Source organism: Trachinotus anak, unplaced genomic scaffold, assembly GCF_046630095.1.
Source record: "Trachinotus anak isolate AG129_WGS33_773 ecotype Australia unplaced genomic scaffold, CSIRO_AGI_Tana_v1 ptg000001l, whole genome shotgun sequence".
Classification (NCBI taxonomy): domain Eukaryota; kingdom Metazoa; phylum Chordata; class Actinopteri; order Carangiformes; family Carangidae; genus Trachinotus; species Trachinotus anak.
Window position 1 is genome coordinate 4,446,691 of NW_027273852.1, and position 453,728 is coordinate 4,900,418.

Sequence of the window (453,728 nt, forward strand, 5' to 3'; positions counted from 1 at the left end):
TTTTAAACTGAAGTACTTACATATAGCACCTTTAAGATTAAATATACCGACACTAAAAATACTGCAGTGAGCATGTAAAATCTTAGTGCGGAATCTTTCAAATGAAACAATTTGAGAAGGAAATTATTCTGCCTTAAGCTGTTGACATGTGGACAAAAAATCAGTATCAGATTCAACATGAATGCTTGGTGAGAATCAGCATGTGTTGACATTTCTGTAACAGTCTTATGAACCAAGCAAAGATAAACATGAAACATTTCGAAGAAAATCAACAACCAACCATTCCTTGTAAAGCAACTTTATTTCTCCTTTATCATCATACTAGTTTGGTACCATAAGCACCATTTCTATTGTAATTGTGAACATCGTAAATGATAATGTATCGCCTTTGTAAAATCCAAACCAGATGTAATGAGATCATCCAACCACCCTGCGTCCACAGGACAACACAGTGAGATGACTCAAGTTTATGTGGGCAAGTATGAAGCCCAGTTATCTGCACAATGAAAAATCACTGGAGGAGCCCTAATGTCAAAAGTACACAGAGGCAGCATTTGGAGAAAAGGCAGGGGCACGTTTGCAAACCGGTGCATTCAAATAACAATGTTACCTTTCAGTTAAAGTTAAGACTTCTTCAAAAAGGGAAAGAAATACCCAAGTGGAGCTTATGAAGAGGACCGGCACATTCAAAATAAACACATGCAAGACAGAAGAACAAAAATAAACATTAAAAAAGTCAATGTACAATTATACACACAAAATAAACAAATAATGAGAATTTATTGACAGACAAAGATAAAGATGCAAGTGCAACAGAGCAACAACATATTACATTGCTCCAAGTGCCTCCTCCCCCACATTGTACTACACCATGTTTCCCATTTGTGAAATAATTTATAAAGCAAAATAATTTCTTATCCAAGGGTACTGGAGTCAAGTTTCTAAGATGAAAGGTTTTGGCCAGTAGTCCTATGATGGGTATTATCAGATGCCTAATAACTATGGATTCAGTTGTAGCAGGAGGGTATGCACTGCACAGGAAACACATCATTACCCAAAGGCCTCTCTGATCTTAATCTTAACATTTAAAAAACTACAGCTGCCCACAGTCTGTGATGACCAGCTTCTTTGTGGGCGTGCCTCCCTTCGTGCCCAGCTCTCCCATCTGTTGCACCACATCCGTGCCATCCCGGACCCAGCCAAAAGCCACGTGTTTGAAGTCCAGGTGTTCGGCTTTCTTTAGGGTGATGAAGAACTGTGAGTTGTTGGTGTCGCGCCCGCGATTGGCCATTGACAGAATACCTGGGCCTGTGTGCCGAACATCAAAGTTCTCATCCTCAAAGTTGTTGCCATAGATGGATTTGCCTCCTGTGCCGTCGCTGTTTGTGATGTCACCACCCTAAAAGACCAGTAGAAAACTTGTTAGTAATGTTGAATGGAGATCTACTGAAAAATACATTCTTCCCTCTGTGATACACAGTAATAAGTTGTCCACTTGATGGAATTATAAAAATAATTCTACTACTTTCTAGTACTTTATTAGTCAAATAATTATATCTGAACAACTTTGAAGCTCGTGCATCTGCAGTATTTCCATTATATATCATTAGGTAGCATTACGCTGCTGTTTGAACATTGATGAATCAAAAACATTAGTTGAGAAGCACTTTGAAGCTCATATTGTTTTTTTCTTCCTCAGTGCATTAATTTTTCACTGAAGAGAAATCAGTTTAAATGATCATGTTAGATGCCAGTACATGATGTGTACAACTCCAGGCACTGGCCCAATCAGATGAATCACATCCATTCAAATACAGCTCTAAGGTAACTAAAATATCTGCTGGAATTTGTTTTGCTAGTTGTAGATCAATATACGAGTGCTATCATTACAAACATGTATAGTAAACACCAGTGAGCAAACATCACTCAGTCTAGCTCTGCACAAGTTTAATATTTTAATTCAGCAGTGAAACTGAGGTCATCTGATCTCCTCACCTGACACATGAAGTCTGGTATGACTCTGTGGAAGATGGAGTCCCGCAGTCCAAAGCCTTTCTCACCGGTACAGAGTGCCCTGAAGTTCTCTGCTGTCTTGGGGACAATATGGGAGAAAAGCTCTATGGTGATAGTGCCTAGCGTTTGACCGTCAGCTGACACTTTGAGGAACACCTGTGGATTACTGTCTCTAGAGTGCTCTTGAACTCTAGACATCTGTGGCGAGGAGAAACACGAGGCATCACTGCCGGTTTGGCCCAATCGGCTCTGACACTCGCAGAAGGTTTTCTTGAAGGATTCAGCGATCTCAGGGGTTTTGAACTTGGCTGCCAGCTGCTCCACTACGCCATCGCCGTCTGGAAAAACAAAGGGAAAAACTGAAACCAAGACAGACTGATAGAGCGCAGAAACTGACTTCATATCTACACTGTGTGTGTACCTGAGTAGTCGGTGGCAGTCCACAGGAGTGCATTAGCTGATGCGTTCATGGGTTTGAGCTCCATCGCCTGTGAGATGGTGTGGTTGGCACAAACCCTCAGCACTTGCTCTCTTCTCATCAGGATTCGGTAGAAATGTTTGGTTGGATGGAAGAGGATCTTGATGTCACCAATGCCACGCTCCTTCCACTGGCTGAGGTCTCGGTCCCATCGGTACAGCTTGGCACGCTCCTTGAACAGGATTTCCTCGTCCTCCTCCCCAGACTTTGTCTCCACCTGAAAGAAAGACACACAACACAATGAACTGTGGTCTGCATTCACTAAACTTTAATTTGATGCCTAAACAAACATAACAAAAAACATGGGCACTCAGCAGTGTACGCTACCTCTGGCAGTGACACTATTGGCTCAAAGTGAATGTCCACATTATTAGGAGCATCCTCTTCATCACTGCCCTCCTCATCACCATTGTTTTTTGGTGCTGAGGACACTGCAGGCCCAAACACTGTCGCTCCAGCATTGGCCCATGAGAAGTTGGAGTCTAGATGAAAGAGAAAGCAATAAATATGTACTGAAATATAATTTTGTCGTAATGATACCTTTGTAAAGACAAATAGAGATATGCCAAGACAGTATGTTGTCAGAAAGGACAATTTTGAGTCCAACCTTGGGTTCCAAATGCAAATCCCTCTGTGTTTTTGGCCAAGTCAGCAAAAGAGAAGCCACCGAGCGAGTTGAAGCCAAAGGAAGAGGAGTCTGTGGTGGGAGGAACATAGTTATACTTCAGAATGGAACTGAATATGGTTTTTTGGTTACGTCATCTGTTTGTTTGCAGAGCTCCAGCAGACAAAGGGTTGGACACAGCAACATGAACAGTGTAAAAATCACGTGAAGCAATTACCCTGATGATTTCATTTTTGGGCTTTTCACTTTTTTTTTTTTTTTTTTTAAATATTGGAAAATTACACCTCTTTGAACTCTGAACAATTGTTTTAGAAACTTAAATGGGGAAACAGATCAACACACCACTATATCAGTGATTACATGTAAAATATCAGTGATTAATCCTGTGGAGATGATTGCTGAGGTTTGTTTCTAAAGCTGGCAGGAACATTTTTGATATGATAGATAACAGTGCAGACCCACACTCAACAGATAGAAAGTCAGAGGGCATTGGTCTTACATTAATGGAGAAGAACAGGAAGTGGTCTATACCTTGACTGGTTGTAGTTGTAGAAGCAGTAGAAGCTGCAGTCCCAGAGTTGGACTCTGGCTCTGGGCTCTTCTTTGTCGACAGGTCAATGGGAGAGCTGCTGCTAGGAGCTTCAGTCTGAGTCTCTGTTGGCTGGTCTGAGGTCTGCTCCACAGGTGCAGACATGCTGCCTGCAGTGTCTGTGCTGCTAGTTGATGGGCCTGGTGTCGGCTCCTCAGTGGAGGCCATTCCAGCTTTGTTTAACTGGGCATCCTAATACAAATTTAGGAATGAAACTCGCATTATAACTTCACCACAAGAAATACATTTTGACCATAATACTGCCAGCTGACCACATGCATGAATACTGTGCCATCTATTGTATTTAGTAGAGATTCTAAGGATTGCTATCGGGGATGATGTGGGCATATTTTAATGGATCACTGTACTCTCAGCCAACTAGTGTTTCAACTCGTCTCGTTCAGGACAGCCAGATTCTACCGGCTGCTGCATAGCCCAGAGAATTTGGGTGCAGCATTGAATTACTCTCAGTTCCAACACTGAGGTTGTTGAAATACACAAACATAAATACAAATGTCGCCGGTAGTAGACTGTATCAGCTGTTACTAATTAATGTTGATTCTGTAAGTAACTTGATGACAGTTCTAAATTAAACTTGGCTGTTGTCGGTTTGTGAGCTCTCTGCACAACACTGTCAGTTCTTGTCAAAATAGCTTGTGAGGCAAGAACCTCCACTCTGTAACGCTACTACCCTTAAACACTTGATCGAGACATCCATAGCCTTAAGACACTGTCTGCTTTTATGCTTACTTGACTCGAATTTATCTATACAAAATTCAGTGCCTTTCTAAATGCTGTATCTGTTACCAGGTCTTGCTGTGCCTTGCGAACTTCTGTCTCAAAGTCTTCAGGCTTGTCGTGGTCTGTGTCGCTGTCTGTGGTGCTCAGGCCGCAGAAGAAAGTGGGCGGAAGCTGGAGGCTTTTGGCCTTCTCCTCCTCCTCCGGTGTCGGCTTCTTCTCCCACACCACCTGGCAGTCTGGCTCTGAATGCAGTACACACAAGTAAAGGGTTGGAGAGTGGTACAGCCATAGCAATAGCCATTGAATCAAAGCAATGGTACTTAATGACTAGTGGGGGTGAAGTATTGGACATAATGAAGTATCACTGTGTGGCAGAATATAACATGCATACCATCACCACATGCTGCAGCCTTTTTCTGGGGAGGATCAGGGTAGAGCTTTCCATTCAAGGCTTTTACTGCTGACTCGTAGTCCTCGTCTGAAAATAAAATAAAAAAAAAAATGAGTCAAGTATTTAGTGTAAATTTCATTTGTTTGCTGAGAGAAGATATTTAGATTCTATACCTTGGACTTGGACAGTGGAATGAGTGTTAAACAGTCTTGTGAATGTCTATTTGATTTACATTTATTTTTCCTATATTCAAATTTTGGGATGGTTATGTGGAATGTAGATGCAGTAGTCGAGCAGGCAGGAGCAATGTGTGCTTTCTTTAATCAAACAGTACAGTGGCAAAAACACTACAGCTTTTCTATCCCTCCAAGGGGACTAAGGGTTCATATTTAAATTCATGACTGAGCTGACAGTAAATTAAAAGCTGACAATACTATCTGTGGAAAATGTAAAAAGAAATTTTGCAAAAATATAAATTTAACAACTTATACGAGTCACACTACAATACTCTTGTTATATTTTCATACTCTTGTTTGATATGTTAGTTACCATCAGTTTGATCATCGCTGGAGTAGCCTGGTTCATTCTGGTAGCAAAAGAAGGTGAGCGGCAGCAGGAGTTTCCTGGCTAAAGCTGCCTGCTCAGCAGTGGGTTCCCTGACATACACAATTTCCACTTCCGAGTCCTCCTCCGACCCTGCACCACCTCCTTCTGCCTGAGGGGGCCCTATGACACACAGATAAGATAAATGTAAAACAATACATAAGCAGGCAGGTAAGGAACTGCTTGGAAATACAGCAGAGATTAATCTGCTTTACTCACAATATAACTAAAGGTGTTAGTTCCACTCACACAAAAAAGTCATGCACAGCAAAAAGGAACAGCATGCATTTGATTTACAAATGTGAGACAACTTGTATTAGGGGAGAACATTTCTGTATGCATGTCTCCGTGTTTTTTCATTCTATTTGACAGGCTACACCACATGTTGGACACATGATATTGTAAAATTAAACCACATAAATACCTCAGCTTTAACTCTAATTGGCCTTTGCACATAACTGGCAGAAGCCAGACTGGACAGGGAATTGCATTTCACACTGTTGCTACACATCCTGCACTAAAAATGGAGTGTGTGACGTTTGCACAGTGCATTCCTCTCTGAGGGAACACTCTGTGTGGAATCTTCTCAGCTCACTTTTCAATAGACATTAACTTTAACTAACTTGCCTGGTAGGATTCAAAACTCTAGTTTGATTCAGTCTATTGTTTAATGAATTGGTCATTCATCATTACCAAATGTAATCATATTTATCATTACATTATCATGTTCCCATAAACCAATTTTAGCATCACTGAAAAACCTTTACACCCCTATGAATTCAAGCACAGTATGGTATGTTAGGACTGTCAATCTAGATTCAAGACTCAGATGAGAAAAAGTCTAACCCAACATAATTGGACATTTGCGCTTTGAGGAGAAATATTGTAAAGATGGCTCCCCTTTTACTAAGGGCACTCTAAAGATAATCTAAAGATAATATAGATTTAAGTCTCATTACAGTTTTAAACTCAATTTAATTAACTAGCCCTTTATGACATTATATAACTGCATTACTTGCTACTTCAACCATGACTGATGAATTAGTAGATATAAAAAAAAAATCAAGCACATATTTCTGTCATTTTGTACAACTTTAACTATAACCAAATCTTGTGTTACTGCTACTTGGCTATTATCATTATCTCTTTGTATATTAAAAACTGCACCTCCACACACTGGACATGCAATACATTAGCTCCAATGTTTTTTCCACTCCGTGCATCCAGGTTATTTCTTTCTAGTAGTAAGGGCCAGCCAGGTGACAGCCTGTGTTAACACACTGCAGTGATTAGAGTACCTGGGGGTTCAAATTGGGTGGTTGATGTGCTGGTCCAAAAAGCCATTGGGTTATCTTTGAAAAGCCTAAAATCCAGCCCTAAGGGATGATGGGTTGTTGGGCGAAGAGAAACTAATTGTGAGGTTGGTATCATAATCAGAAAACAAGGCCAAAAGTGTTCAAATAAAGATGTTAAACACTATGAGTGTGTGTTGACTGAATTATATAAATATGTACTCTAATTATTGCTACTAGACAATATATGGGTAGGCAACATACAGTATGTGCAGCACCAAAAACTGCTGTAGATCATTTACTGTACTCATTTTTACTAAAGATACAGGTATATCTTGAGTAAATTAAACAATATACAGCACAGAAAGTGGCTACATGTGGATGAAATGGGAAATCTGTGATTTTAATCCGATTTCTGTCCTAGTAAAAACTGTTGAGGGTTTTGGCTGGGTCAACTAAGATGATGGAGCAATGAGATGCAGATGGAACAAGACAATGAAGTAAAAATAAAATGAACAAAACAGTCATGATATTCATTCAAGTAAAACAGAAAATCAGACAAATATTTCACATATATTAAGATGTTTTTTTTTTTTTTACCTTTCTCTGGAATTTTGAATGCAGGTGCTGCAAGTGAAGCCTTGGCAGGACGTCCAGAATCTTTGGCTTTCAAACCAGAAGCAGATTCATCAGTCTCAGACTGTGATTTAGGAGTACCAAAAATCTTCTGAAGGCTATCAGTGCCAAAGACAAACTTAGGGGGAGACACCACTGTCTTTGAGGTGTTGACTGGACTTGGAGACCCAGGTGCACATGGCTTACTTTCAGGGGAAAGCTCTGTACGTTCCTTTGTGGTCTCTTCCAAAACAGCAATGGCTGCCTTCCCACATACAGCTGTAGCAGTCTTTGCAGATCCTGAATGTCCACTGTCTTGGGATATGGTAACTCCAGATGTCACTGGAGTCATGAGTTCCTCTTTTCCTTGTGCAACCTTAGCCTCTTCAAAGACCTGTTTAAATGTATTTGCAGTATCCTGCAGCTTGAATCTCACAGCTAACTGCTCAATATTACCCTCTCCTACTTCAGCAAAGTCCATGGCACTCCAGACCCAGGCCTTCTCAGCACCTTTCATAGGTTCCAGCTTCATGGCTGCCGTTATCCAATGGTTGGCGCAGATCTTAAGTACCTGGTCTCTCCTCATTATCAACCTCACTCGTTTGGTGTCATAATTCTGTAGGATCTTGAGGTCTCCAATACCCCTCTCCTTCCACTGACCCAGTTCCTTGTCGTAGCGATATAATTTAGCCCTGTGACTGAAGACTACTTGTTCATTTTCCTCGCCTGTAGAAATCTCCACCAGGTCAGGCAAGGGGACCACAGGTTCAAAGTACTGGCCATCCCTCTCTTCATCCTGGGTTACATCTTGCTCGTCATCAGTACCCACTGAGGCTCTGCTCTGGTTGAGTTTAGCAGGAGACTTAGATGGGCTGATGCCAGGTTGGAAGCTGAAGCTGAACCCACCAGTGGATTCTCCAAAGCGGAAAAGATTCTTTCTCAGGGGGCTACTGGCAATAGGAGAGGCATAGACTGACGAGTCAGCAGTATCATCTAAAGCTTCTTCTCGTAGGTCATAGTTATCCCACTCCAAGGTGGGGCCAGTGGTTTCACTGTGAGCCTTGATTACAAGGCTTGAAACATTACTGGATGTTGTAACATCTCCCTGGTTTTCATCATCTTTTATCTTTGTTTTCTCATCTGTCAAAAAGAATTTCAGGTCTTTCAAACCAGACTTCATTTCCTCTGCTTTCTGAATCAGATGTGCTGTTCTGCCTGTGTCAACAAGCTTGTGGGGTGTTTGTAGGGGGATATCCAAAAGAAGCCTCTGACATTCTTCAAACTTCTCTTTAAACTCTTCAGCAAGCTCTGAGGTTTTAAACTTAGCAGCCAGCTGTTCCAGTTTAGCATCTCCATCAGAGAAATCATTGGCCATCCAGATCCATGCTTTATCAGAGCCTGCCAAGGGCTTAAGATTCATAGTTGTGGTGATCCAGTGGTTGGCGCACACCTTCAGAACCTGCTCTCTTCTCATCAGCACCCTAAGCCTGCCATTAGTGTTGTTCTTCAGGAATTTGAGGGTTCCCACACCACGCTCTTTCCACTGACTAGTGCCGGAGTCAAATCTAAACAGTTTGACACGCTGAGAATAAAGAACTTGTTCATCCTCCTCTCCTGTCACCAGGTCCACCTTATCAGGCATCTGAACCACTGGTTCAAACTGGATATCATCATTTTCCTCTGTTTTATACATGCCGTCATCTTCCAGTTCATTTGAGGCATCTGCCTTGGTGGGGGTTGCCTGGAATGATGAAAACACCTGCTCACCGGCCCCAGAGAAACCTTGGAAATTGGGATCTTTCTGGCCAAACTGGAATTCTGTTCCAGATGACTGTGCCAGGTCAGCAAAACTGAATGTATTCGTTTTCCCAGAAATTAATGGATTTAGATCTTGCTCTGTTTGGTCAACTGAGGACGTAGACACATTTTCATTCTCATTGTGTTTGTCAGCTATGCTTTTAAGAAAACTGGAGGCTGATCCTGATGGAGGTGTTAGATCATCAGTTGAGGGGGATTCTTTTGCAGTATCCTGAATGCCAAATTTGAAGCCACTGGCTGAAATGGGCATTGAGAAAGAGAAACCTGAAGCACTTGTGGTACTAGATCCAGACTGAGGAGCTTCAAACTTGAAAGAAGCAGCTGAGCTTTTATCTTTGTTTTGACCAAACTGAAAAGTGCTGCCAGTTTCAAAAGGCATTGTGAATCCAGTCCCAGCAGGCTGACTTGAGGAACTCTTGGTTCCAAAGGTAAAGCTGAAGGTGGATGCTGAGGGAGCAGTACTGGTTGTGCTTTTAGCATTGGGATTTGGTGTCTGACAAGCCAAACAACTACTGGCAGAGGCATTGTTTCTCACCAGACAAATGTCACAATCCCATTCGCCATCTTTCTTGGCAAACATGGCTTCTAAAGGAGGAGTCTCATGTGGGGCTTTGGAGGAAACACAATCAACAGTTGATGCATCATCCTTCTTTGCAAAATCAGCCCCAAATCCTGACATTGCTGGCAGATTTGATACTACTGGAGCCCCCTCTGTTGATTTAGCAGCAGGGTTGGGGCTGTTGCAGGCAACACATTTGTCAGCAGAGGATTCATTTCTTACTGCGCATACATCACAGTCCCACTGCCCAGGCTTCTTGCCAAACTGGGCACCAAACCCAGAGTCAGCTGCAGATATAGGGGGCTGTGCTGCAGGTGCAGCTACAGCTGGTGTGGTCTGTGCTGTGGCAGTTGTTTTAGCTGAAGCTTTGACAGCTTTACAAGAAACACAGCTGTCTGCAGAGGCCTCATTTCTTGCTGAACATTTGTCACAGTCCCACTGCCCTGGCTTCTTTCCAAACTGAACCCCAAAGCCAGAACCAAATGCAGTGGTTACTGTATCAGCAGGTTTTGAGGTGTTGGTCCCAAATGTAAATGAAGATGGTATAGAAGCTCCAAAAGCACCAAATCCAGTAAATGTAGAGCCAGAACTGCTGGGTTTTGATGAATCAGTCCCAAATTTGAAGGTAAAGGGACTGGCTTTGGTTTCAGCAGCAGCCTGAATGTCTGGTTTTGATGAAGAATTAGGATTGGCACTTTGACATGCGACACACCGCATATCTGTAGGTTTATTTCTTACACAGCACACACTGCAGTCCCATTCCCCTTCTCTGAGTGCAAACTGGGCTGCCAGTGAGTCAGACTCTTTTAAGGTTTCCTCTTTCTTCTCCTGTTGATCATGCTTTTCTGGCGATTTGAGTACAATTTTCTGGGCTTCCTCAAACTTGGCTTTGAAAAGTGATGCCTCATCTACTGTTTTAAAGCGGATGGCCAGCTGCTCGGGCTTAGGCTCTTCATCTGCATAATCAATGGCATTCCAGACCCAGGATTTGTCAGAGCCAGCATTCGGTTTCAGTAGCATATCAGCCGTGATGTAGTGGTTGGCACAGATCTTAAGGACCTGTTCCCTTCTCATTAAGAGGCGGACCTTCCCTTTAGTGCTGTGTTTTAGGATTTTAACATTGCCAATACCCCGCTCCTTCCACTCTTTTGTTTCTGTGTCAAATCGATACAACTTTGCCCTGTTGCAAAACATCTCTTCCTCCTCTTCCTCACCCGTTTTTACATCTACCTTATCAGGTAGAGGTACAATGGGTTCAAAATGAGGGCCATCCTCATCCTCCTCAACATGAGTGCTGTCATTGTCACTCTCTGCTGCCCTTTCTTCTTCTGCTGCAAAACTGGATAACCCAAACACTGGCTTGGTAACATCCCCAAATTTAAATGGCTGGTCCACCTTTCCAAATAGACTTCCAGTGCCAGTGCTCTGTGCAGACTCAAAGGAGAAGCCAGTTGCACTTTTAGTGCCGAAGGTGAAAATGCTTGTTTGGCTGGAAGGCTCCTGAGCTGGAGGCTTATCTGGAACAGTATCTGTTTTAGTGGGAATGTCTGACGTAAGAAGACCAAGGAGACTTTCACTGTGCTTGGCCTGAGAGGCTGAGAAAGTGAAATCCCCATCGTTGGATTTAAAGTTGGAGTTAAATTTAAAAGCAGCTGAAGGTGTTGACTGGGCAACTGCCCCTGCTCCAAAAGTGGGCACTTTGGGGACCTCAGCGGGTGCCTGCTGGCTGAAGGACAGCTTCCCAAAATCCACTGGCTTCCCTTCTATGCTCTTTGGTGGCTGAACGGGGACAACAGATGGCTTGGTGAAGTAGCCAGGCTCAGGTAGAGGAGGGTTAGTGGTTTGTTGGGTTACACTCTGGCCATAATATTCTTCACTATATGGGGAAAGGAGGCTCGTGGCTGGTGATTCAAATCGCAGAGGGGCACCAAAGACCTGTTCTTGAGGAGGGTAAATGCAGGTTGGGGCTGTTTGCAATGGAGGTGTGTGGGTGGGCTGCTGGTAAGCATACATATGCTGCTGAGGTGGCATGCGGTTCATACTATACATTGGACCCTGTGTAAAGAGAGAAGAAAAAAAATCAAATGTTACTCAGTGTACTCTAAGCAAGTTTATTAATGTAAACCATTGTTAGATGATGATTACCTTGGTGGGGGTTACATTTGCTGCTGTGCGGAGGAGATACTGAGAGTTGTAAGCTGGAGACTGGTTGTAGTACACAGAGGGCCCTGTGGTGGCAACTTAAAGAAAGATAAATTATAAATATGAAGATTGTCAATTTTATGAACAAAGTCAAAAACTAAGTGAAAAATTTCAAATTCATATTTAGACGTACTTTGGTTCTATCTTGTGCGCTTACCTGTTAAGGGGGCACCATGATAGGACTGGACTGGGGTAAAAGGCTCTTGTAGGCCCTCGGCCCCATAGCTCTCCCCGTACATCTTATGATGAGGGGAGCCTGCATTCCCTGAAGAGTTGTGCCTCAGATCATGAACTTCATTCTGCAAAGAAGGAGTTTAACAAGAGGCAACTTAACTTGACACATCTATACATAACATTTAACCCACACTAAAATTAACATACAATGGTGATTTAGCGTCAACATTTTACACTGACATTGCCATGTTAATGAATGTAAACAAACAGTTCCTAGGATTTTTATTTTCAGAGAACCAGGCCTTCACTTGAATCATGCTATTATAAGAATCAGATCTTTATATCTAATTTCTCCTGTTTTCTAAATATACTTAATCACATTCCCGTAAGCAGCTTCCCTGATTTCTGATCTGCCCCCATTTGATTTACTGTTGCTTCGTCCATGTTTACCTTATGCCATGATAAATTCAGCATAATGTACATAACTATTGCCAACATACTGTACTATACTGACCACTCTATTGTCTTTGAGTTTAGCCTTTAAAGTTTTGTAATGTTAGCCTTTTGGGAGGAATCTCATGTGAGGTTATGTGGACATAAATTTATCAAAATATGTTTAATCTCTAATCCTGACCTTGAGGGCTTCAACTTGCTGACACAGCATCTGAAGGAGACTTTTCTGGTCCTCCACCCAATGAGGTGGTGTCTTGGGAGAAATCTGAATGACAGAGGAAATTATAAAAAGTCAATAATTTGTGTGGTGAATCAAAATCTCTATGATAACTATAAGGAAACACATAATACGTCTCAGATGGTCTTGATAAACAACCCACCAGTCGTTTGGAAGGAGAGACCAAGCTTTTGTTAGGAGAGGGAGTGGAAAACTTGATGTGGGATATGGTGGCACTGGTTTCTGTGGGATGAGCAGGGCTAGAGTGAGCTGGTCTTCTTCGACAATCCTCCTCTTTCTCCTCCTCTTCATCCATGGCCTCTCCACTCTCCCCTAGCTGCTGGTTCACATCATTCAGGAGGTCCACAACTTCCTCCATGGACACAGGCAGCTGGGACAAAAAATGTAGGCAATGGTTATACTGCTACAGTGATTATGTTTACGAGTAAAAGCATAAGGATGGCCTGTGTCCACCATGCTAAACTCAATCACCAAACAGTGTGTCATTAAACATGAATTGTGAAATTTTAAGTCACTAGTTTTTCCTTTGAAATTATAAAGGGTCAAAAAATTACCTTGTCAATGTCGTCCACATTGGCATTGTAGATCTTAGACAGGTAGTTCCTGAACTTTCTCAGGAACGTGATGCATCTGTCTTGGGTCTCCTCAACCCCATTGCTGGCCTCCTCTGACAGCCGTTGGTAGATCTGCCAAGGAAACACAAGACATTTTAGAGAAAAAAAACTAAATCATGCACACGCACAGGTGTGTACACATGTTGGCGAACTGGTCCATTCTCTGACAAGCAACTCTGTCTGCACTAAGGCAGCAAACAATGAGGGCTGCAGTGACCAAAAATCAAAAAACAAACATGCATGACACAGGAGTGCTTAAGTTCTTGTTGTGGCACTGATAAAACATGGTTTTTCAACTGCACCTACTTTGTCATTTTATTCCAATGGCACAATCATCAAAATGTATTAAACTGGACTTGAATAACAAACAAAAACTGATTCATAGTTTTCATTAATACGAAAAATCAGAATAATCATATCTACATCTGTACTATAAGGACTGGTGCTAATACAGCTCCCAAGATGGCAAATGCATGTTTATGAGGCCTAATCTCCTTAAATGTTTCTGCTCTTACTAAGACATGCATTGATGATTGTGGTGGCATTATTGCTGTTTTTAAAGGGACTTTGGAGCCACTAGCTGGATCAAGTAAACCTGATAACTTATCTCACTTATGTCGTGTAGAAGCCAATGACTTACCTGAGCCAAATGCCAGATGGATGACATGTTATTGATGGTTTCCAAGGTAGCTATGGCCTCCTCTGTCCTGCCTTCAATGTCAAGGAGAGTCGCATATGCTATCTTGAATTCCTCTTCATAACCTTTCACAGAAGAAATCTGAATGGGGACACAGACATAAACTCTAAGTTGGAGTCAAACCCAAAATCCTAAGATTCATCACGCTCTGCCATACATACAAGACTGCTGACTGATTTAAAAAATGTCAATAAATTGTGTAACCTGTTTAACAACTATTTATTACATTCTTAAATAAAGACAAAGACCATACTAATGAAGTAATTATAAACTAAGAAAAGCAACACAACAAGCTGTAAACGATAAAGCACTCATATTCATAATTCATGAAAATATAAAAGACTGAATTAAAAATAGCCTACAAGAGGAAAGTTCAAAGATGATGTCATTCGGAGGCAAAGCCTTAAAATCTTTAGACTCATGACTAAACTGCCTCAGGAAATGAGAAGGGACAAGGTGCAGCCACCCAACCCAACTTCTATCCTAACTCTCATATAATAAAAAGAAACTATGAGTACTGTATTAACCTGTATGTCTTTGGAGGGAAAGTGTATGAAGAGGGGGTCGAGGGGTTCGGGTATACTGCGTCTGTTTTTGATCTTTTCCAAAAGTGGGAGGACAACTTTCCAGTAGTGGACACTGCGGCCGATGTACTCCTTCTGGTCATAGTACGAGTTCACTCCATCACCCTGTGTTATTAAACATACACACACAGCCAGATGACAAAGAGAAAAGGTGAGCCAGCCACATTGGCTTAATGCAGTGGGGATAATATTATAAAGGTAAGAAAATCAGTGCATTAGCAGTAGTTTCTTCAGTTGCAAATACTACTCAAAACAAATGTCCACAGTCAGAGAGGCAGCACATGTGTCTGTTTGGACATCTCAAAGTTGATCACATTTAGCAGTTGTACAGTGAGTGACAGAAAGGAACAGGTGTAAAGGCATGTGTGTCACTGCGCAGTATCTGGCAAGGTGCTGAGTTATCTCAGTGGTATTTTTCTGTCTGTGCTGAATGTCTGTGTGTGCATGACTGCCACCCACACAACTGATGCTTTTCTCCTACTGCAGTACAGTAGCAATCATACAGTGTGAAGGCAGGGCAAGAACTTTTGATACACTAATCTGTTGATTTAGATGTCAATCACATTTTAAGTTTGCAAGTACAGTGTTTTGAGTGAATTTGAATTTGGCATACTTTTAAATCCATTTAAGCACACAAAGGACTCTAAAGTCAAACCAGTTTATTTATTCTAAATGCAATCGAACAATTATATCAGTGTTAGAAATCTGTCAAGAAAACTCTCCATGAGGGCCTGACCACAAGAATGACACAGCTTGTAGCAAGTGTGTAAGTGTGTGTGTGTGTGTGCGCGTACCGTCTGGCTGAGACACTGAGCCCAGTGGATGGCCAGTGCTGGTTGAAGCCCATGTTTCTCTCCAGCCCTCAGAGTGCTCAGTCCATGCTGCACAATCATCCGTAGCTTGGCTGACATGCTAGGGCTGCAAGAAAACACACAACAAAGCCACTGAATATTTGGACTCCATAATAATTACACTAAAATGAGAACCCTGTTTTGACCTGTTCATATCACTTCTGCCACAAGCTGCCAGACACCCAACTGTTCCACTTAGTGTTTGTGCCCACACCTACTGTTTAAATATTTTTTGACACTGACACAAAGAGGTTCAATGTAAGTGTTTTGGGGAAATTGCTGAAGCTTAAGTGGGTATATTCATCAGTAACTGATAAAGGTCTACGTGAGACATAGCCTGACAGCTGACAGCCAAACTAACAATTCAGTGAAGTAATACATTAACTTTCATTACTGGCATCACCATTTAAATTTTGCAGGATTGACAATGTTCAGACTGCGAGTCAAAAACTATGACAGGCAGATTGCGAAATGATTCTTTATTTGCATAATGCACTCAAACTTTGCCATGAGCGCTGTCTCAATAGCAGATTTTGATTTGATTCAACTTAATTCTCACAATATTTTCTGAAGCCTTGTGTTTCAAAGCTTACACCGTTTCACACACATAAATACAACACAACATTAAAGTTAGGAACAGCAGAAATCAACACCTGAATTTAATCCACTGTAAAGCCTACCTTGAAATAATTTAAGTATTGTATTGTGGGACATTCTGCAAATAGCCAAAAAATGTCAATTTTTTTTTAAGTAAGCAAAGGTGGGCGATCATATCCATTACATTGCATGTGGTTGATATAATCGCTTAAACTACTCATATTTTGGGAAATATACTCTATGTTTTGCTTTAACCCTGGTTAGTGACTTTGTCTTTGAGTGCCTTATCCCATCTGGATCACAGGTGTGCTCAGACTCACGCTGCTCGTTTGTGAATGAGGCTGTAGATAGCATCCCACCACTCCCTCTGTCTGTCAGTGGTCAAGAGGCGAAGGAGAGGAAGAGGGAGGCAGCGAGGCTCATAGAGCTGCTGATGTTGCTGCTGGTTCATTCCACTGCTGATCTTCGCCGTCTCCTGGAGCTGGCAATGACTACAGAACACTACACCATGTAAAAACACCTGAGGAGGAAAAGCAAGACAGTAGACAGACATGTTTACATTTTGAAGGAAGAAACCCCAAAATTTACACAAACATTTGTCTCTTGGTTCATTTCCTCTCTCTAAGCTGCTGACTGTACTTTGCCCAAGACTTTGTGAATGAAAAGACAACTCTATAACATAACTCAACATAACAACAAAGAGTGATTTTGTTGCTCAGAGTGGGGACTCTTCTCTAAAGAAATGATCAGCTTATAGTGACACATTAAAATATAGTTACTAATAAAGTTTTTAAGCATCAAATCAATATATTGAGCTTATTAATTTCATAGTTCGGAATCATAATATGAATGAATGAATATATGGATGGAATATCATGTGGAGAAAAAAACAGGTGTAAAAGTAAAAATAATTTCAATATGTCACCATAATCAATATCAATCAATGATTATTATATCTTCTGCTGCTGCTCATCTGGTTTTCAGGTTGTAGCTAGAGGTTGTCAGCATTAATAAGCTTATTTTATGTTACTGTAGATTACTAGATGTTCTTTCTACCCCAACCAGAACACTACCATTTATCAGGTGAAAGTACTACTCAGTATTTTAGATAATTATGCATAAATAAATAACAATACACTTTACATGATATAGCAAACAACATAATGTGTTAATGTTTACATCTTAGGGAGACTGAGGAAGAAAAAAAAAAACAAGACCTCTTTCTAAAAAACTTACTATAAACCCTTACACACAAGTGTGCATGAACCAATAAAAGGACATTTTCCTGAGCTGCAAACATGTTTATCACTACACACTTTTTGTTAAAAATGCCATGCTCAACTAAGGCTTAAAACCTGTGATCCAAAAAATCCTATGCTTTACAAATTGTGAGTTCTTGAAAGCTCTAATGCACTTGCTAAAAATAGGATTAATGAGGTCGCATTATTAAATCTTCTCTCCTACATTTTGTTAAATTCCTGGGATGTCCTGAACATTGGAGATTAGTGAAAAACTATCTGCAGACTTCTGAAAAGCTTCATCCTGTGTTACGTGGACCCATTAAACCAGCCAACATGACTCCTCCTACCTCCAGGTCCAGCAGGCAGATGGACTCTGGTGCATTTGTGTCCAGTTTGGAGGTTTCCAGAGTAAGCCTTGGAAAGAGCTGCGCTAGCCAGTCACGCAGGGCCGGTCTTTGGCCCAGAAGAGTCCACTGCAGTCCCAACCAGCTCAGATGTTGCAAGTCACCAGCATGCAGCAGGATGGAGCCTACAGAGGAGGCACCACAGTTATTTCAAAATGACACAAAACGAGAATGAAGAGGACTTGATAGGGGTATCTGAAAAGTGAAATCTTACTAAAGTCTGTCAAAAATAAAAGTGAAATGGGGAAAACAACAAACAACTGGAGAGATCTTCTAGCTACTTAAGTACTAGCAATAGTCAGATTATTAGTTTTGTACCAGTGTCACATTTGGCCAGTTGAGAGATCTCTGGAGCTGTGGTGTTAATGGAACGAATGTCATCGTTGGCAATAAATGAAGCTCCAGTGGAGGCCTGTGGTCCAAACAGGAGTTCAAACAGAGAGTCCTGACCGCTACGGTTTCCAAATGCCTCCACCACCTACACACAGACAACATAAAATTATTATGTCCGTCTAAAAGTATGAAATATCACATTTTGTTTTGATGTCAACTATTTTACACATGCAAAATTAAATTAATTATATGTCCTTCAGTCACATAAAGTACTTCATTCCAGGTTAAAAACCTGGAGCTAACCTTTGACTAAACTGACTCACAACACACAGACAGACCTCTCTGATTAAGGTGGATGAATCAGTGCTCAGATTCAGCAACATGTGTCCAGCCTGACTCTGTCGATCATTGGCCAGGAGCTCCAGGAGCTGTGGGGCTGACTGATCTCTTTTGGTCACTTTCAGCTTTGGTCTGGGGACCTGGTAGAAGGACAAACTGTCAAAAGCTGTCTATATTCAACAAAGACTATAGAACAAACCGACAGGCAGTTAACTAGAAGACAGGTACTGGCTATATTTTTGTCATTTGGTGTGTCAGTACCTGGTACGCCAGCAGGTAGCACAGTGCAGCCAGATCAATGACAACCCTCCAGGTCTGTTCACGATCCTGTGCCAGCTTCAACAGCAGTGTGGCAGCATGCAGGTAGAGGTGACCTCTCATCTCCACGAACACCTCACAAAGCTCATCTGCGTGGCGGCCCGCAACGCTGCTCAGTGTCTGCATAGCTTGGTCAAAACTACACAAACACAAAAACAGTTTTAATATACAGTACAGAGTTATCAGCAGTTATGTTTTACTGGAATGAATGAAAACAAATGGTCACTTGGAAGGTGGAAAAAAACAGCTAATTTTTATAAATCGGATAAAGCAAATACATAAATGTTGTATGTCTTCTGTAAGCATAAAAATTTTATTGAAAAAAGAATTGTGACTAAAGGGCTGTTTTAAAAAAAGTCTTTGGGTGGGAAATTCACAAATCAAAAAATGAAAACAGAGAACTTTAGGTTTAGATTTGATTTCACAGATACAGCTTGTCTACAGTGTGTGCATACAACACCCTAAGACCTCAAAACGACCTACCCTCTGAGTGCATCACGACTGGGCTGCATGATGCTCTCAGACAGTGTGATTCTCAGCAGGCTGCAGTGGGCCAATAGGAGCTCCCTCTGGAGACGCCGACACATCTTTTCATTGCTAGATACGCTGGGCTGAGCCAGATATTCCTGAAAGAAAAGTCATCAATTTTTAGTATTATTTTGTTAAACATGTTAGCGTTGAAGAACCTTTAAAAAAAAAAAAAAAAGTATACTTGTCCTACCATATCAAATACACTATACTATAACTACTGCCTTCTAAATTTTTGTGCATGCTCACCTGCAGTGTGCGCACCACCACCGTGTACCAGTCCAGACTATGGCTCAGCATGCCCCTTTTCTCAGCAGCCAGGCAATGTTTGACGGCCTCGTCCAGTCGACCATCCTGACAGAACAGCTGGACCAGCTTCACGTTCACATGTGCATCACCAGGTCTTGCTGCCAGCTCGGCCTGGAGAAGGTCGAACAATCGGTTCCATCCCTGCTGACCCTGACGACTCAACAGATGCTCCTGGATGAAGCAGCACAGATAAAACAAAAAGAATAATTGTGGCATCCTTTCCACTTTTTTGACTAATATGCACCTCGTTCCTGGATTTAATCTACACATTACTTGCAGACAAAGTCCTGCTCATGAAAAGTAAGCAGATTAAATTTAAAACAATGCAACAGAGTGAGGAGACAATAGGCTTGACACTTGTGATATTAGATGTGTTCAACGGTTTAAAGCTGCGGTGTATAACAGAGGTCATACTGGAGATTCAGAAGAAAAGAAGCCTCACCTTCAGGTTGAAGATTGCAGGGTTTCCTGGCAGCAGCTTTGCAGCTTTCTCCACCCAGAACTCTGCTCTGCTGTCACATTCCTCCTTACTGACCAGTAACTCAGCCACCTTCAGCACCAGGTCCCTCTGGGCTGGGTTCAGGTCCACTGACCGCTACAGACACACACAGAGATGAAGGCATACTAGGGTCAGTTTGGACAAAAGCCTGCAGACATGTGATCAATCCAAGAACAAGACACTTCCAAAACTTGAAAGAGGCGGGAAAGACGAGAAAGGACGAGTAGGATGGCTACTTTATTTATACCTCAGTCACATGTTGGGGAAACCAAGGAGAGGGAAGTCTAATGAAGTTAATGAATAAACATGATGACTCAAGAATCAAAGGAAAGACGGTTTCATACAATGTGAAACTTGTAAAACCCTCTGAGGCTAATTTGTGATTTGGGGCTAAATAAAACTGACTTGACTTCAATGTAATTTTATTTCTTGATTTTATTTACTTTAGGAATCCTACCATCTGCATCATATGCTTCTATCTTTTGTCTCCACATTTTGTGATAACAGAGACTAAAAACTTGACACCTCCTCCTCCTTCTCACACTCTGATAATGAAATGTCTCTTTTTTAAATTTAATACAGTCTGGGGGTGGTTTTATTTAAGATGCAGACTGCCAGCAGCATGTTGGACTATAGTCATACCGCTCTGTGGTTCACCCAGTGTTTTAACAACAGCATTTTTCACAGCTGGTATATCCAGCTGCAGTGCAATGACTTGCAATAAAAAGACTGGAAATTAACAGGGTTTATTTAGCCAATAGTAATTAATACCTGGATGGGCCCCAATACTGACTTTGCACATGGGCTAATGATGTTCATGATTACCGTGAGGTTCCAATTAAAGCTAGGTGTCCCACCCAAATAAAGGTGTATGAGGAAAAGACTCCTAACATGAGTTTCCAACCATACCTATAGTTTCTACACTCTTAAGCATTACTTCTGACCATTTTTAAGTGCATGCTCTACATCTCCAGACTGATTTCAGTTCTGTAGAATATTAAAAAAAATAAATAAACTTAGACCCCCTAGAAGTTGTTTGAGATAGGTGATGCACCACAGTGGCCTCTATTAAGTCAGTTATATTTTTGTAACATGGTCAACAGGTGTGAATGAGACTTTGTCAGAAAGTGTTACTGCTGGTGCATTCAATTTTGCTGAGAACCTCTGTGATTTATGATTTGACTGCTTTAACATGCAAGAAACAACCTATGTCACATGATCCTCGGCACACCTACAGCCCTCCAGAAGCCTAAGTAAAAGCCTGAAAATGTTCAAATGTGTCTTCTGGATTTAATAACCTGTCTGAGAGAGTTGAATGCACTACCATATTGGAAAACAAAACAAATAAAGAGCATTAAATGTTCGCTGTGATAGATTACCTACACATTTCTAGTGTTTGCAACTTTCACATTTAACAGAACTGATGTGAAAGAAGGTAGGAAACACATCTAAAACCCTATGGTATGTGAAAGAAATGGTTGATAGGAAAGTAAATTAAAAGACAGCTGTGTAATTTCCTCTCCCTACGCAGGTGTTAATAAAGCCCAAATATCTCTTTGGTTGGTCTGCCATTAATTAAAGTAGGTTCCTTGTACCAACCTTGCATTTTAAAATAGATCTCTTCATATTAGCATAACTCTGTCATTGAATTTCTTCAGCTCTGCACATTCTATGAGGTGTAATGGCAGAACTTTAAAAGTGTTTTGGATAACCTGATAGACAGGAACTCATTTACACCAACACACAGTCCGACTTAAGAGTCTGTACATTTAAACGAAAAAGAAACTGAAAGGAACTGCATAGAGTTAAGGTGTTTAGAGAATCAGATGCTGGCAGCCAGATAAGCTCGAACGACAGCTAGAGGTAAGAGTTTATCCATGCCGTAAAGTTGGCTGTCTTGACATAAGCCATTTAAATGTATGGCTATTAGGCTCCATTACGAACCACCTGCTGTAAACTGGCATTGGGTAAAGTCCTTACCAGAGTGAGGGTAGTTAACAAGGAGCATTTTAAACCATGTACTCCTTCATACTAATCCAATGACACTTTCACATGTGGATATAAAGGAAGAGCCAGACTTTGAACGACAAACCCTGGAATTTATTACATTAAAAGCAGGGTATAAAGCAGACTTTGATTAAAACACTTGGAAGACCCGTCTACAAGCACATCATGCTATACATATTTCACGATGGCTTTGTTTTGCACTTCTATTCCCCAGTGACATGTTTTTCCTACCTTATAACATCCTACTGCCTTGTTGATGTCTCCCTCTCTCTCGTAGAGCTGTCCAAGGAATTTGTGTGCTTTCGGATCCCTCTGCTGGACTTTGAGGTACTCTGATACATGTCTAGGAAGGGCACGAAACAAGCAAAATTACCGTCAATATAACGGAGACATCTAGAGAAGCAATAACACATTCAGTCAACAACAGGAAAGCTTGTGGTTTACCTTTTTGCAAGTTCATATTCCTTTGCTTCAAAGTACAATTTAGCAAATAAAAACCCTTTGACTGGTTTCTGTGGAAAGAAAACAGGACAAATATCAGTCATATTTTGAGTCATTTTTATCATATTTTTAATCATGTCTTTTTGGAAGGTGTTATCTTAGATACAAATGACCCCTCTGTCCTGACATGGTAAAAGCAAACAACTTCTTAGCAAACATGGCTGTAGGATTATCCCCACTTATGATTTACTGCTCACCCTCCTTGTCCACCAGGCTTGAGCTAGTGTTGCCGACGTCTACTTTCTGAGGTTTAAAACCTACATGGGTACTTGTTCCTTTATAGCATTTTTTACACCGCATGGTACGCAACTGAACTCTTGCTTTCGGTACCAGGTATTTCTTTAGATTCTGTGGTTGCCAGGAAATGGAATAATTTAACTTTGCACATTAAGATAATGAAGTAAACAGATGGTCTGATCATTTAATCTGAGAAACTTGAGCATTTTTTGTGTCTTTTTTTTATGTTTGACTTGAAGTGATTTCATAGGCGACAAGAGAAATATTTGTTGTTTTGGGTTGTAGGTAGTATAATGTCACCCACTCACCTGGAGTTTGCTATCTCTACACCAAGACCCACAGTGGAATCAGTTTTTTTTTAATTTTCTTTATTTTTTATTTAGCAGTTTCTTTAATGCTGTCACTATCTCCTGGTTATTCCTCTGACTCAGCTAGTAATTAAAGGTGACACCCAGATTGTGGCTCACACCATTGAGGCCAGACACACTACATCTTTATCATCTTAAAACATTCTTTATGAATTTTTAACATGTTGCTGTGATCAGCCCAGCTTTGTTATTTAATTATCCCTGTGTTGGTTTTTATTTACATTTATATGCTGTATATTTTTCTTCTTTCTTCACAAAGCCCTTTGCTTTGTGAAGAAAAGTGCTTTGTATAAAGTTGTTTCTCGTCTTTCTGACTCCATAGTGATGCAAAACAAACTAAATGCGGCTCCTGTTCTCCTTCTTAGTGTCGGTGCCATACGACCTAATGATTCAGACACTGTTTACTGAAATACTGAAGTTAGGTTAGCTATGTACGAGTGCAGTAACTTCTGTTTAAGCACAGTCTGGTCAGCAGTTGGGCTAAATGACAGCAGCTTTGTGAATAAGGTTTGTTTCCTGTAGCTGCCGTACACGAGTTAACGGTTAACGGTTAACGGTTGACGGTTGACAGGGACATTACGGCCATGTTGTTTCCAACGTATAAAACCAGTATTAACCGAACAAGTGGTCTAATTATCTGACTGTGTCGTGGCTAACTAGCAGGGCTAGTCGGCTAGCGCTGCTGTAACAACCCTCTGCCGCGCATTTTCCGGGCATAAAGGGGAGGACAAGACGAGGCGTTACCATGCCGGTTTGTTTGCGCTGCTAACCGGGGGAAGGTTAACCGAGCGTCCACGGAAAAACCTGATTCAAGCTAAGCGATTTAACGTCCGCGTAATTTAAAGGTTAGCCAGCGTTTCTTTGAACCCGGTGTTCAGGCTGACACATGCTGGCTGACATGATGGCAGCGGCATGCTAACGCTAGCCGCCGGTTGAACTTACCTCTTTGAGTGAGGGAGAGGAACTCTGCACGGAGGAAACGTAGCGGTCCACTTCAGCCTTACTTCGCCGCATGGCTTCCAAAAACAACTACGTCTAAAACGGCGGACTAAGGTGCATAGAATACCAGGAATTCACAAAATATATATATAAAAAAAACTGATGTTAATATCAGCTCGACTGTCACTCCTTAGCGTTAACTGCTCATGATGATATTGCGCAGTCTCATTACCATCAAATGGCAGAGGGTCACATGGGTTGTGCGCTTTCTTGAATCTGGCTCCTTAACCAATGAGAATCGAGTATTAAGTATGACGCACAGTGACGCACTTTATTTTCAGGGGGGGGGGGGGGGCAGGTCAGGGTGAACCCTTTTTTGTATCTGGTGAAATTATATAATTTTACTAATATCTATTCTGCATAATCCCAATCAAACACCAGAGAAACAGTTGGTCTACACTTTATAATTGTTTTTTTTTATTTCAATTTTAGTTAAATCTGTATGTCCATGCATATATTAAAAAAAAATAATATATATATATATATATATATATATATATATATATATATATATATATAAAATGATATAATAAAATATGCAGAAGTTTTAGGCACTTGAGGATGAACAAGAATTCTTAAAAATAGTGTTAAGTTCACAAAGTGCAGTAAAGAGAAAAATAAACACATTAAATCACTATTTTGTGTGACCACCATTAGTCTTTAAAACAGCACCAGTTCTCCTGGGTACACTTGACCAGTAGGTTGTTACGGGCATCTTGGAGAACTTGTATTTAGGCTGTCTCATGTTTTCTGTCTTTTCACGTAATTCCAGACTGACTCCATGATGTTTGAGATCAGCACTCTGTGGAGGCCATACCATCTGCTGCAGCGCTCCTTGTTCCTCCTGCCACTGAAGACAGTTCTTTTGACTCCCACTGTGTGTTTGGACTCATTGTGATGCCACAGAATGAATTTGGTAACAATCAGATGTGATTGCAGGATAGATAAGAATCTAAACATCTAAAGTGCCTAGAAAGTCCACTACCAACATATCGGACAAGGACTACAAGTATGTGATAAGTTTTACACAAGCAAATTTCTTCTGTATCAGTGTTGTCTGTGCTTTATGCATCTTAAGTGGGGATAAAGACGTACCACACAAACATACATACACAGACAGATAGATACTTTTTGGATCCCTTGGGGAAATCAAATAGTAGTCCAGCAACTCAATAATGTATGCAGTTTAGATTTAAGCTAAGTCCAAATATATTATTTTCAGTGTAGAACAATAAAGCCAAAGCTGCTAAAAATATTTAGAAACCATATATAAAACAAAACAAGAGTAAAACAGTAATCGCTAGAGACATGTATGCTGTCAATTAAGATGGAAATGAAGAAAATTTAATTTTAAATCTAGGGAATCTGCCACACAGACCTGGGACTCCCACAGCTGCTAGTGATGTCATGTTTCACTCTGGGAGGTGTCAGAAATTGTGAATCAAAAACACTACCACCTGTACACTGGTAGCATTGACGTACATGTTTATTCAGATGAATTGACAGCATTATCTTAGATATACTGAAAAATAACTTTCCATTCAAGTCTAAAGCATGCACTTTGGTGTGGTTACATGGAGAAATATTGTCTCTTGACAAGCATTGTGAAGATAAAATACAATAAAAGAGCAGTAGAGTCATCTCAGTCACTTAGGTAGTAAGATCTCAAATACAACTATCCGCTGAACAGTTTTTTTAGTAGAGAGCTGAAATTCAGTCCATTGGATAGTTTTACTTCTACATGGCATATGAGAAATGTTGTGGCTTAGGCAGTGAAATCCACAACGGTAACATAGGCTTTGAATTTCCAGAAAATAGTGGAATGTGTTTTTCTATTAAACTACTATGCAAGAGATAAGATTTCTACGCTAAAATGAGTGAAACATTGTAAAAACAGAATTTTTTTTTCCCATTCACAACAGTTGGTTTTCTTTCCTAAGAGGGTCTGAGCCCTGAGGAAGTCAGCACACCTCCCTAAGAGGATCACTTTCTCTGGATTACAAGCAGAGACCCATGTTCTAATATCTAACATTACTCCCACATCCGGTCTCTGCACATGCCACCAGCCATCATGCTGTAACACACACACACAGTTACCACTTATCATGTAAGAAAACCTGTCACTGTGAAGCTTGGGGTTTTCAGTATTTGCTGGCAGCATGTCAGAGATGTTGACTCTGCAATGCCTTGGAAAGTGTTTCTAATATTCTGCCACCCTCATGTTTTTACTGTGAAAGAGGGTAGATAAAATAAAAACTGATCATTCTTAACTTGTGATTTATTTCAGGGTGGTTATGCTGGATTATTTTGGATTGTACAAATGAACCCAATAAACTGGTAACTCAGTGTAAATACCAATTTGCATAGAGATTGTTTCACACATAAAATGCATAGTATGTAACAAGGCGATCCGACATACTGGCTGGGTCCATCACTATAGTGTTAAGGAGGCTACAGTATGATGTCATGGAGCTAAACACAAACTAATTTTGCATAACATTACAGAAAATACATTAATAATACATAAAATAATACATGTTGGTGGAAAACATTAAATATTAGAGATATCACATACACAATCAGTACAAATGCATTTTTTCTAGCTTTGTTTGGGTTTACTCTACTGTACAAAAGTATCAGTAACATAAGTCAAATAGGAGATTTTTTTTTTGGCATTAAGAGACAAGTTGGCAAACAGTTAACCTGTCAACACTAGCAATTATATGATCCCCATGTTTCAATGGGGATAATCTCTTAAAGCTCATTTATTATTAAATACAGGACCATCAGTGTGTGTGTTTCTACTTATACTGTATATATATATTTGCTATCGCAGTGAAATAAGGCAAGCGAATGAAAAGTGTACAGTGCAATATTTGAGCTAAAAGGAGCAGAACAAGTTAAAGTTGAACCTACTGACTGACTGACCAACAATCTGTCAGTTTCAAACGTGTGAAATGATCCTCAGTGCTTTGCAGCTGCAACTGATTGGACAAATAGTGGAGTGTTCCACTGAAACAACAAACCTAAATGTAAAATAACAACAATATAAAACAGATAAATGCTATCTTATATGATTGTCAATTTCGGAAATGTGACTTCTTCCATGCATGACCACCTCATGGTCTCATCTTTCCCTCCATCCTGCGGCTCGACTGTGCATTTACTTCCGTGCAACAGTTTCTGACAGCTTCTTCAGTCTCTTCTTCAGCTCCAGAGGGAATTTCTCATAGCACTTCTTACATACTGGCTTCATGTCAAACTCCACAAATTTGTTCCTGTGGAAGAAAGATGAACAGTTACAGGTTGAAAGTTAGATGTTGTTACTCCCAGTATCTATTTATATGTGTCAATGCTATGTCTGATGACATGAAAAATGGTTTGGCAACTTGCTGGTTTGTAGCTGCACCCTAGGACACTGCCAATCACCCATTTCACACCATAACAAGTCCCCTGTGCAACAGTACATACTTTGAAATGTTAACATGGAAAACAGAACAAAAAGAAAAAAAACCCCAGAAGATTGTGGTCAATGATCAAAAAAAAAAATATTATGGATACTTCCGTCACTAGCTGAATGGACTTGTGCTTTTTTGTAACACATCTTATTGAACTCTGTCCCTGTTGTCTTTATGCAAAAGGTGGGAAAAATCATACTGAAAAGCATGTTTTTGTTTATTTTATAGTTTTCTATTTTATAGTTTTTTATAGTCTAATTTTACTTATGTAGTTTTTCCCATGCTTGTTATCTTTGTTTTTACATCAGCCAAGAGGGTTATGTTTTTGGTCCCATTTTGCACTCTACTGCACTTTCTTGAATGACAAAAGTACCCTAAGATAATCGTTGATTTGTGTACTGATATAGATCCACATACAGATTAAAATGTTCCGAACATTTTGAGATCTGTTCTCTGAGTGCCTTCTGGTTATTTTCTGAACTAAATGCCATTAATTCCACTAACACTGGCCAGCTCTCTTATGGCTTCCCCTGGACGACATTCCCTTCCAAAGCAGATAATCACCGGCAGGACCAGGGCACGTGTCAAATCCAGTGGGACCTTGGCACTTACACAGCTGCAGCCAGAAAGCCGCCGGAAGTGATTAAGGTTTTACCCCTTACGCCCAGACAGACCGGGAGACCCGAGAAACAAAGCCTTGTCTTCACCATGTGACTGATCTGATTTCCCTGTTTGCATAGCACAGGTTACCAGAGCACCAGCCTTAATCCTGACTTGTGTTTCTGGATGAGAAGGGGTCTTGTACGTTTATGTTTCCAGTGTTAGGTCACTCAGATATGTCCGGTCGGTGTATATTTACCTACTTAGCTCTGCTAAAAGCACTAATTCTGACATTGACATGAGGAATGAAAGTGGCATGGAGCATGTTTGAAATATGATGACATGAAACAGATGAAGAATAAAAACATAAAGATGGAAACTGACCAAAGGAAGAAGAGTGGAAATGAGAAAGGAGAAAGAGAGGATCACAGACACATGGGTATCAATTTCTTCTTCTTCTCTTTCGAGTCGCGCTCACGCTTGGCCAGCCGGCGTTTCATGTCGTCCGGCAGGCGTTCGTAACAGTGCTTACACACTGGCTTCAGATCCACCTCCACAAACTTATCCCTGATAGAGCAGGGACGAGGGAAAGATGGTGAGAGGTGTAAAAGAGGCAGGAAGAGAATAGGAAGGGCAGTTGGAGAGGAGGAGGAGGAGAGAGACATTGAGAAGGTAAAAATAGAGGAAAGAAATAGAAGAATGACAAGGGAAAGATAAAAGAGATTAAACTTGAAGAAAAAAGGACAAGGGAAGGAAAAGTGGTGCAAGAGAAGCAATCGGTGGGTTGAAGTGGGATGATTAAAGGGAGGAGAGGTAGAGAGACATGCCCAGAGAAACACAAGGTTAAAAGAGAGAGGTGAGAAAATCAGGAATGGACAGGTTTGAAAAACAGACAGTCTACAGCAGCAAACAGTCTCAAATGCAGACAAGTTGTAAACGACAACAGTGAGAAGCAGCAGAGGGAGCTTGGCCAGTTCACACGAGAATTCCCGACAGTCTGAAGAGAATATAATTAATACCTAATCAGTCCAAAATCCAGGCTAAAATATGTGGATTGTTCCAACGCATATTAATGTTACAGTGTGTTTCTTAGACTCGCTGCATTACTTACTTGAGGGTGAGCTTGGTGTTGCAGGTAGAGCAGGCAAAACAGTTGACACACCAAGCCTTGTTAAGAGCAGACACCACTGAAAAAAATACAGGCGCATGAGACACTGAACCAGATTAATATCATATGACTGCAGAGACTGAAGTACTGACTCTAACTTTCAAAGGAGACCTTGTAAAAAAGAATATCAACATTCATGTATAAGTCAAAGAAATCAACATAAGTGTATAAATCAAAATACAGTCCACTTCATGTAAAAGAGAAACATGTGGTAGAAAGTGCTCTTAATGACCACTAATGTTAACAGGGCTGCACAACTAGTGACAGAGGACTATTCCATCCATAAACCACTTTAACATTCACGTATATTTTCCATCTAGAAAAATTTTCTCACCATCTCCTTCAATAACACGGTTGCAGTGGTAGCAAACATCTCCAAACAGCTGAGTGTGGCGAGGGGAGAGAAACACAGAGAGTAAGCAGTGAAACATCCGATGAGTTATGAAAGTATGAAACACAATGCAGCAGTAGTAGTTTTCATCATAACACTCTGCTTTTAGATGCCATGCAAACAAACAGGCTACAGAGGCATTTTATAACTTCCTCAGTACGAGTTCATTGCCTGATCCCATAAAACGACTGAACACTAGGTGGAGACATTGCATTGACCAGTGATGTTCTTCCTGATCCAACACAGTTCATATTTCACTCACAGAAACTACACATTTTACTGCCAAACCTTATGTTTTTCTACTTTTGTGTTATTAAAAATGATTTCTTTAAACAACTGTGACTAGTTCAAAATGTCTCTGGAATGAAATGTCATTGTGTTGATACCAGTGTAAGCTGTCTTGACCCATATATTTTAATGTATGTATAGAACATTTCTGAAACAAGGAAAACTACAGTGAACACATGTATAATATCTCACCCAGGATTCCTCATATACACCAGTAAAATCTGTGTATGTGGCTTAAGTGATCGTTTGTGTGTTCTTTATTCAAATATCTACCAGGTGTTTCAAGTTAGTGAGGATTAATTGAAAACCAAAATAGAGCATTTCCAGTGAAATATTATAGACTGTAAAAATGACTTCTTTGATGACAAATGCATTACTGCCTGCAGCTGACTTTAAAGTTTCAGATATGTCGGACTTTCCCACATGACCACACTCCACAATCAATCTTTCCATCATTGCTTCATTTTTTTAGCAGCTCTAGTCAAAGGCACAGTCCTCGTTTGTTACTAATCTAGACTTTGGTGCTGAGAGCTGAGCTTCTTTTGAGAACTTGCAGACTTTAAATGGAGCCAGCAGAGAAGAGATTTCATGACAGGCAAAACATAGCAACATGTTTCAGCTTCTGTTGGTGTGTTCAACATAAATATTCCCAATACAGTTGAGTGTTACCTGGTTGTAGTGCGTTTCGCAGTAGGCCAGGCCCTTGCGTTCGTAGTGACGGTGTCCCAGGAACGGTTTCTCACACTTAGCACACACAAAATGCTGCAAACAAACCCATGGCCAAACACACATGGTTAGTACAGTCATCAGTCAGTACATTGTCACATTCAGACCACGTCACAGGCAGCAGCACAGTCTGGCTTAGACATTATCAGCTCAGACCACAACCAGATCAGTTCAGCCCAGATGTCTTGTTACTGCGTCCAAATTGAATGTAGAGTGGAGAAGCTAGACAGAATAACGACCTCTAGAGGGTGCACTAGTCCTCCAAATAGACAGGAGGAATTCTGGTAGCGTATGTCACTGTGTTTCTGATAATGTGCAATTTAGCCCTCACAACTAACTCAGTGAGTACTCCTTGAAGCAAGTACTCCAAATCGAAGGTGATGTTGTGATGGAGGGTATTCCTAGCCGTTTTTAAATTTCAAAATGATTCCCCCAGAATCTTTTTCTTGTAGAGTATGAAAAGCCTATGACAGATCGTTTGATATCATTGGACAATAAAACTCTTCAGAGACCCTAATCAACCCATTTAAACCCAAGTTGTTCCCTTCTATGTCAGTAGGTGACTTTTACCTCCATGATCAACTCATCTCAAATTTTATGGGGAAATTGCAAAGCTGAAATTTTTAAAACCTAATTAACGAAACTCAATTACATATCATAATTTGAGATCAAATAAGTTAATAAGGAAGAGTAAAGAAGAAAATTATTTATTCTCATCTCAGGTGGCTTTCTTTTTTGACATTCAAAACAGTGCCAAATAATTGTTCAATTGGGAAAAGAAACTAAATGGAGGAAACTGGGTTGAAAATATGATCAAGTAAGACAAAAGGCCTGTAGCTGTCGAGACATCATGCTGTGATGAACAGACAGACGGAGAGCTTTCTGATAAAAGACCATTTGGTGAAGTTACAGATTAGTGTAACCCTTATATGACGACTGGGAGATTCTAGCCAGGCAGGGAGAAATGAGACGTGGGGCAGCAGTCAGCAACAGGCCAATCCTTAATCCCCTCACCAAGTCAAAGTGTCTCTCACAATAGGCGCGCCCACCTCGCTCATAAAATGGGTGGCCCTGAAATGGGCGCTCACACACAGTGCACACATGATGCTACATGTGGACAAGGGAAGACAGGAAAACAGCCATAAAATGTGAAATGATAGGGAGAGAAGATAGAGATACAGAAGGTGGAATGATGCCAAAGAAAAAAAAGAATAGAGACAGACTGCAGATAATAGAGGAATGATGCACACAGCTCAGAGCTTAAAGCTCTGGACCTCACTGTGGAGATAAAGCTGGCAAAAGTATGAATCACACATATGGCATTTTAAAGAGCACTCAGTGGAATGAAATGGATAGAAAAGCAAATAAATAGAAAAAAAACTATGGCTAGACACATGACATACATGAATGAATTATTAAAAAATTATTGGAAATATTGTGGCTAGATTGGTATATACAGAAAACAAAACTACTTTAGAAAGAATATAGGCAATATGTCATTTAAAATGTAACTGCATCTGAGAGCAATCTGACAATAAATACTAAATACATTTCTCTAAATTCACTTTACTGAATGTGACTGTGCAACCAATGAAGTAAAGTCTACTATGCTCAAAAGTTGTTTCCAAAAGGTTTACAGTTTAACATCGCACCTCCACATGCCACTGCTTGCCCATGGCATTGACCACACGGCCCTCGATGGGTCTCCTGCAAGCCCCACAGATGGGGACGCCCATCTTGTCATGGCAGGGCAGACAGTAGAGCTCCCCCTTCAGCTCCCTGGCATCAGCAGTCAGCTCCTTACTGCAGAGACAGACAGAAATAACACGTGATCAGCTCTGCTTTGACTCTGGTGACACAGAATTATACAAATGCAGGACATGTTTACACATGTCACAGTTACTGATCAAAACTATAAACAAGCATTTGTTTATGCATTTGAAAGCATTCATAAATATACACTCATTCAGATCACCTCATGTGGACATGACATGCAACTTGTTTAACAGTTACATAGTCTGTCCAGTAGAGAGCGACTGACTGAAAGTGTTTCATGTGTGAATATTTATTATGGGCTTGGGCAATAACCAAAGTTTAATATCTTATCATTATTTATTTATTTTAATTTGTTTTGTATGTTTCAGGTGGGTTTTTAAATACTTTTTTTCCCCTGATATTCTGAAAAATATTGCATATGGCAGGAAATATCTCAATATTCAATATTAATGAATATCAGCCCAAGCTTAATTTATTGTAAGTCTGCATAAACAGTGCACTTGCAACCTATTTTTCTTGGGTCTCTGTTAAGTTTTTTAAGTTTTTATTTTCTCAGTGAATTAGAGTTGCAATAAATATTTATGTTGTAATAATAAACCTGATAAACATGGGTGATAGAAATATATTCAGTCCACTGGATTCTAGCATTAAAGTACCCAAAAACTTTAGAAGTGCAGAATTGAGACTCTGCAGATGTGAACAAGTAGTGTTTTCAGGACTGTGAATGATTTGTGAGACTGACACAACGGGCAAGATTTGTGTGTGTGCATGTTTACCCGCAGTTGTTGCAGTTGAAGTGATCAGGGTGGTAGGGGTCATTCTTGAACAGCAGAGGCTGCTCGTCAATGATAGCGTGACACTTTTGACAGATGTACTTGCCAAGGCCCCGAGCTTTCTCTCTGTTGTGACATGGACGACACAGATGCCTGATGGGAGAGAGAGAGAGATACAAGTAATGCAGAGATAGTCACTCAGCAACAGCGCTAAATTTAATCCTCTATCTTTCAGTTTAGGATTCAACAGCCTATATTAACAGAACCAAGTTCAGAAACATAAGTGAAACTAAAGTGAGTTTCTCTTGAGACAGAACACTGGACCAGTTTGTTCCGGATCTGACCCTGACATGGTTTACAGTACAAACAGCAAGCTGCACTTTACTTCTCTCATAATACTGGCTTTCAATTCAGCTGACACTGCATCATATTTTTGTTATTTTTCCTGATTGTTATCCCTTTATTATAGCTGCAGTGAGAGAGAGACACAGGAAGAGAGAGGGGGTGACATGCAGCAAAGGGCCACAGGTCGGACACGAACCCAGGCCACTGCAGTTAGGACTAAGCCTTAATGGCACATTCTCTGCCAGGTGAGCCACTGAGGTGCGCCTCTTCATTATAATTTTTGAACTGAGCACACACAAGAAGAGGAAAGTCCTGAGTCAGCTTGACATAAGTGCATAGTAGTCTTAGAAACATCAGTACAAGACAAAACAACCTTGTAGACGACAATAACTGATATGTTTACACAAATATCATGAGTGAAATGTCTGGTTGCAGAGGGACTGACCTTCCAGCATTCTTCACAAAACCAACATCAGCTAGCACGGCCTGGCAGATATCACAGCAGAAACAGTCCGGATGCCAGCTGTTGTTCATGGCCTTGATCACACGGCCGATGATGAACTCACCTGAAAGAAGAGTATGGAGAACTTGGTCGTGACAGAACAGCTACTTAGGTATTTATTTATATTTATTTAAGGGCATAATACTCTTGGCTACATCTCCATATGACTTGTATATGAATATGAATGCATGGATGGGACTCATTCTCTTTTATTGTGGCTCCTACACTTACCACACTGGTGGCAGCAGGGAGCGAACAGCATCTGGAAGTCATGTTCACAGTATTTCCTGCCTTCAAACTATCAACAGAATTCAATAAAAGTACAGACAGTTAATTAAAGTGCGCAAAGGTACATTAACACATTATAATAGCAATCATAATAATAAACAGTGTATTCATAAAAATATATATACGCAAACTTGTTCTAATATTATTACTCAAGAAGACTGTATTGTACTGATATAAAAATGGCAACAAAAAAAAAAAACCCAGATAAAAAAAATGACTTTTCCCATGAAAAAGTAAATCTAAATAGTCATCTGTCACACAGTGCAAAGACTATCCTAAAACTCAAATAAGCATTTTGGCTCTGTAAGAGCGATTTGAGTGATTTACTCCATGTGAAGGGTCTTTTGGAGGAGAAAGCTCAGATCAAAAGAATAAAAACCTGAAAGATGGATGACTGCATGGGAATGGTTGATCATTATTTCAGATGCAGATGTGGGTTTAAATATGTTCCAACTCACAAGTCCCTGTGTGATACTAATCTGTGCAAACATGGCTGTATGTTGTACTGTATAAACACTGTGGTATTCCAAGCAGCCATCAGTGCATCATAGCTTCACATTTATTGTACAAGATACAGTTTTTAGAGCCAAGATTTTCTATCTACTTTAAATATACATACTCAACAACAGTATAATCCTACTTCAATCTAGTCAAATGTTTGTTTTTTATTTATGGCAGTGGAGTATCAGGTTCTCTGGAGCCTGATGGAGAAACATCTGGCTTTGTGTCAAGGCTGGTGAGCAAACAGCTTACTGGAAAGGGGCTTCAAATAATTCAATAATGCATTAAGGCTGTGCTCTCCCTTCTTTATTTACCTCAACCAGGACCATGTGTTTAAATTCTTTGTCTAAGGGATGTGCACCAACAACAGCCTTGCACTAAACAGTGCTCCCACTGCAGGTAAATGAGTTCATCAGTTCATTAACCCATCATAATCACTGTAAATCTATTTTAAGATGAAAAGACAAATTAAATCATGGTTAAAATTATCATTTCAGAGGAACGTCTGTGTTCACAGGCAGAATACAAACATATCTCTCAAATATTTATCTCTACAAAAAACGGTTTAATGTTCATCCTGCAGTGTTTCCCAGGCATGTTTAGACTGATCAAGACAATCCAAACCACATGCAATCTGATTTTTATCGTAACCCATTGCCCTCTGGATGTGCTTAAACCTGTCAATAACTGCATCACACATCTTTTCTTGGATTATGAAAGTTTCACTGAAATCACAGGACAAAGTGTTACCTCATAGAAGAGCCCCTCAGGGAACTGTTGGAAACACTGAGCGCACACAAAGCACTGCTCATGGTAAAGTTCCCCGTTACTGTTCACTATCTTCTCTGCCGGAGCAAAGCCACTCTTGCAGCGCTCACACATGGCATTGGCCAGGGCATTGGCCATGTTGCTGAAAAGTAAAACAAAATACATCATAATCAGGATTAAAGTATAGTTGCATAATCAAAATGGATATAAAACAGACTTTACTAGATCTCTCCAGCTTCATAAAAAAATAATGCATCTGATTTTTCCATGCATTAGTTGTATATGTTTAAGGAATTTGTCTCCGTAGGACATAATTCTTAAATGTCGATGAGCTATTGGGTAAGGCATTCACCAGGGTAATTTCAGCACACACCTATAAGCAATATCTTAACATCTCTATCCCATGTTTCTCCTGTCTTGAAAACAGCTGGACAATGTACTCAGTAAAAGGAGAAAGTAGAGGAGTGGGGAAAATGTGTGTGTTGTAAGAGGTGATCAGCCCACACACACACACACACACACACACACACACACACACACACACACACACACACACACACACACAAAGAATATCTTAGTTTCAGGTTTATTTTGGCTCTATGTATCAGGGTGTGGGGATCAGTGAGGTGGGAAACCTACATGTTATCTTTTGAGAGAAAAGCTGAAGTTACTGTTCCTCTGCACTGAACTCTTTAACAGCAGTTTCTGTAAGTGAAGCGAGTACATGCACAGATATGGGCCATTATCATATAACATGACTAATATATCAACAGGGAAAGGCCCCAGGCTAATTTTTTTATATTGGAAGTACTGTTGTCATAGCCTGCAGAACAGATGTGGTCACACCCGAAAACCTGTCACAGTGCTTCATGAAAAGGTATTCATTTACACTCTTTTTCTGCTCACTATCACATTTGCTCTTCAAAAACACATAAGCACACACAACAGGAGCTATTTATACAACTAATGAACACACCACTGATTGGGTTTTAATGTTTGGTTTTTGCTTCTGATTTTTTTTTGCTTCTGACTGAAAACAAAACTACAAAAAGAACAATAAAATGTTTCCAAACCAAGCATAAACAGCCAATGTACAAACTGCACCAAACTAATTAATCAGTAGTAAATGTCCTAATGGTCTGATTTCAATAATAACGTTGCTTAATACTTGAGGCAAATTCGGAGCAAATTGGATTAAACTGCAGACAGAGATGTTGAGTGGGACCATCCTGGCTTCTCTGCTTTGTTTGAAAGGTCAAAATACCAAAGTGTATCCAGGCAACACACACACACACACACGCACACACACACACACACACACACAATACACAAGAACATGTAAGATTTTTATGGATTGATGCCATCTGTTCATATAAACTTGAGAAAATAAACAAGAATTCCAAAAGCTCCCAGACACACTGCTCATCGTCTCTCATTCTTTGGACTTTACTCTAAATTCCATCTTAACAATGCACATTTCAGTTCTACCACATCTTCAAGAACAAGGGTAGCTGGCATGCCCTGAAACAAGATGTAGGTATAAGCACAGCTTCCATCTGGGTCAACTCCTCACCAACTTATCAAATACATTTTGTTCTACATACCCCGCCTGGGCTGATATCACACACACTGACAGCCCTGCCCTGTCCAAAGGATTTGTGGGAGGAAGTGAGACATCCCTTAGGCATTTCCACCCTCCTATCTGCCTCTAGCACCCTGTGTGAGTTAGACAAGCCTATAAGCAGTTGTAGGACTGAAACAAAATAATCTAGTGCAATGGGCAAGTCTCCCAGTCCTTGTTACTGTAACTCTTACTCTTAAAAAGGATGTAGACAGAATGAAACAGTGCAGACCAATTAGTCTGAAGGAGTCATTACTGTTGCAAGGAGGACATGATCTCTCACCAGCTGCTAACTGTGTTCAAAGCTTGCAGTGGTGCCAAAATGCTTTTTTCACTGTGTGGCATCCAGACTCCTAAAACAGTATGCAACTTTACTGAAGCCTTTGGAATTAACTGCAATTAAATTTGTATAAATTTGTCTTAAATTATGGTCAGACCTTCATCAAAGTTACAATAATGAACAAACACAATCTATTTTAACTAATAACACACAAATCATTGTATTATTCTTGTCCATATTGAAAAAAACATTCAAAATGTGTAATGACAACAATCAACAACATTGGAGTCAAGAGTTAGTAAACCTGGAGTCCAACCAATGAAACAAGATCGGAGATATGGGTAAGAGCTACTTATAAAAGCACTTTAGCATTTTGAGTTTGCTCTTCACAAGAAGCATCTGCTGAAATGAACCATGCCTTGCAAAAAAAGGAGTCCTCAGAAGACAAGAATTGTTGATGTGCATAAAGCTGAAAGGGTTACAAAGTCATCAGTCCACAGTCAAACTGTGTATAAATGGGGATGAGTTAGTACTGTACTACTCTCCCTAAAAGTGGGCGCCCAAGATTACTCCAAAGGAACATCGCAGAACGATCAGTAAAGTAACAAAGAACCTCAGAGAAATAGCTAAAGGCTTAAAGCAATCATTGGAGCTTGTTAACAAAGCTGTTATCAGTTTATTGTTGCCAAAGGTTGTTCTACTAGTTGTGAAGTTCAGGGATTCACTTATTTTTTTCCATTTTTTTCTGTGGATGTTTAATGGTTATGTTCAATAAAGTCATGAAAGAGTGTAAGTGTTTTGAGTGTTGTTAGCTTAAGCACATTGTGTGACTTAGATGAAGATCAAATCACATTTTAGGACCTGTTAAAGCAGAAAAACAGGTCATTGCAAAGGGCTCACAAATGTTTTCTGGCCACTCTGTTCACTTACATCTGTGAAAAATGTACTCCTGTACCCCTACTTCTAAGTGTGAAGGGTTTGTGTTATGTCACTTCAAACTACCACACATTTTAAAAAAAAATATTCTGTTTGTGGCAAAAACAGGTATTTTACCAGGAGAACAAAAGTAAACCAGTGTGGCAGATTGCTGCACTTATGACTCTCCTTTCACACAATTAAGCCAACCACGCTGGCCTATGACTATAAATGGAGTCCAGTTGTCAGCAATGGGAAGGGATGCAGACTATCACTTCTGTTATGAATACATTATGTTCCTCCCATCCTCCCTCCTCTAAGTCTCCTCGTTTTCAGTTCTTAACTTGTGCATCTCCTCTATGCCATTACATAACAATGACATTCTAATCTCGCCACATTTTCATATACTTGCTATCTGTAACAATTCACACAATTTTAAATGTTTTTCGACTTTCGAGACCCAGATATCGCTGGCAGTTGTCTGAATATTCATACCCCCATCAATGCCTTTGCTGAGCACAAGTCTTAAGTTTTTACTTCCCTCAATATGGCCTTCTCATATTCCAAACTATTTTTGCCGGCCCTGTGTCTTCAAATTTTAGGGACCAAAAAGTAATTACTGACACCAACCACTTTGTATACAGCTTGGACAGTCCAGATGATAAGAATTGAAATCGTAATGATGGACATAGACCAGCTTACATCTGCCAAAAACCATTTTTTGGTAAAATTTGTTGATGGTGGACAGGGTGTTTTATGTACTACCACTACAAGTCGCTAAAGTGAAACATTTTCAAATTTTCCCAAACATAGGGGTTTTAATGTTTCCATGACTGACAGGACTCTCAGTCTCATCTTTCAGTCACTCTAAAAGTGGCTACTGGTTGCTTATCCCACCTCAGCTCTGACCTCTTAACCTGAATTTGGATTTTCTTTTTTTTTTGTCTTTTTTGTAGCTCGTAATGATCCTGAGGCAGAAATGTTCACAATGTCCCTTCAGAAACCTGTGGGTGACTCTATGTCCATGTTTTCCCAAAGACTGAGGCCAGATTAGTCAGAAATACAGTATGTATATTTAGCCTTCCTGTCCTTCATGCACACATACTTGGAATGCCAGTTGGCATTTTCTACTTTGCATAACAACTCCCCCTTTGGCACAAAAATAGCCCATCCTGTGTGCCTCCTCTTGTGGCACACAGAACAATCCCTATACAAACATGACACCTAAGACACCTTAAGCAAGTCAAACTGGCTGGTAAAATCCAGCTGTTAGAATATCAGAATTCTTCACATTCGCTACCACCACAGTAAGATTAAAGGATACTGACTAATACTGTGGCAGTGTAGGAGCAGACCAAATTCCTTAACAAACACACACCTCCACTGTAACACACCATTTCCTGCACTGTCATCTGTTTAATTGTCATGTTAGGAACCAAAATGTATTATTCTTAATCTGTGTTTGTAAATTAATAATGTGGAAAATAATCTGCCAATCAAAACCGTCACAGCACCGAGCCAGAGAAACAACCCACAGCTTGTGTCTTGGGCCATGACAGTCCATCAGAAATGAAGAAAGACTAAAATGAGTGGTAGGTTTTAGAAGGATGATGATGGTGATTTAAGGTAGAGGACTGTCCCAGAGAATGATAGACTTGACACTTCCATGTATATCTTACATACACCTAAAGGTATATTAATGCAGTACTCTTCAGTTGAACTAGAGCTCTTTTAAAGAGGATGATGCAGGTTTTACTGCTGGTTTTACAGGCTGCTGTATAAAATCTTTTAACACCACACTGGTAGTATTTCTCTGGTGAGACATCTCATATATAACATAATCTTAAAGACATATTCACTAAGTGTTGTTTACAAAGCAAATTCCAGTCATCAGATTTTACTTCATAAAGATGAGTGTCATCACTATCTGTGCAAATCTTTATTTTGAGCAACAACTAAACTGCAGTGCTATAACTCCTGTCTACTACAGTTTGTACTTACAAGCGAGCGTAAAAATCACAAAACTCCTTATACACTTTGACATCACTCTTCCTCCTCTGGGACTTGGACACCGGGAGCTCAGCCTCTCCCCCGTCCCCACCCTGAAGCCTGTGGTGGTAACCGTTCATCTCCCCATGAGGAAAATGGTCCAGGGCTTCACTATCCTCAGGTATTGAAGGTTGCAGGGCACGACCATTCATTTCCAGACTCATCTATTACACTTTGAATGAAGTGCAAATATCCACCTAACACTTGTATTAAACTAACTGCTGTCAAAACTCCTAATACTCCAATAAAAATCCTGTATGCTGGTTCAGTGGTAGTTTCTAGTATTGAGAAGGAGAATCCAGTAAGTAGCGGGAGCTTGATCCACAGAGCAAGAAGGAGACAGAATCACTGATCAAACTGCGCTGGGAGTACTCTCCTCTCTCTCTCCTCACACACACACACCCCCTCTCTCACGGACACACTCCCTCTTTCCCTCATTCCCACATCAACTCTCTCTTTTTTTCTCACACACAGACACACACACATGTAGTCTCCCCTCCTGTCACACTCGCTGTCTATTCTTGGGAAGGTTACTGAAATTAAAGAGCCCACCCTGTGGTCTGTCCACACAGAGGTCACTGTTCACTGTGCCATGACACACACACACACACACACATACACACACACACACACACACACACACACACACACACACACACAGACACACAAATAAAACTTTTCTGTATTTTAAAATTGTTTTGTGTCCCCAACATTTACAGTCTTTGGCTAATATCTACCCATGCTACCACTCTGCATATGACTGTGTTCGCATGTTTGCATGTGAAACAGCTGGAACTGTCAGTTTTCTGGAAGATACAACAACGTGGCTCCAACTCAGTGTTGCGCAAAGTGGGAATGCTGCACTGCAAAGCCAATATAAAAGACAAACCACAAATAATGACTTAGTGTTTATTTCATGGTATGTTTGACATTGTTGAATAAACACAATAAAGCAAGAAATCAAGTAGTACTACGTTCAGATAAACATACAAGGGATGAAATTGAAGTGAAATGAAGGCAATGCTGTTTGTTGTATTTTATTTATAGTTTAACTGACACTGGTTGGAAAAACCTGATCCCTGCATCTGACTTAATTTAATGCAGAACTTTTACACTACTGATTTCAATTGCATGAATGTGTCTCTTGTTTCACTATCATCCACCAACATAATATCTCCTTCCTTTACAACTCTAGTGTTGTGTACCTACAGTACTTATATAGCAGGACACCCAAAAATCTAATAAGAGTTTGGCATGTGACAAACTAACAAGTGCCACATTTGGCTTTGAATGCCACAGTGAACACACACTGGCTAGCTGAGTTGGAATCTTTGCACACTTTCACATGCACGTTCACTGTTTCCAAATACACTTTAACCCCCCTACTGATAAACAATGTCATGTGATTATTTATGGACTGCCTATTTTAAGCAGTAAAGAACTCTGACAGGATTCAAATTCAGGATGTAATGAAAACATGGAATGAGTCTTCTCCAAGTGAGTCAACATAAAGGCTTGAATATCATTGCCCTTAGCAATCCAATATTGGACTAAGCCTTGGCATTCCTCTAAATCATGAATCTGTGTCTCCTCTGGGTAAATGATAGCTCTGCATGTGGTTACGCTCAACTGGCATCTCAAATTAACGGCCGCTTCCCGAACCATCAAAACATGAAGCAAGATCTGGAAGTACACTCCAGTGAAACAAACATGTTTGATGCTACATTGGGGATGAGCAGCTGTTTTCATCCTGCTAAACTATAAGGGAACAAACAATGAATAGACAAGTGTATAAAGAGTCAGAAGTACAATGTTTAAGTCATTTGTGTGTGTGTGCACGTGTGTGTATGTGTGTGTCCCAGCTGAAACATGTCTTAAGTGTAACAGTCTTCTACATTACTCCATCAATCTACAAATAGACACTCAGTGGAGCCTCAACTCCAAACTAGGTGCTGGCAGCTGCTGTTTTGTGTCTGTGTGTATGAAAGAGAGTTTGTATACATAGTAGAGGCCAACTCTGCCTCCTCTGAAAGGGACTGCCAAACTGCACATAGCATCCATAGTTATTTATTCACATATTTCATTTAAATTCTCAGCTTTGATCAAATCTTGCCAATTTTTTTTTTTAATTGTCATTATGAGCATTTTTTCCCCAAGATTAATTCTCTTTACTTAAGTAGTGGTGTTTTGTAGTGTAGTATATTCAGTACAGCTTAACACCAAAAAAGGATTCTGTCACTTAAACTCACGTTCCCCACTTTGAAAGCCTAAACAAGAGACAGTCTGGGTTTTGACATGAATGACATAATGAGCCAAACTTTTCACCAGGCAACATTTAAAGCCTCCAAAGCCTTTCCAGATCATTGTCTCTATATCAAAGTCACCTGCTGTGTGGGGGAGTCTCATCCACTGGGAACCAGTGTTGAGTGACTGGGGTACAATGGGCAGAGGGTGGGTGCTTAAAAGGAAACACGTCTTTCCTCCTGATTGCAGCCATTGCCATGCTGCAGAGAGTTCCACCCTAAAATGAGAGCACATGAACTGTGCACGCCTCTGGTGCCCAGACTAACTTGACAATGTGCATTGTTCATATTTGATTTAGTTTGCAATAAAAACTGCAATTTAACATTATTAAGCATTTCAATCATATGTTTACAGTGCAAATTTAGAGTCAAAATCTGTTAGAACAATCAGTTAGAAATGTTTTGTGATTTGTGCGACTGTGGGATTTTCTGACCAAGGTAAAGACAGGGTGGAATAACACTTTACATGATAAAATGCTAAAAAAAAAAAAAAATTTAGTTGGTCCTGGCTAAAGCCAGGTTCAAACTTGTTTTGCAGAGAGGCCAAAATTTTTGTCAGTTTTGGTTTTACCTGGTGTACTGAAAGCATTTGAACTGGTTGACACTTGACCTTTACATGAATTTTAGTTAAATTAAGAAAAATTATGCTGCTATATGGTCACAGCTATGCAAGTTTTTCTGCCATGGGCTCCTGAGTAGCATTGTGCCAAGATACATGGGATAAAACAGCATATTGCTTGATGCTCTCTTTCATTGTCCATCATTGGTGTTAATGTGTGATCTGATCCCACTGTTAGATTTTGTTGAGCTTTACTGTACTTCCTGTATACCTGGGACCTGCAGACATACTGCAAATAGACTTTTCATAAAATTTCGTCCTATAGAAGTGTAGTATTAAAATTCTAACATTCACATAAAGCAATATCCAGATATTTTAGCAAAAGAGTATTAGTTTTCACTGCCTGATAGAGAGACAGACAGAGAGAGGGAGAGAGAATGTGAATGCCGATATGAATGTCAACCTGAGCTTAAAAATGGCTACAGCAACTGTCAGCAGTCGACAAGGTGTCTCTGGTGTTACTTCCTTATGGGGCCATTAAAGTCAACGGTCAGGTCACCAGTGCTACAGAAAAAGATGTTGGAAATATACTGTTCAAATGAACTGACCTCTGTGGCTATCATGGAGTTAAAGTAATTCATTTTCCAACACAGAGAAGATTTGTGGATATAACCTACTGCAGTTACTCTTAACAGCCCATGTGGGCCACCACAGTCAGAAATAGGTAACTCAGTAACACACAGTTGCCTATTATATAATTTGTCTATTATATTTTCCATCAGAGAAGAAAAGCCCTAGTCATTTTTTACAAAATCTAAAAAAATCCATCACTAGAAATACACATTAGTGTACTTTTACAGCCGTAACATTTAAATCTTCAAGCTAATGTGAATAACAGCTAATTCCATAACAAGATTATTCCTAACGACATGTATATAATGTCCCAAAAACTGATGCTATATCTTCTAAACAAGCAAGTGTTTTGTCTCCAGTGGAAGCCACACAGACTTTAACACTGCCTGTTCTTCTCAGCACAGTAACTTTGGGCCTGCACTGATGTTCTCCATTCTCTCGATGACCCTGGAGGAATTTGTTTTAAGTTTGTGTTTGGTTGATGTTTAATTTTGATTTGTCTGATTAGCTTGTCTTTAAATTCTTAATTTCCAACTTCCCCACCTCAGCTGATGATTTAATTTGGCTGTGTCTATCTGATAAGGATAGATTAGGTTATATAGAGTATAAAACAAACAGTATTTCCCATTTTCAAATGATTCAGCCAAGGAAACCAAAAAGGTTGGGAGTGAGTTCAATTCACCACTGAACAGGGTTATATTATTTTTTCAATAACATGAGTTAAATTCAATTTTCAGATTTTTCAGATTTTAAACTTTTTTGAAATATCTTTTTTCAGTTTTTATTATAACACAAATTTACTTCCACCACTAAATGTTTGAGTATAAAAAACACTGCTTTGCATCCAGTTCATTTTGTAATATTGTACAATTAATCTGCAACTATTCTAATTATTCATTAAAGTAAACAAAGAAAAATTACTGACTCCAGCCTCTCAAAAGTGAGGAACTTCCTTGTTTAATGTGATGTGTAAACTAAACATCTTTAACTTTTAGACATTATGAGTGAATAATTATCAAAATTGCATTGAATTTGCAACAGATATTTTCATAATGAAGTCATAATCTGTAATTAGAACATTCAATCTTGCAGTCAATGGAAATTTCTGATACAATACTTTCCTATTTAAAACTACGTGTTAGCCTAGGCTAAATGGATCTGTGTCTGCAGACAACGTTTGAACATTTTTAAAACTAAGCAATAGCCCTGACACTCTTAGCCAGTGCAAGACAAGCACCGGAGAGACAAATCAAACACACCCCTGCTCACACACCCACACTCACCCACACACAGTGTCAACAGCAACCATAGCAACACAGACATGAGGACAGCTTGGGCAAAACCATTTTTACTTTGGCAAGGCACCAAGTGTATGAACACTAACACAAGCACACAAAAATGCGCACATACACGAGTACACTCACTGACACACACTGATTCAGTGACTGTGCAAACATAATTCATAACTAACATTTCCTTTGTTTTGCACTTTTTGTTCCAGACGCCCATTTTGACCTCCAGTCCCACTTAACTCCACAGGAGAGCCTGGAACACAACGTACAACCCAGAGGAAAACAGTAACACATTATACACACACTTTTATTGGTGCAAAGCAGCAGCTATCAGTTTATTTTCTACAATGTTGCTGCTTAAATCATTTATTTTGAAACATGCCTAAAACGTCGTTGAAACCATCATGTGTTTCACTTTGGGTCAGCACTGTCACTTACACATGCTTTCTGTTTTAATTTCAGATCCCAATGATTTTCATGATAATCAGTAATTAAACCTGGTTAGCATGTTAGGGCTGCACAATTCTGAATGCAAGTTTTAGGGAAAGCATTTTAAATAATATCATAGCTTCTCCAGTCTCCTTGTGGCTATGAGAGCCTGTCAGGTATGGATATGAATTCTGTTAGTTTTTATGGCTTTGATACGCGTTTTCTCAGGACTTTTCGGGTGGTTAGAATTTGTGACTTTACCTGGATGTGCTGCACTGATGGCAAAACACTACCATCATCACTACTCATCAACATGTATATATCAGCAAAAGTTCCACACAACAGAGAGTCGTTGTCTTTATCAGCACCATGGGTGGGGTTTCCTTCACCCTGCCTCTCTTTGTATTCATTTTTTTGTCGGTCTTTTTTTAATGTGTTACTGTTCTGTCCCTCTCACATGCTTTCCTCTGCCTGTGCACAGCGCATTATGTGGTTTAATATGGTATTGTCTTACAAATGCAATTTACGGAGAAATTAGAAATGCTTGGTTTGACACAGAGAATCTACCTACTCAATCTACCTATTCATGCAACTACTGCAAAATAGGAATAGGTGTAGGAATGATATTTCATTTAGGTATCAATCACAATTGTGATTTTAATACCATCAGTCCTCCAGCACTACTGTATGTATGGTAGACAACATGGTGAAAAACATGAGATAAACTGTATGACACCATTTTGGCTTTGCATTGCCTGGGAAGGGGGAAGGGGCTACAAGGAAAGAAATAAAGTGTTTTTGGTTTGACTGGGGACACTGCTAACAGGTGAGCTCCCCCTTTCAGTCCACATTCCTCACATTACTACATTCCTCTAATCACTTCAGGATCACACACACACACACACACACACACACACACACACAAAAGAGGGAGACTGATAGAGAGAGACAGAGAAAATGGGAGGTGCAGTGAGGTGTTCGTGAAAGACAGAAAAAGAACATCTAAAACTGGTGCCTACGTATTTTAACACCAATATTGCACAAGTCTGCACACATTGTACATGTCTACAGCTGCTGGTCACACAACTCAGAGGAATGGAGCCTCATCTGCAATATATGCTGATCAAATACCCCACCACATCACACCTTATCTATCCTTGTCAATACACAACACACAGAAAAGGACTTTTCTTCAAAGGTTCTTTGATAACGATTGTTGCAACACAAACAAACCCCCTCTCTGAATAATGACGTTATACAAGACACTGTCAGTCAGCACCAGATAATGATAACAGAGCTGAAAACCAGCTAAAGATAACAAAACCAACCCAAAAGATCACAGGCTAATTTTAAAAATGTCATCAGAAGTATTTGCACATGGCATTTCAACAAGAACCCAAATAAAATTACCACAGTTTTTTAGACCGTCTAAAGGGAAGCTGGACATTCTGACAGGCATAAAACATTGGCAAGCCCAGTATGGTTTTTTCTTCATTCTTAAGCATATCCTTGTTGCACCATAAGTCATTTAACCATTGACATAAGCTGCTATAGAAAACAAAACAGGGTTCATTTGTGAAAAATTTCAGGACCATTTTCTTGTAATGCATAGAACAATATTAGTTAAAAAACTCCGCACTGTCTGATAAAAATTGAAAATGACTCACATACAATATCATGCGAGTAAAACGCCAACACAAATAACAGCTATCTTACCACTGAATCAACACTTCTCAAATGCAGTCACATAGACAATTTGACACAAGATTAAAAGCTTGACAGAGGAAGACTCACCTGAAGCTGTCCCTAGCCAGACTTCCATAGCTGTCTGGTCTTTCCTGTCTCCGTCTGTATAAGTCTGAGTTTGACAACTCTTTCAGTCTCAGAGAGTTCATCGCCCCTTTGCCTCTCTCTCTCCCTCCCTTCCTTCCTTCCTACCCCTTGTCTGCCGAGAACACTCAGTCCACAGATATAGGGGTCCTCCAAAGAAATTGTGTGTGTTAATGTTTGAGTGAAATAAAAAGTTTAAATCTTGTGCTGCACTCGGTCTCTCTCTCAAACACACCTCCAGGGCTCACACCCTTGAGGAAGGACATATACAGAGGTGTGGTCTCACAGCCTACACACCTATCAGCTACTTCTTGCTCCACCTCCCCCTCCTGCAGCAGGTAGAGGGGAAATGCCTCAGAGGAAAGGAGAAGGAGATAGATAAGAAGAGAGCTGCATTGCCCTTTTCTGGCCTTTGCCCTTGTTGCCTCTCTTTGCCTCCTACTACTTTTTGTCTCATTCCTCTGTTTAAGAAAGTGACAAGAGAGAGAATTGAAAAAGAAAGGTTATTTTCCCTTCTTACACACAGACATTACACAATTGTACACACGATGCGTAAGCTGTTAGTACAGATAAGAAGTTATGTAGAGTAGAGATGCACCAGTCATCCTACGGGGGCGTATTTGAAGTCAGCATCAGAGCCTGACCAATTGTGGATGTTTGAGGCCAAATGAGAAATCAACACTTTAGAGTAAAAAAAATATACTAAAGCACTATATCAGCCAGCACGTACATGGACATTGTTGGCATTTTTGGATGGATTTGTCCTCTGTTGTGAACTGTGAGATTATTTCCCAGACGAAACAACAAACTATTGAGAAAGGCTAAAATGTCAAACGATGAATAATTCATCACAACAATGTGTGGGAACAAGGACTCCTCTCCTCTCTGATAGACACAAAACAGCCGATGCACAGTTTCAGGCGCAGCTGATAGTCGCCTCTCAGACATGTTTAATTACAAACACGAGGCAGTGACATCACCAAAGCAGGAACAGGTTGGTCAGAGTATGTGGAACCAAACAAGCAAAGTCAACAAGAAACCACAGAAGGAACCTTTGTAAACAGAGCTCAGGTTGTAGTGTTGTAACAGAACATGCAAACTGTAGCCTGAGCAGAGTCTGAGGCATTCCTGAAAAACACAGCTCTCTGTTAACCTGAACACCAACCAAATATGAGTCAAATTTAATACAAATTGCAAACAGCTAACATTACCACTTATCTTTGAAAATGATTGCCACCTAACACCATCTTTGAGTGCTCTAATTCTGAATTTGACTGATTGAAATCTAACATGACTTTCTTTAGGGAAACTGTTATTCTGTCTATACCTTTCAGTCAATGTCTGTACCTGTCATTATAGATATTATCTATCTGATGGTGTTAAACGGTTGCTTGACAGAAACCATGTCTTTCCATGACACGTATAAACAGTTTTACCATGCAGATGCATCCGCAGCTGCTTGTCTTGACCTGCTCAGCATTCCACATGGGTTTGACGAACACACACTCATGGAAACATAGAATGTGAATGTTGAACTTCAAGCTTCACATCCTGAAAGGGCCGCAGCAGGGTCACAGAAGCACAGGCTGACATGTCTGAGTATGCCATAACATTCATGATGAATCATGGTTTTAGGCTTTAAAAGTGTGGTTTCTATTCTCTGCAATCATTATACACGTCTGAGCTCACATAACCTGTAATTCACTCCAAATGGAATGTGCATTTTCTTCAATTTGTCAAGCAAATTTAAATATAAATGATGATGGTGAATATAAGAACCATCACAGCATGTAACCTGCCTTACATTTCAAACTGACTTAAAATGATGATGGTGATGGCACAATGACGACTGTGGGATTCAAAACCTAATGAAGTGTTTTGGATTGAAGCTGCATGTAGCCACAGTTTTGCGTATAAACATGCTGAGAGCTGTTTCTCACACTCTCTCACACACACACACACACACACACACATCTGGCAGAAACAGCAGATATTTCCAAGAGGCTCCACATGCTTCATAAACAACCTCTCTACCAAATGAGTGCACTGCCACTGTGTGGACAACACTGGTAATACAGCTCTTCTATCAACTTCAAGCTCTAGTCTCATTACAACAACCCTAAAACACTGTAATGACTAAAACAAATGTGATGTGTTTAATTGATTGTGGAATTACTGTTTATTGGACAAATGAAATCAGCAACTTCACTTGCATTTTCAAACATGTCACAGCCAACTGAACCTTGGCTCCAAACATGTTCTTGAGGTGTTGTGAGTTGAATTACTCATATGTTCTTCACATTTACTAAAGTATCTCATTACTGTGTCTCTGTTGCAATTATCCCACTTTCCATAGGAAATTTAAATTAATGGGAATCCTGGCATCTCTCGCACACATAAGAGGAAGTGTGCAAGCGAGCACATACATAACAGTCCAAATGCTGAGCCACTGCTCAAAAATGCACGCAATAAAACCTCACTGAAACTGAGCCGACTTTCTAAATGATACACTTCGCTGAAATGCACAATACAACACTCAAAGGCACACTGAGGAGCTGCACAGTTCTACGAACAACACGATAGTATCGTTCGTACATCAAACACGAAGCAAGTAGTGGTGCATAGCTGCTAATGCTACTACAATTACAATGACAATAATTACAACAAATAAACTTATCTTACCAATGTTTTGAGTCAGACTGTGGTGTAGATATTCAGTTGTTGCTAAATTCCCTTTGCTGTCACTGCAAACACTCCTACTGCTGTTATCTCAGCCTGCATGGCCACATCACTTCCTATTTGCTGTGGGGTGTGGGTGTGTGTGTGTGTGTGTGTGTGTGTGTGTGTATGTGTGTGTGTTTGTGTGTTTAAGATGGTTGGAATTAAAGTCAGCACACAAATCTCTAGTGGCATGTGTATGAGGAGGAGGAGAGCGTTTCAGGGAGATAAAGGTTGGTGTAGAGAAAGAGAAGGAAGGAGTAAAGAGTCATGATGAGATGCAGGGAACCCTCAGTGACCTGACTGAATAGATAATTAAGTTCTCATAGACCTGCCATTTTGTGTGTCTCGCCAGCTTCTATAGAGGAGGTGAAAGGTCAAACCCAGTGACCACAATGACTTTCACTGACTACATGTTGTGTGTGTGTGTGTGTGTGTGTGTGTGTCTGGATCCATCAAAATCATGGGTGTCTCACTGTGATTACATTAGACAAAAACGTATCTGACTGTTTTGCAAGTGTCTGTGATATTACCTTAACTTTACAACTCCAAGCTGAAATAGAAATTGTTCATATCATCTGTAAATTGACCCCTAAGGGTAGAGGGAAAGAGCTCAGAAAAGACATGTTTAAGTTTAGGGGATGAGGAGGAGAGGAGGAGACAGGGGGCCAAACAGAAAGAGGAGATGAAGAGAAGGGCAAATGAGCAAAAGGCCCTGGAGAAGAGTGGCTTCACTGGATAACGATGATGACAGTGGAGGAGGAGCCCATCACAAGTCTCAAATTCACTCTAAGTGATCTGAAAAAGTAGCAGCAGAGGAGGCGTGAGAAGGCTGAGCTTTGCCATGTGCAAGGAGTGGATGACTAAGCCAGTTTCAAGGGCCTGACATCTGAGGTGAAGAGCCAGGAGGTCAGGCTCTTCACCTCAGAGGTCAAGCAAATAAAACATTTCCTTATATATGGAAATAAACATATTTCCATTCCCCCCTCTACCTTTCCTCAATCTCATTCGCCCTCACCCTCTTCACTTCTCTCCCCCCTCTCTCCCTCTCTCTTTCTTTCTCAACCCAGCCGGTTGAGTCAGACATCTGCCCACCATGAGCCATGTTCTGCTTAAGGTTTCTACCCCTTAAAAGGGAGTTTTTCCTTCCTGCCACCGCCAAGTCCTTGCTCATGGAGGAATTTTGAATAAAGAGTATGGTCTAGACCTGCTCTATATGAAAGCAGGTCAACCTTCAGTATAGATAAAATCAAGTACTTATTTCTATTAATAAACTGACATGACAGCCTGAAAACAGATTGAAGGTGTTGTTTTTTGTTGTTTTTTTTTTTTTACAGATAATTTCTTAAAAATTAAAAATTGTATATATTCTGTGTTTTTCACAAATCTGTATGTATTCATTTAAAGCTTGTTGAGTAAAATCCTACGACAACACATAGGACATATTGTCTCTTTAATCACACACACCTACCATGGAGGAACTACTGTAAGAGGACCAGTGTACATCCTGTTGTTCCACACTTCCTTCTGCATCAGTCAGGCCGTTTTCTATCATTGGTTTGCTGAACACATACTACATACTATATACCATTGAGAAAAGCTTGTGATGACAGTGTTTTTTAGAGTCATCACACAGACAAGTCTTCAGAGCCTCTATCCGTGCACAGAAGCCATAATGAGTTCTAGTTTCACTGTGGCATGGGTCAGCAGAAACTAGAGAACACACACTGCTGTGACGTTTTATCAGCAATTAACGACAGTTTACTTCCATTAAGGCCAATTGCTGGGTCCAACTGCATGAGATACAAAAGTAACTCACGGTCAATGTTATGAATTAGTGTCCCATAAGAATGACTAGTATGGAGATAACTTACAAGTACAAAAAATATACCCTGCAAAGACAAAAAATAATACCACATGACCAATGCGTCATCTGGTTGGATGTAACTAAGTTTACATGCTCACCATCAATCTATATGAAGTATCACTGAACTCGGTTTAATTTGAAGACATGTTCTAATTATTGGTCTGAGACTGGCAATGAGATGTTAACAAAAGGTAAACAAGAAAAAAAATGTTTGCCTAAGTTTGTGTAAACTAGGTGGTCGTGCACTTAATGCTACGTATTTTTATCCCACCAACCAAAAACTGTAACTTGTTGACTTCAGTTACCATTTGATCTTTCACCAGCAACAACCACAAACCCACCTGCTGACTGCTCATTTCTGATTTGGCTTAGTCTTAAAAGGCTGTCATCCTCTTGTCCACAGTGGCACTGCGGCTGTTCAATCTGCTCTGCTCTTCTCAACCTCCTGGTCACATACATTGACTCATAGCACCACATGCTGCCATGGAAGGTGAATTACTCTGGACATTTGTGAGAAAATCCATCAAAAAAGATTGTGCCAAATGTCATGAGATATTTTTCTTTTCTTTGCAGGGTACATTTTTAGTACTTGTAAGACATGTGTTTGAAGCATAATATATTAGAAATATGTTTTGTATTTGTTTGATAGGTATGTTTTGTATTTGCAAAACAAAACGCATTAGTTTGTGAAAGGTGTTTTGTATTTATGAACCTCACTGTGTTTGTTAGTGAACTGTGGGGAATTTGTAAAACATGTTTTCTTTATTTTCTAAACTTTTGGCAGGAAATTAGTTCCATAGACTAGGAAGTCAAATTTCTAATTCTAATTTAACATCTCATAGTTGTAATTTTCTAAGTCACACATATGTGACAGAAGGTCATGAAGATGACAGTAGTTACTTGTGCATATTATGGCCTTACTTATCATTAACAAAAGCAGTGATTGTATCACTCTAAAAGTTTTATCACTGCACAAGCCTCATTGTTTTCTGTTCTGCCCTATTCATTTGTTGCAGGAAGCAAAATAACATTAGACTTCCTGAGTCTGCCTCACATTAAATACATTCTAGTGTGAAGAAGATGGTGGTAGGCCTTTGTTGTGCTTCCCGGGCTGTAAGATCATGGGACATCCAAATCCCCCAATGAAACCTCTATAATTTAAACTACCATAGAAACTCATTGTACTCAATGTTAAAGGTTAATAATCCAATGTAGTATCAACAAGCAACAGTATGTGTGAGTTACAATAAACATTTCACATTCCCTCACGCCACATGCATCACGTTAGTACACACACAGTCCAGATCCTACATCACACAAGTTCATGGCTCTTCCAAACAAGGACAAATTCACACTGCAGACTGAGACATTCTTCTAAGCTCTGGTTGTATCAACACACTGTGGAATCAGATAAAAGCCTACTGCGTTGGGAATGCAGTAATCCTCAGGCTTTTTAAAAGACTCGCCCTCTTATTGCTTTAAGTGTCCATAAGGCTTTATAAAAGCCAGATTCATCCAGGCCATAATTAACTCAGCGGTGCACACAGTAGCATTCACACGAGTGGAAAAAATATTGCTCTGACTAGCATTCCCCAGGGAATGGATGGTCAGGAAGTGGTTTGGAAAGCAATAACTACTGTCCAGTGAGTTTGGTTGGACATTCCTGTGCAGGGAGGAGGTTGATCTGCAGAAAATGGAGAAACATCCTCTTTCCTTCTTTAAAATATCCTTCTCACTGCTGTTCTGTGAATCTATCACTTCTGTCTAAAGTGTGAGTCTAGGATGACACAAATATATCAAGTTACCTTTGAAGCTATTTTGGCTTTTTATAATCAAAACTGTACAATTAGTGTGTTAAAGCCTCTGGTACAACACAGGGGAGAATTCTTCCAGATTAAACTTTATAATTATGTTTATGATTTTTTTTTTTTTTTATGTAGATGCAGACATGTGAATAGTATGGAGTATGGGGATTTTACTGGCAGTCTTGAGTAAAGTGAAACCTTTTTAAACCATTATCAATATTGGCATAAAGCTGTCATCACGCTGTTTAAGATGAAACTACATTATGAGGTAGACGTTTCCAGTTAAAGAGAGTTACTGTTGCAGTACAGTTTGATTTATTAATATGTGTTTAATAGTTAAATTAGAAAAAACAAAACAAAAACATTACTAATACCAACGGGATGAACTGCACGTCCACACCCATTTATTTACAAAAGCTTTTCATGTCATTGTTTCAAGCTTCAGTAACTTGTTAGCTAAAAGCTTCCACCAATAACACAGTGGGGGGCGCTAGCGAACAGCTAAAGTGGCCAACTTCAGATTGCAGCTTCACAGAGACATTAATTGTGTGTGTGGCGCTAATGTGATTTAACTTTCCGCGATAAAAAGCTACTGTCTCAAATGCGCGTACGCCAGGTTTTGGTGAATGAAGGACAACGTTACCCTGGCCGCTTTTAAATGGAGTTAATCGTGATTAAATTTCAGTTTTCCTAGCATAAAAGTGGAGCCGACCGGGACTGCGATTTTTTTTTTTTTTTTCCCTACGAGCGTCAAACTGTCAACTTCCCAACTTTTCAGGCAAATGTCCCTCCCAGAGAAACACTTTTAAAAAACTTCTCACTTACCCATTTGTCATTTCCGTAATGCCGAGCATCACTCCGCTCTCTCCCAGTCCAGACTTGTGTTTTCTATCCTCTACAGCAGCCGCCCAGATGTTGTAGGGACCGGGATGCACAGCGACGTTAGCGGAGGTAAGCTAGCAGAATGGCGATGACGGGCCTCGCCTCCGTCCAACCGTCAACACGCACTTAACGGAACATCACACTTCCGCTGGGCACTTTCAAAATAAAACCATTTAAACGACACCGAAAAATATATTACCAAGTGTTAACTATCAATTTCATCAGAGAGTAAATGAAAGCATATGGACGTTAAAATACATAAATAAATAAAGGTGAATACATCTACATTTTAATAAAGATTTCTTTAGTCTTCGTGATACATAATAACAATAATAACAATACTAATTCGGTTGTTTTAAAATTAAAATATACTTTATGTGTTATTGGCACAAATATGTTTACGTGTCAGTTTTTTGGTTTGCTTTAGATAATGCCTGCATATGACGAATAATAATGAAATAATAAATAAATAAATAAACTGCTTTACTTTCTGTTTGTTGTTTTTTTGCTTGTTTTGTTTTTTTACTCATATAGACCACAGCCATTGTTAATGTTAATACTAACACCTGTGCTTTTCCTGTCAAATACTGGCTGTGAAAAAGGGCTCTTACATGTATTGCTCTGATCTCTTCCGAACAGGAGAAGCATTTCGTGACGTGATGGTGACAGTGAGGTGGAGGAGGCTGCTGATCATTTAACTCAGGCTGGACAAGAGTAGTTCTCTCCTCTTCTCCCCTCCACCTCTCCAAATCTCCCCCATCCCCGTGCCCTCCCTGTCTCCCTCACCCTCTCATTCTCTCCACCCACCTTCACTTAGCCCTCTACATTTACTCTTCCTCCCTCACCTCTATCACGTCAAAAACTAAAACTAAAGCCTTATGTTGACAGGACCACTGCACTTAAATTAAGAGGGATCAGTGCTTTTATTTTGAAAACTGGGCACTGTTTTGCTGTGTATCTCGACGGGAGCTTGTGCCACTGGAGAATCACAATTTAGGTCTAACAGCCAGAAAACTGCAAGACCCGCCCTGCGAACTCAGTGCAACTTGTGTTTTTGGATCAACACATTAAACATGTGTGTGATCGGGCTGACACCTCTGCTGCTGCTCCTGCATCCTCTGTAGTTTCACATCATGTACATCTGATCGCATCAGCTCAGGATATATGGAAAGTTTTCATTCTGGAAACTATACAGAAGTTCAACATGGCGGGTGGGTGTCGTGAAGAAACCTGTCCCAGACCGAGAACAGAGAGAATTTTTTTTTTTTTAATAACCATCCGCAGGTTTGTACAGACGCACTTCATGGAAAGACTGTGTCACCATTAATACCGAGCAGGAAAATAAGAGGATAAGAATAAATGCCAAATTTCAATTGCAAAGAAAATATTCGGGAGAAATGCATCACATAACTGCAAGGTGTTAATAACAGTGCTGCTCCCCAGGGAGGTAAGCGCATAATAACATGTTTACCCTTCCTTCCAGAAGCAGATATGGCAGCTTTTATATGGCTTTTCCTCCCCTGATTGCGTCATGATACCAGAAACTACATTTATTTCCTTAAAAGGAAAGCCCCTGCACCCCCTTCCCTCCTTCAAGAGGGGAGGAAAATCATAGTAACTAAAGAATTTCATAGTTAAAACGGAACGACTGGTGCATCTGATCATATTACAGACTGAGACTGAAGATGGGAAAGTTAATTTCTCCTTAGCAGATTTGTCCAGCAATAAAACCAAGAACTGTAAAGTCTGAAGACATTAAGAGGGGATATGAACGCTTGTGTTTTTATGTTTATCCCTTTAGCCCCTTCTGTTAAATATCTTATGAACTTGTGTATCTCTAATACTCCAGCAACATGGAAATTCTCATCCCAAAATAAAAAAATTCTGAGTTGTTTAAAATCAGGTGAGTGATACTTTTTATGACCTGCACATCCAATATTTACTATCAAAGTGCATTACAAAGTAACTGGAAACTTTCTCATCCATGTTGACTTTATTTTTCATTTACAATAAAATAAACCAGAAAAAACCCAGAACTGTCTCTTTGTCTCATGTAAATTCAGTTTTCAGCAGAAACGTGAGTACTATGTGTTAACTAGCAAACTAGTTAATATATAGTAAATGCCTATTCACTCTTACACAGATAACATTTTATCGGTAAAGTCATCTCTCATAGCTTATGCTGACATTAACTGTGATAAATATAAAAGCTTTGGATAAGAATACATTCACTGACGCTGAAGCAATCACAAAAAAGCTGCCACTGGTACGGGAAAACACACAGGCCAATTATCTTCATCACCGTTAGGACTTAAGCAAAAATGTATTAATGTATGTGTGGATGTGTGTTTTAGCGAATAGGGATTCCTGTGCAGAATTATGCCCCTCTCCCCACTCCCATTTCAACATGGAGGTCAGAGGTCACGATGAGACACTGTAAAAAAGCAGTACCCATGGGTCTGCTAGGGAGTCATGCTCAAGGTCACTTTAGCTGAGTGGATGTGCTTGCTGTCATGGGGAGCATCCTTCAACACGACAGCTGTCTTCAGATGGAGTTGCAACAAATCTCTCGTGTTCAGAGATTTAACAGCACCACAACAAGCAACAAAACCATAAAGGATTCCCAAAACAGGAATGGGAAACATGAAAATAATAGTTTGATATTAAATAATAACAACCACAACAAACAGTAACAACAAATTATAGAGAAACCAGAACAAAAAACACCCATCACTACAGGATATGATAATCCACAACTCAATGAATGAAAGTTTTAACTGGCTCTGATTTCAGATTTGAGGCATTTGTGAACAACTGCAAAATCAGAAAAAGTGCAAATACACTGTATACGATATTGCTCAGTCAACTAGGTCAGGTGAACCTGAGTATGTTAGATATGTACTTCTTTATACTTAAAATTATTTTATGATAGACACAGTGGAAAGATTTAAATGGATTGTTTTCCAAAGCTAACTGCAGTGGAGGTTTCTTCATGATTTTTTTTAGCTTCCAGAGAACAACTGGTAAAAAGTAAAAGCAGAGATGATTTTAACGCTGATGTACTGAGCAAGTTTCCCGTTAATTTTCATACTGCAAGGAATGGAAAAGATGGCTGCCTCTAAGGTAGTGACAACAACGTTCAAATCTTTCACACTTAAGTATGCCCGTAAAAACAGTTGAAAGAAATGTAAAGCGTGTGTTATTTGTACCAAAAGAGCTAAAACACCAGTAAAGTCCTTCAATTGTACTGCATTACCCAGTAAAAGCCCAGTAGAAGTGTAAGTCAAAATTTCTTGCAAAGTAATCAAACTTCTGAATATCACATTCACGTTAAATTAGGCCCTTAACTACAGTTAAACCCTTGATTAATTCCTGCCTTACAATTTGTGCATATCATATGTGTTATACAATATAATTCTTACAGCAAAAATACCCAATGTGTTATATCCATTCACAATAAGTTCATTGTGATGATAACGTGTTATAATGCCTTATGAGCTCCACTTTAAGGAAGTGTAACCATGTCCAGTAAATGTTATTATAAATACAAGTACATGTCAATAGTAAGAACATGGAAGACAGAACCAGATCACAGTTAACATTCATTGGTAAGAGAGTAATGTATCTATTGCAGTGCTTCAATTCGATCAATCCAATCCATCCCAAATGTTTGGTTTTATCTCTACCCCTTACCTTCTCATTCTTTTCTTGTACATTACTTGGTCCTTTCTATTATGTCCCAAAAATGTTGTAAATGCCCTAGTTAATCTCCCAGTCAGGTACAGCATCACTGCTTAGGACAGGTTTTCACAGAAAAAGGCCCAGTAATATCTTAGTACTGCGCTCCCAATTTTTTTTTTTTTGATTTGGTTGGTCATCAATTCTATTTGATCCCAGACCAGCTGTGGAGATAGGAGCTCCAGCCTGAGCTCCGAGTCCTGGACCCCTCCTCTTCACCTACACAAAAGAGAGCAGATAAGAAATTATAGATGCTATATACTACAGCACTTTAACACCTAGAGACTAAAGATTAACAAGATGATTTTGTTCAAATTGTAAAGGGGTGGTATGTGTCTATAACAGTTATTGCATAATGAATAAATAATTTATAGGGTGCTTGAATCTGTGGGCTCAGATGCTGTGTGTGAACACTGACATTGTTACAGTGACAAACCCAGAGTTTATAAGTTTAGTGGGTGCTAAGGGTGCTAGCATATTTTTAACCAGTACTGATATATTTCGTATATATGTTTTAGTTTATATGTTACATGATTAACCTTTTTAACAACATGACCATGCTTTTTTGGACACATTGAGTAAACTGCTCTGTAGTGGGATGCAAAGCAGTATGTCCCAATTTTATAAACGGTGTTCATGTACTGTACCTTGTGCAATGGCAGCCAGTTTGCTTTTCTCCTCTGGACTGAGCTGCAGCATTGTGTGAATAACGGGCAGGAGCGCCTGCCTCTCACTGCCGGATTGCAGGAAAATGAATTGCAGCAGGACATTCTTCAGATACTCCAGGTTGGCCACACTCTTCTCCCTCTCATGGTTTCGCTCTAGACGACGTACTTCACTCTTCAACAGCTAGCAGGTGAAAATTAACAGCAATTTGAAATTAAAAAACAACCTAAGATTTTGACATCTGTATATCTTTTACTAGTGTGGACAAGAAATATTTTTTGGGGACAATAGACCTTTTCACAGCAAACATTTTACTTGTCATAGCAGCACAGACATGGATGTAACCAATTACATCCAAGCTGGTTCCGTTCTATTTAAGGGAACCAGTGAAACATGCCACTGAACCAGCCTGCACTGGCCAAAGGAAATATTGCGCACTCATCATTTATGTTAATTACACGTTTTCCCTTCTGTAAAACGTCAAAATATGTTTAAAAAAAAAAAAAAGCAGCAAAGATGTAGTGACGCAAGGAGTAAAATTATTTTTAGAAAGACAAAAAAGTTCAGACATATTCCTTTGTTTTTCAAATGACATTACAAATGAGGAACAATATAGATACTATTATAGCCTATTTAAAGATTAAAGATATTAGTAATAAAGAAAAAAATGGAAAATAAAAACGATATTGTTGGTCTACAATGCGAACTGATTTTAAAATGTGTTATTGTACATATAAATATATTCTTTCATTGTCATTCAACACAGAATTTGCAAATCCTAATGTTTTTGTGGGTTGTACATATATCGCGTTACTCGTTTAAACGGGCGAGAGTATTTTTGATCACCGCTACTTCCCGTAGTGTGTTCCGTAACGGCATACGTCACACAACAAGTATGGCGGCTTCCTAGGACATCTCTCTCGGGTGGAAGAGAGACATTAAGAAGTCTGGTTATGACAAACATTTCATTGTTGTCCGTCAGTTAGGTGTGGAAAAAAAAAACTAACGAAAAATGGGATTAGAGCGTCTGCTGTGTCGGGCGTTGGAGTTTTACTCCAAACAGCTTCGACTCGTTAACATGCAGCAAAAAGTCAGCGTCTCTCGAAACGCGTCCATGTTGCCGCAGGCTTCACCGAGCAGCGGCCTGTCCGAGCGGTTAACGTGTGTTTCCGGACTGTGCAGCAGGATATTCGGTGCCGCTCACAGACAGCTGGCAGCCCGCCGCAACCTCTCCGCCTCCACCCAGCTTTCCAAAGATGTCACCCTCTTCGAGCACGACAGGTCCCGCTTCTTCCGGCTCCTCTCGGTCTTCTGCGGCGGACAGTTTCTTTTCTGGACGTACATGGCTCACTTCGCTTACACCGAGCTCAGAAATACAGGAGGCGCTACAGATGAAGGGAAAGCCGAGGCGTCCGCCACAACGACCACCACCGGGCTCGCTGGGATGTGGAGTTTCGAGATGAACCTGGGGTCAAACACCTGGAGGTACTGCTTCACGCTGGGATGCCTGTCAATCGGAGCAGGGATAGTCGGGCTCGGGATTGTGTTCTGCCGTCGCTCTGTAAGCCAGGTGGTTTTACATAAAGGGGGCAAGATGGTGACTGTTTGCACCCAGTCACCTTTGGGACCAGGCCGAGGCCGGAGGGTAACAGTCCCACTGTCTGAGGTGGCGTGTCACACTCACAGACATGAGTCTCCCTCATTCATCCCCCTCAGGGTCAAAGGACACAAGTTCTACTTTCTCTTGGACAAAGAGGGGACCCTGAACAACGCTAAGCTGTTTGACATCACTGTGGGGGCATACCGACAGTTTTAAATAGGGGTCTCCAAGACTGTGTTAGGCACTAAAAACCAATGGATGGCTGGTCAACAGATCTGATTTTACACAACTACGGCATGTCAATTTGTGTTTGATTCTCTTCATTGAAATAAAATCTACATGATCAATAGTATAGACTGGTTTGGGTTAATTTATGTCTATTATGACATGACGTATCTATTCTGTTGACACTGTTTAAAGCTGAAACAATTAGTCAATTGACAAAAATTTATCAGCAGCTATTTGGACAGTCAATAAAGTCATTATTCATCAAGCAGAGATGTGACACATTCCAAAATGTCCTGTGTTTCTTGTCTTACGTGATATTTAATTGAATATCTCTCAGTTTTGAACTGTTTGTTGCTCAAAACAAGACATTTGGAGCTGTCGCAATAGGCAGCAGTACATTTGAACAGCATTTTTCACTACTTTCTGATATGTAGACTAAATGGTTGATTGAGAAAATGATCAGCAGAGAAACTGAAAATTGAAATAAGTGTTCGCTTGTGTCTAATCTGCCACAATGAAATAGTTATGAAATCCTTTCAAACGCATTTCACATTTAAAATTTAATGTGTGTATGATTTAAAGTTTTAAGTTAAATTAACTTTTTGAGCAAAATATTGTGAAAGTAAACTGATTAACATCATTGATCTTTCTGCATGTGTGTGTACATATACTTACAGTGATCTGCTCCATGAGAACAGCATTGGTGGCCTCAGTTTCATGCAGCAGGCTGTTCATATGCTCCATGCTGCGGGTGGCTGTGGTCAGCTTTTGACTTAGCTCTTCTTTGGTAGGCTCCACCGCCCACACAAATGGCTCTAGAGATGAAACCAAAGATATACATAAGTAAAGATTGTGATTTGAGTGGTTTCTGGGTGTAGAAGCCAAGTGTGTGGCTCATGTCCTGATGTCTTGTTTTTTTACATAGTTTGGTGGATGATCACATGAAGCACTGTCATTACAAAATAAAATATTATAATTATACAATATAGTATTTTTAATAATTGTCATAGACTCTACTATCATACTCCTACAAAAATAGATAATTTAGTTAATGAATAACAATCCCATCAGTGTATAGTGAAATACTTTTTTACTTCTTCCTGAATTTTCACTCTTTGACCCAAACAGAATGACAACTGTTTTGCCATATTTGGGTCAGAGTTAATATGGAACTTGTGAGACGGATGAAGTACTGTTCATGGTGCACCCCTGCTGTTAAACGCACCTTGTTTGGGATCCGGAGACGTGAGAAGCTGCTCCAGAGAGGGTAGGGGTGTAAGTGCAGGAGAAGGGCTCTCAGTCTCAGTGGTCTCCATACCCTCACCCTCTTCCCTGGCCATTGACTGAAGGTCGCTGAAGCCCACTGGTCCCAGCCCTGCCTGGTTCTGATCTGTGCTCCTGCGCTGAGGGTCTGATACCAGAGGCTTACGGCTTGACTGGACCAACACTGCACCTGAAAGAGGGTGTAAGGTTTGTAAAAGAACAACATGTTGTCATTACAGATTATTTTACTATTCAATATGTAATTTGTTATTTTATCATCCTCTGATTACAGTAACTATCATGGTTTCAACATGAAGTGCTTTTATATTTCAGAAAAGGGGTCAAACAAGTCAAAGACGTGAAGCATCTCAAAGAGCAGCTCTGGACTCTTTAAGCCCGTGCAGTATGCGCAATCCTTTACTATGAGTTCCCACTTAATTTCACGCCAAGCTGTGAGTCAGTGTCCTACTTCATTGGGACATGAGGGGGCACCAGACATTCTCGTGTTAACCAATTCCGCTGGAATAAACAATGTCAAGTGTGAAGAGAAGTTTGAGAGAAAGGACGGAGCACTTAAGGGAGTGGGTGGACAAAAGAGAAGATTGTGATTAATGAACCTGAAACTGAACCAAGAGGCCAGACCTAACCAGTGCCCTTACCTTCCCACCTCCAGTCTGGTACTCCACTCCCACTCCCACCCCCACTGTAGCTGAGTGAGATGATTGAGATGATAAGCTCCTGCTACATGCATATGTCATTTTTTGTGAGTGTGAATACATTAGAGTTTGACCAGCTTCTGTAGTCTGACCTGGGCTTAACACTAAAGGGTCCACAGGGAACGCTGAGAGCTCAAAAGAACACAAATAAAACCAAACATTTTTAGCTAATAATGTGTAATACTGCTGCAAAAAGGGGAACTGATTTATGATATACTACAAGTCTTTGATATTATATAGGACTCAGCAGCAACAACAGTCAGCAACACAGAGAGCTGAAGACAAAGCCGCAGCCTCCACTGTTTTCTAACTTGTAAAAGACTTTATTTGTAGTTCATTAGCTACTTACTTAGCTACCGTTTAGATTAAAGAAGAAACTGAGCAAAACATGACAAGAAACCTTCATCAATTTATAAATGTAACTGTTAAAGATTCATAAAAAAAAGTCTATGAGAACAGTAAAAACTTTCAAGAGTCCAGCAGTTTTATGGCTACCTGTCCAATACAGCCAGTAAGACACACTAATGTTGAACCCTTCTGCATTTTAACTGACACTAAATTCAAATAAAGTGGTAAAAAGGCTCAAATATAACTCTCAATAAAGACTGATATCGGCTCAATATATCGGAGTAATCCTGGCGTGCATTTATGAGCCACTAATGATGAGTCTGTCCAGATGTCACAGTGAGCGGTTTGCCACACTGAGAGGCGGGAACAGAGCTGAGGAGCCTCACCAACACCTGGCCCTATTGAAGTGACAGAGAAGACACACGCACTTGCCTCTCCTAGTCATCACTATGTATTTGCTGTTTGACTCCAGAGGGCAGCTGTGTGGGAGGTGATGAATGAGCTTCCAGTGCTGCTCCACTGATGAACACACCAACCCCCCCCCCCCGTTCTCTCTCCCATCGTTCCTCTCATAGAAGATCAGAGTAAACATACTAGAAAACTTTCAATACTCAACTCAACACTTGCTGCTTTGTTAGATCTCTTTATATGATACCATCAGTCACTCCTTGTTTCATTGAACTACAGTTACTTCTTCGATTGTTTTTGTGACTTTGTGATATATAAATGTCTAACCTCACCCTGTTCAACTGCTACTTCACATACAGAATCAAGTTCTCACTGCCTGATAAATTTGGATCAAGTTTCTGATTTGTCTGAATGCTTACTGTTCTGACTCTGCAGGTTGAAGAGTTGCTCCTCAACACGGGTCAGCTGGCTTTGCAGGGTCTCCACAGTGGCTCGATGGTCATCCTGCAGCTTCCTCAGCTGCTCCCTGTACGTCTGGCGCTGGGCCTCGACCTGAGATGACAGGTCAGCCTGAGCCTGGGACAGGTCTGACCGCAGAGCCACGTTTTCTGACTGCACTGACAGCAGCCTGGAGGTACAGACAGGGGGAGGGGGCATTAAAGGAAAAGTGTAGAGAATAAAGAATAAGCAGCAATGGTCTAATCAGCTGTATCCAGCATGTGTGCCTATGTCTCATGATTACAAAAAGATTTGAAAAGAAAATCAGAAAATACATATATGGAGTGTGACAACATGGTAGTACAGTAGATTCCATACAAGACAGGGTCAACTAACAACAAATAAAAACCCCTAAGCCTAGCCAGCTCACCTCTCGCGGAGTTCTGCCTCCTTGGTCACAGTTTCCTGGAGGATTTTGTTGTGTCTCTCCAGCAGAGTGTCGTGTTCAGTCTGGAGCTGCTGCAGCTCTGCTGTGCTGCTCTGGAGGTTCTGATGGCTTTCTGTCAGCCTGGTCCTTAGCTGTTCTACCTGAGAGGACAACTGCTCCCTGCCAGACAAACATCGCATTCATTACATTCACATCACTCTTACAGTGTTGACTGATGCATACAACTAAATTAGCATTCACTTTAATATGATTCATTGAGATTGTGCCTGCAATTAAAAAAAAAACATAGGCTGTGTTATCAGACCTTTATCAGCTTTTACTTATGTCACACAATGTAAAATAGTTGTATAACAATCGTGTCTTTGTTTTGGTTTAAAAATAGCAAGAAACACAGTTTTTTGAATAGTTTAAAAATATTTATTACCATTTCTTACAATACTAGCTATTAACTCAACCACTATTAGGTACTTTCCTGGCTGTGTATTTGCCAGTAGGTTTTAATGCTGCAGCTTTAAGGTTGTTTGAGGGTGCCGCACCTCCTAATTTTAAATAGTGCAGCAGCACAATGACAGGGTTATAATTCCTCTGTGCTGAAGTAGAGAGTTAGTGCAGCAAAAACATGTCACAGTCCTTTGTAGATTACATTCACCGGGCACTAGCAGGACACAATTCACAGCTACGCTTTCTGATTACCTCCCTGCATCTCCCTTTGTACACAACTGTCATACAGGTGTTGTCCTTACCTCTCTAGTTTGCCAAAGTCTCCTTCACCCTGAGCGGTGGTTTTGCTCTTCTGCTGTTTGAGCACATTGTGAACTCGCACCTTGTAACCCTCAAACTCGCCTGTTGTTGCCTCAAGCTCAGCCTGGAATCAATACAAGGATAAAGCAGAGATATACAATAAATAACACAGCGCACATGTATTGTAGATTTAACTTTTATGCTCTCTCAAACGAGGAATTATAACTGCAAACAGTATGATAGACTGGGAGATGATCAGATTTGTGGTTGTAATATCTGTTTACCTCCATGATCTTAAATATTATTCATCTTCAAACCCAAAGAAAACAACTAGTAAACTGCTAACTTTATTTTCATACTGATGATGTTTCAAATAGTGCGTCATCAACCCACTTAGTCACAATCTCGTCATCAAATTTTCTCAAATGACTTCATTTCATTCTGCTGCACTCAAACTCACTGTACTCACACAATGTACCTCTCTTCGGAAAAACACCATTTGGTAAATGCCACAGGTGAATAAAAAAGGCAATTTCAACCAGAAAACACTGTTTGTCTCACTAATGCTTGTGCTTCAGCTTGTGTGTTTCTTGAATGCGCACTTCAAATCTTTTTAGCCATCTTTCCCAAATAGTGACATTCTTCATTCATACACCTCTTTTAACGACAGCTGTTTTGAACCATTTAGCAGACAATAGCACACTGATCAAAAATCCATATGAATATCTCAGACTGTAGTGTTGAGCTGCTTTTAATAAGGCGATGAGAGAGGACAGGAATGAGATGAGAGAAAGATGAAAAACATTTTTTATTCTGCAAAGGCAGAGTAAGGCACAATAATAAAAGTTCTAATTGAAGAATACGGAGGAAGAAAGGTAGACGCTGTTAGAGGAAAAGAAGAATGGAGAACAAAGAGTGATTTATACCACATAGACTCTCACTGATATAAATGGGCTGGACAAATTATATGAAAAGCTAGAGTTTAACAAAATATAAGTTAAAAGCACAACAAAGTACAGTCTCTAAAATGACCATAATGTGGAATTAACTCCTCTAGGATGGTGGGAAAATGCGATTTTCACACCGAGTAGCAGAAAAAGAGCAGAGAGCAGTGAAGATAATAGCTAAATCAAGTTGTGAAAGCTAATTACAGCTATTTACCAGAAATGTATAGTTGGTGGGCGGTGACTTTTTATCCAAGTCTTTTTTAAATTATTGCAGAAATTTGTAATAAAAAAAGAATATGTCCTATAAACAATATGAGCAGTTTGCTTATTACTGTTTGCCTTAATTGATCCAACTTCTTGTCATCAATTTCACATTTGCATTTTGACGACAGTATGTGTTGCAGCTCCTCAAATATTTTTATCATTTTCTCAACCCCAGTCACACCAAACTAGAAACAAGTAGCTGATTAATCAGCTAATTGTTTGACAGAAAATTACTTGACTAACTGTTGAAATTATTCTTCAAGCAAAAACATCCATTGTTGTTTTTAGCTTTCAAACATTCTATTTGATATTAGTATAAATTAAATTGGACTTTGGACTGTCGATCACACAAAAAGCGAGTGAGTTGTCAATTTGGATGTCAATGTAATTTGAAGAAGGCATTTTTCAAATTTATGTAAAACTCAGTGTGTGTACCTTAGCAGCATCTCTCTCCTGCTGCAGGCTGTTGATCCGTTGCTGCAGGGAGCTGCTGGTTCTTTGTTGCTGTTCCAACGCAGACTTCAGCTGCTCCTGCAGACGATGGCGCTCCGCCATCAAATCACACACCTCGATCTAATTGCATAAACACACATACTTTCATGTGTTACATTTTCATGGCCAAAATGTTGATAAGCAAAATTCTATATTTCATAAAAAGGGACAGCAGAGAGAGGTTTTGCTGGGTAGTGCTGTCTGTGTTACCTTGGAGCTTTCTAGCTGCTGTTGGTGAGCCTCTAGCTCTCCTTTCAGGGAGGCCTGCAGCATCATGAGGGAGCTCTCCTGCACTCGCGCACACACACAGTGACAATTTAAATGCATACACCCATATATGCAAACATGACAACGCACACAAATGATTAAAGATTCCCAACATCTTCAAGGCCTTCTCCACAATCACACCCGCACATGGTTGCATAACACTATTTACATTCATCAGGCAGTAATGTTACACACAGTAATAGGCAATCCAGCGGGACACTCTTTCAACCCCCCCCCCCCCCCATAGACACACACACACACACACACACACACACACACACACACACACACACACACACACACAGACCTGTTTCTTGGCATCGGTCAAGTCCTTCCTGGTCTTCACCAGCAGCTGTTTCATCTTGGAGGTCTTCTCCTCCCCCTGATCGAGCTGGGACTTCAAAGCCTCTGGAGACAGATACAGATGCACGGGCACATGTGCACACACATACACAAACAGACACATGAAATGGTTTAAGTGCATTTCATGTATTCTGTAGGATTTTTATTTAAGGACATTTTTCCAGTATTTTGCCTTAATTATACAGTTTGACTGTAGAGCAACAGGAAACATGGAGCGAGAGGGAGGGAAAATACATACAACACTATTTCCCATCTGAGGACCCTGCAGATTCATGATAGACAGCAAATACAGGAATATGGATGTTTACTATCAGTGAATGCAGACTTGATTCCTTGTATTCCTAAAACCTGCAGGACACATTTCTATCTTAACGTAGAACTGAAGAGCACTGTACAAGTTAGGTTGAAGATAAGATAAGATAAGATAGCCTTTATTAGTCCCACAGTGGGGAAATTCACATGGTTTTGGATCTGATCAACCTACAGAAAAAACATTTTTTGTGGAATCATGCTATGATACAACTGTGTGATTAAAGCTGGCATGCTTTTATTACTATTCCATTCCTAAATAAATCTACAGCGCCACATAAAAGAAACTGCAGAGTTATTATTCTGTGTTTCAGCAGGTGAGTGGAAATGTGAACATATCATCCATACCGATTTCCTGTTTCAGAGTGTCCTCTTTCTGGGTGAGGGTGTTTATCTGGGTCTTTAACTCCTCAGCACACTCATCTCTCTCTGAGAGTTTGGTGTTGAGTTCTTTCACCAGACGCTCGTAGTCGGCCATCTCCATGTCCAGCAGGGAGTTCTGCTGCGCCTCCTAGAGGCAGTGTCAACATACCACATCATTACAAGGAACAAAGCTAAAACCTCATCTTGCTGTCAGTCAGGTCATTTATCTCAAACTATAATTACAATTGGAACCATATCCTTGTTACAGAAGGCAAGTGGAATTTTTATTTTTGCCAGGATCAGTTTTTGGCCACAATAATTTTTCTATCTCACCTAGTGCACTTCAGCCTCTTGTGGTCTTTATTACTACTCTTAAATAACAAACTTTCTTAAAAATGAATCGTGCCTAACATATGATTATCTGTCTTTTACTCTCAAAAGAAATAAGTATCATCCTCATAAAATAAGTTTATTGGGCTGTACTAACAATGTAGACACATGACAAATTCAAACCTCCTGGCAGCTTTCGTGTACACTGCTGTACTATGTAGGTCTCCACTAATGGAAAAGCAACAGCAGCGTCTGTGCTGTGGGCTAGAATTGCTCTCTTTCTCTCTGAGAGGTGCTGCTGTAGCTGCAGGCCGGCCATCACCAGTCCAGTCGCTTGACTGGACTGGTCCTTGGAGACACGCTAGTATCCGAGAAGCATTTGTGTGTCAGTGTGTGTGTACCTTGCGTAGCTGGTCCAGCTCCTGGGCAGTCTGCTGAGACTGCTGCTGCTGCTTGCGGAGCTCAGCTGTCAGCTCTTCTACCTCCTTCATGGCAGATGTCAAGTCCTGCGCATGCAAGCAAACACAAAGGAGGTCTTTGGTTGGTCAAAAGCTTTCTGTCGATTTCATATTATCAAATGAATGAATTATGATGTGAAGATACTCATTTGTAAAAGACACTGAAGCAGGTTAGTCTGAAGTTTCAGTTTCTGTTATAAGACTAGCTTAAATACAAAACAAGGAGCAAAGGCTGGCGTGACCTCTGACCAGGACACAACAGTAAAAGATGCATGTCTCCTTATTTCTACCTTGATCTTCTGTTCTTTCATAGCCCTTTCAGCCAGCAGGTCTCTGTCCAGACTAGCTGACTGTCTTTGCAGCTCCTGGTTCTGGGCCTCCAGCTGCCTCACCGTGCTCCTTATGGTCTCCATACCAGCCTGCATGTCCTCTTTCTCACTGCTCAGCGTCTCCTTCTGCAAAAGCATAAATACTCCAGATTACTCTCTCTGTCAGGTGACAAACAATCTTTAAAAAGAGAATGTGCTCTAATTATATTTTGTGAAATGAACAAGGGTTGACATTCTTACAGAAGGCCAGTTTTGACTCTCATGACTCTCACTAAGTGAAAAATGTAGTCTTTTACAATCCCACTGGACACAGTAGGATTGTAAAAAGGGTGGAAAAAAGGGTGGATGTCACACTGAAAAAGGTTGTCTTTCTTAAATCTGAAAATGTTACCACTTTACAGATGCACTGTTTTCATCTGAAAACCCACATATAGGCAAATGCACCAAACCTGTATGAACACACGTTTGAAAGTCATTCATGCAAATCTGACAGCGGCAGGCTCTACGGGCTTTCTCTGCAAGGTACACTGAACCAGCAGCAGCAGCAGCCACTTCCCATCATCTGTCAACCAAACACCGAATCTATGATTGGTACACAGAGATGTCCAGACGTACTCTGAGATCCCTGAGTAGCTTCAAGTCTGCCCGCCTCCCCCTGAGACCTATGAGCGCACACAAGAATAAACCTGTGTCTCAGAAAATGGAGCCGAACTAGAACGCAGCAGATGGAAGCTAAACTCCGCTCCATTTACTTCCCTGTTGTTCTCTCACTGGAAAGAGACAGTTATGAGCTTGGGGAGAGGAGTATATATAAACACAATTTCTACCTAGCTCACCCAGTCACATCTGATGGGCTATTTGAGGGTGCAGGGCTGTCAACCATAGCCGGGTAAAGTGTCGCTGGCTAAAATGACTCACTGTAAATCAGATGAAAACTGAGTTATGCGAGAAGTATTGGAGAGATGTATTGCTGGACAAAGTGGCACTGCTGAGATTTACTGGTGGGTGAGAGCACTTCATGTGTTTGTTAGTGGTAATGTGTGTGCGCGTGTGTGATTGAGTGTGTGTTACCTGTGTGACAGTGCTGCTGAGTCGTTTGGTCAGCTCTGCAATCTGTCTCTCCGCCGCCTCCACCTTCTCTCTCTCCTTATCCAGTTGCTCTGTTTGTCTGTCGTAATCTATCTGCAGGTTCTACAAACACACACACACAAATTCACTACTCGATTGACTAGCTCAGTGAAGGTAAACACTATGCATCTCAGATATCAGCTGCGTTTAGATTTGAGTAAGGGACAAAACTCTCATTAGACACAACAGAGTGGTTTCTCCTCTCATGGAAAGCAGAGTGCAGTCTGGGGGCTGCTTATGGAGACCACTGGGAGTGACATCACGCACAAAGTTTGTTTTGAAGAGAGCATCCTTCCACTTGCCAATTAGTTACATTAGGAATGCAGAGAATTAATCAAATGTTTAATGATCAAAACTGTCAGTTTTATTATGGGTCAAGTTATATTGTGCTTTTATTTTTGAAGAAAATCTAATTATTTAAATTGCCATCAGATGGAGTGACATGTGAATCACCCGGATGCCAGCAGTTCTGCCACTTTTAATGCACAGCACGGCACAGCATGAACACTGCATTGTCTACGTTCTGAAATGTCAAACACTAAGCAATATTGATTCCATTACAACTTCATTAGTGCTCTATTGTGGAATTAATTTATCAATCAAAATAATCAAAATAATTACTTCCTCTAAAATATGCATCCCTACTATATATTATGTTAAATTACAACTATCTTTTACTTAGATGTTTCTGTAAACGATACAGTAACAGAAGTGAAGCAGGACTGCACAGCCTCCCACCTTGTAGCCTTCAGCACCGTGGATGATGTCTTTCATAGAGCTGTTCACTTTCTCCCTCTCTGCTTTCAGTAATTCTACCTCCTCTTTGAGGGTTGCAACCTGGAAAAAAAAAATTTAATAAATTACAGATTGAGCTGTGTACAATCACTAATCTGAACACTGAGGAGAAAATGTGTATAATGTACATTTATATGTATAATTATCTTATGTCCTAAATATGAAGCACTGTTTTCTGACACTATTCACTTTACAAAGAGAACACTGGGAATGTTTTATAAGTTAGGATTTCCATTATAATTTCTGCAATTTACACAATATTTTTATAGTGTATTTCTCTGTTTTCTACGATTTGTATAATGACAATAACTACTGTGACAAAAAAAGTCCCATGTCTTTACTATGTTCATGTTGTTAAATAAAGGTTAACAAACTAACATTTACAGTTTAGAAATATCACTCTCTTACCTCTTTCTTACTGATGTCCAGCTCCTTCTTTGCTTTGACAGCAACAGCTTTGATTTTGTTCATCTTCTCATCCTTTACTTTGTTTTCTTTCTCCAGCGATGCTGAGGGGAGCAGATTTTAGAAAGCTCTGAATTATATTCTGAGATTAAAATCTATCATTTCTTACCTGCTCCTACAAGCAGGTAAACTGAAGGACCATATATTTAGTAAAATAACATACAGTTTGAGATATTAGTTTATTCTACTCATTAACATGGACATGTGTCATCTCCATACCTATTTTATTTGTGATCTCACTGTTAGCGTTTTCCTCAGAGGAAGCTGACTGGGCACCAGGCTCCTAAGAATGTGACAGAAGAAAAAGAGAGAAAGCAGAAAAGAAAGAAGACAAAATAAAACAACACAATTACACATAACATACCAGTTTTTTTTGTATTGTTGGCAGCTATTTTGAAGCTGCAATCTAAGTTAACATTTTTTTTCCATTGACAGTTGCAGTACTGAAACAGCAATGCTACAGACAGCACTGTATTCTGATCAACTGTTGCTGCGTGATCATGTCTCATTAGGCATTTAAAGCAAAATGTGGTCAATCACGATTTAGAATATCTAGTTGTGCTTATGATTGGTCATTAGAATCAGGACAACTTTAAGTATCAAATTCACATTATTGTCCTTTTTTTGAGCTCCACTCACCTGGAGAGCAGCCATCTCACTCCTCAACTGAGATATAAGCGAGTCTTTCTCCGTCAGCTGTTCTCTGTATTCACTTCTTTCTTTCTCCATATTCTCCATTTCCCCTTTCTCCTTCTCTTCTTTCTCTTCAGTCATCAGAGAAATCTGAGTCTGCAGTTTCTGGTTCTCCTCACTAATCTTCTCACTGACTGACTTCATATCCAGCAGGTCTTTTTGCAGCCCTTCGGTGTCCTTCACCACCTCCTCCAGGTTGTGTCTCAACATGTTCCTTTCCTCTTCTAGGTCTTTGATGTGGGCCTGGAGCTCATTTTGCACCTCCTCCACTCTTCTCTCCGCTTGAGCCTCTTCAAGACTATTCTTCAAAAGATCCCTCTCCTTTTCTAGCTCATCTACGCGTGCTCGTAGCTCCACAACCTCTTCTGTGGAATTTTTGAGTTCTTCATTCTGATTTTCTTCCAGAGCTTTGATGGAGGTGCGGGCCTGCTCTGCCTCCTCTGCCGCTGAGTTCAACTTGACCTCTAGGTGCTGCTTTTCAGACATCTCCTGCTCCAGCTGAGCCTCCATGGCTGCCAGTTTGGAGCCCAAAAGCTCCCTTTCTTCCTGGGCTTTGGCAAGTCCTGAGGATGCCTCTTCTAATTTCTGATGGAGGTCAGCCTTTTCTGTGGAGAGCTCTTTGATAGTCAGCTCCAGAGCAGAAACTGCCCCCTGCTTTCTCTCCACCTCCTCTTTCAGGCTCTCCTCTATCTTTTTCCTCTCCTCTTTCAGATGTTGCACTTCATCTTCATTCTCTTTTTTCAGGCCTTTCAACTTCTCTGCCTCCTCTCTCCGCAAAAGTGCATCCTTCTCTTTATCTTCCAGCAGCCTCTCAAATTCCTTTGTTCTCTCGTCGTTCAGTTTTTGCATTTCCTCTTCTCGCATCTGAAGCAGGGACTGTATTTTGTCTCGCTCTTCAGTCAGTGTGTTGACCATCTCTTTAAGGTCTTGAGTCATGCTTTCCTTCATCTGCATTTGGGAGAGGATCTCCTCATTCTGCTTGGTTAGCTCCTCCACTGATTGCTTCAGCTCACAGGTCAAAGTTGTTTGCTCCTCTACAGATGCCTGGAGTTTCTCGTCATCGCCTGGGGAACCTTCAGCCTTCAGCTTCAGGTCTGTCACGTTCTCCATCAGAGTATTTTTCTCCTCTGTCACCTCTTTGATCCTCACCAACAGTCCATCTCTCTCCTGGTTCAGTTGTTCGATCTTGTCTTGGAGTTCTTGTACAGTACTAGCAGCCTGCTCCTTCATGGCTTTGTACTGAAGAACAAAATCTTTTGTCTTCTCACCCAGTTCTGTCTCCACACCTTGAAGTATGTCTCTCATGTGTTGACACTCAGCCAAGGCAGAGTCTCTGTCCCTGGTCAAGGTCTCACACTGGTCCCTAAGCTCCTGGTTTAGCCTCTGCTGCTCCTCTAGATTCACTGCCCACTCTTTGGATTCTCCTTGGACGTCTTGTTGGTCAGGATCAAGAGTCATTATAGAGTCACTGGGGGCACTTTCCCTGGTCATCTGCAGCTCATTGATTTTGAACTCCAGCTCCTCTCTCTCCATCTGGAACTCCTCCTTGGTCCTCTCCAGCTCTGCCTCCATCTCACTCTTCACATTACTGAGCAGGGTGAGCTCGTCCTGTAACATAGTGTTCTGGGCTTGAACGTCTTCCAAAGCTGCTCTCAATCTGCTGGTCTCTGTCTCCGCTCCATCACCGTGGCTGGTGTTGTCTTGACTTATGCCAGACAGCTCCAGCATTTTGGCGATCCCTGAACCACGAGCAGGTTCCTCATCCTCCTCTTGCACATCCTGCAGATAGCTGTCTGGAAAAAAAACAGTCATGTTAATTCAGAAGTTATTCAGACTTTCATGTAACAATTAAGTAATTCAAATGTTTAGTTATACCATGAACAGAAGAATGAAAGAAGTATGTTGGTGTTGAAATACCAGCCTAATTTAAAGCAAGCAGTAATTCAGCTGTCATTTGACATGACTTTATTCACTCCAGAAAACATGTTATCAAAAGAAAAGTATGTTCTTAAATATACCAACCATGGGTTTTACTGCAGATAAGAAATAAAATTATGGTTTAGTGGACACTTTTTCATAAAAATTCTGGTCACTCAATATTGCAATTTGTAGCTTATATAATTCATTTTAAAAAATACTTAAATTATTAAGAAAATAACTGTTAAATCACACATTGTGTCATTGCTTCAACAAGTTAAACTACCTTCTTGAAAGTGAGTGGCATTCACTATAACAAAAACAGTGGTTAATGTTCTGATTTCTGTCTTTAAATGAAGGGCTGTTGTACCTTTGAGAGCGAGCTGCTCAGTCAGCTCCTCGTGAAGCAACAGGAGGCGCTCCCTCTCAATCTCGAAGTCCTCCTCCAGAGCCCTCATTTCCCCATTGTGCTGAAGACTCTTCTGAGCCAGATCCTCCTTCAGGTTCTCCACCTCCTGCTGGGCCTCTGTCAACTCCCTTTGGTGGCTCTCCTGTAACTCAGCAATCTCCTGGGATTTTTGCTCTTGGATCGCTTCCAGTTCAGCTCGAAGGGTTTGCAGCTGAACTTCTAAGCAACGGCGGACTTCTTCTGCGCTCTCTTTTGCACTGGCATTTTCAGCTTGGCGCTCCCTCTCTCTTTCACTCTCCCTCTCCCTGTCACTCTCTTCTCGCTCTTTCAGTAATTTCTGGAAATAAGCCACTTCTTCCTGGTGTTTATTGTTGCATTCATCAATACTGTTCTCTAGGGCCTTGATCTTCCTTTGGTGGTCTTCTACCACACGGTCAAGCTCTCCTTGCAGCACCGCTAGATCATCCTGCACAAAATAACATTAAGGCACATGTTGTAAGGCTCCTGTTTCATTATAAACATACAAGGATCAATGAATAGACCTGAGAAACTATTGGAATATACCATATTTCATAAAATGTCAAACTTGATCTTATGTGTTGTTTTTTTTTTCACCTTGGCTTGCTGCTTAGTCCTCTCCAGATCTTTACGCGACAACGTGAGACTTTGCTGAGTCTCTGCCTTCTCCAGCAGTAAGGCATCCATTCTCTCAGTCAGCTCCTACAGGATTATAAAAAAGTACAGCGAGTTAACATATGGATATCTATAGCAGACACATGATGAGATGCTGCCCTTCCAACAAACCTGTATCAGTGTGGAGTCATCTGAACTGCTGTTACTGTTTTCTGATTGCTGTTTGAAGGATTGAACCTCCTTTTCCAAATCTGATAAAAGAAATAACATCTTGTCACATACTTGTGTACTATTGACCCACAGAATCAAGCCTTAACACAAACTTTAACAGCATTTACACCTACCTGCACACCTGCTCTTCATCTTCTGCATGGCAGCCATCTGCTTCTTGGCAAACTTGATAAGGTCATCTTTGGACAGTGTGTCCAGCTGAGAATACAATGTAAAGAAAGATCAGGAGCATTAATCTAGACAACAGCACAATTGTTTGTTTGCCTTTTTAAGGGAATAATGTTTAAAACATCAATGAGCATTGTGGTTGTTGAAGTGCAGTACCTTTGACTTGGCTGCACCTGCTGGTGATGGTGCAGCAGACTGAGCTTCGGTGCCACCAGGGTCCTGTTTCAGCGGAGGAAAAAGAAGAAATGACAAACCTAAACTGCTAGAGCTATAGGAATATTATATCTGTCAGGCATGCTGTATTACTTCAGACATGCTCGTTAAAAGACTGGTGTCACAGTCAGCACATAGTTTCCTTTGGAAAATCTTAAGGTTAATGTCCTCTGCTAGTGGGCAAAGCCATATTGTTGATAGACCATGTTCTGAAATATTTTCTTATCATTTAGGAGCCACGTTTCAGTTCGGCATATCAAGACTAATAAGTTCTTTAATTTAAATTCGTCTTTCTCAGTATAAACATTTACCCCAATACACTGGATGGCTGAGGAGAGCAATGCCAGTCACTCGGGAAAGCTTATTATATTATTATACATGCCTGTTGTACCAGAAGAATACGACATTATGGTTAATGCTTCAGAGTATTTCCATGTTTTGTCGATATTCAGCTCGGTTAGTAAACAGCTCATAACTTCACCTGCTGGTAGTAGTGTTAGCATTATCTTATATTGTTAGCTAACCTGGAAATGCTAGCTTCATACGCTGTAAGAGACTGTGACCGGCTAAAGCTAACCCACCGGCTATCAACATTTACCTCCATCTCCGTCGGTTCGGCCGCTTAGCTACTTCTCAGTCGTCTGACAAGCAGAGAGAGACAACAGGTAACTTCACCGGACAGAGTCAAAGCGATGTCTAAGATTATTTCAGATTCCTTTGGGGATTTAACACGAAAACATTGCTTCTGTTTTGGTTTGGAGTTAACCACGGGCAGGCTAAAGCTACGACTTGCTTCCGCAATCGTAAACCAAGTGACGTCAGTATTATTTACGTCACAAGTTAAACAGGATATTTTATCCGGGTTGTTTATAATCAACGAGCATTTTTTGGCTTTATTTCTTTCTTTTGCAGATTGTACCCAGCATATTGAATTTAATGTACCTTGTTTACTTGTCAGATACAAATAGGCTTTTTTTTTTTTTTTACATTAACACCTCAAACCTGAGAAATATGTCGAAAAGAGATTCTAATATAGACAAAATACAGTTGCCTACAGCCTCAATGCTTTAGTATCTGGGATTATACTTTAAATATACTGTTAATAAAATTCAGTATTACACAGATGAGTCACATTTCAATGCATTTTGCTATCTGGATTATGAAAGTACACTATATGTGTGACTTGACGGTACACATCACGAAGATAGTTAGCTGTGATAGGCAGAATTAATACAAATACAGCAACTATAGAAGTTAGATTTCTTTTCCACAGATTGCTTTCTTTTTAATTCATCATCTCAAGGACACAGTCACCCAATTATGTCCTAGGCATAGTGTTTTATCTGTATGTTCTATTAGGAAGAATAATCTTGGAATAATGTTACTGAATATATTTTTTTAACTGTATAATAACAATGCATTTAATCCAAGGGGCTGTTATTGTTGTTTGAAGATAAATTACATTTGCACAGTACTGAGTGAAAGGAGATGTCATATTGACTGTTTATGTTGAGAGAGATGTAGTAATCTCTTTGCTGTTTACTGTACTTTAACACATGCAGTAGGCATGAAATGGAGACATCAAGCTCACAGACATCAAACACATGTGTTGAAGACAAAGATTGAAAAAAACCAAAAGCAGGATAGAATGAACAAAACAAATAAACCTTGATCAGCAAAATATAGGCAATACAGAGCTACACACAGTTTGCAAAGACGGCCCGGGAAGGTGCAGCACATCCTGTAGCTGAGAACCGAACACTAACTGTTCTGATTGTTATTTCACTGTGTATGTAAGGGCATATGGGGCATAAAATCATCCCAAAGCTGTCTGATGCTACCATGACGTTGTTTTTGCGACTGCTACAGGGAGGTGGGGGTTATCTGCCCTCCTGCTGACACCAGGCCTGTCACAAACTCTGTGGATGGCCTAGCCATGCTTCTGTATTCCTGTCACGTGAGGTCCAGTTTTATCTGTTGAATATGGAGAGCGTCTGTTTTGACACGAGTGATAGAAGCACTGACGGAGGCATTTTAGCGAGACGCCTCTCATCCTGACAAGGCTGGGATGCTCTGGGCAGAGAGGCCGGGGCTCTGCCGACTCCCTGTCTCATCTGGAAGAGACCCATCTCTGCCTTCCACCCAGCCTGGGTCAAACACACCCATCCATCACAGCCCCTCCCTTGTTTTCTTCCAGGGCATCCAGCAGTATTTTGCTGCCATTTTTCTCCCCCCACTCGTGGCCGTCAGTCAGGGACGGCTTTGCAGTAATATAACTGACACTGGCTGGCGTTCAGGGAGTAATGAATAGCCTGGCTGGGTCCATCAGGAGGAGCAACAGACACCCTTTCATGCTTCTCTCTTTCTCTTTTGCTTTCCCTCTCTTTCTTTCTCTCTCTTTCTCAATTTCTACTGCTAGTTTTGGCTTAACGGTCACCACATTTCAAACTAACATGGATACATTGCAAAAGTAAATCACAGTCGGTGATCATCATAAACTGCTAATATAAAAGAGATTATCTGTTAAAACTTTGATTTAAGCCATACCTTGAGATCGATCAGTGGAGCTGTAGAAACACTGAAGTAAGGAGGGGGGGGCAATAAAATAGTTGCCTCTCCAAAGCCTCCATTCCTCCTCCTCCTTTTGCTCCTCCACTCCACTGCCCTCGACCTCCTACCCAATCAGTGAAAGGTGACTTTGGGGGTGGCGCAGTGGAGTGTTTATGTCACTGACCCCCTACAGCGTGATTGAAGCCTCTCAGTGGGGCCTCTTTAGAGACCAAGGAAGACAGAGGCGTTGATTTTTGTCTCAATAAAAAACAATTTGATTGTGAGGACACTGTAATTTTCATCTTAGCTTAGCTGATCTTAATAGAGAGGGGCAACTAAATGATAATATACAAAGCCTGGTATAGATAATATAATATATATCATATAGTTGTAGTTTATACTAACCAAGGTTACCAGCAGAAATACATGACTTCAAATTCTTTTTTTCTCATTCGTCACTTAATCTCTGTGACTTGAATTTTTCTTTACTCTTGAACAACACTTACTCATTCTTATGAGCTTCTAAAGTCTGTGTAATGCTAGCACCGGCAGTATTTGTTCATTTTCAACTGCCTTCATCACCACTATGCTAATAGCATTTGTTTGAACAGGTCATTCAGATACAATTGTTACTTTTACTCAGCCTTTATACCGGTCCACTCCTTATTTTGTTCACTGAGTCCTGCATTTGTTTTCCTTCTGACATTTTACCTCTGAAGACTGGCAGTACCATTAATAGGTTTGACATTTTAACATATAGCTCTGACATTTTAATGTATTAATGTGGGAACCGAACCTCTCAGATTGTTCTTTTCACCACAGACCCTTAGAGAACGGGGTTTTTAATAAACGACGAAAGCTTTTGTTCCTGAAAGATGACAGAATATGTCATTATGTTTGGAGCTGCTGTTAATAGTGTTGGCTCTTTACATAATAGGTTAATGGTTAATAAAGTCTGTGTGTCATAATCACAACAGCTGGTAATTTGTCAAATGTTTTATATGATTAATCAAACACAGAGGGATGAATAGTTGTTTTATAATTGTGGTTGTTTCATTATCAAAGATGGTTTTGAAATTGAATATTTACCTTAGTTTGAAGGATAAATCTAAGTGGAGCAGTGACTTTTGGCCAAAGGAGAATTGTGCACAAACTCAAAATCCAACCTAACTCAAATGTAAATGATATTATCAATAAGAATCACACAATCATTTAACCCATTACAGAAGCTGCTGTAATTGAGCCTTGTGTTGTGTAATGGCTACAACGCATATACACAACAAATGTTTGTGACAGAGGCAGTGGAGACCCCACCCTGATGGTCGTCTATTATTGATGATGTCAGAGCTGCATCCCGTTGCCATGGCCTCTGATCTGATGAATCCAAACTGCACAGATGACCTTTAATCTCAGTGATGATCTGACTCTCAGTTTTTTGTTTTTTTTTTTTTGTTTGTTTTTTTTTTTTTTACTTTTTCAGGCAGAAGCCACTCACATTACCACAAAAAGTCAGAGACAATAGATCAGGGTCAAATGCTTTTAGCCCACAGTCAGTCATCAGTTGTTGCTTTTCCTTTGTATTTATCAGCCAAACCTTTGGTACAGCAAACCATCCTGGACTGGACCTGGATACAAGTGAGGGATGGAGTGATTAGGAAGAAAGAGCAGTGAGCGTAGCAGTTTTCTCTTCCATGCCCATAGGCTGTCAGTGTGTTGTATATAAATAGTTTGGTGGCTCAGCAGGAGAACAGCACTTCATCAAGGACCACGGGCACAACCTGCATCCATCTGCACTTACACCAGCGCTCAGCTTTGATTACAACAAACAGTCTTCTTCTCTTCCTCCTCCTCCTCATCCCCTTCCCTACTCAGTTCCTCCTACTGCCCTTCTCTTCTACGTGCTTATGGCACAGTTTTTACATCCTGTACAAAAGATTCACTGATTTGTTTCCTTTGTTTCCTTTCAAGAAATCTCACAAGATAACATGTACACTAAGCTCAAACACTTTGCTGACCACTCTGTATCTGGAATTTTCTTCTACTTTTTTTCCAGTTGTGACAAAAAATATGCTAAGGTAAGTAAAGTAAAATGTCTTAAGTGTTGGACTTCCAAGTTTGAAGTTGCACAGAATTGCATTTTTGAGTAATAATGGAGGTTTGTACTCAAACAGGACAATTGCTGGGGATTTTTTTTTCCCAAAGAGCATCAGTTATTTTTCATTATCAGTTACCATGGAAGCTAATGTACACATTCAGTCAGCTTAGTGAGGCAGCCCTGGAATGACAGCCCTGTTTAATGTATGGTGCCTTTACAACCCAACACACACATACACACACGTGCAGGCAGCAGGCCAGTGTTGGTTTCATTAGCTTCAGTGGAGATGCAACACAGTGGCTGATGGCTTGGAGAGTGATGAGGTATCTGGATTCATCAATGACAGCTGTTTGTTAAGTGTGGCTGAAATACTGCCTCCTCCCTCGCTCTGTCTCTCTCTCATGCCTTTTTTCTCTCCATCGCTCTCTCTCTTTCTCGCTTCTTGTCATTCATTGTCAGTCTGGTGGAGCCACTGGCGTGTTTGTGTTTGTGTGTGTGTGTGTGTGTATGCGTGCACGTGTGTGTGCATGTAAGTAGACTCTTAACCTTCAATGAATGTATTTCATCTGCACTGCCTCAGTTTCAATCAGAGCTAATGGAAGTGCTGGCCAATGCTCAGCTCAGCCCTGCTCCTGAGTACAAGTACTGCACTGCATGCACACAGTGTGCGTGAAGTAATACAGTCTGTTCAGACAAGCGCAGCATTCGCAGTAAACTGTAACTCATCAAAAAATGCCTCTCTGCAGTGAGTGCTTTCAGTATTGTAGCGTCAATTTGGAAATAAGAATAAACGAATTAAACACTAACTTAAGGTATTGCAACAAGCAACAATGATTGTTTCAATCTACACAGTGTGAACAAAGTATATGTTAATGGCTCAGTATAAATGAAAAGAGATGTCAAGAAGAGAGAGACAGCATGCTGAGAGTGTTTTCTAAACTGCGGATATATATCAGACAACTTAGAAACCTGTATTTAGACAAGTAAGATAATTGACTGTTTACCTCCCAAGCACTCAGACAGAGACAAGAATGATTGTTGCTGTGAAAATGTTTACACAGTCGGTCTTTAAGAGCTGCTGGGTGTGTGCAAGACATGCTGGGGTTGACTTGTTTGCTGTAGAATCAAAGCTTGACAAAAATGTTGTCTATGTACATTCAGGAACACACCTTGGCCTGTACTCAGGAATATCTGATAGTCAGTAAACATCCTGGCTTCAAACAAAACAGAAAAAACCTCTTTGGTGATAACTCAGAAACATTACTTAATTTTAAGGGGTCAAAAAAAGTAAATTTGCATTTCTGTTTTCTATGTATTCTCTCTCAGCTGTATCTTATCATGTTATATCACATACATTTCATGTTATATCGCATTTTGTCTCTCACTTATTACAGGATTACAGAAAGGGCATTTAGGTTTAGTTTGAATGAATATATTCACATGATGTAATTTTATATTTTTTTGCTGAAGTTGTAAATTCTGTTCCATTGATCCAGCTTCAAAGTATATAGCTCTGTAAAATAATGACTTCTCATTTTCTTCATGAGGCAAGCAAAGCCCTGGTTCAGCATTAGTGTGAAGACTTATTATTTAAGATGACTCCCTTATGACACTTAACGGGATGTGCTTAAGCATAACATGTCTTGGCTATCATGATGAGAGCCTCTGCACCTCTCTGTTACAACAATTATGCTGTATTTAGCTATAGGCAGAGAACCACTCTTTTTTTTTTTTTAGCAATTAAGCAGCATCAGTCACTGTCAGAAAACTGGCCCTGAATGGTGAGATCTCCATTAATGGAATTACAGCAGCTTCAGAGTACTGCAGAGAACGAGGAGGGGAAACGAGGGAAGTTAAGTTAATGAATTCCACATGGTGATCCATCAGTTATGATGTGCTTTTTGCAGGAAACATTCACTCTGTGCGCTAAAGCAGAAATGGCCCAACTTTAAAGGATTATTTAAACCTATAGTCTACAGTAAGGTGCAAATAATGAATTGTTAGCATATTCAGGTGGATACAGGCAAAAACAATACAGCAATTATTGAGGAGCTAATGATGCACACTGGAAGAATATGTCATACATCATAAATAACACTAATTGAAGGAAGGAAAGTTCCTGCTTAGACAATAGCATGGTGCCTGTTTGAATTAGGAATAGATAGCCTATAAAGTATGGCTTTATAAGTGCATTTGACAGTTAGTGAGGACAAAATCAGTGTCCTACACATTTGGACTATGTCCACACTAATGCAGTTAAATTTGAATATGCATCTCTTCCCTCTTCAATCGACATTAACCCTGAGTTCCAACAACTACCAATGTCCATGTTCCGTCAGTCCCTTTTAATGACATTTTTCTAATATTAAGCACGGCCATGATCGTCCTCTAAGCTTAATCAAGTCCTTTTCCCCCCAAACCTAACCAAACTTTAACCATAGATGTAGCTGGAAGCACTCATAAGATTTGTTTTTGTAACCAACATGTTGGCTGTGGTTTATGTTTTCACTGCCAGGTGACACATAAGCTCTGAATGTAATACAGCTGTGGATTTTCTGCTTGTTTTTCAAGTATTGCTCCATATTTACTGGATTTAAACCAACATCCTTTAACACTATGACTACAATTAAAAAACTTGATGATCTTTTTGAGTCCTTTTGTGACAATATGTAACAGTAAGTCTCCAGAGACAGAATAGAGTGTTAATTAGTATGATCAGTATAGCAATCACAAATAACAACTCTTATCTGCCATCTTTATGGTAAAAATTTGGTTAAGTTTAGGAAACTAAGAAGACTAACAAGATTAGTTAGTTGTCAGGAAAATGTAATGAAAAGTTGATCAAATTAATTACTTTTAAGTGACCAATGCTATATTTTTTCTGATGAGAAAAAAAGACAGTTTGCCCAGAGGTGAAACTGCCACAATACCTGCAGAACATTTAACAATCTCAGTCATCTCACACTGAGTTGTAGTTGACTTCTTTACCATTTCACCCAATGCTGGTCAAAACATCCCTGGTGTTATAGGTGTGGTGATTACACAACGACTGCTGATGTTGGGAGAGCAAACAAGGAAATCCCTTAACAGCATCTCTAGGAGGTCAGATACCCTGGGTATCTGCTTAGTAACCAGGTTAGTAAGGTCAAAGGTGGAGTGACTGGTAAGTGATAAGTAGCTCAGCTCACCCGAAGGCCCTGGTAATGCATTCCTGTTGAGCTCCACAGACATACATCTCGAATCAAACTCTGGACAAATGGACCTTAATGCTCTGATGGCCTTTTCCAATCACACTCTGTAACCTCCTTCATTACTCATCCTGAAAATTCCTTTAACACATAAAACCTTTCTGTTTTTTGGTGCTGTATGAGCGTCATACACACATTTCCAGGGGAATTCTTGTATTCTTCTGTCAGTGCATCTCTCCTGTGTGTGCTGATCAAGATGAACTGCTGTGTGCAGCCCAAATTCAATCCAGTCAGACCCAGACATCAATAATATATTAGTGGAGCAGTTAGCAGCCTAAAGATATCAGTATTGATCTTCTACTTAGATTCAGCTTGTTTGGACTTGGAGACAAATAGCCTCTCCGCCTCTCTCGAGGAACCCATTTAATTTTACAGAAATAGTTACTCTACACCGTTACTGCATCGCTGCTGCTGCTGTCATTCACATCTGCTGTCTGTAAAAGTGATATTAAAAAAGACTGGAATGGGACTACATACATTTTTTAAATTTCACTTCCATTCATGCCATTATGCTGTATCATTATCATTTCAATCACATGGACTGAATTGACAGGCCAGAGTGAAGACTTTGAGGTGTTCATGTTCAGACTTGTTTATAGTCAAAATGCCACGATTGGAATTTTCCATCAGATTGATGGAAAGCACTTTCTCCAGATCTGTGAGTATGGCTTCCTTCCTATTTTAAGAACTAGTCAATCAATGCCCCCTTTCTCTCTCTCTCTCTTTCACTGTTGTTTTCCTTTATACATGCTCTTTGTCAAATGAATCAATGCAGGGCAAGCGTTTTAATGGACTGAAAGGGTGCAGAACCTGGAAACCCTGCCTGATCAAGGTTGCATGGTAATTGTGGCATTTATCACACATTCTGTTTGTGCATCAACCCTCTTTCTGTAATCAAGCGGTTTTTATTTTGTTGACCATTTTCTTATTGTGCAACATGACCAAGTAAATGTCTGTGGTTGTTATTTGTCTACAGTCTGTTCATGAATGACGGATAGTTAATAAAGAGCAACCAAAGTGTTGATGTGTTTCAGTTAGTCCGTGCCATTCCTATGTCCAGACCAAGTGTATCTTAACAGGTAAGAGTCTAGAGCCGTGGTAGTGCCTCTGTGAGGCTGTAAGGGAAAGAAAGTCAAACTGTTAGATACACAAAATCAGTCAGGTGCCGCAAAATCAAAAACTACAAAACCATGTTGTGTGCTAATCAAATAGTTGTGAAGATAACACAAAAACATTCAAAACCACAGTGTGAACCTCATGGTGACACTAGAGGAAAAGTCAGGGTGTCATCAAAGTCAGTAGCCTTCATCTTCAAGGAACCATCAATGTCTGTAGAAAATTTCACTGCAATCCATCTAGAAGTTTTGAGATGTTTCAGTCTGGACCAAAGTCAAGGACTGACTGACAGACCAACACTGCCACTTGTAAAGCTACGTATGCTGCTAAATTAGCTGTGAAGAGAAACTGTACTCTCTGTGGTTACTATTTGAATTTCTGTGCAGTGCCATTACTAGGTCAAGACTTGTACAAAATCCGTGTGATAAAATTTCCTGTAGAGATTCATGGCCCCCTCGTGCTGAAATGTCAGCTGTAAATATGATATATTTAATGATCTAGATTCCTCAGAGATTTCTGGGCATCAGCTGCAGCTCAGGTGTTACGGTGGTTTGTGTCACAACACATTACATGAGTAACTCTGATCACATTTTTCAGTAACAAGTAAGGGATTATTTCCAAAATCAAGCAATTACACTGCAATTAGTAATACTTTGACATTTGGGGGCTGTCTTACCTGCCACACTGTTTGATGGAGGGTTGATATTAATTTCTTCACTGTACATTCAGTGGACTGTGGACTGTTGCATTAGCACAAGCGGCTTCTTACCTGCCAACTAGACACTGGCTGTTTTGCCTCCATTTGCTAAGTCAGTCCTCTAGTTGAGGGTGGTACTTCTGCATGAGGTCAGTTACTGTGGCTAAGCTAATGTTAGCTGTTAATGGTTGGTGAATTCTCCTAATTAATTTCTGTATTTAAACATTAAATACAGAAGATGCAATGTGTGTATGGTGGGTTCAAAGGTTGTTTAAAGGCGCCTTTGATTGAATTGGCCCATGTAACAAAGTAGGAAGTAATTCAACTAATTACATTTGCTGTTGAGTAATTTCTAATGTAACTTTTTTTAATGAGTAATTGGTTACTTTTTCTAATAACTTTTCCAACACTGCTTGTGTGTACGAAAAAAACTGTAAATCACAAAACTTCTGCCAAATCAGTGAAGTGTATTGCTGTCAAGGGGAAAAATAATCAAGACAAACTATATGAAGGTATGATTAAAAGATTTAGCCAAATTTTCTAAATGTTTTGGTTTTGACCAAACTAACAACATTGTAGCCTCTAGGCGTTGCTAGCCAGAGTTTTAGTCTTCTTTGAACATTTACAAAGATGCCTCAGCTTTGTTTGTACCTTTACCTTTTTTGTAAACATAAAATAAAATAAAATAAAATAAAATAAAATAAAATAAAATAAAATAAAATAAAATAAAATAGAGCACCATAAGCACTACATTTCCCTTTCAGTCCGTCATGCACATTGTGTAGCATTATCCAGACCTCAATCCTCTATCAGCATCCATTCTGGGTCAGCTTTTCTATCTGGAGCAGTCAGTCCTTTTGAAATTACAGGTCTGCTGTGCTTCTGTCACACAGAAACTTTGTGTCTTAGTGTGTGTGTGTGTGTGTGTGTGTGTGTGTGTGTGTTGTTTTTCTAGTTTCACCACTATCTTCGGGGCTTTATCCATTTAGTTCACCACTCTCACTGACCCAAATCAAAACCAATGTCTATAGTGACACAAATTACACACTGTACGCGCAGCTGTAGCTGAAATCACAGACTTGAGACAGTTGTGATGTATGTAAGGCACAGCCCAGAATATAAATAGTCATGTCAGTCTAAAACATGCTATAATCATCAGTCATTTAATGGAACAACTGATAAACTGTATTTAGGAAGAGTTTACCCATCTTAACATACAAGCATAATTGTAACTCTACAGTTATAGTTTAGGATTAATAAGAATCTTAAACAATGCAATTTCCATTTTATTGATCTCAATTTAAGGGCCATTCCTGTGCATTTGGAAAGGGTGTCCCAGTCCGTAACAGGGGCAATAAATTGGTAACTGGATTAGGTCATGTTAGATTTAATTATCTTTCCCCATTCAGAACAGGTAATGTGATTATCCTCTGCTGCTTCCTGTGCAGAGTAGAGAGAGACATGAATCGGAACTGCAGCGGGAGTACTGAAAGTACAAAACGGTTGTTTGTGACATGTATGACTGTGTCCACACATTCTCTTTGTCTCAAGCTTGTTCAGTTTACCTGGTGTTTCTCTCAATGGCACTAACTACAGAACAATATCAAGTGAATAAACCCACATTCACCATCTACAGCATAATTCTACATTAATTACTGCTGTTCATTTATTTTTCTTTATGGCAACAATCAACAATTAGTGTAGATGAGGTTGCACACTGGCTTTCTTCTCCATAAAAATAAGGATCTGTTGTTCCAGGAAGATGTTTATAGCAATTACATTATGGGGGACGTCACTTAAAGAACACATAAATATTCCCCAGCTGATTGCACTAAGAGTCAGACAGCACTAAATCAATAGGCTTTCTGTAACTAATGGAAAAATGTCTTAATAAAATGGAAGCCTCGCAGGACCATTTAATGTGCACATTCAGATGCAAAGAGACTTAAGTGCTCCCCAACACAGAAACAGAGTCACCTGGGTGAAATCATCATTATTTTATTGCACTTAATACGATGATACCTATTAGCTTCATAGACTGTTACTTCTGAGAAGACACCAAACAAAGCTGTAAAGGTGTTTTAGCACACTTGAAGCTCATATTCAATGCAACTGGAAACGATGTATCATCAGAGGTCCTGCGTTGCTTCAAAACAAAGTGTAAAAGTAAACTGAGCTTCTGAGTCAAGAAGATGTTACAGAGGCTAATGGAGTATTTCTATATTTTTCTTATTGTCAGCAAATCCCATGAGAAATCCTATAAATCCTGTCGAGTGTTTGTCCACACTGGTGGAACGTACTTCTCTGAGCTGAACGTGAGTGAACAACTTGAATGTTTGCATGGGTGTTTCTTCTATGCTTATAAGTGCAGTTCATTTAGGTCTACAGCACCAGTCAAAGTTAGGTGTTTTTAGCTGGCCCGGCCTATAATCTGGAATGTACCTGACTGACTGACTGACTGACTGACTGACTGACTGACTGACTTAGTGAGTGAGTGATCATTTTCCATTACTGGTCAGTAAAAAGCCACGTCACAGAGTTTGTGGCACTAACAGGTTCTATAAGGGCGGTGTTTACAGTCTGCAGCATTGCTTAATTGGCATATTGTCACTAGATTTAGAAACTAGGTGTAAACCAGTACATGGCTGGACCATATATGGGTGTCAACCTGGGGCTCAGGGCTACACCTCTTGTTATGAGCAGTCTACTGAGCCACTCCCAGCTTCTCAAAAGCTGCAGGGAAGCAAATGAGTGCTTCCAGTACTCTGAGCCTTGGCTCCATTAAGGCAAATAAACCACTTTCATTACATCCATCATTATTACTAAAGGAGACAGAGGGATAACTAATCATAAGACACAAAGAACAAGGAGGAGCAGGAGAAGGGGAAGGAGAGAGAGAAGGAAACTAGCAATAAAAACCCTGTTAAGAAATAAAGAGATTTAACAAATCTCTCCATCCTGTGACACACTCCATATGTAGGAACATGACTCACAATAGGTAAAGTGACTGACTGGAGCAATACAGCGTTACTGTGAACTTAACACTTACTATTTTGAGTGCATAAGTGCGTTCACACTGACACGTATGGCAACATGCAGTGCACTATAAGTATCTGGACTATGTTGTCACGATGGTCAGAAAGTTGAGTATGAAATGCAGGACACTTCTCACCCTCAATGGTCGCCATCTTGGCTACGTTGACGAAGGGGAGGGACCACCAACCTACAGCGTTAGCGAGTATAGTGTACAAAGTCAGTGTACTAATGGAAGTATGTGAACTGAGCAATAGTCTCTTCACCCAGAGACGTGATTGCATAGGCTACTGTATGTAACCATGCAACCTTCTTAGGAGGGTGTTGCCCCCTGGCTGCATCACAGTATAAGATGACATTAATGTAGCAGTACAAAAACACCACAGTGCTCAGTGCTCTGCATCTCTACAGCCTCAAGCTACACTCAAAACTGAACATGAAAAAAAACTATTTTTGTCTCAAAAAACATGCTTTTAAGCTTTTCAAGTACAAGTAATCATCATCTATCCATCCTATCTATCTATCTATCTATCTATCTATCTATCTATGGAAACAATGCGTCTGCTGTGTACTATAATTAGGTTTTGTTGTGCCACTGGACTTACTTTCTCTTGTTAATTAATCAAATATTAATTGATTAGTTAATAAGTAATGTGTCTGTTCAATTAGTGATTACTTCTGGGACCATGGGAATCACCCGCGTCCAACATACTATATTGTGTTGTGCTTGGGTTGTAGTCATCCTGTTGCCAGTTTGACGCACACATGTACAACACACACACTCACACTACCATGTACAACACACACACACACACACACACACACACACACACACACACACACACACACACAGTTATAAAAGAGAGGACAGCAAACATCTAGACTCACACGCAACCGTTTCTCTTGATTCATGAGAGATGTAAAACCGGAAAAATAATCAAATAAATAACCAAGACTACATTGGCCAATAAATGCACACACACTCACTTAAACACACACACACACACACACACACACACACATACAGAGCAGCTGCTCATCCATCTCTGTCCGCCTTGGGTTGCCTCCTCAGCAGCTGTGTGTGTGTGTTTGTGTCTGTGTGTGTGTGTGTGTGTGTGTGAGTGTGAGACGATGAGGGATATTGGCAAGCTAAACCCCGCTGCTATCATATGTCATCTTTAAATGACAGTGTCGTAAAGCATTACGGAAAGCAGCGCGGAGGAGAGGGGCCCTGCCAGGGCTTTGTTAACCAGATAAATGTTTCTGCCCTGTTAGCCTGTTAGCCAGCAGCTGGTATCACTTCTAATCAGAAACACATCCTGCCTGCTGCAACAGGTGCCCTGCAACTGGGGCAAGATCAAAAAAATAAAACTCCCAAAAAACAGATACGGTTTGACCGATATCAAAACTGATAATTCAGTTTTATTCTATTCTATTGTTCACAAACATTACTGGATGCGGGTGCATCAGGGGAGCAGAAGTGTGTTGGTAGCCAGTCACAAGATTCTAGTGTAGCTGGTGTAATCAACATAGATTTTGCATTGTTTGTACATTTTTGTTGACTCAATAACAAAAGGCCATTTCAGAGAACAGAAACCTGCCCATTCTGCTCTGTTCTATTTACAAAATTTGATAATTTTCTTACCTTGAAAAATGGTAAGAAAATGAGTTACAATATGTCCCTCAGCATCTGCTGCAAGGAATAATTTGACATTTTTGGAAATACATATCAGCTTTTGCCCCGGATGAGCAGACTGGAGGAGACTATTTTAGATTAGCATAAACACTGGAAGCAGCATTCATTTGGAGTCATGTGTCTGGTTAGGTAGAACATACTGGCTTTTATCTTTTGTGGCCGAAACAACGCTGTGAGAGCGGTGAGAGTAAATCGAAGCATTGATGTTGCAGTTGGAAAACCAAAACAATGAGCTGACAGACGCTATAAAGCTCTTTAAGGCTGTGGGCAACTGCAGAGCTGGTTATTATATGAAATCTCATATTATAACTCCTTTAGCAGCACATTGTCACATAATTTTAATATAACAACATAGACTGTAGCTACTTTAAGCACATTTTAGATGAAATATCAGACATGATAATAATAGTCATTGAATTTTATATCATGTTATTTTAATTCTTTTGAATTCAGGGTGAAGTAGATTGAGAAACTTTCCTTTCTAAAATGGCACAACCAGGTTTTTTTAATTAATCACTCAAATTATAATTTCAAATGGGATAAATCATTTATTCGACTATTCATCTAGAGCTTGAATAAAGAATTATTTCATCTGTGCCAAATGAATGTGCTATTAAATGAGAATTGACAACTTCAGTTTGAATAATAAAAAAAAACAAAAAAAACCCACCTTTGATTTCTTCCGTATTATTATTATCATTATGTATGAGCATCACTTCACCTGCTGCCAGCTTCCATCTTTTCATCTCAGTCTTGGATGTTTTCAGTTTTTGCTTTGTTTCAAGCAGAACAGGCATCTTAACTCATTCGGTACCTGCTGCTGGAGGAAACCAGATGTGAAGCAGCAGTGAAGCAGAACCTGACACACACACAGACACACACACAGACACACACACAGACACACAGACACACACACACACACACACACACACACACACACACACACACACACACACACACACACACACGTGCAGCCTTGTTTGTAGCACTCTACTGCTTGTCTCTAATGTGGCTTCAAGGCTGCAGCTCCTTCCCCTGCTCAACATTCATCCCGGGTCTAGGCATTAACTTAATCACTCTGAAGGACCCCCCCACCACCACCACCACTCCCCACCTCCAAACTGTGGTGTAATATAATTTGTGCATCGAAGGTTGTGCGGGTTCAGCTGATTATGTTAGCATTGCTGTGAGGAGAGTCAGCTCCTGTCGGCTCTTCAACAAGGAGGAAAAACGAGCTGCAGACAGCTGGAGGTATAAATTGGCGAGAAAACAAGGGAAACGAGATATGATCATCATTAACTCTGCCTTTTAACGAACATTACTTAAAAATAATAAAATAAACAGTCTATAATGGCCCATGGGAATTTGTTTTCACTTTAGACTTGAAGAGTTAATGATTGGCTGTCAGAATAGAGCTGCTCAGTTTATTTCTATCCTGCAGCACCGTGTCCAATAAACTGATTTATTGTGAAATGGTAACATCGAAGGTGTTGCAGGAAAAATGCTTTTGTTGAGCTTTATTAGGGGAAAATCTGACAGACAATGTTTTTTACTGGCAACATTTTGTGTGATATTTCATACAGTTTCGTACAGTTCTCCTCTCCTCTCCTCTCCTCTCCTCTCCTCTCCTCTCCTCTCCTCTCCTCTCCTCTCCCTAGGGCCTATTAAGGCCTAATTGGAGCCAAGCTACTTACCACTGATGGGATCAATGGGCAAACCAACAGTGGACACACACCATTTTCATTACTTACTGCAGTTCAATACATGGGCAGCCACTGCAGCATTTAGTTCGTGCAGCAGTAATAAGAACAGCTGCAGAGTCTGTTGGAGGACAGAAATGGCAAAATACTGCCGCTGAATTATATTCCATAATGTGAATGGGTGACAGTCATTTTCTATAAGTGAACGGAAAATGTTTGAATAAGTAAAAATGACATTTTACCTAAAGTGCTTTGTATAAACCTAAATTACTGATAATATATGGTGAGTCCAAATGGATGAAAGTGATGGAACGTCTGAAAAGATCAAAGAAGAGAATTTGTGGTAAAACAGGCAGGTGTGAACTCACACACAAACTGCAGCTATCATGAGATGTGTTGTGTGATGGCCTTTCCTTGCAGTGTTACAGCGATAGGAAATCAATACGTTCAGTGTATCAGTCAAATGTGCTTGACAAAATTGTCAATCACATCAAATCAAGAAATATGCCGCTGTGGTCCTGTGCCAAACCTCAGCCTCACTGCAGCTGAAACAAAGAAGCAATATGAAAGCCTTTTTGTTTTTTTGTTTTTTAGGGAAACATGGAGAAAAAGTCAAATTTGCAAACAGATTAGAGAGAACAATTGATTTGGCTTCACAAGTGAAAACACCTGCAGTTTGTCTAAACAAAAAAACCTCCTTGATTGCTTTACTGGAATAATGATAGATGGAGGCTAAATTAAATTTAAAATTGTTTTTGTTTCAAATAAAAAATAGAGTGAGCCCTCAAAAAACATCCATCATACCTTCATTCTCACTTCAAAATACTTTCATATAAACACACCTGATTGAGCAAATGCACAAAAAATGATAAATGTGTCTGAGTGTTTCTTTAATTGACTTTTCTATGTATAGAGACTGTACAGAGCCCATACAGAGACAGAAAACTGAACCTGCAGTCCATACTGTAGCCAACCCTGAAGACGCATGGATAATGACTGTAACAAATGACACTGTATGTTACTATAACTGGGGTTAATTCAGTTATAGACACGTGATATTTTCCATGGCTCATTATCCAACTTGATACTGTACCTGTCCAGAGGTATTGTCCAGATTACATCCAGACCACGGACCTCAGGCTTAATTTCATTACCCTCTCGGAAGAAAACCTTATATAGCCTACCACTTCCTTTAAATTAAACATTATCGGCCATGATAAAGATGCAGAGTCTAATAAAGACCATTTCACACACACACACACACACACACACACACACACACACACACACACACACACCAGAAAATGTGAAGAAATGCCAAAAAAGAGGATTTATTACAAAATACCACAATACAAAATAAATTTGTTGCCTTTTTAATACTGGCTGGTTGACCCTAAGGGATAGTGTTCAGCTGTCAGAGGAAGAGCTCTCTCTCTCGCTTTCTCTCTCTCTATTTCAGTGTGTGTGTGTGTGTGTGTGTGTTTGTGTTGTGGATAACTGTCTAATATGAATCCCACTGGAGAGTGAAAGAAGACTGCTAATGACACAGATCTCAGCGCCTTTGAAACACAAAGGAATTAAGAACAAATGAAACTTCTTCTTTCCCAGCACAGCAGTAGTCACAAAAATGGCAGGATGTGATATCAGGAGAATACTTGTAGAGAATGCTACTATCATTATTGAAAGCCTGTCTGTAGCTTAGTCTTTCACAGCCTGGGTGTCATTGTGAATTTCCCCACTGTGGGACTGATAAATAAATAGATATCTTATCTTATCTTATTAAAATAAAAGTTGGTAATTGTGTGAACAAGGCAGATTCTATAGAAAGGAAGGGATTGAAATGAAAAGAAATATGGAAGATAATACGACTCCTGGGAAGAGATCAGTACCTGTAGCCGTCTCAAAAAGCAGAATTACTTAAATACCTGGATAAAATACAGCCTCCTTAAATATGCTTATTTATTGTCACTTATCCGGAAAATTTAACCTACTCTCACATCTGTCCATTAAACAGCATCTGGTTAGCCAAGCCAGCATGAAGACTGGAAATGGGCAAACACTTAGCCTGGATCTTCCAGCTTATGTGTCTTTTTGTTCCATTGATATGATTTAGACCATAATTACAAGCATGGAAGAAAAAACATCTGCCCCCAAGTTTTAATTCTGACTCAGACACATCAGGAATTCCTGACTTTATTTAAACATGTTATTTATTGATAGCTATTTAAGTTTTTACCACGTCCATTCCTAGAGCTTGTGCCTGTTGCCTTTATTTGCACGAAGCAGGCACATCTCAGTAATAAATGATTTATTTAAACAACATGGAGTATGAATAGAACGAACAATTTAACGCATCAGTGAAATGTGTTTACTAAGTGATAGGCTACATGTCTGTTTTCCCAGTCTCTGTTTGCAACGGTGCAGTAATATTCTCCCCATAGCTCCAGCTGTAATAAATTCTCCAGTAATTTATGTTCCAGTCCACAGTACTGCCAGCGTTAATAAAATGTGCCTTGGGGACTGGGAAGCTGTGCGCGTGTGTTTGTGTGAGAGTGTGTTTGTAAAAATGGTTTGACTACAAAAAGCAGTTACACAAACAACAAGGCAAGAACTGATAGTCTAATTTAAGTAACGTGCATTTGTAATATGTGCAAATTACAAATCAACCTGCCTGAGAGATAGACTAATGCGTTCTTTGTTTTGGTCTCTCATGGTGTGGGACTTGTTCAAAATATGAAAATTATTGAATAACATGATAATTTACAGGGCGGAAAGGTCTTAACACGATAGAGGATGGGAGGTTACATATGTACTCATGGTTGGCTGAATGTAAATACTAGCCCTCCATCTTGACGCTACTGCAACTTGTGTGACCAGACCAAGCAACAACCTCCAGGGCTACTAAATGTAGCCAATACAAAGTGCCAAAAACTGCAGTTCTTTGAATGGCCACTCGAGCCTGGCTGCAAAAGTTAATCAATCCCCATAGACTCCCATGTTAAACTTGCCAAATTTACAGCAGAAATAAACATGTTTACAGCCTGGAACAAAAAACTATTTCGGTCTCTTTAGCTAATTTCCCCCTTCCTGGCAACATTATGGGGGGGTTACACATTATTGAGGGTATGGCTGCTTTGAGTGACAGGTGGGCGGGTGTAAGCTTGCCGCAAACCAGCTTCCATCAAAGTCTTGGCTCTACACATACCCTGCCTCTTTGCCCATTTTGGGATGGGCAAAACAGAGTTAGCCAGAGTTAGACGCTGCCCACTCTAAGCTTCAAAACCGCTCTTCTGAAACCTGCGACGTCACAGAGGCTACGTCCATCTTTGTCTATTGACAAGACAAGTTCAAGGACAGGTCATCGGCAACAAAAGGTTTGTGTCAGTAACACAAATAAAATATGATAATAATAACACACAACAGACTAACAGGCTCATTCAGAATTGCCAGGAAAACCTTTATAAACTCATAAAAGGTTTATAAAAGATTTTGGTTGATAAGAAATTAGCTCTTAAATGCAAAGGACGGAGGCAAGGACATAGCTGGTCGGTGGAGACTCTATGTCCAGCCCATCTCTCATGGGAACCACGGGTGCCACCGTAAATGTCTGGCCGCCCCATTCATTTCTCCCCCCTTCTCTTTCTACCCCCCTCCACTATGAGAAGTGGAGCACTTAGTCTAATGTGAATAATGACGATGACTGTTTTCCAGGCGGGTCCTTATCCACTGCCCTTATTGAGAAAGCAACAAATGGGCCAAGATTTATTGCTGTAAATTGCATCATCTCGCTCTCTCTTTTTTAGCCAGCCTTTGTTCTTCTTTTAATCAATGTCTTATTATCATGGTACATTTTCTTTGCTTACCTTTCTTTTCTTTTATGCTGTTTTTCTCTGTCTCAAATAAATTAACCTCAGTCTGCCTCAGAGGCATCAGGGCTCCATCTAGAATCAACTGGTTCAAGTGCAAGCAGCATCTCGATTTGGGCACCATCCATCTCTGTGCATCAGACTCTCTCCATATTCAGACCAGTCAGTTAGTGTTCTTATACTTGGATGTCAGTGTAATATAACCAAGCCAAGAAAAACCATTCATTTAACATGTCTGAAGGCACAAAGTAGCTATTATTAGGCATTAATCAAAGCTGTTATTAAAAGATCAAAGCAATTAAAATGTAGGATAAAATATAATCGATAAATAAAAGATATAGAGGGTGTCCAAGAGTGTAATTTGTTGTTTTTTTCATTAGTGCTTCCGACTGTCTTCCTGACTTTTTGTCACTTTTAGAGAGAATAAGTCATGAGCCGCTGCAGGGCTGAATGTTTGTGTTTCTCTTTGTGCATGTGTGAAGTATACGCTCTGTCATGTTAAACACAGAGGAAGCGTCAGCGAGGACAAAGTTTGAGTCGTGACGCCTGCGGCTTGGCTGTGGGGATGAGAAAAACACATGGGAAGTGGAAATATTTCAAGCACATGAAGCTCACTTGACCAGCTGGGAGTTCAATCAGAGGATTGTGCCCATGAAAACATGGCGAACGAAGCTCATCAAAGGTTGTGTTTTTCGAAGGATTACAAAGGGGCCAGTCATACATCAAACATGGAAAAAACCCACTCTGGAAGAATAAGACCTGTGATTTGTTTATTTGAACTTGATCATGTGTAATCAGATATTCATATTGTAATGCAAAACTATGTTTATATGCACACTGAGCAGGTAAGATCCTGTGTCAAAGCCTAAAAGCAGCAGTGACTGAGTCTTACCATATAGGCTACATTTAGTTTTTCCATTAGCATATTATTTGAGTGACAAAATTCATCAAAATATGGTTTGTTGAAAAAGATTTTTATCAAAACTCCTGTTTGGTTAAAAGTTAAAGAAGTACGTGTATTTGCTATTTTACAGCAGGTCTTGCTTCAGTTCTTGTTTTACCTCCTGGCATCATTATCTGACTCTGCAGTTATAGCTGTTAAAGGGGACATCAACAATGCTGCATTTTAATACCATACAACAGAAAAAGCTTCATGCATTCTTTTTGTGCTGTGATGTTATATTTTGTTCCCTCACAATAATCTTGAATTTTGTAATTTTCTTTTAAATCCTTGCAATTTTTGTCAATTTTCCTAACTGTTCAAGTTTTCTGTGGTGGAACATTGACATTTTGTTAAAATGTCAGTGTCCTCCCCGTTTCATATACATGTGCTGAATAATTTCTTGATTCCTCTCCAACGGAGTGTTGAATGTGTGGGATTATAACACACTTTTAACATGTTACTTAATAACTTTGAGGCGACCATACCTATTTCATGTCTGTCACCTGCAGCTGAATCATGTAACACTGTGGCATGTTTCACTGGCACTAATAACTACTACACCTGCTCACATGCCCCAATCCATTTTTACAGACAGAATAATAGCTTTCTGCTACAGTAGGTATTGGTCTGGAGGTGCAGAAGGTGTGATACGTGATTCCCTCAAGATGAAGCTCCGACAGTGAGAGGTGTAACAGCTACACACATGTACGGCTCTGTTTGAGACCCTGCATATCAACTTTGAAGACTGAAACATGACTGCGTCAATTTAATTTAGCAAGACTGGAATACACTCAAGGGATTGTTATAGATGTGGATCTAAATTGAAGCAAAATGACTCAGTGAACCGTGTCATTAACTAACATAGATCCAAAACGCATCTACATAGAAGCAGCTAGAGCTTTAAGTACAGAAATCCTCATTAAAAAGATAGAAAGAGCATGAGAGACAAATGTGAGTGAAGAAGGGGAAGGAAACAGAAAGTTCCCCCTCAAATTACATTAAGGTACTTTTAGGACCTGACTTCACTTATCACCTCAGTGCCTCAACCAAAGATTACCTTGAAAACAATAAGGTCACTCACCTCTATTCTCTCTGTCAAGCTTTATGAGTTTTTCTTCATGAGGTCTGGATTTCATAACAGAGTTTTGTCTGAAATGACAGATAATGGCTCTTTGGTCAATAAAACAGGGTACGACATGTATAGGACCAATTCTTTCTTCTGAACTCACTCGGTCACAGTTTATTTCGTCTTGTTCATCCTGGTTCCTTGATGTTTGATGATGGCAGTATGGTCCTGTCCTTTTCCCATCTCACTCTCACTCTGAGACATGTTTTAACCATGGGTGATTATTCTGTAACAAAATAGAGCCTCATAAAAATCCTCTGCAGCTTGTTTCAGATACAGTAAATAAAGGCTAGATATATATTTTTTTAACTACACACACACACACACACACACACACACACACACACACATGCAGAAAACACCTTTTGTTAACTCCACCATGAAACATAATATAGTTTTAAGTTGTTTTCCTTCAGTGTATGTGTGTGTGTGTGTGTGTGTGTGTGTCTGTGTGTGTGTGTGCGTGTGTGTGTGTGTCTGTGTATGTGCATGTGTGTGAAAGTGAGATTGACAGCCCTGACAGTTCTGGCAGTTATAAGATTCTGAGGTGGGCTTTTTGATTGATGTGGCAAAACAGGCGGCGGCCCCTGGATTAAATCCACTGCTAGTCAGTCCACACACACACACACACACACACACACACACACACACACACACACACTAAACCATATCCCTATCTTTTTCATATCATATTAAGTAGCTGAAAAGAAAACAATAATTGTAAGTTGACTTGTGTGTAAAACACATTTACAAAATATGTAATCTGTAAAATTTAAACACTGCAATGCATGTATGTATGTGTGGAGAAAGAAAACCAAATCATGACTGTGCTAAATAATATAATTTATTCAACTGATCTCACATGTTTACAACTTTACTCTTATAGACACTGCATGAATAAATAAATAGCTGTAATTTTACTGTCAACAAACATCATTTTCAATGCTGCATTTAAAAGTAGATGAATTTGTTCCTATACTTTTTTGGTAGGCCTATATACATTTATCACACAAAAATACAGCATCATTGCAATTTACGACATAGAGCCACAGATGTGTCAGTCTAACAGCTGACGTTGATTCTTTTCAGTGTGTGTTCAGGTTTGTGGATGAACCTAAGCTACAACACACTCATTATGAAGCTTACATTCACATTTAAGTCCAATGAGATTGCCTGACACTTTGCATAGCATCAGACCAGCAGTCACCCCGTTCAGTTTCGAGCTGAGGTCATCCTGGTGGCATATCATCAATCCCACAACTGTTATTTATAAAGCAGAGAGGGGACAGGAGTCAGGTCAGGATTTAGTTTGCTTTACTGCACCTCAGCAGGTGTAGCTGCATATGGGGGTCAAGTCCCCTTCACCCCGTACCTGTGGTAAAGTCTAACTACAAGGGCATCTAGCTGCTTTAAAGTATAAGGCTAGTGTTATACTAGATTTTACTATTGTCATCAAATCCTTTAAAAAGACCAAAATCAACAATGACATGGTCTTACTAACAAATACTGCCTCTGTAGCTAAGGTCTCATATATCTTATTCCTCTGTGTATTCCACTGAGCTCCACTGTTGTCCAAAAACTATTAAAGGATGGCATATTCCTTGTTTAAGATTCACACTGAAGTTTACATTGAGTTGACCCCACATATACCATGCTTCTGCAGTAACTACTGACTAGCATAGCACCAAATGGGCATTAATCCGCATGGGAAAATAGTCCCCAACAAATGCACCATTTACTCCTGTCAGAGTAACATTTTCTGGCATCTTCAGTGCCCAGCTGTGTTTACTCCGTCATTCTTTCTATTTTTTTTTTTTTTTAAATGACACCATATATTTGTGATGGATATTGGAAGTTTTTAGTCCTAAGTAATAAATGGGCTCATGGCTGAGTGCCACAGATGGTGTAGGGAAATCAGAGAATACTGAAAACACACTCACAACACATTGTTGGTGTTGGTCAAAACTGGTATTAACTGTTGACAATAAATAAAATACAGTACATCACAAGCCTTATCTTTAAACTGATAAAATGTTGTTATAAAAGTTGCCATGTTTGCAGCCCTAACCCCTAGTCCCTAATCCGCTCATTTTCCACCGCTGACCTTTGATTTAAGGCGAGACCACAGATTCAAAGACACCAACAAACCACAACAGCACTGAGAGGAGACAAACACAGAGAAGTCAACTGGACAACAGTAACACTTAACAAAAATCATTATATAAAGTGACAACTCCTTACTTACTCCTTACTCCTTATTTGCTTCTTCTTATAAAGAGCAGCAGTGTGTCCAGTAGTTTAACACAACCAGACCTTTGACAATGTAAGGACTTATATTGGGGAATTTATGGATGACAATGCTTATTCACTAACATTTCAACTCCTCGCTGTGTATAACACACTGTAAAACAAACCCCTGTAAACCACATCTCCAACCTCTTTGCAGCATTAATCAAACATCCTGAGGGCTCATTGACTGGGGATTGGATCAATAATGACCGGCGCTACTGACACCATCCTGGGAGGAACAATCACTTCCTGTCTCTGCTAACCTGCTGTGGCTGGCCAGTCAATACAGATGTAGAATGAGCTAACACACTATTATAGGCACATGCACACAGACATATTTCAAAATAGATTCTGTGAGGTCATTTTACATTTTCAAAGGACCATATTAGTGCTTTAAAATAATATCAGTGTATACTATGTATGTATGCTGTACATTAATGCCAATCATTTTCAAAACTTGCTGTAGTGTAGTGTTTTAGATTTCTGAATTTTCATACTGTCCAGGCAGCAATTGGGGTCATTTTATTTATATATGAAAGTGAACTTACAAAATTAACACCATATGTGCTTTTATAGTTGTAAATGGTAGTTATATGTTAATGGATTTATAAAAACAAATTAATTTAAAGCTGTCTGCACATCAGAAATTTGACAAAAACAGTGATTGCAAATAATAACGTCTGGAAATTATGGTAGCCAATGGCTGCCTGGAAGGTACACAGGAAAAATATTCAAAAATCTTTAAAACTATGGTAGGCTCGTTTTGGAAATACGACTCTGATTACATCATAGTGGTGTGTAATAAAAGCTGAGGCTCCATTGGAATTACATTCATACCATGATGATTCTGCAGAATGTTTTACACAGCGTATAGTGTCAGAAGTGTCGAGGTCAAGGTGATGGAGGATGTTAAATATGTTTGACTTTTTTTTAACATTTTGGTTCACTCTCATTGCTTTTATCAACCTCATTTCCAGCTGCAGGATGCATCTGTTTTCAGCATTAAGCTCTGGTAAACCCACTGGACACTATCTGCCAAAGTTAGTAACTACCTGATGAACACAGTGGGGAATTTATGAGCTTAAGAGTCAGGAATTTACCTCAGGAGTTGGTGGAGAACAAAACAGAGGTTAAAGTGTAAATATTTGACTTCAGATGGACACAAACCATATCTCCATATCAGCTGGATGTGTAAATGAGCTACCCTTTGCTAGCATGTTTGCCATACCAACCTTATAAGGTCACTGTTGTGTTTACAGCTTGTTGCATTGCCCTCAAGTGGCCCAAGAATTAATTATAGCAGGTTTAATCTTGATTATACCTGAACCATATTGTAGTTGCAACTTGTGGATGGTGTAAGAATAATTAAATTTAAAAAATGTTGGCAGTGAATGTTTAAAAGTGTTGTGATTGAACATAATCTGGGATTTTGCAGAATCATCCAATATCAACCTTGTTTGGGAATATCATGATGGTATGAGGTTCTTAATTTGACACTTACTGTGTTTGGAATATGCGAGTGTGACAGGAGGATTAAGAGCAAGGTGAACAAACAACATAAAACCCACAAAGAAAATCTACCTCAAGTTAAAAGCAATGACTGAAATCTGCAAATTCAGTATAATGTATCTATCTGTACAACATAGATCCTAAAAAATATTATTGCTCTATTAATAAATGTACTTTATGCAAACTTAAAACTCAGTCTGAACAAAGTTTATGGAGCATTCACTTGATGCTGCTTTGTCAGCAGGTGCACACATATTTGTGTACATCAACAAACACTGCTATGTGCACATAGACACGATTCCTTGGTTACATATTGCACTATTCTCATGACCCATTGCAAACCCTTGCACACTTCCTCATATAGGCTTACTGTACGGCCATTGAAAGTTCCTCCAATCACTGTAGCAGCACTAAAATTAAAATAGTTGTAGTGGTTTTGGATTCACAGTCATGATAAAAACAACAAGAATGAGTATGGTATGCTTAACACAGCTGATTGACAGTTGACTTCCTGTTTCTAGGCAAGGAATCTCAAAAAAGAAGGAGGCACCATGTCATCAGCATAAAACAAACTCGTGGAGTCACTTGGAAGCCACAGCAGATTCATGTTGTTTTAGCTTCCAGTGCGGCAGTAGCAAGTTCCCTGAAGAATGTCAATGCCTCTTTGACTATTCCTTCTATTTCAAATTCCTTGGTTCTAGTTTCCTTTGTGCCTTTGTTGTCTAGTTTTCATTGTGAAAAGCCTCTGGACTGGATGCCCCATCATCACTGAGGACCTCAGAGTTGGTGAAGGTTCCAGCAAGTGATGTACCCAGTGCCTGCCTAACGGGCGCCATCTCTGACAGAATGATGTTATCGTGGTTGCTCACCAGTGTGGCCTTGTCCATGATCTCCTTGCTATGCTTGGACACCACGGCATCCAGGAAGTCGTACTTGTGTGAAAGCATACCACTTTCAAACAGGTACTTTGTCAAGTAAGAAAAGGCCACATTTGCCAAGAAGGATGCCAGCATGGATACAGACTTGAAAGGGAACCTCTGCTGGATAAAGTACTCCTTGTCACCAGTGAGGTGGTGGACCTTCTCCTGGATCACCCAGCCGGGGTAGTAGATGAAGGGAGGGAGTTTGAGGTAGGGCTCCCCTCCACCAATACGCAGCAAAAGACCAAAGATATAGCCAGCCACAGAACCATAGGTATTGGTGCCCTTGACGAATAACACACTGAGTAGTTGGGGAAAGATGATGACATAGACCAGGTCGGAGCTCAGGTACCACAAGCCATATACTGATCCTGTTAACAACGCCATAGCAGTAGCGAGAGCTCCAAATACAAAGATGGTGAGGCGCATCACCCAAACAATCTCACGATCTGAGGCCTGGAGGAAAAAAGGAATAACAGAGTCAAAACAGAAGAATGGGAAGAGACGGTTGAGAAATTAACACGAGAGTTTACAGCTAGGACCTTTGTTAGGGTGCTCTGAGGTACAGTACTGTTTTGAGCTAAATGCTAACATTAGCATGCTGACATTCTTACAACAAAAATGTTAACCTGCTGATGTTTAGCATGAGTAGTGTTATAGTATTAGCATGCTAACATTTGCTAATTAGTATTAAACACAAAATATAGCTGAGGCTGAGGTTTTTGTTGCCAAACCAAAGTACTGAAAACAACACAAATAGACCTGATGACAGTTCTAGATAAAAAGTGAAGGGATCACCAAGGTGATTACAATTTATTCAGAGGTGGAAATAAATGGTTACCAGATTTCATGTCCACCCAACCAATAATTGTCAAAACATTTCAATCAAAACCACAAATGCCAACCTGGTGGAGCTCAGGTAAGTCAGGGATCATTAAAATCATGAGGATTCATCCTCTTGAAACCATGAATGCTTTATCTAATAGATTATCCATAGAGTCGTAATTTACAACAACTTTAATTATGTCTTTTGAATCTGAGCTTGTGTGTTTGAACATTGTCTGAAAGTTTGGAGTATGTTGAACAAGTACAGTAAGTGTAGATTTAATTTGTGCTGTTGTTTTATTTTGTTTGTTTTCAAAATCTGGCACATTTGTAAACCAATGGGATGCAACTAATTGATTTATTGATTGGTTGACTGATGCTCAAACCATGCATAAATGTGCTGGTATTTTGGTGACACTCTTACCGACTGCCGAAAGGCGAGCTGATAGATGTTCCTGGCAAACATGGAGCTGGCTGAGAGAATAGATGAGTCTGCTGATGACATGACTGCAGCTGACACCGCCCCCAGACCAAAGAAGGAGACATAAGGTGGACAGAGGTGTTGAAGCACTATGGGAAGGATCATATCTGATTCATCCTTATCCTTTGGAGGGAGGGACCCATAAGTCGTTTGGTTCCAGTCTGAAAAAGAGAAAATGTTGTAAAAGATGGAAATAAAAAACCTATTTCCTCCAATTCAGTGGACGCCATTGTTCCCTATCTCCCTTTTGCCTTTAAAACCTCGGACATCCTTCAATCTCGCTGCCCGTTTTCATCCTTCTCTTCATCCTATACAATTTCTATCTGTGTCGTTCCCTCCATCCCCTGGATATTCACAAATGAGTGGTGGATTACTGCCGGTTATACATGAAACAGCTTCAGATGGACCAGATTAATTAGCTCCTCTTCAGATGTAATATTCACTAAATCAGCATGGCCTGATGGCTCTCTCCTCTGCCCGTCGTGACAGGATCCGTCTGCCGTTGTTTACCCTCCAGACACTGTATGCATCTGCATTTACACATCTGAAAAAAAGAAAGCTTCTGGGGTGTAAACAACCCAGGAAGGCAGCACGCTCCCTTTGATCACACTTTCCTATTTGAATAAGGGATCAGATTCCTGGATGTTTCGATTGTCTTGTGATGTTTCATTAACTGCTTAATCAATGTACGTGTCTGTGTGTATACACATAATTCATGGATCAGTGTCAGATATGTTTGTGTTCATCTGCGTAATCTGTAAATGCTGCAATCCAGACATAACAGTATGTGCATGCATATGAAGCTTAGAGAAATATATTGGGTGATACTCAGGTTGGTTCGTTTTTGTATCTTTGTGGGTGTCAAATCCAGATATTAAAAACATCTAACTGCATCGATATTAAAATATAATACAATAAATACTACAACACTTGTTCTGTAGTGACAGGCTTGAACAACGTATATTTTTAAAATGATTGGGATGTGTGTGTTGAGGCACCCAATATGGCTGGTATCTGTGGCTGTATGTGTGTGTGTATTTACCAGTGGAGGCCCCTATAGCTCCTATGAGGACCGAGGGGACGGCCATGACCAAGCAGCCAAAGGCAGCGAGGAAGGAAAGGACCTGGGCGTAGGTAGCTGAAGAGGCAGAAAGAACCCGTTGAAAATAGACCTGCCAGGGAATCCCCCCCAACATCTAGAAACAGAAACACCATAGTAAATACAGACACCAAACCAATGCATAACAGTCAGTTAGACCATCACCAACACGGCTCCAAACCTTTGTCTTTGTACTGTACAACAAATGTGGCACTTCTGCTTTGAGTTTTTCTAATCATTACCAATGATATTATGTTATTCACCTTTAGAATAAGCCTGTATCTAAACAAACAAAAAAAAACAACTATGCCCTGTGCCTAAACTGCATATTCAATTCTTCATTGAGACCTTCTTGCAACACTTCACAGTTTAAGTGTTTTAAGTGTGTATGCAATTTACTTTACGGTGACATACTGGCTTTTGATGAATCTTCTGACAAAAGTTATGGCTTACCAGCAAACAGAAGTTGTCGGCCCAGAGCCATTTGTCCTCTGGCTCAATCTTCCCCAGCCAGGGTGACTGGTAGATTGCCTCCTTGGCCGTAACACTGATGTCCGACACGGCAGGATTGGACAGGGCAAAAGGAACACTGATCCACTGATGGAGAGGAGGGTACAGAATGCAAAGATAATTATGGTTTCAACAAATATTCAGTGGTTTAAATATGTTTCCTCTGTTAAAGTGGTTGGCTCTGACATTAGATCCAAATTACAGACTGTAGACTAGTATCTTTAAATATAAATCAGTATGTTCCTGCCAACGTGACCCATTTCTGATCCAGATAACAATGATGCTTTTATGTATATTTAATACATTTATAATACATTTGATCAGATTTCATACATATGTATGGATGTTTTGCATCTTTTATAAGCTTTTGGCATTAAAATGGTCAAGAAGACCTCAAAGATTAGCATAAAGGACTGGCTGATGACAGCTTCACAATTTGAGCTGAAAAATACCATACATAATCATGTATGGTATTTAATCATACTGTATTCTCTCTAAAGTCGTCATTCATTGTCACCTCTATAGTCCCTGGATAGAATAATGTTAACCTCATAGTGAAACTCACCAAGCCCACGAAGATACAGAAGAGCTGGACCACATCTGTGTATGCGACAGAGTAGAGTCCTCCAACGAGTGTGTAGAAGATAGCTATCAGAGCCGAGATCACCACAGACATGTTGATGTTTATGTCCACGATCACGCTCAGGGTGGCACCTGCAGGGCAATACATTCAGCTCGGCAGATACACTTGGAGTAACAGTAAACTTTAAGAGGTGCACATAGTGAGTTTAAACATATCAGGCATTCAAAGCCTAGTTTAGTCACAGATCACCTACCCAGGGCAGATAAAATGGCTGCAGACCAGAAGATTTCTCCCATGAGTGCAGGGATGAAGAGCAGGCCCCCCATCCTTTTTCCATACAGCTGCTGGAAGGGATCCAGCATAGTGACGTACCCCCGTGATCGCATGGGTTTGGCAAAGAAAAGGCCACCTGAATGATGTCAGACATTAAAGTAAGGCATAATAAATTCATTTGGTGTATTTTATGAAATCTAAATCAATAAAATTTGAATAGCATTACTAACTTGACACAAAGTATGTTTACAAAGCATTCTTACTTCATGTGGGTTTTTATACACACTTTCTTTAGTTTAATTAAAGAAACTGGTTCTTACCTACTACCAGGCTGAGAGCATAACCAAAGGGTGCCTGTGCCCAAGCCAGGCCATAGTCTGGCAGGTAGACATACTCTGCTGTCCCGTTGATGTAGCCACCACCCACCCAAGTGGCTGAAACCAAGAAAAAAAAAAGCATCTCCTTTATTAAACAGTAGTTTGGTGAATATCATGTTGCATAAATACTTTAATTGCCCTGAAATGTAATGAATGTAATGTTGAGTCATGTGTTCGCCGTGCGTAAAAGACGGAGTTGTCTCTTTCTGACCTCATATGACACCCAAATGTGACAGCACGAGTTCACAAACACAAACTCAGAGACCGTCAGTAGTTCACCGACTCACCGGTCATTGTGAATCCACCAACGAACAATCCGATGTCCCGTCCGCCGACCATGATACTCTCGCTCCGGTCTACGCCATCGCCCACTCCAGAGTTCTTGTTCTTCCACGCAGCCCAGATGCCCACGAACAGGATCAGGACATAAAAGATCACGATAGCCACCAGACCTTCGGCGTGGATGGTCATCTTCCCGTCGTCCGCTTCCTCCCGCCGAGATCAGGTGCTAGTGCGCACGGAGGGCTGAAATCTCATGGAGAGAGCTCTGAGGAAAAACAAGAGGAGACACATTTCTGCGGACTGTTTTTGTCTTTGATCTGAAATTAAAAAAAATAAATAACAGACGCTTCACCTTGAGGAACTCTTAACCCAATGGTAAACATTAAATACTGCAATCTAAACATTTTATCTGACGCCGCCAAATTCTTCAAAGCTACACGATGGACTTTATACTCAGTTTGAGGTGTGGAGAGTTATATTGCATGTAACCAACTAATGACCAGTGCTTTCCATTTTGAGAGTACAAAGAAATTCACATTTGAATGACATATTTTCTACGAAAATAACTTTTCACGCTTAAAAAAAAAAAAAAGAAAAAAAAAGATTATATTATTTAGGAGAAAATGATCAATTCCAATTTTCTTCTAAATTGCAGTTTAAGAAAACAACCACAGAAGCATTTCACATGATGGGCTGAAAGAAACCCTGGTTTCTGTGAATAAAACTCCACTCACTTATGTGAAATTAGTGAATGAAACTGCGGTTAAGTCCCAGCATCCAAAATAAGATGCAACCAAAAACAGTCTGTGTTGACCAGCATCTCCCCGCTCACCATATAACGACCGGCCGGTACAGGAAGCCTCTTTGATTTATAAAATTAAAAACTGTTTTTTTTTAATGTCATTCTATCTTTGTTCTACACTCTACTACAACAATAAAAGATCATATTTGGATTTGTTCAGTAAAAGCTATGATACCTTACCGTATCCAAATGACGCACATTACAGAGGAAGAGGAAACCCAGTGCTCCATCGTGTGTTATCAGATCAAAATATATGAATCACCAAAAATGCAAAGTTAGAGCTAGTATTAATCAGAGGAGTTCACGGATGTTTATTGGTGTCTTCGCTGTCCAGCTTTAAAGACAGTTGAACATCTTTTACGCGCGGCTCACTTCAATTACAGACATGCTTTCTCTTAATTATTGTGCCAGTTTAAACACAAAATGTCTGCCAATTTTAACTTCACTCTAAAAAAAAGTGTAGATGCTACAATGTAGACTAATATGATATGCAAAATCTGGACCGACACGCTTTTGTTTTCTAAACCGCCTTCGTGCGTAAAAATCCATTAACGCTTTTCCAAGGTGACGCACCGTCAAAAAAACCTGCGAGCCATAAACCAAAAGAGACCGAAAACAGATGGAGAAGGGTTTAATGTCCGATGTGAGCATCACTACAACCAAAGCTGAGGTTTCCAGCTCCTCGTTGCGCTGACACCACGGTTCCAAGAGGCCAGTATCGCATTATTGATCCCTCTTTAAAACCACATCTGTCACTTTGGTCAAATGCAGTTTCATTCAGCCAACACATATTACTTAAAGAAGGTGATATCAGAAACTGACATTATCTTACCTCTCCTTCAGAGAAACAGGTGTAAATAGATCAAAGGAGCAGGGCCTCCACAAGAAGCTTTAAAAAAAAGTGTCAAGAGACGGGTTTTGTTGATGAAATGTTAAGGTGCCAGAAAGTAATCCTCTTGTACGAGCAAACACAATTCTCCTATGTTGTTTTTTAAGTCCCCAATGCTCGTCAAAGAAAGAGAGAGAGAGAGAGTATGAGAGAGACAGAGAGAGAGGGGAAGAGCGAGGGAGGGGGAGAGAGGGTGGAGGTGGGTGGAGGGGTGGAGATGAATGGGAGTGGTGGGTTTATTGGGTGCTGTCAGGGTGGGTAGATGGTGGATGAATGTCTTCCAGGGCAGGACGAAAATAGCACCTAATAGTGAGTGGCATGACGCACAGCCTCTCCGGGAAAGCTTTCCAATATCGTAATATCATACTGGCAGTGGATGAAACCTTTGCTTTGCCAGGTTACATTTCAGGCCTGATTTACGATCTTGCCCAGGTCCCCGCTTGCCCTACGATTAAAGCATCGCGTTTATTCTGCAAAGGCTGGTCTGGTGGTGGTAATGGTGAGGATGTAAGGCCTGCATAGGATTACTTTTTCATTTAATGACCCACCTTACGCATTCAGTCCAACTCTGACGCCTTTTCCCCCCAAAGAGCACCACTCCACTCTCTCTGAAAATCAAAACTACAAAGTCTCCTCGTATACACACACATACGTTAAGAGGGAGGGGCAATGCTGGATGACATGGTATTATTCTGGTCACTTTTAGTACAATCACCATGTGAGAGACAATATTTGAGCATTTTCTGCCTCCAGACCTGAGGTGAAAAGGAACAACAACCACCTCTCCTTCAAAATGTGTTTCCCTCAATACTGAACTACAGAGGTTCCCTCGGCTCAGTCACTCCGCTGTCCATGGTGCTGAAATGTGAAAACTAAGCGCCCACAACAGTAACACTTTCTAAATGAGAAAAATTCACTTCAGCACATCGTCTTCTCTTGCTTCCAACATTTAGGCTCTAATGAGTGAATCAGTGGTGCTACTCAATGGAGAGTTTAGTGTGAGGCCTTATTAAATCTAACCATTTGCTCTGGTATGTTGCCTTTTGAAAATATAATTACATTTCACTCACTTTTCTAGAGCAGCTTCACACATTTAACAGTACAGTTCCCATGGGAAACCATGCACCAAAAGCGTTCTTCTTTCCTGAATTCCAAAATAAATTCATTTTCCGTTCTTCACCAGCAATATATTGTCGTTTAGCTCCTTGATGTAAATGAGGAAGTTGACTGCTGGGAATAAGAGAAGTGACTTGAATTGTGACATGTCCTCTAATTTAGTGTGTGTGTGGCTGGCAGGCTGCTCAACAGAGGGCAGCTCTAATTGGAGGGTTTTCTAACAAATAAGCCACAGTTTCACAGGTAGTTATAGGCAGACAGTCTCAAACAACTTCATATTCAGCATCCACCAGGTGATAATCCTTCCTGTTTCACATATATGATTTAAAGGCTCAGTCTATATATAAGAGCTACTCTTAAAAGTGCTAAATGTCAACCAAAAGATAGCCTATACTACATTTCAATGAGGACAAGACAGTTGATTCTAACTGAGGGCGACTTTCTCAGAAGACATTTGTCGCCACCTAGTGACCTTTTCAAGCTTAACGCAAGTGTGTGTGAGGGATGTGAGACAAGACACACTGTGCAGCACACAAGTGTTATACTGAAGATTTTAACTGACCAGAGCTTCACAAGCAACAGAAGGGTTGCAGGGTTAAACCATTAAGTCCAATTTCAATGCCTGTCATCAATGGATTTCAGGGTCAAGAAGTAGCACTTAGCCACCTCATCCTCACAGATTGACAAAAGGCCTCTTTCCATATTATGAGTTGACAAAGCAGGTAGAGAACATGTTGAACTAATGGCCATTAGTTACAGTTGTGCTGCTACGTTAACAAGTTGACATGTCTGCTCTGAAAAAGGCAAAAGAAGAGAATACTTTTCTAAATATTTATAGTGTTTTTATTTTTTTCATTTGTGTTTAAATTATTAGAAACTTACATTAATTGTATATTTTTGTCAACTTCAAAATGATTCAAAGACAGTGAATACAGGCATTAAATGCAATGTGTATGCTTAAAAAGTACTAATGTATTTGTATTGTCTTTCACAAAGAGTTAAACCCAACTAAAAAGTAGGCTCCAATAACAATTTGACAGAACATCTAATTAATACAAGTGATAGAGCGAGAGTGTGGAAACTGATCTATGTCATCTCTTCTGTGACATTTGGAGGGAAATGTTGCCATCTCCTGGTCCTGTAGGTGCATAGCAGCAGGTCAACAGGTTTCAGTTCTCACTTACATTGGTCCTTTCTTTTCCCTTTTCCATCTTGTATTATGGGTTTGGAGTAGGCAAAAATACTTGGACAGATATTAAAAATAAGTTGAAGAGGTTCAGCTGACTGTTTTGAACCATGCAGTATCTTTTTCATTCATACAGAGACCTTGTGGCCTCACAGTTACTGTGTCGGTGTCTCCCCCAGTTTTAGACGTAGTTATTGAGCCTATAGCCGCTGCTGGAAAGGGAACAAAGCGAGGGGGCATGATTGTCCTTCAGGGCCTCAGGGGGTTTGTAGAGTGGAGCAGGGGGATATAAGTTGTTGAAGGCAGGGGGAGGTGATGATGGTTGGTGATGATGGCTCCTGTGCATATGAGGGGGACTCTGTGACCTGTCATCCCTGCTGCTCCAGCACAACACCAGTCCTCCGCTCAGACTGAGGCAGGCCGAGGCGTAACCGAGGTATACAGCCAGGCCGATCTCATATTTCATCCCAGCGGGAAGGAAGGGGTCGTAGAAATCCATTATGACATCGTTGGTGGTCCAGGACACTGTGACCAGGCAGAGTAAGCCAGCGCAGAGAAAACAAATCCCCCCACTCATCGCCAGCGGAGACTTGATCAACGAGCCACGGGCAAAGCGGGTACACTTCATCCCCATCACAGACACTACAGATGCCAGGACTGAGGTGATGCAAGAGAGCACCATGAGTGCCCGGGCTGCCTGATGTGGAGGAGCATAGACAAGCACTTTTAATGTTGGGACAGATCCTTCTGTTTATGTTATATCAGCAAAAAAAAACACAGTTAACATTGTTTTATCACCTTCATATTTGATGAAATTACTGAATTCTATGAGAATTGCCTAAAACATGATTTTGAACTGCTGACATGTTTTGGAAGTCCACTGCAAAAAACACTGCAACTGTTTGGGATCTCAGCAACAAAAGCTGTAAAACATGATTATATACAGTGGATTTACATTTTCTTTATACCTGTTACTAGTGTTGACAGAACCTTTTATAAAGCACATCTCATTCCAAAACCCAAATATGACTATTTGGATTTCTGTTATTGGAGCTCTGTAAGTTTGCTCAGACAAGGTCTGACAAGGAGTGAGGCTTCTCTGGGATCTAACTGATCCAAAGCAGTAATGTCCCAGTGTAAGAAAACATAATGTACATTCCTTTGTCTGTGAATGAATCTTTAGAGAGCAAATAGACTAAGTATTTGTTAGGCATAGCCCATATAATTAATAAAACAAGAAATATTTCCTTATTTGCTGCAATCACTATGCTTCATATGCTGTCACTTTCATCATAAGTGTTACGACAGGGTTACACAAATACTTTTATTATTATTATGATTATAAAAACTTCTCATCTGTTTTTATCTTCACACATACAGTAGTGTGGTCTGTGGGGGTGCAAACAATGAGGATGTAGAGCAATGTTAAAATTGTATTCTGATAGTCTGTCGCCACAAAGTGCATTCTGTCCCAAAGCAGCTACAGTACTTTTCAATCAGTCAAAACCCTGGTTAATTAATATCAATAAACCATTTGTCCAGCATTGCATTAAAGTGTAAGTCATTGCTTTAAGAATTTAGTCTTGATCCTGAGCTCTTATTGACATATAGCACACAATTTACACTTGCAAGTAATTCTTTTGGACTCATTCCAATACTTGACCTTCCATCTATCAATATGGGTAATGCAATTGCATGAACTCATTATTATTAGGGACAACTTACAATTATTTTAATTATAGATTAATCTGCTGATTACCTTCTTAATTAATATTAATAACTGTTTTTCATTGTGACAACCAATAGTCCAAAACCCGATAACATTCAGTTTACGATGATCTAAAACAGAGAAAAGCAGCAAATCCTCTTATTTAAGAGGTCATTTCAGCTTTTCTCATGGTAACATGGTGCAAGTTAGATGCAGCACTTTCAGTTGCTTTGGAAAAGGCTGTCACTAAATGGTGTGTGTGTAATACCTGCAGGTCACGTGGCAGTGCCAGCAGAGATCTGTACAGTTCACATTGGTAAATGCCAGTGCTGTGCCAAACACACTCCATCCACAGGCCTTTCATGTAGGCGGTGGCTGTGATGATGTTCGAGCCCACGTAGGCCGTACTGCGCCAGTGGGGGAGCAGAGTTGAAACGACCGTTCCCACAAGTCCCAAGAGTCCTAAGAAGAAGCCAAGGAGCTGAACCGCCATGCTGGCCATGATTGTTTCACTCGGACAGATGCTCAAACTGCAAAGTACAAAGTTATAGTCACAGTTGATGAGCGTGTTTACACACTAGGAAACAATTAATAGCACCTGGATGTCTCAAAAGTGCATCACTCTTCAGGCTCACGAATATATGCTGAATTCACAGGTTACATATGCAAAGAAACTACTTTAAACATATGTAACAATCACCACCTGAAAAAGAGGCACTTTTGGAAGAAAACTACAGTCCCACAGGCTGAAGATGTGGCTGGATTCCTCCTGTTATCTGCATTGTCCCCAGCAGTACAGGAAATTCCACTGAGCTAACATCCAGTCACAGCGTCTGAGCCATTCCTCATGTGTCTCTGGAGTGCAGGCAGAAATAGCTGTGGAAACTTTCAGTATTCTGGCATCAGTCTCTGGTGAGTGGCAGATGACTGCATCTGTAACTAATGAGAGCAGTGTTCAGCTTCACCTGTTTAACGCTCTCCTCTGGAGGGCAAACCACAGCAGACTATTTGTTAAGCTTTCCACCACCCCTCAGGAAAGGAGCGAGGGAGAGAGGAAATTAAACATTTACAGAAACTGCCCAAGCTGAGAGTAGTGTTATAAACCACTAACTTTGACATTTTTTTACAGCTCTGCAGGGTATTTGAGAGAGAGGGACTGAATGACTTGATCACAGAATTGGTCCCCAAACTGTGGAAATAAGGGATATTAGTGACTGTTGTTGTAATAATTTTCCAATTTACCCTCTGATTTGAGATCATTCAGCACTCAGTTTTACACTCAATGCAGTAAAAATCCCCTCCGCCCCCTAGTAAAGCCCCAAGTAAAGAACCCTCCCTCACAGTAAAATGAGAAACTCATGGGTAGTTAAGCATTTACTTTTGTTCCTTCCCAATGTTTTGAACAAAATATTCTCTGGGTGAAAAGATCCTGAATACTGAGCGGAAATATTTTTAGAACAATGACCCAAGACTCTGAAAAAGACACTGTGTTAGATAAATGGACAAATAATACTTCCTAAATTCAGAATTGCTCATTGTGCCCACAAGGCTTTAAATTTCAAACCAGCGTAGACAATCTGTGCTTATACAGACCCATTGTTTTGACTTCCTCAGAGAACAGAAGCTGTTTATAAAGCCTGATTATTGTTCAGTGTTAGACCTGACACTGTTGGGGCCTCTTAAATATCAGAGATACAGGCATCATTGTGCTTAATTAATGATTGACTACACTGAAGGCATAACAAGAAGACAACAGGAACAAAAGCAAAGCTGTGACAAGCATCTTGTTTCACATTTGTTTGCCCCCAAATTAGCCCAGTTTAGTCACTGATCACTGCAAACCGACTAATTTTGAGCAAATGGCAACTGCAATTTCTAAACTATGAAATATTGTGCGTGCACCACTTCTTAAACTTTCACATTTTAAATACTTAGTAGTAAAAGCTCTCCATATTTCAATACTCACCAACAAGGTTACATGAAGACCGCAGAGCCATGGTCACAGGTGTCCAAACGGCACACTTGTCCTAAGTATTAGAGACGTATTTGGAGAAGTTCCAGGGAAACAGGGTCACTGGCGTTGATTCCACACTGACCAGCTCCTTTTGTCTTTGCTTCTGTTTTAACAGACAAGTAAAATGTGCGTGTGCTGCAGGATTGTCAAATATTTGACCGGCTAGATATCATCATCGGCATTTTTCTCGTCATCGTCAGGAGCACCATGTCAGGGATGACATGAGAGACAGACCCGCTGCTGGCTTGTTGCTCCGGACAGATAAACAGGGCGGATGTCAACTATTGGAGGCAGAGCAGAGACAGACAGAAGAGATATTGTCCTCACTGCTTTAGTCTCAATAATGCAGCTCTCTGCATCTCCAGACTTGTGGATAACAAATAATGAAATACAAAATAAAAGCGAATGAATGAAAAGATCATTTCATAAATCCGCATATCAACTTACAGAGAATTATACATATTAATTACTTGCAGTTACCAGACATTTAACCAGTTAAAGCAACACTGCACTGAACAGCACTGCAAAGCTGAAGGCCAAACTGTTCTTGATGATAATATGGCACATACCGTAGGTCACTCAAAACTGTGGTTTTATCCTGGATTCATCTTCTAAGTCCATCTTCTTGCATATGGCTCCGTCCCTCTGAGCCTCAGCCCGCCGTGACATCCTGTTGGTATACAAGAGCATTTTCCTGGCTCTTCCCCTGGGTCCCTCATGTAGCCCTGTAGTGAGGGGATGATCCTCTCCAAGGTCTGCCTGTGGGAGACGCCATTTGAATGTAGAACACTTAATAGTCTTAGTGAAGCTGAATAATCCTGTGATTAGCAGCTGAGCATAGCTGAGCATAGCTTGTTGCACACTGCTGGAGGGTAACACAACCACAGTAGCACAGGCCTTCCTCCTTTAAAAAAAAGTTTTTTCATGTGTTCAGAGGTCAGAAAAGCTGCAGTCTTCTGTATATTAAACAAAGCTTTTTAACAATATCTATGCAGATACACACAACAATCACAAGATAGAGCGCAAACTAGCCTAGCTTAGCATGTTTGCACCATTTTCTTCCACAGAACTCATTAAATTAAAAGTTTCACTGCTCATATTACTTTAGTGTCATGCTGAATACTTTACCTTACTTGTAACTATATATAATTTTGTATAGTTTTCAATCTATTTTAATATTTTTTTGTTTTCGTTGCACAAAGATGAAAGGGCCGCGTCTTCACACTTTTGTTTACTTTACAGTTGTTTGTTTCGCGCCGTTGTGACCGAGTCGTCAAAGACGGCTAAAGCTAGCTAACACATCTGACTGCACATTTACAGCTGACATTACCTGCCCTAAAGTTAATAGTATTGGTAAGCTACTTTTAACACTATCTTATAATCCTGTTAAGTAGATGCTTCTTTTTGCGGCTACATAAACGGAAACGTTTATAAAGTCACAACTTACCCGGCACCAGTTTGTCAGGAGTTCAGTTTAGCTAAAGCTAGCTAGGTTAGCTTGTGACTTAGCCTGGTTGGTTCTTCACCGGGGAGAGAAAAGTAAAACTCTTTCAGATTTAGCTATTTGCTAAATGTGCTTTATCTTTTTGAATGCAGTCGACGGTCATGGTGAGGAAAACCTCCAGAAATGCTGAGAGGTACACCCTGACACACAAGCCCCAGCAGTACAAGGGGACCCTCCGTCTGGCCAGAACCATCATGACCCGCAGCCAGTGCATCACCAGCACCAGCTTCTTTTACAGGCTCCCATCCGAGGTGTTTGGCATGATCCTGGACAAACTGTCCTGTAAGTATAACTGGCTAGTTGTAACACAACATTGTAACAGTGGAAATGTGCCACCCTGTCTGCTGCACAGGCTTTAATTTTATTTAAATTGGTCAAAGTCAGAGTCAAGAGTGGTGTGAAAGTTTTTGCAACTTCTATGTCATTTTGGGTTAAGAACAAAAAAATGAAAGACACATTGGATATTTTTTAAATTTCATGTGAAGTTTTGTATATTCATGAATTGTAGCATTAAAGGTATTTATGTTACTATGAACTATGAATAAATATCTCAGAACATTTGTGTAGTATATGCAGTGTGCACAGCAAATACAGGTTTACCATGTTTGTACCAAAAATTATATCCATCTCTTCAGTTAAACCTCTTTTAGGATACTTTGAGACAATTCAGTAAAGAAAATGCTTTTCTCTAGGGCTGAACAATTAATTGAAATATTATAGAAATCGATAAAGAACGTGTCTCAATAAACTATTATAAATGAAGCATTGTGGTGCTATAGAGATGCCCCAGCCTAAAACTCATACTCTCACATAATCGAACATGCTTGTTTAGTAGAGACTCCAGGAAAAATCAAATCATCGTCATTTTTATTTATATTTTTTTCAGTGAAATTGAAATACAAAAATGACCATTCCCTCTGAAATTCCCACTCAAATTGAAATTTCAGTTTCGATATTACAGTGTAGTAGGTTCATTGAGACACATGCAGTTTTGTGAATGAAAATGTTTGTGTTTTTTCAGTGGTGGAGATCAGTGTGTTTAGCATGGTGTCTAAAGAAATCACTAGACGTGTTGTGGACTACATCTCCACCCTGGCGTGGAGGAATAAAATGATCATCCAAAGCTTTCACCACTCCACCTTCGCTGAGCAGAGATCCACTATTGGACTCTACAGAAGCCTGGGTAAGCAGCAATTTATATTTTGCTAAATGTTTTGTTTTGTATGATCCTCACAAAGTACTAAGGATAAGTAACAACATAATCTGTCTTTTTTTTTTTTTTTTTACTTAACTGCTTTTATGTTGACTTTCTCAGGTTTATTGTTCAAGAGATGTACTCTGTTGCTACCAACAAAGGAGAGGTTAAAGTTCATCTTCAGCAGGTTATCAGAGGTAAGAAATGGGGAGGTGAGATGACAAGCAAGAACAGAATATTATGATGTGTTAAATGCTTTAGCCTTTCTTTTGATAGGATTATCATTTTTATTGACACTATGTGGAATGTGACCATTTCACAGGCCTACAGTGTCATTAGCCGGGTTTCCATTGCAGTTTTGTGCAAAACAGAAGCAAATTTCTCCTCTTGTCATATCATTCAAATTAAACCTGGGGCATGATAAGGCAGGTGCCGTGACTTGAATGTGAAGAGAGTGTTTCCATTTCAATTTTGCAAAATATTGCTTTGTGGAGTAGTAATTTGTTTTCAACATTTGAAAGTTTTTTTCAAAATTTGCATGTTTCTATTACTCATTTTGAAGCTTGCAATTTCAAATTGCGCATTAAGCAGGATAACAGAAACTAATATATAGCTAATATATAGTTCTGCCCTAATAGTTATTTGAGGTAACAGGTAGTTTTGAATGGGCACAATAGTCTCACAAAGTTGTCTTATTGCTGTGTTTCAGACTCCCTGCTTCATGTTGGAGCAGTGTCTAACTCCAGACTGCATTGGCTTTTCCAGCTATGGTGTCTTCCTTCGGGTGAGGGACTCATGTAAAGTCCAGAAACTGTGTAATTAATTACTCCTTGAATGTAATTAAACAAAATCACAAATCAGGTACAGTTAAAAGTGGATAAACACAATATAAGTACAGGCAGATTCCCTGACTTAATGAAGCTTTCAGACATCCTCCTCTTTGTGAAAAAGTAGTTAGTAAAGAAAAAAAGTTGTCAGTAACAGACATTCACACCCTGTAAGTGCAGCCTAGTGAAGTGAGACGCTAAAGCGCATCACCAGACACAGATAAAAACATAATATTAGCTCTTCTCAGAACTGAGATGTTCTCACTTGCATTTGTGGTTGCATGCTGTTTTTACAGTACATCTAGTCTTTATTGGACCTCAGGTGGCATAACACAGCACACTCTCCAGATCACAGATACCTGAAAATCCTGGCTTTCTCAACATGAGTCATCTTTGTCTTGCCTTTTTCTTAGTGGGAAAATATTTGATACTGCTTATGAAATAAAATATGAGCTGACATTATGTTAATTCCTTTGCAGACACTTATTGCAGGGTGGGATGAGCTGGAGTGCCACAGAGTGTTCAACTTCGTGTGTGACGTCACAAACCTGCTGCAAAAAATTGAGGCTGTTATCACTGCAAAACCAGGTGTGTGTTTCATGTATGGGAGTGAAAATACAGCTGAATGTTGAGGTCAGAGCCGAAGTGTAACATGGAAAACAATCCATGGAGGACATCATTCTCACCAACTACGTCCGGTCTGAAATCCTCATAGATTATTGATTACACTCTCTCTGGCTCAGATACAGGGCAGTCAAGGTTGTGACTGATCTGAGTTAGTTTAAATCTGAGTGGCTACAAAGTCAGAGAAAAGGGTGATAATAGTGGTGCAGAAGGATAAAGTGAAGCGACTCTCTTAGTTACTCTGGGCCTTTTACGGTTGAGAAGAAGCATGATACAAAAATGTTGTTAATTTGCTTGTCTGTATGTCTTTTCGTCAGGGATGATGTGGTACCAGGAGCTGCAGCTCCGTCTTTTCTGCCGTCAGGTTCTGTTGGACCCATGGTCGGACCAGCCAGAGTGTCATTTCTGGCTAACACAACTCCTGAAGCCTTGGCCCATGGTCAGCCAGGCACGCTTACTGTTCATCCTCTACGGACCCCTGCTTCCTGAGGGTTAGATAACATTCATACTGAACAGTTAATAAAAAAGATTCAGTTAGTGGGGTGTTTGTTTATTTGATTTTATGAGACTGATTTTTGTTTTGCTGAGAGGGATGTTTCCTTGATTTTTCAACACTCACACCCTGAGAATATGATCAGAATGTAAATGTCCTTTTCTAGTCTTCTCTTTAAAATATAATTAAATTCCATGAATTATAGGTTAGTGGTGAGTATTACCCTGAAATTGATTCCTCTCTGCACCAGATTTCTCACCAATGAAAAAAATGACTGCTCCCACTTTGGCTATGGTTGGTAATTTATGTTCAGATATGTGGAAATTTGATTAAAATGTACAACATAAGGTTTCAGTTTGAGTAAACCACACGTAGTTAGAATCAAAACATATTGACTCATAAGTGAGTGAGTTTCTCTCTACATGCAGGTACTCTTGGTTGGCAGAATTTGGTGAACAGGGGGCAGTCTCTCAACGCTCTGTGGGACCTGGCCAAGGCCATGCTCCTGCTTTTTGGCAAACTGGCAGTCAAAGGCTGGACCACCAACTCAATGCTGGCAATCCTGGAGGAGCTCATTGGTAACGTACTTAAGTGGTTCTCAAATGTCTTCACGTCACAGACCTCCAAATAGACACATAGTCTATGGACCCCAAAGACTTTAGACCATGGTCCCATCAGCAAAGAAGTCTTATAGTCTATAGTATTAATTAGATGGCATAATCAAGCATTGATTGATCTGGCAGCAGCAAGCAGTTGACTTGAAGATCTTCAGATTCAGGATTCAAACATTTCAGTATATTAAGCTGATGTGATATTGTAGATTAAATGAACAGTTTGATGGACTTGGTTGTCCTCTTCACCCCGTCCAGTTATTCCTCAGCCATGGCATGTGGAGAACGTAGCTCGTCTCCTGGTGCTGTGTGGCAGCAGTCTCTGCTACACTGTTCTGGCCAGCAAGGCCCTGAATGGACGACTCCCTGAGATCTCCAGACTCATCGTCTACATCATACTGGTGAGAGAACTGGTTGGCCAGTGTTGCCCTTTTCTGTTTTGATATGATGCAGTTAGACTACATAATTATTGTACAGTTGATTAGTATAAGACTGAACATAAATTCAGGTTGGATGTGCATCCAGGATTAGTTTGAGGCACTTATTTTGCCACGCCTGCTCATTTCTGTCCAGGCTGAGGGGGCTGGAGACTGACCCAGCATGCACTAGGCAGGAAGCAGGGACATAGTTTGGAAAGGTCTCCCTCCACGGTAGCAGTCTGAATATACCTAATTGTTGTCTTTCTCAATTTAGTTGTCATCTGTGGGCACTTGTGCTGTCCATGGTGCTGATTTTAATGAGTTCCTCTGTCGCCTCCTCATAGGGATGCCATAGCTTTAATTCAAACAGTACTGAACTTAAAAAATAGCAAAGCAAGCTGGTTGATGTCATAGACTGTATACAAAGATGGACGTAGACTCTGTGATCTCACCTATAGGTTTCTGAATAGTGGTTTTGAAGCTCAGAGTGGGCTGCTCTATCCTGGCCTGACTGCGCCTAACTCTCGGCTTATCCCAAAATCGGCACAGAGGTGAGGCGTGTGTGGAACCGGGCCGTCCGTGAATGCCGGTTTCTGGCGAGAATATGCTCAACCACCTGTCACTCAAAGCGGCACGCCCTCAATTATGCATAACTTTAAGCCTTAATAGAATTTAAATAGGGGAGTTATATAAAAATTCAGCACCTGTACAGTTGGAAATTAGCTATACAGACTAAAACAGTTTTTTGTCCCAGGCTGTAAACATGTTTATTTCTGTTGTAAAGTTGAGTATTTTATCATGGAAGTCTGTGGGGATTGACTCACTTTTGGAGCCAGAAACAAGAATAACAGTTTTCAGCACTTCACTGCTGGAGGTTGCTGCTTGGTTGTTATCATCATGAGGGTATTTTCTCTCTATTAACAATGTGTGCAGTTGTTTCCTCCAACCTGATTTCATTACATGCATTATTTTGCTGATTTTCATTGAAGGTTTTATGACAAATTAGCCCTGTGTGTTTTCCGACTTGTAGTCACACCAAATTATTATTAACTCATAATTGTTAAGCTTATGAATTAAATCTGTTTTCTAGATTAAAGCAATGACAAAGTTTGTGTTGCGAGAAAGGGCCTGTTTTTTGAGTTTTCTGTTTTGTATGGCTTTGTCTTTAGGTGTGCGAGAAGGATGGCTATCACATGAAGTGGGCGGTGAAGTTGGTAGAACAGATCTGCAAGGCCTTCAGCACAGCTCCTGAAAGGTTCTGCTTCATCCAACAAGTGGAGAACATGTTTTCAGAAATCACCAGGGAGTTCTTTGAGTTTTCTGTTGCAGGTAAGTTTTTTATAGTATAAATTTTATTCCATAAAGTTCTTTAGTACTGTCTTTACACCCAAAATACATCTTGGACAAATGGATAGATAACATGAACCTGTGGGGACACTGGTTCTTTGCACCAAGTAATAAAACACCACAATATTTGGATATTGCAATTATAATAGGATCTTAATGGTTAACATAAGACAATATGAATGGGAGTTGCACGAATAAGATTTACAGATGAGATGTAAAATGGTAAAAATATATTGTGTACTGTATTGATACAGTTCACATACCCTATGTAGAGAGAAAACATTAAGTTGCATGGCTGAGGTGTAGTAGATAAATGATTATCCCTGCAGTGAGGAGGAATTTGTTTGGCTGTGTCTGTTTGTGTGTGACAGCCCAGAAAGATGGCATTTACTGGGAATCCTCTTATTTTCAGCTCAGTGGATGTGTTTTTGTTTTTCTCAATTTTATCACCTAATGCTAATGGCCAGTAATACAAGTGGAGGGCCCCATTCATTACATTGTTTAGCTCTGTGCTATTGTGAATTCATAAAAAAAAATCAACCTGTTTTGCTGTTCACTCTGGAGCAAACTGGAGTGGGTTTTTGTCATAGAGTGTGTGACAAAAGATTGGGAGATAGCATTTAAAAAAGGTGTTTATTGTAGGTTGAACATTGAAATTCCTGCCACTACACTCACATTTACCCACATACTGAACATGTATTAAAATTTGTCTTCTGTAGACCACTCTCCCCCTTTTTGGCCCGTGACCTTTCACAGCTAAGCAATGCTCATTTGCAACCCTCAACACAGGCTGCACGTGTCTGTGAGTTGTGAACAGTTCAACCAAGGAGGCATATTCACTTCTCAGATTGTTTCTAGAGTCCTGAAGAGGCACATACTAAAATCTATATAAAATATCAATTACGTCACTATAATGCTTTCCAGGGAACCACCTTGAAGACAGCGAGACTTTCCAGAACCTGTGTGTCCTCCTGGACTCCAGTGCTCGCTTCCACACTAAATTCCTCCACATGTTCCTGAAATAGGACTGATGCAGATTAAACCTGACAAGAAGTGGAGGAGAGGAGGAAGAACTGGGGAGGAAACAAGTGCCGGTGAAGAAGGGGAGATATTAAAGAGTGAAATAGAGTGATGGACCTTCACAACAATAGTAGGACTTGAACATGAGAAGTGTTGTCATACTAAGTTCAGAGAAATCTGAGGATGAATTTGTCTGACAGTAAAATAGACTATAAAAAACAATTTGCCTTTGCTGGTTGAAAATGTTTAACTACTTTGACTAAACAGCATGGTTATTTATACAAGTTTTATATTTCTCTCAAAGTTTAAAAATCTTGTTCTTAAACCATCTTGGATGTTAATTTATTTAATATTTATTCATTAACAGTAACAATATTTATTTGACACTATGTATTTATTCACATTGCACCTTCCTGTGTAAATATAGTTGTGATACAATAATTACATTGTTATTGAATAACTTATTAAATTGGTATTGTCATTTCTAATTTGTCCTCATTTTTATATCTTTGTGGCACAGCATGCACTGAGAAAACAGCAAGTTTTATCATCCTCTAGGTAGAACAATATTAACAGTTCTGACAGCATTTTCATAAACTAAAAAGAAACAAAACAAAACAGTCGATGAAATTAATAAAGCATTCATCATAGAATAAAAAATAAGCAGTTTCAGATAGAAAATTTTAGATATTAATGTACAGAGAAATGACATTAAAGATGTTTCAAATTTAAACAAATTATATTCAGACTGCATTTACATTTGTTTCAGTGATCTGTTTTACCACTGGGAGCTTTAAACTTAGAGTAGTTATACAAGTTCTACTATTAACAACACATGGTGTTAAATTTGTAGCATGCACAGGAAGTACTGGGCTATTTGTCATTGAAGTTTAAGGCCTACAACATCAGGTGTGATGAGTACTCCAAATCCAGTTTACCACATCCACAATGCGTCCATGGTCACAGGCATTTCAGTCATTCATGTGTTCATTGTTTTGATATGATCTGGCAGGAGAAAAAAAAAAGACGAATGACTGTTTTTTCTGTGTCTGAGTCTGTGGTGATTTTTTCATACATGACTGTTTTTTGGATACAGGTTCAAACTGAAAACAATAACTTATACAAAACATTAACTCTTTATGAATTGAAAAACATCTGATCTTAGTGGTCACAAAACATTTTTGCAAAAAGTGAGTAACCGTGATCTTGCAGGACATGTACACAGCACAAGCTTTACATTCAAATTGGACAAGTGAAGGTCAAAAATAACTGAAAGATGTATAGTAGCTGTTCCCAACCTTTCCAACACACGGCCCACTTGAAAATCTCAAAAATGTTGGCGGCCCACATCTGACCCTGACATTTTAAACATTATTTCATTTTAAAACTTTGTTTTTTTGTTTTTTCACCAAAATTGTACTGTTTTGAAAGTGATTTGTCAGTAAACTTGCAATACCTTTCAGTTGGGAACCGCTGATCTACAGTATATACCACACAAAAGCTTCATTTGGATGGAATAAATCTATTTTTTAGGGCAGATTAAGTTATTTTAAAATTACTTTTTTTCTCTTAATATTAAATAGTCTTGTGTTTTTGGGAAAGCTCACATGATTTAAATCCCATCCAGGAAGATGCTGAGCTCTATCTACCACCACAATTACCTCACATTAACATGATACTATAATATATAATACTTACTGTGCAATTTGTTCTATGAGTGGGGGGAAAAACATGACTTAATTAGGGTTGTAGACACAGTGCAGACAGTATTTTAACATCTCTTTTCTATTTTGGCCTAATGATGACAGTTTTATTAAATGTACTAAACAGAGGTGTTACCTTGTAGCCAGTCCAACCCTTCCTGTAGGCCCTCTCCCTTGATAGCATTGCTGGCACTGAAAAAAATAAGATGTCAGGAGTTAATCTCCTTGTGGCACACATTCACTTTCTCATGACTTTTCTTGGATCTTGGATGTTTAAAGCTGTCTAGCTCTTAATCCATCTGCTTTCCATCTGTCTAATGAGTAAACAGGGTGTAAAACACAAGGATATGAAAGAGCCAGACTTCCGTTGCTGTGCCTCCCAACAATGTTTAACCTATGAGCCATGGGAAAGGACACATACAGCGAACAGACTTTGGAAACAGACCCAGGAAGAAACTAGAGAGTAACTGCTCCTGGTCACTTTATTGTCTCTGTTTAAGACTTTAAGCTGTAACTCTGGAAGCACATCATGTTGCGGATGGGGAAGTGGCAGGGCTTGGCTGAATTCAGTCAGTTTAATCCACTTCCTTTAAAGCTGCCAAATACTTTAATGATTGCTGAGGCAAATTACTTAATAATGCCTCTGGAGGTTGTTGACTTTCTCTGCCTTTGCTTAGAGACACCTCATCAGGGTGAATATTTTACCATAATGTGGTCACGTGCATGCCACAGCAGGACTTTGTACGACTGTACTGAAAAAGTGCGTAAACAGAAGAAATAAAGAGCTAAGTGGGAGTTTTGGACTGAAAATGTGCAGCCTGTTTGGAGAAATATGACAGATATATTACCAGATGTGCCAGGGTTTGTCTTTGATGTTCTCCAAACACAACATCTGTGAGACCTTGACAGAGGACATGGCATCCCGCAGATCCATCTTGTTAGCGAAGAACAATACTGGTATCCTTTTGCTGTGGATATCTGGATAATGAGACAGATATGTAGACCAGTGAGTTACCAGCCAACAACAAGATAAACATAATCAAATATTTTCATGCCTCTGTGCCGGCGATAGCCAGGGCAGGAGGCATTATGTTTTGAGGTTGTCCATCCATCAGTCCGTAGCGCCCAGTAACACTGTGAGGGAATTTCTTCAGATTTGGTGGTCAAAAGTAAAAGCTGATTTGTGTTGTGTCTTTAAATGGTAATGATAATTTTTTTATATGAAGACGTTCAAATTTGTACTTGTTTTCTAAAAATGTAATAGCTGGCAGCGTTGAAGAAGGTGGTGTCATAATGGAAGACTAAAACTAGCACTTGATACTCAGTGACTTCACTTCATTCATTGTCTTTGCTTGAAGGTGTACTGATCAGCTGAAACTCAGGACACTGCTAATGTTAATGCTAATTAAAAAAAAAAAAAACAAATTCATATTGAATTCATGTGTTAAATTAAATGCAATTGTTACTTAAGTTTCAGAGCATCCTACGGTCAACCTGTGACCATATATAGAGGATATTAAATACAATTCAGTTTTTTTCTTCATTATTTCACAGATGTAAAGTACGAACCTTGAACCATGATAGATGTTTTATAATAGTCCAAATTTGATGCAGTGCATCTTGGTAGACTGTATCCTGCAGATGTTGTGAACATAGCAGACTGGATAGACTGGAAACTGTATCAACAATGAGTGAGACAGGAAACGGGTATTTTGTACCTTCATGGTTGAGAAGAGTATCCAGCTCCTCTTTGGCAACAACCATCCTCAGTTTGTCACCGCTGTCAATGACAAATATGATGGCATGGCTTTCTCTGAGGAGGACAGGAGAAGACATTATAACTGACACAGTGTCACACTAATACTGTGTCTCTTCATATTTGATGAGTGATGGGCATATTGTGTGTTTCATACTTGTAGTAGTGCTCCCATAGGTTTCTGTATCTGCTCTGCCCAGACATATCAAACACTGTGAAAGACAGGCTGCATGCAGAGGGAGAGAGAGCGGGAGATCAGCTCAGGATGACACTTACTGCTGTGTTTGACATTTTTACTTTCATTCCTGTAAACTAGTCAAAAATGAATAAAAAAGACAAACAAACATTATGAATGTCTATTGGAGTCTACCTTGAACTCTTGAACTTTTCAATGTTGAAACCAATTGTTGGGACTATTTCTTGTGCCTGGGTCTGCATGCACCCACACACACAAACACACAAAACAGACAAGTAATGGCAAAAGCATGTCAACAAGGAAACGCTATAAGGAAAGTATGATATGGGCTTTACCTGACTAACATGTTTCCACTCTTCTGACAATGGACCTAAATGATTCGAATGCTGAAAACAAGCAATCAGTGAATGATTGCAGTGAAATAAAGGAGATTTTGACAGGCCTTCTCATAAGATGTATCCCAAATTATCATATGGTATTAGTAAAGATTTATGTGTATAACAAATCAGTGTACCCAGATGGCAGTCCTCACAGCTCCACAATTATCTTTTGAACAAAACATTAAAATGCATTCACAGTGAAGCCCAGTGTCATGTACTTACATTAGCTGGCTTCAGTTGGTTGATGATGGTGGTTTTACCGCTGTTGTCCAGTCCCAAACACAAAACGTTAACCTCTTTCTTCCTCAGGCCGAGCCAGCCCGACAGTTTATCCAGCAGCCCCATTAGACTCAATTACCTCTGCACCATTCAATTTTTAACACATCAACCCATAGATGGTCTGATTACTGCTAATTAAATGTACTATATTTGCAAAATCTGATGAAAGCAAACACTGATGACAAACATTGCCTTGAATAGTGTGTGACCACTTGCTGAGAATAGTGTCACGAGCTAAGACGCTGCCTGGGCATCCCAGCTTGTGACAGGTAATCCTATTAAGGCGAATTAAGCTTTGTGAACCACCCGGTGACCTGATCACTGAGTATGTAACTTCCCAGGCCTCCCATCCTGATGCATTTGATTTATTACCCTAAAGCACCTTACCTCCTCGGGAGGGAGGGAAGGGAGGGGAGGGGAGGGGAGTAAATTTACAAGAAAAAAGAAACAACATTCACAAATGCACATACAAATGTCATGGCAAAATAACAAAGAGGCTATTGTCACAATCATCTCATATTATAACATATTATAAGCCCTGGAAGGTGAACGAGAGTGGGAAATGTGTTTTCATAAAGAGGTTTCTTTGAATTTCATATCTAAGGTAACATTTGCATAATAACAACAGGAATTCAATTTGGACTTTTCACATGGCAGCTCTGGAGATGGCCAATTGTCCAACAGCTCCATCTTTTGGTTATGAGTTACGTGTACAATTTTATATAAGTTGCCAGGTTTCAAAGGGTGATAAAAGTTAAATAAACCTGACAATAATAACATTACATTTTATTTTTATATCTTTGTGAAGGACTTCTAAACATGTGATTTGAAAAGTGCTCTATGAATATAGTTTATTACATCATTATTATTATATTACTTCAGACATATATCTACTGAGACGTCTGCCAGGTGTCAGTCTTCATTGAGGTGAGGTGAGATGTGGGCCTGGTTGCAGGCATCATTGCCTCTGTCTACAAGCAGGGAATACTCTGATCCGGGGATGTAGTGGTAAATAAAATGTTGGCTGCAGTGCTGGTGAAGTTTCTCCCTCATCTGCGCACTGAAAACAACAGCATTTCACAACCAGAAAAATATAGGACAGTATTTCTTCTTTTGAATCAATGCTGTTTTGATTCTCTTTGCTTGCCTGTGATAAAAATCGAAACAAAATTAAATGAGCAGTCAACCACCAGAACTGTTCATCTTTATTTGCAAATAAATATTCGCTGTAACTGCCTCTTACAGTGTGCAAGATCTACAACATCTCTTTGGAAATCATAGAAAAATAAAATACAAGAATTATAAGTATACTTGTACTTTGTACAAAAGAATGTTCTAACATTGCTCAGCAGTAGAACATGCTAAACAAACAGCATCTGATATTCTCCATATCCTGTAGAGGGGTGGTGACGGTGAGCGTGTGTGTGCATATGTGTTCATGTTTGGATGTGTGTGCGCACCTTTTCCTACTCCCGAAGGCCTGGATGCATAACTACGCTGTGACCGAAAGGCACAGATCTCTAGATCCAGTTTGCCTCTGACGTGTATCATTGGGCCCCAGTCTGTGGGCTGCAGAGGGGCAGCTGTTCTCTTCAACATGGAATACAACTCAAACTAATGGCTAGGTCCTGTGACTGCACTGAAACTCCTGAACTAAAGTGTTTCTGTCTTGCATGGTCAACAAACTGTAAGGCATTCAGTGTGTGTGTGTGTGTGTGTGTGTGTGTGTGTGAGCGTGCGTGTGTGTGTGTGTTTGTTACCGTTGATGTTAGAATGACGAGTTATGACGCTGCTGTTAGTGCTCATTCTTTTACCTCCTGTCATCTAAATCTCATTTAATTTCATCTCAGCTCCGTCCTGATCATGAAAAACTGAGACTGCTGTCTTTTCTCACCAGTTTCCATCGATCAGGTTTTAGCTACTTGTTCTGTCTCTGACTCTGCTAACTAGTTATATTCTGCAGAACTTCCTACTCACCACTGACCTAGAGAATGAAAAAAAAAATTCAACAGAAAACATCTAAAGACTTGACATCATCTACTGCAGATCCAACAGTTTTCACTTCAGACTATGCTTATGTACACTGGTTTCCCAAAATGCCACACTTATACATGACCACAAAGTAAGCACAGACTGGAGCAGAAGTAGTGCTCTCCGAAATCCATCTAGTAGCTTTACACCTGAGATGGATTATTCTGCTCTGACATCTTAGATCAACTTTATCCCAGGAGTGCAACCCACTGCCTGTTTTAGTGTATGCAGGCAAAAAGAAAGAATGAATGTGTGTGAAAGGATTCCAACAATTTCTGAAAAACCATATAAGTCCATATTAAGTTTCCAGACGATTTCAAACACCTCCTACCTATACAGTATCTAAGATCTGTGAACATTCATATGTTAGGACAGTGGAGATGTGTGTGTGTGTGTGTGTGTGTGTGTGTGTGTGTGTGTGTGTGTGTACTTTCAGGCAATGTTTAACATTCACAATCCAAAAAAATCAGGCTGACCACATGACTGTGAGTACACTGGCTGCCAAAAATGGTCAGAATAGACTTGTAGGGTTGTTCACCTGAAGGCAACGGATCTGGTTTTGCAAGCTTAGCATGTGACAATAAAAACAGGTGGACAGTGTTGCGTGAGCCTCATGTTTATATGTCAACAGGAGTTCTCTCATTGCACAATTCTTCATCTCTCTGAGATACTGAGGTGACTGCATAATACTGTATTGCTGACTTGGATAAAAATCTTAAATAAATAAAATATTTTAAATAAGATCCAGATTTACTAGGGCTTTCACATACAGGACTGCACATATATAGATATTAGGTTATGATAATAATTATCGATTAATTGTCTATACACTTTTAAACATTCAAGAAATCTCCATAACTTACTTCTTGCTTCTTTCTTCAAGTATTAGCGTACGAAATTCTCTGGAGAGAGGGTAAACTAAAGCAATGCAAATAATTCCTTCATGATAAATTATTAAACTCCAAAACAAAAAATACTGAGGATATATATATATATATATATATTTTTTTTTTTTCAAAAGACAAAACATTTCGATTGCACACCCGATAGCAGCTACATGAGCACATAACTCCGAGCGAGAAAAGAACAAAAGAAGAGTCAAAAGGTTCAGTAGATTATGTTTGCAAATCTACATCTCTAGATATTGTTGCTCCACACACAAAGTACTGCTGCTGCAACAAGGCATTACATTCCCCTAAGTGAGGGCCTGGGCCAGTCTGTGAAGTCTATCCAGCTCTAGTAGTCTGGCAGAACCAGGTTTACTGGGTAAGGGGCGTATAGTAGAAAAAAAGTCTGTCACTACTGGATGTGAGGGAGACCACAGGGCAGTCTGCTGTGGTCGTCTGTCCAATGACCTCCTGTATGAGGGGTTAAGACTCAGGCACAGGCTGCAGACTGTCTGTCCTACAGTCTAGACTTCACTTTCGTCTGCTCCATCTATCTGTCCATCCCAGGCTGTATCAGTGGGCGTCCTCATACATGGAAACCCTTCTCCTGTTCGTGCAGTAGCTGAAGGCGAAGGGTCTGTAAGCTGCTGATGATTCGCCTCTGGTGGCCGATCAGCTCCACCCCAATACGCCTCACATCTCTAGGTCGAGAGGGGAAACACAAAAACACACACACACACACACACACCCACACATACACCACTTTAACGTTGTACTCGTGAGGAATTTTCTGTGAACAATTTCATTCCATGACACTTTTTTGAGACCTTCTGAATCTGCATGTTTACACTGCCGATGAGAGGCGGTGACGTTTTGTTCATCATCACCCTCATTAATACAAGAGCTTAGTGAGGATGAACAAAATTATTTCCCTTCTCCAGTATTTCTCTCATTTATCTGTCCTTGTTAAAAAACATTTGATGTACGTAAGAGCGTTGTGAAATAGAAAATCTGTATACTACAACCACTGGGCTGTGGTATCAACGAATCAAAAAGGGCAGCAAAATCTCAAACACCTGAGACAATCATCTGAGTTTTTATTAAAATGATTTGAATGACTCTGCATTGCCCATCTAATCATGTTCATTAGTATTCTACACATTCTGACATATTGTTAGTCGACCTTATTGATTAAGTAATTATCTCTTGAAGTGATGAGATTTGGCTCCTCCTTCTGGATTTGTTGTTACAACCTAGGGCTTAGTATAAACCTGTGTTCACATTATGAATTTGTAGGGCCAACATTTTGCATCTCTAATAAACTCAGTGCAGTGTGGGGTGGAATTTGTCTTCTTCTTTCAAACTATTTCATTTTCATTTGCATCAGAAAACATCCAGTTTGTACAGTATGTAAGAATCCACACACAGCTGATCAAGTCTAAGTTCTTCAAGAATAATTTCACAATTAAAAGTGTGTCAGCCTCTGTGATTTAATAATACACTACTTTGAAACACAAGCTTTCTGTCACAAATTCAAAGTCTCAAGCTGAAACTGATGACATCATGATGATTTTGCCTACGTGATTTTCTCAGACAGGACCTCCACAGGCTGAATAGTGCTCCTCATAATGAGTAATATGAACTCCATGAGTAAAATCAGTGAAGCAGTGTTGCTACAGAGATAGCTTCTATTTGGTTTCCGGCCATTTAATAATGGTTATGTTTAGGCTCATCTACTCACTCAATACTCATCCTGGCCACAGAATCCAATGTGTTGTAGCCTGCTGCCATGAAATTGCTCTTGTACTGACTCATTTTGATGGAGTCCAGCCAGTCGCCGACGGAGATGAACATTGGGTAGTCCATTTCCTCCCCCGGAGACTCTGGTAGACTGATGCGAAAAAAAAAACAAACATCTAATGTCAGATCCCGTCTCTATTTTTAAAGCTTTTCAGAGTTGGAAAACTAGCCCAAACTTATCAGAGTTACACATATTTAGTGGCATACTTTTAGACGTAGGAGTGAAAGCATTTCTCAACTTGGAAAGTTGTATTATCTTTGCCTGGATTTAAGAGAAATGTCCTGTAATAGCTCAGTGTTTATTATTGTAACTCTAATAACTCTCAAGTTCTGTTCTGAGGTAAAGGTACTCAAAGAGATTCTTGACAATATAATCACCTCCACTCATATTAACCAACACAGAGATGCTATGAGTCCTCAGTGCTGTACCTCTGAATGTCTTCTACCAGCGGCAGCAGGCTGCTCGGGTTGCGGATCAGTTTATCCAAGAAGGACACAACATCTGTGAATTTGGGCCGGTGACTCCTCTCCTTCTGCCAGCAGTGCAGCATCAGTTGGTGCAGAGCCACGGGGCAGCCCATCGGTGCAGGCAGCCGGTAGCCCTCTTCAATGGACAGAATCACCTGGAGAAACAGTTGGATGTCGATGGCTGCCGTGTAAGAACTGAATTAGCTTCGAGATTGAGCTATTTGGTTGAAAAGTGTCATAACCAGTTTGCTCATTTTCACAAAGCATCAAAATATTGTAAGTGGTGAAATTAAACATAGATTTCAACGATACAATTCAAATGAATAATGTATTTCACATATATCAGCTGAGGTGATCCCATTATTTTGACCGTTTCATTCCCTTTAAGTGTTTCTCACACTAACACTGCCAACATACTGATGATAGGCGACTATGATGTTGACCATATTCACCTTCTTAGTTAGCACATTAGCGTGCTAACTAATAATGCTGCTAAAACAGAAATTAAGTTGCACTTGTGCTGAAACCTGGTCTGGACTGTCGATCGGTTTCTAAACTTGCAGCGTGCAAGCATGAATTGCTTTTCCATCTGAGCTGACAGTGTGTATTAGCCTCCATACAGCACATCTCCAATCATACCTGTGGTTCCTTGGGATCCATGTATCTTTGTAGGAAGCAGTGGTAAGTGGCTGACCAGGATGAGATAGTGTTAGGCTGGTTTTGCAGCTTGGCCGGCCTTTTGCCTTGGAAAGAACTTCTAAGCAATTCCCAAATCCTCCCCAAACCCTGAGACCTTAGTGAGTGTGTGTGTCTGTGTATAGATGTGTATGAGTCTGTGTGTAAGGGGTTGAAGGGATTACGGTGGAGCTTTCACACTCAGCGGAGAGAGGGATGGATCTGCTTCCTCTATGGTCCCTCCAATCCCTGACCACAGCCCCAGGGATCAGTGGGTTGCTCAGCCACACTGAATCCACAGCTTTAACCCCCCCCTTTAACCCCCCCCCCCCCAGCACCCTCCTCCTCTACTGGACCTCCTCTACTGAACCTCTGACCTTTACTGTTCTTTTCCGTTCCCTCTCCCTCATCTTTTTCATCCCTTTGGTGAATCTGACCACCATTTCGGTTTCTAACCTCCTCTCTCTCAGTGGTAGGATTTTGATGTGAGAAAACAGACAGGGAGCAGGTTAAAGGGCAACAGTTTTAACAGATATAATGGAAAATATTTGAAGAATAAAGAATTTACTGGATGGAGTAGGATGTGAAATGAGAAGTCGTTGAGGTTAGAGGCACTAAGATGCTGACCTACCTTGTCAAAACACAAGCAGTGAGTTAGTTGATGCAGTTGTGTCAAACAATTTAGTGACAAACTGTTTTATTATATTTCCAAAAAGACAAAAAAATTAACATCAAAAGTAGAGGATTGCATTACAGGCCCAAATAAAGTCTGGCCAGTGTTTTATCAATATCTCCTAATTCTTCTCACCAACAATTCTTTGATCTACTATGTCGTAAAGTCACCTTACAGTGGCGAATAACTGCTGCCTTCATATACCTTCAAAAGACGTAGCGGTGGTTTGGCAAGAGGCTTGGTGTTGGTTTTAGAGGTAGCAGAACTGTATATAAAGTAAACGGAAAGATGTGATCTATTCAGGTAAACCGGCTCACTATGACCTCAACATTTCTAAAATCCTGGTTATGGTCCTTAGTGTAGCATCCTCTTGTAAACTGGACAAACCATGAATTGAAATATGTTTTATTTGTTCTGATTTAACTAATTTCTTTTCATTTTTTTCTTACTGAAATCTGTTTGTTACTCAGTGTAATCAATAAAGTTAAAACTAAAAGGACTTTCGGAAAAACTTGGTAATGGAGGTGTTTAGGATTAAGTCAGCAAGACTCCAAAGCTTTGTGACTGAGGAGGAAAACAGTGGGATTATCTTGCAGTTGTCAAAATGAGTTGTTCTTCTTTTTGTAATTCTAGAGAACATTTTCACATCCCAGTCAGCCGGGCGAGGTGGCAGTTTCTCATATGACATGACCGCAGCATAAACCACCCTCATGACGACCACGATACTCACATCCTGATTGGACATCTCCCAATATGGCCGTTCCCCATATGACATCACTTCCCACATGACGATGCCATAACTCCATGCGTCACTAGCTGAGGAGAATTTCCTGTACGAGATGGCCTCAGGCGCCGTCCATCGGATTGGGATCTTGCCACCCTGTTCACACACAAAATAAAGAGTTACACACTCATGGACGGACCCACACAGACATCCTACGATCTAAATAGTACAACCCCCTTAGTGACAATGTTAAAAATGTTTATTAGGTACAGCAACTGCTAAATCATTAAAAATGTCGCCATCTCAGTGGCCTCAGTGCAAAGAGCTGTGACTCACAAAAGGTGTCATGAAAGTGTGCTCAAGTGCACGTTGAGCCATGTTAAACACAAGTGCTCTCCTATCCTGAATCCCTAAACCAGACCTCACCTCACCTCACCTCACCATTCGCTTCCTTTCTGTGGATTTCAACCAATCGTGTGCAGCAGAAAGTTTAACTTGGAACCAAAAACACCATTTCCTTCACACAATAACCTCAATAAAAACCAGGAAATGGAGGTCACTGTGGGCTCAGACAGATTTACAGAACAGCTTCCTTTCAGCACAAAACATTTTTCAAAGTTGAGCTTTTGCTGTATAAAGCAAATCTTTCACTTTCAGTGGCCTTGGGAGAGAAATTTCATCAGTCTAATCAAGAAAGAGTAAAGTGATGCATCAGTTAGCTGAGGTGTCAAGCTCAAATACAGTATAGAGGATCAGTCTGCGCACACAATTTTTGATGTTCTTGAGTGGAAATGTTAAAATGCTAAAATGTTAGTGTTCAATATTTTAAATGTCTTTCCAAAGACCGCCCATACTGTAGTCCATCTGAGTCCCGTCTCCAGCTTGTATTACGTACTGTGGATGCTAGTTTATGCATCAGATGTGACTTTTTTTTAATGATACTATGATACAGAGAGGATCATCAAATGGAGTAGTTGCTGTTTTCTGGGTCTGTACTGCGACTGTACTGCTGTGCCTTTCATAGTTTGAACTTTCACTTTTACTTCTAATGAGATTTTCTCCCAAACACAGGAACAGACAAGAAGAGGTCAGAGCCTCTTTTCTGATTGGCTGACTGTTTTCTGAGTGATTGAATAAATATATAGACTTCAGGTAAACACTCAGAGAAACCAAATGCTGCAAGGTTAGATGGTGGGTCCAGGTGGGCGAGGCTCGGGGCATGACTGAGGGTGGTGAGTGCTTTGTTGTGGCATCACAAGGTTACAGGAGTCCTGACGACTCATTTGGAAGCACAGTTTCTGAATACAGGCTGTGCGCATTTCTTTGTGAACTGAGCGCTTTCACGGTATTGATATAGCTCCTAGACCTGCTGCAGAATCAAAAAAGACATGGAAATCTCACTTTATACAATATAGGTCCTTTAAAAAAATGAATATCGGTTGATATATCATCATCGGATTTTTTTAAACTCTCAAACATCAAAATCAGTAAGTGTAACAGTAGATACATCACATTTTTAAATGCAATTTAAGAGCTGAGGAAAGCCGGTTTCATCTTTAGGGAATCCTCTCTAGCTTTAGAAGACCCTTTCAGGTGCCTTTTGAAGTGACTGAACTTATTAACTATCCTGTCATTAAAAACAAATGAAGCCCCAAATGAACCTCTCAAAGCAATTTCCAACACTAAGATATATATATATTTGTAAAAGAAAAAACATGCAAAAACTGTTTCCATGAAGGAGCTCAGCTATGATTTCCAGTGCACTATAGCCATATTTTCAGAGGTTTTTCAATACAAAAACTGAACAAATTTTAGGTTCAGGAACATGACTACATTATACCTCTGATCCCCTCATGCAAAAGGTTTGCAGATGAGTTCTGAGCGATTCTAGGAAATTAAGACTTGAGTCAATATGTCACTGTTGTGTGAATGGTTTTGGTTTTTAACAACAACATATTAATAGTTAGCCATTTTAGCGTCAGAAGAATTGTGTACCGTTGTGGTGTAAGCAGCCTCCGGGTCGTCCTCCAGCACTCGGGACAGGCCGAAGTCTGACACTTTACACACCAAGTTGCTGTTGACCAGGATGTTTCGAGCTGCCAGGTCTCGGTGAACGTAGCCCATGTCTGACAGGTACTTCATGCCCGAGGCGATGCCACGGAGCATGCCCACCAACTGGATGACAGTGAAGTGACCATCGTGTTGCTGACAGGGAGAGCACGACACAGTGGAAAATTAACTGACAGAGAAGACGCCATTGCACATACCAGTGAAACAATCAGAGAGAAAAAGATGGTAAAGGGAGAGAAGTGAATAAGACAAAGGAACAACACTGGCAAAAAACATAATAGTAGGTAATAGTGTGTAGGAACAGATAAACCAATACTTTGGTTGAAGTTATGTTTCGGCAGTTTATTGACAGGACAATGTGCTGCTGTAAATATGCTTAAATATTTAGTTTCTTAGAAAACAAAGTAGTTGTGCTGCTGGTTTTCTCCTTGGCCTGCAGCTAAGTGCAGTGTTGTTTGGGTGATCCTGCTGCCTGCCTGTAAGGCCTTATAATGACATGGCTAGTGTTGTTTCTACAGACCAAGGCAAAGGCATTGTTGTGTTATGCTTTTGTCTTTTTGTATCAGCTATTTTGTCCTGTGTTTATTTCCCACAAAAATGCCCCCTGAGGACAGAAATACACATAATCATACCTGAGATCTTTGATCACTTCAACACTCACCCTCAGAAATGAGTCCAACGATCCATTTTCCACATATTCCACCACAATCATCACAGGTCTGCCTGCAAACACACAAACGAGGCAACGCACACTCCTTATTTCTCCAAAGATAATTTTCTTTCTATGCACTGTACTACATGTATTATGGATTTATTTGGGTGTTAGAGACAGTCTACAGTCAAGAGTGAAAGACAGGAGAGAAGAAACCTGACAGAAATGAAACAACACTTAAACCAAATGCTTATGAAATCAGTTCACATTTTTTTCCAGTGCCAAATACGTTGCCAGACCATTTCAGTATTTGCGACCAAGCAAAGAAAACGCAGACTCAAAACCAAGCCAGTCGGCTTCTCAGAGGGATCCACTGCTTTTCTGTTTACAGGGGCTTACAAGATGGTTACTGCTGTCTGTGCGTGTTGTGTTTGTCTGTGCCTGTGTGGAAACTATGATAACACATTAACTACCTAAGCTCATAAGCTAGTATCTGGATCCTGGCATCCTTGGCATTTTTCAATCAAAGACACCCTTAGGCAGTGTTCTGTGGTAGTATTCAGTATATTTTAACTTGCCCCAAAATAGTGCAACATAACTTGTCAATGAAACCTCTAAATAAAACCATCACTGAATCATAACTAGCAGCGTAATGTTACATCATCAAAACAGTTGGTGGTAGTGTACCATTTATAATTACAAGTGTGGACAATCCAATGCAGTCCTTCAGAAGAAGCACAGTTAAAGGGGACGTGTAAAACCAGTGATGTAAACCAACCAGCAACCAGGGCTAAAAAATGAAGACAACACAGAAGTACCAAAACCTGCAGTTCTTCGAATGACCACTTGATGCTGGCTCCAAAAGCGAGTTAATCCCCATAGACTCCCATGTTAAAATGCCCAACTTTACAGCAGAAATAAAAATGTTTACAGCCTGGTACAACTGTAGGGAGAGTGACTTTTTAAATAACTCACTCATTTAAATTTCATTAAGGTTTAGAGTTCTGTATAATTGAGGGCGTGCAGCTTTGAGTGACAGGTGGGTGAGCGTATGCTCGCCCCACTGCTTTTCCCATTTTCGGCTTAGCCAGAAGTTAGATGGAGATGATGGTGAAGGCAGAGCAGACCACTCTGAGCTTCAGAACTGCTCTTCAGAAACCTATGGGTGACGTCACAGAGGCTATTGTGACTTTATTTACAGTCTATAATGTAGACCTGCAATTATAATCACTATATTAGAGGTCAATGATGCTGAGTGAACTAGATCTTTTTTTGACAAAAATATTTTTGGGAGCTGATATGCAAAATGCCTACATTTATGTTTTTGCATCTGTTACCATTTCTTCTTGGAACATCCAAACTTGCTGACGCAGTCTGACCAACTATCATAAAACAACACTGAACACAGACCGGTGAGCGTGATAAATAAGAAAATGTAGGTCACAAAACTATTAGCTTAGGATCACTTGTCCTAAATTATCATCTGACAGACCACAAGATAATGTTTGGAGTTAGTTTAGTGCTTCCATTAGTCTCTGGTAAACATTGGCGAGCAAAATCACAGAGTACAAACTGTGAGCTCAACAACTTCAAGAGCAGCGGAGAGTGTGTTTGTGCGTATGTGGGTGCGTGTTCAGCACTGCTGAGAGAGACAGAGAGAAACACACAGACCATCAGCGGTTGATTGGGGCATCAAGTGAGGATACTGAATTCATAATTTCTTTTCCACCTCTGCATGTTCAACCTGCAAATGGGACCTGTTTTGCAATCAGTCCATCTATAACATAAAACATTCATTAGAAACAGGTGCAAGCACACTTTCTCTTTCCAAATATTATTGTTTCCCCGCAGAGGATCCCTATGGTGTTACAGATTGACTGGTTTACAGCTGGGAGTCAGTCGTCCAGCCCCGTGTGCTGGGGAGCTGTAAACTGCTCTGAACTGCTTGAAAGAGAAATAAAAGTGTTACTGTGGTGAAGTAGCACCATGGTATCACATTTCCAATTCAAGTCATCTTTTGTCACTTTAGTGGTAATGTGAAAAATCACATGATGAGAGGTGGAGTATACAGAGATTTGTAAAAGCGCTCCTTTAATACATCTGAATGAATGCAGGTTTTTTTTCTGTTTCATAATACAAGAGGACACTGTGTAACAGCAGTGTCTCTTAGGAGAGTTAAGACATTTGATTCTAATTTCCTGGGTTTTCAACTAGATAAAATTATAGATGGCACAGCAACAGGTTTTAACGACCACAATGTTAGTGATATAGTGTGTTTGTGACTACAACATAGACAGAAAGACAGGTGAGGCTGAGTGAGAGTCATATTATGTGATTTCAGCCGTGTATGTAACGTAGCCATGTTTGCTCGTCCCTGAAAGCTTGAGGGAAGCGGCTTTCTCTTCAGCCAAGGTGGGGAAGTCGTCCAAATGTAAATTTTCCAAAACAGCCACTTAGTCCTAATTGGTTGTGAAAAACAAAAACACACCGACTGAAAATGCTTCAGACAAAGCATAAATTACCTTTTCTAAGAAAGTTTTTGAACGTGGTATCTTCTTTGCCCCATATTCTTCACCAGCCACACAGGGTAGTAACAATACCACCATGCCTAGACCCAAAAAACACATAAAGGTGACATCTGTGCTTCAAGCAGTGTGTTTCATTTTACAAGGGGGGTTTGTAAGGATGAGAACTGAGTGGTTGTTTTGGCAAATGCATGTTGGGTTTATTTCCCCATCACCTATGATAAAGAACAGCTCAAGGCCACTTTTCAAAGCTTTTCATTGGGAAGCATCTGGAACTGTCAAAAAATGCAACATAATTTAAAAAAACAAAACAAAAAAAAAAAAAAACAGATGGTGGAAACCACTTTGACACCAAAATTTCATTGTTCCAGTGGATTGTCAATGACACATCCCTGACTGCACCTCCAGTGTGGTTAAAAACAAATACTAAACAGGCGCAGGTTAAAAGACTGCCCCTCAAGAAAATGAACACCTGTTATGTTGTAATTATAAAGGTGTTATTCATCTTCATCACTGGAAGCGACTTTTTTAAATGTTGGGAATGGGCATTTATGTTATACATACCAGCTGAGCAATTGGAGCAAAACTGATGAACACGTATACTGGGGCGTTCATCTCAGTTTAAAATCAACACACCTTCAGAAAAACGAAATATTGAGTGTCACAACAGCAGAGAAGGCACAGTGGGTATATGAATAAATGGATGAGCAGACCGTTCAGTCTCTACTGAACTGTATCACTTTTTTCAGACCAAACAGACGCATTATGTTGTTGTTGTTGGTTCTTTCACAGCAAAATTTTCATATCAAATCATCATATCCTTAAATTTGCAGATACTGTCTCTGCACACAAATCCATCAGGGATAGACAGGAAATTATTTGATCAAGCTTGGCTTTCCTGAGCTAATTAGCAAGGTCTGGAAACAATATATAGTTATGCAGTGCAGCGCCTGAACAAAAACAAACGCACCTGTTTACCAGAGTCTAATGTGTCACCTGTTATTTCAGTGCAGGTATAGCAGTCAGTCACAGCATAATACTCTCCATAATTAGTCTCTGAAGAACAACAACAGATGGAGGGAGAGGAAGATGGAGAGAGGGAGAGAAAGACAAACAGACAGGCAGGCGGACAGAGAGAGGGTACTCGGATTTAATGTCTTTCGATAAAGGATGCCCCACTGCCAAGCACAAATGGCTTTCGATTGTGCGATTTGTTGTGTATAAGTGTATTGTGTGTGCGTGTGTGTAGATAGGCAACCATGGGAAACCGTTTGCTCTAATAACTCCCTCTCTCATACACACAGGTAACTAAAACCTGGTTATTTCTTATTCAATATCTAACATTCAATCCATTTTAATGAATGTTTTTTATGCTTTTATTTTTTTGTTTCATGTGACATTAAAAAGTGAAAGCAAATATACTAACATATTTACCTGCTCAAGTCACACTTAAATATTAAGCCTATCACAGGAGTTTTGAAAAGAAAACCTTACCTCAAAGTCAAAAGATATCTTTTTCTTGAGGTTTAAAGGTGATATTTGTAAGTTGTGCTATTGCTACATAGGCAACGTGAGCATTAACTGCTGGGTACATGCTGTAGTCAAAGGACAAAGCTAAAGAACATACAAAGAGGGGCCAGATACAGTACTGTCAAGTGATGTCAATGGCTCTGGAAATAGCTGTTATTCAGAAATAACAGACCTTTGAATGTCTGTTCAGTGCAGCCAGTCAGTCCATACACAATGTTTTTATTCTTTCACCATCAGATCAGTTTTTTTTTTACCCAATTGTTATAGAGATCGTAGACTATAAAGCTGTAGTTAAACCTATCAGGGGAAAATACCAGCAATCAGCAGATGTAATGATACAATAATGGCAGTATCGGCCTTTAAAAACCCTTATCAGTTGAATCCTTGTCAGTGTGGTCAGAGCTGAGGAGTGTCCTCTAGCTACATTCAGGGAATGGTGGAAAGTCTTCAGGGGACACATTTATATTCACAGCGATGTCTCAGTTTATACACCTCCTGTAAAAACAACCATATGTTGCGCTGGGTGAGCCCCGTAAAACACAGCTCGTTAACAAGTTCAGACTCACACACATACACAAACAAACAAACACACACTCACCTTGTGCAAATAATGCATATCCCTGCACAAAAACAGGGCATTTGAACATGCATGCTGACTACTTACACACAATATAAACACACACATATGGTTATATTGGGGATAGTGCATTCGCCACACAAAACATAAACACATGCACTTGAAAAAATGTGTATAAAGAAAACAGAGTCATTTCACTAATCTCATAAATGCTAAAAAAAACACAGTAACTGTTTATTTCACACCAACAAATGAAACCTTAAAGGTGTTTTACTGTATTCTACCATTAGAACAACCAAAGGCATACATTTTCTATCAGACTGTGATAAACAGTCTAATGGGTAAAGAGATAGCAACTTCAAATTCCCTTATTACATGTTTTTTAGTTTTTAGGTGAAACATGAGTGCAGCAATTCGGTCGTCACCGGGCAACCATACTGGGGGCGTATTTTTGACATAAAGATGGTGACTGAGCAGCAAATGTTTATATGACAGAATTATGTTTTTTTTGTTTCTGTGAGTTACTGGAGTCCTACATGGGAAAATAGAAGACACATTTGACAGGAATGTACAGAAAACTCAGTAGACTAGCTTTGACTGGCAGTGTAGTTGTTGTACACAAGTTCATTCACACTCAGATTTGGCAGAGACTACACAAAAATGTGTGACAGTGGTTGTCCTTCATGGTGATAACAGAATTGTGGTGAACATGTTTTGTATTTAGCACTTTCTTGAGTAGTGATAAATAGGTTTTCTGGTTGTATAAGCAGAGCTTCAGAGCCATATCTCTAAATACTTTTTCCCCCCATCAGCAGCATCAGTAACCTATGAATTACTGCCACATACATTTCAGACATGACATTATAACAAGGACGTACTAAAAGTGCATGCTTACTTTTGGTGACCACGCCCTCCAGCCTGATGATGTTGGGGTGGTCAAACTGGCCCATGATTGATGCCTCACGCAAGAAGTCCCGCCTCTGATGCTCCACATAGCCTCCTTTCAGTGTCTTTATCGCCACGGCGATCTCCTTCTTCCCCGGTGTTCTCAGGCGACCGCTGCACACCTCACCAAACTCACCTGGGGTGCACACACACACACACACACACACACACACACACACACACACACACACAAAATAAAAACACAATAAGGTGTCTATTACCAAACTCCACACTATCATCATGTGACAGCACAGTCACTGCCACCTGGGGGCAGTGTTGCAGTTCTCATCTAAAACCCAGCACTATTGCCTCTTGTCTGATTGGTTTAACTCAATAAAACTCTCTATTTCACCTTCTAAAAAAATCACTGAATCTATTCTTACACTTTCTTTTGTTCTCTAAAGCTGTTAAAACTTTAATATTCCTGCAGTCTGTGAAAGAAGAGAAAATGACGGTGAGACACTGGGAAATTGAAAAGAGCATCCTCTTTAGTGTGTACAATGGAGAGGAGGGGGGTTCATAGCAATTATGTGTGTGGAATGAAAATAGATCATCTCTAATGGCACATTTGAAATTATTGTTATTCTAACCAACATGAAATGATGGCAAAAGAGCATGAATCAGTGAGACACAAGTGGATGAGAAAGTAGCTGTGTGTGCGCAGGCCTGAGTGCGCGTTTACCGGCTCCGATCACCCTCTCGATGCGGATTCTGGATGGGTCAATCTCCTTGGTGAACTCATGCACGGCCTGAGTAGGGTCTTCGTATGTATCAGGGTCTACATAGGTCTTTATTCCTGGGAAAGGGACTGTGGACACAGAGATGAATAAAGACAGTTTGTGAGTATGTGTGTTTGTTTGTATACCATGACCAGGAAAAAAGGGGAAATTAGCTGAACTCAGATGATGATTTTTCAGACTCTCATAATTGAATTCACATCAAAACAATATATAAAACATTTTACTGCAGATGCCAAGAAACTGCTAAAGTACTGCTACTACTTTTACTGCTTCTACTGTTATAACATATTTCTACTACTGCTGCTGCTGCTGCTATAAATACTGCCCATCCAGGGGTACCTGAACCCCAGGAGGTAATTCTACACTCACCTTAGTGTATGTGGAAAGACTGTGGAATTTATGATGTGATTAAAAAATACACAACATATTTCAGTTCAGTTTGTATATTTAATGTCACAATAAACAATAAACTGCCAGCTGTGATAAGCCAACTCCACAGGACACACCTCCCAGAGATCTGATTATGTTAACATGTTGTGCTGTGATCGAGAAGGCATGAAAACTAGTAAGTGAGCGAGCAGAGAAGTCTGTTTCCACAAGAACAATTCAACTTTTATATAATTAATAGTGTTAAATAACATCCAATTTAAAATAAATGAAAAAAATATATATATATATTTGGACTATAACGTGTGGCATCAGTAGCCCCTGCTAAAGCAAGCATCCACCTTCTGATGTGTCTGTGAGCAAGTCAGTGGATCTTTAACAGGTTGCTGCTGATCCTGCCCTGACCCTGACCTCCCAGTGGGGGGTGGGTGGGGTAGGGGACGAGGGGGTTAGACAAAAGCTGTGTTTCTCTTTCAGGGATCGATGCTGTATAGACAACAACTATCAGTTCTCTCTGATGCATGAACCAGCACCAGTGAAACCCAGAGGACCCTGTTCTCCTCTTGAAGCTTCTGCTCAGCACCACACAGGAGACAGGGGGTCTTTGAACACCACTACTTTATGTTGAATCCTAGAGAAGTATGTGGGAGCTTGTTAGCTATTTTCAAAAACTCATTTTATGTATGTATCTTCTCTTACCTCTTCCCGTTGGTTTCTGACTTTCTAGCCTCGATCCAACTGTCCTCTTAAAGTATTCTTCATTCCTCATTGTCCTCCCCTCTCTTCCTCTGTCTCGCTACCTGGTTGCCCTTATCCTCATTTCTCTTTCCTTTCTGTTTCTCCTCTTGCAATTTTCCATCGCCTCGCCTCAACGTTTGTCGTTCCACACACTTTCGAACATCATTCTCTTTATTTTTTCGCCTTACAGCTCCCATTTCAATTTGTGTTTTTCCATGTCAGGAATGAAAAGTTGGGTATTACAAGACAAAAGAAACAGGCAAAGGAAATAAAAAATTACAAGAGTGCAAAAGCAAACAGCTCAGGGAACAAAAAAAAAGAAAAAAGAAAAAAAAAACAAAGCAAAAAAACAAAAACAAACCCCAAAACAACTCATGTAAAACAGGAGGAGTGGTAGACAGAAAGATGAAGGAGTTGCTGTGTTGATTTCTCTGTGACTTCTTTTCTCGCTAGCAAGTCCAATATATTCACATTCTGTAAAAGCTTGTGGCGGGGGTTTGTTATTCCTGTGCAAAATTAAAATATGCATAGGCACAGAAACACATGGGAAATGATCCATACGGCACACTGCGTTGAAAGCTAACAGAAGAGCAGGTGGCTATCCTGTTAGCGGCTAACTGTGGCTCACAGAATCTCTCTCTTCTCGGCTCTGCCTTGTTTACTGGCAAAAACGCATCACATAAAAGACAACCTGGCACATCCTCGCCAAGTGGTTGGGCCTTCTGACAAAAGTAATGTTCAACTCCAATGTTATGAAGTGTTCCAAACAGATTTTAAATTCAACTAAAATTAGGCTCCCCCCACCCACCATCAACACCATAAATGTGGGAATTGATTGATTGCAATGTGAAAATTTCAAAACCAGTGAGAGAGAGAGAAAAAACATCCAGAGCAACAGAGAGGAGAGAAGTAGACAAGTAGTACCTTGTCCATTCTGATAACTGGTCCTCCTTTTCTCCTCCGAGGTCATTTTGGCCTTGAAGTACCACTGACACCTGGAAAACACATAGATAGGAGTTTAAGGGGTCTTCCTCAAACATGCAATCATATTATTTTTGGGTCCATCATAGAAGAAGCCTGGAATTAAGGTTTCTACAGGAAAGGCAGGTTAGATCCATCCCTAATGCGAGTGTGTGTGTCTGTCATAAGTTTTTGCAGTTAAAGATAAAAAATAAAAGATTCGACAACTTACAGCAAACTTATCTCTGTGTTTCCTTTCACACTTGAGCACACACCCATTTGCAGATCGTATTTGGCATTTTAACAACTTCACAGTTAAAACGTGATAGTTTGAAGTTGGAATAGTGGCATCCGCAGCTTAAATCAACAGTTTCCTGAACTGTTTTACTGTATGTGACGGAGACTCAGAGGTTCATGTATGGGGTACGATGGGGAGTTTCTAAAAGGTGATTTGTGGAAAAATAGAGCACAATTGTTGGAAGAAAAAGAGAGAAGAATGAGCAAGCCAGACATGAACCCAAAGGTAAGAGCAGAAAGAGAAAGAGGCTCAGCCATTTCTCAGAGGCTAATTAGTCTATGAAAGTTACCATCCATTTTCATAGAAACACAATTCATGAAAGCTTTACATTTTCCTGGTAAGAGTCCTGCACTAAGCAGGATCAAACAGCACGGACAAAACTATAGCCTTAATATGACCATATACAACGAGAGTATTATGAGGTTTACTGATCACTGGAACTCGTGACAATCTGGCTTTGAGTGTTTTCTAGAGCAAAACAAAATATAATGCTGAGATTCAGTACATGTAGGCAGACACACACACACAGACTCAGAACTCTTGAGAAAATGAAAGAAAGAAGTCAACAGGTGCGTGTAAATGAGAAATACACAAGCCCATGTAATTTGAAGGAACAGACACTCACAGAGACAATGAAACGTCAACACACAACCACAGAAGGGAGGTACAGTTGCACGCACTAATGCAAAAACTCCCTCCTGTGTGTGCAAGTGTGTGTTTGTGAAAGTTTATCTGGGCACCGAGAGACCGAGAGACAGCCAATAACTGATAAAAAGCCTGTCTGCCAAGAAAGTCTGAAAAGCTGCGAGATTAGACGACAGCATCTGCAAAAGACCACAGAGGAATTTATCCAAATAGATGCTTGGATGCTACTCTGAAATCAAAAACGAAGAAAACACAAAGTACAATCTATCCAGAGACAACATGCACAACCAGAATCACATTCATGGCAGAGTACAGTGTATGGTCTTGATTCACAGCTTAAACACATTACTGTCTAATCAAATTACTGTAGCTAAAAAGTACCCCAACTGGTGAGTGTTGCATCTATAATAAAATACAGAGAATCATGAATAAAATCCCTGAAATGACTGTTTAGTTAGTATTTAATGCACATCCTACTTATTTACTTATGATTCAACAGTATCTGAAAAAAAGACAGAGAAACCAAATTGGACACAGATAACAGCGGGACCTATAAACCACATAACTAAAAGACAAAAGAGGTCATTAAATGACATATGACGCTTTCAAAACAGACCCATGTGAGCTTTTCTGATCTGATAAAAGGTGAAAAAATAATATTATGTCCCTCTTGTTTACAGAATGCAAGTGAGAGAGTTACATCTTCAGTACAACAGTGCTGTCGTAATGCAGTAGTGTGTTAATCTCAGATTAAAATGTTCCTACTAAGAGGCAGAAATGATTTCCTTCTCTCTACAGTCACTGTTCTTTCTCAAACAATTTAAAGAATCAAACCAGAACAAAAATTAGTCATTTACGGAAAAATGTAATAACAATTTTCACCTATAATCTCTCATTTTCAGTTTTCATTCCTGAAATGGCTTCACTGTGACACTAGAACTTCCATTATAAATAATAATAATGCTAATACTATATTAATACTAATACTAATACTAATACTAATAATAACTTTATTTGTATAACACCTTTTAAAAACAAATAGCAAGGCTCAACTTAAAAACCAAAACAAAACACAAGATTGGAGCAGTGCAGATTGACCCACATGTTTTTCACACAAGGACTAATACAAGGTTACAGCTCAGTCAGCTTTCATTGTGTTTACCTTTGTAAACCCTGCTGCCGTAGTGGTGTATTCTCAAAGGCTCTAAACCTCACTGACATTTGTAATTAAATAAATGCAAACCCTCTGCATGGTCAGATCTCAGTTATGCTTTAAGCAAGAATATATTTTTATATATTTATGATTTTGGTGAACTCACCCATTACAAGTAAAACATCTGGCCTGATGTTCAAATAATGGCCTGTTGTCATTCCAACATGCTTCATCATCACCTAAATGTTTAGTAATGGCTTCATCCAAACAAATGAACCTGCATTGCTCACTAAGTATTTGGTGCCTGGTGTCTGAGAGACAGAGGTGGCACTGCTGGAGAAGAGCAGTGAGATGGAAAATAATGATGAAGGTAGACAGGTGCTCTCAGTTTTGGCTCAGGCGGTATCACTGATGAATTTTAAAACTTATTTTGCAGTAGAGGGCTTAATTAATGACTGTGTGCACGAGGGACGCTCACTCCCACTTTTCCCTAGTGGATCCCCTAATATATTTTCTCATATTTCATAATTTATTAGATAGAATATAAAATTATGCTGCCTGCTTCATACAGTCCCACAGCAACCAGGCAGTTAAAAATGACAAAACTCAAGGCTCTGACTTTTGTTGTGAATCCCTGTTTACTCACAGGCTTTTTACAGATTTTTTTTTTTTTTGGATAATAACGCTGGCTTGGAACAAACTCCTTGACTCCTCTACAAGTTAAAAGTAGCTTATTCACAGTTTCTTTGGTGTGTCAAACTATACACATAAGTGATGATAACTAAGTAATAAATTCACTACAGTTCTCTTAAGAAGGGGAAAATGACACACTTTTAATACCTGTGTGTATTTACACCTTTTGCTTCTGTAGCCTTTCTGTCAATGTGACAATGTTTAATTCACAGTTCAACTGTGCTGGATGTGTGACAGAAATGTTAAGTGCTTCCTAGACAGACTGCTGTCTTGACTTTTATGGACAAGTAAAACTGGCATTTATTCAAACATGAGCCTGACGTGTTAAACTGCCAACACATTTACAGCATGTAATAAAGAGCATGTCAGAAAGGGACTTTAAAAGAGTGGCAGCAAGTAGAGGAGCAGAGCCCAGAGGCTTGACCCAAACCCCCAACAGAGCCAGAGCAGAGACAGAAACAGAGATCTCACATGGTCACACTGTCACTTCAGAGGAAGATCCTCCCCTCACTGTCACTCCTCCAGACAAGCCCCCCCACCCCCACCCCTGGGCCCCACACCACTGTGGTCTGGATGAGTGATGCTATCTCCCTCCTGGAGAGCTGGTGTAGCTGAGGGACAGTCTGCAGCTTGGTCCCACAGCACATGATGATACTGATAGATTCACTGGTTCCGGTTTGGGTGTAAGATTTAAATATTACTTTTAAACAGCAACTGTTATCAAGTCAAAATTCATAATCTGTCTCACATGGCTGCATGCACCATCTACATCACCCCCAGACCCCCAACTTCCAATATCCTGATACAACAGCAGGTTACATATTCATTCTGTTTACCTCAATTAATATTCAGGAGATAGAGTAAATACACACAGACGTCTTAAAAGATAGAAGTACATTCTGGAGGAGGCAAATGTCACGACCATAAGATCAAATATAGACACACTTAAGGATGTGTTACAAATTTCACAAATGACACTACACATTACATTGCAATTATAACTCCACAGTACCTTTTCCTTTGACCTTTCTATGGCGCATTCCTCACATAAAATGCCTATAGTGCTACGATGATATGCGGCCTGAATCATAAAACAGATAAATCATTTCTAAACAAAAATATTACCAACAAAATGGCATATTTCCAATGTGACCTTTTCCTTAAAAACAATGACAACAATCAGAAAATGTGAAGGAGCAGCTTCACAGTTAAGTTGAAACCTGTTTCCGTCGCTTAAGGAAGATCCACATATTGCTCACTGCTTTGTAATACACTGTATTATATAATAATAAAAAACAATTCTTCTCTGTGCACTCACTGTTCCACCACTAAAATCTAAAATCTGACTATTTGTCTGTCACAGTCTAATCAACACACCACAAATAACACTTCACTGAAACACAAGAGTCTTTGATAGAAATAAATCATAAAGTTGGATCCGAAAATACAGGTGAAAATAAACAAAACAATCTGCAGACTAATAAACACTGGTTGAACCTGCAGTACTGAATCATGATGATTTTGGGTGATATGAAAAGCCAAAGTCATAAAGAATCCTGCGACTCTGTAATTTGATGATATTTATAGCCTTGTTTAGCTAATTTGTTTGGTTTGATGTTACACATATTTATTGAGCACTTTATTAGGAAACACCATACTAATGCCTCCCTTTGCTCTCAAAACAGCCTCAATTCCCTGTTGTGTTGATCACACATGATGTTGGAAACTTAGCTTTGAGATTCTGCTTTATGCTGATGATTGCATCACATCATTTCTGCAGATTTGTCAGCTGCACATTCATGCTGCCAATCTCATGTTCTACCACACCTCTGGTGATAGAAAAGGTGTTCTGCCGGATTCAGATGTGATGACTGTGGAGGCCACTAAAGTTCAGTGAAATCATTGTCATGTTCATGAAACCAGTATGAGACGACTTTGTGACATGGTACATTATCATGCTGGAGGTAGCCATTAGAAGCTGGTACATTGTGACCACAAACCCCCACCACCAGCCTGGACTGTTGACACAAGGGAGGTTGGGTCCATGGACTCATGCCACTGACACCAACTTCTGACCCAACCATTGTGCCTCAACAGAAATACAGTTTCATCAGACCAGTCTACGTTCTTCCAGTCTTAAACTGTCCAGTTTTGGTGAACATGTGACCACTGCAGCCTCAGATTCCTGACAGGTGTGTAGCCTGATGTGGTCTTCTGCTGTTGTATCTGATCCGCCTCGAGGGTCAAGGTGTTGTTTCATTCTGAGAGGCTTTTCTGCTCACCACAGTTGTAAAGAGTTACTGCAGCCTTTCTGTCGGCTCCAACCAGTCTGTCCGTTCTCCTCTGACCTCTCTCATCAACAAAGTGTTTCTGTCTGCAGAACTGCTGCTCAATGTTTTTTTGTTTTTGACACCATTCAGAGTAAACTCTGGAGACTGCTGTGAGTGAAGGAGGAAGCAGTGAGTCTGGATAGTTCTGCAGCACAAAAAGTCTCAGGACCAGTACAGAGTGACTGAGAGTCGGGGCTCTGTGGAGGCCATAACATCTGTTGCAGACTCTTTGTTCTTCTTGTCAGTGAAAACAGTTCTTTATGACTCTTCCTGTGTTTGAGGTCATTCTCCTGCTGTACAATGAATTTGGGACGGATCAGACACCTCCATGATGCTCTTGCATGATGGATAAGACTCTATCATGTAAAGAGCCTACAACTGCAGAGTCAGGGGATCTATGAGTTCACCAGGAGTGATACCTTTTAAATTACACACGACCATTTAATATGTTGTTCCTAAGTTTCTTAAGTTTAAGACGTTGTTTTCTGTTCATATCTGCATTCCCTGAGTTTGATCAGCATCGACATGAATTGTGCAGGACAGAGTTTCTTGAGAAATATATTTCCTCAGTCTCAAATGTGTTGTGAAGCAAGGATGCTTCCTCAGAAACAACCTCCTCTGGTAGAGATGGTACTGTACGGCCAAATAAACTGCCTCAGTGATGGGATAATACAGGCTGCCATTGGATAAGATGGGAGTGAAACTACCAACATTGTACTAGTGGAGACAGTGTGTCTGTAAATGCTTACTTGTATGAGTGTGTGCAGGTTGATGTGATCACATGTGAGCCACCCTCTTTTTGAAGACTTAACATAATCCAGGTTGCCAGATTAGAGCAGGTGTCAGAGGGCTGTGAGCCGCAGGTTGCCAGACCACGGCTTCAGCTAAGTGAAGTCTGTGGGATCCCGGTCACTGATAGACAGAGCAGATAACATGGCGAGCAGCACTGGCAGAGAGGACAAGAAGGGGATTTGGAAAGCTACTGTTGACCTGTGCTGATGGGGTCAAGCTGTTCATTAAAGAAATGGTGGCATGTGCCTTTATCAGTCTTTTCCAGTCCTATCCTCTGATCCCCTTTATCCGCCTATCCCTCTGTCTCACTGGCTTTCATGTTGAAAAGAGGCTGCACACACAGACACACACAAAGACAGTTATCACACAACAAGACCTCAGCTTCTTCCACTGCTCCCTGGGCTTTTGAGCATTGTTTCAGTGCATGTTCACACACATATTCAAATACTTTTCACACTCACACACCTCAGTTAAATAACCTTGCCCAGAGCCCTAATCAAAGCATCGGTGTAATGCAAACCACCCCTCTCTTGCCCTAACATCCCTCACAGTCACCTCACCATGACACATCTCTGCCGCAGACGCTACAGAGGGCACAGAAGAAAGATGGGATTAAAGGAAATATGAAGAAAATGATACGAAAGAGTTGCAGTGATTGAGAGACAATTCAAAGATAGAGAGTACACATACAGTAAAACGCTTTCAGCTAGGCTACATCTGTGCGACTGTGGCGGCTTTGCTCCTATAGAAGTTCTCACTCTTCAAATTTAGCACGAGCAAATGCAAAGAGATGTAGATTTGGGAAGCTTTTAGGACAGCCAGGTGTTAAAACTCCCTGTACAGCAGCTCCTCTTATATCCTCACTTGTGTTGTACAACCTATGTCACTGAAAGCTCTAATCTTTCTCAGGCAGCTCAAGCACATTTGCAGCTTTTTCAAACTGAAAGAGAGTGAAAGTCCCTCCCACACAGGGCAGAGGGATTGCAGATATGACAGGCTGTGATAGAGTCAAAAAACACTCCAACCACTGCTATGGCTGCTTTTAGCTTGATTCAGGTAAAAAAAAAAAAACAGGTCCTTCTCGTGCTAGCATGCAAAAGCCTAAAGAGCTGCTTTAGCTCTTGCACCTGGTGTGTATATGAGTTTTTAATTTAAAAAAACTAGGAAGAGAGACACATACTGAGATCACATCATAGAAATAAGTAAAATACAGTGAATCCCTGCAATAAAACTACAGTTTACAGCTTTTTTTTTTGTGAAGGTGATGGACTTCAAATTCATTGCCAGAATAATCTTGCCAACAGTAAAGGTCTTCACTTTGAAATGGTGTAATTTGTCTGACACATCACCGATCTGTGAAGTTCAGTGCTCAGTTGTGAAATTGAAATTCTATGGCAACCAGCACAGTTGATTTCTGAAATGAACATGCAAGAGTTTTAAGCTGCAGTTACTGTAGTGGGTGCTAGATGCTGCCTCCACAGTAACTGAGGGTCACTTTTATGAAATTGTGTGTTTAACCACCACCTGGGATTGAATCGCTCAGTGCGTGCAAACCAGTCACTGCATAAGTTAATGAAGACAATGATTATGTAGAAATGCTGTATGCTGCATATATAGCAATGTTACAGATTATTTTTAGGCCACAATTCAAATCCACTTGTGACAAACTGTGTTGTTTATACATACATATTTATTAATTCAAATATATCTATTCATTATGTTCTCACTCTTGCTGAAACCAGGATATCCACTTATATTTACTAAATCAGACACAGAGATAACAGAAGCTTGCTGACATAGGGAACACTTGTAGGGTCAGTAGGTGAACTACTGTAGCTGGAAAGCTAAGGGCTAACATGCTAACCAGCTGGAGACAAGCTGAAGTCAGTCAAAATGTGTAATATATGAAAAAGGTCTATTTATTTTGCTGTGTAATCTTCTTGTTTTATATTGCTGCAGCCTGGCCTCACCAAAAGGTGCATGAATAACACATCAATTTCTTTATCATTTGTCATTTTGCATGTAGCACAATGCATTTTTTAAATGTCTCTATTGACTAACCCCTAACACTGCCGTAGCCCTTTCCCTCTCCTCGTCCCCTAACCCTAACCAAAATGGAGTTTAATGACACACAGGACTGTACGGTGTTAAATGACTCGCAAAAAGCTGAGAATGTGTAAACACAGCACGTCCCTGAGTGGCGTGCTATTTGCTGGTTATGCCCAGGCCTTTAGGAAACAACAGTCAATAAAAACCAGGTGTACCAACGTGCACCAATTACTGAAGGTTAGTGATGTCATAGTCCTTTAGATAAAACTTAAAACTGCGTATCAACACACAAAGCACTCAGCGGTATGTAGACAGCTTTAGTTCCACAGAAGCTTTTCAACCGCTGTTCAGAGGGCAGGCCTTTTTCTTTCTTCTAGGTGTCAAGTGCTATTCAACTTAGAGTTTCATCATGTTAGCTAGTTTCTCTCATGATGTTAAATATTCATACAAAGTGTCTGGTTTTCATCTAATCTGAAAATTAAAAAAAAAACCTCTGCAGACCCACACACAGGTTGTTGTTGGGTGTAAGGCTGTGTTCAGACAAAAGCTTGATTGACATGTCTCTGGATCTCCTGTTTGTTTTGCTGAACCTGATTCTTCTTAATTTATAGGATTTGTTCTCTAGTATTTCTAGTAAATGGCAGATGGATCCATATTTTTAGGGTAACAGTCTGGTGTTTGGTCTTTTCTATAATCTAGTACCACACTTTCTGACATGCAGTATTTCTATCCAATAAAGATCATTGCTTTTAAATACACCTGCAGAATTTGCACATGTTTTCAGGGAGAGAGAATTTTTATGCAAATCTGACCTTTGCAAATAACGTGTACCCTTGTAAACTCAGCAGAATGTGCAATCAACCACACTTATCATACCTGCGATACTCCCTCAAATGTGTAAAGATCTCAGTTGACTGCTGATATGTGGCATGTAGCTAACACAACAGGCAAACTGTGCTTCAAACAGGCTTGACTGTACATGTGATAAAAACATGTCCAGCTCCTAATGGAGCTGATGGAGAAACAAAATGCAAAAGGCTCAGTAAATGTATCTCTCAGACTGTGTTGATGCGCCTGAGAAGACTTTAAATGTCAGATATTTTTTCCACAGACACTGTGCTGTCTGTTATAATCACAATAATGTGAATCTTACCTGTAGTAGAGTGTACAGAATATTAAGATTAAAAATGTTACCAACTGAAAAAGAGATACTGAAAGTCTGCTGGCTTGACTGACTGGAGTTTCAGACTATCACATGCAGCTGTGGAGGTCGGCGTTTGCTTGTCTCCCTCCTCATCTCTTTTCAAAGTGTTGTATTTGAACAACAGTGGCACCAAAAGAGAAGAACCTGAAGCATCTGCATCTGCTAAAGCAAAGTCTAATCTTTTTCTTGCCCCTGTGTTGTTGATTTCTTTCTCGCAGAGTCGCACACCTACGCACACATCTACAAACACAAAAGCAGACAGGCTGTGTGTGTGTGTGTACCTTCAGTGTCAGGGTAGACTCTTGCTTTGTATCCTTTATCTATCTTCCTTTGAGTCTTTGAATATTTCTGTTAATGTTGGTGCTTGTGTGTCCACCTTCTACATTATACATCAACATCATGTCTGTGTTCTTGTGGCTTGTTCAGGATATAATGCGAATTATTTTGACTTTAATTGTGGCGCCACACTTTCATACACACTCATTTATGCTCTCAATATCTCTACGAGGTCACAGACAGAGCCAAATAAGACACCTGTGCAAACCTCATAACAGCCAACACTTCCTCAACACACTTCCCATCTCCTGCTATTAGTGGTATCCTGAGTCCAGAGGCAATCGTTGAAGCAAAATGTAATGGAACCTTTTGTAGTGGAAGGTTATGCCAATGCCCTGGAGGAAATAATGAACACCTAGCCAAGGAGTATGAGGCTTATATGGTCGATGAAGGAAGGAATGAGACCTTCCTGCTGTAAAAAAAAAAACAAGCCTGTGGTCGACTGTGCAAACAGCTTATAATGACCCACAGTGACGTGTTATTGTTAGGCGACCTCTAGCAGCCGCAGCAATTATGGCGGGAGCAAAAGGAGGAAGTCAGGTGATAGCAATAAATAAAGACTGACCACCTTAGGAGGAGGTGAATGGGTTGACAAAACACAGGAGTTTCACGCAGGAGAGTGCTGTTTGTTCCCTGTGTGAAACTGATAATCCACATTATTTCTGTCATCCATGACCTTATCACAACCATAACAACATTTTTGTCATTGCAACGATGACAATAAAGTGCCTCTAACCTTAAGGAAGTACTAATTTTAACGCCAAGTGCAATCTTTTCTTAAGCCTAATCAAATAGTTTTTGTGCCTAATCAAGGTCTGGTACGCCTGTCTCCCCTCTGAGTCATATCCGAGGACAGGGATAAGCAACCTATACAGTCATTTAGGTTGGAGGAGTTGTTGGAAGGAACATGAAGTTGCTGCACCAAACAAAAAGGCTTTTTTCACTGAAATATCTGTGACGATTGACTCAGCAGGAAAAACACAGCTGTAGAGGTGACAGATCTTTTGAGGCAAGTGGAACGAGCAGAGGAGAAAACGTTATTCACGTCTAAAGTTGGTCAAAGTTGAGTTTAACCAAAAAAGTGAAATTCTCCTCATTTTTATAACTATGTAGCCTTAATCTATTCGTAGTTTGAGTTGGTCTTCTTCACACAAAAAGTGTATTTAGATGAACTCCAGTGACATCTCGGGGACATTTGGACCAATTAAGGCCCAGCACATCCACAAAGGTTACAGAGGTATTCTAGCTGATTAGACCTCCTCTCTGGTTAAAGGTGGCTGAGCTAAGACAGAAATTACCTTAGGTTAACAAAACTCCTCAGACTGCTAAGACTTAGAACTTGCCCTGACAGACGCAACAGAACTAAGAGAGTGAGTGACAGAAAACTGCCCTGTATACCCACACAGCCCTGAGGAGGTCTAATCAGCCACCTATTTGAAAATGGATGGTTGGATGTACTATGGTACTGCAGTGAAGTAGTGCAAATAAAATGAAAAAAGGTTGTTATATGTTATATGTTATGAGGTTGTTATCCATTCCCTCAAAAATGACTCATAGGGTCTTGCACTCAGATATTGGCCATTACCATAGGTAAAAATAACATCAGTAGAAGTTTGAAATGACTGGGGTTAGACCAGTTTTTTGGAATCAAGATGTCAGTATTTAGTGTTTCTCTCTGTTCCTGTCAGGATCTAGAAGCCTCAGTTTATGTCATCATGGGACATCACCGTTAGCATCCCTGACTGGCTGATTTAAAAGTTAAACTCCAGCTTCACATATTGGCAAGATGGCACATCAGTTAAAACTGCACAGTGAAATATTCACGGTGCACAAAGGGAAGTGAATTCATCTTACCTTCCAGTGATGAGGAGGAAGAGGGTGAGGATGACGAGGAGGGTAAAGCCACCGACCGCCGCTGTCACGATGACCAACACCTGGCCTTGATCAGAAGCCATGTCTGACGCTGAAGGTGGCGGAGGATGGGAGGTGGTTGGAAAGAAATTGGGATGACAGGAGGAAGGTGTATGGGAGGGGAAAAAAAGGGCAAAAAAGAAGAAAAGTGGGAAGAAAAAAATGATGAGAGTATGAGAAGTTAAATGTGAAGAGCAGGTAAGGATGATAAAAGTGGTGAGGAAAGAAAATAGGGAAATGAAAGTGGAAGAAGGAGAACATTTTTATTCAGCATCATTTTAAATATTCCCCTCCATCAGTGCACCAGACGTAGACCATGCGCGCTCTCTTGATAGGCACATATTACAGAGAGATGTTTGATCAGCTCTTTGTCATGCAAAAAACCCTCCGTCAGCTTTCGTACTGGAATGATTCATATGCCTGCTTTTGTTTAATTAATATTATTCATTCATGAAATTGTGATTTAGTCCATGATCATTTGCTTAAATTGGTCCCATTTGATATTCATGATTCTCCCTTTTCTGTGTCTTGTCACAAGGCTAACGAATCCCAGATAATTGAAAGATGATTGCTATTACCAAGCTTATTTCTATAATATTTTGTGCTTAATGAATATGAATTGAAGATCAGGGTGCGTGGTTGCTGGCCCAGTGAGTGAGGCTCATGTGGGTTTATACTGTACAGTATGTGTGTGTGTGAGTGTAAAGTCAAGAGCATATGTGTGTGGGGGAGGCGTGTGTGTACGTGTGTGTGTGTACGTGTGTACGTGAGTGTGTGTGTGTGTGTGTGTGTGTGTGTGTGTGTTTGATTGGGTAGAAGTAATTACAGATCACTCAGCAGGAGGGAGAGTGAAAGTGGCGGTGGCCAGATCACACAAGACATTTCTCCTAGCCATCAGCTTCACGCACTCACACACATCACTAACTAAGCAGATGTGTTGAACTCATGTGTGTGTGTGTGTGTGTGTGTGTGTGTGTGTGTGTTGAGAGAGAAGGGTGGCAGAGGACAGGATGAAGAATGCAAATTGAGGGATGAGGAAATGAATGACAGAGGAGAGATAAAGACCAACAGGAGAGAGAGAAAGGAGGAAGTGATGGACAGATACATAGACGGATATAAAAAAGCGAACGCATGAGACTGACTGACAGGCAGACAGGCAGACAGACAGACTGTCGGAGAGAGAGAGAGATAGAGTGACAGGGGCCAAATCTGCTTTCTCTTTCAGATAAAAGGCCAGGCAGTACAAAGGCTTGGCCAAGCAGCGTCTGATCCGCAGATAAAGCAAAGCTCTGCAGCTTTGGAAGGGAGAGGGCCACTGTGAAGCCAAATCACCTCTCAACAATACCTGACCTGACATAAAAGGGCAGCTGGACCTTTGTATTTTATGAGTAGGCTTGCAATAAAGCTCACACACACTAAAAAAAAACATTGATTCAAAATATGCTGAGCATCAGGACCGTGTTGTCACACTCCTTTGTTGATTGAACTCAGTTTTTATGATTGCTGTTGCTACTGATATCCTGACCTGTCAGGGTTTTGTTGATGCAACCCATATGAAACTGATACTGTAGAGAAAATCCCAGCCTGTGACATCACATTTTTTTGAATATAATGAAGTTGTTGTGCATTTTAGCACATCAGGTAACAATGAAATCAGTTGTGATGACATACAAAAACATACAAGAGCTTCTAATCATCTAATCTTTACTACTCAAATTTAACTCTGAAAATATCACATTTTGGATTAAAATAATTCTGGATTGATTTGGTTTGTACTGAAAATATTGTAGTATTGTTGTAGTTAAGTAAGCTAGTGATCAACACCAGAACTAGTACAGCCATAGAACAACTAGCCCTGAAAGTGCTAAAGCTAAGCTAATGATACTTCAAAGTTCAACTATATATCACTATATGTAATTTAGAGGGACAGAAAATATGTCTGTAACAAGCATACAAAAAATATTTTAAGCAAAATCTATAAATAGCTAATAGTGTAAAAACATTAAGAAGGCATTTCAGTAAAGGTGCAATAAAAGGGACTGTACTGATATCTTTCCACATTCTAACCCACAGCAGTCACAAATATATCACATTATTTTTTTTAGAAAATCCAATCAGAAAGCAAACAGTATGTGCAAACACAGGAACTGTATAAAGGATAATGTGAATTTGGTGGCTTTTCCAAAATGTGTTCAGTAGTAAAACAGATTTTAGCACATCAGCATAAAATTAAATGTAACACCATATTGCTCATATTTGTGGACATCAAATCAATCTATACTTTTAATTGTATAACTGGGTATACTGCCAGGACCCAAATTAACTTTCATATATTGAGGTTGTCTGCAGTGTAAGGAAAACACATTATGAAATCAAAAAGGACTAAAGTATGGATTGGAAAAGGATCAGCAGTAATGTCTGTAGATGTTGTGGTAAGCTGAGTACAAATTGTACAGCACCAACATGTCCTATACATGCGAGTGAGTTTTATTTACTCTGATTGAATTTAAAGTGGAGGTGTGATGTGTTAGTGTTTGTGATTTTGTGGCTGCACATGTTCATTTCCCTTCTTGGACATGTTTTCAATGGATCTTTTAAAAATGTTGCTGGTTGGAATCATATTTTTGGTGTTACTGTTTGTGAGTTTATTATTTGCTGCTGTGCCTTTCATACAGGCTACCTTGGAGATGAGCAAAACGAAAAAACATGCATGTTAATAATGTTTAGGACATTTAATTGATTTTACTGACTTGACCCTTAATTCCCTCGCACCTAACTCAAAGGTTAAAGGTGAAACTTCGGTGTGACATTTCATCACACTTACTCAACTTGAATGATAAATTATAGTTGTCATGCAAAGAAAGGGTCTTAACTGGCCTTGATACAGCCCATCAGTTTGTTGATGGATTTTGAGACTGCTAGAGCTCTGTTCAAAGTGCACTGAAAAGGATGGCTGACCCTTTTTCATCAGTCTCATCCCAACCTGAGTCAGATGTATTCTCTGCTGCCATCACACAATTTCTGCATACTTCGCCTTCAAAAGTCTTTGATCTCATCTCCAAACCGAAGTTCTGACCTTATTCTAGACGTTTGCAGGGGTGAGGAGCAGCAACATGCTTTGGAGGATATTGTTTTGCTCACAAAACAGTGTCATCAGCAGAAGTACAAATACACACATTCACTCATAGACAGATGTAGCTCTCCCCACAAACAAGCGCTGTAGATGGTCTCAGGTACTTACAGTCTCCCGTAGTTTTGTATTCATATTTAGGTGAGTAGGAACTGTATCCAGCTGGCGTGCGGGTACGAACGCTGAAGACGTACCAAGTCGCTGGTTTTAAACCTGAGATGATCACACTGGGAGCCTTGGTGCGCGTAGACGAGTAGCTCAGCTGCTCGTGTTCCTGTGGGAGACAGTGGAAGACGTTCAAAATAATCTCAGCGATTCAGAACAGGTGTTGACAAAAAATGATCTCATCACTTACTAACACGTTTACCTGTGTGGAAGGTGCACTACATCTTTCCTCCAATTTAGACTCACAATATATGTATAATTACTGTCTCTTTCACTATGGCAGCTGCTGAATGCACAACCAATAATTAGGACTGTCTACAAGTAAGGGAGAGCTCAAAATCAAACTTGATCACAACACAGGAAACGGACAAGTTTTTTTTCTGGAAAAACATTACTGTAGTTCTAATGCATAGAGATAGAGGATAGTAGCTATAAACTGTATTTGTGCCTCAACTCCAGTAAAAATTTGTTTTATCTCTTCGGAAGACTTGGAAACTTCTTTGGTTGATAAGATGAGAGGAGCTTTTATTATTGAAGCTCAGCTGTAATTTCACCTGCTCACACAGTTCATATACTCCTAAACAACAACAACAACTTTAAAGTGATGATCAGTATGTCTACAAATATGACTGTGCAACAATAACTACGAACTAAGAACTGTAAGACCTCTACGACACAGTCCTTATTTTGCTGCACAAACAATCTCCATTGACACTGAGATCAAAAGCATTAACTTGCTTTTTGACTGTTTCCCTTTATTCAGACAACATGATGGATGAGAGGACAGAAGGATATAATCCCAGGTAAACAGTGTTTTATATGCCTGTTTAACCTCAAACATTTGTTAATTTATTAATTCATCTGTGTGACGAAAGAATGAATGAAGAACTTCTAAGAATCCACAAGTTTTCCTCTTGACAAATATTATAGTTTGGATCTATAATATGGATTTACACCCAAAGCCCTGCAGTTTAAGACTGGACCTGAGCATAAGCAGGAGTCACTGTACCTTCTCATAATATTTGATCTCGTAGTCTAGGATTGGCAGTGCTGTCTGTTCGGGCTGCTGCCAGGAGAGAGCGATGCTGTTGGGAGAGGCCCAGTCCTTCTTCAGTGCCCCAACCACAGACGGACCTGGTGTGAAAACACAACATACAGACGTCAGCTTCAGTGTCTTGACTCTGACCACGTGAATCAATTACACCAGACATCTTTATTGATTATGATGATATTCATGAGGTTACACATTGACACTACATGGAGAAGAACCAGCTGCAAAACTGAATTTAATTCACAAGCTATTTCACAAGAATGCACCACTAAGTGTGAACTTTGTGTTTTTATGTTTTAATCTTGTGTTTACTATTTTTAGTTTAAGTAACTTAAGTAACTTATCTGTGTGTTTGTTGCTTGTTTTGTTATTTTATCCTTGTGAAGCATTTTGTAATCTCTGATTACATCTATTTATAATGCACCTCTTTGATAAGCGCCATATAAATAAACTTTATTATTTTACTTGTTTTCTTAAAATACATTTAGTTGAATGAGAACTTTATTTTAAATTCCAGTCCAGATCATACAATTTTCAAACATGAAAAAAAAAGATCCTGCTTACATTTCATACAGCAAATGTGCATGAAGTTAAAAATGAGACAACTATGTAGACTTTTCACTACATGTCTTAAAATGATACCAATGTTAGCATGTTACTACGAACAGAATCACTGCAGAGGAATACAATATTTACTGTACATGCTATATTTTCATAGTGTGGAAAAACAATTTGTCTTACTCTACAGGTGCATATAAAACAGTGCAGGTCAACACAGATGACTGAAGGTTAAAAAGTTAATGACTTGAGGTCTATAAACTGTAGTACTGAGTCCTGGTCCTCAACTGTCGGAAAGACCCATGAATAATGGATCACACAGAATTAAATTGCGATGCATCACGTTGATGTGAGTTAACACAGTGTATTGCTCTTTTAATGCCCAATACCTTTATCACCAAACACCTGTAAATGACAATCCCATCAGCCTCAGGGGTAGCTTGTGCCAAGGGTAGTTGGTGTTAGCAGTTGACCATATTCAACATCAGCATGGTAACCTTCTTAGTTAAATGCATGCTGATGTTAGCATTTAGCTGCCATTAAGCCTTGATACAGCCTCACTGAGGCTGGCAGTAGACTCTTAGTCTTGCTGATCTAGTGAGAACCAGCTGACCCCAGCAAGCGGGGGGTTTGGTAAAAGTGTGCAGTGAATACAGAGTGAAGAGAACCAGCAGCTAACAACAAGTGTGCGTGCACATGCATGTGCACACACACGAATACACACACACACACACACACACACAAACATCAACACCTGCCCTCCTCGTCAGCAATAATTATCACACATCCATGATCACACTCAATTATTCTATTTCAAAATCCCTGTGAAAAGCATTCGCACTGCTCTCTCTTAAGATCAGCCGGTGTAAATTGAAAACAAGTTGGGGGAGATATCTTTTCTCGGACTGAATTGCATTAGCTTTGCTCTGTGAATTTCTGCTGGGTAAATAATTGCAGCGAGTTCCCAAGAGAGGTCAGCAGATGTAACTGCCATGACAGACATTATTATATATTATATTGTCTAATGTTACAGAGCTGACTCATTATGTGGCTATTAAATGTAGGACTGCTTTTCTCATGTGTATTCAAAGTGAAATGGTGGCACTGAGTACTGACAGGTTTGTTTTTCATTTATTCTTCAGCAGTGTGTCTGGGGAAGCTGTTTGCAGTTCTCACTTTGACTGAGGTCGGGGGTTTGGGTTGGGGGGCTCTGTGTGCAGGGAAAAGACGAGAGATCAGGTATGGGGCCTTAGGGTTTGGGGGTTAGGGTGTTAGAGAGGTTAGGGTTAAGGGTCAGGTGTTGATGAGATGAGAGATGTGGGCTGTCTGGGCTTTGAGCTTGTTAGCCATGTGCTGAGAGACCCACTGCTTCTAATCCATTAGCAGGAGCTGAAAGTGAACATCTCTGTTGCCGCCATCCCACTCTTACACTATACTTGTTCTGTCTTTTCCTCACCACCTGTCTTTTTGACCATTCGCTCTCCTTCTGTTGTTGAGTTTATCTGTTAACATGTTTTTAAATTTTAGCTTGTCCTCTGCTCCTTTTTCAGCAGGTCTCCAAATTTCCATTCTCACTCAGTGTTGGTTGAAAGGGCTTTTGAGGCAGTGTGCGTTTGTGTTATCGAACATGAAAGATGCACTTTTGTATTGAGCAGGTTGAGTCTTCCCTGTTTAGGAAAATCTTTGTGACAGAAGTTCTTTGTCAGGATACCGTCCATCATGACTTTAAACAGGGTTTATCAGAAAAACTCTGTGGATGAAGGTTAAGCTACAAAGAGATGAGTATGCAAAAAAAAAACAAAACAAAATAAAAACAAACACTTCAGTTGCTTCCCATGGTGCTGTCATTCTAAAAGGATAGAAATCAAATTCAAATTATCTCAAGTGGCTTTTTGATTACTTTGTATTGTATTATACTCCAAAATGAGGACGTGTGTTTATGAAAATGACAATAACTTGGTGAACTAAAGGTGACTGTGATTACAAATGACTCAAAAGGGGCAATCAATCAAGCAGCACCGCAACTCAGGTCAGTAATTTTAACTGGATCAAAACTTGGTGACCGATGAAATAGGCCTGGAAAGGAGAGATGCACTGTGCAGCATCTAGTTTACAGCAACAGCCTCTTTTACATCAAATGCATTTTAATGCTTGGCTTCTCCTTAATAACCGCCACCTTAATAGCCATTTAAAATTTGGTAGGTTGTCTGAAATGTTAGCGAAAATAGAACAACGTAATATCATGCGTGGGTGAAAACAGCTAATAATATTAGCATAATCAGCAAGCTCAAAGGGCATGGTGTGTGTGTGTGCATGTATTTTATCTTAAAAAGAGAATATGGAGCAGCTGGAGTGGAAAATACAGCCTTTCTTTTCCAGTAACACAATAGGCCAATGCTACTGACATCTTATTAGGTGTTATTATTAAATATAAACTTTCATATGGCCATTTTACTCAGCGTGTGCTCGTATCCTCTGCTCCTTCTGTTCTCAGTGTGAGAGAAAATTCGTCTCAGGGGGATTTTATCTGATCTAACTCTGGCTAATGAACCACTCTGCTGAAGCTATGACATTGCAAGGCTTCTTGCACTGCTTGTGCCAGCTTGGTACAACAGTGGCGGGAGAGTGGCATGGTTTGTGGCTAGAGTCACGCAGTGGAGGCATCAAGCTAAGACGCAGCAAGATGGTTGGCATCTGCTGTTAGCATATTGGGCCCTGATAGGGAGCAATAAACAAAGCCTGAATACAATCTCCCTTTGACTCACAGATTCAAATCAACCTCCCACCGCAAGGCACTGCAGAATGCACACTCACACGAGTCGTACAAACAAACAAGGGAACACAAAACATGTCAAGACAGAGCTCATCATGACAAGAATACTCTCCCAGAGCAACTGCACAAAGGCCACAGTCATTCTAACTGAGCCATCTTTACCAAACCTAGAAAGTTATATAGAAGATATTCTTCCAACTAGAGACCTGACTGTGAAGTGCTGAAACACAGCCACTGTTGGACACAAAATTTTGATTGGATTTTTGCACCTGATCATGCTATCAGATAATTAATTCTCATCACATTAATTTCACCTCTGGCTGGTTTTATAGCACAAACTGTGAATGTAATCTTTTGTTATCCAGACGCAGGTTATTTGATGCAATTCACAAAAAGGGTTTGGACGAAGATCACATTCATTATTATTAAAATCCTTATTATCAATATCAGTCAGTGTTGTGCAGATGTAATATCATGATGTGATTCTGTTTAAATTATTACAGGTTGAGGATTAGGAGCCAAAAACTGGAACTAAGTGAAAACCCATCCACATGAGTAGAAAAGTGTAGTTATTTTATTGTTAGTATCACTCTTCTCCTAAAATATTAGCCTTAAAAAAAAAAAAAAAATATATATATCTAAAGCCCAGTCATGGACATATTCATCCATATAATCACTGAAGACTCATGATAAATTATGTCCGCCTCAGAGTGCAGAGTGGGTGTGCATTGTTTACTTCCAAAGAGTGGAGTATGTGACACATCACCAGGGAGTGACAAGATACTTTGAGGACACAGGACACGCGGCAGCCATCTTTAATGATTCTGTATGTGGGTTATTAGCTGCAGCATGAAATCTGCCAGAGGAACCGACTCTGTTTCTCTGAGATACGGGAGCATCGGAAAGCCATTAGAAACACCAGTCAATTACGATGCCCGATGGATGGATTTTCCAGTCAAGCGTGGTTAAGCTCAACGTAAACTAATGGGGAGTCTTTAAATGAGCTTGACCTGCATATGATTTTAATTAGCTTTCCTGCCCTAAAGGCTTCCATTAACTGTTTAAAAAAATCAATAGAGCCAGTATTGATGCTGTGCGAGAGCTTAAACGATGTCCTAACACTCCACTGATTCACCGCTGATAGAGAGATAGAGTGCGAGAGAAACACACAAACACACACAATATAGGTGCTCTTGTTTACAACAGTCATATTGATATGTCTGTCTCTTTTCTAGGTGTCTGGCTGTGTTTGTCTTGAAGCCGATAGAAATTGGTCCTTCAGCATGCAGCTTCAGTGGTGAATAGGATGAGAGATTTACAGAAGCAAACACATACATGTATGTGCACATTGGCTATAAAAACATACAAATATTCAATTTGCCTGAATGCAGTGCCTGCCATTGTCAAATGTGTGGCGTGTGTCAGAGGCACTTCATAGTTGCTTCAGGGACTAAGGGAATGGATGAATGAATTGAAGTTGTCTCCAGCATTACCACTGGGAACTCAAGTAATCAGTTGGAGCAGTGTCACATTTGTAGAATCTGTAATGTCAGTGTGCGAACATGTGTGTGAATGTGGTTTTGTGTGTGTTGTTTTTTACGAACCATGAGACAGAACTGAAGTGACATGGGGTCTGCTTGGAGGACGATCATCATTACCCTTTATTAATGCTGGAGGTCATTCCCATTGCACTGTGGGTCAGCTGCTCTGTGCCATGAACTCCAAGCACAAACACAGACACCACAGAGACCTGACAACGGTCAAATAAACTGTTGGGTCTGAGTCTAATTATAGAGAGTTAATGTGGAATCTGACACAAATAAGTCACTGATCTGCTCAACTCAATCAAGCTCAGTATAATTGAAATTGTTGCCTAATTAGCAGTGGCCTCTGTGTTGTCCACTGGAGAATTGCACTGTGCTGCTGTCCCTGTCTTTTTGTTAGACAGTCAAGGTGCGTGTTAGGACGAATAGTTCCACAATTTGGGAAATACTGTTGGGCACTTTCTTGAATGAATAAACAAAATAAAAAAATAACTCAATACAAACCCCCCAAATTGCTGTATTTACCAACAATGCAACAGCAAATTTTTGACCTTTTGATGCAGCTAGACTAGATTTATAAGATGACGTCCACATTCTCAAGTAACTCTTGCCAACAAAGAGCACTGCATATTTGAGCTAATTTCTTCAAAGGAAATTAGCCACATCCGTCAATGTCATCAACCAGTTGGAGTCTTCTTCTGAGTGAATGCTGGATCTATTGTGAACATATTTTAGCACTGCTCCAGTAAGGATAGCTTTTCTTTAACAATACTAAGGCAGGCACTTATCTTAGCAATCATTTCTAAAAGAGTTGTTACAGTGTACACTGTAAAACTCTAGTACCACTTTCTGATAATAGACTCTGTATGACAAGGGTGGACTCAGCTGTCACCTGCTCCTCACTGTCAGCAGAGCCTCCTGTCTGCACTATTACTGATAAACCTGAGAATAACACCGAGCATTACATCAAACACTCTACCGGATAAAAGTAAAGTTTCAGTTTCACTCCTCTGTCTGTGCATCTGTTTGCTCCCTCTCTCTTGATCACACACGTGTTCTTTCTATTTCTCTTTTCTCTTTCTCTCTATCTTTTTCTTTTTAGTGAGTCAGTTAAATGACATTTTAATGTTGGTAGCATTTAATAAATTTTCATTCCTGGTAATAACACCAGTTCCCCAAAGCCAGACAGCGACTGACCCATGTCCAACCCTGGTCAAGAGGGTCATTATCATGACCCACAGACCTGCGTCACTCTGTTGACGTGAATGAGGTACAACAGTGGTTCCTTCAGAATTGACATATATAACTTTTTCTACCATGCTGGATTGGTGACAGCTAATTACTTCACATTTATGTCCATTTCCTGTTCAGGGTTTTTCTATCCATCTATGTGAGGCTGCCTTTTTTGGAGCAACTTTGCTTTAGTAACCTGTGCATCCCGACATAATTCCTACTTCTGAATCCACTGTCTACCAATCGCAGCTTCTTCACTACAATCTCCATATAAAGTGCTGCAATTTGCTGGTCATTGTCTACTGCAAGCTCTCTCCCCACTGTGGCGACGAGGGCTTCTTTTTCTAGAAACATATTGTCGCTGCCTACAGCCTCAGAAAGGAAAAATGGTTGTGACCCTTATGACACTAAATAGCTGTCAACTGGATCTAAACTGGGACAGTTTCTTGTTCTCCCTTGACACACCTGCAATCCTCCCCTGCTGTGGTTGCTGTCTTTAGTATGACAGTAGAGAAAAGCTCCTTAGACTCCTTTGCCCCATCCAGATGGTGGCTTCAACAGTTACCCGGACCATTTATCATGTGTATCTGCTGAGTACAGGGAGTTAACAGGTAATTAAAATCATCAGTCACGCAACAAAAGCAGGGAATAGGGAGGCAGTGAGAGGAAGAGAAAAGATATGAGACCTTTCTGAATCTACTGAGCTATTTCTGTAGCATTTAGTTGGAGTAGGAGAGAAGAGGCCGAGAAAATAGAAGTAGGGGAAATCGCTAAAAAAGAAAAAAAAGAAAAGAGAGACAAATTAAAGAAACCTAGTGAGACAAAGTTTGACTTTGGATGGTCTTTGAATTGCAAACAGCCTCTAACATTTAAACCTCTGTCCTCTTATTGACAATCTGCACTAAAGCAGTGGAAGAGGGATTAAAAGAAAGACAGACATACAGATACAAAGTGAAAAGAAGAAGTGTTGTCCACTGTCACGTGGAGAAGGTTTGTGTGCTAGCTAGCCTGTCTGACACTCTAAGGTCCTGTCTTTAATAGGGTCCCAGCTTGCCACTGATCCCTCTTGTTCCCACTTAATGGGGATGTGGAGAGGCAATGACGTGTGGGAAAGGCCAGTGAAACCGGCCCTATACTGGCCAACCACAATCAATACTCATTTGGCCTTCACCTCTCTTTCCCCAAAAGTAATTAATGAGGAGAAGGGAAGTATCTGGCTGCTGACAGCTGATTTCCCTGCCGGTCCCTGTCCTTAACACCCTGTCCACTCCTCATGCTTCTACTTAAAAGCTTCATTATGGTTGAAACCAAGCATTCAGTATTGGAAAGTGACACAGATATGGGCTGACACAGATGTCGATGGGCATAATATTCTCACATGTGAGGATATAAAACCTAAAAGAAGAGGACTCATACTCACCAGTTCAATGCAGTTAAATAAAACATACATGCATTTGTTCTTCATCACTTCTTGAGTTTAAAAGAATCAGTTCTGTTTTAATTCAAAATACTCAAATGAAACAGGCTGTGCCTTTTTGTACTCCAGCGAGAGTTGTTCCTACAATGCACTGATGTGGTGGCCCACCAGGTCCTGGTCGTCTCTATGACCAGTCCAACCATAGATGGAACTCCGGGACTTGAGAGGTTTCAAGTCCAACAATCAGTCGGCATTATTTCTACCAGATCGCTAATTCACAAAATCTGCTTATTTTTTCATACAACTGGGTGGTTTACTCTGCTTTTATCATAGCACAGAGATCTAGTTCAAATTTCTAGTTTAAATATAGATTCTCATGGTTGCTTCTTGCTTTGGACAGTAGCCAGGATGACAGCAGTAGCCATGTTGCTAACACCATCGCTAGCAGACAAAAACAAATGATCCATTGTTCTTTTCATCTAAACAAATAACATGTTTCCTGGCGGTGAGCTTTACAAAATGAGCAGCAGTGAAACGTACTAATGTCTTCTTTGAGACAGGAGTGCCAACATTAATACTACTTGGAAACGCTTAAGAGGAAAGTGTCTATTGCCACTTTAACACTGAATATCAGAATAGAATAAAAACTTTTCCAAAATCTCCTCTTGTCTCCACTCCATTCCTCTCCTCTCTGAATGGGGGTGCATGGGGAGAGGAGTGGCGCGTCTCTGCAGTAGAGGTATAGTATAAATAGCAGTCAACCCTCCTATAGCCCCCAGAGCAGACTTACTGCAGCAGAACACACAGCAGGCAGAGTGGCAATAGGCTCTTTCCTATAGAGCCCGTTTCAAGCAGAACCATCTATACACAACCCTGCTGTCAAAGTCAACCATACTGGAGTTAAAAATAGCCTGCACATGTGATGCAATGCTGTGTGAATGGGTCATGAAGGATTGTTTGAATATAGAGGACAGCATGCACTTTAAAATCACTCATAAAGCACAGAGTGACAATAAATGTGCTGAAGAATAATAAAGCCCCTGCTTGCAACTTCAACAAATGAAGAACAGGTCACAGTTTCATGTTTTTTATGGAACAAAGAAAAGGCCATTTTTTCTGGGACGCTTCCTTTCAATCTTTTTCTTTACATTGATTGACTACAAGTTTTTTTTTTTTTTAAACTGACTGGCACTTCCATGTATCATCCAACAAAAGTGGAACAAATTGACACTTAAAAAAAGAAAATGGTCAAACTAATCAATATTAAGAAACTAATGCTGAGAGCGACACATCTTCTAAGCGAGGACAGTGCACTAAGAGGCTAAAATCACTCCTATGACACTCGCAGATTCCCAGTTTAATAAAAACTGTCTGACATGGAAGAATATACGAACAGATGAGTGAGTACTGACCGACCTGTAGTCATGTAGGCTACATTACGTTTTTCACAAAATGAAAGCTTGTCAATGTGTTTGACATCTCACTCTGGAAATATTTGAATACACAGTGGAAATGGAGCACAAACTGTAACATCTTAAGCTGAGTGTGTCTTCAATGGTTGCTAAAATGTACAAAGGTCTACAGAGATTTAAGTTGGAACTGCTGTCATTATGAATGGTTTGATGGAGTGAGGCTAATGCAATTTCATTTAAATGAACTGAAGAGACAAAAGGCAGTGGCAACTGATTTATCTAACTTTCAGAGGACAATGGGGCTGCATTATTGGGAGGAAATTCACCCCCAAGATTGAAGAGGGGATTGAGGTGGGAGTTGAGAGAGAGAAAACTTCAGAGAACATCAATCAGGATTGCAGAACAATGAATCCAATCACTCTGTATTAATGAGCCAATGCTTAAAATAGTTCCCGTTGTGAGGTGAAGTCAGGGGAAATGATCTTTGCGGGGGGGGGGGGGGAGAAGCTTCCTGATAAAAGTCTGGGCATAAATCATTTTGTGGAGTAGAAATAGCTAATCTCTTTTCCTTCAAACTCTCCACCTGCTCTGAACACTGCTGAGTAGCGACCCTGGGGAATAGCTATTCTTAACGTTGACTGGTGAATAGGTGACTTACTGTATGTCTACAGGGTTCAAAGGAGCTGGCTGAGGATATATATGACCACACACAACACTGTAGATGTGGGCAGCTCAGTGATGGCTTTCAAAACCTAGAGCAATATCCAATATCCAGAGTATCTTACAAAGCAGATTGTAGTGATAGTGATCATAATATATGATTTCATTATCTGCACTTGGTCATTCCCACAGCAACTTTATGACATTTTTGAATAGAGTGGCATCAATATAACTTCTGAATTTATAGCTGTATTCAGTAGCACTGAGTTTATTTAATGTGCACATATAACGATTGATCACACACACATTTGTTTGTTTGATAGCACTACTTCTTCCTACACATCTAAGAAAAGGCTTTCTTTCCTAAGAATTCCTAATCATGTCATATAGGATAGTGTTTTTTGCCAAGCTAGCAGCTGACTGACAAAGCTCAAAAACTATCGGCTGGGTTGCCATGAAATTTGATACAGATGTTTATGTTATAGAGCTCGAGCAGGTCGTCCACTAATCATATGGTTGGTAAATGGATCTCCAGCTCCTCCTCTCCAGATGACACCAAAGCCCTCACGGTGGCTTGTTGTCATAGGCGTGTGTGGTAAAGAGATTTGGATAAAATCTTACATAAATGCAGCCATTTACCATTTATATGGAAGACGCCCAGAGGATGACGCCTCAAGACTTTAGTGATGCCCTGACTTTTCCTTGATATTACTGTTTTTAGATGAAATTTGGTAAAGACTTTGCCGATCCCCTGACTTTTTGACCACACATTTTCAACTGCTATTTTCATCCACTTCAACTGTGCTTTTTGTTTTGTCCTTATTAGCTAATGTTAGCATACTGAGATGCTAAACATGGTTAACATTATGCAATGCGGGTGGTTATTCCTAATAAATGATAATGCTCCTGCACAGCAAAACGTGTGCTCTGTGTATGAACAAATGAGGCCTTTTTCTATTACTGTTGCTGTCGTCAGGAGCTGCAACACTATGGCAAGAGACAACATATCTAAGTAACACATTAATCCTTAATGTGTGTCCCTAAAGTTTGTGTTAACTGTATGACTTTGTCCCGAGCCCGCCCGATATGAAGTTACCCATATTAAGTAGGTGTGTATTTGTGCGCTGTAACATGAATACAAATAAACAGGTACGGGGATAACATAGGTAGAGCTCTCCCCACTGGGCCCAGCTGTGCTATGGTGCCCCTTCTCACCTCCTCTTCACTTCCTCTTGCCCTTGTCACCTGTCTCTTTTTCATGTTGCTCCACAAAAGTATACCCAAATCCAGCTCTAACTCATCTACAAAAGCCTGGATATTGTCTTACCATCTCTCCTCCCCCTTTTCTACCTAAATGCAGAATATGCCAAACTTCAGACATTTCGAATTTATGGTGCACCTAAAATATGCACCTACTGTCCTCTGATTTTTGACTCCACATCTGTTTTTTTTTTTTCACAGCTCCAAACAACTAGTCTGAGCTTTTGTATGTGAGTGTGTGTGTGTGTATGTGTGTGTGGTAGCAGCAGGTCATGGGCATAGATAAAAGAGGGCGCTGAAGGGCAGAAAATGGGCAGGGAGCAACAGATGCCCCTGGTCACATGCAGCCCCATGGGAATCCAGCTAAACAAACCTGCCAACAAACACACTGAGCAAACACCTGCTAACATCATATCACAGATGCGCACATTTATTAAGTCTACACAAACCCACATACACTCAACGCATTATTTACATAGCCTTATAAACACACCCAAGCCCTCTGGCACATTGGCTTCAGGGTCAATGCTTTTTTTAGGCATGTAGGAATAATTTAATGAGCTAATTGTGCAGCCATCTCTCATAAGGTGGTTTGTTTGATTTGGTGCTGGCCAAAAATATATGACCAAATCTTTTTCTCTGGTATTTTTGCAAGTCTGATATGAATGGAGTTCTGAGATTCAGAGCAGTGTGTACTGAATGTTTCTTAATGCCTTGTGTAAACTGTGGCCCAATTGTCCAGAGCAATATCTCTCCCCATCAGGGCAAAATACTCACCGCTGTAAAAATTCTGTCATGTAGAGTAATGTGTTGCCACATTGCACCAGGATCACTGTGATCAAAAGCCTCGATATGGGCATGGAGCAAGTGGTTTTTCATACAACATACAACATACAACAGTGGCATATTACAGTTTTGGACTTATCTTGATGGACTGTTGGAGGCTTGACATTTACTGAAAGAGCCAAAAGTGCAGAAAGATGGAAAACTGAACCTGAAAAAAAGTGCCAAATGAAAGTAGCAGTTGGCCATTAATCTGAGAGCAACAACAAAAGCCTTGTTTTGGTTTGCCATGAGATTTTAGTGTTATAAACCAGCGAGGTCATATCTGTTAAATGAAAGTAAGAGCAGGAATGTTTAAGTGATTTCCTCTTTTTCTTTGCCTTCATACAGTTAGAGGGTCTGTGTGATGACACAGCCTTTGTATCACCACACAGGCAGAACTGATTAATTATATGTTAAGGCAATATTGTGGGTCAGCATTATCACTCCCTGTTGTGGTGGAGCATGTAATCCCATGATATCGTGGCTGAGGATAATACTGCTCCGGTAGAGGAAAAAGATCTTTCATTTCAAACTGAAAAACTCTATGAGATAATCTAATATTCGGATTTAAAGTCCAGTCTTGTTTTGATGATATATTCTAAACTTTAATGATTATTATTATATTCATAATAATAATAAACTTTATTTATAGAACACTTTTTTATAGAGGAGATAAAAAGAGTACATTGAAGGAGGGTCATATACATGGACAATTAAACTAGACAAAACATTTCACTTAAAACCAAACAGGCCAACCTCATCGTGGCACAAGAGGAAAACCCAGGGAATCACACTCTGAGGACCTTGAATGTCCGTGCAAAATCTTACGCAATCCAATAGTTGATGAGATGTTTCAGGCTGGACCAAAGCTGTGGACACACTGGTCAATATTGCCCTAGCTAGAGACACAGCACCAGAGGTCAGTTGGCATGGTAGCTCAATGGTTAGCACACGTCTCCCAACTTGAAGAAGGGAGAGATGTAAGTTTAAAACCTGTTTGGCCAAGAGTTGTGTTGCCTGAGTGAAGATTTATTATCTAGAAACAAGAATAGCACAAATCTGTTTTAAGAATGCTGGTAGCTGGACAACCAGACTTATTAATCTTATCAAGTGAAATCCAATTCGCTTGTGTCAAGCAAAAGAAAGCTCATATCTAAATTGGTTTCACTTAAATTTGATGGAACATTTTTGCAGTGCATTCAAGTAGTTTTTATTGTAGGTTTTGCTCTTTCCACTTTCCTAGAAGACTATATAGAGATCATCACTATACTGCTACTACTTTTACTACTGTCATGGAGCATATCCCAGCATGCATTAAGTGAAAGGCAGGGAAATAACCTGGACAGGTCTCTTGTCTATCGCTGGCTTAACACACAAGCCCAAACCACTGAACTAACATACCATCCCTTCATTAGAATTAATGTTAAACAAGAAAAAATAAAGCTTCATCACTTAATCTGCAAGGTGACTGAACAACTGTCAGACCTGGCCCTTCTATGTGCCACTTTATATTCTTTTAAGTGAGTTTTTTCATTTAACATGCTGGTGTTAACAAGGATATACACTTTGGAAACCCTGCACAATTACTGTGGGATGTGGAGCAGAACAAACAGTGGACCATTTGGGTTTGATAGATCATTTTTCTAGCCGAAGAGGATAGCAAGCAGACTGAAAGTGGTCCACATGATGGGTAACCAAAACAGGCAACCCTTTGAGTAAATCTGTTGTGTGCCTGTGCTAGTAAATATGACTTAGAGAGCAAAGGCTGAAGATCTTGATCTTATGTTCTCTCTCTGTCTCGATTCTCCGTTTCTCTTCCACCCACCACCAGCCTCCCCATGACGGCTCTCTTTATTTATCTCTTTTCTCATCTCTTTCTTTTCCCTGCGTCTCGTTCTTCTCTTCTCTCATTCTTTCTCTTTGCCGAGCTGATGGCAGCGGCTGGGTTGTGATCCAATCACAGACTGGCTGCAGCAATCACCGTCTGCTGATTGGTTTTATAATCCTCGCTCAGGATCTCAGATGGTAGAGAATCAGCCGGCCAAGAAGTGCTTCTCTGAAAGCTGTCATACCGATGCACGCGCACACACACACACACACACACACACACACACACACACACACAGTGTTCCTTTCTCATGGCATCTAAATCACACGTCTCAACTCCATATCATTGCTTTCATTCTCTGTTTGAACGTATGTATGTGTACTGGGATCGCAATGATTGAACACCGAAGAGGAACAGAAAGCATTCACTCACCTCACGGTTCTGTATCTGAAATAAACTATTATTCATTGTGTGTGTGTGTGTGTCTGTAGGCTTTTAGCTTTGTCGTATATATGTGTGTACACGTACAATAATAACATGCGCATCTATATATTTTAGAACACGATGTAAGACTGCATCCTTGCCATGAAACACCTCACAAGGGCTCAAAGGGACAGGATGAAGTAAAATATAAGTGAATGTAGTGAAGCTACTCACACACACACATGCCAGTCCAAACTCCCTGTTCAATAAGCTAAACTTTATCTCTCATATTCAAACATCCAGAGAAGAAAAGATAATCTTCAGGGCACAATATCGCAGCTGAATCCCCAAATACACAGAGGCAACAGCGCCGGTTCGATTTGCCTTCTGGCATGGATAACCATATGAAAAAATGTAATTAGTCAATGCACACAGGTGTTGTTTATGAAAAAATACAATAACTCATATATAAATCCACACGAGTGACCGCATCCCACGTCTGTGTGCGTGGGTAGGTCTCCTATAATCTTTTAGTTTCTAATGTTATGTTAATGTAAGATGTAATGACTTGAGAAGGCTCAAACAACTAATATCCTGTGTTCTACAACCTGCATTTTAAAATCAACATTTTTGCATCCGGCACTCTTTGGGTCTTATTTTCTGCATAGTTCAGCGTGTTGCATCAGCCTGCAACCTACTGCATGTCCTATTTACTGTGCCCTTGTCCTACATCCGTGAAGTTGTACAGTATGAGCACAGATGATACTCCTACCAGTAATGTGTCTATCAAAATTAATTGTACAGGTGTTGTTTGAAAGTGTTGATAGGAAAATTAGAACTTATGCTGTCTTGTAATCTCACAATAAGAGGCTGCTGCAAAATGGTTGGTATCAAGCCTGGCAAGGAGCCAGCAAATAATTTTTATGAAAAAATTACACAGTGTATTGAGTCTAAGTTTACTTTGAATGTTTCCTGTTTAATCCAGGATCTGTTAAGCACTCACTGAGACTGTTGTTTGGCTACTGTTCACAGGGTTGGTTTATATGAGCTATATGGTAGCTTTAGTGTTCCAGAGATGTAATCTGGTGTGTTCATAAATAGACACAACACAAAGACCGTCCTGTAAAAACCAAACCCGTAGGTTGCCTGTGCAAGCGGCTTATTTCAACCAACAGTTACGTTTTGCTGTTAGCAGCTGTAGTAATTATGACACATGCGAGGGAAGAAGACAGGTGACGTTGTACAAAGAGCAACAAAGTGCATGTTTCACACAGGAGACCGCTGTTCATTTCCTGTGTGAATTCAATAATCAACATTGTTTCTTCTATCCATGACAGTTCTATAATCTTTGCTGCATTTTGACAATGATGTTTCTGTAAACCTCGAGAGTTGACATCACAGGTTTCACAATGGACTGACTGTTCATGTTGCTCCTCCAGTGATATCAGTGTAGGCTACTAATATTGACCAGACCAGCTCCTGTTTGTCTGTGTGCTTTGCTGTAATGCAAATATCACTATTGTCAGAGCTGTATGGTGCAAAGAACAGCATGATTTTGTTGTTGTAAATAGTTGGCTAAATATTGAAGTTTTGATTGGTTGTTGGTTGCAGTAATGGTTGAATACTGAAAACCTGAAAACACAATTGTTGAAGAGCTTTTTTTCTTACTGCTATATATTTAGATTTAGTGTTGTACTGGAGCACAGCAACAGAATTAGAGTTTCATGATACATAGAAGTCTGTTCATATATTCAAAGACTGATTGACATGTGTTAATTTTACAGTGACTGTTGTAAGAGTAAATCAAACCAAAGAGGGATTAAGAAATGCCAGGAAATCGTACATGTAATTTAAGTTTCTCAGCAGGTAACAGAGAGATGTCACAAAAATGTCTGGCCTATTTTGGGAGCCACAAGTGGCCAAATTCGGAAAGCTGGGATAAGAATAAGCACAGGTCAGGGGTGTTCAGGGAGCACCATCCCTTAGGTAATTAGAAAAAGGCTTGAAAGGATGAGAAAGTGGAGTGAGGGAAAGGGGAGAGCGCAAAAGCTACACTGACAATCACACACTGGTTAAAACCTATGCTCACACTGGGCTTTAAGTGGTTTGCCTATTGCTCTCTGACTGAAGTGACAAGTGCAAGTGTTATAGTCCATTTGGCAGTCATTTTAAGTACCATGACTGTCTAATCAAAATACAGTATGACCATTACGTTGAAATCCCCTCTGACGAAGTGAAAACGCAGCTTTGGGTTCTGAGGTTTCTCTCCAGGTGATCTCTGAGTTTCACCACTGACTATGTAGGTCTTTATTAACCCCCCAGTTACACACTCCTCCCCTCTCCTGCACCAGCGCCAGAAAGTTTATTCTCACCTAAGGTTGCTCACCTCTCGTCACTCTCAGCTCACAGGAATTTATTATTATTACTGCAAATAATCTCCAGGAGGTAGCACTGTGGTGTGAGAAACCCAATTACAATCCTGTACCTGTACTGAAGTGTTTTCTTTCTTGTTTTTATGTTTATAAACAGTGGAGAGAGTGAGAAAGGCATATTGTACTGTACATAGCTGTAAATAGAAGACAGAATCTCAAGTTAAATACATACACACACACACACACACACACACACACACATGCGCACATCTGGTCCCACAGCTTTGCCTTTAGCTCAGTGTGTGTGTGTTCACTGGGGTGAAACCGCGCCACTGGGAGCATCATTCATTCCAGCTCTGGAGGGAGAGAGAGGAGACTGTGAAGCCTTGATCTCTTTCTCTCTCTCTCTCTCTCTCTCTCTCTCTCTCTCTGTGTAACACATATACATACACACACGCATACACACACACACTGTCCCCCATGAGGTCAGCAGGATAAGCTGGTTTGAGGAAGGTATGTACCCTTCACTTCCTGTCAATGACAACATGGGCTGGTAGCCGCTACGCACCACTGAATCCAAATCACTGTCTTCCTCTCTCTTTCCCACTCATTGTTTTTGTCTGTATCTCTTTCCCTGACATCTTCCCATTGTATCAAATCCGAACCCGTCCCTGCATCCCCACCTCCCCCAAAATCATCTTCTGATAAGATGAAACTTTAATGATTTCCTTGGGGAAATTGGCTTGTAGCGGTGGAAATATATATGTAGTCATAACAATAATGGACCTGTGTGTGTTTGTGTGTGTGTGTTTTCAGGAGACTTTGTTCTGCCTACTCTCTGCTAGGGTTAGTCTAATTTCCTCGACTAATACAGTAGTTTTGTTAAATAACAGATACTATTATTTTTTCCTGTTAAGCCTGTGACCCTCTGGTCTTCAAAGTGACCATTGTCTCGCTGCTGTATGTGCACGCACTCAAAGGTGTCAGTTAATTCTGTGCTTACATGGCACAGCTTGAGAGGGTGATGCGTCTCTGGGCTCTACGCACACAAGGGACCGCCATCCTCACTCTGCCCTTTACTACTTCTGTCTCTCTTTTCTCAAACATCAATTTTTTTTGTCCATCAACTCTCTCAACACATCCGTGTCCCTTGGCTATTGGTGTAAAAAAAAAAACCCTGGCCATCTGGCTGCTTCCTTTCAGCTCATTTAGGGTGAAACAGGATGGGTTTGAGAAGATTTTGGGAAAAGGCTTTAAAGAGGCTGGAATATGCAGCACAGGGGTGAACAATGATGGCAGTCTTACACCAACTACCTACAGTGACACATTGCAACTGTTTCCCAAAACCGTTTTGCCACCATTCGGCACATCATAGCGGTTTGTAAAATGTCTGTAAAATGACGAACGCGTGATTGTGTTGAGATAATCCTCAAATTTGGTACACTATCAATGATGAAGGCTGAGCATAAGAAAAGAATCAACAGTTGTGAGTATCTGTGTGTGATGTGATAACTAATTACAGTTGTAATGCTCTGTAATCAGACTGCTGTGCTTGACAACGACTTGAACATGTGGCCTGGGTAAAGACACAGATGAGGAAAATTTCTGTCTGTCACAGATGAAACACGAGTTAAAATGACTTGAAAACAGTCTGACACATCTATTCTCTATCTGTTTCTATGGATAATATTTTATTCATCTTGTAGAAGTTCTTCTCTGACTTACGATGAGTGACCAGGCAGGGCATGACTGTCTCACTCAAGGACACTTTGACAGAAAAAACCTTCTGGTAACAGCACTGTGTAGTCTGTGGGGATTTACTGCTAGCTAAGTATGCACGTGTGAGTTATGTGTGTCATCCATCTGTGGTGCTATTCCATGCATGCACACACACACACACACACGCAGGCACACACAGTGGTGAATAGCCTAATAGATTGGCAAGAGAACTATAATAGATGTGACTTCTCCGTGACTCTGCCTGCCCTCAGCAGGCTCTAATGTGTTAATAGTGTGAGAATTAATAGCACATAAGGTGTCTAAATGGAAACAAACACACAGAGGAAAAAATGTGTGTACCCCCTCACAGATATGAGGGTCAATTTATAGACAAGCAAGCAAAGCTTTGGATGAGTTTCTGTCCCTTTCTTCAGTGTTTTTCCTTTTCATCCCTGACTCTTTTCCCTCTGCCAGGGGAAGTTTATCTCCCGCCTCCTTTTGCTTCTCCCACATGCTCTTCTTTTGATTTCCATTCCCAGAATTCATTTAGTGTTTACAATAAGAAAGTATTATGACAGAGATGTGTTTTACACCACTTGGGTCTGTACTTCAGCACATTGGATTTGAACTGAATTAAGGATTATGAGGTCTCAGTGCTGACTTTAAGCTGTAAGAGTGTTTGAGGTGTCAGAAAAGAGCAAAAGCAACCACCAGTCGGATGTTTTGACTGACCAACTCAATCAACTGACGTCAGTCCAACAAAGCCATTGCTTAACTCGCCGAACCCCAGACTGAGAATAAACAAGTGAAGTACAGAAAATCATGACTTGAGTGTTGTTAAGCTATCCAACTAACGTCTGTTCACTAAACCCCTAGGATCATGTTAAAATGGGTACAATGCCCACATGACGTCAAATAAAAGCCGCAAACTGAACACTTCCACCTCATAGTCAGGGTTTGGTTTCAAATCTAAAATGCTAGAGTACAGCGCTGACAGAACAAAAGCTGTCTCACTGCTCTAATGCTTTCTGACTTCTTTGTTCTCAGCTTTCTCCAATCTCTCATTGTACTTGAAGTTTCAAAAGTCCTTCAGCACTGGCCTCCATTACATCTCACTGCTGACTGGACAATTTTACAATGCTACCTTCAATGTTACTGCTAAACCTGTAATGGAATTGCTTATTAAAATTGTCCACTTTTACTCTGAAGGTCAGGCACCCTTACATTGGACGCACTGTTGTCGGAGGAAGTCATTTAAAACTGAGTGTGAAGTAAGCAAGGAACCTAATATGAGCCACTTCAGTAGCAATTCTTGCAACAGTCACAGTTAAAATTAAATCGTTTGACTTTTAGAGATGATGATGTTATTTTGTGTACCCAGTGGCCAGGCGTGTCTCTTAATGATAAATATACAGTATTTTGTCTTAGACTGTAGAGCTTTAGTTAGCTCTGCGAAAATGTTCCCCTATAGTCTGTTTATAGGTGCTATATATCACCAGGCTTCCAATGGTAATCACCAATGATGCTGCAATCCCAACTCATTTAGTCCACTACTCCACAGCCCACGCCAGTTTGATGGAGCTAAAGTCATTATGTCTTTGTGTGTGTGTGTGTGTGTGTGTGTGTGTGTGTGCGTGCACGCATGTGGAAAAGTGTGTGTGTCTGTCTTACTCAGCATTATCACTCCATTTTCAGGTGCAGGGTTTTTCACACAGCACTCTGTCTGTTGTGCGTTTGTTATGCATGCATGTCTCTGTGTGTGTGTTTTTTTGTGTGTACAGTGCTATTTGCACAATTGCAAACGCAGCACTCCACTCTCCTAACACATAGAGCGGTCTCGCCTGACAAGTGTACTCAATCATGCTAAATTTTTACGAATACAGCATTATTCAACTGTCGCGGACAAAACTGTGAGTTTACCTCCATAAGCTTGAGTGAAAGGCTAACAAGTTACCAGGAGGCTTAGAGTTGGGTTTCAGGTTACTTCACAGAAAGAAGATGTTAAATTGCAAACAGTTTTAACCTGTTTTTGGTTTGGCAACAGACTATGTAAACAATGATGCCAACAACTCCCGCAATATTACAGCTGCAGTCCCAGACTTCACCAGCAACCGGACAACTTTCTTGCCACTAAAACTTTTTGTTGGTGATAACAAGTACAAATTCTGTGAAGAGCCATGATGCATCGCATGACAGTCACAGTCTCTAACAGACCTGATTAATTATCACTTTGTGACTTTGTGTTAATTAATATGTCAGCTACATGTACAGTATGTGACCAAAATATAATGTATTTCCACACATGCCAGCAATGCAAGAGCAATGACAAAGAAATCATAGAGACATTCTTTCACACAGTGTATGACATAATGAAAAGATTTAAATGATAACATATCATCATGGGTGTTAGATCATGCACAACTTTTACAGTTTCCGCTTCAGACTTTCTTGTTTGTCTTTGGCTCTGTTTCTCACTGGCTTTTTAAAACTATGAGTCTTTATTAAAACTAAGAAAACGCGATTAAACCAAAGCAGCTTGGTGCAGTTTCAATTTGACGGGTTCACGGACAAACCAGTTTCTATGTGAAGATTAAAAATGCAGAGAGATGAAGAAAGTGTGAATGTGCGTGTGTGTTTGTCTCCTTGCTCTCCTTAAGGATTTCACTCTATTAAAAGTCAGGAGTGCCAGAAGGGTACAAACAGCATTAAGCACACACTGAAAGAAGTTACACACACACACATGCCCACAAGCATCCACCTTTTCCCCAAAGAACTCTAGGTTAGCTTGAAAGTTGGGCTGCTTTATAAAATGTGTAAAACAAAACACACATTTACCGCCGAGACCTTCTTATCTGTTCAGTAAAGATGAGAGCAGGTTCTCAGCACAGACTGACTATAAAGAAATTGAAATTATACCGGCATTTCCGTCATCCTGTGGAGACCGAGCACTGGAATGCAACAACAAAAAACAGCTTTGACAATACATTTGTGCATTATGTGCAGTGGTGTATACCCACTGCAAAAAAAGCCCCCAAATAAACAATGCTTTAGTTCCCTCTATATTGTAGCAGAAAATAGTTATAAAAATATGTTGCCAGAGATGTTGAAAAACATGTACAGTAATTGAATGTAACCCTAGGGATTGCAGATCATCCAATATCAGTGACTGGATTGGGATAAGGACACAGTATGAGGTTTCACAACCATCAAGTGAGAACATTGTATCTGCAGAAGTGTCATCTATTAGTAATCGTGTGTTAGATGAAAGAGTGGAAAAAAAGTGGTAAAATTTTCCACCAAGAACCATATCATCATTTAAAATACATCACACTTGGACTTTTATCTGACAGCACAAAGATTCTATCAAGTGCAATCTTGTCTGCCTCCACTCTTGCCACCTTTTCTGAAAACTGTCTTCCTTTATTTGTAGTCTCCCAGTGCTTACCTTCTCTTTCATCTGTTTGTGTCTCACTTCAGAGGTTGCTGCCATTATCACAGGCCTGAGATCACAAGGCGATATAGTAGTTATACAGTAGGTAGACAGAGACCATTTTTACCCCAAAGAATCAGAGCTCCTTTGGTTTGGTTTCAGCTGGTGACAGACAGACAGTGAGGTATGTCTGTAAGTGTTGGTTGCAGTTCAACTGGCTTTTAATTCAAGCGACACCAACAGGGTAAAGCTAAAAATATGCTGCACATTATCTAGCACAGTAGTTCTTGTACAAACTGGTCCATTTTACACCACCCAATGCAGAATGTAAACATAGAAACGAAGCTGATTATAATAAAGGTGTGAACTTTATGCAGAGAGCCTGAAAAAAAACAACTGTATAAAAATAAATTGAAATAAATTGAAAATGTTAAGTCAAAGAATCTCCTAACGCCTGCGTTAGGTTAAGTAAACTTGATTGTTGTTTATTTAGAATAGTAATCACCACACTAGGAAGTCAAAGCTGAACCAGATCATGTGTCAGAAGCTTCAGCACATCTATCCTCAGTCATGAGAAGTTTAAGGTAGCATCATCATGTCATCACCATGCCAAATCTTTGACATGTCATTGAAACAGGATTGGTAGGAGAGAGGGTATGAGCCGCCTTGATTTTTCTGAGATTCATGTTTTCTCTCCCAGCTTGAAATATTCCATCAAACATGTGCAATACAGTAACTCTACACAGCCTCTTCCTTGTCAAAAGCAGGGTGGAAGAGTGCAGTGTGAGTGGGTTGGCTGTCACACATACATCGATGGGTTCTCATAATGATGTGTAAATCAAGCAACAATGAATGTTATGAAAATTGAACTCAGCTGCAATATATATATATATATATGTGTGTACTGAGGCATCCTATATAAAGGTATATACATGTCATGAGAATGATATATGTATAGATGAATACATGAATAACTATCCATACTGGAGATGGAGATAGAATGCAAAAAGTGTCCAAAGCTGGAGTAGAACCAGGGATGTTGTGGTTAGATGAGATTTACAGTCGGGCTACACCAAGCTTTCTCTAGAGCGTTGATGTCTGAGGAGATCAAGCTTGAGAATCCACAACATAACTGACTGTTTATCTTATTCAATTTTAGACAACTTCTGCATGGCAGATTAAGAACTTTGCAGTCGATGAAGGAAACTCTGTCCAATGTGATAGGCTTGAGCCTCTGGAAAAGGTTAGTACATGCACCTCCAGTTGGGATCGTTTTGCCAAACAATTTCCAAGATCAGGAATGAACTTTAATACTTCGCGTTTATTTTGCTCCTGTTTAAAAGTTGCAGCTCCAAAAATGTGATGTGACTAACATCTAATGTGAGATGTAAGCAACTACATAGGTGATAATGCAAACAAAAAACACATTGTTATTCATATATGCACAGTCCACAAATAGCCAACCACACTCACACATATGCATACACAGCAGACAAGACAGACACACACATACAAACAAATACGAGATTCAACTATCTTTTAATCATTAATTCAAAAAGACAAATCTGCAGCTCATACGGAACAAGCACAAAGTCGACTACAGAAGGAAAAAATCCTGTGTTCTTTATGTTAGGATGAATATAAGAACAAAGCAACAACAACAAACACTTCATTATATCCAATAATACAGCTACAGCTAGAGCCTTCTCTGATTTGCTTGGTATTCACCACCAGTGTTGGAGAGAAAAGAATGAGGGTGTGGAAGTAAACATGAGGACTGTGGGGATGTGAGTGAGGGGAACTGTTGGTAGGTGTGTGATGGGATCAGTCACCCCTGGGTGTTGAGGTCACTCAGATAGGGTTGGATAGGGCTGGAAAAGACCACAGAGAAACCATAACACTGGAGTTAGAGTACAGTTATAGTGAATCTTTCAGCATTCTGTTACCACCACTGATGGAAAGACTGATGTTGAGTCCATGAAGGAAAACAAAGGTAACCTCTACTGTTTATAGGGCAGACTCATCCGAACGTGTTTTATCATTAAAACTTGAATAGCACTTGAAAAGGTACAAAGTATTGGGTAACGGATTTATATTAATCTCTAAATATTACATGATATCTATATATCTATCCAGGCAAAATTCTTAGAAATTGTTGTTAATATTATTTTGTCAGCTGTGGGCCATTTAGCATCTAATGAGCCAGATATTTCTCTCAGGGGCTGGTAGAAACCAAACAGAACTGAAAGGATAGAGAATATTGCACTTACATTACTTAGGTAGCCAGAAACCAAACGGGAACCTCAGAGGCTGAAAAAAGAACCAACACTGAAGTGCAAAAAACTGCTATTCCTCCACAGACTCCAAGGAAATAATAAATGTGAGTGAAATTCTAGTATTATTTTATTTATATGTTAGCATTAATTAGCAGGAATTGGTGTCAGTGCTCACTATACCTGGCTTGTTAGCCCAGGTTGTTAACTAGCTAATCGGCTAGCAAACTAATTTGCCTTGGGTCAGCCTCTGCCCAAGGTACCCAGCTGTGCTAACAATGCTAACGGTAACGAATGCTTGTCAAAGCTATAAAACAAACAAGTACAAAGGTCTGGGCTCCATACCGCCCCTTGTTATCTATAAATAATAGATAACAATATAATATATACAATTAGATATTTACAAAATATACAACAACCTTAACAGCAGATGAAGGGAATCATAACAATTTAGAAAAATTGAACTAAAAACTACAAATTGAACTTGGTATTATAGAACTTTTGCAAATAACATAGTTTTAACACATAATGAGCTCTGATTAGATGAGTAAACACCGTTCACTGTTCAGTGATCAGTGCATAGCTCCCCGCCACTCAACAGCAGTAGGCAGGTTCAGAATTCAGAGAATGAAGCAAAGAGATTTAATTTCCATCTCCACCATTTCCCAAAAGTCAGAAATAACAAGGCAAACAAATTAACACACTGTGCTGCTGATGTGAAGCAGTTGTTTCTCTTCTTTGACTGATAGGCTAAATCTTCCCAGTACTTTACCAATGAATTTATCTGCACTGGAATGGATTCAAATTAGTTGAACCATTTCTTTTAATTTAAATAAATTATGAAATAGGAGGTTAGAGCTGGGGAGGGCAGAATGAGGGTAAACCAGTGCTGTAGTTAGAGGGAGGTGTGTAGCTGCTACTTGACAGGGCAGGTTTAAATATGATAATTATTTTTGTTGTTGTAAAGAGCAGCAGGAGTACAAAGGTGTAATCTTTCACGTGATACACAGAAAAATAAGGAAAAAAAAAAAAAGCTAATTGAGATCACATTATTGCCGTTGGTGTGGCTTTCAACTCCCAGCTACAGGTTGTGACTTTAATTCATCCTCATCACATTTTCAAAATAGCTCCAATTAGCTATAGCAAAATTTACTTTTTAACCACACTCACAAAGGTGTGTTACAACTGTAAAACTTCACAGAAGAACTTGGGCTTCATGAAAATAACACTTTAGACACTTTTTGGATCAGTGATCAACTGTTGAGGTTCACGCTGCAAAGTGTTGATGTTCTCTCAGGTGACACTTTCATGGAACAATGTGAGCCTTTCATCTTGCCCTTCACTTCACTGATCATGGTAAGCACAGTACTGCAGACTCACTATGAAGTCCTGTGGATAAACATACAGGAGGGTGCAATGCAACACAACACAAAGTGCAACAAATTATGATAAAAATGAAAAAAAAAAAAACAAAACATAAAAAAAACTAGTGTTCAGATATTACAGTCAAGTAATATACAAGTCTAATCACTAACTGTGCAGATCTGGGCAATACATTTTCAACTTTGTGGAGAGTCAGGATCATTCATATTCTACCCCCGAGTAATAATTTAATTACAAGAATTGTATTGTATATTATGTGAAACATATATCGTGGGTAATAATTCGGAACAGCTGTATAGTAATTATATAATAATTGCAAAGTGCAACATGAATATTTCAGTACTTTTCCCCCCTAAACTATCAGACGATAGACAATTTTATTTTCTGTGCGTAAAGCTTTATCAGGAATCATAATTCATTTTCTTCAGACTTTATGGCTCTTATAATCTATAATGTAATCTGTATTGATATTACAATCATGACTGGATGATGATAAAAAGCATGCAGAAAATATGTAAAATATTGCGTAACTCCTCTTATAAGACAAAAAGATCAGACAGGGAGAGATTAAAAAAACACATTTGATCAAAATGACATTTTACTGATGGGATTATAAAGGACACATATCTTTGAAACGCATGTGGGAAGAAAGCCAAACTTTATGGATAAAATGAGATAAGGGCCTTTAAACTTCACCCTTAATGCAGTAAATCAATGTCACACAGCTGTCTTGGCTCAGTAAAATATAATGGCGTGTGTTGTTAGTGCTTATAATGATGAACACTCACAATTCAAACACACACATGGCCTTAATGTAAAAGTATGGGGGAGAGAGAAAGATGAGGGAGAGGGGAGAGTCAGAGAAAGAAGAGAAAAGAGAAAGATAAAGGCACATCACCAACATAAATACTCTGATAAATCACTGTGGAGGCAGAGAGCTGTCGAATAAATTTATCCCATCCTTTTGTTACCCCCTGTATCTCCCTCCACAGGAGGCATAAAGAGTGTGTGTTAATGTGTGCGAGTATGTGTGTGTGTGTGTGTGTGTGTGTGTGAGGGAGAGAGAGTGATGATGAAGATGACCCTGGTACTGAACAGTTACACTGATGTACACAGCAACATAAGGCACATGCACACACACGACATCCATGATACGATGGCACAAAATATTCCTTTGACACAGCTTCACATTTGCACGTGGTACTGAGTAATAGGGGCCCCCTGGGGCCGTTCTCTGTGCCTGGGTGCCAAGGGCGAGCATTCCTTACAGAGAGGCAGATAAATCAACTGTTAATAAGCCAGAAAACATGGAGGCACTATTTACGACCGCTCTCCCCACAAGGCCAGCGCCACCAGCCCAGCTGTGGTCACACACACACACACACACACACTTAATCTTTATCAGACAGAGGACGCCCAAGATACACATGCTCATATTACAGCATGTCGAGGAAGAAAAGATCTTCTTGTGTAATGTGATATATTCAGTATTTTTTAATCAGTGCTTGCTTTTTCCCATTAACCCATAATGGAGCAAGGAGAGTAAGGATCACAGCTAAATCTACCCTACTGACACACACACACACACACGCACACACATACACACACACACAGTGGATTCAGGCAGACCTATAACAGTAGCTGTTGCTCAGCATAGCGGCACAGAGAACAGTATTGATTCATCCACGGAAAGTCACCTTCCCCCTTACCCCACCCTGGATGGCGCCTCGGGGCCCCCGGTCATTCTACTCAGCCAATTTGTATGGCTGTTGTTATTATTAGTGTTTCTCTGGCATGGCGCTTTGGTCTCGGGGCACGGACACACCGCTTTATGATGCCGCGCCTAATAAACATCATTGTGATTTTCCCAGGCTAGTAATTAAGTGTGGGGCTAATTTGTCATAGTTAGTTAGACCATGGCGCTATGCCGGGAGACGGCTGCCTGGGTGGGGTACAGTGGCTGAGAAGCCCAGGACCTTAATACACACTATTCATTCATAACCATTGCAGCATAATTACATTGGTGCGGGCTGGGGGCATGGCAGAGGGCCATCACCGATCAAGGTGGGCCAGAGGTTTTCTTATATAAAATCTGACTTGGACAATTTTGTGCTCATGATACTCATAAGATCTGACAGGTGTGGGTATTTGACAGCCAATAGCAATATTAATTTATTTAAAACTGAGATTGTCTGCCAGGAGTTAAACCTTTGAATCTGACCAATAAGCAAAGCATCATTCAGACAATCCTAAGACTGTAAGGACACCCAGGACAGCCCCCCTTATGTGAATGTGTATGCGTCAAAGCAATAATAAAGTGGGGGGAAAAAAGAAAGAAAAAAGCGAAGGGAATTAGAATAAAGAAACACAGATAAGATTTCTTTTTTCAGCTCAATCACTTTTAACAGATATTATAGTAAAACAGTGATAAGCCCAAAGAGGAAAACAAGCCTGACTTAAAACACTGAAAATTAATCCTTTTGGCTCAGAGTTATTGTGCGTGTGAAAAATCGCTTATTTGAACACATTTGTAGTGCCAGTGCTCATAAAACAAAACATTACAAATGGTATTACATTGGGACACTGGTAAAAGTTTTATAGAGCAGGAATTGTCAGATGCAACATCAATGTCTTCTCTCCATTTGGTCAGCAGTGGTCTTAACGGAATGGGTGAATATCATTGAACAACTACTGAAAATCACACATCTTTAGGCCTTATTATTGTTATTCCTCTGAGTTTACTTGCTTGTAATTTATTTTGTTTAACAATTCCCTTTAATTATTTTGTTGTATTTAAAGGAAGTGTGTTGTATACCTAAGGAGAAAAGTCCAAGCACACATATGGCTTAGTTTCAATTAGTACTGCTATCTACTTATCTAGCCTTCCATCCACCCATCCACCCATCCACCCGCCCATCCACCCATCCACCCATCCATCCATCCATCCATCCATCCATCCATCAATCCACGAGCAGATGGTGATTAAATTGGTGTCTCTGATTGACTGATTGACTCAGAATTTTCAGAGGAAATTAAAAACTGTCAAGACTTTGGAATTAAGGACAAGCACTGGACCACCCACAGTGCTCTGCAATTGGAGGTGTTGCCATATGATAGTCTGATGATAAACTAACACTACAGTACATTACTGACAATGTGACCCAGTACCTTGCAGTGTGGATAAGGTTTGCTGTAATGGATAACATCCCTGAGCGCTCTGACTCAACATCCTCAGGTTTACAATAAGATCAGCACTGTATTAATCTTTCATCACTACACCCTATTCTGCACAACATTATCTCCAAACTCTCTGTGTGCATGGTTTGGTAAGCTTGCATGCCAGCTGCGCACATTTTCAAATCAATTTAGATTTTGATAAAGTCTCAGATTTCGCATGGTGTTGGCATATCAGTGTGGTTTTCACTGTTTACCGGAGAAAGCAGGTAACAGATTAACAGAAAGAAGGAGAAACCAAGGCTAATCAGTGTCAGGAAAGCATTAGAGCAGCTCTAACCCTGAAGTTATGCATGAGTTAGTGTGTTTGCATGCAGACAAGCACACTCTGATATCAACTTAGATTCTGTGGATGGTGGCATATTATCATTGCTGATGCACAATTTCTGCATCTGCCTTCAGGTGAATGAAACAAATGAAAATGATCTGGACACTTGGAATCAATGCCAAATAAATGAGCTGCACTTCTCTCGCCAGCTCCTCCCACGTTATTTCATATCATCACGCAGATCCGAGACTGTTAGTTTTACCCGCTGGCTTTTCATCTACAAAAGACTGTCTGATTAGAGTCTTTCAAGTTGCTGCAAGAATGTTCTGATGCGTCGCCGCAACTGAGGACCCGATCTGTGTCTGATTGCATTCGGTGACATACACAATTACCCAGCTGCTTCCTGTGATTAAAGCAACTCTCCTGTTTCTAGGCCATTTCCCTTCTTCTCCGCCTCTTCCTGCTCCTGCTTTGCTCCTTTCTGCAGTCATCCACCTGTCCACCCCCTCTCACCACTTGTTTTCCTGGTTTGCATTATGAAACACGGATATTACTTTTAAAACCCCTCCTGTCCATATGCTGTGTACATGCATACACAAGATTTTTCAAATACATGCTTTGAGTCTGAAACCACCAGAACTCAACTTCTCAAAAATTTAAAGTAAAAGCTGTGTCAACGTTTTTGAGTTTGAGTCTAAAACTTTAACAACTAAAAATTTCAGTTTTGAACTGTTCATAAAACTGTCTGTCAACTCTTCTGTCAACCCCAAAGAACTAGAGATGCAGAAATAAGGATTCTGTGTTTCCAAGACTGTTGACTAAACTCATAAAAACACATCTGAATGAATTTAAGCAAACTTAAGAAAACAAAAATTAAACATTAGAAATTGACATCAATCAACAACCATGTAGATATACAAATTCACAAGAGTTTGTAGTTGGGCTTCATGTTTAATCATACAGCTCTAATGTTTTATTAATATAATAATTTGCATCGTTTTTAAGAGTGTTGTTTATTTATTACAGAAAAAAACAAAACAAATGACCAATCATACATGTACATATTAGAGGAGGCATAACAATCCTGCTTCATGAAACTTTGTTCAAATGAGAAAAAAAAGAAAAGTGATGGAAATCAGTGGACAAGCACATTTTTAGACAATATTCACTTTTTTAGTGTTAAAGAAGTGTTGACCTGTGTGTGGTGGTGCTGTCCTGAACTGCATCAAACTGAAATGTGCCTCCACTTTTCAGCCAATGAAAGCAGAAGAGGTGGAGACGCCTGTGAAATCTGCAGGATCCTATTGTAATCAAGGTGACAGAAGGAGCATGTGCAAAGTTGGCTAGACTACAGGTGCAGTCTACCTGATGTACCTATCTTTTGCTAATGAGTATGTTATAGTGAAAATAAATAATTTTTGGGGGGATTAATCAAAAATCACATTTTTACAGTGCACACACACAGATGTGAACAGATGTGTCTACCTGGCTACATCTCTTCCCCTGCACTCTCTTTATCCTCTGCCCACATTTCTTGTCAGCTAATTTACTCTCTTCTTCATTCTGCCACCCCCTTCTTTGCTCTTTGGGTCCCCTCTTCACTCAATCATCTTCTCATATTCTGCTTCTCATTTTCTATCCTCTTTCACCCTCTTTCTTTTTTTCCTCTGTCACTTCATCTGTCTCCGTCCTGCTCCTCTCCTGATCTTCACATCCATCCTCCCTGTCTCTCTTCCTTTTCTTTTCTTTCCCCGAGTCTCCCTTCCCCTCTTTTCACCTCGCAGACTTCCTCATTTCACTTCTCCTCTGTTCACTTAACCTTCCACATCCATATTCAGCTGTCACTTGTCCTCCAGCTGGCTCACGCTCTTTTCTCTTCCTCCTGACCCAGTCACCTACTTTGTGAAAACACCCAGGGCTCGTTTGATCAATGTCACACGTGGGCAACTGCAATACATTAAATTGTCAAGTGTTTGGGAAAACACTGCTTGTTTAGTGGGTATGCACATTGCAGAAAGCAACTACAGGCCAGATAGTTTATTGAAGCAGTTTGGAAGTGCACTGAGTTTCTTCTTCTTCTTCTTTGACAGTACAGTCTAAAAATAATTCAGCACAGATCATACTACTGGGTGTGAACCTTTCTGTCCTTATGTTAGCCATAAGCTGGTAAGTCAGACAGATCACAGTAGTGCCATGCTCCTGGTGCTGACTTCAAGAAGCGCAAATGCAGACATAATTTCCCCTGACTCTTATTCTCTTCCTCCAAATATGAGGGGATTTACTCCAAGCCCAGACACTCCCCTGCTGTTAATCCTCATGCTTTATAATTCTCCACACTCAGTCTCAGTGCGTGTGTGTGTGTGTGTGTGTGTGTGTGTGTGTGTGTGTGTGTGTGTGTGTGTGTGTGTGCGTGTGTGTGTGTGTGTGTGTATGTGTGTGTGTCATAAAGATTGATGCATGCATCAGATGAGCTTCACTGTATGAGTCACAAAATATTGAAAAGGTTATGCCTGACAGGAAATTATCACGGGCCTGTATAGTTTCTCTACACCATCCATGCATTTGTACAGTACTGGTGTGTGTGTTGCAAGCAACCCCTCACAGGCACAACAAATCATGGACTAACCTCACTGCCACAAAGCATTTACTAAAAGGGTCATCTGCATTTTAATGACTAAGTCTAATTTATCTTTGGCTACTGCACATTATTACAGGAGACTGCTGATATTCCCCCACATAGACACACAGAGAATTTAACATGGCCGCCTCATTTCTGCTGATGGCAACGCTATGCTAATGGTTTTAGCATTTTCTGTGCACCTTTCCAAACCAGCTCATCACAGAGACGTTTAGGTGGATGTGTCTGGGGAAGCATATGTGCAAAAGTATGCATAATTTATTGCAGAGCATGATTCAGATGAAATACTGAAGGTGCATCTTTATATAGGCAACACAAATGCAAGTCCAGGTTTCACAGTGCTGTGCCTGTTGAAGAGAGTAATTACTGTAAAAGTAGTTCAGCACCACAACTGCAGAAGAAGAAGCTTCACAGCATCCAGCCATTTAGGTGATAGATTTTTACAGTGGTTTGCATTTTTCTGCAACCATGACAAGAGGAGTGTGTATCACTGTACTGTAAAACACAGTCTGCTCCCACTGCATGGTGTGTGAGTATGTGTATGGATATAACACATCTGTTTATCCAGTTTTAGTCACTGGTCTGGCCCATTTCCTGACAGGGAACTAGCGACAACAGCTAGCCCAGAGACAGAGTTAAAAATCACCTGGTTTGACACTGGTAAAATAAGGTAAAATAAAGAACTTATTTTCTTCAAAACAAAGTTAGCAGTGTTAATTTTAAAAAAGCAACTTGTTTGAGTAATTATCCATAAATGAGTTGTTCTTTAAGAATCAGTTTGAGATAACTTGTGAAAACAATTAAGGCTGCACTGAAGATGAGGCCAAATTACTTGTTGAGATGGATGAACTTTGCAGTACATTTATTTCAAAAAAGAAGCAAATGATATATCTATGTTTTTTTTTTAAGTCAATGCATCTCAAAGAATAAGCCTCTTTGAATTGCACTGTTCCATTTTCAAGAAGCTCCTCACATACAGAGCATTACATTTCAAGAGAAATAAATAAATAAAATTAAAAAGACAAGAGTTTAACTGGCTTATGCAATTTGTAAATGTTATTGGACCCAAATAATTATATTTTGAGCTAATTATATTTTGAGCTCTATGGAAAAAAAAAAAAAGTCACAATAAACTGACATCAGTAATTGGTACTGTGTGCGTACTTGTGTGCATGCATCATCGTTCTCCACTTTATATGTGTTAATCTCCATGGCAGTAACAAATCCGTTCAAATTAACTCCTAGTTGAGGTGTGAAAAGAAGACGTTATGTGGTATGCTGTGCAAAGTGCCAACTTGCAGACGTGCAGAAACTCCTGAGAGTTCCTGGAGTTCTACTCAACACACTTGTAAGTGTCAGTTGTATTGTGAGAGAAGCTGAAATAAGGACTGAATGGAGGCGATTAAAGAACTGAAACCAACACACACAAAAACAATAAATAACAAGTATGATATCCAGTCTATCATCAAAAGTGCAACAGTGAGTCTGTCTGAATTACACAGGACCAGAAATATAATCCACAGACTAATAAGCACCGAGTGTCTGACTCAGTACGTTTAATATTCTTCTGAACATGGGAAGCAGTTCAGCATGTACAGGAAGTGTCAAGTATGTACAGGAACTAGTGTGCATTGAGTCAAGCATATTGCTTTTCGGTGGCTGTCAATAAAACTGTACAGCTATGGCAGGCCCTGAGGGCACAATGTGTCAGTCACCACTCACACAGAGAATTGAAGCTACACTGTGTCACAATATGTGAGACATTGTGTATGTTTGTATGTCATGACTTGTTTAAGGCTGTAATGGTTCCATCTACAGCACTGACAATTAGCCTGGTAAAACAGAAAAAGCTGAGAGGGTGGGAAGAGGTGAGAGATTTATAATTTCCCACTCATTGTGCTGGGCTGGAATCACATATTTTTTTATAATCGACAAATACTTTGAAATACAAACTAGGATCATCAGTGCATGGGCTGGATGGCACACTGTACAATTAAAACCCAACATACAGCTGGCTACTGTATGTAATCAATAACCCTTCACATGCATGATACTGTCCACGGACTCACTAAACTAAACTCTAGTTTCTGTCAAGGTGATAGTAGTTAAACACATCATTTATCACTGGCTGAAGGCCAGGAATCTGCCTCTTCCCTTGAGCATTTTAAATAGCTGCAGCTCGGTGTATTAGCGATGAAATGGGTCTTGTGTACAGCCGGGGGACCTGCCACGACTATGCGCTAAAGTGGGCATCCTAATGAAATAAAAAGGCTGCGTGTAACACTGAGTTACCTGTAAAGGCTTGAGTTGTCCCAGGTGACTTAGAATAATGCATTAAATGTGTTTTGGCTGTATGAGTAAATGTATTTCTCCCAGACTCCCACAGCAACAGAAGAATGGAAGGAAGGAGAGAAAGAAGGGAGGAGAGAACAAAGAAGAAAGAAAAAAAACAACATGTTTGGAAGCAGGAAATAGGAGAGAGAGGAAGGAGAGGACAAACAACCACCAGAAAAAAGAGGTGAGAGAATAGTCAAGGGAGGATGGGAGCAGGAGGAGTGAGAAAACAGAAAACACAGTGTTTGCAAATCACAAATTAAAAGCATAAGCGTTCTACGCACCAAGCCAGGTCCCAGAGGAAATATGGGGCCTTTTAGCATAAAAACCTTATTCAGAACAAGTAGGTAGGTAGAGACAACCTCTCCTTGGCCTCCTGCCATCATTTCCAGCAGCACTTAAACACACAAAACTACAAATACTACAGGAACATTAACTGTAATGTCATTCTGAGTTAACTCTAGTCTTTCTCTGCCAACTGCATCCAAATCTGCGGAGGACGACAGAAAAAACTGGGTATTTAACAAAGTATGGTAACTACTAATTTGAAAATCCAAGGCCTACTATCTTATAAATTGGTTATTTTAACAAAAACAAGCATTTAGCAAATGTTTATCATGAATGTGGAGGCAAAATACACAGTGAAGACATCCTGACTGGCTTATGGTGGTCATACATATCCTGTCCTGGAATAACTAGTGAAGAATTCCACATCACACTCATGACCAGTGTGTTGCTGTTATTAAAATCAATCTAGTTTTGCCAGCTATAAATGAGATGCCATCAAATTTTGTTGAATTGCTCTAAGTAGATGTGAGTGCACCTGTTTTGACATTTTGTTGCAACTGAATAATGTATTCAAGAATTATTGCAGTTTACGTTAGACAGGTCGTAGCTACAGAGGATGGGCAAACAATTACAGCAAAACTGAATCCTTTTCTTAAAAGTAATGAAAAACCTTTTTGACTTCCTTTCAAATCTACAGAGTTGAAAAAAACAAAAAAACTGCTAAACATTAAAGTTGCTCTGAGGAGTCTTTTTTGTAAACACAGTCATGTTTATATTCAGCGTTTCTCAAAAAAGCATGTTTTGTGTTGATGTCTCACAAATGTGTTGGACGCATTTCCTTTCCCACAAACATTTGCAACGCTGATTTTTCAACATTTTGATACCTGCAGCATTAACATTCTTGTTACTATACACATTGCTCTGTTTCTGGTGGCGTCACCGCCCCGCTGATAAGTGGAATTATGTGAAACCACTGGCAGAAATGTGTATTGTGTCACCTTAATGTGTGTGCGCAAACAACGTGGGGTCTCACTCACTAGTGGGTCAAAAACTCCACAGGGTAGCTTTAAAAATAGGGAATGATCTTCTCACACTTTCATAGCCTGTACTGTGTAAAGACCTGGGAAAAATGAGTCATGAAAACAAACTTGAAATGTTCTTACCATATGGTGGCACTACCCCTGCCAAGTGCTCCCTGGCTCATAGCCTAACTACCATAAAATTTCACTAAAACCTAATTAGTATTTCAGTTATTCTGCTGACATATGGGACTGAACGATGCAGATACATTTGTGTTCACGCCCTAACGTTATAAAGCCACACTAGGTCCAGCATTATTATGGACTGACCTGGTCTGTTTGTATAGATCCTGTCATACCCAGTATGATCATGTAATGGAGATATCTCTTTCATAAAGTTATGTAGGGTGCATACATTGAAATATGGAGACCATGCCATAGCATATAAAGCTAATATAGCTAAGTAATAATCAAATGAGTGATAATTAATGTATCTCTTAATAATAGCTTGATAGACTGTGATGTCATTTCATTATACAGCAGGAGTGTATGTGGTGTGAAAGTGCCAGAAAAGATTAATAATGCACCGTATAAGAAGTTAGACTTAACCTAACTCTGATTGAAACGTTTGCTTGTAAAAACACATTATTTGCAAAATGATCTTTGACACGCTGCAGCAAACTAGTGAACAAAGCAGGAGCCACCTTTTAAAGATCATATGCAAAAGTAAAAGTAACAAATACAAGTAAGTCTCAACAAGGAAAATTCAAATAGCACCTACTCACCGCCCTGGTCAGTGCTGACGGTGATGACGGCTACCGGGCGAGGGTAGGAGCTCATGTCTGACACACCATTGAGCGACTCAATCTCAAAGGTGTAGTTGGCGTGTGCTGAGAAATCCGTGACAGTGACAGTGGCGTTGGTCAGGCCTAATGGTCGCGGCAGGAAACGAAGCTCCTCCTCACACAGCTGGCACTGGTCGGGCTCGGGGCCACAGCGTTTGCACTGGACGTTGTAGGTCAGGTCCCGGCGGCCCCCCGTGTCGCTGGGAGGCGACCACTCCAGCATCAGACAGGTGTCATTCAGGTTAAACATTAAGTTGCGGGGAGGAGATGGAGGGCCTGTCAACAGAAGAAAAGAAGTAAAAGTAAATAAATCAGCCGATGGTTAGAAAAGAAGACACACAGACGTCACAGCTTCGGCGTCCTGGAGGCAAGTGGTACTGACTTTGGACCAGACAGTAAAGCTTTGTCTGATGGCATAAGATCATGGTTTCAGTAATGTAAAGTAGTTCAAATCTATGTATTGACTCGGAGGTAATAAATCTAAAATCTAAAATGGATTCCAAAGCCAGTGGGGTAATGTCCTCTATTTCTGTAATTCCATTACTTTATTTGCTTTTTAATGCAAGTAAAGCTCTAGCTAATGATTTGCTTTTATTCCTCTATGGGTGAATTTTCTAAGGCTGCAAATGTCAGAATAATTGAAATTGGCAAAAAGGTTGATTACAGGCTATAGAAGAAATTACTCTTGAGGAATTATTTGATTTTAGAAATATTTCTCAGCTGATAAAGGAGTGTGGAAGACGCAACAAACAAACAAAACAAATAAAAATCCCAATCATCCCGGTCGAGCTGGATATCAAGTCACTTAATTATAATAAAAGAATAACCACCACAACACCCATATCATTGAGCAGAAGGGAAGATACAATCATGCATCATCCAGATTAAGTTAAAATGCGGCCAGGAATAGGAAGGAGCACATATACTGAGAAAAACACAGGACCCAAAACTGACCCCTGATGTACATCACAGCTAACACAGTATTCTAAATGTTTACACAAACATCAACACAGTCTGTTAATCGATGTTTGAAGAATCCCTATAGCTGCATTTCACAGAGGTACACTGCAGTATAAAAATGTTAAATATCACACGTTATTGCTGTACCACATAACTCTCCATAATGCATTTCTCTCCTGTGCAGTAAACATTCAAGTTATTTCACCTCCCTCACATTTCACTTCGGGGAGGTATTTTGGTGCTGTCGGGGATGTGTGCGTTTGTGTGGCAGGGTAAGTATTGTGCTATAGCAAGCAGCCAGCTGTCAACAGGGTGGAGTTAAAAGGCCTGAGGGATTTGAACACTCCCATCCTGCCAAGCTCACTGTCTGCCCAGACAATGGGATGTTTCCCTCTCCTTTATGCCATCCATCCCTCCATCCCTCCATCCCTCTCCCTCCCTGCCTTTGCTAAAAATCTCAGCAGACATTAGGGCTCCTCCCACCCCTCCTCCACTCCTGTCAGCGTATGTCCATTCTCTCTCTCTTTATCTCTTTCGGCCTCCATCGGCCATTATCTCACCTCCTCTATTCTCTCCATCGAGGAGAATCCACCCACCTCCTATCCTGCAGAGCAACCCCACTGCCATCACTCAGCTGCTATTCTCCTCTGGGGGGAGATTGGTATCATCACCTTCCTTCCTTTCTCTCTTCACTGTCTATGCCATCCAGCCTTCACGCTTTCTCTCCACCTTTATCTCTCCTCCTGTGACATCCCCTCTTTCTTGCTCTCTACCTTTGTCTTCCTCTCAGGTCCTCAGTCTTTTATCTCCATTTCTTTTTTCTTTTTTTTTTTCTTAGATGTCAAGCAAGAAAACAGTTTATGGTCAGGCCTACAAGCTCCTGATTAAAATGCATTATACAAACTTAACAGCTTGAAAAAAATAGATGAGGTAGTGTACTCCTCTCAGATTGCTGGGTTGTCACACACCCACAAGCCTTTATACACTGTGTTTGTTTGCACTGGGAGCAAAAGTGCCCTTTAAGACTTAGCATATGTGCGTGACTTGAAGACTTAGTTTAAAAACTGACAACAACAGTTGAAAAGCTGGCTCTTGAAAGAAACCACCACCACTTTCTGACATATCTAAAGCTGTTGGATCAGCACTTTATTTTTAGATTTAGTTTGACAGGTGTGATTGCAGTTAGCCCCTGAGATAAATGCTCTAGTAGCTGTCCAACAGTAGAGACTTTATACTAAAAACCTGCAGACACAAATTCATGGATTTCTATGAGCAGAACCAGTGTGTTGCATCATCTGAGTCTAAATTTAGAGATGGAAACATTGTATGAAGGGCACTGTAAACTCACAGCATCCCCACAATGACTTGGCTTTGTCTTGCCGTAAAAGACAAATACAGTCTTTCACCCTAGAGAGCTCTCAGACGTGGCCCCCGTCTATCTCAGTGACAGCTAAATGGCTTTTTAATTAAAGGAGAATTAGTCCGGTTAAACTGTAATTTAATGCAAATATGAAGTCGTAATGACAGTCAGTGAATCACCGATGAAGACGAGGCAGCTCAACAAAAGCCATGTAATTCATCCATGAGACTCTCTAATGCACAGTTTCACACCAGATAAGTCCTGGAGACGAGTCCGGATTTACGGCCACAGAAATTCTGAGGGACCACTGGAGTAATCCCCCAGCTCTGTAGACAAAGTAATAACTTACCCAGACTGCTGGACATGCCAAGTATGGAAATCTTCACAATTAACAAACTGTCTCCATCACCATCACAGCTCGGCTATCATCATTTGTCATCACCGGGGACATGAGTCAGAGTCAAATCTAAGTGGATGACTATAGGCTGTGTAGATCAAGTGCCCTGGTAGCTCACCTACTAGAGAACATAACACATATGAAGGCTGAGTCCTTACTGAACCGACTGGTGTTCAGATCCCGTCTGTAAAGCTGGTTTTCTGTCTAATGAGTGATATGTTCAACTTACGTGTGCAGGCCATAGTTGGAGGATCTTTCTCAGCCCTGAAGAAACCCTTCTCACAGCGACAGATGGCAACCCCTTCTCCATAGCTGAAACTGTGTGGAGGGCACTTTGAACACTTGATGTTTCCAGCATATGCCTTGTAGAAGCCTGGGTGGCACGCTGGGGGTGACAGAAAGATGATATGAAAACATATGAGAGCAAAGCCAGGCCAACTTATGGACATACAGGTAAAAATGTTACATAAAAACCAAGGGTGATTCAAGGATTTTTCACTGAGGTGGCACAGGGGTACCAAGAGCCGACTGGGGGGGCCCATGGGAATTGATAAAATTGCATCAGAAATAAATACAGTGTTGGCTCAGAAAATACTGGGCCTGATCATGTGCAGTGCCATGTGCAATAATACAGGACTCTAGCCCAGTGGAGTTTCTCTAACCACGAGGGCCATTGTTTGCTAAAAAATATTAATAATCATTATGAATTTATCATTATCAGTTATGATAACAATATTTATCAGAAATTCATATCCTAGAGCATTAAATACTGGCAGATTCATGAAAATCTGGTTTTACTTTCAAATATGTAAATTGATGCAGCAAAGTTCATCAAAACATAACAAGACCATCTGTTTTGGTTTTGGGAACCTTGGTTCTAACTATTAAAAATTAAGATTATCATTTTACAGGAAAATTAAGAAAATCATTATTTCTTGAAGAATTAATATATTTCTTTTTAAGTTTTGGTTTCCAATTAAAAAAAAACATAATGGGATTGGAGAGAGATGAAAAGTTGTGAAGTTAGGAAGAAACTAATGGGGCTGACTGAATTTGACTTTGGCTAAATATGCATTATCTGTCAAACATTTAAATCCCAGTTTCAGTTTATTTCCTTCCAAATGAACAGTGAAATAGGCCTTATTCAACACTGCATAGCTGTACCATGGGTGTGTGAAAAATCTACTGTGCATGCAATAACCTAAATAAAAAAACATATTTACATGGCAAAAAGGGATCTTAACTTATAGCATCTCATTCTGCACAAGACTATTTAACTGTAGAGAATGAATGAGATGCTGAATCAAACATGACACACTCACAGTACAGTTTTTAAGGTCACAACATCATTGAACCAAAAGTAAAGACAAAATCATACAGTGTTATTTTAAAACAACAGCAGTGCTGTTGCAGAGACGACATGCTGGCCTACAACTGGCAAGTAAGGGTAAGATAAATACTTCTGACTTTCAACTTTATTTTTCTATGAAACGCATAAAGAGCTGTAGCTCCCTCAGTCTTTCCTAACAGAGAGAGGGACTTTAAACACCTCGGTATGGCTCATGAAATATGTTGCCAAAACTGCTGATCTTCTTCCAGAAGCCCTGTGTATGAAAGTGTGTAATGAAGAGATTTTCTGTTGGTTCCAGATTCACACAAAACATGTGTATTACTATGAAACCCAAGTTCTGGTATTAAAAATTTGCACATTGAAATAGAAAAGATGGCACTGAATGCTTGCATTGCGTTTGCAACCTCTAAAGCACTTCCATGTCACAGAGACGTGCTAAAGTCTCTCGCCTGGTGAGATTTCCATTGCTGCTGGTTGTCACCAAGTACATCGATTTAACAAGCTAACACAAGCTGAGCAATTTGAAGGGTATCACCTTGAAGCACCAAGTGCCTTTGTGTGTCTCCATTGCTGCCTGTGACAAATGGAGCTGTAGGGAGGACAAGGAAGCCCCCAAAACATGACTGCTCTGATCAAAGGGGGACAATTAGGACTGAGGCAAAGAGGTTAACACACACACACACACACACACACACACACACACACTTCACTCTTTGTGAAGATTTTTTGTTAAGGCTGGTCAAATCACACATTTATTGTGTTAATGACCAGTATTACACAGTTTAAAATAGACAGACCAATTCACTGGAATCTTCTATTTTATGATGTATTGATCAGAATCTATACAAGACTCTTTGTACAGTCATTGTTACACTAGAAAGTCATATGACCCAGGATTGAGTAAGATAAAGAGTATTAAAAATGTTCAAATATTAAAATGTTGAATATTGGCCATTGATTAATTATATACATAAAGAATATTCAAACTTATATTGGCCTCAAAAACTTGACATACACACATGCATGCAGCGCACAAGTACACACACACACACACACACCCACAGAGGCTATCTGTATCTGTATGATAAGTGGCATCCCCTACAGCGTACCAAGGCTGCCTCTGTCATTAACCTCTGATACCGACGTGTCCTTGAGTCAAAAACCGTCAGTCAACTCCCCCACACCACTAGACCCTGTTTCAGACTCTGTCAACCTAATGATGCCTCTGTCCGACCTTCGCTGAACTGAGGGGATGTTCCTTTTCGAAGCTCACAGCTTCCTTCTGCAATCTGTCTGGCCAGGCCCTGTTCCAAGGCCACGGTGCTGCTGTACAATGGCTGACCATGCATCACCCGAGGATGGATGCACATATGGTGGCAAGAAGGTTAGCGCACACATGCTGGAATGCGCACACACCGACACACGTGCCAGTGGACGTGGCAACAGCGGTGACAAACAGCACATTGAGCTGAACTGGACAGACTGTCAAATGAGAACGAAGCCTGGAGATATCGGCTGGAAAAAGAGAAGCCAGAGTCTGCAAATCAAAAACCACTGTTGATCCAAAGACAACAATCTTCTCCTTATATACAAGCATGCAAGCATTCATACTGTATGTGTAAACCACACCAGTTACTTACAATACACCTCTGTTATTTCCCCAACGAATAAGCCTTCTGATCCATATGGATGAAAAAGACTTGGCCTTGAGTAAATTTACACATGGCTGCTGATGGTCTGGTGACTTTTGAGCATGAGAGCCAAAACAAAACAGCACAATGGAAGGAGGCAGCGGGGCCAGACTGAAGACTGTGTGTGTTGTGTGTTACTACAGTGAACCCCTTTAATAAAAGTTCTGCAACAGTTAAATGGTTAAAGAAAGATATAAAAATGATTAAAAGTTATGGGCTTCATCAGAACTGAATGCACATGAAACATGCTCAGTGCATTAAAATGCACCTTCATAATGCTTGAGATGTCTTGCTGCAGAAGTATGATTAATGATAATAATAGAAAATAAAATAAGGTGTAATGACCTTCACAGTGTCTCATGTAACAATAATTAAGCGAGAGCTCCTGTCTGCATCAAGTGTCACAGGGTTGTATTGATACTGAGAGAACATATTGTACCGTGTGTTTGCCTGTCAGATAAAGGCACGACATGACGGTCACACTGTTTGTTGATCCTGACACCAAATGGGCTCTGGTGTCAGGATGAACATTTAAAGTGAATGTGTGGAAGCAGAATTTATATCTATACAAAAAAACAACCATACAAGCATACATGTTAGTTTTTAAACACACCCTGCTATTTCCCTTTTTTAGCAGACATCGGTGCAACTCCTGACCATACTCTCCATCTATCAGAGTTGATGAAAGTAAAACATTTAATGCCAAATGGGCACAGTAATTAAAAGCAGTTCTAATACTTGATTTTGTGAAATACAGTATGTAATCATACCTGTAATGCCTTATATTTATAAGATGTGTTATTTAAAATAACGTGTACAACGCAGGGTAATGTGCTATGAAGATTTCACCAATTCTATTAACATACTACTCATTGGAGATAAGCGATGTTATCAAAGTTAGAAGATGTGTGGACGTGTGGATGTCCACCTGACACTTGACAGGAGACATGACAGGAGACATGACTTGGGATGTACTGTATATACTATACACCTTTGTAGCAAGTAGACTAGAGCTGAGCAGGGGATGAGAGAATTGTATGCTGACCCACTGGCCTTTGGGGCTCTGATCTAATTCTAGACCCTCAGTCCAAGGTTAATGAGATCTGGAAGTCACCCAGAACAACTTCAAGCCCAGGGCTCAGAGCCCTGAGCTGGGCCCTGAGACACAGAGGCAGCAGATTGGTTGGTTGGTTGGTGCTACTTCACACTCACTGGACCTGAACAACAGCAGGGCAACTGGCAGGCACCTCAGGTATGGGGAGTAAATTTTTCTGTCTGCCTGTCTATCTGTCTGTCTGTCTGTCTATCTGTCTCTCAACCATCTCTACTGAACAAAATTTGCTGGAGTTTGTACTCAGTTTGCTTCTCTGATTGGTTAGATAAGCGTATTGGTTAAGTGAGTAGTGGACCTTCTGTTTAAACTAGTTGGACAGTTTGGCGTTTCCGAATCTTTGAACAGAAGCCGATGTGAGATGGATTTACTCAACAGCACCCTATACAAAAACTATATGAAACATCGCCTCACCCTGCCTCAGTTCTGGAGATAGCTACTGAAGTTGTACCTAGACATTATATAGAGTGGACTATTTCACACATGATAACTTGTATTCAGTGGTAAAATTTAAATCCAGAGCAGAAAGTCATGTGCTCTATTTGTATCTGGGCAGAATAGACCGACATGAAGGTTACAGAGGTTCATGGGTGTTTTAACTGCAACATCTTTAATCATCTTTAACTACATGTTTTACCATACCTTACGTTTAATTTATCTGCCATAACCACAATTCCTTCCCCTGTCCTTGTACAGTCATCATACACATGTGCAGATATCAAGAAAGGACATAAATAAAATTAAATAGCCAACCTCCACAATTAATAGATATTTACTTAAGAAACAATTCTACTAGGTCATGAAACAAATACATTTCCCCTTCAATCAAGGGTCAACATGAATCCTTCCTACAGTACACTTGACAAATGAACCTTTGACTGGGCAGTCATTCGCCTTCAAATCTGATTTTTAAACCTCTGTCACCATGGTGACCCATGCTGACAACCATGACCCACTACATCCCTGGTTCAAATCCAACCGGAGACTAATGGCTATCTCTCTGTACCCCCTTACTTCCTGTCATCTCTCTACTGCAGTTTTCTAATAAAGCTGTCAAAACATATAAAAAATTATTACATGCATAAATAAAAATCGTGCTTCATTTAACATTATATCTTCTTCATGCAGTTTGACAGCATGATCAGTCAGTGCTTTCCACAATTAAATCTTGTATTGAAAACTGAGCTCAGCTATGTGTGGAAGTCAGTCAAATGCAACACATTCCTTATTATGACCTTCTTAACATGTATGTGCATGTGTTTCCTCTCTGTAGGTCTGTGTGTGCATGAGTGAATGAATCTCTTTGGCTCTTTTCGGTGTGTAGCCGATGATGGTAGGTTCCTCTCCCGGTGGTCAGCGAAGAAGAACAATTCCAAGAGGAGCACAATTCTGCAGCATTTACTTGCAGAACCACATCAACAAATGTTGCAGAATAGTTCAGCTCTTGAAATCAAAGGCAGCGTGGTGAAGAGGCGATGCAAAGGATGAGAGATCATTGCAGAGATGGTGGCATTATAAGGCAAGAAGCAGCCTGAAAATTATTGCATATGGGGGGAAAAAAATGGAAGATGCGCCCTATTTTCTGTTTCATTCCACACAAATATTGTCCTCGGTGTCCCATCCATGAAAACTGTAAAACAACAGAAATAAAAGCCTTATTGCTTTGTCTCTGTGCTGACTCAGAACACATCTTCACCACACATATCTTGCAATTTAGCAGAACTGTAGTACCAATCCCCTTTCCTTTCTCCATAATAACAGTCATCACACTCTACCAGAATAAAAATGACTACCCCATTCCCTCTGCTTATGAAACATTATATTCATGTTCACTTCTTAACAGAACAAAAAAGGCTGCCAATATTGTGAAGATACATTAGGATGATACAGAACCATGAAACAAGTGAAATATACTTCATGACTGTTGTTGAGCCAACAACACTAGTCTATGTTCTCACCTACACCTACACGGCTTCTAGCTGTAATGCAATATGCATTATGCATTAACACTAGAGATGATGAAAAGTCACACCTCTTCTTCAGCTTCTCTAAAAAAAAAAAGCAGTAACAGTAGCACTTTGAAACCTACCTTTAATAGTTTCACATGTAATCAGAAACAATGCCCTCCAACACTCATAATGAAAAGCCCTCCTCTCTTCTCCCTTTCAGTCTGTCTCTCGTGCTCATCAGCCTTCCTCCCTCTCTTCATTAGCTGAAAGCTGTGAGTGCTATCTCTGATTTGCACTTGAGGATTAGTGGGCCTCTCCAACACTTCTCTGCTCAAGTGTTGAAAGGGTGTTCGCTCAGTTAGTGACAGAGGAAAAACAGGCTCCCTGATGTGCAAACTTTAGGAAGTTATAACTATATTAGAACACGGCTGCATGATATGCAAGAAAAAAAACAGCTGCATGTGGCGACAGTGGAGGCCATATGCAAGTATGTGGTTATAGCAGACAACCAATGTAGGCTGTAATTATATTATGTCGATAATTTAACAGGTGGAGGGAGGTATTTTAGGTTCACACTCTTTTTCTTGCTTACACTCAGTCTCTCTCACACTTTACAAGGGTAAATAAGGTTGATAATGTAAAGAAATCACACATTCAATAAAACTGATGGCCATACCCAAGGCAAACTCAACACAGAAAGACAGAGCTGGCAGTAACAGACAGGCAGCACGTGTAGGAGCCACAGCAGGTCAGTGACACAGCTGGCACATACAAGCAAGGCAGGCAGTGAGTCCCGAGTGTTATTTGTATAATCTTGATCTGTTACACACAATATGTATGTACATAGTGTACTTTCACAATTTTTGTCCTCTTTCATTTGTGCATATGCTTGTACAGTGTATTTATGTTGCTTCTCCTGTGATATATGCATGGCATATTTATTATCATTTATGTACCATATATGATAGTTACATTCTGTCTTTGTCAAGAGCATAGTTTTCCTGCAATTTGAACGAACCTTGCTTTTCACACACATGCACGTTTACCTAACCACACATTTGAAATTTCAGCCATCTCGAAGCGACGGATAACTTGGTCACAGCAAGCTCGACTCAGTGATGAAGGGAAGGGAGTGAGTCACACTCAGCAACAGCAGAAGCATCATTCTCGACTGCTGGTTCATTTGTTCCTTTATGTTCCCTTTTGCCACAGTTATTTGAATTTCATCAATTGCATTGATTTTTTTTTTTTCAGTTTAATTAGACTGGTATTTTGTAGCATGAAGGTTTATTACATTGAATTAGGCTTTGATAAGATACAATGACTGGAGATTCATTATTGACGGTAAGGTAATGAAGGTAATAAGCTCTTTCAATGGAGGGAACAAACAAACAAACAAAAACAAACAAAAACCAATACTATTAACCAGGATAATCACAGCTAATGATCATTGCCTGTTAGAGACTTTATGAAGGATTTGAATCACTTACACATGACATCAAGGCTTAATGTTACTTCTACTTCAAGTATAACAGCAAAATGTTTTTGTTAAATACTTGGATTGTCATGGTGACAACTGCCCTTCCACCCTCTCCAGGCTCTCTTCCTAGGCTCCGTTTTCACTGGGGTACTTTCCGAAAGGGTGAATGGATGCATTTATACAGCACTTTTCTATTCTATCGACCACTCAAACCACTTTACAATGTATATCTAAGTCCCCTATTCACACACAGAAATTAATACACACAGTTAAAAGGGTTCAGTGTCGTGCTCAAGGACTCTTCAACATGCACTCTGGAGGAGCTGGGGATCGAACCAGGAACTACTTCTGATTAGTAGACAAACACTCTGCCTCCTGACTGTACCATCTTTCCCCCTAACGCACCTCTTCAGGGTCTGACCCTGCTCCTCTCTCCACAACTGGTCCTTATTTATTTTTTAAATCACACCTATATCTTGTTTTCTCATTAGAGGCACAAGCACTATTTTGTCTACTCTCTCCAAATCCACTCGCAGTTCTTATGATTTTCAGGACAAACTCCTCATTAACTAGTGTGTTACTTCTCAAATCCATGTTAGAAAAAAAGTCATCACATATTCACAAAAGACAATGTAGTGTACTAGAATGAAATACAATTTGTTTTTGTTGTTGCATGACACTTCTACACTGCAGGAGGATTAATTACAGAAACAACAGCGGCACCTGGCATCAAAGTGTTTTCTGTCCTATGAAAAGCTGAAGTTATAATGTTGGCATCCAGCTCGGTGAAATGTCCTGATAAACTGGATTTGGATGTTTTTAAAGAAGATAAAGGTGAGATGTGAACAAGGAGTGAGACACTGAAAAAGGGGAAAAGGAGCTAATTAACAACCAGACAATGAGAAGAAGGTGAAAACACACACACACACAAAAAAGGAGAGAGTAAGTACCAATTTTCACCGAAGACAGCGCTGTGTGGGCTCCTTCAGGGGCAGCCATCACTTATATTCTCTATCAGTGACATTATCACAGACAAAGATCTTTTTATGGACTTTACAGAGGTCAGCTTCACTGATCCCTTTATGGCAATGTTTATAGTAGCGCAGAAAGAGTATTGTGCCAAATGAACTAACAGAGTAGTAAACCTTTCAAAAGACATCAGTTAACTCTGAGTGAGAGCAGAGTTCCTCTCTAAATCTTACTTTGGAGACAAAACGGTGGCTGATGGAAGCTTTGAAGCAGTGTTTTTATTGTCTGAGGTGGACTGTTGAGATAATGTCCTGGCTGGCTCCGAGGCACTGCTGTATTAGGCTATCTCAGATGCATGATCACAACAATAAATCTAAGTTCGCACTTGTTGTTGGCCAGCGGGCGCTGACCCCATAAACAACCAGCGGAATGTGGCACTTGTTGCCTTGCAAGCGATGGAGCTTAAAAATGGTGATGACACTTGTTTGTTCAATCATCTCTTCAACATTTTGGCCCAGTGCAAGAATTCTTACAGGAACAGTTTGAGAGCTTGGGAAATGTGCTTATTCACTTATTGGTATATAAGCACCACTCTCATGTCTGTACAATTTACAGGCATGACATGACAGTCGAGCTATTCTTTTAACAACCACTGGCCAGATTTCAATTCGATATGTACACTGGTGTCCTTCATATTAAGACTAATCTTGTACTACAGGTCAGAATTTCTCTTTGACTGTGTCAGCATCCTGTTTATATATATATATATATATGTATATATATATACACACTTTCCCATTAGAAAAACAAAAAAAAGTAAAAGGCCTGTGTTTTTGTGTCTTTGTTTACATTTTTCCTTAATGTTTACATCATGGAATTTAATGCTACATGTACAAAAAAGCGGCTCCTTTACAGTAGATCTCTTCATTCACTGCCTTTAAAATAACTTGGCTTCCATTCATATCCATTCCACTGTTTTTACTGTCAAGTTTAAGTTTAATTATAAAACTAGCAAGGCTATATGGCTCTTCAAGAAGAGAGAATGTGTGTCAATGTGTGTGTAAAGAGGCTTAATGAATTTATTATAAGGTGTTATGAAGATGAGCATGTCTTAGCCCCAAACTTTCCCTCACTCCCGGCCTTCCTTCCACATGATTGATGCTGATTGTGGTTTTAACACGCTGTTAAATCGACAGCAAATCGTTTTTAGCAGAGGTCGCATTAGCATAAAGGCCTTCTTGTGGAAAATAAACAACAGCAATGCCTTCTCAAAAACAGCACAAACAAAAGAGGGAGATAATGACATGGCAGCCCTTTAGTAACATCAACAACAACATAATGGAGCTAGAGTGAAATTAAAGTGGATCAGTCAATTTAAATGCCTTCTCTCTCTCTCTCTCTCTCTCTCTCTCTCTCTCTCTCTCTCTCTCTCTCTCTCTATTCATTTTCATTTTCCTCTCTAAATCTCACTCTCAGACTCTCAGGCTCAAATCCCAAGTGCATGCATAAGACAAAGAATACAAATGCAAAGGCATATACAGTATTAAGTATACAGTATTACACATGTAACATGAGCATATTATGCAACAAGGTTTGTAACTGTAAGCACACAGTGCAGAGATGAAACCTTTTTGAGAATGGGGCTTATAGACGGACAACTTGAGAAAATAATGCCTTGGGCAGTACGGCTGCTGCCAGCATGAAAGCATAAGATAATTAATGATGATGATAGTGATACTGTAACAGAAACAACACTGTGTTGGTAAATAGTGTCAAATTATATTTCTGAAAAGCAGCTATGGGATGTCAACACATGCAGTTTAGTTTGTGAGAAGTGAGAAAACCTTACTGGCACACCGTGAGGGTTTAGGCATTGTATATAACAAGAACTTAACAAAAATTGATAAGAGCAAGTGTTAAAGTTAGAAGGATTTTGTATGAGGAGTCACAGTCACAGTCACAGTGGTAAAAGCTTCATAAAGGCTGCTTTATGGTAATCTATCTATGAGATTATCAGAAAACAATAAGCAAAATTAATATTATGGCCTGAGGACAGAACAAAAGAGAAAATGGAGAACATAAATGTGCTCAATTAATGTCATAGTAAGCTACTCATTAAATTTTGTATTTTACAGTACATTAACAAACTGTGCCAAAATTGAAATAGTTTGATAGTATTTTATAGCAAACAGTTGCAAACTGTATCTTCATCGCAACAAGTAAATGGACAGAATGTAGCCTTCACAAAGCTAAAGGGGGAATGGACTTGCTTTACTTCATGGTTGGTATGCGACTCTACACTGTAAGCCTTTCTGGTCCAGTTGGATCAGTGACTTAAGAGAACTTGCTTTGCAAAGGACAGAGAAAACTCCAAGTGCAGTCATCTGGGATGATGGAGTGTGACTTCATGGGACTAGTGGGAAGCATTTGCCAGTAATTAGGGGAGAATGTGCACAACTGGAGCGCCGACATGTCTTGTTAATGATCTGAGGACAACACACTCTTCCTGCACGCTCAGTGAAATCCCAAACACACACATCGTCAAACTCACTCACATTACCAAAGTTGTTTCATGTCATAGTAGTTCTGTTGGCAGTTTTAGTCAAGTGATGTCTGATGAGGGGAACAGAATCTTCTCTCCTTTGAACACAGCAGCAATCAATGGACCAAAACATGTATGAAGACACAATGAGGCAGAGCCTGAACATGTCCCAAAATCTGCACAGCATGTATTCTCCTGTGTTCAATATAAAGAACAAATGTAGACCCACTCACTGGAAAAGATTTCAAAGAAATATATGGAGAAATATATAAAGGTAGTGCTATGTTTGGAGGAAATGTTGCCCATGGCATTTAACGGTGTTCATGATATGACTCAAAAAACTTTGTCTGTTGAAGCCATGCTGTGAAGGCTACATAAAAAGACTCGGCTCAGTCTCTACATTCGCAGTTTTCTACTAAAAAGTCTCCTCAGTCTGACAAAGACATCTCAATCCGCTCCTGTACGGCCTAATAATGAGCTGCTGCTGTTGAAGTGACAGCGTTCCACTTTTCTCAGCTTCTTAACTGTATATTTATTACAGTGGCTGGTAATCAAATATGCTACTGAGAGTGTGTTGTTGAAACGTTGATGAAGAGTGAGAGGAAGTTTTCGAGTCAGTAGAGGGAAGGATTAGTTTTGCTGAGAAAACTATATGCGCACAAGTGTGTGTGTGTGTGTGTGTGTGTGTGTGTGTGTGTGTGTGGGAAGTGGCTGTAAGCACGTACATTATGTGCATGTATGGAGTGAAGAATATATACGAGTGGGTGGAAACCGTGTGCATGTCGGAGAGTAAGTATGTTGAGTAGTGAGGTTAAGTATTTCCAAGCCTCTGCCTTTATATATATATATATATACACACACACACACACAAACACACAGTTGAAAGGTACAGCTTTGCAATGAAGCCCTCATGTTTCATAATGTTTTTAAGAGGTGTCAGTTCAACTTTATGATCATATTGGCTGCAGTTTCTGTTGCTAAACTGAAGCGTATAACCTTATAGTCAGAGTGTTTATATTATTTTGTCCACATTAATGGCCCATGTATTCACAGTAGCTACTTAATTCCTATTTAACTGTTTTAGCTGAATGTTTACCAGCCACCATTCCAGCCTTCAGCTGTTAGTCATAACACAGGTTTTGGGTGGAGCATCATTTTAACTGAGTCAATCTTGTCTTCAAGATATTACATTTCTATACTGCTAGCTTGTTTTGGCAGTTACCTTTTGATGTGAGACGTAATTGCTGCTGGACTGGGTTCAAAAACAAAGTCTAAATTAAGTGCTGTGTTTTTGCACAGCATGTAAGTCCTAAGGAGATTGGTGTGGATGGAGGGGAAAAATGTGCAGCAGAAAGCGGAGGACTTTGACACCAGGGACCAGGCTTTGCCTCCAAGTTTAGGCAACACACACACACACACACAGATGCTTTGGTTAAGGTTGGTTTTAATTATATGTTTAAAAGGTAAACATCCCTTGTTTTGTGCTTCAAGTCACTGTTGACTTATTCAGTTTTCAACAATTACTGCAACTTTGCGCTAATGTTACCTAAGTACCTAAACATAACCACATCATGTTTCGTCATGCTTTAGCTGCTACATGTGATCACAGTGGGACAAACTAATGCCACGTGTTGTTAGCATTTGAGATTTTGTGCCTTGGAAGACACATGCATTGATAACATTTTCTCATTCAGTTGAGTGGAAACGTAATTCCATGGGCACCACGTTTATTTATAGTACATGAGTATAGTATATACTGTAACTTTACTTCATTTCGGGGTTGGTGTATATCAGGGTAAGAATTTCACAGCAGCCACGACAGCCATGCTGTCATTGCCCTCCCTCTGGCCGTGATGCTCCCCCCAAAAAACTGTACTGTATGACCTACGGGCACCATGGTCTTGGTGCCCATGCTCTTGTTAAAATGTCGTGGTTGCTTTAAAAGTGTGACTGCAGCAGTCCTTGTTCTCTACTTTGGTCGCCAGCATCACCACTTTCTCTCTCTCAACCTATGGACTGAGTTATTCCTGAAAGGAGCTGCTCTACTCCTGTAACAATATTCTGTCTCAAACTTCTCAACCTTACTGCAGATCTTGCACAGAGATGATAAATCAGTGTAATTTGCTTGTTTACTTGCTACTACTGCCTCTTAACACTTAATGTGCAAGTTTAGTTTTCACACACGTCTGTCTTTGCCCCTAAAATGACGAAATTCCTGGCTTGATGTTTATGCTTTCATCAGTGTGCAGGCACATGCATGTCTGAGCAGCTGTCTGTCAGGACATGTGTGTTTGTCTTTGTCAGTATGTGTTTCCTGCTGCTGAGAAATGTTTAAAAAACAAAGCCAAAAAACAAATAACAGCTTGGTTCTGCTGCTTCAGGAGCCAAATGTTGAGAGTTGAACTTGCCTTCAGGCTCAGCTGCCTGCCATGTAAAGTAACACAGTTTGACTGGTGTGATAGCGCTCCCCTGTACTGATTCTCTGACAGCATATGAGCAAAATCTTCATCTGAGCAATACAGTGGAATATAATGAGGATGGCACACAGCCATTAGTCTGTGTTGATGAGCAGTGACATAATATTATAATACATAAGGCACTGGAAACTCATGAATCTAGCTTAAATTCTGTTGTCTTGCCTTTTAGAAATGTCACTAATTATTGTAAACTATGTTGTTCTTTTGTCAAAATGTTATTATCTTTATTTCTTGGTTCAGATGAGGGTTTTAAGCCTAAGCCTAATATTTGAGTTATTGATAATCCTGTATGGTTCAGCATAAATAAACTTTCTCTTGTTTTCTTGTTGGGTTGAATCTGGTGAAGTTGCTCTGTACTGTTCTCAGTTCAGATTTCTGGTGGCTCGTCTCAGTCTAATGTACAGTTTACAGCTGAGATCGCTTACACTGTGCGCCATGTTTGCGCGTTGCCATAGCAACCTGTAACACTGATACAAACTTGTTTTCATAGTCATCATTGATTTTGGTTGTACCTCACTGAAATGCACATATTATCTATTTATCAGCAGTTTTCTGATTCTTTAACTGCTTTGCACAGAACATCATACTGTACGTATTGTTACATACAGATGTGGTTACAGTTACAGTTTCCTATAACTTTAATAGAACCAAGGCTCCAGCTGTGGATGATAGTGACTAGTTGATACTGCATCGTGATGCAAAAGGAAAATATCACAGCTCAATTTAGAACCAAATGAATGAATTAAGTTACAACAAATATTGACCACAAGATAATGAATTACAAGCCTTAAAATTAAATAAGTAATATGTTATCAGAGTTGTAGGATAGCATCCAGAATCATCATGATCCTTGGTTCAACCTCCATGTGAGTCGAGGATACTACTATATATATAACATACCATAACATATGGTGCAGGGTGGTGTTATGTACAGTCGGGCTGGCACAGACCACCTCCACACAGCCAACATGTCTTTTATATCAAAGCTTGTTAGGGCCTAGTGAAATCATTTCCATACATTTAATTACAAAATCAAAGTGAAACTGTGATGTAGCCCTGTGTAGTCAGACCTACAGTGCTCCACATCTGGCAGTCTGTATGTGAGTTTGGATTCATTTTGCTTGTTAGAAAGAGAGAGAATCAACTATACATTGCTGTACTGGCAGAACCTTAAATGCAGTTGCCCTGAATCTTCCATATATTGCAAATAAATGACTCGGGTAACTTAATATGACTTTTGCAGTGATGAAATATAGTGGCACCACTACTAATAATAAATCCTCTGAAATATTGGATCATATCAGAGGAGGACCACAGTCACTGGATCATATCTGATGTTTAATAAAACACTCATTTATGAGCATATAATCCTAATTTACACACACTTCCACACACAGATGAGCAGGCAGTATATCCTTTTCAGATCCCTGTCTGATATATAGAGTGTAATAGTGTTTAATAAGGCTGACATTACGCTGGGATAATCCCACTCTCTCATGCACCGACACACAACCAATTCCATTTCCACCGCCTCAGCTGTTTTCTCTGCGCTCCAAAAGCTCATTTCAACAAAAGGAGGCTGGGGCACAAAATGAAGCCTCAAATATCAATTACCACTGATGGGAGTGAGGGGAAAAAAGCTGATGGATGCTACATTTCCTCAAATCCTTTGCTATTCTTTTCATTTTGGTGTAATATATAAATATTTTTTTTTTATTATAGAGCGATAACAGCATATGATGAGGAAAAATTAATACTGATTGGCCTAATATGATGCCTAGGAGTGGTAAAAGTGCAGCGCCTTCAAAATGTGTGTGGATGTGAATGTGTGTGTATCCATGTCTACGCTTGTGTGTGGACAGAATTCTCCTTGCATGCAGACAATGTTCAGGGAAAATTTGCAACTACACCAGTTTCAGGTTTTCATGAGTAAATTCCAGTACTTACGTTTTGCAAATGAACCTGGCTGAGATGATGGTTTTCTTAATGAATTTATAACAAAACAGGTTACATCTATCTGTATTATATATCAAGCAGGGAATTTCTAATATACTTTAGAAAATGTGTAACAGGATTAAATAAGATCAATTTACATCCATTTATTCACAGCAAGGACACCAAAAGCAGATGCACAAACATTTCAGTAACAAGGACAAAATACTGAGACCACAGACAAAGTCAAAGACGTGAAGGCTGCCTAAGCAACTAGGAGCATAAATATTAAAAGCAGCTTCAGCAGAGTTAACCAACATTTACAACTGGGAGTAGAAGAAGACCAGTGGCAAATGACCTCAGAGGTCTGGGTGGCTCAGGGTTCCACGGCATGTCTAAGCCATTCAGTTCTTTATAGACAAGTAATCTGGACTAATGTGCTCTCTTGTCTAGCATCTGTCAAAACTCTGGCTGCAATCTCCTACAGTTTTGAGGAAGACCAGTACTCACAATTTATTTTACAGTCTGCAGGGCTGGCTATAGTCAGAAACATCTTATTTCCACTTCTGTCTGTGCCCTCAGTACTTTGTTTACACTAAGTGTATCAAAGGGTTATTGAAGGCCGTGGAGACATACAGACCACACTGCAGTTTTATGTCAAGTCTGAGTTTCAGTATGTACAGATTAAATAGAAGAGGCCTAAGGACTGATCCCTGTGGAACCTCTCCTCCTCACTCATTTATCACATGTTTACATGTCATGGGGCTGCATTGCAATGTGGTCCACTGAGGGCACTGTTGAGAGGGAAATCTCTGACCTTTTTCTGCCATGATGGATTTCTCTCTGTAAGATAGGTGAATGCTGGTGTGAAAAGTTAAGCCTGTGTATACAGAAACCTGTGTTCATTCATTCTGATCACCAAACCTTAGGTGTGTTTGTTGATGATTCCTCAAAATGATTACGTTGAACAACTGACTGAACAATTAAAGGACAAAAAACAGGGAAAAAAAGGAGGTGATGCTCAGTGAAACCACATCATTAGCTACTATAGTTAGCCAGTCCCCAGTAGCTGGTGAGGGCCGATCCAGTGTTCCCAGCAGTTCCAAAGCAGCTGGAAAGCAAGGGCAGCTGGGTGACTGCTGGTGACAACAAGAAGAAGAATAGCCCCAAGTACAAGCCCACAGTGGATCAACCTGTTCATGTTTCTAACAGGTTCTCCCCACTCACACACACACCCACTGAGAAACAAACTCTGATTGTTGGCAGCTCTAAGTTAGCGACACCGGTGACAATAGTGAAGCGTATACCTGGGTCCATAGCAGGCACCTTGAGTCCTATTTGAAACTGTTGGCTAAGGATAAATACATTTGTAAGATTGTTATTCACATCAGAGGAAACAACACCCGAGTGATCGGCTCTCACTAAGACTGATGTTAAGTTGGGGTGTATATATGCAAAGAAAGTGTCAAAGTCTGTAGTTAGGCCCATGCCTAATCTGACCGGTGATGATATGTTCAACTGCATGTCCCTGTTCAACCACTGGCTGTCGAGGTGGTGTCCAGCAAACAATGTGGGCTTTGCAGATAATTGGCAGACTTTCTGGGGAAGACCTGGTCTGATTCGGAGAGATGGCATACATCCCACACTGGATGAAGCAGGTCTCATATCTACAAATCTGGCCGAGTTTATTAGGTAGCAAAAACCATGACAACCCAGAGTTGAGATCGGGTGGCAGAGTTGCACATTAACATGCTTCTCTAAGCTTCCCTTAGAACCGTCACCTGCCATAAAGCCTATAGAAACTGTGTCTGCCCCCTGTCTACCTAAACTTATTAAATCAAAAGTAAACACAGTGTTATGTATTCATAAAAACATAATAAAGATTAACACAACTACTATAAGAAAACCAAAAAAATAGAACAATTAAAGGTGAACTGTTAAAAATTAGACAACTTTCATGTAAATCTTTCACTCGACGATCTGATAACTGATCATCACGTCTGACTCAAACCTGGTTGCAGCAGGATGAATATGTTAGTCTGAATGAATCAACACCACCTTCTCATTAATTTTCACATTCCTTGAAGCACAGGGGTTGAAGCGATTTTTCACTCCAGCTTATTAATCAACCCTGCACCTAAATTTAGACATAACACATTTGAGAGTCTTACTCTTACCTTTCCTAATCCAAGCTGGAAAACACAAAAACCACCTCTACTAGTTACTGTCTATCGTCCACCTGCCCCTTACTTAGTTTTTTAGTTCTTGGTGCAGACATTATCGTGGGTGATTTCAACATTCATGTAGATGTTGATAGCAACAGCCTCAGCTCTGCATTTAATTCACTATTAGACTCAATTGGCTTCTTTCAACAGGTAAACAAATCCATTCACTGACATATCTCGTACAATTTAAACATTTAATAATATTTTCCCAAGACCCTTTTTGTTTGACCATTTTTTTTATGAACACCTGAGTTCACAGTAATGGATTATACAGCATTTGGGGGAAAAAATGCCATGACAGCAGGTGTATCTGATAATGCTGTGCACAAATTCAAAGGAATAATCCCATTGTATTGTCTAGTGTCAATACAATGGAAGACAGCTATCTCAACTTTACACCCACACAAGTTGAGGGTCTTGTTGATAGTGCTGCAGCCTCACTGCGAACATCATTCGACACTGTTGCCCCTCTGAAAATGGCAGTGAATCAGAGGAGTTAGCTCCATGGTACAATTCAGAAACGCGTGGTCTAAAGCAGATTTCACAGAAGCTGGAAAGGAAGTTGCGCTCCACCAATCTAGAAGAATTTCACAAAGCTTGGAAAGATAGTCTATTAAAGATAGCCCCTCCATAGTGCCAGAGACTTCTATGACATGTGTATTTGAGTGGCTACTTGTGGCCAGAAGCTGACGTGCTGTCAATCAAACTTGTGCCAGCAGCACACTGTTCAGTGGAGGAGGCCAGCTTAGCGGTTGTAGAGGTGGTGGGTTGCAAAAATAGTTGTTGATGAAGATGATGCTTAAACAAAAGATTTTGTGTTTCTCTCTTTTCGTGTTATATTTTTATCTTATTTTTATTTTTCCTCATGCTTCTCTCCTTCTACATGTGTGATTTGAACATAGGCACTTCACACTTAAATGGTGCCAGGGATGATATTAAAAGAGCTGCTTTTTTAAGCCTGGGGAGATGAAGAAAATATATGTAATGTTGATTCAGGAACCCAACAGTAATATAGAAAATGAAACTGATTGAAGGAGGGAATGCAATGAGGAAATAATGTTGAGCTACAAGTCCAGCTGTAGTGGAGGAGTGTGGATTGTGTTTTCCCGGAGTTTATTGCCTTCCTTCTGTAAAGTACAGGAAAATTAAGGGCTGTTTATTGAAGGTTAAAGCTCAGTATGAAAACGTTAATTTAGTTTTTGCTAATGTTTATGCACCAACCAATGGGGTGGACAGAATAGCAGTACTGAATGTCTTATATGATACCATTAGAAACTGCAGTAGTGATGAGCATTTGTTTTTTTAACTTGATTTGAACTGTACTGAAAATCCAAGGCTACACAGTAATCACCAAGAGCCTCATCCTGCCTCATCATGCAGGTTCAGACAGTAGCACAGTCTGACAGCACAGCACAGAATGAAGCACAGTTGTGTGATGAGTGGAGAATTTTTCATAAAAATCACAGACAGTACACCTGGAGTCACTCTCTGGACAATGTGTTATCGCTTGCCAGGGTGGACCGCCTGTATTCTTTTAGACACCATGTGAGCTTTTTTAACAGCTGTCACATCAACCTAGTGGGTTTCTCTGATCATTACTGTGTTTATTCTACTGTTTTTACAAAAAACATATCTCTTTGAGTGCTTACTGGCATTTTAACACTGCCTGGCTTCATGACAAGGCTTTCAGAGCAGCTTCTGAATATTTTTGGTTTACTCACAGAAAGTGTGAATCTAACTTCACCTATGTTGCCCTGAATTTTGGAAAAAACACAAATGAAACAGCTGTGTCAGGTTTTTGAGATTCAGGTGGTAGAGCTGCAGAGTTTATCAGGTTCTACAGGAGATTAGGGTTTTTAGACTCCCTTAAATCCAAAATGTCGGCTCTGGCCAACGTGCTGGGCAGTGCAGCAAAGTGAGCTCTGGCCAGAAGATATTTCTTTGACATCACAGAGTTGGATGCCTCTGTTTCTGATGGACTCCAAGAAACTGAGCTCTTCATCTCTATCAGTCTTTTATAGGAGTGTTTTTTCAGTGTGGACTTTGTAGAGGAAGCAGAGGTAGAAGCAGGCTGATTCTGTACTGGCTCCTATAGGAGCTTGCATTGTTTAGAGAACTTTTGGATTGTCCCAGCTGGGGTGGACCCACTTGGTCTAGACTACTTCATACTGCAGGAGTTTCTTCTCTGGGGAGGGTGGTTGAGCTGGTTGGACAATCCTGTTGGACCGGTTGCTTGGCTGGGAGTAAAACCTACACAGATCATAAATCAGTTATTGGAACATTGGAAACATAAGCTGACAGGATATTAATGCTCTATTTTAACTGACTTTTGTGACAGTGCACTTCGGCCAAACTGACCCTTATCCTGCCATTGGACTGCTTCGTGATTTTAAAAACTGTTCTGTTCCTTTACTTGAGCCTGTCAGCTCTGCAGGTGTTTCTATGGAGGAAAACTCAATGCTAAAATCTCTCAGTCAGAGTAAACTGAACGGACACAATAACATCTAAAGAATCATGCAGACTTGCAGTGGAGAATCCTACGTGGCACTGTAGCAGTGAACTCTTTTATCTCTGTTATTAACGCTGCTTTAGAGGAAAAGTTGTAAAAGGCAGTTTTTCCTCTCTTCTGTCACAGAGTGCTTGCTCATTGTGTGAACTGTTGGGTTTCTCTCTATAATGTTGTAAGGTCTTAACCTTGCCCTGTAAAGTCGCTTGAGATAATGTATGTTGTGATTCAGTGCTATCCAAATAAAACTGAATTGAATTAATGTTGAAAAGTGAATAATAGTCAAGACAACAGCCATTAGCTGGGGTTGTAAACACAGCCACTGTCTCTGCCCTGTTGCTCTTTTTCCATATAAAATCAGTGAATGGATAGAGATAAGGTGTGTATGAATTAATCAAATCTTGCTATATTAATCTGGATATTCTCTGGATCTCATTGATGCTGGCTCACAGTCGATGCACAGCTCGGGCTTTTACAAATCACACGGCTGTCCCCAGTTTGCGTAATTAGTTTAGTGTTATTGCATTCGAACGGAACAGAGGGTGTAAAATGTGTTATTGCTTTTTAACTGAACACAGTGGGTAAACTAATGTGCTCAACATGATCAATAAATCATATCTGAACACATCAACTCCCTGCCAGCTGGAAAATGAAGCAGCCTCTGCTTGCATATGAAATAAAGGTGTGAGTGTGTTTATGCATGTACAACATACTATATCTGTCAATGTGTAACGTGAAAATATTGATTATTTTGTGCATGTCCTACATCTTATCCAATGTGATGAGTAGAAGGTGCATACTCTACGTGCACGTGTGCCTGTACATGCCGTTTATATATATTGAAACAAAACAGAAAACATGTCCTCATCTGATTCCCTCAAATTATTAAAAAACATCAAAACAGCAGCTTCACATATGATATTCGCAACCTCAGGATATCTGCCTTAAAAATCTTCTCATAGCGTGTTCGCCTCTTCTCCTACACTGTGGGCGGCTAAGACAGTTGGTCCACTTTGTAAAAGCCTCCTGTAGTTCGCTAATCATGTTGACCGCCAGCTACCAAATTAAAGCTGTCACTGCCACTGCTGGACGCCGTTGGTCCAAGCAATGTGGCTTCCAACAGTTAAATGGATCCACTACGCGGGGCCATTCCTATCCTAGTCTGTCGTACAGATATTTCTGTCATGTGAGGCCCTTGTGAATTCAATTATAGTTTTAGATTTTGTTCTTTTCTCTTTAGATCAATGATTAATGTCAAATCTGACTACAGATGCTGTGCTACAATGGGGCTACTGTGGCTTCAGTGTGATATTTGAGTTTACAGTGTGCGTTTGTGAGCATAGCAAACTAGACATTTTTGTGTACAGAGGTACACAAAACTGACCACATTAGTATAGCACATTTTGTGTGTTTATGTTCAGCTATCTTGTATTCAAAGTAAATTCCAAACTGCAATAACTAAAAGAGCAGATCTACAGAATACCAGTAAACACCCAATGAGAACCAAATCCAATATGTTGTGGTTACAAGCCTTTTGATCACCTTACAAATACATGACTTCATTCACAAGTATTGTCATACGGAAGTGTAATCAAAGGGAGAGAAATAATGAATGATAAATTTCCTGTCTTTCCACAAGAGCTTGAATGCACCAGCAAGACAGAGTCTCTGACCTCTGCAGCACTGAAAAAGATAAAAGACGACAGGAGGTTCACTGAGATAGATTACCTCACTCAGGTCTACTGTAAGTCTTCAAGTTTATTTTTATACTACACTGAAATGAATGGAGGCCAATGACTGTCTGGAAAGTACATCAAGAAAAAATAAATCATAGTCTGAAAACAAACAAAAACAAAACAAGTCATTTTTGTAACAAACTGTGGACCTCTCCAGCATTGACATTTTTATAGACAGATTATTTGGTACATATTTTTCAAAAGATGTTTGCTGCAAAACATACTGAAGAGCAGCAGAAGATATGGGGAGAACAGTATAGGGGAGGATGTGACAAAGGGCCATAGCAGGTGCCTTTCATAGCCTTGTAACTTTTGTAAACATTTTGTTTACAGCATCAGCCAGGCTGTGATGATGTCAATAAAGTTGTTGAACTGACAGAGGCAGACTGAGGAGCTGGAAGTGTTTTAAAACTGCACAGATGAAGAGCCAAATATGAGGTTTTCCCATTTTCAGATGGTTTATAACCATGATATTTTAGCTTTACACTGCAGGGCACTGCTTTCTATTCACTTTGAGTTTAGTGTATTTGCCATAATGCAGCTGCGATGCAGCTCAAAGCCTGCATAATAAAGTTTGATACAGTCACAAGGCTCTAGGGCTAGGTACTCCCTCTAGAAGACATACAGTATATCAAAATAAGCATATTGAAATAATTTAAAAGTTGTTGAATGTGCAGCTCTCCAAAAGATTCACTGAGCCAAAAAGCTCCCTTGAGCCAGCCCCCGTCACTGCCACATAAATAAACAGAGAGAGAGAGAGAGAGAGAGAGAGAGAGAAGAAACCAAATGTTCCCTGATAAAGAACTGAGAAGTTCTTCTGTAAATCACAACATAGTTAACAGGGTAGCTCCACCTCTAAATTGAATGCAAATATAAGACAACAACGCTTGGTAAAGGGATTTAATTAAGTACATATCTGTGTATTTCCCTTGCAATTAAACCCCAGTGGAGTCCTCCAGCAGTTCAAACATATTAGAAAAATGCCTCATGTCAGAGGCTGATGCCGCAGCCCATTAGCCTATCCACAGGCACATAGAGGGTGTGGAGAAGAATGAATATTGGATAAGACTTTATTTCTGTTTCGAGAAGCATTTTGGCTGCAAGCATACACACACACACGCAGACACACACACACACAGAATACTGTATAGGGAACATTTATACACACATAAATGTGCAAACACAGACAATTATCAAAGACTATGTATAGGCCTACACAGTTTACCTATACCCAATATTCACCACCCACGCACAGACACTTGATACTGCAGGAGAGCTGCAAAATAAAGGCTCCCAGGCTATCTTTTCTTTCCCATCTTCCTGTTAAAACATTGCTTAATGACAGCGCGGGGGAGAGGAAGATTTTAATTAGTCGGCAGAGGAAGCTTCATTAAATCTCTCTGCCGGCCTCTTCTGTCCTGCCAGGCACTGTTCTGATACAAAACTCTCACTGCCAGGTAGTTCCAACGTATTGACAAGAGGAACTCAGATAAATCTACCACTCAGCTTGACACCGCTGATGGTTTGGCAATTTTCTTGGCACACGGGGATGTAAATCCTCAGACTGTCAATACCGCCAATTGAGTCATGATCTTATGTTCTTATATTCTGTACAATATATTTTCATTCAACTTCAGCTGTTCAAAAGGTCATCTGTGCTTCAAATAAAATCCTATTTACAAAATTGGATCTATGATTTTAGACTTAAAACATAATGCACAGGTTTTTTGTGACGCTTATCAAGGCTCTTGCTTTTATTTTGTTTTCTCTGATGTATCTACTGTAGCTTAACTTTTTAAAAAAAATATGCAATCAGAGCTTTAATTATAGAATGAACAGCTATCTTGCAAAGCTGCATATGAAAATAGATTTCAAATCACTTATCCTCCATGTTTGTAACATTTCTCCATGTATAACTGCGGGACTTTGGGAGAGAGTGATCACATTTCATATGATACAACTAACTGTGCAGACGTGGAGGTGTTTAGAAAAAAATTTTGACCCATGATTCAGCATTCATACAGTAATATGGTCAGCCGGTGTTCATATTTCAACTGAAAAGTTGGCCAAAGAGAAACACAGCAGCCTAAGCAAATGCTGAGGAAGTGCACCACTCCGAGCTTCAGTGATTGCCATGTGCATTAGGAACAGATGATGTAAGGAGGCTTTCCTTTACGTTCACAGTGCACACACATTTACACATCACACATACAAAAATGTCTGGGATGTAAATTGTAAGACGCATTGGGCCCCTTTCCAAACTTGTCACAAAGGTCTGTCACAAAGCTTTTTATTTATTATTTTTTTCCGTGATGCTAATAGAAAAGTGGGTGTAACAGAACAATCAGTCACACACTTGTTAAGTTTCAGGACGGCCAATTAATGAGCAAGTTTTAAACAGTGAAAAAGAGATGGGAGAATAAGACAAGCTGAATGAGGATGAGCAGTGAAAGTGGATAAGTCAGATGACGTGTGTATCATTGCTCACACACATATACACACAGATATGATGCCATCTACCACTACTTTCTATACGTGCTACTATAGATAGCATAAACACCTCCCACATCTGTCTGTATGTATCACAGCTACACACACACACACACACACACACACACATGTTCCCTCCTCCCATAATCTTCCCACTTTTCTATTCCTCTGCCAGCCATCACAGTGTATGACTTCATCCCTCCTTCAAAGCTCCCGAGAGACGAGTGTTACACAGAGAAAAGTGAAATGAGAAATTCCCATTGCCACCTAATTGCATGGCCAAATCGATCCTGTAATAGATTCCTTCTCTCCGACATCCAGTCTCACTGACAGCACTATCAGACAGACAAATCAGAACGCTGAGTGTGTTTCTGTTTGTGTGTGCGTGTGTGGGCTGTTCAGGCTTCAACATGGCAGGCTCTGGACAGCCAGACATTTGTGTGATTACTTAGACGCAGGAGAAAGGCCGATTGAAGTTCTGCAATACGCGCTTCCTATCATTTTGTTGGAGACGAGCTGTGGACAATCCAATACTAAACAAAAAAGAAAAAAAACCAAAAACAAAACAAAAAGCAATATGAGATGGAGAGTGAGGCAAGCGATCTCTAAAATATGCGCTGCAAGGACACCTTGTGTGGGATGGAATGCAATTCCAGATCTGTACAGTATCAACTGTATGTAGACTCACTTACAGTTTTTCATGCCCTCACAAGAAGTTTCTGCATGGTCCTGTGACCTGCAGACACTGTAAATGGAGCAAATGTCACAAGTATGAAGCTTCGTGTTTTTGTAAGTTGTTCTGTTCACAAGATTGTGATGGTGCAGGGTCTTAGACCAACTTTACATTTTCAACAATTTTAGAACTTCATTTGGGGTATGGTGACGTTAAAAGCCATTAACTATAATTGCTTTTGAAAAACCTACAGGCATCTGTGACTCTGCCAAACGCCTGTTTTCCAGTAGCTGCACCCAAACCGCTGCAAGCCGTTTCAGACAGAGATGTAAAACCCCTTGTAATAAACCAACTGCAGCCATTGTTCTTCTCCCTTTTCTCTGTCTTCTCTTCTCTTGGTTGCTGGATTTCTCATAGAGGCTGAGGACCCCCGCCCCTGCACTCCGGAGCAACCTCCTGTAGTGGAACCCGCAGAGAGGCTAGAGACCTGTGTGCCCCCCTGTCTCCTCAGGGCTATGACAGAAAGCCTTTCCTCCTCCTTGCAGAGGAAACTGCAGATGTGAGAAGAGCCAAGAAGTCCACAAACTCTCTCGCTCTCTCTCACTCTTGCTTTCTGTTTTTCAAAGCATGAGCTTTGAACTGTGCAACAATGCTGCCAAACAACACAGTGAACCAAAGGTCTTGATGTAAGGCTATGACAACTGGGCATAATGGAACAGCATGAGAGACGCAATGTTTGTTTACAGATGTAAATGAAAACTGTTTGCTAATGTTACACTAAGCAGCTGGGATGTATTACAGTACACATTATTAACTAAACATTTCTCAGGCTCAGATGAGATAGTATCATAATTCAGTGTATATTTGTACTTCTATTAATACCATTTGATGACTGAATGACAAAATACTGAATAACTGTCAATATTCTCATATTCCACAGATTTTTATCACACCTTCCCAGAAAAGGGATGAAATGGTATAAAATGTATTATCACAATTATAGTGACCAAAATTATCACGGTTATCATCAGTATTATCACAGTATTGTTAAAATGTGCTGAAATATTCAAAAAGTAACAACTTTCAACAAGTTTTACAATAGAAACCACCAATAAATTATTAGCAGCACTTTTTGATTTCATTTAAACATTACAATAATAACATTGCCAACACATATGTGTCACAGATGAAGACAAGGGACCAGTAGCAGTGCTGGCTTTCCCTGCTGCATGCCCACTCTGCAAACAAGGAAACAGCAAATGTATTATTATTACTTTCTGAGTTGTAACATCTTTCAGAGCACACAGACACTTTGAACATTCCTGTCACCTGTCCAGCACGGTGCCAATAAAGCAGAAGCACAGCTGCTCCACTGTGTTTGGGGATGTAAAAGTGAGCTGCAGCTCTGAAATAAGTTTCAAAAACACACAATCACTGATCGAAGCATCTTAGACAGACGCTCCGACACTGACAGGAGCGGCTATGAGATGCAATGGATTTCTTTCATTCAGACTGCACGACGGCTAGCAGCTCACTGTTTCTCCATCTGTGTGTGTACGATGTAAGTGCATGTGATGACATTTCTCGATGTGTCTCCTCTCCAAACAGACAGGCGGAGTGAAAGGAGACAATTGCCTTTTTTAATGGGTTTACCTGCATCTAAAAAACCCGCTTATACTTACTAATTTTGGTGTAAAAAAGGTAAAGGCTGAAAAATCTCCAGAGGAGTGCTGTTACTGCCTTCAGCCATGTTTTGACTGACACAAAACAAACCCACGTTTCCTGCCCGTGCATGCGTCTGGGAGATTGTTGGTGGCTGATGCCATAAAGCACCTAAAGTACCTAAAATTTAGACAATAATACTAACCGTCTGGCATTTTTACCATGATTTAGTGTAAAAACAATACAATATCTGGCTATGTTTTCGTGTATGCAAAATCATATTTGAACCATAAAATGATTTAGAGGTATACAAAATGATATCCTGTGCATTTTGTTCTCTTTATATCAGTGATATGTCTAAACATTTGAGTCTGAATTTTTTAAGTGTCAACACAAACAAAGAAATTGTATGCACCTGCCCACCTGGTGTGCATCAGACAATATTCAGTTATTCTGTAGGCGCTGCATATTTATTCTAGTTAAACATGACCAAGGTCTCTTCTGTTTACTTACTGAAAGAACAAAAAGGAAGGTGTTTAAACTCCATAAATCTAAGAAAAGCATTACGCCTTTCTTTTGTGGTACACCACAGTTTAATCTAGTTTCAAATGAATAATTACACCTTCAGGAAAGTAAAGTTATTATCATACTATCTGCTGCACAGTCTGGGGTGGAATATATATGCCATCGTACTGAAACAATGGACTTCTCAATGTGACAATCAAGAAACACAAACAGATAAGAAGAGGACACTGTTGACTTACAGTGGAGTCAACCAGCTGTCAATCAGGGTATTCGTATTCTATTCAAAGTCTGTTCTGATGCTGATAAGACACACAGAGATCACCACCGAATGAGTCACAAGTGTTTCGTTCCTGGTAACTAGGTACATAAGGAGAATGGCGTAGAACAATGTTTTGATGTAATGATGTTTTGATCAGTGTTCAGAAAATGATGATAAAGTTTTAATTAAATGCCCACGTTGTTGTCAGCCTAGGTGAGAAATCAGGACATACGATGCACCAGATAAATCAAGATTAGTTTTTATGGAAAGACAAACAATTGAATTACTTCTCAGCCCTACTGCACATCCTAGTCTCTAGAAGAGCGATCAGTATCAGTTGGATAAGAGCACACATGCACACACACAAACACACCGACACACACACACACACACAGACGCTCAAACACCCAGGATGAAACAAAATGATCCCTTTCATATCCCCTCACATACACTGACCCCAGGTTACTTCTGCACCACTGCAGCTGAGAGACTGAGACTGTGTGTGTGTTTGTTCTCTTATCTTGTGCCCTGAAAACCACAGCAGCTGCAGGTGTTTTTCACTTACAGTATCATTTCTTTTTAACTTGGGGTTGATTGAAAGGAGACAAAGAAAGGGGAGGGAGAACAAGGTAGCCAGAGAGAGGCCTCTTCATTGCTTCTGTGTGCAGGTGTGTATATGTGTATGTCTGTGTGTGTGTGAGAGAGAGAGACAGCAGACAGACGGTAGTCAGGTTCAAAGGCTTGCGCCTAACACCCTGGGGTCTTCTGGAGCCCTGACACACATATAATGTTAATCACTGTCCATGATCCGGTCTGGCTGGTGTTAACACTCTGGAGGAAGGGGCTTCTTTAGCAAATGTATTCAAAGAAATGCAGTCATGCACAAGAGTCCTGAGGCCAGATGTATAAATTATGTGTAAGCATGAAAAAGACTACATTGGAAAGTTTCATGAACAGAAATTGGTATTTATAAAAATATAACTTGTTATATTATTTGCTATCCCACGCTATCCCATGCCTGTTCAAGTCTGTTAAGGTGAGGGTGATGCGTCTGTGAGGAGGATGTCAAACAGAGATTTGTATTAAAGGACCAGTGTGTAGGATTTAGGGGAATCTATTGGTAATAGAATTAAACATTCAGAATTATGTGTTTATTAGTGTATAATCACCTGAAACTAAGAACTATTGTGTTTTTGTTGGCTTACAAGGAGTCTTTCATATCTGCATAGGGAGTGGGTCTTCATCCATGGAGCCCACCATGTTGCACTGCAATGTTTCTTCAGTAGCCCAGAGTGGACAAAACAAGACCTGTCTCTAGAGAGGGTTCTTTGCATGTTTATATGCGGTCTGAGGGGCACCGCAGGCTCTCCTACACGCTTAGGAAGGGAGGGGTCAGGAGAAGGGTATGCAGTTGGTTGCAATCTGCAACCTCACCGCTAGATGCCACTAAATCCTACACGCTGCTCCTTTAAAGCATTCAAAGTACATCTATAAGCAGTTCTCATGTCAACAGTATTAGCTGTGTCAATTAGCCAGTGAGCATAGAACATTAACATCTTCAATTTACAGTTTACTCCACTGACGACAGGTTAAGACAAAGAAACTGAGGAAACCACTTGAGACTGAATGTGAAGGATTGGGAAAATAATCAGTGTTCACATAGAATCTAAATTATTCTCTTACAATATGGAAGCAGTAGTGTGACAATATAGGCAGCATGGACCCCAGCATTTCTCCTCCTTTTAACTGTTTTTTTCTTTGAATAATGACACACGCATATTCATGCTGCTGTATTAGCCTTGAGGAAAGGCTCAAACTGTGACCTTGTGTCTAAGGTGAAGAGTAAACTTTGAGTGTAAGCTTTAAAAAAATCTTCTGAAGTTCTCAGTTAAAAAATGAAAATTTGAACATAAACAACTGGGGAAACTGGAAAAACTATGCCTGTTGGAGTAAAAACAGCTCAAGAAAAGCATCAGAATTGTACATATTGTGATAGTAAAGTACAAGTGTTGTATCTTGAGTTAGAATTCTCAATTCCAGTGAAATTTTATTCCTTTTTAATAACTAGAATTACCACCCTGAGGTTGTAGGCCTCCGCCAACCAGCCAAGTTGCTGACATGGATGCATAAAAATGTTATAAATGGTTTTCAAAAAAAGTTTTCAACTTTTCCACATGTTTGGAATACAGCACAATATATGAATGTCAGAAACAGTGATGGCACTAAACTGTGTAATTGTAAACACTTTCATCATTGTCTTTCATTGTCATACTTTCATTACCTGCTGTCACTCTGAATAAAGATAAGGAGAACACTTCACTGATGAAGACACAGGTAGATCAATCCCCCATAAAACAAGCTGTATTGGTTCATAAATCAGGTCTCCAGTCCCTGCCTGTGGCTGCTCAATAAGCATACATCAGCTTTAATGTAAGGAGTGGGATGAGCTGCCTACTCGCTGCAGCTGGTGACAGATAACTACACACATACACGCACCTGACTATGAGAGAGAATATGCACAAAACATGCAAACACATGTGGGTAAGATTCAGAAAGTCACAGTGTCTCACATGTGCTCACGCATACATACTCTGTCTACAGGAAGACATTGTAGACTATCATTATGCAAGTGATTGTGAAGAGAAAAAGGCAAAACACAAACACACATACACACACACACACACACACATACACATACACACACACACACACACACACACACACACACACACACACACACACACACACAATAAATGTATAAAAGTGCTCTTTTGTCTCTGTAACTGTTGGCCTTTACTGTGGTATAAAAAGCCACTTTGCCTTTTCAGGGCTTATACAAATTTCACATGAACCATCCATTTGACTAGTTGGTGAAGCCTAATGGTGCAGAGTGTTACCATTACAAAGAGTAATGACAGTTTGAAATGGCTCCACAAAAGGCAATATTCCAACGTTCAACTGATTTGTGGCCAGGCTCTACCACTCAAACTGTACACGGGCGGGCCAAGAAAAGTTTGCACTCAAAATGTACTCACAGAGGAAATGACTGTACATAAATGGATGTACAGTATATTGTCTTCCAGCTACATACTTGTTTTGTACATTCAGCTTTCCATATACTTCCATCAACATACTATTTCAAGTTATGACTTAACACATTAATAATGTTCATGAAGTGTGACGACTGAATCTTCCCACCGAGGAAGATGTTTAACACAGTTAGATTAGCTATATCTGTGTAGTGGCAGTTCTGCCATTATTCATCTTACCCAGCAAGACGAATAGAGACAGACATTATAAATATTGCATTGTTGACTGCCAACATTCAGGCCTCATTGAAGGATGTTGTGTTTATGTTTAATATGTTGGTGGCTTCAGGCCACTGCTGTTCCATATTCATTGATGATGGTATGTTCCTGCCGCAGGGAGTTCTGTAACTGCAATAAAGTGTCTTTCACTTATTAATTCAAAAACACAGTATATATCCTTTGGACTAAAATATACACTGTTTTAATAGATGTTTTAACGTTGCATTACCAATGCAGTCTATAATCCAAACTGTGACCGCTAAACCCAACCAAGTTTGTTTTTGTGCCTAAAAGATTCACATCAAAAAAATTCTTTATTTTTCAACACTGATTGAACAGTGTAGTGGGTAAAAAACAACACATAAAATACAAAATATATAAACAGTTTCTCTTGTGTACATGCTCTCAACACCTATGTAATATCATGAGTAAAGTCAGTAAATGTTCCATGCTAGTAAACACAGTCTCAGCAGAACATCTTAGAATAACAAGCTACACGGCCCCCCGTCACACACAAACTTTGGACACACTTCTTCCCCAAATAACTGATATATGCATGAAGAGAAACAAGATTTCTTTAAGACTTTAAAATGTTACAAAGGTACGACACTGACAGTGTGTTCTTACGTAACTTGACTTCACATTAACCAAAAACAGCTAAAATACAGTACTAATAAAGAACTTGCAACGCCTTTGGCAACAACCTCCAGCACTTCCCCTTTTTAGAAAGGTATCTAACCCGAACATAAAACTCAATATACTAATGTACACAATTTTAAATTTACATATTGATGACATATCAGCTGCACTTAAAGAACCTAGGAAACGTGATGACTGAAATCCTAACCCGTATTCTTCAGTATGAAAGTCTGTGCTTCGATCACAGTGCCCTGTTCATAATATAGTACAACAACATCACTCAACTACACAAGGTACAGACAAATGATGTTGTCCTGTTGTGATGGAGGGCATGGACAATATGTAAGTCGTTTAATTTGGAGGAGGTCTGAACTCTTTTTTAAAAAAATACCCCGTTAACATTTCTACCTGGAAGTGTAATTCCTAAAATGCCTATGTGAAGTACAAACCACTACAGGAGTGAGTCACCATCATTCCCAGCTCGCCAGCTTTAAACTTTCTGTCCTCTAGTTAATCTCAGCATGAAGAAAACCCAATTACAGCTACTCTATTTTATCCATGTCTAAAATACTCTTCGTATGGCTTAAGCGCACGTTTTACCCTGACCAATGAAGTTGTCAGCATTAATTCAGACAGATTCCACCCGGCAATTTCTGATGTTTCATTGTGCGTCTGTACTTGTTGGGGGGGGGTCAGCCAAAGTTCAGACCTCAATCCACCCCGAGGGGGACGGTTTCACACCACAGTCTTCTCTAGAACTGACCCAGTTCTGCTATCGCTGCTTGCCGCATTCAATGACTGGATTAAGTCTATCCACGGGACACTTGTGCATGTGTATGTGTGTGTGTGTGTGTGTGTGTGTGCAATTCCACTAGTGTGACTAACAAGCTTGGCTGGTGCAGTCCGGCAGATTGAGAGACACCTACTGCTAGTTAAAGCCTTTCGTACCCTGGGGTCATCGGCTCACTTCATGCGCTGCTGCTGCTCATATATGAGAAGATGGGGGGATAGGGTGAGGAGGAGTATCAGAGAGGTGATAGAAGTGTCAAAGTGCTGACATTTTTATGAAAGTTACAATACACAAACACAAACATTTTGAAAAAAGGGCAACATATGAAATGCAGCAAAGCATTTCATCAGACCTCCATAGTTTTCTTTAAAGCAAATACAGAATGTTGTCGTGTCTTAGTGTTCATAACAACAAAATATGCACTTTGTTTTAGTAAACACTTCCTTGTTGTGCTGTTACTCATATATCTGGACACATGTCCCTGTTCATAATAATGCCATTACTGCAAATACTGTGCTACAAGTGCATGTAGGCAGCAAAAATGAAAACTTTAATACATGCCTTTGCGTGACAGTATGCTAGTAGTTCACCAGCATGCTGTGAGGCAGGTCAACTTCTGTTGCATCCCAGCGCCTTGCTGAGGGATTTACAACATGAACAATGCTCTGTCATTGTTCAGAGGCAAGTTTGAAACAAAGCCACAAAAACTGCCATTTATACCTGAGTTTTTGATGAGAGATGCTCTGAGCTGGTGTTAAAGCAAGTACACTTTCATTTCAAAAGGACTACAAAATTATTACTCTGCCGTCTGTTCTGCAAAAACACAACCTCATCTGTGCCACTCCACCTACCTTGGCATAAATAGGTTTGCTTAGAGCCAGGAAAGAGGTGCAGGTGCGACGAAATCAACAACGATACAGAACTGGCACTCAAGCTGGCTGCTGCGTTTGCACCATCGCCAGAAACATGTGTGTGCCAGCATAAAAATAATGGCCACTGAGTTTAGGGACATGGGAACAAATGATGAGAGTCACTTTCTGGGCCACAACGTCACAAATGTGTCCATCTTTATACAGCAAAGTGGCAGATTCATTACCGTTTCATATTTATCAAATGATGAACGTAGATCAAACTAATGTTTGAGAAACTGCCTCAGACATATTTAAAGAACCGTCATTGTGTTCAAATATTTCTCTTGTAATGAGCAGAAGTTACTCTGAACACAACACAACAGTACCCTACATCTGTTCCACTCAAATAACATCATTTGTGCCTTGGAGGAATGGGAAAGAGATTGAAAGTAAGGACAGGTGGGTACTGAGACTGACCAAGAGCTCACGCATGAGAAGAGTAATTGTGTTGATGTGGCTGTGAGTCAAGGAGTTCTGGCTAATGCATCCTGTCCATCAGTATGCATGAGAGAAATCTGGATGGTGATAGTGATATCTTAATTAGAACAACTTTCAAAACCTCATCTCCACCCTTCTCCCTAATGAGGGCTGCTCATAAATCATTTATTTTTTTACATGAAACATGTGGCAGATGAAACATGTATGTTTAAATCATTGGGCACACGAGTATAAAGTATTTTACTTTACATCTGCAGAATAAACAAACTGCCACTGAGACAAAACACAGTTATTACTGATGCTGAACCCCCAATAACCCTGCTTTTCCCTTTTTTTTTTTTTTTTTTATTCTGGGGAGGAGCTGTCTCCCGCTCCTAAAGTGTACTTTCATTTATGACAAGTCTGCTCTTCAATACAGGCCTGTGATGTGTTATCTGGGCCATGTCGTGCTATACGTACCCTTTAATGACTAATTCAGTCTCTTGGCTTACGTACTAAAATAGAACACACACATATGAGGGAAAAAGGGAAATCAATTGAAATGTTGCAATGTCTGACAGGACTGTGCTCGAGGAGACAAAAAAAAAGAAAAAAGAAAAAAGAAAAAAAAAAACATCAGACGATGTCGCTTGCTTTTGTTTTCTGAGCGAGAGAGCGTGTGGTGTTGAGACAGGCAGAAGCTGTATGTATGTATGCAGGGTGCCGGTACGTTGGGGAATTTATTTTTTCAACTGTCTTTGATCACTTCCTGGCTTTGAAGTAACTCTCAGCGAACGGGGGAAAAAGCCAAGCAGAAGTCACCGCAAGTTCACATTGCAACTAGGACTCGCAAAAACTGCAATCTGCATAATTTATTCTTTAAACAGTTAAAATGCAAAGAGATGAGGAGATCTCTAGGTGCCCAACAAACCCGCCCCTCTGCTTGACAACCCCAATTAAACACTCTCCCTCTCCACATTTGTTCTCAATTACAGCTTGAAGAGCGACAACATGAGAGCCTCTAATGCTCATCAAGTGACTGAGGAAGGTAAAAGCATCAGATATCTGGAGGAAGAAAAAGTGTCATTTCAGTGTACTGTAAATGAGCAAACACAGGTAGCTGTACATGAACACACACTCACCTGTCAACATGCTTTTCTCCATCACACATTTCAGACATTCAGATGTATTCCTTGACTTTTTCTACTCCTGTTTTTCTAGTACTTCATGCGTCTTAGTGTGTGACTTATTGTTTGATTTTGTGTATTCGTTCATTTTGATTTGACTTGTTTTTTTTTCTTTTCCAGTAATTATCATGTCAGATCAAATGCCCAAGACTCAAAACAGACCTTCTAATGAAACACACACACACACACACACACACATTTGTTTTCCAAAATTTGTCGATGATATAAAAGAATAAAAATAAAGTGGTCTTACCCTCAAAGCACGAAACTGAAAGCAACCTTGACTAACTCAAATAGTACACTTTGTAACTTACTTTAAAATCGCAAAACATGTAAGACTGTACCACACAGTAACACTAATTAAAACACTAATTTAAACACTCAAGTCAAACTTGACCTTATTTCTAAGTCCTTCATCTTAACCCAACCCCAGCTCTAATCTAACTTTAATTATCTCAAGCCATTAGTTTAAACTCTAACTTGACTTTTTCTTGCTGTGAAAAGTTTCCAAACTGTGCCCAAGCACAGGCACAGTGTGCTGTCAAAAGTGGGTCCTCAGAAGGACGGATAAACCTAACCTAACCTCAAACAGCTTCTTCACCCACAGTATGATCCAGATTGAAGGTCATTGCATCATACAGCACAGAGTATGGAGTACAGGCTCAGACTTGTGCAATATTTACATGAAGAAGTTATTCACAGCAAGTGGTCTTTGTCTTTCAGAGAGAATTGAAAGTTGGCAATCTCATTCAAATTTCCTTTACCAAAAGTGAAACTAATTTAGAAGGAGGAGGATTTTATTCTAACTAATTAAACAAGCCTTTGAAATATAGCAAGATGTGGTAAACACCTCAGGTATTTAGAGCTCCCCTTCCAACATGTTTTAAGACATATACATATAAATACTATGAATTTAAATAATAGTTTGTGTTTTGCAAATAAAAATGTGTGTTCAAAATGGACAACTCTGCCTGAAAAGCCTGATAAACGACGAACAATCATTTTATTATTCCGGATTTTCAAAGTTGTCCCAGGTTGGTCTAAGCAAATTTTCAGTCTGACAAAAATACAGTGATTGGGATTCACTGAATATCAGTTTGGGCATTATCACTCCACATCAGTTAGTCTGATTTTCTTTCCGTGGAACTCATCATGCACAACATAGTTAAGACTTTTTCTTATTAAACCAAATGTAATTCCTTCGACTATATATGGTTGTCAGATTCATCAAGTGTATGATTACTTGCATCATATAAAATGTTTTAATTTTAAATAATGTCTAATGAATGATTTCATTTTCAGTCATTACTGTGCATATTGACGGCATATAGTGACACTGAGTGTAGCAGTGGGCTGACAGCAGCTATTTACACAGGGCATAATTCAAGCCACATCAAGCCCTTGGCAGGGAAACTCCACGCCTTCCAACGATACACTGAGCTTAATGACAACTCAGGGGAAATATGCATTAGCATACCGTCAGCATTCAAAGACCTCTCAATTATATTCTTTGTGATAGCTGCAAAAGCAAATGCTAATGCAATGACTGCGCAGACAATAAACGAAAAGCTTTGTATTCAGGTTCAGCCTTACTGTATGATTTACTTTCATATAAGTGCAAAGTAATTAAGACTGAATTCAAGAATTCAGTTCAACGATGGGAAAGTTATTTGTATGTCTGATAAGAAACGTCACCATTTACTTACAACCATCTGAGGAAAGAGAATATAATGAACCTGCAGTAAAGTCTCTGCCTTTGATCTACGTCAGCTCTGCCCTTAAGAAGAGAGACGTGTCCTTCAGGACGCTGTGAGTGTGTTTGTTGATGCTGAATGAAATGGGGTTAAATTTATCTGACAATCTACAATCCACCACCAGCACTCTCTCTCTCTCTCTCTCTCTCCGACTCTCTCTCTCCTGCTCGCTCTCTCTCTCTCTCTCTCTCTCTCCAGACACTCCCAATTAAGCCTGAAGGGCCAAGCTTGTTAAACTAAAACCATCCTTTTCTGAAATGTCACAGTGTCTCCCTGCAGTGTGGCCCGTCTGTAAGCAGCTCCGTTGCTGATGCCAGCCCGAACCCCCCGGTGCGTCTCCTTGTGTGTGTTTGCTGGAGCGTGTTTTGTGATAGCAAAATGTTGTCTCTTGCATTAACACTTTGCACTTGTGGTAAATGCTTGCGTGCATCTTGGTCTTTGTGCGTTGTTGTTTGTTGCTGACCGTGATGCCAGGCGGCTGGCATGTGGTGTAAGCTGTCGTGTCTTTGCCTTGGTGTGTGTCTGTGTGCGTCATGTGCTTCATTATGTGTGTCTCTCCTCTGCGCATCGCCTCTCTCTTGTGTGGGAGTGTGTGTGTGACATCTCATTTGGAGGGCTGGCAGGTTGAAGGATATGTGCTGTAATTGTTGTCTGACTGTCTTCATTCTGTAATTGAAAATGTCTTATAAGTGAAACTTTCTTCAGGATGTTTATACATGCATGCCAATTAAAATTAACACAGCTGTTCCTGTTACCTGACCAATTACCTGTCCGTAGCCCACCTCAGGCATCTGATATATTTCCAGTGCCGTGTTGGATTGTGTAAAAAAAAAAAAAAAAAAAACTGCCTGCACAATTTGTGATTTAAGTGTTTGCGATAGAATGTTATTGTAGGAGAACAGTTTGATCTCAAAACAACAGGATAATTTATTCGTGATCTCAGGATAACACGCCTGAAAAACAGTAACAAACATGTCGAGTGTTCACTTCCAACCCAGTCCTGCTTTCTTATTTTTGTTTTATAGACTATAAAATAGTGCAAGTCGTTAACAAAATATCACCACATGCTGCTACTTTTATTCCTTGAGAGTATTTGTTATTCTTTAATGTGAAAGGTGCACATGAAATCTCAACATGCGTGGCACCGCATTAGTGTAAAATGTAAATAGATTGCTCTGACTTTGCTTCAGCCCAACACAGGGGTGAACCACTTCAGTTTGGCAAATAACAAATAGCAACTGGCTACAAACTTGCAGGTGCACACATGCACATATAAGCGAACACAGACAAACACACTGTGATTACATTATTCATGGCACTGCAGAGAGCCCTTACAGGGAGGCCGACTAACACACAGGATCTGCTGTAAAACACTGAGGAGTAACAGCATCAGCTAGATTGTCTTACACTGAGAGGGACAGAAAGATGGAGTGAGGGAGGGAGAGAGAAAGAGAGGGGGGGGGGGGGGGGGGGACGCATGTCAGTCATTTAGGTATGCATGGGATGTCCTCTTGCATTAACACCAAGGATTGCACTTATTGATGTTTTGCTCGCTCTCTCTGTGTATGTGCATGTATGTGTGTGTGTACGTGTATGTGTATATGTGTGTGTGTATTCAGGTCTATATTTAGACATAGGCATACTAGCCAGTTGCTTTCAGTGCTCCTAGAAGGCAGGGGTGCCAAGAAGGAGGTGGGAGCCCATATAAACTAGAGATCTTTATTAAATGTGTTACATGCGCGTGCACATGCACACGCACACGCACACGCACACACACACACACAGTATTTAAGTATTTATCAGAAAGAAAAAAAACTCATTTACAAATAGGATGTGTTAGTTCGTGCCACACAATGTTCACTTACATAAATGTACAAACAAAATATGCTTTAGTGCAGAACATATCAAAGAAAATATAGGTTTTACAGTCCACAGAACAAAGCTCCACCTCAACCTGGAGGCCTGACAAAAAGTACTGAGACAAAAACACTTAATGGAGATAAATTGTGTAAGAACTGGTTGCTTTACCAAGAAGCACTTTCTCTGCCTCCATCAGCTCTTTCTGTGCCTCTGTTGCCTCTCTTTAGAGGGAATGTGCATCACCCTAGAAACTTTATTCATAAAGCTTCATTTTATTTTATAAAGCTACGTTAAGCACAATTTGCAACAAGGAGCTCAGAGATATTTAAGGCAGCCTGGTGTGAAATCAGTAATAAAAACCATTCAATAGTAGGCATTAACACTGAAAAAAATGACAGAAGTACTGAAGGCTGACAGTTGACAGTTACAACACCTAATGTAGTGTCATTGTGATGCTCTATGTGGTAATTAACTTATTAATGACAACCAATTCAGAATGAAGTGATGATATAAATTTAATGTTTTAATAACAAGTTTCATGCTATGCTTATTTTGAAAAAAATGAATTCAACACTGAAGGCGATCATGTCGTCACCCGTTTAACATGGCAGGTGTCCGAAATAACTGGAAGATAAACATCAAGAATCATTATACTAGTAATATAAGTAATTCTTCATTTGGCAGCCATTTAAGCCACAGAAGACACGCAACTATTAGACACTATTCCCACTGGGCAGGACAAAGGGTCAGAAACAGACCTACACCTCTGCAGGTTTGTGTGTGTTTGTTCCTATTAAACTTCCTTAGTGCCACAATCCATTGAGCAACATGACCTCAAAGGGTCAGGCGTGGAGTGTAAGCCCTGTCCATCATGTCCACGTGTCAGAGAGAGACATAACTGAAACAAAACAGTAGAAAATGACACAGCAGTAAGTACCATAAGAAAGTGTTTGACCACATATTTGCTCATGGGCAAATGTTTCCTTCACAGGGGACCTGTAAAGTCCTCAGGAACTTTACTTTCTTCTTGACAGGAGAAACCAGGGTTTAAACTTCATCATAGTTCCTGGCCTCCCAGAAGTCCCTGTGTTGGTGGTGTTACTCAGGGGTTACATCTACTCAGACATGAGAGTCACCCCACAGTAAATACAAGGAACAACTTGATGCCAAAAAGGGACTTTTAAGTTGCTGTAGCTTCTTAGTTTCTGGGACTATTTGGTAGAAAAGGGGCATTAGTATGTACATACATGCAGTACATAGCATCCTGTTTGGCTGCAGTGCTCTGTGCCTTAATCTTAAAAAACTCAAAATATATTCACTTATTTCTTTCAAACTACCCAAATACTTTTGTTCCTCTTCCACTTAGTACTCTACCTGCAGAGCAGAGCTGCTGTATGGGTATGATTGAGACAGACCCTGTGCAATAAATCCACAAGACTCACAAACCAGAAAATGTATGCTGAAGTGAAGAGGCTGCCTGCCTATACATGTGGAGGAGCATGCTGGTTGAAGAATAGGTTACAGGGGTTATTGTCAGCTACTAGATTTGATTAACATCAGCCTTACTGCAGCACACTGACACTCCAAACCTCACCTAGGAAATGGATAGGGGATTAGAGCACTATTGTGACCAAAATCACCAGGTTTGAATGAGAGAAAAAAAGATTATTTGGCTTTAGCTGATTGGATAGCATGTCCTTTTTTTCCACCTCAGTGGAGCTAAAGCCTTTTATTCAGACTTCAGACAGCTCATCTTTCCTCTAAAGGTTTGTAAGTCAGAACTGGAGTGTTTGTTTGTCACATATCTGCAGCTGGTCTTTTGTAAGGGTTTATCTAAGGAAAATAATTTCACTACCAAAACTGACCTGCACTCACTGTTAGACCTGAAGAGAGTGTAATGTGGTGTCAAGAATTTTGGTCCACATCTCTCCTCATACTACAGATAATCTCACAGGAATCTGTAAAATATAAAATCCCCTAACTAGTAAAGATTACTCTCTTCATGGTGGAAACAGCAGGGATTTCTTTTACTTGACATTTAACATTTACATTTTAGGCTTTAACCAGTGAGTGAGTGCATAAAAGGCAAATTTCATAATGTAACACATAAAGTTCTCAGTAAAGAAATCACAAATCATTCAAACCTGTTATTTCTTTCCAGCTTAGTCAAGCAGCCATAGCATTTAAAGGACCAGTTGGTTGTAAACTGGGGGTCGAAGCATCAGCTTAGCCAACCGCCTCAGTCTTTCTCCTTCAATGCCCACGGTGCTCCAGGGGTACCTTGTGTGGAGGCTTTTAATAACGACACTTGTTTGAATCCTGGAACAATGAGCAGCGGCTGCATTTCAGGGCTGACACTGCAGTAAAATGCCATCACATTGCCCAAAAGGCTAAACTTAACCCAACTGTGAAATCTGCTTCTCAGAGAGCGAACAGTGAAGGAGAAGGAAGGAAAGACAAATTGCTTTAGTTTATAGGGCCATAGGCATTCTGATAGGTGGTCGTGTTGTGGTTGCTTATTGCCATAAATGGCAAAGAGCAAAAAAGACTATTTTTCAACTTTAGCTTCTTTTTACCTCTTCTTGATATGATGTGGTGCAATAGGTTTTACAGACAGAAACCACAAAGGCAGATTTAAGGTAAACACTGCAGGACTTCTTCCTGGTTAAATATTTCATGCTGTTACATAATCGCAGAGTGCACTATTTATGTTTTTTTAAATGTTTATCACAACAAACCCATGGGGGTTTTTGTGGTATTACGGTAGTGCACACTCATTTGTGAGTCCAGAAATGCAAGCAAGATGCCTGATAAACGCTGAGCAGACAGCAGGGATGCCCATCAAACCATTATCTGTGGGATAAAGAACAAGTCTGCATCACAACCTGTCTAAAAAACAAACTCACTTTGCCATCTGTTTTGCTCTATAGTCCTACAAAGTGAGTTCATCTACCATTACTAAGCTTGTCCTGTCACACAACAATTACAGAATGTATGAGAATAAGGGAAAAAATAATAAAAGAACAGACATGAATGAAGTTACCATTTTGGTATAGTCTGACTCTAATCACAGCTGCAGTCTCAACCCTGCACTGCTGATTGCGATGCAGCTGCGAGTACAGCTGGGAAACCTCTCTGACCCATGTCACAAGATGAATCGTAATCAACTGTATGAGGACATCTGGTTCTGGATGGTGAATGGATGGAGAAAAGAAGTAAATAGTCTTGAAAGCATTTTTTCAAAAGAGCACTACAAGCAAAGCTGTAGTTTTATGGTGATGTTGGATAGATGGATGATTTTTGGAGAGGAACGAAACGGCACTGTGTCATCCAATTTGTGCCACTACTTCCATCTATTGTGCATCATTCTGGCAAAAGCAAGTCAGTGTCCACTGTCTTGATCTGTCACAATGCCACAAAATAGTCAGCTGGATACAGGTGAAAGATTGGGTTTGTGTCACAGGCTAGTTTTTTTTTTTTTTAAATGCCAGTGTCTTTCTTTATGTTAAACTCTTTGTGTTGAATGTAAAACATTTTTGTAAAACATTTTGCATTAAGTGAGCAGTTTCTCTCCAAGTACACTGGACACCTGTAGATTGCATATCTGTCTACTGTAGATTATAGTCACATATGGCTGTTGACTGGAAATCAGGCCTTTACATGGTTTGAAAAGAAGTTGTGTTGGACCTTCATGGAGGCTTTTTTTTGGACTATAGCATTCCCAGTGAGTGGTGGTGCCAGCGATAACCCCAAGCTCATATCAGAGAGTTGAGGATCAAACTGCTACCAAGCCATCTGAAGTAATCTGTCACACCAAGCTAGTCCCTGGGACAGCGGGTGGTAGACCACTGATATACACAACAAAATACACATACAGACACACACTCCATTTTTCTGTATTTCTGTACGTAGCCTGCACTTTAACAAAAACACAAGGCAGACAGTATTCAGTCAGCAAATCATGTGAAAGAGCTTTGTTGTTGGATCTTCAACTTTGACCATGTACATAGCACAAGTTTCACTTACGACAGTTCACCAATGCACTGCTCCCTGTAAATTACAGACAGACAGACAGACAGACACACACACACACACACACACACACACACACACACACACACACACACAGCCTTTGACAGTATCAGTGAAGCTCTCTGCCATCATATTAACAATCCCAAACACCTGGATCCCCTCACATCAGCTCATCTTACTCGCCACAGAGTTAGCACCTAGCAATAACATGAGGGGAGCAGAGGAAAATGAAGAAGGGTGACGAGGAACAGGAGGGACTGAAGTGAGGAGGCAAAATTGAAAAGAAAAACTTGCTTTTGAAAATCTTCAATGTATGAAAGCACAGAAGATTAGTGAGTTCATGCATCTAGTATATAGAAAATAGGCTCTTGTAGAGGGATGGAAAGTCACTAACATATGCGTTACCTTTTGTAGCTGTTGCATGCATTGTGAGAATACATGAAGTAGAAATAAAGCTGTGCAGATACTATATCAGCCTCTTCATCTATCCATATTTATTATGTCTCTGACTTGTTGATGCATCAATACTTATGTTACACCAAAGAAGAAATGGACTCCCTGGCTAGGTTACCACATAATATTATACGTCTTACCATGTTGATAAAAAAATATATGAATAAATGAAGGTAATATACAGAAAAGATGAAAAAAAAAAAAGATGACAGGGGAATATATAGAAGACTCACTAGTGAGGGAAGCATTTCAGTAGAAAGTGAGAATTGTGGATAGTTACTTGACTGTGCAATTCAGCTCAGCTTTGAGACAGCAAACAGTGTCTATTGTCTATTGGGGTGTTTTATATTGGGTGTTCATTTACCTTCTTGTGGGGTCATTAACACCTTGAGGGTCATTGAGGAGAGTTGCTGATCCACTAGTATCATCTGAGTCATTGTGTGATCGTGTATGTCATGGTGTTTGACGTAATATCCATCTATGAGGTGATCAGCCACTTACAATGCAATCTTAATATTACTTCCCAGTCAACTTAACACCCATCCACACCATGACTCAGGTGACACTAATGACTCACATGATGGCCAAGTGGGTCAACGCTTCTCCTCAAGGACCCATAATGTGTTAATAACCCCACGAGTTGAATGTCTAACAACCCACTAGCCAGCTAGAACTAAAGAAGCCTTCTGGTTGAGATTAAGTATCTTTAAGAGCCTTAAGAAAGTCCAGTTACCTTCATAAAGCTCCTAGAGATACCATAACCTGGTTGCATGCCAGTTTTTAAGGGGTCAATATGAAATTAAGATAGCATTCACCTTTGCTTTTAGGTGAATTATAAACAATGAGTGGGAAATTAAGGAAATGATAAATTCAATGCCGTGGCGTGTTTCAACTCTGGAAAAAAAAAAATAAAATAATTTTTTTAATCTAAAAATTTTCAAATGAATAATGCATTAAAGCTGGTTGCATGTATTTATCAAAAGCAAAACGCTAGATAGAAAGGTTGGGAAACTTACCAACACATGAGCCATCAATCTCCTCATACCCAACGCTGCAGACGCATCTTCCCAAGGGAACCAACCAATCACCATCAGCTCCACAGAACAGTTTGGGTGTGTCTCTTTCTTCAGCATGGTCAATGCATGCTCCCCTCACCTCCACCAGTGAGGAAGAGTCCACACGAGGAACTGTGTCTGGAAATGACGCCAGGTTCCTCAGCGTGAACGGACATTTCTTATAGTAAACCCTCACCGAAACCAAGGCGATGCAAGCACCAATGTCCTGGAATGCCAGATAGAAGCCCTTCCTGGTCATGGGTCCCACCTCGCGCACCTCTGTGTTGAGCTTGAGGATACGATCTCCGAGATCCATCTGAGTGAAGCTCTCATCTGCAGCGATGGTGTCAATCTTAGTGTACTGAGCAGGTTTGAATTTGACACCATGAGCCTCATCAGTCTCATGGTAGAAGAGGTTGAAGGTCTCTTTGCAGGTGCCAGACACCCAAGGGATGGAATTACAGTCACGCAGGGTGAAGCGAAGCTCCACGTAGATCTTTTGAGCTGCCTGTCGAGAGATCCAGTTGGAGCGAAGCCAGTTGTTCTGGTTGGGCTCCATCACGTTGCAAACCTGGAAAGTATGGATGGGCCGGTTGTGCTCGTCCATCTCTGTGATGGCATCCCACTAAAGAGGAAATAAAAAGGGGCACAAGGTGGTGGGGGAGAGGAGGAAAAAAGAGGGAAAGAGAGGAAAAGAGAAAAGCAAGGAAAGTAATTAAACGATAAGACCAAAAGTCTAATGCCCAGTGGTGGCCATGACAGGCACCAGGCAAAATGAAAGTGATGGACAGAATAAACAACAGCTTGATGTTTTTGCTAGTGGGGCCTAAAATTTTGTCCTGATTATGGCACTAAAGGAAACGCTATGGTGTAAATAAAATTATGTCCATGTGGGCACAATGGATGGAAGACTACAACCTGGAAAGTTTTGTTTAAGTACAAAGATAATGGACGTCTACAAATCAATTCTTACAGCTCTGATTATTTGCACTTGTCTTCACCTACTGAAGGGAAACGGCCCATTCCATGGCTACTGACGGTGAACTGGGACTTTTTTCTCAGTTTGAAATATAGTGGAGCTGGAGACATCAATACATGGAATACACTGTCAGAGATACAAATACACAGAGCACAAGAAACACAAGCAAACTAAGAGGATGTGGGGAAAGAAAGGTTGTCTGTTAAACAACTGTTGAAAAACACCACAAGAAGGAAGGGAATTATTCCTTCCTTATATAAGTGTGCCCTCATTGCATAGTAAATTGCAACTCATGTCCATATACTTCTTATAGATTTTTTTTCCTGCTTTCAATAAGGATCTTCTCCTTAAACACCCATGTGACCTGAAAGTCAGTAGCAGCTTTATTCCATGGATTAGATAGGCCCCAATAAGTCTGTATTAATAATAATAATTAATTAATAATACCTTCTCTGACTGCCTTGTCCTGGACAATGGTGTTCCACGGGGGTGTGTTTTATCTCCCGTTCTATTCTCCATATACACAAATGAGGTAACATACAGCACAAAAGACGTATCACTAATAAAATATGCTGATGACACAGCCCTGGTTGCCTGCCTGCAGGATGTCACCAGCCCTTCCTACTCTCAGCACACTGACCACCTTGTCACTTGGTTTGACAGTAGCTTCCTTGACCTCAATGTCAAGTAAAACCAAAGAGCTGTGTCTGGGAGGGAGGATAGAACCAGACAGCAAAGGACCTGTCTTCAAGCCAGTTATTATGAAAGGGCAGGAAGTGGAGCAGGTCACTCACACACTCAAGGTCCCACTAGCCGGGAAAAACGGGCACAAAATCATTTGTGCCCTTTTGCTGTGACTATTCTGAGCAGGGACATAATAAAGAGCCACCCCTTTAAACCATGAGCACTGCTGAAAGATGTATGTATTTTCTGTATTTCATTTATCTCCCTTTCTACTGTGCTGTCACATTGCTAAAGACAAATTTCCATTATATGAAAACCTAATGGACAATAAGGTTTTAATCTTATTTACACCATAAGCCCATCAGATGGATTCTCAGGTTTCTCTCCCACAGAACTCAGACAGTAGTTGTAAATGGCTGGTTGTAAATGGTCTAAATCAATTTGTACTTCCCCTGGCTCACTGCAGGGTTGCGTCCCTCCTCTTTTATTTTTTATCTTGTATACAAAAATTTAAAAAATTCAGAGTTATTATGTCTCTTTTCCATCAATTCAGTAAACCCATAATGTAAGAATTTGTGAACTGCTGCGACAGACAAGAAATGATAATCTCACCAAAATACAGACAGCCATTCAGGGCATAAATGTCCTCATCCAGACGTACAAACATTGTGTGTAATGACAAATTAAGATTTATTGAAAATGCAGATGTGATTGTAAAAAAAGGCTCAGTAGAATCTGTACTGCCTTCATAAACTAAACTCCTTTGAGGTAGATGAGAGAATACTGACTATGTTTTAATACTCTTGTATTGGTAGTATTTTAATCTTTTCATTTATTTGCTGACACGAACTGATTGCAAGGTGGTGTTAACCTCAGCTCTAAAATTATTGGCAAAATGAAAAGTCCTGAACTGAACAAATCCTCAAAAAGAAAGCATATAAAATTATCAATAACCCTACACATCCTCTGTGAATACTCTGAGCTAATGCCATCAGGAACGCATGCATGATCACCTGCATAGAATGAATAATAATAATAAATGTTGCACTTTGTTGGCCTGCTATGGATTGGCACCTGTTGTAGATAATTATGTATTCTAACTCTTCCTTTCTAATATTTGTATTTTTGGATTGTTTTTATGTGTGCCAGTGAGTTGTCTCTGTGTGCTTTGTTTGTGAACTTGCTGCCCCTTGAGGAATACATAAATATCTTGAATTGAAATGAATTAACAAACTAACAATCTCTTTTCCTCTCATCCCTTCAGTTCTTTCCTGGTGGGCTGTTTCCTAGAATGATGTCTGACTCCAGCTGCCTGGTCATCAGCTCTGCAGCTCCCAGGTCACATGATCAGGGAGTGTGGCAGCTTTGCAGGGTCATAAGGTTGCCTGTTCCAATGTTGATGGGAGAGAAGTTAATGGGGGTTTTTAGCCCCCTGGCCCACCACCAGGTTCTGGTTTTATTAGAGTGGGGACCGACTACATGGACGACCCCAAAACCACCTAACATCGACCTCCAAGAATCAAATTACCTACCTGGGAAAAGGGTTCTTAAATCACTTTGCTTATAATGCAGCACTGGACCCTCCGTGCGCTGAAGAGTTTTCCTTTGTGTGTGTGCTTTATAATTAGTCTGATATTCAGACCTTTTTACATGGCTGGGGTGTGTTTAACTATTACAACTACTGCTACCAGTACCATTAGTTCATATGCAATGCTACATGTAACTTTTTATAAAAAAAAACATTGAATACTTATTTTTTGGAGGATTTTCATTGGACTTGATTAAACTGGTTAAATTAAAAGGCAGCACATTAGCATCATTAGCAACATTAGCATTAATTCATACCTTTCATTCCAGGCATCAAAAGCCCGAACTTGCCTTGAATTTGAGCAATGAAACCCTGTGAGTACTCACAGTGTGTACACCCAGCACTGCTTCCTGCTATGAGCCAAACACTATGATCAACAGAGACAAGCGAGAGATGCTTTTGGGAGTTTAGGTGCAAGGCCAAGTATAAAGCTATTAATTAGCAACAAACACTCACATAACTATCATTCTGTATTTAGAAGTGAACTGACTCCATCACATACACTTAATGTTGTTTTCCGCAGGACTGGGAAGAGCGATCCCCATTCCAATTAATGGCTGGAAAACAGCTTTTCTATAGACAAATACAGTCTAGAGAGTTGTGCTAGAGCTGATTAATTTACCAATATTATTTGCCTGATGAGCTTGCACATTTAATAAGCTGTTTTGCACTTAGTTAAATATTAACTCTTGATGAGAGTAGTAATCAAAGCCTAATGTTTGCTTTCACATACTCATTATCCTTTTTAATAACATATTCTAATTCAATCATCTAACAACGACAGGCCTTAATCTGTTCTCCCCTAAAGGTGTAATTGTAGCATTATAGTCAAACAAATTGATTTTGATTAGATGTGACATTACCTATCACACACTGCACACATGTCGCTGCAGTAAAATGCATCACCATCTCAAGATGACAGAAACACAGTTTTGCTGTTTACTTCAGAGTTAACAAGAGACAATAAAGATTGTCCACTCATTGCATCCATCTTTCCAGCATTAATACTGCTTCGTGAACACCAATTGCGACTCTTTTCAGATGATTGATAATCAGAATAAATGTGCATACATTAATATCTACAACACCTATTCTATGTCTAAATATTTATTTAATGTCTTGTACCTGTGAGAAAAGATATGAAAATATGAAAATAATCGTCAGCTGCAGTTATGCACACATGCTCAGCTTGGTCTGGCCATGGAACTCACACTAGTTTCGAAATGTGCTGATTCAATCCAACCTTCAGGGTTTTTTAATCTGATTTGACCACTTAGTCAGCTGTTGACCTGCAGAGGTGTTTGGAGGAGGAGGAAAGATGCATCAGCACCCTTGGGCTCAAAGACTTTCTTTTAACAGCGCTAAGCTCCACGGCTTAGGAGACTTACTGAAGAAATTGATATGATACAGGAGACTATCATGTCTTAGTTTAAAAAGAAAATGTTTGACATTTTCACACTGGAGACATGACTTGGGAATTTAAAAAAGGTCATTGTGAAAATGTAGCCTATGGAAACAAGTACAAGCATGTCTCTGTCAAAGATGCTAACAAAGTGAGGTTGGTGATAAAAAATGTAAAAAAAAATAATAAATAAAAAGCTTTTTCTACAAGGAACATGGTAGAGCTGCATCAGTGACTTCAATCTCAAACAGATAAAGACGAGATGGCTCTTGTATTTGATCAGGCTGATGATCAATATTGCTGCAAATTGTTTCCCAGACCAAATACAGGGAATATTTTCAGTCACTGTCAGTTATCTTCGCTTTAGTTTATGAAACATATTTCACTGTCATAATGGTGAGTGATATTAAGTGTCTAAATTAAACTTTATGTTCCTACAACAGATGCTAAAGGGCAACCAAGCAAGCTACCGAAACCCCACTCTGTCACAAATCAGTAGTGAATGCCTGCCACTGCACTGAACATCTACAGTGTAAACGTATGTGACTATATGACTGTGAGGTCGCTGAAAATGACACCTACCATATGTCTTTACACATATACACACACAGGACAAGGTCAGACATAGCCCTCAGTCTCTATGCCCAGGACATTTGTATGGTGCATCAAGGAGGATAAAACCTAATATCTTGGTATAAAACTGAAGATGTTCCTCCTATTAAACTGTAATCTTAAATAGACAAGTATTGAATTTGAGACAGAGAAAGAAAGAAAGTGGAGACAGGGGAGATAACAAATAGAATGTGTTAAGAATGTATAGATATCTTGAAAAACAGTGTTCATCAGAAGATACAAGGAAATTACTAAAGTTAGGAGGCAATGGAATGAGCTAAAATGCCATTGTAGATAAACTGTGGCCAGAGACAAAGAGATAGAGGCAGCTATGTCAGAGTGATTTGTCCCAAAGGGGGAAAACAATCCACTGTGATAGGAACACACTGCTGCTTGAATCACCAACTAAACACCACTCACGGCTGATCTAAAGGCCCCTAAGACTTTCACATCCTGTCGGATAGCTGATAATGTCAAGCAGCTATGTGGTGGCAGATCTTTAAAGGATGTCGCTCTGCTGTTTTGTATTAACAAAAGGTTGGAAATCTGTTTTTTTTTAATTGTCTTGCAAATAAAGAAATGTATCTCCTCTTGAATGCCTTCAAAATAAAAGGGACATTTCAGCAACAGCATTACACCTTTGGTGATGTAAAGGTCCGCAGTCCACTTGAAAACAGCAGCCACACAAGACTTCAGCCGGTTTATTGTGTGTGCAGCTGATTTGTAATCTGAATCTTTTGCAAAGCAGAAAACTTTAAGTGAAGCCTTCCCTGGCCACCTCACTACCTTGCCATGAAGCCTTAACATGCATAAATGAAAAATGTGGTTGATTGATTGCCACCTGAGACCAAGGCCCTTGTAGCCCATCTCTCTTTCACATGAAAGAGAGCCAGTCATTTTACTGGCCACTTGCCCAGAGATGAGCTCCTTTTATTAAAACTGTGAAACCTGGAGCCCTATTGAGAGCTGCAATTTTAACTATAGTGTCATAACCCGCTTCACTTGTCCTCAATCAAAATGAAACATTTAGCGATCCTAAACGCTCACACCACTTGGTTGGATATGAGGTTGTAAAGAAAAAGAATTAAAATACAACTTAAAAGTCAAATGTGTGAATGAGAGTGTGTTAGAACCCACTATATAGGAATTAGTTAATAATTATTGTACATCACTGACAGAAAATAGTGGGGCGGGTTAAAAATAATGCTTTACACACTTTGTTTTTATACTATCAGACGGGAGATGTGTCATCCCTGTGTAAAAAAAACTGAACTTTTCACAGATTTGGCTGACACATGAACAAGCACGCACACACACACACACACACACACACACACACACACACACACACACACACACACACACACACACACACAGAGAAACACATGTTTTGCGTAGCTATCATGGCAACTGCACATTTTGCTGGTGCACACAAACTGAGTAGGAGTAAGTGGCCATTAGAGAGAAAACTAGCAGCTGTCACACTGATACCATGAGACAATGTCCATGCATGCGTAGTATAAACTAAAACTCCCAAAATCACTGATACACACACAACCAAATGCAGTAGCACAAACACACACACCTGCTTGACTGTCTCTAAGGATGCTTACACACACACACACACACACACCCACAACAGTAGAATGTAATTGTATTGTGTTATGCATTTCAATTAATGGCAATTAACAAGTATAAACAGTCTGGTCAACGATCAAATATGAAGATACTGAATTTTCTTGATTTGTGTCACCTATTTGTGCATGTAAATAATAAATGCAAGTAAATAGCAGCAGCACACTATATCACTGTGGTTGGAATACTGAGTGTCCCACAGCAAATTACAAATGTCCTATGAGAGACAAACAGGACATTGCTGTTGCATATTGTTGGTGGCATAGAAAAATACAGTGCAATCACAGGTGTTCATTTAGGCCACAGGAGACCAGATCTGAATAAATATTTATAATCTCTTTTTCTTTTGTCATCACCGGGGACTGCAGGACTGTGCAAAGTGTCCTGTCGCATCACCTGCTTTACTCAGGGCAAGACATGATTCTGTTGCGGTTAAGCACGCACACACACACACACACACACGGTCAGTGAAGTTGGGAGCAGTTGTGTTTTTCTCGAGTCTCTTGAGAATTCTTCTCTCAATTAAAGCAGAGAAAAAGACTGGGGAGAAGGAAAAAATTAGCCATCAAAAACACAGTCAGCTTTCTTTCAATGAATGATTCCTTCCACCTATCTTTTTGTTTGTCTTTTTGTTTGTCTTTCTTGTGAAGGCGACATGAGCAAACTCTGCCACAGGCCAAAAAAAAAAAAAATCTGAAAAATGTCCTGCAACTGAAGAAACAATGCCAATTCAAAAACACATGCAAAAGTACAAAACTAATATAGCAGAAACATGCTGCATTCTATTTGTAACTTTTTTCATTTATAGTATTTTTTTCTGTTCTAATATTATTTACTTTATTTGATCTTATTATTACAAATTGGGTTTCACTTTCCATCTCACTTAACATTAATGTTTTTTTAATTGTTTTTATATTCATTGTATGTCCTTTTCATGTGAAGCACTCATTGCATGTAATGTCTTTGTTGTAATGCACTTTATCATTATTATTATTATTAAATGAAAATAACCAAATAGCCAAAACAAATACATTAACAGCAAACACACTGCATACACACAAAACCAAAAAACACATAAACCCCAAAAACAAATGGCAGAAAAAACGCTGCTATTGGGTCAACAGAACAGAATCTCCCGGCCTCTAGGGGAAGCACTAAGTGGAGGAACTTGAGCTTCGACCCGAGAGACAGCGGCCAAACATACGGACCAGACGAGTGCATGGGAAGAAAGGTGGGGTAAAGAGGCCACATAAAAAGGTTATTCTTTTTTTAACATTTGGCTTTAGTCTTTCACAACATCATAAAAATATATATATATATTGTGCTAGAATTAGCATGTTAGCTCAACCTGAAGACTGAAATTTAATTTCAGCAAATTGAGTAATTAAAGATTCAATTTCTGCCAATAGATCCGCCTAAATCCCACACACTGGTTCTTTAAACAAAATTTGTATTTTTTTTCCCCCAAAACTATGCTAAAACCTTCTCTATCTGTCCTTGGTTTCTCTATTTTACTTGTGCTCTCTATTTTCTTTGCCTCTGTTTCTTTATTTCTCTCTCCAATCCATCTCTTCATCTTTTCTCACCCTCTCTCTTTTTCCTCTCTATTCCTATGTCTCTCCTCTGTTTGTCTCATCCTGTCTACCTGATGTGCCCTCTATCTCTGTCTTTCCCATGCACTTTGTCTCATAGATACAAATGCAACTTGCTAAAGTGTGTGTGTGTGTGTGTGTGTGTGTGTGTGTGTGTGTGTGTTGCCACTGTCAGTGGGATTGAGAGATTTTTATTTAATCCCAGAGTCTCTGTCAGTGATGGATGAAAAACATCCACTGCTACCTCTCGCTCACACACACACACACACACACACACACACACACACACACACACACACACACACACTTGCGATAGTAATAAGTATTAGGGAGATGGATGAAGAGTCTTTGCTCACTAGGGAACTTGATGTCAGCTCTTTGACTTTATGAGAAAAGAACAATGAGAAGAAAGTAAAACAAGTAAAACTGAGTGAGAGAAAGTGAGAAAAAAATACAATGCAAAATTAAACTTGTTCTTCCAGCGTTTTTATGACTTATGAATATCAATGATCACTGGCTCGAAATTATGACTGTAAGAGAAGTGAAAAAAGTCACCCCTCCACCCATTCACCCCACCATTTAATAGAGATTTAGTCTCAGGGACAGTGGGGAACATTTTTACATTCAAAGAACCTCATTAACTCCACAGTCAGTCACTCACTCACTCACTTCTAGGGCTGTTACTTTTTATTCTAAATTCAATGTTCGTTCGAAGGGAGGGGAAAAAGTTAATATTCAAACTGTAATGATGTGTTCGAATTGAAAATTTACAGTCTATTGGTGCAACAGACGGTTAGAAGTAGTCTGCCTTTTGATCCAGCAGAGGCCGCTCTGCTGGATCATGTTCAGTTGACCTATGGTGTGCCCCACTGACCTACTGTATCAGTAAATGAAGCTAGTAATGTTATGCTGTTTGGTACAAAAATGGAGGACACTAGCGAACAGAGACATCCTGAGCAGATAATCACAACAAAGCAACTGAGAAGCAGTGTGTGTACATTTTCCACTATCAAATTCATTCAAGTGGATTTCATGTCATTTCAAATTTATTTTAACTTGATTTTGGAAAAAAGAGGCAGTCCTACTCATGACTGCAAAAACAGAAATACCGTATCTACTCTGAACAAGTTTTTGTTTTATGTTTTAATATGAAAAAACATGACATCTTCCATTTCCTCACATTATAAGCTTCCACATAATCTGAAGTACAAGCTTAACTTAAATCACATTTAAAAGACCATCTGCACTACACTATTTACACCAAATGTGTAGTGTGTGAGTATGCCTGTGTGTCAGGGGTTGGTTTATAGAGGGCTCATAGGGACAAGTGGGGCTTAACTTGGGGGATTTCGTCAATATCTGGCAACCTCGACTGAGTCACTGTGTTTAACTGAGTGTCAAAAAGACAATCAATACTTTGATTGGAGAATTATGGAGATAGATTTCCACTGTGTACTTTGGGACTTCCAATTCAATTACTAAGGGTGAGCCAAAGTGGAATATTGGCAGGATGTGACACTGAACAAAAACCTGCATAACAATACTGAACATGTCAGAAGATCTTTTATATCAATACCACAGAGGAATGTATACACTTTTTTTTTTTTTCTTAAATAGAACAACCTGGTGGTGGACAGATTCATCATGAATACAACTCGGGGTTGTTCAAGTTCTTCTTACAAATCTGATTGTTTGTTCTTCAGGGAGTGATTCATCAATTAAAACAAAGTAAGATGCAACTCACATTACTCTCCCAGACTCTTACACGCACACACAGAGTATCCCACCGCCCGTCACCACTAAATCAATAGAAGCAAGTGAACAGCGGTGAGCAAATGAAATCCAAAGACCCTGTGCTTCTCTCATTCCTGCATCCATCACAGTGGATGGGTAGCCAGCAGGGTGGAGCCAAAGCACCCATCTGTCATCCTGGTGGCGCTCTCACAAAGTGACACCCTGTTGGTCATGGCCTCAGTCATTCTCCGAAGATAGCCGAGGGCACTCAAGATAGTGTTTAACGTGTATGACATTCTGAAGCTTGCTGATGTTGGACTGATGTTTGCAGCCTATATTCAGTATCTTTGTATGATGACCAGTTTTAAAGGTCACCAAAACACACCCTAATGATACAGATGAAGTGTTTTCCTCCAGAAATGCACTCTGGTCAGTGTAAAAACCTCTGAAAATTAATGACAGCCAGTAACCGCAAGACTAATGAAATTCTGTTAATTAAGTGTTTGCTGTTCCCTCAAGGTATGCTTGATTGCAGGTTTAAGAGACTGTTGAGTAAAATCCTCCCACTTTCGTAGAATGATTTTTTTTGTCAGACATTCACATTAGAATAATAATACAATACTGTGGTCAGAAGAGGAACCTCAATCATTATCAGAGGTACGTTGAACACATTCTGACCAGTCATTGATTTATATTAAATGCCAAACATTAGCCCATGAATTGACTATATATAAGATAACTGGTACACTGATACAGCTCCACTTTTACAGTCTTATTTGGACAAGTAATACTTCTTGAAGCAAACAGGGAATCGCTGCAGGACACAGAGAAACTATCGAAGTGCTCAGATCTGAGAGGACATAGACAAAGGCGAAGACAAGAAAACTGTTCACTTTTTAAAGTGTACAGCTTAGGTTATTACATTTTTTGCCCTCTGTGACATTGGAAGATCTTTGGAGTATCTTTGTGCAACCTTTGAGTTAAACGACAGGATGTTATGTTGAGGCATCTAGGGTACAGAAAGAGGAAGAGATAATTGTTTCTCATTTCTAAATGTAATGTTGCTTGAGACAACAGAGAAAAGAGAAAATGAAAGAGAGAAGGGAAAAAGAGGTACTGATGTCTGCTATGTGACAACTACTCCACAAGCCCACTGCAATGATCAGGGCCATCAATCAAGATTGTATTGATTCCCACATAAGAGAACTCATAAATAAATTGGCCTTGTAATTTCACATACATGTTTTCCTTAAAAAAAATGGGAGTGGTACTGATGATAAATGCCATTTTTTAATAAAAAAAATAATGGAATAATAGCATCACCTTGCATAGAAATAAGACTAGGAGACTGCCAAAGCAACATGCTTAGACATTCAACATGTTTGGCTCTGTCACCACCCCATGTATTTTGCATTTATGTCAGTTAGCACAGTATAATGTCCATTACATTTAAGGCCTCTGGGGAGGGTCCCAATCTATCATTTGTCTGTGGCAGCTATAGATTGCTCCTCCTGCTGTTGTGTTAAATCAATCAAGCCTGGCATTAATGTATGCAAACCTTTGCCTTTACACTTCTAATGGACAAAAAAAAAGTAATGTTAATGGAAAAAACATCCACAGTATCACACACATGGCATGATCAACTCAGTAGTCAGTGAGGCTGATATTGCATTTCATTTGAGTCGGACCTCTGAATTTGCTGAAATTTCAATTTCAAACTCATCAAACCCTCATGCAGCTTCAGGTTTAGACACACTACTGTTCGATGTTGCTGATGATGCTGGCAGTATTGATTTAGGGATGATAATGTCAGTGTATGGCTGGTCAGTTGGTCCACCGCTTTGGTACAGACTGAAAAATCTCAAGGGATCGGCCTGTCAATTTGTACAGACATTCACGGTTCCCACACAATACATTCTAATGACTTTGCTGATCCTCTGACTTTCCCGATTGCACCAGCAGCAGCTTGGCATTTGCTGTTTTGAGTGAAATGTCTATTGCATGTCTTGCCATGGTTTTTGGTACACACATTCATATCACCCCCAGGAGGTTTACTAATACCAACTTAGCATGGTGTCCAAACTTTTGCACATGCCACAATTTGTTGTTGATTTTTTTCTACTTTTCAAGTTCATGAAATAAAATGTAATAGTGCATTAACATTTGAAGAATTTAATTTTTATTGTTGCTGCAGGGCTTGTACTTATTCTTTTCACTTAAAAAAAAATCAACAAAATATTTAATTTAGCCCAGAGGTGCCCACACTTCTGCATTCAACTGCAACTTTGATGATCCCTTGATGTTGATGTAGCTAGCACTGTCTTCAGGTTAAAAATCCTATTTGTTTGACACTTTGTTTCACTAGAATAGCTGTAGACTCTTAGTCTTCTTAAACTGTCATGTCAGCATGTAAAAGATCAAACTCCACAACTAAATCTATGGTTGTTTCTTTGAAGTAAAGGAAAATGTATTTTGAGCAAAATGACTTGAATTTGGTTCATTAAATGTAGCAAACAGAATTATGTTCAAGTAGCAAGGTAAGAGTGCTATATCCTATGAGAAAAAAAAATAAAACATGTAATGTTTTCTATCCAGTTATAAAGCCTACATGGAAGTGTTGTTTTTTGAACAAGTTAAACCCTCAGTGTAACAAAATCCACTGAATTCCCTTTATTTTTGTACATGAAAACTGTGAGATCTCATGTTATAATGAAGATAAAGTATCTTCAGTATCTCACTGGCAAAAATATTTATCAGCAGCTTCAAAACCCACACACAAATAAAACCCCGTCTACCTGCAGGATCAACATTGGTTAAGGGCATGACCCTTGTCTCCTTTCAGCGTCGTCTCCGCTATCTCATTTGCCTAAACAGTGATATGTCAGTCCCCTCCACACATGCTGACTCTTTCTCATCTGAGCTGACACCGAGCAGAGACCTTTCTTTTTTTTTCCCCACCAGCTCAGACAAACTATGCGTGGGAAAACGGGGGGAAAAGAGCTTGTCGTTTTACATATCTATTTTTGCCAGAGAGGCAGGCAGGCAGGCAGGCAGGCAGGCTGGAATGTCAATGTGTGGCTCAGCAGCCTCTGACTGATGTGAGATCACAGTGACGGCTGCACACAGTGTTACGACGAACCCACACACAGACTTTGCCAGTGGGTGAGGTAGCAGGGTTCATCCGCAGCTTAGATAAGACCAGGTCACCCAGGTAGAAGAAAGCATCCTCTACAGACACACACAAATATATTCTATCTTCAACATTAATTCAGTGTGGAGTTATTCTTGTGTTATACTCTGAAAAGGTAACTCTCAAAAAAAGGTTCTTTGGGACTATTGCAAATGTTAGATTGCTTAATTTTACAGGTCCTTGATAAATAAGAGGCTTGTCTGAGACTCTCATTTCTGTATACTCCCAAACCTCATCGACGGACCTTTTCAAAACTATTCTTTTTCAGGGCATATATCTTCAGATCAGTGCTCCAAACTGATGAGTCAAAAGCAGGAGCCTAACTGCCATCAGACACTGGAGTCAATGATAAAGACAACTGTGGCATTTTAAACTGTAGAAAAGGTCAGCACTATCTCATTCTCCCCTATCTTTCTCTCAGTCCCTGTTCAGTTAAACACAAGTCTGCTTTATTGGTCTGACACGCATGAAACTTCCACTGAAAAACAATACTGTATTGATTAAAGTGCTGCAATATTATGCTTCAATCAAAAATTGTTGGAGACATATGAAGGTACCTTCAAAGTCAATTAAATGCGATCCTCATAGCAAAGAGGATAGAGACCAAAACAACAATTTACAGCAAAGGTTATGTTGCTTCATAGATGTATGTCATTCAATTCAATCCTTCCTAAATCTATACATTATACACTAAATGTATCCGTTTTCCTGTTATATGACAGACCAGCACCTCTACATTGATTAGAAAACACTTAAGAGAAAAATAAGCCATGTTAAGGGGCACATTTGATGACTATTTCTAACTACAAGCTCTTCAATGAATATCTGAGCGCACCTGAAGGCAGCAGTATTATGAGAGGACAAATGATGATTAAACAGAAATAATAAAGTAACTGCGTTATCTGGAGTAATATAATAAACATCACTTCAATTCTAATGTTTCATTTAGTTAATTATACTGTCTTCCCTCTGCAGACATACAGGATGAAACACACACAAACACACCCCCAACACATTGCCTCTCGCCTGTTTTCACAGTCTGCTGCTCTCTGTTAAGAAGAGGCTGTCAGAGACACAGAGAGATGGGGGTGGGGGGTGGGGGGGGGCTGGGGGTGGGGGGGGGGTGACAAAAAGATATCAAGAGGATGGAAAAGGGGAAGATGAACAGCAAAGGAGTCACAAGATGGTATAAGACAGTGGACAAGAAGTAAAGGGAGGGAGGTGATTGTTGAGCTGTATGTAACAGAGTGTGAGGGTGTGTGTGTGAGTGGCAGTACTTAAGTATGCTTGAGGGCCAAATATTCTCTCATAAGAATGGAAAAGATGGAGAAAATACTCAGTAGAGGACACCTCTTAAGGGATGCTTTAGGATCAAAATTGAAGGTTAAACTTGTGATTACTTTAGGCTTAAGCTGGTGGAACTTCATTCAAGCACAGTGACTGCTGCAAACAGCCAGTGATTTGAAGCAAAAGTAAAAAGATCAAAAAAGTTAGAAATACTAAGACATAAAGCCATCTATTTACCAAAAAAAGGTTCAAACTATAAAATGAATAATACAAGAAGACTGAGTATTCTGATATTTTGATTTTGATGATGGCGTCCATTCGTTTTGCCTGTTTGACAGACTGATAAAAGACAGACAGAGCAACTTAAAGAGATCAATCTTATACATTTTCCTGACAAGTGACCTTTTGCTGTCTTGGAAATAATGCATGTCCTCTTCAGAAAAACTAGAGCTTTGGCTGCTTCTGCTAATGGTTTGTAACATCCTATAATTTGCAATTCAGCAGCAAAGCATATATTAATGTGACATTTCTATTCAAAGTCTTGGGGAGAAACTAGTGCCAGATAGTCAGTTTGGTCTGACCCAATCTGCTCCTCAGAAGACGGGCTCTCTGTTTTAGGGATTACCACATAGGGCCAAGTGGGTGCTGTTGTTTGTGTTGTGACGCTATTACAAGCTCAAGTTTAGCAGTCAAACGTTGCATGTTAGTTACCTTTGTTGCAACCTTGCCAGCTTATCCTGTGCAAAGTTGTGTGGGGGGGGGGTGCTCTATATCCCAGCACTAGGTTAAAGAGCAGCCTATCACAGGGCTGGCACATACAGAAAATATTTAATGGTTGCACTAAAGTCTCAAATTTACCTGCAGACACAGGGAAAACATGCAAAGTCCAAACAGGTAGGCCCCTGCTGTCCAGCACACTCAAACAAAGGACTGTCTTACTGAAATCAGCCACTACAACATGCTGCCCCAAACCAATTGCTTGTGTTAAATAGTTCAACAGAAAATGGAATGGAGGGAAACATGGTGCTCTAGAGCAGGCGGTGTAATTGGCTGAGTTACAAGAAAGAAAAAACAAACCCAACAGAAAAGAAGCCAATCAGACTTGTTTAATGTATTTAATGAAAGCAGCTCCCCATTACCAACTGTGGGCTTTCTGTAGGTCAGTTAGATTGGTGTGTCATGCGTTTGATTACGTTTATTGATCTATAGAGACCTATATTCCTGTGGGGTTAAAAAAAAGTACTGTTTTCGTCTTACAGCTTGGGGTAAACAGATGAGGTAGGACATGCATGTAACATAATTGTAAGGCCTTACAAATGCACACACTATGCATTTTGGTAGGAGATTCAAATTAAATGCTGAAATAGCAAATTGTAAGACAGCAGTTCTTTGGATAAATGAAGGCACATATTGAAGCTTAGTACAAATATCCATTAGGATTCTGCAAAGCTCCCAGGATGCACAGCATTGTTTCAGGTTTGTCTTCTGGGTTTTTAAGTTAGCGTGTTGTTGTCTCTCACCCATGTCTGCCTGTCTGTCCGCTTGTCTTTCTGGTAACACTAGGAGACATCTCCCCCTTAGCAAAGCCATATGACTCCAGTCTGTAATGCTTAAACAAGCCTGACTGGAAATGAGTGCAGACAATACGGGATTGCCTGGGCTGCTCGATCAATTAGGGCAGAGAAAGTAGTAGAGAGATAGACAGAGAAAGCATGTGGTGAGGCACGGCTTTCAGTAGACTCAGAATTTGTATAAAATGTTAAGTGCATTTTAGAAAGCTTGCCAGACACAACATTCATCTCCAATGAAACTATATCCCTCTTGTAGGCACTATCCTCTGACCTCAAACGCCCCCATCCACCTTCTCATCCAGGATCTAAGATTTAGATTGAAGTTCGACCTGAGAGGTGAGAAGAAAACAAGATGTTTCTCTCTCCCGTCCCTCTGTCTCTGCTTGTAAAAGAGACAGAGAGGATAAACTGCGGAGCTTCGGGGAATGAATTTTAGCCAAGTGACCCTGTCTCTCCTCTATCACAGCTCTAACTCAATTTCCTTGAAGAAGGACAAGAATATAAATGAGAAGCACACACACACAGGGAATAGTAACATTTGAATTATTTGCATGTTTTCAACTTCAATGCAGCCTTGCCAAATTAGAAATATTCTATTATAGTACAACATGTGATTGCACAATACAGGTTTCCATGGCAGTTTTAGGACAATTATATTAATTATTATTATTAATAGGGTTGAATGTGTAATGCTAGCATTTACTGTAGTATGACTGATAGTCAAATTAGTCAAATTCTCCCACAGCTTCTACATTATCCAAACACTCCACATTAGAGGCTCATTCAGTAAATGCATGCCCCCTAAGCTGATAGTGTGGCGACTTCCATTTAATAATTCATCACACAGCCCAACAATTATATATTTTCAAGTGATCTATCTTTGCTTCACTTTCTCCCCAGATATGTAGTTTATAAGTGGGTTTTGAAAGTCTTGGAGACAAATGATATTAGATACAGGGACTCCGCCATCGTTGGGAGTTTAGTAAATTGATACCAAGGGTGACAGAGAGAAAAGGGGAGGGAGAAAGGATGAGGTTTTGTCCTGCAGTGCTGTGATTAATCTTCTGCCCCTGCATTTTGTTACTATGTGGAGCAGAACTATAATCCATCCACACCCTCTACCAGTTTGAATTGGGATTTAGGGGGTTTGGGAGGTAAATGGTGACTTATACTCAGATTGAATGACCTGAAATGGATGGTTTTCTGCATGCCCCACCAGCAGTTTTACATAGAAACCTGTAAACTGTACTCAGCTACAAAGAGAAATTGGCTCTAATATAAAATGTCAACCCTGCAAACTGGCACATCTCTCTCTGTCTTCCTCTGATCATAAGACCAGGACAGACACATGCTATGAATAGGGATGGAAATTATTTGAACCCATTTGAAACCAATTGACTTTTGGAATATGTGTGGGACCCATTTCAATTTTCAACATGACAGCATACATGACCTTCACTGACTGCAGTGGCGTACTGATGCAGCAGCATCAGCGGATGTAAAGGGTGTAATCTATGAGTAACAGAGACGGACTGTGGTCATCTTTATTGTATGAACTCCCGCTGAGACACAACAATGTGTCATGAAGGAGGGGACTGATCGGTGGGAGGGAGATGGTGAGTGTTAGGAGTGCAGGGGGAGGAAAGTGTCACACACTTGGGCATATCATGAGGCCATTATCTCTAAGAGTGAAAATTGATACTTTATGTTGCCATCAATGTTAGAGAGGGATCATGGTAAATACAGGGTAGGTGACCAAGTTCGTCTCTGGCTTTTTTTCAATTCACTCTTGTACCTCTGACTGACCCCAATAATGTTCAGTAGCATATGTATATGTAGTTAGTGAAAAACAAATATTCTGTTGAATTTGTTCCATTTTATCCACAAAATTCGTTTTAAATAACCTTATGCGTGTTAGCAGCTGAATATTAAGAGGTTTTGTTAAATTGCTTGTAAACATGGTCCAAACATGTAAATTAATTTAATTACAGTATGTATGTAATATCATTCTTACTCTTCTGTATTGGCCACAGAAATGTCTCTGTCCAAGTAGGGCTCTCCCATCCTTCAGTCAGAGTTGTGAGCACTCTCTGCATTCACTGATCACACAGGTGGCAACTGAGGTTTCAGTCCTTACAACTGGACACTGGAACTGGGCCAAAGCAATGTCGGTACATGAAGATGCACAACATGACAGCTCCCCAAAAGTGAGGCCAGAACATCTGAATCTCCCCCTGGTGGCTGGTTGCAGTATATATCATAAACCCCACCTCATCCATGTTAACAGCTGGGACATGGGCCAAACTAAAAAAAAAAAAAAATCAACGTACACATCAAAGACATTTTTCCCAAAGATGGTCTCTGTCATTTTAGGTCTGTTGACGCTGATGTATGTTCCAAGTGTTCATTTTTCTGATAAGTTTGGTCTTAATTAGTTATTTGAGTTATAATGTGATTGACTTGCGATTGGGTCAGATGGCTCCACTCCCTGATCACTACAGTGTAGACTTGTATCTGTAATATTTTGGCTTCATTTTTGTACAATGGGAGGAAGTGGAGACGCGTTGTCTATGGTTATATTCAGTCATTGGACCAAAGTAACACATTTTGTGGCTCCCACTCTCTGCATTCAAGTAAATATTTCTGAGAATTAAGAGTGGGTGTAAGAAATGTCTGGGCTTCCCTTCATGCTGGTCTGAATACCTTACTGCAATAAAAAAAAATAAAAAATTAAATATGAAAGTCATGTTAAAAAGAGCATAGCATTTTTACAACATTAAGTTGTCTTTTTTCATTTCACTTTGTTTTAATTTTTATTTTATTTGTATTCACTTTTAATATCATGATGGCTTTGGATTTGTCCAGAAATATGAAAAAGGGGTGACTAACACAAAACGAGTCGTTTCAGTCATTAAGTCATACGTAGCAAACATTTACAAAAGACCTAATCAACATTGCCCTCTTGTAGTTCTACTGCCGATAACGCATGTTCCATTGTAGCTTGTTACTTCACTGACTCCATTGATCAGACGTAGCATAAAATGTCAACTTTGCGGTGCTAAATCTGTGTTTGGAGCATTTTCCTTTCCATTTCCAAGTGTCAGATTGTATTTTCATCAATGGCTGTTTCAGCAGTTCACTGACATGTCCATATCCAAACCATATAACAGGTGAAGATGCATTTTGTTCTGTTTCGACATGAAAATACAATAACACCATATGCTGGGACACATTTCCTAGAGTTACAATTCAGTGTGTGTGCGTGCATCTTCCCTTGGTTTTCTATCTGACCACAGAGGGTGTGACAAATGGATGTGTCAGAGCTTGATGGAGCACTGCGATTGCTCTGCTAGGCACAAAGCTATTACAAAACTATATAGACAGCTCCAAAGAAAAATCCTGTTTCAATCAACCACACATAATCTGGGTGACAAAGAAAGATGTTCAAGTGTTGATTGAAAGAGCCAGGCCACCTTCCTGAAGGAAGATCATTTTCTAATACAGAATTTAAATCTGTTAGTATCTCAGTAAGTGGAATACAAGTTATAGTCAGTCTAGATATTGAAAGCAAGTGGACAAGTGATACTTTTTAGAACTGCTCCAGTGACAGTGAATAGGAGACTGATTTCTTACATCCATTCGTGGTTCACAAGTCACCAAAGTAAAAGCTTTGATTTGAGAGATTATAAAACAAAGATGGACATGCACTTTGCCTATATCATCTTTATCAATAATTACTTTAAATCTGATTACATAAAACCACTCGAGCCTCGTACTCTTCTCTGAAATTCAAACATGCAATTCTCAAATCTGGCTCAAAGGCAAGTTTCAGCACAGATTTCTGGCACAACTAATATTACTGATTACTAAGTCTTCCCACGCCACACTGAAATGATTTCTCCACTCAGACATCTCAAATGTCAGCGATGTTATACAGGCAGCATGTCATTTAGCAGGATTACGTACATGCGGCTTTTCAGGGCTTAAAGGCATTATAATATTTTGACACAGGAGACTGATTTTAAATGCAAGGTAAAAATAGAAAGCATCTGCAAATCCACAGCACCACGATCAACCAATTGTGACAAGCATCATGGCCTCAATTTAGCATCAAATATTAACAAATCTCTGAAAACAATTATAACCAATGCTATAAATACAGCCACTAATACTTCCGTTTCTTCCCTAGGTTAGCAGAGTGTTTGTCTGTATGCTGTGACCACCTTGTGCTGTCTTTTTGGGGCCCTGATCAGTCTGCTGCCACTGCAATAAATACGTTAGTGCGGAATCGAGGTTAAGGTTTGGAATATAGCAGAAATGCGTCAGTGTCACTGTAATATATTTTTCTGATGCAAGTCAAGTGAAACAGACAGGAGTAAACAGCCTACTAGAGATAAAGCACTGTGACCTTGGGCAGGTTTCCTCTAACTGGGCCACCTCGCTGTTCTTTCGGAGTGCACATGAGAGTGTGCACAATAGTGTGTGGTTTGTCTGTACCTGTGCCCGTGTGTGCGTGTGCAGAGAGACACAAAGGAGCTGGTGATGAGTGAGAAGAAAATTGTATGTGCACTTGAATGTGCATGTTTTTCTCTGTCTGTGCATGCAAGTTTACCATGTGGGTGTTGGGTAGGAGAGAGAGAGAGAGAAAGAAAGAAAACTGTCAATTTGCAAACCTCAGCGTGGATGTTGCTGTGACTGTTTGCGTGTGTATGTGTGTGTAGGTCACCCCTTATTACAGTGTCCCTACCTGAAAGTCAATTCCCAGATGAGCAGAACCTTCCTGCTTCACTGACTGCATTAACAGAACCAGAAAAGTTCTTTAGATTTGACTTTCTGTTCTAACAAACAAGGTTTCCTGCTTCTTTTAAACAACCATTTAAGAATGCATCATTTACCAAACCATTTATCTATTTATTTGATTAAGATCTTCTAAAAGTACCACTGAGTAAAACTAAAGACTATCAAATGATGATCAGATTATCAGATTAAAGAAGTCAGAAAATCTTTCAAGACTTCTGTTAATTTCTCATCAATATTACATGTGTCTATATGGCAACACGAAAGCACTAATTCTTAATGGAACTACAGAAAAACCTTTAAGAGACTGTAGTTTACAGCAGGTGTATATACTTTCCTAGGATTCAAATATGTACATTAAGCCTTCTTCTGTCTGACTATGACTTACTGTCTTAATGGCGGTCCTATCATCTGAATGTATACCTTCTTATTATCTGCCTGTCGGTGCTAACGCGTGACTGACTGCATGAATACCGGCATAACTGCTTCTAACTGCTAGTCTAACAACCTATAAAAAATGAATGGTTTCCCAGCTTTAACCTCTTGCTGTCCTGCTGTCTGTCTCTCTGCCTTTCTTTATCTTTCCCTCCGTATCTCTCTCCTTTTGGACATACTTAGAGTTAGACTTTTTTTCCAGCATTTGTTGGCTCATCTTAAACCAAACACGCACTGATAAACACACACTTAGTTTTTCCTTTCCAGTGCATTGACATCAATATGCAGGAAAGGTAAGATGGAATGAGGAGGGAGTACAGGGGGAGTGGAGACAGGTCGCCACAGAAGGGGAGGGTGAAGACAGATATGGAGACAGGGCGGAGAGAAGAGGATAGGAGGAGGAATAGAAAAGGAAGAAAGGGTAGACAGACAAGGACAATTGGAAAGGGAGAGAAAAGGCGGGTTTCCCATCTCTTCTCGGTCAGTAAAATTACACTGACACTTGAGGGATGGTTCATTTATCCTTTCCACAGGGCTCAACAGCCTCAACACTGGACTTATAATTCACAGTAATAAATAAATAAGTCTTCCTCTGATCATCCACCACTGAATTCAGTGCTTTTATAATCATATAAAGTGCAATATTGCCAAAGCAGTTATCAAAGAACAATTTTCAAATCATATCAAGATGATGATTTAATGGACTGAATTCATTAATTTGCAAACATGCACAATAAAATTTTACACAGAGGGTTTGATAGTATTTTACAGATAGGCTATGAATCCTAATATCAATACTTACAACCTGAAAATGAGATAATCAGAGTTAGATATTAATTGTTGATTAAATGTGTATCTGGAACCTTGGAACAGGTGTGGCCCATTTACTCTGCTCATACTACCTGCTCCAAATACTGGAGGTCCTGATTTAGATCTATTAGGCAAGGAAGCTTAAAATATTGATATAATGTATATGAAAGTTTAACAAGGACTTTCCAAGTATGTGTGAAAATTTCTGAGATGGGTGAGTGGAAGGTTGGAAGTATGTGCAAGATTTGTGGTGGTGAGGTTGGTTTTTGCCATGATGTCAGATGCTGATATTTGGTTGAATGTAGGCTTTGATGTCAGGTGACCAAAATTTATTGTCATGACAACAACCAGACTTCCTTGTCAGGACAATGTGTGAGGCAACATTAATTTTGATGTAGAATTCTGCCTACAGCTGTTGGTCTGTTGGTTTTAAGTTTTACTGTTAAGAAGCCAAAATCCAACATCTTTCAAATGTCTAATACCAGTGACATCTTTTACATATAAAATACCAACATTCGGGTCATGAGCAAACCCAATGTCTGCTAAACATCACAATGTCAACTGGCCAATGTTGGGTTTTGACATCAACCTGATTTTCAATTCCAACATCTTTCTGATGCTACATTGACGTCTGGTACCTCCTGGGTTGTATTAAGACAGATTTGGAAAAAATATAACAACCTCAACTTAAATACTCCTAAAGCTTGGTCTCTAAGTGCATTAAAATGCTATTAAAAATGGATATTGCCATTGTTGTATGTGTTTTTTTAAATGCATATATTCTGTGCCTAGAAACCTACCTCCAAGTATTCTTTATTTAGACTCAACTATTAACCTCTTTGCATTTGAAACGCAATATTCTACAAAGATTTCTCCTTGGTTGCCAATACTTCTCATATTCATGTATTCAGCTCAAGTGTTCAGCTGGGCACTAATAACCTCCTCACTCTTTCCTCACTCTGTTTTCTCCTCTTTTTTTTCCATTTGCATCCATCCGGTAGTTCCCTCCTGCTTTTTCCCCTTCTCTAACTCAGCTTCACTGCATTCCTCACACGGTGAGGGTTAGCCCAAAAAGCTGTCAGAATATGTTCTGCTGTCAGCGAGATGCCGAGTGGGAGCGCATTAGATATCGGCCTCGGTGTGTCCCTGACAAGAAACAAGCCAATTAAGGAATCCCCCGGCACTGCTTAAGCCCGGTTATGGCAGAGGTCCCTGAGCCGAACACTGGTGTGCTAAATCATCATACCTTTTTTATATTAGAGCCTCCATGGGGAGAAGTTGAGTGATTCTGGCTTATTCCCTTTTTTTTCTCCCCCTTTCTCGCAGCGCTGCTGGCCATCACTCAGCAGCACGCCTTAGAGAAGTTTATCTGAGCTATGAAGGACACTGACATACAGATTTCCCTCTCTCCTCCTCCTCTCTGTTGTTCAGTCTCACTGTCAACGCTAATAGTATTAGGGATGGAGGAAGTGCTTTGAGATAAGCCTTAGGTCATGTAGTTGCAATCAATTACTGTGGTTAAATATTGCAATAAAAAGATTAGGGATTAGTATTGGGGGAAAGAAAAGAGGCTTGAGAGAGTGTGCAAATGCCTTCCTCAGGGTGTAAGCGCTTAAATGTGTGTTAGTAATTTTATTCCTCTTCTCTCTTCCAATCACTCACTGACACGTCCACCTATCTTTTTCTATATGTCGTCTTCTTTTTGTCTTTTTTCTTTCTCATTTCAATTCTGTCTGTCCTTGACAACCCCCCCCCCAACAAAAAAGGCTAAATCTGACACCAATCTTCTGAAAACTTTTATCAAAACTGACAGAACGATTTGTTTTGAGGACTTTATGTCGATTAAAGGCTGCGGGAGCTTACTCTTGTTGTATTGGGGGAATGATGACAAAAGCTGGATATAATCGTGGTGTAGTATCACACAATAGCCCAGTGGGACGCTGCATGATGGAGGGAAAAGCTATACAAACAATTTGGCACCAAAAGCTGGATGGGTAAGGGCAGGGTCTTTCAAGGCTGATACAGATACTTTTGTATTGAAGCTATTATTGAAGGCATCAATCAGGATCTATAACTCCGAACCCTAATTGATAAATCTGGCATTATTCTGTATTTTTCCTACTGTCAACAAATCCCACAAAAACAATGTGTTAGTCTGTTTCTGAATACGTTGCGACTCTCCCCAGCCTGTCACCGAGCCAATTTGTCGATTTCTGCTGAAAAAAGGTCAAAAACAGTGGTGCACTGCAGGAAAAAAAAACAGGACCATTTGCAGCAGCAGGTTAATACACATTTGGTGCGTTCTTCACAAACGCACCTGTCTACACACACTCTGAGACAAATGTCTTACTCTGAGCTGAACACTTGTGAGGTATCGAGGTTGCGCAGCCTCATATTTGACTGAGCAGTGTTCCGGCAGCGGTAAACCAATGTGCCAGCGCTGTGCTTACGTAACGCTGTGTTTATACGCCCCCGGTAGATGTGACTTATTGGTTGCTTGGGATCTCTGACAATAGATAAAAATAGGATTATTCCCTCACCTTTATGATTGAAAACTATCATTCTTTGTTGTCAGATCTTCCTATGCTCAGTTGCCATTATAATGTCAATGAGCGAAAGCAAAAGGCAACATTAGGCATTCTTAATCCCTTAAAGCTGTTTCATGTAATTTAATAAATATGCGCGTCTCTCTCTTTGCTCCAACACCCCCCCCCCCACCCACCCACCAGTGGGAAATGACTCATGCATATTTCAGCAGTGTATCTGCCCATTCTGAGCGGACCTTATTGTGGCTGCATGCAGACGCCAAATCAACCCCCTTTCCCGTCTCCTCTCTCTCTCATTCACCCCTCTGACACCCTGTTCTTCATCACTATTCAGCATTTCAGGACATGGATGGAAAGACTGAGAATGGAGACACAAATCTTTCCCTCATGAAAAACAACACCCAACATCTTTTCGTTGAAAGTATCTGCGCCCCTTTTGGCATTCTCAAACACACACAATTATCCTCTGCGACAGAAAAAAAAAGTTCGCAGGGACAAAGACCTTGAAAGACATGGTACAGATCAATTCTTGTTCAATATGTAGAAATCTAATGAGTGAAACCTTAGAGGGCGAATGTGTTTCCTAACTCTTCCCACATTCAGTAAAGTCATTAACAAACATAACAACAGTCTGTCTTGCATGGGTTCCCTTGCGGGCTGATTGAAACAGGTCTATTTACTTTCCAAGCAGAGCAGGTATAAAATAATCAAAGGGCACCTTGCACTGAAGCCTGGGCATGACCAAGACATATGAGCATGTTTAAAGTGTGTAAACATCTGTTTACAGCTTTCCACTGAGCTGGGGATGCCTTGGATGTGGACCTACAGGGAAATGCATTCTAGGGATGGAGGAGACCAAGTCCAATTCATTAATTGATTGAAGTGTCTCAGTCTTTCCCTGTAATTAAAAGTATTCCCAGGCTACTGTGATAATCACACATAATGTGCCCACTGCAAGGAATTTACAGTCCAGCATTGCTAACGACCTATTATTCAACCCAGACTGACAGTAAAATCTTATCTACAACTTTTACTATAATTTCTCTCGAATGCAAAGATGAGCACAAGAAGGCAAAGAAAAGAGAAGACGTAGAATGAGTTTATATGTATTGATAAAAAGGACAAATTTGCGTAGTGAGGCAGTGTTGTAAAAAATAGGACTGCTGTAAACTTTTATGTTTTAACCTGCTCTAAAGAAATATTATATTATGCTTCAAATCTGGTTGTTGTAGGAAAACAACTATACCTCACAAGTTTGAGTTACTGCTGCAGAATGCAATAACAGGTTTTGTGTGTGTGTGTGTGTGTGTGTGTGTGTGAAAACAAAGGAGCCTCCCAAGGGGGGCATTGGAGAGTTGAACAGGAATGGAGTGAGAGACCTGAAGCAAAGATACTGAGACAGGTGAAAGAGACAGGTGCGTGCCAGTGTTCTAAAAATAATGGGAGGGTAGTGATTGTAATCTAACTATCATCTGACTCATAACTCCGCCAAATCTGTGCACAAAGACACAGGGGAGGACTGAAACAATATATTTCACGCTGGGAATTTGACTCCATCACACAAACCACCAGACAGCTAATTTTGTAGGCTATTTGTAGATGTAACAGGTACCAGACTAGTTATACATTAGCATGCTATGATGTAATTCCTCCACAAAGATGTAAGATGAGCAAACTGTGTAGCCTATGGACTCATGTGTCACATGTTTATTAGCTACTTAACTACCCATGCTGGGTGTGTCGTGTGTGCATGTGCTTTAGCTAATGTTTTTGACTGACTGGTCCATTACTGGCAAACGTGTTGCTTATTTTGCAGCATATATGGCAAAGGCCTTCATCTCTGCTCCACCTTTTTTTCTTCTGACCATTTCATTGAGTGACTTGTCTAAAATGTTAGCGGTGTAGAAACAGGTAGATGGTTGTAATGTGCGTTGCCAAGAAACGTGATGACATCATTATGACACCGTGGCAAAAGTGAGGTTTGCGCGTAACGCATGGATCCAGAGAGGTCCGTCAACTTGTTCCTGCTTGCTAAATCATCACTGACTGTTCAGGCCAAAATAACTTTTAGACCACAGGAAATGTCCCGGTGCTCACAACAGACTGTCAGCACGTGCAAAGACATAATGTACATATATTTTGGTTCAGTGTGACTTACAGTACAGGTCCCGTGGATATCCACTGTCCTACCACAGCGTTGGCAGACCACAAGAGTGTGCTTGTGGTTAACCTTCCTCTTCTACACAACAGCTCACCTTCCTCTTGTTACAAGAGTTGTTTACTGGCTTTTGAGAAAAAATCATCCACAAATATACACACCTCAATTTCCACTTCAACTTCAATTTCAAATCATACAACCAGCTAAATTCCTGCCAAACTCATCATCAGGTAATCATGTTGGAGTAGTTACTGCATATGAAATTATTTGAAGGTGTGCACTGGGCAGGACTGACAGACAGAAGTTTATATCCAGAACTAGAACCAGTGTGCAGCTCTGATAGGCAGCTACATGGTGTGCTGCTGTATCGGCCTGATACCAGGCTGTGTCTAATATGGTGGGGATTGACTTCCTCTTGCTGGCTCCCAGGTAGTGAGGGGGATTTAAACAATTTTACCTCCCCAGATCTCCACACCTTCCCTCAGGCCCTCTCACCCTGATGCCTTAAATATTAATGGTAAATCGGAGGATAGTAGATGAGTGAGGAGGGGAGAGGCCTGACAGCTTAATCATGGGGGCAGCAGCCTCCCTCTCTCCTCTTCCTCAACGCTGTGGGCGGCTGTCACCACGACCTACATGATGTAATCACCTCCATAACCCTGATATGGGCCACAGAGGGCCGTGAAGAGAGATAGAGAGACAGAGAAGGGGGGGAGGACCTCAGGGATCCTCCAGCTGAGGATCATTTAAAGTCAAAACCCACAGAGAGTATAGATAGAGGAGGGTGCAGAAACACCGCAGTTACAAAAAGAAGAAATAAAGTTTAGAGCCACAGCTCACTTAAACACAACCTCAGTCCACTTACTGTCACCTAAAACTACAATCATCACAGTTCATTTTATTTTCACTGATATATCATTTTCTCATGATAACATTTTGATTAGATTATGATGTCATACTGCAAGATCAACCCCTAATTAAAAAGTTTTGTTTTCAGCTAGCTAATACGCTATCTATACCCTTGCTCTGTGTTGTTGACAACTGCCAGTCTAAGTATTTAATCAGGTTCGGTCATGTTCAGCTATTCATTGTGTTATTTTAATAAAGAGCTTCAAAGGATATAAAAACTATGTTGATAAGGTAAAAAGGTTGATTTTCTCATGCCTATTCTTTTTTCATGTTTCTGAGTATATACAGTATGTTTGGAGTTTTGGCACTACAGATGATGTTGTTAGAGTCAATGATTTTGAGTCATTTATCAACCTTGTTTTATTAACCTGAAGTTGAATGGCATTATATGCAACCATTGATGAACGGTGGGCAATTGACTAGATCACTTCAAATTAGATATTGAAAAAATCTGAGTAGGGTTTTTCTCTACTGTCCACAGACATTAAAGACTTTGGAAACAAAATACAAAATATGTCAACTGGATACCAAGGGTTATTTACTTATTTATAAATCTCTGGTGTCAAGACAAAAAAGAAATACTGTCATGTGCGATCACAAATGATAGGGTATGACACAGATGAAAACTTCAAATACAAGCAGTTACCTCATTAAGTAAAGCACTTTATACTTGACATTTTGAAAGGTGCTACATAAAAGAACTTTAAACACCCCAGGCATTTTCCTGACAAGAAACCACTGATGGGTAACGTTTATATCCTGGGAAAATGGGGATTAAACACGGTCAAACAAGGACCGAATGCAGTCAGAGTGACACAGGCTCAGAAGAAGAGACTGCCTGTTTCCTATAAAAAGTCTCCATCTTGAATTGGTTTGTGCCGTAGTTAATGGGTATGGAGACAAGACCATCACAGCACATGTGAACAAAGAGGTGAGAGTCATCCACTTCCGCCTGTGTTGCTTATTGCATACAACAAGAAGCTGTTTTCAGTCAGTCCCTCAGGTATTCTGACAGCACAGAGATCAAAACATGAAGGTCTTCATCTGAGGATGTTATTTGTTGTCAGCACATCTATATTTTATGATGCCAATATACCTTCAGTTTGGCTGTTGGCTGAAAATCTCAGATTTTCAGCAGGACTGGAGGCACTAACTACAAGAACAAAATGAAAATACCCCCTTTGGGTGACTGACAAAAATACAGAATATGGTACAGTTCACGTAGTCATCGTTTCTCTAGGAACTGAAAGGCAAACAGAGTATCTTCAGCACTGACGGGTGTTTCGGAATTATGATGGTTGTATAATTAATATGCAGAGAAAACAGTCAAAATATTGTTATTAAACATTGCAATTAGTTTTGTAGGTATGGCCGGGACTGACTGTCGATCTATATGCTTTCCTTTGGCTAACATTTCTGTGGCTCTTAAGTGACTCCAATCGGACAGGAATTGATAGAGGGACATTGAAAAACACATGGGGAGCTTTCACTGAGACCATGTCTCATTATCTGTCCACAAGTTACAGTATTTCCCATGTGGACAGAGAGGTCTGAAGCAAAACAAGGATGTGAATATGAAACAGATCACTGCGACTGATTCTGACCTGTTAACATCAGTCTGATTGATCTTTTTGATGCTGCAATTACCAGGCATTTTGAACACTGGACACTAGGACCAAGTGAAATATAATCAGGAGAAGAGGTGCCCTTCTTACCCCGTTTATAGGATATGTCTTCCATCCAAGCTCTCCTAGCACAGATGTCGTATCCAGCAGTACAACTGAAATGGGAAAAGGAGGAGAGAGGGAAATATGACCATTAGCAATCTGTCAACACACAAAAAGTCCTATTTTCACCCTGGAAATTGAAATATCAGTCATAAATGTGTTCATTTAGACATTTTTTATATTAACAGAAATGAGTTTCTCGGATGAATATTTATGTGTGTGTTGCGGGGTATACAGTGAGAGCAACATTTTTGCTCCTTGCAACACAATTTAGGGACTGATGGATTGCAGTCAGATTGCTGTCAGCAGTCCATTCCCTTACCTGCCATCCCTCGCTCCCACCCACAGCTTTACTTCAATCTCACTCACAACAATATGCTCCTCTTCAGCCTATGACTGAGACTGTTCACGAGCTATAAATCAGGGATCATTCTGTCTTTAACCCTTTCACTGACATGCAAATATGTGGTTCGTTCTCCCAAATACTAATCAAGACAGTGATATTAATGTTGCTACAGTAATGACTGTATAATTGTCAGTTGACTCTAACTTTCCCGGTGGTGTTAAAAAAAAAAAACAATGCAATTTTATCCTGGAAAATATTGCCATCCTTGACAAGATTTTGTCTTGCTCTCAAGGACAGCAGATTTAATAATTGAGGAGGAAAGTGTCTCTCCCAGCGACAAGTGATTTACAGTGAAAAGGAGCAGACATGGCTTCCTGAATTTACTTTCAGTATGTAGCCAGAATAACACCCCTGAATTAAGAAATGTTTTTACCTACACTTGTGACAAGATTAGGGAATAGACAGTAGACACAGTTGCATGTTCAAACTCCATAAATATTAAATAGAGCCCATCCAGTCACCTTGTCAAATGTGCCAAATGTACAGTATGTGTAACAATACAGTTATGTCCTACTTACATGAAGATGCACTGCATCATGAAGTAGGTATAAGAAAACAATTGATATTCAGGGAGAGAGTGATAACTGGCAGCAAAACAACACTAGACTCAAGAGACTTGTTTAAAGCCAGCCACTTCTTTCTCATACTGGGAGTCATCATTGTAGAATCTGCTCATCAGTAGCCAAAAATTTCATCTTTAAACTTGTCCTTGAGCAGCCACCGACTTAGATCTTATATGATATGCCAAAAATCACATGTTTAATACTAACTCTGCTTTCTGATAAATCATAGTGTATTTTCTATTTGGATAATGACTGAATTTTAAGTGTCAGTCTGTCATGAATGTCCACTTAAAGCTCTATAAGTAGTCCTTGAGGGGCTCATTACACCAACACAAATCTCTATCAGTGACAATCCTTCCTGAATAAATCTCCATTAACATCATTGCTCTGGGATAGTTAGTTAATACAACCAAATGTACATCAAAGAAGGTGGATTCACTGCCGTAATATTATCATTTGCAAATTACAATGTCAAAGCAAAAGAAAATTGATATCTATGTCTGTGAATGTATTCTGACAAGATCAAGGCAAGCAGAAAGGAAGACAGGCTGTTTTTAGATCTCTCTGTTTCCCAGTTATGAGCCAGTACGCCTCTGATGGAGCTTGGTTGACAGAGACTGTCTTTTATCTGCTCACTGAGGTTTTCATTGTGTTTCTGTGTATGTGTCTCTCACACACAACTAAATGTTCCTCAACTTCCCCTCGTCACCCAGAGAACTGGTACAAGACAAACTACAGAGACACAATATAACACCTGTTTTGAATCAAGCCAAAAGGGTGTATGACAACAGCCAAGAGTTAAGAAAACCATCCAGGATATGAGACCCCGGCCTTGTCAGAGTCAACAAAAACAACACAGGTAAAAAAAAAAAATACAAGCTGATGCTTGGAGTGCCAGAGCGGTTGTTATATAGGGACGAAATAAGACAATTCTTCCTTATACTGTGACTTACTTAACACCCTAATCCTAACCCTAATGACATATAAACTATCCTTCAAAAGCCAACCCTTACAAAGTTGTGATGTTTATATATGGAAAAACATTTTTAAACTGAACTACAACTGCTGTATGTCTCATGCATTGGGGAAACATAATCAATTCATGATTTAGTACACTTACAAATACTCACAAAGCATAATTCAGATAATAATGAATTGCTGCTGCCACATTCTTACTGTAAGGTGATGTCAGGATACCAGAGATTTAGTAGGCAGGACCAATGCCAATAAAATTCTATGATTCTCAAAACCAAATAGCACAGCAAAAAAACAGAAAAACAGGAGTTGCTGCTAGGTGTGCTAACACACGCACACAAGCTCACACCTCCATACAGTCGGTGTGCAAGCATTGTTCAAACTGACGCTGTGACAGAATTTTAGTCTGAAAGTGTTGATTTAAAAAGTCATGGGTATATTTTGACAGACTTAACAGTAATGACAGTAGCCTGCTTACATTGTGAGCACCCAGCTCATGTTATGAGCTGTAGGTACGTTAGCCTAAATAAGATAACCTTAGCTGTTGTGAAGTTGTGTATGGAGCGCTGCTGCCAACATACGTCAGCTGTCGTAATTCACAAACAAAACAAAAATGGAAACATTTCAGGACATTAACATTTTGAAGACTTTGTTAAAATAAAGTTTCCGACTGAAACTCACTCACCCTGAATTGTGTGTACAAATCTGGATGTCTGTGGCACCATTTGCATACTGACTTTTGGCTGTCTATAACTTGTAACTGCTCATCCGCGTCAAATGCAAAATATCTTGGCGTGTTTTTTATTCCCTCTTACAAGTCGCAGTCCATGGAGAAGTGGCATTCATGGCCGTCATGGACCGTGAAGGAAGTCTTTTTTTTTTTTTTTTTTTTTTTTTTTTTGCCCCAAATGAGACGGTCTGCCATCACCATCTGGGCCCGCCATTACCCCTGCCTCACAAAGCGCCGCTCCTGTCAAACTTTGGGCTTTTTAATTTAATTAAATTTTTTTTTTTTTTTTTTTTTACAGCTGTACCATTAGATGTTTAACTGAGCTGAAGCCCATACTAAATATAATCCCCAGGCTCTCCCTGTTGTATGCCGCCATATTATTTCCATTTCAGAATTTTGGCATTGACTTGAAAGTATCGGTTCTTGTGACATCTCTGCTTATGAAATAAGTTTTTTTTTTACAGTGGTTTGTTGTTGCTGAAAACATCTCCCAGTCAGAGTAAATCAAAACAAAATATGACAAAAACCAAAACAAAGACCTGAAAGATCGAATCTTTTACTATCCATGTCTGTAAATATGCAGTCAGTCAATCTGGTGACTCTGTTCATATATTATGTTTGTATATGTATATACATTAGATGTAAATTGACACACCTGGAATTTTAAAATGTTGATATCTTATTTTACGACTTAAACACACTATTTTTTCACCCTGCTCCTATTGCCTCACCAATCAAAACTCCTCTGACTACAGTATGTAAGAAGATATAAAAGCAATGAGATGTGGAGGACACATTAATGGAGTGGACTCCTGGTGTGTCAGACAATGTATTCAAAAACATAATGGCCACATTTGCTTCCTGAAACCGGGACTATAAATGAGGTTTTAAGGACAGAGAAATATGCTTTCCTAAGATTTCAAGGTAACATTATAAATGCCATCTGTAAAAATCCATATGCTGTACACAGCTGGGGAGTGGTGAACTCAGACTCCCAGAGCAAAGAGAGAGGGCACAGAGAAACAAACATACATGCAGCAAGAGAAAGCGAGAGGAGAAAGTGAGACAAGTTCTCGTGATTGAATACTTGTGACTACGGCTTGACCAATATTCATTTTGATCAAAGCCACATCCAGTTGTGAGCACCAGATATTTCATAGTAAAGAAATAAAGTAAACAATAAACTTGGAGCTTTTTAGAACAGGAAATGTAAACTACTTAATAACTCCTGTTGTGTTATATCAGTCTGAGATAAACCATAGAAAATGGACATTGATTTAAATGAAAATGTAGCAGATTATTCTATTGATTGACAATCCAGTCCATCAGAAAAGCTTCATGCTGATCCTTTCATCTTCCAATCCCATCTTTCCCACGCTATCTTAGTTTAATATTTCCTCTTTGTTGACTGGTTTTGGCTCAGTTCCAGTGTCTCTGTCTTTTTCTGCCCACCAGTGCCAGGTCTGTGCCATGTTAGCGCCAGTGCCATGCTGGAGGACTAGCTGGCACTGCCAGTAGTGTTAATGGACACCATTAGGCTACTGTGGGCAGGTAAGCAGTACAGTCCCTGGAGAACGGCCTAATTACTGAGAGTTGGCTGTGTAGCTCACTGCAGTGAGCAGTTTCACACCTCACTTTGCCATAAATAAAGAACAGCTGATGTACATTAGTAGGCAGTGTGAAAGTATCCAGCAGAGAACACAGCGCTGTTGGGTCAAAACATTTTGTTAGAGCTAAGAAAAATAGTCTGATCTTGATAGAAAAGTTTTATGAGGTGTTTGAATCAACCTTTGGAAAACTTGCACAATGCACCATATTGTAAAAAGTGTGACATCACAGAGGTGTTACATTTGCAAGGAAACAAGGTCAAGGACCCAAATGCAACCAGGTGGGCAGGTAGATGAGGGCCAGAGCCCTGTACTCTTCCAGACTTGTGCCACGAGTGGTGGGCACTGGGATTGGGCCAAGGAGTAGTCATTTTAATAACAACTGAGAATGTCCAAAATTTACAAGCAGGCAGAGTCCAAAAGGGAAGGGATCCAAAGAAAACCAAAAAAAGCCAGGAGACTAGCACAGGCACTCAAAAAACAAAGTACAACATAAATCTGAGGAACTAAAATAAATTACAGTCTACAACTGACTGAGGCCAAAAACACAGCGATCCAAAGAAGTAGGAGCCGAAACACTAGAAAAGGCAGAGACATCAACTAAAGGTACAAACAAACAAAAGGAGTTTAACACACTGACAAAGACTTAAATACACAAGGGAGTCAAGGATAATAGGGAACAGGTGAAACTAATAGGTGCGGAGCAGGCAATCACGTAGGTGAGGAAAAAAAACACAAAGACTGGAAGGACAGAACCACACACACAAGAGGTAAGTGATAACAAAATAAACAGAAGCAAAGTGTGCATATGAAGTCATTCAAAGGGGCAGATCGTGACAGAAAGTTGTGTCTGATTTGTGCAAAAGCTGAAAGATGCTTTGTAATGCAACACTCCTGGTATGCTCACACTGTTTTGAACTGATATTACAGCAGTGACTGTTGTGACCAGTCAACAGCAGTGTACACAAAGCCAGTCTTCAGCCAAAATGTGCCTTCTTTTGTGTTATATTATGTGGTTATAATAACTGTTTCTTATTTTTAAAGCATTTTAGATTCAAGTTTTTATTATACAAAATGTGGCTACAAGGTCTCCAGATAACAGCAGGGCGTATGCGTGTGTGAATGTAGTGTAAGCACATATTTTCGTGTGTGTGCACTTTCACTTGTCCGTGTGTGTGTATTCTAGTTTAGGTATAGATGCCCTGAACAGCGTACCTACCAGCATACGCTAAAACTGCCTGCATAGGAGGCATATCCATCCATCCTCTCTCTCTCTCTCTCTCTGTGTTTCTCTCTCTATCCCTCCATAGAGTCATCTTTCAGCCAGGCACCCACAGACCCTGCCTGGAGCTGAGGGTCCTCTGGGACTTCCACTGGTTAGATATAAATAGAACATGAGCTGGCCAACTCATAAATATATGGAGCTCCAGTAGAATGATGACATCTTGTGTCTGGCCTACAGCCCTCGCAGGCCACACAAACACCCCAAAATAACTGCAGCGCTAATAACAGACCCAAAGGAAGTCTCATCCACTGTTACTTCATGTAAATTTCAATTTGAAGCAGACAACAGTGATACAGGTGTCCCCGCCTTGTTCAAGTAGAGCATGTAAACCTACAAAAATAATGTTTCTGTGAGGGTTTACTTTTCATGCCTCCACACCGTCCCATTCTCACGCACACGATATCTCAGTAACGTCTTGACGGAGCTTCTTCAAATTTGGCACAAACATTCATTTGGACTCAAGGATGAACTGATTAAATTTTGGGGGTCAAAGGTCAAGATCAGTGCGACCTCATAAAACACTTTTTAGCCATTACTCAAGACTTCACACAGTAATTATGACAAAAATTCACACATCATATGAATTTGGCAGTGTGATACATTTTCAGTCTGGAGGAATTAGAGTATTGTGTGACAGTAAATCTTTCTGTAAACCAAGCAGTTTAAAGCAACACACTGGTTTCTGTTGTAGTGAAAGATTAATGAAATCTTTTTGTATGCAGCAGAAATGTTTTTTCTTCTTTTTTTTTCTTCTTTTTTTAAGACTACTGTGGTTCAAAAAACAGTCTTTCCAAACAACAACAAAACCTTTTCATTTGCAAGCACTCTACACAGCCACGGGTAAACAACAAGCCTTCTTAAAAGACAAATAACGGCATTTGATGAACAGAGACCTATGGAAATTGATTTTGGTGAGTATTTCAGTGACGACTTTGTATTGTCATTTAGTGGTGTAAACAAAGTGCTGGGCTCTCAGCAGACGATATACTGTGAAATTGGGACCTATCCATAGCAGAGGCAGAACCTGACAGGCATGACAGGATTTTCAACACATCTCCACACTCCACCAAGATCAAACATTTGACAACATAATAAATGACAGCATGGCAAATATTCCAGTGTGGTTGATTAGATGTGATATAGGCTGTAAGTGTTTTTAAATGAGAGATTAGCGAAGGGAATTCATGCCAATAAAATGTGAATTAGCCATTCTGCGCCGGGTCAAGCACCACTGCTACGTAACATGTTGCAGTTCACCTCAATAAGCAACGTCACAACAGGCATTTTTCAACTGCGTTTCCAAGGCCAAACAACTGCTTAGACATCGCTGATGAGGTTGAAGCTGGAAGTGCCCACAGAGTGCCACAGTGGCGGTCTATGAGACAAGCTTTAAATCACCCTTTATAAGATACTCATGGAGAAAAGCACAATTTGAGCTCTCAACACTGCAACTGACTCACACAACCATTTTAAACGTTTGTCATGTTTCAACATTTTGTGAACAAATCATTTTTTTGGCATATTTTTTCCTAGACGACACTTAACAACCCTCCCATAGCTTTACTAACCAATTTTCAAAGCATGCCATCCGTTTGTATAGTGATTGTGTATAGTTATTTCCTACTATGCAGGACACACACAACAGTGAGCACCTTTTTCCTTTGTTTTTTTCGATGAAAGCGTTCTTTTTTTTTTCATGTGGTAGTTTTCCAAATTGTAAATTAAGCAAAACAAATGAAAACACCTGGGTGGGGGTAGCAAGTGTGTACTGTGCGCTTAACTCAAACCAGCTTCAGCTGTCTGCAAGCTGACTAACATACTGGGATGTCAGTATGTTAATTAATACCAGTCTGAAAACCTTAAGGTATGTTTTGCATACAACACTACCAGCACGGCCTGTTTAATACCAAAGCTAGTTCATATAAATGGCATTTCAAAATTAAACAGCATTCACTGAGGCATAATTGCCAAATCATTCATGATTTTGAAAGGAGTTATTTTCCTCAAGAGCAAAACATGAAGTGGATCTTGTTCACCAGGTGGCTATAAAGCTCACATACAGCACAACTCAACAATCATTATCTTAATGACTTGGAGGATGCCTGGCCTCAACAAAATGAACAGTCTCCGGCCTGGAGCCGTCTCACTCTCTCCAGGCAGGAGGCCTACGTGGAAAGACCTTTCGTCACATGTAGCAGCATGTATTCCACTTAACAGTGATAAGGTTGAAACTGAGATACAATGTACATGGATAATAGTATAATTAACAACCCTCACATTTCTGCCTGTATCGGTACAACATTGAAGATAAATGAAGAAAAAGAAAAATGAAGAAAATGCATCTCCAGTGTAAGACATAATCTTGAATTGCTTGTTTTTTTAAGTAGTGGTTTCAAATGGAGCACAGACACATGCATACTGAAACCGACTGTGTACACAATGTTCTTCCTCATGTATAATAAGCATTCACACGCCGCACAAGAATACACAGTGGGTTGTAAGTCAAAGGTGCAGAGTTAACATTTTTGTGGCTGCTCTGGATCGGCTGGTTGATTGATTTTCTTTGACAGCACACTGCTGCTGAATATCTCCTTCATCTACAGCAGTGATGGCGATATCAGTGCTCTGCGGGTGGCACCAGTGAGATCAGGCGCTTTAATCAGCATTCCACACAAATCAGTGTAGAGAGTTGAGTTATTATTTTGATTTTATAGCTAGATCCAACTGGAAGCAGCTCGACCAGCAGTTTTCTACCACGTGTTCCTGACTGACTTGAGATGCATTTAACACCAAAAAAAAAAAAAAAAAAAAAAAAAAATCACATATAATGCTTTCATTTGAATAATATCAGAGGTGTGGAACAAAGACGTGATCTCTAGATTTAATCTTCCACAACAGCTCAAGAAATTAGGTTAATAAATACGAATCATGACAATAAATATCGCTTTCCTACACGGGAGGAAAATGGGTAAAAAATTAATAAAAGTAAAGAATATGAGTGGCGGGGGGGGGGGGGCTTGTTCAAACTTTGCAGTGAGCTTTGTTAATAACTGTCTGCAATCCCAGCTGGGTTGATGTGGGGGATTGTCTGACATGTTGCTGCGAGAGGAAGCACACAGGCGGCAAGCGAAAGGTGATTGGTTTTTATTGTTCTCCTAACAACTGACATCTCGCCCAATTTTGTGTGTGAAATCCCCAATCTTTGGAGCAGCGCTTGTCTGTGTTCAAAAGCATTAAACTACACTAAAACGCCCCTGAGTAGCAGTGTTGGGTTTTGTCCCCAGCCTACAGTGTATAGTGTAGCTGAGCAGGAAGAAACAAAGGAACATGTGTTTTTTCATGGTCACGAGTTGGGTGGATTGCATGAACTTCGAGCAAAGGTTGAGACAGACACTTTCCATTCACGCCCCGGTGCCATTTAGTCTCTTCAAAAACCCAACACTGAATTGTCCCCAAGCCTGTGGAGCCACCGAGCCACTGTACACAGTCTGACATTAACCTGACAAATACAAAAGCAATAAATTGAGAAATTAGCATGATGTGGCAAGGCGGGAAACATTAATGCCTCGCCATCTAACGAGACACTTTTCTTTGTCATCAGAGATATTATCAGTTTTTCCACACTGAGCTACCACACTGTGGTAGACCATGACTGCAATTGTGCCGCTGAGGTCCCAGACCAGTCAATATGTGAGACTAAAGTACAATAGAAAGCAAACATCAGTTCAATCATTCAATCTGTGGCAGAGAAAAACACAGAGTGAGGCTGTTATGTAGCAGCTGTCTAGGAGAACAAGGGGTAGCATCACTCTTATTGAACTCAGAGAACAATAAAATATAACCTGGGGGGCAGATCTTGCTGTGTCCCCGCACAATCAATAAGACTATTTTAAACCTCACTGATGCTGCAGCCGTGCGTGTGTGCGTGTTTGTATGTGTGCATGTGGAGCCGAGGCAGAACACACACACACGCACACACACACACACACACACACACTGACTGTACCCACACACACCGATCATAGACAGGAGCTCATGCAAAAGACGTTCTCACACACACACACACACACAGTTTCACACTATACCCACGCCACACGCAGTCACAGAAGGACACAGCACAAAGCCGACGTGTGCTCATGTGCATTTAAGCATAAAGTGAGCACACGCACATTTCCATTGCGCACACACACTCTCGCTGAATGAATTCATCTTTTTGCGGCTCCGAACCATTTAGAATGTGTAATTAAATGAGCCTCAGGGTTGTCACTTCAGCAGCTGATATCCATAAAAACTGTTTGTTTTTGTTTATTTAGGCTAACGATCTGATTCAGTGGCTGGATAAAAACTGAGCTGCTGACACCCACCGAACTCCACTAAGAAAATACTAAACTTCAAATCTGACTGGATTGAGTCGTTCCTGTGCAACCAGCAGCAAGATTATTGGGAGTAGTAGCCTGTAAGTTATGACATGAAAATAAATGTATAAACAGGTGATGTCTAAGTAGGTTTTCTGCAGATCCTGTGTCACCTTTGATTTGTCTACAATAAAACAATAAAGATTTATATTGACAAAAAGAAAAAAAAAGTGTTATCAGTAGCATTTCAGACTTCCCAGATCTGGCGCACTACGTGGATGAAAGTGTAAGACCTTTTGTCAGAGGTTATTTGCTCTCATTATTGTCGGTTTATCGCTTTAACCACTTCCATCGGTGGGGTCGCGTCACTTAACTGACTGTTGCAGTCGAAGCAGTGCGGTATGGATCCCAAACAGAGTCCACGGTGAACATGGAAAAAAAAACATTCTGGGAGCAAACAAATAGTCAGCACACCGGCTAAACCAACGCGTGGATGTCATGGGTGGACGGCTGAACTCTGTGGGTTTGCCTCACCTTGGTTGCACCGGCTGAAGCGGGTGAGGACAATCCACAGAAAGAGTGAAACGACGAAAAATCTCTTTCCAAAAGTCATGTCTGCCGCAGCATCTGAGGTACTTCTGTCCGAGAGGTAATGTGGTTAAGAGAAAAAAAGCGATCCTCCACAAGCACCGATCCACGGCTCCTGGTCCTTACATTCGGTCCTGGATGAAGAGAACTGCCGGGTGACTGAACAACAGATCCATCCTCTACCTGCTGGCGGCGGCGGCGGCGGCGCGGAACGGACTGGATTTGGATAAAGTCGCGGGAAAATCTTAAGTGTTTTTTTTACACAAGATAAGAGACACCTGGCTCCTAACAACTTTGAGGATTTCCCATGGACTTCAGTCACCGTTATTACATTGTTTCAAAGAGACACTAAAATGCCCTCCTCAGTCTGGTGCGTCTCCGTGGCGCACGGAGTCGTGACAGACTTGAGAAATCCTGCTGTTTGGCGCGGGAGTGAGCCGCGGAGGGCCAGCCGCCTGTCCCCAGCCCGGTCCGCCGCAGCCGAGAGATGTGGACGGTGAACAGAGGAATGATTGGGACGCAGCGGAGGAGCAGCTGAAGCGGCGGCTACTGTGGGAGACTGTGCGCATCTGTGCAGGATGCTCGGCACTAGAGGGGGTTAGCTGACAAGGCAATGGCGTGTGTGTGTGTGTGTGTGTATTTATATCTTTATGTGTGTGTGTGTGTTGTCTGCTGGTTCAAGTGCAGGGCTTTCCAAATTTTTCCACAAGGACCTGAAAATGTTAAATATAGCCTCCTGTGTCCCTGTCTGATATGATTTTCACCTGACCATTCTTTTTTTTTGTATGCTACTATCTAATGTGAAATGTTACCAGGGTTGTAAAAGATGAAGCTTGTGATAAGTGTCCTGCACATGGTTTGATAAATTAAATACTAACAAATTCAAAATGGTGTTGCTGGAGATCCCTTTGAAATCAGTCAACAATGTAACTTAGATGCATTTACTTTTGTTTTAACATTTGACTTTGATCCCTGTGTGTAAAAGTCAACATGTCTATTTAAACACATTATACATTAGAAGACAAGCAGCACAGTAGACAGTATAGGTCACAAAGTATTACAATAGGTCCATATCTATTGTAATACTTTGTGACCTATTGTCATACTTACACACTCTTTTACTCTTTCAGCAGTTTAAAGGAAAATGCATCATACTCATGTAGTTTTAATGAGTAAATCTGGACTAGTTGACCAGCAGATAGACAGACTCTGGGGATGATGTAACATGAGACAAGTCCATGTGAAAGTGAATAATGGGGGGGGGGGGCACAGTCAACCAGTGATATCTAATAAATCTTTTCATTGTGGTTATACTGCACTGATTTCCTCCCTGGGGAGATGGTTTTGATCACATTTACTGTGGAGTGGAAGAACAATCTTTTTTGGGAGGATTTTCTGTCTGTGTGATGTTGACACTTGATTAATCAAACTGAAATGACAATGTTTTCAGAAAGAATTGGCATTTTACAGATAAAATGTATTAAACTGTGTAATAGCCACCTCCTCACTATGTCAGTACAGCAAACCATATCCCACAGGAAGTGCAGCTTCATTTCCATCCATTTGTAGTACAACAGTGAGCTTGCCAAGTCACCAATGTCAGCCAAGATTAGGAAAGGTCTTCCTCTCATCTTCATGGACGTCTCATTGAATGAGTAAGCAAACCCTCCCCAACCTGACCGGGTTAAACAAAGCAATGCCGGCTGCTGTGATGAGACCCAGTCAATCAGAACATGGGAACAGCAACCTGTCAGCATAGTGGAGGTAAATACATCAACATCACAATCCGTCACCACCACTTAGCTCCCAGCCAATCACCAAACAATGCAGAAGAAGAAGCTGCCAACTGACTACTGACTTTGTGCGGCACGACGTGCAAACACACTGGAGGACAGAGGGTTGTGGAGTAGAATATATTGACCACAGTGGCCTGTTGTAGCTTGAGGGAGGCCGTTAATTCTACTGAGATGGATCAAGCTATTAACGCCACATTGTAGATGCATTGCAGCTATAAAAAGATGGATAAATGTTGTGGTGCCTCTCAGTGAAAGGGGTGGTTGTTGAAATTTTAGGCTGGCGCTAACAGTGTGTGTACTGTAAATTTGTTATTGATGGGGAAAGAGAATTAAATATTTTAATCGCTTTAACACTTGCTGCTACGTTATGCCTTTATACCCCAAAATAATCTATAAAACGTCAGCAGATTTTAGGCTGAAATGTTTTATTTTCACTCTTTGTCGTCTCCGGTTATGAGATAGTGCTGCTATCATGGCTGCTATTACTCCCAATATGAACACTTTATCTATTACTGCTGTACTACTACTAAAAATGCAAAATCAAACATATTGCAGATGACTTAAATCATCTCTCATCCCTGCAGAGAGTGAGACTAGTGATGACTTACAGTAGAATGATGATCAAAGAGGGGAAACTGTTGAGAAAAGGCCCTCTGCTGCCACCCCCCTGCAATGATTTGGTTTCCTTTGCTGTAATAGTGGTCAATGAGGTGTGACTGTAGTGTATAGGGGGCCTAACTGTGAGCTATGATTCCCCCTGTCCAGAGAGAACAAGCTCCGTCCATCTGTACTCATCACAAGCAAAGAGCTGGAACGGGACCACATCAGCACAACTGACAGAGACAATGAGACTTTATAACACTAATGGGTTCGCTAATGCCCTGTTCACAATGATGTGCCATGCTCATACAGAACTGCCCCACACGTGGATTGAATCCAAACTGATAAAAAAAAAAAAAAAACTTAAGTCCATTATGCACTGCAATTGTAATGCAGTGCATAATTGTTTATCTGGTTTCATTATTAGTATGTTGTTTGCTGGTGTGTTTTTATGATTCCGTTAAGTGGGCAAATGTAAAAACACGACTTGACATAAAGCAGCACATCCGTTCTGGTTGTTGAATGTGTGTCTCACTGTTAGAGTGGTTAACATCATTTTTAGGAAAAGGTCATCAAGTTATAACACTTGCTCTTGCCACCTATATGCAAAACACACACCTGCATGCAGCGGTGCACGAAGGACTTGCATGTTTTACTTAAGTAAAAGTGGTGATATCACAGTATAGAAAGACAAGAACTCTAAAAGTCACATATTCAAAACAGCACAAAATTAGTAACATCAAAATATACTTAAAGTACCAAAAGTAAAAGTACTCATTATAAACAAGAGCCCATTTGAGAATAATAATTTAAAAAAAAATCTCTAACAGGATTATAATTATTGATGTGTCAATGTCTGTATCACTTTAATGTTGTGGCTGGTAAAGGTGGAGCTCATGCTAACATGTATACTAATAGGTAGCTTGTCAATATTCCCCAGAGATCAGTCTTCTCTTATCGTAACATACAATACTAATTAACTTTTTATTATATTGCCTTTTATTAATCTGCAAAATAAAAATTAACTAGAGAAAAAAAATATATGTAGTGGAGTAAAAAAGTACAATATGTGCCTCTGAATTCTCCTGGAGTAGAAGTATCAGAAAAAATAAACACTGTGGTAAAGTGCAAGTACCTTGAAATTGTACTTACTTTCAGTACCAGAGTAAATGTACTACTTTCCACCACTGGTTGGATGCAGCCATTCAAACATGTTGGCTTTAGGAAATTAAGTAAATCATTGTAGATGTACTCTATAGAAGTATATAGGGTAAACAGTGACACTGGCACAGGCCTAAATTCAACTGTAAAAATATCTGTTTATAATTCAAAGAACTACACAAAAAGGTCAGTGCTGTCCTCTACAACTATGACAGAGAGAGCAATAAAAAATTATTTAAATGCACTGAGGAACAAAATGTTTCCGTGGTGTTTTTGTGTAAAATCTTCAGTGAAACCAGCATTATGCAGATCAGAGCTGCTTACTCACCTTGAAGAATTTCTTCAGTCTGGGTTTTAGTTGAGAGTTTTAGCAAGTGGGATCTAGGAAGAGTAAAAATCTAAGGAAAAATTCAATACTGGGGGAATCCATAAACATTTTTATAAGCTGGCAGAAAAAAAATGTCAAACTCCAAATCAGCTTTAAAACAGTATTTCGCTTTAACGTAATTCAGTCCTTGTTGATCCAATTGAAGCCAACTAAAGATATAGTGATTAAACTGGCTGTGAAGCTGAGCTGTTGAAGGGCTTATAAGGCAGTTAAACAGTGTTGTTCTTGGTAGGCACAATAAAGATGAACCCCTGAATCTCTGTGTTAATCACCCACTGCTAGCGTAAAAGTTAAACAAGATATACAACAGTGAGTCAGTTTTGCTGATTAGATATATGAATAACAGTTTATAGAAATCCACTCAGCAATGCTTTAATGACATTTGAGAACATTTTTCTTTCGAATGGTAGGCTTTACAATGCATCTTATCCACAATAAACTTTTGAGACTCACAGGATTTGCACTGCAACACTAAACCCATTCCCCCATTCTTGATTATTGCATTGGCCCTGAGGAACACCCTGTTATCTATGTGAAGCTTCACTCTGTTGCCCAAGGCAAGAACGACATTGAATATTTTCAAACAGCATAACACAAAACAGTGACAGAAAAAAAAAAACTGTTGCTCAAAAACAAACCATGATTACAGTGCTTCAGAATTGCCTGCAGCAATTTACAGCCTGCCTTGTCCTCTGATTTGTTTTTCAAAATCAAGCTCAGCTTCTGATTTACATGATGCGTTTTTCTATGGCGCTGTCTGGCCTGTAAACACAGGCCCCCTAGGGTGGAGCCCAGTGGAGAGGATTACCCTACACATTTACAGCCATGGGTGCATGCCATGCTGTGCACTGACTCCAAAGACCTCTTCCATGCACAGTGTTAAGCTTTCTGCAAAGGCATTTAGAGAAAATTCAGACAGACAATAGCTCCATTGCTATTTGGGTAAAATTGAAGCACAGAAGTGTCCCTTGGGCAGAAGCCTAGCGTTACACCTGCTTGGGGGCAGCAACACAAGTTGTGAACACAAAGTTATTGGCAAAGAGTTTCTTATTTTCCCATCCAGGAGCCATGTTTTTAACCACCTGATGAATGTAAATCCATTAGTTACTCTCCTTTTAGCTCTGACTTTGGTCTCCACCAATCCCTGAGAGCAATACCTGACACTTTTGCTACTAAATGCTCCACTGTGTTTATAACTGAGTCACTAACTTTGTCACAGACCAAAGGCCAAATTGCGTCACAATGCGAGGCTGCTGTTGCATTGCAACCTTGACAACACTTAACTTTTTTTTCCCCAAAAAAATTTTTAAGGCTGTGTCAACAGTTGTACCATTCAGCTGTCGAGCTGAATCCAATACTTACTTTTAAAAGTGTAATCATTGCATCCTCTTGGTGTTGTTTACTTTCATTACTGGCACACAATGAATCTTGGGATAGGTTGGGCCATGAAGGAAAAGTTGCCAAGGAAAAGAGGGTTGCATTTCCCAGCCGCATTTGACGGAGCCTTCGAAATTGGACAGCCTAGTCGCACCGATGTGATGCAAACAGTCAAAAAAATGCAGCCTCCAAAGGATGTAGCCTCTAATTTAGGACAGAGCTCATGAGAGTGATGAAAGTGAACCCAACCTGGATGTGGCCACAGGAATGGCAAGAGGTGGTGACCACAAAAGGCAGTACAGATCAAAAACATGGAAGACTCACTGTCAATATGGGCGATCATATGCTATGTAAGCACAAAATGCCATACACTAAAAAAATGCATGTTTTGGTTGCTCCCCTGCCCTCCTACTGTGCACACCGCTGTGTCTGTGTGAGATAGTGTTTGCTGATTTATGATCTTGTATCAATATGCAACAGTGTGTATGTGTCTCACACTGGTACTACAGCTGGGAGTGTTCCAAGGTAATTTTACCTATAGCTTTAGCCAAATCTGTGCAACCTGCCGGCATCACAGCTTCAATAGACATGAAGGTCTTTATGTTTTGCATTTGAATTTTCTTTTTTAGTAAATCTACAGAGGAATTAATTTAAAATATACAGCAAAGTAGCTCTATACACAGAATGGTGTATGATATAAATTGGGTTTTCATACTTGATTTATTATGCACACCGCTCAAACAGTAGATTCCCATTTGGAAATACTTGATATGACTACATACATAGACTTTAAAAGACAAACTGTTGGCCTTTACTTATGGTCTGACTATGACATTTCTATCCTGTGCTTGCACAGTAATGAGGAAACATGCAGTCTAATCTTGATAAAACCTTAATATGAATCTTGGTGCAATTACTCTTTGTGTATGTTCAATGAAGTATATTTTCTTCAGGTTTCTGTCCTTAGAACATTTGGTCCTTATAAAGAATAGAAGAACAAGAGCACAAACTCTCAGACGATTTTTTTCCCAGAATGACTTGTAGTGTGTATCGTACTGCACACAGACATGCACACTCATACACACTTTCAACACTTCTGAGGTTGCCCACCTCCCTGGCTGCCTAATGGGCCATAGGCTCTAATCTGGATGGCCACGGTGCTCAGGAGAATGAGCAGAGCAAATAGAGAGAGCAGCTCATCAGGCCTGAGAGCGGGTGTGTCGGTAACCCCAGCTGTTAAAGAGACATCCGCCTATCGTTCAGAGATGAGGGGAGAAAACTGGATAGCTTCACAGGCCATGGTAATTTCCCGGGACTTACAGCAGATAGCTTCTCGTAAACCTTTTATTTTTTCAACCTCCATAATGTACTTTCATCTGTTCAAGAGGCTTTCTCTTTCCTGTCTCCCTCTATTTATTATTACTTGATTTATTATTGGTTTATTTCCCTCTTACTACAATATTTTTGCAGAGTGGAATTACCATATATATATAATATATATATATATATATATATATATATATATATATATATATATATATTCATTCATTCATATATACATATACTAATCAGCCACAAGAAAAAAAATAACATTATGACCTGACAGGTGAAGTGAATAACATTGATTATCTTGTTACACTGGCACCTGGCAGTGGGTGGGATATATATTAGGCAGCAAGTGAACATTTCGTCCTTGAAGTTGATATGTTGGAAGCAGAGAAATGGGCAAGTGTAAAGACCTGAGCAACTCTGACAAGGGCAGATTATCTCCAAAACAACCAGTCGTGCTAGGTGCTCCCAGAATGCAGTTGTAAGTACCTACCAGAAATGGTGCAAAAAAAAAAGGACAAACTGTGAACTGGTGATGCCCAAGCCTCACTGATACACGTGGGGAGCAAAGGTTTGCTGGTGTGGTCCAACCCCACACAAGACCTACTGTATATTAGGCAGGCAGTTTAGATCAGTATATGTACAACATAGCATGTAAGAAAAAAAAATGTTATGAAGCTGTTTATAAGTGACAGACACTTCTTTATAATTTGTAAATGTATTGTACAGGTGTAATCCAAATAAACTGTTTGCTGGTGTTCATTATAATGCAAGAAGTGAGGACATGTCTAATGTGCTCGTCTGCTCTCCAGACTTTAGATAAAAGGGATGGAACAACATAACACAATTTCACACTTATTTGCATAATCTCCCATAATTCCTGCATGTTTTCTTTCATCAAAGGACTTCTGAAAGGTGTCTGGGAACAAATCCATCTCCACTCTCCATTGTTTCTAAATGTGATGTTCTCTAGTAGAGGCTGAGTATAATTTTCTCACTCAGCTGTGTCATCAGCAAGGTACTTGTCTTACAGAAAATGCTTATTAAACAACACAACAATATATGGTACTGAGCCAATCATGTTCACAGCACCAGTAGAGGATGAATTCCAAATGGAAAATACAGTGTTGATAATAATCCTGAAGCACAATAAACATCATTATCACCCACTGCACCTTTTTTGGGATGAGTGTTTCTGTTTCGTTTCAGACAGGCTCTGTAATTACAGTCAGCAGTGATGCAATGTGGCATTCAGCAACTTGACAGTTCCTGAGACCTGCCCCGCAACCCCATCCTCAACCCCAAAATTTCCATTACTAATTGACAAATGGATGGATTAATGGTGTATAAAATGACCCATCCATCACAGGGGATAAATGGGGTGAGAGAGCACCACTCTGTCAGACTTGCCTTTTTAGAGCCTGGATCTCATGACCTCTGTGTAACTGGAGACAGCAGCCGTTGCCTTTATTTTACTTGCTGTGAAAGAGCTTTTTCTGCTAAAAAGACAAGACAAATTTCTGAGGTGTTTTAAATATGTGAGTTAATTGAATTAGTACTCAATCCTGAGAAGTGAGTAGATACTAATCCTCTACATAGATCAGAGAAATCACACGTCAAGAAATCAGAGAAAAGACTGATAACAAATCAAACAAATCTATGAGATGTAAAATCGCAAGTTGACTTGTTATCTTACCTGGAATAGAAAGTTCATGGCGACCTGAAGCGCGAGTAAAAGGATAAAACATTTAACAAAAACAAATAGATGAACTACTAAATACATTTTAAGATACTTGCAAACTTGAATGTGCATAAAATGTATACTTGTCATGGAGTTGCTCACAGAATATTAACTGAATGTAGTAATTATACAGTTATTGATTACCGTGTACAGTTGGTAATACGAATGGGAGCTCATGCAAATAAACAATTTGGTGACTGAAATTGAAATCGAAACACATGCTAAAGTTTAGCATGTGTTCACGATGCTAATGTAAGCAACAGTCCTTGGATGGACCCCTGACTCAAGGTACTTCGTCCTGCCCCGTTCTCCCTCTGTGCTCTGTGTCCCTCTCACCTGTAAACACTCTCCACACACACAAAAGATCCACATGCTGAGTCAGTCAGGTAGATTATGGCAGGGAGAGAAGCCAGCAGGAGGAATGTTTGGATTTTTTTAAAGCTTTGGGGCGATTTCTAGCAATTGCTTTTACATCTTTACATATATTTTCTGCTTCAGGTGACAACATAAGGGTGTTAAGCTGCACTTGAGTAGCCAGTCAAGAATGGGGGGTATTTTATCTAATTTATTTATTTTTTAATCTTTTAACTGACATTTGTCTTTTTAATGTCTTAAATAACCTCGCTGTATCTGTTCAGGCAGAAGGGTGAACACAGGACCTGCCTCACCAATAATAGAAGCTGAGATTTTATTCACAGGTAAATACAAATGTGAGTCACCCATTTAATGCATGTGGCCTCATATGGCCTCATACCATTGTTTCTGTTTTATTCTCAGGAACCTGCCACTGCTGTTTTGCCCAAGTCTATTGTCCTGGTACACTGTTTATTGTTGTTTATGGCCTATTGGTTTAATCAGCTTGCTTCACTATTCTTCTTTGGGCTCTCTCATTCCTTCCTCTGGACCTACCATCCCTTCTGTCACGACGTCTTAGCTGTAATAGTTGCTTTTATTATATTTTAGCAGATGGACACTTTTAAGATAGAAATCACTAGGTTTCAACCATAAACCGTATATAAAGATGGACGTAGCCTCAGTGATGTCATCCATAGGTTTCTGAAGGGCCGTTGTGAAGCTCAGAGTCGGCTGTTTGGCTGTTGTCGACTAACTCAACTCCCGGCTAATCTAAAAATGGGCAAAGAGGTGGAGCATATGTGGAGCATGCCAGTTTGGAGCAAGCATACACTCACCCAACTGTAATTCAAAGTGGTACGACCTCGATTATGCATAACTTTAAGCATTAATAAAATTTTAATGAGTAAGTTATATAAAAAGTCACCCTCAATACAGTTTTCATTAAGGGGGAAATTAACTAAAGAGACCAAAACCATTGTTGTACCAGGCTGTAAATGTGTTTATTTCTGATGTAAAGTTGGGCATTTTAAAATGGGAGTCTATGGGGATTGACGCGCTTGTGGAGCCAGCCTCAAGTGGCTATTAGAGGAAATGCAGTTTTTGGCTTCATTTCTCAGCCTTGGAGGTTGCCGCTTGGTTTTAACTCTTTATAACATTTCATTCAAACCTCTTTTTTTTTTTTTTTTTTACCAAATTAAGTTTCTTTTAATTGTTTTAATCGTTTCTTTTTAGAACATTGCCGATATATTCCATGGTGTGCCTGGTGAACGACCATAGCCTTTTCCCATCAGTTTCTTCAAACCTATTTCAATAAAAATTATTAAAGGTTTGTTTTCAAGCAACTTATTTTAAATTTGTACCAATAAATCTCTCACACTAAAGCTTGGTTACGTCAACTTAGCCTCAGGCCTGAAGTCACATTTTAAAGTAGATTGGTGCAACTATCTTTACACTTCAAAACTTGACCTAGAACAACTTTGCCAACTACATTCCTATCTAGCTGAAAAACTTACTAAATTATTTTGAATTATTAAACTATTATTTTAATTATTAATTAAAATTATTAAATTGCCTGTGCAGTATCAGGTATCTGGGTATTGCGCAGCCGGAGGCACAGGTTAGCACTGTGAGGGTGGGTTTTAAACACTCACATCAATTGAATTTGTTAATGCTTGTTATGTAAAATTGATGGTTTGGACGAATATTTTACGAATATATATATATATATATATATAATATATACGAAAATTGTTTAATTTCTAACAATGCTGGTGTAAAACATTGAACATTTAAATGAGTTTGTGCTCAGGGTTTTAATAGTGCATGTAAGTGATGATTTTGGCACGAATCAATTTAACTCAACTGAAAAGGAAAGCTTTGGATTCATCTATGAGACGTGCTTGATAACTCCAAGAGCTCCTGCAAACTCTTGATATAAAACTTATAGTCTGCATGAGACTTAATTCTTTGGCAGACATAAATGCAGTTGCTAGGTTATGCTTCTGTACAGCTTGACATAGAAACAGAGTTGATCTATAATCAGTTTGCCTTTGTGTTTTACAGACGAAGGGACAGTGACAAGTCCTCTATGTCAGCAGCTGTTACTGTGATTTGATGGTTTCTCTGAGAAATTTCATCTCCCTTTTAAGATGCCTGTCTATTCCTATAACACCCCCCCCCCTTTTTTTTTTTTTTGTTTTTTTAGGAAAATTCCAATAACCTCAGGGATTAGAAGGGACCCATCCAACTCAATTAAATCAGTGGCATCAGGGAGATAAACAATGACAAGGCAAAATCTCCAGTCGATCATGAACAGGTGTGTGTGTGTGTGTGGCCAAACATGTACATATATGTCTGAAGTGAAAGGCCTCACTAATGCTTTAGAGCTGCAGCCTGATAAATAATGTAATAACACTGTGTCTGTGCTGCAGCTTACCTCTGCGTCGCATCAGTGGACAGCAGGAAGCATCACAACTCTGACAAAGATACAGCTACCACACAGTCATAGACAGCGGTAATCACTGCAAGCTAATACGTAAATGTAATGAAAATAACACACATTAACAAGAAAAACACTTAACTTGACATATATACTGACTTTCATCAGTGTGTTCCGATAATTTTCTCCGCCAATTTTTCATTTCTTTTGATAAAGACTATAACCAAAAATAGACAGCAGTAAATAAGACCATTATATTCATCTAAATTACTAACTTTTTGAATGATATGAACAATATTTATTGTATAGCTGATAACATGGAAAAGTTGCAGGTTATATGAGGATTATTTAAGAGGATAGAAGCATCTCACATGCAGAGCCGTCTCATTAGGCTAATGTATCATGTGTGAGGAAAACAAAGTACTTGTAAGTAACTTCACTCAGAAGGAAGCTCAACATCAGACGACATAAAATCTTTTAAGCCCACTTAAATACACCTCTCACCAGGGGACTGCTAATTGCGAGCAGCGCCAGACTTTCTGAATGACCTTTGAGTCTGATTTTTGATGAGAGGATGTTACTGGACTTATTAAATCTTTAGCAAGTTTTGTCCTCAAAGAGGAGTATAAAAACTTGTCAGAATGTGTTCACTTTATTACAGAAAAAAAAAACCAACAACACAAATTCATGTATCGCTGAGAGAAAACGTACCTTTTGATAAGCAGGGAAGTAAACTGCAAAAATGCAAATACAGGTGAGACAAAGTTCGGAGGTAACATCCAGAAAACTCCTGGAAAAAAAGTGAAAAAAGCCACACTGCACAGCTGATTGTTATTATAAATAGAATATTTACACTTCAAACACTTTGAGCCAGCAATTTAAAAAAAAAAAAAACCTCTTCAGCAAGGGATCTTTACAAAAATAGCTTCTGGTTCATTTTTAATGAACTGTGAGATGTAGAAGCCATTATATCACACCAGCATAAATTTTCAGTAAATAATCCTTTACCATGCCAGGTGTAAGGAATAGCTACTGTTATCCAGGCGCAAAGATTGCAGGCATTGCATGTAGACATCTAACCACAGATACAACAGTAGATTTTGATTCTGATACTGATCCCAGTCAATTTGATTAAAAATATTTTGATGATTTGATGCCTGATGTCTGAGTAGACAAAGACAAATTAGTCACAAGGATAATACTTTACAAACAGGCAAAAGAAAGGCGATGGTATACTGTATGTGTAGTGATCATTATAGAATCATTGTTCTAACCATAGCCCCTGGTGTAAGAATGCCATGGTAATTCTCAACAGCATTGCATTATTTACACTCATTAACATCTTTAGGCAAAGAGAAACTGAGCCTGGGTGTGCAGCGAAGGGTTGAAATGCCTGTTGTGGTTAGTGCCCATTCATTTTACACAAACAAAGGTGAAGCAATCATAGTTATTAACCATTGAAGTTCAGGGGCCTCACTGAGTCCCCCTAGTGGTGAGAATATATGAGGCCACACAACCAAGTCTTGTTGCAATAACTTTGTATTTCTAGAGGGCAAAAGTATAATAGTATTTTCACCAAGCTGGAAGAAGTTAACATCTGAGGGTCAATATTGTGCATCCATTCTGTCTTAGGTTTGAGTCATTACCATGCTTTTGTCCATTTCTTAGTCTCTGTTTCCCAATCCTCATGCTTCTTACTGACTGAGCCAGAGTGAATAATTAGCTTGAGCTATTTTCTTCATGTTAGCAGCGCAGCAGCTGACATGGTAATTGCAGCCTTTCAGAGAGGGGGAAAGTGTACAGAGAAGAGTGTAGCTACTCTGAACGCTACTGCCGTATTTAAGACCCCTTCACTTGCCTCAAGTTGGGCTCTCTGTCAGCAGCTGTCACACCATAATCACCCTAACGCAGCTGCACACACACACACACACACACACACACACACACATGAATGCACGTGCAAACAAATAATAGTCCTAATCAAACTTTTTCTTCCATTTCAAAGCTAATTTTGTTGTTTTTGTTTGATGATGATACCATCAGATAATACAACATCAGCTACATCCACTGTGGCGTCTCCTTTATCCAATTTCCAACCTTGTAAAGCACTCTTAAGTTTTGAAATAGATTACAGATAGTGTAGTGCCAGGGACAGTTGCTGAGCCCAAGGCACATTCCTATAATTAGCACCATAATAGATAACCACAGTCTGTTCTCTTCATTTCTTCACACCCTACGGCTGCAGTGATGAAGCTGTTACAACTTCAATTAGACTAGTGATAACACACAGCAGTCTTTTCATACTACTTTCCTACATTCTGGGCCACTGTTTATGCCTCATGAGGGACATTCTTGTTGGTATTTTAGCACAGTGTAGTGCACTGTGCCCTTGCTGATTAGTTAGTTAATTGCCATTTAACAATCAATTTGGAGCCAAAGTGGCATTTTTCCACTTCAGGATAAATGCTAAGTCCAGAATAAGGAAGGGAAGTCACATTTTACAAGTCACTGCCATTTGTGCAGCAAGAATTACAGTGTTGGGGTGACAAGTGGTTGGGGCATGTACTGCATGAGTGCAAATGCTCTTAGCAGGCGAGTCACTGGTTCGAGTCATTCCCCTTCTCTCTGCTCTTTTCCTGTCACTCTCTACTGTCCTATCAAATAAAAGCACAAAAAAAAGAATTACAGTGTTGTCAAACAATCAGACACAGTTGCTCAGTCCGGTCCCTGCAGTCATCAGAAAGAGCAGCGCTCACAAGTGATGGGTTTGATTTGTTCCAGAGCAGCAGGCTTCCTCCAGCACTACAGAGTTTGAGATAAAACAGTGAGTGTGGCTTCTTATGAAGTAGCAAATATGCAAAGTTGACCTTTTCTCCTGACAAAATTGATTAATTGGAGGTCTGCATGGATGGGTTTGATCAGAGCAGCCAAGAAGAATCATAGATTTGCGATGGCCGGCATTTTGTTTAAAAGAACCGCCAGACTTCCAAGTTTAAATCTGTGCAGTGTCAGTGCCCCATATGCAAGTTAAAGTCAGACAGCGACAAACATGACAGAAAAAAACAACACACAAATGACTGTTTGAAAAATAATTCATATGATAGTCAAATATTTAAATAAAAATTGAAATCTAGCATATAGTATAGAGTAAAGAGGTTATCTCCTCACAACTCAGTTTGCTCCATCTGCATGTTTTGCAGGCCCTTGAATTTGCTGAGCCTGGATGGAGGCAGTTTCGTCACTGACAGACTGAAGCTGTGGTCCTGAAAAAGCAGCATAATAGTATTGACTATGGTTCAACAAGTACTGTATCCAGAGCAGCACTTTCAAAACCAGAGCTTTCCAGTCTGTTGACCCAAAGAAGCCCCTGCTGCTGAACTGGATCTGCCCCTGCTGCTGTCGATGAAAGACACTGCACTTCATCAACATTCTTATCCATTTGTTCATGGAAAATCAGAAATAAAAATATTTTTGGAGTAGTGTTTGAATTTTATTTATTTTTTTAAACAAACTGAACTTATTGAAAATATGGACTATAAAACATTCCGAATATTGCATATGAAAATAATTGTTTTATATACTGTAAATAACCAACATTCAGATTTTTTTTTTAATTCTACCTCTTAAATCATCATTATTTGAATGTTAAACATAACAATTTGGATTATCCATTTTAATAGCCAAATGATGGTCAGCTGCAAAAAAAACACACATTATCATAATGGGGTTAGGATGTCCTCATCCTTAGAAATATACTGCCATCATCTCATTTACATAAACACAGACGGATTATTTTACGTTAAAGTAACATCATTGTGTCATTATAAGCTGATCGACCTGGTCTTTTTTAAGTATACTGTAGTTGTATTATAGTATAATAAGGCTTTGCAACAACAGGAAATAAACACTTGTTATGAGTAACACTAATTATAGCACTGAAGACTACAATTAACTGCAATTTTTGCTTTAGTCAGTGGGTTATTATCAGACATCATTTGTCAAACACCAGCCAGGATGCTGGAGCATTATGTGACATATGTTGAAATCCGTGAAATAGATGCAGTGTTCATTTAAAGAATGAAAGCAGAATAAAATAAACAAATGTAAATTTCTCCTAAAGCTGTTTGATAATTGCAGCAGGAAGGAAAAATAAACAATTAACCGGACATGATTACAATAAGTCACACAGCTCTTTAGTCCACTGCACTTATTTTCAAAAAACACCGTTCCACTTCTGGCAGAAAGGAAGTCAGGTAGAAAACAGACTTTTAATGCACATGGGACAAAAAGGCAATACTGTTCCTCCTATGTTGATTTTATTTGGAGATTCATTTTTCATATCGCAAAAAGGATGATAATAAAAGACGGCTCCTATGATACAGTCAGATTACGGAATACACTACAGTCATCAGGAATTAAAAGGTTCCTATTAATGGGCGTATGAAAGCAGAGTAAAGCTGTTATTAGAAAACTATTGTAAACTGTAGTCACTGTATCATCGGGCTAAAAAAAGCATTTAGCCTGGCAATGAAACAAGCAAGTCCCGCCATCTGTATTCAACCCAGACTGCTATGCAGTGTGTGTGTGTCTGTTTTAAAAACACACACACACACACTGCTGTCATTCTGTGCACGCTGGTGGGCCCTGACCAATCCTATTGCTTCAAGCTGGGTCACACATAAACAGGTCTGTGTTTGGGAAACTACGATTCAGTCTGTTAAAGCCAGGAGCCAATAATCTCTCACTCCCACTCTGTGTGTGTGTGTGTGTGTGTGTGTGTGAATCAAAAGGCCAAATCGACAATGTTGGACTCAACTGACAATCATCTGGTGCAGTGGACCAGAGGCAGGTGTTGACAATGACCTTGAATGTCCTAGGAAGGAGCCAACTCACATCAGGTCTGAAAATATCACAGCAACTCTTCATCACTGAGCAACACAGTGAATAAGAAACAGGAATGTTCAAAAAATGAATCTGGTACACTGCAATCACAAAAATAAAATAACGCAATCACCTTCATGATTGATGATTAAGCATGTCGAAAAACGAAAAAAATAAAAATACAATGACATTGGAGAATGGAGGGAGTTAAGTGAGGAATTTTTGACTGGTGTGTTTGTCAGTTAACACTGACCATATTTCTCATCTTTACCTGAAATCACATCAAAGAAGGTGGAAGTTGAAAAAATGGATGGGTCAATCTGGAGCTTCTCTGAGCAAGCAAGTCCATTTGTGATACATGAATTTATTTCCAGTGTCATTCAACATTACAGATCCCAACATAATATTATCTCCATAATGACAATGATCTAATGAGATAAAGCCAACTACATATATATATATATATATATATATATATATACACACACATATGTATGTATATGTATATATATATATGTGTGTGTGTGTGTATGTAGTTAATTACATATTGTTTATTATTATTAGTAACTATTCAGTAACCTGTGTTGTCTCTCTATTTTACATTTCCACATGCCTTGTAGCTTGTATTCAAGCAGCAACATTGAATTTCATACTATAATAAATCAGTGAATATTAGATCCCACAGGAAAAGGAAAATCTTTATTTATTTTTGCATCACATTCTGTTTTGAGTGTTGTCATGTCATTTAGCCACAGCAGGTTGTTTAAAACACGTCTGTCTCTGATCTCAACAATCACAGAAAATAAATCCTACATTTATTGGGCATAAAAATCATCACACAGCAACAACACAATATTGTTAACTTTGCTTAACACGGGCTGCATTTGTGTGTGGTAGCATGACTGATTTTGCCATTAGAAGCCTCTAATGATCATTTTACGCTCATAATACCATAACTGTCTGTGGCACCACTGTTATTGTCAAATACTTCATTATGCATTACTGCTTTTTTTCCCCCCCGTCTCTCTCTCTCTCTCGTCCACACTCCCTTATGTATTCATGTACTCGAAGCTTTCAGGCTGACCACTTCAACAAACACTTAGTTTATGATATCCTGTGCAGCCTAGTTGTAATTACTGTTGTCTTTAATGGTTTAGAGCAAATCACTGCTTGAGGGAGCCACAGCGTGTCATGAGAAAGTTACAGATAATTACAATATGCAGTGGAAAATTTTGCATATGGCAGTAAAATGTGAATGAGTGCTGCAGAAGTAGAGGTCTGGTCCTTGGCACTGACTGCAATGTACTGGTTTCCACAACATATTTTGAACATAACATTAAATAACCTCCTTTTTTATTTGAATACAAAAACAACTCTTTGCTCAATGCCAGCATCAGTCTGAAGACACTGATACCTGTGACACTTTTCAAACGACACAAAGCTCAAGGGATCTGGTATCAGTGGAGGCAAGACAACAGCTATGATGTATTATCTATGACATGATCATATTATGTAATAATGAGCACATGTCCACATGATGTATAGCTTGTGTATTTTAAGAGGGACCCGTCCTTTTTTCTGGTAAAATTTGTTCTCTTATTCAGACAGAGACAGTCAAAGACAGAGTCAGGGAAGGGGACAGCCTGCTCCTCCTGCTCTCTGGCTTCCGTGACTATCACAAGGATTCAGAGCTGACTCTAATTCAACAGGACTGTCATAGCTCATGAAAAAATCATGTCGTATAATCAAATCGGAGTAAAAACCCTGCGCTGGGCCTCACGGGAGTCTCCATGCGCCCTGAATATTTCATGTAATGGAGGCTCTCACCACCATGGAAACTCTCAACAGTTCAGGATTGCGTGCAAATATTGACTGTAGTGTGCAGGGCCGAGGGCCGGGAGAGGCCGACTACGCAACCGAGCCTGAGTGAGCTTTATAAATAATGGTAATCACATGTGACACCACTCGCAGCAGGGGGGCTCGTAGCCGCTCATATCCTCACGCTGGATTGATGTTACTGAGTGCAGTGGTAGAGTTAAAACTAGGGAAGACACAAGAGAAGAGAGAAAGTGGCGCCGGAGGAGAGGGAGAGGGTAAAAAAAAGTGCCCTGATGCATATGAATTGACAAATGTCTGTTTTGGCTGCTGAGAATGGAGCTCAATTGTAGGTCTGAAGAAACATCAAAACACAATTCAGGGCTGACATCCAGTGGGCAGAAGAGAGGGGAGGGGGATGACAGCTTACCCAGGCTGCAAGCCCTGCACTGCGGCTAAGCTGCCGGCTTAGCAGGGCCCTCTCCTAGAGCTCAGCAACCAGAGACTGAGAGCGTCCAAGGAATGAAAAACACAGAGAAGATGAAGAGGCTCAGAGGCGCTGCAATGTGATGTTTCATATTAGTTTTTGTAAGAATTAGCTTTTAAATCTTTCGGGGCAAATCCAAACTTAAGTCGAGTCACTAGAGATGGAGCAAGTCTCAAGTCAAGAGTCGAATTATTTAAGACAGTCTGGTAGAGGAAGTTTCGAGTCTGGTCTGGGGGCAGTTCTCAAGTTAGTCTGGAGTCACTGTTGTGTAACACAGCATCTCACAAAACACACCAACATGTGGTGTTTTAAGTTCAAGTCAAGATACTTGCCTTTAAGGTCTGAATACTGACCTGTAAGATTTTTTTTTTTTTTTACATAGCTGAGACAAACTTGGTTTAATGCATGGGCAAAATAGTAAAATTTTTGATACACTAGACCTGTCCGCCTCTTTCTAATTTTGTGTCTATAATTAACTTTTCCACTGTGAACACCCCCTGTCCTGGTAGAATTAGTGTGCAGTGTTAACTTGGGACACAGTGCAAGAGTCCCAAGGCTAAAATGTAAAATGTAAAAAAAAAAAAAAAGGCATTTTTAAAATTTTTATTTCTACTGCTTTTCAGATGACATACTGGCCTGCAGCTTATTAGCCCTCATAAATTACTAATGCTCCATAAGTAAAAAGGGAACGTGACATGAAAAAGTGCAGTTGAAGCATACAACTTTATTACAGATGGACTGTCGCCTGTAGTCGACCCATTTTAAATGATGTCATCTTAAACAGGGCACGGCAAGAGACCATGTCGTTATTTCGCCATGCATTTGCTGGGTAGCTTGGCACATCGAAATACACATGTTCACACACATTCAACGACCACACACACTCACACATCATTCAAAAGATAATAACTCCACTCTAAATGTTACAAACATTGTTCAATGAAGTGCAGTCCAGGCAGACAGTGTGAAAAGCAAACTGTATTTATGTGCTGGTAATGGTTGGGAGTGGTGCCGTTTGCATGTATTATCTGCACCTCTCAGACGTGGTAATTGAGGCTCAGTGCTGTTATGAGTCTGGGTGAGAGGCAAATAAATGCATCTCCTCACTGCTGATGCCGAAATCCGATCCTGTCTGCACATATTTACTGTGGGCTGCGTGCTGTCTGTGCCCGTAAGCCTGTGCATTACGCTTGATTCATCAATCGCCTGTTTATCTCACCAAGCAAGCAAGAAGAAAAAAAAGACCTGCAGTAAATTCCCATTATTAGATGAAGTGTGAGCAGGCCATGGGGGGAGAGGAGACAGACAGCATGGCTTTGATACAGCAGCAGCCCTTCAGACAGCGGGTGTAGTCTGCTGGGGCAGATCATTAGTGGTATCACTCTGAGATGATGTTTTACGGTTTGGTGGGAGTTGATTTACTCTGATCAATGAGGGATCCGACTCTGGCGAGTAGAAACACAGTAAATTTTAACAAACAGTGATGTTATTAGCCTCATGGTTCCTGGGCTGTGAGGCCAACAAAGAGTTTACGACAAGCTGCTCCACATAAGACCTTGGCACTGGTGGCTCAGGTTTTAAAACTGCAATCCAAAAGTGTCAAAACACCAGTACACAACCCAACAGAGGATACTTCACGCACCTTTTCAACGCTGGCAGAGAGTGTGCACATTTCTTAATTGCTTTCAACCATCTCAGTGACGTGAGACCTGTGCTCCTGCCCGATGCTGCATGCAGGTATTAGTATTAGTATTGAGGTTTAGTTGTGTTTTTAGTGGGGTGCTACACCAGTTTACTAGTTGCTGTAATGTATGCAAGTGAATGTGTATATGTTACTGCATACAAGGCCTCCTTATTGGTGCTGTCAACACAATGAGCCCATTTTAAGTATAACAGTGAAAGAATTCTGGCCCAGTTCTGCAGATCCATTACTGGAAGCTTCCTTATACTGTTCATCTCTGTCTAATATGACTGGTACTGGTACTCCAATGCCAACAGACTGCTGCAGAATAATGTACTACCAGCTAAAGTTAAAACACAATTTGCACAGTTTCATCCTATCACTCCAAGACCTTGTACTGTCACTCTCAACACCACATGCTTTAACAATAAGAAAAGATTTTTAATTCATTCTCTGCAGACAGGTGAATAATCAGACACAGATTTATTAGTCTGGAAGGGATAACACTCAAAACAGAAATAACACACATATCAAGTAGTATTACATAGATTAGCTGGTCTTAACAAGTTGTATAGATGATGCCATATGGATGCAAGCAGGAACACATGAATTGTGAAAGCTAAATCTATATACAGATGTATACCATAGGTATATGAGAACTGGATCCAGACTCTGAAATTGTATTTCATTCGCATTATTACAGCTGATCAGCCAACATACATCCACATCACAGGGAGGAGGAGCAGCAGTACAGTAGGTCTATCCATATCACCAGTTAACTAGCTGGCTACGTAGCTCTGTAAAAGAACTTACATAGGCCTCATGTTGTCATGAACTATCTCCAGTTTTGACTGTTTAATTCTGGATCCAGTAGCCATCAGCGACAGCAAGAGTGTCTGTGTGTTCCCTGGTAAATTTCAGTGTCTCTTTTCCAGCAGGTTCCAATTCTAATTGGACCATCTTTTGTTTTTTTCCTGTACATCCATTGTCCACCCTGACTTATGTAATTCTGCCTGGGTGCCTCAGCTTTCTCTTGTATGGAAATGTGCACTTCATTATTTCTGTCAGTTACAGGCTTCCAAAAGTAGAGGCAGAGATCTGTCAGTTTTTCTTGATTACCATTAGAGACCGAAAAAAGTCACAAGTCCTGTTCAGGGGGGATTCTCTTTTCAGGGTGATGTGTGTGGTTAAATGTTTGCATGGCTTCTCAGAGAGGGAGGGAAGTATGATTTTGTGTGGAATGTGGTTTGACTCAGGAACACTGGTGATTCCTCTTGGTCTGAGATCCAACGAGTAAGCTGTATTTAGCAAGCTGCACCCCTGCAGTTACAGACTCATAAAACTCTGGGTATTTTCTGAAGTTCAAATATTTTCAACTCAAGCAAACATGTCTTCACTTTAGCGTGTGCAGCCGAGGGCAAACCTGCGTCTGCTCACCTCTGTTTGCATCTTTCCATGATGCTTTCATGCCATTTCTACATTTCGACTTGCTTTGTATAATGCAGTTAAGAGGCAGCATTCTCCACATTTGTCACGGCCTCAGTCGGAGTGTGAGCGGAGACCTATTGGGAGGCAGCAGACGGAAAGCCCGAAGCGGCTGAGAGTGCAGAGATAAACAAAATTCTTTGAGTGAGCAGCAGAAATTTCTGCCCCTCCACTCCATTCACACACTTAATTCCTCAGTGGCTTCACTCATCTGAACAGATTTCAAACTCACAGATGAATATAAATGTAACAGGTACCCGAACATACTGTAGACATCATTTGGGCATTCAAATAATCTTGTTCTTAGCATCTACAGCTATCACCTGTAGCAAATCCACCTTCAAAACAGTGAAGAAAACCAACTGAGCCAATCAAAAAACCAATTAAAAATATATATTAATTAATTCCACTCAAGACAAAGATAGAGCACGGTGGGTGAACTTTTTTCAAGCAGTGAAGGCAAATGAAATCTCATGTTTGGCAGTGTGAGTGCATTTCAACAAGGATGTTTTCAGGGCTTTGTTAAGTGTGCCTGCACTTGCCTAAAGAGAGCCTTTAATGCCCATTTCACCAAACCAGATTAAAAGATCGTCTGCTACTGCTGATCACACACCACTGCTTTGTATTCAGAAAATTTACCAAATACGGTTCTAAAGAGGAAAAAAAAAACTGCCTTGGTTAGAACAGCAAATATAACCAGAATCTAAAGACAGACAGCACAGAGAACTACCTGGCCTTTAAAATCAGTCCCCGGAGAAACTTCTCTCTCTCTCTTTTAAAGTGCAGCGTGGTGCTTCGGTGCCATCACTTGCCTTCCCCTGATGTCACGTTTGACCTCTTTCTGTTGCTTCTTCTAAAAGGAGGCAAGCACGCGATCCCGTGCTGCAGGGAAGATGCGGCCTATTATGTTATTTATAATGCATGCATTAACACCTATGAGTTCATGAGGCCTAAATCCGCGGCGCTGTGACAGCACATGTTTTCACATACGGTGCCTTTAGTGTTAAAAGCTGCCCATGTTTATACAGTGGTCTCTTTTTTTCTGTAAAGGGCCACTTTGATATTTACAGCGGGTTATAAGAAAAAGAAAAATGTCTCTCAATTAGTAACCTGGCACAAAAAAGGATAGAAGAAAAATATCCACTAAAAACTTACCTCATATTGTTCAAACCATTTACAAAATTAGTAAGTTAGCTAAACTGTAGCAGACTGATTTATACTGTAATTAATACCTTTAAATGATCCTGTATGCTTATGGAAGTAATCAGATTTTCTATTTATTTACTCTTGTTTACTTCACCTGTTTACCACAGCACAGTCCTCAGGTGTATATGAAATGAGCTCAGGGAGATATGCTGTTTAGAAAAGGAAAGCACACAAACAGCTTTGCCGCCACCATTCTGTATGTAATTACTTTTAGAGGTTGCACAAATAACAGATGGAAAGGTGACCTTTTCACAATATTTATTTATGCTTGAAATTTAATCTGTCCCTGTCTGGCCTTTGTGGAAGAGAATGAGGGAAAATGCTCAAATATCAAAGGGAAGCAGTGTTTGACAAAACATGCAGAGAGAGCTTTGATAAAGGATCAGTTCTTTTTAACACATCTATGAGATTTTCACTTTAATATGTAATTGACAGAATGCAAATCTGAAAAAAAAAAAAAAAATCTGATTTCAAAAAAGTGCTTCTAATTTTTTTTTAAAGACATTTACAGTCTGGCTTTTATTTTTGATAAACAGTAACATCTCTGCTGTAAGGTCAGCAGACTGGTTGGTCTAATTGCCCCAATGTTTAGCTTATTGCTCATTATTTTCCAGTCAACTGACCTTGCAAAGCCAGTTTAAAGCTCTGTGGCATGTTAATTTCTCCCTTGCTGGAACCTGCTCTGCAAGACCCCAACCACACTGGAATGAAGCGAACTCAGCATACTGCTCTGGTGCAGATTGTCCCTTATGACATTAAAACAGCCCAATTTGTCACTGAAAGTGTCTCAGATTTCCCAGCATTGTTTCTCTCCCACTGCGAGCAAGGGCTAATTCATACATACTCATTAGCTTATCTCTTCTCCGCCTCCCACTCCTGTCTCCTCCCATCTCCTCAAGAGCTAACTCAAAGCTAATTTGCAATTATCAGTGGCAGAGGAATTGATGTCTCATCTTGGTGCTAGGTAACAGAATTATGTGAGTAATGAGAGAGCGATGAAAGAAAAAAGAGTCAAGGAGAGAGGTGCAGGAAAAAGAGAGAGAGAGGTTTTGATGCAAAGATTTGGTCGCTTTATCTTGATTATGTTTCCTTGTGGGAATTGGGAATCCATCATGACTTATGCAGCAGGCTTGACCTCCTGACATGTAAGGAGGGGGCATTATTGTTCATGTCATACAATTCATTTACCATTTGTGCCTGCATGGAAAACATTGAGAATGTCATTGCAAGAGGGAATAAATTGTGTCTGTTTTGTTTTGATAACTACTCCTATTTTTAGTCCTTTGAACCAGACTGTGAGCTGTCATAATGAGCTTTGAGTTTTGGGAAAGAGTTGAGATATGGCATCAGTGTTTAGATATGTGTAAAGAGAAAAACATTCCCCATTTATTCATCGAATTGTCTGTGCATATCATACCATAACAAAAATTGTCATGAAAAGTTAAAATGATTCGTAACTTTGAGGCCAAAACTACATAAGAGAGATCCTGTATCTCTCTTGGGCTTCTCTCTGGAGCAAGAACAGGTCGGTCAGCCAATCAGAAGAGACACTCAAAGCGTTTCTTTTGACTGTTTTCTGAGTGACACACAGCCAGGCCAACCACAGGTAATAGACTGTACTATTACTGCAGACTATTGCAGATGAGTCACAGGTGATGGCGTGACAGTGGTATATATGGGGAAATCACGGTGAAGCCGTCAATCAGCTGGATCTCATCCCTCAACTGTAAGCAAGTTTGCAGTTCACACACACAGCCTCAATAACAGCTGCTTTTCGGTCCAAGCGTAACTCAAAACGACTGATAAAATGGGGTACTTAAAACAGCAAGATACAGTAATCCGGCGATTGGTAGAACAGAGTTAAAAAGATTAAAAGCTGAAAAAAATCACTGGAGAGGCTGAAGAAAGCACTAGAAAGAGTCTTTAATAGAGTCTGAATAAAAATGTATAAGTTTTCAGGTGAACACGTGGAGAAACCAAATCCTGCAAGGTTTGACAGTCGCTCCAGGTGGTCAGTGTTGGGAGCATAGATAAAGGTGGCTGTTTTGTTGTGATATCACAAACTTATGGAAGTCCCGATGGCTCGTTTTAAGATTAAGTTTCTGAATACAGGCTGTGTGGACTTCTCTGTGGATTGAGCACTTTGATACTTTCACAGTATTTTTATAGCACCAAGACCTGCCTTAAATAAAAACAAAATATGGAAATCTCAGCTGTTACAATATGGGACATTTAACCATAGCATTATGACATCATAAACCTGAGGGTTTAGACACATTATGACATCCTGCTAATAGGAGTGTCGGATCAGTGACCTCACAAAACATGACTTTGGCCTTGTGAATGCAATATCTCAAGAACTCCTCAAGGGAATTTCTTCAAATTTGGAACAAACGTTCACTTTGACTAAAGGACGAACTGATTAGACTTTGATAGTCAAAGGTCAAAGGTCAAGGTCATGGTGATCTTGCAAACGTGGTTTTGGCCTTGTGAATGCAATATCTCTGTATCTACTCAAGTCTTCACACAACAACTATGACAAAATTTTTATTATTTTATATGACTCTGGGTAAAGGGATATAATCTGAAACTAGTCTGAGTGGTGGTGGTATACAACCATGACCCAGGGGGACGAAGGATTGGCCTGTTTTTCTCACCCTTTTTACAATATCCAGTTTAGTGCTTTGTTATCTTTCTCATATAAACACATTTAGCATCATTGTTTTGCTCTGCACAACAGGAAAAGCCTCTATTGAGGACAATGGCATCATGGCACAGGTTGACATACTTACCAATTAGTAAACTTGTAAGCCACAAACCTCTGTCTGTGCCACCACTTACAATGTGTCAGATAAACATGGGGCCATAGAGAAACTGTCAAGTAAACCAGTAACAACACTGAGACAACTATGTTCTGCTCGAACAGCCTGACAAATAGTCAGCGTAACAAGGAGAAAATGTATTCCAATAATTATCACCCATCTTTATGTGTTCTGATTTTTTTTTCAGATTTTCTGCAAAGGCCAGGCATACAGAGATTTAATGAACTGAGGAGAAGTGCCAAGGGAGGGAAATGTGCCATCAGCAGCAATGCAGTATGCTGTATTTCACAGTTACACTTCGGTGATGACAAGTATTTGAAAAGTAATCCTGTAACGCACAGAAAAGTTATGTGTCAACTGGTCTTGTTTATACCCAGGGTCTCTGTGAGAAGGTAAGAGGTTTTGGGGAAAATGTTATCACCTGTATCAGTAATGGCCAGAACCATAAAAATAAGACCTGACTGCAAAAAAACAAATTACCAAATAACTGGCCACGTGAATGCACAGAGAACTACAGCCAATTCATGGAAACTTTGCTACCTACAGATTTACCTCAACTAACCTTACATTGTAAAACTTAAAATCTCCCATGGATCTAGCGCTGGAAGCATTGTTGAGACTGTTTAAAGGGATTAGCAGATACGTAAGGCAAGGTGAGTTTTCACTGCAAATGTTACAAGTAATCACTCCTGAAGAATAACAAAGTAAGGACCATGTCAGAGGTTGACAAACCTGACTGACCAATATGCAATTTGTGTAGTTTAAGGATGCAACTAAAAATTATCTTAATTATAGAATAATCTGATGATTATTTTCCTGATTACTTGAATAGTTTGGTGTAGGCAATTTCAGAAAATAAAGAGAAATACTAAGCACAGTTTCCAAGAGACTAAGGACCACTTTTGTTTTAAATGTTATGGTTGAAAATGGTTTCTTGGCATGAGTAGGTGGTGGTAGGCTAATTGTTGCTTGACAAGAGTTTCGGCCATCATTACATTTACGAGACAAGAAGTTATAATATGCCTTCTGAGCAGCACTACGTCTTCAGGGCAGATTGGAGGCTACAGTGAGCTGGTATAAGAAAGTGATGAGACGTGCTAACGTCAGTAGAAGAAAAGACATGGTAGAGACAATAGTTAACACTGGTGTTGCTTTCCACTGCTGGAGACAGCTGTTGGTGAGTTAAAGAATAAAGTTTGATGCTGAATTCACAAGGTTTCAACTAGACTGGTGAGGAAACGGCTGTATAGGCCAACACTGGCTATGGCTCATTTGAACCATTTATCAGTTATCAAAATAGTTGCTAATTCATTTTGTGTATTAAATTAATGGATTAATGGATTAACGAACTAATCATTTCAGGTACTGTGAGTGAGCTCACCTGGAAATAATATGCACCCACTTCCTCCATTCACAACCTCCCCCTCAGATGTCTACTGATTCATTAGATTAACATTTTACTTTGAAGGTGTGAATATGTCTCTGAGTTTCTGCTCATTTATGGTAATTGAGCATCGCTGTTTTTCTCCCAAAAAAAAAAAAAATTACCATTACAAATGTTTACCCATTGAGTTCAGTATCAGCTAACTAATATCAGGGGTGCATGTGTTTTTGAGTAGATACAAATGAAGCTAGGTGGGTGTGGGTGGCATATCTAAGTGTGTATTGCTCACTTGAATGCCTCCTGCTGAGGAGGCATCTGTCTGCATAACAGCCCTCAGGTAATAACAGTAAAAAGCCCCCACCTGCTGTGTGAAATGAACTCAGTGCCACTCACACACACTCCTCACACGGACAGGTTGTGTTTATATTGCAGGTTACCACCAGCGGCCACCCAGGAGGTTTCACAAAGCTCTAATTAGGTGAAGGGTGGGCTATCCAAACCCAAATCAACACACCCGGTGACTTGACTGAGTTTTGCCTTGACACATCATTGGACTAGTTCACCTGGAGGTTGAACCAGAACAGTGGGATAATTATTCTCATGTGAGTGGAATAATAAAGGCAGGCACTTGGCTGTCAATATAACCCACCTCTGAAGTGTATTAAATATTCTGTCAGCGCCACATTGGTTGGCACTGAAAAGTATTTATTTCAGGGTTTCTCAAATCTTTCAGGCCTGTTAAATTATTGCATTTCCATATGTTGTCCAAATGTCGAGTCACTGAGGAAGTATGACTTGCCATTGCATTCTGTTTACCATAGATGAAGAACGTATTGTTAGGTTGGTTTTAGATTATTTATAATTGTTTAAAGTTGAAATATACAATAAAAACATGCAAATAGGCAATTTAACAACCTTTGATTGGATTTCTATGTGAGATTTTCATTGTGGTTAGAATAAACCAAAGAAAAAATAGTTTACATAGTTTACATTAGTTACATAGAATTACAGAGGAAATATACTGTAACTAACCATGTCAGAGGGTGTAGAGAGGAATCTATCTGAGCAAGTGTTAAAGCATAGCAAAGGTAGGTTTAAGTTAAGTAATAGTGTAATAATAACAATATGAGTCTGAAAATGCTTCAATGTTACTTGTGTCAGTTTAAGTCCCCTCAGCCCTTTGCCAATGCAGGTTTAATAGCTGCATGATGTTCACCAACTAAACTGAACTAGAAAATCTTTGTGGTGATAACATGATTTTCCCTGTGGAGGAGCTGACAGAGTGGAGGAATGAGGAGGAGAGGCCAGCCTGCAGCAAGATGTATGGCTCTTAGGGCATAATGCTGGAGGGGAAACAGACTTCAGCTTTATCCAGACAGTAATTGCATCATCAATTATAACTGCTAAACGCTTTTTAAGTCAACTGCTGATGTGGCCACCATTAACCTCGCTGCGCTTGACCAAGGTGAACACCGCACCGCATAACGTATGTCAAACATGCCATCGGTGCGCACAAGCACACAAGTCAGGTGCGCCTCTCTTCCTGATAGACACTGAGACAAAGGTGAAGGCTTTTACACAATCTAGAGATGAAGTAGGACGAGGTGTTTTTTTCCTGCTTGTAAAACTACAGTGCAGCAATAAACAAGACCGGCCGCAAAATTGTTCACCCAAAAGCACTTAAATTTCCTCGCAGACACGTTCCTATGATGTTTGAAATCTTTATTTTGCAGAAAACATAGACTGTTTTAGGAAGTAGTCTGCAGAGTTAGTAATGCAGCCTGGAGCACAGCCGGTGAGTTAATATGCCCTCTCTCTCTCCTGCTGTATGCTTCTGTCTTTGGATCTCTGACTGGGAAATCAATTCTGTCTCCAGCCCAGCATGAGTCAATATGTGTCACAGTGCTTTTTCTCTCGAATCGTTCATATGTGTTGCATAGCTGTGACTGTGTGAGCGCATTCACGCAGGATGCCGAGGCCAGTCAAATGACAGAGCGCCTTGTTCTCATTCAAACGGAGGAAGAATGTGGCTAATTTGTTGGTCTTTATCTTTAAAAGGTTGTAGTTAGTGTGAATTTTTACAACTGTCTCTTAGGTTTGAAAATTAATTCCGCATCCTTGAACCTCTGGAATGGGGACACATTAAAAAGGAACAATAATGTACTGCCTTGTAAATTAATGAATGACAGTGTTTCTCCTTAATATATCACCTGGATTTGTAAGTTTTCCTACTGAATGTCACTCAGCAGTTGAACTCCAAGCTCCCACATAATCACACTCCTGAGCTGCTCACACTCTACTCTGAATCATCCCCCCAGACTTTCTTAACTTTCCTGGAGCTTTGTTTTAATTGCTTAGTTAAATTAGGTCTCCTGTAGGGAGGGGTATTAACTCAAATCTGTGTCCTTCTCACTTACAATTAAGAAAAACTCCACTTGGTGAAGTTGATGTTATTTCACAGAAAAAAAACAAACATTGAGTATTTTTTATCCAAAAAAATACAGGTCTTCATTCTTTACTTGAGAACTCCTGCCGCTGGTATGGGGCGCTAGTTCCGGAGATGTTCCATGGCCCGTATCAGAGAGACGGGACAGATGACCTATGTGCTCGTTTAGGTTGGTGGACTTGTTAAATTACTTGGATATCTCTTCGGTGCCAGTACAAGAATGCATGTGTGTTTGTGCAAGTTGATGCATTCACTGTACTGATCACTGCCTTTAGTTGTATGCAGGCAATTCTTATGTGTGTGAATGTGTATGTGTGTGGGAGTGAATCCCCGGGGCTGTCTCCTCTTTTACCTTCTCACCTTTTCTCTCAAAGCACTGCTTGGTCACGCTACAGGCTAAACCTTCATGCTGGGTTACAGCACACACAACACGCTAAGGGGCTCAGGGAGCAAACCAAATCTCCCAGGAGCCTCGGAGCTGCCGCACATTATCCTCAAAAGCCAGAATATGCTGTGTGAGCTCCGAGACTTTAGTCTGCAAAAGGTTCAATTAGAAGTGATCAAGGCGGGTGAGGTATTAGTCAAGACCAATCAGTGAAATTTCAGTGGTGTTTGGATGATGACATCTAGCATCTCATCAACAGCCATTTAAATTTGAAGTTTTTAGCATTAAATGAAGCTTGATTGTGCAAATGCCTGGCCTTTTTCTTTGGCGATTAGTTTAGTTTAGAGATTTTAAATTTCCTCAGCAGCAACCTGATCTTTCTGGTTCAAAACAGAGACCAATAACAGCCCATTGAGCAGAGTATACAGCAGTACTCGTCTTAAAGTTACTTAGAGGCAAAATGTCTATTTCCAGGCGAATGGGGCCATAATGAGGAAAGTATAAATTGCAGGCTGACCTCGTGAGGTTATGTAAACATAGTGCCTGTTTATTTGGTCCTATTGGGTACCAGTGCACTACCCAAAGATTGATTGTGGGAGATGCACTGTCACATTTTCTTTCCTGATTCTTGTAAGTGTGTGTGTGGTGCTGTTTTTTTTCTTGAAATGTTCCTGTATGTGTTCCAAACAAAACGAAAACATGAAATTTGAGTTTATGACGTGTATTGCTACTGTGTGAAGGACAAAACAAATGCAGCTGATTTGAACATTTCAGGGAAGCATCCTCACAAAAGACAGTTAAATAAATCTTCCCTTCTTTTCTATGATGCTTTTTCCCCTCAGATGATTGTACATTTTCTCTTTAGGTATTGATTGCGACGAAGGTACGGGAAACAAAGTTGCGGGACTTACCATGAAACATGCCATAATAAACTTGATATGAGGGCAACTGTTCAGGTTAAATGATTAAGGACCTCGAGATAAAAAACATGAAATCAATTAGGCAGTATGCAGACGCAGAGAGACGCCATGATGATCTGTATTTCTCTCAGAGAGAGAGAGAGAGAGAGAGAGAGAGAGAGATGGAGACTGGCCTCCTGTGTCTGTGAGCCTCCAGGCCCTGCTTTCAACCCAGAATCAATGTTACTCCACTTAGAAGTAAATTGAAACTGTTTTTCCATCGAGTCCCCACCATTTTAATTTTCACCTGAAGGGGTCAGAGAGAGGACACTTTAGTGATGATGAAAGACATTTTCCCATTTTCACAGCTTGGTCACGCTTTGACACATCATTATCCCATTGACTTAATACATGGTTTCCCCTCTACCTCACCCTTCCTCCCTCGTCCATCAGCAACAGTCTCTTCTCTCTCTCTCTGTGTTTCTCTCTTCCTCCCTTTCTCTCTCTCCTTCTTTACCCCTTCCATCTACCTCCATACATACATATCTGCCTGTAGATCCATCTATGCTTTCTCTCAGTTCACTACTGCTATACCACCCACAATAGTCCTGTAGCTTTTCATCTCTTAATCTTCTCTCCCCATCACTTTGTCCATCTACCTCCTCTCAATTTTCTTCCATTTCTTCTTCCCCTCAGATTCTCACCCCTTTAATGCTCTCCATCCATCTCCACATCGAGCGCCTCTTCTTTCATATTATCCCCCTCCTTTGTCATTCTCTCCCTGCACCTTCTTCGTTTTCTCTGCTGCATTTCCTTTCCTCTGTGCCAGCTCTTCCCCTTACCGCTTTAGGCAATTTAATGGCCCTAAAAACAAAAATCAAATCCCAGTTTGAGGAAAGAGAGACCTTTACTTTTTCTCAGTGTTGTGTTTTTCACAGCCAGAACAGTATTTTCACTTCCAAGTCTTAATTGCCAACTATTACACAAATATAAAAGCTCCCCTGAATGTTGCTTCTGAACTACTCTGCATTGGGGAAAAACTTTGATGGCCCACATTGACACACATACAGGCAAGCACACACACACACACACACACACACACACACACACACACACACACACACACACACACACACACACACACACACACACAAACTAGTGCAAGCAAACAAACACATAGGCTTACATTCTGCACCAATACACATACATGTATGTAGTGCATGGATCTATACACATCACTAATTACAAGGCACAGATACAAACCAATACGTGCAGTTGTGAGAAGTAGTTTGTGAAAAGTATAACACAATGTGTGTGAGCTAATAACACAAACCTATCATCATGTTTTGTGTCTTTATTGAACACAACCATGAAACATTCACAGTGCTGATGGAAAAAGTGAGTGAACCCTTGGATTTAATAACTGGTTGAATCTCCTTTGGCAGCAATAACCTCAAACAAGCTCTTCCAGGAGCTGCTGATCAGACCTGCACAGTGTCCAGGACAACATTTGGACCATTCTTCCTGCTGGACTGCTTCCGCTTCTGCATTTATGGACAGATTGTCTGACTGTGGACTGAGGAATATCAATATGAGATGACTTTGTAACTCTTTCATCTTGGTGCAAGTCAATAATTCTTGATTGTAAGTCTTCTGAGATTTGTTTTTTGTGAGAGTCCTGACTCCAATTATCTTTTGTTGATGTCATTAGCCAAGGGGCTCATACACTTTCTTCAGCCCACGCTGTGAGTGTTTGAATGATGTTTTCAACATGGACAAAGACAATACAATAATTTGTGAGTTATTAGTTTAAATAGATTGTGTTTGTTCATAACTATTTATTCATACATAAATGCAGATAATTCCAAAGGGTTCACTTACTTTTTCTTGCCACTGTAGATTATTATTAGGATATAACACATATCCATCTGGTGGGTATAGAAGAAGAAAAACCAAACTGCTTTATTAATGCGACAGAGCAGAGGCCGTGCTACATTACTGTTTGATACCTTTCGTGCTCTTCTAAATACTCGTATGAAATTCACTGCAATTATGCAGCAGTGCAGAAAAATGTAAATGAACACTTTTAATGAAAGTCCTCTCATGCCAATTAAGTGGAAGGTTGATGTGATTATAACAGGAACAGCACTAAAGCAACCTGGTTTAATGTGATATGATATAAGACAGCAAGACTATGACTGAAATTGATATTCGATTAGTTCTCTCAAATGAACTGCTTTAACAAAGTATTAATATTCCTGTCATTTGTTTCAGTTTTTATATTTTATAATCAACACAGTTAACAGCTGAATGTTATGATTATTATATGGATTTATTATGTAAATCGATGTTCTGCAACGTAAAACTTCAGTATCACCACAAACATACACTCAGCTTTAACTGGATAATACTACAGAAGAATCTTTTTTAAATTTTGTTAATTTAAATTTTACTGCAACAACTGTTTTATAGCATTATAAATGTTACAAACAGTACTGCTCTGTACAGTAACACTCTGATACAGCACCAGTGTAGAGGTGAGCCTTTGAAAGATGCAGCTGCTCCCTAAGTAGCAAAGAAAATCCAGTGACCCGGACAAGTTATCCTGTGAGCCAACGGAACAAAATCACTGCACTGAGGAAACATGCAGCAGTGCTGTTTCAGCACCATGGACAGCTACTGCCCAGTGGCCATGCACCGTGAAAGCTTATTAAGCAGTGCTGTCAGCACAGAAACCACAGAAACAACAGGCAATGGAGCAGCTTGATGTCCTGCAATACAGTATTCAGTATGGTCAGTTTGACCAGTGGTTCCCAACCTGGGGGGCCCGACCCCCCAAGGGGGGCGCCAAAGATCCAGTGGGGGCCGCGAAGCCCTCTTGATTTTAAGGGGTTTTAATAATTTTTATGTAATTAAAATGTTAAATAAATGAGTAAGCATTTAATTCCTATATGTGACAAAATCAAGTACATTCAAGGCCACATTAAACATTTATTCGTGTATTTAAATAAATAAACAAATAAGTTATATATATCACGAGGAACAGAGCGTGTGTGACGTGAACGCCTCTCGTGCTGCAGCCGTTGCCTAGCAACGTAAACGGAGCTAAGGGAGAAATGGCGAAGCGTCAGGTAGAGGAGACTGCAGAAAATGTCAAAAAGAAAAAGAGGGACTACCAAGAAAGTTATATTGAGTTTGGCTTCATAGAAGCAGTGGATAAAATTAGAGCTGAATGTATATTTTGCCGTGAGAAACTGGCAATTGAAAGTTTGAAGCCCTGCAAACTGAAGCGTCACCAGACAACTAAACATCCCAAGACAGTGGGTAAGCCCAAAGAGTTTTTCATCAGAAAAAGAGAGCTTGTTGTCACTAGCAGGCCCCAAAACATAAAGGAGAGTTTCTTCAGGGCGGGAAGCGACCAGAGGCAGGCAACGGTTGCATCTCTTGAGTGCTCTCTCCTAATTAGTTAATAAGTACAAGTTCTGAAGAAATATGTTGTAATCATACACAGGTTCTCCTCATTGTTCCATGCTGTTATGAATTACTGAAATATAATAAAGTATTTAATGTAAAAGAAGTTATGATGTTCCTTATCTGATTTTATTTTTCATCGGGGGGGGGGGGGGGCTACTATGTGTACAACTTTTTTTATTAGTATTTGTGAACAGACACAGTGGACTAAATTACAAATCTACACTGGCAAATTACAATACAAGATTTGATTATGAAAACCTGTGTAGAAATGCATTATGGTATTACACTATACATTATCTGCCACACCTTAATAATATGAAGTATTTTGACAATTCTAACAAATAACTTTCCATATATACAGTACACCTCACCTAACCTGCACTCTACATATCATTTTCATTATGCAGCGAGACAGCAAAAACATTATGTTCTCAGTCAAGTAATGTGATATCAGTCCATCTGAGTGCAGTATAACCCAGGTGCAGCAGCATAGTACAGTATTTCAATGCAAGAGTCTGCACATTTGTTCCTTGTGATGCACCTAAACTGTCATGATTGTCGTCAATATAAAGCAGGGCCTTCAGTGTATGTTGTGTGTTGTTGAAACAAAAGAATATAAGATTTTTCTTTCAATTTGTTTTTACATAAACTATTCATCCTGTACGAGCTGTTTTCTTGTGGCCAGCTCAGCACCACAGTAGTCTTGTCTAAGTCTGTCCTTTATGTCCCATCCATATTTTAATGGAAGGAAGTGATGTGTGGGCGTTGAGAGGGAGGGCCACTGTGGGAGCTCTCTGCTCCAAGGATAATTAAATCAAGCTTTAAAATGTAAATATACCATAAAACAATATTGAGCTCCACTGGTTTTAATTGATGTCTGTCCTGAATGCTCGATGAGGCTGTTAATTTTGACTGATGGCTCACTATAGCCACATAATAACTGACAGCAGGCCTGGAGATGGGACCCTCCACACTACAGTCACAAGTGGACAGTTTAGACTTGATCAGGGACTTTTTAGTGCGGAAAACCCAAAGAGAGTTGCACAAATGCTGAAAGATGTACAGATGAATCAAGAAACTTTTTGATTGGCAGATAGTGACGCTCAAACACTCTCTTATATGACATCTAGGGTCTCTTGTGATCAGTTGACTAATTCCAACACAGCAGAGAGGGTGCATGTATGCCAGGCAGAGTCTGGGAATGCCAGGTCTCACATGTGTTTCGAGTGTCAGCCAATACCCCCACCCTTCCCTCTCCCCCCACCCCCTTCCGCGTTCCTATTTACCCACCACTGTACACAACAAGCACTGTGACCAGGCTGTGCCATGCAGACAGACTGGGTCCTACTGGGTGAGAAAGACAGATTTAAGCCAATGTCATATTGGTAACCAATGACAGTCCAATTTGCAGAGCCTCCACAGAGCAGCAATGAATTGATTTCATTCTAACCTCCCCTGTGTTGGTATTTTCAGCCAAGCTTCGAAAAAATACCATTTGATTGATGTGGGGTTTGAAGGCTGACACAAACTGACATTTCCATCAGTTTGTGTGTGATATCTAAATCCTGTATTTAAGCCTCACCATTATTATAAAAGTAATAAATATTTGCAAGTATTAGTAATTTTTCTCTAAAAAAGAAGAAGCATATGGGAAAGAGAATATAATGGCAATAAAATTGTATTGAATCATATTTGGTTGAGTGTGTTTAATGAACCATTAAAAGCTGCTGCATATTCCACTGGCTAACCAGTGTTTAGCCTAATTCTATATTCTATTCTGCCTCAAACATAATGCACTGTGCAGCACAGTCACTGTGTTTATATGTATGTTACTGTGCAGTTCTTCTGTGTGTGCTTGTGTGTAAGTTCAGATAGTGATTTATTAATGAAGGAAAGAAGGACTTTTCCATTCAACCCTCACTGCTTCAATAATCCAGAGCCAAAAAGGAATATATAATTCATTAGTGCTAATACAGAAGCCATTTTGTGTTGCTGAGATCAGGATGTAACTTTGGATGATTCTTCATTTTGGACCTGCATTTCAGAATACATAAATTACTGTAGAAAAATCAGTGAAAAACACTTTCTTTTCATCTGTGAGAATATGGTTCAGCTATTAGTGAGGGAGGAGATTAGCCTATTACATCTACTGTGGATCCTGGGTCATTAATGGTGTGTAGGCAACTGTAAACCCCCCCCCCCCCCCCACCGGCCAACTGCCTGTTCATGCGGTGCCTTTTAGTCTTGAGTTCTTTATATAACACTTTTAATATCTACTGCAAAATCAATTGGTTGGTTTGAAAACTGAAAGTTAAATTTGATTTGTTGTGGTTTCATTGCCACCTGAGTCAGCTCCTCTCCCGTGGGAAACCCTCATTATGTTCCCATTCTTTCAATTACATACTTGAGGCATAATGCATGAAAGCAGCTGAATTTCTGTGTCAGAGCCGCACTGTTCATATCCGAACCTTTGCTGAAAGAGAAGAAAAATATTGCGTGTGTTTTTAACATTATAATTGTCACTACTGTGAGTGTACGCCAATAAATAATACTTAAAATTTCAAATAAACACATTTATAATTATTTTATTTGTGACACAGATAGTTTAAATTGACATTTTAAACTGCATTAAGGCTTCTCTGCTGACTCCTATGAAAAAGGAAGAACCTCTAGCATTTGAACTTTCCACATAACTAGGCTACGTGACTTCCCTCAACTCTGGAGGATAAAGAGCTGTAGTACTCAGATTAGTGTTCGTCTTAACTAATTATCTACAGCTAATTAATGTGGGGGAAAAGCAATCAAAATGGCTACACCTGTCTAATTATATACAAGTCAAACTGCGTGGGGTTGGATCCAGGAAAAGGTGAGTGATGAAAGTCTCAAGGCTGGACTCCTGTGCTGACAACCTGTTTAATTAGATTAAATAGGAAGTTGTTAATTAATTAGTATATCATGGTTGACTGGTATTGGAGTCTTTATGGCTCAAGTTGGTGGGAGCTTTGACGACCTGTGGTATAAAAACTTCTCAGGAACACTGAGAGTCCAAAAAGGACATTTTTTAAAAACTCTTGGTGTCAGTTTTTCTACTGCACCATATTGTCAGCCCAATGTCACATGACTCCGACCGAAAAAAAAAGCACATTAATTAATAAATTAATTACAATAGAAGCTCTGTCATTTTCTTATTTTTTGGATGTAATCAAAATAAAATTCAAAATAAAAGGGACTCATGATGAGCTTTGGTAACATAACTTGGCCATGAAGTGATGGCTCTGTAAAGTAGCTACGCAGTAAAAGACTGGGGACACAATCTGCATGTCTTTGTTCCATGTTAAAATGTCTGCTAAAGTTCAGCCAGAGCTGATATGTGGCTCGAAACATGAGGACTTACTTTAGATCTTGGTCCAATGTTTCACTGTGTGGGCGCAGGAGGGAGGAAGCACTTCACTGCCGTTATGAATAGAGGAATGATTACACCACTGGGGGGCCACACAGGCTACTGCAAGTGGGCCGACAAATAATTCGCAAAACATTACAGTTTTAGTGAAAAAAAAATGATGATGAAAAAAAATACACATATGAATATTGTTTTTGAAAGTTTTAAAATGAAATAATCTTGAAAAACAAAACAAAAAAACTCCTTTCAAACTTGTACACTTGTTTGCTACCTCAGCCTGATTGCATGCTAAAAGATTATAGCCATGGCATAATGGATGGTTATCAACAGGAAGAATTAAAAGGTAAGAGAGTCAAGAGACGGGTGGTGAATTGACAAGTGACCGCCCCCCACAAACAAAAAAGGAAAATGGAGCTTTCTAAATGTTTCCCGTTTTCAATTCAATCCTTACTCTTCAACCATTATCATGAAAATAAAAGATGCTCTGAGAACAAATTATTTGGCCTCCATGTGGTCGCATGTAGGCCACCAACATTTCTGAGATTTTCAAATGGGCCATGAGATGGAAAAGGTTGGAAACCACTGGTCTGATTTAATTTGCTTTGCAAAACATAAGAGCTTATATGGAATCTAAATCTCCACCCGCAGATCTCCACACTAAAATGGAGCATTGCAGCTTGTGGTGTGAGCCTTTAGTAGACTGGACTGTGAATGTTACTGAGTCAGAAAGAAACAACTATCAACACTTTGAAATCAGTCTCATCAAATTTCTAATTAAAAGCCCAAAGTGCTTGTTGCATTACATTAACACTTCTTTCTCTATTCTAGCTGCTCTCGTCCCATGCTGAGGTGTTTCTGTCTCACCCAACAGGCTGCAAATTGAGCCTTGAAATAACTGCTCTTTTCAGTTTTAACACCCAAGGCAACATAGGCAGTAAATAGCCCTGGTTTGTCCATCATCAGCACAGTCCAGAGGGAACCTGAAACCTGGGTCCTGGTTCCCATTGGCACCTGTGTTGGCATATTTAGGCATCCTGAGAGCCGCTGCCTGGGGGCTGCTGATAGAGTAGCTCCTGTGTTGTAAAGGAGCTGATTGGAATCAACTGGAAATCAACCCCCTCCACCTCTCTCTTCACTCTTCAGCAGGGTAGACTCCAGATGGTGCTGCCATTTATGTCTCTTTTTATTTTGCTTTACTGGCACATAGACAACTGGCAGTGAGTAAAAAGAGGGGGAAAATGGTGGCTCTCCTTCATGAGGGGCCAGGAAGAAGAAGGAGACTTCACCACTGGATATCACATCCCCAGGATGTGAAACTGACGTAATTTTCAGAAATATGGAATCGGAGGTGGTGGATACTGTACAAGTATTATCTCCAGAGGAGCCCGCAAATGAATATTTAAATGATTGCAGCCAAGTATCCCGAAGCAATTATTTCCATATTGGATGATTCTGCACCTGACGGTTTATTTCTAATGCAGTGCAAGAAGGTGGACTGTAAGGTTGTAAGTGGGAGGTGATCACAAACCATGATTCCCTAAGCTCAACCAAATGCTTCAGTTGCACAAACCTAAACATAACCCTACCGAAGCTGCCATGCACAAGATTGATTATTTAGTTTAAACCTCAAATATTTAAGTTGTATAAGTGTCATTTGAATAATAAGCTAATGATGTAAAATGTGCTGTGATATAATATGAGAGGTATAAGGCAGGTTAATGACTATAAAACTCACACAAAGACATTATTTGAATAAATACAGGCATCTAAGTTACTCCGGGCTGTATAAATAAAACATGGGCTGATTTGACATTTAGGAGGGAAACCTTGTTAATATACAATCTAATCATTAAATTTACAATAAATCAGACATTTGGCAGGATTTAGATTGAAGTGATTTTAAAGTGTGTGAATATTTTCACGTTCCCTCCTAAATATTTTCAAACTTATGCAACATCACTAACCAGATCTCTGCATGTTCTTATATGATCACATATCTTATTTCCAACAAATACACGGCTCTAATTGCTTCTTGCATATAGTGTAACTGCGTGTTTTCAGGGGTGTAAATTTACCACACTTTGTATAATGTGTGTTTTTGTGGTTTCACGCACTTTGAATCTGAGTAAAATGTCAGCTGTACAGTTCAGTAATCCTTCACCTCGGCCTGTAAATATGGCAGGGCAGGAGGAGGCACCGGCAGTAGCACACCACTGCTCTGCTGTGGCTATGCCTCCACCCTCTCCTCCCCCCTCCCACATGTTGTCAGTGTGTTTGGTGTGTGTTTGTTTGGCGTTGTTTTGATCGCCGATGCTTGTGTGTTTGGGCTGTGCTGGCTGGGCGGCGAGTGTGCCCGGTGCAGAGCTGATGGCGTGCCAAGTGCTCCCTGCGGACCGGCTGTGCCTTCCAGTCTGCTCAGCCACCGTGAACGCCGAGCCGACAGACTGCTGCAGGGGGAACACCGCTCCCTCTCTCCTTCTCTCTCGCTCCCACACACACACACACACACAGAGGCTGCATCCTCACTCCACACCCGCTTCTTTCCCCCCTGCCCGCCATCTCCCAGTTTTTCCTCTCTACTCATTCCTTCTTTTATTTTTTTTTTCTGCCACCTTTTCCCACTTCTATTCCCTTCCTGTTCCTCCAGGGATAGTTTTTGTAGTGAAATTAAGTGTAGACATAGATTTGAATATTATTAGATTTTTTTTATTTTATTTTTTTTTATTTTGTTAAAAGTTTAATTTAAATAGACTTATAACTCTGCATGTGCATTTATACAGAAATTATCTCTCCCACCACTCTTCTCTATTTCAGAGTAGTGTTCTAGTTATTTCTGGTGCAGTCACAGCATGTTATTGCTGGAGATTTGTGTTGCTCTCAACCGCCATATCTTGTCACAGACATCCTATCTCATTGGATTTAGCTGGAAACCCCTGCCCAGGCATTGAATTGCAGTACCTAGTGTTCATTAACATTTAGCTCTAATTACCAGGCTCATTAAAGCATCGAATTAGCAGAAAAATTCTTTCAGCCTCCTCTCTGTGCTTAATTGTTAAGCAAATGGTGTGTCACAAGTTTGAAGTGATTACTATTGAGATGTAAGTGCCATGGCCTCATGAAATGTCACTCTGCTGACAAAAAAAAAAAACAAAAAAAAAAAAGGACTGCAAGTAATTTCCACTTGGTGGGCAAGCTGTTTTGTGTGCACACAGAGAGGTCAGTTCTAGCTTCAAACACAGCTATTATTCTAGAGCTGCATGCTGTGAGAAACTGCTCCTGCAGAAGGTCACAACATTTACATCCAGACGGGAAAAAAAAGGGCTGACAGCTGCTTATATGTCGAGCTAATGCAAACTTCTCAAGCATTTGGGTCACTCCCCCACACACACACACATACACACACACACACAGATATATTGTACATTATCAGGAATAATTAAGTGAACCTTTTTGGAAATATCTGCATTTTTTTCTTTTTTCATTTTCTCAGACTTAGAATCAAAAGCTGAAGGGGTTAAAAAGTCATCTCCTCCTCGGTCCACTGTCTATAAATGCAAACAGTTTAGTTCTGCAGAATGAAAGAACCTCAAGGCTCATAATGGTTATTGGAGATGATTGACATCTTTGTTCATGAGTCTACCACATGCAAATCATGGTGCATGGTAGCATCATAGAGCACGGCCTCCATGGCAGGACACCACGGAAGAAGATGCTGCTCTGCCAAAGTTTGTTACAGTATCTGACAGGATAATGTCAGGGAGCCTGGGTGATACAGCAGGACCAACATCAAAGTAAATCTACCACACAATGACCTCAAACAAAGAAAATCCACCTCTTGGAGCGGCCCAGTCAGATCCCAGACCTTAATCCAGAGGAGATGCTGAAGAAAGACCACAAGAGAGCCGTTCACACCAGACATCCTGAGAACATGTGTGAGCTGAAGCGGCTCCGTGGCTCCTCCTGAACATGGTCTGATCAGCAGCTCCTGGAAGAGCTTGTTTCTGGTTAATGCTGCCAAAGGAGGTTCGACCAGTTATTAAATCCAAGGGTTCACTCATTTTTTTCACCCACATTACGAATGTTCAATTGCTGTGTTCAATAAAGACACAATTGTTTGTGTGTTATTAGCTCAAACACATTATGTTTGCCTATGACGTAGATAAAGATCAGATCAGCTTTTATGAGCAATTAATGCAGAAACCAGGTAATTCTGAGGGGTTCACACACATTTTCCAACCTAACCTTTGTGTGTGTACACATAAAACATCCACCTGAAAACTCAAACACACACACATATTGACAATCGAACAGTGCTGCTTGGTATTCAGGAGGTCAAGATTAAACGGTTCTTTCACTGGTTGATCCATCCAGGTCACAACCTTGAATTGGTAATGTCAGATTAATCGATTGGTTGATACTTCTGAAGGGAATATATTCTTACAGGCGTGCAAACACACACGTTCAAAACCTGGTGCACAGTTGTATCACCATGTCCCAACACACTGAAAGTGCCCTGAACAACTCTGCAATTAAAACAAATGATTTGAAGTGGTGCAGAACAACATAGTCACGTTGAAGCATATCAGACAATGCAAAAGCCTGTTCATTCATGCATGCCTGATTCTTATTTGAATTATTTGCTGCAACAAGGACTCTTCTGGTCTGAATCAGTCGGCAGCTTTAACAGACAGTGCTAAGCAAATTTTACATAAATATGTCCATTAAAAGAGATTCTGGTGTGAAGATGCTAATTTTCTAATGTAAAGAAACAGTCAAAATAACTATGTTTGGATACAATCATGACTATTACATAAATATGGCCTTCTTAAATTCAACCTTCAAAACTGGTGTATTTAAGAAAAAGTGAACAGTTTGCTTTGTTCTTTTTTTTATATATATTTTTATTTATTAGTTAATATATTTGTCAGTTTGTCTTTGCAAACTCTTGGATTTTTTTTTTTCTTGGAGTCGAAGCAGAGAACACTGTATTACAGCTTACATAAGTATTTCCCCATGTGTCTGCCTGTCTGAGTCTCAGTCAGTGTGGAGGTGGAGGTGACCTGTCTCATGAATAAAAAAGAAAAAGTATAATTCCAAATAAAAGTATAATCATGACCAGAGTGAAAAAAACTGAGAATGGAATTTGAAGCATACTTAAGAGTTGGAGGAAGTTCCCTGGTGCAGGGTGCTGGGTTAGAAATGCCACGGGTGTTTTACTGAAAAGCAGCAGGAGACAGAGTTAATGTGGTGTATCGCTATCCGAAAGACCCGCTCCTATTACAAGCCACTCATCTCCAACAAACTCTCCCATGACTCTTTCTACCTCCACACTTCTCTATCCGTCTCTCTAGGTCTCACCTCTCTCCATTTCATGGCTGTTTTCTTCCTCTATTTGCTTGACAAGACAATGGATAATAACCCTGGAATAGCACAGAGACCGGCAAATGAGAGTAATCAAGCTGTCTTGTCCTGGTGGTGTTCAGGTTCACTCATCAAACCCTAATTATCACCCTGGAAACCAATGTTCCGCTTTAATTGTTCTGATGAATGAAATATTACAGAGAGGAGTCGGGCTGCAGCCGAGCGGAATAACAGCTTTTAGCCATAAAACACAGCAGAGTAGGAGGAGGAGAGTGGGGAGGAGGAGGAGGAGGAGGAGGAGGAGTGAAGGTGACTCAGGAGAGAACGAGGCACAGTGTGAGAGAGCTGGCAAAAGTAATGGATAAATAGAGTTCAGCATGAAAGATGTGAGAAAGAGAAGAAGAGGGAAATCGGGGGGAAAAAAGAATGGTTGAGACAAACTGGAAAAATGACAGAAAGAACGTTCAGGGAGGCCAGACGATGACTCAGACAGAGAATGCTTAAGTGTGGTCTAATTGCTTCAAGATAGCACACGAGGAGGTGTCTGGCCAGTAATCAAGACAGATTGCACCCAGGGGTTTTTTTTACATGGCTCCCAGCAGAGTTGTTCCAATATAAAAAAGTGCAGAATTATTGGGCCTGACTGGGCCATAACCTGCGACACGGCTGAATATCAGTTATCAAATCCCACATACTGTTTATCAGAGTGGCAGAAGACGTGTTCAGGTCTTATTCTTACTTTTTATTTATGAAGTATTTTATTTTATTACCATTATCATTATTGTTTTATTTTCTGTCTCATTTTACAGGCATGTTTTTTTTTAAACATGTTTTATTTTTATTTTACTTTCTTTTTCAGAATGTGAAGCACATGCATGTGCATATAATTTCTTTGTTGTAAAGCAAATTAATGGAAAGTACTATATAAATAATGTTGGCTATCATTATTATTATTATTATTACTACTACTGATTAATTGATTGATTGCTTGGTTTTTAAAACTTTAATTGTAATTACCCAGATACCAAAGTGACACTCAAACCTAAAAATTATTAAAAATAAAGTTAAAATAAATTAAATGAAGAGCAGAGATTTTTCATAAAAATGATCAAAATAGTTACCAATTAATTTTCTGTCAATTGACTAATAGTTTCAGCTCTACTTGTATATACTGTTGGATAGGTTAAGTCATAACAAAGTGTAATTTTTTTTCTTCATAGAATAGAATAGAACAGAATAGAATAGAATAAATCTTTAATGTCCACCAGAGTGGAAAATTGTCTTTGGCTCACCAATGCGCAAGACAGACCACTAGAAATACAGACGGCTCCGTACAATTGCACAACATTTCAAAAAACACATTAAGGATATAATTAAAAAAAAGTAAGTACATCTTTTGTATGGAAAAATCTTAATTTGTAAAGTAACTGAAGCTGTAGTGGAGCAAGGTGGAGTAGAGGTGAAACGTGGTATGAAATGAAAAGTATGAGAACCTCAAATTTCCACTTTAGTACAGTAACCTGCTTGAGTAAAGGTGCTTTGTTACAGCTGAGCACTTGAAGTACACGTAAATAAAATACATCATACAGTAGAATTAAATGATTTCTCTCATTTGATTTGCAGACATCAAATCGAACCTAAAAAAATAAGATGGTATGAAATGAGATGGTTTCTCACAGCATCTGCCAAAACCCTCCGTCTCTTTGTGCATCTCTACATCGCTCCATAAGGCTGTCAAACGACTGTATCCTCTCCACTAGTGTACAAACACATTGCTCCTGACTACGCCTAAAAGTTCTCGCCACCTGAATTTATACCCAGACACCTTGCTGAAATACACCAATGGAAGGAGGGGAGCGTTTTCATCAATAATAGAGTGCATGGGACATATCTGCAGGGGATTGTAGCATTATTGATATCACTTCCTCCCCAACCCCCAGTTGCTCCCGGTGCATAAACAGCAGGGGTGGAGCCATGGCGTGAACAGAGGGAGATAGATGACAAAGTAAGAGTAGCAGGAGTCTGGCATTACACACAAACACACACACACATGCAAATAATAATCTTTGAATGTCTACATAAACACATGCAGTTACACAAAGGTATATCCACACACACACACACACACACACACACACACACACACAAACAAACACAAATCTTCATCTATCTTTGTCTGTGTTTCTCATTCTCACCGTGATTGATGAACAAGTGGCTGCCACCCCCGTGAACAGGTGGACAGATGAAAGTGTTGTGGGCAAACGTAGGTACGGTTGAACGGATGGGAGCTGGATGAGCGGACAGAGTTCCTACGTTCCACTAAAAATTCAATTGAGAGAGAGGATGTGAAACAGACAAACTGTGATGGGAAAGCGAAGAGATGTGGTAAACTGAACCAGCAGAAATTATCCAAAGAGAGTGGACTGACTTTATGTTAGTGTGCTTTATTCAATAGTAAAGACACACACATCCTGGAATTAACTTTGTAGTAGCATCAGAAGTTGGCTGACAAACTGAAACAGTCTTGAGCTGGAAGGCTTTGCCCATAGCGTGACTGGCCTCCCTGAACACCTTTGGCCACAGTAAATTATGAAGCAGATGTAACTAGTCCTGTAAAACTATTCTTTATTGTACATTATTCATCCCTCTTAAATGCATAATGGATTCAGCCATACAAACACGTATGCACGAGACACACACATACATATTAATATACAGTATATCTGTATTTGTCCTGAGAAAGTAAACTGAGCACGATAACCTCCGCCACCATGTGCAGTTCACTCTCTCTCCAGTCTCACCAAACAGCCCTTTGCTCTTACAAAAATCATTCATTTATTCCGATACACACAGATATTTCATCCTCCGACTCCTTAACTAACCATTTTAAATGCATTCATTTTCAGAATGTGCATGAATGAAACATGAAACATTTTTATCTTATTCTTCCATCCTCAGTGTAAATCTGCTTTGTTATAATTTAGCTGACACTGAGAGGAATAGAAAGAGCCATATCTCACAATGGAAATAGCTTGTGCTGTATGAGAACTCAAAGCTCACTTCATGTTGAGCGTTGGTGAGTCAAACGTGCACCACTCGCTCCAATTCGTCATGAAAAGAGAAAATAAAACAACAAAAGCCGCGAGTACATGGCAAGGTACTGGCCGGTGATAAATCACTCCTAAATTGCATTTCCAAACTATTAAGCTAACAAGGCGGTCGGCAGCCTGGGTTAACTTCAAACGACGGGAGCGGAGCTTGTAGGAGGAGCACGCTGAGTGAGACGAATGCTAAATGGAAAAGATCAGAGTAGGAGAGTGTTTCTTCCAAAATGAAACATTTCCTACCTAATGTCTTTGTCCTTGGGGTTCCATATGGAGGTTTGACGACTGTGTTTCAGCTGATGCACAGTAAAGGGGAAAGGTAAAAGAACACAGCTCAGGTTCATCATGCCTCTGGGTCGAAGTGTACACAGACAGCTGTGCATCATAAATAATACACATAATATTACAGCACCAGAAATCAGGCTTTGACTGAGACAGGTTTTTACAGGCCTAGGCCAGTTTATCTCTGAACAATGCATCCAAAATAACTTAAATCTTTCATTTCCTCAAACCTCCATAGAGACAGATAGAGGTAAGAAAACACCTGGAGCTAAACATCCTAAAGCATGGGAATAAAATCGGGGGAGAGAATGGTTATATATATATATATATATATATATATATATATATATATATATATATATATATATATATATATATATATATATATATATATATATATATATATATATATATATATATATATATATATATATATATATACACACACACACACTTTTTGTTTGTTTTTTTACACTGATATTGACAAAACCAAACTGCAGACAATGGAATTTCATGAGATATAATATGCACAGAAGATTGAAACGAGAACAAAAACAAGTGTGTTTTGGGATTATATGCCATGGAATTCATCAGAAACCGTGATGCTGGCACCGCAGAATAGCAGTGCAAGTCCTGTAAAAATTAGTAGTCTTGTTCCTGTTGAGGGCAACAAGTCCTTGCCTCTTATCTGCAGTCCAGCTGAGTTGGTTGGTCCTATCAGCAGGCTGTTATCTTGGTGCCCTCTTAAACCTCAGCACTGTATGAGCTACCTGGGCCTTATCAGTGTCTGTCCTCCTAGAGAAGGATCCATGGCCGCCGGGCCTTCACCGACCCTGGATCGACCTCTCCTTGGTTCTCCTCTTCCAGCCTTGCTGGCCTGTTTTACCCTGACTACTCTCTTTCTCTGTCTCTCTCTCTCTTTCATTCACTTTCTCTCCCCTCCTGTCCTCCTACTTACTCCTGCTTACAATGTCATTGTATCTAGTCAGATAAAAAGCAACTACAGTATGCAACTCTTTAATGAACAAAGAGTATAACATTCCTCAGAAAAAGTTTAATTTACCTTGAGATAAAATAAATAAAAACACATGCTTGCACTTACTGTCAGACATGTAGGCTAATGATGACATAATTTGACTCCAGAGAGATTCGGGTAATGCAGGGAAATCACCCATTTCATCTAATCACCACTTTATCACAAGCTCAAACTGCATCCACTCTTGGCAACGCTGACTGGTTCAAATCTTATTATAAACTACAGGCTGATATCAGCAACACATACTACTCAAATAAAAAAAAACTTCATCAGTTGCCCCATAAATCTGTTTAATTTTTCCTGAAAATCTAATGTTTTGCACCTCACAGCAATAATATGTCTCTTCGTGCTGGGAGTGCCACATTGGTATTCATGGTGTGCTGTAGTGAGAGTACCCAGCATCCAGCCCAGTACAGCCAACCAATTATTCCATAACAATTGAGAACATGGATATTAGAAATGTCAAATTACAAAAACTAAATGTGCTAAGTGCACGCCTTGCAAAACAATCACTGGGTAAACAGGACCACGCAGCTTTGCCAAAGTCAAATGCTGTCTCCTACTTTATTTAAACAATAGGAAAAATACACATATCATTTGTTATGCAGCAAATCCGAACCCAAATGGAATATCACGACCTCAGAGAATAAATAAAAAGAAAATAAAAAGAATAATCCCCACAATGTGTTGGGACTGTAAAAAGCAAGGAATGGCTAAAATTAGTCAAGCAGAGAGATCATGCATTCAGATCATTTTCTGCCTTTTGTATATTTAAGTAGATATTAAACAGAAGAAATTAAAAAGAAAAAATTGTAATTCTCACTGAAGGCTGATTCTCCTCTACGGTTTCTCCAATTAAAATTCTGAGAATTCCTCAGAGTGATCTGTAGAACAATCACAGCTTATTATAAAACACAAGAACTAGCAAACGTTAACACAAAGAACTTAACATCGGTTATGAAAATGACAGACAATGAATGACAAATGGATTAGGCTATTATTATATCTTAATTAGTAGGGTTTAACATACAGTACCTTAATGTCATGTTGACAAACTATATTTTTCATAATTTATCTTTAACTTATTGAGAAACACCAATTATTAGCTCTCATAAATAATGCTCACAGTAGCGAAACAATAAAAATCACACAAAAACATCCAATACAAAACAGTCATGATGTTGTAAAGGACCAATAGCACAAAATGTTACTTAGAACTATAAAATGGACAGACGCAACTTGGATTGTGCAAAACACAAAACCATAATAAAAGTATCACTAATGTCAAAACCATGTGTAAATACAAAAAAGCACAAAAAAGAGACATTTTCTTTAATTCAGCCCACTTGGCTTTAGTCACAGTATGAGCCAATACTGTAGTCAGTCAAACCTGCACATTCATTGAAGTTGACAGGAGAATTAAAAAACATCAAGACCTTTGACGACCCCCTGCGTCTGCGAAATAGCCCGTCTCTCACCGGGACATAAAAAAAAAAAATTCATGTGTGAGTAAATTTGGTGGGACTCACGCTAATTGACAAGCCCAAGAGGCAGCACTATATTGGGCCGACGCTATCCCAGGTAGCTGTGTGTGTGTGAGCGTGGAGACACTGGTGAGTTTACAGTGGCAGTAATTATTGGAGTGGCAACGGTGACAGCAGCACTAATGATTGTTGACAGCCACACCCCCATGGCTGTTTGTTCTAATAGCCTAAACATCAGGCATAGAATGAATTAGTTTTTTCTGTCTTGTACACACACACACACACACACACACACACGTGTAAGCATACACACTGATGAGATCATTGCAACAAATCCACACTGTCTATGCACACAAATACACAGACATGTATCTCTGAATTTGTGCAATCCAGTCATCCTCCTGATCCAGGGAGGGTTGACTGAGCGTGCTCAACAAGATTACATTCATGTTGTTACAGTAATTTTCACTCAGTATAACCACAACCTTCTGCCGTGGTGCATTTCACTGGAGGTTATGTTAGGTTATGCGTTACTTGAGGACCTCAAGTGTTAGTCTGGGGCTTCAAACCTGCAACTTTTTTGGAAGCAAACTGCTTTTCTGACTGACTCTCACCTGGCATTGGGTGTAAAACGTGTGTAATTGGCTAGAATGACAATTTATTGCGTATCAAATGGGACTAACCATCTGGGGGTCACTTGGGGACATGTTTTAGTGCATTACATTTCAAATCAACTTGCAACAACTACCATATTTTCACAAACAGTGGCCGGGGCTATTACTTACTTCAACTGCCAAAGGTAACAGGCCTTTATTTGAGGCAGGTTTTTATTAGAGGCAGATTTTTTAATTTCTAATTCCCTCCTTTTGATAAGTAACTTGCAGTAACTTATAATCGAGGTGAGCTTCGTTTTGCCCTGTTTAATGATACTGCATTATGCTGTTAATACAAACTCAGCACTTCCTGTAACCGTTTCAAATTAGAAGCCTTCTAGTGTTTCAGTGGACAGGGTTTTATTGTGAAATATTTGCAACAACAGCCGCGCAGGATTAAAGGACATCAAAGCAAAGTGGATCAGAATGAATGAATCAGATCCTTTAGATGAGTAATCCAGAACAATAAAGCATGATTATGTGGTTAATTAAAGTGGTAGAAGTAGAAGTATTTGTTTGTGTTGACATTGCCCCTCGCCACTATAGGAGACCTGGGTTTTAAAATATGTCCTTATATCAAGAGTGATGTTGCCATATATATATATATATATATATATATATATATATATATATGTATACATGGAGATATGAGTTTATAATATATATTTTTATTTGACATAACATGCATTTATGCTAACTGTAAAATTTATCTTCTCATTCTGGGAGAGTGAGACCTTTGGACCCTACTATTTATAATAATAACATGCACTGACAGATATATATTAACATGTCTATAATATATGCATAGTGTACATAAACATACATATTTGTATGGGGTAGACATATGTCAATGTATGAAATTGTTCCAATGTGTAACAGATTTTATATATAATTTTGTCATTTATGTTTTTATTTTATATGTACATATATTTTACATCAGGAAATTCCATATATGTACATATATGATATTTGCAATAAGCAAATAGTTTGTAAAACTACCTCTACTTTAAACCACTCAATCACTGTCAAAGCCAACATGAATAAAGGAAATGTAATTTACTGCTTGTGGAAAATTGGTTATTGTGTGCCGGCATAGTGATCCAAGATATTTGAACTGCATCTGTTCCATGGGCAGTGAATTACTCGCCACATTTCCACCTGCAATCTCTTTCTTGATTATGAATAGGCCACGTTGAACTGAGGTCACTGACGGTGACTCACTTGAGTGACAAACTGATAGGTGACTTCAGATTTGTTGTTGCGGTGATGTTATTGAAAAGCTGTTGCATTTTTCAAAGTCAGCAAGCAGCTCTACTGTGATCCACAAAGTTTCCAGTTGAATCTATTATCCGTCAACACATAATTGTATCCTTTGAGCGGTTAGTGCGTTAACAAGGAGAACAACATCAGCCTAGTTTACTGATGACAGTGTATGCAACAGTGACTCTGAAAATACATACACATTGAAGCAAAAAGTGCTTGCATGAAGAGTTCACCATGAATGTAGCCATAATGTCCCAAATAAATTGTAAAAAAATAAATAAATAAAAAAAATAAAAAAGACTGTCCTTGTTTTTCCTTGAGAGCAAACCCAGAGTGCTCGGCCCAGGGGACCTAGTTTTACTGCAGCTTGAAAAGGGAAACACTGTGACCAGCACGTTGCATTATTTTTAGAACAAAACAAGAGCCCTAACTGCAGAAAACAACTGCGTTCATTTGCTCGATCATTATATTGTGACAACTTATCTGGCTCTAATTTGGAAATAATTAATTATATTAGCCACAAATCCTGTTCCCTTCTAATTAGTGGCTCAGGGACCAGGTTTGTCGTTTATGAGGCTGCGAGAATGGAGTAATTACATTGTATAAATCAATTAGGGCCCTCCAATCGTGTACAATGTGTTTTCCAAAGCAGATTAAATGGTACTTGTGATAAAGACAGAACCTGTCCAGCACACTGTGAAGTGGGAAATTAAAAGGAGGAAGAGGGAGGAAAGGAGAAGGAAGGGAAAAGAGTCAGAGAGGAGGCAGGACAGAGGAATCAAAACAAGGCTACAAGGGCAAGGGCATGCTGAGAGGATAATTTGCACTTGTCTCACATGCAGGCAGAGAGACAGATGTGTGCAGAAGGGCAGAAAGAGTAAGAAACTGAACAACACACACAGTCTGATTCGACTGATGGGCGCTTTTGAATGCTGATAATAATCTCAAAATCTTTTGACTTGACTGTGAAACCTGTTTTTGATCATTTAAAAGGACATAAATTACAACATTTAAAGCATAATTTTTATTCAGTGAGAATTGGAGTTGGACACTTTCTGCATAATGACGTCTTTCTCTGGTGAAAAAATCTGGCTGACCATTCAGTGCCAATTCCAGCAGCCCTAACTGTGTATGTATAGCATGTAATATTTTTGACTTATGAAAGTAGTAGCTATAGTTAGTTCATGATTAATTTTCTATTTGCCAGATGTGACTGATTCTACTGGTAACTTGCCACCATCACCACAGCATATATTAATGTAAATGTAAATATAGCAGTACAGTTTTTCAATGTAGTGATAGTTATTTCTAAAAATAACGAAATAAATGATACTTTACCACTGTTGTGTTATCTTACTAATTGTGACATAAATTGGACAACTTTGATGGTGAATTCTAATTTTCCTTGTTTTACAGAAGCAAATTAATTTTAAACTAAACTAACAAAAAAATAAATTAATGAAAGAAGGCTACAGCTGTTTCATTTTTTTCTGAAATATTCTATATGTCATCTGAAGTTACAGTTAATATTATTATATCTGACGATGCTCAGATCACTTTTTAATTTTGGTGTGAAAGCTTGTGAACCTTAAGTTGACTACTGATCAGAAATCTCATTATATACCTTAACTGAATCTTTTAACTTATTTATTTATTCATAACTTTTGTTACTGTTATTTTTGTCACCTTTTCGTTTAGCTGGTGTTTTGTTAATGTTGGAATATACATTTGAATTGATTCAATAAGTGGAAAAATTAACCTGGATGGTTGGAGGTGGGTCACAGAAGGATCACGGTGCCGAAATGTCAGCTGAATGACAGCAGAGAGAGAGAGAACGATTTTAAAGTTTGACGGCTTGTAAGTGATTGGCTGAAGGCCACCGTGTCAGGTTGTGATTGGATGAAGGCAAGAATGAGCAGGTGGACCTCACAGATAGTGGGAAACAGTGCTTGTGACTTAGAAGGTTTGCGTGAGGAGACAGTCTTCCTGACTGAACTTTGGCTGTAAGCTTCATTTCGTTTTCCCTGCTTTGCACTGAATGGATAAGCCTACCTGTTCACTCAGACCTTAACATTTCTTCACTAAAGGTAATTTTGAAATATTTAATTGAAATACACAAAAATAAATTGAACCCACTCAACCAAAGCCAGTGCATCTATAAGGACTACTACACACTGTCCCCCATACATCTCTGTTGCTATGGGCTTTGCTCCAACAGTGTGACCAACAGCTATTTCTGGCCCCAAGTGCTCCACCACTGCCCCACAACACCCCTCGTGTCCTTTTTTGCCCTGTGTATTCATCTTCACACTTTTCATTCTGTCCTGGATGTGCTCAGAGAACTCACCAGTACACTGAGAAAAAGTCATGTGAGGATACAATGAGCTTCTGATTGAGCTGCATGTGTGGACATTGAGTGCAGAGTTAAAGGTCATTTACATTTATGACAAATTCACAGTTTTTCGCTGTTTGTACATTCAAATGCTCTGGTGAGGAAATTACACTCATACACCTCTTCGTTCTATTCTATTTTATCTTCCTTTGCAATATATATCTTTTCAATTTCCAGTAGGAATCATCACATTTTCTATTTCCTCCAGTTACTGGCTGCAAGCTTTCGTAACTAAATCCTGGTCCTCCTTTAAAGGCATCTTTCTGGGTAAATGCAGAGAATTTAAAGAGCCTGGGACATCTATACGAGGAGTTACTCTATACATACTCTATGGCTCCTGTTACAGGGAAGGCTGATGGGAGGAATCCCAAATGTGCTGGATGTTACTGTATTTTCACATACACACTAAGATATGACAGAGAAGATGTGGTAACTAGAATGAGGAAGAAAAAGGAAATTATGTAAACAGCCAAGATAAGTAGCAAGATAGTGAATAACAGGACAATAAAGAGGAGCACAATTTATTACAGGGAAAAAAGAGAATAAAATATTGAATACAAATACTTGTTAACAACCTATTCAAGTGAATATTGCTTTTATTTTGTTCTAGCAGCATTTTTAGTTTGACTGGAAGATAATGAGCAGCACAGTATTAAAACACCATTTCTGCTCCAATGGCTTATTCTAGTACTGAATGCAGTTAGATTTCAGGGATAGATCTCATGATGCTATGGGGATCAACCTTGAAAGTCAGTTAAATGTAAAGCTGACAGTGTAATATCACTGAGATTAGCTGTGTTTGCGTTCCAACTTTATCACAAATGAAAATATAAAGACATCCAGTAGACATCCGGGTGGATGGAATTCAATAAAGGCTGGTGAGTCAAAACTATTGATCCATTTGTCTTCTTGTGTTGTAAAGCCATTTTATCACAATAATATTTCTCACCAGGTCATCTAGCTGTGCATTTTCTGTACTGAGCTTAAAATGAGCCATGTCTACACAGTAACACACATGTGCTGTCCATGGGTGCTTACTTTAGGTTCTCAATATGCACCATCGATTGCAAAGAAATCAAGAGCTGTATTTCAAATAACAGAGGCAGAGATAACAACAGCTCAATTTTTAGTCACAAAGTCATAAATAAATAAAAAAGAAGTGGAGGCTTGCGTGACAAGAAGTGATTTAACGAGGCCTCTCTTTGCTCTAGTTGGCGGCGGCGGCGGCGGCGGTGTGTGTGTGTGTGTGTGTGTGGGGGTTGTGCTCTGGCCTAACTCCTGCTCAAATGTTACCGTCTCTGATGATGACAGAGTTTGTCGGTGCAAGCAAATGTTAAATGAATTTGGTGTGAATCTCTTACAGACTGGAGAGAGGGAAAGGTGTGTATTTTAGCAATACACACCGTCGCTCACTGTATTAGAACATTTCAGGTCACGCTGTGCTGAAAAAGACATAGAGCGTCCTCTGCTGCTATCGCCAGTCTCCTGTCCTCTGCTGTACTCCACTGATGGGTAGGTTGATAGGATGACAGAATGATGATGGGTAATGGGGTATTATTTGGATATGTTCTTAAGCTGGAAATTCTTGAAATACTTGAAAAATGTAATTAATGGACAACTTGAATCACTCAACAGATACACAGAAGTGCAGATGAGTTAAAAAAAGAAAAAAAAAAGCACACTGGACTGCGGTGAGCAGTTTTATCCCTGCTCCACTTCTTGCTCCACAAAAAATAGGTATTTAACCTGTTGTATAGTCATTACTCTGTGAGGCCCAGTGCGCTGCTGAAATCAGTGAAAACAAAGACACAGTAAAGCAAGTCTTGCTGGCTCAAGATTTATTAGATAAGGGAGTTATAGCAGCAGGCAGAGATGAAGAGCTGACTTGAAAGAAAACTTCGGATTACTTAGGATTTAAACCGGGTAGTATCTGCTTGTCTATGAAGTTGTTACAAAGTCAACTCATCAATACTGCTTGACTATCTGAAGTCAGAAAAGTGACTGGGAAAAGTGCAGGATAGAGTTTTTAAAGTTGAACAGAAGTACAGAAAACATGATGAAAACGAAAAAAAAGAAAAGGTTTAGAGTTGTGCCAACCTCAGCTGCTTGCCAAATTAGTTCTGAATTGGACTACCAGAAAAAATGATGATGTGGGGAAACTATAACGGTCTTAAAACTGGCCTCCAACATGTCCTGGCTAAGGCAATGTTACCTACCACCTGGTCATTGAAAGTCCTCTTGATATATCTACACTGCTGCTTTAAGGCCTAACCTATTTCAGATGTGTTAGCACAAGCACACCTTTGTTTACATTTGTTATTCCATATATTAAAACCTTATTAGGAGGGATGGACACAAGTAGTTTGCCAAAACAGAATAGCGAGTAACCCACAGACAGAGTGCAGTAACAAGTTCCAAATATACAGTATGAGAAAATATGCAAACGGAGCTAATGGAGGGGCTTTACTGGATGTTATTATTCAGACCAGTGATTAGCATGGCATTGTCCTCTAAAAGGCATTTAATATGACCTGTATCCGTGCAGGTGCAGCTTTACAAGTAACCTAATAATGTTAGATTTCAAATACTGTCACACGCAGTAGATTTAGCCTGTAGCTTGTTTGATGCCCTCCAGCAAAAAATATGTGGGCGCATGACATGAGCAGGAGTATATATAAATATGACCTTGAAACATCAAATACCGCCTACTCTCCAAATCATTTTGTGCCAAAGAAATATCAACATATGCTGTGGATTAGGGTTAAAATAGCCTCTATACATGGGTCCCTATTATGTTACCAATTCAAGCTAATTACTCATTAAAAAGAAAAACCTAATAGCAAAACAGAGTTTAAAAAAAAAAAAAAAAAAAAACTAGCACTAAGCAAAGGCTACAAACAGTCACAAATGAAACAGCCGAACAGTTGAATATAATAAATGTTATACTGTATATAATATGAAATGAGCTCAAAGCCCCAGAATGAACTATGTATGGTACTGGCTGTCAGTGTGGAACCTGGACACAGTGGCAAACTTCTGTAGCACTGACTAACACAAGCATTCAGACAGGTACAATACAAGGTACGGTACTTTTTACCCACATAAGGTCACTGCAAGCAGAGGGAAATGAGGGGGTGTGTTTGACTCATCTGAATATTTTAAATCCACTATCCTCGATGGTGCCAAAAAGTTCAACAACCATGTTATATAATTTAATCTTATATAACTTGGGATCATCCATCTAACAACAATATTTTTTTTTAAAGTTTCCAATTCTCTCTTGTGTTCCTACAATTTTCTACCTGGGTTCAGGTCCAATTTGGGAGAAGTAGTCAGTTTCTAATTTCACTCAGTTTGAGACATGTTTCTTTCCACAATTCCAGAAATCCACATCTCATCTGCAGGTTATGCAGAAAACTAAAACATCGTAGCACAGATCATTAGCAACACTGACAAACTTGCTAATGCTCTTTGTTTAATTTATATGTCCCTTCATATTTCTTCCATAGTCTCACCTGGCTTGGTTGAGCACTTTCCCTTTCCCACTGACTGTAGCATCACAATATCATCTTGCATCACACAAGCTTGATCAAGCTTTGCTGTCCACAGTGCCACTGTTTCACTAGGCTAATTTGAAGAAACAATGAAAAACTGCTGCAAAATACAATTAAAACAGTACATGTTGTATGAAAGATAAAATGGTTTGATCTTGATAACAGCAGAAACCAGATCCAACAGTGTAACTGTAAATAATATTGATTTTAGACAACAGTTGTTGCCACTGAATTGTCTGTCAATCATCCAATCAATTATTCAACTAATCATTTCAGCTGTAGAGCACAGGTAGTTTCTGGGTACCTGGAAAAAAAAATACACTGTATAATGAAGGTCAAATCTTTTCCCCATAGGGCCCTTGGAGGCTAATTCAGCCATGGCAAAAGGTGTCAGATCAAAGAACACAAATATTGGTTGTTATGAACGGCAATGACCTGCAATGTATACTGTCATTTAGTTTGGAGAACTTGTTGCTGAGGGAACATAAGGACCGTAAAACATATCCTCCTCTACATGCCCAAATGAGATCTGGATTGATGTAGCCACCATTTTTCTATGACAAGCTGCTCTTAGACATAATGTGTGCTGGGAGGTTTTGGAGTTCAGCAGCAGTAGTGATCCAACACTTTACTGTCTCTTGATGTATGTTGCCACAGTCTGGAAGTGTAAAGACATCTCTGCCCTTCAGGAGGGTTAGGAAGTGTTGCAAGACTCTCAACACAACTATTATTTCTAAAAGTTTGATATAACAATATTCTTTTAGAGCCCAAACCTAGGGACAGGTTTCACTTCATTCACTCAGAGGGAGTTTTGTCAAGATATACATCCAAGAGTCTTGATTATTGGGGAAATAGTTGACAAGCAACGCCTGTGACAACTTAAATGAGGCTTAAGATGTTACAAACCTCGTGAATGGATGAGTGGTGCATGATTTCTTAGCCTTATATCACCTCCAAAACATTTATCTAGGTTATTTCAACCTGGGGAGGTACTCGTCTTCTAACTGATCAAGAACCGAAGTTGGATTTGGTAAAGCAGTAACTGCACCACACAACTGTATACACACAACACACTGCATACAGAAGTCTGCAAGGTTTGAGTTCGGACTATAAATTGGAAAAAACTGTGGAGCAAGGGAATGAAAGACACAGGTCCTGTTCAGCCGTGGTATTAAAATCTGTCCTGAGTGATCCGATCACAAATGGACAGAGCTCAGTAAAGGTGTGAAAGGTCTTACCACTCAGCCCACATTGGGAGGTGGTCTGGGCCACATGTGGCCTCATTCTTTTAGCAGTGTGAACACAAATGCAACATCGCATATGTCTTTATTTGCTTATACAGCGAGGAAGTAAGATTTGATCACTTGAAATGCGTGTGAACTGACCAACTAACGGGCTGACCACTTGTGATCAGATCACTGAAGATGCACATTAATGTCAGGTCTGAACAGGGCCACAGGGACAGATGACGTAGGTATTTGGACAGTATGAGTCATGAACCAGGACATTTTAATTCTCCTTCACATTTGTTGTATTGCTCCATTTCTGTTTCTGCAATGAGTGTCTGGAGAGCTACAGCAGTCATGAGATCAGCTCACCAGTTAGAGCTGTGAAGAGGTTACTTAGACCTGAAAAGTCTGATCATCCAGGTTTAGCGACTATGATCATCCTGAAGTGGCCATATCTTCATTTTTTTTCTCTACTTAGCTATATCCCTGTGCTTGAGCTTGTTCTCTCTCCTTAAACTGAGTATATAAAATCCTCTTCCTGAAAAGTACCCTTGAGGTAAAGTAAACACTGATCCAAAGCTGCGACCAGCAGTTCACCATCCTGTCCACAGTAAGGTGGAGATCAAAGGCAGCGGTTCCTCCTCGGTGCCTGGGAACACATGCTTTGATCCTCTATTGGCTTGACCTCCATTCGACCTCGTGATTTCAAACAAAGGCCTTTGTTCTCGCTCTCAGACCTCATGAAGGACCCAGATGAGTACAAACTCAAAAGTTTGAAGACTAGGGAAGATTGGGAGAATTCAGTTCGGGGGAAAATAGACATTATGTCAGGGACGGAACAAGACTATTCAGCAATACTCTAGTAATTGATTAAAACATGTATCAGACCAGAATATGTTAGACCGTGTATCTTTTAGTCTCATAAAGTCTTACAAGTTCCCTGATTAACAGTAAACCATTCAGGCCTGGATCCACAATGATGTACTAAAACACCACTCATCTACCTGCCAAGTGCACTTTACACACATAAAGAACAGACAAAGGTGAAGTACATATGTGCCTTTTCTTTTATGATGCTTAAGATGCATTTTAATTGGCCTCAAATACTACCCACTATGTGATCAGCTAACCAAGTGTGCAATACATACTACACAGAGAAGTCGGTATTAACTGATAGATAATGAGTGTATTTTTGCAGCCAGCATAACATGTAGTTGCTTGGGTTATCCTCCAGGAGCAGGTGTTTCCTCTCACCTGTGGCGTCATGTTTCCTCATTGGCCAACACACATTTTGCTATCTGCTACTGGTATTCTGGAGTTGTCAAGTTGTTGGTTCCATCTAGTTCTGTTTTTGGTTCTTGCAGAACTGTCAACTGACCTCAACCAGCCTCTAGGAACATTATGACCAAAGGTAGATCAACAAAGCCTTGAAAATGGTCCTGACAAATATGTTACATGAGCCTATCTGTAATAGCTTCATTGCAGATTATTACTCCATGAGTTTCCAGTACAGTACTTCTGGTTCCCCGACTTGCACTCTTATCTACCCTATCCTCTGCAACATGCTTTTTCAAGCATATTTACTATATGCTTCAAAATATACAGTAGATAATAAGAGCTCATGCTTTGTGCCAACAAAGAAGTGTTTGGAGGTTTGACATGTTGATGCCTCAGTGCAACATGTTCTGCATCACAAGTTGTTTCTCTTTTTGATTGTTCTTTCTATCTCTCTGGTAATGCAGGATTGTATAGATTATTCCACACTCCGCTGATATATTGTACAGCAGACGCAGAGGGAGCCTCCAAAAAAAGCACATTCTCTAGGAAAGCGAAAGACAACCATGAGTTTGAGAGTTACACCGTGATGTCTTTTCTCTGTACAGCACGCCACACCTCTGTCCCAACAAACTATAATGCAATGCTGTCATGGCGAGAAGCAGCCATGAGTGCAGTTCATGTCAACAATAACCTCCAAACACACACACGCATGTACACACACACGCACACACACACTCCTCCAATCCCTCCTCTGCAGTAGGACATCATTTCACGGGCCTAATATGAAACCTACTCTACAACCACGCTTCACCCTGTATCCCATTACACTGACAATCATCATCTTGGCCCCCTGTGTCAAACTGTGTCGGGGATTCTGTGGAAGGACTTTGGCCTTGTGTCACACTGCTCCAGTCAGAATGGAAGAGAAATATTTATACCTGCCAGACAGATAGACTGATGTTTAATTCATCAGTTTAAGACTGTGGCCCTGCTGACCTTGGACTCTAGGAGACGGAGGCTTTTCAGGGTTTATGACCCCTCATTAACACTCAGTGGGGACACTCTGCTCTTGTGTGCATGGGTTGGTGAGACTTAGAGTTTGTATCACCAAGACTGTGTTTTTTTATGCAAATGTATTTCATATAATTTTTGGTTATCTTTATTTTCCTACTGCCTCATGCGTCTGTACAGGTAACTGCCTATTTACTGTATATGTAGGGATGTGCCTGCCAATAAAATAGCCACCACAGCAGCATTTCTTTGCCCCCTGATCCAGCTGTTGGCTTCCCTGTCAGCCAGTACACACCTTATTATTCCCAAGGCCCTACTTCGATTCAACTCTCACCAAACCACATTAAGTCATTGTTATGCGGGTAAAAGATACGTGGTGAATGCTGGCAATGAAATGCTGATTTGTAAAATGAGATTGAGATGAATGGATGGTAAGTGTTCTGGACAGAGGGAGAAAAGGTGAAAGAGTTTCGATGAGTGATGACACTTTGGGGATCCGAGAGGCTGCTCCCACCCTTCCCTCTATGTTGCTGTCATATGCTCAGTATTAATGACCTCACCACAAACTCTTTGGCCCTCTTTCTTGAGAACTATGACATATACACGAAAAGTTGCTCATATTAGCTCAAAAGCTGATGATGATGAAAAAATGAGGCTGCAATGCGCTTTGAACATCTTTGTTACATGTATGCAAGTCCACATTCAAGCAGGAAACAACAACAACTATTACAAAGATGACATAGAATAATCACAGTGCATGTTGGAATCACTCTCAACATTTAACAAAAATGGATGTGTAGATAAATGAACATCCTAACACTCTGTCAAGTGTCTGTTATCAAAAGTAAGCAGGAGAAAACAGATGGGGGAGCTAAATTGGTATTCAGTCAGTCTTGGTGTTGTGAGCCATCTGTTGAGAGTAAGATGGCACCTTCAGATTGCAGAGGATAGATGAGAGGGTGACTTGCTCGCTGCGATCATCCTGCCAAAGCCACAGCTTCCTGGGCTTTACAGTTGTTAGAGCAGAGAGCTGTTTTCATTAAGTGGCACATAAGTACAGCTTTGATGATGCCTAGTATGTGTTCTGTGCTGGAATGTATGAAAATCCATGCATGCATAAGTGTGCACACATACCAAAGTTAACGAATGCAAGAAAAAAAAAAAAAAAAAAAACCCAACACATATAAATTGTATCTCAAGTATATCAAAATCGCAAGTTTATGTAGCCCAATCTGACTGTGTGTGTGTGTGTGTGTGTGTGTGATCACATTTTGCTTTCAGTGTTCACGATTGGTGCCTGGCAATAATGACATAAATGACATAAATCTTTATAACAACTGAGCCCCACCCACTTAATGCCAGTCAGAAAAACAAGGGTATAGAGCACAAATATCTCTCACATGAAATAACCAACGCTGTTCAATGTTTGACAGAAAATAGTGAGTTCGTGCATGAATCCACTACTTACAGTAAAAGAAAATAGGCTTTCAGGGCCTATCAAGAATTTGATAACGAGACAGGTGTTTATTTATGTATTTATTATGAGACACTTCTCTGGTGCTTTGTGAAAAAGCAAAGTATTGTGCTATAGTACCTTTTCAGTTTCCAGTATCATTATCTCACCATGACTGTAACTGATATTCCACAATGTTATTGATATAAACTTGATATGAACACGTTCAGAAAGCAAAAACCAAGGCAGTGAAATCAGACACATGCATCATTCAACCTGATGAAAATCTCTGAAACCAAAGTGCCGGTACACATTATCTAAAAGGGCTTAAAAACTTAAGTGCAAAACCTGTATGCAATTACATACACATTGGAAAGGTAAAAATAATGATGCAGCCCCAAAAGCTTGCAGACTTGATGTGTTTGTGACGGCGCAATATACATGTTGCGATATTATCTTAGCCAAGGACTCCATGGCCAGTGTGTGCTAGGTGGCACTGATAACTGCTGCAGACACAAAGCTGACAGAAAGGACAAATGAGACACACACACACACACACACACACACACACACACACACACACACACACACACACACACACACCTCTCTATTGTCCCATTAAAATATTCCCATGCATGTCACACTACTTTTGCTGGTTTCTGAGCTGACAAGAGAAACACACTTTCCCCTCACATAAAATAATGCAACTAAAAATAATGTAACTACAGATGTACTCAAACTTCAGTGCACTTACACACAATCACAAAGACACGTACACACACACAGACGGACTGTTATAATTGATATTGTGAGCAGTGCAGATGTGATTTCAGCAAGACAGATGCAGGGGTTCAACTCTGGTACCATTGGCTGATTTGCATGAGCTGCTGCTTGCTTGTCAGTCATTAGGACGTGCTCAAACTCACAGCACTCTGGCGGCTGAAGCAGTCTCTCGACAAGGGAGCGCACGCATGCTCGTGTATCAGAGAAAGAACGTGAAGGCAGCTTGTGTGCCATGGCTTGATTTATACATACATACAAGGCTGTACTGCCCCATGATAAGGCTGGAACAGCCTCATTGAGGTGCAATACATGACAAAACAAGACACCACTGCTTGTATAGCCACAAAACTCACTCATGTGGACATTTTAATTTTCACTTGTTTATGAGAAATTCTCTGTGTGCAAGTTCGTTCAAGCAAAGGGAAAGGCGTTAATTTGTGCACATCATATAGGCATCCTGAAGCTTAACAGAATGGCTTAGGCACCACTTTACATTTATCTCTGCACATTCCTTTCTCATTTCCATAACATTTTACTGCCTTTTGCATGGGCAAGCATTGATGATAAGCGCTGACAAAAAAAGAATCTTTTCAATTAATCATATATATATATATATATATACACACACACACATATAGTGGTCTGAGTGGCCTCAGAGTTTTGGACATTGTATTTGCTTATGTGCGGAGTGTAGAAAACAAATTAATAATACACTTCTGCTCATGCTTCTGGTTTTGTGTCTGAGTTAATTATTACTCATTTGAGCATTAATGTCAGGGCTGGTGAGAGTAATGGTTTGTTCATATTAGAGTGAGGATAATAGGGCAATAAAACCCTGGGCTCCCTGTACTTATCACATGCATGGCTACAGTCACTTAAAGCACCACACAGGGACACACACTTGCACAAAGTTATAGTAATATACATACAATACCCAGACAAAATGAGACCTGGATGTAATCATTCCAATTTGATCTATTTCAGTCTTTTACCAGTGTACCAGTGAGATGGCCTTACATGTGCAGGTAGGTGTTGATCATATTGTATTGTATTGTTCCCTTGTTGAAAGAAAACTGACCTACTAATGCTACTATACTAGGAATGAAATCATTTACTGTTAATAGTGTATTGTGTCCTACCTTGTGGATGTTTTCTTACAGTATCAGTATCTTACTGTATTTTTGCCCCCAGGATTCAGAGTTTCCCCATGTTGAGTGGACCTTCTGCAGGGTAATCAATAACTTTGAACGTGTGAATAAAATGACTGCAGATCAATAACAGCGTTGCCAGTATGATTGCCTCTCCTGGCGAGGAACAGAATAGAGGTAGGCAGAAAGAGCGCCTATCTGCAATACAAAAACGTGTCCGAGGAACGACTGCCAACATGCAGTTTTTAGACAGGAAGCTTGAATCATTTTTAGAAAAAAAATTTGTTAACAATGGATATCTTTATTTTGTCCTCCAAAGTTCTTTTTTTTTTTTTTTTCAAAAAGCTTAAACATGGACATTTTTGACAGGTTTTTAAGAAAACTGATAAGTATTGAAAACAAGACATTATGATTGAAGGAGCAGCTGACCTGTGGTATGAAATTAAGTACTGACAACAACTGCTAGCTCAACCCCAGTCGCTGCGCACATCAGCACACCAGACGTCCCCTGAAGAAACAATGTGATTCCGTGGCTGATCAGTGGCAAGCGAGCCAAGAGGACACAAAATGTACATAATACAACTTATTCCTCCTCTTCTGATGGCGGCTTGCTACTAAACCCACCTGCACCAAGCTAATATGTCCCCGCTCAGTCTCTTCAATGAATACATAAAAACAAAATCATATCAACCCACATGTGGACAGTCTGTCAGGAGTACTGGGATACGTCTCGGTTGCCTGAGGGTTGTTTTGGTCTGCCATGAACGGTCAACTTCACCACCCATAATATAGCAGGCATCTGACATGACTCTCACTCTCGCCACAACTCTTGCCAAAAACAATTTTCCGGCCTGAATTATTCTTTTAGTCTGCCCCTGTATCAACCCATCTAAGTCCAAATGTCAAAACAAAGTGTTGAAGTCAAGTAACGTTACAAAGATAAGTAACTGCGTTACATTTAAGCCATTACTAACGGTTAAATTCAAACTTTTAAATGCAATGAAATATGCTTTTGATTTCAGGGATTTGTTTTCCTGGTATAGTTGTAAACGTCCTTAAACACCCTCTGAAAGTCAACACTTAAACCCCATTTTTAAAAAGGTTTCATCCAGTCTTCTGCAGTGGTCAAAACAATTAAAAACATAAATGATATTACCACCCTACTTTGTTGCTGCACTCTTTATACTTTTCATTTATTATTATCATTATTATTGTGTTTTAATTTGAGTAAATGAACTTGACTATCTAAGCGTCTTTTGGTTTTGTCTAAGTTCTGTGGATAAAAATTTGAAGAACAGCTTCTTAGAGACTGTCTAGTTCCCTCTCTTGCAACCCCCATCTTGGAAGGTGACCCTCAAATTGTGTACAGCACCCACCACAGCACAATACTCTTTCTCTCTGTTTTTTTAATGTCTCTCTCTCTTTCCCACATTCTCCCTCTCTCTTCTACAAACAGTAAAAATGCAGGAAACTGCAGAAAAGGCAACGTGCAAAGGAACAGTGGGGGTGGAGCATGTTTGAGATCGGTGATGCCAGGGATGATGGGATGCAAATGGATGCGTGAAGTGTTTACACATGGCTAATTCTCACCTGTCAATCAACCAGGAGTCTCAGGAGATGGTAAAGCCCATTAGACATCACGGGAGGGAGTAACAGAAGAGAGGGATGAGAGTAGAAATGGAAGGTACAGCGTAGGGGAAAAGAGAGTTTGTCAAGGAAGAGAAAGGAACACTTTCTGTTGTTTAAGCATACTGTACATTACAATGGGATATCTTAGCTAGTAGTATTGTCTCATGATTGAAAACAAAAAAACTTACATGTGAGAAAACTTTTGGCAGCTCAAAATTTTGGTTTGCCCATGCATATATTTGTCCTTCATGTAGGTTTGGTAGATTTGAGCTCTGTAATTGCAAGGCCCTACTTAAAAAACCACAAACCTGATGTCTCAGTTACAGGGAAGTCACTGCAGCCTTTAGACTGCTTCACCGAGAGTGTCTGAGAAGGAGAGAAAGTGGCAGGGAGACAGAGAGCAGGACTGGTTGTGTGAGACAGTTAGACAGGGGAAAGAGGGAGCCTGTGAACCTAGTGTGCTGATGAGCTGTCATCTTGGTATTATGCAAATGCAAAGCAGCTGGTTCACACAAGGGTCAACCTGACAGGAAGTCAGTACAGCAGCAGCCAATCACAATGGGTGCTATCTATCAGCAGAGACAGCCAGTCCACTAGGGACAAGGTTTTTAGAAAGACACACTATAATCTGGAAAGTTTGATTCCTTCTTTCCTGTCAATGACACATTGGCTTTTAGAAGGCATCCATTTCATCTTTTGGTTTACCATTTATTTAGGCAAAAAGTTTGAAATTTTGAACTGATGGATGAAACATACTGTAAATTGGCTGTACCTTATTGCACACACACAACATGCACACTTCCACTATGGCAGCATGAGCTTCTCCCTTCTTAGGAGGACTAATAATTGCTTATGCTTATAGTGAAATATTTCAATTTGAAAAGAAACAAAATAATAAGGGATATCTCAGAAGAGTGTTCCCTCTATACACCTTTCATTACCACCATCTCTCCTCCAGGAGAGAACCTTTGGAGTGCCCCAGTCTGCTCTTCCACCTCTATTCTCAGTTGACTCCCCAAAGCCCCACCATGCTTCTTCCGAGTGCTGAAGGCCCCTCTGATCTGGCTAATTGATCCACAACTGGGAACAGACATGAATTCAGAGTAGCACATTGGTGTTTTTTCAGTCTTCTTTTAAAGTGGTAAGGGTTTTTTTTTTCTTTTTTTTTTAAGGAGTGTGTGTTAGTATATTTGTGTAAATATGGACTGACATATCTTCATCAGTGCAGTTTTTACCTATAAAAGGCTCCGCAGGAGAATAGTTCCAACATACATATGAGCAGTAGTGATTTCCATAGCAACAGTATCTTTTTATTTCATGGTGGTGGACACCTACAGAATAGTTTAATTCTAGATTTTCCTATATTTTTCTTATCGTTAACAAATTACTTCTATCTTTACACCAACGCTGTGTCACTTAGCCCAAAGCCTATTCCTTCCAAGCTGAAAATCCTGAAAAAATGAAATAAAATAAATAAATAAAAGATTACAAATATATTATTTATATTTTATCTTTTAAATAAGAGGAACATTTGTTAGAGACAAATTTTCCCCCAGTTCATGTTTGGTTGTTACATAGCCAGCGTTGGCCTTAACAGGTGTTTGGAGTGAGGGAAAGCAATGCCAACGTTAACTCTTGTGTTCCTTGTATTTTTACCACTTCTTTTCATATGCTGAAGTTAGCCTGCTAACGTCTCGTCTCGTCACTTTGATATTGAGTCATTGTAGCGTCCAGGCTGCCCTGAAGAAGCAGCGATGCTCGCATTGTAAATATAAGGATGGCTTAAACTCTTTGCAAGACTGGTAAGTAAACTGCTGTTAATGCTAATGTTGGCTATGTATCACTAACAAAACTTACAAATAGCACCTTTAAGTTTTGGTAAGAAGACTCCTCTGGTGCACCAAGTATCAGTCATCACCTGCTGCACTCACAAAGCCACATGCTTACCTTGACCTTTACCACCACATCCAGGTAAAAGAGGAATGACCATCGGCCAACAAAGACAGAACTGGGAACTGAGTAATACAGTATATCCTTAGTGATAATTAGAAAGGATTGTGTTAATGAGAAATGTAGCTATCCGTTAAATTAAGCTGCCTTAGCTTGGGCTAAACAAACTAGTCACCATGTAACTATTATTGATGACTGACTTTTTTACTCACACGCTGAAACACCTTTCCTAATCTGTGTTGAAAATAGATGAACACTAGCCCTCTTCTAAACGTCTTCAATTTGCATTTGGCATTCAAGCCTGGACAAATGTCCCGAGACTCCCAATCTGACTTCAGCCCATGATCAGAGACATAGATCTCTGAGCAGAGATCCATAAGTTCCTCCCCGCTGGATTTGTCGAAGCCTGCCTGCCATGTATATCTCCTCATATACAAGTAAACCATTAACATACAGTTCCCCCCTTTTGTCATCTTAAAATAATGAGGTTGGACAATCGTTTTATTCGACACATTCTGACAGGATCACAAACATGTTCACCATCAGCTCGGTCCAGCTCTTCATTGAAGGTATAAGATGTTGACACTGACATTTTTCTTGGCATTCCCAAATAACTAATAATAAATATCATTAAATCAGCTGGTATCCTTATGATCTGAATGACTTCAAATTCAACAGCCTCTACTCATCCTTTCAGTTTGGCCTACACCCTGAACACAACTCCAAAACCTTTTCCTGCTATTCAATCTAAAGTCTGATCAGTGTGTGATTTGCTATGTCTTTCTGTAATGTCAATGTATAGTTCGTGTAGTTATGTATAATGGGCCATGGAGCCCTAATGTATAGTTAGATGCCCTACATGAAACTAATCTTCTTCCTTCTCATATTGTGTATTTGAAAATACTTTTTGACTTTCTATAAGGTGTGTATTGTGCTTGCAGGTGTTGCACTGGATAAGGATAGAGTAAGACGCTCAAGTTTCGAATCAGTAAACATGCAGTCTAAGAGCCGGCTTTACCAGCCATTTCTTAACAAAAGTAGGCAAATCTAAGCTGTGACATACAATCTGCAAAAATGCTGGTACTTTGTAAACTTAAGGAACGTCTCCTTCAAGCTGTACACAAAAGTACAGCTGTCTACTTCTCTTATTAAAAGAGACAGCATCTGGTGTGCTAGCTGTAAGCCTTGACAAGAAATCACAGTCTCAATGTCATAGTTTGAACACAGAAAGAACAACCCAGGAATCTATGAAATATGACATGATGTTTTTGTTTAACATGTGAGAATTTCAATCATATCTTACAGTACCAAATGTGTACGGACATAAACATGAAAATGCACCCATAAAAAAATGTCATACATTTCACATGTATTATACAGAATTACACACAAACACAAAGAAGTAACAAAACCGACTGAAGGAGATTTAGTCTAACTGTGCAGTCCAATCAATTCAGACGATTGGCAAGATGCACAGTTACATGGGTGGGAAGATAAAAAAAAACAGGTGCTATAAATAAAGAAAGAGATACATATGTGGGAGGATGAGAGTCGTGATAGAAAAGGAGAATGAGTGTAAGACAGTGTGGGGGCAGTGAGCCACAAAAAGGTGTTAGTGAATATGTAACATGAAACAAAGTTAAAAAAAGAACATAAGGATGAAAAGCAGATGAAAAATTCAGCAAAATCTATTTTTGAAATGTGCTATAGTATGTGGGAAAAAAAAAGGATATGCTGATAGACATGAAAGGCAGCAACTATTGTATAGACGTGTTTAAAATTGCATGACGGGGCTGTAGAGGATTTCAAAAGAATTCAAATGCAGGGTTCAGCCAGAGTTTAAATTAGAATATTGCGGCACTGTTCATCCCACTCTTTCTTTGCTCAGTAGATGCTCTGGTGAAATGCAAGGAAAACGCACTCTGTGTTCATCCCTATGATTAAAGACAGGCTTTTTCTGTTCTGATATCCAAGATTTATTTTCTCAGATATACTTGTTCTTTTATGATTTCACAACATTATCTGGTTATTAATTTGTGCATCATTTCAGACACAGTGCTGAGCTAAGAACCTGCTTCTTTTATGACTTGCAACGAGTGAACAGGTAAGGAGTTCAACGCTTTGCTATTCCCTGAACTCATACGCATTATGTTGCTACCACTACTGGCACAGATCCAGAGCAGTCCCACTGTTTTATCAGATCTATGAAAAACAAAAAACAAGCATCTTTTCTTCACTCTCTAAATGGCCCTGTTGGAGCATTATTTGTAGGTACTTCAGCTCGTCTACCTTTTTTGTGACTGCTGTTTGTAATTTAAGATATTAAATTAGTTTCTCTACGAGCGGTTTAGTGCATGCCAGACTAGCAGAGACATTGTTTCTTCCCAGTATCGAGAGAAAGTTGTTTTCTTTTGTGAATCCATCTGTTTTGTTACTGTACTTATTCATATTTACAATACCTTTGGTGGTCTTTTGGTGCATGGTATCTCATCTTTTCTGACTTTTATTTTTGACCACAAATTCTTTTGTGTTTTATCCAGTACTGTTTTTACTGTTGTACTTGCAGTAGAAACTTTAGAGGCCAACACCTGGCCTGGCAGAAGAGACAGTGTGGAGTGGTGAAGTAAATTGTGTTATCTTCAAACCTTCAACCTGCAAACCCCTATGGACTCAGCAAGAGAAACATGTGATCTGTGGGTTCAATTGTTTTGGCAAGACTATACATTGGAGAAAGAAATCACCAATGTAACACCTCCCTGCAATCCACCAGTGTCTCACAGATGCAGTGTCTTGCTGTTGGAGACAGTATGCCCCTTTTGAAAACAATATCAGGTAAATGGACAACACACTGCTGTTAGAAAACCCCCAACTCATATAGCACAGGTTAAATAAAAACCTGAAACTGATCAGAAACTCTCACTTTGGATTATTTAAGAGGCATCTGCTTATCTGATACGAAAACAAGTGTTTGCATGTGTTTTTGCAAGATATTACAGGTGGAATCCAAAATTGGGATACCACCAAACCATAATAGGCTACAATGCAATACATAAAGTCATGCAGATACCTATCAGGAGCTTCCATTAATGTTCACATCAAACGTTGGAATGGGGAAAAAAATGTGATCTCAGTGACTGCGACCATGGTATGATTGTTGGGTCCAGACAGGCAGCTGTGAGTATTTCTGGAACTGCTGAGATTTTCAGACAGTCTCCAGAGTTTACTCTGATGGTGCCAAAAACAAAAAAAATCCAGTGAGCAGCAGTTCTGCAGACAGAAACACTTTGTTGATGAGAGAGGTCAGAGGAGAACGGACAGACTGGTTGGAGTTGACGGAAAGGCTACCATAACTCAGATAACCACTCTTTACAGCAGTGGCGAGCAGAAAAGCTTCTCAGAATGAAACAACAACTTGTACAACAGATAGGCTCACCAAAGCTGGACAGACCTCATATAGCCTGGTCTGATGAAACCGGATTTCTTCTGTGGCACAGTGGTTGAGTGGCATGAGTCCATGGACCCAACCTGCCTTTCTGTCAACAGTCCAGGCTGGTGGTGGTGTGATGATGTGGACAATGTGTTCTTGCACCTTGGGACCTTTATTACCAATCAATCATGCTTTGAACGCCACAGCCTATCTGAGCATTGCTGCTGATCTCTTTATGGCCACAATTTACCATCTTCTAATGGCTGCTTCCAGCATGATAATGCATCATATCAGATGATTTGTATAATGTGTTGGCATTGATAAATTGTATTACAATTTTAAAACATAAATATAGTGCAAGATGTAAACACATTGAGGTCTATTTGCAAGCTTAGAACAGCAACATAGAAGAAAAAAGTGTTGGCAAAAACAGCAAAGAGAAACTTTAGGAGGGAAACAGCACACCTTAATTTCCTCATTGATTAACCCTGCTAATGTGCTAATCTAGCCTGGTATGCTTTCTCTCTGCAACACCAGCCTCATCAAGAGCCAATTAGCTCCTCCACAGCCCACGGCCATCCATCATAACGGGACAGACAGACTCATCTTTTCTCCTTAATGTTGCAACACACAGCAGCCTCCTGCAGTCAATACACTTCCCCATGCGGAACTACTGTAGAATACTGGCTCTCCTACAATCGATAGGCCATGGGAATAGAAGTAAGGTGAATGAATAGATACATGCACGAGTTTCTTTTTTAAAAAGCCAAACAAGAGATGCAGTTAAAACTTCCATTGTGCTGAGTGTGCAGGAGATGCCGTCTGTCTTGTATCCAACATCCAGAACCATTTCTTAGACTTAGAGTCAGCTGTAGCTCAAACACACTTTCACCAGCTTGATAATATCCTGGCTCCAAACATACCCACTTATGCCAGCGTGGTGAGAGTGAAACAGCTGAGGTTGTGTTTATGATAACCAGGTGGCACACAGTCATTTTAGTTACATTAGCAGTCATTCAAATATGAAAATTTGTTGTTTACACTCCATGTATCCTTGCACCTGGAGATCACACTTGTATTAATACTTTCTCAGTTTTTTTCAAAGTTTTTTTGCCCATCACAAGTCAAATCATACAATGAAACCATTTAGTCAGGATGGATTTTTGCATTTAGGATGTTCACCTCCAGGTGGCATTAGTTTGAAGTTAGTGAGTGAGTTAGTGGGGGGGCGCTCGAAGGCCTGACCAACTTTACTCCACAGCAATGTCTCAAAATGCAGCGCTTAAACAACCAAGTGACGATTTGCAATGACATCTCAGTAGAAAGGGGCCCCATTTAGAATAAAAAATGATGCAGATCAGTGATCATTAGATATGACATTTTACATAGACATTTACAGCTCATGATGATTGGTCAACAAGAAACACTTGTAACTTTGATTGGTTACTTTTACCACTTTAACAACTTGTTAATAATCAGCAAATCCATTACTTTCAATTGCAGTGGGGAGCTTTAGCTATTCAATCTTTTAAACTATGCAAAATTAGTTTTCATTAGTTGCTATTAGGCTGGCATATTAAATCTTTATTAAATTTTATAAATCATAAAATGTAACAGTTACTTAACAGCCCAAAGGACAGATAATGAAAACTGATAATTGTGCTTGTGGTCAGTCACAACCAAGCCACAGTTGCCATTGTCAGACGTGTTACTGCCTCTGTTTCTGTGCATATCTGAATAATGTTTTTGGATTTAGGTGCCCCTATAGCACACACAGACAGATTTTAACACATTAGAAGGTAAAAACAATACAGCAGTGCATAGTAATAAAATGCAGTTATTCATTGTGATGTTCTTTCCCCATCATTTCCTGGTTGTACTATGAGCTTCAACTGCAGTGATGACGTGTATAAAGTGATGGAGTGGAGTTCCTCTCTGCATATTGTGACAATAATGAATATAACTAAGCCAAAGTTCATTGTTTGCTGCAGCCATACATGTCGAGAACTGCAACTGGCTTCAGTGTCGGGGGACCACGCCGCTGAGGAAAGGACCCAAGGCTATGAAAGCAAATTTCATGTGTAAAGGTTTTTTTCCCTTTTGGAGACATAAAAAAGCAATTTAACCCAGAACTGCAAAAGAAAGTTATCCTATAGTGCAACAACATTTAATAGGCTTTTGCCTCTAAAAGCAACTCACTGTATGTCCATGTTTGATGTCTTTCCACAAGAGAGGATTAGGTCCTTGTACATTTATTCATGCATTAATGATTCATTGTAGTTGTTACAGCTCTATAAAATCAGAGCAGATTTGTACGGGGTAATATGTGCATTAGAGCAGTGATATATAAAATATTTCAACTAAAGCTCTGATGATATGTGTTCTTATCTGTCTAGATATTGTTCTCATCTGCATCCTTAACATACATTAATGCACTGCACCTAAAGAAACCTCTAACACAGCCACACACCATCTGTCACTTCAGTGGCTGCTGCACCATTGTATACAAAATCATCATCATCCGTAAGATGACTGGCATGTCCCTCCTTCTTGCCCTCAAAGTGCACGTATCACATTTCTGCACAATTAAGCTGAGTTATTTTCATGTCATAGTCATAAGAGACCACATGCAATTCTGCACTAACATCCATTTATCATAGCCTCTTATTCCTGTGAAGGGTCACTGGCAGTTGGAAGGGCTGGGTGTACTCCTGACAGGTTGCCAGACTATGACAGAGCGAATACACAAGATGCACATTTACGCTCATAGAGAATGCAGTGCACCTGACATGTTTGTCCTCAGACTGTGGGAGGAAATACACACAAACACAGGGGAGCAAAACATGCAAGATCCACACTGAAAGCAATCAGGATTCAAAAGAGCCACGGGAGTGAACCCATCAGCTTCTTGCTGGGAGGCAGCAGAGCCAACCACTGAGCACCTTAGGTCATCCCCATTCAGTGTAAAACTTTCAACAATGAATCATCAAAATATATACACCTCTAAAGTAATATCTCTGAAGAGGTGCTTTTAAGTACATGCAAACTGGTTGAAGCGTTCCTCAGGTTTTGAAATGCAGGGTGGGGATGGCAAGCAGTTGACTGAAACTTGAGAGGTAATTGGATAGCAGAGGGTTCCTGAAACAGCTTGGGCATAATTTCTAATCAGCAGCAGGCTCTCGAAAGATGGTCTCAAAAGAGTCCAGGTGGACTCTTGAAAGTAAAATTTCACAAGACCAACTCAAAATTATCTAAGGCACTCCTGCACTGATTCATGAATGTCAGATTTTCAGATCATTTTTCTCTTGAGAGGTGCTGATTACTTCCACAAATCTAAGAATTTCATTTTTCATCTTCTTACCAATCATCTGAAGAAGATTTTACAAATATGATATGGTACATAATTGATTTATGAAGCCTTGTTCCCCGAGAGAGGTTCCTGCCACAAGAAGCAAAGCAAAAATAAAGCACTCTCCCTTTGGAGACAGCAAACTTAGCTGGCAAAGCAAATAATTCTGTATTGAATGTGCCTTGATGTGATTAATACTGGGTGAGATTTCCAATGCACAAAGCTTCTCCCCATCGTATTATTCACAAAGAAAGGGACTACTCTAATGGCTCTAAATGCTGATCTCGTGTATACTTTAGGAAATAAGTGGATGCAGCCCTGCAAAAATATCCAATCAGCTGCTGGTGAGAGTTACTTTGTATCATGAAACTTATACCCCAACACTTAGCTTGAATATGAACCAAGGTGATTGATAATTACCTAACGATTTGAAGACAATTTTTTCAGTGATAAGTGGGCATTGTATAGATGGCGTCTGAGGTGTCTTTATCATCAACATGTGGACGCAGCGTTGTCCTCATAAGCAGGAGAAACCCCTGGCTGGGAGAATTTATGCTAAACTTCCTGGTGATCAATATGAGTGGTGCAGCGCAGGACCAGCTGTGTTATCTATGTTTTTCCCTCTCCATCTGCTGACACTACAGCTGAGCTGACACACTCTCACTTCACTGGCTGTTACTTTCCGAGACAGATCACACACACTCACAGTTTCAGACAAACATCACAGCTGTGTTTGGGCTGTTTATTCTTAGGTCATCACTTTTGATGGATGTGGCCTCAACACCTTTCACACTCTGACAGTTCATATGAGTTGCTGAAAACAGAAGCTGAAATATCTAAATCTATATTGTGTAATTGTGTCTGAATACAGTTAAATACAAACTTCTTGATATGGGGGTGAGTGTTTTTGTTGCTGCATGGATTTCAGGTGACAGCCCTTATGGCTCATTTCAGAATCTTTTTAGGGACAGCAGTGTTAGGCAACCAGACTGAAGTATCTATCTATCTACTATCATTTTGGAAAGACACCCATGACACCTGGAGGATGAATCCCACTGTCTTTCTGGATGGTGATTCCTTGACTTTTCCACAGCTTTTTACATGGTCTCAGTCCAGTTGTTTGGTTTGCACCAAACCTCAAGATCTGGCCCATACTTGGGCCACAGGCTTGTGTTTCTTCTGGCCCAATATAGGCCCCGGTTCCACGGTCCAAGTCTGGCCCATATATATCATTGATTTTCAGATGCTACTATAGATGTTATAGGATAGCAGTTATACCTCCACCCAGATGTGGAAGTATATGGGCCAGACTCGGGCTGTGGAACCAGGACGGACACTGGGCCAGATGTTTCCAAAGCAACAGAAGGGAGCAATACAGAATAAAAGTAAATACATAGAACAAATGAAATGCTATGCTTGTTTCCTATAACATACTTAAATATCACACCACACTATGACTAGAGAACACTTGATTCTGATTGACCAGATCATCTGAGTTATTTTCATACATGCTGTCAATCGAGTTTATACTACATTTGTCACATTTAACTTTATCTTGTATGCCAGGATCCTCTTCAGTGTATATATGGCCTTAGCTTCTTTCCATCTTGTAGCAGGCACAACCACTGGTGTTTCTTAGTGCTCCTTTTAAACCTCTTCTTTTTTCTTGGCACAAAACACGGACCAAGAAAAGGCATCCCTGGAGCGAGAATGCTGAATTAGCAAGTTTCTTTACCCATGGCAAAGAGCTGTAAATGACTGTGTAAACTCCTGTGAAGTGTCTGTTTACCTGCCATTGTCTCAGGGGCACTGTCAAATCTAATCCGGCTTGAGCCTCACCTGTCCTGTTCCTGCTTCAAGTCAGCTGCATGCAAATGAGATTTGTTTCAAAAGGAAAAGGGTAAATGTGGATGTATGTAGAACCAAGTACAGAGGCAAATGCTCCAGTCCGCCAACAAATAGCATATGTAAACATGATTGTTGGTTTTGATACAGTAATACTGAGATACTGTTTGATCAGCTCTGACTCAAGAGGAGGCTGTGTGAGATGCTTTCTGCCTTTCAACTTACAGAAGCTCTGAGACTGCATGGTACTATGAAGTCTCTTGGGTTGTAAATCACTTGAAAATATTTCCACCTCCATAATCAGATGTGCTTTCCCTTGAGCAAGACTTATTTATTTAATCTACAGTCTAATTTGTAGGAAGTAACATTTGCACAGTAGGATTTAATATCATTGAATATGCCTTGTCCCAGTGTAGACTCAATTACTTCATTTGCAACCTAATTGACAGCATGTAATGTTACTTTGCTGCGGCCAGAATGACTATTTTCATAACTGAAAACATTTTCCACTTGGGAAATAGTGTGGAATTGGATGTTGCAAGTGGGAGAGAAGACTAATCTAGAAATGGATGTTTATCGACAAGCTCTCAGCATTGTAGAGGAGCAGCTGCTGCCAACCGGAGAGTCCACACAGTTCTCACTGCAGGCCGTGCTTGTCTGACACACTTCCACAAAACTGCATACACATCCCAGACTGTTTGCCAGCTGTCGTACACCCAAACATGAACCAATTTATCATCAAGATAAATGCAAGTTTTCCTGGACCGTCGTCAAACCCATCACCCCAAAAAAAAAAAAGACTGAACCCACAGAAGTGATATCATTATTGAGTATCAGCTTGACTTGCAGCAGAAGTGCTCACTGCGGGGGGACAGGAGCCTTCACTGTCCTCTGTCATGCCTGCAGAAAAGCGGAGATCAGAGGGAGAACAAGGGGTTTGATGGACAGTTGATGAAGTAGCCCAGCCAGGGGGTTCTAATGGAGATGTCCATCTGCTGCTTTATGCAAAGTACTCCGTCAAAAAGCAGCAGGAGAGAGGGTGTGAACTACCGAACGAAGGACTGCTCAGCGAACGAAAACTGGGAGACGTTGGGCTGAAAACAGACTGATGTTATGCCTTTGTCGCTTGTTTCAAAGAGGTCACAGTCTTTTTACTTTAACAGTCCTGTAATGTCCTGTAGTTTAAATTTAACTTTATGTGATTTACTTTTTTATTAACTTCATAAAGCTTTTCAGTTCAGGTTAATGTTGTAGCAGTAGTCAGCATTTTCCCACACAGAACATATCCTTCCTGTCCATGGGAAAATTGAAGTGATGTATGGCACACAGTTATGCATGAAAGATGAAAATGACTTCAAGTGTAAAAAAGCCAGGCCCTCTATAGACACGCCCCATAACTGAATATAAATAAAGACAGGCAGGCCCATGAATCACTTTAGTATAGAACTTCAGCCCTGTCCCTTTATTCCCTGCAGCCTTGACGAACAGCAATAACAGCTGCAAGACAGTGATCAATCTGCATTACATTTACAAACTACTAAAACAACACTCACCTTTTCTCCTTGCCGCACAGCTATTGCACTGTGACTGGGGCCTGGAGCCGAGCGGAGAAAGCATTCAAGTAAAAGGTCAGACCTCAGTTATTAGGCATGGCGCTGTTTGCTAATAGCTCTGCCCGGAGAGGCAACTATTGATCAGGACCTGTCCCTGCTCCAGCGGTGAGGAATACACACATTTTGTTTGTTCTTCCTAATTGAGCAGGGTTCACCTTGTGGGTAGTCCTCTTGCATGTGCACTGACACACACTTGCAAACACAGCTTCATCCCACACTAAATCCTTTACATGCGCGCACGTTTACGCGCACGGACGAACAAATTTGCCCACATACCACGGTGCGAGCGGACACGAAGACATGCACTGACACTTAACTCAGATGTAACAGATGTAATCTCATGGTGCTCTGTGTGCATTGCATTGTAGATGGACTTAAATCATTGCCCATGTCTTATCAAACCATGGGTCTGTTTACCAGCTGTGTGTGTTTGTGTGTGAATGCACAGTTGTGTTACTTATGGATTTAAAAACTAATAAAACATTTTGCCTTTAGCACCATAAACTCCCTGTGGTGATAACTGTAAACAGATTGTGAGGGAATCCTAGACAATAATAAAACCTCCACAGTCTTGTTTTGAGTACAATTTTGTGTTACATTTGGAGTGATAAAGCCCAGCTATAAAAAAAAAATAAAAAAAATAAAATCCATGCTGGAAGCTATTAGAACCAAATCACATAATTTAGCAAGGATTTGCAAACATGTATGCTCCCAACGCTCTCCAAATCAGAGAGGAATGCAAGACAGAGCTACTTCACTGACAGTGATTCCAGGATCCGCAGAAAACTGCTGCTGCGCTGTGGGCTGGTAATTTCTTGTAGCCACACCTTGTTCAGAAGTGTTCCAGTGGGTGTTATCTATCACACATACAATCATTTCTAGTCGAGTCTGGAATAAAACATTTGATAACATCGGCACTACTTCCTGGTTCCTAACCTCACCTCCAGAGTAGTGAAGATAAAAGCTGATGTGTTGTTGCAGGAAAAGTATAAATGTATGCGCTGAGTATAAAATTCCATTTGAACAGAGTTGTTGTAGTTGGGCAGAGGAAATTAAAGGCAGACAGAGGCAGGCATATGTTTTGGGACAAAGGCAGTGGGGATGGTAAGCAAGCAGCAAACCTGCAAATATGATTTGTCACAATTCACCCCCCAGCAATGCAATGTGCTCTGCAAAGTCCAAATTCTTGCTGAAGAATGCCGTCTCCGTGCCTCGTGGAGAAGTTGTGGGAGGCAGAGTAGACCTGTTTGTGCACTCGCAGCAGCGACATAAATCAAATGTCAGTCGGGCCAGCCAGCTTGATTCTCTGCCAGGCCGCTGTGACCGGCAGAAATGTGTAGTGGCACCAGGTGGACTCGTATTCAACTAAGGTGGTCACAAAGTGCAGTACAGCCTTGCTCACAATCAGTTTCATCAAACAAATACAGATTACATATTCAGGGTATAGTTCATATGTGTGGGCTACTTGTGGAAGTGGAAAATAACATTTAAAATTGGCAACACAAAAAACAAGAGCTGGAGGGGCAAAATGGAAGCTTGAGTTTTCTTTAATTCCTGAAAGTCTTACGAGAAGCCTTTTATCTCCAGCCAGGAGGCATGTGATGAATTGCTGCAGTTCCACTAAAGCCTCTGTTCTGTGGGAGGTCAATAACTCATCTATGATCACTGAGTGTGACCATCGTGACGCACTCTGATCAAGAGAGTAAGACTCTCTCGGTGATCAACTGCAAATCTGTCATCGCTATGCCGCGTGACACAACCTTAAACAAATCTTCAACCGCTTGATGCCTTTCACGCAGTTTCATCGCCGATACTGTGCCTCTGTGAGGAAAGTTCTATAGGGTAATTCCTCCACACATAAATCATTTTGTAATTATGCATTGCATGCAAGGCCCTGGCATGTTGACAAATTAAGCAATCTGGAGACGCAACAGTATGCAGGGGGCTTAAACGAACCATTAACAGATAACTTGGACCACAGCATGTTGTGGATAACTGTCAGAAGCCTGGAGATTATGAACAACTTGAGGACATCGAGGTCATCATTTGTCATAATGGAACTGCGATATTTTGTGTTCATCCAAATTCATTTGCATAGAAGCTGGATGGGATGTGGAAGAGGCCATCCACATCCCACCCAAAAAAACATGAACAGAGGCAACAGATGGGTTATAATCTCCCTGCCGTAGACAAACACCTGTTATCATGTCGCCTACTGTGTGGAGATATGGTCGAAAGCAAGTAAGTGTATCATCTAGTTCTTTTGATGCTTTTTACAATATACTGTAAATCACTGAAAGGAAGGAGACTTAAATGTCATAATGGAGTTTGAAAAAGTGAGTGTGTCCAGTGTAGACCACCGTACAAATCACAAGTATGTGCCATTTCACATCAGTATCACTATCAGTATGATAATGGGCATGGATGGGATTCATGATAGCATGGTATACACCACAGTCCATAAAGACACTTCAGCACTCATTTCACACTGGTCAAAAAGCATGTGAATGGTGCTCATGGTTTCTAGAACAACATTTAATTACATACTGTATATGACTCATTTCTAGTAAAAATAAAACCCTGCATGTCTCACCCAATATGTTAGAAAATGTGTCATGGATCAAAACAACCACAATCTTACTGTAACCAAGAATTCTAGTTGGACTACAGACTGTGAAAGACAATATAAAATACAAGTACGGTGTCCCTGAGAGCTCATTGCACTGCAACCACCCCCCACTGATGCAAAGCTTTTTTCAGAGTTCAAAAATGCGGATAGACTTTCATGTGCTTAGAACCCAAAATAACAAAAACATATCAAGGGTGACAAAAAAAAAAAAAAAAGTAGCATAATATTGATTTTCAATTACTACTGGAGAAGAGAGAGGTCAACATGCAGCACAGGGCCACGAACTGGAGTCGAACACGGGCCGCTGCAGTAAGGACTTACTGTTGTCCTCATCTGGAGAAGGCAATATATCTTCTCACAGCACCCAGCAGTCAATCTACTGCTCATTAATAAGCTTCTCCTACTCCCACTTGTAGGCTATATATGGTGTGACTTTTACTTGACATCACATTATTCACCTCACTTTGAGGACAAACTGTAGTTTAATAATGAAATGACGTGTTCAAAAATACGGGACAAATTATGTCCCCAGCATTTTATTATTATACGGGAAGATCCTGTGGCAACTTTATAGAGCGCAGACCTCCAAGAAAGGCCAATGTCAAACAATATACACCAGGCTTCAGAGGAAAAAAAAAAAAAATAGAATTCAAAAATGATCCAGATCCTTCTGCCCTGGCCCACACCCCGTCCCTCCACCAAGTTCTGCGGAAATGTTTTTGGTACTTTTTACGTAATCCTGTTGACAAACAAACAAAGAGACAAACAAACACACACAGGCGACAACGTAACTTCCGTGGCGGAGGTAATTAGGTTGATTATTTGCAGAAACTAACAGACTCAATTGCACGTTAAGTCCCGATGAAGCCAATTATCCAGAGGTAGGGTTGATTTGATATTCACCGTCAAAGCTATGGAGAACATCACACCGGGGATAAATACACTTCATTTCACAACGCTGTCATGGCGCGCACACGGAGGAGAGAGACAGAAGTGAGAGTTTGGGAAGAGGGTGCGGGTACGAGAAGGAAGGGGAAGGAAATGAGAGAGAGCACACACGGAGCGGGAGAGCGGAGGCAGCACTGTGGAGCTTATTAGGATTGACTCCCCCACACTGCAGACACTTTAATAACCGTTCTTTATGTTATAATAACACAGAGCTGCCCTGCCATGGACGGTTTCAATTTCTCCGCCAGTGTCCATCATGTGCTAGGCAGATTAAGAGCCTTGTGCGGCCTAATCGCAGACAGAATCAGATTGCCCACAGCGTGGCTTCGTTGGCTGTTAATGAGGCCATTTTCCTGGAGCGAGCACCACTCAGGGGGAACTAATCTCTGAGTGGTATGAAGTGCGGGGTGCAGAGGGCGCCGAGAAAGGCACTGAGCATGAAGAATAGCTGTGAGACCACTTGTTTTTTAAGCTTTTTATTTGCTGCCTTTTAGGGGTTCTGAGAAAGGCAGATAACACAAAATGTTGAGGGATGACAAGAAAAAACCTTAAAGGGATTGAGAAGCGAACAGCAGACATACTGTATACTGATTATATGTTGTTCACTACAGTTTAGGGATTCTTAAAGAATTGCAGCCTTTCAGAAACTTACCATCTCTTATTCATTTGATAAGACACAAATCCAAAACAACGTCGTGTCACTGTCACAGGTTTTTCATTTGTCCTATTGATTTGTTGGCAAATGACAAACAGCCAGGTCTCATCTAATGTGAGCCTGTCAGAAAACAACGTGCGTTCTGTGCTTCACAATTTACATCTACCAAACATTCAGTGCTAACGCAGGGAGCGGCGAGCCCGGAGGGGCGGAGTAAGAGTGGGGAAGTTCGGGTGGTGGTGAATGACTACTTTGTGTTAACACCAGGTTAACACGTCAACCCTGAGGGCGTTTCCACTGCAGAGATACAGGCCTAAGTCTTCACTCATGTTTACTCTTGCAAGACAAATGTCATCAATGAATTCATTAACTACAACGCCTCTTGTTGTCTGTCTCTGTGGATGTTTTTACGTAGGCAGGGCTAAATGGATACATAAGAAGAGAGCCTCTGAACATAAATATGCTTTGAGAGTTTAACAGGTCAGACACTGAATAATTACACAAGGCAATAACCCTGAGTCTCTCAAAGTGTTTCACTTTTATCTAACCCTCACATACCTTAACCATATGACCACAGTCTTTCTCTAACTGTAGCCATACTGTAGTTGCCATGTGCAGACAATTTAAAAAAAAACCCTGGCAATTATCAGGTTTGTTTGTCTGAAATGTGATTTTTTTTTTTGGCGGTAGAAGCAACGGTTTAATTTCAATTAACATTTCATCAACCGTCTTCTAATAACCTCTAAGGTTTGGTTGTCCCACCTCCTCACTGTAACTTTTTTTCACTCACACACACACACTCACTCACTGATGTCAGGACCCTCACTGTTAATATACAGTCCCCAGCCTCTAGCCCTCACCTCTGCCATCACAACTACATGCCTAACCCCAGCCCTTACCCCGACTTTGACCTAAACCTAATTCTAACTTCAACCCTGAAACCAATTACCTTCAAACAGCCTTTTGAAAAGTTGAGGACCAGCCAAAATGCCCCCACACTACAAAAAATGTCCTGACTCTCAAGGTCTCAACCTCAAACTGGTCCCCACAAAGACCCAAAGTATTTCAAGAGCACACACAAACACAAAGTCCCTGAATACTCTCATAGCCTAAATAATCTACAACATTAAAAGCTTATTTCACTCTGCTCCTCGTCAATAGACATATTGGCAAATGAGTCCCATTTATTGGCTTCACCAATGCTCTGAAATAATTCAGCTGTCTGCCGATGATTAATAGAAGCTTTTAAGCATCTAGATTTCCTTTATTAAATATACACCAAATTTGTCCTGAGCAGCCTCAGCTTAGTGTGGCTTTGTCAAATAACGTATTGACTGCAATATATAATGCCATACACAAGTCTGAATATTAAAGACCAATTACTTGAAAAAATGACAGAGTGTAAATTGGTGAGTGTGACAGAGTGTTAGAGGGAGCTCCTGGACTGAGGATATGAATTATATGTCCACGCATTGACAGATAACGGTTTCACTGCAGATGAACTCAGTCTCACAGACAGGAATGATCTTGTTACACTCCACACATGATTGCAAATGGCTGAGGCATGGCAGTGTTTGGAAGGTAAAATTAATAATTTCACAATCTATTTATGTGGAGATAATGTAGTTTTGTTTTCATTTTACAACCATAATTGAAGTTCCTGACACCAGACGCTGCTGACCGTGCAATTATTCAGCATTTTGATTTTATCTTACCATTTTAACCATAAGAAGAAAATGAATAAATGAATAAATTATTCCATGCTTTCTTTCTTCTAAACATTTTTCTTCTAAGGTGTAAATTCATGGTTAAGTGTTTAAACACAAATACAAAAATAAGTGCAAGATTCAGAACAGACCATGCGTATTGACTTAAACATCCAACACTGTTAAGTTGTATCGCCTTGTTAACCCTGCTACCCTGCAAAAAACACAAACCTATACACTTGCATGCACATGCTGGGACCCTGACATTAGCATAGTGACCTCTTACCATCAGAGGGCACTGCAAAGTCTCATTACAGCCACAAAATGCATTGGCACTGTGGGAAAAGGAGAGAAGGAAGGAGGAAAACTAGGCAGAAAGAAAAGTGAGGAGAGTGGAAGCAGCTGAACCACAGAGAGCTGGGTTTCTAGTATGACTGTGACTGTCTGGGACTACATTTGTGCAAACTGGATGAATAGGAAGCTGCATGGATCTGCAAATTCAAAGGCTTTCGGTCAACTTTGCCAGAAAAACATATTCCGAAAAAGGAAAGGGAAAGGGGAAAAAAAAGGGAGAAAAAGAGAGACAGCAGCTACAGACTATATAGAGAAAGACAGGACATTAGCAGAGAGACAGGAAGATGTACTGGTGACATAGACCTTGTCAGGACAGGATATGTCTTTGTGTGACGGATGACAGTTTGGACACTTAACAACTGGCCACTTGCTTCCACTGACCTGCTTCTGTGGTGTATTTTGGGAAATCTAATTTCCTGTCACTTCCAAAAGGTTACCATTTACATTCAGGAAATGTGATTTTGATGAGGCCTTTATTAGTGATGGTACAGACCGGCTGAAGTAAGAATAGAGGTAGAGAGTTGGAAAAGACAATACACACCTGAATCCCCCTGGTTCTTGTTGTACTGTTGTTTAACTGTTGTATTAAAAAAAAAAAAAAAAAAAAAATTATATTCTTTTTTTTTTTTTTTTTTTTTTTTTTTTTACATCAAAGCGATCAAGCAGCTTTCCACCCCCCCCTTTTTTCTGCTGCTGTTCTCTTACACTCATCAGGATTCAGCCAATTATCAGCCTTTCAAGAAGGATTGTGAAACATATGTGTGTACTTTATTTGACATTATTCATTTTCTTTTCCACATATTAATCTTTGTTTTCCCATTTCGCTTTCGTAAAGGTCCTTGTAACACAAAGAGAAAAATAATTACATTTATATAAGTAATAATAATTATAAGTATTTATTATTATTATTATGTTTTGTAATTTTTTCCATCATTCCCATCGGTGATGAGAACATTTCTCTCACCACATGAGGTTGACATTTTTGGCTTCTAGTGAAATGTCTTGACAACAATTGAATGGCTGCGATTTGTTATTTCTTATATTCATGGAGCCCGTGGATTAATCCTAATGACTTTGTCGACCCTCTGGCTTTTTCCAAATGCCATCAGTAGGTCACAGTTTTCACTTGTCCAGTAAAATATCTCACCATCTAACAAATGTATTGATACAAAATTTGGTGTTCCCCTGAGGATGCATTTTTAATAACTTTGTATTTTTAGGGTTCCCAACCCTAAATATGGAATTGTCCTGTAATTGTCTTCTGTATTGAACTCATAGATGATTCTTTCTGAGACTCATTTTAGTGCAAATCTATGGGAGAAAATATAACTGGTTAGACTATTAAAACAGGGCGATTTGTATGAGATAGAAGGAAACCCTTCTGTTCTCCCTCAGCCTGACTGTCCTGTTACATTCCACCACCCAAACAGAGAATGTGTTTCTCAATGGTCGTCACTCACAACCAATAATTTTCTTGTTTTTGCTATTTTTATACATGAAGCTTAAACAGAGGGAGCAAAAAAAAAAAAAAAATACAACTGAAGAGGCTGAGTCTCTTTAAACCCACCTGATCGCAGCCGACCGACCAGTTTAAAACTCGAGCAACACACATAAAGATATAAAGGTTTCAGCTTTTGAAAATATTGACACATTGTTAGCTCCAATAGTTTCTCCACAATTCAACTGTCAACACATAGTTTAAACATACTAAAGGGACCAGTGTGCAGGATTTGGTGGCATCTAGCAGTGAGGTTGCAAATTGCAACCAACTGAATACTCCTAAAAACACAGAAGGCCTCTGGAGAGCCAGTGTTTGCTTTGTGCCACTGTAGAAACATAGTGGTGCATGGCGGGCCTCCGCTCCCTTTGTCGATTCAAAAGGCTCATTCTAAGATAAGAAAACACAGAGGTTCTCAGTTTCAGGTGATTATACATCAATGAATACATAATTATGAATATTATATCTCATTTCTGGAAGTAGATCCCCCTAAATCCTACACACTGGTCATTTAAACATACTATACACTTGCACGCCTCTCTCAGACTCTTGTTTCTTTCAGCATCTTCCAGTTTGTTTTATGTGCACACACACACACACACTGGCGTCCTTAAACACACTCAGATTCACCCACTCCCCCACACAGACTGAGATCATTGTTTTGCCCTGTAGGTGAGTGAAGGACAGTGTGCACCGGAGTGAACTCGCAGTTGATGAGAAAATCTGCTCCGGTGGTAGAGGCTCGTCCCAAATGAGCCGGTGCACGAGCAGGTGTGAATGAGTCAATTAAGAGTTTTAATGAGGGGGAGGCTAAGATGGAGGAAGGCGAGGAGAGGACGGAGAGAGGGATGCTAGGGAGGGGAGGTGGGAGTGGATCTGCATACCTAAGTGAAGGCAGGATTCTGATCTAAGGAGGCTCTCATGTGGATCGGATCTCTGCCAAGCTCCGGCTCTCAGTAGCCAGAGTGCCTGTCTGTCTGCCTCTGCCAGTTTGTGCTCAGTCTGTCTGTGGGGTCTCCATTATATCCCAGTTGAAGAGAGGATACAGATACAGATGGACCTCTATGGTGGGGAACTTTGCTGCAGCATGAAGCGTCTTATGTTCTGTTCATCATCATCATCTGAGCAGAAGAAAACATCTGTTAATGTTGTTGCTTATACAGTACAGTGCTAATGCATCTCCCACAGTCACTGCTGTCATCATTACACAAACTATCAACTTTCCAGGAACAGTTTGGAGTTGATTTTGTCAATTCATTGGAGTGCGTTGCATTTCTACAATGCAGACCAAACTCCCAAACATGCATTGCTCTCTCCTAAAGTATCTTTATTGACAGTGGCTCTAGGTGGTGATATATTAAATTCTATTATTGCCACCATTAGAGCTATTCCATGACTTATATTTACAGCTTCAAGTCTTAAAACAATGAGTTAAATGAATGAACTATGGATTGTTCACTAAACTCTTCAAATCAATTATATTTAGGGCTAAGACTTGCAAGAAGTTATTTGCATCTTTTAGTTGAAACACGTTTATTTTTTTCTTGACACCTCTTTGTGAATTTCAAATGAATCCATAAGTTAAATATTGCATATGACTACTTGGGTTTTAAGGATGACACAGGCACCAATAGCTTTATTTAGATATATTATTTTTCTTTGTGTCTGTATGCTGTTATGATATGAGTGTAATTAATCAAGTGCAGCCAAAAGAAGTGGGTCTTTGAGTTCTTCCAAAATTGGCTGGTGGCTGGCAAGTTGCAGTTTTGGTTTCATAATTGGCTGGGTCAGTCAGTTTAGGACATTATTTTGTCACTCTCTCAAAAAATGGATGGAGTTATAGAAAACAGTGACCCAGTTCTAAAGAACTGAGTGTGTTCTTTATATTTCTTCCTCTCCGTCTGTCTCCGTAGATCTGCTGCTTTTTGTCCGCTCTATTTTCATCTGTGACCAGCTTCTTTCTCTTGCTCATTGAGTGGGCCTTGTCCCCAGGCCAGTTGGGATAATTAGATTTGGGAATCCAGAGAATAAGTCAATGCTCATCCCAATACACACGCACACACATGCACTTGCGCGACACACTCTGGATTATGCAAATCGGTGGCTCAGGCTTCCTAAGAAATGTACAGAATAAGGATAGAGGAGGGTTGCTGCAGAGATAAACACAGGGTTCACATGGAGGACGCTGAGAACAAGTTGAACTTCAGATGATGTAAACACATTGTCCTAAAAGTGTCCTGCCTGCAGCAAAGAGCCTGTCTCCTCATCAGGTTTTTTTTTTTTTCTATCACATTTCTCTAAGGTGAAATTAGTACATTAAAGGTCCCACATTTAACACTTTTGTGTTGTATTTGAAGTTTTGATGTCCGTAGGAGAATGCATTTATTCCTTTCAATAATATAGTCTCTCTGTAGTTTTTTCTCACGCTTCTCTCTGGAGCTCTTGCAAGAACAGGGCGTTTTGTGTGTGTGTGTGTGTGTGTGTGTGTGTGTGTGTGTGTGTGTGTGTGTGTGTGAGAGTCTGTTTTCTGAGCCTCTCTTTTGATTGTCTGAGTGACACACAGCCAGGCCAACCACAGGTAACAGACTGTAGCCAACTACTGTGGCTCAGTTATATGCAACTGGGGATGGTCGTCAGTGTTGAAATAAGAGTTAGAATTGTTTATGATGAATTACAATTATAAAACATTACTTTTTGTACAGTGTATTACAAAGCCTTAACTGTACACGTGTCTGTCAGGTCTAAAACTATGTAGATGAAAATAACATAAAGTGTTACCTGTCTTTTACTACATCCCTTTTTATTTTCCCCATGTCTTCCTGTAGTCCTCTTCCATCTCTGGCAACCTTCTTTTTACTCTCCCTCTGCTCCTTTGTGTCTGGACTGAGTGCTCATTACCTCTGCATGTGAAGACTCTTGTGACTGAGTATCCCTGCCTCACGACTACTTCCTGTTTTTCCCCATACTAAACGTTGCTCATCATACTGTGTAATGCAAGGTCTGCTCTTAAAAGTCAATTATCGATTATTAATATTATCAATAGATGAAAACTACAACAATTCAAGTAAAGTATAATATGATTATTAAGGTTGTTATGTTTTCACAGCTGGTGAATTTTTATGAAAATTACTGAACACGTTTATCAGCGTTAATAAATAAGCTATTATTGTCAATAAGCTATTATAACCCTTGATAATAGTATTGCTCTTCTCCAAAAAACGCTGTTCATTCTTGGGGATATGAAAAATGCATATTTCTGCAAACCTGTCTGCTGATGCTGTACAATGAAATGGATCCATGGTTCCTGCAGGCAATGAAACATCCAAGGAGACCAAAGAAAACCACAGACCTGGCAACGCAGAGTCTATTGTTGCCATGAAATGACCCATATCGGAATAATAGCAGTTTAAGTATGCATGAATTCCAAAGAATACTGGTAGAGAGAAACAATGAATTAGCACAGCGTGTAATTATTATTCATATGTTTGACAAATAGGAAAGGAAGCTGCTGATATGCAGCCAGCCCAAAGAGAGAAAGAGAAAGAGACGGGGAAAAGTGAAAGAGAGGGTTATTAATCTGTGTCAACACCTCTTTTCCTGCACCTCTGGGGTGGAAATCCAGGGTTATCTAAGCTCTAGTTCCTGAGCCGACAACAACTATACCTGTCTACACTGAGGGATGAGGGAATAAAAGGCAGAAATAGAGACAGAAAAAAAGAAAGCAAGTAGTAGAGAGGAGAACAAGACAACAACATGTAATCTGCCAAACACAAATCAACACTGTTTTTCTGGATCAGCGTTAAACCTAATGTGATAAACTGGATATGACACATTTCAACAAGACCCTCTGCTACTTTTCTGTGCCAAACCAAGGAGGCCTGGGGGTCTTGTAAATGGAAGACTGCAGCTGAGTTCCTGGCCTGGGGAAATGCAAGTGTTGAAACACACTCTTCTTTTCCGAAACACCTTCCGACAAAATGCCCTTGAGCTGAGCCCACAAGTGTCTCAAAGAGGCTGATCAGGGTTTAAGAATATAACACTATGGTTGCACTTTGCAGCTCCAGGTGCAAATGTGTTGGAAGTATGTTGCCCAGTGTTTTTGGAAAGGAACATACCAACCAATAAAGTAAAAAAAAAAACAAAAAACCAACATATCTATACCCTGCAGGAGAATTTTACATGTCTTGGTTCTGCGTGCCAGTAGGAGGGAGCAAGATGTGTTGCTCGGTTGCATGTTGTGCTCCTTAGTAGCTGATAATAACCTGGTCTCTGTCATCTATTAAGCAATTCCATTAACCGAAACTCAAACATCATGCTTCATCATTAGGCCATTACAACTCTGATGTAATCTTGGCTTATGAATTAAATTACCTGTGTCCTACATGACTTTAATAGACTCTGAGCGGGGGGTTTATGCCAGCAGAGGGGCTAACGTTGATAGGAAATGAGTAATTCCTCTGGGATTGCAAATGAAATAGCCTTAACGTTTAAAGTCGTACAGCAGGCGCGGCAGGACGTTTTACTCTTTAATGAAAGGGAGAGATTTGATGACTAAGCAGTGCATACTTGATAGTCAGGTGTGGCTATATTTTTGCCCCCAAAAAATCCTAACTGCCTTGTTACTGGAGGTCATTCAGGACATTGTTAACACACCATATTAAAGAATATTTGAAATGTAACATAGATAGAATGAGTCAGGAGCAGTCATCTTAGCTTCACATACATACTTTTAGTTTAGGACACTGAAAGTTGGGTTTTTATTTCTATATAGAGAAATTCCACCGAGATATATTTTTCTCTCAGATAAAGGGCGTAGAACAACAAAACTACAACAAAAGAATCCCTCAACAAACTGTCTCCTCGAGCTGACAGTACCAAGAGTTCATGCATAGGGCATGGCAGTTTACCCAGACAAAACATCATATCAAACAATCAAAAGGGCTGAAGCAATACTGAAGACATATCGCTGCCAAAGACAGAGAAGGTGTAAACAGCCGTAAGGCATCGGTTGATGAGCCGATTTACCTGGGTTAAACGAGGCCTGGTACACAACATTTGTTTTTCCCCTGCTGCTCTGTTCAGGAACCTGCAGACGTCTGTCTTGGCAAGAAGACGGATGTCTATAGAATTTGTAAGATATTAAGTGCCGTTAAAACTCTGGAGTGGCTGTTTTGATAGAAGATTTTGATCATTTTCCAGAAAGGATCAACACAGGTGGCACAAAATATTCCAGGCAGCAGCAAGAGACCTGCCAGAAGACAACTCTCAAGACAGCACATGATTCATACAGATACTCACAATCAGTCAAATTATGGTAAGCAGAATTAGTCAGTGTATTATGGGATGTATCATCCACCTGGCAGTACAGTAATGCAAGGGTACTTATATTTATACTGTACTTAGATTCTGGTATTTATAGGTAGTGAAGTACTTGTTTTGTTTTGAGTTTTTTGGAATATTTATTGTAATGTGTTAAATTATTTTTCTGTGAAAATACACACGTGTTATGTGTAACCCTCAGTTGCAGAGGTTAGCAGAGGAACCACAGAGGACCTGTGTGTCAAGCAAGCTGACTGGTTGATCCAAATCCTGTCCGGACGCAGATGGAGAAAAGTACATAAACTCAAAAACACATACACATGCTCAAAATCCATGCAGGAGCCAACCATGCAACCCTGTTGAGCATGTTTGCCAACAGGCAGCCCACAGAAGCTTGTTCTAGAGATGTTCCCTGAAAGATCAGATTCATATTTTATGACAATTTTGCTAATTTCCCAATACTTTATTATTTCAAATTTTAACCTAATTCAACTTTCGTTCTTTATCATGCTATCAGCATCACCTGTCATTTAGTACAGTAGTAGTAGTTCTTGTTATCCTGGTTTAAAGCGTATCCAAGATATAACCTGATTATCATATTGCTGAGGAGCAGGTGTTAACAGTATGAGACTTTCACTTATTTCTGTCCTGACTATGCTTTGCAAAAATCTTAATTTCAGTTCTATATTTTTCTTAACTATAGTTAAGACAGTTATGGCCGACACAAAGCGAGAGCACGTCAGTGTGAAGGTCTGCACAGGATTTAGAAAGACACTCATTAACCTCAGCATTAACAAAATGCTGAACTGAACTACAGCAGACCTGCAGAGGTGAGAGCTGAAACAGATGCAGAACACTAGCAGCTCACTGCTCCTGTTATAGAACTGAAACTGACACAAACCACTATTTCTGTGTATTTGGTGGCTCAGCAGGTTACTCGTTGTCAAAGCCATTCCTTCAGTGTTTTAACGGAGCACAGTGGGGGCGATTTTGACAGCTGTCCTTCCAGGAGCAAACGTCTGTCTTTATAGCTGGTAGTTTACCTGCCTGACTGCCAATTTGATCCGATGATTTATCCCAGTGTAGATCATATTCTAATGTTTGCATGGAACATAAGGAACCTGGTTTCTCATATGTGATTCTTACAGAGTGGTGTGAGCACATGAACCTCTGGGTCAGAGTAGCAGTAAAGGTCTCCTGCAGAGCCTCCTCCAACAGTCTGTCTGTCTGTCTTCACTGTGAACAGGGCTTTCTATAACAATGTAAGGTGTGCACTAGACATCAGTGACAGACCTTTCAAAGTAGATGAGAAGCACTTCGAAAATATTCCCTCCTCATCTTTAGCGCCCCTCTAGCTGTTGGCGCCCTAGGCCACCACCCAGCTGCCCTACACCTACAGCCCTGATCCCAGACTTCACCTGAAAAGAGTGTAATTCTATTCCTCTGTACAACAGTGAAACGACATTTCTGTTTGAAACTTCTCTGGATGAAGAGGTTCAACTAAATGCCTGATATGAAAAAGTGGTTGATCAAAAGTGCCACATTTTGACAGACTGAGCCTGAGAGAGCAAGACACGTACCGAGCAGCATTTTCATGCTTGGTATTTATTCTGTTTAGAGAAACATTGAAATAAAGTGAGAAAGAAATAGATGACTAATGTCGATGTCATTTACCGACCTTCTGATGAAAATGAATAGATGATACAAATGTCATCGGGTCCACTGAGCTTTCAACTTGTTCATTATACTCTTATCTTTCTTAAGAGATGAGTAAAAAACATATTTTTTTTACGTGGCATGCTTTGGTTGAATAGGCTGTGTTTGCTTAGAGAAGACTCTCTACTTAAGCTTTTGGCTTTTGTGCTCTGGCTTCTTAACACTAAGGCCGCCTTTTGCTGAAACATCTCCCTGCATCGACAAGAGCTGGAACACTTCATAACCGTTTCTTTGACACTGGCGTTGTCTCACAGTCTGATAACAGTCCAGTCCTCTGTGTGTTCAGCGGGGAGCAGTGGCGCAGCATCTGTTTGTCATGGACCTGTAAGAGCTACCATTTAAACCAGGCCTCTGCACACACACCAGTGCACACACTCCTGCAGGGTCAGTTTGCTGTGTGTGCGTTCAGTGATTCGTTTATAGAGGTCACGCCACACCTGTGTTGTGCTTTGATCACTGATTTGTGACAATTCCCAGTGAATAACTCCACTGTCTCTCTGTGTTTTGCCTACAGCTGACTGTGCATGGAGATAAGCCTCAAATGTCAGAATATCGCTTTCACTAATGGGCTCAGACTCATTTAAACACTAGCATGAAAGCGTCCATCAATTCAGGCTGGGGACATTCTTGAGAATGACCGTCCCAGCTCGTGTCAGGTTGGTCCAGCAGCATCTTGATCTTGACTGGACTCCAGCATGATGATGTGGAAAGATTATGGAGTGTGTGAGGTTCACAGATTCTGCATGTATCCTGTATGTTTGATACTTCCAAAAAGTACTAAAAGTCATGTAAGAATGCACCAAACACAGATTCATTTGAAAAAAAAGACTCTATTCTATTTATTGTTGCTGATGAGGGTGTGTATGGCTTTACTGGGAGTTTGCTGTGGTCACACCTGTTCAGATCTAACAGGTGTGAAGAAAACTAAAAGGACAGTCATCTGCATATGTCCACACAATCCTGAAAAGAGGACTGGACATTTTGAATGTATCATTCAAACACTCACAGCGTAGGCTGAAAAAAAGGGTAATGACATCAACAAAAGCTAACTGTAGTCAGGAGTTATCAGAGTAACTAGACTGACCTTCACTTATAAAAACAACACTCTGCTGATGTGAACCCTGCTTCACAAAAGGCATCCAGCTAAACAGAATCAAAATGATAAAATCAGTTACCAAAAAGCAGTTTTCATTGCTTCAGAAACATCAGCATAGTGACATTTCTTTAATAATTTCCAGTTGTTACACATGATCTATTCAACAGGTTCTGTATGTGCATCCAGGAAATGTCTTCCTGGACATTGGGCCATGACAGGAGAAACTGTCCGGAAAGGTAAATATTGACTTTCAGTGAAGCCATTTGTTAATTTGTGGTTTTCTAACCAAGTGTCCCCTTACAATAAATGGCATCGCTACATCGCGGCCTTGTGGGGGAGGATGTGGTTTAAGCTAGGGTGCGGTTTGCCACTTGAATGATGCATGCACATATCAGAGACAGGGGTGCGTGTGGAGAGAGAGAGAGGCAGATTTTTCCATCTAAGTGCCGTCAGAGGTGCAAAAGGGGATGTGAAGGCCCTTGGCATCGGCTGCCGCGTCTAACGGACTGGAAACAAGGCTTTATATTCAGCAATTTATGATCTCAATGCAGGGAAAGGAGTGTAAAGGGGGGTGGGGGGTACCAGGAGAGACCTTGGGAGGTGAAATGAAGGACATCATCCAAGACAAACTCTCATCAGCAGATGTCGATGAGAGATGCACGGCTAACACGACTGAACGCTGCTACGATCTCAATTCGACATGTCACTTTAAGAAGCCTTCCGCCATTATGCATTCACTCTTCCTTTCACTCTCTCCGACATCCACCTGCTATGTACATTAATGAGCAATCCCACAAACCTGTCTCCCTGACCAGTAACAAGACAGATGGAAAATATATTGGGCTATAAAAACGATATCTTCCCAGATTCTTTTGAACATATTCATAAGAAGATCAGACCGCATTTTCCTGGAAACTGAGGTCTTATATTCTTTGACTTCTTTAAATACAAAGTGTAATTTCCTACACTGTGTCTTGCTGATGAGTTAAATCAACATTTCCGCGTCACTAAAACAAGTACAACAGTATTTGTGTGTTTTCTTTCAACCGGAGTAAACGGGAAGAAAAGAAATAGAGACGACCACACACACAGGCAGACAAACCGAGTGGCAGGCAGTGACAAAAATATTTAGTGGTAGTATGACAAAAATGCTTTTCGTTAATTTATTTTTCCTTCCATCTCTCTCTCTGTTTCACCTGCTGTCTCCCAGGTTTGCTGGTGGCGAGACAGAGTTTCCCTATCTCTCTGGGATGATTATGTTGGCAGGTAGTTATGAGGCCAGGTGATTAATCCCCCACGGAGGGGAAACAACATTAACCTGCCTTTCAGTGTTTGCCACCACATCACCTTAGGTAAAACACACGAGTCCAACAGCCCCCAGTATATTATCCAGAAAAAAAGCTATGGGCACTGTGGCATTTTCCTCACAGTCCTCGAACTAATTAAAACATTAGCCCTCCACTTTAAATGTGCTGCCAATGATGATGAGACCAGCCTGAGTGAGTGACAACTCCCCTACTCCCCAAAACATGGGTCAGAGGGTTTAATTGGAATTAATTCAATAAGAATCCTTAGATAACTCTGTTGTACGTGTGGAGAAGCCGTTGCTTAGAAATGATTAGGATTGTGATTAACTGTGTGTTGTTGCTCTGACTATGAATGCTCTCTGCTACGAGTGTAAATGTTTGTTCGAAACATGGTTCAGAAACAGAAACAGGGGATCGCTGACTTGTTAAAGACTGCCAAGGATAGAAAGGCCTCACCGGTGCAGTGTGCGGATGTAAGATACCCTCCACAGTAAATGTGCCTTCCAGCACCTGCAGCACTTTAGATAGGAGTGGCCTTTGCAGTGATATTTTCTCTGTTAACAAAGTTTGTTTTCACCTCAGGAATGCTGGGTCCAGTACCTCTAACAGGTCATTTCTAGGGACAGAGAGAAAGAAGAGGAAAAAAAAAAGCGGAACAACAGAGAGCCAGTCAACGTTTCTTCAGTATGAAGGAGTATGAAGAGACTCTAATCACAGCAAATCTGCTCGAGTGTATACTCCACCCAAATAATTCATTATTTTAATTACTTATTTTAAAAATTACAGTTTTCTCACATTTTTTTTTTTCTAAATTGATATCATTTCAATTCATTGCTGTCTGCCCTCTCCAACCTGTCTGCCCTCTCCAACCTGTCTGCCTGCACCACCCGGCCTTCTGCCATGGAAACCATCTGTCTTCCTCTCCGTTTGGTGCAGATGGAGCAACATGACAAGGGCACGGGAGCCAATCCATTCCCACCTTGTCATCTGCAGGCATTTCGATCTGCCACAGCGCTCTTCCATCTCGATTAGGGGGTGGCCTGCTGGCGGGAGACGAGTCAGTGGATGTACATGTGTGTGTATGTGTATGTGTGTGTGTGTGTGTGTGTGTGTGTGTGTCTGTGTGTGTCTGTGTGTGTGGTCTAGCCCCCCCCCCCCCTGTCATCCACCTGTCAAAGCCAACGCCATTGTCATGGTGTGGATCTGAAGAACATCTCCCTTATACCTCCACAATGACAATTACCGCGGCCTGGAGATGGGAAATGGCAGCTAACAGCAGCCAATCTCAGATCTGGCATTTCCAATAACTGATGAAACGGTGTGACTTGTGTTTTTTTTTTCCACAGATGTTAGAGACTCGTAAAATGAATCCAGTGTGTGTGCACACACACACGCATACATGTCAATATCATCCCGCTCTAACATGATGGATATGATGCCGTGTGTAGGCTGGATCGATCCTACTCCAGCTGTCTATGGCAGTTGTTCACTTGCACGTTTATGCACAAACACTTTTTCAACCTGTGAGATGCACTGAATGCTGCTGCTGCATTTTTAACCCCTTCAGCTCCAGTTTATTCTTATCCTTCTGCCATTTAGAAATTAGGCTATTTCAAACTTTCCATGTCAGCTGATGCCTTTACTGTCTGGTGACTTGATTTGGAGGAATCTCAAGGGTTGAAATGTATTTGGCCTCGAGCTCCAGTTTAATCTCGTTCTGACGGTTCACATGTTCTTTCATCTCTCCTGTCTGCTCGTCGTCGTCCTCTTCATCTCTTACTTTCCTTGATGTCAGTGAAGAATATACCTTACATCTTATCTCTGACTCGTTGCATTTATTTATGATACATTTGTATATTAATACCAATAGACAATAGGGTAAATATACGAAATGAATCCAGTCATCCTATATTTGAGTTTTTTTTTCATTTACAAGATTTTCAAAACTCTTTGCAGCTGAGTGCTCTACATGGAAAACATTACAGCTTTCTCTAATGCTGACGCATTACTTCTCGCTAAACTTATGAAGCGTGCATTTCCACACAGGCGGAGATTTTTATTCCCATCTTACTTTCACATGGCGTAGTCAGTGTATGAAAGAACCACTTCACAGCCAGTACGCAGAGCAGCAATGAGAATAAGTCTTTCAATAAACATATGGCAAATCTAACCATTAAAACAGGAAAGTTAGAACTAGCTCAGCTACTTTTATATCAGCACAAATAAGCCATCAGCTTTTCCTATCACAAATACCGTAGTGGGCAAATGCTCGTTCCTACACTAGCATGCATACACATATGCACATTCAGTCACATGTACTACAGGCTACAATCACCAGATTAGACACTGCCCTTCACCTTGCATTTACATTTACTTTCCTGTGTTTTATCAAGGCTTAGGTCCACCATTGCCCGATGGGTAAATGTTTATGTACAGAAATGTGCCTGTTTCTGTAGCTGATGTTTGCTTAATTCATTCTGTTAAATCCCTGTTGGAGTAAATATGGATAGACAGAGTATTATAGGGGACCACAAACTCCCTCTCTCTCACACACACACACACACACACACACACACACACACACACACACACTGAGCTGGCCTACACTGTCTGTTTGTCCTGACTAAATGTGTTTGCTCCTCTTTTCAGGTGGACACAAAGCTCACCAGTCCATCGTGGATCTATCACCACTTAGTTTACTGTCGTACCAATGTCCTTGAGATTGCTTTAGGCTCTGGAGAGGTTGATAGTTTTTTTTTTTAAAGTTAATCTTTGTAACATTACATGATAGATAATTGGTTATTAATATTAGTAGAACTCTGCTAATTGAATAAAAACTCTTTATTTGGACGTATATAAAAAGTTAACATGACAGCATACACCCCACAAACTGGGGCCAATATGTACTTTGGTAGGGTTACTATAGTAACACCAGTTATTCCTGGACCCTTGCTTTGGTCAGGAGGACTAATTAGGGAGAACAGACTGTGGGTGGTGGTGGTCCACTCTGGGTGTAGAGTGATTGAGAGAAGTGGACACCAACAGTACGACTCTGAGAAAGTAAGAAAACTGGGTTATGTGTCATTCTGTCCAATCTGCAGTAAACAAGATATCTCGGCTTATCTTCCCGCAGTGTTGCCTCTAGCAACGCACCCTCCCTTTTCTCTACACAGGCCAGAGGATGATGTAACAGCCTCATGACACTAGGGGGTGAAATGACCCATGTTTGAAGTGCTTGCTTAAACAGAAGAGGAGAGTCCTGCTGACTGTGTGGAGCAGTGAGAGGATAAGGACTTGATGCTTTTCATTCCAGCCATTTAACAAAAGTAGTAAGTGTGCGATACAAGGGAAACACAATTAATTAGCTGAAGGGAGATAAACTAGCAGCCTAAAGCCCAAGTCCATAATGAAAATGATAGTCATTTGTGGTTAAACCAATGTCTAGGATTAACTTTAATCAAATTTCTATCAAAGTTTTTTTTTTTTTTTTTGGTCTTTCAGCGATGCTTTATGACTAGAAGGCATATTGAAGATAACTAGTTAACAGTGTTTGGTTATGTATCCCATCCTGTGTCCCATCATTCACTTCTCCCTTCAGTCAAAAGCTGCCAGTTAAACAAAACCCCTTTCACTTGAAGAACGCCGTGTTTATCTTTACACACATAATTGTTCTGGCATCTGTCCAATTTACGCTCATGTTCACTACCATTAGCTGCTGGGAGCAGGCGCCTGTTGACAACAGCACAGTTGAAATTACTTGTTTGAATTAACACCCCTGAAGCCAGTGGGTGGCACGACAAGGTTGTCCCCGGTTTCCTAATTCTTTGTATTGGGTTCAAACCTGGCTTATCAATTGTTGGCTCTAACCACATGGATACCTCTGTATATGGCTGGTGCCTTGAAATGAAGTGGATATACTGTAGGTAAAAAGGTGAACAGCCTGAGACTTGTAATGCTTGTGTAACACAGGGGGTTTTCGCAGGGTTAGCTATTAAAATATTTGCAGCTCAACTGTAAATTAAAACCTAGATGACCCAAAGCACAATCTCATACAGTGCCCAAAGGAGACATTTAATAACCAGATCTCTGATTGCCTCGTTTCAGTAAGCAAGGCCACCAACCTCAGTATCAATCTTTCTGATTGGCTTAATGACAATGGTTTTGACCTCATTATCCTTGCCCCTCTGACCGCCTCCCTCCCCTCACTCATTTATCTAATCTTTCTCCTTTCCTTCTTCCTCCCAGGGTAGTATGCTGTAGTATGCTGGAGGCTCCTATGCGTCTGCAGGTGGTTCAAGTTTATGCTGTGGATCAAACTTGCTGCATGAAGATCATTTAAGTGTTTTTTGAGGCATTTTGCTCAGCAGCATTGGGGATGTCCCTGCAATGAACTCTGTCCTAATTTCATGATTCTGTCTGTCAGTGGAAAACTTATATTTGAAACTTGCACTTCTGGATGTCTATTTTGAGTTTGCAATATGAAAATGGTAAACACAGTGAGCACACTGTTCAACAGTCCAACAGTTTCACTATATCAGCATTAGCAGAGGCCTCCAATTCCATGTCAGTCTCATCTAATCCTTCCTTTTCATTTCTCCCCTCAGAGAGAAAACACTGCAGATCTTCTCTGGCAATGTTTAAATATCACTCTCAAGGTTGTGGCTGAGAGGCTGTTTGGGACTTGTTGTCTTACCTCCCTCTGTTTTTCACTCGCTCTCTCTTTGTCTCTGGACCCTACAGTGAAGAATAGCAAAGCACTCCTTCTGACATCGCCTCAATTACAGCAATACCCGGAGAGCTCTCCAACAGCTCTACTGTGAGACGAACTCTACTCGCTACAATGACCAAGACGACCTCACACGCTCTTTCATATTGGGTGTATTAAAGATGAAATGCCGAGGAGATATTGCATTTTAATGCTTTTCACATCACTTCCTCAACACTTTTTTTTTTTTTTTTTAAATGTCTGCTTGTGTAAGCTGAAGTACTGTCTGTTCTTTGTACTCTCTGCTGTCTTTCAACCTCACTCTTAACCAGTCATTTCTATTTAGCTGGCCTCACTTCTGTTTCTCCTTTGTGCAGCAATCCATTACAACTCTGCACAGCAGTAGAAATTACACAAATAAATCTGTTTCCAAGTTCAAGTTTCATCAATGGTCTAGCGATTGCTTGTAATGTAACAATTATTTTGTTCTGAGAATGATAAATGTGAGGAGTTGAGTATATTTCTGTATGTGTAATATGTGTATTTCACCTGTGCACAACTACATATATAGCTTACTGTAGAGGCATTATAGCTGCATTTATTCTATTTTACTTCTTTGTTTCATTTTATGGCCACTTGTGGGATTATGCCGTAAACACATTGTAGACATGTTACGACCTGATAATATCAACTGCACTGGCAAACAATTGCTTATTTACAGTTTTGCTATTGCTACATAGCCAGCATTAGCATTAACAGCTACCACTCTAGAAGACATGTTGTGAGTTCAGCATCAAACCTCACACTGTTATTCACCAAGAGCTGTCTCCAGTGGTGGAAAGCAACGCAAATGTTGACTCTTATCTTGACATCTTTTCTTCTACTTAAGTTAGCATGCTAACCAGCTAGCTCTGGCCCATCTCACCACTTTCCTGATAGCAATCAACTAAAGCTTCCAATTTTCCCTTTAGACATAGCACTGCTCAGAGGGCGTTTTTCAACCTCTTGTGTTGTAAACACAATGATGGCTGAAGATCTTGTCAAGGAATAATCACCAGCACTCGCTCCCAGCAGGGAAAAGCATGTTTGGCAGCAGAGAAAACTTACAAATACCCCTTTTAAATATGCAGTAGATAGAAGCAATGTTAACACTGATCTGGCGTAATGTTTCCACCTATTTATTTTACTTTTAGCTCTGATTTGGAAATGTTAAGGAAATATTTGGCTCTTTAAATGTTAAAATGTTCCACTGTACTGTATTACAACTAGTTGCTAACTTTGCCATTTGGTAGAGGCAGTGTCCAGTGGGTTTATTAGAGTTTTTTTTTTTTAACCAAACAACCAGTTGCCAGCAGTCGATTTGAACCAAAATAGTAAAGTTGCTGGTCATAAAACCAAAATAATGAGCTTTAAGACTCTGAAACACTTTACAAAACTGAGGGGACGATAGTTTTCATAGGTTCGTCACTAGAGATGACCCCTTTCACATAGTCATTTCATCCATTTGTAAATACACAAATATTTATTAATGCAGCTTGAATTTCCTGGGCAAACTTTGTTCTCCGAGTTCAGGCCTCTCAGGCAGCATTTTCTATCAAGCTGCTTATATAGCCCACCATTGAATTGGTAAACACAGTCCTAACAAGCCTAAAGCGTTTGATTGGAAGTGCATGTTGGAGGTAACTAGTTTACAGCCAGTGAGGAGGCAATCCTGAGAAGCTTTCGACCTTGGCGAACAAATGCTTCAGCAAATTACTTGATATTTCTTTTTCAGTGTTGTTCTATCAAGGCCTATTTAAATTCTACAGACGGAGTAGAGTCAATTACAAATATTGAGATGAGATCAATTTTGTCCCATGGTTTGAGAGGCTTGTCATTGGGGAGTTGGTGTGTGTGTAGGCCTATGTGTGTGTGTGTGTGTGTGTGTGTGTGTGTGACAGAGAGAGAGAGAGAGGACTAATCCCATTCAATGTATTCTCCATCAAAAGGGACGGATGACTGAGCAGCTACAGGAAACATGTACAGTACTGTTCGCTTGTTCCGGTGATGCTGATGAAGGTGAATTCTGACACTCAGAAAACCGGTTTTGCTTTGTTGTCATAATATCTTGCCACCGGGGATAGATGACTCACCGTTAACACTCCACCGTGGCATTATTACAGGCGTAGAGTAGCATCTGGTACAAGAGAGATAAAACTTTACTAACAGCGTTTTGCATAGTCATCATGTGGTTAATGTGCTTTTAATTTTTTAGAGAGGGAACACACTACCACCAACTGGAAATTATTTGTCATCATGTTGAAACCTCATTATTCCGGTTCTGGTGATTTTTCAAACTTTAGTTAAGAGATTAAATTGTGCCCTTTGGTTTGAAAAAAGGACTCCAGGGCTGAAAGCAATTTTAAACTGCTCTTTGATGATCAAAAATACACTGTGGAGAGAGAATGACGGACAACTGTGTGTGTATATATGTTCAAAAGTCATTAAATAGCTAACCCTTTAACCCTCCCACGCATCATAGGCCACCACAGTAACAACTTGGCTGCAAGAATTTTGAAGAAATTCTGCAACCAGCCTTTAAAGTATCAAATGTTGAAGACTGAACTCTTGTCCCCACCAAACTCCTCTCATCCTCCAAACTTGTTTCTCCTCTCTCCCTCTGACGGCGTACTTCAAACAGCTTTGCACAGTGTGTTATGCTGCAAAGCAGAGAGTGACTGCGTCCCTTCCTGTGTTGAAAAGGCCTCTGGGTTTTAGGGAGCTTGTCAGTAGAAATCTGTCAGAAGTACTCAGCAGAGTTACTGGGGCCTAAGGAGTACAATACCCCCAGAACAAGAGGACTTACCCCAGGAACCCAGACACTTCACATAGAAATCAACTTTGCGCATGAGAAACCTAACACCCTGGTTGACACCCCAGCAGCAGTCGTCATTGTTTGGCCTCTGTAATGTACACAATACGCTTCTATTTGCTCTGTTCCACTTTCCAGTGCAGGAATTGGCCGGAGGGAAGGGTTTATGTGTTCCCTGCGCTCTCCATACTGTCTCTGCCTCCTCGTTTACTTAATCACGTCACCTCTTGTTTCTTGTGATAACCAAGTGGTCCTTTAGTCTGCTCCTTTCCTATTGGCCATACCTAGGCCTTGATCAAAAGGAGGGGAGGTGCTTGCAGCTGACTCACCCAGACTTCCTCAGAACTTCCTCCGTTGGTGAGTCTAACTGTCCAATAACTGTTACAGAGTACTCAGACCTGTAACTGAGGAGCATCAGGTGAATGTGAGGAGATCTGAAGATGATATCAAAGATGTGTCAGCCGGTCCTGGATTACATTCCCAGTGAACTCTGAGTGAACTGAGTGGGAATACTCCTCAGACAGCCTGTGATGGAATACTAACAACATTAAGGTAAAATGCTAATCTCAGACTTAACTCTAAATGTGTGTGAAAGTATGTGGAAATAACTCTTAGCCTCATGCAACAAAGTTAGCCTGCATCTTTTTCCTATGGTATGTCCAGTTATTTATTAATAGAAAGCCCAGCATGAATTTAAAGAAATAAATAAAGTAAGACCACTTACTCAGCCAGATGCAATTTCTGGAATGTTTTAAGCAAGATATTCATTATTTTTGGTAAAGTTAAAAGACCAAGCGTGCACAGTGCAAATGTTTGAGCTGTGATAAAACAACCACATTTGGGCACTCCTAGTTTTCCACCTGCATGGCGATGAGAGAGTGTCAACACAATATTTCCTTCAGAAACACAGACAAAGGAGCAGATGGATGGCTAGAAGAAAATATTTGCCTGTTTTAGAGAACAAAATGTTCAATCACAGAGAAAGAGAGGCGAGGCTCCTTGAACCATGCCCCACTTTTCTTCCAGGTTTTTAGGCTAAACACAGGAGAATGTGCTCCCAAATCCTTTGAGCAATTTTTTTAATCGGCTCTCTGGGCTAGGCAGGTAGGGGGAGAGAGAGAGAGAGAGAGAGAGAGGGAGAGAGAGAGAGAGAGAGAGGGTGAGGGGGGTTTGGGAGGGCAGAGGAGTGACATCAGCCCAGAAAACAAAAGATACTTTTAAATTCTTTGAACTCTGAGACATTTGTAGTATAGTCACAACTCTCTCTCTCTCTCTCTCTCTCTCACACACACGCACACACACACGCACACTGGAAATAGGGTCCTTCCTGTTTGAAACCTATCCAGAAATGGGATAGTCTGTGATTTGAAATGCTCCATTTCTCATCAGCCAAACACTCTGTTCCCCCCACACAGTCATGTGCTTCCAAAAGATTATGTTTAGGGCCTCTAAAACCCAAATCCCTGTGTTGCTAGGGCTGCTTCGAAATTTTTGGTGTACCCATTTGAATGCATAGGACTTTGTGGTTGAGTGGACTTCACTTGTCAGAGGCATTTAGAAAATCAGATCCTGTATCTCATGCTTTTTAATCAGAAGCACGTCACTTGTTTACTTCAGCTTTGGCCGACTGTATGCTGGAGTTAAAAAAAAGTGAAATGTGTTCAGTCTTTAGCAGTTGCTGTGAAGATACCTTTTTAATTTCCACACTAAAAAACAGTCACATCTGAGATATTGTGTGTATGTGTGCGCACTTACTCTTTTAGTTAATGTGTTCATCAAGGTCACTTTTCCTACTTGTCACTATTTAAGATGCCAGACAACCCAACAGTTTTTCTTCTTCTTTTGTTTTTGCTGAGTGCGCTGCTGAACACAAACAACCCACTCAGTTCTCATGGGAAAATGAACTTGAGTCAATTTGACTGATGTCGCAGATAAACTCTCTGCTCGTTCATCTCAAGTTGTTTTTCACAGAGTTAAAAATATATCTCAGCGTTCAGCAAAGAGCAGATATGGCTCATCAGTTATGCTCATATCAGGTCAGATGAGTTTATAGTGACATAAACAAACACCGATCAGCAGTGATTCACTACTGGACACACCACAGTACACAGTTAAGGCAGGTGCTTCTGCCTGAACTACAGCCGCTGTACTTTGTAAATGAATTGTGGCCTTGGGTGTTTTTTATTAATGAATTTATTTGTTGTCATCATACAGTATGTGATAAGTTGCAAAATGTTGGAGACTGACCATATCAGAAAACTGTATGAAAGACAAATATTATCTTCACTATTAAATGCATACTATATGTGCATATTTGATTAATATTATCCATATTATTATATATCATATTATATTATTAATAATAATAATTATTATATGTACCTCACATGTATGGTCTAATTTTCTTTATTCTTTCATCTATGGATGTGACAGCAGCTCTTCTCCACTGTAGCAAAACACATGGTGTTGTGGGTACAATACGCTCATTAGCTTAGCATTAGCAGTAGTTACGTTTTCACCTGCAGAGTGGGACAGGTCACTTGAAAAAGATAATCGCTGAAAAAGTAATTACAAAAATTACTCAAGCAAAATAATAATATGTTCCTTTGCTCTCTGTTATTCAGCTCAGCTGCATCAAGGTTACATTTTAACAGCTTTAAACTCCCCAAACTCCCACGTCACATTCAGCTGTATTAAAGTAGAAAACAGGACACTGCAGTTTAAAAGCAGCTAGACTGACATTTAAAGATATTTACTGACCATCAACAGCAAATATTAGCTTAGCTTTACTAATCCCCATCCTCACATTGATGGCACGAGGTTCACTCAAAAAACAACTACACCCAGGTGATACCTGGATGTAGGCAGTGGTTAGAGTCTAACAGACTACCCCCACCTCTAACCTCTATACCAAGCAGAGATAAAATCAACCTCCCTTTCAGTTCCAGGAAAGAGAGAAAACAAGCTGATCCGCATTACGTTCAAGTAATGGAGCAATAATGGAATTAGTGTAATTTTATCTCTGAATTACAAATTGTTATCACCGAATCATCTCGTTACTGAGAAAAACATCACCTTACTGTATGCTACAAAGTACTGACTGAAATGTGAACTTTTATAGAGTTTCTTCATTTATTTGTAAAGGTGACATTATCAAGTTGAAACAAACAGAGGTGTAGTGTTATGATAGAGTGTGCCTGACCACTGTTCTTACTGTGGTGGAAGTTTACATACAATGGTCAACTATAGCCGACCACATGATCGAAGGTTAGACTGACTTCATGAATAGGTTCATCATGTTGAGAATATGACGCAGCAGTCAGCCAAACATCTAGTTCGGTAGTACTACACAATACCATGGACGTAGCTGGTGTTAAGAAACTGACGCACAAGTAGTTTGTGTTTTAAATGATTTCATTCACTCACTTGCGTTGGGCAAATGGAGCTGCATTTGAAACATCCAGGAAAAGCTGCAGTGCAGGCAGAAGTCAAGCTCGTCCAACGGGCTAGGCTAAGAAAACGTAGCTAAGCTAGCATTCGTTTCCAGCATGTGGATGCAGCAAAGGCTGTCCAAGTTTAACAGGCTGTCTTTGAAATGTTTCGCTGCAAATACACCACAAATAAAGTAAATCTGTCAGAAGAGTGAATAATGAATGAAAGTATGTTTTGCTGTCTTTTCATCTTGAATAGTTACCGTTAGTGAGGCAGAAAAAATGATTTAATTCACTGAGCAGCTGAAAGGCTACCACAGCTGAAAGCTATTAAAAGCTACCTGCCACTTTTAATACACCTTAAATATCAATATGACCATTCTGTTTGTTTTTACTGGCTCCCTCTCATGGCGTAAGCTTTCGTGACAATTGGATCTTCAAGCACCTAAAATAAAACTAAATTATGAGAACTGATTGCATCCCTTTAAACTCGACAACCTCTACTTGACACTTACAGTTTAGTACGAGTTTCCTTCATATCCACTACTTTAACGTTAGTACCCTCTGTTTTCCCTGCTTTATTTGTGTTGTTATTATCTTCTGCTGCAACCCAACTTGCCAACAGGAATCATGAAAGTTTAATGTTATTTGTTTTTCAGTGTCCACTTGTCAGCATTGGCAAGAACTGTCCACACAACAGCAACTTTGTGTCCTGAGGAGTGAGCTTTGGTGAGGCCTCTTCCACAATGAAAGACCGCTTGGAAGAGCTGCAGCAGAGGGCTCAAGACTTTTCTGAGGCAGCAAGTGAGAACACCAATCCTTTCTCAACAGAGGGTGATTATGATGACTCTGCAGTGGTCGGGGTCATCACGCCGCAGGCTGTGGTGTTCGAGGAAGAGCCAATCATTGAGAATTTCTTGTCTGAGGCTCAGAAAATCCGAGATGACATCACAGTGCTGGAGACAGAGGTAAAAATAAATCACCACTTTTCTTTTGTTTTTGCTAAGTCTAAGTTAGAAGAAAGATTTTATAATAATGCAGTTTCTGCTGATAAAAATAAAGTTCCTCCCTTGTTTTTTTTTGTGTGTGTTTTTTTTTTTTATCACAAGTGATACTGAACAAAAGTCTTGACTAATCTCAACCCCAAACAGGTCCTCAAATTCACCCAGCAGCAAAAGACCCTGGTGGCCACCATGCGTCGTTTCAGTGTGATGAAGAAAGAGAGCAGCATAACACGAGACATCAAGCTCCAGGCCGAAAGCCTCCACCGGCGTTTAGATGCCCTTTCAAAACAGGTCCAAAGAAGTGAGGACCTGCAGGGGCCTACTGCTGTTACAACGAGAATACAACGTTCCCAGCATGCAGCGCTGCACCGCAAATTCCAGCAGGTTGGGAATACCAGCAGCTACTTTGCTCTGGATGCTAGAAACAACACTGTTTTGGCTCTTTTCTTTTTTTTGGAGTCGATACATTGGTATTGAATCGACCTTAGTTTTGCTTCCTAGAAGACGGTCTTCACAGTTGTTTCAACATAACAATAAGAAAATAGCTCATTCTGTTTGTATTTATAAACTCATGCATGAGTGAAATGATAACATTGCCACAACTAGAAAGTGGAAGCACTAAACTGCTGGATCAGTTCACTTCATGAGTGTCTGTCTATGCTTAAATGTACAGTAAGTGTGTTGTGCATCCACCCAGCAGCATAGTAGTGGTATCAGTGGTGTCAAGAGGGTCAAGGAATCATGCATAAATTATGCTTATACTACGAAAGACGGGACTCAAATGTCTTCTCATTTCTCATTTCCCCTCCCACTCCTTCCTTTTCATTCTCTCTTTTTGCTATAATTATGTTCAGGTAATGCGGCAGTATAATGAAGGTCTGCTGACAAAGCAGGAGCGCTGTAAGCACTTTATTATCCGGCAGCTGGAGGTATCGGGAAGGGACGTGGCGGAGGAGGAGGTAAATGAGATGGTGGCCACAGGAAAATGGGAGGTCTTCAATGAGAACCTGCTGAATGATGCCAGAATCACACGGTCACAACTTTCTGAGATTGAACAGCGACACAAGGTGAGGGTAGTGGCAAACACAGAAAACCTAGAGCTATCACATAGTTTCATGTGACTGATATTATTCTGTTATGTGACCAGTTTTGTTAGAAATATACAGTTTGCCAAGATATTAACTCAGAGAGAACATTTCTTCTTGTATGTTGTAGCTTCTTAACATATTTCTTTAAGGATTGTGGCTTCATTTTCCCCTTATATTCAGCTAGGCACTAAATAATATGGAAGTGTGAAAGTCAATTAAACATCGATAAATCAAACCTTGATGCCTCAAGTCGGCTAAAATACCTAATTCAACCTATGTAAATCCAGATTTTATTCTCATTTGGTAAATGCACACATTTGTTATCATACAGTTGAAGCTCATTGCTAATGAATATTCATTCCACATGTAAATTTCACTCATTACACTGATATGTGTTATTGTCTTGAGTCCCCCAACTTCAACAACCATATAGGTCATTTGTCCCTCCCCTCTGATTTGACCCATAGGAGTGATCCTACGATGATAGTTGGGCCCCACCTATGTGATCAAAGTTACTATAATAAATGTGCAGTTAAGCTTATGAAACAGTTATGGTTGGGTTAGATTTAGGAACAAAAAGTACTTGGTTAAATTTAGGGAAAGATCGTCGTGTGGGCTAAAATAAGTATTAGAGGACCGTTGTAGTCATGGTTACAATAATAAACACGTGGTTAAGGATGTTGACTACTGGTTTGAAAGAAGAAATGAAGAATGGTTGCCTGTGTTTTGTCTGCCCATTCATCCACCCCTACCTCCTCCCAAAGTGGACTTTCTCACTCTTTATACAAACAACAACCTAACAATAAAAACTAACCATGGGTCATAATAAGCTGTTTGCACAGGCGACCTGTGGGACAGTCTCGTTGTCTGATAGCACGAATGCTTGCATGACATAAGCACGAGAGTCTTTAAACCATTTCCTATTGCAGATGACATGAGTGTGTCACTTTTGCATGTCTCACACATTACCACTATATCTTACTGGCATAAATGGGGAAATAAGTAAATGGAAATTGAATCAGTTGTAGGTTCTAGCAGATGAGAACAGATTAGTGCTCCTGTCTTGGCTCAAAAGACATCTTGTAAAACGCAGTCCACGAAAGCCCTTTGTGATTTTCATTCCAGGCATCTATCAGGGACCCATGTAGACCTGGGACACCATGTGAATCACATTAACTCCTTGAGAGGAGAAATAAACTGAGCTCTCTGTCGACCTCTGTTGAATAAAAAAAGGTCTCCACGTAAACCAGGACATTAATAACTAAGAATATAAAAGTCAGATGAGGACGTTCAAGTACCATCTGTGCTCAGGCTGTGTTGTATCAACATCTGAGACCGATCCCTCAACATATCCTCCAGTTCTTTCTCCGACCACCTCCTGCCTCTGAGTAATATTCCTCATATCTGTGCATTAATCCCATAATCCTTCTCCACTTACAGGAGCTGTTGAGCCTGGAGAACAATATGAAGGAGCTGAGGGACCTGTTCATGGACATTTTCATGCTGGTGGAGGAACAAGGTGCCTACATTGAACACATCCAGACCAATGTAGAGAGGACACAAGACTATGTGGCTGTGTCTAATGAGAAGTTCAAGCTGGCCGCCAGGTATAAGAAGAAGAACCCACTTCGACAGCTGTGCTGCTGCTGCTGCCCTCCCTGGAGATGCTGCTTATAGCGCATATGTGTTTTTACCTCAACCGTTCTTCCAGACAACGTTTTATTTCGAAAGTCTCCCTTACCTGTTGGGAATTAGCAACGCTGCATTCAAGCACCATTAAAGTGAAGGTTATGGTACTGCAGTTTTAGAACAGAGCAGCGGTGAAGACAGATTCAGCAGAGCATAGAAAACAATTAGAGGGGAGGGGGAAGGGCCAGGATTGGTATTTGAGGCACTTGTTTCTTTCAAGAGAATGTGAAGCGACCACTATTGGAGGAGACAGATCAGTGAGTGCTACTCACCAACATGGCTGCTTATTGGAGACCTTCACTGTCATCTGACAGAGGTCACAAACAAGGGGAGATCACTGCCTCCACCACAGCAAGATCAGCAAGACTGATATTTCACTTTTTTTTTTTTTTTTTTTTTTTCAAAAGAGCCTCACATCGTGTCTTTTTTTTTGTGCCACAGGAGCTCTAGTTAAGCACCACATATTTTTCTACAGTATATGCACTTTAATCTTTAATCTATATTTTTTACTCTTTTCTTTTCAGCACAAACAAAAGTATAATGTGGTGGAGTAGGATCCTCTTTCTGATGGATTTTGAGTCGCTACATATTCATTTCATTTTTTTCGGTCCATGCACTGATGGAAAAAAAAAAGGACTTGTTTCACAATTAGTCATTAGTCTCATTTGCATTTCAAAGTCTGATCATTTTTAGTGAAAAAAATGTTATTAATTTATTCACTTCCACAGAGGCGGGCATTCAAGTAAAACTCTGAATAACAAGCCTTGATCAAAATATTTCTGTCATGATGACAGAACGGCAGAGAAACACTGAAGTCATTTGTTTTAAAAATAAGGTGGAAGATTTGAAGCCTTGCAGTTCAGGAAATATTTAACTTCGTGACATTTTGTGTTTTGCAGTGCGATGGCAATTCATAATTCTGTTGGAACTGTTACACTGCTCAGATAAAAAAATTCTGGCATACATATGTATCATTATTATTGATATCATTATGTTGCACAAAAGGGAAGCAGCTCTTGCCTGAGGGAGCACCAGCAGTTCAGGCTAAAATACTGGGAACATGCTGTATAACTGATAAACAGGCACACACCTTTTGGTAGGTAATCATGTCTAAGCTGTAATAATTCAGTCCTTTATTTCAGGAGATACAGCCACTTCCCTCAGTTGATCTCACTTGCTCACAGAATGGCTTGAAAGTGGCCTGTCATTGGCAGTGACAGTGATGTTCCTCAGTGACCCATGGTGTCTGATGTCTGGGACAAAATACAGGTGATCTGGGTGTGCCAGAGCCAGACTGGAAAATCTGGTTTGTCTGCTCTTCCAGGAAAGCTGCCAGACAGCTACTGTATGTTCCTGTAGGGAACAGTGTGTAAACAGAACCGTTCACTTCTAGCAGATGGTAAGAGGACCCACCTCAGTGAAGTAGTTTCCTTTAAAAACACTCCTAGGTTTGGAAAATAATTAAAAGCGTGCACATATTTTGATTTTGGCTTGAAATAAAGAGGAAAATGGGCAACAGACAAACCAAATAGCGGCATAAAACTATTAAAAGTCAGTTAAGCCATCTCATGAGGGACTGACAACTCATATGACATGTAAAGAAACACCATCTGTTAATGTGGTGCTTTATTTAGATTCGCTATTATTTACACTGATCCCTCAGATCTGGTAGAAGAACCAGGTGTGATGTGTGTATGGTGGGTGTTTGATGACTTCTGTTGTCTGACCTGGAAAAGTCTTCGGATTGTCTTGTGTGTTGCATCAGTCTCGCTCTGATTAGAATGACACTTAGCAAGAAAGACACAAGTACATCAAATATGTAAATTCCAATATGTAAATCAAATAACAATACATTGTAATGCATCGCAGCGTGCTCTCTGACTCCACATAGACTTAGTGAGGGAAAAATGAAGGACTGCTGCAAATTTCAGGGTTCTTGAACAGCAACAATGCCATCCAGTGTTCACTGAGATAATTGCCAGTTAAAAATAGGTTATCACTTAATATCTAAACTGTTAAACCACATCACTATGTAATTATGCAAGAGCCATAGCAGAAAACATAAATTCTCTGCACGAAGTTGCCCCCAAGTCTTGAGAATGAAAAACAGACATTAATGGTGTTAACATTATTACTGAGCCCCTATGAACAGCTCATGCAGGACATTTTTTCATAACAGGAGAACAGTACTTTTAGTACAGTTTAAGAATTCACACTCAGTCAGTGTCAACATAAACCCTTCAAAAACTAGAAAGAAAAGAAGGAATTTAACTGATTCTGTTTTTCTTGCGTCTGCTCCATCACATTAGGAGGAATCGGAAAAAGAAAGACCTTGGATTCTGTTCTATCCTTTCCTCCCTTAAGGTCTATATGAATATCTAGCCATCTTATTGCATCAGCTACTGTGTCACTGGTAAAACACTTGTCTCATGATTATGCATAAGGGTGATACAAGTAAATATAATTCAAATGGAGGCGTCAGGAATATGTAGCATATTCACAGCAACCATCACAAAGACAAATGGGAATAGATTGAAGTGGGACATCTGTCAAATGGAATTTCTCCAAATACTCCAACAGCAGAGTAGTAGCAGGGATCGAGGATGTCTGCAGACCTGAGGGAAAAACTTCTGGGGTTTATGTTAGAAGTTCATGAGAGCACCAGATCATGGGAGAGTACACAGTGGTCAGTTCAGAAGCCTTTAGACATGTGATCACCAGGCAGGTCAGCCAGAGCCATTTCCTTTCCTAAACTCTCTCTCTCTCTCTCTCTGGCTCTATATGGGCAGGGCGAGCGGACTGGCCTCTTTTATCCCACAGCAACACCCTGCTTCACATTCAAACAGTTGCACACTCTGGGAGCTGCCCTGTAAAACAGCAGTTTTCTGATGTTTATAGTCTCCGCTGTGGATTCATCTTGTTTACCCCCAGCCCTGAAGTTGTTATCCAATACTTCATCTGAAACCACAGTGCCTGAAGCCAATCAGGGCGTTGTTCCTGTTCCTAGCTGGATCACATTTAACCTTTTGCTCTCACGCCATCGTTGTGTGTTGACTGCTTGCACCACCAACTCCGAACATACACCTGTTCACAGATGCGATGACCTGAGAACAACAAAGCATTCCTATTGACCCAAAGACAATCACAGATTTTGTGAGACATTTTTGGCTATCAAGCAGCATTTTTAGATTCCCGAGAAAGTTTAGATTTTCTTTCTTGACTCGGCCAAATCTAATATTTTCTGAAATCCATACCACTCAGCCCCCACCACTGTGTGATGGTGTAATGTTTGCAAAGACCTAAATAGGAACTTTTAATGCAGTGTAATGCAACTTTTATCTCCGTACATGTGCACTCGCACTCGATAAGTGCTTCTGCCCACTATCCCGACAAAGCCCATCAGTCAGGTCTGATTGAACGATAACGTGAACATCTGAGACGCATGAGAGTTTACGACACTGATCATGACCGACAGAGTGGTGGCGACGTCGCTGTGTGGCTACGTACCGTACTGTACCGTCTGCCCCGTCAATCACAACGTAGATCTCAAAGACTTTCCCCAAATGTCTGAGCGACATCAAAGCAGCCCTCCAGTGAGTAACACCAGCTGTGGTTATAGAGAGCTGACATTACTTTACTGCCTGATTTTATCACTCCCATCAAAATCTGAACAGTGAGATAGCAGGACCCTCAGAAAGTGATAAATCACACAGAAACTGTACAGTGAGTCTGGCAGCAGCAGCAGCAGCAGCTGGAATACCAGCAATGATACTGTGGCTACACTGATACGCTGGCTAGATTCTTGAATCTGCACAATGTGAATATTTTTTTTCAAAATGGAATCCAAATTCAAGAAATGATCAGTTTTTCCTGATTGTCTTCCTGTTAGAAATAGCTTGATTTCAAAGTGCAGTATTTATTTACCACACTTGTGTCTGTATGCAGAACATAAGGCTCGGGCCAGCAGCTACTTGTCTTGATTTATCATACAAACTTGAAGCAGGTAGAAAACTGGCTCTCTCCAAAGGAAAAAGAAAAATCTCCATAAGCACTTTAGTATTGTGGCTTGGCCATCTCAGTTATAACAAGAATCCCAGAAGTCACTGAAGTAGCCTAAATCCTTTTCACCTTCTGGTCTTTGTTCAGATTGAACAGATGAAATATAATGCGCCAGTAGTTGTATTCTTTTTACCACTGGACAGAGCCAGGCTAGCTGATTCCCCCTGCTTCCAGTCTTTATGCTTTATACTAAGCTAACAGCTGCTGGTTGTAGCCGTGGTAACCACGGTAGCCATGTGAGTGGTATCCATCCTCTCATCTAATCTTGGCAAGAAAGCAGAACTATTCCTTTATTGGGATATGAGATTTTTTTTAACAGATATTTTAATTAAAATCAACCAATAATCTTAAAGCCCTGTTATATTTTACCATCTTTAGTTCTTGTAAAAAATAAAACCAACCACTAGGACTGACATTGTCACTTCTAGTGGGGTTAAAAAGATTTTTTTTTTCTTTTTTTCTTTCTTTTTTTTTTTTTTTGTCATAGAATCAATGTAGAAGGTCATGGTCTGATAAAGAAATTGGATTTTTGGGGCGTCCTGGTGGCCTACTTGTTCATGAGTAACATCTCTGGTCTGATCATAGCCAGCGACCTTTGCTGCTTGTTCTTTCTCTCGCTCATGTTCCCTAATTCCCTAATTCCACACTAATAATCTTAAAAATAAGAGACATTTGACTTAAAAAAAAAAAAAAACATGGCTACATGGGAGACCACCCTCGAGACCTCCTTTTTCAACCAACTGTAAAAAAAAATAAATAAATAAAAAGCATGATTGGTGAGTATTGGCTGAAATTCTATTGTTATAAAAAAGAAATATAAGGCTCATAATGTCTATGCATTCAGCCTTTTTACTCCTTTAGTATTCTGCAGACTTTTCAAGTTTTTCCACTCAAAATAACCAAGAAGAAGATTTATGTGAAAGACAGAAATACCGAGCCTGTGGCTGTTGTAAGGGTAGTAAAGCCTTTACATCATGCTTCTTGTAACTTTTGCAACATTTATGAATTTTGCAACTTTGACTGTGTTATTCCTTAAAAAAAAAAAAAAAAAAAAGCTCTAATAACACTGTGCCCCTGATTTATAAACCACCTAATGTCAAAAGTTGACTGTAATTTATTACCTATCAAAGGACAAATGTTCAAGCTTAAATATTCTGTCAGAGTAATATATGAACTTCAGTAATAAGAGCTCTGGGAAAGGGCATGATATCCGTGTGTGAGCCATCTGTGGAGATCCCATGCAGATAGGCTGAATGGTAATAGGCACATATGTGTGTAGCTGCTACACTGACTTAAAAGATGTTTTCATCTTTTTTGATAGGCGGCTGAATGAATGAACACGGGCCTTAATGCTCAGCACATGTGAAACTGGTGTAAAACAAAGGGAAGTGTTTTAAGTTTAGTGAGTGTGTGTCAGATCATTGTCACACGTTATCGTTGTTATGGCCACTGAACACTGAATCCTGTTACTGTAAAAGTTTATCCGCACTGTGACGCCGGCCCTGCTGCTTTTGGAGTGGCGGTGATACTGTATTAATCTGGGAACTGAGCAACGATTATTTTAGAGCCAGATTCAGCTAATTGACAGATAATGGGCTCAGACTACATATCTCTCCTTGGCTCAGACTCAGACAAGCCGCTTCTGTCAGAATTTTTTCCATTTCTCTTCCAGATGATGTTGTGATATTGACAGATGTAAAACACGACATGAGAAGATGGGGGAATGCTCTCGGTGGAGACGATGCACGCTGCCACAGCTGCAGCTGTGAATAGAACCTGCAATCATCCTGTCATTCAGATCCAATGAACGGAGGGAATACTCAGTCTGTATTGTGTTGAGCTTTTACTGAAAATTACACATAAGAGAAGAGATGGCAGAGATGATGGTTAGAGATCCTGGAAATGGGAGACAACTGCATCATTGCAACATTCAGAATAGATCATAGGTCATTCCCCAGTTTAGATCCTCAAAATCATTCGCTTTTAGAGGTGTATAGTAATTCCTGACTTAGTTTTCATTGGTAGTAAGTTCCTGATAATTATATACATTTATGGATATTTCTATGCCACTTATGTTCAATGCATGAGAGCATGAGAGTGTAATCTTAATGGCTCAACTAGTAATCTGTTTCCTTTTCCTTTGCCTAAGGGAAGTGGAGCTGTCCAGCAGAGGGAGCTGATATCCAAGAATTATAAAAGCTCACATTCAATCCCTCTTGGTGTGCTTGACTGCCCATTACTCCTCTTCAAACTAATGAAACAGTTCACCTCAGGCTTTGCACTCCAGTTGTGAATATTTCAGCTGTTAATGGTCTTCCACAGGCCAAACAGCGCTTGTATTCAGTGTCCAATCAATGGACCGTTACCTCAACCTCAACAGCATCCCTTTGTGTTCTTCAGTGTTGAGTATTGATTCATGCGCTCGACAATAAGAGGTGAACAGTAGGGAGGGGGGGGGGGGGGGGGGGACAGACCTCAGGACAGACGAGAGGTGAAAATGAACTGAGATGTGGGTGAATAAAACATGTCTCTGGAGGACGTCACCTTGTTTAACTGCTCTCAGGGAACGGTGAGCCTCCCTCTTCATAATGAGAAAGCACACACACACACACACACACACACACACACACGCTTAGACATGTACACACAACACAGTCTCATGTAAACGCACAATGGTCACAATCGTATGGCTGTCCCTTCAGTCCTGAGTGCTTTAGCTTTGTGCTGGCTGTACCTGAGTAGTCTCCACATATGAGAATCTAGTTTATGACTGTACTGTTATTTACGCAACATTGTCACTTCATAATGACCATGTGTTGAATACTGCTGACTCAAAATATGTATCCTAAAGTAGAAAATACAGTTGATTAATTTATATAGTTTTTTTTTTCTTTGCAGGGCATTCTTTTGACCTAATGAAATAACACACCAGCTCTTTAGACCGACTGAGCTGATACTGTCTTGGTGCAGTCCAGTCTGTGTAACAAGTAATGTGATCCTGACTCCATGCTCTACTCTACCTTGTCATCAAACTCTGCAGAAATTGATTAGATGGCTCCCTAAGCTTCATAATGTTATTTACTCTATTGGATAACCGTGTGGGGAAACAGTTATGCGGTCCGCTGCAGAAGCGGTAAGTGCATTCAGCACAATTTCTGCTATCATAATCAAAAGTGGAAAGTTGTGTCTAGTCCATGGGCCAGACTGAGGAGGACTGCTGACATTAAGATAAATTGCGTCCATGCACGTCTGTATATTTAGACTGTAGTCTATAGAACAAACTCGAGGCTATAACAAGTGATTATATATTTTCATTGTAACACGAGGCTGACAACCTACCATTTGGCCTCCCAGAAGATAGATTTAGATGTTTTAAATATATTCATAGTACATTTTTGGGACAACTAGAAATTCTGCCTTTCATGCCTCATGTTACCTCATGTTATCTGTAAAATCAAAACACGTTTTCCAGCCAAATAAGGCGGCTGATAAAGCTTTCTTTAATAACAGGAAGTAATGTGGGAATTCATAATAACGTCACAGATATTCACATAACGTCAGCGTATCTGCATTCACAAGTCACGTTCCTTCGTTGAACTGGGCAAAGAAAACATCTATGTTTTCAGTAATTTCTGCATCTGTCGTATGTGTCACATCAATCCTCTTCATGTCCACAGTGTTCTTTCTATTTGGTGAATCTACATTTGCTTCATTCTAAAAAAGACAACACAATAGGAGCATTATACAGAGTAAAATCATGAAGGATCATGCAGCGGCAAGATTTTTATGATAATATTAGAGAATAAATTATTACAGCAGACTCAAATCATACTGTAATATAATCCAACATTGTCCTGTATAATTAAAAGTGACGAGTTTGCCCACTGATTATCAGAAGCTTGGGTCCATTAGAATTTGAAACCACATATACAGTGTGTGTGTATGTATATATATATATATGTGTGTGTGTGTGTGTGTGTGTGTATATATGTATATGTATATATGTGTGTGTGTGTATATATATATATATATATATATATATATATATATACACACACACACACACACACGCACACACACATACACACACAAAGTGGTGGAACCACATGTAAAAATAACTTTTTACACAGCCACACCGTAGTCTTTCATTTAAAAGTGCTTTTTAAATATTATGTTAAAATATCTGAGTCGTTGTAGTTAAACAGATAACTCGGACTGTATCATTCTTGTGGAGCCCTCCATTTACTGAATCCATGTATTTATGGGTGTGTGTGTGTGCGTGTGTCTGTGGGTATGCATGTATACAGAGATGTTTCTTGGTGATTATCCTCCATCTGCCTTTTATGCATCTCTTCAACATTTCCTCCATGTCACTGATATCATTCAAGTTCTCCACTTCATCACTCTGGTTTTTTATACCACACTTGAGGGAAAGTTTTTCTATTGGCCAGTAAAAGATAATGAGACAACACTTAAACTCATCCGCTCACATTAAAAACCTTGAATTGACAGTCGCTTAAAGACAAAGCCTGAGACACTCTGTTAAAAAAAACTGATTAATGTGACTCTAATCTCCTCAGTGTGTTTTTCTCTCTCTCTGATGAAATATGCACTGCAGCTCCAGTGAGAGGGTTGAGCAGCCAACAATCATAAGTGTCACTGGGTTATGGATTACAGTGGTTTCTCCCCAGTCCAGGACTCACCTCAGGGACTTTATAAAGCTCCTGACTCCTGGCCAGTCTCTCATTAGGCCCACACATCCCTTTGCCCTCTAACTGACAGCCCTTGGCAAGTGTCATAGCAAATGTGTGTGTGCTGAATGTCTAGATTTGTGAAGCCAGACCATGTGCATCGCAGCTCAGTGATGACAACACAAACACACACACATTTTAAGACACAGTGCTGTGTCTGGGATGATTTACAGTAGTGAGGACAGCCTCTGTGTGAAACATGTCAGTTCAGGAGCATAATCTTAAATTCTGCCAATTATTTATTTACCGCCATGCCTCCTTAGGGCACCGGGGCTCCAGGGAGCACAGCATATATACAGCTTATACACAGTATGGTAAAACAATGAGATGAGAGACGCAATGAGACTAAAAGACCGTAGGCGCCTTGTGATTGTTTTCCCAGACACAGAAACAGACATTTCTTCCATAGTACAAGATGATTATTATAGTTTTTACAGTTATTCCTCCCAATTTATCTTTTGAATGCCGTAACCCCACCTTTAAAATTCAAACCACAGAATTTGAACGACATACCCCCCTTAACCTGTCAGATCTAAAGCTATAAAACAATTAAAGTAAGTTATTAACATTACTGTTAAAAGTTAGTTTTCATCAGTAAAATATGTAAAAACAACAGGAATATTTACCTTCTTATGAAAAATACCTCACATTTACATGGCCTTTATATCTTATGACCATTGCATACTGGTTGTTAAATTGCAATAAATTCAATCACATTAGCTTGTCAGCCTATGATTCAACAAGTGGGGTTGCGACAGAGACTTTATTGTTCCAGTAAGCTCTGACCCTGACAGCAAAATAAATAAACATAATTAGATATGTAAAATATATAATGATGTCATCTTGAATGATTTATGGAAAAAAAAGAAAAAGAAAGCTGAAGTTGCCAAGAGTGCCAGAAGTTGCCAGAAGTTAGGATGTATGCCAAATTAAATGATCTCTTTTAAGTTTTTATATGATACTCCTTCAATTTTCCAAATACATCAGAATTTATACCTACACTATTTCTCCTCCATGCTTGTCAGAATGGATGTCATTTGAGAAGCAATGCCATTTACTTTCCCTTTTCATAATGCAATCCATTTTTCTCTGAACAGCCTCTTGTGTCTGTTTAAATGGAGTGTATTGAGAGGAGATACTGGGCTTCACCCTGAAAATGACTGCTGACACTTAACAGATATTCACTAAACTCGGAGCTGGGATTGGAAGTGGAGAAAAAAAAGAAAAGAAAAAAAAGACTAATCATGAATAAATTTCCCCTCATCCACGTGGCCAAGATATTCTATTTACAATGCATTTCTCTGGGTCTTTATATCCAGTTAATGAGATTTCAAATAAATGTGAAGTGAACTGCATTTAAATAGCTTTTCAGTCTGGAGGCATGGCACTGGAAAAGGGAGGGATTCCACCAGATGACAGAAGAGATATTACCGGGCCCGCTGTGTTCAGTGAACAGAGCAGTTCAGGGAAATGCAATAAGCGGCAGGCACCGGTGAAGACTGTTTAAGGGTTTGAGACTTTTAATCTGGCAAAGGTGTGGTGAGCAAAAGAACAAAGCGTGGCAGCATTCAAGGAGACGAAGGGCCGTGTTGAAGAGTGAGTATCCCTGTGTTTTTAATCATTCTGTCACTTAAACCTTGAGAATCTATTTTAGTCCTCTCAACAGTGGGTAGAATATTAAATCCTAAAATCTGTCAGATTAAAATAAGTGTTATAGGTGTTGTAAAAATAAGCAATAAATATGCAGCACTGTCATGTGCGTTTGGTTAGCAATGAGACGGGAAAAAAAGAACCCAAACAATGACAAATACACAATGTTGTAAATAATTAAAGTTTAAATGCATCTTGAACCTGTGTATAACATTTTGCTCTACTCATTCCAGCATAGGTGACAGTATCCCATCCCTCAGAATCCAGGATATTCATATACATTGTGTATTTGGGGATAAACATCCTGCACAATGTCGATTTGTAGTGTAATGTGTTGTGCAGTGACAGAGCCTGAGTTAACCCAGTGGTAACCCCCTGCTCTGAAGTAACTTACTACTGAACTTCATGTTGACTGATTGAGTTTAACACTAATCCCAAACCTGAACTAACCACTTTATAATGACAAGCACCAATGTGGGGCTTTTTTTCATCCTGTCCTTGAGAAGACCATTTAGTTCTAATAAAATGTCGAGCACAAGAACACACACACACACACACACACACACACACACACACACACACACACAGACGCGTGCACACATACACATGTACATCCCCATTTGACATCTCTCTCAGCCGGGGGAGTGGGGCTACAAGTGGAATGAATAGTGATGAGCCTGAGAGGACATCAAGGTTTCTGAAGGGCCTCACAGACTCCGTGAGCAAGAGTGGGAATAATAAAAGGTGAGTGAGAGTCAAAGCCAGAGAAAGGGATCAACCGTATGTGAGATCTGAACGGCCAGGGGCTACAGGGTTCATTCACAGGGGACCTGCCAAATGCTGACAGCACCCTTCACGACAGCCCATTAGATTTCAACTGGGACTGCAAGACTGGGAACGCCAGAGTGGATTTCTGAATTCAGAGTCACAGGCGACAATTTGTATCCAGCAGTATATGTACATTTTAAAAGGGATCATATAGCTGAGAGTATTTACTGTTCTAGTGTAAAGCTAATTTTTGGGGTTTCTGATGGCGCACAGCACACTGAGCCTGCGTGGCTGTCATGTCATTTAAATAAATTAGCTGAGGCAGCGTTGATTCCATTTTCTACAGTTAAGAGGTAATAAATGATGAAGTAATATAATAAATAAATAAATAAATAAATAAATAAATAAATAAAGGACTCATTGTTACTGGAAGCAACAGAGCACGTCCAAGGCTTGGAAATTGAATCATGTGTACACTGCATTAGAAATGACCTTATTCTTAGTTAAACGTGAAGTCAAGTCTATATATATATATAGAAATCTCTGCGATGGCAGGCATACAACATGATTTATATGAGGACAATTAACAGCCAATCAAATCTGAGTATTTTCCATGGCCAGGGTGTATATGACATGTAGCGTGTAGCCTGGAATAACGAGTCAATATAATGTAAAATATGTCGTAATTTTTCATGAAGTGAGTTATAGTGCATCTGGATACAGCTTGTCTTCCCGGGTCACACTGTGGTTATTGTTCTGCCCTTCCTCCTCTGGATGCCTCAGCCCGCACCCTCTCTCACTCGGCCCTTCCTACTGAGGCTGTCATGTCTCTATGCAGGCACCTCTGATGCCAAATGAAACCAATACCTATGGATCCTATGCAAGAATATGTATGTTGACATCAACCCATAGCATCAAAATGACACAGCTGCCACAGTTGTGCCTCTAAAGTTTCTGATTTGAAGAGCATGCATAAATTCCCCCTGGACGTTTTGACTTTTGAACAGCTGGTTTTCTAATGCAACAACATTCTTCAGATAATGGTTTTAAGGACTTCTGGAGTTTCCTCACAGTGGCCATCAGGAACCAGGTAGTGGTCTAATCCATCTTGTCAGGAGCCCTACAGAGAGGGGAAAACCTGCACAGATACAACATTTAGCAGAATTGATGCTGGTAAGTTTTTCTTGTTGTGACTGTGACTCAGCAGTTACTGTTGGCCATTTTTCAAAAGGTTAGGGATGTTTACATCCCCTCTCAACATGGACGTTGGTTTCTTTGAATCAGGACCACGATCTTTATTAACTTAACACAACAAAGTAGTTGTTTCTGACCATGACCCTGATCTTCTACTGACCTTAAACTAGTAGTTTTGTTGCACCTGAACCATAGAGGCAGCACATCAGAGAACGTTTAAATAAATCATTTTTGCAAAATGGATTGTGACATGGATATGATGGATATGGACAGATATGGTTCACCGGATATGAACATTTACATTTCATCTTGTCTTACATGGACTGACACCGCTGTATCATTTTAGGATGAACCATTTTCTCAGTGTATGTATTTAAAGAGCCACTGTGAAGCTGGAAAGAAGACAGTGTGTGGAGAAGCAGAATTGGACTAAAAGTACTGACGGGCAACAAAGGAAAAACCTGAAAAATGAGTAGACAAACAGGCTGACAACGCCCCCATCCATAGGGCAGGAGGGGTCACTGAATGGTTTGATGAGTATGAAAATGATATGAATCATATGCTATTGCCTTCTCAGTCACTAGATCTCAAGCGTTCTCCACCACCATCATCATCACCATTCTTTAGCCCTGCAGCTGAGTTCAGAGACTTGTAGCATTGAAGCTGTTCTGGCAGCACATGGTGACCAACACCTTACTAAGACACTTCATGTTGGTCAGTCCTTTAATTTGTCACCTGTCTGTAACTCCTAAGGCATCAACACCTGCTCCTCAACTTTCATCGACACCCGAGCATTACCTGGGGGGCAGACAGGTGACAGACACCTGAGCGTGCACGTGTGTGCATCTGATGATGGTGTTAACACCTCCAGGAACTGCTTCATTGCCAGCTTTTCACAGGGACACCTGCACACCACTCACCTAATATGGCAGGAGGTGACATGGGGACCTAAGTTTGAATTGATGGTAACTGTGACTTTGAAATTGATACTGTGTGAAAATGCAAATGTGAATCTTTAATTTCTTCTCTTTTGCTCTATTTTGCTCATTTCTTTCATCCCTCTTCCTCCTCTTCCCTCCTCTCCTCTCTTTGCCTCCAGCCTCATGGGTCTTCCTGACAGCTGGTTTCGCTGACATGTGTTTGCCAACAACAGGCCGGCGAACACTGATCACTCAATCCTCCGCTGTCCAAATATTTCAGACTGTTTCCATATCAGACCTGAATCATTGGAAACTCCACAGCATCTCTTATTCATGGTCGCCATAAATTATTCTCCCTGATATGAGCTCCAGTCACGTAAGGCAAAGCTGGAGACTGTGGCACCCTTTGACAAAGAGGTACAGATGGATAGAGACGGACAGACGGAGGAAAAGAGTGAAATGAACAGATAGACAGTGAGGGTGGCAGAGAGAGATTAGCAGAGGGTCAGCAGACGTGACGTAGACATGGAAAAGACAAATAATGGAACTATTCCTCTGGATTCCTCACCACACGCACACACACACACACACACACACACACACACACACACAAAGGGTTAAACAGTATACTGTGTGTATGCAGACATTGCATCACATGCGAGTGTATATTGTGCACAGTGTGAGCGAGCAGGCAGGAATTTCAGATTTTTCGATTCTCAACGGACACTTTAACTGGACACTTGTGGAATTTAAAGTTTGAACCAGTGACATTTTCTATGGAGATGTTTCTAACCAGCACTCAGTCCTGATCTCACTATTCATTCATTTATTTATTAATTCATTCATTGGTGGCTTGGTCAATTACTCTTCTATTCCCTTACTATTGCTACACAAAATAATTATTTCTAAATGGTTGAATTTGAATGAAAAATGAATGAATAATATCTTTTTTTTTTTTTTCCAAAGTCTTTTGTCTTATTACATTCTTTCCTAATATTGGACTGCCACTGCAAAATGTATAAAGAAGACAGTCAAGCAAGAGAAATCAGAGGCACCACAGCTTAGTCAATGTGATATTTCAGTTTTTCTTTAATACATTTGTAAAAATTTCTAAAAGTCTGTTTTTGCTTTGTCATTATGGGGTGTTGAGTGCTGACAGATAAAGGAAAAAACGAATTCGAACCCTTTTAGCATAAAGCTGCAACATAACAAAATATGAAAAAAGTCTGAAGACTTTCTTAATGCAATGTACTGGTTTTTATTTCTATTTTATTACAATTTCTTTTTTTGCTGACCCCCCTGAGACTGAACAGCTAATTCTGTAGCTCTGTGCCGACTTTAGTCTTTGCTATGTGTGTTCGCTGATTGTTTTGGTCACTGGCTGACAGTGCGCTGTCTGAGTCACTGCCACCAAACTGCGACCAAAAATGAAACCATGAGCTGCATAATTGCCAAGTGGAAAATGTTAAGTTGCACAGCAAGTAACAGTGCGACTGCTAACGTATTAGTCATAAGATGAGCCAATAATGCTGTGTCTCACCCCCCCACCCCCACTGTCAACAAAGCAACAAACTTTAAGACAATCATCAGTGTGTCTTCTTCAGAGATGTCATTTTCCCCCTGGTCTGGTCTGGTTTATAGGTGTCAGAGCTGTGAAGCCATTTGGGGACATTAGAATGAATTTGATGTGATAATGAATGAATTATTAACTACTGAACTGAGGATAGAGTTGATAATTAATATGTAGTGAATCCAGTTATCTCAGCTATATGTTAGATTTTATTATCTTTCCATGGTTACATTGCAATAAAAGTCCTATTTCCCATAAAACATGCTGCAGATGAGAAATCCCTGTTAGAGGGTGTGTTCATTATTCCCAATGACTGTCTTCAGTCGATCATGTTTGCCTCTGTGAAAATATAAACATTACGGAGCCAAAGAGCTGGAGACTGTCTCCTCCTCCGGAGCAGCTGGATCAATACTCTCTGTGAGGACACACTTACTTTTACTTCCAGTTTAGGTTACTGCAATAAAACAAAACACATGGAGATGTCTTTTGTGCAATACTCTGCATATATAAACTGAAATAGAAATAGTATGAATCTGTATAGCTGGACATCTAGTCATTTTATCCTATATAAGTCACTTCCATGGAAACATGCCATTTGATGTAGAGATACAGTTTAAAATGTAATGTAATGCAACATAGGAAATTTAAAGATCAAAAAAATTACACAAACACAATTCATTATCTACAGTAAAAACAAAATCTAGACTCATACCAGGGGCCACTGTACTTTGTTCTTATATTGTACAATAATGCTCCAGATGGGAATATTCAATTTATCTTTCTCAAGTTTAAATGAGTCAATTCGCTGTAACTGTACAAATATTTTCTAGATGAACTCTAATTGCATAACTACTGTGGAACTAATTTAGGTCTCAGAGATAATGATGGTATTTTGTGGCTGAGCAGCAGGGCAACATTACATGACTTGTTTATGACAGAAAACCTTTGATATGGTGGCACTGGTTCGCTTGATCTTTTTATGATGGGATATTTAAAATGGCAAACAAAAAGCATCTTGGAAATTTCCTTTCCTTAATTGTTGTTTTTTTGTTGTTCTTTTAAACAAAGGCATGGATACAAGTGAGTCACTGAAAAAAACTGACGAGTGGACTAACTTTGGATTTCCTTTTATGGAGACAAAGGAACAGATGCCTCCATTACATCTGACTTTGAGCTATTTGCTGGAATCTTTCAGGAACTTGTTCTGCGTTACACGTTGGATTGTGTTTACAGTGCAAACTCCAAACTGGCACAGTTACACCGCATAGTCCCATTCATCAAGAATCATTATTGTGTGAGGAAATGCTATTACATTTCATTGCCATTTCTATTCAAAGATCACACACACACACACACACATACTGTGAACACATTCAAGGTTATGTTCCTACAAGCAGTGTGGGGGCAGGTCAGCTCCATAATAAATCAGTTCCCTGGTTGGTATTGTATTGTGTATTATTGTTGAACCCACCATAGCTCGGCACTTAAAGCCTCTGATCCATGAAGAGTGCCGGTGTGTGTCACAGTGATGGATATAGTCATTACCATGCCCTCCTTGTCTCTGTATCCGTCCTTCTCTTCTGCGGCTTGTTGTGCTTTTACTTCCTTAAAACTTCCCTACTGTCACAAATACAGAAAACATGGATACTGGCTCAGGTGGCGTAGATTTTAGGAAAACATAAAACATAAAGATTTTAAAAAAAAAATTGTTTGGGTATTGTTGTTTATTTTGTAAATAAATCACTATCTTTTTTTTTTTTTTTTTTTTTTTTTTTGGCTTCACACACCTGGTGTTCTTGAGCCTTACCTCTTTGTCCCTGACAAGGACTAACTCAAAATAAAATAATAATGGCTGTTTCCATATGATATGTTATTTCAAGGCCTTGGCTGCACATGCAAGAGTTCAAATTCTGCAAATTTTCAACCGGGACAGCCAACTGTAGACTTGCTGTGCGATTGCCTGCCCTGTATCCAATGTACCACGATCTGTTTCAAAGGATTTTCCTTGCTGTTTAGGATAAAACTGAATCATTACAGCTTTAAGTGTTGGTATCAGCTTTCACATTTCATTCACAGCTCGTGAGTATCTGTAGATTGCCTGCTTCTAACCCTATAACAGACTGCTGTTTGAACTTTCACACCACATCGAGGAGGAACACCACATCAGAAGGTGTAAAACCACTTCAATTCACCCCCTGAAGGCCTTCCACTGATCTCACCATTTCCTCACTGTTGTGCTACATTTATTGTCTTACACATTTGGAAGCTCTGTGAATTAGTTTCCTCTCTACTACACAGAGAGGGAGAAGGGCCTAGTAAACAGTGCATTGAGCAGTAGCATTGACCAAGAGGCTCTCCGCTGCTAATGATCTCTATCGGGAGAAAGAGGCCACACACACACACACACACACACACACACACACACACACACACACACACACACACACACACACACACACACACACACACACACACACACACACACTCTGTGGACCTGAATCTCTATCCGGGGAGTTTCTCAGTAGCCAAAGATTATGACTGATCTCAAAAACTCTCATCATACATATCAGGAAAGGGAGAAGTGTTCATTGGTCCACTGTGTTCCCTTCGAGGCTGTATCTTGCCTCTGCAAAGATCCATGTGAACAACGATATTTAGGGAAGCGGAGAAGGGGTTACAGTTGCTCAGAGAAGCTCTCAGAGGAGCTGTTGTGCACCCTCCAAAAAATCTCCACCACATGCATCAAACAAAGGCTGATAAGCGGAGCAGGGAAGCATGTCTGGTGGTGCCGGAGCTGGGCCGGAGCCAAACATGGAACTGAAACAAAGAGCCTAATGTGGAAAGCACACAGGCAATCTGTTTTTTGTTAATTTTTTTAGCAGTTATTTGGTAATTAGATTTGCACTGTGACATCAAAATAATTTTTTAATTTGGGGGACTTCTTTTGCAAAGTTGTGTCGCAGCATTGCAAACTTATGCTCCTCATAACTGTGGTAGTGTTTGTTTTGTTTTCTTTTTCTCTTTTTTTTAAGCCAAAAAGCTTAAAGCAGGGGCAAATGAAATGAAATTGGTGTTCATGAGACAACCATAATGACGTTAGTCTAGTCCAGTTTCAGAAAAAAGAAAAAAATCGTAGGGGGGACAAAATTGCAAGCTTTCTCAAATAATACAGAAATTGGTTGAATTTGCATTAATTATTGCAAAGCTTCTAGTTTGCTTTTCCAGTTTTCTTTGTTTTCTTTGTTGGTCTTTGCTGTAAAAAAAAAAAAAGGGACAGGCACCAGTGAATGGGCTGTGATCGGATCAATGTTTTATTCTGTTAAAGTGTTAAAATCTAAATTTGAGTATTGGTGTGATTTGGGACACCAACCCAGTGCTACTTCATCATTACACCTGGATTTCCTGCACTGCTGTTTTGTGACATTTGAGATTACCCTGCACAGAGAAGAATACACAGAAACAAGGGAGTAATATCTTTTATTCCTTTTCATAGTATGGTGGGCCTCATTCCCATGCCTATTCAGTGGAGTTTTTAATTGAAAATGGAAATTTCTCTATTTATGTCCTGATTATCATAGCAGGTGGAGAGCAATTAAAATAAATGAATGGTGATGTGCCTCTGTCTGCGCGCTACAAAACGCTGGGGGCATCTTAACACACATTTCTACACACCTAGATTCTCTTTCCACTCTTATTGCAGATTTCATTTAACATCTGGCCTACATTCAAAAGGAAAAAGATAGAGGTAATGATGTCGGACTTTGAGTATCTGTGTGTGTGTGTGTGTGTGTGTGTGAGTGAGTGCATGTGCACTCCCACAAAAAAGATGGTTTACATTCAGCTTTTGAGCACTGAACAGCTGAGAATGCAGGAAACCCGGAGCAAGCGCTGTGAAGAGCGTCTGTCGTCTGCCACACGGAAAACTGAAACACTCACATCATACATCATCATCATCATAATCATCATCATACTGACACATAAGCACACACCCATACACACACATACTAAGAGGATGACAGGATGTTGGAGAGTCTCAGCAGAGAGGCAGAAATGTCTGTGTTTTCTGGAAAGAAATACTTTCGCTTGTGGCCAGAATCTTATGAAAGGCCCATAAAATCAAAATGTACTCGCATGGCAGTAACGCAGATGTAGTTTGAAGTCAGATGTAGGGTTAACTACGACCATACACAGTGACCATCAGTATCAACCCATAACCAGTATGAACCCATATACACAAATGTAATACACAGATTGAATTTCCACATGAAATACACATAAAATAAAAACATATGTAAAAATTATTTATGAAACATGTTAGAAAATGGAATAACTTCATATACTGACATATTTAGTTTATGTATGTATGCTTATACTGTAGACATATGTTTGTAGATATTGTATCCGTCCCAAAGCCTGTGAAGATGTGTTGATATTATACTCAGTCCAAAAGTCTGAGACCACTTTACCAGATGGGAAGACAGACATGTTTGAAATTAATAAGAAATTAATTAAGCATATGTAAGGATATAGTTTTATATGGATGTTGTTTCGATAAACTTGCATATATAAAGTAAAAATATATCATTGACATATGCTCACAACATGTTATACCATATAAAAATTTGTAATTTAGATATTTTTCAATATATTTACATGTAATAATACTATGGGTATTTCATATATGTTATATATATATCTTCATATATATTCAGAGAACGTATATATGTGATCTAATTATATAGGCGACATATATGGGAACTTGATATGGGGACATATATGTCATATATTACATTTGAACTCTTCACTTGTTTGTCTGAAGAATAATTAATTTACTTTCTGTGGATTTCGGATGTATGTCGTCTTTAAAGATGTGATGTATTATATTCTGGAAATGAACAGACGTATCTACTTGGTCAAATCTACCCTAAATCACTGATTACATATGGAAATGTCTAAATTGGGAATATAAATTGTCTGATATGCATTTCAACGTCTTGAGTTGCAGGTAACTTTACAGAAATTCTGGCCGAGGTTTTGCAGCAGATACTTGTGAAAAGTATCTCTTTCCCACAAAAAGGAAAGTTCAGGAGGCCTGTTTCATGTAGACGCTGGAGTCAGTAACATAGGGGTCGGCTGTCTTCTGATTGGAGCATGTCTTGTTGATATCATTATACCCCTTCAAGTACATGCCAGCTGGTTTAAGGTTAAACTTAAATGGATTCTCTAAAAATAGCCATAGTTCATCGCTGCTTTATGTCTTTATGTCTTTACTGAATGTCTCTTCAGGCAGGTTGATTTAGATTCAGCATGAAAAGTTTACACAAGCTAAAGTGTGCTCTGTGGTGTTTTGCCACGCTAACCACAGTGGTTGGGATTAGGACAATGGGGGGGGCGGGGATATAATACAGGAGAAGTTTCTGAAGAAAGAAATGACAAAGAGGCACAAGGGAACAAGACAAGAGCAAAGCATTGATGCAGGGAAATTTAGTGGAGTTAGAAAGAGACCTCAGAGGTGTGTTTGACAGGAAACACAGCAGTGGTGTCATGCTATGCCCCAGTTGGGTGTCGTCCTCAGCTCCAGCCCCCGCTGATGGATGATGAGACACCAGTGGGAGCCGACCGGCGAGGCGGGGACGGGGAATTGGAACCAATGTCTGGAGCAGCCTTCTTTGCCATAAATTAAAACAGGACGGCAAGGATCGAATAGCAGAAGTTTCTGTGTGTGTGTGTGTGTGTGTGTGTGTGTGTGTGTGTGTGTGTGTGTGTGTGTGTGTGTGTGTGTGTTTTGTTCTTCTGTGAGAACCAATCTGAGATTTAGACGTTAGGAGTGGAGACATATTTGTGACATGAGATCATGTTGGTTGGAAGGGCTGGTTTGATGGAAGGGTAAAGGTTAAAGGTATTACAGCATTTGAATGTCTCACTTTTTAGGCTTCATGCTTTTTTTTTTTTTTTTTTTTTTTAGAGATTTGTACTTCTTTATTTTTCCTTTTTGTTTTTTTTTCTTTTTTTCCTTGCAAATTGATGTTGTATAAAAACGTGAAGGAATAAAACTAAATAGTTTGGATTAGGATTTGATTTAGTCACTATTAGCATTTATTATTATACACATAGAGCTGAGAAATAACGGTGTGCATACAGTTGCGAGAAGGTCCTCACATGATAGATAACACAAATGTGTGCGTGTGTGAGAGGGATGTGGTGCAGCCGTGTGAACGATAACAGTCCGTGTGTATGCGTTCATGCATGCTTGTCCATGCATGACTATCCAAGTGTATTGACGAGCATGTGTTTGGAAGCTCATATTGCGTCCAGATGTCACGGCAAATCAATTCAAGTCAAAGACAGCCAAATGTGTTTCATAAGGCTCACAGAGCCACGGCAGGTGCAGCCCCCTCCCACAGCTTTCAGCAGCGTGCCGGTGGCTGGTACGATGGGTGAAAAAAAGAATCACGCTTCGAGTGAAATATCAGCCTTATATTAGATATGGGACATGAGCTATAGTGAGTGCACTATGTCTTGTCTTTTATTTTATTTTTTTTACCTGTAATATGGAGGATAAAATGATTTAGGCACAAGTCTTGATATGAACAGATGTATGAAATAAGATGTCCATGTGAAATTTCCAATTTACCTCCAATTTACTTAAAGACATGTTTTAACCTCCTACAAGACGTTACTGTGATGTCCACATCATATTTTATCAAAGATCTAAAAACATATTTATAGATGCAGCCTTACCAGATGTGAGGCACAGCCTTTACTGCCCAAAGACAGCTGAACTTAAAGTCCTCCTCCACTCAGAAAATCAGATTTGCCTACTGTTGCTTCACTTGAAAGTTTGAACTCCTCAGTGTGGCGTGAAGACTGCTTTCACATCTCTTTGCTTAAGTGTGCTAAAGTTTCTCTGTGCTCAACTTAAATCTCAGTTAAGAATGTGGACGTCCAAACTGGATTTTGTGACCTGACAGCTACTTTGGAAGCTGTGAAACCTCCAGTGCACAACCACTGAGGACAGACTTTTCAGTTCAGTAGGAGACATCTTTTATCCAGTCACAGTCACAAAACTTTTGAAATTACAAATATTTGTATATTTATCGACGTTTCACTCTTCAATAAAGAGGCAGTAGTGTAAACAATTTTAATGGGTAATTGAGCTTTTTTGTGGAAAAACCATATGAATATGAAATGAAACCTCTCCCAACATCTCTGGATCTTTAAAAAGGCTAGAACATTTAAGTGTTATGTTAAAACAAATAAATTTAAACGGACCTGCAATTTTAGTGTTTCTTGGTTTGTATGCAAAATATTTGCTTATAATTACACCATTTACAGTTGTAGAATCCACCTTTGTGCAAGCACCCATGTCACTCACTTGATTCATTCGAGGCAGATCACTTGGAAAAAGATTAAATAACGATACAATTGTTTCCTTCAGAAAAGTTCATGGGAAACTCTCATAAAAGTTATATGCGATAGGAGAAGAGATGTATAAATGATTTATGCTCCATGATCCAGTCTACCTCTCAATCAAACTCATGCTCAACGAACACACTCCCCGAGGTCCTCATTTCCAGCATGATCCTAGAGACTGGACAAGGAGGTATATTGTACAATCCATGTATGACACATTTATGACAAATATCTGCAACAGCAATAGTTTTGACACCCCAACTATTTCAAACCTCCAGTGCTCAATCCTCTGTCATTCCACCACAACATGATTCATTATCCCAAATATATATGACAAATAGTCTTTAGCGAAGGGAGCAGAGCGAAGAGTAAGAGGATAGATGAGAAAGATCTTTGCGGGAGAGAGGAAGAGAGACAGAGAGGGGATGCTCTGTCATCTGTCTGGTTTGGATCGTGCTGGAGAGAAAATGTACACAGGGTGTGCAAAGAAAACACAATAAATTGCTCTCTGTGCTACTCATTCATAATGCAGGATTATCATCCCCAATCCATACATCACATAGAGAGAGTCGTTTGCATTTCGCACACATGCACAGCCATATGGATATATGCAGCACTGAGGACATGAGCACACAGACACACAAAGTACTGAAGCACTGCATATCAGCCAAAGGCCATTAATCCACTCTGTGACTGGGAACAGGTCCAAATGGGCTTGTGTTTGTGTGTGCTGTGGTGTCTGATGTTTAGGTATGAGGCATGTAGCAATCAATCCCCCGTGTATGCTTATATGATTATTGTTTTGTCATCTGTAAATGCACCTCAGAGGGATACAGCAGCAGAGAGGTGACATTAAAGTAAATGCAACATATGCTTTTTAGAATAAAAAAATAACCCCATAAATGTTTGGTTTTGCTCTACAAATATTTGCTTACCCCCATCCTTTGCATTAGCGCAATCCATCAAATCTGAATGGAGTGCAGCAGCATCCCAGCACCAGGAAGGTGTTTGGTATGGTATGCTGTAGCTGTGGCACCTACTGTGTACTGTGTACTGCACGCTGTCCTTCCTCCAAACCTCTCCAACAATGATAAACACCTTCCCACAGTTCCTAACAGCAAAAGGAAAAGCAAACTCCAACCTAGCCCCAGTTTGTGTCACTGATGTATTATTATTACCTCCTCTGAGTCACAGAGCTCTTCAGAAAACAGAAATACCTTTGAAAGACTCACAGCAGCTGCTCCGAAGCAATTTCCTGAGTCTATTTCCTCTTTTCCTCGTTATATTCAATTATACATGTCTCTATTCCTGATACTTTCTATTATTTAGCATTGTCATGCAAAATAACTATAATAACATTTTCCATGTGTTGCACAACTTGGGAGACTAATTAGAAATATATTTTTTTTCCATGCAGCCTTTTTTCATGCAAACGTTGGTTTGATGAGTCTTTGTGGATTCTGGGAATAAACTCAACATTTAACACAGTTAAACAACCGTCTGTGCTTTTCATAAATTGCTGGATATTTATTTTACAGAAAACAGATATGTAAATCCAACCAAGGCTAGGCTACACACCTCAACAACTCAGGATCACTCTTCTTCTTCTCTGTTAAGGATCTACAATTTGTATGACCAGTCTAAAAACCAAACTGTTTTGTCACAGCCTCCTTTCAAATTTCTGAATCACTGATAAATGTACTGAACTGATCAAAAGCCTTGAAGAAGCACATGCACCAGCAGAGCCCTGACCTCCCACCTATTTTGTCTGAGTTTTGTTGTTTTTTTTAAGATCAATCAGGAATATAATCCTACAGGCCACAATCATTTTCCCTAATCTATAACTTCAGTGCATCGCTTTAAATTAATTCCTTACAGAAGTGAATTGAGCCGAGTCATATTGTTCCAACTCTCAAGATTTTGACCATCTTTCAATCCTTGTGAGAACATTTGTTTTCCACATTTAATGCTCACATGCAACCATCCAAACGCACGTACCTCTAACAAATCTAACAAAAGCCTAAATGAACGTGTTCCCTGTACATTAATAGGCGATGACACAGTCAGATACATTCAGTGTGCAGTGATGAATGCGCAATGTTATGATACTCTTTTATCTGTGAATGTCAGACAACTCTAATGGAACCGAAAGCAGAGCTTATATAACGTGCATATTTTAACTCAGAAAATGAGTAAAGTCTTGTTGTTTTTTTTAAGTTCGGTATCATGTGTCTCATGCATGTACTGCTGTTGTGGAGGAATTTGATTTTGATGCCCAGCATGTTTAATTAACTTGTTGTAACTGTTATTCATCACTCATATCCTAGCAACAACTTTCCACTGAAGTCATGGCCAGCACAAGTTTTCCACATCCCACTTAAAAGAACAAATTTACAGCCTCTTTGCACAAAGTAGACAAAATATATCAGCAGGGGTTGGATTTGTTTTCAGTCACTGCCAAGTCAGTACTTTGTTGCCTTAATGTCTGCTGAGGCTGTTTTGATTAAAATGCTCCACACCCCTGACCATTTCAATCTCCACTCATACTCACCCAAATTCTGCCTCGGCCACTTCAGTTCTGTCTTTGACGTGATGTGCCGTCAGATGTTTGTGTCCAAAATAAGGAATTTATCAAGCCAGATGCTCATTTCACAAAAAGTCCTGTGGTCAGAAACTTTGACATAACACTTGGTGCCAATTGTCATTAGTAAAATGAATGCAGCGACATTGACTGGATAGCTTGTGACTGGAGCAGCATTGTTATTCTTTTTTGGCCTTTTGGGGGAAGCAACACATTGTAAACACAACATTAACACACTATTACCTTGTAAAGTTGTTGTGGCCAATTATGCATGTAATTACCCAAAACATTGTCATCCACTGTTATTGATTCAGGCTCAGACTTTTCTGTGTTTAATTGGTGCACTCGGGTGGAGGCAACATTCATTGTACAAAGGGTAGTGGACACGACAAAAGAGACAAAAGAAGAAGATACTTAGTGTGTGTGTGTGTGTGTGTGTGTGTGTGTGTGTGTGTGTGTGTGTGTGTGTGTGTGACGATGTGGGTTCGTGGTCAGCACCAAGACCTCGAGGTTGTTGAGAGCAGTGAAAAGCAGTGTAAAAATCAAATGGAAGATGCTAAAATATACAGAGGAGAACTGCAGTCAGATCATTATCATGACAAGCCACCTCTTTGATATCACATAGTCATTTGATCCATTGCTAATACATGGTAATTGATTAGAGCAGCTTTAAACTACATGTAGTTATTAGTGCCCCTGTTAACCTGACGGGAGCGACCTGACAAGTTTGTAGTCCATTGCCAAAAACAATGTGATTATCTTTTATAGTGAAACAAACAAGGCAGGTTTGAACATACTGCAACTCCAATCTGACAGAATTGAACAAAGCTTGAGAAGCTGAAAAATGAAGTGTGAACATACAGAAAACAACAAAATCAGGTGTGAAGCAATTTCAAGCCACGTCCATGACGATTGGCAAGAACAAACCACTTTACAACTGAGTCCACCTGTAGCTAATAGCCGTGTTTGCTTCACTCTGTGATACCACTGGGAAGGAAAGTGTAATTCTCTTCTTCACACACTTTATTTTTTACCCTTCCCGTGTCCACTCTCATGGACACAGGATGTGTCAACAAAAGACAGTGCCATATCGTTTCATGAACGTGATGATGATGAAAATCATGTGGTCACACATCTGTAACACATCATTCCCAGCCTGCCATCCGAACACCTGCTCCCACACTAATTTCCTCCACTACTCACACAGAGACAAATCATATGAATCTTTTGTCAGTGGTTGAATGAAGGTGAGAAAAGTTGTGATGACTGCAGACAAAGAGCCTGCCCTGGCGTGGATAATGGCTTCTACTGAGCAGGAAATAAGCAAAAAGGCAAACTATGACGAGATGGTGTGAGACACAAGACTGGGTCAATAAAAAATGAGTTTGTTTTTACTTTTAAAGTGTTTTATCACACCACAGCCTGTCCACTTCTCTTTTCACACGATTTCCACTCACCAGTCTTTCTTTTCTATCGGTGGATGGCCTCATCTTTTCATCTGTGCTCTATATCTACACTCGCTTTATACCTACACTGGCTACCGGAGCAGCACTTCACATGCACCTGTTGTTGCACTGATGTATTAGTGTTTTGTCGGCGCAGCCACTCTTGTCATGTCTGTGTATCTCCATGAGTGCACTTTTGATGTCAAACTTTGATCCCTCTTCATCTTTTTTCTACTGCCTCCCATGACGCAAATCCATCTATCTTTATGTTCCATCTGTCTCTATCTATGCACAATAGTTTGCTTGTTGTTGGTACCGACACAGACCATACAGGCATTTGCTCCTGCTGTGTGTTTTTTTTTTAGTGTAAGCCCCTGAATCTCTATCTCTTACTGCAGTGCTGGTCCATGTGCACCTTTAATCTCTGATCTCACTGCACACTTATTTCCTACAGGCCTCTGGTGTAGTGCAGGGTGGACACCAGCCAGTACAGCCAGCACAGCTACTACCCATTCACTGAGCATTAAGTGCAGTGTTTACTAAAGAAAAACTCAGTGTACCACTTCTGTTACCAAACACCACTGATTACAGACATCAATGAATTAGCAACCTATTGCTTTGAGTCTGCCACAGTGCATGTGAATTATGATAAGGACAAGCAGCAGGGGGTGCTGTAGAGCTGTAATCCATGTCTATTAACCCTGATCGATGTTTTAATGATGAGGGCGAAGTGTTACAGTGAGAAACTGAACCAGTGACCAGTGTTGCTGGTGATTGACCTTTGTCCAGTAGAGATTTAGTAACTAATGATGGCTGATAGGGCAGGGTGTGACTGTGTGTGGGGCTTGTCCAAACCCTGCATGACTCATTTGGATCTTAACTTTACCATTTAATGATGGTGATTAAATAACACCAGTACACAATACACCGCATCCTGCAGTTTTTAACCTTTTCCTGTTTGGCGTCCAATCCATCATTTCAGTGAGTGTAAGGTCAAAATTGTAGTATGCAAAAAGAAAAAAATACATATATTTATACATATGCATTAACATATGTATAAACACACACACACACACACACACACACACACACACACACACACACACACACACACACACACACACTGATGTTTTCTGGTAATTTGATTGGTGCAACATCTGTAAGGGTGGGCACCAAAAATGGTTTATTATATCATTAATCACACAGGCAAATTAACCAGCATCATGCTAGGCTTATTAGCCTCTAGCTGGTTAGCCTAGCGTGGTAGGTGCCTCTTAATGTTTAATGCTGTTGTTAAAATGCTGACTTTACAAAGCTCACGCTATGTGTAACAATGTTTGTAGGCTACACCTGCTGATGCTCCACAGTAATACTTCACTGTGGCGGTTGATAGCACGCTTCCTAGCAACGCCTGTCCTCAGACGTCAGCCCGCTGCTGCCATGGGAAACGCTCACTAAGAGGCTTGATGCATAGACGCCGTTTACGCAAACCTGTCCAAAAACAACTTTATCTTATTTTGAAAAATGAAAAAGAATATCCACAACACCTGTAGTGTCATAACAGCTTATATTTACCTAAAAAGGTCGAATTTTCAGTTTGACTTTAAATCGTCATATCTACTAACAAGTACACACAAAGTAACATTTGTTTTCATAAGCTATCAGCTGTCTATCAGTATTCCACATCCTTCGCCTTTAACACCTCTTCATTTTCTCTTCTATCTACTGTACTTGTCTTGCCTTCTCTTCTGTTTTCTTCTTTTCTCCAGTGAACAGACAAGTTGGTTCATCAGTAGATGAGATGAATAGTCTTGGCCAGTATTATAGATGGTGGCTTTGACCTGCCCTTGCTCCTCAAACTCGTTCCAAATCAATCTATCGTTCAATCACTGTGACCCAGATGTCCATCCTTTTTCCCTCTCTCGGTCTCTCTCCCTATCTCTTGCCAATCTCCATTCATCAGTCTTTCTATCTCCATCCTCTCCTCTCATTTTTTCTTCTAAAATTACTAGTCAGACTTTCTTGGCGGTGAGAAAAAGTTTGTCTTTGCGCGCAGTACTTTAGAGAAGAAAGGAATCCATGAGAACGAATTGGACTTTCAAAAGATGTTTGCCCTGAAACCTTTTGTTCTGTGGCGCTCATGCAGTATTCATATTCTTGATGAACTCTCCCTGGCTTCGCTCTCGTTTTTTCCTAACTAATCGGGGACAGAGATAATGACCTTGAGGCATTAGTAAAACAGTGTGACTCACACCTGCCGCTTCTTTGCTAAGTGTGTGTGCGTGTGTGGGTGTGTGTATGTGTGTGTGTGTGTGTGTGTGTGTGTGTGCATGCGTGTGTAAGTGTAGGAAGTTGAAACAGAGATTTCTTTTCTTTTTGCTCTTCTGTTGCAATGCATTTTCAAAAACTGTAAAAGCTATAGTTAGACAGGTTTACGTGCTTATTATGGGAATGAAATTTACTTTCAAAGCCTTTACTGTGTAGTCAGACAGAAAGCAATGGCAAAGTAATTGCATTTAAGTCAATGGAATAATAACATGTTTAGATGAAGATTTAACTGAAGCTGTGCAATCAGACGTGAAGACTGACCCAAATAAGTCTTTTGCTAGTGTTTCAATTTGAGAGAAAACTTTGTATCCCTGGAAAATATCCCTGAATTTTACAAACAAAAGACCGTATTTCATTTGCTTGAGGTTTGACTGGCGTCCTTTCAATTCCCTCTTCTTGTTGCACCCTCTTCTTCTGAAATTATTCAGAATTAGCACCACCAACTTTTTAACACAATGTACCAACACAGCAGTGGATGGGCACTGTTTATTAATTTGCATTTCAAGAAAATGTAGTCAATTTTCTTGAAATACATATAAAATTTGCACTAAATTTGTATGGACACTTTACAGACATCATATCTACACACACAGAAAGCTGGTGCATCCATCGCTATATACCTTACAGCTTTACAATATTCATGGAACATAAAAACTCACTATTGGAAGAAATGATGCTCAGGAGAATAGCGGCCACTTCAATGTCTTATTAATGCATTCAGTTTTTTGAATGTGCGATTTCAACGGTGCTATTTGCATGTATTCACAGTCCATAGATAATCTCTGTATATGTCAATGCTTTGTGGTAACTATCATAACCATACCTCAGTAATACTGTGGCTTGACAAGTCATTGCAGTATTTTGTCAGGAGCAGAACAAGATAGGGGTAAATCCCTGCTTGTTCCTTTTGTAATCCTGTGCCTGCTTTCCGACAGGGGTATTGGAGCCTTAGCAGGGATGTGAATCGATGATGGTATTTGCACAGTTCTTATCACACTGCCTATCTACTGTCATAGAAACCCAGGGATTACATTCACCTCCGGCTTGCCACTGACAGCTGTAGAAGGAGAGATGGGGAGGGGGGCTGCTATGATTTCTGTCTCATTTCTGTCTCAGATACAGGTTTGTATATATGAGGACATTGTGCTCCCTCCTCTTTGTCTCACCTGAAATGTTTCCAGACAGAATAAACTAATGAAGGTTTCAGTTCAGTCAGCTGATCACAGAGCAGCGAGATTAGGTATGGCTGCGAACATTACGGGACATCAGACAAGAACAGAGCCAAGGGATTACATGGGGCTCACAACATGCAACAAAGACCAAGACACAAAAGGAGAGGAGGGGTAGGACACAAACTGAGAGGGATACAGAGATCTAAAACATTTGGAGAAAAAAAAAAAAATGTTTTAAGAATCTCAGTAAAAAAATAAAATTTAAAAAAAAGAAGGTATTGTGTAGTGTTGAGTCCTAAACCCGTTTGCCTCTTTGAGTGTGAGTAGTGTAAGCAGTGCAGAACCAGAACAAAGAGCCGCAACACACATCTGTCCTCTCTACTCTGCATGCAGGAGACCACCTCCAGCTGTCGGCATAATAAACACTCTGTCTAACACACACACACACACACACACACACACACACACACACACACACACACACACACACACACACACACACCAAGAACTAGCAAATAGGCAAGCCTGCCTGCCTGCCTGCGCACGCATGCACACACACACACACACACACACACACACACACACACACACACACACACACACTAACCCACAGCCTCAGTTCCTGAACATTGCTGTGAGCTCGAACATTAAGATGTTGTAATTTTTGGGATAATTAGTTGGCCTGTCAGTTTTATGGCTGTACCTTGCTAGCTCTGAGATTAGGCCTCCGAGACCTCCTGCTCTGCTGCACACACAGCACTGTGCCATTGTGTGTGTGTGTGTGTGTGTGTGTGTGTGTGTGTGTGAGACAAAGAAAGAGGGGAGAGAGAAAGAGGGAGGCAGAATGAATGCCACAGAGAGGGAATTACAATGCCGCTATTTAATTAGCAAAACCTCATTCAACTTCATCTCCTCCATCAGTGATTCTGAACTGTTATCACCATTAACGAGATAGAGATTTCCCACAGTCATGTTTTCAAATGTGTCTTTGCGCGTACAAAGATTTTAAATTCATAGCTGTCATTTATATTCAAATGCCCTTTGTAATCACTGTAATCATTACTTTTCTGAATAATTATTTCAGGCTGAATGAGAAATGCTCATAATAAGTTTGAAATTCTGATCATAGTCTGATCCTGAAGACGAAGGAAGAGAGGTGATGTGTCCAAAATTTAAAACAACCATTCACTCCACTGATTTATCCGGGTCAGGTCATGGTCACAGCAGGCCATCCTTTCCCAGCATCCTCCTCTCCTGCCTTGTCCTCCAGCTTTTTTTTTTTTTTCCTGGGATATTCTGAGGCATTTCCAGGCCAGATGGGATATGTTAAGAACAGAAAATAATGATTGGGAAAGAGGAATAAAACCTTTACAACAAGAAAATGTGATACAAACAAGCTGTGATGATACAATAAGCAAGGGAGAATATCAACGCTGTCAACTCCACAACTCCAACAACTGACAATGGTTGTAGATCACCCAGGCTGCTTTATACAGTATGTTCATGTTCATTTACTGGTAATACGCATGTGCAGACACACACAAAAGCCCATCGCACAAATGTGCAGCAGCTTTCTCCAAGGATCTGACTTTTGAAAAGACTCAACAATTATCCAGCGAGCACAATGCTTGCTCGGGAAATGAACTTGGCAGGACAATGAAATTTGAGTGTTATTTTCTTTTCATAAGTAAGGCTGAAACAGGGGGAGCGCAAAAGAAAGAAAGCAAGAGAGAGAGAAAAGAGAATTCCATTATTTTATTTAGCGCTCGGGTGCAGCTTGTGGACATCTTAAATACAGTGTTTACTGGCCACAGTCCATTAGCAAATACACACTGTTAGTAATTCATTTCCTTCGACATACACTTACACACGCTAAAGACACACTCACTCACATGCACATATATGTGCACGGAGCAATTATTCGTGACTTGAAACAGGAGAAAACAAGCAATTTAATTATGTTCCATATGAACAATGAACTCGGGAGAAATAAACCTGCTGTTTCCATACCCCCCGCTTTACACCCTGCCTCTTGGCGAGAAGCCTGCCTGTTACACACACACACACACACACACACACACACACACACACACACACACACACACACACACACACACACACACAGTGATGTGTCCTCATTCACCAAACTACAAATTCATCAGATACAGGTTTGTTTTTGCAGTCAAAGTGTGCATCTTATTGTTTGTTGTGTATTCTTATCTTATACCAAAAGTACAAAATAAAAAACAATAGAATGTAATTTTACATTACACATATTAACTAAATCATCTTGGTGCTGCTGAACAACCAAAGGCCATGCTAGTAGCTCCTCTGGTCTCACTTGTCTTCTGGTTACAGTGAAGCTTCCAGTTCACTCTCAGAGGTAAAAATGTCATTCACATGTTCAAATGTTTACTTTCATCTCCTCTCCGTAGCAGATTTGATGGATGGTGGCTGACATATTCAGCGACAGCTTTTAATTAACAGGAAGCTCCTTGGAAATGTCCTTACAAACCAGTTTGATGATTAATAGACATGAACAGTTGTACAAAGTAAAATAGATATAAATCGTTCCAAGACTCCCAAGCCTGAACATTCAAGGCTACAGCTGAAACACATGGGTCAGTCGCCTTCATATTCGCTCACACTCAATTTTCATAAGTCAGTTTTGATTTTGTTATTGTAGGGTTTTTGCTTTTCACATAATCTACAGTCCATGTGTAAAACAAAGGCAAGTCACAGCTCTCTCTCACCTTGCTTCCATTCTTTCCAACGTTTACATTACGAGACATGAGCTCATGCAGTTCTGTTTATTTAAAACCTGGTAATTGAAGACCATTATTTGCATGTAAGTCGCAGAATGTTGTACTGGGCTGGAAGTGCATGTAAAGGGCTCACTAACAGTGAGTGGAGATAAAGCTGTGGATGAGAACGTAATGTGCAGTAGTTTTGGAAGCAGGTAAAAATATAGAAAAGGTATGGTAAGGATTGTGATAGAGAGAGAAATTTTGTGAGTCAGTGCATTACTTTGGTCCAGACTGAAATATCTGAACAACTATTGGTTATGTTGTACACACATTCCTGGTCCCCAGACAATAACTTCTTGTGACAGTGATCCTCTCACCTTTCCTCCAGTCCCAGCAGTGGGTCAAAGTTTTGACTTAAACTGTCAAAAGTATCTTCATATCTACTGTATGAACTGACATAAAACTGGGTGCAGCAATTCACGCCCCCCCCACATGGTTTACAAGTCATGTTATAATTCTGAAATGGACTGTATACATACTTCATACAACTACACGTCACATAACCCAAACTATCCCTTTAATCCTACTTTGTTCCACAGGAATTTACCTTTGTAGATAAAAAGCCCCTGTACTACAGTTTAAATTGACACAATACTGTACAGTATATTGCAAACCTCATTGCAAGATAAATGTGGAACACAGTTTCAGTTAAGATGTTTTATTAGGGGACTGTTTGACTGAGCCAAATTGAAATGCAGCTGCTGGGAACGGAATCTAACGGCGGTGTATCTGACATTCATTCGAAGAAACATAACTGGTAGTGTTGCATATAGTGGCTGGAAGAGAGGGAGCACATCCTTGAGACTGCACTAATGACTCCTCCTGGTTGATTTAATGTGTCTAAATGGAAGATTTTTTTCTTTTGAAAAAAAAACCCAAACATTTCATTCATATATATATATATATATATATATATATATATATATATATATATAAAAATGTGTGTGTGTGTGTGTGTGTGTATCACTGCCACTTCCTTCACTAAATAATCTTTCCTTGGTCCTCTAAAACTCATCTAGTGTTTGGATGATAACTTACATTATCATCCATCTCCTGAGGAAACAGATGACATTGGATATGGTTACCTCTCATGAGGTTTTTCTTCCTCCCCAACAGCTAAAGGACTTAGCTGGAGAAAGGCTTTGCAAAGAGGGAGTCTGTTTATTTTACACTTCACTTTCCACAGTCACCGTGTGAAAGCAGAGACTGTAAACACTTCAGACAGAGCAGGCTGAGGGGAAATAAGAGCCACTCTTATCGTCGCTGACTGATGGTTCATTCATTTTTAGTTTGGTCAAGGCAGGAAGAAAATTGAAAATGTGATTGAATATTATTAAAAAAAGATAAGAGGCAATCTCAATCTAATAGAATTTTTCAGAGGTTTACTTTTGTACTGCACGAGCTCATATCTTTTTACAATGAACTGACTACGCATTGCTTGTTTTTTAGTTAAAGAGAGAAATCAAGTTCAAGGTCACCCACAACTCTAAATGGAACAGAAGATAAAAAGAAAAGAAAAACAGGGCAGAATGGATGGAAATAGTAGATGTGTGATGAACCAAACATCACGTTGGTGAGTACAGGAAATCTAATCTTGTAGGTGTGTCATATATTAGTGTAATGTTTTGTTATTCTCTGAAACTGACACACTCATTCCTGACACTACTTCTTCCTGAGCGAGGTAATACAGCTGCACTTTAGTCAGATCAACCAAACCCAACACTTCATGAAAAATGTGTAAAGTCGGGTGAAGGATCAACTTCACCAATCAGCCTCGTCATGGAAACTTTAGAGACGTCATTGAGTGACCCAACGACCTCTGTGAAACAGAAGGTATCCAGCAGACATCATGCTGGTCTGAGACTACTGCCTGAAGGTATTATTCTCTCTCTCACTCTCTCTCTCTCACACACACACACACACACACTCTTTTATACACACATTTCCCGTGGCTCTGTCCTGAGCAGCATATGGCAGACCTTGAAGTTCAAGGACACTAGTGTTTCACAGATTTAGGAGATTCATCACTGACAAACACACATTCATCTCAACCGTACCCTGTGGAAAACACACACACACGCAGCCCTGCATGTGCGCGTGCACACACACACACACACACACACACACACACACACACACACACACACACACACAAACAACCATACTGACAGAGAAGTCAGACAGAGGCAGAGGTAGCCACCAGCTCTTCACAGATTAATTTCTATCTGATGACTGGAGGTGCATGACAGTGGCTTCACAAAAAGGGCCCCGAGGGAGAACTAAACACAGACACAAACATGTAAACACACACCATCTCTTTCGTTGACCTTGTGTACTGTATATCCAAGAAACTGTTTTCATAAAAAAAACCCATATGAATCCAAGTTTCCTTTTTTTTCCCATGTACCAATGTCAAATTTAGAAACTTGCTTGTTTCCTTTGTTGATGTGGACGGGATTAAATGTAATCCATCCACACAAATATTGAAATATGCGGAGCTGCTGTTACATGATATGGAACGCTAATGCAGAGGCACAATATGCAGTTTATGTGACATATCGCCAACAAACAGCAACCGTTGACCAGCTTCTCTTATTCGTCAGCAGCCTGGCCTTGGTGTCTCAGCCTGACATGTTTGAATAATCCTGGTTGTGCTTGAATAAGCACACAGCTCCTATCAGCCTCCCATGGATCTGATGGATCACACTGTATCTGTTGGCCCAAGCTTTTGACACAACAAAAGGAGGAAACAGACACAATGGCTCTGACAACTTATATCAAGTCTAATGTTTTGTTTCCCAGTCATTCTCAGATGTGTATAAAGTTATATTAACACCTAATCTGATAAGAGAATTGTGTTTTATGTGATATGATTGAAGACACAAGGAAGTTTGTTATGTGACTTTTATGAATTCCTAATTACTACAATTACTGTTTTTCATTAAGAAATATAAACTGTAAATTACAAGAGCACATTTATGAGGTGCAGAAATAAATAATATTTGACCACCATGTATTGATAAATGTCAATAAAGTGGCATTTAAAAGGTTTCCTAAACCAGTGGCTCGGATACAGGTAAAAAGTTTACATATGACTTAATTCGGTAAGTGTGTGTGTGTGTGTGTGTGTGTGTGTGTGTGTGTGTAGAACTAATTAGCCTGTTTGTTCTACATGCTTTATGGGTCCTGGGGGGGGTGGGGGGGGGCAACAGGAGATGGGCACATACACACCTTGCTCCCTACAGAGGTCCATCTGTTGTACAGACACACACACATCCACGCTGCCATAGCAAGCCACTATAAAAGTGCTGATGAGGGAACACGGATATTGATGGGATCACTCATTTGAGCTGTCTGCTTGGAAATATTGCTCTGCTGACTGCAGAACTGAGGCAAGAAGAAGAAGAGGAGGAGGAAATGAAGAGAAAGAGAACAAAGGCAGGGAAATGACCTGCGGCTCATAACCATTAGCAATTATTTGGGTTTCACCCTTAAGACCAATACAAAAAGTGTGAGAAGCTGCCTGGAAATCCTCAGACTATATAACAGAATGTATTATTAACAATTATTTAGGTTAAAAGTTTATACAACTAAAAAATGACTGTTGTTGTATCATTATCTAAACAGTGTTACAAAACAAAGTAAATCAGACCCATTGTACATCTATATAATTGCTCAGCTACTGAACTGGACTACGTCTCTAACCCTGTTATCCGATTTCCAAACCACATGAAGAAAACCCCTTCAATACATAATCGATTACTGCACACTCAATTGTAGGATTTCACAGCACTAATCACTTCAGATATGATGTGTTCCTGAACACATGCAGGGCATTCATTTCCCCAGGTTCAAACACAGAATCATCTCATTCTCACGCTTTTATATCTTTGAATCAATTGTTGAGGTTCATGCCCTCTCTATGAGGCGTTCACCCTCTTTTCTCCCATCTCGGTGTTTATTGATTAAAAAAAGCCTCAGCAGAACAATGAAAAAACGCCAGCAACAGTCTCTGAGTCTTTATATCAATTGCGACCACAGAGATTCACAACAGAATGTGAATGTTTACAGCACTTGATTTTGATCGCTTTGATTAATGAGTTGCGGCTCAGAAATTGTGATTTTAAAATTGCTTTTGTACACTTGTACCTGGGTATAACACTTCACCGGTACCATTTGTCTAGCACACATTCTGTGGGCATGAAAAATGCACCTCTGAAACAAACAAAATGATCCACCCCTCCTCTCAGGTTTTCAGAAACTGCCAGCCTAAAGGCTGCGTGCATCCCCTGTGGAATTTATTTAATTATCACACTACACTAACATGGCTCACACAAACTGAATATATAGCACCTCAAACAAGAGGGATCCCCCACTGTACGCTATCAAAACTCCAAAAGCAAAACAAAGAGTGGTAGAGGAGTCAATATTCCACCTATCTGGGAGACATAACTGTGAGGCTGTGCTATAACACTTGGTGTGGTAAGCTCTTTCTCACTTGGCTAACCTTGAATGAAGTCTCAGATGAGAAGAAAATGCTATTTTCACCTCACTCCAGGGCCAGAAGTGGCTACGCTATGAGCTGTGTGTGTGTGTGTGTGTGTGTGTGTGTGTGTGTGTGTGTGTGTGTGTTCCATTTTCAGTTAGAGATTGCTTTCATACAACCAAGACCAATTACTGTTTGTGTATTAACCACACCTCTAATGTGTCCATCTCATCTCTTATCTAATGCAGTCCAATTATTGCATAACATTGCAGTTTCTATAATTTCCTATTGTCAACATTTATTAAGGGGACAGAATATTAGAAAACCTTTTCAATATAATACAAACAAATACAACACCAGTAACAGCAGAGTCAGAGGTGACCATATGGTTAAACAGACAACTCTCTATGTCTTTGTCAACAAAACCTGAATAATTTAAGCTTAACAAAGACAGGATTTATTATAGAACTATCAGAACAGATTGTACTAGATTATCAAGGTGTGCCTAAGCATTTATTCTAATAGATATGTATTCCCTGTATCACCTGAGCAATGTGGAAACAAGACAAAGAGTCTACAGCCCTGCCAGCAGCTCTGTGAGCTGAATGCTAACATCAGTATGCTAACCTGCTCACAGTGGAAATGTTGACATTAAGATGCTAAGCAGGTACAATGTTTATCATGTACAACATTTTAGTTTGACATGTTAGTATGCTAACATACTGAACAACAAAATACAGCAAAGGCTGATGGGAGAGTCATTCATTTACAGGTATTTAGACATAAATCGAGCTATTGGACAAAAATAATGTTTTGGCAATCCATCTAATACTTGCTGTGGCATTACACTCAAACTTCATTGTCATGGTGGCACGGCAGGAAAAGTCAGGAGCCCTCTGAAGTCATTGTGCAAAATTTTATGACATTTTTCTCAGGATCAAAGGGATGGATCGCCGAACCAATAGAACGGCCAACACTGTCGTCCCCAAAGACATGCATTATGTTACACAGAAATATGTCTGTTCCTTCAGGTTTCACTCCAATTTTTGCTTTTCCTCATCAAATGCTGGACATCACCTCCTTATACACGTAAAATGCATTCAAACAGAAACAGAAGTGAAAATAACTCTTCTGTCTTGGCTACAGGGCAGTGAACAACCAGTGGGTTAGAACGACTTTATAAATCCATATGTTCTGGATAAACCTAATATTGCCTGCAGACTCCGAAATTCAACAGTTAAATGTAGCATGGAATTCCTTTCACTTTTCATATTCTGCAATTAAAAATAAAACAAAAACAGCAGCAGAAATCGTCCTCAAAATAATTTTTACTTCTGGGATTTTATACCCCTCAACTAAGTTCAGTTAAACATAAGAGGCTCAGTTATTCTGAACCTTTTCATACTTTTAATTTTTCCTGGAGAGCTTTTTCTATCAGTTGAGCAGATGTGTCTGGATGGTGGGAAGTTTCTGATAAATGGTTTATTCATGGCAGCAGAGAGATTCAATCACAGGGTACGAACGGTTCACTTAAACAGCTTAACTTGAATAACACCGAGTGTGTGCAACAGCCGGGTCATCTGTCCATGTAAAAGTAGTCAGCAGGCAGTATCACATTAAAGTTTGGGTGACATTTGAGAAAAATAATATGCATGTGTGAAACTGATTTGAAATGGCTGCTTTTAAACAAGCTGCCAGTGGAGATGTTTTATTCTCCTTGGGCTCGGTAGTTTAAACTGAATAAGTCATAATCTTCAATAATACTATTAACTTTCGCTTAACTCTCAAGTATAGGCTGGGGGGCTGTATGTGGGTCGGTGTGTGTGTGTGTGTGTGTTTGTGTTTCCCTCCCTACATACCAAACCTCAGAGGGATGTCGTTTTCACAAGTTCATTCCTCTATCCATCAAACACTCAACCCTTGCCTTTCTGGGTTTTTTTTTTTGCTTATGTATATCAGTCCCCATCACTCTCTTTCCCTGCTGTCTTTTACTCTCCCTCTCTCTCGGTGGGATTCGGGGCCTTAAACTACTTTCCCTATGGCCTATGACCTCTCAGGTCACATCCTCCCTGTCTCTGACCTTCAGAGTCAGAGCAGCCTTGGGAAAGCGTCGGCGGACTGATTTACCGATACAGGGGACAGTAGAGCTCCAGAGAGGTCAGCGGGGGCTCACATTGCTTCACTATCCCACAAACTAGGCCTGTACTGTGGGTTAGAGGTGATTTAGTGATAGGGTGTGCTGGATCTGAAGAGCAATGCCAGAGGACATGTGGGAGACATGTAGAAATCTGAGAAGTGTATTGCAACGGTGTTATGTCTCTGTTTGCACCTCCATCATCTCAGACAGGCGGGGGGCGGGAGGAGAGCAGCTTCTGGTTCAGTCAGCTGAAGGCTTCTGTGCAGTGAGGATCACGTTCTTAAGTCTTCTCTATATTCATATTATATATATATATATATATATATTTGCGGTGGTAGTTTGAGAGGGTTAACTGTTAGTGTTTATTAGAAAAGCTCATGTTTTTGGCAGATACAACTACTTTATAACCTTTGCGCTCTAACCTGTGCACTGGGATTTTATCTCAGTCTTCAGTTGGGTATATCTACTTTATGAACCCCATCAACAGTCTCTGAATGTTTATAGAATTAGAATTTGATTCTATTCTACAGACTGAGGTTAGAAAAAGAAAGAAAGGAGACCATAATGTTAACGTGGCACTTTACTGGTCCCTGCAGAGAAATTATTTCTTTCAACCCCGCTTTTTACAGACAGGTCAGAGGTCAGGGTCAACTACAAAGCAGCACCACTGGAGATGGAAAATGTTCAGGTCTTTCTCAGATGGTCAAGTTGTAGATCCTAACACAAGTGTAGTTTCCTACAAATACAAGTTTGTTGAGAAAGATAAAATTACATGGTTGTCGTAAGGATACAATGCAGAAAAGATAAATTGGGATATACTGGAAGTAATGTCCCAGAACTTTGAAGAATTTCTCCCTGTTATAGTTTGGTGAGCAAAGATGAACCTTAATATTAAGAGGAATGGGGTTTATTTATTCTGCCTAAACCAAGCACTTACTAAATGCAAAGGACTGGATTTAGAATAACACATAGCAGATAAATATATGTTATGTTTCCTCTGGAAAATGCATTTTAATTTTTTGTACATTTTTGAATTGGTTTTACATTTTTATCACGTGGCCACATTTTTGGTCTGTCCTCAATCAACAACACAACAAATTATGCACAATTATTTCTGTGTTCTTTCCTTATATATATATATATATATATATATATATATATATATATATATATATATATATATATATATATATATGTATATATATGTATATGTGTGTGTGTGTGTGTGTGTGTGTGTGTGTGTGTGTGTGTGTGTGTGTGTACTTGTACATGTATTTAAATATATAGCATGTTCAAATGTAAACTATCAACATAGTATAATTTAGTAGTAACATTTTAATTGGTTTAATTGCAGTCACAACCAGTGGAATGACATATGCTGCCAGAGTACAGAGAGATATGGAAATATGCCATCATGGTGTCTACAGAGTTTTGTGTCAGGTTCAGGCTCTTTTACACCGATGCACGAGAGAATAGATAGAGAGAGTTTGTGGATTTAGATAAAACCCACTCTTCATGGATTAGCTTGACATTCTGCATCCCCACATTATCAGAGTGCAGGTTTAACCATGTGTGCATGTTTGTTTGGTTGGCAGAGGAGATTAAACACGTTGTGTGCCGACAGAACCATGTGTCTGCTCCATCACTTTTCTCCTCTTAGATTCTCAAACTGCCAATTAGCATCACCCATCTGCCATTATATTTTTAGCTGTAAAGCACAGTACCTCATGAATGTCGCATCTCACTCACTCACTCACACTTACTCACTCAGGCGATATGTGTAACTGGCTGATGGAAGTGGGAGGTATGCATACCTGTAATATATACTGTACACATGAAGTTAAACATGTTTGTTATTATCATTATAATAATCAATCACGACGAATTTTGATGCTTCTGCCTCCCACTCAGCTTCTAGTGTTTAGTTTCAGTTTAATGACTCCAGAGAGCTGGGAAGATATTAGCCCCAGCACATAAATATACAGTCAGTGCCATTTCACATTTTTATTTGATATATTGTAAGTATACAAAGTGCAGTACATCATTTAACTGAATTATAGGTGCATAGATATTTAAGTGTATTAGAATTATAGATTTCTTTTTATTAATTCATTGGCCTACAGTTTGAAAAACTCTACAAATTAACCACAGTCTACACCTTTATATTACAGTGTGGATACTGGGATGCTTTGCAGCTACATTTGGCAACGTCTGATTATTGTATACCTTTATGTACACTGTAATGCGTTTTAGTTTGACAAAATGCACTGAACATAAACATACTGTATGTTTACAGCAATGAAATACTCTGAAAACCTCTTCCATTCATATTCCATACACTGTTAGCATATTTTAAGGTTATGGTCATTAATAATGAAGACAGAGCACAGATCATTATTCCATAAAGCCTTGAAACACACAGTTTACAGTAAATTTAGAAAACATGAATCTTTCCAGCTACTTCTGGCACAATGCTGAACTGTATAATTACACTGTCAACAAAAATGATTCAAAAAGGCCCCATAAAAGTGCTTAATATAGTTTCTATCCTTCCTTCAATCTCTCCATCATGGTGGTCCTTCATTTATTGCCTCTATTAATCATATGGCAGTCATTAATCCAGCCAGGGTAAGAAACACACAGATTTGCCTCATAACAAAACTGAGCCATTTCTGACATGTTTAGAAACAATGTCAAATCACCTAATGACAGCTCGCACTAAACACACAGCTGAGTGCAGGACATGTTTTCAGTTTGGTTCGTATTTAGGGCTTTACTCAAACAAACATCATCAGTTTTATTCCACTGATGCTTTGCTCTTTCCATATGAGGGGAAAAGATCACACACCACATAAACACCCACAGCAAGAGGTTGTGATCTACACTATTTACATAAAATGACAGTCACACATTAAATGAAATATTGCCCAAAGTTAAAGCTAATTGTTCACTCGTTCATACTGAAAAGCAATATTTAGTTTTATCCCTTCTGATGATATGTTGTATCTAAGAAAAGTTGGCATATCTACTAAAAAAGGGACAAGCTGATTACAGTGGCTGTCCTCCACAAAGATTTCAGCCATCTTTTCAGCCTGTCGTCCCAGTTAGATTCCAAAAGCAAGGTTTTCCATTGGTCATTTCATTTAAAAGCCAATATCAGGCCTCGGAAGCCTGACTGAGCACTCCTACTTAAATAATTACCACATTCAATACAACTACAGAATAAACAAATAGCTATACTTATGTGTTGAATCCATAATCATGGTAGTATAAATAAATGCTCTATGAATGTCTGTATTCACCAAATTATGTTTTTTTTTCATTTTTAACCTGAGAAATGTGCAGAAAGGTTGTATCTGTGTCTCTCCTTTTAAGCTGCACACAGGCCCCACAACCTCACAACGGTGAGGCAGGGCAGCCTGAGAGACAGAACCCAGGGGAAAACAAACAGCAAGTAGCTCTATCCCTGCACCAATCACTGCTGCTCCTTCAGCTGGCTGCTCTGATTGAACACAACTCAGAGGAGCATATAAACATTTTTATCAACTCAGATCTTCTCTTCACATATAATGGAAGGTGGACAGTGTAATTACAAAATTTAAAGCGGTTTTAATTAAAAAGATCAACTTAAAAAGAAAAAATATATATAACTAAAGCCTATAACTATACAGGTCAATAAAATGATTTTGACTCCCATCACAGTCCCCTGGTGAAAATCCTGAGTGTTGCTGTCATTTTACTTTATGTGACCGACAAGTGGATCATTTTGTATCACACTCCATCATGAGTTCAATACTGAGGATGAGATTACAATCTGATCACACAATATGTGAAAGCCTCCTCCTGCTCTCTGCTCACAGGGCTTTTGACAGCAGGAGCTGAGGAGGAGTGTGAAAGTCAGTGCATTGATCATTGAAAATGTTTATTCTCTCAGTGCTTCTACAGCCTTTCTCAGCCTACAGTATATGTGTGTGTGTGTGTGTGTGTTAAAAGTGACCCACATTTATTTTCTTTCTTTATTCATTACTAATGAATGTCTCTTTTTTTTCTCAAAAAGTCTCTTGTCTGATTGTTCGATATGGTGTACGCTTGTGCCTATACACAAGTAAAGGATTGCACAGCAGTAAGCTCACCGCCGCTTCTCACATGCACAACAACTGCAACTGCACAACTGCATGTACACAACGGCAACATTAAACGGATCTGCAAATCCCCTAAGAAACGCCAGCAGGCCAACTCTTCACACATTAAAGCAGCAGACATCATGCCCGCCGCATCAGCCACCACGGTCTGTTATAGTTATACCGCTTCGATTATGAAGCGCAGTATAAACAGCTCCATCCATACAGCGAACCTTCTGAAACGCAACAGTTGCTTGGACCAATCTTTAATAAGCATACTACGGCCCTAAGGCACGCATTAAACATTAACACTGGGTCTATACAGGCCTGTAATCCAGCACTCTACTCCTTCATGTGTGCCAAGAGGACAATTCATTCAGCCCCAAACAGAGAGTTCAGCAACACACATCTGAGTACACCAGCCACACAATGTCCCAGGCCATGAGAATACAAAGGCAACTCTTCATTTTTGTCGAATTTACAATAATGCATTTATTACACAAAAACTAACAAATGAAAATCTAACAATGAACATGTTACTTGGCTACTATTTTGTGCTCCTAAGTTCTGCAGCAGCAGATTTTGTCACATTTGTTTTTGACGCACAAGTGCGTGATAGACTGCAACCCACTGAGCATATGGATGGACATATGGAGGAGTGGTTGCAGAAGGTGGTCGAGAAAGTTTTTTTCCATACTATTCTCATCTGTTTTGACAAGCTGAAACTACAAGTTAGGACCAAAATATATATTAACACAAACAGGAAACGCTCGTAGTGTATTGTACCTCAAACACTTTGTTCAAGTTGTGATCACCCCTTCTCTGTGAGGGAAAACGATCAGTCATATTCTGTCCTTGTTCAATGGTCTCTTCATTTCCATTCATTTGACTGATGTAGAGGAGGTGTGTTTGGTGATGTTTTCATTTTAAACCCATTAATCACGTCATTTCCACTTCAATACAGTGTCTTTCAGCGATGTATTTGGAAAATGACTGGTTGGCAATATGCTGTGACACAACTCGTGGTGCTGAATACCACTGAGATCATGGGATTCATCAGCTAACCACACTTCCCCAGCCTTTTCAACAGACAATGATTGCAATGTAACCTCTGCTGTGGAAGCTTCCTGAAGATGGGTGATGATTAGCCTACCCTCTGAGTGTGTGAGTGCGCGCGTGTGAGAGTGAGTGTGTCTGTGCGTGTCCTGATGAGTCTGCTGACTGTTTGGGTCTGGATACAGGATATTATGACTTTAATACTATTCTACCCTAACGACAGAATTTCAACATGGCAGCAAAAGAAAGACTTTCAACGAACACACACACACACACACACACACACACACACACACACACACACACACACACACACACACACAGACAATGCCTGGTCCTGTTTAGAATACTGAATTAAGCCGAACTGCTCAGTGGTTTTCAGTTCAACTCTGGCATTAATTGAAAGCTGGATAATCTGCTTTATCAGGAGCAGATTGCAGCGTTCATGTGATGTAAACTTTCTTTTATAGGCTTCCAACCTGGCCTTCGTCTGACTCTGTAAAAAGAAGTACAGGATGTTGTTACAATTTTCTGAGTTTCTGAGTATAACCTTCATTTAAAGTCTGAGTTTCAGACTTTAAATGAAGGTTTTTGACTTGGGAGTTCTGCGTGTGGCTTGTGTAGCTAACAAGTGGCGTGAAGTTCTTTCATTGTCACATAATATCTGGAAGTCAGGGTGAATGATTGGGTCAAGGCTTTGGCTTTGACACTGGAGATGTTGTTTCACGTCTGGTCTCACACTCACAGTCAATAGCGGTTTCTTTTAAACGTTAACAGCGATCTTCTCCTGTCCCCATAACCTGCCTAACCTTCACCAAGTAGTTTTAGTCTCCTCCACTTCACCACACTTTCACACAGAAACACTCAGACAACGCTTCCACTATATGGCTTGTTTTTGTAATGATCACAGAAGTTGTTTTAGAAAACCTGCTTTTTCATTTAGACATGAAGACTTCTTTCATAGTATGAAGGGTCACATTGTCGCCCACTACACTACATCACCTGACTTCCTCCTTCGTTCCCGTCATAATCACTGCGGCCCCTAGAGGTCACCTAACAGCAAAACGTCTGTGGGACTGTGGGTCGTAATAAGCTGCTTGCACAGACGGCTAAGGGCTCATTTTTACAGGAGGACAGTCTCACATAAATCCGTAAAATGCCGTCCTCTTCAGTACTTTATCTTTCCTAATCTGAATTCCATTAAAATACCACATCATGCTTTCAATTTAACGCTTGTGTATAACAACACCACTGGAAGTACTTACACTGTTCCTCCCTCAGGCCAGTGTCAAACTTGAGACAGTCACTGTGAAGGGAACCAGACGTGCCACTGCAGCTGGTCGGCAGTTCTTTGGGTTCAAGATGGATTGTTTAAAAAAAAACAAAGCGAAAAACTAAGCTGCCTTCCTCTTTGTCTGGTTAAGATTTTAGTACAGAGACGACACGGTATACAACAATAAAAAGTGGGATTATGTGAAATAAATAATGTCTGAAAGCAAATATACAAAAGCATTCAAACAAATGAGGTTAGGCAGAGTTAAAACAAAAAGGAACCTATTTATCTCAGTTCAGAACATAATTAAAACAGTATGTTAATAAATACTAAAACCCCAAAATGACAAGCAAAGACACAATTAAAATTATGAATTGAGTCAAAACAATAACAAAAAACCAGCAGCAAGATGTCATTAAATTATAAGGGTATCAATCAGTTTTTAAACTAAGTTATATTATTCTAACTTTGAGTTTGTCCACTGAACTGTAATAATGATAATTATTGCTATTAATAAGAGTTTGTGATATTATATTAATGTTATGTAATGATATTTATACATGTTAAATTTATTATAAAAATAAATGTTTGCTAAAAAAGTACATTTACGAGGTAACAGTGAAAATGCCTGCAGCTATGTGAAACAATTTCTGTTGCAGTTGAAAGTCACTCTTAGAAATCTACAGTAAGAATAAAGTTTGAGAGCAGGTACACCAGAACAGTAAATTACTTCAACTTCTCATCATTCACTTATTTTAAGTAAGTTATTATTACGTTATTCTTAAGTAAGAGAGGCCAACACTGAATTTATCAAATACTTGCAATATCTGCATTTTCTTGATTTGGTATTAGAGAAGGTGATGTTTTAGGATTAATAGTAGGGTCGTAAATATAGTTGAAATAAAGCTAAAACTGGAGTCCTTTTTTGTTTTGTTAACAACAAAGATAAAGGAGTGAGAAAAGAAATATATACTAGTAAATAAATAACAACAACTCATCTCCTAATTTGTAAAGTTAATATGAGTTGATTAAATTTTAATAATTAGTCAAGTAGGCCGAAGCACATGTTCAGTCCACATGTGACGGAGGAAGCGGGAATGTTTAGTACAGCTGCTGCTGAAATGTATCACATTTGTCACTGAATCTGCCGTAAAATTAACTGACAATGAAATCAAACATTTGGCGACAGTTAGTCACACTGAACTGTGACCCCCAAATGACCAGTACACAGTGTGAAACCTGACTGGAAATATAGTAGATGTAAGGCTGGGTTCTTTTTATTTTCCATAAAATGCCTGGTTTAAACAAATATCTATCTGGCAGCAGAGAGTGCAGAAAGAGTGACAGAGCACAATCCTGCCTCTGATTGTAATTCAAACCCACAATATGCTTGATGGCATAGTAATTAGGAGCCATATATTTTCCTGAGCAATGTGACGCCAGAATCATTACCGCCTATCGCAGTGATGAATGTTTCATGAGACTTAGTGGCTATGAATATATTTGTTCACATTTTGTATGTACATATTAAAATTATGGAAAGTTCCACAGAGAACATTTAAATTTGTGTGTCTGTCCAGTCATTGCTAACAGCTATAGCTTGGATGCTTCCAAAACAAATGAAGAAACAAGGAAATTAATAAATAGATTAATTATGGTATCTTTTCCATGTAATATGTTTTCTATTACATGATTTATAATTACTATTACTGTTGTCGTTGCTTTTTCATTCTGTCAAGAGTGAAGTTATGGAAACAGCACTGAATTCCTGAGTCATTTTCTAGTATTTATAATATTGGCACACAGTGTCAGCTATTGGCAGGTTCACTCCAAACACTCCATTGTTTGTATGGGCCTTCAACGTATGAGCCTATATCAGTCAGTGGATCAGTGAAAGCAGCGCGGAAATAGCGACTTCAGGCCGAGTGGGAGGAAATTTAAAGAACAATAATCCTCACGCAACAGATGTAAACTCAGCATAAAGAAATATAAATACAGACTGCTCCAAAGAGTGTGTTTCCAAAAGCGTAATTTATCTCACACACAAATGAGGCCACACACACTTCAATAGCGACACATACTTGCTTATGTACAGTACAAGTCTCACTCTCACAGTCACGCACAAATACTGGTGCAGGTGCAGCTCTTTTGACTGATGAGTCTGTGTTTCCAAAGAGCGAGCTGCTCCCTGACAGCTGTCTCTGCACTGTTAACATGAAACTCTCCATCCTGCTCTCCCTTCCCTTTGTTCTTCCCCTCTTCTCTCCAACCCACGTTTGCTGGCATTTCTCTCTCTCTCTCTCTCTCTCTCTCCATGTCTCTCTGTCTTTCCACTGTGGCTGAGCCACGCTGGAGTCAGTCTTTCATCCCGGGGAGTGAAGTGCCAACTCTCAAGGTACGGTAACAAGAATAAAATTCAGAGTCATTCAGAAGAACTTAACTCTGTTCCATAGTCCAGTGCAGGGCAGAGTGAAAAGCAATCTGTAGTGGTTTGGGGGTTCAGACCAGAAAAGGGAAGCAGCTGCAGCTATGCCAGTGCCAGGATTGCATTTCTATCTCCACACATTGACAGAAAGTTCAACAATTACCCCAGAGCACAGCCTCAAAATATGATTAGCATGGACCCAGATGATAATGGCTTTTACATGCAATTACGCCAAAGGGGGAATTACCCAGTGTATGGGAATAATGTAGCTGGGGAATGAGACAATTGCTTGCTAATGTCTGTTGTTGTTGGCGGACCCACTGGAAATTTGTTTATTATAAGGTTTTATATTCAGACAGGCAGCATCTGCAGTAAATCATGTGATGGATATTCATGAAAAAAAGTTAGTCTTTTCATTCAATTAGTGACATGGAAGGTTTGAAGTCTTTTTGGACGGCAAGAACACAGACGAGAGATGATGGACATGTGCTGCACTGAACCAAGAGCTTTTCACACGTGCAAATGTAAAAGCAATTGCACTAAGTTGACACAGAGATCTACACATTTCCACACATTGTTTTCATCGCCAATGGTGAGGGATGGATGAAGTTAGGTGATAACTCACAGAGACGGCTGCGTGGTCGTGGAAGGTTGATTTGGAAGCCTGTTGTTTATTTTATTTCAGCTTCCACAGAACTTGGAAGATGTACCGGCGAGTGAAGTGTGATCCTACTGCTGTTGCTTCTGCTGTTGATTTCACTGCTTCAGAATGTAAACATGGTCTTAAAACTCATCACTTTCAGTTGCTCTGCTTTGTTTTGAAGTAAATATATGAGAAAATCCAGGATACGGACGCTGAACGCAGCAGGTGCATTTGCTCGTTGAGGAACACAATTAAACATAAATTTCAAACTTTTTTTAAACAAGCTTCATCAACCTAAACACATGCAGTTTAACAAACTGATGAACATTTCTTTCTTCCAGTTGATGGATAAAATAATAATAATATACTACATGATAAACTAACAAAAATAAATTACAAGGACTATCTTCTGAAGAAGGAAAAATACATATTTTCATCTTATGACGAAAACATCTGTTCAGAGATAAGCACAAATAAAGACCAATTCATTTATGACTGCCAGAGACCTGCCTTTAATTCGATTTTTTTTCAAAGCAGATAAAACTTGTGAAATGAAGGAGTTAAAAAAAAACCCTGTAATTTGATAGTGCCAAGACTATAGCAAAAAAAGATGAAAAAAAGACTCTGCTATTTCAGACAATACACCCCGAGAACATCTTTCTTTGTGACTTAACTCGATTTCCAGAATTTCCTGAAGCACCTTTGGGTGAGACCCAACAACAAAAAGAACAATAACTCTTTCTACCAGACATAAATGTTTGACTGTGACGATATTTCCAGCTGAGTTGCACACAGCGTACAATATCATAGCTGTAAGAGCTTTCCTAGTGGGTGTTCTACACACCCTCCTACAGCAATACACACACAAACTACACGTTTTTCCCTCTGCCCACAAATCCATGGACTCTTGATTTATTCTCATCTATCTGCTCTTGAACTCCTGTCATACAGATATTTATATTTTTTTTAAGTATATTATTATGATGTTGTATTGTCTAAAAAGCTGTTAGGTTTTCATAAAAATTTATGACAACTATAAAACGGAAAATGCTGAGTGAGTGAGATCTGATTTTGGCAGTTTAGCCTTATACATTCCAAAGCGCTCTGCTCCAGTCCTATTGTTTAGACTATCACAGATCTGAATGGTCATGAAGAGCCCAGGCTGCTGCCCCACAAGGCCTGCTTTTTCACTGGGAGTCAGCTGCCTTGTCTGGCGGTGTTGGGTAACCCTGAGTCAGAGCTCTGCGGCTTGTCTTGGTGTAAACAGATGGTCTCGGCTCTGATGACGAGTTCCTGATCTCACCCAGATAGGGATCCAGACTGTCAGATGAGATTTCCAAGTTCTGCAGAGGTGAGACCACTGAAATGGTTTGAAATATGTGGAGTGTAAATAAAGGGCCAGGTCCGATTTCCTGGGAGAAGTTCTATTTAGGTAATCACAATGGAACTGTGTAAAGAGTGACAGGTTCTAATGCGGCGAACCATACTGCGCATGTGTAGTGGACTACGTATGCTGAGGCTTTGTCTCCACTGTGTATCTTCAGGTTTAAGATATCCAACTTGATAAACAAAAGAATGAAGGATGAGGAGAAAATAAAAAGAGTCCTGGAAGCTTGTTTGGTTGGTCAGTAGCTCTTTATAAAACAACTGTTCAATTATCTTAAACCAAAAATAGCAATTGTGAATAACAATCATTTCAATATTCTTCACTTCTTAACCCCAAAAATGCTTTAATAGCATAAAAAGAAAATAATATATTTTGTCAGTGCACTGTTGGGTGCAAAATATATTATATTTGATTACAAACAATCATATACAATACATAATAGAACCTTTTATGTTTAAGTATGTTTTTTTGGTTTTTCATGAGGATTGTGTTTGTGTGAATGTGTGAAGTCAAACTATTAGATAGAGAATTAGTTTCACTTCTGACCAACTTTAAAAACCAGGGGAAAACATATACTACTTACTACTATAAAATATATTTTCATTAATGCTAGCCAAAATTGCCACGGGAGCTTAATTATCCCTCCCTTTACTAACATCACATGCTACTGAAAGTTATTAAAATGAGGTATTTTCATTTAAAAACATATTGTGCAACATGAAATTACAGCATAAGAATCTTGGTGGTGTAAACACAGAACTGGCTACTACACTATTTTTAAGATGTTGACCAAACTGCAAACAGTTTATAAATGTGGCTCAGTTTTGGCCTTAATGTGTTTTCTTTTTCTTATTCTTGTTTCATCGCAGCCAGCTTAATCATCTCTAGCTGAAGAATATTAGATCATTGTTGATTTATATTGAACCTGTAAAACTTTCAAATAAAGAACCTCCTGTTTGAAGTTAAAGCATTTCCAAGCATCCTCCTCTTTGTAGCTGTGCTGACAAAGAGTGCAGGGCCTGGCCTTAATGAGAACCAAATATCCTTGACCTTTACTCACACTGTCCACCTTCCCTCACATTCCTCACACACTGACGATATTCTTCCATCTCATGAAGTCAGTTTGAGAACAGTCATATTCTCTGGACAAGGGATGAGGGAGGATGGAGGACTTTCCAAGTGGGATGAAGTGATCATGCCTTTAGGTATTCTGCTCTTAGAGCTTAAAAGCCTGACGAGGACCAGGGCATCCTAATGAAGCTGCTTAATACAATGAAAATATTCCTCCCGATCTCTCCACCTTGCTTTTCGGATGGGAGACAGGGGAGGAAGGAGGGATGGGGGGGTGGGGGTTTGTGTGGCTTGTATTTGATCAAACTGGACCTTTACTAGGATCTCTCCTCACATTTTCCATCCAAAGAGGCTGAGGCGCTAGCAGACCATCACATCATTACAAGGGCTTTGATAGCCATACCTCTGTTATAAGGGAAAGTAGGCAAGGTGCCCTGTGTGTGTGTGTGTGTGTGCGTGTGTGTGTGTGTGTGTGTGTGTGTGTGTCTGTCTGTGTAAGTGTGTGTGTGTCTCCTCGGCCAGTTTGCAGCATTTCAGGCTGCCAAGTTGCGGTTCATGCTGAAATATAAGATTTTGTCACCATCTAACATTTGTCTTGCATTTATGTTTTCATACTCTTCTCTTGCTCCCTCACTGCAACTGTTTGTCTGGCTCTTTCTCAGTGAAATAATCCAAAGCATACTGTTTGTATTCTGTGTGGTTTGTTTGCACTCTAAATTTTGTCTATTTTGTCTATTATTTTCATATATGTCAGCCTGTTACTGTTGTTCCTGCTTTAATGGGTAATGTATAAATGCTGTAACATATTTTACATTTGACATGTGTTTAATATCTTGGTTAGTAATTCAAAACACTAATCCTGAAAGCCCAATAAAATTAAAAAAAGATGCAGAATTATCTTTGCCTACCTGTGTAGAAGCAACAAGTGTGTTAATAAATAAATAGTAAAACTATAAATAGTTTTAGTTTAACAAAAACATTGAATATGAGCATTATTCATAGGGAATAAGGTTGTGTTTAAACCCATTTTTTCTTAACTCAAAGTGTGTGTGGTTGTTCCCAGATTTTTCCCATTTTACATGTTTTCCTCACTGTTACACATCACACTGTTGTTTGCTACTTTTACCTCAGTTTTAAACACGATCATCTGATGTTACAGTCGCTTTCTTTCCTGTGCTGTCTTATCTTACAGTCTCCTTAAAGCAGAGGTGGTGATATTAGATGAGTTAGAATGTGCTAACAGAGAGTTGCCGGTTTGAAACCTTTTCCTGAAGAAATCCTCAAACGCTGGTGTGAAAAAGTGCTTCGACTTCTCGGGCCTCCTCGAGAAAAAGATATGACTTCTCAAGCAAACCCAGTGCAGCTGCTCAGTGTTATGTGTAAATGTTAAACAAAGCCATGGTAACAATGGTAACAATGGTTGGGATTCCAGATCAGATTTTTAGAAAGGGAATTATTTTTTCGTCATAGTTTCATACAGGCTGGTATAGTTTATAAAGTGTTTTTTTTTTTTTTTTTTTTTGTATGTCAGGAAAACCTGCATATATCTTGAAACACTGCAAAACATATTTCATGAGGTTGATACTCTCTGTACATACAGTATGTAAGTATACATGTAGTCAGACGTGATCAATAAAGCAAAAAGGCTTTTATTGTCTCTAAATGTTAGGTTCGTTCCTCCAGTGGCCTGCCATGATATTGTATTAACAGCATAATGCTTCCATTAGGACAAAGTGTCATCTTACCAAATCAATACCGACATGTCTGACAGTCCCCACAAGTCCGTCTGTCCGTCTGTCTGTCTGTCTGTCTGTCCCCTGCTAACTGTTCATGTCATTAGTGAATTACGGCAGCCACTTCCCTGAACTGTTTGGACGGCTGTAACTGGAGAGGAAGTCAGAATCACAGAGCATGAAAACCCAACCGATACTGCCTGGCTTGTTAATGTCCTTTTCCCTCTTATGACAATCATCGGAAGTGGGAAGGTTTTATCATTCCCCGCCGTGGCAATAAGCTCCATCCGGTTCTTGAGGGCCCTCACTGGGCCCGCAAAAGTCTCTCTAGATGTACACAGGTGCACATGTTGACATGAAGAGAAGAAGTCCCACAGAAAGGTCCCATGCATGCCAGCTTTGGCACGCTTACCTCTGCAAACGCTCACATTAATTTCGAAGTGTATAAAAGAAAGGCACATGTGGGAGCAGGGATTTCCACACACATGCTGTACCTCCCTCCTCTGCACACACTTACACATTCACACACAAACAATAAGGTCCCCATGAAAGGAGCGCTGAGATCTAAAGAGACTTAACCGAGTTTGACAGTCAACAGCCCCATTAAAGCAGGCCCCACTGCAACCAAACACAGCCGTAATTGTAAATGTCAGGCAGAATTAACACAAAAATAAATAGCTTAACTTTCCTTACGTGTATATATGAGAAGGAAGACGAGGGGAAACGTTACAGCAGAGCCCTAAGACACAGCCTTACACATGTCAGTCATCAGCTAGCTACATAGCAAGTAGTCTGTATAATTTTGATCTTAAAGGGAACATGATCCTTGCTCAAAAGCATCAAATTATACATTTTGACTGTATAAACAGATTACACATATGTGAACCATGTAACATTTATGGCTTTTCAACAGGACACATTAACCATGCTATTACATTTGTATGTATTTTTCCACATTCTCTTCCTCAGCATGATCACATTGCAAATGAAATGACTGACGATGAAAGGACTAACCCGACGCTGGACTCTTCCTCTACATTCCTGCAGGACTAGTGTGGTATGACTGACTGACTGGTTGGATGTCTGACAGACGGACTGTGGTAAAATCTGAACTGGAATACTTGGGGGAAAGGCCGGAAAGAACTTGTCATGTCTCCACTGCTGACATGGAAACACACGAGAGGACATAGGAACAAAGGAGGGGAGAGGGAGATAAAAAAAAAAACTGAGACAGAAAATGTGAGAGAGATAGAAATCTAGCTTTATGCGCTATGTGGAGGCATTCATGCATGTATGCCTTATGGCTTAAGCAGTACCTCGGCTTGTGTCATTTGTTTTGGTTTGTCCCAGTTGCCCAGTGCTCTGTATTTATGTGTGCTAGCACAGATCTGTTGTCGTGTTCACTAGTTATGTCATGGTTCCTGGCCCGAGTCCTCCTGGAGTGGGTATGGATTATGATTGTTCTGGGAAGAGCTGCCCACACAGCAGCTCCATCTGCAACATTCAGAAAACAAGAATTTCTACACACTGTGCTCAGAGTCATGTTCATCAGTTCAGGTGGAGATCAAAACTATAAAATGAGGATCAGCACAAAACTCAGGAATTGAATTGAATTGAATTGAATTGAATTGAATTGAATTGAATTGGCATATGACTGACATGGGGGAAATGAGGTCACTGCGGCAGGACCTTAAGATTCTTCTTCTGCAAAAAAACTTACTTTAAAACAACCAATGAAGCATTTAACTAAACAAAACGGCAGGATTATGATGTTTTATGTAAGGGTGGAGATACGGCTCATACTGTTAGTGTTAGTGTTGTAAGTTCTAATGTTATGTAAGAAACAATACGAAATCTTAAATGTTCAGAGTTGCTAGTCCTCCGAAGAATTGCAGAGTTAGTTAGTGTTGAGATGAGTCAAATATCCTTAAATTTATGCAGCATAGAGAGAAGACACTAACATGGCTGGAAGACTTCCAGGGTAGCTCAGTGATATCCTCACATTCAAACCCATACAATGACACATTAATTCCTCAATCTTAAATGTTGTAAAATTGTGAAGTGAAGTGCAGCTTGTTTTCTTTTTTGAAAGAAAATCAGATCAGATGCTCTGATTTCAGACACACGATGTATCTCTCAGTCACCAATGATTTTGGTTGAAGTTGGCCATTCCATCCAAAGAGTGGTGCAGACTTTTGCACAAAAAATAAAAAACCCATCCGAGAATAAATACGGCCGTTCCTTAACCACTGCAGCAGCTGCTGAGCGCCGGCTGCGACATCTTCGGGAACTCAGCTGTTTAAGTCAAAAGTGGAATTAACATGTGGCCTTGCAATTCACAGAGGTCAAGCTGAGCGAGGAGGCTTGAAAAAAGCGAGAAACACCAGTAGTCAAAGAGAGACCTTGTCAGAAATGTATCCCTGTGCCCATGGCCCTCGACCCCAATCATAAAACTCACAGACACAGAGGAAACCCAACAGTAAATCAGCTTGTCACTGGCTCTGACACACTGGGTTTGATCCTGGTGATATATGGCTTTAATATGTGGATAGAAAGATGGGGCAATGGAGAGAGAGAGAGAGAGAGAGAGAGAGAGAGAGAGAGAGAGAGAATGAAGAGAGTGTGAGAGAGAGACAAAGGGAGAGGGGGAGAGAAAGAGAGAGTGCTGGAGGATGAGGCAACTTTTTCAGTTTGTAAAAAAGTGTGTGTGCGTGCATCAGGAAAAACAAAAAGTTCAACAACAAAACAAACAAACTAATAATAACAAATTAATTACATGTGATAATAAGTTTCAATTGAGTAGACTGGGAGGAAATTATCTAAATAATGTTAAAAAATAAGGAATTTTTTATTTTATTTTTAAAAAAATTTCCCAAAGAAAATGAGATACAGCAAATAAAAATAAAACACAAATAGGATCAACGTTTTTTAGTGTTACAGAGATTTAGGGAGACCACAATGAGTTAAATAAATAAAATAAAATAAAATAAATAAAGTGTACATGTTTGCACAACCGCTGCAGACAATGGCTATGTCACCATGTTGCTCTCATCCTACAAACCAGCCTTAAAATCAAATTCATCAACTCCACTCTAACAGCCTGTCCTGGACTCAAACCACCACAGCAGCTATCAAACATCTGAAATAACTTTATCCAGCCAACAGGTAGGTACACAGGTAGCTACAGGTAGCTTACACAGTGCGTCAGTCAGCACTGAACAAACAGCCATTAAAAAAGCACAACAGCCCACTGCAGGTCCACCCTGCATGAATGGATGGATGGATCACAGCACCTGATCACACAATCACTGCATGTACAGAATTCATAATTCACCATCAACAGCACAGCGGCCGCATTTTCTCTCTCACACACACACACAGGTTATGTCGCATAAACAGAAACCTGTACTCACCCATTAGAGGTTCATCCCCGGGCCTCGGGTTCAACAAAGTCACTGACAACACCGCTCCTGTCCAAAGTCCTGCTCCGCTGTCGCTTACTGAGATATGCAGCCAATCCTGCCAACATTAGCCGATGAGCTTGAAACATGCTGAGTAAAACCGTGTTTAACGTCGTCGGTTCAGCCGTGAACTCCTCCTGGTCTCTTCTCTCCTTCCTCTTCTGAGCGCCGCTTGTTTGTTTTGGCTTGTTAAACGTTTTGCTGTTGACTGGATCGTCCATAAGTCGCTTCTTGTTAAAGTCTTGAGAAAAAAAAAAACAAAAAAAAAAAAAAGAAAACATTCACGCATCAATTAACAGAAATGATAGGAAGCGAGCTCATTGGTCAGATTGGGATTTCCCAGCAGGCCTTACTTTGTAATTTTTGAGAAGAAATTAACCAAATTGAATAATTGATGGGTGGAAATAATGTTTATTTTTCATAAAACGTGCTGTTTAGGAAAATAATGGCAATAAAAATATAAAAGACTGTGACTCAAAAGCGGTAGTATGTTTGGGCCCTTGGCAGCTACTGGGCCCCGATGCCTTACAAAGGTTGTGAGACAAACTAAAAGAGTAATATAGTAATGAACTGTTACAAGTTTAAAGATACAGCGAATTCATATAATGTCTAATAATTAAACTTTTCTGATAAGGGTAAAAATGTGTGGTCATGGGAAGATAATTGAATAAAAACTGTTGAATAACTGAAGAGAGTCATATTCTGTTTTTTTTTTAAATAAAAAAAAAGTTAAAATGTCAGTAATTAAATTTTTGTTTATCTCATTCTTGATGTTTAAAAGTTGAGCTAGTCCAACAACAAATGTAAGAAGTGTTTCCTATTGTCATCAGCGTATGTGTGTCAGTGCACACAGAACAGGCCTTTTCCTGTTTACATATATTTGATGAGAAACTCAAGAGACACAAACAGGAGAAGGTCTGTCGATTTACTTGCTCAAATTCCCACATTCACCTCCAAATCCCTTCCTCCTTTAGCGAAAAATCTGTAGAAGCTGGATATGAAGTAAACAAAAGCCATGTTGTTCCAAAACAAAGATTATCACACTCAACTGTGTGAAATTCACTCATGCGAATGATGCAAAGAGTGTGACAGCAGTGGAAATCAGGCTCTTATTTAGCATCATGATCTCATCATGTAGTCATTCTGCCTGCTGCAGTAGAAGGAGAGAGACAGGGTGAAGGAGAATAAGAAATGGCTATTTACTTATGTTGAATTAATGCTAATAAACTGTTAATCAATATAAAATTATTTTAATTAATATATGTTGCCAATAAAACAGGGCTGGCTTGATGGAGGGAGAAGGAGGGAGATATGAAGATGAGAGAAGAAGGACAGGAGCTTAAAAGTGAAGATAGAGGGCAGAAAGGTGAAGGGCCAGGAGTGATAATAGAGTGAGGAAGAAAAGGAGGAAAGAGGAGAGGGGGGAGGAGGAAAAACACTAGAGACAAAAGAGAATAGAGAGTGAGAGAGATGACGTAGACAGAGAAAGAGAGAGAGAGATGACAGAGTGCTGCATCAGAGGGCCAGCAGTCCCTCCACATCACTTGGCTTTCATGGAAAATCAATTCTCCCCGGTATGGACGACGGTGTCAACAGCAGGCAGGACCAGCAGCTCTATAGCCTCGCCTCGGCCATTAACATTAAGAGGCAGAGCAGTAATAGCGCTGCCTCTCCAGGTATCATTACATTCACTCTGATCTTCATACAGTGTTCTGGGCTGTCCTCCAGGCTGGGTTTTTATAGGGTTTGTGGCAACATATCATGAAATGACAACTTTTTAGAGGTGAGTTTGAGGAAATTTAAGGGTAAATACAGAATTTACATTCAAATTCAGTTTAAGATGTAAACCTATATTTGTCTTCTTGTATGGTGTGTGAAACCTACTTTACTAATGTGTTTAATGCACAATAGAAAAGATTTGGTACAGTTACATTTGGTGACCATGGCGGTTCTGCATGTAAAAGTTCCTTTCCGTTTGTTGCATAGTAAACGTTAGGTGACTGATTATTCCAACACACTGTATCCAGCACTTGGAAGAACACCTGGACTTGATGGCCAGGTGTTCTTTTTTTTAGGATTTCCCACCACTGCATCAAGCATCGCAGTGTTTTCAATTAAACCAAATCTGGCTAAATACTATAATTATAATGCCTTAGGATGCCCATTTGTTGTCCAAATGGGTTCATGGTTAAAAACACACATCTTGTTTGTCTTGTTTAGCTTCACAATACCTTATGCACCTGTTTTAGATTTTTCTGTTGCCACATGCCCACATGGTTCAAAGTTTTAGAAAACCAATCCAACATGTGAAACTGCTACTGTGAACCAACTACTTAAAAATAAAGAAATAAATAAATAAGCAGAGAAACACTCTGCTAATCTACTGTAGACATGGTTTTTGCTCTCCTGATGAACTTGTGGCACAAATACAGTTTTCTTTGCATGTTCATCTCAACTGAGACACCCGAGTGACAGTGGTTTCATCTGGGATCTAGGCTGATCGAACCTGTTCCACTTAAAAAAAAAAAAAGAAATACACTGTTTGTCTCTTCACCACATCACCACTGGAGAGGGGGAGGCAGCAAAGTTAGCTTCACTTCCCTTTGTGATGGCATCATTTGTCAAAGTGACAGAAGTGGTCTGAGTACTTGTAGTCCTGGGACCTGTGTGTGTGTGTGTGTGTGTCATGATGATAACATTGCATGTTACTTTGGAAATAAAATGATTGAACAGTCAGTGTGTGCTTAGGTTCGACAGAGCAGCACAGACAATACAAAGCCAATCCATCTGTCTTCTTCTGTGTACATGTGTGTGGCAGAGACACTATCCTGACATAATGCTGTTCAAGTGTTACTCCTACTGTAGGTATTTCCAGTATTTGGGGTTGCGCACCTCTCATGCCACAAGAGTGCAGGACACACTAACATGATTTGCCTTTATGCAGTGGAAGTAAAACTATATCCAAAATATGAAGCTGCAGGCAACATAAAGCTGATAAATTGCGATAATGTGATAATTATGTTGATGCAACGTGTATTTTTACTTATATTAAATAAACAAAAACAAAATTCCTATTGGAACATAGTAGCATACATAAGAAGTGATCTGATGATACAAAAGAATTATTAACACTAACAGGTGCAAAATGGTGTGTAACTTAACCAAACTGTAGCAGTGAGTCTCACCAAGGTCCACAGGCAGCAGGAATCAGGAGTAATATCCACAGGCTAAGAAGCACTGAGTCTACTGTCTGACTGAGGTACATGAACGAATCTGGTGAGCCCCAGAGTTCCTAGTCTCTTTGGCATTCTTCAGCATATGGGCTGTAGTTATAGTCATGTACGGGAAATGTCGAAGAAGAACCAGTATGTACAAGAGCAGGTATCAGCTGCAGCCATGTTGAACATATGGGTTTGTATGGGTCTGTGATAATGAACAGTCTCAGCAGAGGGTAATCAAGTCAGTCAGTTACAACTTGCACTTCTTAAAGCTAAATTTTGTCAGTA

General features: G+C 40.0%; 10 protein-coding genes and 1 long non-coding RNA gene across 31 annotated transcripts; 4 read left to right on the forward strand and 7 right to left on the reverse strand.

Moving 5' to 3' along the window:
- Nucleotides 1-282: 282 nt before the first annotated feature.
- On the reverse strand, nt 283-24,421 carry ranbp2 (RAN binding protein 2). Of its 2 annotated transcripts, XM_071500934.1 has the most exons (30): nt 24,161-24,421; nt 22,557-22,624; nt 22,344-22,455; nt 20,049-20,201; nt 19,547-19,777; nt 19,253-19,395; nt 18,713-18,908; nt 18,451-18,591; nt 18,098-18,257; nt 17,723-17,904; nt 16,455-16,654; nt 15,481-15,604; nt 14,630-14,791; nt 14,046-14,183; nt 13,346-13,477; nt 12,934-13,161; nt 12,735-12,818; nt 12,084-12,225; nt 11,870-11,964; nt 7,333-11,779; nt 6,739-6,816; nt 5,387-5,563; nt 4,838-4,924; nt 4,513-4,688; nt 3,648-3,897; nt 3,099-3,188; nt 2,819-2,973; nt 2,435-2,708; nt 1,996-2,351; nt 283-1,399 (listed from the first exon to the last, which is right to left on the reverse strand). In XM_071500934.1, the coding sequence occupies exons 1-30, from the start codon at nt 24,230-24,232 to the stop codon at nt 1,094-1,096; spliced, it is 9,159 nt and encodes a 3,052-aa protein (XP_071357035.1). In that variant the 5' UTR covers nt 24,233-24,421; the 3' UTR covers nt 283-1,093. The 2 variants fall into 2 exon arrangements, with proteins under 2 accessions (XP_071357035.1, XP_071357081.1); XM_071500980.1 differs by lacking the exon at nt 6,739-6,816 and having other exon boundaries at nt 24,161-24,420.
- A 1,264-nt stretch (nt 24,422-25,685) lies between these two features.
- On the reverse strand, nt 25,686-55,083 carry lims2 (LIM and senescent cell antigen-like domains 2). 8 transcript variants are annotated; one of them, XM_071501794.1, is made up of 11 exons: nt 54,928-55,071; nt 35,784-35,943; nt 34,476-34,542; nt 34,188-34,308; nt 33,401-33,550; nt 32,501-32,651; nt 30,792-30,884; nt 29,778-29,826; nt 29,387-29,462; nt 28,660-28,842; nt 25,686-27,495 (listed from the first exon to the last, which is right to left on the reverse strand). In XM_071501794.1, the coding sequence occupies exons 1-10, from the start codon at nt 54,954-54,956 to the stop codon at nt 28,701-28,703; spliced, it is 1,038 nt and encodes a 345-aa protein (XP_071357895.1). In that variant the 5' UTR covers nt 54,957-55,071; the 3' UTR covers nt 25,686-27,495; nt 28,660-28,700. The 8 variants fall into 8 exon arrangements, with proteins under 8 accessions (XP_071357895.1, XP_071357984.1, XP_071357721.1 ...); XM_071501883.1 differs by lacking the exon at nt 54,928-55,071 and adding an exon at nt 50,395-50,507; XM_071501620.1 differs by lacking the exon at nt 54,928-55,071 and adding an exon at nt 47,677-47,900.
- A 1,882-nt stretch (nt 55,084-56,965) lies between these two features.
- Nucleotides 56,966-77,172, reverse strand: LOC139635132 (GRIP and coiled-coil domain-containing protein 2). Its single transcript, XM_071502190.1, has 24 exons — nt 76,951-77,172; nt 76,296-76,358; nt 76,085-76,169; nt 75,912-75,991; nt 75,723-75,827; nt 75,069-75,573; nt 72,728-74,574; nt 72,308-72,371; nt 72,032-72,132; nt 71,567-71,665; nt 70,772-70,891; nt 69,662-69,826; nt 69,315-69,419; nt 68,569-68,731; nt 67,856-67,956; nt 67,492-67,569; nt 67,225-67,362; nt 65,581-65,702; nt 64,820-64,996; nt 64,371-64,579; nt 62,442-62,669; nt 61,892-62,031; nt 59,370-59,571; nt 56,966-58,941 (listed from the first exon to the last, which is right to left on the reverse strand). The coding sequence occupies exons 1-24, from the start codon at nt 76,954-76,956 to the stop codon at nt 58,868-58,870; spliced, it is 4,977 nt and encodes a 1,658-aa protein (XP_071358291.1). The 5' UTR covers nt 76,957-77,172; the 3' UTR covers nt 56,966-58,867.
- Nucleotides 60,180-61,337, forward strand: tmem223 (transmembrane protein 223). Its single transcript, XM_071502312.1, has one exon. The coding sequence runs from the start codon at nt 60,401-60,403 to the stop codon at nt 61,202-61,204; it is 804 nt and encodes a 267-aa protein (XP_071358413.1). The 5' UTR covers nt 60,180-60,400; the 3' UTR covers nt 61,205-61,337.
- Nucleotides 77,173-101,768: 24,596 nt separating the features above from the next.
- On the reverse strand, nt 101,769-107,904 carry LOC139635259 (high-affinity choline transporter 1-like). The gene is made up of 8 exons (XM_071502436.1): nt 107,576-107,904; nt 107,232-107,345; nt 106,892-107,047; nt 106,621-106,769; nt 105,999-106,142; nt 105,489-105,642; nt 104,390-104,607; nt 101,769-103,596 (listed from the first exon to the last, which is right to left on the reverse strand). The coding sequence occupies exons 1-8, from the start codon at nt 107,757-107,759 to the stop codon at nt 102,943-102,945; spliced, it is 1,773 nt and encodes a 590-aa protein (XP_071358537.1). The 5' UTR covers nt 107,760-107,904; the 3' UTR covers nt 101,769-102,942.
- A 3,126-nt stretch (nt 107,905-111,030) lies between these two features.
- LOC139635578 (claudin-14-like) lies at nt 111,031-116,873 on the reverse strand. 7 transcript variants are annotated; one of them, XM_071503506.1, is made up of 6 exons: nt 116,733-116,873; nt 115,855-116,044; nt 115,238-115,566; nt 113,975-114,210; nt 113,540-113,801; nt 111,031-112,260 (listed from the first exon to the last, which is right to left on the reverse strand). In XM_071503506.1, exons 5-6 carry the CDS (start codon nt 113,771-113,773, stop codon nt 111,745-111,747), a joined length of 750 nt encoding a protein of 249 aa, XP_071359607.1. In that variant the 5' UTR covers nt 113,774-113,801; nt 113,975-114,210; nt 115,238-115,566; nt 115,855-116,044; nt 116,733-116,873; the 3' UTR covers nt 111,031-111,744. The 7 variants fall into 7 exon arrangements, with proteins under 7 accessions (XP_071359607.1, XP_071359357.1, XP_071359523.1 ...); XM_071503256.1 differs by lacking the exon at nt 113,975-114,210 and having other exon boundaries at nt 111,037-112,260; nt 115,238-115,388; nt 115,520-115,566; XM_071503422.1 differs by lacking the exon at nt 113,975-114,210 and having other exon boundaries at nt 111,037-112,260; nt 115,238-115,388.
- LOC139635476 (F-box only protein 47-like) lies at nt 116,486-123,366 on the forward strand. Of its 2 annotated transcripts, XM_071502966.1 has the most exons (11): nt 116,486-116,638; nt 116,882-117,071; nt 117,811-117,972; nt 118,105-118,181; nt 118,694-118,768; nt 119,291-119,399; nt 119,753-119,926; nt 120,357-120,506; nt 120,798-120,940; nt 122,128-122,287; nt 123,230-123,366. In XM_071502966.1, the coding sequence occupies exons 2-11, from the start codon at nt 116,891-116,893 to the stop codon at nt 123,328-123,330; spliced, it is 1,332 nt and encodes a 443-aa protein (XP_071359067.1). In that variant the 5' UTR covers nt 116,486-116,638; nt 116,882-116,890; the 3' UTR covers nt 123,331-123,366. The 2 variants fall into 2 exon arrangements, with proteins under 2 accessions (XP_071359067.1, XP_071358987.1); XM_071502886.1 differs by lacking the exon at nt 116,486-116,638 and having other exon boundaries at nt 116,876-117,071.
- Nucleotides 122,920-127,954, reverse strand: LOC139635971 (ADP-ribosylation factor-like protein 6). Of its 4 annotated transcripts, XM_071503623.1 has the most exons (9): nt 127,583-127,954; nt 127,316-127,366; nt 127,155-127,216; nt 126,942-127,010; nt 126,747-126,841; nt 125,877-126,006; nt 125,165-125,220; nt 125,024-125,036; nt 122,920-124,330 (listed from the first exon to the last, which is right to left on the reverse strand). In XM_071503623.1, exons 1-9 carry the CDS (start codon nt 127,703-127,705, stop codon nt 124,297-124,299), a joined length of 633 nt encoding a protein of 210 aa, XP_071359724.1. In that variant the 5' UTR covers nt 127,706-127,954; the 3' UTR covers nt 122,920-124,296. The 4 variants fall into 4 exon arrangements, with proteins under 4 accessions (XP_071359724.1, XP_071359807.1, XP_071359886.1 ...); XM_071503706.1 differs by lacking the exon at nt 125,024-125,036 and having other exon boundaries at nt 127,583-127,952; XM_071503785.1 differs by lacking the exon at nt 127,316-127,366 and having other exon boundaries at nt 127,583-127,946.
- Nucleotides 127,955-128,826: 872 nt separating this feature from the next.
- Nucleotides 128,827-450,693, reverse strand: LOC139635376 (ephrin type-A receptor 6-like). Of its 2 annotated transcripts, none has more exons than XM_071502771.1 (17): nt 450,175-450,693; nt 273,860-273,924; nt 244,177-244,840; nt 200,461-200,616; nt 197,455-197,790; nt 161,737-161,861; nt 160,674-160,836; nt 157,376-157,484; nt 145,986-146,056; nt 143,879-144,004; nt 143,147-143,332; nt 137,629-137,690; nt 136,893-137,102; nt 134,904-135,053; nt 132,787-132,980; nt 132,299-132,448; nt 128,827-131,256 (listed from the first exon to the last, which is right to left on the reverse strand). In XM_071502771.1, exons 1-17 carry the CDS (start codon nt 450,176-450,178, stop codon nt 131,082-131,084), a joined length of 2,946 nt encoding a protein of 981 aa, XP_071358872.1. In that variant the 5' UTR covers nt 450,179-450,693; the 3' UTR covers nt 128,827-131,081. The 2 variants fall into 2 exon arrangements, with proteins under 2 accessions (XP_071358872.1, XP_071358784.1); XM_071502683.1 differs by lacking the exon at nt 450,175-450,693 and adding an exon at nt 284,327-284,963 and having other exon boundaries at nt 128,827-131,258.
- On the forward strand, nt 291,280-299,047 carry LOC139624080 (uncharacterized). 2 transcript variants are annotated; one of them, XR_011691644.1, is made up of 4 exons: nt 291,280-291,512; nt 293,411-293,470; nt 295,333-295,443; nt 298,767-299,047. It is a non-coding gene; the product is annotated as an uncharacterized lncRNA (long non-coding RNA). The 2 variants fall into 2 exon arrangements; XR_011691665.1 differs by lacking the exon at nt 298,767-299,047 and adding an exon at nt 295,559-295,923.
- Nucleotides 386,891-394,734, forward strand: stx19 (syntaxin 19). The gene is made up of 5 exons (XM_071502549.1): nt 386,891-387,111; nt 390,650-390,958; nt 391,142-391,378; nt 391,849-392,061; nt 393,523-394,734. Exons 2-5 carry the CDS (start codon nt 390,737-390,739, stop codon nt 393,757-393,759), a joined length of 909 nt encoding a protein of 302 aa, XP_071358650.1. The 5' UTR covers nt 386,891-387,111; nt 390,650-390,736; the 3' UTR covers nt 393,760-394,734.
- Nucleotides 450,694-453,728: the final 3,035 nt, after the last annotated feature.

Coding starts and splice junctions, on each gene's coding strand:
- ranbp2 (XM_071500934.1), bottom strand. CDS start 24,232: ATGCGGCGAAGTAAGGCTGAAGTGGACCGCTACGTTTCCTCCGTGCAG. Junction 12,226..12,734: donor AGCAAGTTGAAGCCCTCAAG/GTCAGGATTAGA, acceptor CCTTCTTTGCAG/AATGAAGTTCATGATCTGAG. Junction 2,709..2,818: donor CAATAGTGTCACTGCCAGAG/GTAGCGTACACT, acceptor TCTTTCTTTCAG/GTGGAGACAAAGTCTGGGGA.
- lims2 (XM_071501464.1), bottom strand. CDS start 40,830: ATGAGTCTGGAAATGAATGGTCGTGCCCTGCAACCTTCAATACCTGAG. Junction 30,885..32,500: donor GCAAGCAGTGGCATGTGGAG/GTGCGATGTTAA, acceptor GTTTGTTTGCAG/CATTTTGTGTGTGCTAAGTG. Junction 29,827..30,791: donor GCGAAACGCACTACAACCAG/GTAACACTCAAC, acceptor CGCCACACTCAG/CTGTTTGGAGATGTTTGCTA.
- tmem223 (XM_071502312.1), top strand. CDS start 60,401: ATGGGATTAGAGCGTCTGCTGTGTCGGGCGTTGGAGTTTTACTCCAAA.
- LOC139635132 (XM_071502190.1), bottom strand. Junction 70,892..71,566: donor ACGGTGCTGAAGGCTACAAG/GTGGGAGGCTGT, acceptor GTGTGTTTGTAG/AACCTGCAGATAGATTACGA. Junction 64,997..65,580: donor GACTTTGGCAAACTAGAGAG/GTAAGGACAACA, acceptor TTTGTCTGGCAG/GGAGCAGTTGTCCTCTCAGG.
- LOC139635259 (XM_071502436.1), bottom strand. CDS start 107,759: ATGACCATCCACGCCGAAGGTCTGGTGGCTATCGTGATCTTTTATGTC. Junction 107,048..107,231: donor TGCTCTCAGCCTGGTAGTAG/GTAAGAACCAGT, acceptor GACATCATTCAG/GTGGCCTTTTCTTTGCCAAA. Junction 104,608..105,488: donor AGCTATAGGGGCCTCCACTG/GTAAATACACAC, acceptor TCTCTTTTTCAG/ACTGGAACCAAACGACTTAT.
- LOC139635578 (XM_071503506.1), bottom strand. CDS start 113,773: ATGGCCAGCATGGCGGTTCAGCTCCTTGGCTTCTTCTTAGGACTCTTG. Junction 112,261..113,539: donor CACTGCCACGTGACCTGCAG/GTATTACACACA, acceptor CCTCCACATCAG/GCAGCCCGGGCACTCATGGT.
- LOC139635476 (XM_071502886.1), top strand. CDS start 116,876: ATGCAGTCGACGGTCATGGTGAGGAAAACCTCCAGAAATGCTGAGAGG. Junction 119,927..120,356: donor CGGACCCCTGCTTCCTGAGG/GTTAGATAACAT, acceptor CTCTACATGCAG/GTACTCTTGGTTGGCAGAAT. Junction 120,507..120,797: donor AATCCTGGAGGAGCTCATTG/GTAACGTACTTA, acceptor CACCCCGTCCAG/TTATTCCTCAGCCATGGCAT.
- LOC139635971 (XM_071503623.1), bottom strand. CDS start 127,705: ATGGGGCTGCTGGATAAACTGTCGGGCTGGCTCGGCCTGAGGAAGAAA. Junction 127,217..127,315: donor AGTGGAAACATGTTAGTCAG/GTAAAGCCCATA, acceptor GGGTGCATGCAG/ACCCAGGCACAAGAAATAGT. Junction 126,007..126,746: donor TACTCTTCTCAACCATGAAG/GTACAAAATACC, acceptor CTCATTATCCAG/ATATCCACAGCAAAAGGATA.
- LOC139635376 (XM_071502683.1), bottom strand. CDS start 284,405: ATGACTTTTGGAAAGAGATTTTTCGTCGTTTCACTCTTTCTGTGGATT. Junction 244,841..273,859: donor AGACATATCCTATAAACGGG/GTAAGAAGGGCA, acceptor TTTCCTCTTTAG/TGGGATGCCATCACAGAGAT. Junction 146,057..157,375: donor TTCCTCCTCATCACTGGAAG/GTAAGATGAATT, acceptor TGTGTTTTCCAG/GTGTCAGTGGTACTTCAAGG.
- stx19 (XM_071502549.1), top strand. CDS start 390,737: ATGAAAGACCGCTTGGAAGAGCTGCAGCAGAGGGCTCAAGACTTTTCT. Junction 390,959..391,141: donor TCACAGTGCTGGAGACAGAG/GTAAAAATAAAT, acceptor AACCCCAAACAG/GTCCTCAAATTCACCCAGCA. Junction 392,062..393,522: donor AGATTGAACAGCGACACAAG/GTGAGGGTAGTG, acceptor CTCCACTTACAG/GAGCTGTTGAGCCTGGAGAA.